This window comes from Myotis myotis, unplaced genomic scaffold (assembly GCF_014108235.1).
Source record: "Myotis myotis isolate mMyoMyo1 unplaced genomic scaffold, mMyoMyo1.p scaffold_m19_p_13, whole genome shotgun sequence".
Taxonomy (NCBI): domain Eukaryota; kingdom Metazoa; phylum Chordata; class Mammalia; order Chiroptera; family Vespertilionidae; genus Myotis; species Myotis myotis.
Genome location: NW_023416317.1, coordinates 25030482 through 25513622, shown reverse-complemented (window position 1 = coordinate 25513622; position 483141 = coordinate 25030482). Strand labels below are relative to the sequence as shown.

Below are 483141 nucleotides of genomic sequence, written 5' to 3'. Positions count from 1 at the left end.
GGCACGTCTGTAGGTCTCAAGTTGGAAACTCTTGCACTTGGAGCCCCCTGGGGCCCTTCCACTGACATTCTAGGCAGATGTAACTACTTTCCCCCAACCTCAGTTTCCCTTTCTATAAGGAGGAGCCTGGGGAAGGCGAGCCCAGCAGCCTGCCCCAGGGAGCACCCCCCACCCCTAGCTTTCTGGGAAGACCGAGCGAGCTGGGCTGAGGATCCGCTCTGGGCTTGATAGGCAGGAGCAGCTGGTCACAACTCCAGCCCCAGCTGGGCCTCAGCCCTGCACACTCCTAGCTCCCTCCATGCCAGCTCGGGACTGACCCTGGCGGCCCTGATGGACTCCCTGCTCCAGGTCTCAGCTGCTCCTGCTCCCAGCCCACCCATGTGTGCTGGCACCCACAGAGGGGACACCACATAGGTACTTCGGTGATGGTGGCATGAGGTGTCAAAGCCTGCGACTACACGGTGCATCCAGTTACATGCAGCAGAGAGGGAGGCAGACGAGGTCCCGGCCCCCGTGGGGTTCCTGGATACATGGGAACAAGCAGGTCTCGCAGCAAATGGGAGCGTGCTGCCAAGTGGTTAGCGACAGGAGGTTTCTTCTGGGTTCTCTCCTGACCAGGGGTTCCCACCACAAAATCCAAACAGAATTCCTGAGCCACCCACTCTGGCTCCTACCACCCCAACACTAATGGCACCTCCAAAACAGTCCAGAATCTAAATCTGGGGTGGGGCCACTTGTACCCCTGTGTCCATAGGTTTGTGGTCCTCCATTGCTGCCTTCTGCCTAGGGCTACTCCCTCTTTGGGTGACTGCAGTCAGGTCTTAGCAGGCAGGGTCCAAGTTCCAGGCGAGGTTCCCTTGGGCCAGCAGTGAGGCCAAAGTTCAAAGAGGAAGTCCAAGACCTCAGCCAGCCATGGGAGGTGTGGTAGGAGGGTCAGAGAGGAAGGACCTGTAGTTGGCCCAGGCAGAGAAGGGGATGCAGGCTCTGGATGTGGGTCACGGTGCCAGGCGATGGTCAGCATAAGGCTCTCGATGAAGACCCTGACCATCCCCAGGTACCAAGGGCCACTTGGGGGCAGTCCCAGCTCCATGCCAGGAAGGAAGGGATGAAGCCTTTCGGCAAGTAAATTGCTCTAACAGACATCTGCCTCCCCCCCCCCCCCCCCCCCGGCTTACAGTCCTTCAGGGTGGAGGGCTTCATGGCGCGCACAAGACTGAGAGGTACATCCACCCCCTCCCTTAAGAAAATATTTGCTTGCGGTACAGATGCATTTAAATGAGCTATTAAGATGGGCTGTCGGAAATCTCGCCATGTTTGTCTTTCTCACTGCTCCTTTGGAATTTACTTTTGAGGATGAGAAGCTCCTGGAAAGGTCATGCCGTGGGTTGTGGGAGAGCTTCCTTTCAGCGTTTCTCTGAGTGCCCGCTGTGCCCACACCGGGGGCTGAAACCCCAGGAGACGGTGGGAAACAGGGTCTGCCCTCTGCCCTCTGTCCCCATCAGCCCATCGAGCACACTGGCTTTTGATTTTATCCAAGAGTATGTTTGGAAGCAACTGTTGGTCCATTTTGACACAAGGCAGGGTTTAAGTAAACAATCAGTCCAGAAAGGTTAAGTAACTTGCCCAAGGTATCCAGCTGTAAGGGTGGAGCCAGCTTCACAGCTAAGAGGTCTGTTGTTGTTTTTTTAATCCTCACCCGAAGATACGTTTATTGATTTTTAGAGAGGAAGGGAGGGAGAGAGATAGAAACATCAATCAGTTGCCTCTTGTATGGGCATCACAGAGCTGGTCAGTAATACTCAGGCCCCACCGGAATTTAACAAGGTCCCAGGGGATGCAGGCGAAGTTGCAAAGCACAGCATTAGGAGTTTGGCTTTCCTTCTGCAGACAATGGGAGCCACAGATGGTTGTAGAGTAAGGGGGGCGAGAAGGCTCTGCAAGGTCCTCAGACATCAAACTCAGCCAAGGTAGAAGGGGACGATCTGCCCTGGGAGTTGGCCTAAGAGCAGGAGGAGCTACTGCCCTGCTCCAAAGATGACCCCTCTCCTCCAAGGCTGCCAAACCTCGAGGAAGCAGAGGAAAGGGGTGGGGGTGGGGGGGGAGCGCGACTGCTGGGCGTGTGCAGTAGCTGAAAGCCAGGCCTGCTAGGTGCCCAGGTGGCCAGCACAGATGCAATGGATGGCCCGTGAGGGGCACTGGGAACCCTAGGGGAACTGGCAGGGCCACTGAGCTGGTGGGCAGCAGCCCCCTGGTCAGGAAAGGCCCTGCCACCTTTGCATCCTCAGGTTTTGTAAGACGTTGGAGGATGGATTGCTGTGTGACCTGGGGCGCGTGCCTAAACCTCTCTGGCCATCATTTCCTCACCTGCAGAATGGGAATAATAAAAGCACCCAGCCCCTGGAGTTGGGGAGACCACATATTAATGAATCAGAAAGCGTTCGCCCATCTACTTTCCTGCCATGAATGTCATACCAACCCTGAGAAAGAGACCAGAGAGGCAGAACTTGAAGGTCAGGAGCGCCCACGTTCAAATCCCAGCCCTGCCAGCTGTGTGATTCGGGGGGAGTCACTCTGTCTGGGCTTCTACTTCCCCACCCAGGAGGAGGAGGGCAGAGACCTTGGGAGGGCTCTGCAGCCGGTGACTGTCCAACACACACTCATGACCTCTTCCCTGCACGGGGCCAGGCCTGCAGCCCTTCTTGGTGTCTCTTAATGGGGCACTGTTGGCACCACTGTTGGGACATTCTCTGCTGTGCTGGGCTGTCCTCCATACTGAAGGACCCCTGGCGTCCCTGACCCTTGCACACTCATGGGCAGCGACCACTGCAATTAGGAACCAAACTACGCCACGCTGCACAGATGGGAAAACCGAGACCCAGAGAGGGCCCCCTCCCCAGTGCAGAGCAGGGGGCCCTGGGCCCCAGCCTTTCCTTCCTCTCAGGCCCCAGGGCCGGGCCCATCACAACCACACAATCAAGTCCATCACAATCAAGCCGTGTCCTGAGCCCAACAGGGTCCTGAGTGACAGCCGGAAATGAAGTCTGGGTGCAGAGATGGTGGATTGAGGAAGAGAGATAAACCCTTTATTGCTGTTCAGTTGCTTCTTCCTCCCTCTCTCCTCACACCGCCCAGGAGGTCAGGCCAGGACAACGGCTTCCCAGCCTGGTGGTTAAACTTTTCTATGAGGTGGGCATTACCGTCCCCATTTTACCAATGGAGAAACCGGGACCCAGTCTGTGATCCCACCAGCGGCAGGTGAGGGGCACGAGGTGACTCCCTTATAAGGGGTGCTGTTTAGCTGTGGCCCCCACTTCGACCAAGTTGCCCGACATCTCCCCCACCTCCAGTGCCCCCCAGCTGACTTCAGGGCAGTCTGAGCTGTGCCTCAGGGGTAATGCCCACCCATGGGCCACTCCCAGGCTGTGGCTGCAGACTGACACCTGCCGGTTCCCAGCGCTCCTCACCGAAGCCTTCCTCCAGCCCTGGGGGGCAAGGGGTATGCAAGGGCAAGGGGTCTCAGGTGACTGCGAGAGCCAGCCTGGCAGTCTGCGTGCACAGACCAGGGGGGAGGAAGGTCCGGATCAGGAGGAACCCAGCTGATGGCTCTTCAGGACCAGGTGGAGCAGAAACTGGGCCAAGCTTTGTTTTCAGCATTCTACATCTATTTTCTCATTTCATCCTCACAACATCCCCACTTCAGAGATGCGGAAATGGGGTCCAGAGAGGTACAACCACTTGCTCTTAGTCACACAGTGTGAGGGGTGAGCTGGGATGGGAACCCAGGCCCTCCTGGTGCCATCCACACAAGGCCCGCATCCAGAGCCTCCTGAGAAACGCACACACGGAGGTGCTCTCACCAGCCCACTCACGCACACGATGCGGGAAGGACAGAAGGGCTGTGGGGTGGGGGTTCCCAAGCTGCTGTTCACACAGGACCTACTCTGTGATAAGAACATCATACATGATGTCGGAACACCCGTGTCTCTCGCAGAAGGGATTATACTCAAAGAGGATTACAGGAGCCCAAACAACAGAGGGGCCAAGGGTCAAGGTGGCTCAGAGGAGAAGTCCAGGCAAGCTGCCTGGTGGAGGTAGCATCTGAGCTAAGCCTTGAGAAACACAAGAACCAAACACTCAAAGATTAGGCAGGAAGGGCATTCCAGGCAGAGGGGACAGCCTGGCAAAGGGGGTGTATTGGGGGGAGGTGCACATCATGTGTAGGGAAAGGCACTGACCAGCATGGCAGGCCAAAGGGCTCCAAAATCGAAGGTGGGCTGGACAGGCAAGTGGGCTGGGTCCCGAAGATACAGAGACCTGCTTTAGAGGAGGGAATGTACTAAATGGGGCATTCCTGGCACTGTGGCTGCCATGTGGGTGGCATTTAAGGAGGAGCGGGCTCTCTTGAGTCATCTCCAGTGTGGTGATGGGAGGGTGGGACACAGAGGGCCAGTGCAGCTGCAGGGGAACAGTCATCAGGGGTGTGCTGGAGCCTCAGCACGCAGCGTCTGATCACAGCAATGCCCTCTGGTGGCTGGTGATCAACGAGACTTTGGGAGGCACAGGCCTTTTCCTGTGCCCTCATGTCCCGTGGGGTGGGAGACTGGCCTCAGGCCAAGGTGGCCAAGACTGTGCCTGGAATTTTACCTTCTACCCTTTAGGTCAAGCATTACCTTCTGAACAAGTGCAAATACCCCAGGTGAAGAGGAAAGAGGCTAACATTTACAGAGTGCTTACTGGATACCCAGCGTTTTATGTCAGGGTCTCTCGGAATCTTTCAAAAGTCCTGCTGACCCCATTTTACAGAGGAGAAACTGAGGCCCAGAGGAGAAGGAACTTGGCCAAGGACTCCAGCTAGGATGGGCTGAGGGTCAGATCATCAGAATCAGGTGCTCCCACCTCAGGTCCTTTACATGGGCTCTTCCCTCTGCCTGGAGCCCCCTTCCCCTCGTTCATCCTTCGAACCCAACCTAAAAACTGCTTCTACTGAGAAGCCCACCCTGACTACACCAAGTGGGTCCCCTTTACCCTTTCACAGCCTTTCCTCCAATGCATTTGCTCACCTGTTCTTTTCCACTAAGTGGGACATCCTCAACTGTCCAGCTCATTGACTTTGACCCTGTGCCCAGGACTGGGCCTTGCACACAGTAAACGCGAAGTGTTTGCCGAATGAGTGAATGAGAAATCAACGATGAATACACATAAACTCTGGATGGCTACAATGGAAAGAAACCAATACTGTGTCCCCTCTAACACTTCAGTCTGATGCAGGAAATCCTTCCTGCTGTCTGGCACAGCTTGTACAACTCCACAAATGGGGAGCTCACCACCCCAGGAGCAGCCCACTTCATTCCTAACCAGCTGTGAGGGATGAGAGCCACTCTGACATTCTGAGCTGAAGCCTGCCTCCCCGTGACTCTCCCGGGCCCCAGGCCCCCTGGCCCAGTACCACCCTTCATAGGCTCAGGGGCTCTATCTGTCCCAGGTCATGGCCTCTGAGCCCTGGCGGGAGCATCCACAGCTCAGCGTCTGGATATGGCTTCAGTGGGGACCCACCAGCTCCCCTCCCAGCCTGTGGGCCTCTCCCCAGTGGGTGGCCATTCACCCCATCGGTCTGGGGCGGTGCTCATATGTGTGTCTTTCACCCCCTATAGATTTCAGCGTGCTTTTCACCTCCGGTGCTGTTGGCTTCAGGCTGGAGTCTCTTTTTACAGGTGAGGAAACTGGAGTTCAGAGGACAGGAGACTCAGGAACTCAGGTGTCTGGCTCCAAAGCCTTCATCACGGTTCAGTAGACACATGTGCTCAAAAAAGGCTTTGTGTGACAGCTTTATCTGAGGTTGGGCCCTCCTGGTGGACTCGACTGTTGAAAGAGAACCCTGGCACTGCAGACTGATGGTGGAAGCCCAGGCAGGGTGCTAATTTGGGAGGGACCCCGCACAGCCCAGTTCAGAATATGCCAGTGAGATCCGGGCAGCAGGTGCTCCCTGGCTGAGGTGTGGGGTGCGGGCTCTGCAGGGTTAGACATGGGCTCTGGCAGAAGCCTTGTGTTTGAGGACGAGGCCTGACCCTGAGATTTCTGGGCCAGTGCCTGCTGCCTGCCAGCTGAGGCAACCGCATTCCATGGCATCCCCTACGCTGTTCAGGAAGAATCACTGGGTGGTTGCCAACTGGTGTCCAGAACCAGCCTGTCCCTCTCCAGCCTCGCCTCCCCGCACCAAGCTCCCTGAGCCCTCTCGCACCTCCCCGACTTTACACTCACGGCCCCCCAGGAATGTGCCCTCTCTAATCCCTCCCCTGCCTGCCCCAAACCTGCAAGTCCCCCAAGATTGCCCCACTGTCCCTTCCCCCAGGAAGCCTTCCCTGATCCTCCAGCTGGTTGATGCCTTACTGAGTCTCCAAAGCCCTCAGGCAGCCCTCAGTCCGGCTTTTCAACTGACCAGATGTCCCCTCTTTCTTGCCCATCTTCCCCCAGATGAGCCTGACACCAAAGTGGTGATGAACATTCTAGCTGCCCCTGCCAATCTGTTAGCACCCCTTCCTCCAGAAGGAGCACCACAGGGGGTCTTACAGGGGCCCTGGGTTCAAGTCCTGGCTCCACCTTGAGCAAAACTGGCCTTGACATTCCCCTGTGAAAATGGGGGTACATGTGCGGGCTAGGGTAGGAGTAGGACCGGTGGTCTCTGGGGGCTGCTTCTGCTCCACCCTCAGCCTGAGACGCCCTCTCCTCCGTCCCCAGCTGGGGCTTCAAATGATCCCCGGCTGTTTCCAAACATCAAACAAACCTTCCTCGATAGACCCATTCTGCAAACGGGGCACTGAGACTCAGAGAGGGGCAGGGGCCTTCCCCAAGGTGTGGCTGTGAGCACTTGCTAGATATGTGCCCCCCTCACCACCCACCTGCCCACACATCTGCTTATGAGTCACTGCCACCTCGGCCAAGACAGCAAAATGCAGGGCTGCAGAGACAAGGTCAGCTCAAGGAGAGCAAGAAGGCAGATGGGGAGAGGCTCAGAGGAGGCTTCCAGCCCCAGGAGAGCAGAGCGAGAGGCACAGAAAGGAAACCGAGGCCAGGAGGAGCAGGGACCTGTTCAAGGACCACAGAGAGTGGGCTCGGCCTTGGTCTCCTGTGTGATGGACGTGTCGTTCGTTCCATCAGGCCATCTCCCCAGAGAGGGAGACAGGGCCAGCGGCCTCCACAATTATCTGGGCAGCTAAGACAGGCAGATGATCCTGCTGGACTGAACATTCAAGACGACACACGGAAACGATGCTGGGACATTAGCTGACAAGATCAGTGCTGGTTGTGGGGGTGACACAGGCAAGGCACATGTGCTATCAGGACGTTCACTCTAAGTGTGTGCCTGGGATCTCGGTGGTGGGGGGAAATGGCTTATCTGCCTGCTCTGTCCTATCGGACTTCCCCAGACCTGGGCTCAACTCTAGGCTCTGCCCAGGAAGGACCCAGACAGACTGGGGCATGGACAGAGGTGGTGACCAGGTGGGGAGGGTGCGAGATCCTGAGAAGTGGGGGCTCAGCCTGGAGGGGGGCCTTGCAGGACCCTATCACTCTCTGCAGGGCTGTCCTGGGGCAGAGGGAGCAGAGTGAGGGCAGAGAACCTTGGGGGACCCAGGAGAAGACGGACCAGTAGCCACACACTGGGAATGCAACAGAGGGGACCCCTGCTCCTGGTGGGGGAGACGGGATAGCTGACCACTAAGAAATGCCCGCTGGAGAGCCATGTGGGCTTTGAAGTCAGCAGGCTTGGCTCAGAGGCCCAGACTGCGCCATCTCCCTCCTAGCTGACCTTGGAAAGGCCCTTCCTCTTTTGAGTTTCCTCACCTGCAAAACAGGGCAATTTAGTTCACAGGTCGCAGGGCTGCTATGAGGATGAGAAAGGCCATGTCAAGTACTTAACACAGTGCCTGGCCTGGCGTACAGCAAGCGCTCAATAAATGCTTGAGGAACAAAGAACAGGTCCAGAGGGTCACTCCAGGCTGCCTGGGTTCCAGGAGCAATTCCTAAAATGAGTTTATCCCTGGCTTCTTGATAAAGAAAGAAATCCCATGGCCTGAGACACCACGGCTGACCCACTCATCGAGGGGCAGAGGCCTGGGAGCAGGGTGCTGTTCTGGCACTGGGGCGGGGGAGGGGAGGATGCTTCCCACCTGGGGGGTCAGATCTGAGACCCCTTTGCGGCTGCCGCAGTGTGAGAAATGCCAGGAGCCGGATGTGGAGGCGAGTTGGAGAAGAGGAGAGCCTCATTACACAGGGAAGGAAGGAGTGAATAATTCATCACAGATGTGCGCTATGGCGGGGGTGGATGGACAAAGCTGGGAGGGCATGGCACAGCACTTCCTGTTCCCAGGAGGCCCCATGCAGCCAGAAGAAGAGGTCACTATCCTTAATAACCTTGTTATCCTAAAACTGCCTATGGCACCTCTAATACATCACTCTGCCCACCCTGGCCTGGGAGGTCTGGGATAGGCCCCTGCCCAGAGCCTCCCTGAGTTTATCTCCTCCGACACATGAAATGAAATCCCGCACTCTTTGAATTGAATGTGACCATTTTATGGCCTCAGAGGCCAAAGCACAGCCCCTTGAGAAACCTCACTGAACTGACCTGATCTCCCAGAATCCTCCATTCCACCCTTTAGGGAGGCGCTGTCATTACGTCTAAGCTATGGAGGAAGACACAGTGACCCGGGAGTGTGTGTCCTCTGCAGGCACTGAGGTCCAGCACCTGGGTGTCAGAGTCAGGCCCTCCCCTCCTCAGCCTCCTTTTCCTCCCTGTCCAGATGCAGACAATAAAGGACATTGCCAGAACCAGCTGAGGTCAGCCGGTGGTGGACATGGTGTCCAGCATGGCAGAGGTGCCCGCCTCTGTGTGCACCAGAGGTGCTCCCCTGGGTCTTAGACCTGGGATTGAAACTGGGGAAGCTGAGCCAGGAGTGAACCCTGCTTCCCCCAGTCCAGCCCAGGCAGGAAGTGCTGCTTCTGAATTTAAGCAAAGCCTCCAATCCCAGTCTGGGGGACACCAAATGGGGCTCAGCTGACCATGTGGCCCAGGGAATCCCACCTCAAGCAGTCACAAGGTGAGGAACTTCGGGGTCCTACCACATAAGATGGGAGACAGAAAGGCCTATTAAAAGTATGGGCTGGGCCTGGCCTGTGTGCCTCAATCGGCTGGGCGCTGTCCGGAGCACGGAAAGGTTGCCAGTTCCACTCCCAGTCAGGGCACATGCTAGATTGCAGGCTGATCCCTGGTAGGGGCATGCAGGAGGCAGCTGATCAATGTTTTGCTCTCACATTGATGTTTCTCTCTCTCTCTCCCTCCCTCTCTATCCCTTCCTCTCTAAATATCAATAAAAATATTAAATATATACATACATATGCATATATATACACACACACTAATAAAAGGGTAATATGCTAATTAGACCGGATAGCCGGCTGCGGCCAGCCCAGAGAAGCCACCGGCGGTGCTGGGAGAAGAAGTCGCTCCGCTGACCAGCCTCCGCGATGGACCTGTACGGGGACCTGCCGGAGTCTCGCTGGCTGCCGGTAAGTGAGGGGCAGCCCTGCTGGCGAGGAGAAGGGGGCAGGCGGGCGGGCTGGTGGCGCCTGAGGTGGTCGGTGGGAGGAGCGGGCGGGCAGGCGCGCTGGCCTCGGGCCCAGCCCCAGCGTGCGCACCGCAGCCCCAGAGCCCGGGAGCGCTCCGCCATGTTCTCTGCGTAGGAGGAAAGGGCTCGGGCTCTGCTCGAGGCTCGGGCGGGGCAGCGCCAGCCCCCCCCGCCTTTGTGGGCGGCCCCCACGCGCCCGCAGCCCAGCTTCGGGGCGCTCAGCCGCGGCCTGGCGCAGGGCCCCCCGCCTTCGCACCTGGCGCTGTGTCCGCGGCCTCTGGCCGCAGCCCTCCGGCCTGGGTCTGAATCGCTTTTCCCTTGAGCAGTGTTTTTCCTCTTGTGAGTGTACAAGGTCAGGGGTTTGCTTCGGTTTGTTTTTACCCCAGAGATTGAAGGAATCGCCAGCGTTGTCTTTCGTGTTTTTGAATCATCCTCTGTGCGTCTCTGATTTTCGGTTGATAGTAGTTTCCCGGGCCACGGAAGTCTCCCTCTCCCCAGAGTCAGGAGCACCAGCCCAGGTCCACCCATCGGCCGGCCCTGACCGCGGGGGTGAGTTCCTGCAGGCTGGGGTTGGATCCCCACGCATTAGCCGCAGGAGACCAGTGCCTTTGTTATTGCTGTGTGTCCGGTTTTAATTGGACAAATGGCCAGCGGTCCAGGGCAAAGAAGCCGACCACGGTCCCAGGGCGCCAACTTAGCAAAACCTTGCAGGAGGAGAATTCTGTCTGGGTTTCCCCAAATTCCCTCAGCCCCTACTCACCCCTCTGTAAAGGCACCGAACAAATGAGGCCCCTTAAATAAAAACCAGAGGTGTCCAGCAATGGACCCGGTGGGCCTCTCTCATCACAGTCATTTGGACTGGATGGCGTTTGAGTATTTATCTGGGCACCATGACAGAGAAACACAAGCTCAAGTCGTGATCTCTGCCCATAAATAATTCACAATCTTATTAGAGCGAGTGGTTGATAAAAGCGCAGTAATGACATCAGAATGTAAGGCAACGATACAGAGAGGAACAGAGGCAATTGCTAGGGTGATTTCCCAACAATTAGTACAAAGAGTATGTGCTATGAATTAAGTAAAAATAAAAAAAAAATGTGTGTGGAAGTAGCTGCTTCATGAGTATGGCATCCCTTCCTATTTTAAAGGAAGCTGAGTTCCATGTGAACTGTGTACTGTGCTATGATATTTGAGGCACAGAACAAGGGAGGCCCTAAGTGTACTGTGCTTTGATATTTGAGATATTCTTCATTGTTCAATGTGATTTATTTCTGTACACCTCAGTTTTGTAATAGTTCAATTACTAGAATAATACATCTTGCTATAAAATATTACTAGAAGATCAAATGATTAGGTGACATTTATTGTTATTTTCTATAAATGAACACAGTCTCTGGCATACTAAAGTGATAGGTATTATAAAAATATTCAGATAGGGAGACCTACAGGCTTAATTACAAGTGAGGCTTACTATCACAACCCAAACTTATTGCTTAAAAAAAAAGCAGGGAGCCAACTAGAAACTGAACCAAATTAAGCCCTTGAAGGGCACATGTAAATGAGATACACTTCGCTATTACAAGAGCAACAAGAAAGAATTCAGAGGCAAGCATGAGAAGCAGATTGCATCCACTCTAAGTTGCTGCTAAAGAAAAAGGATGGTATACTATGAAAATACTTAATACAGTTATAAAGAGATTTGTTCAAAGAGGATTTCCTAGAGTAGGTGGTATTTCAGTTAATTTTTTTAAATGTGAAGAGGTTAGCTAGATAAGAAAAAGGTGTAGGGGTCCCAGATTGGAGAGGGTGCAGGCCAGGCTGAGGGACCCACCCTCCCGCACGAATATTGTGCACCGGGCCTCTAGTGTGTATGTGTGTGTGTGTCCTCAGACATTTAAAAAAGTATTTTGGAAAAGAAGACAGAGGAAAAACTTTCTGTGTTCTTAAATCCTTCTCCCTTGAGCTTTCATTTTCACAAATGGATGCCCAGGTTCACTGTCTGGACAAACAAGTTTGAGTTTAAGTGCCTCCTTTAGAGCCCCCAGAAAGGAATGGAGAGAGTCAGCACACAGTAGCCCTCAGTCAATCAGGGCATGTTCCCTTCTGTTTTCTTAGGTCTTGTTGGGGGTTTGTTAGTACCAGACACACCACCGTGGGGTCAGTGGTGTGTGTATGGGGGAAGAGGAAGCGAGTGGCTGGGCCTCTGATGGGAAGATTGAATTCAAAATTACCATGTGTAAAAAATTAAAAATTGCCAGGTGTCTACAGTTTGCCAGGTCCTGCCCTAATCTTCTCAAAACATCTCTGCAATCTTGGGAGTGTGGCTTTTCTTGAACCTATTTTACCGATGAGGAAACTGAGGTCCTGAGTGGGCCACACTGCAAGTAAGAGCCAGGATAGGATTGGATCCAGGTCTGTTGGGAACCAGGAGCACTTCCTGCTTCTCCACAGGGTGCGGAACCTGACCCGCATGTAATTGGCTATCCTCCAAAGCTCAAATCTGGAGCAGCCCTGGATGTGTCTGTCCATCCCTCCAGCCTAGGAGGATCCCCCTGGGTTCTCAGGGTCTGTGGACCTGAATTGGACAATAGCCTTGATGGGGGAGGGGCTTCTCTCTTGGGGGAGGTCCCAACATAGGGAAACCCTGTCCCTGATGCTCTTCAGCTTTGGCTGTTCTGTCCCTGTGGAAGGAGCTTAGGGACCTCTAGGGTATCAGACCAGCAGCTGCCGAGGGCCAGTGTGGAGCCTGGAGTCCTGTGTCTCCCCGTGGACCCTGCTACCCGTGATGATCCTGAGGAAGCCCTCCCCATGTAGGCCCCTCGAGTCTGGAAAACGCTCATGGCAGTTATGAGAGCTGGCTTGAGAGAGCCTCTGTATGTCAGCTGTGTGGCCTTGGGCAAGTTATTTAACCTCTCTGTGCCTCAGCTTCTCCCTCTGCACAATGAGAATAAGGATGGGACCAACCTTGCAGGGCTGTTGTGAGGAGCTAAGGAGTTAATGCATTGCCTGGCACACAGTGGCACTGAATTAATGACAGTTACTGTTGTTCTTATTAGCAGTGTGATTATTCTTAGTTCTGAGGCCTGAAACACAGAGACTGTGATCCCACCACCTCCCCCTCCCCTCCACGCTGTAGATGGAGAAATGGCAGCACAGGGAGGCCTGGGGGAGGAGGGTGGGAAGGCGGAGTAGATTCCAGCTCCAGACACTTCTCCCAGCCCCACTCCCACCCCAGCCTATCCTCCACCCTGAGCCCCTCCTGGGACTCTCTAAGGCGCTGGACACCTGTCCAGGGATGGGGCCCTGCACATGCTGGGACTCAGCATAGACTCAGTTTCATTGAGGGCCAAGACCTGCCTTCACCCTCACCTCCCCCCCCCACTCCCCTCACAGAGCCCCTGTCTCCTCCCACTCCCCCATTCCCCCAAGGACACCCCCCCTACACAATACACACACACACACACAGCACCCCTGCCAGCCCAGACCCCCAACAGGGAGGAAAGAAAAGACCATCAGGGACATGCCATGTGAGGGGTCGATGAAGGAGACTGTGGCACAGAAAAGTAGAGAGGGAGGGAGGGGGACACACATAGAGAGAGACCATGGGATAGACCGGGGTGGGGGTGAGGGTGGGGGTGGGGATGGGGATGGGGATGGGGGGAGAGTGGAAGGGGGGGTGGACAGACAGGAGAAGCAGTAAGAGAGGGAGAGAGGCAGAAAGAGGGAGTTAGAGAGACTCAGACACAAAGAGTATGGAAGAGAAACCCAAAAAGCGCCAAAAGACATCGGGTCAAGGTGAAGCAGGAAGAGACAGGGCAGGGAAGGGAGGCCTGGGCGGAGGTCCCTCCCTGGACCCCTCACCCTCGCCCTCCACCCAGACCCAGGTCCTGCCGCCCAGCCCCAGGGCAGGCAGCAGGATCTGCCCCGCAATCCGTCCCGGTCCCCTTCCGCTCCGCTCGGTACCTTTGGGCCGCCGCCTCACCACGCCCAGACGCCACTTGAGTGACACGGCCAGCATCGCCCTCCTGCCCTCGGGGCCCTGTGCCAGGGGCCAGGGACCACACCTGCCCGCGTCCGCGTTCCGGAGCCCAGCGCTCCTGGCGCTCCTCCACTCGGGAGCTGCCTGCGCTCGCTGGCAGAGGCTGGGCGCTCCCTGCCCCCGCCTTCCCCGAGTTGCTAAAATAGATAATCCTCCCCGGAGCCAGCGGTTGTGGAATCGGTGGCGGCAAGGCCCTTCCTCCACGTCAGTCTGGCCGGAAAGTGCAGTCCTGGGGTGTTCTGGACCCTGCGGCAAACTTCCAGGCCCCACCCGGCAAGTCCTCTTCCTCCCAAAGCCTCACCTTGCCCGCCCCTTCTTGGGCCCCAATCTACCTACCCCACTCCCTCTTTCCCTAAGCTGGACTTCCGAAGCCCCCAGGCTTTGCCCTTGCAGGTCGTCCACCTGGAATGCCCTTCCTCTCTGGCTCCATTCAGCTTCTGGGAATGTGTGCTCAGCGTCCAGAGACCCCTGTTTGCTGGCGTCCTTGCCTGCGGGGTCTCAGTTACGCTTTCCATACTAGTTTGGGATTATCTACTCACCCCCCAGACCAGAGGCTCCCAAAGACAAGGACAGGGTCCACTTGTCCTGTGTCCCCTGTGGTCAGCCCAGTCATTTGATGGGGTCATCAGTATAATCAACAGACCCCTTCAGAGCTGAGAAGGGAGCCCAGGCAGTCTGAATCCAGAGCAGGGGCTCTGGCCAAGAGGGAGCCACCTCTTTTTGTTTTAAATAGATTTTTATTGATTTCAGAGAGGAAGGGAGAGGGAGAGAGTTATAGAGACACCAATGATGAGAGAGAATCATCGCTTGGCTGCCTTCTGCAGGCCCCCTATTGGGATGGAGCCTGCAACCGGGCAGGTGCCCTGACTGGAATCCAACTGTGACCACCTGGTTCATAGGTCGACATTCAACCACTGAGCCACACGGCAAGGTAGAGGAGGCTCTTGTTTAGCCTTTGATGAGAAGACAAAGGGCCCAGATGACATGTGGAAAGTACAGCAATAAATAAGGCTGCACAGGAAGGTGGGTGCTGAGGCACCAGGGGTGGGGGAGATCCGGAGGCCTGGCCTGGGAGGGTTTCCTGTCACCGGTTTGCCCTGGAGGATGCCGGGTAAATGTCCCAAGCTCCACAGTGAGGACACCCCCAGGGCTGGATCCACACATGGATAGAGAGGTGGGTCGGCCCACAAAGGATCCAGGCCAGCCTCCACCCCTCCATTCTGCTTTTCCCATTCCTGCCTCAGCCTCACAAAGCCTCAGAGGTCCTAGCTGCTGCCACCCCCCACCAGCTTCCAGAAACAAATTAGCATCTCATCAGAAATGCCTTTAATCTTCTCCAGGCCCTTTCTTCCCTTGGCCCAAGTGGTGACATTTCTGCATCCCAGCTCTTTTGATGTAAAAGAGACAGAAGCCTCTAAGCTTTAGAGAAGGGGGGAGGTGGGGTTGAGGGGCAGACCCCTCTTAACTCCTTCTCCAGGCTGGGGGAGGGAGAGGATGAGGACCAAACTTCATACTGTTCCCATCTATTCACTTACTCAACAAATATTTATTAAGCACCTTCTGTGTGCCAGGCTCCGAGGCACAACCATGGACAAAATCAAGCCCTCACGGTGCTGATATTCTAGTGGGGAAGACAGAGAAGAAATGACAACTGTAATGACGGAATAAATGTTACAGTATGTTAGAGGTGAAACACACGAGAAATAAATGGAGCCGGGAGAGGGGTATGGGAGCATAGAGGGAGATGCTGCCATTTATAAAGTGGGGTAGTCTCCCCAGGATCCACACTGTGGTCTTATAGCCTCTTCCCACTCTAAGGGTCCCCAGGGCTCCTCAGAGAAGTGGCTGATTCCAGGACGGGGGCAGGGAAAGTACAAGAGCCCGAGACATCTTGTGACACCAGGGAGTCGAAAGGACAAGGAGGCCAGCTTGAGGGGTTCCCATTGGCCAATATCTGGGGCAACTTGAACATCAAAAAGAACAACGACTGTAAAACTGTAAAAATCCATGTGTTCATGATTCTCAAAAGAAAAAAAAAATTGCACGGGTCCCTTTGGAGGTAGTTAAGGCACAACCTCATTATTCTATAAACAGAAATTGAAGGTAAAGAATGAAACATTTATCCTGTCTTCCTGTATGAACAGTATTTTAGAACCTAATAAGAGAAAGTCATTCTTTACAGAAGAACCACAGCAAGTAAGTGCAGAGAAAAGAGTAGAATTGAAAAACCACCTTTTTGCAGCCCTAATGAAATTAAGGATCTGGCCATCATTGCAAGGCTCAAAGGGACTGAGTGACAGAGGCACCAGGCAGGTCGCACTTGAATCCGTGGACCTACCTTAGCATCACCGAAAGTGGAACATTCTGGCATACGTGCCTCTGACAGGATGTGGAAGGAAGACCAGAGTACCATCCATGATGTATTCTTGCCTACAGACTGAAACCTGCATCACATCCAGGTTTGGACCCAAAGACCAGTGGACAGAAGGCACAGGGGCAGAGAACGTATTGAATGATACCACAAGGACACTCCACAGGACAAATGACCTGGTTTCACCAACAAGTAATTAGAGTGAAAAAAGGAAAAAAGAGGACGAAGGGATGGTTATAGATTAAAAGAGGCTTAAGAGAACCATCAACCAAATGCAATACAAGGACCTTAGCTGGATCCTGATTTGAATAAACCAAGTGTGAAGACATGTGGGAGATGAGAGGGAGAAGCTGCACAAGGATTGGGTATGAGATGATATTAAGGAATTATGGGTAATTCTGTTGGGCTGGTGCTATCGTAATTATATTTAAGAAAAAGGCTTTATCTGTTGGAGATACAGATGAAACACAAAAAAGTTCAAGATTTGCCCTTAAAACACCTCAGGGGTTTCCCTGTGTTATATGTGCCATATAGAAGTAAATGGAAATTTGATATATAAAATAAAAAGAAGCACGGGGGTCATAGAAGGCCTCAATGAGAAGGTGACATTTGAAGAAAGGCTAAAATGAGGGAGAGAGCCATGGGAGGGGTGTCCCAGCAGGGAGGGGGCAGAGCAGGTCTGGGTGTCCAGGGAGGGGGACGTGTGAGAGAAGGGAGTGGGGGGTGTAATGCGGGGCTTCCTAAGGACTCTGGCGTTTCCTCTGAGTGAGATAGGGGGGAAGCCAGTGCGGCATTTGAGCAGAGAAGAGACATGGTCTGACCTGTGATTTAACACCATCCTCTTGCTGCTGGAGGGAGAAGGGACTGCAGGGGGTGAGGACAAAGGCAGGGAGACCAGGGAGGAGGTCCCTGCACAAGGCCAGGAGCCCAAGGTCATTGGGAATAGGGGTGAACGGAATCTGCTTTTTTAAAATTTTTTATTGATTAAGTTATTACATATGTGTCCTTATCCCCACATTACTACCCCCCCCTCCCCCCGCTCATGCCCTCACCCCCCTGGTGTGTGTGTCCATTGGTTATGCTTATATGCATGCATACAAGTCCTTTGGTTGATCTTTCCCCCTTACCCTCACCCTCCCCTACCTTCCCTCTGAGGTTTGACGGTCTGATCGATGCTTCTCTGTCTCTGGATCTGTTTTTTGTTGTTGTTGTTGTTCATCAGTTTATGTTGTTCATTATATTCCATAAATGAGTGAGATCATGTGACATTTATCTTTCTCTGACTGGCTTATTTCACTTAGCATAATGCTCTCCAGTTCCATCCATGCTGTTGCAAATGGTAGAACTCCTTTTTTTACCACCGCATAGTATTCCATTGTGTAGATGTACCACAGTTTTTTAATCCACTCATTTACTGATGGGCACTTAGGCTGTTTCCAAAACTTTAGCTATGGTGAATTGTGCTGCTATGAACATAGGGGTGCATATATCCTTTCTGATTGGTGTTTCTAGCTTCTTGGGATATATTCCTAAAAGTGGGATTATTGGGTCGAATGGGAGTTCCATTTGTAGTTTTTTGAGGAAACTCCATACTGTTCTCCACAGTGGTTGCACCAGTCTGCATTCCCACCAGCTTTTTTTAAGGTGGAGCTGCCTTCCTCTGCCAGGGTTAAACATTTGCAAAACAGCTGGTCAATATTTCTTTCTCTGGGGTAGCGGCGAGCTCTCGGTCAAAAAGGCCTGGTGGTTTCTGTGCGGTCACTTCCCATTCTGGGCCTCAGTTTCCCCATTGGTAAAATGAAGATGATGATTAAAAACTCAGACAATCATTAGGCTGCTCTTTGGAGACAACAGAGGTGACAATGTCCTGCAAACTGGTAAGGGCTGGGCATGTGTGGCCAAAAGAGAAACAGCCTTTATTGGGCAACTACTACATAACTAGGCTCTAGGGCATCAAGCCTCACCTTATCAAAGGTGACATCACGGGGGGGGCGTAAAACCACTAGTGCTGAGTCAGAAATGTTGCTGGATTCTATTCAACGGCGCTAGTTGAGTAGAATCACTGCCTCATTGTTGCTCCGAAACGAATTTGAGGCGCTTTAATGTTCAGAGAGCGAAACTGATGACTCCAGCATCACACAGCTTCCAGGTGGTAAAGGAGGGATTTCCAACACAGCCCGCCTCTTCCCCTTCTCAGACCCCCTCCCAGGACCAGCACCAGGAACCAGCCCCACAGGGGGGTGAAAACCCTGCCAGGGAAAACAGCTCATCTATCTGATGGTTCTAAAACGTTTCTGAGCCAAAAAAGAAAGTGCCACCAAGCATTTTCGGCGTGGGCCGGGGTGGCTGTTGGGCAGGGCCACCTGCCAGGAAACAGGTGGCCCGTCTGTTCACGTTCTTGGCACTGCCTTCACGGTGTAATAATTAGGCGCAAATGCCTGGGCAGGCACAACTAATGAATATGCAGAATAAATCGTGGGGCATAGGGTGGAGGCGACAGAAATGCTGTAATTATGGCCCTCAAGTCCCACAGGACACAGGCTTGGCCAGGACCCCTCCCCATAGTGGGCTATGCCAGCACCGGTCCAGGTACTTCTGTCAGGGTGGCCGAAGGAGGAATGCACGAGGAGCGCAAGAAGATACCTAACACTTTCCTTGTCCATGCAGTCGCCAGGCCCCAGGTGGCTGTGACAGCTTCGTGAAGTAGCACAAGTCTGGGGCCCGGGAGGGCTCTGTGAACAGGACCTCTCTTCTAATTATGTGCCAGGCAGTTGCTTTCAGAATGCAGTCCCGTCTCTGAAAAATGGGGATCAAAATAACTAACTTTTATCAAGCATGGCTCCGCGGCAGACGTTCCCAGGCTTTGTGCACATTAACCCTCTCTGTCACGATTAGCCCCAGGTGAAGACCAGGGAACATGGAGCACAAGCAGAAGGCCAAGGTCACAGGCTCTGAGCCTGAACCCGGGCAGGCTGGCTCCCAGCCCACATGTGCACCCACTCTGCTGTTCTTCCTAAACACAGATGCCTCTGTTGTGGTCTCCCTGGGAGCGTGTGGGCGGGTGTGATTAAATACAGCAAACGTGGCAGAATGAGCAGCGAAGACACAGCACAGCCTCCAGCACTGCTGGTCTCCGGGTCCCTCCACCTTGTTTTCCGCTGTGTGGCCCTCCCCACAGGTTGGACAGCCAAGGCGCCCTGTCCTGAGAGGCCCTCCTGGGTTCTGACCAGCTGTGGGATCATGGGGCCACCACTTCCCCATCAGCACCATGGGGACAGCCACCTGGCATTTCAGGTGGTTGGGAAGGTTCTCCCGGGTCAATGTGGGAGTTGGTATCATGCCCACCCTCTTCCCTTGGCACCAGCCAGTGAGACCCTCCCATCTGGGAACTGGGTGACAGCCCGCAGGATACACAAGATTAAAACCATGCAGCCTCTCCAGCCCCAGGATGGTGGATCCAGACCACAGAGCATTCATCATGGATCCACACCACACTGGGTCTGACCACAGGCCATTAGAATAGAGCGGAGAGTGCCAGAATTACAGGCATGGAAGCCACAGCGGTGAGTGTACCCAAGCCACAGCCATCAGATCCAGGGAAAGGACAGGGGAGAGGGATTGGCATTGTGGGACGCAAGACCTTGTCCAAAGGGACAGTATAACTCATTGGTTCTTGCCAAGCAGATTAGGATCTCCCAAAGCTCCTTCCCACAGCTCCTGACTCCTCCAACCTTACCCTCAATCCCGCCAGACTCCTCTTCCCAAAGCCTGGGGTGAGAGAGGCAGTTACATGGCCACTGCCTGACCTGGGACACGTCCCTGCCTGCTCTGGGCCTCAGTGTCCCCACTGTAAGATTAGGGGGGTTGGCCCTTTCTGAGGGTTAGTTCGCCTCCAGTAACCTGTGAAATGATTATATCACTCTTTTCTCCCTCTCTACAACCTTCTGTGGCTCCCATAGGACTGCACTTGAATGAATGAATGAATGAATGAATGAATGAATGAATGAATGAATGAGGAACTCTCCTGAAGTCTGATCAGTGCTTTATCTTATTCATCTCCCATGCCCCTGGAATCTGGGCCTCTGCTCTAGGTCTCCTAGATAAACCAGGTCCTCCTACCCTTCTTTTACCACAGGCCTCCTTAGAAAGCCCTCCTTGTCACCTTAATGACTCTCGATAGATCACCTCCTCCAGAAAGCCCTTCTTGAATCCCCAGACCCTCGCTAACTTCTCTCCACACGTTGCTGGACCAACGGGACACTCCTTAGCACCCCACTGCTCCCTGCACCTCCCCCCACCCCGACAGTTCAGCTATCAGCATCATTCACCTGTACAATATCAGCAGCCTCCACCCTCGCCTTCCATAACCCACCTTCCTCATGGCGTCAGAAACCAGACATGATCTTTCCCCTGCTTATGCACTCCCATGGCTCCCAGGACACTCTAGATGAGACCCAAATACCTCATCAGGCGAACACGATGCCATTTGTTTGGTCCGCGGTGACCCTCCACTCCTTTCACACTGGCCTCCCACCATTTCTCAACCACTGGGCCTTTGCACCTGCTGTGCCTTTGGTCTGGAGCCCCACTCCCTGCTGTCTGCATGGTTCCTCCCTCGCTCTCCCTTGTATGTCCTCATTCAAATATCATCTTCTACATGGCTAAGGACAGGTGCAGACCTCACTCCCAGCACCCTATCCTTTCCCTGCTTTATTTTTTCCATAACATTTGTCACTAACAAACCACGTTTTACTTATCTTGCTTATTAATTGTCTGTCTCCCCCACTAGGCTGTCAGCTGCGACCACAACCTGTCCTGGCACACAGTAGGTGCTCAATGAATACTTGTTCAGTGGGGGACTCAAGTCACACCCAGTCTTGAGGCATTTTCTTACTCTTTGCTGGTTGTTAGTCCTGCCACTGAGGTCAACGGTACTCCCGATTCATTCCTCTCTGTTTTCCTCTTAGTTTGGGGCAAATACTGGCTCGAGGTCACTCAGCAATGAAAGCAGAGCTAGGATCTGAATCCCAGACACTTAATTCCGAACACTCTTTCAGTCTGGTCCTGGGCATTGAACAAATTTCTGTCAAAAAAAAAAAAGTCTCTGTAGAATCTTCTCTGGAAGAAGAGGACAGTCCCTGCCCTGACCTGGTGGCACAGATGGTTAGAGTGTCATCCCCTACACTGAAGGTTGTAGGTTCGATCCGCGGTCTGGGCACGTGTGGGAGGCAACCAATCAATGTTTCTCTTGCATTGATGTTTCTCTCTCTCTTTCTCCCTTCCTCTCTCTCTAAAAATTAATAAAAAAAACATATCCTTGGGTGAGGATTTAAAAAAAAGAAGAAGTGGACAGGCCCCCTGAGAGGAAGCCCAGCCACAAGTCATTCAAAGTTCTTTGCCACCCTGTGGGTAGCAGCTGAGTGAGGCCAGCCATCCATCAAGGCTAGACTTAATGAGGCTAGTAAGTGCCAGGGTCTTCTGTGGGGACCTGTGTGCCTCTGGGCTGCAGGGTCACATGACATCCCAGGAATCAGGAGAGACAGCAAGAGGTCCAGGCTGATGCCACTCCAGAGATAAGGAAAACCTGGGGTCAGAGTGAGGTCACCATTCACAGGGGGCTCTTCGTGTCCGCAAACCAGGGTCTGCCTGAGGCTCGGGCAGCAGAAGCATTGAGAGAAGAAATAATAATGATGACAGCAGTGACAGTCCAGTACCATTTACTCCAGGCCCCATGCATTCATTTGTACCCCATCATTTACTCACTCACTCACGAAATAGTTGCTGAGCAGCTCTTATGCTCCAGCAGTGAATACAACTTGCAGCACTTGCATTCCAGTAGGGAAGACAGACAATAAGCAGAACAAATATGCACTACAGGGTAGGTTGAAATAGGCATGTTGAAGGAAAATAAAGAGAGGTGAGAGGGTTGTGTGCGTGAGGTATCCCTTTGATCAAGTCTTTACACAGATGAAGGAAGTGGGGGACCTAGCATGCAGATCTCTGAGCCAGGAAGAGGATGCAAACAGCGCAAAGGCCCTGAGGCAGGACTGTGCCTGAGGATCAGCAAGGAAGCCAGTGTGGCTGGAGCTGAGTGAGTGACAGAGTAGATGTGTCAGAGGATGTCAGGGAGGTCACAGGGGCAGACCACAGCAGGCTGGGTTGGCTGTAGTGAGGACTTTGGCTTTTCTGCTGAGGGAGGTGGGATGCATCGGAGGGATGTGACAGGACCCCTCTGGCTTCTGGGGAAGAGCAGACTGTGGGGAGTAAGGATGGAGAGGGGACCAGTAAGGAGGCAACTGCAACCATGCAAGCAAGAGATGCTGGGGGCTTGGACCAGGAGGGTGAAATGTGGGGGGTTCAGGGCATGTTTTAAAGAAAAGTGATGACTCTACAGAAGCACACAGCCCTATAAGGCTGGGAGAAGCACATCTACTTTTCAGAAGAGAAAACTGAGTCCCAGAGAGGTTAAGTCACTTGCCCAGTGCCACACAGTAAGGAAGTATCAGAGCTAGGATTATAACCCAGGACATCGGGCTCCAAAACCTGTGCTCTCTCATCATGACGGCCATGAGGGTCTCCTGGGGTACAAGGTTCAGGGTATAAGATCAGAAGGGGAGCATCCCCATCCATCACTAGCCCTTGATTCAGCTACAAAGTGAAGCTGGAGAGGGGACAGAGGAAAGCTCGTGTAGAAGGCAGGGAGAGATGGGACAGGTGAGCGTGAGAGAGGAGGTGGCTGGGGACATGTTCCCAGCTTCCTAGATGTTTGGGAACTGCTGGACACAGGGAGCAATCGGCAACATCCCTGTGAAAAGGCAGTGGAGAGCAGGTGCACTAGCTGTGTGACCTTCGGCTCATCATGTACTCTCTCTGTGCCTCCGTTTCCTCACCTGCCAAATGGGGCTGTTGTGGGGGTAAACAAATAGCAAGTGCTGGCACAGCAGATGGCAGGGGGTGGTATGTTCAGCTGACAGGCGGCAGCAGGGCCACCAGGGTCATGGGCAGGGGATGCAGCAAAGCCTCCTCACTCTGTCCCCCCTGTCCTGCCTTCAGTCCTTCTGCTGTGGACTCAGGGCCTCCTTCCATTAATTCCGGAGTGACAGCCGTGACCGATTTGGGCCTGCTTGCCTGGAATTCCATCTTCAGGGGAAGGAAAAGATTAACATTCCTCTGAAACCAGGAGACATGGTGGCTGAGACCTGGGTTCTCAGAATCATGCTGTGCCAGAGAAAGCTTCTGGTCCAAAACTGCACCCCACCCATTTTATCAGCTGGGGAAACTGAGGCCAAAGAGGGAGGGGACATTTTCTGAGCCACCAAGCCCCTAGGTACCCACCCCCCTGACCTGGTTCCTGAGGTTTAGGGGATCCAGGCAAGGTAATCATGTGGGCCAGCAGGATGGCCAAGGGCCCTCTGGGCCACACAAAATCTTCTGGGTGCTGGGTCATGAGAGATACAGGGGTCCTGAGGGAGATGCCTGGAGACATGGGGGAGACGGGGGAGGATTTGGGAAGAATTTCCAAATTTTCACACCTGGATCTCCTTCCCAAGGTCAGGCTCCGTGCTGCTGTCCTTTCTATGTGTAATCCCGTCAGATCCTCATGACTATACTAGAGAGCCGGTGTTTTCAGTTAAAATAACATCACTCACAGAGGGGAAATGACTTGCCCAAGGTCCCACAGCTGGTGAGCGTCAGAGCTGGGACTGAGCCCGATGGCCTGAGCTCAAGCTGCTGCAGCCTCTGCCCCACAAGGCTGCCTTTCAGGAGCACCCAGATCCCCCACTGGGCATGCCAGCCAGGCTTCTGAATGTCATGGGAGAAAACCAGCCCTGCCTGACAGCTGGCTCCAGATCTCCCCTCAGGGAGGAGGCAGATTTGGGCAAATACCAGGCAGAGGGTATGTGACAGCCAGTGGATCCGGGAGCCAGGGCAGCAGGGTTGGTGGCCATTCTGAGAAAGTCGGAGGGAGGAGGGAGCAAGGAGAGGCTGAAAAGATCACCCCTCACAGCAGTGGTTAGAGGCACAATCACTACCGAGGACATTCTAAGAAGGTCACCATGGGAACCAAGGAAACTGAGGCATGGAGAGAGTAAGTGATGTGCTGAAGGTCACACAGCTAGTGCACCCTGTGGGGACCCTGGGCCAGGCCCCGTTCTAAGCACTTTATGTATACTAACTCATTTAAACCTCACAAAAACCTTTGCTACACCTACTAATAGTATTCCCATTTTTCAGGTGAGGAAACTGAGGCTCAGAGAGATGAAGCCTCTTGCTCAAGGTCACCAGCTAGCAAGTGGCCGAGCCAGGATTTAGACCCAGGCTGTCTGGTTCCAGCGTCTAGGCAGAGAAAGAGGGGCTTGAGGCAATGGGGAAAGCTGAGGAGAAGGACTTTTAAGGACAAGGGTTCTGGTGCTCAATGAGAAGATATGTGAGTTTGTGCAATGAAACCCCCTTCATTGCCTCCTCCTAGCCAGCATCTTAGTCAAGCTTGCCATTCCACATCCCTCTTCGGGGAGTACATGTCCCAGCCTAACCCCAGATGGGCATCCTGGGAACAGAGCCCACCTTTGTGGGTCAGGGATGTGAACTTTCCACTGAGGCAGCAGCATCAGGTCAGACCCAGGGGGCTGGGGTGGAGTTGCTCTGGGTGCAAAGAAACATTGGAGGGTATTTGGGCTTCTTGGGGCCCAGATTGAGGATGTTGAGGCAATTACAACCTCAGCCAGATTAAAAGCAGAACTATGCTAAGTGTAGTCTGCGGCCCTGGGCCTGTCTTTGAACTATTTCTTGCAGGACAGCAACAGATAAGTTCAGAAACTGGGAATAAACAGAGACTGTTCCAGCAATTTGACATTGCCACAACACCCAAGCAGCTGATCAGTGGCTTCTATTGTTCATGCCTTTGTTGTTTTTTAAAATTTATACGTTTTTATTGATTTCAGAGAGGAAGGGAGAGAGAGAGAGAGAGAGAGAGGAGAGAGAGAGAGAAATATCAATGATGAGAGAGAATCATTGATTGGCTGCCTCCTGCACACCACCTACTGGGGATGGAGCCCTCAATCCAGGCACGTGTCCTGACAGGAACCGAACTGTGACCTCTTGGTTCACAGCTCAGATGCTCAACCACTGAGCCACGCCGGTTGGGCCTTGCCTTAGTTGTTTTATTTCATTTTTCAGTAATTCATTACAAATGTATTTTTCACATGTATTGGTCTCCAATAGATTGAAAATAAAAAGAAAATACTGACCCTTCACCAGAGAGTCTGAGAAGCACTGCTTTAGAGGAACTAACCAGTGACAAGCTGGCGCCCAGCCCGATTTATAATTCAATTTAAAATAAAGCTGTAAAATAAAAGTTTAGCTTTCAAAATGACACACAATTTTTATGCGTGCTAAAATGAAAGTAAGTTTTTGGGGTTTTTTTTTATAAGATCAGGGTTTCTTAGCCTCCAGCACTAGTGGCATTTTAAACCAGATAATTCTTTGTTGTGAAGGGCTGTCCTGTACATCATGGGATATTCAGCAGCATCCATGGCCTCTGCCACTAGATGCCAGCACACCCCTCCCCAGCTGTGATAACCAAGAATGTCTCCAGACATTGCCATAATAGAGACCATTTTAAACTTTTGAACAATAATAGATACAGAGGCAGAGCTGTCTCAAACAGATTGTCAAACTGCAGCGGGAAGGCCGGGGAGGGTTGGGGGGCAGGAGGTAGGGGGGTAAGAGATCAACTAAAGGACTTGTATGCATGCATATAAGCATAACCAATGGACATAAGACACTGGGGGATAGGGGAGGCTAGGGGACTGTCTAGGGCGGGGGGGGGGTAAATGGACACATATGTAATACCCTTTGTAATACTTTAAGTAATAAATTTAAAAAAAAAAAGAAAGAAAAAAGAAAACCACAGTGAGATGTCACCTCACAACTGTCAAATGGCTGTTTCTAAAAAGACAAAAAATAACGAGTGTTGGTAGAAGTGTAAAATGGTGCAGCCACTATAGAAAACAGCATGGAGCTTCCTCAAAAAATGAAAACTATAGCTACCATATATTTCAGCAATTCCACTTCTGTGGATTTATTCAAAGAAAATAAAAACACTAATTTGAAGAGAAAAAAAATAATAAATAAAAAAATAAAACAGTGATTGAAAATATATCTGCGCCCCATGTTCATTGCAGCATTATTTACCATAGCCAAGACATGGAATCAACTGCCCTGGCTGGTGTGGCTCAGTTGTTGGGCTTCATCCTGTGCAACAAAAGGTTGCTGTTTCAATTCCTGCTCAGGGCACATGACCCGGATATGTATTGTGGGTTACAGGCTCGATCTCCTTAAGAGGCAACAGTTCAATAGTCCTGTTCCTATCTAATATCATTGTTTCTCTCTCCTTTACTCTCTCCCTAAAAGTCAATAAAAAAATCCTTTAAAAAAAAAGACATGGAAGTAAGCTAAGTGTTCATGAATGAATGAATGAACAAAATTATATGTATTATTTACCTATAAAAAGAAGAACATCTTGCCAATTGTGAAAACATGGATAGACCATGGATGGGTGTTTTGCTAAGTGAAATAAGTAGCCTGAGACCGGTAATTATTACATGATCTCACTTATATGTGGAATCTATATATAAAAAAAAGGTAGGGCTAAGGGTGGGTAAAATGGGTGAATGTAGTCAAAAGTTACAAACTTCCAGTTATAAAATGAATAAGTTAAGGGATGTAATGTACAGCATGGTGGCTATAGCTAATAACAATGTATTATATATTTGCAAGTTTCTAAAAGGGTAGATCATAAAATTTCTCATTAAAGGAAAAACTGGGTAACTATGTGTGGTGATGGATATTAAATAGACTTACTGTGGTGATCGTTTCAAAATATATATATATAATAAAAAAAAAAAGAATGTCTCCAGACATTGCCAAATGTTCCCGAGAGGGCAAAATCACCTCCAGCTAAGTGCTGGCTTAGATGTTCTGATTGTGTGTGTGTGTGTGTGTATTTGTGCATACATGCATATGTTCATCCCTGGCCCATCTTCCCCACTTACATGGCCAGCCTGCCTGGCCCCTGTGGGCATCTGAGTTTGCAACCTCTGGTGTCAGCCGTTACTCTTAAGGGGTGCCTGTCAGATCTCCCATCTCTAAAGTTGGCTCATGCTAGAGGCGCAACCACTCCTGAGGACCATTCTAAGAAGGTCACCCTGGGAACCAAGGAACCCTCAGAGCTACAGTCTACACAGAGGTGAAGCGGCCTTCAATGCCTCCCACCACAACTCCCGGAGTGTGAAGATCAGTAGACAAGATCAGAAGCTGGACAGAAACTATGGACTCCAGCCAGAGGCAAGGGACTTGGTGCCTAAAGAACAACAGGTTGTGATTGAGAGAGGCTAGAAGGCCAGCTGGCAGTGGGGCTGGTGGGGCAGAAGTTCCTAATGGGCACCATCAGGAAGTGCACAGCTTGTTCAAACCACAGACACCTGCCCTCCAACCGTGGGGGATGATTCAGAACGACCTGGCAGGGCCCCAGGCTCTGTCTTTTTAAAGCTCACCCAGTGATTTTGATGCACAGCACGAGTAGAGACCTTCCTCTGAGTGCATCAGAGTCCCCTGGGAAGCTTGATAAAAATATAGATTCCTGGCAAAAGAAATGAAAGGTCTGACAATACCGAGTATTGGTGAGGATGTGGGGTAACTGGAGCTCTCAGACATTGCTAGTGGCAATGTAAAATGGTACTACTTTGGAAGGGAGCTTGACAGTATCTACTGGAATTTTAAAATATGCATATCCTAAAATATAACTCAATAAAGCTGTTAAAATATGCATATCCTACGGCCCAGCGATTGCACTTGAAGGCATGTACCCAGTGGAAATATTGCACCTGGCTACCAGAAGGCATGTTCAAGAATATTCATGGCAGCATTATTCCTAAGAGTAAAAAATTGGGAACAGTCTAGAAGTCCATCAATAGTAGAACAGGTGCATGAAAACTGTGGTGTACTCATGCAACGGAATACTACACAGCAGTGAAAAAGAATGCACTGCTGCTGCTGCTGCTGCTGCTCACAACACAATGGATGGATCTCAAAAGCGGAAAAAGCGAGACAGAGAAGAGTGCACACTATAAGATTCCATTTATGTGAAGTTCAAGAACAGGTGAAAACAAACTTGAATTTGTGGTGATATATATATAAGGTGGAAATAACATATAAAGAAAACCAAAAGAGTGGTCACCCAAGATATCAAGAAGGTGGCTACCTCTGGGTAGAAGGACGGCGTGGACACACTTTGAGATGAACCCATGGGGAACGTCCATGGGGCTGGCAATGTTCTATTTCTTAACTGAGTGGTTACATGGGGTGTTCGTTGTCGTCATTCTTTTCACTACACCTCTCTGTTATACCCGTGTGTACATTTTACGATTTTAAATAAAAGGCGAAAGAAGTGTTTTCTGTCCAACTCCAAGCAGTGCTGATTCCTCAGGTTTGGGTTGGGGTTGGAGGATGAGCATTTTAAACATGCTCCTCACCCCAGGAGATTCTGATTCCCAAGGTCCTGGGGCCATGCCAGGGTCTAAGACATATGCTGAGCACATGCCAATGTGAGGAGCCCAGGAACCCAGACCCCAGTTGGTAGGTCCCACCTCCAAAGCAGCTGGGCCAGCGCTAGTTTTGAGTGATGAGTAGACCAAGTAAGAGCCAAGTGTCCACCCGCCCAGAGGCCAACCCACAGAACGTCCTGCCGACGCAGCGCCCAAAAGAATGGCCCTGTGGGCTGCTTGCATTGTTAGGAGCTCTCGTGGGCTTAAGGAGGGAATTTCTACAGGGCCACTCTGCATGCAAGGAATTCTGGAAGGGAGGGTGGCACGGAGTTCACCCGCGCTGGCAGCCTGGTGTGGCCAGGCTGGGCTGACAGCCCTTTAAGGAAAACTAAATGGATGAGGAGGAAGCAATTAAGGGCTGTTATCAGGAGGCAGCTGGCATCTGTCTGCTGGGGAATCTGCTGAGGCTGTCATCTGCTCAGAGCCCAAGTCGGGGAGAAGCACCTGACTGGGGAACCTTCAGGCCCATCCTCTGTGTGAGAAGGCATGGAAGATGTGAGCCTTAGTTATCAGCCAGGACGGACTGGTGCAAAGCAAGCTGGTCTTGAACCCACAGGAGGAAGTGGGCTACCCACCAACAGCCCCTGATTTGATGATCGCCTGCTAAGAGCCAAGTCCCAGGGCAGTGCTGAGGATAGGAGGAGGGCAAATGGGACCCACTGCCATGGGGCTCATGGGTAACTGTGTCATAAAACGTGGTGAGCGTTGCAGAGCTCAGGATGTCACTGTGAGAGGGTATAACAAGGAGCACTAGGAGGCTTTCCTTCAGAAAAGGTACTTCGAGTAGGCCCTGGCCAGGTAGCCTGTTGGTTAGAGCATCATCCTGATAAACCAAGGTTGTGGGTTCAATCTCAGGTCAGGGCACATACAAGGAACCACCAACGAATGCATAAATTAGTGGAACAACAAGTGGATACTTCTCTCTCTCTCTCTCTCTCCCCCCCTCTCTAAAGTCAATACATTAAAAAAAAAAAAAAAAAAAAAAGAATAGGTGTTTGGGGTGAGTTCTGCAAGATTAGAGGGAACTAACCAGAGAACAAGCCCTCCCCATCCCACCCCAGGCAGGGAGAACAGCATGGGCCAGGGCCCTAGGGTGGGAGCAAGAATGAACACCTCCCCATCCCCACCCCCAGTGCTCCCACACAGCGAGCACGGCTCCAGGGCTTTCCTGCCTTAACTCATGACCACACTCTGATGTGGGTGCCATTATTCCCATTTTACAGATGAAGAAACTGGGTCACAGAGAGGTTAAGTGACCAGCACATTGTCACACAACTCATCAGTAGCAGAGACTAAATTTGAACCCACTGTGCTACGCTGCCTCTCATTTGGCTTGTTTTCCCCCAAGAATGGAAATGTGCCGGTATGGCTGGAGCCCAAAGAAATCGGAGGACAGCAGCGAGAGAGAGGGTGGAGAGGGCAGCAGCGCCAGGCCACATGGGAGGACGCGCACTTGATCTTGGCAGCAGTGAGGAGCCACTGAAGGTAGGAGGACGGGATGGTATCGAATACATGTTTTATTAAAGGTGCTGCCCGGCAGGGTATAGCTGAATCGTCAAGCAACACTGGACCATCAACAAACACCTCCTCCTTCCGCACTGACAGCACCGCCTGGCACCACGATCTTTTCCCCCCACAGTGGGATCCATTTTGACACCCCCCACCCCCACCCACCCATAGACAAGGACATCTCAGATACAAGGGAACAAATTTTTCCAACTTTGACCACTTTGCGGCACAAGCCCCAAAGAGCCCTTTTAAACCTTTGATGAATCATCTACACAGTGCAGTTAAGCCACTTCCACGTTTTTCCGTTGCCATTTTTTCTTTATTGAGGTCGGCTTCATTGAGATGGAGTCTTTCCTAATTAAGATTTGTAACAAAGACCTGACTCATCAATCAGCTTCTTTGCCCACAGCACATACTACTAATCGGAGACAACTTCTGCCTCCGTGGACTTCCCACTCTGGCCATGATTTCTGTCAACTGCAATTCTCTCGGGGCAGATTTGTGCAAATCTTACTTTGGCATGGAAATGTGATTATTCTGTCAATGTTTAGATCAATAACTACTTTTACCGTGCACAGTTTCAGCCAATGTCCATTTTATTTTGTGTTGATTATTTCAGTTCGTGATGGATTGGATTGGAGACCAATGGTCTGTGTTTCTTAGGAAATCCATGAGAAATTGAAATGTTTGTGAGTTAGAAAAAGAAAGGAGACTGAAGACAGAGAGAGATCCAGAGACACACAGTTGACCACAGGCAGAGACTGACAGGGAGAGACAGAAAGACACAGAGACAGAGAGATACAGAGGGGGAGAGAGACCCGTGAAATGTCAGTTCAGCTCTTGCCAGTTCAGTGGAGACAAGTGGCAGTGTCCAAGCTCGCGGCCCACAATACTCTGCTTCCTGTCCAATCACAGTCTGGACCTCTCAGCTCCAGGCCACTGCACCGCCTGGAAGGCCCTTCCCTTCCTGACACTCTGCTCAGGGGTTGCTCACTTCCCTGCTCAAGACAGGAAAGTAAGGAAAATGGTCACTCAGATTGTATCGCAGCAGACAGGACCCAGGGCAGGTACTGGCCAGCTAACAGCACCCCAGGCCCAAGTAAAACCCTTCTTCCAGCACAGTGGCTGCTGGCTACATCACCTCATGTCGGGCACCTGGAGAGCTGCTAGCTCCACCATGGAACTCCGTGCTGGATGCAGGAGTTGCCTCCCCCAATCTGGGGATCCTGCAGGAAGGACTGTCTCTCCCACCAGCCTGGGACCCTGTGGGGCAGGGGCTGGGTCTGACCACCTCTGTGCCCCAGCACCCAGCACACTCACTTATGAATAGTGAATGAAAACCATGCCTAGGTCCTGGTGGCCCCAGAAGGTTCTTCCCATCCCCCACCCCCCACCCCCTGCTGAGGCCATGTGGCCTCTCCTGTCTCCTGAATACCAGTCTTAGGTGGGAAGGGACAAATATACCTTTCCTAAAGGCCCAGTGCACGAAATGCATGCACAGGTAGGGTCCCTAGGCCTGGCCAGTGATCAGGGCCGATCTGTGGGGCCACCAGCGGGGCGACCAGGGGGCCCCTGCTGGCACCTGCTTTGGCCGGCCTGATGCTGCCCATTCGCCGCCTCCACCCCCTGCCGCCACCAGTCGCCTCCCTCTGTGGGGAGATCAGGAAGGCCCCCCCACTGGCACCTGCCTTGGCTGGCCTGGAGCCTGTGGGCTGGGGGCAGCTCCTGCGTTGAGCATCTGCCCCCTGGTGGTCCGTGCACATCATAACGACCAGTCGTTCCACCAGTTGTTCTACCGGTTGTTCCACTGTTTGGTCAATTTGCATATTAGGCTTTTATTATATAGGATAATGCCATGTGGTGCTTATTTAAATAAGCACCTTTGTCTCTCTGTGATGGTTCATTTTATGAGTCAAACAACAGCCTAGATGCTATGAAGATATTTTGTAGATGTGATTGAATTTACCATCAGTTGGCTGAGTGAAGTGGGTAGGCCTCATCCAATCAGTTGAAGGTCTTAAAAACAAGTACTGAGGTTTCCTCAAGAAAGGGTAACTCTGCCTCAAGACTGCAGCATAGAAACTCTGCTTGAGGTTCCAACTTGCTTGGGCTGCCCTAACAATTTCTGTATGCCAGCCCCACTATCATGTGAGCCAATTCTTTAAAATAAACCTCTCTCTCTTTTAATAGATAGATAGATAGATAGATAGATAGATAGATAGATAGATCTCCTGTTGGTTCTTTTTCTCTGAAGTACCTAACTGATGCACTCTGAGCCCACTCTCATCATCCAAATGCACTGCGATCCCACAGTGAACATCAGTTGTTTTTACCAATCCAACAACCAGATCCCCTTCTGGTAGCAACACCCCATTTTGCTCTAGGGAGACCCCTCCCTGCCTCTTTGTCTATGTGGTTCTTTGGGTTGACCTTGCTTCCAAAGCAGGCATAGCCAGGTTTAGCCAATCAGAGCAGTCCATTCTAAAGGCCACAGTGACATGCGATTCAACACTATCCAATGGGAGACAGCCCCAGGACTTCTGCTGTAGCCATCTGTGCATTCTTTTCCCACCAGAATGTGGAGTAATATTAGTCTGGAGCAAAGGCAGCAGCACAGAGAAAGAGAGACAAGGAATGCAGATACTGAGCTCTGATGTCACCCTCTGGGCGCCTGGATTCAGCTCTTCCTGAAGCTGATGTGAGCATTTAAGGTCTCTTCCTCACTTGGGCCAGTTGGGGTTGGGTTTCGGTCATTGATAAGTAAAAGCTTCTTGCCTGGAATCACCTCCTCCAGGAGGTTTAAGAAAGGGCAGCTGGTCTTGGCTCAGCTGATAGAGTCTGCATTCAGTTTTGGACACTGGTGTGTGCAAGCCTGGGAGTAGAGCTGACAAGCAGAGTGATAGAGGAAAGGCTGTGAAGGGGAAGGAGAAGGGACCCAGCACCGGGGCTGCTGGGAGGACAGGCTGGGAGAGAGATGAGAGAGGGCTGACCAGGTGAACTTGACTCTGTATAGCTTTGTTGGTATGATATAAGCTGCTCATCTTATCAATATGAGACTTGATATGATCCCCTCATCTCTTCAGGGAACAGACATTTATACTCCCACCCTCAGTGCACAGAAGTCCCACTGCTCCATTTCTGCACAAACACGCAATATGTTAAATCTTCTTAATGTCAGTCTTTCTGGTGGGTATCTCACTGTGATTTTAATTTCCATGTCCCTTTGTGAGAGGCTGTTGAACATCTGTTCAAAGGCTAACTGACCATTAGGATCTCCTTTGTGAAGCACCTGCGTGAGTCTCTTGTCTAATTTTCTATTGGGTTGTCTTTTTCTTGTTGATTTATAAAAGCTCTTTACATATTCTGGATATAAGCCCTTTGTTTGTTAACTATAAATGCTAAATATGGCTGCAAGGTAGACACAGAGCGAGACCATGAGCCACTCACAGGATTTAGGCTGATTGAGGATGAGTCTAAAAGAGGACTTTGCAGCTTGGGTGGGTTAGGAATCTCTGAGCCTCATGCCTAGATTACATGAAAGACTCAAGCACAGGCTGGGAAGAGCAAGAAAGCAGGCAGGCAGGGCAAAGGAGAACGAGAGGGCCGTCATGTATTTGCCCTGTGCCAAGAACTGGGCCAGAGGTGTCACCTGCTTTATCACTGTGCTCTTGCAGCCCTGGCCTTTCCTGAATATGGCAAACTTTTGTTTTGTTAATCCTCACCTGCGGATATTTTTTCTATTGACTTTTTAGGGAAGTGGAAGGAAGGGAGGAAGCTGACAAGCAGAGGGGCGGGGGAGGGGAGGCCAGACATCAATGTGAGAAAGACACATTGACTGGTTACCTCCTGCACGTACCCCAACTGGGGCTGTGATTGAATCTGCAACCCAAGAACATGCTCCCTTGATCAAGAATCGAACCTGAGACCCTTTGGTGCACAGGCTGATGCTCTAACCACTGAAAAACACGGGCCAGGGCTATGCCACATTTTTTGCACCTCAGAGTCATTGCAATTGCTGTTCCCTCTGTCCGTGCAGGTCTTTGCAAGACTGATTACTTCTCAGCGTTCAAGTATATGCTTGACTATCACCTCCCCAGAGAAGCCTTTCCTGAGTACTGCAGCTGAGAGGGACTCTCCACCCCGCTCAGTGCCCTGACTCTGCTCCATTTATTTAAATTTCAAGACCTGTCATTAGAGTGCACAGCTGTATGTTTCATGGTGCTTGGCTGGCTCACACTGGAATGTAAGATCCATAGGGCAAGGTCCTAGTCTGCCTTCTTCACCACTGTATTCCCAGGGCCTAAGGCAGTGCCTAGCACATAGTAGTTGCTCAGTAAACATTTGTTTGAGATAATAGATGAACCAGTCTCACCGCCACCCTGTTAGGTAAATACCAACACGGTTCCCGTTTCCCAGAGGAAGGCACAGATACTAAGAGAAGTTGGGTAGCTTGTTCAAGGTTTGAGAGGAAGTAGCAGAGCAAGAGGAATCCGGTGCTTCTGACTCCAGAGGCTGCCTCTGCTCCTTTCCCCACTCTAAGTGTCTCTCAGCAGTCCCCGAATTGTTACCTTGCCTTATGACTGGATTTCCTGTCTCCCAGATGAGCTGGGTGAGAGGAACAGGGAAGAACAGATGCAGTGGGGATTGTTTGAAGATTGGGAATCTGCCAAGAGGCCCGTGCATGAACTTGAAACAGGTCAAGTTTGCAAAAACTAGGCCCACCACAATGGTCAAACCATCTCCGAAGATGGCCTAAGACAGTGGTTCTCAACCTTCTGGCCCTTTAAATACAGTTCCTCATGTTGTGACCCAACCATAAAATTATTTTCGTTGCTACTTCATAACTGTAATGTTGCTACTGTGATGAATCGTCATGTAAATATCTGATATGCAGGATGGTCTTAGGCGACCCCTGTGAAAGGGTCGTTCGACCGCCAAAGGGGTCGCGACCCACAGGTTGAGAACCGCTGGCCTAAGATGTCCAAACCTCATTCAGAACAGGAACTCGTTGGCTGCAGCCTTGATGGGAGCTCACCACCTCCCAGGGCAGTCCAGTCCCATCTTGCCTAGTTCGGAGCTGAGCCAAAGGTGCTGGGGCCTTCCTCACCCTGACCTTGGCTGGGAGGCCTGGAGAGGAAGCCCGGTGCCTCCTGGTTTGGGAATTCTGCACGCTGCTGGATATGTGGCAAGAAATTAGGTTAAAGGAGGAATAATCAGCTCATTAACCCCCTTGCCAGACTCCACATGCACACAAAGTCTGCTTCAGAGCTACGCTGCTGACTGTCACTGCCTGCCTGCATTCGACTGCAACGGTACAAGTGAGATATTTTATTTATGCATCGTACATATTTATTAGGAAGCGGTAAATAAATTAGCTGCCTGCCATCTGCAACCACCAGCCTTTGACAGGTTCCCTCCCTCCCTCCTCTGCCTTGGGAGGGGCCGTGCCAGCTAAGCCTGGGTCCTATGAAAGAAGGGGCTCCTCTCCTAGTAAGATTTTCTCCAGGATTTGAGTGGCCCTAGAATTACAGTTTTTCTGTGAGGAAATGAGTATCAGGTACTACCTAGGCCATTTGTCAACAGCCGTTCGTCCTAGCAAGCCTGGGAGGTGGGCATATCGTCATCCTGATTTTATAGATGCAGACACGGAGGCTCAGGGAGGTCAGGTCACTTGCCCAGGTGAGTGGAGACGCTAAGCTCAAGGTAGGGGAGGCCCAAAGACTTGGCGATGTGCTGGGGAGAAAGGCTGGACCAGGAGGTGACTATATTCCCGGCTCTGGAACTAGTTGCTGTGGGGTTTCAGTCTGGTCCTTTAACTCTCCTGGCCCTTCTTTGTTGAACATGAAAATAAAACACCACAGGACAGAATCCACAAGGGGCTGTGTGAAGAATCAAATCACCACCCATCGGAATCCTGGGTGGCCTTCAGAGGCTCCTACCGCTGTCCCCTCCCTCCCGCCACCGCCACCCTCCTTGAAGGGGGCCAAGACAGCTTCACACTCCTGCCCAGGCTCACTGTGTGATTCTGAGCATATCAATGAGCCTCTTGGAATCTGTTTTCTCCTCTGCAATATGAAAAAGCAATTGGACCGGGGAGGGCTGGGGCTGGGAGGAAGAGGATCTTACAGGTATGGAAAAGTTTGTGAAGCACAGGTCTGGGGGGAGGTGGGGGGCAGGCTGGGGCCCAGGACCAAGAGGAGGAGAAGAACCCAGAATGCCTTATGGTGCTACAGAGTCCAGAGAGGAGCTGTGACTTGCCCAGAGTCACAAAGCCATCACAGCCATCAGGAGTCTTAGACCACCTCCCTCCTGGGCTGTGGAGGCAAAGCCCAAGGCACTGAGCCCAGCCCCATCCAAGCTCAGCCTGGATCTGAATCTTTTATGAAGTCCTGTAAATCTCCCGCGAATCACTTTTGCCCACAGCCTGCAAGCCCTGCCTCACTGCCTCGCCTCCCTGCAGGGCCTTTAGATTAAATTAAGTGCGGAATCCAATGTAATTGCTTTTGGTTTTCCCTGAGGGCCACCTGCCACCTCCTTCCAGGGTACCTACAGGGCACTCACACATACCCTCAAACGAACATTATAGAGATTTCTAGATAAAATATTATTTTAAAAAATGTTTGATTTCGTATCTTTGGAACTGTTGTTTATGAGCCCCCACTAGGTGCCAGCACAGCCTCCCAATAGCTCCAGGAGGCAGAATCAGTCCATTTCACAGGGAGGGACAGCTTAGAGCAAACACAGCCCTTTGGGCTCTCAACTCTGGAGCCAAGGGAGTTGGAGGGAACTGCTGATATGCAGATCCAGCTTGCCCTAGGGCCACTGTCGGAGGGAACAGGTGTGAGCTGCAGCAAGGAGGCAGGTCAGATTTCAAGGAGGCCAGACAGCATCCCAATGCACTCTATGCAGCAAGCAAGTCTCATCTAACAATAACAGCAGCTAGCTGGCTCAACCGGGCACCTACTGTGTGCCTGGCACTGCAAAGGTTTCCCATGACTCTCGGAAGACACCTAAACTCCTCCCTTTGGCCTGCAGGGACCCTGCTGGCTTCACACCACTCCACTCTCCTGCAGCCACACTGGCCTCCATTCCTCCAATACACCAGACCCGCTCTAGCCCCAGGGTCTTCGCCCCTGCTGTCCCGTCCATCTGGAACGCTCCTCAATCTTCCCTTGGCTGGTCGCAGCACAAATGTTACCTCCTCCAGAAGGCCCTCTAACTACTCCATCACCCTCTTTTATATCATCCTGTTTCCTTGGCTTCTGAGCAGCACTTTCCACCTGTGAATTCTTGTTTATTGTTCCACCTGTTTGTGACCTATCTCCCTTGCTGCATAAGTACAAAGACTGTCTAGTTTACTGTATCCCAGCAACTTGGAACAGAGGCTGCCATATGATAGATCATAGTTCAACAACTGGAAAATGAATGAAAGGAGAAAGAAAAGAACCAACCTGCACAGGGTCTGAGTGCCCAGGCCAGGACACGGGCAGGAGGGAGGCAGCAAATGCCTGGGGTTTGGGCAAGATGATGACAGCCCTTCCCTCCCCACTGCAGGTGTGTTCCCTAAATCCAAGGTGCTGGCGGAAGGAATTGGCTTTCTAGAGGGAGTGGAGAGGCCTCATGGGATATGGAAGGGGCGATATGGCCTAGAACATGAGGAATAGCAACACTCCGGGAGATTATGTGGCCATTAAAAATGACAAGTGTAAGCAATAACATCTGCAGGGGGGAAAGGCCATGCAGAGTTGCATTACAGGCTGATGATAACCACAGCAAAGCTGATTCTTGCTGTGGCCTTAGTTATAACAGCTAAATGCTGGAAACAACCTTGTGGGGGGAGTAGGGAAATCAACTGTGCCTGGAACAGCCGCTCCATGAAGCAGTCGACAGCTAGAATAAGCCAGGGAAATGCTGACCCCATAAATCTATGTGAAGAAAAAGCAAAACACAAATCAGCAAATATAGTACGATTTCAACAAAAATAGATAATGGAAAAATATTGGAAGGAAATGTACCAGAGTGGCCCTGGATGTTGGGTAGATGGAAGACAATTTTAATTTTCTTCTGGTCTTTCTTTCCAAAAGGGTCTATGTTTAGCAATAATTACATGCTTTATCAGAGAGAATGTAATTTAAAGGGATACTTTTTTTTTTTAATAATAGCAAGAGGCCAGGGAAATGTGTACATATTAGTGCTGTTTGGTGAAGGTGGGACATTGCAATATCTTTTTTTTAAACTGATATTGCTATGTTTAATTATTTAAAGTAGTTTAAAAGCCCAACAAACATTTTATAAGGTTTTTAAAATTCGAAACAGAAAAGGAAGAACCATGAAACTGGTCAACAGAAAGGCTGAGAGACCAGTCCCAGCTCAGGCATGAAGTGGGGCAAATCGCTTCTCTCTCAGCTCGAGTCTCCTGGTAGGTAAAATGGGGTTAGTCATCCTTGCCTCCCATTGTTGTTGTAGGATCGGGGCCTCTATCAAAAGGGGCGTGCCTGTGCCCAGCACTCAGTAGATGCTCAGTAAATGCTGGCACCCTCTGCCTTCTAAGCAAGAAGATCCCAGCCAGAATTCTTCCAACTGCTACACTCCCAACAGGTAGGCAGATCTTTCCCACTCACTCGGGGGAGGCAGCCTCGCCTGGGAGTCCGGAGACCACAGAGATTTACATCCTCCTGGGGCCCAGCCTCACTATAAAATACAGCTGCCTCCATCCTGTCTGCCCTCCAGGACTCCACTTACCCAGAGCCAGCTGCCTGTAAACCCCCAGACATAAATCTTGAGCTTCAATTCCGTCAGCTTCACAGTAGTTTAAAATACTCTCTGCAGCAAGACTGCCTGGGTTCAAATCCCAGCTCTGCTCCTTACCTGCTGTGTGGCCTTGGACAAGTCACTAAACCTTCCTGCCTCAGTGTCATCATCTGAAAAGTGGGATTAACACTAATACCTACTTCATAGGGCTGTTATGAAAATTAAAATTGTTAATATATAAAGAACGTAACCTTTAATAACTATTGGCTGCTATTATAATTGTTAACTTCACACACTCTCATCACCAAAGCCCCTATTACAATGCCACTCTTCAGTATCAGCCCCCTCCCCATTTCTTCAGGGGCTTCCACTTCTACAGGTACAAAGCACTCTGCACATTTCAAACCACTTTCTCTTCCACTTTATTTCTTTACATCCACAGAGCATCCCCTTGGAGCAGGATTATTTTTCTGATTTTCCTGAGGAGGAAACTGAGGCCCAGATGGATCAAGTCACAGGAGAATTGTTCACAGAATCAAGACAGGTCCCAGATTTCCACTTCTAGCCCAGTGCACCTTGCGACACCCATCCGGCCACTGGCATTCATGTTTGGTGGCTACTCTGCGTGGCCCTGAGGGTATTACATCCACAAAGCAAGCTGAACACATAGGATGAGGCATGGTTCTACCACCGAGTAACTGGGCACTCCCCTCATTGTGCCAGTCAGCATCCCATAAGTGCACCCCACTCTATAGCTGGCAAAGTCCTCTCCACCTGTCATCTCTGGATACTCACGATAACTCCTGTTAAGGCCCAGAAAGGCAAAGTGATTCACACATGGTCATACAATTTGGGAGCAGCTGTGCTGGGCTGGGAGCCAGCCCCGTGTGACCTGAGATGGAGGTCTGTTTGATGAATGGAATGGGATGGCAACTGCACACCAGCCAGGGAGAGACTTTTCAGCACAATGGGGAGCCCCTTGCACACCAGGAGCTCAGATCCCCTCGGAGCCTCACCATCCCTGTCACCAGGCCATTAAGGGAAGGATGTGAATATGGTCATGGGCATGGCGCACAGTAGCTGCTCAACAAAGGCTGGTTGCTCCCCCTTCCTTCCTCTATTTTATTCACCACTCACTCAGTGAGCACCTACAGGATGTCGGTCTCTGCGCTGGGCACTGCAGACCTACAGATCTGATGGGGTTCCTGCCCCCATGGAGCTCTGTCTAGTGCAGTGGTTCTCAACCTGTGGGTCGCGACCCCTTTGGCGGTCGAAGGACCCTTTCACAGGGGTCGCCTAAGACCATCCTGCATATCAGATATTTACATTACGATTCATAACAGTAGCAACATTACAGTTATGAAGTAGCAACGAAAATAATTTTATGGTTGGGTCACAACATGAGGAACTGTATTTAAAGGGCCAGAAGGTTGAGAACCACTGGTCTAGTGGATGAGACAGATGAGCAAACATAGTTACACTCCTAAACGAGAGGAGCCAGGGCCAGGACAGAAATGTGGGGGGAGAGACTCATTCTGTCATATTAGGGGGGGAGGGGTGGGCACAGCAACAAGAGTTGCACCTTGGCTTGGCCTTGGGGTGGGGACTAGAGGAAAAAGGAATTTGCTGGGCGAGGAAGAGGTTGGGGAAGAGGCACTCCAGGCAGAGATGGCAGCCTGAGCAAAGGCTCAGGGGTAATCTGTGCATGATTAAGGAGGGAAGAAAGGTTACTGCTGCCAGATTGCTAAGGACCTGCAACACAGGAGGCCTCCAATTCCAAAGGGGGTGTGGCTTGACCCTCAGAATCTTTGTTTGAGTTGGTGTTTAACATTTAAAGTTGGGAGATAGTATGTAAAACTCTGGACTTTTAGCTTCTCTGGAAAAATCAGAAGATCTGGCAGGCTGAGCCAGGACTCCCACAAAGCCTACTTTCTGGGTCAACATTATACCCTAGGCACATTTCACTCTCTTAGTGCACAGATATTTATTGAGCAACTGCTATGTGTCAGGTAATGTGCTAGTTACTGGGAATGCAGTGGAAAATAAAATGACACAGTCATGACTCTCATGGCATTTACATACTAGTGGGGGAGAAAGGCAATAAACATAAAGTCAGGCAGTGCAAAGTGCTGGGAAGAAAAAGAAAGTTATGGGGCTAAGGGCTGCTACTTTATTTATTTAGGGCTGCTATTTTAGATAGGCTGGTCAGGGAAGGTCTCTGTGAGGAGGATTTTGCAGGATCTAAATGAAGAGAGTGATCCATATACATACAGTCTGGGACAAAAGATTTACAGTTGTTCGTATGGAAAATAAAACAATAATTAATAAATAATAATGCAAGAATAAAGTCTGTGTTGCATACTTACAACTGTAAACCAACTTTTGCCCCACCCCTATGTACGGCGGAAGATCAATCCAGCAGAGGGAACAGCAAGTGCAAAGGCCCTTGGCCACCTTTATTCATCCTCTGGGTCACTTAGGTTGTCCTGTGGGCATTTTCTAGTATGTGTAGCCCCCCTACTGTAAGTATTGGAGCACAATGGGTAATGTATAAACAGGTGAAAACCACCCCCACATGTGTGTTTTAGAAAATACCTCTGACCAAAGCTGGGGAGATGGTAAAATTTCATAAAATTATTTCATAATGTTTCCCCTCTGGAAAAAAATCTTTATTAGGATGACAAGGAAGAGGCAGAGAAGGTTCCTCTAACATTGCACCTTAAAACTTAAGCCCAGAAAAGAGAAGCCAGGAAAATCCTTATTCCCTTTCTCACCAGCTGTCATCTGCCAAGCCCTGCAAAGTGGAAGTTGGGGGGGCGGGGGGGGGGGGAGACTGTGTGAGAATGCTAAATCTTCTGCAGCCTGGAGCTGTTTGGTTGTTGTTGAGTTTTGTTGTTTTCCAAACCTACCTGAGCTGCTGCTTTAGAAAGTCAACTACAAAAGAAACACTTTGATGGTTTTTATTGTTTGTTTGTTTCCCCATCCCTCAGCAATATTCAAGTGTAGATTCCTTGTCCTTTTACCCACAAAGTGAAAAAAAAGAGACACTATCGTTTTTAAAGGAGAGAGGAGAAAAAAGCAGATCTACAGTCTTATGCCATCCTTCTCGGTTGGGATTTGGGGGGGGGGGGGAGTGATTTTGCATACTAACATCACAGTCCACATCATGGAACATAACTGCCATCACGCAAAGGTTTATTTGCATTTTTGAAGGTACAGGAAGACATTTAAAATCAGCTCCAATGTTGACACTGCAGTTATTGAAAGCAAACAAAAGAGCCTTTCCAAAGTCTGGCTAGTTCTCCTGAAATTTATCTGGGCTCCACTACCTGATTTAAGGCAACGAGCAGATGTTTCACAGCGGGAAGCGCATTAGCTCCAGATGTCGCCGCTTTGTTCGAGACATGCGCATGCACGCACTGGCAACCACACATACATATACACAGGGCTTGGGGCAGCGAACATTCACAGCTCCCCTTCCGGCACTTGGCATGCCCGCCTGGACCATTTGTAACCTCTGCCTGCAGTTCTGACAGAGAGATGAGCAGCGGGAGTGAGTAGCCAATCAGATCCTGCCCCATCGTCTTTCCATTGTCTCCTAGGTAACCAGCACAGGGACACATCAGCTAGCTAGGTACTACCACACACACACACACACACACACACACACACACACACACACACACACACACCCAACAGTCCGTTCATTGCAGACACTGGATGCACCTGTCAGAACCTTGGACAGCTCTCCAGAGTGGCATTCAGTGCCTTTGGTTCCTGCCTATCTGGCAGCCTCATCTCCTACAGCTTTCCCACCTCTGCTCCTTTACTCATGCCATTCCTCTGCCTGGCATGCCTCTCCCCATCTCTATTGATCAAAACCTTGCTTGTCTTCAGAGCCAGCTGAGGTCCTTGATCAAGACTTCCAATGGCTCCCCTAAGAATAGAATCCACACTTCTCCCGGGGCGCTGATCTAGGTCCTCAAACCTCATTGCTCATCACTCTCCCTCTCCCTCACCCCTTCTTTTGGTTCCTCCAACAGGACAAACTGGTCCTCCCCATACTACCCTCTGACCAGAGCTTTTCTTGGTACTTGCTGCTCCCTCTGCCTTCAATGGCTCTTCCTTCTGCTCTTGGCATGGCTGCACCTTCTGGTTCTTTAGTCTCAACTCAAAAGTCACCTTCTCAAGAAGCCTTCTCTGATCACCTAGACCACCCAGCTAAAGAAGTCACCTTTCCTGGGACTCACCACACATCACCCTATGCTCCCGTGTTGTCTTCATCTCACTGATGACTCTGAAACTATCCCATCCCTAGTTATTTGTCTCTGTCTTCCCCCTCTCCCAGAATGTAAGCTCCATTACTGCAGGGTCTTTGTCTTGTCCTTGGCCATATCCCCAGCCCCCAAAACAGGGCCCAATAAATATGTATTGAATGGCTAAAAAGTCATTTCCTCCTCACTGCTTCCGTATTTCCCCATCTCTCTAATAAGAGGGTTGGACGTGATGACTTCTATTAACCCTCCTGGCTAACATTCTAGGAGTCCATTAGAGAGCAGAGAAGACTGGCATAAGGAGGAAAATTACCCCAGCTGCACCACGGGAAAGCTCTGCTGGTAGGAATCTGACCTCGACTGGGTCACAGAGCTCTCCCCCTCTGAGCAGCCTCCCTGAAAGGAATTTGCTGCTGCTTCCACTTCACATTCCCCAAGCCCTAGGCACCTTGGACTTTTGTTATCTGAGGGACTGGGACAACTGGAAGCTGAGGACTGGCTTCCTGCACAGAGATCATCAAATACCGGGGAGCAGGGGGAGGGGTCCTCCTGAAGCAATTACTGTGGTGAATAGAAGAAAATGTTGTTGTCTATAGGACGGTAAAATGTCAAGGTGGAGGTTCATTAGAACACAAGTCTCTCTCCCCCTCTCTCTCTCTCTCTCTCTCTCTCTCTCTCTCTCACACACACACACACACACACACACACACGTGTCAAAAGCATCATGAAGCTAGAGTCACAGAGTTCCCAGTCCCAGGGCTGGCTGTATGTGTTTCTCTTCAAGGGACATGACTACTGCTTTAAGGTCTAAAAGCTGCAGTGTGATCCTGACACGTGTGCTGTGTGTTTGGTGCACATAACCCATGCTTTTGGTCAACCTCATAGGGCAAGGCTAGGTGATGTATTCAAATAGCCACATGGTAGACACAACCATGGGTCCCCCAAACCCTAGGAGTGGAGAGCCTCAAGCTGGCCACTCATAACCCAGAAATCCACCCTTAGTCCTGTTCTCCACTGATCTATGCACCAGGTCATTTCCCTAAATCTGTGGATGTAAAGATCTTTACAGTGGATGTAAAGATCAGGAAAGGAAGAGCAGGATTAGCATTTGTCAGGCTATGTGCCAGGCTCTGTGTTAACACTGACTCTTCAAGAGCACCCTGCAAGGTTACCCTTTCTGCTTTATGGGTGAAAACACACACACACAGACACTCAGAATTAATTAGCATGCCCAAGGTCACAGAGCTGGCAAGAGGAGGGGCCTAGGTTCGGGACATGAGTCTGGTCTCCAGGCCCACTCTTCTTTCCCTAGAACCTTACATTATACCACAGAATAAGAAGATAAGCTGGTCTTGTTCAAAATGTCCCTCCCTCTGGCTAAAGCTCTTCTCCGAAAATGCCAGGTTTGTGGGCCTATTTCTTCATCTCTGTCACTCTTGGGCTTGGCTGACCTACCATGAGCCTCTCATCAAGCTGGACCCACATCCCAGAACCTCTCATTTGAGTCCCAGTCCACAGGAACCAATTTTCCTGTGGCCCAGAGACAGCCAGGGATTTGTCTCTTTAAAATAGTAATTTCCTGCTGGCCCGAGTAGATGCACCAGCCGTCCTCTGATTTAGTGCTGAGCTCAAGGATCAATCTCAAGTAAGATTTTCCATGGAAAACTCAAATGCTGGGTACCTCCTGGCCTTGAGGGAGGGAGAAGTGGCCTCCTCTCAAGAGATGTGGCCAGTGGCAGGCAAAATAGCTGTCAGTATCACAAGACTGCATGCCTCATACGTGTGACATGTGAGCCTCATGCACACCCACACGCATATCAAATGCATCACCCACATGCCTTCACACACAACTCACATGCACTCCATCCACATGCCTCACCCATGCCACACACACACGTATTTATATACACACACACCACATGCACGGAGTGGGGGGGAGGGTTGGGAGTTAAAGAGCAACTCCCTAGAAACCCTGCAGGACAGGTGTTCGGCCCTCCTCTCACAGATGCAGAAAGTGAGCCCGGGAGAGAGGGAATGACTTGTCTAAGATCAGAGCATGCTTGTGGCTGAGCTGCCCCAATTTCTGAAGAACCAAGCTCAGATTGAAGGTTGTGGTGGGCACTGGGCTCTGTCAGGTTTCCCTCTTAACTTACTCCACTCTTTGGGGGCAGTTCCATTGAGTAGGAGCACTCCTCCATGATCCCCTCCTCATCAGCAGCTGTATTCATCTGCCTCCTCCCTTAACCCCAGGGAAGAAACCCTGGGCACCTAAAGCTGTGCCATCAGCACCAACTCGGGTGGGAGGAGGAATGAGAGTCTGCCCCCTGGGTTGGGCAGAGCTGCAGGCCTGCTAGGGGCTTGGGGCACCAGCTTAGGCCTGATGGGGATCTAGGTAAGACCCTCCCCAGGCTCTGCTTCATGCCCTCAGAACCTAGGGCCAAAGTCGGGGCAGGGGTTACAGACCCGACTTAGCCCTGCGGACAGGACAGGAGGGCCAGGGACCGAGTCTCAATCCATCCCACCCCCCAAGCCCCACACAGGAACTTCTGGTCTGCGCTGCAGATGGACCCTTTCTCATGAGTGGCGCCAGACCCAATGTAGGGGGAGCAGACAGGAAGGAGGTGGGGGTGGGGGTTAGACACCACCAAAATCTTGCAGCCACGTCTCAGCTTTACCACCTACTGGCCGTGTGACCTTGGGCAAGAGGCTTCCTCTCACTGAGGCTCAGTAGCCTCACCTGTAAAGTGGAAAGAATAATAGCGCCCCCCTGAGCGGGTGGCTGTGAAGGTTAAAGACAGAGGCAGATGTGAGGCGCCAGGACACGGTGCGCGGGGCCCGCGAGTCCGCCATTGTGACCCCCCAAGTGAGCGGAGGTGGGCAGCCGCCAGCCCGCCGCACTCTGCCCCCAACTCACAGTCTGGCGATTCTTAATTAGCACCGAATCCGAACTTTCCAGGGTTATGTTCACTGTACGCGGGTCCCTCTTCCTACTCCCTCCACGACATCCGGTTCTGACAACAGGTACCGGGGAGGAGGGGGCCCCGCCGCAGCGCTGCGGCACAGCCGGCCCGGGCAGGGGCTGGGAGGCAGAGTCTACCGCCCCCACCCACCTCTCGCATTCGGCCTCTTTGCAACTTTGAGGAACTGCAGAGTCTGGGGTCGGCGCGGGGGTTCTCCCGGGCGTGCGAGGGAAAGTTGGGTACCAGCGACCGCAGCCCCGGAATCCAAAGCCCCCGCCCCTGTTCGCCCTATGAGCGCCCGCACATCCTGACCCCCGGCAAACTCCGGGCAGCCAGGAGGCACGTGGGCGCCGCGCCGGCTCCGGCCGCTCCAGGAACCGGACTCGCGGGCCGCTCCGGGGATGCGCCCTCGAGGGTTCAGAGCCTGCGCCCCAGCCCCTGAGGGTCGCCCCGTCCCGGGTGCCATCTCGGTGCGCCCTGCGGAGCTCCCCTGCACGCTTCCCGCGGGCTAGGCTGCGCTCCGCACCGGCTGTCCTGCGGTGACCCCTTCAGGCTGCCGGCTTCAGAGGCGCTCCCCTCCCGCCCCTCCGGTGCGGCCGCCTGTCATTCGCCCCCTGCGGGGACCCTCACCGGGCGCCCCCCGCGTGCGCGCTTCTGGCCAGCTCAGCGCTGGTCCGCCCGCCCTGCCCGCGCTGCGCCGGGGCTCCCCGGCCTGGACAGCCGCCGCGTCCTACCTTCGTCCGGCAGCCGCTGCAGGCAGAGCGCGAGGTTCCTCCGCCAGCTCCGCATCCCCGCGGCCGCCCTGCGGCCCGGCCGGGTCTCTCCAGCCCGGCCCGGGCCCCGGCCCCGGCCCCGCCCCCGCCCCCGCCGGGCCCGGAGGCGCAGAGCAGTGCTGGGGAGGGCCGCGGGCCCGGGGCACGGTGGGCATGGGCGGCCGGGGAGGGTCGGGAGTGTGGGGGCGGCCCTCGGCTCCCGAGCTGGAGGCTGAGCAGCGACGCTTTCCGAGAACGCGCACTTTCGCCGGCGCGGGGGCGGGGCGGCGGACTCGGGCGGGAGCGTAGAGGGAGGCTGGAGAGGGACCCGACTGGGCCTGAGCAGTGTGACCCCCCACCCCACCCCGTCAGTAACCTCCAACAGCCCCCTCACACACCATCGCCCCAATCTCCCCCACCCCAGCACTCCAATTCTCATTCTAGTAACGCTAATCACCACCAGTTAGTCAATGAATGAATGAATGAATCATTGAATGCATGAATAAATGGGTGAATAAGTGAATGAATGAATAAGGATGAGATCATGAGTAACTGAGTGAATGAATGAATGAGTTAGGGGTTGAGTGAGTAAATTAATGAGTAAATAAAAGGTGAAGAAATATGTAAATAAGTGACTGATGAATTAATGAATTGGTGAATCAATGAATGAGTGAGTGCCCCCTGGCCTCAGGCCTGCAAGAGGCAAAGGACTCTCCACAGGCGCCCTCACCCCTGCCCTGGGAGGGAGGCTTTGGGGTGCGTCTTGCAGAGGAAGCAAAGGTGACTCTGAGAGGGTGGTCCCTGACCTTAACCACACAGCAATGGTGAAGGATAGTGAGGACGAGGTCTGTCCTTCTGTCTGCGGGCTTTGTCTTCTGCACCCAATCCCAGTTCCTATCCCTCCGCTAGTCAGCCATTGAGCTCACCAGATCTCAGAGGTTGAGGAAGAACAGCCCGAGAAGGATGTGGGGGGTGCTACCCTCAGAAATCAGATTTGCTTTCTCCTTGTGGGAATGAGGTGGGAAAGGCGGGGGGTTGTAATTCAGATAGAGGAGTACCACGCAGCCAGAAAAAGGAGGGGCCTTCTTTGGAAGAGGGTAAAATGAAGAGCAGTGTTTATCATATGCACAGAAACAAGGAGGGAAGGATCTACATTCATATTTGCTCAAGTATCTGGAAATCCTCTCCAGTGGGAAGACTGGTCTCCTCCAGAAGGAAAAGTCATGTGTCTGGGGGCAGGTGGGAGAGACTTGCTTTTCACTGAGTCCCCTTTCATGCCTCTTGAAGTTTGGAACCCTGGAAATGCATCACCCATCCAAAAAATAAGTTAAAGTTTTTAACTAAATAAATTTTTACAACATTAAAAAGCATTCATACGTCAGTAGAGGCTGACTCCCCCAACCCGAACTCCTGCCCCATCAATCAAGTCAGCCTGTTTACCTGGACACCTTCCCTCTGTCTTCCAGCTCAGAGAAGGAGAGGGTCTTGCTAGTCAACAGCAGAGGGAAATATAAACACGGTGGTCAGCACAGAGCACGTTCTACCTCCATTAGTGTTGGGAGGAGAAAAAGTGGCCTCTGCTTTGGTCCTGGGTTTGTCAGTTTTTAGCTGTGTGTCCTTGGGCAAATCTCTTTGAGCCTCAGATGTGCAAACTAGGGATCATCATAATGTCCTAATAGGATGCAGTACAGCTAGAGTCACGTGCTTGTATTCCAAAAGGAAGTTCAATGATGGAATTCCAGGCATCTTGATCTTTCCAAGGAAGCCACCTAAACTTCGACCTTCAGAATTACTTCTTTTGTAAGGTAAGGATATGATTTTTATGTGACCTTAGATTTCTCACTACATTTTCGAGGTTGATATAATTAGCCCCATTTTACATATAAGAACACTGGGGCTCAGAGAGGTTAAGTGTCTTTCCCAAGGTCACCCATCCAGGAGTTGGCAGAACTGGCATTTGAACCCAGATATGCCAGCTCTAAACACCCCAGACAGCATTGCCTATATAGTCCATCTGCTATACTTATTGCCTATCCATGCTCCTGAGACCCTCGGGTGGGTCATATTCAAGCCCCACATTAACCCTAAATTATTAATCACTTCAGTAAGTAGAGTTCAGGCCCAGGGTATGAGGGTGAGAAAGGGGCAGATCAAGATGCAGACCCAAGTCTGCAGAATGCTGACTCCAGAACTTGTCTGAATGGCTGTGAGCTTCTGACAAGCCAATGAGTCTCCCCCACAGCAGAGTTGTAAATCACTGCTGTCTACACCCAGATTGATGGCCTCCCTAACCAGGATGCCCATTGCTTAGAGGATGACGGGACTGGGATCTCTGATGGGAGACGCAAAGATACCAGCGTTGAGGTCAGGAGGCCCCAGCAGAGGCGGCCAGTCAGGAGGGCAGGGCACAGGCCCAGTACCTCTCCAGTGTCGGGGAGGAGGATACAAGGAGAGGCAGGCTCCAGTTACCCATTGCTGTCTAACAGGGCACTCAAAACTTAAATGGCATAAAACAACCATTTCATTATGGTTGGGAATTCTATGGGGCAGGAATTCAGGCAGGGCAGAGGGATGTCTCAGCTCCGTGATATCTGGGCCCCAGCGAGAAGAGTGGAAGACCGGGGGCTGGCATCACCTAAAGCAGTGGTTCTCAACCTTCCTAATGCCGCGACCCTTTAATACAGTTCCTCATGTTGTGGTGACCCCCAATTTCATTGTTACAAATTGAACACAATTAAAGCATAGTGATTAATCACATAAACAATATGTAATTATATATGTGTTTTCTGATGGTCTTAGGCGACCCCTGTGAAAGGGTCGTTCGACCCCCAAAGGGGTCGTGACCCACAGGTTGAGAACCGCTGACCTAAAGGCTTCTTCACTCACTGTTACCTGAGCTGGAATGACTCCAAAATCACAGTGTCACTTCCTGCTATCCTCCAAGCAGGCACAAGCCTCCCAATCCCAGGGAAGTGGCACAGACTCTGGCTGTGACGGAAGGACTGTCAAAGAATTTGCAAGTATTTTTGAAACCCACAGAAGGGAAAAAATATTCAAGGAAGGAAGTGGAGAAAGAATCATAGAGGAAGTCCTATTAACTAGAGAAGTAAACAAAAGGTACTAGGGATGAGGAAGTCAGAAAAGAAAAAGAACTAGAGGGAGAAGGTGCCAATAGGAGAGCAACATTGAGGAGTAATATAAAGGAAATAGTAAAGGATGGCACCTGGTGAGCCACCTTCCAGTGTAATAGGAAAAGGGGGAAATACAGTGGCAATGGGAGAAACAATAGGAGGATGTGACCAGAGAAAAAAGGAAGAGGAATAATATTGGGGGAAAGTGAATAAATGAATGAAGATGGTGACAGTAAGTGGAGTGGCAGAGCAGTGTAGGACACAGGTTCCTGGCCTCAATTCCACCTCCAAGTTGCTTGGCCTCTGTTGAGTTTCTGAGCTATGCCTCAATTTCCTTATCTGTGAAATGGGCCTGGTGATATTCATCCTACCTCTCTGATAAGGTCGTTGTAAGGGTTAATGAGTTATATGTGTAAAGCACTTAGTGCCTGGCTCATAGTGGGGCCTACGTAAGTGTTAGCCCCTGTTACTGGTTCTATTACTACCGTAGAAATGGGAGAGGCACCCTGAAGCAGCTTGGAGTGGGGCGGAGGGAGCAGAGAGCTGTTGGGGAAGCAGGACCAGCTGACCCAAAGGCCTGCCTAGCCTGCTGCTTTCTTTGTGGTGGCCAAGGCATCGCTCCTCCTCAAGGGCCCAGCTTGCCCACCTAGCATACTTGGTTCATGGTGACTACTGACCCTTCGGCCTCTGAGAGGGTCCCTGTGCAGGAGGTGGGTGAGGACTGTGAGCCCTGCCATAGGCAGGAATCCAGAGCTAAAGCAGGGACGGAACTCAGCCAAGGTTACTCACCAAGGGGTGGCAGGGCCTGGGCCATCTCCGGGCCTCTAGTTCCCTGGCTAGGGCTTGCTGGGAAGGAGAGGTTCAGGTTTGGCTCCAAGTGTTCAGGGATGGCACCCTAGAACCTTCTTGACTTTGACTGTGACTGAACTCCCTGGAATCTGCCAGTCTAGGTGGAGGTTCACTAGTCTGGTGAGGCAAGGGGCACTGAGAAATCACTGAGGGGTAGGAAGGAATTATTCCTGCTTATAAGAAAGTCAGCTTTACTAATATTTAATAATTGGCAGTGGTTACTTGTACTTAATTTATAAGTATATCCACATTTGGGGCTACGTGCTCCAAAATCGTTTTACCAGTAGGGCTGTGAGACCACAGAAGTCAGAGAGCCCCGGGTGAAGGTGCTCACCCTCTGAGCACACCAGCCTCCTGGGGGCGTGTTCTGGGTAGTCACCACTAACAGTCACTCTGCAATCACGTAGTGACCCAGCAGGCTCAGGAGGCTCGGTGCTCTGGTTGAGCTCCGGTACAAAGCCTCACATCTTGCTTCTCTTTTTAAAGCTCCGAGTCTGAGACCAGCCTTCCCATCAGCCTGAGCTCATTGCTATCGAACTCCTTCCCTGCTCATTGCTATCGAACAACTGGTATTCTACACTTTTATGTTTCCCCTTCCAGGAAGTTAATCCAAATATTCCCAACTGGATGTAGCTAGAAATGGCCATTGAGGATTGGAAAGAGCCGAGTTCAGATTCCAGCTCCACCATTTTATTCCTTTACTCAGCAGACATTTGTTGAGAGCCTACTATGTGTGCGCTCCTGCACTCTGGGCAGGGGTATATCAGTCACTTTGACAAAATTCTTGCTCTTATGCAGCTGACATTCTCAGAAAACAGCTTATTTGCTGTGTGACTTCAGGCAGATCACTGTACCTCTCTGAGTACAGTGAGGCTCATAAACCCCAACTCTGCAGCACAGCTGTAATGAGAGGAGATAAGGGGCCTGGGGTTTTTGATGGAAGGCACCCCAGGTACCTAGAGCTGGAAGGAGCCTCAGTCCAGTCTTCTTATCTATTGATAAATGCAGATGACAGAGAGACAGTGATTCATCCAAGGTCACTCAGTGATGTGGGGCAGAGTGAGAACTGGGATCCAGGGTCCTCTCTTGTCCCTCTTTCCTCAAGACTGAGGCTCTCTGCCTGGTCCAGCAAGGGCGGAAGAAGTCCTTCACATTCCGGCGTAGAAAGTAAGCTCTCTGACTCCGGAGTCTATCTTCATCCTCACACCAACCGGCCAATGAACATGGAAGCCAACTTCTCCCCTCTCATACCACCACCAAGTGGGCACTGGAGGAAACGTACCCCAGCTCCGAAACAGCATCTAGTGCAGCCGTGGGCAAACTACGGCCCGCGGGCCGGATCCGGCCCGTTTGAAATGAATAAAACTAAAAAAAAAAAAGACCGTACCCTTTTATGTAATGATGTTTACTTTGAATTTATATTAGTTCACACAAACACTCCATCCATGCTTTTGTTCTGGCCTTCCGGTCCAGTTTAAGAACCCATTGTGGCCCTCGAGTCAAAAAGTTTGCCCACCCCTGATAGTGCCTGGGCCAGAACCAAGAGTGGGAGCACCAGGCAGCTCAGCATTTGAGTTGCATGGAAACAACTGTTCTCTAAATATCAATTCAGCCACAGCTGCTTAGGATAAAGGCCCAGCACAGCCTGGGGAAAGGTGAGGAGAGCATGTGGGAGCCAGGATCAGTGTTAATTTCCTCACCTCCTGCAGTTCAGCTCTGGCCACAAAACTGCACATCTTACTCAGCAAAACAAAAGGCTGATCCCTGCCCCACCTTCTGGTTAGAATACCATTTAGTGGACTTGCTCTTAGAGGTCTCACCATTTCTTCAGGACAGGGGCTCACTAAAGGATGATTTTGTCCAACCCACAAACCCACAGAAGACTTTTCTCCAAGAAGTCCTGAATATGTATATATATATATCTCCATCTTAGTGCATCTGTAGGCATGTTTTATGCCCTAAGATTGGGGCAGTAGGAAACTGTCTCGCTTGTCTGACCCTTAATCCAGGTCAGTGTCCATGGGGTTAGGCTAAACATGTCCAGAACAATGTCTCTAAATAAGAACCCATAGTTGAAATGTGGCCAGAAATGCCTAAAACCATCTCTGTTTGCCCCATCGCATTTGTACAGTTAGTTTTTTGTTGTTGTTTAAACCAGTCTTCAAAAAAAAATAAGAAGGGGGAATTAATAGCCCCCTTTCATATTTAGCTAAGGCATCAGAGGGCTGCTCAGGCACCCAGGACTTGAGGAATCAAGATCCTAGACAGAAGGGGAGCTTGTTGAGATGAGCCCAACATTCTCCCCTTAGGTCATTTGCTGATTCTTGGCACAGGTGAGAGGTGGAGAAGCCAAATGAGCTCTAAGTAGTCTCATGGGGCTGATGAGACAAAATTTGAAGTTCAGGGCTAGCAAAGCCACCAAAACTTGAAGATCCTAGACAGATGGGAGGCCCAGAGAAGTAAGCCTGACCCTCAGTACCAACTTTTCCCTCAACAGTCACCAGTTCTCAGCCAAGCAGAAAGCGACTGAAGAGCAGATGGTGTATTCTTCAACCTCATAGAACTTGGGAGGCAAATTAAAGCTTGAAGCTCAATAGGGAAGATAAGCCCTGGGAACTGTCTCGGGCTTTATTTGGGACCACTGGAGGTTCATAGTGCAGAATTAAAGGGTGAACCACAGGTAGATCAAGACTTACAAAAATTGCAATTCAGACTTGAATCAGTATGCAGACCCCGAGTAGATTAGGGTGATAGACCCTAACTCCAGCTATGTCTTAGGAAAGGGCAAGTCTCGTCTGGAGGGAGATACTATCATGAAGGCCCTCTTCAATTTTTCATGTACAACATCTGGCATTCAATAAAAAATTTTTTTTAACAGTCACACCAATAAACAGAACCAAAATAAACAAAAAACCCAATAGCCATGAACCCAAAGATGACTCAGATATTAATATTATCAGGCACAGACTTTGAAAGAACTGTGACTATATGTTCAAGAAAATGTAACAAGTGCAGAATTTTAACAGAGAACTGGAATCTGTAAGAAATAACCAATAGGAAATTCAAGAACAGAAAAATACAACCACTGAAATCAAGAACTCAATCGATGGGTTTACAGATAACTGGATATCTGAAGAGAGGATTTGTGGGTTGGAAGATAAGCCAGTAGAAATTATGCAGAACACATTTCCAGTACAAAGATCTGGAGTCCTAGAAGGGGAAAGAAATAGAATGGAGCAGAAACAATAGTTCTGATAATGACTAGTAACATTCCAAAATTTATAAAAAGACATCAAACCGCAGTTCCAATAAATGCTACCAGCCCTAAAAGAATAAATCTATGGGAAACTATACTTAAACCCCTAAGAGTAAAATTGCTAAAATTTTTTCCAGAGGCAAAAATAATAGCTTCAAAACGGGGCGGGGGGAAGGACACATGACCTCAGAGGAATGACAGTAATAATGACAGCTCATTTCTTTTTTATAATCCTCACCTCAGGATATGTTTACTGATTGTAGAGAGGGGGGGGGGGGGGTAGGGAGGAGAGAGGGAGAGAGAGGAGAGGGAGAGAGAGAGAGGGAGAGAGAGAGAGGAGAGAGAGAGAGAGAGAAGAGAGAGAGGAGAGAGAGAGGAGGGAGAAGAGAGGAAAAGAAAAGAAGAAGAAGAATAGAGAAGAAGAAGAAGAAGAGGAGGAGGAGGAGAGGAGGAGGATGGGGGAGGAGGAGGGGGGGGGGGAGGAAGGAGGTTTATTTAGGATGAGGAGGATGGGAGGAGGTGGCGGATGGTTCGTTGGCTTTTTCCGTTTCAGGGATCTCAATATGTGAGAGTGATGTGTGGATGGCTCTTACACACCCCAGGGATGGAGCCCATAACCCAGGCATGTGCCCTGGCTGAGAATCATACCGGTAACCCTTCAGTGCACGGGACGATACCCAACCAACTGAGCCACACCCACCAGGGCTGGATGACATCTTTAAAGTGCTGAAAGAAAACAATTATCTTCTGGGGTTTAAAATATAAAGACCATTAAAGTGTATAACAACAATGGGAGAAGTATAAATGGAGTTAAAATAGTATAAGGTCCCAGTATTATCTATAATCTGGTAAAAGCATTAATTTACACCAGAATCTAATAAGCCAAAGATGTATGTTGTACTATTGTGGGCAACCATCCCGTTATGAGAGGCCACCCTCATGACCTCATCTAAACCCAGTTACCTCCCAAAGACCCCACTTCCAAATCCCATCACACTGGGGGTTAGGGCAGTGGTGGGCAAACTCATTAGTCAACAGAGCCAAATATCAACAGTACAACGATTGAAATTTCTTTTGAGAGCCAAATTTTTTAAACTTAAACTAGGTAGGTACATTGTTACTAACTTAATAAGGGTACTCCTAAGCTGGCCTTTGCTAAAAACGTCCTCAATCTGATTGAGGTACGTTCGCTGAGGTCGACCCCTTCCAACTCTCCCATCCACACTCGTCTTGTATACTTGTTTCGTCTATCTCCTTTCCGAAAACCGACTTCTGCGCATGGGCCACGAAGTTTCAATCACACTGTACGTGCGTGCCCGCACGTGGTATTTTGTGGAAGAGCCACACTCAAGGGGCCAAAGAGCCGCATGTGGCTCTCGAGCCGTGGTTTGCCGACCACTGGGTTAGGGTTTCAGCATGTGAACTTTGGAGGGATACAAGTCAGCACAGAACAAACATCTCCTATGTGTTGGTGCAGGGCATAAAGGGTGAACAAGATGGACAAAGTTCCTGTCTGTGTAGAGCTTACATTCTAGTGGGAAGGGGGGAATAAAATGGGAGAAAAAATTTAAAATATATGAGATATAACACGTGATGAGAAGAAAACAAAAAGAGGCTGTGACTGAGACAAAGTAGACTCAACTTCAGGAGGATAAGCACAGAAGGCCTCTTGGAGGAGGTGGCGTTTAAGCTGAGACTTAAGTGGCAAAGAAGAGACAGTCTGAGAGGGGTGCAGAGAGAACATTCTGGGTCCAGGGAACAGCATGTGCAGAAACCCTAAGAGAGGAACAAGCTGGGCCATTCTGAGGCACAGAGTGAGGGCCCTGGGAGCTAGAAGATGCAGAGGCAAGCAGACAGTGGTCAGAAACGAAGCTGAGAAAAATGGCAAAGCCTTATCCCCATAAAGTTTGGATTTTATTCAAAGGGCAACAGGAAGCCACGGAGGGGTTTACACAGTGGAGAGACATGGTCAGATTTACAATTCTAGAAGTTCCTTTGTGATTCTGGGTGTGGAATGGCCTGTAAGGATCCATTCTGCAAGAGAACAGGGAGGGGATGAAAGTGGGGTGGAAGTTAGAGGCCAGGCAAGGGTCTAGAGTTGAGCTAGTGGTGGTCTGGGACAAAGCAGTGGCAATGCAAACGCAGAGAAGGTGAGGGAGATGACACCATTTGATCCTAACGTTCTAATTCTTTGCCCCTTTTATAGCCTCACCCTTTGTCATTTAAATTTTCAGCACCCCACTCTGTCACCCTGGGCTTGGCCTCATGGGATGACTAATGGGATGTCAGCAGAGGTGACACCAGCAGGGGCTAAAATGGGTCCATGCACTTGCAGGGTGCTCTCCCAGTTCCTCTGCCATCCCCATCCTTTGGGCTGGCCTGGCAAAGGATGAGAGCCATGTGGAGTTGCCCCAGGCTAAGGGTGACCCAGATCCATGGCCAGCTAGCAACCCCCAGACTTACAAGTGCACCTAGTCAAGATTAGCAGAGCCGCTTAGCCTACCCCAGCTGATCCTAGACGCATGAATAAACACTTATTGTCAAATGCTACTGTTATGTGCACAAAGTCCGTATTGTTTGTTATGCAGCAGTATGGTTTTACTGGGTAGCTGATATAGGATGGAGATCTGCTTGGGAGGCAGAGCCAGCAGAATGTGCTGGTAGTTTGCATTGCAGATGAGGGTGAGGGTGAGGGTGAGGGAGGAGTCAAGGAGAATGCCCAGGTTTCTGGGCGGATGGTGTGCCCTAAATCAGGATGAGGAAGAGGGACTGGGAGGCTAGCAAGGGAATAGGATAAGATACAATGTCCCATTTTATTTGCTCTGAATCACAAAGGAGTCAGGAGGGCTATTGGAGAAGACAGGGAGCTGGCGATAGTGATGAAGGGCATGTCCAAATGCCTTTCCTGCCATAGGGATTTCCCAGAGGTTGAACTTAAATGCTTTTTTTTTTTTTTTTTTTTGTCCATTCTGTTCCCAGAAAGAAACAGACCGTTTCCCCCTTTCCAGTTGCTAGGACACTAATCTGCTTGAGAAAGGCATAGGAACATCTGGTTGGCGGAACAGTGCTTCTGGGAATTTCCTTTGTATCTGTGATTCCAATTGCTCCTCCTGGTTCTCCAACAAGGAAGGGGCCGTTCCCATGGGCCGCATGGGCAACAGTGAGGAGAGCAGACAATGGGGGAAGGGCACCCTCAGCACTGACTAGATGCCAGGACTGGGCCAGACACTTCCAGTTGTATGGGTGTCATTGTTTACCCCAGAGGGGCCAACGCTCAGAGAGAAAAGGAACCACGTTAGCTTTATCCTGCTTTATCTTTCTTTCAAAGACGTATTAGTTTTGTGTGTTATTATCTGTCTCCCTCACTAGCACATAAGCTCCCTGAGGCTGCTGATCTTTTGCTTGCTCACTCCTGTATCCCTGGTGCATCGACAAGTGTCTGACATGTAGCGATAGCAGTACCTGCCATCTGAGCAGTGTTTACCAGCTGTGGAGCACTTTTGTGAGTTTTTTTAGGTGTACTAATTCTTTTAGATTTCGAAATGACCCCAGAAGTGGGTATGCCTTTTGTCCCCAGTAATAGGCGAGGAAGCTGAGACACAAAGAGGTGAAATAGTTTGCCCAAGGAAGCAGGAGAACTTGGAATCCCAGGCGGTCTAGCCCCAGAACTTGTGCTCAGAGAGGTGAGATGATTTGTTGAATAAACCAGTGAGCTTGTCCGAGGTCACACAGGGACACTGGGATCAGCAGGACCCTCCAGGGGTGTTCCGTTCCCCTCCCTTGCACACACACGGCAGCAGGCTTCAGCCACGACCTTCTTCACAGGTGTGAGCTTCCAGCATGGCGGGCTCTGCTCAGAACCACCTAAGTGCAAGGTCACAGGCTTCCCTCTAAGCCACCAGCATCTTGCCAGGCTCCAGGCACCTTCACCACCTCAGATGGAGTGGGCAAGTGCATGTAGGGTGAGCCGAGAGACGCCTCGGGGCACGGATGGTGACCTTCCAGCTACTCTCTTGAGCAACAGTCCTCACTGGGTGCTGATCAGGACAGCCAGACCCTCTCAACCCTGGGCCCTTGTCTGGACCCCACTGACCTTATCCCTCATCATTGCCTCTTCCTCAATCCAGAAAACCCTTTCTTCTCTGAGGCCCACGTCACCTGGCTCTTATCTGTTTTTCCCAGATCTATTGATTAGAACATGAACCTGTGCTCTGACTCAGGGTTTTACTTTTTGAAACGCAAAAGGCCAGACTCAGGAAAATCAAAATGGCATTTGAAACTTATCAAATTTGGCCTTGGAATTCAAAACTTCTGGCATTTGAAATTCAAAACTCTTAACTTTTCAAGTTAAAAAGTCTTAGCTTTTGAAATTCTTGGTTTGAAAAAAAACAGTGTAGGCTTTTAAAACTCAAAACTCCGTGTGTGTATGTGTGTGTGTGTGTGTGTGTGTGTGTGTGTGTGTGTGTGTGTGTGTTTACCTCTATGGGGTGAAACATCAGTAAATATTTGTGGATGAAGGGCTAACAAAATCCTTTCTCCTTCTCTTAAGAACAAATTAAACCTTGGCTTAACTTAACTGTCTCTGTCAATCCTAGAAACCAGATAAAGGTGGAATGTCATTGTGTTGCCAGGCAACATTACTTGCGTTAAAAATGAGTCTTGATTGGTGAATTGATCTAGACTGGAAGACCCATGAATGAATTTTAAATGCCTATTGGGAACACCACACTGTTGAGCTTTCCTCTGTGCAAAGACTTGTGACTGGGCGTGTCCCTTGTGGGCACCCTGGAAGCTTTGCATATGGAGCTGTTGTTACAGAGGCATTGGCTCCTAAGGCATGAGTCTTTGAGGCCCATACTTGCCCAGTGAGTACTTCATCTCCTGAACCTACGCTGTCACCTGGGCTCAAATATGAGTAGCTCCTGGGCTGCTGTGGGAACTCCCAGATGTGGGAAAGGTCTGGTGCTACCCTCCAGCAGGCTGTTTCTTGGACTGTGTCCTGAGTGACAACTGTGTCCTATGGTCAGGTGTGAATTTCATTTTCTAGTTGAACCCCTGGTGGCCTTCCCCCATTAGCCCACATCTCTATTCCAATTACAGCTAGGAAAGCACTTGGAATATAAAACTTAGTTTGATGCAACATCTAAAAGGAGGGGAAGGCAGTGTTCACTGCATGCCCAGGACTTCCACATACCATCTTATAACATTCTCCATTTTATAGATGAGGAGACTGAGGCTCCCTGAGGCAAAGAGACTTGCTGAAGGTCATGCAGAAAGAACTGATGTCTGGGAGATATCAAGCACTGGCAAGAACTGGTTCAACTACTAGTTCTGTTGGGGATGAGCTGGCAGACTTTGTGGGCTACTCTGAACCGCAGTTTCTTCCTTGAATAAGTGAGTGTAATTACCATACATGGAGGCTGTGAGGCTCGAGATAGTCCACTTTCAGATGTCAGGTGCTACAATGCAGCAGAATTCAAAATGTCCTTCTCTCCCCCCTGTCTGCTGCCAACCTAGCCCAGAGATTGTACCACCTGACAACAGTTTCTAGTTGGACACAGATATTCCCAGTTCTGCAGAGCTGCATTTCTGTCATTCCCAGGATGCAGCTAGGAAAGAGGGTCTGGCTATGTCAACAGCCAAATCTGATTCAAAACTGGGAGCTTGATTGCCAGCATTCCAGAATCACCTCTGGCAAATGTGAATAAACACAGCTGTTGTTAAAGCAGTTGGAATGAGTCCATTCATTCAATAAATATTTGATGAACACCTAATATGCATGGGGCATTATGAATACCATTATCTGCGAGCGCACATAATCCTTGCCCTTAGCATTTCAGGGAAGTTGGGGAGACAGGCATTAACAAAGATACTATTAAAATTAATATATAGTTTTAAATTTTTTATTTTTTAATCTTCACTGAGACCATGCTTACAGAGGGGAAAGGGGAGAGAGAGAGAGAGAGAGAGAGAGAGAGAGAGAGAGAGAGAGAGATCATTGTGATAGAGAAACATCAATTGGTTGCCTTCCATAGGTGTTCCGACCGGGAGATTAAACCCAGGTATGTGCACTGACCAGGAATTGAACCCATAACTTTTCAGGACGATGCTCAACCAACTGAGCCAGTCTGGCTGGGTGAAATTAATAGGTAGTTTTTAAAAGCCAGCAAATGTTACAAAGGCAGATTGCAGGGTGCTATGAAAAGTTGTAACAGATGGTCTGTTGTAAACTGCCCTTGTTATTGCCCACTTAGCCTCATGCCCTCATTTTCACAGTTTTCTTTTGGGGACCCACTTTTGCCTTCCACCAGTCCATGTGATTCAGGTGGGGATGAGTTTAGGGTAGGCACATGATCCTGGCCAATCAGAGCATTTCACTCCTTGACACTTCAATGATTGGGCAAAGATATACTCATGACTTAAAGTAAGTCTGGCCAATGAGATTCAACTCTGGGACTTTTAGAGGGATAGTTGGGAAAAGAAAGTTCTTTTTCTGTTGGATTTTCTAAACTAGAGGGACAAAAATTGGGGTCTACCATGGAGGCTCCCGGAAGAGCCTACTCATCCTGAAGTCCCCAACAGGAAGGCTGAGAAATTTGTCACAGGCAGCTTCCTGATAATGCCATTTGAGACCCTAGATCCAGTGATGCCTGATGCCATTTCACCCTGGACTTTTCTGTTTTCTGAACCAAGAGTCACCCTTTTTTGGCTATGTCAGTTTAAGTTTGTTTTTCTACCACTTGCATTTGAGAGCTTTGCCTAATATAGGACTGACAAGTCTTGGAAGGCTTCCCTGGGAAGTGACATTCACACTGAGTGCTGAAGGACAAGTAAGAGTGAACTAGGCGAAGAGGCCAAATCTGAAGTCAGCAGTTTTGAGGCTTGAAAACCTTGAGAATTCAGGAAAGGGGAGGGGCTTTCATCCTGTGTAGGCAGAAAAAGGATTAATGAGGGGAGATCATCATGGCAAAAAAGGCAAGTCACAAATCACACAGAATGCTTAAATCATTCCTATCTTTCATTTCAATTAACAGAAATCTCTATTTACTTTTGATAAGACCTACATTAGAATGAGCTCCCCTTGCAGACAGAAAGATGCCCTTCCCTGCACTGACCATTCACAAGAGAGCAAGGCCCAAGCCTGCCTTCCAAAACACCTCTGCTTCTGGCTTTGAGGCAGAAGTTTTTCATTCTTTTTCTAAAGGGAAGAGGAAATAAAACAAAAAGTGATGCCTGGATGGTGTGGCTCAGTGGTTCATCATTGACCCAGGAACCAAAAGGTCATGGATTAGATTCCTAGTCAGGGCCCATACTGGGACTGCAGGCTCAATTCCCAGTAGGGGATGTGCAGGAGGCAGCCAATCAATGATTCTCTTTCATCATTGATGTTCTTATCTCTCTCTCCCTCTTCCATTCTCTCTGAAGTCAATAAAAATATCAATAAAATATTTTAAAAAAAACAAAAAGTAATAACAGACCGAAAATGAGGCCCATTTATAGTGTGAGTAACCATTTCTTAATTTACCGAATTTATAATATTGTGTAGTTTTGTGTTTCAGACTTTCTTAAATTTTAAGTGTTTTTTTTCCCCATTATGAAAGTAATATAACCACATTTTGGGATATGCAGAAAATAAAAAGATAACTCTTTCCAACTCCCTCATTTCAACCCAACCAAAGTTAGTTTTTTGTGTTTTATTTGGCTAGTTCAATGCAGTGCATAGCCCAGTGCTTTTAAAACTTGATGTGCCTAAGGATCACCTGGGAATTTGTTAAAATGCAGATTCTGAGCTAGTAGGTCTGGGGTGGGGCCTGGGATTCTGCATTTCTGATAAGTTCTTGGATGATGCTAGTGCTGTTTCAGACCATGCACTGAATCGTGCAAGCTGAGGTCAGCTCTATGCTGTGTGACCTTAGGCAACCCAGTCAGCATGTTTGCCCTAGTTCATGAGTCCTGGTTCTCAGGGGTCTCCTATTGACCCCCAGATAGGATTAAAGGGACAGGCAGTAGGAGGTGTCCAAGGCATCAATGTCTAAGCACTGCTTTCAGTGGTTCTCAACCTGTGGGTTGCGACCCCTTTGGGGGTCGAATGACCCTTTCACAGGGGCCGCCTAAGACCATCCTGCATATCAGATATTTACATTACGATTCATAACAGTGGCAACATTACAGTTATGAAGTAGCAATGAAAATAATTTTATGGTTGGGTCACAACATGAGGAACTAAATTTAAAGGGCCAGAAGGTTGAGAACCACTGGCTTATATGCTGATGATGCTGATTACTACTGCCAGGTGATTAGCTTATTCAGGTACCTCAGATCTCAGCTTTGACTCAGGTTCACTGGTGTGTTCCCAGCTGAAATCTTAGCATATTTGCTTGGGAGGGGGTCCTTTCTACAAGAGATATTCATTAAGTCTCCTCAGCTTTAGTGAGGCTTGATCCACCTTCCCTTCTGCTTACCACACTCAGGCAGCTGGCCTTCCACAGCACAAAAGCCTGTAACCTGGCATTCAACTGTCCATGATCCAGCCCCTCCTAACATCCCTGCCTCATTTTCTTATGTCCCATACTCCAGGCATGCATGACTCCCAAGTCTCACCTCTATGCCTGTGCCATGTTACTTCCTCTGCCTCAAATGCCCTTCCCTGCCTTGATCATTGAAGAACAAACATCTATCCATCCCTCAAAACTGAGATAAGAGCTCCATTTCTTCAGAAGTCTTGTAAACCCTTTCTGGAATGGCTGACCTCTTGCCCCGTGCCTCCTTTGTAATTTGTACAGGCCTTGCATAGGCACGACTCTTGGTAGTAGATGGCTTAGGAAATAAGAGGGAGGAGGACTCACTGGTTTATATAATGGAAAAATCCAGATGGTAGAGGTGGCTTTGGACACAGCTGAGACAAAGGGTTAAACTGTGCCACTGCAACTCTGTTTCTAGCTGTTGATTGGCTCTGCCTTCCTTTGTGTGGGCTTCTCTCTCGGGCAGCTACCAGAGCCCCTGGAAGTTCCACACTTTACCCTTCTACCTTTAAGTTCAGCCAAAGTAGTCACTTTCTCAGTAGTTCTGCAAAAGTCCCAGAATTGAGCCTCATTGGTCTGGCTTGGGTCACATGCTGATCCTTGAACCAATCACTGTGGCCAGAGGGTCAACAGCTCTGACTGGCCCAGCCTAAGTCACATGACCACCTCTGGAGCCAGAGGAACTAGAGTGTGGAAGGGCAGCTTCTGGAAGGAGTTTAGGGTCCTGGAACCCCAGGCTACATGAGAGCCAGGCAATGAAAACCCGTAAGTGCCTACCACAGATGTCTCTTGAAGCACTTTCAAACTGTATTATTATTTGCTTTTATGACACTCATCCAGCTAGGAGGGAATAAGGGTCCTTCTAATTTATAGTTCCAGAACATCATTCCAGCCCAAGAGAAGAGGAGTGTAATAAATAGCCCTTAAATTGTACTTTTTAGGCATTTCCTTGCTATGTGACCTACATAGCAGGTAAATCACAACAGAGTCTGACAAAGGCTTTTGTGACATTTATATTAAGGTAATGCTTCCTGACACTTTTAAAATCACAAATCAAGTTTTTGCTCAGTGTCTGTGTGCACAGAGGGCGAGTCCATGTGTCTCTCATGGATCCCTCACAAGCTGGGGAAGGGGGGCTCCTTCCTTGATGGGTGAGAGAACTAAATGAAGCCCAGACACCTTAAGAAGCTTATTTGAGGAAACACAGCTGGCCTGTCAGTGACATTGCTGAGCGTTAATCCCAGGCAGGCTGCCTTCCTAAGGCTTTCTGATGGTTTGCTGATGGCGTTCTCGATTCAGGAAGACAGAGAGGGAAGGATTTTGGAATCACCTCTAGGGCTCTTTAAAATTATTCCTCTGCCTTAGTTCTGGGTTCCTCAGAGGCAGGCTCCCAGATGAGGATTCAAGTGGGTGCATTTTACATGGGAGGGGATCCTGGGTGTCCTCTGAGAGAGTGCCCACGTGAGACAGAGAAGGAAGGCAGCCAGTGAAGAGAGCTTTGGACACAGACATGGCTGTGGGCAACTGGAGCGGAATGCCGTGGAGGCTACTGTGGGTCAGGAGTGGAGGCTACTGTGCGTCAGGGAGGAATGTAGCTCAGAGCTGACCTACCTGAAAGGGGAAGGAGCTGGCACGTTTGTATCCAACTCCTTCCAGTCATTGGTTGTGGCTGCTCCCAGGGGGCGGTAATTTGCCAGCACATTCAGCAGCTAGGAAAAGGCCTCAGGCACTGGCACCGCCAGATGGACAGGGGTGTGGGCAGAAGCAGGCCAGAGGCCTCACACAGGGGCTGCCAGGGGCTGCGGTGACCCTTGTCCTCCCAAGCTGGGCACCACTCTTTATAGAAAAACAGGCCAAAATATTTGAAATTGGGGCCAGCCCAGACCGTTAATGGTGGCGCATGCCAGGTGCCTCATCCTCGGAACCTGAGGCGGCCAGAGGCGGATGTGGCCCGCTGGGCCCGTGTTTGCCTGGATTTCCTTCTACTTTTCTTTCCCGTCACTCTTCAGCTGTTTCCATGAATATTTACAAATGTCACACAAAGATGCTCATGAAAAATATACTGGGGATTGGAAGTGCAGAGACTGGGGTTTGGTAAACAACGCAGCTTAGTTATTTTTCACTCCTTCCAAAAAATTATGATAAGAGATTTCAGATATACAAAGTGGAGGGGAAAAATAACATAGTGAACATCCATGTACCCATCCCCAAGCTGAAGCAGCCGACCATTTCCAGCTGATTCCATCTTTTCAGGAGGCACATCCCTTTAGAGAGTGTGAGAGGTGGAGGCAGAGCCGGAGCCTCCAGGCTCCACTTGCCCCTTCATAGCTGTGTGCCCTTGAGCCTCAGTTTCCTTATCCGTGAAATGGGGGATGATGCTAGCACCTACTTTTTGCAGTTGGCAACACCAGTGAAAAGAGAACTTCTGTTTCCCAATAACTCCAGCTCAGATCCCAGGCTTGCCTCTCACTGGACCAACTTGGGTCATGTGCCCATCCTTAAACCAATGACTGTGGAAATGGCAATGGCAATGGAATTTGCGATTGGCTAGGCCTGGGTCACATCTCCATCCTTAGAGCTAGATGTGGGGTCAGCTCCTCCTTAACCGTGTAGTGTGAGAGTGAAGGAGTAGTGGCTCCCCACAATAAGCTGGGGTGCTACCACCAGAAGGGAGAATGGACACAGGATAGATAGAAGCCTCATGTGTCCACTAGACCAGCGGTCGCCAACCTTTCGGACCTCATGGACCACCAGTGGCCTGCAGACCCCTGGTTGGAGACCGTTGCACTAGATGCCTTGACCCCAGCCAGACACTCAGTGTCTCATCTCATGTATGACAATGTGATAGATCAGTGCCTGGGAATGTGCCTCAGGTGAGGATAGCGAGATAGAAGAGCTAGCCCCCTTAGGGTCCAGGGGAAGAATAAACAAAAGCCTTCATAAGACTCACTTTGGCTTGGTGTCCAAAATTGAATGTGAGAAGTAAACAAGCTGCATTGGTTCATTTATGCAAAGAGAAACCCAATTCCTTTAGGATAAAGTACTTCTCACACCAATGAGTCGCCCCAAAACTTATAAGAGCTGGGGCTTGATTTGGTTTTCCTGTTTTCTCTAAATTACCAGGAAGACATTTCCCCCTCTTAAGTGGCAGGAAGCAGCATTCCATCTGAAAAAATCATCCTCATCAGGCTGCCCTTCCCCAGTGGCAGTCGGCTGACTCACTCACTCGGCTGCGTGAGGCTCAGCCACTTGGTTCTGGCGGGGGGCTATGTGTGCATGCGTGTGCGTGCACACCCACAGATCACCCATGCACACACAACTCCAAAACACAACCTTACTTATTTTCAATGCCAGCTGCATAAATGCACCGTGCCTGAGGGGGCGTGTCCCCCCACACCTGGGGCTGCCCACAGAAGCCATTCTGCTGAGGCTTGTTGATTCTTAGACAATCTGGTCTGAATATCGTGCTGACATTTATAGCATAGCGTGCCCTCCGCACTCCTTGCCCACGCTGAGCCATGCACCTGCAGGAGGTGGCACAGCATCAGTGCAGCAGAAGTTGTGTGCCCTGGCAATGTTTAAATAAGGACTCTATCAAAGACACATGTTACCTAAATAGGGGATCTGAGGGAGGAAGAGGGGGAGGAGCAGGAGGGAGAAAGGGCTCTGGCTTCCCCAAGCCTATCTCTGGGTGGCCTGCATGGGGAGCCTGATAAATCCCAGTTCAAAGGCTGTCCTAAATGTATTTTTTTTAGGCTTAAAAGATGTTAGATTCCATTATATAGAATAAATACCGAGTGTGCCTGATAATAACTAAAAACAATGCATGGGCTGTGGACTCAGGAAAACCTGGTTTGAGTCCCAGCTCTGCCATATAACTAGTTGGGTAACCTTGGGTCAGCTGCTTAGCTTCTTTGAGCTTCCCCACCTGTAAAATGGGCATCTTAGAGTTATCTATTTTTCATTAGAGTTGTGATCAGGGCAAGTTAGGTTAGTGATTCATATGCCAGAAGCATTATTGGATATTATTTCCTTTATCTGAGCTTTTCAATCAAAGGCGGCATGTCAGAATAACTTTGTCCTGATAATAGAGATATTACAAACCTTTTCCAGTTGCCTTGGATCTCAGCTTCCTGCCCCCAACTCTGGCCTTCCCACCCCTCCCAGAGGCTGGGTCCACAGATGTCTCCCTTGCAGATTCAGCCCCTTCCCAGTTCCCAGGTATCCCTGGACTTGAGGGGAACGTGTGTTGTTACATAGTAATTTTCTGGTTGCAAGGGACAGAAAACAGGAACTTACTGGTGTGTGTAATTCGATAGTTTAGGGGTATATCTGACTTCCAGAGTGATTAGACACCGGGGCTCAAACAGGCCACCTGCACCTGACTTTTCCTGTCTTTCTTCCCCGCTTTCTCCAAGTTGGCTCCATTCTCAGATAGACTTTCCCTCATGAGGGAGCTGGGGTCATGGCCAGCTGAGAAAAGGTTAGTTTCTGCCCTGACATCCTAAGCAAAATGTTACTCTGACTGGGCAGGCACCCTCAGCATTAGATCCTCCTCCCACCACTTCATGATTCCCTGCTATCACACCACATCGCCATTACCTTTTCACAGCAATGATCATGGTTTGCGATGAGGCAATGTGCTGATTACCTGGGGTGGAGTGTGTGTGTCTGTCTGTCTTGCCCCTGGCATGTGAGGACATGAGGACAAGCACCATGTCCATCTTGTTTATTTCTGTATCTCAAGTACAATAGCTGGCACATGTGCAAGAGTCAAAAAATAAATGTGTAAAATGAATGATGGGTGGAAATAACTGAATTTTTGCAGTTGGACACCCCCGGATTGAATTCCAGTACCACCACCAATTGCGAGTCACCTTCACTCTCCAAGCCTCCATCTCCTCATCTGTGAAATGGACATAAGAGTCTATCTGTGAGCTGCTATGAGGATGAAATAGGATAGTCCATGCAGAATGCCTGGCATGACTCGGAGTGAAGAACAGGCACTTATAAGGTATGCTGACTATCTAATGTATGAACAAAAGCATGAAGACAGTAGATTCCCTGTGAGCTGTCATTTTGAGGGTGAACTCTTGAGGAGGAAGGTGGAGTTGGGGTGCCAGGGGAGGGCTCCTTGGAATGGAAAGATGGAGAAGGTGTACTTATGAACAGAGCCTGTTTATCCAGGCAGCTTCTGCTTCCCCCTCTCTTTATTCTGCCCCACTCCTTTATGCCTATGGCCCCAGCTCCCTCATGACAAAGTCAAGGTCCTCAGGCGGACGTCCAGCCTCCCTGCAGCCTGCCTCTACCTTGAAGGATCCAGGAGGGATGCAGACATTCTTATGGTCCCTCTTGTGGGATTTACAGCCCCTGCCAGGCGGGTGCCTCCCTGCTTTGTCTCTATCTGCGTCCATCTAGACCAGCCGTGCATTTGAAATGAATAAAACTAAAAAAAAAAGACCGTACCCTTTTATGTAATGATGTTTACTTTGAATTTATATTAGTTCACACAAACACTCCATCCATGCTTTTTTTCCGGCCCTCTGGTCCAGTTTAAGAACCCATTGTGGCCCTCGAGTCAAAAAGTTTGCCCACCCCTGATCTAGACCATCCAGGAAATGAAAGTGGGCATCAGGGCATTTGTAATAAATAGCTCATGTCCCCGGCCCTGGGACCCATGAGTGTCTGCAAAAGGGAATGTGACTCAGGGGCCTCTTTCTTTCAAGTACAGTCTCATATCAGACTTGCAGTCACAGAGGACCTTAGATCGCTTCCATCTCTGGATGTGTGAATGATGAGGGTCGGCAGGCAGGATGCAGAGAAAGCGTCTAACTAGAGGAGAGACGGGTGCAGGAGCACCATCTCCTAGGAGAGGCAGGAGTGTGAGGTTGGGAGTGCCCCCACAGCCTCAGGGGGCAAGCCACCCAATCTCCCTGAGCCTCAGTTTTCTCATCTGTCACATGGAGATAGGAGTCCCTGCCAGATTGTATTTCACAAAGTACCACGTGCGGGCACGCACGTGCAGTGCGATTGAAACTTCGTGGCCCATGCGCAGAGTCGGTATTTTGTGGAAGAGCCACACTCAAGGGGCCAAAGAGCCGCACATGGCTCGCGAGCCGCAGTTTGCTGACCACTGAGCTAAAATACATAAAGCATCACTTGAGAGTGGGTTGACCCAGGTCACTTGCTCCAAAAGCAGGTATTCAAGACAAATCTTTTTCAAGACGGGCACTGGGGCCTCTTCTGGGTTGAAACATGTTCCTCTATGTCAGTGGTTCTCAACCTTCTGTCCCTTTAAATATAGTTCCTCATGTTGTGACCCAACCATAAAATTATTTTGTTGCTGCCGAACCGGTTTGGCTCAGTGGATAGAGCGTCGGCCTGGGGACTCAAGGGTCCCGGGTTCAATTCCGGTCAAGGGCATGTACCCTGGTTGCGGGCACATCCCCGGTAGGAGATGTGCAGGAGGCAGCTGATCGATGTTTCTCTCTCGTCGATGTTTCTAACTCTCTGTCTCTCCCTTCCTCTCTGTAAAAAATCAATAAAATATATTTTAAAAAAATTATTTTGTTGCTACTTCATAACTGTAATGTTGCTACTGTTATGAATCGTAATGTAAATATCTGATATGCAGTGTGAAAGGGTCGTTCGACCTCCAAAGGGGTCGCGACCCACAGGTTGAGAACCACTGCTCTAAGTTGTCAACTCCAGCATCTCAAAATATGACCTTATTTAGAAATAAGGTCCTTACAGATATAACTAGTTATATGAAGTCACGCTGGAGAAGGGTGGGCCCCTAATTCAATATGACCTATGTCCTTGTAAAAAGATGGCCATATGAAGACAGAGATGGAGGGAGAACATCAAGTGAAGACAAGGATTGGCATGACATCAGGGGTTGCCGGCAAACCACCAGAAGCTAAGCAGAGGCAAGAGGGGTTCCCTATAAACTGCAAGGGAGCATGGCCCTGCTGACACCTTCATCTGGGCCTTCTAGCCTCTAGAACAGCGAGACAATCAATTGCTGTTGTTTTAAGTTACCCAGTTTGGCCCTAGGAAACAAACACAGGGCCAAAAGAAGGGATCAGGGGCCAAGGGGCAATGCCTTTGGCTTTTCCAGCCTCCATTGTTTCTTGCTTTCCCCCAGGGTGTGGCCTTCAAGACTCTGAAGCATATCCCCACCTTGTTCTCTGTGCCCCATCCTTAGAGCCTCTCACTGGGCTTCAGGCGTCCTCTGCCTCCTCCCAGCTGTCTCTGGATATGCAGTGGGGGCTGGGGTGGGTTTGAACATGGGAAAGCATCTTTTCCTGATCTTAGTAAGCCACTGGATTAAGGTTGGGGGCAGCACTGGGGACCCAGTGGCTGGCAGTTTTCTGGAGGCTGCAGAATTCTTAGCACTTATTGTGGCCTCAAGCACCAATTTCCCAGGCTGCAGGAAGAGCCCCACTCACCATGCTGTTACTCCAAGTTGACAAGCTCAGGGCAAATACGCTCCAGGCCACCAGATGATCCTTGTCCAGTCCCAGCCTGCACCATCGGGGCACTGGCATTTACTGTCGATTCCTTCTGCCTACAATGACCAGTTGACAGGTCCCTCCTGCATAAATATTCTGGAGCCAGCTCCTATAAAAACTTGCCCCTTCCCCAGTAGAGTTGAATGGATGAATGAATAAGCGAATGAATGCAAAGCTAATATAGTCTCAGGTCTACCAAGGAAGGACAGTGCGAGGTGCTGAAGGTAGGCTACCTGGGTTCAAGTCCGGGGACTAAGACTAGCTATGTGACCTTGGACAAGTTACTTAACTTCTCTGTGTCCCAGTTTCCTCATCTACAGAACAAGGATAATAATAGCACTTGCTCCTGAAGTTGCTGTGGGGATTCAATAAGATAATGCCAATAACAGATTTGTGTGCCTGATGCTGATAAAGGTTAGCCTCTTTGTCATCCAGGGCAAGAATCTCGGTATCTTTATGCCTCATCCTGTGCCCGTGCTTGGAACCTCTTTTCCTTACTTAGGTCCAACCTAATCTTTTTTCACACATTGAACACAGCTAATTCATCCACTGCTGAGTAATTTATTATCAGAAGCAGTATGCTGGAGACGGAACAAAGGCTGAGAAGCTGTGGGCTAGATGCATAGGGGAGAGAAATATTTTTATTTCAAGGAAACAGGGTATGTAGAAAAATCACTTGTGTGCCAAAAAAGGGCCTGGACTAAATTAAACCTTTTGACTTTAATCGCCGATTAAAGCATCACAATAGCAGCACAGGCTATAGCCTGTAATCACGTTGCTATGAACTTTCATGTTGGAACATGACTGCAGGGCCCCCTTTAAAAATCAGAGCCTGGCTTGGTGGCTATTCTCACAGGGAAATAATTGCCGTGTGTTTCTGAAGGTCTCCTCTCTCCCCTCCCCCGCTTTATTTAAAGCATCGAGGAGATCAGACAATTAAAACCCAATAAGAGATGAGAAGGGCCGAAACCGGTTTGGCTGGGTGGATAGAGCGTCGGCCTGTGGACTGAAAGGTCCCAGGTTCGATTCCAGTCAAGGGCATGTACCTGGGTTGCGGGCACATCCCCAGTGGGAGGTGTGCAGGAGGCAGCTGATCGATGTTTCTCATCGATGTTTCTAACTCTCTATCTTTCTCCCTTCCTCTCTGTAAAAAAAAAAAAAAAAAAAGATGAGAAGGAAGAAGATAATGGATCTCCCACTGGTTCCACCACCTTGGGACCCAGCAGGGAAGGGGACAAGCTGGAGCTGAAAATCCTGCAAAGTATGCAGCATCATTCCACGGACCGTCATCGAGTGCACGCCTCTGGCTGCGAGAAAACTGGAGCTGAGCAAAGCTTCTGCATCCCACACGTGATGCCCGCACAGCACTTTTCAGCTTGAAAGTCATTTCCGGACTCTGTATCTCAAACATCCTGTGTGCCCAACTGGGTACGAGAACCAGGCTCGGCGGATGACAGGATGTTCTCAAGGTAACTCGAGGGACACAGCTGGGACTGGTCCCGATTTCCTCAGAGGGAATCCTGTGCTTTTTCACCAGGCTCGTCTATCCCTGCCTTCCTCTTTCCTCCAGAACTGACCGGGTCTGTGCACGAGACACCGGCCTGAGACCTGGTTTAGAAGATGACGCCCTAGGAAGGCGGTGTGGCCTCGTAAAGAACATAAGGACTCAATGTCCGTACTTGGCAGAGGAAGGCAATCCCAGATAGACCGGATGTTTGGAGAGCATCGGCGGAGGAGGAGAACTTGAGGGAACGGGATGGGTGAGAAACCGTTGGTGTGCCGGGAGGGCATGCTGGTCAGTCCAAGGTTAAGCCTTCCATGCTTCTCCAGACCTGCGTGCCTTCGAGGGCTGGGGAGAGTAAAGGAGACTCACGGGCTTTTTCTTAGTAATTCCAATGGCTCGGAAGGTAATTAAAATCAGTTGGATGCCACTCTGGTGTGAACTTCTGGTCCAGGTGATGGTACGAACCTGGCTAACGAACATGCAGATATGCAGATGACAACATGGACACTGACAGGCATTATACAGAGAAAACGAAACTCTCGAGGTCTCTGGGATGTCCACAAGCAACTGAAATTACTTTCTGTCTAGCTTCCCAAGATCAAAACCCTCTGGCCTCAGTGCCAACAGCCTTGCTATGCGAGGAAACCAAAGTTCATGATTTCCCACCTGTTTACAGCCCTTCCTTCTCCCCACTTCCCTCTTTCTTTTGTGAAAATCCTCTTCTAGCCTTTTTTCAGATGGACTCGGCTACATTGGTTCTTCTCTTTACAAGTGAGTAGGGTGCAAGCAATTAACTCAATGTCCGAGCTATTCTCTGGCTCCAGGCTCCTCCACTTGCAAGCCGGCCAATGCCCCTTGGCACGTCAATGAACCTTTTGGCCTCATTTTCCTCGTCTGTAAAATGCAGATAATAGCTCCCACCTCTGGGGCTGTTATGCCCAGATTTCAAGATCCCCCACAGAACCACCAGGGAGCGCCGAGTCCGATGCAAAAGCATAGAGTCTTTTATTCAAGCTAGCTTGGTCTCTCTGCCTCCATTACTGGATGCAAGAGAGCCCGGAGTCCCAAGAGAACAAAGAATTTATAGGGCTTGTGTGTGTGTGTGTGGGGGGGGGAGGGCACACTCTGACCACTGATTTGGCCGATTCCGGTTGGTTGAGTGAGGGCCGGGGGGCTAGTGACGAAAGGGCAGGGTGTAGCTAGGGTCTGGTTACACAAAGACAGGGGGGTGTTCAGCATACTTTTGGCCTTGGGCTAGTTTCCCCCGCTTTCCCATTGGCCGAGATAAGGGCAGGCTGAGTAACTGATACATTCTGCGGCTTTTTCTTGGAAGAGGAGTTAGGGACACAGCTATCAGTCCCGTTCTGTCCTTTCAGGGCCACTTTGATGATTGAACAAGACAGTCCGTGTTACACATGTTACACGCTCCTGCCATGACCATGTGTATCAGTTTCCTGATGCCGCTGGAACACGCTACCACAGCTTAATGGTTTAAAACACTGCAGATCTATTCCTTGTCTTTTCTTTCTTTTTCTTTTCTGAGTTCTGGAGGTGAGAAGTCTGAAACGAGCCTTTCGGGGCTGACGTGTAGTTGTCAGCAGTGCTGCCTCCCTCCTGGGGCGTCCAGAGGAGGATTGATTTGGTGTTTTCCCGCCTCTGGAGGCCGCCTGTGTTTCCTCCTCCTCCAGAGCCGCCCTGGAGCATCTCCTGTCGTCTCATTGATGCTGACCCGCTGCCTCCTCTTACCAGGACCCTTGTCACCACGCTGGGCCCACCCAGCTGATCTCCCCCGCGCAGGATCTTCCATCGAATCACAGCTGTGAATTCCCTTTGCCACATAAGGTAACAGTTACACATTCTAGGGACTCGAAGATGGACATCTTTGGAGGGGGGAGGGGTCATTAGTCTATCACAGTTATTAATATTTTTATCGAGTAGCTCATTTAATCCTCATGAAACCCCATGAAGTCAATATCGTTTCATCCTCACGTGGGGACTGAGGCACAGAGAAGTTAAGTAACTTTCCTAAGGTCACACAGCCTGTAGTGTACGGGGTGAAGGAGCGTTTCCAACGAGGAAGTTGGTCTTATAAGCTGAAATATGTGAAGTGGCACAAAGTCAGCATTATATCGATGCTACTATCATTACTGTTGTTATTTCTACTAAAATTAACATAATAATCCCCATATCGTATGGCTCTTGTGAGAATGAAATCAACGTGCGGAAATTACCAGACAGTGCCTGGCATACAGCAGGTCCTCCAATGGTATTTGGATCTTTCCAGTCTTTATTCGCCTTTCTTTTCGCCAGGAAAACGTTCCAGTTCGTTTCTCCCTCCTTAAAACAGCGCCTTCGCCGCCCCTATATGACCCACTCAAGATGGCGCCGTTCGCGCCTGCGTTACGAGACCTTCTCAACATGGTGCCGAGCTAGGCCCTGCCGCTTGCCGCACTCAAGATGGCCTCCGCAGTCAGCTTCAACCGGCGACCCGACCTTCTCAACACGGTGACAGACGCGCTCGCGTCACATCACGACCGTCCTAATTTGGCGCCAGCGTCGTAAACTTAGTGTCGTAAACTGAGCGTCGCTATACTGACAGACACTTCCGGTTGCGCCGGGGGCGGGCCTAGAAGCCTGCGGGGACGTGGGAAGGATTCGGTTTGGGCCGGGACGCTCTGGCTCCAGCATGGACCGAAGGAAAAAGCCTTTGGAAGTCACGGCCTCCTCGGTGAGTGCGGGTGTAGCTGATGCTACGGGCTCCGAGTTCTTCCTGCTCCCAAGCATCTTGTTGGCCTGGTTTGTTTCTTAACTCGGGGACCCAGGCCCCGCCCCCTCGAACAGGAACCGGACTTGGCTTTTCTCGGACGGGAAACCCGGCCAACTTTCTTACCTACAGGAGCCCGAGTCTGGCTTCCCCGGTCGGATATGCCCTGGGACCGGGCTTCCCCCTCAGACACGCACCTGACCTGGTGTCTTTCCTGTCAGGCATCTCCTGCTTCCCACCGAGACATCCGGTCCGGGCCTCCTTGCCAGCCCGTCTTCCTGCGGGTCGCCGAGGACCCGGGCCTGTGCCTGCTGAGCATGCACATCCCCCTTCCCGGTTCTCCCTCCCGGAGACCAGAAGGTCTCCCCAACATCAGTGTGACCTTTTCCCTGACCAGGAACTAAATCGTTGTTAATGCAGATGCCTGGGTGCTGTCAGGTCTCGCAGGGTGGAAGAGGCTGGTTTTTGTTTGTTTAATGTATATTTTTTATTGATTTTAGAGAGGGAGGGAGAGAGAGAAAGAGAAAGAAACAGAAACATCGAGAGAGAGAGAGAGAGAGAGAGAGAGAGAAAGAGAGAGAGAGAAAGAAAGAAAGAAAGAAACAGAAACATCAATGATGAGAGAGAGTAATTGATCGGCTGCCTCCTACATGCACTGGGGATCGAGTCTGCAACCCAGGCATGTGCCCTGACCGGGAATCGAACCGGGACCTCCTGGTTCATAGGTCCAAGCTCAACCACTGAGCCACGCTGCTGAGCAAGAGGCTGTTTTTTTGTTTGTTTGTTTGTTTTGTTTTTTAAGTTAGGTACTTCTAGGAAGAAAACCTGTTGTGTGTACTTATTTTAGTGCCAGCACTTGAATGCACGGTCGCATTGACTTCTTCCAAAGTAGGTGCTGGTAAGATCCCCACTTTATACATGAGGAAGTAGGAAGATGCAGTGCATTCCCAGCGTATATACAGAATTCTTGGTGATAGAGCTGGCTCACTCAGTTTGGTTGCCTTTTTCATTATATCAGAACACATTGCCTGACCTTTGACTTAATCTTGAATTTACTGCAGCGTTACTAGGATGTAAGGGAAGTATAAGGAAAAATCTACATGTCCCAATATTTGAACCCCATTTCCTCATCTCACACTGAAAATTGGTGTTATTATGTTTGAGGATTAAGAATATATATATATATATATATATATATATATATATATATATATATATATGTATATATATATATTAAAGTTAATCCTATCCTAACAGCTTAAAATTAGCAATGATAATAGGAATGCCAGCTGGGAATTGACAATTTTCTGAGTAGATTCCTTTTAAAATTCTAAAGTTGTAGAATAGGAAAATGTGTGGCTAGGTAATTGATGTGGTTAAGAGCTTAGAAGAAAAGGTGAAAGGCTTTTAATTTTATTAAATTCAGAATATTAGGTCCTGGGAAGAACTGCCCTTTGCATTATTCCTGCTAAGGCTACTTTTAAATTGATCTCTTCCATTTGGACTTAATCATTTTGATTTCCCGTAAAATTCAGTCCACGATGCTGGGCTTTATACGTTGATTTACAAACGCCCATGTATATAAGCAACTGTACCAGATCCGTAAAAAAGAAGTTGCCATTATATCCCTTTGTGCAGAGTAGACAGTGGTGACTGGTACAGCGGAGGGCTAGACCTGGGTATTCACTCAGTTGTGCTGTTTCCTTTGCCCTGGCAGTCCCTGCTCTTGAACCCTGTGATTGAGTTGAACTTAGAGTTTCTGGAAGATACTAAAACAGACTTGGAAGCATTCTTACCATTCGCTCACTCCACTTTATATTTGGCTGTTAAATCTGCCTATCTTTTAAAGTTCAGCTCCAGGCTGCTTCTGATCACTCTGGACAGAAGGAAATGCTCCCTTACCTGAACTTTTATGCTACTTTCTACCACTCTTAGGGCATTAATTACTTCTTACTGGTATTATAGGTTTCCTTTCTTACTAGATCGTAGGCTTCATATGAGGCTGGAGTATGTCTAATTCATGTTTGTATCCCACTCTTCAGTGTGTAGTGCCAGGCACATACTGGGGACTCAGTTGCTAAACAAAGAAATTTCCCTATAGAAATATTAAATTGTTGTGATGATTACATGATATTATATCATATATAAAAGCAAAGTGCAGTGCCAATCAGAAAGGTGTTTAATGTTAGCTGAATTTTACTCTAAAAGATGCCGACTTTATTTACTTTGATTTATCAGTCTCCCTTTGCCCAGAAAAAAGCCTTTGACTGTTGAAAGTTAGAGTAAAAGTACATTTCCAACAGAGCGAGGATGAAATATGGCTTAGTTTTATTTTGTATTGAATTCTACATGTAAACTTCTAATTTTTATCCATTTTTGTCCATTTATAGGAACTTGGAATCTTGCTTTGAGAATTATAATAACTTAGAAATCCAGTCAGTCATAGAATTAAATAAGTGTTTTTGTTTGTTTATTGGTTTTATTTTAGTTGGTAGACCTTAAAGCCGAACTCTTTCGAAAACAAGAAGAATTCAAACAAGAAAAACTTCTAAAAGATTCTGGAGTTTTGGGAAAACCAAAAACAACTAATAAGGTAAAATAAAATCTAATTGTCTCCACTGATCTGAAATAATGCCAGGAGAGAGGTTTGTTTTGTTGTTGTTGTTGTTGTTTTTTTGTTTGTTTTGTTTTTAAGTGTTTGTGGTCTCTGCTACATATAAATATTAAGGAAAAATTCCTGTCTTGTATTTGAACATCTGCATGAGATGTCTTAAATATTAAAATAGAAATTAGTAAGGTTATTTAAAAGAACCTTTAAAAAATACATATATATTTTATTTATTTCAGAGAGGAATGGAGAGGGAGAGAGAGGTAGAAGCATCGATGATGAGAGAGAAATCATTGATCGGCTGCCTCCTGCACACCCCCTATTGGGGATCAAGCCCGCAACCTGGGCATGTGTCCTTGACTGGAATCAAACCCGGGACCCTGCAGTTCGCAGGCCGACGCTCTATCCACTGAGCCAAACCAGCTAGGGGAAAGCACCTTTTAATGTCCTGATTCTTTAGAACTTGTGTGAGAGAAGTACATGCTCTTAATAAGTGGTTTGTTTCTTGTGGAAGATTATCTAGTTACGTATGTGCTATAAATCCAGACAGACAAACAGATAATATAGAAACATAGCGAAAAATATCAGGGTCTTTAAGAGTTGTTTTCCAATTTTATAGGTAATGGTATATATTATTTGTATTACTAATTATTTGTAATATATACATTTTCATTATAGTCTTGAGTCATTCAGGAGATAAAAGATAAAGAAGTAACCCTATGCAGTGTATAAAGAAACTTTTTATATAATTCAGGGCTTTTCTTTTTAACTCCAGCTTTGCCATGTACACTCTTCGCAGGACATAAGTTGGCTGTCGGGAGATCTAGTTATCTCCATTGATTCAGAAGATCTGATGGTTTCTGTTTTTTTTCTGATGTACAAGTAGAGATGTTTGCATCATTTGGTGGATCTGTTTTGTTTTCCTAAATTCTCCAGAAACCAAGTATCTGGAACAAACAGAATGCAGGAGTTTCAAATCGCGCTGAGAAGGATGCGGAGCAGAAGATTGAGGAACAGAAGACTTTAGACAAAGCAAGGTAAAGGTGAACTCTGGTCAGTGAAGTTATCACTGAAGCTGCCCAAGCAAAGACATGAAAATTCAACTTTTATTATTTTTTCATTTCTAATTTAAATTTTTATAATCCTTCTAGCCAAATACTCTGTAACTATAAAATAGACTCTAAAAATAATGTGATTTGCAGATGTATTTACAATCTTAGAAGAAGGTAAGACATAGCCTCAGTTTAAAAGATGAAACAGAGTTCCACTTTGAGCCTCTTTTAGGCACTAAGATCATCAAGTGTTTAAGAAGTGCATGGGAGTGTGGTTCTGGGCTAGGGGCATATGATGTTAGCATTTAGAAACAAATTTTTCCCCAAACGTTTTTTAGTCCTCACCCTAAGATATTTTTTCCATTGCTTTTCAGAGAGAGTAGGAGGGAGGGAGGCAGAGAGGGAGGGACATCGATGTGAGAGAAACACATGGATTAGTTGCCTCCTGCACATGCCCTGACTGTGGGCAGGGAGCGAAACTGCAATGAGGTATGTGCCCTTGACCAGGAATCAAACCCGAGACCCTTTGGTCCTAGGGTGAATGCTCTAACCACTGAGATGCACCAGCCAGGGCTCCCCCAACTTTTTAATATGAAAAACGTTAAATCAACAGAATAATTGAAAGAAGAGTACAAAGAACATTGTAATACTCTTCACCTAAGTTAACAAATAAACATCTTTTTACATTCTCTTTCTCATGTGTGTATAGAGAAACTTTGTAAAGCATTGTACTTTACATATTTCGACATATATCTTCTAACAAGGACATTCTTCTATATAACCACACTGATAAAATAGTATTATATATTATCTATTAACTAGAGGCCTGGTACACGAAATTCGTGCACAGGTAGGGTCCCTACGCCTGACCAGCAATCAGGGCTGATCAGGGCCTTCTGGCTGCCAGTCAGGTCCTTCCTTCCCCGGCTGCCAGGAGTGAAGCCGAGAGTGGAGCAGTCTTTTCAGGGACAGCATTTAATAAGACATTTCTAATACTTGTTCTGTTTTCTCCAAGGGAGAAATTGGAAGAAAAAGCTAAATTATATGAAAAAATGACCAAAGGAGACTTTATAGGTAAAAAATTATTTATACTTCTTTATTTTCTATAATTCATACATCCCTATGGTATTTTATTATTTCTTAATAACTAAGAATAAGGAGAAATTTAAAAAATCAAACTGCTTATTTTCTGTGCCAGAGATAAGAAAATCAGCAATAATTTTCCAATTGCCTAGTGGGTGCAGGGCATGTATTGGGTGCTTTGAGGGAACAAGCAAGTACAACATAAGCCAGGTTCTCTGCCCTAAAGAGAGGGGAGGGTCTCATCAGTAGAGGGAAACGGTACAGAACAAAGCAAAGTTAGGAAACAAGGTCTAAATAGGCCACAATTATGAACAATTACAGCTGTGTAAAGAACAGGAATTATGGCTATGTCAAGGTGCTAGGGTTGTTTGCTATTGCTCTATTTTTCTCTTATTTTTTATTTTTTGTGTGATGTGCTTACGAGTGCTTTTTAAATGATAATGATAAAAAGATATAATCACTTTCCTCATACCCCCCAGAGAAAGAAAACCCAAGCTACAGCTAGACAACAGTAGAAGAGTGTTTGCAAAGCAGTTTACAAAGGAGGCATATGTGGAAGTGTTTAGGGAGAAGGCAGGCTCTAATAGGGCTTTTGAAGGCTTTGGATAACTGGAGAAAGGGATTCTGCAGAAGGGAGGGTGGCGAGAGCAGATCAGCAGAGGGAGGAGAGGGCCAGAGTTGGCAGGCAGCCTGGTGTGGCTGGGCCTGAGGGGCTAGGAGAGGGAGCAGCGGGGCAGCAGGAGAGCGGTGGCTGGACCCCAGTCACGGGCTGCTCACCCAGCCGAGCTCCCTCTTCTCAGACAGCAGGCCATGTTCCCTGCCTGGCAGGGAATCAGCATGGGGAGATCGGAAACGCCAAAGCTAGCGGCCATGAAGAGAGGTGCTGCCTTCTTGAAGCAGCAGCAGGTTGGCCATTCACCAGGTGGCCTCAATATTATGAGTCTTGTAACTCAGCCCTGAGAAAGTACATCTCTTTTCCATTTGAGGCATTTGTGTCCTTTAAAAAAAATTTTATTGTCTGGAAAAGCCTTTATTAAGAAAAAGTTCAGGTCTTTTCTCTTTTGATTCAAACTTTACTTGTATGGTTAATATGGGATTCAGGTCCAAAAGAGTATCCTTATAGGGATTTGGTTCTGTCCAAACCGCAGGCCCACCTCCTGATAGGCATATTGGGCTTACATATTTGGGCAAATTATGTTTTGAAGCTTCAGTTATTCTTCACTGTCCAGGGTATAATACTGGTACCTGCTTATAAGGAACCTAATATCTGTTCCATCTCAGACAAAAAGACTCAAAACTCAAGTGACTGTACCTGAAATCCCACACAGGGAAACTTCACGTCAACATTATTTGTGAATACATCAGGCATTCTGGGTTAAATTAAGTCGTGGATTGCTATTTAACTTTTCATTGTATGTTTTAGCTCAAGTAGATCATAAGTCCTGAGGAAGATAGCATCTCACACATTTCTGTATGTCCTGTAGATCCTGGCAACATGTCTTGTCTGAAAGTGCTGTTCATTGGATTGAAAAAAATTCAGATTATTTTTTTTTCAACCTATGTCATGACCCTTAAAACACTTACCATACCATAACAGTATAATTAGGATTAAGTGATTCAGCTCACCTGATTAGAGAGGTCTATTGTTTTGGTCTGACAACATGAGAAATGCACTCCTTCTGTAGTATGTAATTGGCTGTATGAGTCTCTTGAAATCAAATGGTTTTGTTATCTTAAAATGACATTCTGAGACAGTATTGCTTACTCAGTGTATTGACAAAGCAGCAGAAACTTCAGGCTTTTTAAAGACTTTTTGCAAGCTCTATGTTCCCAATGGCCTATTAATAACTTTCCTGGCAGGTCCTGAGGTGGCTTTGTCTCTGTAAGTGTTCCAGGGGGTGGGGTCATCAACTAGTGAATCTTCAGGGACGTGAAGCCACCCATCAATGACTGACTGCTTCATATCAATTCCATGTGTGGTTTTCTTCTTTGATGTCAAGAATCTGATAATTGATTTTTATGTTCTAGATGAAGAAGTGGAGGATATGTACCTTGTGGATTTCACGCAGAAGATGATAGACAAGCACAAAGAAATGGAGTCATTTGGTGCCAACAGAGATTCTAGAAAGGCAGGAGAAAGAGACGAGGATGAAGAAAATCTTTCTGAAACAGATATACCTCCTCCCCAGGACCCCAGTGAAGAATGGTTGGTGATAGTATGTGATTTGGTCATATTAACATTGTCAGGCTTGTATTTGCTTTTTAAGAGTGATTTCATTTGTTGTTAACAAAATATTTCTCTTTATCCTTCTTTAGTTTTTTTTTTCTTTTGAGACTCCACTTTAAGTAAGATTGGATTTACAGATGTAGAAGCAGTAGCTCCAATGAAGAAATAATGACAAATAAAGACTGAGCTCTTGCTATGTGCCAGGTGCAGGAGGCATTGATGTAAAAGCGTTGCTTAGTCAGCAGCATGTCCCTTTGCTACCCATGTCCTTCCTCAGACTTCAGGGAGAGTCATTGGTCCAGGCAGTGGTGATCTCTGCTTCTAGTAAGCCTTACTCTGGCTGTGTCATTTTCTGGCAATTTAATAAAGGCTTTGTGGGCTTGGACCTGGACAGCACTAGCTCTACCTTGCCAGGGCAGTGGGACCTTGATTAAGTTCCTCACCAACCTGAGGCTCACTTTCCTTACCTCTTAAGCACTGATGTCAATGCCTACTTCCCCTGATTGTTTGCCTTAAACTTCCTTCACGAAGTAAGAGTATTTTAGAATACCCAAGAAACTACTGTCTGTGGAGTATAAGCAGACATTTGTAAATCTTTATTACTGAAATTATTCTGAATTTTATCTATATGTAGGTGAATAATGGGGAAACCAATCTATTTGTTTCCTTACAAAGAGACCAATGTGTCAATAAGAGTCCAGAATGCAGATTCCATTCTGAAGATATTCTCTACTTAAAATGCTGTTTAGAAACTTGTTTATAAGTGCTTAAAACCATGTAGAGATGCACTGACCCTATGAAAATGCCCTGGTACTCTGCCTGCCCACCCTCGTGCCTGTGCAGAGCTCACCTGTCTTCTCTTCAAGGCTCAAATATTTCCTCATCATGGGGTCTTTGTCAGGAACTGCTTAGGATTGTTTGCAGCATTTGGTGACTTGTCAGCTTTGGGACCAGTGGACAGGGGTCATTTATGAGTTGAAGAGAGCAGTCCCTGTTGACCACAAAGACTGCACCTCTTCATACTAGGTAGGGTGTCCACATCGGTCCAGATAAAGCGTGTGTTGGGATAGAGCAGGTGTCTTCTTACCCACCTTCTAAAAACTTATATTTGGGGAGGTTATCGGGCTGCATGCTTGCTGTAAGCAACCAACAGAGAAGCACATGCAATGCCGTCTCTTCTATCAGTGCTGCTTCATTCTTAGTGATTCTTCCCTTGCACTCTGGCAGCACTTAAATATTTCCTGCTCCTTTGGGTCTTATATTTTCTTTATTATTGACACATAACTGGCCTCATTAACAGAAAAATAATTGAGGCAAACTTTGGTACTTTCAGCATCCTGCCTGCTGCTGTTAGTGAAGCACTTCATGGGCATGTGCTTTAGCTCCCCCAGCGTGCTCTGAGGATGACATGAGGTCTCGTGTTACTCTGGTACCTCAAGTAATTGTTTCCCCGAGAGCTTGCTCAGTGTCTGATTACATAGAGCAGTTGCTGACTGTTGCTTTGCCACTTCTATTTTGATGGGATCTGCATGTTTCTGAGGCCTTCTCCAGAAACAGAATAACCGATGATTGCTTTTCATAGTCGAAATCCCATCTCCTTTGAAAGGTTTAGTGCCTTTTTCTTTTCCTTATTAATGCCTGTAAGATTATAGCAATTTGTCAGTGATTTGAAGAGTTTGAAGGGCAGTTGAAGGTGTCACTGCCACCATATGGAAAAGGAAGACACTGCAAGCAGTTCTGACACTTTGTTTTTAAATTAGGCTCTAAAATTGTAACTGCTTATAAAATCCTTTCAGTAGTTAAATTCCAGGTGTTGGAAAATGTTCCTGCAAAAATAGTGTAAATAATTACTTAGACCATCTGGATAGATGGTTTTCTCCCTCCAGTCATTTTTTTAAAAAGGAAAAGAAGAAAAAAAAGAAACTGCTTTCAGCAGTTGGAGGTTTTATTTCTTGTGCTAATCAGCTTTAGGACTGTAGCAGTGGATCCCAAACATTCAGATTTTTAAGTCATGGACTGACAATTGGAATCGCATGTGTGAAAAGAAAGAAATTGCTTACAAAAGCCAGGTCACATACATGGGAATCTGACATTGAGTTGGTCCACCAGCAGTACTGGCCCCTTTCTGTGTTTTTGCCCCCTACTGAAGTCTATGGGAAATTCCCTGCCCATAATTAAAAAAATAAAATCTGTTGCATCATAATGCAAATGAAATCTTTTCCATGAAAATCTGTCCATATTACCTGTTGTGAAAAGTCTAAGTGTTTCATTTGCCTTGCTCTCTGCCTGACTTCTCTAACTACTATCTAGTTTGGACAAGATTAGGAAAGAGGAACAAGCGATAAAAGGTAACAGACTGGCCTACTGATGACGTGATTTTTGGTACAGAGAGTGTGTTGCTTGGCTTCCTCCTAATTAAAAAGAGTTCCAAAATACTGTAACTTATATTAAGAAATAAAGTTGTAATTCATTGAGAAGAATCATACTAATTAGAAGAAAAAAAGGAAAAAGTAAAGTGTCAGATTTGGGAAGACTGAGGAAATTAAATTAGAGTCTGGTTTAAAGGGAAGTTACTATGATGCTGATAAACTATTTGGAATTTCCTAAAGTAAGTTCTGAGATGTGGCAGCAAGGATCTGTATGGGTATTTCTCTTTGGAATCAGAGACATACATGATCAATCATTTTGTGCATTTTCTAAAACAGATTTAATAAAGGGCACAATGTGTTTATTGTGTGTCAACTTTTAACTTTAAAAAGCATGTTCTTATCATTGATAGTCGTCTCTCAGGTTGAGGGGTTTTCTTGGTTGTGAGCCCTACGTTAATTTTTTACTGTGTACCAACTTCCTAACTTAGGGAACTATATGTCCTGTACAAAGCCTTCACATCTTTTCACTTTATTTCAGGGTGGACTATGTGGATTCCTTAGGGCGATCCCGGCGCTGCATGAAAAAGGATTTGCCACATCTGTTGGAGATGGATAAAAATCTTCAGGGGAAGCTGTAAGTGTGTTATATGCAAAATTTTGCCCAGGTCTGAAATACAGACATAGGGCTAGTTTAGTGGGCAAGGCTGTCTTTAGTCAATTATCTTTAGTGCCCCAGTAAGGAGATCTTTTTTTAATGTATAAGAATATTTGCCAAAGCACTTATTCATAGTTAGTGTACACATACACACATAATCCACACTCAGGGAACAGCCTGAATGGATGATCCATATCATGTAGCTACTAAAAGGGATGAGTTAGAGCTATATCTGTTTACAGGCATACTTCAGAGCTATTGTGGGTTTAGTTCCACACCACCACAATAAAGTGAGTATCGCTCTAACGCAATAAAGCAAGTCACACGAAGTTTTTGGTTTCCCATTGCATATCAAAGTTATGTTTATGCTATACTAAAGTCTAGTAAGTACTCAATAGCATTATGTCTAAAAAAAAATCAGTGTATGGAGATCAAATGTACTCAGAAGAAAGAAACTATGTACTGGCATATGCAACTTTGTCATGAAGTTAATGGCAACCACACACAAAACCCCCAAAACTGAGACACACAACTTTAAAAAAGAGGAAAAGGAGGAAAGAAGTATGGAAAGTAACACCAATAGACTTGTTTGGTGCTTGGTTGCCACAAACCTTGAATCTGTAAAAAACATAATATCTGCAAGTGCAATAAAGCAGAACACAATAAAGTGAAGTATGCCTGTACTTGGAATGCTGTCTAATTACAGAGTAACAGATATAGAATAAGCTAAACCAAATCAACCAACAAAGCTTTGTGGAGAAAGGTGTTTAAGATACACACTTGGTTATTCCACAGCAAGTGGGGGGCAAGGAGGCAGTTAGCTTATTAGCTTTTTCTTCTTTTTTTATTTAATCCTCACCGCAGATATATATTTTTTCCCATTCATTTTTTTTATTTTTTTTTAGAGAGACTAGAGGGGAAGGAGGAAATGGGGGGCGGGGGAAGAAACATTGATGTGAAAGAGACACATTGATTGGTTGCCTACCAAACACATGCCCCAACTGGGGACTGGGGATGGAGCCTGCAACTGAGGTATGCGCCCTTGACTGGCATCCGAACCTGTGACCTGAACGCATGACCCTTTGGTCTGCAGGCCAATGCTCTAACCATTGAGCAACCAGCCAGGGTATTAACTTTTTCTTTATACATCTTTGGATTTTAAAGTAGGGCCTTACAGCTAGATTTTCTTTTTCTGTGAGGCCTAAGACACCTAAGAGATAACTTGCTAAAACATCCTAGGGAATAAAATTCCTCTTACTAAGAGCAGCTTTTATGTGCAAAGTGTTGGGAGAAGGTCCACCTTGTCCAAGTCCTCCAGGTTCAGGTGGGCGTGGGCTTGGCACAAAGGAGGAAGGGCAGAATCCCTAAGCCATCTCACAGAACACAGGGCACAGGCCAGGCCACAGGGTGAAGGTGCTTCCTCCTCCCTGCACGGAAGACCATCCAGAAGAGGCCTGCACTTCCTCCTCCCTGCCTGGGCAGCCTCCCTCTGCTCAGCCCAGGACCAGGGTGGGAAGGAAAGTGGTTTGTCTTGAGTGCAGGCAAAATTCCATTATGCTAATGCAACAAATCTGCTTGATTTTTAAAAGGTGAAAACATTTTCTCCTATTTCCCAATTATCTGGTGGGTCAGAAACCTCTGTAAGGAATTGTCTTTTTTATCAATTAGAGGTACTGATTCATGATTCAATTTAATGAACTGAAGCATTGCTATCTTACAGCTCTTATCTGAAGATAGTTTTTGCTCTTTTCTCCTACTAGTTTTGTTAGTCCTGCTAATGAAAAAACCTTACTATCTGAAGACATGAGAAAAGAACTTCAGCGCCAGCAATGGGAGGAAGAAGAGCGGGAGGCCCTGAAAAGGCCAATGGGACCCATACATTATGAAGACATTCGTGAAAATGGTATAATCATCTTGCAGCTTTTAAATCATGCTTTTATCTTGAACTAATGACAAGCATAAAGGAAAGTATTCATTCATAAAGCAGCAGTTCCTATGTAGAAATAAAAGATTCTGCTTTGGAAATTGAAGCTATCCCCATTGTTTACTGCATAGCCTAAAAAATACTCATATTGGAAATGTCTTAACAGAAGGTCTATTAATCCAAGGGTTTGTTCCCCAAGAGAAGTGGAGACAGTCAATGACTGAAAATTAATGAATTTTTGTTATGTTTATCACTTGGCAAACAGGATGAAAACTATTTCTAACTTGCTTTTTTGTTTATCTGCTTTTTCTCTTTAAAAACTTGTGCCAAACATCACTATATTTCTTCTTGCCAAATTTCTTGTAGGATATAATTTACTGATCAGGGAAATCTATAATCTCCCATGTAATTTTGACTTATTTCAGAGGCCCGGCAACTTGGTGTTGGATATTTTGCCTTTGCCCGAGATAAAGAGTTAAGAAACAAGCAAATGAAAACTTTAGAGATGCTGCGTGAACAGGTACAAATTAAATTCAGAGTTGATGTAAAGAAAGATTTGAGCAGTTGGTTTCTTGTTGGACCATACTGCAAAAAAAATCTAGTAAATTAATTAGGGATTTAAATTGATATTCAGAATACAATTATAGGTTTCATAGCTGTAATTGCCATATTATTTTGGTGTTTCAAGGTTTAAGATTATGGCTGCCCAGAAGTAACTCATGTAATTTTAAATTTGATTTTTAATATATTTTTGGAGTGGTCTAGGTAAGAAAATAGAAAGTTGCTTGAGGGATTAAGGAGTAGAACAGAATTGGTTGGTTTTCTTGAATGTTAAACCTTTCAGAATGCTCTGTGAATGCTTTCTAAACTTCAAAAAACAGCTGAGGCCTTGTGTAAGAGAATACGAGTCTTCATTTTGGTGATCTCAAGGATAGCTTCTTAGAGGTGGCATGAAAATCAATTAGTCTATTTTTAGAATAAAATTATTTCATTGTTCTTTAAAAAGAAGTATTATGAATTTGGCTTGAAACAAATAATTTTATAATTTTCTGTTCTCTTCAGACAACAGACCAGAGAACAAAACGAGAAAACATAAAAGAAAAGCGAAAGGCTATGTTAGAAGCAAGACTTGCCAAACTTCGACAGAAAAAGATGAAAGTATCAAAAGATGATGGAGCAGAGGAAGAAAGTAAAGGTATGTCATGGCTCATGTTAATAAACTTCAAAAGGAAAAATTTTAGTTCCATTGATGTCTCAGTAATAAGGCTGAGAAATTAGCCATTAAGAAAGCACCTCTAAGGTACTGACAGGAGCAGTTTTTATAACCAGTGTGATGCGAATGACACCCTAGGGAATAGTTTAGGTTATAGATAAGGAAATTAACAGTAAATTGAGTCACTTCATAGAATAGAACAGTTTCGTAAATCACACTTCGTTTAGTTGTGTACATGTTTTAAACCTAATTTGTTTTGCTGTGGCTGCAGTTTTTGTTGATTATATATTAACTTATTTTAAAGGAGAAATACATCACAAAGTCAGAATTAAATAATTTACAAATATGACTATGGTCAGCTTACGAAAGGACTGTTAAGACACTTGGAAACACTGTTAAATAATGTGTTCAAACTAGTTCATTCTGTGAATTATGTTGGTCTGGGCCAAATTGTCACGACAAAGAGACCCCCACATAGACTGCCTCAAACTAGAGGGAAATCTGCTTCTCCCTTTTAACATTTCAGAGGTGGTGGGTGTCCAGGTAGGTAGTGTATCTGCCTCAGATGGCCATCCAGTCTTCAGATTCCAGTTCTGTCATTTCCTAGGTTGCTCTAACCTGAACAGTTGAAGCTTGCTCCCCAGCACCTGTTCATGATTCAGCCTTGGGGAAGGAGGAAAAAGGGAAGGGAATGAGCTTCCCTTTGGGGAATGTGAGTCAGAAGTCATGCAGAGCCTATGTCTTTACATCCCAATGGCCAGAACACAGGGAGGCCAATAGCCATAAGGCAGGGAGGCTGGGGAATCAGCCTCTCTGGCAAGGTGCCTTGTATCCAGCTGAAACGGGGCATTCTGGTCCCAAAAGGAAGGAGAGTATGGGTGCTAGAGGCATATAGAAGCCTCCAGCCCTCACAGGAGCTTGTGCTAAGCCATGGGCTGTTTTCTAATTCTGAACAGAAATTCAGTTTTTGAGTTGTTGTTGTTTTTTTAATTCAATTTGGTTTTGAAAGAAACCAGAAACATTTACTAATTGGAAAATCATCCGTTTAGTTTCATATAACTGTTGTCTCCCTGTAACATGTTAAGCTCTTTATGTTGTTTATTTTTGCTCTACTCCTAAACATCTGTCATTTCCACAAGTTGTGAAATGTCACCACAGTGTTTTAAAAAATCCATTTTCATTTAAAATATGGCCAGAATTGAGTAGTCTACAGCCTGTCGCCAGGCTCCAGCTCTTCATCACCCCAAGCCCCCTTGCTTTGAGATTTACTTTAGTTGAGTAACAGGGATTTCTGGTCTTTTGCTTGTTGGTCTGGGGATATAGATACTTTGAAATCCATCCAGCTTGGGTTTAAGTCCTGACTCTTGTCACTTTTGACCTGTGCAGTATTTCTGAGCTTAATTTTTCTCATCTACAAAATGGGGATAAAATGGGAATACTAATATTGGCTTTATTAGGGTTGTTACAGAATTAAATGAACTATTATATACAAAGTACTTAGCCCACTGCCTGGGACATGGTAGGTGCTTAGTAAATACTGGTTATTACTTCTACTTCCAGGATTAGTATATTCTATTTTTTAAAAATTAAGTAGCTTTAAGCTTTATTATAATGAAGTCTTATTCCCTTGCAAAAAATAGATGGAAATGTTATTGGGCCTTTGCCACCAGAACCAGAGGCCATGCCAACTCCGCCTATTGCTGCCCAGCGTAGCAAAGTAGAAGTCATCGTTCAGGAGAGGAAGGATACCAGGCCCGGAGTGCCACACGTCCGGGAGTGGGACAGAGGAAAAGGTAAGAGGGGCGGAGGGGAGGTAGGGGTTGCTCCAAGGTGTAAAAACCTCTCTAGGAATGGGCCCTGCACAGGAAATTTTTCTGGTTCTCCTGATCCAAATGTGATTCTGATGAGTCTTTGTGGTCCTTTGACTCTTAAAGAATTCTTGAGGTCCTTGAACTTTTTCCTTCTTGATACCCAGGCAGAGCTGTTTATAAACAGAAGCACTAGAAAGGGTGATTATAAAAGACCAGGATTTATAAGGCATCATGTCGAAGGATGAGGGTTTTGTGTTTTTGAAGTGCTTGAGGGGGAAGTTTTCTGAAATTTGTGCTGCCTCATTGCAGCTCTGGAATGTCATTTCTTAAGAACTGCTTTCAAAATTTATGAAGGTTTGATATTTTAATGTATTGTGTTTTTAGCACATTTCAGTTGGAAATAGAGATGAAAGACCAACTTAGATTTGGAGAGGTTACTTCTTGTCTAAAGCTCAGAGGACAACACTGTTTGTTATGAAGTACCTGCAACATAATGTCAAGCAAATGATTGAGTGTTTAATTTTTCTGCATTTCTCTCTTAAATTTAATGTTAGTGCCTTTTTGGCAGTGTTTCCAGAGCCTGCAGACTTCTCCACACAGCCTTTCTTGAACCTTTGGCCTTCAGGAAGTAGTCACTCCCTTAGCTTGGTTCCTTATACTTCAGTAGGCATTGCATGTGCTTCATACTACCTTTTTGTATTGCTATCCTTGCTTTCCAGAGAATTTGAGGAGGCTTTTAAGGAATACATACAATAATTGAAAAGTAATGACAATAAATTCATCTCATTTCATAATCAGTTCTAATACAGTTCTTTCTTATTTTTACTAGAATTTTCGTTTGGGTACTGGTCGAAGAGGCAGTCAGATCTCCGGGCTGAAAGAGATCCTGAGTTTGCCCCACCGTCGGATTACTTTGTGGGTCAAAAGAGAACTGGTTCTTTCAGTAGCCAGACATGGAGCAGACCTGCACCTGCACAGAGTGATGCTGGCCAAAGCCATGAACCCAGCTGTTCACATACGTCACCCACTCCTGCTCCCAGCAGCCCACCACAAGCCCCCACGGTCACTTTTGAAACTCTGGATGATATGATATCATATTATAAACAAGTGACATGAACTTAAAAAGCATTCTGACTTGGGTCCATGCTGTTGGTGGTATCTTTTCCTCCCAGAGCAGAGAAAATGACTTGATTTTAGGGACCAAAATATAACTTTATTTTCCTGCCCTTTCCCTAGAAGATAGAGGTTGGATTTGTCAGCAAGGAAGAAGGTGAATGGTACCTTGGGAAATCTGTGGCCACGTGGCCATTCATTTCTTTCCAATTTGTATGGCGAGATATTCGTGTGGCTTTAAGTGTAAGCTGTGATGGAATAGAAATATTCTTTAATATTTGACATCAAGGAGTTTGTAATCCTGTCTTTCATACCTGCTCCCGTGACTTACTCAGATTTAAGGGCTCCATTCCTTCTGCAAATGTTAGCATGTAGATGTCTTTTCTCCATGGATTCAGCTTCCAGATCAGTTGATGGAGCATCTATCAGGAGGAACTATCACCTGTCAAAGAGTGGCACATGAGGAGTGGGCGACGAAGTGATCTAGTTTCCAAGAGGACATCTCAGTATCATCTTTTCAGCAGCACACAGGCCCACAAGGCTCCTACAGCCACCTCCCAAGCCAGTGAGTCGTGTAAGAATGTGCTACTATAGGTCCCCCAAGCACCCACAGGAGCCCACCCTCCTCTGGGCTCTGTGGTGCACATGTTTTCTGTTCCCACAGCACAGTGGTGTTGACATAAGTGCCCTTGTTCTCATTACAGATTGCAAATTGGAGTGTAAAGAGGGTCAGTGACTTGTACAGGGTCATATGGCATCTAAATGGCAGATCTAGGACTTGAACACAGTTTAGGCTCAGGTTTGCTGCAGACTCATGCTTTCTCCAATGCCTTCTATACTCAGTCTTGTTGCTCCAATATCAAGCAGTGTTAGACAAAATTCCCAAATTCCTGAGAACATCTAGGGTCCATATTGGACAAAGTTGCAGACCTATTAATGGTCATTCTGTCAGCCTAATCAGGGAAATACCTCTTATCAAATATTAGAGGCCTGGTGCACGAAATTCATGCCCTGGGGAGGGGGGTTTCCCTCAGCCCGGCCTGCACCCTCTTGCAGTCCGGGACCCCCTCAGGGAATGTCCACCTGCTGGCTTAGGCCCAATCCCCCCGGGGTTCAGGCCAAAGCCAGCAGTCAGACATCTCTCTCGCAGTCCAGGACCCCTGGTGGTCAGTGTGCATCATAGCGACCAGTTATTCTGGTCATTCCACCTTAAGAGTCACTTAGGCTTTTATTATATAGATACATTAAAACCAACTAACCCAGCTGCCTTTTGTATAGAAATTGGACAAACCGATCCTAAAATTTATATGGAATTGCAAGGAACCCAGGCTATCCAAAACAATCTTGAAAAAGAACAAAATTGGAGGATTCACACTTTCTAATTTTAAGACTTGCTACAACGCTACAGAAATCAAAACAATGTGGTACTGACATAAGGATAAACACATAGATTAATGGGATAGAATTGAGAGTTCAGAAATAAATCCATATACTTACGGTCAACTGATTTTTGACACTGGTGCCAAAAGTATCTAATGGGAAAAGAATAGCTTTTTCAACAGGATTCTGGGGCAACTAACTACCCACATGCAAAATAATGAATTTTGATCCATATCTCATGCCATATAAACAAGACCAACTCAAAGTGGATCAAAGACCTAAATGTGAGAGCTAAAACTATAGAACCACTGGAACAGCTTATAGAACAAAAGAAGAGACAAAAAGAAAAACTGGAATATTTTTTTAAAAGAATTATTAGCTCTCCTAGACTCATAAGAAAAACAAAAAAGGGAGGAAGGAAAACAGACAGATATGAGAAAGAATTTATATAAAGTAGAGCAGAAAGACTCAAGGCAAATTGTGGAGAAGGGATGGGAAGGCTAGTTAGGCAGCAATAAGCCCATGAGTATGGGTGCCAGTAGTCATGGAAGAGGCCACCAAGTAACCTTTTTTTTTTTTTAACTTTTATTGATTTCAGAGAGGGAGAGAGAGAAACATCAGTGATGAGAGAATCACGGAGCAGCTGCCTCCTGCAGGCCCCACCCTGGGGATTGAGCCCACAACCCAGGCATGTGCCCTGACCAGTAATTGAACCGTGACCTCTTGGTTCATAGGTCAACACTCAACCACTGAGTCATGCTGGCCGGGCTCAAATAACCTTTTGTTTCTCAGAGCACCTTGGGTGGACATAGCAAAGCAGTCCGTGTACTGGCTCATAATCACTGTCAACTAATAACTGAGATTTTCTCTAGGATTGCAAAAACTTTTAACCTATTCTCAATGCCTTTTTAAAAAAAATTCTTTCCCCATTACCATTTATCCCCTCTATGCCCTCTTTAACAGCAGATCATTTAGTGTTTTATGAACCCAGCTGTTACATTGTCTTCCATTGCAGACCCAGAGTTCTTCAAGTGTTAACATAATTTGTTTTACAGTTTCTCATGGGCCTGTTTTATATGAGTGCATCCAGCAGATGGCATTAGAATTCTTAGACTTCAGATCCACTGTTTGCCCAGTAGAAATACCATGTAAGTCTTCTATGTCATTTCCAATTTTCTAGGAACCACATTAAAAAAGTGAAATTAATATTGTTATATACTTTTATTTCAGCATTTAATCAATGTACACAAATATTAATGAGATATTCTACATTTCTTTTCATACCAAGTGTTCAGAATCCACTGTATATCTACTTGTAAAAATTTTCATCAGAAATACTTGACCTATATTTAGATTTCATAAACTATACCACTGAAAGGGTAGATTCACATACCCTAAATTGTCCCAAACATGCTTAACCATGTTTAAAGTTTTCCAATAACAGTCAAGTGTGAAGTTTTAAATTTACTAAAGTGAAAATTTAGTTTCTTACTCATTCTAACCCAGTGGTCGGCAAACTGCGGCTCACAAGCCACATGCGGCTCTTTGGCCCCTTGAGTGTGGCTCTTCCACAAAATACCGACTTCTGGGCATGGGCCACGAAGTTTCAGTTGCACTGTACGTGCACGCCCGCACATGATATTTCGTGGAAGAGCCACACTCAAGGGGCCAAAGAGCCGCATGTGGCTTGTGAGCCGCATTTTGCCGACCACTGTAATCTAACCACGTTTCAGGTGCTCAAAAAGACATGTGGTATAGTGCTACTATACTGCACAGCATAACTCTGAATGATCTATGTTGGTTTTTTTTACATGCTCTAGAGTCTGACTACACATGATCCTCCCATTAGTAACTAAAGGATTGACAAATAATTTCGTCCAGATGTACATGAAGCATTTAATATATTTTTTATGGCTGTGTTTATCTTGGGAGTAAGTAGTGGTAAAATCTCTTCTCAGAAAACGACCACACCTTGTTTGTGTCTTTGTAGAGCTAAGTGAAATGTTTTAGAACAGAAAGTGCTTTGAATTATTTGTTTTCATTTTAATCTTTTCTTCAGGCCTTTGTGTGTTTTGATATAGTTCATTTGAATTGGCTAAATAAATCATTTTGTTTGCTTGCAAAATTCCCAAAGGAGAAACTTTAAATCCATATACATGAGATTCCTGCTATGTGTAGCCATACATTTGCCCAAACCTTGTGTATAATTTATTTCTTAAAGCCATAGTGCATCCCATGGGGTGGTTTTCAGCTAACCTTGTGACATGCATATGAGGCAATAGAAGTTAGAATTTGGAACAGGGTAAGTACTGGTTTTTGCAGTTAACACAACATAGAGTAGCCACTCCATATATGTTTAGTGTTGCTGTTTTTCAGTCAGTAAATTGAACTAAGTTAGTTATATATCAAGCAGTTCCTATAAAAACAAACAAAAACTTAATGGCTAAGGTAAGGGATGATCATTGAAAAGAATTTATTGACCTGCTGAAAACTGTGAGCAAAAATGAAACAACTCTGGCCTTCCCACCTACCCTCGCCAGCTGTCTTGGTGAGGCATTTTGTCAGTATACGTGTGTACATTTAGCTTAATGTTTGATGTATGTGTGTGAGGAGTAGGGCGGGGGTTGGGGAAGGGAGAGAATGATGTGATTGGTGTAGATCTAGAAAAACTGAAAAATCAAAGTAATCAAATGAAGTAAGGTGTTTTTTAGTGAAAATCTGTCACCCAGGTCTGGTGTTGATCTTTTGTTTCTGTATTTCTTAATCAGTCGTGGACTACATTTATATATTCACTAGAGGCCCGGAAAACGAATTTGTGCATGGGTGGGTCCCTTGGGGTGGCCTACAGAGATCAGGCCCCAGCTCATACCCCCCGCCTTGCAGCCCCGCAGCCCTGCCTGGCACCCCGCCTGGGCCTGGCACTGGCACCAGCCCCTCACCTGCTCCACCATCCCACCTGTAGGGTGATCAGTCGGGGCTGGCCCCCTGCCTGGCTCCCTCAGCACCTGGGAGCCAGGCCACCGCTGGTTACTGTCTGCAGGGCGATTGGCGGGGCAATGGGGCCCCGTTCGCACCCGCCTTAGCCTGTCACCGCCCGCTCACCTGCTCCACCATTCTGCCACAGTCCCGCTCTCACTGGGGGTGGCAGTGTCTCCACTGCCACCTTTAATACGTGGCTTCATAGTAACCTCGTGGCTTGAAATGGCTGCTGGAGCTACAGTCATCCATTCCAGAAGAATGAGAATAGCAATGGGTAAAGAAAACACAAAAATCTGTACATGAATGTTCATAGAAGCACTAATCATAGTAGCTAAAAAGTGGAAACCAAAATATCCATCAAATAATGCTAGATGAACAGATTGTGGTTTAACCATGTAATTGGATATTATTCTACTAAAAATGAAGTACTGATACCTACTATAACATAAACCTCAAAAACATGCTAAGTGAAAGAAGCCAGTCACAAAAGGCCACTTATTATATGGTTTCATCTATATGAAATGTCCAGAACAGGCAATTCTACAGAAACAGAAACTAGATTAGTGGTTGCCTGGGGATAAGGGGAATAGAGAGTAACTGATAATGGGTTTCTTTATGGGGTGATGAAAATGTTCTAAAATTAGGTAGCGGTGTTGGTTGCACAACTTTGAATATACTAAAAACCATTGTATACTTTTAAAAGACTGAATTGTATGTTATGTGAATTATATCACAATAAAGCTATTGTAAAAATTAGCTTTTATCTGTAAGACATATCTTCAAAATTAACTTCAAAGGAAAGGAACTGGAAGGGGGTAGGGAAAAATTCCTCAAACTATTTAACATTTCAAGGATTTTATTTGTCTTCATCTGAGTCCTGGTTTTAAAGAGAGAGAGAAAAAAAAAGTCAGCCCTGCATGGTCAGGGTCAGATCCTCTGGCTGGCTGCCCTAATGACAGAGATTCTGAGTGGTTTCTTTGTTCTGTAGACTTATCATTTTAAAAAAAAGAACCTATTTTTCCAAGTCTTCAGAGCTGAGGAATAGTTGCCAGGGGGTCAGCAAATAGACATAGGAAGCCACTTTATCTGCAAGTCAGCCAGATGTCAGAAGGGTTTGCTTTATGGGATTCTTGTTCTTTGGAGACTTGTTGCTGATAGATGGGTAGAGGCAATTCAAAGGGCGTGAGGAAGTAGTATTGCATGTAGAACCTATGTCCATAGGCAACTCCTAAGAGCTCTGATTCTTCATCAGTAAAACCAGAGAGATAATAGCCTTCTCACCCCAGGGTGGTTGCACCAGATTATGGTGTGAACCTGCTCTATTAACCCTGATGGTATGCACCAGGGGTGTGGTCCTGGAATGGTGAACTTAGGGTGGTTCGAGAGGACATGGTTTGAAAAGTGAAAGATTGAAGATTGGTGGGAGAAGACGGCCATGGACATGGTGGGGGGTAATTGTCAGGCTGGGGTGGTAGAATTGATGGTTGGAGGGCTGTAGTAATAAGAATTGTCCGAAGGCAACAGCCAGAGACCCTTCTGCTCTAAGGCCACCATTACTAGCAAGTATGCTCATGGGTCATTTAAGTCAGACAAGAGAGGTAACTACTGACATTGTATGGAAATACTGGCAAAGGTGATCAGAAGGCAGGGGGAGGAGGGGGCTTCTGCTCTCAGCTTCCCTTTGACCAACCTTTTTTGTGTGTTCTGATTTTTTTTAAATTTTATTTTTTAAAATCTTTATTGTTGAAAGTGTTACATATACCCTCTTTTTCCCCCATTGGCCCCCTCCAGCTGATTCTTTTTTTAATTTATTTTTATTGTTGAGAGTATTGTGTTCTGGTTCTTGAGCATCTTTTATAGAATATATTTTCACAAAGCCCCTCAGAAATTAAATCATTTTTGTGTGATGTAAAATCAAGGAGTGACTTTATATTTTTATTAATGTATTTTAGATTGACATATGGACAATGGTATGTCCTTATGGTATTTATTTTGATCAGATGAATGAAACTTTCAGATCTGATTACAAAACCCTAGAGGTTTATTTGTAGATTTTTTTTCTAGCCATTTTGTGTTCATCAAATTGTTCTTCAAACTCCCTTTCTCCAACCAGTGGTCTATTTTTGATATAAAGTAAAACAATAAAAATAAAACACAATTTAGAAGAATGAAAAACACCTAGTAGCATCTAATGATGTTCAACTGACCCAGACGTGCGTATGCTTGTCTGCTGTCCTCACAGCCACATATGTCCATTTGATGAGCACTAGGTGCCCTCAAGAAGTTTTATTAAAGTGGGAAAATGCTTATTATAATTTGCTGATTTTAAGGTACACATATTCTCCTTTTTACATCTGTGGAATTGTGATAAGTCTTACAGTCAATGGTATCTTGCTTTGATATTTTTCTTATAAGATGGTGCATTAGTTACATCAAATCTCAGGTTATGAAATGTGGCAAATAATATTAGTATTGAATTAAGAAAACTCATTCTCCTCATTCTTTCCTGTCTGCCTTTGGATGTACATGTTGAATAATTTTATACCCATCCTTTCATTGCAACCAGGAGCTTACCCAACCAGGAAGCTTATCCCTTTCAGCCAGAGAAAGCCGATGAAATATCTTTTTGTTTTTGCAGGTTTTTATTGATAGACCACGAGCAGATCTTCCAGCCTCAGATCTATAATTACAAAAGGTATGATGGAACCTTTCTCTCTTCCCCATCCTTTCCATTCCTCCAGTCCCGGGGGCTCCTCCAAAGGAACTTAGTTTGTGTGACTGTCCCTGCAACTATTTCTAGAATCTACTCATCCCCAGGCCCTCCCTCCCCAGAGTGACTCACTAATGTGGGTCTATCTGAGGTTTCTCTGGGAATAAAAGGGAGGAGGAGCATCCCCTTGCCCTACTGTGGAAGAGGGTGTGACCAATTATTTTCCTTCCTCCATAGGACCCAGGTTCAATGACCTGTAAAGGCCATTTCAGCACCTCCATTCTGTCTGTCTCCAAGCCTTCACCTTAGGTAAGAACTTTGGCTTTCAAAAAAAAAAAGAACTTTTGCTTTCATTCACCTCTCAGGGTGCTCTGACTCTTTACAGCTGAAGGCCCCTCTTGTCTGAGATAGACAGTATTACTTAGCAGTATGCGTGCTCTAACAACATGAGTGACATCAAGAGTAACCGAGAACTGTACCTGCAGTACAAATCCAAGGCCCCTAAGCTGCTGGCCAACATTTCCAAATTACTCCTCATGTGCCGGAACACAGGCATTGCTATACCTAAGGGCATCAGAAACATCTTTGAGTTCACTTGGGAGGAGCTCATCACTGACCCTATGGTGCCTACCCCGTCTGCCATCCGGGGCCTGGAGATCAGCTTTGGGACTCCACCCGTGGTGCCTATGGAATCAACCCCTGTGCAGATCCACGTCCAGAAGAAGCCGCCATCACCACCAGTACCACCACCACTGATGTTACCCACTGGGTCAGGCAAGTTCACCACCCATGGTCATCGGGTGCACACCAGCCAGGAGACCCTGTACAAGTTCCAGCGGCGGTCCATCCACCTGCTGACTGAGCTGCTCACCCTGAAGATGAAGGCCATGCTGGAGTCTGTTTCTGGTAAGCCTGGCTTGTCAGTTTCTTCTCCATTTTTTCTATGCCTGGAATGGTTTGTCTGGACCGATGTGTCTACTGCACCTACCCCAAAGAGGTATATGAGGATGAACTGGGAACAGGTGGCTGCCATGGATCTGCTGTAGGAATTGAACTCCTACCATGACTACCCACAAGACTCATCCTCTCACCTCTCTCTGTTCTCTTTTCCTTCCATTCCATCAATTTTGCAGAGCCAAGACTAAAGGTTGGCCGTGGAGAATTGTGCGAGGTCAGAGGTACTGATGGGTGGAGTTTTTGGAAATGACACAGAGGTGGAGAGAGAAGGCACCCAGGAGGAAGGGGCTTGTGGAGTTGCCAGTCAAGAGGGACAATTGGTGGGTAGCAGGACAGAGCCCCGTAGAGCCAGAATCAGGGAGAGTTATGAGAACTGGGATCCATCTATTCTGAGGGTGTCATCTCTAGATTAAGGCCAGGACCTAGAGCCACATCAGTAATTAAAACTTCTAAGTACTGCATTATTTTAAATACCAACAGCATTGATACCCAGGCCTATGAGTATGGAAGAGAGAAGGACAAGGCGGGGCAGAGAGTAACATGCCATTTGAGAGGTTTTGAGAGCTAGAGACCCTTCCATTAGGAGCCCCCTCACACTTTCTTATCCTAGATATAGATCTATACTCTACCCTGATTTCCCTGGTCATTTATGGAGGCCCTTTTCTGGAAACATTAGCCCATGCTGAGAGGAAAATGAGTTGCTTTGTTGATTCCTTTATTAGGTGCCAACCCCTTGGACATCACAAGGCGCTTTGTGGAGGCCAGCCAGCTCCTCCACCTCAATGCCAAAGAGATGGCTTTTGACTCCCTGGTTGGCACATTTGGGAGAAGTTGCTTTGGTGCTGGACTGATGGGGAAAGGTGGGTACCCGAGCTTCAGCCCTTAGGTGAGAATTCAAACAGTACCAACCAGAGTGCAATGGAAAGGTCAAGCCCCGTTTAAATGCTTGACATCCAAGCGTTGAGGTGGATGTGGAGCAATGGAGATTCTCAGATGCTGCAGGTAAGTGTATAAATTTGTGCCATTCCTGTGGAGAGCAGTTTGGTGGTATCTGTGAGGTAGGAGATGCAAAAAACAAACATGAAGGGACTCATTTTATTGTTAACATACAACCATTCAGGAAAAAAGTCAACACAGTCTTTATTTCTTATAACAATTAGCATGTGCTTCAATATCAATTAATTTTTGTTAAATACAAGGTAAAAGAAGGTGTTTTGGTTTTTTTTTAAATAAATTTTGTTTTCCTTTTCTAAGATTAAAATCCCAAACATTTCCTCCCACACTATTTACCATGCAATGGATGTGTCTTATGCCGGTTCTGTTCAGGATCAGCTATGCCCTGGTAGCACAGGTCCTCTAAATTGTTCTGTAACTATTTTTGCAGATAGTTACCAGCATATATGGAGTTCTGCACCTTGTGTTCCATATAGGGCTTAGAGATCCATCTCCTTTGGGGTGGACAGCTACCTGTTGGTCTGTTTGTGAGTAGGGAGAGTCCCACGGGGGTGTCATGATAGCTCTGGCCCAAGCACCCATTCTCAGACCTGCCCATGGTGCTCTCCCACCTGAATATTCTGTTCCCTCACGTTGAAAAGGAAACGGTTGTCAGCAATCGCACTCCACCTCATAAAGTAGTCAAGCATTCCTCCAGAGTCACAGGCTTTTACCTGTGCTGCAGTAACATCTGGTGTCCCCTTAGGCTGTGGCTAATCTAGTGGAGGAGAATTTGCAGAAAGCTGAACCTTGGAGAGAGATCCTTTTGGTGATGTCTGTGCCCTGCTGCATTAGCAGAGCACTGGGAAAATCTCCCCATCACACTCCCCAGGAATTCTCTCTCACTTGTTGCCACATTGGTTCCAGACACACCTTTCTTTAAACCAGCCTAGAGTTTGGGGAAAATAATCAAAATGACAAAATATGTATGAAGAAGCTATCCATTTCTTTTGGGAAGGCATTCATCTTAGAAGGACTTGAGTTAGCTCTCCCAGGGCATTATAAAGAAGGTGGAAATCAATTTATTTTGCATGAATAAGATGGTTTTCTAGACCATCTTATTATGTGAAGCAGACCAAAGCTTTAACTGAGTCTAAGAGTAGTATTGTTCCCTTAAAGCTGTTGCCAGATAGTAGTAAGACTAGTTCTAGCCTTTTCTCCTGCCCTTAATACCTGCTAGTCCTGGCTTGTCATGAAAGAAAACTAGACTACTCCTTGATTTTTGGTTGATGGCAATATCATTTTATAAAACATACCAAAAAAGAAAGCAAGTAATCTTGCCATCTTTGCATATGTAGCTGTTTTTCTTTCATTTATTCAATTTTCTCCCTCCCTCCTTTCTTTCCCCTCTCCCTCCCTCTCTCCCTCTCTCTCTTTCTCCCCTATGCGTATATACTTTTAAAAGAATACTGCAGTGTTCTATTTCTCAGTATCCTTGACTTAACAGACAAATGTTTTCCAACATGGCTCTATGCTTTTAATAATTGTTATTTTGAGTTGGTGTAGATTTCTTCTAATATGTATGTTTCATAATTAACCAAATGCTTAGGTTTCCAGGTTTTTTGTTATTAGTATTTTATGCATTGTAATATGCAACTTTATATATGTCACTTATTTCTGTTGTATTGGTGATTAAGATTGATTACCCAGGAGAGGGCTTATTGGGGCAGAGGGTCTCAATATGTGTTTAGCTCTTGCTAAATATTGCTTTCTTTTTTTTTTTTTTTTAATATATTTTATTGATTTTCCACAGAGAGGAAGGGAGAGAGAGAGTCAGAAACATCGATGAGAGAGAAACATCAATCAGCTGCCCCCTGCACATCCCCCACTGGGGATATGCCCGCAACCCAGGCACATGCCCTTGACCGGAATCGAACCCGGGACCTCCCAGTCCGCAGGCTGACGCTCCATCCACTGAGCCAAACCGGCCTCGGCAAATATTGCTTTCTTGATGCATTTTCTCTACACCAGCAGGGTTGATTAGTTTTATTCCATCTTTATCAGCATTGGCTATTGTTAGTTCTTTTCTTTTTTGCTAAGTTAAAAGGTGCTGAAGGTTGTTCTGATTTCAATTTTTGGTGCTCTATTGTACACTAGTGATTTTTGGATCACTAGTGATGGTGAGTGATTGTGCGTTGCATCATCCAGTTTGCAATCTCTGGTTATTATCTCTGTCTACTTGTCAAGTCAGGTTTGCCATTTTCTTTATGGATTTGTATATACCATGCCAATAAATGAAATGCTTACCATTTCCTAACAACCAGTGGAATGGCCATATTTGGGGGGAGAATAAGGAAAGGATTTGATGAGATTTATGTAAGAATGATTAAGATTTTCCAGAGTGATGGGGCTGCTAAATTCTAATTCTTAAATGTTCAGATAATCAAATTATTCTACAGAAGACAGCATGATTCTGCAAGAGACTGATCTGATTGTTGAAGAAGCATCTAATTTCTATGTCTTGGATAAGAGGAAATAGGTGACTTTCCTTCTAGTCAGCTCATTGCTTATTTTCTCTACTTAATACAGCAGTTATATCTGCATTTGCCCTTTAGTAACATCATGTTACCTTTTGTGTTTGATTGCTGCTCCCTGCACTAGTCATTTCACTCTTGAGAGATATTGGAAGGGGGGTACTCTAGAAAGGAACCTTAATTTCCCTTAATTACTCAGAGCCTGCTTGTTTATCAAAAAGCCTTTTTATTCCAAGAGGTGGTTGTTTTGTACAATTGAGCACCAGAATATCTGGTCTATCATACTGCTAGAACAAAAAAATCCGTATTATATTTTTTGTTAAGAAAAAATAGAGTTAAAAAATTAAAAGAAGGATCCCTCTCTCTTCCACTCCAGAGCCCTTCCTGAGCACCTCAATAATGGGAGTGAACTCGCCTTATCAGCTTATCTATGAAGCCTCTACTGGCTGTCTGAGCTTTTCCCTCTCAACTGGAAAGGAAGGCAAGAAGAAAACAGGTAACAGTGATTCCAAGCAAGACCTCTTAGCCCATCTGTGGAGTAGGGAGGAGGGGTGGGGGAGGTGGATGTAAGATTCCCTGTTTAGGTTAATAGCATAGTTTGATTTGGTTTTTTGATAGGAAGGATATACAGTTTCCCTGGCTGTTGATAGAAGCTTTTGAAACAGATTATTTCCAGTAAAGATGACACATCTCAACCCAGTTACTCCAAAGTAGAGTCTTATCATTTGAATGTTTACATGCCCTCCATTCCTGGTGATGTGGTTCTCTTCACCTGGGACAACACTTTTTCCAAACCCACATTTTCTATTCCCTCAGTAGCCCAGCCTGAACCCCTTTGATCAGAGAGATCTGTGTTGCTCCTACTCACAAAGCAAGTGGGGGAACCAATATCTGAAGAGAGATATTTGTATACAAAATCTAACAATTTGTCTTAAACTGGGCCTGTTCATGTGGGCAGAAAACACAAAGAGCACTCCTATTCTATTAAGGAAGACATACAACAGAAGGAAAGGCTTAAGGGAAAGAATGGGTGTCAGATGAGGCCAAACAGTATAGCAATGACTGTGAAGACAGAAGCTTAGAAGAGATATGAGTGGATAAGGCAGGTTAAGGCCTCAAGGAACTTCCAGGCCTCCCCTCACCTCCCCAGGGTTTGGTTACAGAGTGGTGGAATGGGGAAGGAAGGGGAGGACTACATTCAAAAGAGGTGGTGGTAGGATCAATATAAGGTAGGAATGCTCAAAGACTGTCCAATTGATTCCCACAGACACTGGAGGTAAGGCTGGAAGTTGAGAAGTTTGGATTTTATTCCTGCCCCTGCCCCTGGCTGGCTGTGTGATTTGCCTTCCTCCAGGCCTCACCATATCAAGCTGATCCTATATCCTTTCAGTTAGTGAACAAATGTTTATTAAACAATTGTTAGTTTTCAGTCACTGTTCTAAATGCCAAGGGTACACATGTGGACTCCAAAACAAAGACTGACTTCCTAATGGAGCTGACAACCTCAGCTTCCCTGCACAGAGTAGACTCAGCTGTCCCCTCTCATTTCCCTGTTGATGCATCTTCTCTCACTGTGATTCAATAGCCCACATCACTTCTGGAATCCCACTTTATGTACTCGGTTTTATCATATCCCCTCCTGGCCCTAAATTGATACAATCACTTTAAGGCAAAACAAAGTACCCTCAAGACACACAATGATTTCATGATTTTTCTTTCTAGTGACCTCAAGTGTAATGCCTTGAGTAAGGTTGTTCCTAAGTAAAAATTAGTTACGTTGGTTGGTCTCTTTGTCTCCCTCTGGTTGTTTTCCTCTGATATCCCATCAATATGCAATTTGTCTTACTCTTTCATCATTCTCACTAGGATATATGTTCAGTGATGCTGCATTTCTTATTGATTATAGAATTATTCTCATACATACATGCTAGAATGGAACCTTCCTTAATAGTTTTTTAATTTAATTTTGCTTTATTTTATTGTTGACAGTATTACAATGCCCCCCTATTTCCCCTCTCCTCCCCTCCTCTCCTTCTATCTATTCCATGCTCATGTGCTATTACATCTCACCAGCTGACCTCATTTGGAGTTGTAGGGCCAGGAAGACTTGGAGCAGATAGGTTCCAGGAGTTGGACTTACTCCCAGAGGACAATAGTTCTTTCTGGAAAGTAACCCAACTATACAAGGAGAGAACTGAGATAAGTCTGTCAACAATGTTCCTTATAGAGGCAAGAGACTGCCACCCCTGAGGACCCAAGGCAACCAGGTATAGGCCAGACATGGATTCTCAGGCCAGCAGATGTTCCAGGAGTCAACCAGCTGGTAATTGGTCCTCAGAGTCAAGTCTTTGGTCTCTGGTGGTAGGAAGAGTTGGGGAAGGGACCAGGAATCACACAGGGTGTCAGAAAGCAGAGATGGTACTCAGTACTGGCCAGAAACCCCAAGACTTGGCTAACAGCGAGGAAAAATCCTTCTGCGGTCCTCAGAGCTGACTTGGAGCCTGAGAAATGCCGACATGAAGCCAGGTTTTATTTTTGAGATCAAGGTGAAGTTGAGCCTGCATATATCCAGGGAAAGCATGTGGCTCCAGCTGGGTGGGCAGTAGAAACTCAGAAGCAGGCAGGACCTGAATAGATGCCTTTGGAACTTCAGTCATGGAGGATTATCTCCAAAATTTCACATAATCATATCCTCAGATCACCTAACACTTGTCACACACAGAAAATAACTGTTAAAAAAATGTAAAACAAACATAAAACATTATCATTCACAGATTTGAACAGGCAGAAGAAGCAGCAAAATTGAAGATAGGGCAATGCAAATTATTGAATCTGAAAAACAAAGATTGAAAAGAAATGAACAGGGCCTAAGGAACCAATGGGATACCATCAAGTAGCACAACATACATAATGCAGGAGTCCCAGAAGGAGAAGAGAGAGAGAGAGAGAGAGAGAGAGAGAGAGAGAGAGAGAGAGGGGAACAGAAAATATTTGAAGAAGAAATGGCTGAAAAATACCAAATTTGATGAAAGTCTTGAATATAAACACCAAAGATTCCATCTAAGAGGAACTTAGACCCAGATCAAGACACATTATAATCAAACTTTCAAAAGACAGAATCTTAAAAGCAGTAACAGAAAAGCAAATCATTGCATACAAGTAATCCCCAATAAGATTATTAACAGATTTCTCATCAGAAATTTTGGAAGCCACAGGAACTAGCACTAAAAGAAAAAACAGTCAATCAAGAATTTTATATCCAGGTACATCTACACAATGGAATACTATGCTGCGGTAAAAAAGAAGGAGTTCTTACCATTTGCAACAGCATGGATGGAACTGGAGAGCATTATGCTAAGTGAAATAAGCCAGTCAGAGAAAGATAAATATCACATGATCTCACTCATTTGTGGAATGTAATGAACAACATAAACTGATGAGCAAAAACAGATCCAGAGACAGAGAAGCATCGATCAGACAGTCAAACCTCATAGGGAAGGTAGGGGAAGGGTGGGGGTAAGGGGGAGAGATCAACCAAAGGACTTATATGGAAGGATATAGGCCTAACCCAGTGGTCAGCAAACTGTGGCTCGGCAAACCGCAGCTCGCGAGCCACATGCGGCTCTTTGGCCCCTTGAGTATGGCTCTTCCACAAAATACCGACTTCTGCGCATGGGCCACGAAGTTTCTATCGCACTGTACGTGCGTGCCCGCACGTGGTATTTTGTGGAAGAGATACACTCAAGGGGCCAAAGAGTCGCATGTGGCTCGTGAGCCGCAGTTTGCTGACCACGGGCCTAACCAATGGACACAGACAACAGGGGCATGAGGGCATGAGTGAGGGGGATAGGGTGTAACATGGGGATAAGGACACATATGTAATAACTTAATAAAAAAATTAAACAAAAAAAGAATTTTATATCCATAGAAGAAGATAAAAACAAGTGGAAGAATATACCATGTTCATGGATTGATAGAATTAACATCATTAAAATGGCCATACTACCTAAAGCAATGTATACGTTCAATGCAATCCCTATTAAAATACCAATGGCATACTTTAAAAATCTAGAACAAACATTCCAAAAACTTATATAGAACCAAAAAAGATTCTAAATAAACAGCAATCTTGAGAAAGAAGAACAAAGTTGAAGGGATCACAATACTGAATATAAAGTTATAATACAAAGCCACTGTAATCAAAACAGCCTGGTAGTGACACAAGAACAGGCACATAGATCAATGGAACAGAACAGAAAACCCAGAAATTGACACAAGCCATTATGTTTAATGTTTGACAATGGAGGAAAAAGCAAACAAAGGAGTATACAGTCACTTCAATAAATGGTATTGGGAAAATTGGACAAGTACATGCAAAAATATGAAACTATATCACCAACTTCTACCATACATAAGGATAAACTAACAGTGGATAAAAGACTTAAAATGTAAGTCATGAAACCATAAAAATCCCAGAAGAAAATGTAGGCTGCAAAGTATCTGACATCTCATGTAGCAGAATTTTTACAGATATGTTGCCTAGAGCAAGAGAAACAAAAGGAAAAACTAAACAAATGGCACTACATCAAACTAAAAAGCTTCTTCACAGCAAAGGCAACCAGCATCAAAATGAAAAGGGAACTCACTGTATGGGAGAATATATTTGACAATGATACTTTTGGTAAATGATTAATTTACAAAATATATAATTACTCATATAACTCTACAAAAGGAAGACAAACAATCCATTTAAAAAATGGGCAGAAGACCTGAATAGACACTTCTCCAAAGAGTACATACAAATGGCCAAGAAACATATGAAAAAATGCTCAGAGTCACTAATCATCAGAGAGGTGCAAATTAAAACAATAATGAGGTACCACCTCATACCTGCCAGAATGGCTACCATCATAAATTGTTGCTGGAAGAAATGAAGAGAGACATAAGTAAATGGAAACATGTTCTACATTCATGGATTGGAAGACTTCATATTGTTAAAATGTCAGTACCATCTAGAGTGGTCTGCAGTTTTACTGCAATTGCTATTCAAACCCCAATTATGTTTTTTTTCAGAAATAGAAAAACTCATCCTAAAATTCACATGGAATCTTAAGGGACCTCTGAGTAGCCAAAGCAGTCTTGAAAAAAGAATAAAACTGGAGGACTCACAGTTTCTGATTTTAAAACTAACAACAAAGCTACAGTGTGGTATTGGTATAGAGACCGATATATAAACCAAAGGAATAGAATAGAGAGCTCAGAAGTAAACTCTTGCATATATGATCAAATGATTTTACAAGGGTGCCCAGACCATTCAATAGGGAAATACAGTCTTTTCAATAATTAGTGCTGGAAAACTGGACAACCACCTGCAAAGGAATGAAGTTGGACTCTTACTTAACACCATATACAAAAATTAACTTTAAATAGATCAAGGACCTAAATGTAAGAACCAAAACAATATAACTCTTAGAAGAAAACATTGGAGAAAAGCTTTATGACATTGGATTTGACAATGATTTCTTGGATATGACACTACAGAATAGGCAATACAAGAAAAAATAGACCAATTGGACTTCATGAAAATTTTTAAACTTTGTGCATCAAAAGACACTATCCACAGAGTAAAAAGGCAGTTCATAGATTGGAGAAAATATTTTTATATATCATAAGGATTAATATCCAGAATATATAGAGAACATATAATATTCAATAACAAAAAAAGCAAGCTGAATTAAAATGGGCAAAGCACTTGAAAATGTATTTCTCCAAAGAACATATAAAATAGCCAATCAGCACATGAAAGATGTTTAATATCACTAATCATTAGGGAAATACAAATCAAAACTATAATAAGATGCTACCTCATCCTACCCAAGTAGGATATCTATTATCACAAAAACAAAAAAACCAAGAGTGGAAGAGGATGGATATACTCTTGTGCACTGCTGATGGGAATATAAAATGGTACAGCCACTGTAGAACACTGTGTGGCAATTCCTCAAAAAACAAAAAATGGAATTACCAGAAGATCCAGCAATTCCATATCTGGGTATAGATCAAGAGAATTAAAAACAGGGTCTCTGAGTGATTTTTGTACACCCATGTTCATAGCAGCAGCATTCACTATAGCTAAAATGTGGAAGCAACCCGTGTGTCCATCAGTGGATGAATGGATAAAGAAAATGCAATCTACAGTAACAATGAAATGTTATTCAACCTTTAAAAGGAAGGAAATTTTGACACATGCTATAACATGGATGAACCTTGAGGACTTTGTGCTACCTGAAATAAAGCAGTCACACAAAGACAAATACTGTATGAATCTACTTATATGAGGTATAAGTAATTTTTTTTTTTTAACTTATACCTCATATATAAGTAAAACAGGCTGCCCTTGGGGAAGCATAGCTTGATTCATCACTGTCAAAACCATAGAGACAGAAAGTGGGATGGTATTTTTCAGGATCTAGGAGAGGGGGAATAGAAGTTATTGCCTAATGCAGTGGTTCTCAACCTTGGCTGCACATTGGAATCACCTGGGAATCTTTAAAATCCTGATTTCTGGGCCTCATCCTTTGGAAATTCTGTTTCTTTGTTATGGGGTGAGGTCACAACATTAGTAACAAAGAAACAGAATTTCTGGAGGATGAGGCCCAGAAATCAGGATTTTAAAAAGATTCCCAGGTGATTCTAATGTGCAGCCAAGGTTGAGAACCACTGGTCTAATGGGTACAAAGTTTTAATTTTACAAGATGAAAAGAGTTATAGAGATGGATAGTGGTGGTAGTTGTGCAACAGTGTGAATGAATTTAATACCACTGAACTGTACACTTAAAAATGTTTGAGATAGTAGTTATGTGAATTTTATCACAATATTAAAAAAAAATTACAGTCCAGTTCTCAATGGGGCCACAATACCCTCTGCAGAAGGCCTGAGATAGCCAACATCAGAGAAGTGTTCAAGCCAATTGAGATGGAATTGAAACTTTTTTGTTTAATCAGAAACATCAGAAGGTAATCATATTGGCATCCATGGCAAGCACATCTATGTCCCCCCCACCTACAACCAGGCTGCCCTTGGGGAAGCATAGCTGGATTCATCACTGTACAAGTATGCTCCACACACATTCTTGGTTGACTTGCAGAGTGACATCTGTTTTATCAGTGACCTGTGCCCAGGAAGCATAAATGATTCTCTTGATTATTTTGACTCTCAGGAGATGTGGTTCTCCTCCTCCCCACCCCACCACTCTTCCCCAGGAGAAACCATTTTCTAAAACTCTGTCCCTAACCTTTTTACAACTATAGGCAAAATGAAAAATTTGGAAGAGATAACTTCATCACCCTCTCAACGAGAAACAGGAACTGCCTCTGACAAAGTGGAGATCAGTGACCCCTGTCCTGAGGCCCGGGAGAAGCTGCAAGAGATGTGTCGTCATATGTGAGCATTTTAGACGTTGGGGGTAGATCGGAGAGGAGGGCAGGGCTGGCAATCATCTGTGCATAAAGGGAAAATCACAAAGGTGACTGAGTACCAGGAAGTGTCAGCTACCCAGTACCCCTAATAATAGTGACAGGGTGATGACTTGTTCCCAGTCCTTCCTCACAATCCTTTTCAGTCCTTGTATGGCCTTATGAGGAAGATGGGATTGATGCCCATTTTGTGGGTGGGGAAACTGAGGCATTGCTTGAAGTCCCTCAGCTTGGTGGGCCTGACCCCAAGGCATTGATCTTTGCCTTTTCACCAGTGATACCATATCCTTTACGGGACTTCTTAGCATATACAACCTTTGTGCCCTGAATGTTTTTTTCTTACCATAATTTGTCAGAGTTCTGCAAAAAAAAAAAAAAAAGGAAGTATCTCTCAAAACAAAAAACAAAAATTGACATGGATGATTAATGATATTTTTGGTATTACTAGAGGCCCAATGCATGAAATTCATGCAAGAGTAGGCCTTCCTTCCCCCGTCTGCCGGCACCAGCTTCCCTCTGGCCCCCGGGACCTGGGCTTCCCTCCAGCCGCCAGCAGGCACCCAGGACCCGAGCTTCCCTCACAGCCCTGGCTTCCCTCACAGAAGGTCCTCTGGTCTAATTAGCATATTACGCTTTTATTATTATAGATGGATCCAACAAGTCCTAGCAAGTTGAGTCTACATTTCTCTGAAGCCCAAACTATGGGCAATAAAGGACTTGAAACTTAGTCACCTCTAAGCCATATATGTCTTGGGCTTCCTGGGCCATTGAATATTACTACAGCTACAGAACATGGATAAAAGGAAGCCGCTCAGTTTTACTCCTTATTATTACATTCAGGAAGGAAGCTCTCTTTCCCTGTAACCTCAGGACTAGAGGGTGAGCAAAGCCTCCAGCTCCCCCGGGTTCCCCTTCAGCACACAGTTCTACTCCTTGGTCCTTACCTAGCGCTAAAGATGGAAAGGACTGTTCTCAGAGCTGCACCAGCCTCTTCCCAGTTCTTCCTAAAAATACTAACTTTAAGGATGAGGGTAAGAGGTGGGGACAGGTACTTTTGGGACAGGGAATGAGATGGGAGTTCTAGGAGCTGGGGAGGGGCTGTAGAGAACTTCACTGGTGAGTGAGAGCCAGGTGGCTAGAAGATATGCTGGTTTTCCCTGCAGAGAAGCCGAAAGGACCTTGTGGAAAGGGAAGAATGTCTTCTGCCCCATGATGTTACGCAACTACGGGGCAAAGATGCCCATTCCTTCGGGGTCAACCGTGAGCTCCTATCACCCTCCCACTCCCACTCCTCATCAGTCTTCCGTCTCCCATGCTCACTTCATTCGGCAGTCTCAGGAGGGGAAAGGCAAGAAGAACATCAAGTTGCATTACACCTTCTGTGATGGGTCTTCCTTCGTTTAGTATCCTTTTATTTGGGGCTGCCCCTTGTCCCCAGCAACTTAGCCCTAGAGAACTTCTGGGCCTGAGTATTTACTTTGGTTTTTTCAGTTAATCCAAGAAACCTGGTGACAGGTCCTCCAGGATCGTAAGAGTAATTTCTAGGTCAGAGAGGACTCCCTTTGGAGAACATCTTGGTGGGAAGTCACCTTGGACCCCTACGTTTCTTGTAGAGATCCTGTTACCCACTCCCCAACATGTTCTAGAGCCTGACCAGACCACAGATGCCCAACCCATTTGTCAGTAAGGCCAGACTCAGGGCGAAACACTTATTCCAGGTTTTGCAGTCTGAGTTAGACAAGGTGTCAAAGAGGGGAGACACTAAGCCATTATTCAGTCTTGTCCCTTCATTTTAGGAATGGGTAGTCTGAGTCATTCGATGTCACAAAAGGAATTTGGTGGCAGAGCCAGGCCTGGATTCAGGGCTGCCTCATCTCTATTTAGGGCCCTCTCTCTGGCACCGTTTTTATGCCTTTTAGGATTGTTTCCTCCAACAGAGAGCAAAATAGAGAATATGGAAGGGGATAGATAAAACCACTGGGTATTGTGTTCTCTACCTTTGGAGAATAGGGCAGCTCTCTGAGCTGTCAAACAAGCTGTCCAGACAGGCCTGCTTGGCAACACCCCCCTCAATTCATTGGGCCTCCTCTCCGCTGAACTGGGAATTCAGAATTTAAGTGCCCCGTCAAAGGAATCGTATTGTTTCTATGACTGTAAATGAGTCCATTCATCACACTCTGCTCAGCCCTGCTTCTAATGTGCCCTGTAATATTGAACACAGCAAACTCCTTCCAGGGTAGCTGCTGCTCCCTATGGGTCATGGGGCTTCCCTCTCCCCCCTTTTCTAACTTTACACTGCATTGGATAGGATCATCCCCCTGAGCTCCTCATGAAGGTTATTAGGTTATTGGTGGGACCAGAGAGGGTGGACTAGTTTATAATCAGGGCCCAACACCAGCCTGCTGGCCTCCATGTTTTCTCACCTGTCCCAGATTCCCAAGCCCAACCTGGGTGGGACCACCCAAAACCTGCAGGCCATTGCTACTAGCATGCTTGACTCATACCCCAACAATGAACACATCCTGGCAATTAATGTGTTTCCTATTTGGGAGTCCCAAGAGGTCTGGGTTTGGGGCTTAGTTCTTCTTGGTGACTGTGCACAAGTCACTTTATCTCTCTGGGCCTCACTTCCCTCCATTATAAGATGAGGAAGTTAGACCCAGTGATCTTGAAGGAGAAATTCTGTTATTGTGTTCAAATGGTTAAAACACACGATGCAGCTATTGGATCCCTCTTGAGTAAAGAAAATGTTTGGAAAACACTTCTCTCTTCTCATGGCTTCACAGAACAGTAGGTTCAGCAATTGATTCTATTTTTACAGAGATACTGGGAAAAGCTCTCAGGTAGAAATAATATTTCTGCCCTTGAAATGCCAAAAAGCTCCTGATGGGCAGACCCCAGAACCATCCCAATATGCATTTCATTTGGGTTGTCAGCATTTCCCTGAATCTCTTCCCTTAGTCCAGTGGTTCTCAACCTTCTGGCCCTTTAAATACAGCTCCTCATGTTGTGACCCAACCATAAAATTATTTTCGTTGCTACTTCATAACTGTAATATTGCTACTGTTATGAATCGTAATGTAAATATCTGATATGCAGGATGGTCTTAGGCGACCCCTGTGAAAGGGTCGTTCGACCACCAAAGGGGTCGTGACCCACAGGTTGAGAACCGCTGCCTTAGTCGTTGAGTTCCCTCCGAACTTCCCTCAAAGTCCTTTTTCATATGAAGATATAAACTCATCACATTGATATCTATATAATAAAGGCCTAAGTGACAGTTACAGCAGAACGACTGGTCGCTATGATGCGCACTGACCACCAAGGGCAGATGCTCAACACAGGAGCTGCTCCCTGGTGGTCAGTGCACTCCCGCAGGGGGAACACCACTCAGCCAGAAGCCCAGCTCACGGCACAAGGGTGGTGGCAGGAGCCTCTCCTGCCTCCGCAGCAGCACTAAGGATCAGTGAGCCGAGCGGTAAGGAGCCTGCTGCTAAGGAGCAGCGAGCCAAGTGGTAAAGAGCAAGTAGGCAGGCAGTAAGGAGCGAGGGTTCCTGGATTATGAGAGGGATGCCTGCCTGCCGGCTTAGGGCCGATCCTAGGGATCGGCAGGCAGACATCCCTCAAGGGGTCCTGGGCTGTGAGAGGGTGCAGGCCCGGCTGAGGGTCCCCCCTCCCTTGTGCACGAGTTTTGTGCAATATGCCTCTAGTAAAGATATAAAACTTGGTCACTCTGTGTTCAGTACTGTGCCCAGCACTATTCCTTTAGAGATGTGTTGATCACTCAGAACCATAGTGTGAGGTAAGCATTTTTTAATATGATAAACTGCTCATAACATAAAATGTACCATTTTAACCAATGGTATCAAGTGCATTCACAATATTATACAACCATTACCACTATTTATTTCCAGACTTTCATCACCCCAAAAGGAAGCCCCATACCTTTTAAATAGTCACTCCCATTTTCCTTCCTCTACCCTTCCTGATCACTGCTAATTTGCTTTTCACTTCTATGTATTTGCCTACTCCAAATATTTCTTATAAGTAAAATCATGCAGCATGTGCCCTTTTATATCTGGCTGCTTTCACTTAGCATAATGTTTTTGACGTTCTTCCACATTATACAGTTGACCCTTGAGCATGGCAGGTTTTAACTGTGCTGGTCCACTGATAGGTGGATTTTTTTTCTCAATTGACTCATTCAGTTCAATTGGCCCTGCTCAGTTTAAATGCCCGAAGTTTATTTGATGTGCGAAGTTCAGTTGAAGTATGCCATTAACATAGATTTACAATTATTTTATGCATTTGCTTTTTCAAATCACATAGGAAAGAAAGGAATTATAAACAAAAAAATACTATAATACTGGCTTTTATATTTACTTATAGAGTTACTTTACTGATGTCCTCTTTTTCTTTGCATGTCTTTGAGTTACTGCCAAGTGTACTTTCATCTCAGCCTGAAGGACTCCATTTAACATTTTTTGTAGTGGTGAATTTCCTCACCCTTTGTTTATTTGGAAAGTCTTAATTTCTCCTTCATTTTTTTGAAGGATAGTTTTGCTTGATACAGAATTCTTGGTTGACAGATTTTTTTTTTCCTTTCAGCTCTATAAATATTCCATTCTATTGCCTTTTGGCCTCCAAGGGTTCTAATGATAAATTGGCCATTAATCTTATCGAAGATCCCTTGTACATGACGAGTATCTTTTCTCTTGCTGCTTTCAGGATTCTCTCTGTCTATGTCTATTGGCAGTTTGATACTAATGTGTCTCAGTGTGGCTATTTTTAAATTTATCCTACTTGGAATTTGTTGAGTCTCTTTATTGTGTAGATTGGTGTCTTTCATAAAATTTGGAGAGTTTTTATTCATTATTTATTCAAATATTCTTTCTGCCCCCTTCTCTCTCTCCTCTACTGGGGCTCGTATTATGTATGTGTTGCTCAATTTGATAGTCTCCCACAGGTCTCCCGATTTCTGTTAATTTTTCTTCATTCTTTTTTTATTTTCCCATGTCTCAGGCTGGATAATTTCAATTTATCTCTCTTCAAGTTCACTGATTTTTTTTCCTCTACTGTGGCAATCTACTGAGAAACCCATCCAGTGAATTTTTTCATTTTATTTATTATACTATTCAGCCTCAAAATTTCTATTTGTTTACTTTTAGAATTTCTGTTGATTATTTATGAGTTTGTGTAAAAGGATTAAGAGGGTGGATTCTAGTACCAACCACTGAAATTTTTCCATATGGGGTACTTCTGAAATCCCTGCAAACAGGATAGTAGCTGCCCTCACTATACCCCTCTTATTTGGGACCAAGGTTTCTGGGGGCCTCTTGGTAGGAAATGAGCAGCTAGACGTTGGCTGCTCTCCTGGATTGGTCAGAAGGGGAGGCAGCCTGAGAGATTAGAGATATTGCTGGCCTCAGTATACTGGCTCTGCCACTTCCTTGTGGTGTGATGCGAGGCAGACCATTTCTTTGCACCTTGAATTTCTCATCTGTATGGTAATCAACTCATCCTGGTTTGCCAAGGACTTCCCTGATTTTAGCAGTGAAAGTCCCACATCCCATGGACCCCCTCAAATGCAGGGAAAGCCTATTCATCTGTGAGATGGAGATGATAATATATACCATAGGGTGGTTGTGTGGACTATAAAGAAGATACAGGAAAGCACCAGAGGCATGGTCAGGTCCACAGTCAATGAGTTGTTATGCAAAGTTCAGGGAGGGTCTTTAAAAACTAGGAATGATGTACCATTTAGACAACAGATTTGTAGACTTGCTTTCCATGGGGCATCTGAGAATAGAACCTGGAGAGTTTTTTGTTAGTTCTACTTAACCATTTCTGCCAGCTATCCCTCCGGAAACATTGCCATGTGTCAGATCCCCACGTGCTGCGGAGGGAGAACCATCACCTTACTCTTTAATGACACACCCAGCTTCTCCTTCCTGGCCCTGTTCAATGCTGAAGGCCAGGGCTGCGTTCACTACAACCTAAAGTCCTGGTGAGTGGGTTGAAGGAATTATGGCCCCATGGAAGTATCTCTGAGGGTGACAAAGGGGGCCGCAGGACAGAGAGGGCAAGTAAGAGTCCTTGGGGAAAGGAGAGGTCAGGCAGTGTTCAGAAGTTAAGGCCACAAGGCAATGCCTACAGAAACATAGGTACTTTGAGGCCCTCACTTGCTACATCAGTATTATCATAGCTGATGAGAATGGCAGCTCTCCAAGACCTACTTCACTTGTATCCCCACAGCATTAAGATCTTGATTTTTGGCTAGATTAATGGAACAATTCTTTAGTGGAGAGAAGTGTTTAAACCAAGAGAGAGTGAAGTAGAAGCCACAGGCACCACTTCTGTGGGGTGTTTTAAAAGAAGCACATATTTTTGCTAGCCAATAGTTGTGTTTTGCTTGGCCTTTCATAAGGAATGGTTCTTGAAAAAAATGACTTACTTTCATGTTATAGATGTTCCCATTTTGATAACTAAGATCTCGTATACTCAGGATCCTAAGCCACAGGGTACACATTCCATTTCTGTCCCTCTGGGTTTGGCCTGGAGCCTCCATCATCTCCCTCAGACCTGCCCTTCCCAACAATTCTCCCAGTAGGAGCAACAGGACTGAAGGGACCTCACACCATATTAGGCAAGAGAAGTGAGGCTGCTGCAGGAAACCATGCTTTCTCCAGCTGGGGCAGAATCTCAGAACCCTGCCTGCCTATTGCCAGTAGTAATGAGGGCTTCCTTCAGGGGCCTGGTGGCAGCTCCTCACTTATGTGTCTCTCCTAGCTGCCCATACGTGTTGGTCTTGGATGAGGAAGGCGGGACCACCAACGACTACAACGGCTATGCAGTCCACAAGTGGAGCTGGGCTTCTAAGACAGAGACTTTGCTCTCCTTGGAATATAAGGTAGGGGTTCGCAGCACAGGTAGGGCAGCCTTGGCAGCCTTCCCTGGGCTGCTCAGCATAAAGCGTTAGAGGACTACCTGTAAGACAAGAGCCCTGCTCTCCAGAAGCGTGTAGTCTCATTCCGAGGTTCCCAAGTTGGTGAGCAGTGGTCTAGGGCTGGCTAAAGTGAACTTTTCACTAGCATACAGCAACTGTTTGCTGCTGTACTGACCTTTCTTGGTAATATCTTCCTGTGTTATTTTTATTATATTACATTTTGATAGTTTAAATGTCCTTTATTTTAGGAAGTAATCCTTATAGTAGTTGGTAGTTTTATTTTTATGCTTATACATGGCAATAAGAAAAGTTAGCAATTATATGTTGATCTCTCCAGTTTTTTGTTTTTATGACTTTACTACCTATGAAATTTAAAAATCTGGGAGTCAAAGGTGGCTGACAGATCCAAATCCTTTTTTCCTTCACTGGATTAATCAGATTTATTAATTTATTATTCAATGTTGAATTACTCATATTAAATAGTAACTTAAGTTTAAGTGTTAGTAAAGCAATTATCTAAGCCTGCGTTTTTCATCCTTAGCACACTGACATTTGGGCAGGGATAATTCTTTGTTACAATGTTCCTTGAATTATAACTGTAGGATATTTAGCATGATGCCAGTAATATACCCTCCTCTAATTGTAACAACCAAAATATATCACCAGACATTGCCAAATGTCCCCTAGAGGACAAAATTTCCCCTGGGTGAGAGTAACCAATCTAGGGGATGTAAAGATCAGCAGCATCCATTGAGGAAGTCAAAGCTCTGGATGGGGGTTAATAAGAACACAGAGTAGAGATGAATAAGGGCTGTGAGAGAGGGACAAGCTCATAGGGTTGGGAGTCAGAGAAAGATCACAGAACATAGAATCCACTCAAAGTGGCCTGAGAGTAAGAGCCCTAAGGTAAGGATTATGGACAGAAACACTCTTGGAGTGCATGGTAGGGTTCAGGCATCCTATCCCTAATCTCCTGTCTCCTGCCCTTCCTATTTATCCTCTACATTGGCCATTGCATTCTCATCCTTATATCCTGATTCCTTTAGATCAGTGAACCTCTGCTCAGAAACAGTCCATCTCCTGAACACATATCAATCTTCTGACCCCCCCTTCCCAACACCAGCCCTAAATGTACCCCCCCTTTTCTCTACCAACCCAAAATGTTCCTCCTTCATCCCTCTACTCAGACTTACCCTTCTTTGTGGCATCCCACCCCACACCCATTTCTCCTCACATCGCCCCACCGTTTGGATTAGTCATTTGATGATTAGTCATGAGTGAAGAGGTTCTCAGCTCTGGTTGTGTATCAGAATCACCTATGGAACTTTAAAAAATGCATATTTCCAGAGAGATTCTGATTCAGTTTGTTTGTTATAAGTTCTGGAATTTGAAGTTTTCATGAATATTTCTGATACTTGGCCAGGTTCAAGATTTTCAATCTAGGGGTGTATTGAGCTGGTGTCTTAAAATTTAACTTTTTGTAGCTGTATGATAAGTTTATAATGCAAGATGATTATAAATTGGTTACCGGCAGACACTATATGAGGTATATCAGTGTGGCCAAGTGGACAGAGAACTGGGATGAGAGTCTGAGAGCCAAGTACTAGTACCAGTTTTTCTAAGCTCTGGCTGTACAGCTGTGTGAAAACCACTTAGTTTCTCTGAGCTTGGTTGTCTCACCTATACAAGGTGGGTCATCAGACCTGCTCTCCTGCCTCAAACTGCTTTTGTAAGAACTGAATGAAAGAATGGAAGGGAAGGTGCTTTGACATCACCAAAATGTTTTAGCAATGTATTTCAGTTTATTGTTCTGTTCCTTGGGACTGCATACAGAAATACACAAGGCCTGGAGCAGTCAGGAGCAGCCTGGAAGACAAAGTGTTCCTTGAGTTGTAACATGAGTGTGTATGCATATGATTTACATAGATAGAAGAAGGAAGGGAGAGGATTTGGGGTAGAGGGAGTAGCATTTGTAAAGGTCAAAGTTGGGACTCAGTGTGGTATTGTTAAAAGTTCACAAGTGTCTCTTGTGAAAGAAATGGGGCTAAGAGGTGTATTTGTTGAGGTGTGAAGGAGAGGTATTGGATGTCAGGCTGAAGAGCATGCATGCTTTCTTGAAGGCTGCAGTGGCCATTTGTTTTTACCCAGTATAGCATTTCCAGTGTTCCTCATTCCTCCCTGAAAAATCCAAGTTTCTTTCTGGTATCATTTCTTTCCAACCCAAAGAGCTTCCTTTAGCATTTCTTGAAGTATAGATCTGCAAGCAGCACATTCTGTTTTCTTTCATCCTATATAATAATAGCCCAGTGACCAAATGGCAGAACAACCAGAACGACTGGTCGGCCAGTCACTATGTTGCGCACTGACCACCAGGGGGCAGACGCTCAACGCAGGAGCTGCCCCTTGATGGTCAGTGGGCTCCCACAGTGGGAGTGCCACTTGGCTGACGGGGATGAGCTGCCCAGGATGAGTGGCGCTCCCACAGCGGGCCAATCCCTGCAGGCCGGCACGACTCCCATGCACCGGGCCTGGGAAAATAATGTCTTTATTAAAGGGTATTTTTGCCAGATTTAGGATTCTGGGTTGACATTTTGTTTTGTTTTGTTTTAGCATTTAAATATGTTGTTCTACTGTGTCTGATCTCCATATTTTACGATCAGAAGTCTGTAATTATTCAAATCATTGTTCATTTTCTCTAGTTTCTTTCAAGATTTCACCTTTTCTTTGTTTCTAAGTTTGGATATGTTGTCTTAATATTTCTAGGTGTTGTTGTCTTAATATTTATTCTGTTTGGGATTTACTGAGCTTCTTGAGTCTGTAAATTAATGTCTTTCATCATATTCAGGAAATCTTATTGCATTAGAAAGAATTATACTCCAGTCTCTCCTTTTCTATCTCTAAATTCACTAACTTTATCCTGTCATCTCTGTTCTGCTATTCTGCTAACCCTATTACTATTCTTTTTTAGAGAGGGAAGAAAGGAGAGAGAAGAAACATCAATGTGAGAGAGAATCTTCAGTCGGTTGTCTCCCGTTCATGCCCCAGCCAGGGACTGAACCTGCAATCTAGGTATGTGCCCTGACTGAGAATTAAACTTGCGACTTTCCAGTGCATGGAACAGTGTTCCAACCAACTGAGCCATATGGCAGGACCAATGAAATTTAAAATTTCAGTGTTTTCACTGCTAGAATTTCCATATAGTTCTTTTCTGTATATTCTATTTCTGATGTTTTCCATTCATTATAAGTATATTTTCCTTTATCTCATCAACTATAGTTAAATTGGCCGCTTTAAAGTCTTTGTCTGATAACTCAACATCTTGGTCATATCAGATAGGGTTGGCCTCCATTGATTATCTTTTTCCTTGAGAATGGCTCACACTTCACTGGTTCTTCACATGCTGAGTAATTTTAGATTGTTGACATTATGAATGTTATGTTGTGGAGTCTCTGGATTCTGATGTATTTCTCTGAAGAGTGTTGATGTTTTTGTTTTAACAGTCAAGGAATTTGGTTAGACTCATACCACAAACTGTCTCACCTACAGTGGGCAGCAGCTCAAATCTCAGTTCAGTTTTTTTTGTTTCCCTAGCTATAAATTATCTTGAGTCTGCCTTGCTCATGCGTAGTTCAGGGATCACCCAGAGATGTGGACAATTTATGTATAGAATTCAGGGCTCTATTTCTCTCCCTCTGTCCCTTTTGGAAATCTTTCCTTACAGTAGTTGCCCCAGGTTCTGCTCTTTGATTCTTTGAACCAGAAAAATGGTGGAGTTTGGGCCATGACTGTAGCCTGTCTTTAGGCTAAAGCTGTAAAACAGAAAATCATCCCATGCTGGTCCTTTCCTTTAAATTTTGACTCTTCAAAGTCTCCCTGTTCTTTTTCTTTGTATTTTATGTTTAAAATATATTTTTATTGATTTCAGAGAGGAAGGGAGAAAGAGAGAGAGAAATATCAATGATGAGAGAATCATTAATTGGCTGCCTCCTGCATGCCCCCTACTGGGGATCGAGCCTGCAACCTGGGCATGTGCCCTTGACCGGAATTGAACCTGGGACCCTTCAGTTCGCAGGCTGACGCTCTATCCACTGAGACAAACTAGCTAGGGCCCTGCTATTTTATTATTATTATTATTTATTTATTCATTTATTGGCCCTGCTCTTTTTAAACTCTTCATAGCTTTGGGTGGTTTTATAACTTGTAGTAGTTTTCTTGGTGTTTTTTTTTGTTTGTTTGTTTGTTTTGTTTTCCAAGCCTCTTAGGAGCTGACTCAGCTATACTGGAAATAGAACCAACTAGCTGGTTTTTAAGTTGAAGGCTGGTATGTTCAGTCTAGCATTTGTATGGAAGGTCAGCTGGAGAGAGAAAGATCAATGGATAGGCTGATAGAAAGACCTGGCATGACTAAGGGTAGTCCCAATATTTTTTTTAAAAGAGCTAGTTCAATAAAAAAGAATTCAGTATTCAGGCATGGGCTATAAAGGATAAATGAGAGAAGAAGGGAATTATAGATGTTTCCACAGTAGAGCGTGTATCTTCTGGGTGGATATAGAGAAGTTTCTGAGAGGGTCAAAGATCAATACGTTCTAAGATATTTTGATTGGATTCAACTGTCATCTATCCTAGGGTGAGAGACTGGGGATGATGGAGATTTTATACATATAATTGGGCTGGCTCATGAACTCCTGAGCAGCTGAGCAGTAACTGAGTTTATATTGGTGGCATTTGGGGAGAGGAAGAGAAACCATCCAGGGAGCAGGGGTAATAAAAACAGCTAAGCCTTTGCATGTTTTATCTCATGAAATCTGCTCAGTGCTGTAGGAGGCAGATTCTATTATTGTCCCCAGGCTCAGAGAAGGGAAGTAACTTGCCTAAAATTGCCCAACTTGTAAGTAACAATACTAGGATTTGAACCTTAACCAACTGCAGTGCTTGAGCTCTTACCCACAGCTCTATTCTACATCTCTCTAGAAGGAGAATTGGAGAGGATAGATTTTTTTCTTAAGTGTGAGTGTGATCAACAAGCTTGATGATATCAAAAGACTTGATAAGAAGACAGCCATGGATCAAATGTTCTCAGGTTGCTGGAGGGGATTAGTATCCAGACTTCAGAGTGAGGAAGGGACTCGTTGGTGAAGAAGTTAAATGTGGGCCTTTGAGCTAGCAAGTGAAATAATAGAAGGAAATGGAAGGAGTGAAATGGAGAGTGTTTTCTTAGTTCAGAGGAGTCCTGAGGGCGAGGGGGAGCGGTAATAGGTCAGGGACGTTGAACATTGAAGGGAGAATCATCATGCAGCTGCCTAAGGCTTTAGACTCCTAGGCCTTTGGTAGGAACACTGTGCATAAATAACTGCATACATGAACCATCCAGGGGCCTTACATGTGAGTTGCTCTGCCAATCCTGACTATGCCTGCTCATGTTCAGTATGGGCCTTTGTGGCTCATGAAACCACTTCCAAAATCTTTATCTCATTTGAATCCAATACTAGGGTTTCAACTATTTCATATTGAAGATTTGCACTTCAGAGAGGCTCAATGGCTTGCTAACAGGAGGAAAAACTGAAACTTATCCCTAACTCATAGAGTTCTTAGTATGGAGTGTGTTGCTATAAGGGCAGCTCACCTTCCCTGAAACTGCTACATAGGAAATCCCACCCTTTTGCAAGTGGTGAAAAGGAGTAGTTCCTTTGGCTTTTTTTTCAGGGGAAGAGTGGTGACATATTTGGTGACTGTGGAGGAGGGGGACTGAGCATGTCTGGCTCAGCCCCTGTTGGGTTCCCTTTTGCTGTCTGCCCACCCACCTGCGGAGGGGTATGTTCTGATGCTCCCTGCCATATAGTCAACTTCCCAAGGCAGCTCTGTGCTGTAGAGCAAGACTCATCATTAGACCTGGTGCCTGAGTGGACACAGCATCTGATTCAGGGATAGTGTTGGCTTATGACCCAAGCTGTATCCCCACATAGTTCTACCAGAACCATAGCTGACTTGCCTGCTGATGCCTGTGTCTCTCTCACAGTTGGTTCCAAGCTTAGGTTGAAAAGGGAAGGGACAGGGGTAAGAAGGCATCATTATTTTTTTTTTATTTTTTTTTGCCAGTACCCCAAAGAGAGACTGGAATTCTCTCTTTTCCATGAAAGCTATATTCCAACATAAGAACCAGAAAGATTTTACAGTTCCCTCAGTACCAAGCTAAGAGAGGTTTTGAGCTTTGTGGTGGATCAGGGTGGGTGAACAATAGAAGCACAGGCCCGCTGAATACTGTTTTTTGTGTGTGTTTTTTTTTTCATCTACAGATGAATGAGCAAATGAAGCTGACAGTGCTGGGGCAGGACTCCATTCTAGTTACCTTTACCTCCATGAATGAGACAGTAACACTTACTATATCGGCCAATAACTGTACTCACGGGGTAGGGCACGATAAAAAGGTAAGGCGAAGCAGACCAGACACCCAGGTTTGACCCCAGGGCATCTCAGCGTGTCTTGCCACTCTACATCTCAATGTCATTGTGCCTCCTTCCTGCCTAATGGATTCCTACTCGTCACACACACCTGTATCCCATGCAAGGCCCTCCCTCTTTCTCTGCCTAATGGATTCCTACTCATCATTCACTGACTGTCTTTAATACCTTGTCTGTGAAACTTGGGTCAGTTAGGAGTTCTTTTAGTGTGACAGAATGCAATGCAGACTGGCTTAAGCATGAAAAGAGACTATATTGGCTCAGTAAACTGAAGTCTGTCAATAGGCAGCTTCAGGCATGGCTGGATCCTGGCCCTCAACTGATTCCATCAGATCTTCCCACCTCTTGGCTCTGTTTTTTTAGGGAGTTTCTCTCCTTATGGTGACAAGATAGTCATGAGCATCTCTGTGTTCATTATTCTGTCAGCTTTAGTCTCCCCAGGAGAACAGGGACTTGTATTTCTCAAGTGCTCCAGTAGAAGTGCCAATACCAACATCATTGGCTCTGCTGGATGCCCACGCCTGAAATGTTCCCTGTGGCCAAGAGTGTATGCTGCTCTCACTGACCAGGCTCAAGTGTCGTGTCCATCCTGGGAGCCATAGGGTGCAATCAGCCCCAGGTAACACCTGGACAAAGGATGATGCAGGAGTGTTTTCCTAAAGGAAAATCATGGTGCTGTTATCAGAAGAGGAAGAGATCATGCTGGACAGAATAACTGCCAACTCTGTCACCCCCTTATTCATCTCAGGTAGAGTCCACCTCTCCTCCTCGGCCCTCCCAGACATGACTCACCTCCATTCTAGTACTCCTTCTTATACAAGCCAATCTTCTCTATCAAATTGGGAATTCCTTGTGATTTTTACTGATGCCTATTGCTTCATGGCCCAGCACAAGGACTGCTTCAAATTAAGCACGTACGAAATATTTGTTGGATGGGTGAGAAAACAGTGTAGACTCGAAGCCCAATTCTCCCATTCACTGGGTATATATGTATATATATATTACTGTTACTACTGTGTGCCTGGTCATGAGTCAACATTGTGGAGAAAGATGAAAGGGACGAAGGGGACATATCCCTGATTCCTGAGGAATTTATAAGCTAGAAGAGAGCAGTTGACATACGCCATGAGACTGGGGTGACCCAGGCTCATCAGTGGAGCAGGCCACTGGCACTACACACAGGGCAATTTGCTGGGATTAGATCACTCAGGAAGGCCCATGAAGTAGGAGCAGGAGGACCACACCTCCCAGTTTGCCCAGTCCCTGTTTACATCTGTCATACTCTTTCACTCTCAGAAGTATCCTAGTTTGGATGATCAATTATATGGTCACACTGAGCAAGGCTCTTGCTCAGTGGGGGCACTTGCTGCCATATGCTACAGGCTCGTAGACTCTCAGAGCTGATGGAGCCCATAAGGAGCAGCCAGCCCAACATCCTCATTTTACATGGAAACACAGGAGACAGGCATGTGGTAGGGACCCATGTTATGTGTACAGAGAACACCCGTGTTTCTCCTGGAGGAAAGTGTTGCACCTGTTATTTTCCATGCATTTTTATTTCCGCAGCATTTCATCTTCATTAATTTATTAACTAATTCAATAAACATTTATTAGTAGCTGCAGTGTGCCAAGTTGGCTGCTGGGAATGTAGAAATGAAAGAAGTCTCACTCCCTCTAGTCTCTGAAATACTTTCAGTCTAATGGAAGGGCAAAATCATAGCACCAGTCGTATTCCAGCTTGATGGGTGCAGGGCATCAGAGAGGGGCTCTGCGGTAACTGTCAGGGTTCATTAAAGGGGTCTCATAGGAGCACTCAGGAAACTCAGTTACTTCAAAGAGCAAAATTGATTTTGAGTTCATCTGGGCAGAGATGAACAATCATGCTTGTTGATGAGTTGATCCTATTAATTTGGTTCCATGCTAGTATGATAGCACTCTAAAAGTCATTGTTGTTGTACTTCACAGAACTAGAAAAAATATTTCAAAAATTTATATGAAATCACAAAAGACCCCGAATAGCAACAGCAATCTTGAAAAAGAAGAACAAAGTTTGAGGAATCAATCACCTTAGCTGATATCAATCTATACTACAAGGCCATAGTAATCAAAGCAACATGGTACTGGCATAAAGACAGACATATAGATCAATGGAACAGAATAGAGAGCCCAGAAATAAACCCACACTTGATGGTCAATTAATATATGACAAAAGAGGCAAGAGCATACAACAGGGTAAGGATAGTCTATTCAATAAATGATGTTGGGAAAATTGAACAGGTACATGCAAAAAAAAAAAAAAAGAAAAGAAAAGAAAGAAACTAGATCAACTTATGCCACGCACAAGAATAAACTCAAAATCAATTAAAGACTTAAATGTAAGACTTGAAACCATAAAAATCCTAGAAGAAAACATAAGCAGTAAAATCTCAAACATTTCTCGTTGCAATATTTTTTTTGATCTATCTCCTCAAGCAAGGGAAACAAAATAAAAATAAATAAGTGGGACTCCATCAAACTAAAAAGTTTTTGCACAGCAAAAGAAACCACCAACAAAATGAGAAAACAACCCACTGAATCGGAGAACATAGTCTCTCCAGTGATACATCTGATAAGGGGTTAATATCCAAAATTTATAAAGAACTTAAACAATTCAACAACAAAAAATCCAACTAAAGAATGGACAAAGAATCTGAATAGACACTTCTCCAAAGAGGATATACAGATGGTCAATAGACATATGTAAAGATGCTCAACATCAGTAATCATCAGAGAAATGCAAATTAAAACCACCTCATACCTATCAGAATGACTATCAATACATCAACAAACAACAAGTGTTGGTGAGGATGTGGAGAAAAGGGAACCCTTGTGCACTGTTGGTGGGAATGCAGATTGGTGCAGCCACTGTGGAAAACAGTATGGGGTCTCCTGAAAAAATTAAAAATGGAACTGCCTTATGACCCAGTGATTCCACTTCTGGGAATATATCTGAAGAAACCAGAAACACTAATTTGAAAGAATATCACTCCTATGTTCATTGCAGCATTATTTATAATAGCCAAGATCTGGAAGCAGCCCAAGTACCCATCAGTAGATGAATGGGTAAAAGCTCTGTGGTACATTTATACAATGGAATACTACTCAACCGTAAAAAGAAGGAAATCTTACCTTTTGCGATAGCATGGATGGACTTGGAGAATATTATGCTAAGTGAAATAAGCCAGTCAGAAAAAGACAAATACCATATGATTTCACTTACATGTGGAATCTAATGAACAAAATAAACAACATAGAAACAGACTCATAGACAGAAAACATACAGTTATCAGAGGGGAAGGGATTGGGGGCTGGGTGAAAGAGGTGAAGGGATTAAGCAAAAAAAAAAGAACAATTCAACTCATAGACATATACAACAATGTGGTGATTACCAGAGGGAAAGGGGGTTGCGGGGAGGTAGATGAGAATAAAGGGAGGATAAATGGTGACAAAAAGAGACTTGACTTTGGATGGTGAACACACAATACAGATGATGTATTATAGGATTGTACACTTGAAGCCTACATAATTTTATTAACCAATGTCACCCCAATAAATTCAATAAAAATGTAAAAATAAATAAAAATCATTGTTAAGTGACTATGTATGAAGTCACATATCTGTGTTTCTTGATAACCTTTTTAGACTGTGTAAAAAATGTGAGTTTATCAAAGGCAATAGATATCAGAAAATTATTCTTTCCCATAAAATTGCAGTAATGCTTTATTTGCCTGGCAACCTCTTGTCTGATGATCTCTGAAGTTTGGAACACAGCTGAGAACCAGTACATAAGGAGCTAAAGACCCCCATGAACAGCCAAGAGAAATCACTCTAAGTCCATGAGCTAAACATGCCCACCAATCAGGCCTACAAAAGACCCTTAGTAATTCAACACTGATTTTTTTTTTATTTTTTATTTTTTTACCTAAATGCAACCTTAGCATGCTAGAACTAGAAATCCAAAGCTGTGATATCCAGTATGGTAACCACAAGTTGCAAATGGCTATTGAGCACTTGCAATGTGACAAGTCCTAATGGAGAGAGACCATAAGTGAAAATACATGCTGCATTACCAAGACAGTGTGAAAAGACAATGTAAAATTTTTATTATTTATTTTGGTTCCATAAATAATCATAATTTTTATATAGTGGGTAGTGGGGTAGATAAATGTTACTAAAATTGATTCTACCTTTTAAGAATGTTTTTCTTTTAATCCTCACCTGAGGATATTTTTCCCATTGATTTTTTTTTTTTTTTTTTAGAGAGAGTGGAAAGGAGGGAGAGAGGGGAAAGAGAGAGAAACATCGATGTTAGAGAGACACATCACTTGGTTGTCTCCTGCACAAACCGTGACTGTGACCAGGAATAGGACCTGTATCTCAGGTACCTGCCCTTGACTGGGAATTGAACCCAAGACCTTCAGTGCACGGGCCGATGCTCTAACCACTTGGAAACACCAGCCAGGGCTTAAGAAAGTTTTTAATGTGGCTACAGGATATTTCAAACTGCTCGTGTAGCTTGCATTATATTTCTACTGGGCCGTGTGGGGTCTGGGAGGTGGAGTGTTTTTAAAGGAAGCTCCCAGAGGCGTTGACAGTGCAGTAGAGACTGGAGAGTTATTGAAAAGGCAACTAACCATCTTGGGGACATTTAGCATAGAGAGAAACAGACATTAAAGCAGCTTGTGAAAACAGTACTGCATTCTAGACAGCAGTCATTGGTGTCAACCAAGAAGATTGACTTGCCAAAAAGCATCCACGTCATAATCCCTTCTGTTTGAGAGCACAGGGAGGTGCAGTATATATTACAACTCCCTAAGCAGACAATAGCAAATGAAGAAAGATCAGATTTATTGTAGGTAACAGGATTTACAAACATTACCTCAACTACCAGGATTAATCATCTCAAAATATTTTACATGAAATCCTTGAGACTCAGAGAATTGCCTCCTTTTGGATTATTAGACCATGAGAGCTGCAAGAAGCCCTTGAGAAAATTTACTGAGTGTGGGGGCCGGCAAAGAGCCTCAGCTGGGAAGAAGTCATATGGCCTTGGGAATGCAAGGCCTCAGTTTCCCCATCTGTATCATGATGTGTAAGGGTCCACCCAGCTTTCACACACTCACTGCCATCCTGGAACCTTTATAACCCACTCAACTCCAGTGAGTGTGTGTGTGTGTGTGTGTGTGTGTGTGTGTGTGTGTGTGTGTGTGTGTTTGGGACTAGTTATCACTCATCAACAAAATCTGTGGCAGTCTAGGAAAGCTGAGACTGGGGGGTAGGGTGGCAGCCTCCTTCCAAGTCCCTGTCACTGGGAAGCTTGTCAGATGGCTTCCCCAGGCACCCATCTCCCTGGAAGAGCGTGACGGTTTCCTCTTTTACGGCCCTGTGCTTGGCTCCTCACTAAATATTTCTATCCAGGCAGCACTTTGGAAGTGAGGCAATGCTTCAATTTAAATGCTTTATTAGCCCAGAGTGCCACCTCAAATCCTTTTTGGAAGCAAGCTGGGTATAAATTACAAATAAATAAATAAAATTAGCCCAGAAGCAGCAGCTGGAGCCAGCCGTTGGAAGGATGGTTGAGGTTTTGCCATTAATTGGGGCATCCTTTACAGAAGTCCTGCCTGCAGGGGAAAGGAGGACATGTGGGCTGACTTCATTGTTCTTCAGAAAATCTGCCCTGTGCCCACCCCACTCTCCCCACCTGAGGCTTCAATTCCACAGAAGGAAATCGCTTTCACACCTCCTCTGTGTTAAGTGAGAGATGTAGAAAGCATGGTTCCTGCCTTTAAGGGGCTGACCGAGTTAAGGATAAAGAAGGTAAAAAATGACGGGGACCCCCAGCAGAAAATGAACTGAAACCTGAGCCTCGTTCTGCAGTACCATTTTGATGGTCTGGCAGAGGGAGTGGTTGAACTGCAGGGCTGCCCCAGCAACTACCTTGCCACCTCACAGGGGGCCCCAGAGCCAGATGGCCCTTCAGGGAAACCTAGAATTGGGGCAGGAGGCCTGGCCTGTGTGCTCATAGGTACCAGTCAATCTATGTAACCCTGGCTAAGGGCAGTTTTTCCTCTGAGATGCTCTGGCAGCTGGAGGTAGGAAGAGATTCTAGGGGGTGCATACAGAGGAGGACTGGCTCCAGAGAGGCCTTTATCCATCATTTTTCACCATGCAGGTATTAACTGGACACCTGCGGCATGCTGGGCCTCTGACACAAAGGAGACCAAGACTCAGTCCCTGTCCTCTAGGAACTTACAGTTCAGCAAGGGAGACAGGTTCAGATGCATTCACTTCAGAAAGGGCTAACCTCTGTCTTCAGGCTGCTGCTAATAGAGGTCCAAAGCAAGGAACAGTTCTGCCCAGTAGAATCAGGGAAAATGTTCCAGGAGGGGACCTTCAAGTCAGGTTGGGTTGGTATGCAGGAATTCACTGGGCTGTGGGGCAGAGAGTTGTGTCTTGGGCAGAGGGGACAGAACATCCTTGAAGTCAGAGCAAGGCCTGGTTGTCACTGGTCTGGGCAGATGACCCCTGGCAGGACAGGTAACAATGCCCTCCCCTTGGCCTCTCCCCAGATGACCCACAAGATCATCAGCATGGACGACAAGTTGTCTAAGATGAGCCGAGCCCTGGCAGCGATCAAGAGGCGGTTTCAGAAGACAGTGTCTCAGTTCATGAATTCTGTCTTACTGGCAGCAGGTAAGGGGGCAGAAAGGTAGGTGACAGCCTATCCGATGGCTTTTCAAATCCTGAGTTACCTGCAGATTGTCTCCAAGGATAGCTCTTTACCACCCCAGGGAGGTGGGCATGACAGGGAGATTTCCCCATTGGTAGATGGAATTACTGGACTCAGAACGCCGAAGGGACTTGCTCAACGCCACACAGCTACTAATGGTGACCTTGGCCACCCTCCATTTTTGAGCGCTTTCCTACGTGTCTTTAATGTCTCCATATGATTATCTTATTTTCCTGGGTCTCATCATCTTTCTGTATGTGTCTCTGTCCCCACTCCCACACCTGGTTCACCTTTTAGCTCCATCTTCTATCTATCCGTTTGCAGCCCCATTCCTCTCTCCTTGTTGTAGATCTCAGCAGAGGAGAAAAAGCAGCTACCTTACCAGGCTGAACTGTTAGGCCCACAGAGCTCCCCATGCTGGCCCTTAGGAATACCTTCCACATCTGGACTCTGCCCTGCTGATGAGCCTGGGCACAAAAGGACATTGACACCCCCCCACCCCCCACAGCACTCCATGCCACCCCCAGGCTGAGCATGGAGGGGCTGTGCTCTCCCCATGACCTCTCTGGGGTATTTCTCCTCACCCCTGAAGACTCAGTTCAACTGTGCCTCTTCTCTGGAAAGCCCTGACTCCCCCAGTAGAAGGGGACACACACTCCTCTGGGCTCGACAGTACTTTATGTGTGCTCTAGTAAATCTTACAACTTAGCATTGTGAATATTTCTGTTTGCCCATCCCTCCTATACTGCCACTGGGAGTTTCCAGAGGCAGGGAAGCAGTTGTGGGTGATCTCTCTATGCCCAGAACCCAGCACTCAGTAAATGGTAAGTGAATGAGAGATCCCTGGCCTCAAAAGTTTTCCAGTCTAGTGGGGAAAGTACAATAAGAATACCGATAAATGCAATGTAACAAAAAAAAGTAGATGGAAATTACTTAAACCTGGAGACACAAGGAATGGCATCCTCAGGGAAGGGAACAACACGGATGCATTTATACCCAGTCTCTACATTGAGTGCTGTCTGGGTCACAAAGCTGATAAAACACAGGGTCAATTCAGAGAAGAGGGATCTAAGCTGGGTATGGATGAATGAATGGGAATGGGATTGATTCGTTCTTACATTCAGCCAGCATTTACTGATGAGCTAACGGTGCTAGGCTTGGAGTGCTGTGCCAGACAATAGAGGGCAGGCAGCCCAGCAGAAGAATCTACAGAGTGAAGGAGTGGAGAGGGAGATGAGCTAAAGGGTGCCCACATGCAGAGCCCTACATCAGGAAGGTAAGGCCACTGAGAATAACAACAGTGTCTTCTGTAAACAGGACTGCTCATCATAGAATATCCATCAAGGGTCATGGGAGAACTAAGTCGAACCAAAATGAGATCCTGGGCCTTTTCTGAGCGGGGCGCCAAGCTAAATCTATATTCAGAAGGCCCTGCAACACGTTATCAGTCAGCCCCACCTGAATCCTCGGCTGTACAGTCTCCGAAGGAAGAGCCTAGGTCTGCTCCGATAAGCCCTGCTCCGAAGAAGATCATCAAAATCCACGCCAAAGCCCTGGCTACACTCAGGTGGGCTTGAGCCTTCATTTCCTCTAGCTTCTGTGTGCCAGATGCTCTCATGCGTAGTGGGCACACACTGGTGAAGAAAATAGATGAGGCCCCTCCCTCTCGGAGCTGGAATCCTCAGGGTGGGCAAAAATAGAAGGTACACACATGAATCACTGAAGTCATTTCGATGGTGAGAAGGCTAGAAAGAAAAGAATTCATGGAAAGCAGAGGTTGGCAATTTAGGGCCATGTGTAAATCTGGCCCTGCTGCTAGCCTTTTTAATGGGTGAGCTTAGAATGTTTTTTTATGTATTTAAATGCTGGGGGAGAAATCAAAAGAAGAATTTCTCATGACATGTGCAATGATATGAAATTTGAATATCAGATCAATAAGTAAGGTTTTCTTGGAACACGGCCACACCCTCTCATATACTTAGTATTATCTATGGCTGCTTACCCTGCTAGGACAGACGTCTTGAGTCTTTGTGACATAGTCCATCTGGCCTGCAAAGATTAGGACATTTGCACTGTGGTCCTTTATAGAAAATGTTGACTAGCCCCAGGGATAGAAAGTGACTAAGAAATGGGGTGGGATGTGCTACATTAGGAAGAAAGGTCAGGAAAGGCATTCCGGAGGAAATGATATTTAACTGGAGACCTGAAGGATAAGAAATAGGCAGCCCCAAAAAGGGACGGGGAAGGAACCTCAGGCAAAGGGTAGAGCAAGTATGAAAGCTCTGAGACAAGAATAAGTTTGGTATATGTGAGTGAAAGTAAAAAGACCAGTGTGGAGCCTCATGGGGAAGACTTAAGAGTTATATAAATTGAGGACACAGAGAGAGAGGCAGGAGCCAGATAAGTACACTTGTTACTGTTATAGGAAGTCATTCCATTACTTTTAAGGTAAGATCATCTGACTTATGGATTTAAAAAAACAACATTTTAAAGCCCAGCCAGTGTTGCTCAGTGGTAAGCATCAACCCAAGAAGCAAGAGATCACACTTTGATTCCTGGTCAGGGCCCATGCCCAGATTGTGGGTTCAATCCCCAGAGGAGGGCATGCAGGAGGTAGCCAATCGATGATGTTTCTCTCGTAGATGTTTCTATCTCTCTATTCCTCACCCTTCCTCTCTGAAACCAATAAAAATATAAATTGTAAAAAAGAAGGTGACATTTTCATAAAGAGGTAAAGAAGGTGAGAAAGTGAGTTGTGTGCCTATCTGGGGGAAGAGCCAAGCAGGCAGAAGGGACAGCGAGAGCAAAGACCTTGAGGCTGGAGGATAAGCACAGGCCAAAGAGGCCAGAACTCAATAAGCAAAGGTGGACCTATTGGAGAAGAAGAAGAGAGGTAAAGAGGATAAGGCAGGGGGACAGATCATGTACAGCCTGGAAGGACATTGCAGGGACTTTGGCTTTTATTCTAGGAAAGGTGGAAAGCCACTGGAGAGTTTCAAAGAGAGTAGTGACATGATGTGACTCAGATTTTTTTTTTTTTTACTTGCAATTGTATTACTTTATTTCATTTTTTGAATTTATACATTCATTGGTTGATTCTTTTTTTTTCTTTATTGATTAAGGTATTACATATGTGTCCTTATCTCCCCATTTCCCCCTGCCCTCCCACTCATGCCCTCACCCCCCTGGTGTCTGTGTCCTTTGGTTAGGTTTATATGCATGCATACAAGTCCTTTGGTTGATCTCTTCCCCTTACCTTCCCTCTGAGGTTTGACGGTTTGATTGATGCTTTTCTGTCTTTGGATCTGTTTTTGTTCATCTGCTTATGTTGTTCATTATATTCCACTAATGAGTGAGATCATGTAATATTAATCTTTCTCTGATTGGCTTATTTCGCTTCACATAATGCTCTCCAGGTCCATCCATGCTGTTGCAAATGGTAAGAATGCCTTCTTTTTTACCACAGCATAGTATTCCATTGTATAGATGTACCTATCACAGTTTTTTAATCCACTCATCTGCTGATGGGCACTTAGGCTGTTTCCAAATCTTAGCTGTGGTGAATTGTGCTGCTATGAACATAGGGGTGCATATATCCTTTCTGATTGGTGTTTCTAATTTCTTGGGATATATTCCTAGAAGTGGGATTGCTGGGTCAAATGGGAATTCCATTTTAGTTTTTTGAGAAAACTCCATACTGTTCTCCACAGTGGCTGCACCAGTCTGCATTTTTCTACACATCCTCGCCAACACTTGTTGTTTGTTGATTTGTTGATGATAGCCATTCTGACAGGTGTGAGATGGTACCGGATTGTTGTTTTGATATTATCACAGATAAGGGTTTAATCTCCAAGATTTACAGGGAACTCATACAACTTAACAAAAGGAAGATAACTCAATCAAAAAATGGGCAACGGACCTAAATAGATACTTTTTGAAAGAGAACATAAGGAAGACCAAAGAGACATATGAAAACATGCTCAAAGTCACTAATCATCTGAGAGATGCAAATTAGATTAAAAAAATTTTTATTTATTTCAGAAAGGGAGAGAGAGGGCGAGAGAGACAGAAATATCAATGATGAGAGAGAATCATTGATTGGCTGCCTCCTGCACACCCCCGACTGGGGATCTAACCCGCAACCCGGGCATGAGTCCTTGACCAAAATCAAACCCCCTTCAGTCCACAGGCCAATGCTCTATCCACTGAGCCAAACTGGCCAGGGCTGCATCTTTCTTGAGTGGAGAGCAGACAGGCTTGCTGATAGGTTGGATAGGACATGAGGTTTAAGAGAAAGAAAGGAGTTCAGGATGACTACAAAGCTTGTGTTGGATGGATGAACAATTGAGTTGCTTGTTACTTGAGGATACAGAGGCCCAGAAAGATTAGGGGACCCATTCAAGGCGGTGCTGCAAGGAGATAGGGGGCATGCTGATGGCAGAGGCCAGGGTTGAGCTGCCCGTGGCCTAGACTCCACAGCAGTGGGGCCTTTGTCCATGTGGAGTCAGGGCCCACTGAGCGCCAGCCCACTCGCTCCTTCTTGCAGGGGGAGGGCCGCAGAGATGCGCAGCCACACCAGGAGGGCTGCCTCACCCTCTGACTGCCCACTGGTGCTGCGGAAGCTCATTTGTAAGGAAGACATCCGCGCTGGCTGCAAGTGCATAGTGAAGCCACCCCTGGTATCTGATGTGGAGCTGGAACGTTTCCTGTCGGTGCCCCGTGACCCCAGCCAGGTGCTGGTGTTCGGAATTGTGTCAAGCCACATTCCTACCAGCTCAGGACAGCTCCAGTGGCTGCTCAACACACTCTACTGTCACCGGCAGCAGGGCCGTGGCTCACCCTGCATCCAGGTGGGTCCTGGGCCCAGCAGAGGAGCCCCCAGTGCCTGGGGGTGGGGAGGTGGAGGGGGAGGGCTAGGGCTGGCTGAGCACCTGGCTGAGAGATTGCCTCTCCACTTCGGCACAGGGTCCTCTTTCACTTCCTTTGCTCCTTGGGGCCTTTGCACACACTCTTCCTACTGTTTGCTGTGGTTCTCTCCCGTTCATCCCCCTGTCCCAGGACGAATGTCACCGCATCAAGTGGTTGTCCTTTCTGACCTTGAGACAAAGTCAGGCCCCTGTTGTTTTCTTCCAAAGTACACACCACAGTTTTTGGTTCTGTGCTGGTGTATTTAAAGCAGAACCACACTCACCTCTAAATGCTCAGGGCTAAGGAATGTTGGTAGATAGTGGCCAAGTACCTACTGTGCGCTGGTCCTGTGCAGGTCTCTGCTCCATGTTGACTTTGACATAGCCCTGGAGCGGCTCCCACATGGTGGGGGTGTAACTACAGCAAGCCCCAATGAGGACCATGAAAGGACAGCTCTAGGCGGGTAGGAACTGGGGAGCAAGAGAACCCCTCTCAAAGGTCTGGGAGAGCCCCCCAGGATGAAAGGGTTTGGGCAGGTGGGTGAGTGTTTCTGGCAGAGGCAGTGTCCTGTGCCAAGGTGAACAGGGGAAAGACCGCTCGAGGTCCCAGTTCATCGTGGGTGAGTCAGTCAGGGGCACATGGAACCACCCCGCCTCCTTGCCGCGGAGTCATTTCTAAATCTCATCATCATCCTGAGTCATTAGCCATTCCAACAGTGTTAGCACAGTTCAAGGGGTGGCCCTGTCCCCAGACCAACTGGAGCAGAGGATGCCACATGAGCACAGAGCTGTGTGTCCACTTGATGCCTTCCTTCAAACCCTCTTTGTCTTGGTGCCCTCTCAAGTCTATTGTCTTCACCCATCTTCCTCTGGCTGCAGCCCTTAATTCTGATTTTTGTGTATACCCTGGGGACATCCTCTTAAGCCCTCATCCCAGGAGTGCCACCTTCCTGACCCTGACATACCCACCCTTGGACCTGCACTCCAGCCAGTGCCAGGAGCTTGGCATTGGAACCCTTCAGATCAGACTCCAGAAGGCTTTTTTCTAGTCTCATATATCAAAGACACATATGTTTTAAACTTAGAGTTGACTTCAGTTTATTTCAGGGCCATTCATTGTTCACTAATAATTATCCATAAGCACAGGAATGCATGGTGGTGCTGCCCAGCCATGAGCAGCACAAACGGAGTCAGGGCCTGGCCTGAGCTGGTTGAAGGCCATGGCAGCAGGATGGAGGAGTACAAAGAGCAGGCTTGGAGGGTGTTTTCAGATTGCACTGCCTCTGGCCCCACCACTCAGGGTCTTAAGACAGAAACCTTTCCTGGTGTTCTCTTGCTCTAATAGCTGGAACACCAGGTGTGGGTCCAGGTTTCACATTTTAAACTGAAAGGTCCGGCAGGACAATTTTGGTGGCACCTGGAATAAAAGTAGATAAAACCAGAACATGTCACATTAGCTTTATTAACAACAGCATCCAGAAAGAAGGAGGAGAAAGAGACCAGTTTTACTCCGGATTGACCAGGCCATACCTCAAGATTTGGGTTCAATTCAGTGGGTTTAATGACCAGGAGGTGTCCAGTAGGGCATCCAGCAGGGAGATAGGGGGCAAAAGAATCCTGGAAATGGGTATGCCCAGGAATACCATTCCCATCATCCAATCTCCACATGGTCTCTCTCAGGCAGAGGAGACAGGAACATCCCACAGACCCCAGAGGGCCAGGCTAGTGGATGTCACATGGCAGGGGTGATCATCTCTGCGACAGCTTTCACCAATAGAGGGCCCTAAGTGGATCTGAGGACATTCTCTGGGATGCCATGAGTAGGGGTTGAGAAGGGGGTATTGTATGGGGCTCCAGAACTCAGTGGTAACCCAACCTGGCTGAGAACGCAGGAATCTGAGTGCATCCTCTTGGCATGGAGGTGATGGGCATTCATTCTCTTGGCAGTGCCAGCATGACCCCTACCGCCTACTGCGATATGACCTCAACAGCCCACTGCAGAAGGATCCACCCCTGCTGGTGAAGAAGTATGCTGTGATGCAGGGGATGGTTCTGGTGAGCCGGAGCCCAGCAGGGGACTCACCACCAACTACCAGCTGCCCCGGTCTCTATAGCCCCTACCCTTGTGGAGTCACAGATGTGGGAGGGGGTTTTCTCCCAGCCTGGCCTCCTGTCTCCACATTGACCCCATGTCCCCAATCCCAGGAGACTTGAGCACTTAACTGGAAAGTCAAATTCTCTTTATCTGTTTGTAGATTTTAAATAACATAAAAAGGCTATTTCCTTTTGTTTGTTTTTTGTCCATGACAAATAACAAATGAATATCCATACTAATGACTATCCTTGCACAGAAATCAGAGAGTGGGAGCATGGAGGGCTATAGAGCAAGATCCTTGCCCTCAAGGGGCTCCTATCCCATGGGACAAGCTGATCAGTGTATCAGAGTGGGTTTGAGGCCAGCTGCCTGGGAGCAGGAAGACACCCTCTGGCCTCAGAGTTCTGGGAGGTCTTGTATATGAAGTGACATTTGAGCTGGTCCATCTGGCAGAGGGGAGAGGCTGGGATGATGGGCGTCTGACCTGGGGGACCTAGACAGAGGACAGGCTTAGCCACACCTCAGTGGGTGACTTGGGAAGGTTAACACCTCTTCCCGGGCACCAAAGAGAGGCCTGGATTCTGGCACAGGCTCTGAGAGTTTCAGTGCTGATGTGCTGAGGGCCTCTCCTTTGTTTCCTTCCTGTCTGTCAGCAGATGTTCGCTGGGGGGAAGCTCCTGTTTGGGGGCTGTGTTTTGAATGGATACGGCTTCAGCAAGCAGAATCTGCTGAAACAGATCTCCCAGGCTCGGCAGGACTGCAAGATGGGCTACTTCATGCCAGAGAACTACAAGTTTAGGTACAATGGGAAAAGCTCGGACCGAGAAGGATGGCGGCAGGCAAGGGTGGGTCCACAGTAGAAACTGGCATGGAAGGACTTTGCGGGTGGGCTGGGTGGGAATGTGAGCAGGCTGTGAGGGAGTGTGCCAGGCCGTGCTGTTGGTTTCTTCGGGACACAGGCCTTGGAAAGGGGCCCTCTTGGAGAAAGAGGGACACAGAATCATTTGCCCAGTGCTGATTTCTGTAGGGAAATCATGGAGACGGGCATTTGGGTAGGGTCCCTAGGGACACCCCATCTTTTGCCCCATTGCACCCCACTCCATCCTGTGTGTGATCCAAGCCCTGCCTCTACTTTGTTCACTGGCAGGGCCACATGGGCAAGAACCATTCATGGAGTGATCTCAGGTCCTGGTAAAAGGAATTGGGGTGGCCTGGCTTAAGTCTGCCTCTCGGCCTCGGAGCTCTGGTTTTTCAACCAGGTGATGCTCATTACAGAGCATAACTGGGGCCCAGCTTGGGTGAGATGTACAAAGACAGATCTCTGGACTCAGGAAGCATACAGCCTGGTCCATTGCTAAGGCTGTATTAGGTGAAAGGAGCGGATTCTAGAATGCCTGGGCCATGTGGTGCAGCAGACTGACTGGGTCAGGGGTCCTACGATGAGGCTGGAGCCCCTGCTCTGCTCTTCACCATCTGGGTGACTATGGCCTAATCCATTTGCCTTCCTAAGCCTACTTTCCTCCCCTTCAAATAAGGGTGATGATACCCACCTCACCAGGTTGTTGTGGAGATCTTCTGGAAGTATGTTTGCTGGAGTGCTTTATAAACCTGCGTGCAGACATAGGCTTGCCTATGATTGCACCCCCACTGCACTGAGTTGGGCATCCCCCACTCCCACAAGGCCCCTCAGCTTTCTAGGAGTCCTGACTCCAGTCTCTCCCTCATGTGCTGAGTTTGGGGCTTGTCAGAATGTCTGCCGGATCCAAAAGAGGTTTGGGGGAATTTGCTCCAGAGAAACCGTGGGGGTTACACCATGACCCAACTATCCTGGAATGCTTAGTGGAGGATGCAAGGTCTAGAGGGGGCTATGGATGTTAGGAAGATGCAGAGAGAAAAGCCACTGAGAGCCTCAAGGCTTTGCTAACTCTGTCCTCGGGTACCTCTACAGCTCCTGCAAAAGAGGCATCAAGCCAGGTCCTGGGAAGAGAGTGTGAGTTCCGTGTGTGCACAGGGACAGGGCGTGGCAGAGCTGACCCTCAAACCTCCCTGTCCCAAGCTGCCTCCCAGCCTCCACACCCAGTAGCTGCCCCTACCAGCCATGGCAGTTATCAGCAAGGCTTGGTGCAGCTCCGGGGTTTGGTGGCACTGTGAGAGCCACTCTGTTAGGAGACCCAGAGACATGTGAGGTGTAGGCCAGACATGGTTGGTGAGATAAGACTTGTCAGCTTGTGAAGAGGAGAAAGTAGAAACCTGCCAGAATGAGGCAGTACCGGCTCTTCATGTGTTAGGATGCCACTGTGGACCCATTCATGAGTCCTAGGAAGACCTGTGGGAGTAGGGTCCTCTGCTGAAGGAGAAGCAGGTACTGGATAAGCAGGGGAAGGGCATGTTGTGGGAAGCTTTGGTGACTTGATCATATAGGCAGTGGGGAGCCATTGAAGGTTATTGAGCTGGGGAGAAGCTTGATCAGAATTGGCTCTTATTTATTTTATTTTTCAGTTTCTTTTTTAAATTTATCTTTATTGTTGAAATTATTACAGTACTTTCCTCCCCTGCACCCCCACTGACACCCTCCATCCCGTTCCTGCACCTCCTCCCCAGGCCTTCATCGCACTATTGTCTGTGTCCGTGGCTTATACATATATGTATATAAGTTTTTTTTGTTGTTTTTTTTTAATTTTTTATTGCTTAAAGTATTACAAAGAGTATTACATATGTCTCCTTTTTTTCCCCCGCCCTTGACAATCCCCTGGCCTCCCCTACCCCCCAGTGTCTTATGCCCATTGGTTATGCTTATATGCATGCATACAAGTCCTTCGGTTGATCTCTTACCCCCCCCCCACCTGCCCCCCAACTCTCCCCAGCCTTCCCGCTGTAGTTTGACAGTCTGTTCGAGGCAGCTCTGCCTCTGTATCTATTTTTGTTCATAAGTTTATAATGGTCTTTATTATCCATAAGTGAGTGAGATCATGTGGTATTTTTCCTTCATTGACTGGCTTATTTCACTTAGCATAATGCTTTCCAGTTCCATCCATGCTGTTGCAAATGGTAAGAGTTCCTTCTTTTTTACAGCAGCATAGTTTTCCATCGTGTAGATGTGCCACAGTTTTCTAATCCATTCATCTACTAATGGGCACTTAGGCCGTTTCCAGATCTTAGCTATGGTGAATTGTGCTGCTATGAACATAGGGGTGCATATATCCTTTCTGATTTGTGTTTCTGGTTTCTTGGGATATATTCCTAGAAGTGGGATCACGGGGTCAAATGGGAGTTCCATTTTTTGTTTTTTGAGGAAACTCCATACTGTCTTCCATAGTGTCTGCACCAGTCTGCATTCCCACCAGCAGTGCACGAGTGTTCCTTTTTCTCCACATCCTCTCCAGCACTTGTCGTATGTTGATTTGTTAATGATAGCCATTCTGACAGGTGTGAGATGGTACCTCATTGTTGTTTTGATTTGCATCTCTTGGATGATTAGTGACTTTGAGCATGTTTTCATATGTCTCTTGGCTTTCTGAATGTCCTCTTTTGAAAGGTGTCTATTTAGGTCCTTTGCCCATTTTTTGATTGGATTGTTTATCTTCCTTTTGTTGAGTTGTATGAGTTCCCTATAAATGTTGGAGATTAAACCCTTATCAGTGATAGCATTGGCAAATATGTTCTCCCATGTAGTGAGCTTTCTTGTTGTTTTGTTGATGGTTTCTTTTGCTGTGCAGAAGCTTTTTATTTTGATGTAGTCCCATTTGTTTATTTTCTCTTTAGTTTCCAATGCCCTAGGATCTATATTGGTGAAGAAATTGCTTCGGCATATGTCTGAGATTTTGTTGTCTTTGGATTCTTCTAGTATTTTTATGGTTTCCCGTCGTATATTTAAGTCCTTAATCCATTTTGAGTTTATTTTTGTGTATGGTGTAAGTTGGTGTTCTAGTTTCATTTTCTTGCATGTATCTGTCCAATTTTCCCAACACCATTTATTGAAGAGACTATCTTGACTCCATTTTATGTTCTTGCCTCCTTTGTCAAATATTAATTGAGCATATTGGTTCGGGCCGATTTCTGGGCTCTCTATTCTATTCCATTGATCTATATGTCTGTTCTTGTGCCAGTACCAGGCAGTTTTGAGAACAGTGGCTTTGTAATACAGCTTGATATCTGGTATTGAGATCCCACCTACTTTGTTCTTTCTCAGGATTGCTGCAGCTATTCAGGGTCGTTTTTTATTCCAGATGAATTTTTGGAGAGTTCGTTCTAGGTCTGTAAAATATGCTGTTGGTATTTTAATGGGAAGTGCGTTGAATTTATAGATTGCTTTGGGTAGTATGGACATTTTAATGATGTTGATTCTACCAATCCAAGAACATGGTATGTTCTTCCATCTGTTTATGTCTTCCTATATCTCTTTTTTCAACGCCCTATAGTTTTCTGAGTAGAGGTCTTTTACCTCTTTAGTTAAGTTTATTCCTAGGTAGCTTAATTTTTTTGGTGTGATGGTAAATGGGATTTTTTTTTAGTCTCTCTTTCTGCAAGTTCACTATTGGTGTATAGAAATGCTATAGATTTCTTGGCGTTAATTTTGTATCCTGCTACATTGCCGAATTCTTTTATTAAGTCTAATAGTTTTTTGATGGAGTCTTTAGGGTTTTTTTATGTATAATATCATGTCATCTGCAAATAAAGACAGTTTTACTTCTTTTCCAATTTGGATGCCTTTTATTTCTTCTTCTTGTCTAATTGCAATGGCTAATACTTCCAGTACTATGTTGAACAGGAGTGGTGAGAGTGGGCATCCCTGTCTTGTTCCTGTTCATAAGGGAAATGGTGTTAGTTTTTGTCCATTGAGTATGATGTTGGCTGTGGGTTTGTCATATATGGCTTTTATTATGTTGAGGTATGATCCTTCTATTCCCACCTTGCTGAGAGTTTTTATCAAAAATGGGTGTTGGATTTTGTCAAATGCTTTTTCTGCATCAATTGATATGACCATGTGGTTTTTTTCTTTCATTTTGTTTATGTGATGTATCACGTTTATTGGTTTGCGGATACTGTACCATCCTTGCATCCCTGGGATAAATCCTACTTGGTCATGGTGTATGATCTTTCTGATGTACTGCTGGATCTGATTTGCTAAGATTTTGTTGAGGATTTTGGCATCTATGTTCATGAGGGATATTGGCCTGTAATTCTCTTTCATTGTGTTGTCTTTACCTGGTTTTGGTATTAGGGTGATGCTGGCTTCATAGAATGAGCTTGGAAGTGTTCCTTCCTCTTGAATTTTTTGTAGTAGTCTGAGGAGGAGAGGTTTTAGTTCTTCCTTGAATGTTTGGTAAAACTCCCCTGTGAAGCCGTCTGGTCCTGGGCTTTTGTTTGCTGGAAGCTTTTTGATGACTGCTTCAATTTCTTCCATAGTTATTGGCCTGTTGAGATTTTTAGATTCTTCCTGATTAAGTTTTGGAATGTTGTATTTTTCTAGGAATATGTCCATTTCCTCCAGGTTGTCTAGTTTGTTGGAGTGGAGTTGTCCATAGTATTTTTTAACAATCATTTGTATTTCTGTGGGGTCTGTTGTTATTTCGCCTCTATCATTTCTGATTTTGTTTATTTGGGTCCTCTCTCTTTGCTTCTTGGTGAGCCTGGCTAGAGGTTCGTCAATCTTGTTTATCCTTTCAAAGAACCAGCTCTTGGTTTCATTGATTTTCTGTATTGTTTTTTTGGTCTCTATGTTATTTATTTCTGCTCTAATCTTTATTATCGCCTTCCTTCTGCTCACTCTGGGCTTTTCTTGTTGCTCTCTTTCTAATTCTTTGAGATGTAGATTTAGATGATTTACTACCATTTTTTCTTGTTTGTTGAGATAGGCCTGTAGAGCTATAAACTTCCCTCTCCGGACTGCTTTCATTGTGTCCCAAAGGTTTTGGATTGTTGTGTTTTCATTGTCATTAGTTTCCAGGATGTTTTTAATTTCTTCTTTGATCTCATTGGTAACCCAATCAATATTTAATAACATGCTATTCAGCTTCCAAGTGTTTGAGTATTTTGAGTTGTTTTTATTGTAGTTTATTTCTAATATTATGCCCTTGTGGTCTGAGAAGATGCTTGGTATGATTTCAATCTTCTTGAATTTGGGGAGACTTTGTTTGTGACCCAATATGTGGTCTATTTTTGAAGATGTCCCATGAGCACTTGAGAAGAACGTATATTTTGTGGCTTTGAGGTGAAGTGTTTTGCAGATGTCAATTAAGTCCATCTGATCTAGTGAGCCATTTAGGATTGCTGTTTCTTTGCCGATTTTTTGTCTAGAGGATTTATCCCGTGATGTCAGTGGTGTATTAAAGTCCCCTACTATGATTGTGGTGCTGTCGATCTCTCCCTTGATATCTTCCAGGAATTTTCTTATGTATTTGGGTGCTTCTGCATTGGGTGCATATATGTTTATCAGGGTTATATCCTCTTGTTGTATTGATCCCTTTAATATTATGAAGTGGCCTCCCTTATCTCTTGTTATGGCCTTCACTTTGAGGTCTATTTTGTCCGATATAAGTATTGCTACCCCAGCTTTTTTTTCATTTCCATTTGCCTGAAAGATATTTTCCCATCCATTCACTTTCAGTCTGTGTGAGTCCCTTCTTCTGAGGTGGATCTCTTGTAGACAGCAAATATATGGGTCATGTTTTTTTATCCATTCAGCCACTCAATGTCTTTTGATTGGACCATTTAGTCCATTTATGTTTAAAGTTATTATTGAAAGGAACTTGTTTGTAGCCATTTCTATTTTTTGTTGCTGTTTTCTTTCTGAGCTTTTTATTTCTTCTTTTTACACCAGTCCCTTTAGCATTTCTTGCATTGCTGGCTTGGTGGTGATAAACTCCCTTAGCCTTTTTTTGTCTGTGAAGCTTCTTATTTCCCCTTCAATTTTGAATGATAGCCTTGCTGGATAGAGTATTATTGGATTCAGTCCTTTGCTTTGCATCACTTTGTAAATTTCCGTCCATTCTTTTCTGGCCTGATGTGTTTCTGTTGAGAAATCATTTGATAATCTAATGGGAGAGCCCTTGTATGTAACTTTCCGTCTCTGTCTTGCAGCCTTTAAGATTCTCTCTTTGTCCTGAACATTTGGCATGGTTAATTAGGATGTGTCTTGGTGTAGGTCTTTTTGGGTTCACCTTGTTTGGGACTCTCTGTGCTTCTGTGACTTTTTTCTTCCCCACCTCAGGGAAGTTGTCTGATATTATTTCTTCAAATAGGTTTTCTAAGTCTTGTTCCTCTTTCTATTGTTCTGGCACCCCTATTATTCGTATGTTGTTTGGTTTCATGTTGTCCCATAGCTCCCTTAGGCTCTCCTCCTGTCTTTTAATTTTTTTCGCCAATTGCTGTTCTTTTTGAGTGTGTTTTGTTTCCCTGTCTTCTAATTCGCTAATTCGGTCCTCCACTTCTCCTAGTCTACTGTTGAAACTTTCAATGGTGTTTTTTTTTTTTTTTTTTTAAATTTATTTGTTTATTTATTTTGTGTGTTTTTTTTTCTTAATTAAATCTTTATTGTTCAGATTATTACATTGGTTCCTCTTTTTTCCCACCATAACTCCTCTCCACCCAGTTCCCACCCCACCCTCCGCCCTCACTCACCACCCACTGTCCTCATCCATAGGTGCACGATTATTGTCCAATCTCTTCCCGCACCCCCACACCCCTTGCCCCCCCCCCAAGAATAGTCAGTCCATTCCCTTTCTATGTCCCTGATTCTATTATAATCGCCAGTTCATACTGTTCATCAGATTATTTATTCACTTGATTTTTAGATTCACTTGTTGATAGATGTGTATTTGTTGTTCATAATTTGTATCTTTACCTTTTTCTTCTTATTCCTCTTCTTAAAGGATACCTTTCAGCATTTCATATAATACTGGTTTGGTAGTGATGAACTCCTTTAGCTTTTCCTTATCTGTGAAGCTCTTTATCTGACCTTCAGTTCTGAATGATAGCTTTGCTGGATAAAGTAATCTTGGTTGTAGGTTCTTGGTATTCATCACTTTGAATATTTCTTGCCACTCCCTTCTGGCCTGCAAAGTTTCTGTTGAGAAATCAGCCGACAGTCGTATGGGTACTCCCTTGTAGGTAACTGACTGTTTTTCTCTTGCTGCTTTTAGGATACTCTCTTTGTCTTTTGCTCTTGGCATTTTAATTATGATGTGTCTTGGTGTGGTCCTCTTTGGATTCCTTTTGTTTGGGGTTCTATGTGCTTCCTGGACTTGGAAGTCTATATTTCTTTCCCCAGGTAGGGGAAGTTTTCTGTCATTATTTCTTCAAATAGGTTTTCAATATCTTGCTCTCTCTCTTCTTCTGGCACCCCTATAATTCGGATGTTGGTACACTTGAAGTTGTCCCAGAGGCTCATTACACTATCTTCATATTTTTGGATTCTTTTTTCATTTTGCTTTTCCGGTTGGGTGTTTTTTGCTTCTTCATATTTCAAATCTTTGACTTGATTCTTGCGATCCTCTGGTCTGCTATTGGGAGTCTGTATAATATTCTTTATTTCAGTCAGTGTATGCTTAATTTCTAGTTGGTCCTTTATCACAACATCGAGGGTCTCATTAGATTTCTTGAGGATCTCACTACATTTATCGGTGGTTTCTAGAAAATTCTTGAAAAACCTAAAAAGTGTGGTTTTGAACTCTATATCCAGTAGTTTGCTTTCCTCCATTTCTGTCATTTGTGTCCTGTTTCTTTGTCTCGGCATTTTTTATGCTTCGCTGTGTTGATAGAGTGGCTTTCTGTGCTAAGTGTCCCAATTACCTGAGGTAGACGCTCTTGGTGCACCCCTTTATGGGCTTTATGCACAGTCTTGTTGTAGTTAAGCCTTGATTGTTGTAAGTAACACTGGGAGGATTTGACCTCCAGGCCAATTGGCTGTGAGAATCAACTGTGTCTACGGTGGGAGAACTTCTGTGCTGAAGACACCCTTATGGGGCAAGACTTGCTTCAGTGGGGCTTTGGTGCTCACTGAGTCTGCCCCCTGAGTGTGTCCCTTATAGATCTGAGGAGTTGTAATTGGATGGTCCCACTCTGACCACTGGGTACACTGGCTCTTGGATCTAAGGAGGTGCTAATCTAGCCTTTGCCTGAGGCTACCCAGCAGAAGCCAGCTGTAAAGCAATGCAAGTTGCCCTGGGGCCTTGGGGCAGCTGCAGTTTGTTAAGTTATTTTCAGGTTACAAAGGGCCGGGCCTTTCATATGCAAAAGCCTCCATTCACGGCTTGGGCGGGGCGGGGTCCCAGGGGATCAATAGGGCGGGCCGAGTGAGCCAGCACTATGGCTGCTCTCAGTCCTGCCTTCAGAGGTCCTGGCAATCGCCAAGAGTGCCTCCGAGAGAAAGCTGCCCTTGAATTCCGACAGATGCCAGACAGTCCCGTTTCTCCCGTATGAGTCTGGGTTCCCAGAGACTCACCCAGAACTGGAGCTCAGAGCCTGAGACTCCCTCCCGATTGAAAAAGACAATTGTGTCCTCAGCCACCAGCCCTCTCCGCATGCACCTCTGCACCTTTGTATTTACTTCAGCACCGCACCTCCTCTGAGTCTTGGTATGCTTTTCTCTTTCCTTCTAGTTGTAGAAATTCCACTCATCCAGCCTTCCTGTGGTTCTGGATGATGTCCGTTATGTCTTTTAGTTGTATTTTTGAAGTGGTTGTGTGAGGCAGCAATCTCCAGTGTTTACCTATGCCGCCATCTTGGTTTCTCCTCAATGATGTTTTTTATTGCAGCTATATCACTCTTCATTTCTTCTTGGTTCTTACATAACTTACTGATTTTTTCATCTGTTTCTTCTTGCTTCTTGCATAAATTGTTGATTTTTTCCTCCATCCGGTTTATGCATTCTAGAACCCTTAATCTAAATTCTTTTTCTGTCATGCTGCATGCCTCGGTTTCACTTAGCTGCTTTTCTGGCGAGTCCTCCTTTTCTTTCCTTTGGGGGTTTCTTTGTCTACCCATGTTTGATCTCACCGACATATCTAGATGTTGAGTTGTTCAGTGGCTGCTCCCTGGGTGGCAGTGGCTCCTGGGGCTGCAGTTGCTCCTCGGGCAGTTGTGGTAGCAGCTGCTCCTCAGTTGGGAGCAGCTCCAGTGGTGGGTGCTGTTCACTGCTGTGGTGGCTCCTCTGGCTGGTGTTGGGAGGCTTCACACACATCTGCTGTTCCTCAGACAGAGGGTGTGGCGAACAGGAGGCTGCTGTTCCTTGGATGGGGGCGGGGTACACAAACAGCTGTTACTCCTTCAAATTGTTACTTTTAATGTCTTAAGCGGCCTCAGGGCAATGTGTTTTCCAATAGGATGTGTCAACTGTCTTCCCCCCAGGGAAGGCATATGTCTGTATGGCTGTGTGAGGGAATGACTGAGCTGAGGAAACTTGGGGTGTCTGCCTTCTGAGCTCTATCCCCCGAGTCCGAGTCCACAGTGCTGGCCTTTGTTCTCACAGCTCCAGTCCACTTCGCCCTCCCTCTACCAGAGCACAAGGTGGGTGGCTCCACAGGAAATGTTTGTGCCTTGGCCCTTTAAGAGGGTGCCTGAACTCCCAGCTGCCACTCCCTGGCCGACAGCACCCCACTGCTTTCCACAGCTTGATGCTATGTGGATACCTTCCTCAACTTTGGTGCTCTCTGCTGGGGAGCCCAGCTCTGGGATTAGATCCCAGAATTCTCAGTGGCACCTCCCACCCCTCCACCACCAGCTGAGATAACTCTCTGGGACTTCATTTCCCCTCTGTTGGTCATGTCTCTGCTTCTCCTACCAGTCTCTATGCCGGCTCCAACTTCAGTCCTTGGGTATCAGGGTTCTCTCCTGTGAGTTTTCCGTTGATTATTCAGGAAGCCTTCTCGTATTTCAGTTGTAATTCCAGCTTGTTCCTGGAAGCATGGCCATGCAGCATCCTCCTACTCTGCCACCATTTTTAATCTCGTGTATATAAATTTTTTTGGTTAATCTCTTCTTGCACCCCATTGCAGTGTTGTGAAGTCACTTGGACTTTGTGTGTGTGCTCCCCATCGGGCAGGGCGGCAGGGTGAGCTGTGAAGGGAGACGTTAGTTTACTAAATGCTAACATTGTGAATATACCCAGATTCTGTGACCCCGTTTTGGTAGCATTCCATTTTTTATTTTTGGGGGGCCCTTGCAATGATAGAGGAGACCCCCCTCTCTCTTCTCCCTTTGTCTCTTATCTCTGAACTGCTTTTCCCTTAATCTAGTCGCATAGCAAGGGCTCAAAAAATATGAAGAAACAATAAATGAAAAGGCTGGTCCTGCCTCTGCCATGAACCTACTATGTGCCCTCCAGCTCCCCTCTCTGCTCTTGTCGATAAAATGGGCACCCTGCACTTCCTGTCCCCGAGGGTGCCACCCTGCACTTCCTGTCCCCTAGGGCCACTTCGATGCTCAAAACCATCTTGTAACCGGAACAGTGTTTGCATACAGTGAATGGCTGGAAAGCCTTGAGCTGTGGTGCAAAGGTGAGGAGTGACCACACATATTCATTAGTTTCCTAGAGCAGTGTGACACTTCCACAAACTGAAATGTATTGACTTGCGGTTCAGGAGGCCAGAAGTCTGAGATGCAGGTATGGGCAGGGCAGGCTCCCTCTGAGGGTGCTAGGAAGGATCTAGTTCAGCCCTCCAAGCGCTGGGCATTCCTAGGCTGTGGCTGCACCACTCATCTTTTATTTATTTATTTTTTTAATCCTCACCCAAAGATATTTTTTTCATTGATCCTTAGAGAGTGGAAGGGAGGAAGGAGGGAGGAATGAAAGAGGGAGGGAAGGTGGGAAGGAGGGAGGGAAACATGAATGTGAGAAAGAGACATCAACTGATTGCCTCCCCCATGTGCCCCAACTGGGGTTGGATATCAAACCTGAAACTGAAGTACGTGCCCTTGACCAGGAATTGAACCCATGACCCCTTAGTCTACAGGCAAACATTCCAACCACTGAGCCAAACCAGCCAGGACAGCACCACTCATCTTCACATGGTGTTCCCCTATGTGCATGTCTGTGTCCACATGTCCCTTTTTAATAAAGACACCAGGTATATTAGATTGAGGCCCACCCTACTCTAGTATGACTTCTAGCTCACTACATCCGCAGTGACCCTATTTCCTACATCTTGGGGTACTAGGGGTTAGGACTCCTGTATATGAATTTTGGGGGATACAATCCATAACATTGTACATGATGACTTATTTTCTTGGCTTCCTGTTCTCTCCTTTGCTCGTTTGATGGTCAGGCTGTGTGTACAGGTATCGTGGGCATGGAGTTAGGGCAATTCCAATCTGAAAAAGAAGCCAGGGAAGCCAACCCCAGTGAACCTCTGGGTCCCCAGGGGTCAGGTCTCCCTTCACCCTTCCTCTGGAGAAGCACCTGCGCCCTTCTCTCTCTAGGAACTGGAACATTGGGGTGCAGCTCTGAGTGAGGGCTGCTTGCCCAGACACCCCCAGCTCTGGGCCCCCTCTGACTGGGCCTCCACTGAGCACTGCCCTCCCCTTCCTGCCTCCACAGCAGCGTTTTACCCTCCTTCCTGAGCCTGGATGACACTGACTCAGACAAGAGAACAATTTTGGAAGACATCCAAGGAAGCATCTCCTCGTTGACCGTAGGGGACAAGATGGAGGACTATTTCCCTGAACATGAGAAGAAGTAGGTGGTTTCCCAGCCCGGGGGCTGAGGGGCCCTCTTGTGGTTGGCAGAATAGGCATAACTCCCAGAGGCCACAGGGGGCTAAATGACCTTGGGGAGTCACATCTCCAACAATCTCTGACCTCTGACCTCTTTTATCAACATACTGCCCAGTTGCTCTCCCTGATCTGGTTGGCGGAGATTGAAGCCTTTAAGCTTGTGGTGAAACCCCACACCCCAGACCCATCTGTCTGTCTGAGAAGGGTGGAGACCGCAGGCTGTCTTCCTGCATAAACTTCCTAGACTTGTCAAGTCCACTGACTTGGCCGTATTCACTGTGAAGCGAATCATGTGTCCTGCAAGAGCGTGAAAAATCGCACACTTCTCATGAAAATAGAAAAGCATAACCGTGAGCACCTAGAAAAGTCACAGGTGCACTGGAATCCCAGGTTGGAGCGATGCCAAGAGGACCTCAGCTGTGCAAGGTGGAGGCCATGCTCACCTTGGCCCAGGCCAGCACAGGGATCAAGTGCTGTCCAGACCAGCCCTCTCCACCCATTTCCCAGCATTTGCTTCTCTCTATTTTGATTTTTAGGATGAATCTGCATCCTCTCATCCAAGGCAGGAGGGACAGTAAGAAGATGAACTCTTGGAAGAAACCGGCCTCCAAGAAGTAATGCAGGCCCCTTGACCACCAGAGTGCCAGGCCTGGATGAGGCTCCTCCCTTGCCCACCTGCCCTGCCTCCCCCCACCCCCACCCCCACCCCTTTTCTCTGAGCCTCTATGTAATAAACAAGCATGCCTCCAGCATCTGGATGAGGCCATGGGCTAGGCTGGCTCTACAAGGCCAGAGGCCCCCAGCAGCTCAGTTCTAGGTCCAGTCCTTGGAAACTAGGGTGCTCTGACCCAGAGCTGCTTCTGTGACCAGTGAAGCAGCCTGGATTCTCCCGCTCCCAAGGAAACAAACCTGACCAGGGGGCCAAGCCAAATGAGACGTTACCATGGGAGGTCTGGGATGGGACTAAACTATGCCCTCCTCCCCTTCACTGGTTGGGAATGGCTCAGGTTCTGGCCCAAGTGGAAAACAGGGTTGTGAGAGAAGAGGGAGAGGGAAGACAGGAAGAAAAATGCAGAACAGAGGGAGACCAAACTAAGGGAGAGACAGGAGAGAGATGATAAGAAGGGAGAGCCCAGGAGGGAGTGTTGGGGGAGAGGGAGCTGAATGGGAGGTGGGAGGGAAGAGGAAATGAGGGAGGAAGGAGAATAAAAGGCAGGAGGAAAAAGAGGGAGAGGGCCCTGGAGTAGGACAGAAGAGGCAGTGACAGGCCACATCCAGGAACCCTTTGGTGGCACCTGGAAAGCCAGAGCCCCTGTGGCCCATTTAGCCCACCCTTATGACCCAAGCTAACAGGCCTGAAGAAGACTTACCAGCATCAATGTCCCAGAGATGGCAGCCCATGGGTGTGCTGATGCCTCCCTGGTGGCACCTGAGAGGCACAGACAGCACACCTGCTCTGGCCCCCTGCTTGTCTGTGGCTCTTCCCAGGAGCAGGGTGAGGACCCCGGAGGGTCTGCCTTGGTCTCCAGGCCTGGAAGAGAGACTTCATGCCCTGAGCTGTGGGTGGCGTTCAGTGACATGCTCTATACTTGATTACTTGTGCTCCCTTTGTAATAGATGCTTTTTAAATCTGAATTTTTAAGGTTTAATTGTTTAAAATTTATCTTTATTGTTGAAAGTGTTATAGATGTCCTCCTCCCGCCCCCCCCCCCCCATTAACCCTCTCCGCTCCACACCTGCCCCCATCATTTGTATCATTGAAAGGCTTTTTTTTTTTTTTTTGATTATACATTTGTCCCCTGGTAATGGATTTGAAATGACGTACTATGTTCTTAAGCCTGATACTTAGGGGTCCTGGGCGTCTTACCACTCTCCCGTCCTCCCCTTCTGAGCACAAGGACACATAGAATTAGAAGGAAGGGGAAGCAAGGTCCACCTCTGTCTAGTCAGCCTGTGCATACTGGATTTACATGTATATGCTGCCTCCGAGGTCTGGGAAAGCCAGGGAGAGACCTGACAGAAGCAGACACAAATCTTCTCTGAAGATGTTTACTCTCAACCCAGACCTCATAGGATTCCCACAGAGAGAACCCAGTTGAATATTAGCTCACAATCCAAAATTGAAAAAGGCACATCAAAGTGAATGAAAACAGATATCAAATATTAAATTAGACATGCAAGACTTTGGATATTGGAATTGTCAGGCACAATGTAAAGTGAATGTTTTCAGTGTTTAAATAAACAGAAGGATCTGAAAACATAAGCAAGGAACAAGATGTTATCAAGCAAGAAAGATATGGACTGAATTTTGCTTCCAGACACATCGGGGTAACTGAGACTGGAGTGTCCTCCTGACACAAACACCAGGAAAGAGAAACAGAGTGTGTTCTATAATCCCTCCAGCTTTCTGCCAGACATGCTTTCTGGATCATGATATGGAGAAGGAGAGTTCAAGCACAGTATGGAGTATTGCTGAGCTGGGAGACAGATTGGAGTTTGGAGAGACAACGGTGAATAGAATTTGTGACGCAGAGCATCAGAGAAGAGGGAGCTATGCAGAGAGAACTCAAAATTTGCATAGAGATCTCCTTGAGTCTTCGGCTGCATGCTAAACTGCACATGTTTAGGGTGTGGCTTCGTGAGGTCTGGTAAAGTACTAGATTTCCACAGGTAAAAGAATGATACCACATACAAAACACCACATACGAAAATTAACTTCAAATGCATCAAGAACCAAATGTAAGACCTAAAACAATGAAACTCTTTGAAGAAAACAGGACAAAAGCATTGTGACATTGGATTTGGCAGTGATTTAATGGATATGACACAAAGGCACAGGCTACAAAAGAAAAAATAGACAAATTGGATTTCATGAAAATTTTAGAAATGTGTGCATTAGAAGACACTCTCCAAGGAATAAAAAGGTAGCCCACAGAATGGGCAAACATATTTGAAAATCATATGCTGATAAGGGATTAATAGCCAGAATATATAGAGAACTTCTAAAACAGCTTAATGCAAAACTGGGCAAAGGATTTGAATAGTCATTTTTCCAAAGAAGATATACAAATGGCCAATAAACACATGAAAAAAGGCTCAATGTCAGTAGTCAGTAGAGAAATGTAAATCAAAATTATAATGAGTTACCATCTCACACCCATTAGGATAGCTACTATCAAACAGAAAACAGCAAGTGTTGGTGAGGATGTGGAGACAATGGAATCCTTGTGCACTATTGCTGGGAATAGTAAACTGCTGTGGAAACCAGTATGGGGGTTCTTCAAATAATTAAAAATAAAATTACTATATGAGCCAGCAATCTTACTTCTAGGCATCCAAAAGAATTGAAGGCAAGTTCTCGAAGAGATATTTGTACACCCATGTTCATAGCAGCATTACAACTAGAGGTCCAATGCACAAAATTCATGCAAAGGCCTTGGCCCTGCTCCTGCCTGCCACCATGGCCAGGGGCCTCAGCCCCCACCCACTGAGGCTTTGTCTGGAAGGAAGGATGTCTGGAAGGATGTCTGGTCTAATTAGCATATTACGCTTTTATTATTATAGACTAGAGGCCTGGTGCACGAATTTGTGCATGAGTGGGGTCCCTCGGCCTGGCCTGTGGGATCAGGCTGAAACCGGCTCTCTGACATCCCCCGAGGGGTCCCGGATTGCAAGAGGGCACAGGCCAGGCCAAGGGACCCCACCGGTGCACAATCGGGGCCAAGGAGTGACACCGGAGGTTGGCCAGTCGGGGAGAGACCACGGGAGGGCTCCAGGAGGTGTCCGGCCCATCCTACTCAGTCCCAATCTGCTAGACCCCAGCAGCAAGCTAACCTACCAGTTGACTATCTGCCCCCTGGTGGTCAGTGCATGTCATAGCAAGCAGTTGAGCAGCCTTAGCCTATCATTAGCATATTACACTTTGATTGGTTGAACAGCCAACCAGTTGACCAGACACTTAGCATATTTGGCTTTTATTATATAGGAGGATAGCTAAAACATGGCAGCAACCTGTGTCCATTGGCAGAGGAATAGATAATCAAAATATGGTCTATACATTCAATGGAATATATTCAGCCTTAAAAAGTAATAAAATTCTGCAATGTACTATAACATGGATTAACCTTGAGGACATTAAGCTGAGTAAAATGAGCCACTGACAAAAAGATAAATATTGTATGATTCCATTCATATGAGGTTCCCTAGAGAAATCAAAATCAGAGACAGAAAGTAGAATGGTAGTTGCCAGGGACTGGTGGGAAGAGAGAAATTGTTTAATGGGTATAGAGTTTTAATTTTACAAAATTAAAATATTTATGTGGATAGATGTTTGTAGTGGTTGCAGAACAATGTGAATGTATTTAATACCAGTTAACGGTACTTAAAATCCTTAAGATGGCATCCTTATGTTCATTTATATTTTACCAAAAAACACACACACAAAAAAAAAACCCTTGCCTTGGTCCATGTTGCTAAGTGGTTAGAGTGTTGGCCCATGTACTGAGGGGTCAGGGGTTCAAGTCCAGTCAAGGGCACCTACCTGGGTTACAGGTTCCATCCACGGCCCTGGTCAAGTATGTGCAAAAGGCAACCAATCGATGTGTCTTTCTCACATCGATGTTTCTTTCTCCCTCCCCCTCCCCTTCTCCCTCCCTCTCCCCCTCCCCCTCTCCCTTTTCCTCTCTCTTTCTCTCTCCCTTCTTTCCTTCCACTCTCTCTAAAAATCAATGGAAAAATATCTTTGGGTGAGTATTAACAACAGCAACCAAAATACTCTGAAGCAAACATTTTTCTTAATGGAAACACTTTAAATGCATTCCCCTAAAGTTAGGAACAAGACAAGGGTACTATTGTCAACACCACTATCCAAATTATATTGGAAATCCTGAACACTGTATGGAAAGAAAAAGAAATAAGAGCATTTTGGTGAATTCAGTCTGCTATCCCAAACTGCCATAGACTGGGTAGTTAAGCAACAGAAACTTATTTCTCGCTGCCGGGAGCCTGGGAGATTAAGGTCCGAGTGCCAGCATGGTTGGGCTTTGGTAAGGACTCTCTTCCTGGGCATGGCCTTCCTCCTGATACAGCTTACCTTGGTGTATGCTCACAGAGCTCTGTCTCTTCTTCCTCTTAGAAGGGTACCAATCTCATCATGAGGGCTCCACCCTTGTGACAGCATCTAAACCTGATCACCCCCCAAAGACTTCACCTCCAAATGCCATCACATGGGGGCAGGAGGGGGGGGGGCGGGGGCAGAGTTAGGGCTTCAGCCAAGGAACCTGGGGATGGGAACACACACAAATGTTCAGTCCGCAGCAGAGAGATAAAAGGATGTGGAAGAAAGTGATAAAATTTCCATCTAGAAAAATCAACCAAGAATCCATAGACACACTATTAGAACTATATGGATTTAATGAGAGAAGAACAGTGAGAAGCAGTGGGCCAAGCTGCATGCACACAGTACACAGGTCTTAAACACACAGCACAAGTGGATGAGAAGCAGGAGGTCCATAACACAGCCAGTTATTTAGTGATAGGAGCGAACTGAGGCGGAAGACAGCAGAGTACTTGCCCAAGAGAGGATGGGGCCTCACTGCTGAGAGCCCAGGGGGGCTCAGGAAAATTCGAAATACTAGTAAATCCGAGGCCCCAGTTACTGAGGCCACTTCCAGCCCTCACCCGGAACTGGCAAGTAAATCTCCCTTCAAAAACTGAAACCTGCTTCTCCCTGCGTTCCCCCTCCCTCTAAGCCTTGACACTGTGGGCAAGTGACTTTGGTCTCTGGGCCTCCACGTTCTCATCTATAAAGTGGGGATGATGACAGTCACAACTTCCCAGGGATAGGGGTGGATTGAATAAGGTACTGCAGAGGAAGGACTAAGCTCATGCTCAGTAATCATGGATGAAAAGAAGTATTTATCAATAAAGCGACTAACGAGCCCCTCACCCAACACCAGCCTCACCCAGCAAGGCCCACCTGCTGGCTGCCTCCCAGTCTCCAGCTCCATCAAGGGTTAAGGAGCTTGGCTGGCTGCCTAGGAGCAGGAATGAGGTAGCAGCCCTGGCAGCAGTTGGTGTCTCCCTATCTGTGAGCAATCTCCTCCACCCCCAGCTCAGGCCTTGGGAAATGAAAGCCCCTCTCCTAGGCTGAAGCTGCGCTGCTGGCTGCATCATAATAATTCTCCTGGACAAAGAGAGAAGGATGGGCCCTCCTCTAAGGCTGCTGGCTCTCACTTCCCCAGGTCTCTGGGATGCAGGGGCCCCTGAGCTTGCATGGGGGAGATTGGGTCTTTCCATCTCCTGGCCCTGAGGGGCTGGAGAAATGAGAAATGGGTAGGGTGGGGGAAGAGCTGGGAAGGGACCTGGAGTGGGGGGGGGATGCTAACAGGTTGGGGTGCCCCAGTCACTCTAGTGAGGTGGGAGCCATAGAAGGTATGGAGCAGAGGAGGGACAGGACCTGACTTAGTTTTAACTAAGGATCCCTCTGGCTGTTGGGGAAGACAGTCAGTCTGCGGGTAAGGTAGAGGCAGGCAGAATGTGGCTATATTTTGAAGATCAAGTTAATAGGGTTTCCTAACAGATCAGATTTGCGGTGGGAGAGAAGAAAAGCCTCAGGAATGATCAGTGTTCTGGGAGGATGGAGATGCTATTCCTGAGTTGGAATGCTGTAAGGGGAGCAGGCTTGGGGAGGGGCATCAGGAACTAGGTTTTGTTATGTTAATTAGGGAGACCCACTAGACACCCAGGTGGAGAGGGCTGATGCCACCTTCCCTGTCCCATCATCCCATCGTCCCATCAGTGCGGCTCCTCTGCGGTGAAAGAGGAAAGGAGGGGACCTCTTGGGTCAGGGAGGAACTTTCTGGGGGAAGGGAGACTGGAGGGGCTGCAAGCACTAAAGGAAGTAGCAGAAAGGATCACACACGCAGCAGCCCTGTGTGACAGGCTCTGAAACAGTGAAGAATCTCTTTCCACAGAGGCAGGTTGGCGTCCTTTTTGGGTCCCCGTCCACTGGGGGGCGCCCCCACACTGGCCTGATCTGGCCGCACTTGCGCCGTTGGGATGCACTGACTTCCCACTCCCACCCTCGGTGCTTGAGGCTTCAGAGCAGCACCCAGTTTCGCTTTCTGTCTCCCAGGGCTATCCACGTCACGGCTCCCTGCTCTCTGCACCGTCTCCACTACCCCTCTGCCTCAGCAGCCCTGTGATGTGGGGACCAACGCTGATGGTGATGAGGCTGGTGAGGTCGCCTGGGAAATGGGTGGCTGATTCCAGGTTACACAGTGATGATGGATGCTGGGCTGCCCCTCCCCTCCTTCCCGAAAGAGCCAGCAGGGGATAAACAGAGGGATGGGTCCCAGGACTGTGCCTCCTCCCAAACATGTGCTCAACCGTGTGGCCAGCCTTTAGTGACAAAGCCAGGTCCCTGAGGCGTTGGGTTTTACTTTTCCCACTTAAATCTGACTCCAGAGATGACGATGCTTAACACAAAAGGCTATCCCATTTTGAAGATGGGGGCATGGAGGCATAGAGATGTGAAAAGAGTTGCATAAGGTCACACAGCAGGTCAGTAGCAGAGCTGGAAGGCAAGCCCAGAGAATTTGGCCCCCCTCTTAAGAAAAGCCATGGGTCCGCGGGCAGAGGGGGCAAGGCTGTGGTCTCAGTCCTGCTGCTACCTCCAAGGTGCTGTCGTCTACCTGGGTAGAGGACAAAGCCCTAGAAGTCCGCCTGCCTCCCACCTGGCACTTCAGCCTGTGGCAGCTTTCCTGTCAGTGGGCCTGCCGCCTCTGCTTACACCCCCCAGTGATGAGGGCTCCCTCACTCCTGCCCACCCATTTTCTCCCTGCTCTGTTCTGCCTGAGAGAAAACTCCTTCACCCTGTGAATCCAGTGCCCACTGGGGTCTGGCACTGTGGACCCCCAGACCTGCCTGCTCCCCCTGCCCTGTAAGGGCCTCTCTGACCTCCACAGATACAGACCTAGTAGGGTTCTCTGAACTCTAAAGGTTGTGGCCCACGGGGCTCTGCATGTAGTTTGGGGGATTAATATAAAGACAGGCTGCGGCTACCTGTGTATGTGTTGTCAGGGAAGCACTGGCTTCAGGCTCTGCCTCCACCAGCCTCCCTACCTTTGCCCTCACCGTGAGGCCAGCCCAGTGCACTGTTTCCAGGGTCCGGCCCTTTTAAATTTAGCCAGAGGAAAAAGCAGCTTGTGCAGCCTGGAACGCGGAGACAATCAGCAACAGGAAAAAGTCATCCGAGGGGAGTTTTCAGTGAATTATGGATGCATTGTTCCTGCGCCCAAGGAGCCAGGGCTGCTGGTCCAGGCCTCACTGACCCAGCCCAGGCCTCTGGGGCCAAACATTGCTTGGAGCTGCGTCAGGACAACACAATGTGGGCGTCTGAAGGCCAAAAAAAAAAAAAAAAAAAAAAAAAAGCAGAGGAAGAAAAATACTGGAAATTCCCTATGTCCCAGCTATGGAAGAGCCTTTCTTGAAAATCAACAGCAAGGGAAAGGTTGCTGCCCGCCCAGGCGGGGGACCTCGGGGAGGAAGTCACAAGCGATATTTTGAGATATTTTCAGTCTGGTATGATGCCGGTTGATTTTCCAAAACACGAGGGCCTCATGCTGAGGGGAGAGTTGAGGTTGGACTGGGGCTGACCGGGGGTGGGGCCTGGGCGTAGGATGGGCCAGGACGAGGGCATAAACAGAAATTGACCCAGTTGGAGTGCTCTGGTGTCCCAGCTGGCTGACCGCAGGCCCCTGGAAGCCAGGGGAGGCCCACGGGGTCTCCTGTTGCCTGTTGATCCAAAGGCCATTCCAGACCTTACCTTGATGAGAGGACCGCAGATGAATCCTGGGATCTCCTGCACAGAAAGCCTGCTGGGTGGCCAGGAAGTTCTGTGTGTTCATATCTCCCAATAGGGAACTCACTACTTATTGCTCAGCCCATCCCATATCTCCACAGCTCAGACTGGAGACACAATAACAACACCTCTGGAAGGGACAAAGTAATGAATAAAACAGAAAAAAACTGTGCTCACGGAGCTGACATTCTAGTGAGATGCAGGCAGCACACACAATAACATTTAGTGTGTTGGATATTGCAAGCGCGATGAGAAGATAAAGCAGGGAAAGGAGTAGGAGGTGCTTTGGATGCAATTCTGAAAATAGCGGTTTAAGGAGAAAATTTCTCCTCACTCTCGGCTGAGATCCAGCTCCCTGGGATGTCTCCCGGGCCCCCACTGTGCCCCCTGGACCCACAGCCCTCGACTCCCTCGTCCTGGGACAGCCCTGCTCTGTTCCACGCTGAGCAGGGCCAGCTCCTCAGGAGAAGGGGGTCCCAGCAGCTCCTCACCCTTCTCCAGCAGCTCAGAGATTAATGCCTTTCCCAGGAGCGGGCAGAGCATTTTAAACCCTTTATCTCAATGAATGCACCCTGCGGCCCTAATTTAGCTGTTTTAGCAGCTGATCCCACTGTTACCTCCCACTGAGCTCACCATCCTCTGATGCCCTGTGCGGACAACAAGCCCCATCTCCTCCATCCACGGGTAGTTCAGCCTTGCAGACCCACAAAACAGAATTTGCATTTATTCCTATGGCTTCATCTTGTGCAATTCTGTCCTGGCAGCTTACAGAACCTTTTTGGCACAGAGGTGGATCATATATGAGACAGACAAAGAGTTAATACTAACATACAAAAAGTGCCTAAAAATAGGTAACAAAAATATAAGAAAGAAAGAAAGAAAGAAAGAAAGAAAGAAAGAAAGAAAAAAAGAAAGGAAGGAAGGTGGATAAAGAATATGATCAGGCAATTCACTGCCGAAATGCAAATGGCCAACAAACAAATAAAAAGATGCTCAACCTCTCAGGCAGTTGTGGAAATGCAAATTAAAAGAACAATGAGATGCCATTTTCCTCCCATCAGATTTGAAAAAAATATTAAATATTGATGATATCCAGTGCCAGCAAGGAGGGGGGCAGTCAAGCAGTTTCAACTCTGCTGGTGGGAGTGTGAGCTGCTATAATCTTTTGGGACAGTCATCTGCAGTTTCTATTAAACTTTAAAATGCGTATGCCCTTTGATCTAGTAACTCCACTTTAGAGAAGTTATCCTGCAAAAACCACATAGACACATAAGGTAATACCTACAAGGGTGTTTATAGCAAAAAGAGAGAGGGAGAGAGAGAAAACTAAATGTTGATTAATAGAATAATTTAATGAATCCTGGGATATTCTATAATGTGAGGCAGCTAATAAAAATAATTAGATATTAATGTAGGTATGTATAAATATATGAATGAACTTGGAGCCATGTTTATGGTATATTATTAGACCAAAAAAAAGGTGCAAAGTCAGGTATATGGTGTGATCTTATCTTTGTAAATATGTTTGAGAGAGTAAACTAGAAAGAAATAGTCGCCAAACTGCTAACATCAGTTACCCTAGGACAAGAGGATTGCAAGGAGCACGATATTTTTTATGTCACTTCTCTATATTTTTACTTTCACAATAACTTCTTGTACCTCTAATAATTTAAATAGCAGATACTTTTTCTTAAAAGTCATTTTTAGCTGTTCTTATAGATATCTGCTTGTCACATTGTCATAATGAACAAAGGACACTAGTGTGAAAGGTCGTGTTCTCCCTGCTGGGCTGGGGGGTGGGGGCTGGGGGCGGGGGTCCAGCCCACCGTGATCCCATTCCTGGGTCTTCCAAGAGATAGTCAAGTGTCCATTCCTCTGCTCACCTTCACACTGGCAGGAATCCCATTGCTCACTGAGCCTCATGAGTGATCCTTGCCCCACATCTGCCTTTCTTGTGCCTCATCCCACCTTCCCTGCCCTGTGAGCAGTACAGGTGCCAGAAACTGTGCAGAAGGGACTAGGCCAGGTTTTTCAATCTTGGTCAGGGATTTGGGGCCACCGAGTCTAGGCTCAGGACAACCACCAGCTGCCATCTTGCATGCCACCCCTGAACAGTGGCAGAGGCTGCTATGCAGAAAGAGATCCTGAGCCCATTTCTAGACTCACTGGCAAGAGTTCTGTGACCGATTAGTGGTGTCTGCTCTCAACAGGGGACTAGTGCACCAGAGCACCAAAGTTTCTGATTGGTCATGGTTGGTCTAGGCCAGTGACTCTCAGACTGACATCATGCACAAAGAGCACTGGGTATCTTATTAACATGCAGATTCCGGTCCAGCAGTTCTGGGACATGGCCCCAGATTTTGCATTTCTACCCAGCCTCTAGGAGATTCGGATGCTGCTGGCCCCAGAACCACTCTAGCACTTTTTATACCCATCACACCACTTGATTCTTGGAACAGCCCCAGTTATTGTTATCTTCTTTGACAAATGAGAAACTGGAGGTGCGAAAGGAAACAGGACTCTCCCATGGTCCCCCAGCTGCTGGTGGCAGAGGTGGGCTTGGATGGATGGCAGATCAATCACCAACCTCCCTCATCCCCAGCCATCTCCTCTCTGGAGCCAGAGACTAGCCAGAGAGACCCTTCTGCTCCCCGAAACACTGCATTCAGTGCCATAAATGTCTCCGCCAAGCCGGGTCCTTCCTCCCCGGCAGCCCTCACAGCAGGCTGGGTCTAGGGCAACACCGCGGAAAGGGAGGTTTGCCGACAGCATGAGTTATGGGCTCTGGGAAGCCCATTAGTCACTGAAGCGAGAGGAGTTAACTCGAGCTTATTAACTCTAAACGTTTATTATTCACATTGATCACCGCTGCAGACAGCACCCGCCACCCCACCTCCCAGGAGCCAGCCAGCGCATTCTAATGGCAGGTTGGCGATGCCTACATGTTGAGTCCCCAAGAAATGCAGCCAGAGCTCAGTCTCACTGCCCCTTCCAAGAGGCCAAGAAGGACTTCAGATTTTATTGTCAGTGTAGTGGGAGCCATTGGGTGATTTTAGGTTAAAAAGGTCATTAAGGGTTTCATCATACTTGACCTCCCTCCATGGCTATTTTCTCATCACTGGCCCTGTCACTCATATGCTCCCTGCTTATCTGCCAGCTCCTGAGCCAGACACCATCTCCACTGTTATCGGCTGGCCCTAAGGCAAAGGAGGTGGGGCAGCTGGTGGTCAGGAGCACAACCTTAGGGTCTGCTTGGTTTGGTTTTCTGCTCTGCCACTTGACAGCAGGTGAACTGTGACTTTTCAGAGACTCCATTTTGTCATCCATAGTATTTATTGAGCACCTACTATGTGCTTTAAAATTCAGTAGAGAACAGAAAAGCTCGCCACTTTCATAGAATTTACATTCTGGAGATGGAGATGGGCATAAAGCTATTGAAGAAAATAAACATTAATTTCAGATAGCAGTGAGTATGATGAAAATAATCTGAAGTCACATGACAGTGAGTGACTAGGGGCATGGGAGGATGTTAGTGGCAGAGCTGGGGACACCTACATTTGAGCTGAGACCTGAATGACAGGAAGCAGCCAGCCAGGGAGAGTTCTGGGCCAAGGGGAGTCTAGGCAGAAGGAATAAACACCAAGGACGATGACCTTGGATCAGGCAAAGCTTAGAGTGCCTGGTGACTAGAGAGGAGGGTGGCTGGGATTTAAATGAGATGCAGAGGACAGAAATGGGGACCAGCAGCCATTGTAAGGACTTTAGATTTTATTGTCAGTGTAGTGGGAGCCACTGGGTGATTTTAGGTTAAAAAGGTCATTAAGGGTTTAATCATACTTGACCTCCCTCCATGGCTATTGTGAAATATAGTGGACACTGGGGGTCCTGCCTAGATTCCTAAGTGCTCCTGTTCCCCAGCGACAGTGATGGCTGCTGATGCTGACAACTGCCCTTTCTCCTGAGCATGGCCCTCAGCTAACACCCTTCTCCAGGGTGGGCCCCTCGCCCAGGTGGGAGCCAATCTGTGGTGCTCTTTGCACTCCAGAGCTCCCCCAGGGACCAGGCTGAGGCCACTCTCCAGCCAGGATCGCAGTCTTGCTTGGCTCCTGCCCTCCCTGCATCCCTTACTCCTGCTGACAGCACTTCTTCAATAATTCACATGCACCTGGGTCCCTGACTCAAGCTCTGCTTCCAGGGGACCTGAGGATTAGACCAGATGGTGGCTATAAAGGCTGAACCCAGAACCTGCTGCACAGTGGTACTTCAGGTGACCAACTTGTCCTGGTTTGCCCAAGATGTGGAAGGTTTTAGCACTAAAAGTCCTGCATCCCTGGAAACCCCTCAGTCTTGGACAAACCAAGGCAGTTGGTCACCAGAGGTAACGGCTTGATGAAATGCATTTGTTCACTTAGAAATATCTCCTGGCCTCTCTGTGCCAGGTTCTATCAGTAGAGCCACAACAGGGTCCCATCCCCAGGAGCTCACAGACCAGTTGCAGGAGGCTGGCAATACCATCAGATGCTTCCTCAGGCCTGTGAGGAGGTCAGGAGAGTGACCTGTAGTGATGAGGTGGGGGCTGCCCTTGAAAGTGAAGGTGCTGCCCAATAAATGGGGCAGAGCACCAGAGAGAGGCTATGAGAAGCAGGTTTTGGGGTTCCATTGGCCTGGTCCTCAGCTATCCCACCCCTCAGTTCATCTAGGAAGGCCCCTCCAAATCCATCAGGAAGCCCAGAATGTCTGCAAAGCAGAGATCTCTTTGGGAGGAGCCCTCTGAAGCCACAAGGCCCCTGGGCCCTCAGTCAAGGCAGATAAGACACGATAAGGAACCTCCTTTGACTCAGCAGGCACTGTACTGGTCTCTGGAGCCCCATCACAACCCAGACAAGTAGGCCTATTATCTACATTTGATAGACAGGGAAACTGAGACTTAGGGAGTAGTAACCTGCCCAAAGTCATGTAGCCAGTGAGTAGTGGAGCTGGGGCAGAGCCTCAGGGCTCTCAGGCTCCACAGCCACTGAGCCAGTTAATTCATTAAAAAAGATAAGAGCCCTACCTGGTTTTTCTCAGTGGTTAGAGTGTCAGCCTGCGGACTGACGGGTCCTAGTTTCAATTCTGGTCAAGGGCACGTGCCTGGGTTGCAGGTTTGATCCCTTGCCCAGCCGGGCCTTGTGCGGAAGGCAACCAATCGACGTGTCTCTCTCCTGTCGATGTTTCTCTTCTCTACGTCTCTCCCCCTTCCTTCCACTCTCTCTAAAAAAAAAAAAAAATCAATGGTAAAAATACCCTCCAGTGAGGATTAACAACAACAACAAAAAAAGAAGATAAGAAAGGTATTACTGCCCACGTTTGATTCATTCCTTTACACACACCCCTTTCATCCGTTCATTGATGTCAGAGGGGAATGGATAAAAGTACAGGATCCAAAACCAGCTCCACTGGGCAGAAGCTGTGGGATCAAAGGCAAATAACTTACCTTCTCTGTGCCCTGAGGTCCTCATCTCTCAGATTAGAGATCACAATAGCACCTCCCTCCAAGGGTTTTTGTGAAGATTAAATGAGTTAATCCCAACTAAAACAGAGCCTGGCACATCACTTCAGCTATATGTGCTTTTCTTTTTTATTACTATTACTTAGTATGATACAAGTCATAATAATAAAACACTGGAAACAACCCAAATGTTCAGCAATAGAGAAGTTATTGGCCAACCATGATGTATTGATTCCAGTGGATAGAATAGTAATTAACTCAGATGGTCTTGGTGCAAAACTAGACAAATAGACTAAGAAAACAGACCAGAAAGTCCAGGACTGGACCAACATGTATAGAGTCACCAGATTTATGACAACCAAGATGCTGTACAGTAGGAAAATGGTGTTGGATCAGTTGGATATGCATGTGGGGAAGGAAAGATTCTTGACCCCTACTTCACACTACCCACCCACCCCAATATCTGTTTCAGCGAACTCTAGGCAGCCCTCCACCTTGACCAGAAGAGTGGCTATGTGTGAGGTTACCCAATCCTACACTCTGAAAAAGGTGAACCCAGACTAATGAAGCCACTGTAAACGTGTGCACAGACTGATGAGAAAGCCAAGGTGAATTTCAGTGGTGTCGACGGCTTCATATGAATGAAAATTTTGGTTGTGATGGTTGCCCTTCCAGTAAAATGAAGGACAGTCCTTTATTTTGATGTTCACTCACACAACTTGCCCAATCCAGCATAATCACAGAGGGAAGATGAATTTTAGGCAACGAGTAATCAATAAGAAAGTTCCAATTTCCTTTGGAAAAAAGGAAAACATGTTTTGTTGTCCCCCGACAGGGAGATGGAAAAAAATAACATAACCAAGGGAAAAGTCACCCCACGCTTTCCTCACGGTGGTAGGCCCCCACCATTGTGGCACCGTGAGGAAGTTGAAGGTTGAGTGAGCAAAACATGTTTTCCTTCAGCAGGACGTCTGTAGGAGCTGTTGGAATCAATTATTGAAAAACACAAACATAAAATAAACTTCAGCCTGTGGTAAACACTAACCCTTCTCTCTGGGATCAGGAAAACAAAGGCCAGAATGGGGGTCAGCATGGAACAGCAGGCAGGCACGCCAGGCAGGAGTCAGGGACCTGGGTTTGGGGTGAGGATAGGTGAGACAGGAGCCTTCCTGAGTCTCAGTTTACCCATCCGCAAATCCACGATTGTGTGTCCATCTCACAGAGTTGGAGTGAACTCACTCAATAAACCTGTTTAGTTCCTACCTTGTGCCTGGCGATGAGCTGGGGGTGGACACTCTGAGGTGCTGCTTTCCTAGTGCTGATGTGCTGGGGCCCAGCCTCATGGTGGATGCCCAGGGCAGTCTCAGTGGGCGGGGGTGGGGGTCACACTCAGGAGGGCCCCAAGCCTGGCGTAAACCCCCATGTTCTGCTGTCACCATTTGAAATTCTTAATTTAAAAAAAATATACTTTTATTGATTTCAGAGAGGAAGGGAGAAGGAGAGAGAGATAGAAACATCAATGATAAAAGAGAATCATTGATCGGCTGCCTCCTGCATGCCCCCTACTAGGAATCGAGCCCACAACCCAGACATGTGCCCTTGACCGGAATTGAACCCAGGACCCTTCAGTCTGCAGGTTGATGCTCAATCCACTGAGCCAAACCAGCTAGGGTGAAATTCTTTCTTTTTGAACAAGAAGCAATGCATTTTCATTTGCATCGGGCCCTGCAAATTATGTGGCTGGTCCTAGATGAAAGGCAAGAGCCAATGATGCTTTTCGATTGCTCACTGAGTGTGTCTGACCCCTCTTGGTTCCCTCTAAGACTTGGCACAAAAATGTGCTGATAAATGAGGGTGGAATGGATGTGAAAGGAGAAGCCAGGGGTTATGAACATTGCCCTACTACCTGTCCCAGGTGGTACCTCTACCACAGAAACCCTTAGGCCAGCCGTGGGCAAACTACGGCCCGCGGGCCGGATCCGGCCCGTTTGAAATGAATAAAACTAAAAGAAAAAAAGACCGTACCCTTTTATGTAATGATGTTTACTTTGAATTTATATTAGTTCACACAAACACTCCATCCATGCTTTTGTTCCGGCCCTCCGGTCCAGTTTAAGAACCCGTTGTGGCCCTCCAGTCAAAAAGTTTGCCCACCCCTGCCTTAGGCCCTCATAGGTGCTGTGGCTACCACTATTTCAGGGAAAATTATCTCCATTTTGGTTGGGAAAGTCTGAGTTAAGTGCAGTGGGGAAAGCACCAACTATGTGATTACAATAGACCTGGGATCACAACCTTTTGCTGCTCATGGGCTGTGTATCCCTGGGCAAGTCTGTGAGCCTCAGTGTCCTCATCTGTTAAATGGGCATGGGTTCCCTGGTGAGGGGATGGTGTGTGGGGGAGGGCAAGAGGACCTTTCACGTGTGGCCTAGTAGGACCTGTGAATGAATCATTCTGATGATCTCACAGTGAGAGCTGGGACAGAACTTTGACAGCTCAGAGTTTGGACAAGGGTGTGAATGACACACCTTAAGACTCGAGCCCGAGTCCCACCACTTCCCAGCTCTGAGCCCCCACAAATGGGGGCTTCTAGCACCTACTGCTCATGTCCATCAGGAAGATGAAATATGATAATGACCCTCAAGCACTTAGCCTGGCACATGGTAACTGCTCGGTAAACATTAGATATTATTACTAAGTATTCTTAATGAAGTACCTGGCACATAGTAGGCAATCAGTTAGGATTTGATGTCTTTAGCAGGTGGATATTTGCCTGTGTTTGTGAAGGTCTAATCCACACACCACTTCTCACTAACTTGACAGTTTGGTTAACTACTTTTTAACTATTTTTAAATACAATCTTTTCGCATTTCACTTATGACCAGGCAGCAGCATCCAGCCCTTGCTCTGCAGGGACAGTGTCCCAGGGTCTAGTCAAACTCTTTTAAAGCCTGAGGACGATTTGACTCTAGCTATAAACTCCTCACTTAAGATCCTGCCTTTGGAGATGTGAGCTTGGTGCCTCCTCACTATGGTAGAGCTGCAGCACTTTAAACATTATCTATTTAATCTCCACAAGCACTTTCCATGTCAGGTATGTCCTGAGCTGGAGAGGATCCGGCTCCAGCCTGCAGCGCCCCCCTCCCCCAACCCCGCCCTGCCACAAGGCAGCTCCGAGGCAGCTCCTGCAGGAAACCATGCACGCTGACTATAGTTTCTACTGAAAGGACAGAGGACAGCGGCCATGGGGCATGACTGGCGGCCAGAGCACAGAGGGTTTTAATGGTGTTCCCAAACTGGGCCTGATTCATTTCCCTAAGTGCCTGGGTTTCAGGTGGGAGGAGGTTCACCTCAGCAATTTATGGTGTCTGTGACAGGGGGTCACATCAGCTCCCGGGTCCCACAACCACAAGGGTGTACACACACTTATTAAGCTAATTAATACCGCCTTTCCAGAGCCGCTATCTCCCTGACCCTCTGCCTCGGGGCCAGCCAAGAAACACAGTCTCCACTCTGGAGCTCCCTGGGGAGAATAGAACAGGAGTCCAGCCTTGTGCATTGGGAAGGTGACATTGACACCTCTGTTCTGCAAAGCTATCCTGTGAGAGAAAGATGGCCTGTGAGGGTGTGAGCTCTCGCTCCCTGGGGGAACTCAAGTGCAGGGGCATCAGAGGTAGAACATCAGGATGGATTGCTTGGCAGGGCCTTCCCAGGACTGCCCGGCTCCCCAGTGCGCAAAGGAGGGTTTGGACAAGCCTCCACCCTTCGGACATTTCTACACATTTCTTAGATTATTCATGGTCAGGTTCTTTCCTGTCTGATGACCCAGCTAGAACTTCTGACTCTTTGGCTAAAAAGGGTCCCTGTGTTTCTCCCACCCCAACCTCCACTGGCCTTTTAATGGGGCCACCAAAGTCTTAACTCCATGTTTCCTCAAATGAAGAATCTCAGTCGCAACCCCAGGCAACCTTCACTCACTGGGTCTGGGATGGGGCTGTGGACTTTGTGTGGTCACCAGCCCAGAAGATTCTCCAGATAAGGACGTTCAGGTTTGCAGTTAACCCAGACACACGGCCGCTAGCAGTGGCCTTGACAAACCCTGGGAGGAGATTTTTCAGAAAGTCATTTGTCATTGTCTCTGCCCACGGGCCCTTTCGGCTGGTGGGAGGGACGGTGAAAGGCATAGGCTCCTAGAAGTCAGTCTTGGATCCCCCTCACCTCTGCCACTTCCGAGCTGAGTGGTCTTGGGCAAGACTTTGCTCCTCTGAGCCTCTGTTTCCTCATCTGAAAAATGGGGATGATGATGATACACTCCTCTGGGCCCACTAGCCCCCCAATGCAGTTTTTGGTGATTGTAACATAATGAGACAACATTAGCTTGTTCATTGTGAATAAATGTCAGTTCTTCCATAGGATGCACAGTTAATCCTGCTCCGCTCATCTCCAGCCAACTGCTCAGGAGAGCTGCATCCTGCCAGGGAGACTACCAGTCCTTGCAGACTGCGGGAGCGTGGGAGTTTGGTACTCAGCCCAGGTCGAGGGGGGACACACCTCTGTGAAAAGGTGACATTTGAGACCTGACTGGTGAGGGAAGCTGGCCCAGGCATGAGAAAGTTTGAGAAGGTGTTTTCCAGAGTGCAGAAATAGCAGATGCAGAGTCCCTCGGCTGGAGGGAGCTGAGCAGGCCAGGGAGAGCGAGGAAGGCCAGTGTGGCTGGAGCGGAGGGAAAGGGGTGGTGGTGGGCGATGGGGTGGAGAGGGGGCCTGATGAGGTGGGGGAGTGGGGAGTCTTGGAGCCCATAGTAAGGAGAGCAGAAGTTATTCCCAAAGCCACTGTTGAGCAGCTGCTACATGTACCACAATGCTGGGAGCTGTGTCCATGGCCGCCTCCCAGCAGCCCGTGGGCACGAAGAGAGGGAGGGGCATGCCCCGGTAGGCCGTCAAGGAAAAGGTTGGGTGCCTGAATAGTGCAGGCCAAAGGGTCCCTGCCCTGCCCCACCCCCCAAAACAACACAAATGACTGCCTCTCCCTATGACTCAGGTTTCTCCAGGGTCACAGCAAAAGGTCCCCCAGAGAAGACGCCTTTTGGAGTTCCAAGTCCCTGTCACGCTGAGCTGCATCCCATGGGTACAAACCTAAAAATGCAAATCAGAATGTGTCCCTCCATCAGGCTTGCTCTGAGAATGTACTCCCAAGGCTCAGATGACCAGCCCCTTCTTCCTCCTCTGTTTCCACTCACCTCTGCCCAGCATGGGCACTGCTCTCCCTACCTCTCCCCTGCTGGCCCCTCTGCCTGACCGCTGTCCTCCAGGTCTTCTCACGACAGGCTCCTTCTCATTCCCCCGGTGTCCTTGCCTCCCCTTGGCCACCAAGCTGAAGAGACCTCTCCACACTCGGCTCCACACCTATCGCTCATAGCTCTGACCACTTACACTGATTTGTGGACTAGTTTACTGCCTGTCTCCCCCAACTACGACACTCACCCCATGGGGTAGGAGGTGTCTGTTGGTGTTGTTGTCACAGCTGCATGTGTGAACAGCTTACATAGTGAATATGTGTTGGATGAGTGAATGGTTTCAGTAAATCCTCGCAACAGCCCTATGTAGCCGGTGCTCTAATTGTCCCATTTTCACAGATAGAGAAACTAAGGCTGGAAGGTTAAGCCACTTGCCTAAGGGATGCAGCTTGTAGTGAGCCAAGACTTCAATGGACACAGCCTGACTTCTGCCTCCACACTTGTGCCTTGCTGCACTTGACTTGCTGTGTGGCTGGCCAGGCCTTCACCCTCTGAATCCACATCAATATTGTCATCCATGAAATGGGTACAAAATCCCAGCCCTGCCTTGTCTTCAAAAGGTGGTGAGATTGGAGGATATCATTGAAGAGTACCCCCCCCCCCCTTGTCACCTGTACTGTACCACATCCACAAGAGGCTGGTAAAAAAGGATTCTTAGCCAGGGCTGCCCTCAGAAGGGTTAATGTGGCCTCTTTGTCCCATGGTTGCCATGGGGACAGTTCCTGTCCTTCAGGAAGCAGGGAGAGCAGTTTCCTGTTTTGAAGAAGGCTTGAGGGCTGTTTTCCTCCAATCAGCCTGCCCACAGAGGGGCAGGAAGCCCTGGGCCGGCCGCCCCTGTTGCTGGGTGTGTGGTGGAGCCATGCCCACACCCAGCCAGCCGGGAGGGGCCGTTGTGGAAATGCAGCCTCGGGAAAAAGCCAAACAGGCCAGCAGAAGGTAAAAAAATGGCTGGCCGGAAGAGGGTGGTCACTTCCTCCACAGACCTTGGATCCCACCCAGTGGTGATAAAAACGCCAAGCTGGTCCTGCCTAACCCCAGACTCCCCTCCCCCAGAGCTCAGCCCTTCCTTGGGGAGCCAAAGGCCTGCTGGACAAAGGCCTTTGAGGCCCCTACCCGCCCCTGTGACCTATATGCACCCCCACCCTGCCCCCAGTTTCCACCCCCACCCCCTGTCTTGCATGCCCTTTCCTACTCCCCTCTGCTTGTGTAATTCCTTCAGTGGGCAGAGCAAAGCCTTCCTCCTCCCGGAAGCCTTCCCAGCATGTATTTGAGCCCCCAAAACTATGGGTAAGAACATTCCTGAACTCGGGCCTAGCCTCTCTTTGGGGTCCGTACCACAGCCTCCTTGAGTCATTATCTCCAGGTTTGTCCCTCCAACTCCTCTACCACACAGGTCTCACCATGTCACTCCCTCCCCTAGAGACACTCTATGGCTCCTCATCACCTGCAGGGTAAAGTCCAGACTCTTTGGCCTGCCACTGGAGAGCTTTTCCTCACACCTACCCCATGCATTGACCACAGTGTGCTCCTCCCCTTGCCCCAACCCAGCCTTCCTCTTCCATCCCCACAGGCACTTGCTCAGGCTGTTTCCCTACCTGGAAGGGCAACCCTCCTCCTCCACCTTTAAAACCTAGCCAATGCCACCTCCTCTCCTGTAGCCCCTCCGTTCAAGTCAATCCCCTGCTTTCACCCCCAGCTCCACTGTATCACTGTGAGCCGACCCCAAGCCCCTCTCTCAAACTGTGAACTCTTCAAGGTCAGGAGAGTGAAGAGAGAGGGGAACATTCCTTTAATCCTTACCACGACCCAAGAGAAAGGTCTCATTATTCCCATTTACAGAGGAGAAAATGGAGGTGCAGAGAGATGAAGTGTCTTGCCCAAGGCCACAGAGCCAGCAACTGTTGGAGCTAGGGGTCTCCAAGCCCCGGCTCCTCATGCCTGGCCCGAGTGTGTGCAGTGGGGGTGGGGATGGGGGTGGGAGATGCCTGAGCAGAACTTATCTGCGGTTCCCTCCACCAACCTTTGGGGCACAGGAAGGGAAGGGTGGCCTTTTGAAGACATGTCCACCCAACAGGTGTCTGGCTCAGAGTTGTCTACCTCTGGAGCCAGGAAGGCAAGTCAATGACTTTCCAGGGGAAGATAAGCCCTAGAAGCTGATGCTGCAGCAGCCTGTGGCATTGCTGGGTGAGCCGTCCAAGGCTGCGGGGACCTAGGGGTCAACAGCTGAAGAGGCTGCAGGATCAGGGTCATTTCCTTTTTAATAACATGCATTTTATCCCTGGAGACAAAAGATATACCTGCTCCTTGGGGAAAACAGGAAACCCAGGGGGATTCAGCTATAGAGTGGGATGTAATTGGGTCCAGCTTTTTGGAAGAGCCCTCATCTCGGCAGGGAAACAAAACCTGAAGGTCCCCTCCTCTGGGTCGGGCCAGGAAGCAGAGCCCAGGCTTGCTCTCACAAGTCTCCCATGTTGCCCCCTCTCACCCATTCCAGTATACAGCAGGTGCTCAGTAAATGCTCTTCCCTGTCCCTCTCCTGCTCTGATTGTGGGGTTGAGTATTTTGTAAACATTTATTGAACCCCAACTATGTAGTTGACATTTAAATAATGATTATTCTCATTCTCCCCGACTGTATGAGTGATTTCATTTAATGAACAGACACTATTTTTGTGTCCCATTGATGGGACAAGTGTGCTGAAGTGGGTAAGAAAGCCGTCTCCAGAGCCAGGATAGGATCCCCACCACTTAGCTGTGTGTCCCTGGTCAGCTGCTTCAGCCTCCCTGGGCCACGGTAGGCTCCTCTGTAACATGGGAGCAATAACCTTGCCTACTTCCTAGGTTCGTGGAGAGGATTAAATAAGCTAATAACATATGCAAAACACTGAGTGCACAAGATAAGCACCCAGCAAATACTATTTGATTTACCAATGGGGAAACTGAGGCTGGGACTTGCTCCGAGGTCAGTGTGGCTCCTGACCACCACATTCTGATGCCTGTCTGGGAGGTTTGTCCATGCGGCCTTCGCATGAGCTTACAGAGCCTGGAACTCTGTAAGCTCACACACACACACACACACACACACACACATACACAGCCACATCCAGCTGCCCTGCTGGCTCTGTGCTTTGCAGAGGCTTCAGGCAGGCGAGAACAGGGAGCTGGATTTCAGCAGTTTCTATCTGAGGTTCCCTAAACTGTGTGCAGGGAGGTAATTAGCCCCAATGGTCTAAGGATTATAAAAAGACAGGGGATGTTTGCTTATGTGGAGGATCCTGGTTTCTTTATGCTGAGTTATGTATGTGTATGAGTGAGAGGTATGAGGTGGGGACTTCAGTGGGGAGGAGCCTGGGTGTCTTAAAGGGTCCAGTGAGGGGTAACTTTGAGTTCAGAGGCCCCAGGGAACCGGTCAGCCTCCCACTAGGGGTCTAAGGGCATCTAAGAGGAGTCTGTTTCCCCCATTAGTGCTCTCATCAAACTTATGGGCAATCTGCCATTGGGTGTCCTGCTTTCTCAGCCGGCCTGGGAGCTCGAGAAGGCCAGAGTGAAGGTGGCTGTTTACCAAGGACCTGACCCAGTGATTGGCACAGAGTAGGCACTCAGTGCACTTTTGTGGAAGGAAGGAAGGAAGGAAGGAAGGAAGGAAGGAAGGAAGGAAGGAGCGAGGAAAGTTGACTGCCTAGGACTCTGGCCTTGATTCTGCCACTGTGATCTTGGACAGATGTGATGTACATGAATAGCACAGGCCTTGGGGACAGACAGACCTAGGTTTAGTCCCAACTTTATCACGAGCTCTGAGTCTTGAGTAAGTCTCACCTCTCTGACCCTCAGTTTTCTCATCTGTCAAATGGAGATAATGATAAAACCACTTCACATTCTCACAAGAAGCATGTGAAGAGAGTGCTCAGTAGATGTAGCATCAGCATTGGTCATGACTATCAGCATTATTACTGCCTGCTGCTATCCCCCAGCCTGCTCATCTGGCAGTGCCTTTTCCTACGAGTTCCTCAGGTGCTGAGGCTCCCACCTGGCTGTTCCTTGAGCATATCAGAACCTCAGCACCAGTTCCCTTGAACACCCCTTCAAGGGCTCCTGCAGACGTAGGCTGGGTCGCCCCTGGAAGCTGGGAGCTTGGCCGTTCTGACTATCCAAGGCAGATAGAAAGAAGGTGGGGTGGGGGAGAAAGAGTGAGGAAGAAGGAAGGCCTGACTCCTACTATGGATCAGTCTTAAAAGTGTCATGCCCCAACCCTGCCAAGCTCCTTTAGAAAAGCAAGGAGGGAATCCTGCCCTCAAAAGGCAAAGCAAGAGACTGTGCCGTTGGAGAAGGAGCGTGGTTTCAGGCTCCATGTGATTCCGACTGGGGCCTGGTGTCAGCAGGTGTGGATTCCACCACTGCCTGTTTCCCTAACTTGCTGTATGATCAGGCCAGTTATTTTTCCCTCGGGGCCTCGGCTTCCAAGTCTGTCAAGCAGGCATAACACCTACTCTGGGTGGCTCACGGTCTGCTGAGAGGAACAGTGTAATTTGGAAAACGTGAAAACCTAGGCAGACATTTTGGCAGTTAGGAACCCAGACTATGTTCTCAGAGTGATGGGGTGTGCATCCTGGCTGGGCTGTAGGGGCAAGTCACTTCCCCTGTTTGGACCTTAGTTTTCCCATGTGTGAAATGGGGATATGATAATTCCTTTATAGGATTCTTGAGAAGAATACACATGTGTGAAAGGCTCAAAACAGGAGAAATGATGGCCACCCCCCCTGCCCCGCCCCGGCAGCCTCATGGTCATGTCCTTTTTGGGTATTTACAGCCACCCCCGAGCTCAGTGAGAGTTACGGCTCAGTTCCATAAGGACTGAGCAAGTCCAAGCACCAGCATGAGCACGGGCCGTTTGTAGAGCCTTATGGTCTTTTACATCCATTTTCTCTTGTTAGGAAAAGCAAACAAAGGAATGAGTGGTTCAGCTTCATAGCCCATCACTCCACCCCAACATGTGGTTTCAGCTCAACAAGTTCAGGCCTGTGTTTTTTCCCAACTGTCACTGGTGCTGTGATCTTTTCAGGCAGACTTTGCTTAGCCTCCAATCCCAAATTCAACAGTTGTGTAAAGGGCTTAACAAGGCACGGAGGTCTCTTCCTGCCCTCCCTCCTCCTGTGCGCAGGCCCGACAGCAAAGGGTAATGTCGGTCATTGATCAAGTGTCTGAGCTGAGCCTCCTTATTCTCCTGCCCTGGGATCCTAGGTTATTTGGGTTTTATTGCTAATTCCAGAAACAAGTTCAAATTTTAAGACATAGTTTCTTTTTGCATCAAATATACCCCTACCTTCTCCACCATCAGCTCCACCACCTCCCAACTCCATGACCTCACTCAACCACATTATCTCCACCACCTTCATCATCTTGACCAACTCTACCACCTCCATCACCTCACTCAACTCTATCACCTCCATTATCTCCTCATGTCCATCTCCATCACATCTGTCAATTCTACTACCTCTTCCACCACCAGCTATATCATGTCTTCCATCTTCACAATGACTTTCTTTAAAAAAAACAACAACACTGAATTTATTGGGGACACTGGTTAATAAAATCATATAGGTTTCAGGTATACAGTTCTACAATACATTATCTGTGCATTTCACCATGATTTTCACAGCTCCTATCACCTCACCACCTCAACCTCCTCTACCTCTTTCGACTATAACACCATGTCTCCCACATCCACTATCACTTCCACCATCACCTCTACCATCATCACCATCTCTACCATTGTTACCATAGAGTTGGAGCGAAAGGGGAGCCTCTCCTATTGGCCAAAATGGCATAAGGGGAGGTTCTTACATTTGAGCTTGATTGATGGGGGAGGCGGGGGGTGGGGGGGCCTTTCTGCATCACCTAATTGAAATTCATGTATTCCTACCTTCATTGTGTGCATTAAACCCTTCTGTGTGCTAGGCATCAATTGGCTCATGTAACAATTCAAACCCGACCTTCCTGCATGTCATAGATTTTTAGTGAGCACCTAATATACACCAGGAGCTCTGCTGGGTACAGGCCCTCAGGTATCCAGAAACCTACCAGCTTTCCAATAATGTATCGATGAGACAGAGGTCAGGGATCACATTCTCACCTCAGCGAGAAGATGGAGAAATCTGGGATTTTACCTATTTCTGTGTGCTTTGGCAACACATTTGGCCAAAAATAAATGGGGTGGGTTATCTAGAGCAGTGTGTCTCCAATTCTGATGCGTATACAGATCATCTGAAGATCTAGTTAAAATGCAGATTCCGGTTCAGTCGGTCTGGGGTGGGGGCTGAGATTCCGTATTTCTAACAAGCTCCTGAGTGACACCAATGTGTAGAGCCAAGAGGTGTTTCATATGCAATGAAAACATCTGATTATCTGGGACCACCTGACAGAAAGGATGGCAGTCAGAGCCCCTCTCACCCTGGCCCTTCTGAACCTCATATTGGGACACTACCACCCTCTATTCCCCGTCAACCACCTCTGGCTCCTGGAACAGGCCATGCCTTTTCACACCCCTAAATCTTTGCCCAAACGATCCCCTCTATGCAAAAGGCCTTTCCTTTGCTGAAGCCCCTCCACTTTGGAGCCATTTCAGAGTTCTCACAAGCTCCCTTGCATTCCTCTCCCCACCCCAGCACTTGCAGGAGGAAGCAGAACTATCTACCTGTGTTTGCATGGACAGAGCCTAGCTCGAGGTGGAGGCTTGGTGGGGGTATCCGTATTGTCCCAGGGCAATGCTGGTCACACAGTACGGTGAGTGAACACAAACAGGCTCCTCACCAACCAGGACTCCCTTTCAAACATCACCTCCTCAGGGAGGCCTTCCTGGATCACCCCTTCTGTACTCCAGTGATCCTCAAACTTCAGCTTTTATCAGAAAGACCGTAGGGTTTGTTAAATACGGGATTTCTGACTCAGTGAGTCTGGGGAGGGTCCCGGGAGTTTGCATTTTTAACAATTCCTGTGCTGGTTCGCTGCACATTTTTGAGGGCCACTGGTCTGCCCCACTGCCCCGGTTTTATCTCCCTCAAGGCACTTATCAGTCTCTGAAATGATATTCATTGCTTGCTTATCTGTCTTGTCTCCCATCTAAGCTCCATGAGATACAAAAATTGGGGGCTGTCTTGTTGGGCACTCAGCACAGCGTCTGGCGCAGGACTGTATCAATGTCCATGAAAATAAACATAAAGATGGACAGTCCGCCTGGCAAAAGGACGGGGCTGGCTTCCCCCACCCCGATGCCAATCCCTTGAACCTCGCGCGGCTCCCCTGGCCACGGTCCCTTTAAATGTGCACGGGGACGCCTGCCCCCGACTCTCTCGATCCCTGACTGAGCAGAAAGGGAAAAAAAAGTCTTCCTCTTCGGGAGCGGGAGGAAACGTCTAGGAGAGGGCGGCGGCGCGGCGGCGGCGGCGGCGGCGCGGGGGCCAGAGCGAGCGCGCCGGGCGCGGAGCGGGGAGTCCGAGCGGACGCCGCGCCGCGCGCTGCTCCGGCCGCCGCCCCCCACGCGGCGCGCGAGCGCCCCCTCCCCGCGCAGCCCGCGCGGCCCCGCCCGGCCCCGGCGGCTCCAGCCCCGCGCCCCCACCAGCCCCGCGCCCGGGCTGAGTCCGAGTGGACGCGACGCCCGTGCTGTCCGGGCGGCCGCCGCGCGCGCCCCGCTCTCGCGCCCCCTCCCCGGCCCCGCCCGGCCCTGGAGGCTCGCGCCCCGGCCCCCGCTGGCCCTGCGCCCCTCAAGGAGTTCGGCGCGCGCCGGGGGGCGGGGCGGGCGCCACGGGGTGCGGAACCCGCCGCGAGGCCATGGAGTGAGGCGGCGCGCGGACTCGCGCTCGACTGACGGACGGACAGACGGGCGACCGCGGGCTCCTGGCGCTGGAAGATGAACAGAGCAGGTAGGAGGCTTCACGCGACCTCTCGGGCCCCGAGGGCAGCGCGCGAGGGAGCCCGGACCAGGCGCCCCAAGTTGAAGCCCGTGTGGCGCCGGGAGCGACGGCCGAGAATCCCCCGACCGTCCTACTCTGCTGGGCTTCGGTGGAGATATGGGCGGGTCCCAGGAGGCTGAGAATCATCGGGGCCCCTGTCCGAGTCACCCCGCCTCAGGGACGGGGGCCCCCTCGGTCTCGGCGAGGCCTCACCCTGGGCGCGTACGCCCTCAGCCCACTCCCACGGCGTCCCCCGAATGGGGGTACCCTCGGCGATGGAGAAAGACGCCCCTTCGCAGAGGCAGCTTGGTCGCACCCCTACACCCTCATCCCGCTCCTCGGGGCCCCCGCCAGACCCTTGCTGGCTTCTCTGGCACCGGATGCGTCCGCGCTCTCCCCGCGCCGGGTCCCCCATCACTTGGCGGCGCACCCCGCTCTCTCTCCACACCCCGACGTGGAGCTTACTCCCCGGATAGGACTAAAAAGGCCCCAATCGTCTCCCCTCTCCCCATAGCACCCCGTCCCGGGCAGCGCCCGGCCGGCCTTTGTGCCTCCCCCGGGACCGAGCGGGGCCGAGGGGACACTCCCGGTCGGGGCCGAGCCGCACTCCGAGCGGAGTTCCCTCCCTTCCCTCGAGCCTCTGCCCGCGCATCTGACTCCCCAGTGCGGGGACAGGACGCCGTGCCGTCCAGCTGCACTTGGCAGTAATTATGCGTGGTCTCTCCGGCCATTTAACAGATGTAGCCACCGAGCCTCAGAGATGGGCGGTGCCGGGAATCTGCTCCCGGGATTCCTGACTCGTCCACAGGGAAGGCAGCAAGTCCCCCCAAAGAGGAGAGTTTGCAAGGGAACGGTCCGCTAACTTGCTTCATCCTCCTGCCAAGGAGCGATTCTCTCTCTCTCTCTCTCTCTCTCTCTCTCTCTCTCTCTCTCTCGCTCAGAATTAAGCAAAAGGCAGCCCTCTTCCCAGCCAACATCCGTGTCTGAAGCCATACTCCAAAACAGACATCCCTAAAGAAACAGGAAGCCACCATTTTGGCTGTCTTAGAGCCATATATCCTGCTGCTGCTGCTGCTGCTGCTGGTGTGTGTGTGTGTGTGTGTGTGTTTTCTTTTTAAAATCTTTAAAATGAAAAAAGTCATGGTGTTAGCAGTGAGATGCAGACAGGAGACATTGCCTGGACTGACCTGAACAAGGAGCGGGTTGGGGACTTGGGAGTGTGGCCGCCGCCTCCCGGGGTCCTGCTCCTGTTGTTGCTGAGCATGCGAACACCTGGACAGAGTGGGGGTCACGGGATGGGGGGCGGGTAGGAGCAGGTGTACTGCTTTGTGGGCCTGGAAAAGGTCGGAGAAGGGCCCCAGTGCCCAGCCAGCCACTCCTTGGAGGAAGAAGGTCGCCTCCCGCCTGTTCTGGCACAGCCTGGACAGAGCCGGGATCGCTTTTTCCTACACTCCTAATAAAACTTGCTTTAAAACAATGGTGAGATCGGTTCCAGTTTTCCCACGTTTCCCTGCTTGAGGCTTGGACGAGCTCTCCCTTCTCTGAGAATCTGGGGGATGGAGTGAGCCCAGATCAACTGAGAGGCCTGTGTAGTCCCAGTAATTCTCAGCAGTTGCCACCCTGTGATGGCAACAATAGAAACCTCACATAATGATTTCTGTGTGCCGTGTACCATAGTGGTCCACAGACTGCATGGGACCATCATATACTTAGTTACCTGACCCTGAGCAGGTTACTTAATCTCTCTGTGCCTCAGTTTCTTCATCTGAAAAATGGGGATAAAAAGATCTTTGTCATTGAGTCCTCATGATTCAAAAAAGTAAAGCCTGTAAGGTGCCTGTGGTATCTGTCACATTATAAGTGACTAATAAACACTACCTAATATTTATTGGGTACTTACTTAATATGAATCAGGTACTGCTTTAAGTGTTTTACTTGTATCAATGTGGTTTCCGTATTTACCTGATGAGCTGAGCACTATTGCTGTCTTCATTTTATAGATGGGAAACCTGAGCTGCAGGGATTAAATGGTGACTGACTTAATGGGAAGCCAAGATAGGATTGGAATACAGACTGTCCAGCTTGAGAGCCTGCTTTTTTATCCAGTGCCTAACGTAGTAGGTACACAGGAAATGTTTGCCAGTTGACTTTATTAGTCATCTTATGTCTGTTATTTCCCTTGAACTTCTCAAAAGCCTTAAGAAAAAAGGGAGTATTTCTTCCATGTTACCAAGAAAGAAACTGAGGCTCAGAGAAGCAAAGTGATGTGCCCAGGATCACACAGTTGGTATGTGGCAGAGCGGGGACTGAAGTCCAGGTCTATCTGAGCCGGGGGCCCAGGCTCATCCACCTCTGTTCCATGCTGTTTTCCCATATAAGCCCTGTTGTGGATCACTGGACCAGCGTAATAGCAGCTTAATTAAGAAGTCATCTGGCTTGGCATGGACATTCCAGCAGGCACCCAGGAATGAAAGTTAATTTAAGATGCAATTGGAAGGTGAAATTGGAAGATAATTACTCTTGGAACATATGGTTATGAGAGTTCCAGGGGGAGTCGAGTGAACTGCAGTTAAAACAGGCTCAGGGACTAAAGACATGGATGTCAGGGAACATCATAAGAAGAGCCATGAGTTTAATAGTCTGCAGTTGGCCAGAGCAGAAGGCACTTACTGACTGGCGCAGCCCCCTCACTTTACAGCTGGGGAAACTGAGGCTCAGGGAGGAGAAGGGACTTGCCCAAGGTCACACCTCCCATTTAGGGCAGAGCCAGGAGTGGAGATCAGAGCTCCCAGTCCAATGCTCCTTCCAATGCACCTTCTAATTGAACCTCTATGTAGCTGACAAGGGAGCAGTAAGCATGAACATGTGAGTGACAGATATTTAATTAAAATAAAGAAAGAAAATATAAACTGGTACCGAGGGCTGGCTGGGGATGATTTCTATCACCAGAAGCTGTTAAAAATCTCTTGCTCCTGTCGCTGAGGTTCTCCTACTCCCAGTTAACTCTTGGCATCTTGGCTTGAAGGGTATTCGAGTCATCCTCAGGCATAGCAAATTGCCAGGGGGTCTGGGGCACTAACTCAGGCTGGGGAGGTCATAACTCCCAGACTCTGTGATACAAGAAGAGAGGATTCATACAGCAGCCAGAAGGATTCAGGAGACAGCAGAGGACCACCAGCTCCATCCATGCTGTGTTCTGGGCAGTCAGAAAGTTAGATTTAACCAGAAGAGGGACCCCCAGCTCTGATTTATCCTATAATTCTCCTACCCCCGCCATGTCCGAGCTCAGCCAAACTGGACTTTTTACCATACTCCCAAAGGTCTTTGTATATTACTGCCTCTGGGTCTCTTCACACTCTGTTCCCCATACCTGGGATACTTAACCTCCTTTTCAATTGTGAAATCCTCCCTGCCCTTTAATGTGCACCCTGGTGCAACCTCTTCCCTGAGCCTTCTCCAGGCAGAGTGGATCTGAGACCCAGGTAACTTTGTACCAAGGGCAGGGGCTCTCTCTGGTTCCCTTTTGCGAGGGAGGCAGAGAGGGAGCAAAGCTGGAAGCCCTCACACTCCCTTCATTTTCTTTGTTCCTTCCTCAGTCTCCTTTGCCAACTCCTTCTCTCTCCCTCCTTGGTCTCGCTCTTTTCTCAGTCCATACTCCTTCACTTGGTGATCTCACCAGGTTCATGCCTTGACTTCCATCTCTGATGGAATCCTCCAGCCAGACTTCTCCCAGAACCCAGACTGGAATACCCAAGGCCCCGCTCGATGACCCCACTCTGGTGTGTGAAAGGTAACTCGGATCTAACATGTGCAAACTAAAATTCTGCTTTCCCTCCCTAGCACATGCAGACTTATCCGGCTCAGTTGGAAGCAACTTCATTTTTCCAGTTGCTCTGACTCAAAACCTTGGTGTTGTCCTTGACTTTTCTGTTTCTCTTACACGCAGTATCCAGATTGTCAGCATATCCTGCCAGCGATACCTTCTTGTTTGGAATCTGACCTTTTGACCACTTCCACTGCTACTAACCTGCCCCACCATCTCTTGCCAGGATTATTGCAAGAGCCGCTTCACTGTCTCCCCGTGTCCATCCTCGCCACTTCTGTTTAGTTCAACATACTAGCAAGAGTGAGCGTGTCCTTCCCCTCAAGGCCCTGCGTAATCTACACCCTCACCACGGCCCCTCTGACCTCATATCCTGCTTCTCTTTTTCTCTCGCTCACTCCCCTCCAGTGACTCTGGCCTCATTGAACATGTCCGGTGAGTCCTGGCTTCCCTTACCTCTTTCAAGTCTTTTCTGTAATGTCTTCTCAGTGAGATCTATCCTGGTCACTCTATTTAAAATTGCAAAATCCCTCAACTCCTAATCTTTTTCCATAGACTTTATGATCATCTAACATAAAATATGTAAGAGTCTCATTTTATTTGCTTATACCCCACCATTAAAAGATAAGGTCCATGAAGGACAGGGTTTTTGTTTAGTTTATTGATGTGTTCAGAGATTCTAGATGGGTGCCCACACATAGTAGGTGCTCAATCAATATTTAATGGAATTGGATGAAAGGAAATTGGATGGGAGCAGCTGAAAGTCACCCACCCTGTGGCCAGTTAGTGTTTCTGAGCTCGGGACTCAGGCTTATGTAAATTTCTTACCTGGCTAGTTGTTCCTGGTCTCTGTAGTCTCAATTTCCCTGCTTTTTTTCTTTTCTCTACCTCGCTAGAAGCTGGGAGCCCTGTAGAAGAAATGCTCAGTGGCAAAAGGGTTGAGGCGGAAGTTCAAGTGACCGCAGCAGGACACCCACATTCTATCTGAGCCCTGCTCCAGATTTGCTGAGTAACTCCATGCCAGTCACCTGCCCTCTCTGTGCCTCAGTTTCCTCATCTTTCAGTGAGGGATCAGATAAGGCTTTTCTGGTTCTGGCATTCTTTGATCTCAGAACTGGAAGCAGGGCATAGACACTGCATTCTTGCCATTCGTAGGGGCTAGTTGGGGAAGGCATTTTCTTGCAGCATCACGCCTCAGACGCCCACTGTAACCTTTTCTGAGGAGACGGCACCCACAGATCAATAGCTTGATTGGATGAAGGATGGGGTGGGGGTGGGGGTGATGCAGCCAAGGTTTTGGTCATTTTTCAAGGCCTTTCTGTCTCTCTGTCAGGTCTCATGGCGCTCATGTGAAATACCACCTGTTAAGGATGAGAAATGAGAGTCCCTGCCCCTAAAGAATAATTTCATGCCAATGCCTAACACTTGATGTTAAGAGTATGGAGCTAGTATTACATAACACTCTACAGCAGTATAGAGCAAGACTTACACCAGGGGAAGTTATGGGGTAGGCAAAGACTGACTTCATTAGAACAATAGTAGCTACTATTTATTGAGTCCCCCTATGTGAATGTCTGCTACTAAGCACTTTTAATATGTATCTTTTAATCTTCACAACACCCCTTTGAGTGTAGGTGCTACTGTTGTACCCATTTTGCAGATGAGGGAATTGAGGCTTAACTTCATAGCTTATAAGTGGCAAAGCCAAATTTTGAAACCAGATCAGCCAGGCTCCAAAGGCTTACTCTGCAACTCTACATTGAGCTTAGCTGTTTAAGCTCCAAATTTGGGTTGCTGTTACTGTTTTTCCTAATGTGGACATACACTTTTCTAAATGAGGATATACTTGATTGCTTATGTAAACAAGGAGTTGGGAAGTCACATAATTATATCTTGAAGATTCTGGGTTGTTATCTGGATGACAGTGGAAAGCCTGGGCATTGATGCAAACGAATGTAGTTATGGGTTAAGAGACTGATGTTATGGGTACATTAGCACTGGGTACTTTGACAGCTGTGCCTCTTTTCTCTCTTTTCTGCTGTCAGCTACTACATCTTATAGTCTTCAGTATTCCTGCTCTTTCTCCCATACCCCTTCTAAATATCTGTGCATTGGGAAACCAGACAACCAAGTTCATTAGATGTATGTTCAAGTACAAGTAAAGAGGCTCTGAAATGAAACCCTTTTAGGAACAGAATGCATGGGCTTTGTAACCTGTATTATGGTGACTCCAGGCCTTTTTTCTTTCCTTGGGGGCCTCAGCTGAATTTAATATAGTCCTGCCAGTTTAATACATGTATCTTGAAATTGAGGTGACAATAGTACAGTCCCATGGATATGTCTCAAGTTAGAGCTGTGCTGACCAAGACCATAGCCACTGGCCCCATGTGGCTACTGAGCACTTGAAATGAGGCTAGTCTGAATTGTGACATGATGTATGTGTAAAATACACTTAGTTCAAAAAAGATTGTCAGTTATTTCATTAATAAATTTTGTATATTGATTACATGTTGATCCAAACATGATCCACTGATTACATGATGGTATTCAAAATAATATTGTTGATATATTGAGTTCAAAAAACTGTATTGCAAAAATTAATCTCACCTGTTTCTTTTTTACTTTTTAATGTGGCTATAAGAGAATGAAAAATTATATATGTGAATATAAATGTGGCTTACATTATATTTCTGTCAGACAGCCCTGGATTAGATTCGATTGGGGTTCGATGCTTCAAGGATTACCTGGGAGTCACATGTTGGGGAGGAGAAGAGAATTCCCTCATTTGCAGAATGGGTATAGACCTCCAGGCTCTCTGCTCCACCTTCTTTCTGTCACAAGCCAGGCTGTCATTCTGAAGCTGCTCTGTGTCAAACCCAAGCCTTAGTGGGGATGGAACTGGGAGGTGAGACTGGGCTGAAGCGAGATTTACTCATCCTAATCCATGGGCAGTGGGGAACTAGGCAGTGCTTTTGATTTGATGAATTTTGATGGACTTGTATTCCTGGAAATCTGCCTTCCTCACTTTGACTGAAGTGTGCCCAGGGGCTCAGAGGTTCAGTAAGAGGCATGGAGGTGTGGGCTGGCTTGTGGTAGGAGAGATGCTGAACTTGGAAGTGGGTGACTACTCCCTTGACGCTATACTTGTCCAGGTCCCTTCCAGCCTACAAAACTTAGTTGAAATTTCTCCTTCTCCAAGAGGTCTTCCCTAACCATAGTAACTCTTGCTTCTCAAACTCCTGCTACATGTACAGTTTGTACCACATCTTTTATTCTGCTGTGGTTAATAGATCCTCACCATCCACAAGGGAAGAGGCCTTTTGCAAACATCCATGTTGTCAAATGCCATATCATTTTGCCCATGAAATTTGGATGCTGTAAAATTTGTATGCAGGCCACCTAGCTGGACACCATTCTAAGCATGTAGAATTCAGAGGTGACTCTCAAGAGAATCATATATCACTGTCACAAGCCTTTGGTGTGTCATTCTTGAGGGAATGAGATAATGGCTATTCAGTTATATTATTCCAAGAGTGTACAGCTCTGTCCTCCAATTGTTCTGTTAGTCTTCTCTCCCTAACTCAACTCTGAGTAGTCAGCAGAGGTGTCCTTCTCTTCTTCTTTTTTTAAAAAAATACATTTTTATTGATTTCAGAGAGGAAGGGAGAGAGAGAGAGAGAGAGAGAGAGAGAGAGAGAGAGAGAGAGAGAGAGAAACATCAATGAAGAGAGAGAATCATTGATCGGCTGCCTCCTGCACACCACCTACTGGGGATCGAGCCCACAACCCGGGCATGCGCCTTGATCAGGAATTGAACCGTTATCTCCTGGTTCATAGGTTGATGCTCAACCACTGAGCCATGCCAGCGGTGTCCTTCTCTTCTTGACCCTAGAAGACCCTACTGTATATAGTGCTATGGAATAGATACAGGTATCCAATGAGTTAATTGTAGAATAAATGTAAGCTCTATCAGGGCAGCAGGGATGGTGACTGTCAAGTTCAATATTGTCTCCTGGGTACCTGGCACACAAAAAAAGTGTTTAATAAATGGTTGTTGAATGAATGAGTACAGTGATCTGCACACCTTTATTTGAGGGGTACAAGATGCCATTCGATCGGGTTTTGTTAGCTGGACTTTATATAGAAGAAATGTCTAGTCACCTTGTTTTCAGAATGAATTTTTAGTGGAAGATCAATGGATTTTAAAGATAATATAGAGGCATAAACCCAAGCCAAAACATAGTAGATTGGGTTCACATGGGCAGTTGGGAAACCATCTTCAGTGTTCTCTCAGAAATAATAAGTGGGAGTGGAAATAAAGGTAACTGTACTTTTTGTCTCCTTCTTTTCTCTATTTTCATCCTTTAGATTCACCAAAACCACCAGTTGCTCCCAAGCCAAAGAATGCCAGTCCCCTCACACCAGTGACTGCACCCAAGTTCCCTTCGTCACCCAGGCCTGACAGTCTTCACAGTCCCAACTCCATGTCGAGGGGGCCAAAACCCCCCATCGCCCCTAAACCAAGACTGGACACCCCCAACGAGTGGAGGGCCAGTGTGTACGTGATCAACAGCTTGAACAAATGCAGCAATGGGAAGCTGCTCTGCGTAGATAAGGGACTTTATGAAGAGCAGCAGTCCAACCTGGAGTGCTCTGAGGCCGAAGCCGATGAGGATTACATCGTGGTCCCCAGGGCTCCACCGACAGAGGATGAACCCAGGGATGGGGACTCTGTGGAGAATGCAGTCACGGTGCCTCCGGATGCCACTGGGGAAGAGGAACCCCAGGAGGAAGGTGAGGAGGAGGGGACAGGAGCTGCTGAAGAAGTGGCAGCCCCAGCCGAAATGGCACTGGGTGGAGAGACTGATGAAGGAGTAGCCCCCATTCCTGAGAAGGTGAGGGCTGATGACTGCGCCCAAGACCCAGAGGAAGAGGAGCAGAAGCTCACAAATGAGGAGGAAGAGAAACTGGTGGAGGAACACAACATGTACAACCTGGAGGATAGGGGCCCATGGGATGGAGAGGCAGTCTTTTCGAGCGATATCATTCTAACTCAAGTTGATTTAGAGGATCCAGAATCACCTAGCAAGGAGCCTGGGCCTCTTGGGACACCCAGGGAGGCAGAGGAGGATGGTGAGGAAGGCTGTGCCAAGACAGAACCAGGGGTGCCAGATGAGTATGGGGAATCTGACAGGCCCACTGAGGAGGGTGCTGAAGATACCAGTGAGGAACCTCTGGAGAATGAGGGATTGGCCACGGGCATCCAGGAGGCGGAGATAGTCACAGACAACCCTGACATCTCTGAGGAGGAGTGTGAAGATGCCACAGGCGGGGGCAACCGGGATGACCAGGAGGAGCTACCTGACCAAGAGGAGAAAACTGACCAAGAAGAAATGGCAGCAGTCATCCAAGAGGCGAGAGAAGACGTTGCAAAAAGTGAGGCCTCCGTACAGGATGAACCTGCTGAGGAGAGCTGCCAGATCATTCCTTTCGAGAATGACTGTATGGACGACTTTGTGACTTCACTCTCAGGGAGTCCCTATGAGTTCTTTCCTACAGAGAGCACCTCTTTCTGTGGTGAAAGCTACTCTTCTTTTTCTGAGTCAGCGAAAGGCTTAGAGTCAGAGCAGGAATCAAAGTCAGGGGAATGTGCAGACCAGGACACCGTGGCTGGAACGTTGCGTGGCCAGCATGGCTCCCTGCAAGATGGCACTGGGGAGGGCTTCTCTGTCCCTAACGTGCTGGTCTTGCCAGAGGATGAGGATGCCACAGACGATGCGCTCACCAACCCCTATGAGCTGGGAGTCGACTTGGTGTGCGGAACCGACCCTGGAGAGGGAGAAAAACCCGAGACACAGGCTGCATCAGATGCCCTAAGTGGTTATGGCTCAAAAGAAGAACTGATCACTGATGCTGAGGGCGGCCTGGTGCCCATCGACAGAAAGAACATCATCTCAAGGGCCAGGCCCCACTCTGGGAAAGTGCCTGGCTATGTCCCAGAAACCGTTCCAGAAGAAGCTGGACCAGAAGCTGTCTCATCGTCAGCCATTGGCATTGGGGGTGCCACCGAGGAGGCAAGAAAGATGGTTCTGTCATTGGAGGGGAAGCCACTAGAAGTCAGCAGGGCCTTACCAGCAAAGCCCAGAGCCTTCACTCTGTACCCTCGTTCATTCTCCGTGGAGGGCCGAGAGATCCCGGTCTCCGTGTACCGGGAGCCAGAGGCATCTGGCTTAGCCGACCATCGAATCAAAAGGAAGGATGACAACCTCTCTCTGCCCTGTGTGATTGGTTCCTCTGGGAGTTTCTCCCAGAGGAACCACCTTCCGTCCAGTGGCACTTCAACACCATCTTCCATGGTCGATATCCCACCACCTTTTGACCTGGCCTGCATCACCAAGAAGCCCATCACAAAGAGCTCTCCCTCACTCCTGATTGAGAGCGAGCCCCCAGACAAGCACAGCAAGAAGAAGAAGTCATCCTTTAAGCGGTTTCTGGCGCTGACGTTTAAGAAGAAGACTGAGAACAAAGTACATGTGGAGGTCAATGTGTCTTCTTCCAGGTCTTCTTCAGAATCCAGCTACCACGGGCCGTCCCGGCTCCTGGAAATTGACCGCAGGAGCCTCAGCAACTCCCCTCAGCTTAAGACCCGGACTGGCAAGCTCAGGGCTTCCGAATCACCCTCCTCCCTCATCTTCTACAGGGATGGCAAGAGGAAAGGCATCCCCTTCAGCAGGACGGTATCCCGAGTGGAGTCCTTCGAAGACCGCTCCCGGCCCCCCTTCCTGCCCCTGCCCCTGACCAAGCCCCGGTCTATCTCATTTCCCAACGCCGACACTTCGGACTATGAGAACATTCCAGCTATGAACTCGGACTATGAGAATATCCAGATTCCACCCCGGAGGCCTGCAAGGGCTGGGACATTTACAAAGCTGTTTGAAGATCAGAGCAGAGCCCTGTCTACAGCAAACGAAAATGACGGCTACGTGGACATGAGCAGCTTCAACACCTTTGAGAGCAAGCAGCAGAGTGCAGACCAGGAAGCAGAAAGGTACCGTGAATTCGTTTTCTATGTTGTTTAGCAGGTGTAACTGTCCCAGTGACTCAGGATGAGTGGTTTTTACCTCTCTGAGCCTCAGTTACGTCATCTGTGAAATGGGATTCATGCTACCTGATGGCAGAGTGTTTGACATCAGAATAGGTAATCTATGTGAAAGTATGATCTAAAATGCTAAGTTCAGTACAAATGTGAGCATGTGTATTTGCAATATTTGTGGGAGATTTCTGATCTAGGTAGATAGCTTTGCTACTCCTCTCTGGGAAAGTCACCAAAGAGAAGGTTCTGGAATCTTGCCAAACTAAATATCTTTCACCATCAGGAAAATACCCTAAATTGAGATTGATACCTTTTAATTGTGTAAATATACACTCTATTGACGGGAACTAGAAAAGATTATTTAAATTGTTTCAAAAGCCAAGGGTGCCCTGAGCTAAATTTCTGAATAGAAGCCTTTAAGAGGTACATCCAAGCGGATTTTTTTTATTTTGGACTTGTTCACCTTGGAAGTGAGAGTGAAACACTGAAATAGGGGTTTTTCTGACCCCACCTTCCCAAGACTGACTGAACGCCCTTATTGATCATCCCAAGTAAATAATTGCCAAATCTTGCTGTTCCTTGTACATTATGAATACAACTTAACAGAGATGCAATTCTCTCTCAACCAGTTACATTCTTTTGGGGCTACCTGATCTGAATTAATGAAAAGCCAAAATGGTTGTGATTTTAAAGGAAATCCTGATTCTTTCCTCTTGTGTGCACTAACTTAGCCCAGTCCCACACAGCTGTTGCTACTAGGTCTTCCTAGGGGACTTGCAGTAATGAATAGATAAGAATGATTTGCAATTAGCATTCACTGTCACTGGAGTATAGATGCTAGAAGTGTTTCTATGGTTTATTCTCTTGAGTTTTTTTACATGGTTCCCCACGCTGGCTCTATCTTCTCCCTACCCCAGGCCCGGGCAAGACTATTATTAATTAGTTCTTTCTAGGATGAAAAGGTTTGTTTGCTGGAACAGAGGTAAATGCCAACACTGCTGGAGGGACCAAATTCAGTTTGGAGAATGTGGATGTGTGGGAACTCTTAGAGGGCAAGAGGCACTGAACCGACAAGATCATTTCATTAATGGTTATCAGCAGGGCTTGATGACACCCAACCCTAGCTGAGTGCCTCTTAGCATTAATGAAAATAGAACCAAGCTTTGAAATCATAAAATCTCCATGCTGGAACGCATCTCAAAGGGTACATGGTCAAGCCTCCCACTTCTAACAATCTCTGCCTAAATTCCACAAGCTACAGGGAGCTCACTACCTTCCAGAGCTGCCTTTTCTGTTGCTAGGTACACTGATTACGTTTTTCTTTCTGACTGAGGCAAAAACTACCTCCCTCTCATATCCCTACCTCACTCATGCTGGCTCTCCCCTTTCGAGCCAGGTGGGTGAGCCCTTTTCCTCTTTTGTGTGACAGCTCTTCAGAAATTGAAATCTACTGTAGAATCACAGAATGGTATAGCTGGAGGGGACCTTCAGGCAACATTTGGTCCTGTTACAGAGGTGGAAATAGAGGCACAGAGAAGGAAAGGGACTTGCCAAGGGTCTCTCAGCCATTTAGTGGAGAAATCAGCGCTAGGACTCAGATTTCCTGACTCCTTCAGGAATTTGCAGTGAATTATGCTGCGGGACGCCAAGTCTGGCTGTGCATGCAGCACACTGTGTGACCCTGGGTCACATTCACCTTCTAGTCGGTATATGGTGGTGCCCTCTGGGGTTGTGCACTGCACAGGTGTTGGCCATATGCAAAGGCCCCGATGTCTTGATCTGTAATTTGTCCAAACAAACAAGCAAAAAGATTTCTTCACCCAAACTAACACAACAATAAGGGAATGTTACCTTACCTTGATTGTTTACTGTGTGACAGGCACTGTGCTAGGTGCTTTCCCTGCATATCTCACATTTGATGCTACAACCTGGGGCTTTGGTTGAGTATCCTAAGTGTCAGACTCTGAATTTCCAAAGCACTGTCCCCCTCTCTGATACTATTTCACCAAAGGCCAGACTGGCTGGGATAAATCTCCCATGCAGGAACCACATCCTCTTGGACATCCATCAGTGAGCAAAGCTTTCTTCCATTTTCCTGCATGAAACAGATGGGAGCAGAGGGGGAGAAAAATCCCTGCTTTGGGCTGGAACAGGCCTGGGCAAGGGATGTTTCAGACACATCAAGTTGAGAGACACAAGGGACTGCCAAGGGGGTGGGGGCTCCCCTGCTGCTTTGCCTGAATGAGAGCTTTGAGAATGAGTGGAGGGGTGCTGCTGATCTCAGACAGGGGTGCTTCAGGTTGGAACAGGGGCGAGAGGCAGTTCCTTCCTCCTCCTACTTGTCCTGCCCCATACCTTGCTTGAGTGTGAGGATCAGAGATAGAAGCCAAATAAATATCAACATCCTGAAAGAGCATAGGACCGTGCACCAGGAGACATGAGTTCAAAGCCCACTCAGTCACTGACTTCCTGTGGGATCTTGGAAAGGGCTAGGCCACAGTTTGCTCATCTGTGAAATGGTGAGATTGGAGTAGGTTTGTATTCCTCAACCATTCACCTTTCCTGTACCACCTTTATATTTCTGTTATACTGCCTATATTCTCGCTTACTTTTTGTCTTTCAAGCAGTCCATCTTTTTTATTTTGCAAAAATAAAATATTTAGAAAGGGAATTTTATGTCCTGATAGGATGTGAAAAAACAGTATCAGTTGCCATAAATAGAAGGCAGTTGTACAAATAAGATACAAAGGAAAAGAAAATAACAGGTAAAATCTCGCTTGAGGTTATTACTTGCCAAGACTGTGAGCTGGAGTCTGGAGCCCTTTGTTAAACAGGGAGAGGTGTTAAAGACATCCTGGCCCCACACAGAGACTTTCTACTTGGCATAATCCAAAGGATTCATAAGGACTGAAAAGTGGTGTGATTCAATGTTATTTAAATCCAAGTTCTTTTTCCACTAAAAGTACTTTTCTTCAAGAAAGGGTAGAGTATATAATAGAATTCAGAGAGCCCATAGGGACCCCTACATCAGAGCAGCAGCTCATCAGAGCGCTAATGGATGGTGATAAAGTTTCTTCTGTGCAGTTAGTTCCTCTGAGATTTGTATGCACAGATAATAACGTTTTAGGAGCTATAATAATATTCTTATTAACAATTTTCTATCTTATAAAACAAAATTGTATATACAGACATTGCCTATGTACATTTTCCCCATATACAATAAAAGTTTTGTCATCCATTAAATTATATTCTTTTCCCCTGAATTGACCCTCTTGAGGGAAAAAAGGACTAGAGATACAGTCCAATATTCCTACTTTTCAAATAGGTTGTTTTATGTCTTCAATCAGTAGTCTTGGTTGCGGGAACCTAGGCTTGACTTCCGAATATCCATGTCACCTCAGTATGTTGGTTATGCACTAGGAGCTTAATAAATGTATGCTGATGGCCAGGGGTTTATGATTCTATAGGAGTAGAATTTTGAGCTTCACAAGGGTTTGGGAAAGAAATATAATTTATTACGTACCTATCTTTGGCAACACAGTGCTAAGTGCTTTGTATGTACTTATAAAACACCCATTGCTGCAAAACACTACAAAAACTGATTTGTCCTAAGTATCTCATTTAAAGCCTCAAAACTGAGTTTGTAGATGTTTGTTGTTGTTGTTTTGCACGATGTTAATCACAGCATTATGTATCAGCACAGATCTCTGGTGTCACTTTTTTTCTAACATCTCATAATGAAAACATTCAGACTTGTAGGAAAGTTGTTTTTACAGTGAATGTTCATATGCTCAACCCCTAGGATATACCATTGCCAAATTGCCATACTGTGTCGAGTGAAGTATGGAAGGAGATGGTCACACCATCACTGGGTAGGGGAAAGAGGGTCCCTGAAATGTGAGTAGAAAATGCTTAGGACCAAACGAGTAGGAGTCCAGAGGAGGGTGGGATGGCTTCAAAGACAGGGCGGCATTTGAATAGACAGTAAAGGAAAAGTAGGATTTTGACATCTAGAGCAGGAGAGGAGAAAGGTGTGAGGACATACAGAGAAACTTCGGGCTGTAGTTTTTAGCAGGTAAAGCTGTAATGAAAATTATTTTATCTTGCTTCAGAAGGTAGCTTGATATCTTTAGTCTGAAAAAATGGTTCAGATCATCTGAAGACATGGAGAATATATGAAGGAAATTGGGTTGAAAGACTTAAGGACTAAACTCAGACACCATCTTTTTCTAATTTCTACTTCTTACCACCAAATCTTGCATCAGCTAATTCACTCACTCCCTCTTCTAACATTTGTTCAGCCATCTACTAATTGTCAGCTACTGTTCCAGGTACTAGCTAGAGGGATGAAGGTCCCTGCCCTCAAGGCCTTTCAGTCTGGCTGGGGAGAGAGACTGATAGAGGTCATTAGAACCTGGTGTGATAAAAGCTTCGTTAGAGGTCCCTCCAAACAGTCCTGAAGGAGTCTATCTGAGAGACACTTGAGGTGGGTATTGCCAGAGGAATAAGTTCGTGATGGAGACAAACAGTCCAGGAAGAGCCACAAGCCTGTGCATGAGTTTGGAGATAAGAAAGAACCTCGAAGTGTGCAGATGGAGCTCAGTGTGAACATCTGTGAGATGAAGTTGGGAAAGGAGGTTGGGACCCAGCCGAGAAGGGCCTCATATATTGGCTTGGAGAGTTAGTACATACCCCTGGGCAGTGGGGAATCCAAGCGGGTTTTCAGCGGGGGCTGCTGCAATGGGGATGGTGCATTGTCACGGACACCTGGTTGGCAGGGTGGAGAGCAGAGGGGATGGAGAGATGAGAAGCAGGTAGGTTAATCAGGAGGCTGGTGCAGTGGTCCCCTCCAGAGAATATGAAGACCAAGCAGGGCTGCAACAGTGGGAAGGGGAGGAGTGGAGTTCTGTCTCCAGAATGCCCGCAGCAACCCAGTTCTCCAGTGTCCACTCCAGGGCCAGCTTATGTTTGCCTTTGCTTTTCTCTTCTCATTCTTTTACTTACCTGTTATAGTCTGTCTGGTCCCAAGTAAAGAAAAGATTTGAGTTGGTTTTCAATAAGAGACAAAGCAGGAAATAATAAGAATCCAATCCTGAGACGCGCCAGGTGTTGCAGGGGCTGTGTCGTTGTCGAGGAGACTCGACGGGATTGGACTTGCGGTATTTTCACACTCGCTAACAGGTCGACATGCAAATCTTCGTGAAGACCTGACCGGCAAGACCATCACCCTGAAGGTTGAGCCTAGTGATACCATTGAGAATGTGAAGGCTAAGATCCAGGATAAGGAAGGCATCCCTCCTGACCAGCAGAGTCTCATCTTTGCAGGCAAGCAGCTGGAAGATGGCCGCACTCTTTCTGACTATAACATCCAGAAAGAGTCCACCCTGCACCTGGTCCTCCGTCTGAGGGGTGGCTGTTAATTCTTCAGTTTTGCATTCACAGTGCCCAATGATGGCACTACTCTGCATTCCAGCCATTTGCCCCAATTTAAGTTTAGAAATTACCAGTTCAGTAATAACTGAATCTGTTCAGAGTGTTAATAAAAGTTTTGTTGCATGGTAAAAAACAAAACAAAAACAAAAAAGTCCTTAAAAAAAGAAGTTAAAGGATACAAGCCAAGTCATAAAGTTGGGAAAACCAGACCAAGGCTGGTAACTGCCATTTAAATTCTGAAATCCATCACAAAATCTAGCAAAGGGTGCCTTCTTCCCTCCTCCCTAACCCCCAGAATCTTCAGAATACAATAAATATTTTGATGAAGTGATTCCTTGAGAGACTGAAACCTGACTTTCATTTTTTACAAAATAAAATTATTTTGTACTGCAGCAACAAATGTTCCTATCATTGTAAAACAAAGGTGATTTACAGCCTCAGTGCGAAATCCTTTTGGCGGGAGGGGGAGATGTGGCAGAGTTGCATCTAAGCCTCCTGCTGACCATTGGTGCTGAGAGCTGCATGGCTAGATTTTCGGCAAATCCCCAACCATAGTTTTCATTGGCATTTTTGTATCTGCCTGTAAACTGGGAGCCTTCCTATGATTACTATGCTTTTGACAAATGAACTCATGCAGAGCTTTCATTAAGTTTCATTGAAAGGACCTGGAAATGCCATAAAAATTATTATAATCTCAAAACCATCACATTCCTAATGCATGCGGCCGGGCTTCTTGTTGAAATTGACTGATGAGAATATTCAGTTTTTAATTTTCTGACTTAAAATAAGACCATCTGCAGCTGTTTCTTTTAGCAATAATTTTTAATTAAATGCAATAAAACTTACAGGGAAGGACCCTAATAAGAAAATCGTGTCAGGAACACCCTTATTGTAACATTTACTAGAGTGATATTAAGGCCCCCCAACTATTTTTTTTTTCCCTTGCAGAGCTATAATATAGACAGAATCCTGATTAAGTGTTAATCACAATGTGGTTTTACCTTCATAAAATCATGGTTTCCCCCTGTGGGAGGTGTGAAAATAATTCTCACTAATAGAAGACAGTCTCGTTGCATGAGTTCTTTGGTGAAATGTCAGCAGCAGGTCTCCTGGACCAGCTGAGCCCCAGAGGAGGAGCGAGGTCTTTGTTCCAGCCCAGTTTGGATGGTGCTGGATGTATTCGGGCCTCCCTGTTCCCTGCCTATTGATTGGGGGCGAGCAAAATCATGCACAGGGTGCAGCCAAAGAGAAAAGTTATGCCTGCATTTCATGCATTCCTTCAGTAAATCCATGTCCAGTGCCTTCTAGGTGCTAGGCACTGCTCTGTGAGCTTTGTAGCAAGCTGACAACATCCCTGCTCGGGCCCAGCTGATATTCTGGAAGGAGTCAGACAGTAGACAGACTTAATAAGTAAATGAGATAATTATAAATAATGGGATCATTCTTTAGAGATGAGATGATTCTTTTATGAAAAAAGGAAAAAAGCAATGTGGTAGAAAGGGACTGGTAGATGGGGGTTTTGTCAGGGAAGGTTTCTCTGAGGAGAAGACATTTGAGTAAAACCTGGGTGATGATCAGACATCATCAGGAGGGAGGGCATTCCAGGCAGTGGCAACAGCAGGGACAAAGGCCCTGAGACTGAAAGCCCTTATAGGGTTTGTGAAGAGGCCAGGAGGCCAGTATATGAATGAGTACAGAACACAATGGGAGAGTGATGGGGGATGGGGTAGGCAAGGGCCTATGTAAAAGATTTGGATTTTACTTTCATGAGATGCCATTGGAGGGAAGTGTTAGGATCCAGAAATGTTTGAATTATCTGAACTCTTCAGACCATTTCACAGAACTTGTACATTTAGGGCCAGATCAGCAAATGTAATTTGAAAATGTAGCAAAGAGTATTTCCTATTCAAAATGGTTCTTGAAGTGTAAAGAGGTCCCTGCCCTGCCCCTTGGCTATGTGAGTGTTTGGTCTCAGGTCTCTCTTCCACCTGTGACTGCTCTGAAATGTCGTGGAATTTGTGGTTCTGGGTTCCCCGTCTGAATGCTGTTTACAGAAGATGGTGGTGTTCCAGGAAACTAGGAGGATACTAGCCCAGCCACACCAGAGAAAGGATGGGAGGTGATAACGTTGGGGTGTTTCTTGAAAAGGAATGTGCTGCATTTGGACTTGTACTGCCTATGGGAACTAGTTTGATCTGTGAACCACAGGGAGCTATTGAAGGTTTTTGAGCAAGGGAATGACATCATCAGCTGTTTCTCCAGCACAGTTATTGTCAGCTGCGTAGGGTGGAATGGAGGAAAAGAAGCTGCCACGGTGAGGTGTCTAAACATTAAAGGATGGAGGCATGGCAACAGGATCTAGTTCCTTCAGCCTCTGTAGTGTGATGCCTCCCAGCACGGCTACTGCACAATGTCTGGCTAGTGTGGAACTCCCCACTGTAGAGTTCTCAGGGTGGCTGATGGCATTTAGGCAGTACAGGTGACAGGACCAGAGAGTCAGCGTGGCACAGCAGGAAGAGACAATGAACTTGAGTTCAGCTCTGTTCTTATCATCTGATCTGAACCTCAGTTTCCTCACCTGTTCAACTGGTACAGTGGTCTGTTTATCACGGAGCTATCAGGAGGAGTCAGAGATAGTGCATGAACAAGGGCTTTGTCAGGTATTAAAAACAAATACCGTCAGTCTTTTAAAATATATATATATATTTTTTTGATTGATTTCAGAGAGGAAGTAAGTGGGAAAGAGAGACAGAAACATTAATGATGAGAGAGAATCATTGATCGGCTGCCTCTGCATGGCCCACACTGGGGATCAAGCCCACAACCCAGGCATACGTCCTGACCGGGAATCGAACCATGGTCGACATTGAACCACGGTGGCCGGGCATACCATCAGTCTTGAACTTTGCTGCTAGGAGAACACATGCTGCTGTGCATCACAGCACATGAGGCTTTCTTGAGTGTTCACTATATGCCAGGCACTGTCTTAGACCCTGTCTATATATATTCATTCAGTTAATCTGACAAACAACCCTACAACATAGATACTTTAAAAAAAATCTACACTTGGCAGATGAGGAAACTAAGGTACAAAGAAGTTAAGTAAAGGGCCCAAGGTTACACGACTGGTCAGCAGTTCCAGATTTTAACCCAGGCAGCTTCCAGCACCTGTGCTCTCAGCTCTGTTGTGAGGTCCTTCCTCGCTTTATGTGCATAATTTCATCTAACTTGCTGAATTTCCTTTTGGAAGTAGCTACTCAGTCTTACTATTTTGATAGAAGAGGAAACAGGTTCAGAGTGGTGACATGGCTTGTAAGTCAGTAAGTGATGGAGCTAGGACCAGAAGGGAAGTATTTCTAGGAATGGATTCTTCCCTCATTCTGGTTTACCCTTTTTGAGAACTCCCCACTTGAAATTGACCCTCAGATGTCAAAGGTGAGGACACACAATGGGGTATGAATCTTCAGCACTGAAATTGCCTTATGACAGGCAATCAGAATGAACACCTTAGGACTGCCACTTGCATAGGTCTGCATGGCCAGGGGATGATGTAAAAAACTATATATAGAGAGAACAGCACACATAATTGCAGCAGCAATCAATGGTTTGATATTATACTGAAGGTTAAGGCCTCCTTAGATCGCCTGGCTGGGCTCAGGAAGGGACCTTGGGGAATTTATCATCTGTGCTTACGATACTCTAGGTCAACAGGACAAAAAGCTCATAATAATTTCTGAGTGATGATTTAATGTGTTTCATCTGATTCTTTGAGAATGCCCCAGGACTGTTCAGCCTCCAAGAGATGAAAGCAGCCGCTGAGCCATGTGTCAGGGAATTCTGAGCTTGCAGCTGAGAATTGCGGTGGTTCCGTCTTGGAGACACATGTGTCTTGGCTGTTTTCCTGCAAGACGAATGTCTCAGGGTTGAGATTGTTTTTCGGGATGATGTGGCTGGTCTCTATGTAAACAGACCCCTTCTCTACATGCATAGGGTTGGTCTGGAGTCCTGGATAGGGCCCAAGGGAGATTTGTCCAGGTCAAGGCATGACCCAAGAACTTGAAACTGTAGACTTGCTTGCGTGATTATAATTACGAAAATAAGACACGGGGGGAAAATCCTGCCTTACAGAATCTTCTCAGAGACCTTAAGTTCTGCTATATTCTGTTAGGATGAGACTTGCTTATACCAAGTGATGTCCTGTGAGCTCTCCGTCACGGTCAGTAGTTAAGAACAGTCATTGAGCTGTCCACCTGGTGAGTGAAAAAGATGCTAGAATCTATCATGAGGCTGCTGTGACTTGCACAGGCCAGGAAGGTGGCATGACCTACCTCAAGAGGTTGTTGTGAGGTTTGAATGAGTTAGCAGTTGCAAAGGATATGTAGCCAGAGATGAGTGCGTTTTAAATGCCCAGTGTACTCTCACTGTTCTTGGTAACACTGTAGCAGTGTCTGTGTTCATGAAATTCCAAGAAGACATTTGTGAATCCTCACCCACAGGAGCCAGAGTTTCTGAGGAATGCAGTTTGAAAACCGCACCTCACCTCAGGTAATCTGGGCATGTTTCTTTTAATAAGTGCTATCTGTTGAATATACATATTTATAAGGCTTGTTTACCAATAATGTAATTGGTGCTTTATAGCACCCTGTGCCAGACACAGTAGGGGAGGTGGAGAAATGGTAGTTCCTACCCATCTTTCAGAAACAAGCCTTTTGTTCTGTTGAATGGGGAAAGGAAGCAACACTCAGCAGGTTCCACTATCTGCCAATATTTTATATACATGTGTACACTCCACTGCTTTTATGTGTTATCCCTTTGATAATCAGCCCCATTTACAGGTAAGAAAACTGAGGCTCTAGGACATCATGTGGCAGAGAAGGCAAATGGGACCCAGAGTGGGCACAAGAAAGCAGGTCCCTACCTCATCGAGCGGTGCATGCTCCTGGCAAGAGCTGCCCCCTACCTTAGGAGGCAGTGAGTTACCCTCACTGTGGATATGTGCAAAGGAGCTGGGTGAACCCTGGCCAGAGGCTATCCTGGAGATTCCTTTTGTGAGCCAGAAAGCTGGGCTAGAGAACCCAGAGAAACCTTGATGTAGCAGCTGCATACGTGTGCACTATTCTTTACATTTTATAAAGCTTTCCATGCCTGTTGGTTCCAGCAATCACTGTAAGACATGGATTAAAAGCACAACTTAAGTGAAGACCTAAAGGAGTATTGGTGGTAGCCAGGCAGAGTTATTTTTTGGGTGGGGCCTTGGGTAAGCCATTTTCCTGGAAGGTTTCCCAGTTTCCTTGACTGTTAAGTGGGGACATCAATGTGACAGGTATCTAATGGTTAAGAATAACCCATGCCAAGTGGTTGGTGCAGGGCCTGACATGTAGTGGGTTCTCAGTGAATGTAATTATGATTACTGTAATGATTGTACCTACTGTGAGGAAAGGATCTGAGGCAATGTAGGAAGAGGAGGTCCCTATTAAGCCTGAGGGTTTAGGTAATTCCAGGATAGGAGTAATGAAGAGCAGAAAAGGGACTGGAGGCTCAAAGAGTATTGTCCAAGATCACATAGCCGGCAAGTGTGTGAAGCTACCATGCCACATGTTCCATGGGAATTGAGGTGAACAAAAATGGGTCCCTGGGACTGACCCAGAGCAGGGTGTGGCAGGTCCTGGGCCACACCTGGAACTGCTCTGGGTGATAACAGAAGAAAGGAGGGTGATGTCATGCAGCTAGGGATTGTTCTGGGCTCATGCTTCCCTCTTGGGAAGCTCCTTGTAGATGCAACATCTGGTTTCTAGGGAGGTACCTGGTCCAAACCCAAGTTTCCTTGCTGGCCTGAGGCCAGAGGTCAAGGCTGGGTTCAGAGCTGCAGAGTGAGTCAGTGGCGTAGTAGGGAGTAGAGTTTAGGAGGCTGCTCAGGCCCCCAGGTTTCCATCCAAGGCTGGCCAGCAACACTTGTAGTGAAGAGACTTTTGCTCCAATTCTGGTCTTTCTTTGACCCTCCCTTATACACCAGTGTCGGGGAGGGTGATTCAAGATACCACTGAGCCTGTCTGAAATCCTTCACTTGACAGTAGAGAAAACTGAGGCACAGAGAGGGGCTTTAGTTCCTCGATTCCTCCTTCCACCAGATAAGCTGCCTCCCTCTTAAATGCATGAGGTAATGCTGGAGAGGACAGTGAGGACAAAGGAAGGACATGGCATTCTGATGGGGGAATTTCAGACACTATGAAATGCTTAGGAAAGTATTTTGGTACAGAAAGCTCTCTTTGTGTTCCTCAATCCCCAGCAGATGAAGGCATCCTTGCTGACCTCCTTTACCTAGGATGGATCACTTTCTCCTTTGCACTTCTGTGTATAATCTGTCTGCCGTGTTGTTTATGTAATAATCTTCTCTCTCCCTTACTGCACTGTGTGCCCCTCCAGGGCATCACCACCTACAACTGATCTCTGTGTACCCAACACTTGGCATAGCTTGGTACCCAGATGGTGCTCAATAAAAGTTAGTTAAGTAAATGGATGTATTTTGGGGATAACTGTGTTATCTCATAGGGGCACATCCCACCAGGCTAGGATTTTCCATAGATTCTTCCCAAACCCTAGTGTTACTCTGGGTGTTGGGACAAGAGAAACAAGGCAGGTTGATAGTCGGCCTGGGGAGACAGACACAAAATGCCTGATTACACAATTAATTATTGAAATTCAACTGTGCAGAGTGCTCCAAAGAAGTGCGGGCTGGTTCTAAGAGCTTCTGATAGGTGCCTTGACCTATTTGTGGCTGGAGAAAACTTCTGAGAAAATGAGACTTGGGCCTTAATATGATGAGGAATTAACTTGATAGAGGGGGAGGATCAGGAAGAACAGTCCAGGCTCAAGGAACACAGTGTGCACAAAGATCCTGTGAGAAAGGTAGTTATTGTTCCCATTTTACAGATGAGGAAACTGAGGCTCAGAGCAGGGTCATGACTTACCTAAGGTCACATAGGTAACTCGAGAGGAAGCTATGGTTTGCATGCAGATCTATCTGACTCCAGAATCTAGGCACTTTCTTCTGCCGGCTATGCCCTGGATAGATGGTAAGCCCGAACTAGCCTATGTGACATAGTGTGCCGGGCCAAAGCCCTCCCTTCCCGCTGAGAAGGTGGACTCCATACACCCACAGCTCCACTCCCTCCCCACACCCAGGGCTCATCCACACACAAATCCTTCCTTTTCTCATTTGCTCTGCATTTCATTTACCTTAGCCTCACCTACCTGTGTGACTCTTTCCTCAGCCATCATACTATGGGAGATCATGCAACAGACTCTCTCAAGCTCCTGACAGTCTGGAATTTTTACCACATATAAGTCTGACCTTGGAAAACTTCTGTGAGCCTCAAGCCTAGAAAGAAATACTCAAACCACTTTAGAGCAATTCACTGGGCATCTTCTATGTGCCAGCCCCTGCAGGGTTGGGAGCTGGGGCTTACAGATGAGGCTCAGACTTAAGGTCTGTGGGGGAGGCAGATCCATAAACAGCTGACTGAATGCTGTTAAAAGTCTGATCGGATAATGAACAACATTCTGGCAGCACAGAAGAAGCAGCCAAGTGCAGTGAAGAAAAGGCTTCCCTGAAGAGTTTGCAGGGTTCAAATTGGACATTTGAACTGGACTTGAAGAGTGAGTAAGAGTTTGCATGGTTGAAGAAGTGTAGGAAGGGCATTGCAAAGGGAAGGGACAGCATGTGCAAAGACACAGTCGGAAAAGTCCTGAGTGTACAAAGACTGAGGACAAGCACGCAGTGGCCAGACTTGCATGTGGTAGGGAGTGACCAAAGGTGAGAGTTTAAAGCCACTGGCTTCAGGTTCTAAAGTGCAGAGGGTAGACTCAAAGGCTGAGAGTGCCGGTCAGCAGAGGGGCCCTGAGATTCCGGGGTGTTGAGGGGGGGTCGGCGGAGGGGAGGCTTTCTCCTGCCCTTGTAGCCTCCAAAGGCAGTCCCCTGCCCTTTCAGCCTCCACTGAAATGATCTGGGATTATGCAAGACGCCCCTCCCCCACAGTTGGAGAAGGGGAAGGTGTGGATGTAACAATGTCTTTTGAGGCTGGAGTCCGGTCTACCTCCCAATTATCCCTGGGGAGGTGACTACTCAACTCACAGGGCTTCATTCTCAAGTTGCTGCTAATCAAGGATGCCTTGGTGACAGGCATAAATTAGTTTCCTTTGAATAGGCCAATTAGAGCTAATAACTGGAGGAAATGTGCATAGGTGGCTTTGGTCCAAGGGCCTTCTCTAGATTGTGGTTTTTCCGAGTCCTGTTCAACCCCCATCTCCCTGGTCTGAAAAGCAGCTAGGTTTCATGTTTTGTATAAATGATGTCCAGCCCTGCATGGACTCTCCTCCTTCCACAGGCTGGGCACTACTCTGTGACCCACCATATTTAAAGTGATTATCATTCATAAAGGTGTTCATGGTGTCCCACAGTTTGGTTTTGGACTGGCTTAGTCTCCCTCTGAGAGCAAGAACTGGCCCAGAATATCTGGGCTCTTTGTCACTCTGCCTCTTGCCGTAAACCTTTTTGCTGTGCTCTCCTTTCTGGGCCTCATTTTCCCCATTTGCAAAACAAAGAGTTCCGGGAAGTAATTTGTATGGGCTGACATGCTTTTCAAGATGACATATTAGTTTTCTGTTGTGCCATAGCACTTGACCACACATTTAATGGCTTAAAACAACATCAACTTTTTATCTCAACAGTTCTTTAGGTCAGAACTCCAGTGGGCTTGGCTGGGTACTCTGCTTAGGGTCTCACAAGGCCAAAAGGAAGGTGTCAGCTGGCCTGGGCTTTTATCTGAAGGCCACTGGGGAGAATCCACTTGCAGGCGCATTCTGGTTGTTGGCCGACTTCAGTTCCATGTAGGAATTAGGTCCCTGGTTTTTTGCTGGCTTTTGGACAGGGACTGGGTTTTGCTCCTCGAGGCTGCCTGCATTCTTTCTCGTCCTGTCCATGTGGCCTTCTCCTGCAACAGTGGTTGAGTCTTTCTCACAGTTTGAATCTCTGACTCCAGTCAGAGGGAGTTTTGTTTCAAGGACCTGTGTGATTAGAGTGACCCAGCCAGATAATCCAGGATCATCGCCCCATTATAAAGTTTTTAATCTTAAGTATACCTGCAGAGTCTCTCTAGCCATGTAATACAAAATAGCCGTAGGTCCCAGGATGAGGATGTGGACATTTGAGGTCCTTGATTCTGCCCATGACAGTCTGCCCTCTGACCCTCAAAGATTCACGTCCATCCCAAACGCAAAATTCACTTCATCCCAAGGTCCCCAAAGATCTTATCCCATGAAGGCATCAACTCATATCTCTTCATCTAAATCGTCTAACAGGGCATAATTCCTGGGCATAATTCCTCTTCATCTGTGAACCTGGGGAACCAAAGAAGTAAGCTGCCTGTTCCCAAAAATACAAGATGGGACCAGTTATAGACATTCCAGTTCAAACAGGGAGAAATGGAAAACAGAGTCAGATGACATTCCATAGGTCCTCACACCCCTCTCCCAAAACAATGGGGGAAAATACATAGAATTAGCCCCTAAGCTCCCCCCTCACTTCTGCACACAGTGGCTATCTTGTCTCTAGGATACGTTTGCACATCCTTGTGTCAGTTGATTAGAAGCAGTAGGGAATGCATTTGAAATGTAGCAAAGAGGATTTAGGTAGGACTTCAGAGCAAATTGGATATGAAAAGGATTTGCTAGCTCTAGGAAAGGAAAAGCATGTGCTTCGGCACGTACTCTGTCCTTTCCTCAACACCAGGAAGTGGGAAATGCACAGATTTTCACGTTAGATTTGCCACTTTCCAGCTGTGTGTAGTTAGGGGAAGTCATTTCACCCCATTGAGCCTTAGTCTCCTGTGCTGTAAAATGGGGCTATTACTGTATATGTCATAGACTTGTTGGGAAGATCCAGTGGGAATAGTATGTGGAAAGTACTTTGTAGACTTGGAACTCGTTGCAAATGGTAGCTGTTTGTGGTCTGAGCCCTGCTGTGCCCACCCTGGGGTGGGGGTGGAGGGTCCTAGGAAGCTTGGCTGTCATGGCATCTCCTCTTCCTTCTTTGGAATGACCACCACCCCCAAGCTAATCTGACAAGAGGTGCAGGATCCTGTCTTGTGTGGCATTAGTACAGAATTCTGGCCACAGAGGAGGAAGTCATGCTGTTGAGATAGTCCAGTGGGAGTTCATTTTGGTTCAGAAACGCTTTTAAAAATGTTTTTGTAAAAGGCAACATGCACTCCAAAAATTCAGATCTGCAGGAGAAAATCAAATCCTGCACCACTGAGTTCCTGTCCTCCAGCTCCCTCCCAGATATTTTATGTACGTGCAAATATGCACGGATACTTACGTATACATATCTCTCCCTGGCTCTTGACTTTTTCTCAACATTGGTAGAAATCTATTGAATTCATTTTCCCAGACCTTGCTTTTGTCACTTCAGACATTATTCCCTATCACAGTATATAGATCTGCCTCCGTTCTTTTTAATGACTGCAAGGAATTCCAATACCTAGTCACCTATTGATAGATATCTAGTTTCCAGTCTTAACGCTTCTCTGAAAAGTGTCACCATTGGTAATTTTATAAACATATTCGAACACATTTCAGAATATATCTGAAGGTTTTTTAAAAAAGACAATCCTACCATGCTAACATAATCACTATTAGCATTGGGGTATGTTTTGTTCTTGTCTGGTGTGAATGTATCTAGGATCTCTTTAATGTGGATGTAGTCATGTTACACATAAGATCTTTTATCTTGCTTATTTTATTTAATTGTGTATTATATTTGCCTATACAATATTATTGAATAACATAAATTAATAAAAGTGACTGTGAGACAGTCTGAGATAAGCTCTGCAGTACCAAATGACTGCACACATACTCCATTGGAGAGGTTGTGCCCCAAATTCATGTACTCATTCCCTTTCACTGTAAATTCAGTGTCTGTAATAACCTGCTACATTGTAAGAAATGCTTAGGTGACCATATTTATAATTAAAGCTTTATCCATGTTTGGGTTTGTTTCTCTAGAAGAGATTGCAAGGGGAATGGGGGTTCCCTGCTGCCAAGTGCTCTGCACTAACCCCCTGGGCCTGCTCAGTTAGTCCCCTCTAAGACCGGGACGGCGGCACCATCAAGGGGCAGTGAGGAATGATTGTGAAGACTGTTCATAAAAGTGGAGGCAGTGGGGGTTATCATGGTAAAGTGCAGGATGAATGGTTGCCTCCATGTGGGGGCAAGGCCGGCATGCATGCATTTGCAGAGCGCTGCGGGGGCCTGCTGGGTTAAATGCGGCTCTGCAACTGGTTGGTATCAAATTATGGATGGCTGACGAGCAGACATGGGTCGGTGTGAATAAATCAAGACTTTGAGACACAAAAGGGATTACTGGAGGGAGGAAGAAGATGAATAGGCTTAGTTAAGGAGAAGACAGATTTTGTAGGATAAGATATCAGGAAAGATATAGGAAAAGTTTGACACCAAAGGGCATGAGTATAACTGACAATCGTCCTTTCTCGCTTATCTGGAAAGAACACAAGTAGGGAGTGGGGTCCCCAGCAGTCTCCCATGCATCAGTGCCGTCACCAGGCACCAGGCAGGGCTGACCTTACCAGTATGCTTGAGGGGACCAGCCCTCTCCCACCTGCTTCCTACCGTGTCCAGGGTCTCAGACCCTGGCTTCTTGCCATCCTTTTTCCCCAAAGAAGACTCAGGCAGTTGCTCAAATCAGGGTGTTTGGCTTCATCTCTGCTTAGTGCAGCCCTTGGCCTGACAATTAAGTCAGTGCTGTTTTTGTTCTTGAAAAGGCATTACGTCTTGGGTCACTGCAGTTTTCTGGAACCCAGGAAATTATAACTTCACATTCCCCCGAGGAAACGCCAAGTTGACCTCAAATCAGGTCCCCTCCACTATTTCCCCACAAAGAATGCAGGAGTGGGGCCTTCTCCAGCGACCTCAGACCCTGAGATTTCAGACAGCCTTCCTGCTGCACTGTGAGACCAGCCACTGCCTGGGGGCTGGGAACAGCTTTCCTGGGGGACCAGGCACTTCTAAGAGCGGCCCCCTCCGCATCACCAGAGCCGCATATAGCAGGTCACACAGGCCCCATCTGGCTGTGAAGTTGATGAGGCCCGCTCCCTTTCCTCAGCTCCACTCTTCCCAGCAGGGCCCAGAGCCTACCTCAAGGCCTTGAATGCTTGTTGACACCCATTTCTCCCAAAGTCTCTGTGCTCCCCTCTCCATCCCTCAGTCAGAATTCCATCTTGTCCTCTTGCACCTCCTGAGCCTTTGCCCGAGCTGTGCTTTGTGCCCAGCTGCTCTGTCACGCCTTCTGCAGCTTCACATTCCTCCCAAGGGTACAGTTTGGTCTGTTTTAAGTACCACCTTCTCCATGAAGCCTTTGTTGTGTCTTCTGAAATTAGCGGCACCTCCAGTGTCATCTGAATTTTCCCCACAGTTTTCTCTCCTTCTCTTGCGACTCCAGGGCCTTTCTGCTGCCTTCCCATTTTGCGGCTATGTGCATGTTACTGAGTTAGCTCCCTGCCTCTCCCGTGTCTGGCAGGAGTATTGCATGTTCAGTTTTGTGTTTGGATATGAAGATGGGCAAGTGGTGAGTGGACAGAGAGATGGGTAGATAATTGGACAGGAGGGTGAGTGTCAAACACTGGTCCATTGTCCATGGTGTCATCTTGTCCAAGACGGATTGGCCCAGGGAGACCTCTGTGCCGTGCTTCCTCCCCACCATCTTCCTCCCCACTATTAAAATAGAAAACAATTACTATATTTTTAAGAGTTGTTATATTTGTCAAATGAAGTCTTATGTTTCTTGTTCTTAATTTTCAAACTCTGGGAGTTGAATACGTGATATTCCTTCAAGGGCAAGGGAATCTAAATCGAGTTGCCTTTTGCTCATGTTTGACATTTTGCTTGATTTATTTATTTTTCCTTTTTGGTTTCTGGCTCTCCATGAAAGGGAGGGTCCCCATCCTGAACTTAGCACAATACCTGGCACACAGCAGGGTCTCTGTGAATACTGAACAGCATCACAGTGTGCTGAACAGCCTAGGAGCCCTTGGGGGCTGTGCAGCTTGGAGATTGTCCTGCACATGTGTTAAAAGTGAGATCTGAGCTTGAGAAGAGAATGAGGCTGATGTGCTGTGCCAGATGTCCTCTGCTGTGGTCTTCTCCTTTTAGCCTTGAAATCTTGGCCTGGGCTCCGCCTTCCCTCCCGAGATGCTCTCTTGGGGGCTGACACTGCGTCAGACCCGACTGCAGACAGCCGTCCTCCGCCCCAGGACTCCACAGCAGGCATTGCATGCAGAGCACCATCTGGATGCCAAGAGACTCATCAGTCCTAAGGGGGGGATATGCCAGGTTCACCCTGCCCTTCTCCCCCACCTCTGCTATTGAGAAAGTCCCAGCCAGCCCCTCCCCATCAGGGAGCAGTTTTCATGGACAAAGAACTAGGCTGGAGAGAATGTAGGAATCTTGTTATCTAGAGAGCTTTTCCAGCTTCTCTTGATCCTCACAGCAACCCTTTGGGATTCCCACCTGACAGGTAGAGAAACTGAGGCTCAGAAAAAAGAAGTGGCTTGCCTAAGTTTGCACACTAGGGGAGCTTGGATTTGAACCTGATTTTCCTGATCCTTCCAGGTACAGCATTTCTTAAATCTTAATATGGCTAAAAACAGCAGCAACAACAACAAAACCCCAACACCTATTAAAATGCAGATTTCTAAGTTCCGAACCCAGAGTTTCTGATCCCCAAGGTCTGGAGTGTGACCTAGGAATCTGCATTTATAACAGATCCTCCAGATAACCCCAATTCACCCTTAGAGAAACACTCCCCTAACCATGTGCCTTCTCCTTAACTAGCTTTGTGGAGAAGTCACCTCTCCCTCAGTCAGGTCCATTCCAGAGGGAAGGAGGCCTTGGGACCTGGCTGACACTTCTGTGTTTATGTAAAGTAAGGGATAGGAGAAAGGGTCTCTTCAAGGACGCCAGCCTGCACAGGTAAGTGTAGTTGGCAGTGCTTGAGCAGCTTGCTTTTCAGTCAGACTTGGTTTAAAACCCTGGCAACATAGTTTAGCAGTTCTGTGATTTAGGACTAGTCGTTTTATGCCTCTGTGCCTCAGTTTTTAAATCTGTGAAATGGAGCTAATAATCCCTTGTTGGGAAAACTAAATTAGTGTTGTGCTTGAATAAAAAGGAAACCCCACTTTCTCCAAAATAGAATACATAAAACCCTGTTGTCTCGCCATGCCATTGTTTGTGCTAGTTTTCCTTGCTGGAAAATCTTTCCCTCACCTCCCCTAGTAACCCAATACTACCAGTCTGGTCAGTTGCAAAAGTCCATGATGGGTGTCTGGTTACCCTCTAAGGTGTGTGAGGAGGTCCCCACCCCTGGGTTTTAGAGTAGCTGGGAAGAACAGGTGTTCTATACCTCCTGGAATTTAAGAGTTAACAGAAAGTCTGCCTTAGCTCACTCAGAAAATATATAGAGAGCTTCTAGGTTTTCATTTGTTTGTTTTATTTTATTTTTCCTTTCCTGTCACTAGTACATGTCAACAAAATGTTCTTGATGCCCCGACCCCAAATCATTTCCACTGTAAGGGTTCCGAAGGCAGAGGGGGATTCACCTGCAAGAAAGGCTTCATCCAGTTGCATTCTGAAGTCATCCTCAGCGTGCTGGCCTCATCCACCCATAATTTATTCTACTCTGGGAAATTTGAATGAAAACTATGATGTTAGTCACTTTGCGATTGGAAGGGACTTTTGAGAAGGGGCGACCCACCTCTCACTGAATGCTTCAGTTCTCACCAAGCCAGTGCTTGAGTGCCTTCGGGGGCGGGGTTCGCATCTCCTCATGCAAGGCTGTGGCATCCCTGCAGTTGTATCTATTAGTTCCTCTTCCTGCTCTGAGAGGTTTCAAAAGTTTCTCAAATAAGGGAGTCTGGGAACAGGGATGAAGACAGCAGGACTCCACTTACTGAGGCTGGGATGTGAGAGAGTTTATCCAGACAGGGACCCAGACCCTTGAGCAGGGTCACAAAGTGGGCTTTGTAGCAGAAGCAGCCTAGTTGAGGTGAGCTCTGGAGTGGAAATCACCCCAGTATGCTGTTTTACAGGCTTTCCCATTTGTACACCACCTTAATACACTTTATCATAGGATCCTGCGGAGCTCAATGAAAGTCTCCATTCTTCCCTGACTAGTGACAAAATGAGTCCCAGAATCTGGAGGGGCTAAGACTAAAGTTGGGGGCCAGGAGCCCCGTAGGTAGAGAGAAAGGGCGAAGAGATGAGGAGTTGGGCTGCTTGCAGGCTGGATTGGAGCTGGGTGTAGATGCAGAGGTGAGAACCCATGCCTACCAAACCCTGTTGATTTAGGTAAAGACAACTTGCTCCTATGAAAACTCTTCCCTAGTTAATGAGACTTCCAACTTGCTTCACATAAGACTTTTCTCCTTGAATCAGTAACTTGGGGTTTTGTTATAAACGCAGATTCTGAGGCCACACCCCAGACCCTGTTTTCATTGAACCTGAGTACACAGTCTGATCTTGATGTAGAAGAATATGTTTCAGCCAGTTTGGGGGCTGAAGGGATCCTCCACAGGGGAGCTGAAAGATGGGATTCGTGAGGATGGGGCTGAGGGAAGAGGGTGCCGTGCCGACCTCTCGGTTCTGTTTTCCAGCTCATTGCCTCATTTCCAGCACTTTTCTTTCGTCCCAAGCCAGAATGGCCTATGTGATGGGTGGTTTTCCCAGCCTTCCATTGTTGTAGTCTCTGTCCTGGATGTGTGGGGAGCAGGCTGTGCCAGATGGTGTTGCAGCCAAACTCTCAGAACCCATATTTCAAAGCAATTACAAAAATAAAAAATAAAGGAAAAAAAAAAGAAAAAAGGCAGGCTTAGTTGCTTAGCTCATAAATACTTCCAGATACTGGGCCACAGGCCCCAAAAACTGCTCACATGGCACCCAGGCCCATGGCCGGGAGTCACCTGGCATGCCCCTGCACTGAGTCTTGAGTCGGGAACCACCATTCAGGGTTAGGTCGCTCAGCCTCTCTGGGCCTCAATTTCTCCTCTTAGTTGGAAGTAGTGATGCCTACCTTACAGGTTTGTAGGGGGAATCAACTGAGAGTAAATATGTGGAAGTGTTTGTAGACTGTCAAGTGCTGTGCAGTTCTTAGAGCTGAAGGTTTTGGGAAAAATCAAAGGAGGCAAAACTTAGGGAATCACTCCCCTAGAGGCAGCATATGCAATTTCTTTGGAGTCAAAGATCAGTTCTGATCCTGACTCCACCACTTCACAAGCCTCAGTTCTGTCATCTGTGACATGGGCTGATAATACCCCATTTGTAGACCTGTGTGAGGAGTAAATGAGACCGTGCAGGTAGGGTCTTGGCCAGGGCTTGGTGCACAGGACGCTCTTGGGGTAGCCACAGTCTTAGCGCTATGCCATGAAGGACTTTATCGTTAAGAATGAGATTTTTGTGATGATTTGCTTGGGACTGCTGTCCTCTCCGTTAAACACCTAACATGTCAGTTTGCTTTCCTGCCCACTGTCCCCTTTGACCCCCCAACAGTCTGTGAGGTAGGGAGGCAGAGCAGGGATTTTCGTCGCCATTTTATAGACGAGGAAACTGAGACACGGAAGGAATGGTTTTGCCTAGGTCACAGGGTGATTGGAAGAACAAGAATTTCCTGACTCCCAGAACAGCCTTTCCAAATCTGAACTATTTTGAGGTTGAAAATCCAATCCCAAAATGTATCCTTAGTGGGCTGTAGTCTGGAGACGTGGGTCTGTCCTGGATGGAGCTTTCAGTAAACGTTTAAAACAGCAACAACATAGCTCCTATGTTAAGAGTCACTGTTCTAGATGCCTTTTATATGTTAACTCACTAAATCCTCACAAAAAAACAATGAGAATAGGTACTATTATTCTCCTCACCTCACAGATGAGCAAACTGAGGCAGGGAAAACTCACCCCAGGTTGACTAGCTGGGAAGTAAGTGGCAGAGAACTAGGTTTGGAAACAGGTGGGCAGGCTCCAGATTCTGTGCTTCTAATCAGCATTCTCACTCAAGGACTCATGGCAGTTCACGTAGAAGGTGCTGGGGTACAGAGGTGAGGGGACATGACCCCACATTTTGCTGTAGACTTGCCATGCAGCCTGGGGCAAATCTCTTTCCTCCACACCCCCGGCCTTACTTTGCCTACCTTTGTCATGGGAGCATTAAACTGTCCAGCTCTAGCAAGGGTGGCATTTTTCTGCGTCCCAGGGAATGTCTGGGGTGTGGAGTGGTCGGCTGGAGCCCCAGCCAGCCATTGTGTGTTAGACTCACAGGGCGGCTGGGTGTGGCCCCAGCACTGCCAGGCTCTCCCCAGGGAGGAAGTGTCCATGTTTACAGGAAATGCAAGACAAGGCCTAGGAGGTGGATGGAGGAGGGGCAGCCTGCCTCCAGGAGCCCTGAAGATGTGTCTGGGCGCTGGTGGGGATGAGGGCAGGTGCCCCTCTTCTCACCTCAAGAATGAGGCTTTTTGTTGGTGTTGAACAGAAAGGTCTCACTTCCCAGGGACCCCAATCCCTCCTCTCCCCACCTCCCCACTAGACTGCCAAGACCTATAGGCCTCTAAAACCCCTCCTCCCATGGGAGGCTCCTGGAGCAGTGGAAAGAGTGTTGAGCTGAGTGGTAGATCTACTTCTATTCCTTCTGGCTCTGGACCTCAATTTCCCAACCTGTTAAATGGGTGACTTGTCGCAGCCCTAATAAATGCACAGCAAAGCTCACTGCCCTTGTGGAGCCCACAGCCCAGCTGTGAGGACAAGATGGGAAAGGAACAGGCCAGTCCCATTCAGCCCTGTAACCCGGCAGTACAGGTTGACCTCACAGAAATGTCCCTTAAGAAGAGTGTGTAAATTGAAATTTTGTAAAAAAAATGGGTCCTGTGTTGATTATACTGGAAGTAAGGGTTTTTTTTTTTTTGTTTTTTTTTTTTTTTTTTTTTTTTTAAGCCTGAATAAAAATTGGAAAGGAAACTAACTTAATTGAATCCACGCCAGGTGTCAGGCACTGTCGTCATTGCTTTACATGCTCCAAATCACCCTTGAAGAAGCAAGAATTATATTTGAGAACAGAGGACCTGAATTTAAGTCTTAGGACTGCCATTTGCTAGCTGGGTCACCCTGAGCAAATCCCTGAGCTTCTCAGAGCCTCAGTTTTCTCGTGTGTGAAATGAGGATACTAGTTTGTTATGTCCTGCACCTTCGTCTTCATCCCACAGGCTTGCCACGGGCTCCCCAGACTGTAACCAGCCTCCCGTGGTCTCCAGCTTCCAGGGTGTCTCCCTCCCTTCCCTGTTCACAGGTGGGCAGGATGAATTTGCCAGGGAGCACAACTGGTCAGGTCCTTCTCCTGGCTAGAACCCTTTGATGCTCGCCAGTACCGCTGGGATACACAGTCCAGGTGCCTTAGCCCTGCATTTGAGGCCCCGGCTGCCTCATCAGCCTCTTCTCCCAAACCTCCTTACCTCATAGTGGGTGACTGTGGCTCCCCATACTCCCGCCCTGGCATTTCTCCTCTCTGTGCCTTTGTGTAAACTTCCCTGGAAGGTTCTCCCTTGCCACTCTTTTCTTTGTCTCCTACTCAACCTTCAGACTCAGCTTAGATCTCACCCTGGGCTAGAACCCTCCTGTGTTCCCTCCCCTGCAACACACAGACTGAGGATCCCTTTTCTGTGCTGCTGTCTCAAAGCACTCATCGCCTGTCTCCTATCTGTGTGCCTGTGTGCAGCCCCACTAGGCCATGAGTGCCCTAGGGGCAGATAAGGTGTATCTCCTTCACCTCTGTACCCCCAGCACCACGTAGGGCAGAGCTGATTTGGGTACATCTCAATCTGTGTCTGTTCACGGATGTACACAGGGACCTGGCTGGAGGTGTTCCCCATGAGTCAGTTAAAACCAGGAGGTATTAAGTGAGCACCTGCTAAGTGCAGAGTTTAACATGGTGGACTGTCAGGAAGGAGCTCAAGTTTGGTGAGGAAGAGAAATCTTGTCAAAAGCTAAGATGAGGGGTGTTTGTGGGTACTGGGACATGTACGGTGCCTGTGCAAGTAGGTGTGGCTGGGCATGGGCAGATTCTGAAGCTTACCCAACTTGGGAGGAGCGGTCTCTTTAAGAAAAAGATTATGCAATTAAGAATATAAAATAATTTGTAGAGCCTTGAAAGAGACCCATGCAAGTATGAAGCTTACACCTTACTATCTTCCTGGTAGACCTGCATTAGTAGTCAGAGAAGGCTTCCTGGAGTAGGAGGTGAGGTAGGCACTGGGTCCGGAGAGGAGACTCCATCAGCAAGGGCATTGGGGCCCTGGCCTGTGTGAGGGTGTCAGGTCAGCAGACGTCCCAGGCATCTGTTCTCGGCTGTAGCCCCCGCCCTGGAGAAGCAAGGTGGATTTATAGGATCTTAAAGGCCTTTGACAAAGGGAAGCATTTTTCTGAAAATGCTTGTTTCCCATTTGACGCAAAGGAAGTGGATGCAGTTCAACAAGACCATAAGATAAACCATGTGACGAGAGTGCGTGTGTGTTATTGTGTGTCTGGGTTAAAGTGTGTTGCCCTTGCTTCATCACCATTCCTTCTGGATCTGAGCCCTAGTGTGTTTGTCTCTGTCTGGCTCTGTGTGATTGATTTCCTATGTCCTCATCTAAGCATTCCACTCTGGCCACGTGTGACTCATATGGTCATGCATGTCAGAAAGGCCTTCAGCTCCTGCCCTCCTGTGCCGGTTGCACTGTGGATACTTCTGTGTCCTGGCACCTTTGGCACATGTGCATGTCTGTCTCCCAGCACAGGGAAGGCAGCAATGAACCAGGGGAATGAATGGGTCTAATGAGTAGGTCCAGCTATAAGTCATCTGCTTATGGTTCTGTCTGGGAAAAGTTTATGGAAGAGGAATAGCAGAGTGGACCTTGGGCAAGCTGTTTAACTTCACAGAGCCTCAGTTTACCCAGATGGAAAATGGGGATGATAATGGTGTTTGCCTTATTAAGTGGTGGAGAGGATCAAATGGGATAATCCATAAGATGCATTCAGTGTTCAATAAACATTAGCTGCTGTTGCTGCTAGAAGCAGTATAGAGTAGGTTCTGTAGGACAGGCTCTGAAACCAGATTCCCAGTGTTCAGACCCCAGCTCTGCACTTACCCTGCTGGCACCTGTTTCTCCATCTATAAAATGGGCATGTTGCTACCTACAGGATACAGTGGTTGGAGAGAATTCATAAAGCATCTGGCACAGAGTAAACACCCTAAAATCTCTGGCTTCTGCTTCTATTATTGCTGCTGCTGCTACTATTGCTATTATTATTGGCTGGCTGTGCCCATGTGGAAGGGAGAGGTGGGACAGGGTGACTTTTTCAGATACCACACACAGAAACCACAAACTACCCCTCTCATAGTTCCTGGCGGCTTCAGATGTGGTGTGTGGTTATGGAATTATAGTGCCCTTCAAAGGAATCTTCAGCCATTGCATCCTTTCCGGCTGCTCCAGGTGGCAGCAGTGGCTCCCTGCCCCTCCCGCCTCCCCTGTGGCCTGAATCCCAGAGCAGAGACAACAGGGGGAAGATGTGTACCAGTTTCCTTGTGTTTTGGGCTGGGTGCTCAGGATCAACAACCATGGAGCCCATTTTGCAGATGAGGAAACTGAGGCCCAGAGAGAGGACAGGGTTCACCCAGTGTCACACAACAAGTTGGTGTCAGAGGTGGGCCTAGAACAGTCTGTAAGACCTTGAAAAGCTATGCCTGATTAATTCAGCCCTTGCCATTAGATCAAACTGATTGTAACAAATAAAACTGCTAGGCACTGTGCTGAACAGTCCAGCTACCTCGTTCATGCACATCATCTCATAAACCCTGAAAAGGTAATTACTGTTACCAGCTCCATTTTACAGATGAGGAAACCAAGGCAGGGAGGTTAAGCAACTGACCTAGGGTCATTGGGCTGACAAGTGGCAGACCCGGGTCCTGACCTCAGAAGATGGAATTCCAACACTTGTGCCGTTTATCATTAGCCTCTTCTGTGGTCGCAGAGAAGGCCAAAATGCTCGGGTCAGTGGTCAGAGTGAGGCCAGGCCTGTGTTCCAACAGCACGCTACTGCTAAGGGCCAAAAATGCAGGACCCTTTCTCTGCTGCCCACATCATATTGTTTCTCAAAGCCAGGACTTTAGAGACCTCTGTACTGGTGGGTTGGGAGCTCTAGCATATGATTTTTTTCTTGTATGTTATCTCTTTATATTAGTCTGTCATTTTTGTGAGGCTTCCGCAGATCTTCTAATCATAATATTTTTCTCCATGGACCTCTGAACCTCAATTGATTATCTGAAAAGAAAGCCTTTTGTAGTCACAGTTATATTTCACTTTGGCTAGGAAAAACGGCAGTGTTTGCTTGGGATGGGAACAGACTGAGCTGGAATCAAGGAAAACAAATTTCTTTGAAAATCCTATAACCATTTCAAGTCCACTAGGGTGGCGAAAATATAAAAGACAGGTAATAATAAGTGCTGATGAGGATGTGTAGAAATTGGAACCTTCAGCACTGCTGATGGGAATGTAAACTGGCACAGCCACTGTGGAAAACAGTCCGGTAGTTCCTTAAAATGTTCAACATTGAGCCGAAACCGGTTTGGCTCAGTGGATGGAGTGTCGGCTTGCGGACTGAGGGGTCCTGGGTTCGATTCCGGTCAAGGGCATGTACCTGGGTTGCGGGCACCTCCCCAGTGGGAGATGTGCAGGAGGCAGCTGATCTGTGTTTCTCTCTCATCGATGTTTCTAACTCTCTATCTCTCTCCCTTCCTCTCTGTAAAAAATCAATAAAATATATATATTTTTTTAAAAAAATGTTCAACATTGAATTACCATATAACACAGCAATTCCACTTCTAGGTATATCTCAAGAGAAATGAAAACATATGTCCACACAAAAACTTGTACATACTTGTTCATAGTATTATTCATTGGTCAAAAAGTGGAAACAATTCAAATGTTCATCAACAGATAAATAGATAAACAAAATGTGGTACAGTGGAATATTATTCAGCCATAAAAAGGAATGAGCACTAACAGGTTTGGCTCAGTGGATAGAGCTTCGGCCTGCGGACTGAAGGGTGCCAGGTTCGATTCTGGTCAAGGGCATGTACCTTTGTTGCGGGCACATCCCAGTAGGGGCTGTGCAGGAGGCAGCTGATCGATGTTTCTCTCTCATGGATGTTTCTAACTCTCTATCCCTCTCCCTTCCTCTCTGTAAAAAATCAATAAAATATATTTAAAAAAAAAAAAAAAAAGGAATGAGGTCCTAGGACATGGATGAGTCTTGAAATAATTACGCTAAGTAAAAAAAGCTAGATACAGAATGTCATATATTGTCTGATTTCATTGATATGAAATGTGCAGAATAGGCAAATCCATAGAGACAGAAAGTAGATTAGCCAGGGATTGTGGGGAGGGAAGTGGACTGCTAAATGGTGTGGGGTTTCTTTCTGGGTTGATGGAAATGTTCTAGAATTAGATGGTGATTGAGGATGGTTGCACAACTCTGTGAATATACTGAAAAGCACTGAATTGTACATCTTAACAGGGTAAATTCTATAGTATGTGAATTATAACTCAATGAAAATGTTATAACAGAAAACAAATCCCTATAAAACCATTGACACTGTGTTTTAAGAGGAAGGGTGGAGATGTCACAGGTCAGAGAGCAAGGATATACTTCTGTTTTTACTTAGTGAAAAATGGAAACTAAATTTTTTAAAAAGCCTCTCCTTCAGTGCTGTTTCTGGGAACCATTACAAGCACTATCCCTTGGCTGACCTGGATACAGATTGCATTCCCTCTAAGAGGGAATGGAGCAAAGCCTCACTCTAGAAGTGAGGAGGCTCCAGACAGGCAGCCGCTCTCAGAGCCTGGCCTCCATGCTGTGGGATGCATGCAGTCTGACCTCAACACACAGTTTCACATGTGACAGTTCAGGCCCCTTGGTCTCTAAACTTACAGCGCTGACCACATGGCTCTTTTGCCTATTTTCCTGACATCTTTCATGGCTCCTGATTTACAGATTTTAAAAAATTAAAAAATGAAAACTGAGGCGTTTTGTTTCTGAGTGTTTTGTTTCTCTACCTCTATTTCACAGATGTGCAAACTGAGACCCAACAGGATGGTCCTATTGCCCAGATCATGCAGTAGATTAGAGATGAATCCAGGACTCCCAGTTTTGGATCCCTCTCCTCTTCAGCTCTTTCCATTGTATCAGATTGAAGGTTCCCAGCTACAGTGCAGACAGCTCTACCTGTGAAAATCCCAATGTCCCTTTGAGAAAGGGAAGCATGGGAGGGGTCAGTTTTGAGTGACAAGGAAGCATCAGAGCAGAAGGTGCCAGCTGGGAAAGGCCTAGAAGGATCATTTGAGTGAACTCTGAAAGTGGAATGGGAAGGAGGCAAGAGACAGGACTGAATGTCTGAAGATTTGGAAATCCCTGATTGTGCACCTAGCCCTCCCCTCCCTCTACTTCCAAACTCTTCCAGCCGCTCTGCTAGTTAGGATAGTCATGTTCGCCAAATCGTCATCCTGTCTTCTCCATCTCAGACTTTCCAGCTCCCATCCCTGAAGCTCCTGCCCCTCCCCACCAAGCTGGCAAGCTTTAGAAAGGTCCTAGTCTATCTTGGAGGAGCCAAAGGATGTTGCATCTGCACTCTGGCCTCCTTCACACATATTATAGCACCGGCATGGACAGACTTTGGGGCCAAAGCGCCTGCTGAGGGATCCCTAGTGGGGGAAATGTTCCTTTTTTATGAGTTATTAGGCCCTTTTGGCTGTGCTGGGGGTTATGACTCGCAGCAAGTATCATAGGACAGGATTTAATAGGCTGAGTTGGATAGCCCTGGGCTGGGTTGCAAAGTGCTGGTCTCCCCACATGGATGCACATGTCCTTTTATGACTCTAGCCTGCTGGAAAGGACTGTGCTCATTTGAAGGGTCATTTAAGGTAATGAGCTCTGGGCAGCTTTAATTTATGTTCCCTTTAAAGCACAAGTTGACCCAGAGGGAGGACACAGCTCCCTGGAGATCAGTCTGGGGGTTTATAACTTGGGCCTTGTGCAGGCTCTTCTGGGCTAGCCAGAAAGGACTTACTACATGCCAGGAAGTGTCTCTATCATGTTCTCATTTAATCCCACAATGAACCTACATAGTCTTCCCCACTTTACAGATAAGAAACTGAGAGGTTGGGTGACTTGCCTAAGTTACAGAGTGACTCTCTTCTATCTGATGCCAAAGTGTAGGCCCCTTGGTCTCTAAACTTACAGCCCTGACCATGTGGCTCTTTTGCCTGTTTCCCTGGCATCTTTCATGACTCTTGATGTAGAGATTTTAAAAAAATTAAAACTGAGGCGTGGGAAGGTTAAGCAACTTGCTTAAAGTAGAGCTGGAATTCAAACCAAGCAGTCTGACTTCTGAGTCCACCCTCTTAACCAGTACTTTGTACTATACTTTCTTTGAGGCCAGAGAGAGTACTTCAGTCACCTTTGATTCCTCCATGAGATAGCTCCTTGAAGTAGGTGCTAATCTATATTTGTTGAATAAGTGAGTGAGGGAATGGGTGGGTAGAAGGGTGGATGATTGGATCGCTGGATAGCTAAGGGGGTAGATGGAAGGATGGCTGGATAGATGGCTAAGTGGATGGGAAGTTGAATGGATGGACAGATGGGTGGGTGAGTGGATGGAAGAGGATATAGATGGGTCAGTGGTTGAGTTAGAGGGCTTTCTTATGTGTAATATATTGGTAGATGCACAGAAGCTGTCTAGAAACAACACCTTACTTAGTTATGATTATAATAGGTATTTTCATTAGAGAGGCCATAGAACAAAAACATTGTGTATTTGTTTTCCACTAGTACCTATAAGACAGAGCCTGGAACATGGAGGGCTCTGGATAGGTGTTTTGTGTGTGTGTGTGTGTGTGTGTGTGTGTGTGTGTGTTTAATGATTGAAAAACCAAACAGACAGGCACCAGGTAGCCAAAAATATAAAGCTTTGCAGTCTTCCTTAGACCATACCGTGCAAAGGAATCCATCTCAGAGTTGTATGTTTACAGACCGGGGAGATGGATGTGGTATGTAAGGTTCCTAGTCAGTTTCCTCAAGGGAAGAAGTGGTTACTCACCCAAGACACGAGTTTCTGCCAGAGCCTGCCTGCCAGAGCATTTGGACAGAAGGTGTCAAGGAAACATTTCTCAGAGCTGTTTTCTTTCCCTGGGTGTGAAGCTCAGCCTGGTAACAACTATCAAGGGTCTGAAGGAGCAGATCTGTAGACACTTGTGGTCTTAGAATCAGAATGTGTTGGTTTGCTTATTTAACTGATTTCTCTCCAAGGTCTGTCACTACAACTTTCATTGAATCTTCAAAGACACTGGATGATACTTGCTCTTTTCTGTTGTGAAAGCACATTTTTAATGGAAATTTATCCTCATTTGTTGTGTTCACAGTGAAATAAAAAAGTCAGAAATGACATCAGAGCACCTGAACCTTTGCCTCCTGACTTCTGTTTTAGGGATCTTTTGAGAAAACAGAAGTTACAAGAAGAAGTAGAATTAAAAGAGCATGGGCCACATTTCTAATCAAAGCTGAGGTTGGATTGAGGACAGATGGTTGGTGGGTCAGAGGTCACTGTGAGATCTGGGAATTTCCAATGCTGAGCAAGATCATTTGAATCAGATGTTATAGATTAATAATTATATGGTGTATTTTATTTTATTTTATTGTTAATCCTCACCTGAGGATATTTTTCCATTGATTTTTAGAGAGTGGGAAGAAGAGGGAGACAGAAACATCTATGTGAGAGAGACACATTGATTGGTTGCCTCCTGCACACACCCTGTCTAGGGCTGGGGAACCTGCTTCTGAGGTACGTGCCCTTGACCGGAATCAGATTCGGGAACCTTCGGTCTGCGGGCCGATGCTCTATCCATTGAGCCAAACCGACTAGGACTATATGTTTTATTTTAAAGCAGTGGTTCTCAACCTTCTGGCCCTTTAAATACAGTTCCTCATGTTGTGACCCAACCATAAAATTATTTTTGTTGCTACTTCATAACTGTAATGTTGCTACTGTTATGAATCGTCATGTAAATATCTGATATGCAGGATGGTCTTAGGTGACCCCTGTGAAAGGGTGGTTCTGAGCCTGGGGTCGCAACCCACAGGTTGAGAACCGCTGTTTTAAAGTGTTAGAAGAGCACACAGTGTGACTTCATGGGTATTATCACTTAGGATGGGACCAGAGTAATAGCACATGTTAAAAATTAGTTGACTTTAAGACAACAGTAGGTAAATAATAAAATAACTCATTGAATCCCTCAGCTGTTCAATTAATTAGGCACCGCTGAGGCTTGGAAAAGTTAAACATGGCCAATAAGTGACATGCCAGAATTGGAACGCAATCTAACATGGGAGTGTGAGCTCTCATCTCTGCAATCCACTGCCTCTTGAAAATAAAATAAAAGACAGCACAAATAACAAAAACGAAACCTGCTTTGCCCTTGCAACCTCACATCCCATGCCACACCTCAGCACTCTGAGGGAACCCAGGTGGGCCTCTGTTTTCATGTCTATAAAATGGGATTGAGCATTGGGAGAGTCCTCTTCGGAGGTAACATGTGTTGGCCTAGATTTGTCATGTGACCCTGACCCAGTGCCTCCCCCTCCCTGGGGTTGGGGAGGTGGCTTTCATGAGCTCTCTCCCCAGTGTCACCCAGGGCTCAGCGGGGCTCCATGGAATACAGTCCTGTGCCTGGTTTGAGGCAGAGCCCCCAAGTTCTGTGATGCCCAGCAGCATCTGATGTTGGACAGACTTCACAGCAAGCATCAGGGCCCAAGGACACCCACCTTCCCATGTTCCCAAGTTGAGCAGAGCCTTGCCTGACAGCCTTAGCTGTTGGATTTGAATTTCAACAGCACTGGAATATCCCTGAACAATTTAAGCAAGAGGGTGACACAATCAGATTGGGTTTGACAAGGTCCCTCTGGCCACCGGGTGGAGAACAGATTGAAGGGCAGCCAGGGTGGGACGGGAAAGAACAGAAAGCAGCTGTTACAGATGTCTGTCCAGGCAACAGATGGCTTGGACCACAGAGGTTAGGGTAGAGATGCAAGCAGAGGTGAAAGATATTTAACAGTAAAACTGGAAGAGGTTTAATGCTTAAGGGGCGGCTGGCTATGCAAGGAGACGCGCAGATTTCTGGCTTGCTGCTCAGGAGGGTGGTGACACCACCACCCTGTGGGAAGCTTGACTGGGGAGTCCTTTCCTCCTTTTCAACACATTCTAGGAAAGGCCTGGCATGTACCTTCTTTTCTTGATGAAGAGGAATGGTTTAGGACACAGTGAACTGCTCCATCTCTTACCATTACTGGTAATCCTCCACAGGAAGTCATGGGGCCTAATGCAGTCATTCCTCTTAAGAGGTAACATGTGTTGGCCTAGATTTGTCATGTGACCCTTAAGGGGAGAGCAGGGTCTACTCCCTGCCTGCTGGACATATGGTTGCAAATCGATGCAGGTGGCTCTCGAGGGAGGGGAGCTAGAGCTCAGACCAGCCCATGCAGTCACTTTCCTGAATGTGGTTCTGAGCCTGCTGAGCAAGTGCAGTGTGCCTGACCGTTAAGCTAGGGACAGACAGCTCCTTAGTGGAGTGAACTGGTGGTCCCTGACCGTGAAGGAGGTGTAGGGAGGTCCTTGGCGGGCTCTCTCCTGCCTCATACACCTTGGTGATATATAGCTTGTTGCAAAATAGGTGGTTTGCTCTCATAGTTTGAAAGAAAAAGGCCAACAAAGTATTTTTTTGAAAAGAAAGAAAAAAAGGTCTAACCAGCGGAGTAGCCAGTTGGATAGTAAAGTAGATCTTGGCTCAGCCTAGGGTTCAGGGTCAAGGCTCAGCCGGGGCCAGGACTGAGTTTTGGCCTCTGCACGCAAGTGCACAGTTACAAGTGCCCTCCACACATACATTATGTCAGCAGACGCCTAGGCAGGAGCAGGCCCCACCATCGCAGGCCACCTTATCCTTGAGCTCTCTGGCCTCATGGCCCCCATGTGGACCAGCAAGTGGATGCTTCCTTCTCTCCTCCCATTCATTCATCTATCCATCCATCCCTCCATCATGCTGGCATTCCCAGAGGGCAGGAATAAGTGTGTGATAAAAAGTTAACACATTAAACGCCCAGTCAGTCACCGGTGACTGACACTATACTTTCCGTCCGGAAGACAAAATAGGCTGGGCGCTTAATGTGTTAATAAGACTAGATGCCTGGATTTTGAGTATGAAGAGAAGTCTTGTGAGAAGTCTGGGACCACATTGCCAAAGGCGGGAGGGAGCCATTGAAAGATTTTTGAGCACGAGAGGGGTATGGCCAATCTCTACTGTAGAACAATTACTCTGCTGTGTGGAGCGGGAGGCCAGGAACAGGGATCAGGGCAAGGAGGATATTATGGGGCCAGAGCCTCCCCTGTGGGGATGGCTTGGAAGTCGAGAAGGGAGAATTCTTCTCCAGGTTGGTCTGTGTCACATGCTAAGCTCTTTGCTGCCTCAGTGCCTTTCCATAGCTGCCTTCCCCGCCTGGAACACGTCCTCGTGCTATCACAAAACTGGCTCCTTCTCCTCCTGGTCTCACACTCAGAGAGGCCCTCCCTGAACTATCTAAACAGTTCCACTTGGTTATTCTCTATGAAAGCACCTCCTTCCGCCTTTGGCTCAGCGGATAGAGCGTAGGCCTGCTGACTGAAGGGTCCTAGGTTCAATTCTGGTCAAGGGCATGTACCTTGGTTGCAGGCACATCCCCAGTAGGGGGTGTGCAGGAGGCAGCTGATCGATGTTTCTAACTCTCTATCCCTCTCCCTTCCTCTCTCTAAAAAATCAATAAAATATTTTAAAAAAATAAAATATAAAAGAAAGCATCTCCTTCCCATCCTTTACTTATTACAATTTATGATCATACATTTAGTTGTTCCTTTTTGAGAACAGGGACCATATCTGCTTTAGTCACTTGTGTTTTACTGGTTGTCTAGTTCTGTGCTTGACATAAAGCAGGCAATCATAAATATTTATTGAATGCATCTATGGATTAATTAATGGAATGCCTACATAGTAGTCATAGCAGTATAGATATGAGATTGTTATCATACCTGTAGAGCTGACCCTTGAACAGCGCGGGTTTATACTACACTTAAACACGTTTGTTCAAGGGTCAACTGTACTTTCTTTTTTTAAAAAAAAAATACTTTATTGACTTCTTACAGAGAGGAAGGGAGAGGGATAGAGAGTTAGAAACATCGATGAGAGAGAAACATCGATCAGCTGCCACCTGCACACCCCCCTACTGGGGATGTGCCCGCAACCAAGGTACATGCCCTTGACCGGAATTGAACCTGGGACCTTTCAGTCCACAGGCCGACGCTCTATCCACCGAGCCAAACCGGTCAGGGCTCAACTGTACTTTCTATCCAGTTAGAAACCATGTATACAGAGGGCCAACTTAAGTTATACTTGGATTTTCGACTGCGTAGGTGATTGGTACCCCTAACCCCTGTGTTGTTCAAGGGTCAACTGTATATGCTTTCTAAGCATTGATCCTCATAACATCTGCCAAGAACGTGAGATGGGAATTATCCCCAAGAAGACCAGATAGAAACGAATACCCTGAGATGTGTCTTGTCCATGACCTAGCTGATGGCAAGCTGGGATTAGGGGCCGGCATGTGTATCCTACACTTTGTCTACCACATCCTTGCATTTCTTCTTAAGCTCAGAGAACATGGCCACCTGTGGACTGACCCTGTTGTCTGATCAGCCAGTCTAGACCACCAGATCAATCATATTGGATATCTCTTGTCCTCATAGTAATTATTTCTACCTTCCTTTAGCATCAGAGCCTGCCTTGTATCTAACAGGAGAAGGATCTGTCTTAGACAGCATGTGTAAAGGCACTGAGGCAGAGTTTGGCATGTTCAAGGAACTAAAAGGAGGCCAGCATGACTAGAATGGGGGCAGGTAGAAAGGTTTGTGTCTGCATGTTACTCACTTCTGAGTCTCCATGAGGGCACAGAGCTCTCTGCACACAGAGCACTTGTTATTGGCTTATAGCATTAATTGGGCCCCTGGCCTATTCACTGTCTTTGCTGGACACAGAGCTCTAACCTTTTCTCTCCTCTGCTCTGACCCCAGTGCCTACACAGAACCCTACAAGGTCTGTCCCATCTCAGCCGCAGCCCCCAAGGAGGACCTCACATCGGATGAAGAGCAGGGAAGCTCGGAGGAGGAGGACAGTGCTCCAAGAGACCCCAGCCTCACCAACAAGGTAGGGTGCCCCACCCAGGGTAAGGGGCCCATGGGATGTGGGGGATCAGAGATGTGAAGGTGGAGAGAGGATGGCAAAGGACCCACTCCATCCCCTTTTGATGTGGAGGGAGCTGTTGGCAAACAGCCAGGCCCACGCTGGATACAGAGGCTGAATCACAGAGCAGCTGGGGCTGCAGCATTAAGACACATGGCAAACACGGGATCCTGTGTTGGTGATGCAAGGGCGACTGCTCCTGCTGATACCTCGTGGGTCTGAGGAAGTTTGGGCTTCCCAGAACCTTTGTGGATGAACTAGAATAAAGCTTCTTGAATGAATCAAGACAGGCCTGGAGTCTAATGACATGGGCCCCTGGACCTCAGTTTTCTCATCTGCAAAGTGGGGAACATGAGGGTGAGATGAGTTAAAGGAAATGAATGAGTTTCCTTAACTGTGTCCAGAAATCTGGAAAGACAGTTGGTTTCTCCATACCCTGCAGTGGTGCACTAGGAGGTGGGGCTGAGAGAAGGGCTGCCTAGCCCTTTGTTTGGAGGCAGACAGTCCCTTGGACCCAAGTCTCAGTGGTGACCCAGACCTTCCAATGGAGCATTGGTACATGGTGGTAATTGCAGTTGTCCTGCAGTACCCTTGAGGATTGGTTCCAGAACCCCCACAGATACTATAATCCACGGCTACTCAAGTCCCTTCTATGACCTGTCTTTGTGTAGAGGCTACAGCAGGGTGTGCCTGTGTATCATTTTATTCATGTGCCTTCAGCATAGTGCTCAGAGTGTGGCAAATTCAAGTTTTGCTTTTTGGAACTTTCTGTGATTTTTTTTTTAAGAATATTTTTGATCCTCAGTTGTTTGAATCCACAATATATGTGCTCACGATTGGGTGCTCATGGCGAGCCTGTTTCACTCCCATCCACTGACATCATCTCATTCCTTCCATACTCCCTTTCTGGAAACCGAGAATTTCTGTCCATATTTGACATTTGAAGAAACAGAGAGGTAAAGAACTTGCCCAGGGTCACACAGCTGCTATTCAGTGTTACCAGGGAAATATCTCAGGGTGATGAGAGCCAGGAATTGAGACCACAGGGACACCCCTGCTATAGGGGGACAGGCTAGGAAGGGTTAGGTGCTTGAAATTCTCTCTACTCCGTCTTCTGGGCCCCTCTCCTGTCTGCCTGTGAGGAGTAGCTGGGAAGGCAGGGGAACACTGCCTCCTATCTGACAGACCTCCTGTAGGCACCTTGTCCTGTGTCTGTCTTCCACACTTTGTCATCTCCTTCCCATCCTAGGCTAGGTGTGTCACACTGATGAAAGACTGTTCGTGTGGAAGCACTCAGCAGGAGTGCCTGGCCCTCACCCAGCATTTTATAACTGGTTATGTCTTTCATTTTGTTTTTATACCCCTGATTTCTTTTAAAACTTCATTTATCTCTCCATACAGTGCTTTCATAAAGTGACCTAGCCAGTGCTATGGGGAACCCTGAAGGGGACTTTCCCACCTGGCCCCTCATCCCCTTCCCCTTTCACTCTTGTCCCTGCTTCTCCCCCTCTAGATAGAGAGTGAGTGCTTTCCTGCCACCAAACGCTTCCACATTTGTTATCTCTTTTATTCCCTCTATCAGTTTCAAAGTCAGTACCATCATCCCTGTTTTACAGTTGAGGACACAGAGGTTTGGAGAGTTTAAGTGGTTTGCCAAGACCACACTGCTAGTGATTGAGGGGGTCGGGATTCAAAAACAGGTCTGGCTGGCTCCAAGCCCAGTGTTTGTCTTTTGCTGCAGTCCTGGGGGCCTTCTCTTACCTCTCCACCACTCCCTGTTTCCCAGAAAGGTACCACTGGCTTTTTGGGGAGAAGGAAGGGGAATGTTGAGTTAGCATGCCTGTGCCTGTTTGGAGATGGATTTGCCTTTTCTGGGCATCCCTGAGGTCATGGGACCTGGGAGCAGAAAAATTATGGTAGTTCTTGGGAATGTGGTCTGAATCTGAGATCCGAATCGGATGTGGGTACCCTGTCTGGAAGAGTTGAAGAACTGATGTGACTTTCTGTGCTCTAAGGTCCCCCACCTCGTGTCGGCTTCTTACCACAGTTACAGAGTTCTCTGTTAGACCTTCTTCTGGAATCATCCTCATCTCCCCTCCAGCTGTGTTACCGTTGACCAGTCGCTTTCTTTCACGCATCTCAGCCTCCCGTCTCTAAAATGGGAGCATTAATAGTAACTGCTGGGCTATGATTTGAATAAGAACACAGATGGGAAAGTGCCGGCCACATGGTAGGGGCATAATAACGATCTGTTGTTTCTGAGGCAGAGGCAGAGGGAAAGTGGGAGAAGGGAGGGTCTGGCCTCCTAGGACCCCTGTGAAGACATGAGGTATTAGAGCCCTGGACACTGGTGATCGGCAAACTAGCCTTCTGGTCTCCAGGCTGCTCCTTGGACACCCCCAGGAATAAGAAGCTTATAAGAGGCAGGATAGCATAGAGAACAAGAGGTTCACACCCAGCTTTGCCTCTTGCTAGGTGAGTGATTTGAGCAACTTCTTAACCACTCTGTTCCTCAGTTTCCCATCTACAAAATCGGGAATACAATCACAGTACTGCTTCCGAATAGTTATGAGAGTAAATATGACTGTGGAAACGGAGAACAATGCCTGACACACAGGAAAAGGACACACAAAGGTCAGAGCTTTCGGGTGGGAAACAACCTGCCTCAGTTCACGTGGGACTCGGCCACAATGCCAAGTCCTGGAACTAAGGCAGCTCCTGCCTCAGTCAGGGGCCTCTGCTACATCCCGCTGGGGACAGGCCAGTGTGGCCAGCCAGGTGTGGGGCCTACATAGGGAGCCCGGGTCGAGACAGGAGCATCCTGTCATTCTGAGCACAGAGGGAGAAATGCGGGTCCTGATTCCCCACGGCAGGTCAGTTCACTCTCGGGAGCCCAGCCTTCTTATCTATCAAACGAGGCTGAGCTTCTCTGTCCCACCACCCTCTCCTCCTTCTTTGTGAAGTTTTCATCATGTGCCAAAGTCGAAATTACCTTTAAAAGTTGCGTGCTCTACTAGAAACTCCCTGTAGCATATGAAATCATTACAGGTGAAGGTTGAAGTCCCCTGGAATCCTCCTTCCCAGTCCCTGTGCCCTTACGGAGGTAACTGTAGTACACAGTTTGGCATGAATCCTTCCAGAACTTTCCTCATGAATTCACCTACATACTTTATTATGAGTGGGAAATGGGTAGTATTGTTTGTGGAGTTATTTTTCCATAAATTATTTAAAACTGTAAGAAACCTGGAGTAACGTGGTTGGGTTTGTACACAAAATTCTTAGATATTTTCCCATATTGGTATATAGAACTCTAAATTATTTTTTAGTGCTGCGTAGTATTCCATTTTATGGCTATGCTGTGGTTTATTTCACCATCCCCCTGCTGAGGGACCTTTACAGTGTTTTTCATGTGCTTGCGTCACCAACAGCATTGCAGTGCACTACTCATACACCTCCTTAGATGCACGTGCAAGATTTCCTCCAGGTTAGATCCCAGAAGGGAATCAGTGGGTCAGAGAGCAGTCCTTGTACCTGCCGCTAAGCTGACCCCTAAGAGGCTGTTCCAGAGCACTTCCTGGCTCTTCCAGAGAACTCAGTGTGGAAGAGCTCCCAAGTTTCCTGGCCTCAGGGCAAGCGTGAAGGGAGACTTCCAGAGTGAGCAATCTTTCCCGGCTCCTTTTTTGCTGTAGACACTTGGTGGGGTGGGAGTTGGGGAGGAGGAGCATTTATTCCTTAGTCTTTGTCTCCCATGGTGTCTGAAAATTCTATTTGTCCAAAAGGTAAAGACCTCTCCTCTCTGTGCCTCATCACATCATTGGGAAAATGGGACCCAGATTTCCATCTCCAATCACCTTCCAGGACAGGCCTAGAGAAGGTGTGAGTGATCAATAGAATTGCTCCCCACCCCTCCCCCTGCCTCAGGAGTCAGGTTGGGGGAACAGAGGGGTGAGTCTCACCCTTCTTACAGTGTGATATGGTTTATGTAAAAATAAAGGGCGGTGAGCCCCACCTTCCTAGATGTTTTGGGGTGACCAAGTCAGGATGGGAGAGGTTGTTGGAGCAGGATAGGAAGCTGAACCCAGCTAGTCCACCCACATGGGACCTCTTTCTCTCTCCCACTCCTAGACATACAAAGGGTGTGGGTTGAAGGAAGGAGGGGGCAAAAAGGAAAAATGAGAAGGACTTAAAAATAGATCTAGCTGTGAAAGGAGACATTCAAAGGCTGGCTGGCCTCTTGCTCCTCCCTGACAGTGAGCCCAGTTCTCAGACTAATGGGTACTTTTCAAGCTAAATACCAGCTCCCCCGAGACCAGCCCAGGGGTTGGCGGCCCCTCCCTAACCCGAGACCCCTCGTCACTGAGTTTCCCTGACAGGTCCACCCCTGACCCCAGGCAGAAGTTAGTGGCCTACCTCTGGAGCAGACTCTCCTGCCATCACGCCCTCCGTGGCTCCCCATTTATGCAAGTCTTCTCCTCCCTGGCTGCACCTGAGGTTGTCAGCCTAGCCTAGGCCTCCTTGCAGACCTCACGCCCCTAGGCCTTGTACCTTTGGCCTCACCCTGACCATCTGCCTAAGTTAAAGGGTCCCCAGGAGACCTGGTTATTTCCAGGGGCCAGTCTCCAGCCTGGGTTAAGTGTCCCCATGGCTTTCTCCATGCCACAGGCCTCGGAACCCACCTGTGAGGTCCTGCACACTGGCCCTGCTGCAAAGGCTACTTCCCCTGGTTGCCGGGAGGCCGTTCTAGACTTGCATCAGCTTCCTCAGGCTGCAGCCTGCTCTCCTTCCCAGACAACAGCCTTGTCCCCTTTCCAACATGAATTCCCTCCCATCTGCAACTCTTCTCTCTGTATCCTCACTCGGTTTCTCCCTGTCCCTCCTCTTCAACAGAAATTTATTTATTTACTAAGTACTCCTTGAGCACCTAATATGTGCCAGGCACCCTTCTATGGGCTCAGCATACAGCAGCCACAAGTCAGACTAGGCACCTCCCTGTCCTGGTGGCATTTACATTCTAAACAAGAGGAACGGTCAGCCAGAAACTCCTGAGGTGGCACAGGTAGTGAAAGTGCTGTAACCAGACAAACAAAACACATCTTGATGGTGGAGGACAGAGCACCAGGGGTGAGGACGGGGGGGGGGGGGGGGGGAGTTAGGGAGGTTACAGTAGGCCTTTCCCCCCATTTAAAAAATTATGTTAAAATACACATAATGTAAAATCCACCAGCATAACCATTTTTAAGTGTATAGTTCAGTGGCATTAAGTGCATTCACACTTGTGCTACTGTCAGCACCATCTGTCTCCAGAACTTTTTCATCTTCCCAAACTGAAACTCTGTGCCCAATAAACATTAACTCCTCATTCCTCACCCCACCCCCACCCAGTCCCTGCCGATCGCCCTTCTACTTTCTGTCTCACTGCTCTAGGGACCCCATACAAGTGGAATAATACAGTATTTGTCCTTTGTGATTGACTTATTTCACTTTCCATAGTGTCCTCAAGGTTCATCTATAGCAGTGGTTCTCAACCTCTGGCCCTTTAAATACAGTTCCTCATGTTGTGACCCAACCATAAAATTATTTTCGTTCCTACTTCATAACTGTAATGTTGCTACTGTTATGAATTATAATGTAAATATCTGATATGCAAGATGGTCTTAGGCGACCCCTGTGAAAGGGTCGTTCGACCGCCAAAGGGGTCGCGACCCACAGGTTAAGAACCGCTGATCTATATATAGTATAGCATATGTCAGAATTTTTTTCCTTTTTTAAAAAATTTAAAAAAATATATTTTTATTGATTTTAGAGATGAAGAGAGAGATAGAAACATCAATGATGAGAGAGAATCACTGATCAGCTGCCTCCTGGACACCCCACACTGGGGATCAAGCCCACAACCCAGGCATGTGCCCTGACCAGGAATCAAACTTTGACCTCCTGGTTCATAGGTCGACACTCAACCACTGAGACACACCGGCTAGGCAGAATTTTTTTTCCTTTTTAAGGCTGAATAATATTGCACTGTATGTATAGACAACATTTTGCTTATCCATTTATAGGTTGATGGACACTTGAATTGCTTCCCCATCTTGGCTATTGTGAATAATGCTGCTATGAACATGCGTGTACAGATACCTCTTTGAGACCTGGCTTTCGGTTCTTTTGGATATAGATCCAGAAGTGTAATTGCTAGATCATATGGTAATTCTATGTTTAATTTTTTTTTTTTTTTTGATTTTTTACAGAGAGGAAGGGAGAGGGATAGAGAGTTAGAAACATCGATGAGAGAGAAACATCGATTAGCTGCCTCCTGCACACCCCCTACTGGGGATGTGCCCGCAACCAAGGTACATGCCCTTGACCGGAATTGAACTTGGGACCCTTGAGTCCTCAGGCTGACGCTCTATCCACTGAGCCAAACCGATTAGGGCAATGTTTAATTTTTTTGAGGGGCCACCAGACCGATTTCCATAGCAGCTGCACTCCCACCAGCAATGCATGAGGACTCTGATTTCTAAGGGAATGCCTTCTTGATGAAGAGGAAACCTCTGAGCAGGGAGCTGAATAGTGTGAGGGAGAAAGCAATCGGAAGATCTAGGAACAGAATGTTCCTGACAGAGAACAGCTGTGCAAAGGTGGGCTGGTGGGAATGACCTTCTTGAGCAAGAAGACTTGGTCAGTGTGGCTGGAGCAAAGAAGAAGGAGGTGGGTGGAAGAAATTCTGTAGGACTTCCTCAGCCCACAAACATATTCAAACCTTCCCCATGCTTCTCCACTTCATTGTTGTCATTTGTTCCGTATGACCTCCCCTGACCTCCACAAACCAGGCCCTCTCCACACTGTCCACCTCAGACCCCCGTCTTACTCAGCTCAATGGCCTTCCCTCTTCCTTTGGCTTCTCAGACTCTGTCCTCTCCTGGTTCTCTCCCTACGCTGCCACATGAGACATTTATTTTCCAAGGCCTGAGCTCTGGCCCTGCCTCTCATTTTGTGTCCATTGCTCAGTCAGCCCGTTCCAGGGCAGTGGCCAGCCCTACTTAGATGGCATTCCCAGAGGTGACTCTCTGGCCTGACCCTGCTGTGCAGCCCCACATTCTAGCTTCCAGCTGCCCTATTAGGCCCTTCTCGGGAGCCCTGCAGACACTTCGAACTCCACACACCCCAACCTGAACTCGTTATCTTCCCACCCCACCTCCGACCTGCTTCTCCTCTTTGTTTCCTCTTCTGGTTGTTGGCACCAACCATTTCATCTTCTGTTGCCCTGTGTTAATCATGGATCAAATGAAATTCAACAAATGTGTAGACCTTTTGCAGATATCATGAAGGATATAAAAATGAGTTCTATCTGTTGTTTTTTTTTTTTTTTTTTAGGTCTGTCTGTTCTTCAAACTCACCCCAGGGCCTTTGCACTTGCAGTTTTCTCTACTTGAAACACTATTCCTGCCTTTTACACAGTTGGCTATAGATCTTAAGTTAATGTCACCTCCTTAAGAGGGCCTACCCTGCTCACCTGCTGTGTCTGGCAATGGGATTTCTGTTTATTTTCTTCTTCATGCTTACCTCAAACTGTGATTGTATTCTTTGTTTTTCTGCATATTACTTGCCTCTCCCTGTCAGAATAGCTCCCTGGAGGACAGGGACCTTGCCTGACTTATTCACAGTTGTGTCCTTACTGCCTGGCACATAAAATAGTATTCCGTGAATAGCTTAGAATAAACTAATAAAGAAATGAATACATTAGACTCAGCTCCTGCATTTAAGTAAGGAAAACAAACTTAAATGCAAGACAGTTTAATAAAATGAAAACACTTATTTGGTTCTGTGTGGTTTACTTGGCATAGTGAGGGGCCAAGCTGCGCTCCAGCCCTGCTTCTCACCGGCTGCCCAGTAACCATGCAGAGAGTGCAATGTTCAGTACAGTCACACAAAGAGATACTTCAAGCCAGCATGAGTGGAGGAGGATGAGGGAGGCAAACTCTCAGAACACAAGGGATAGGAAAGGATAGGGGCTCAAAGGTTCGGGAGGTGTCCATGTACCCACATGTCTCACACAACTTGTTTCAGGTCTTGGAGGGCTTGGGAGCTGTCAGGAGCCAAAGGGCCGGATATGGGGACAGTGAGAATGCCCTGGCACTGAGAGAGCTTGTTCTGTGGCTGATTTTCCTCTCTGCCACAGTGCCCCTCCACCCACTTGTTTATGATTTGGGCCCCAAGGTCATACCCAACCTTGCTTTCTCCTTCCTGACTTCGTGGCAGTCACTGGGTACACCTAGAATATAACCCTGGTGCTGAAAGTTCGCCATGCAAGCCCCACACTGGCCTTTTCCTGTTGTCCAACAGTCCGAGCTTGCCGTTCACAATCACGGTCACTTGGGGATCCTGGAAGGCGAGAGAGCTAGTATGGGCATTTGCAGATCACTTTGTTTTATTTTGTCTTTTGTTGCGGTAAGAACACTTACCATGAGAGCTACCTTCTTCCATTGATGGATAAGTGGATAAATAAAATGTGGTGTATACATATAGCAGAGTATTATTTAGCCTTTGAAAGGAAGAGAATCTTGTCACGTGGATGAACCTGGAGGACATTATGTTACGTGAAGTAAGGCAGTCACAGAAGGACAAATGCTGCATGATTCCACCAGTATGAAGAACCTAAAACAGTCAAATTTATAGGAGCAGAGAGCAGAATGGTGTTTGCCAGGCACTAGGGGAGAGGGAAATTGGGGGTGGCTAGTCAATGGGTAAAAAGTCTCAGTTATGCCGGAGATTGCTTTGACTTACAGGAAGGAAAACTAAAGCTCATAGAGAGGCCATCACTTTGCTCAGGGTTATTTGGCAGGTCAGAGGCAGTCAGGAGTAGAAATCAGGCTTCCTGTTGCCTCATTCAGGGCGTGCCAAGACAACTTGATGCTTCTAGTAATGCATTGCACATTGCAGACAGAATCAAAGATTCTGTCCAAAATTAGAAGTTTTCTTAAAGTATCCAGGCCAAACCCAGACTCACACTAGCCAATAACCAGAATAAGGCAGGTGTCCACATGAATTAGAAGCTGACCCCTTGGTCCAGGGGATGGGCCTCTCTTTGGTCCCACTTCTTCCCCCTTTGTCCTAGCACGCATTGCCTCATCTTCTCCATCCGCATCCCTTCTCTGCCCCTGTGGGAGCACAAGTAACAGCTAGGATAAAAAATGAGCCATCTTTCTCTGAGCTCCTCTCTCTGAATTTTCTAGCCTTTGAAGGCTGTGCTGGAAATCACCATCTGAGTTCCAAGGGGGAAGGATCATGGCCCTGACAGTGGTGCCCAGAGGCACGTTGGAGACAGTGTTCTCCTGGAGTCAGGCTTCCTAGTGCTCTTCCTTTTCCAGGTGTGACTTCAGAATCCTCCAATGCGCTCTTCATTGGGACCCTCAAAACAATGAAGACTCCTTAAGAATATTTCCCCAAGGCTTGAAACAGCCTCTTCCCTCTCTCTAGAGATGATTCTTTTTTCCTTTTTTCTTTTTTTTTTTTTTTTGATGGACTGCAGAGCAGAGGAGGCTGACAGATAGGGAACATGGGGTGCCTGCCTTGTCTTAGTGGGTGACCTAGAGACACTTACTGAGTCTGGAGGGGATTCTGGGCATAGGAACTTGCATGTGCCAAAAAGGCCCGGAGGTAGGAAAAAGTAGGCTGATTTTAGGAATAAAATAGGGTTCCCTGGGGCATGAGGAGCGCAGGAGAAGTGCTGGAAGGGTCTTCAGGTTAAGTATAGCGAAGGGCAGGACTTATTTGTCCCTCAGTGTCCTCATCTGTAAAATGGAGATAATAATGGTAGTGCCTGCCTCATAGGGTGTTGGGAGGATTCAGATAATACGTACAAAAAATTTAGAGCCACACTTAGCACATACTAAGTGTTCAATAAATGCGAGCTGTTACATTATTAAGTAGGTATTACTATTATTATCCCTGTTCTATAGATGGGATTCAGAGAAGAGAAACAACTTGTCCAAGGGCATAGGTAGAGGAAGGGGTAGAGCCCAGGATTTGGAACCAGATTTTCTGGCCCCAGAGCACGGGCTCTCAGCATAATGCTAGATGACAAGTTCTTCCTGTCATCTAGTGCTGAGGAGCTACAGGAGCCACTTGGGGCTGCAGGAGACGGCAGAAGGTGTCTGCCATGGCAGAGGATGGATTAGAGTAGGTCGATGCCTGGAGCTCTTGATGAGCTAAGCAACATGTTCAGCAGAGGATGTAGGGATGCTAGGTAGCTGAGGTCCAAGATAGGGACTGAGGAGCTCATCACTTTAGAGGCAGAACAGTTCTGAGTGGGAACAAGCCCAGGGTGGATTGAGTGGATGTAGATATCTGAGAAGGAAGTCTTACGGCAGAGGTTCTTAACCTGTGGGTCGTGACTCCTTTGGGGGTCGAACGACCCTTTCACAGGGATCGCCTAAGACCATCAGAAAACACATCTATAATTACATATTGTTTTCGTGATTAATCACTATGCTTTAATTATGTTCAATTTGTAACATTGAAATTGGGGGTCACCATAACATGAGGAACTGTATTAAAGGGTCGCGGCATTAGGAAGGTTGAGCACTACTGTCTTACGGAGACAAGAGGCTGAGGGTTACAGCATGGAGATTAGAGTTCCCAGGTGACCCTAGGTGGAGAGGACAGCTGCAACTGGAAAGGGAAGCTGAGCAAGACCAAGACCAAGACCAAGACCAAGTCAGGATGTGGGGCTTGGCCAGGACCAAGCAGAGATGAGGTTGAAAAGAGAGGTAGCTGTTTAAACGTAGAGTAGGTGTAAACTCAAGAGCCTGCCAACAGGGAGAGTGGTGACAAGCGAGGAGCTTTGAAGGTGGGCCCGCCTCTTCTGCAGGATAGGACATCAAGAAGTAAGACCATGTGGCCCCTGGTGTGCTTGGGGCTATCCTGAGGGCCAGGCCAGAAAGCCTGGGGTTCTTGACCTGCTTCTCCCAATGATTATTATTAATATGGTAGTGACAGTGATACCTCGTTTTTCCATTGCTCTTCACTGAGAAGGAACAACTTTTCCATCCCTGATTCTATATGATTGTTACAACCTCTTTACCTGTAGCTCTCAAAACCTTTGGTCTCAGAACTCTTAAAAATGATTGAGGACCTTAAATAGTTGTTGTTTCTATGAGTTATATCTATTAATGTTTACCACATGAGAAAGTCACACTATCTTTTAATACATTTTAAAATAACAATAATAGCCGAAACTGGTTTGGCTCAGTGGATAGAGCGTCGGCCTGCGGACTGAGAGGTCCCAGGTTCGATTCCGGTCAAGGGCATGTACCTGGGTTGCGGGCACATCCCCGGTGGGGGATGTGCAGGAGGCGGCTGGTCGATGTTTCTCTCTCATCGATGTTTCTGACTCTATCTCTCTCCCTTCCTCTCTGTAAAAAAATCAATAAAATATATAAAATAACAATAATAACCCATTGTATGTTAACACAAATAGCATTTTTAATGAAAAATAATTGTTTTTTAAAAAAGTAGTGAGAATGACATTAGTTTTGCTTTTTTTTTTTTTTGCAAATATCATTAATGTCTGGTTTAATAGAAAATAGCTGGATTCTCCTAGTTGCTTCTGCATTCAGACTGTTGGAACTGTTGTTTTGGTCACCCTTCATGAAAACCCAGGCTCACACAGATATGTAGCTGGAAAAGGGAGGCAGAACCCCAGAGGTTCTGGGACCACACTTGGCGAACTGCTGTTGTAGAAGGAGGCTAAGTACCCCCATTTTAAGGCTGGACAGTGAAGCACAGAGGCCAGGACTCCCAACTGTTTTTGTGACCCACTGTTTAACCTCAAAGATCCCTAAAGGAGGGCTGTCCCTCCCAACCTGACCTGGTCCCAGAATAGTCAGCAGTGACCTGGCTGGTTTGCATGGGGCCTGAGGAGGAAGTGCAGGACTGGGCAGCCCTAGAGAACAGAGGTGATAAGCTGCTCCAGCCTCCGACAGAGGGGCCAGCAGCCACCTGATGTAACACCCACAGCGTCCGCCTGAGAAAGGCGATAGCCCTGGCGCCCCAGGCCCCGTGCTCTGGGAGGAACCCTGTTCCCAGAAGTCTGTCCCTGGACACTGCCGGCAACCTCAAAAGTTCATTTCCTGGTTAAATAAACATCTATATTAAATGGCCCGGTTGGACAACGCCCATAAGCAGCTTCTGAGGAGAGCCTGGAGCACATGGCCTCCCTCTTGTCTGGCTGGCGAAGACACATCCATCATTGGCAGAGTCACTAAAGCGGGACGGCCGGTACGTCCCACCCGGAGTCTGCCTGTCTGGCAGAGGGCTGCAAGGGACGTGCAGAGTGGCCAGTGCCCCGACCCTACCAGAAGTCCAGCCCACAGCTTTGAGATTGTAACAATGGTAATGACGACAACACCAAAAGTGTGGGCGGGTTGACCACTTCCATCCATCATCTTATGGAGGGTGGGACTATTGACCCCCATCTTCCAGAAGAAGAAACTGAGGCATCTGAGAGGGGTTTGCCTTTGGTCGCAGAGCTGCTCATGGCCTGGCCGAGATGTTGATCCGGGTGCCCTGATTTTTGGTATAGTTCTTTCCTACATACGCAGTAGGCACTACTCTGAGGGTGAGAATCAGAAGAGCTGAGGCCCAGAGACTCGCCCAGGCCACTCCTGGAGTGTAAGTCTCCTGCTGCTGGCTCTTCAGTGCAGGTAAAGACAGGTACTTCCCAATTTGAAAAACCCACCATCATCTATAATGAACAGAGATGCCATTCACTGAGTGCTTACTATGTGCCAGGCACGTTGTTTAGTGCTGGGATGTTGGAGCCACACTCTCTCGATTTGAATCTTGGATCTGCCACGTATTAGCAGTGATTTTGGGCAAAGGGTATGACTTACTTGTGCCTTAGTTTCCTCATCTGTAAAATGGTGATAATAAGTACCTACCTCATAGGTTTTTAGGAAGATTCAGTGAGATAATATGTGTAAAGGCATGCATGCACGAACGCACAATCCCACATCCAATTGGGTACACACACTTCCAGCAGCACACATGGAGACCACAGCTAGACACACTGCTGCACCGCTGCACTGTCCTCCATGAATACATCCATCACCTAAATCTACCGCATTTACCAAGCACCTACTGTATGCTGGGCACGGGGCCCACAACAAGGACTAGCCCCTGAACCCCCTTCTCCAGTCACTAACACTGTTCAGGTTGTGATGCAATCACCATTTCTTAAGTCCCAATGAAGCCCCCCATCCCTTTCCTTAAAAAAATATAAGAAAGAAGAGGAGATAATATGTGTAAAAAGGTTAGAGCTTAGTACATACTAAGTGTTCAATAAATGCTAGCTATTGTATTATTAAATAGGTTATTACTATTATCATCATCATCATCATCATCATCCATGTTTTACAAATGGAACTCGGAGAAGAGAAATAACTTTTGTCCAAGGGCATAGGTACAAGAAGCGGTGGAGCCCAGAATTTGAATCAGGCCTTCTCAGCATCATGCTGGATGACAAATGAGAATTGAATCACAGGCCCCTGGAAGATTGGAGGTTGGAGGTCATCTTGACTCTTGTCCTCATTTCGTAGGGGAAGAACCTGAGCTTCGGACCTCTTGACTCCCGTCCTTACTCCGCAGAGTAACTCCCTTTATGGAAGCTTGACCACAGGGTTTTCTTAGCTGTTGAGGCCTGTCCTGGCAGAATGCATGTTCCATGGAGAGGGTTTTGTTTACAAATCCTTTTCACACGTGGGACTCTGAAGGAGCCCCCGCATTGGGAAGAGTGAGCCACTCTTGTCCACAGAGCCCCGTGCTAGCCCTGCAGATGCCGAAGACAGACGGTGAGTCACAGTTCGGCGCCAGTGGGAGGGCGGGAGGCCAGGTGAGGCTGGAGGCTTCTGCAGGCCTCACAAGTTTCCCTCCTGCTCCGTGGATGCCGTGACAGCTGCAATGAGATGCAGGCGGGAGATTAACTAGTGGTTCCAGGGTCTGGACTGTTAGGGTGGCTTCAGAGGGACTGAGTCTCCAGAAAACACTAAGAATCTATTAGAGACGGATTAGCTAGGGTGGGAACTCATTTATTGAGCACCTATTACGTGTTGGGCAGTGTATCTAATTTTATCAGTTTGTTCAAACATTTATTGAATTTTGTGTGTAAGGATAATATTAAGGAGTGTGCCTGCTATAAAGAAAAGTACAGTGCCCTGGCTGGTGTGGCTCAGTTGGTTGGGCATGGTCCCTTGCACCAAAAGGTTGCCAGTTCAATTCCAGGCCAGGTTATATGCCCAGGTTGCCAGCTTAATCCGTGATGGGGAGGTGGGGTGCAGGAGGCAGCCAATTGATGTTTTGCTCTCACATCATTGTTTCTCTCTCTCTCTCCCTCTCCCTTCCTCTTTCTTTAAAAATTAATTTTAAAAATCTTTTAAAAAGAAAGACAAATACAGCAAGATAAAGGGTTAGGGTAGTGGTTCTCAACAGGGGGTGAGGTTTTGCCCCCAGAGGACATTTGGCAATGCCTAGAGACATTTTTGATTGTAATAAATGAAGTTGGGGGCTGCTACTCTCATCAAGCGGGTAGAAGCCATGGATGCTGTTAACAGTCCTACAATACATAGGATAGTCCTGCAACTAAAGTTGCTGGCCCAAAATGTCAGTAAAGCCCAGGTTGAGAAACCCTAGGTTTAGAAAATGTGTGTTCTTCAGGTCAGGTGGCCACAGATGGCCACACTAAGGATGGGATGTGACCTTTGAGCAGAAACCTGAAAACGTCAGAAAGTAAGAATGAGAAGATCTGGAGAAGAACATCACAAGCATAGAGAGCAGTGAGTGCAAAGGCCCTGCATCAGGAACACATAATCAAAAAGACCAGAGTGTGAGGTCAGGTTGATTATTTTCCACCGTATTTCAGATGAAAAAATCTAAAGCTCAGGGGTAATGGTTTGCCAAAGGTCACCCAATTAAACAGTGCTGGGCCAGGATTTGAACTTGGATGTGCTTGATTCCAGAGCCCATTTGCTTTCCACTGCCTCAGCTGCTACTGTCAGATGATAGATTTTTAGATAGATATTTATGTATAGATAGATTTATAGATCTATAGATGAATTTATATATATATATATATATACACACACACATATATTTATAAATATATATATATACTAGAGACTCGATGCAGGAAAATTCATGCAAGAGTAGGCCTTCCTTCCCCCAGCTGCCGGCACTGGCTTCCCTCTGGTACCCGGGACCCAGACTGGCTTCCCTCGGGCCGCCCACAGGCACCTGGGACCAGGCTGGCTTCCCTCCAGCCCCAGCTTCGTCAGGAAGGATGTCCGGAATGACATCCGGAAGATGTCCGGTCTAATTAGCATATTACCCTTTTATTATTATAGACATACACACACACACACACACACACACATATATATATATATAGAGAGAGAGAGAGCAAGAGAGAGAGAGAGACTCATTTAATCCTTACAGTATACATGTGTGTTAGATAACATTCTATTATTGCACCCATTTTACAGATAGGAAAATTGAGGCATAGAGAGGCTAAATGATTTGTTCAATTTGTGAAAAAGGCAGAGGCAGGATTTGAACCCAAACTGCCTAGTTTCTGAGTTCATGCTCATAACTGCCACACTGTAAAGTAGTTGCTCTCTCAGCAGGTAGTGAGTTTCTAGAGTAGATTGTTCACTTGACTAGTAACTCCTCAAGTTTGGTAACACATAGGAAGTGAATTTAAAGGTCATTTTGTTCACACATGAGGAAACAGAACTGACCTCAGAAAGTTACTTGTGCAGGGTTGCACAAGGAGGTGGTGGTAGAACTGGAACCAGAATCCAGGCGTCCCTCCTGAGTGCCCTCTGCTCCACCACGGGCCACTTTGCACCCCCCACCCCCACCCCAGCCATACCTGCACATTCCCAGCATCCACCATCTGTTCTTTCAGGCTGCCCATAGAGTCTTTGTTCTCTGGATCCCAGCCACCAGCCATGTCTGATATGTGGCAGGTTTGGAGCTACAGAGGAGGGGCCTGCTTGTGACAGAATGCCCAGGCATCTGCCTCGGCCCCTGCCCGTCCTTCCTTACGGTGCAGAAGTTGGGGCTCAGATAGGTTATGTGACTTGCCTTCTGAGGTCAGCCAAGACCATTAATGCTTCCAAAGTAGATAATTCTCTCACTTATTCATTCTTTCAGTCAAAAGAAGGAATCTATGGTATGCCAGGCACCGCTCATGCAGAGGTGAAATTGATGGTCCCTGCCCTCCAGGGGAGACATAATTGGTGTCCATTTGCAGTCTCCTTGTAGTTTAGCGTCTGATTCTGCACTGCTTAGTATTGCACTGCCCAGAAAGGATAGCTAACCCAACCAGTTCAGGGAGGGTGTCAGGAAAGTCTCCTTGGAAGAGGTGATAGATGCCGTGGCTAAGTCTTAAAGGATAACTGGGAGTTAGCCAGGCAGGGAAGGGGAAAGGGACACTGAGGGGACAGCATCTGTAAAAACAAAGGTAGGAGAGAGCTCCCTATGCACAGAGAATTACAGGTTATTCAAGATCACAGCCGTGTTAGTGGCCACTTATTGGCATTTACTGTGTATCAGACACTGTGCTGAGCATTAGCTCAACAACCTTCTGAGTTAGATGCTGTTTATGTCCACATCTACAGATGAAGAAACCGAGCTGCAGGAAGGGTGAAGGTCACACAGGTAATGAGCGCCAGAGAATGAACTGAGAAGTTCTTGGAATTTGCCCTCGGCGGCATGGAGGTCCTTCTGTGAACCCGATGCTTATGGATCCAAGATCTCCGTCTGGCTGCCCCCATTGGTGCTGCCCCTCCTGACAGTTCTGTTTCCTCCCACAGGTGGAAGGACAGTCCAGAGCCCATGTCATCGCACAGGAGCTGCTGTCTTCAGAAAAAGCGTGAGTCCCCAAGCAGCTGCCTGTGGCCTTGAGCTTGTTAACAGAGCATCACCCCTCCCTGGCTTGCACAGGATGGGAATTAATGCAAACTCCACCTCCTTTCCCTCCACAGATACGTGGAGATGCTCCAGCACTTACATCTGGTGAGTTAATCATTCTAATTGCCAAAACAAATTGCCCTTTTACAAGGCGGTGATATAAGAAAAGCAGTGAGGAGGCAGAGGTGATTTCCATGAACAGAGGCTTAGCAGTAGGCATGTGTTCTCAGAGGCTTTTCAGGGAAGCCTGTCTCCTAACCCACATGCTTCATGGTGGATGGTGCCATGCTTTCTGTGGACATGCCTCTCTGCCGGGTGGGGGCTGCTTGGGGGACGTGGTGCGATTTCTGGAAGGATAGCTTCCGCTTGTTGAGGAAGGCAGAAGGAGGACAGCTGTAGTTTTGAGGTATTGCTGTGTGTGTGTCTGTGTGTAAGTGTGTATGTGTGCATGTATATATGTGTGTGTGTGCGTTATATATTTTGGTCCATATAGAGAAGGTGATGTGTTTGCATAGTGACAGAGCAGTTAGGGTATCATGAGGCTTTCCTAAGTTATCTCAACATTGGGGCATTTATGCCTGACTTGGTGGTAAAGGAATCCTCTGGACTCTCAAAGGAAAGGAGGCCAGACTTGGGGACTGCCTAGATATCAGACACCTCTACCCTTCACAACCCACAATATTGCCTGGAAAGTTTCCCTTTGCCGTCTGATTCAGTTCAACAGATATTTTTGAACGCTTGCTCATGACAAGAGTGGGGAAATGGAAGGACAGATCAGACAGGGCCCTTACCCAGGAGCAATCTGGCCAGTGAAGGAATCAGATTAGTGAATCAATATTATTCGGAGCACAAGGGGAATGACTGACAACCTGGGGAAATCTAGGCAGGCTTCCCTGAGGAGGTGATATTAGAGGAAAGGAAATAGGGGTACAGCAAAAATATGGAAATTGAAAGGATGTGGTGGGCTCAGCTACCCCAGGCTTGTGACAGCTCCTTACTACTCTGGGCTTTTAAGTCATTTGCAGTCTCCTTGTAGTTTAGCATCTGATTCTGCCCTGCTTGGTATTGTTTGCCATGTCTTTCCAAGAATGTCAGAGCTGGGGATGTCCACCCTGAACATTTTGTCGGTGTTGATTTGGAGGTTCAGAGGGAGTGACTTGCCAGGGTCACACAGCAACTGAGCCAGTCATTCTGATTCTCAGTACACTGTCATCACGTGTTAATCCTGAATTCCCAACTGCCTTTGGATTTCCTCGGGGTAGGGACTTCTCTGGAAGAAGCAAAGCACCAAGCCAAATCTCTTGCCGAATGCAGTTGAGGTCCCTGTCAGTGATACTGCCTTGGGGGCATTGCTCTGGTCTGCCACCTCAGCCCCTCATTTTTGCCCTCAGGAAGAGAGCTTTGTGTGCATTATTCAAACCCAAAGCCCTCGTGTATGAGATGTAACAGTACGCTCCTCCCACCTTTACATCTAAAAGATCTATTTAGCAAGGGCAGCAACGATCACTTATGTTTTTTGCTTCTCTCTCACTTGCTTCTGAGCTGGCAGCATGTCAGAGAGGGGCTAGGCTTTTTTGTTTTATGACTTTGTTAAGAGGTTTTTAACTGGGAAACTTCCATCTGTGTTTGCACTGCTTCCTGCCAGTTGGAAAGCTGCTGAAGCTGCTGGTAATTCATAATAACCTGAGGAGAGAGAAAAAAGAGCCCATAAAAATCACAACTCATAAGCTAGTTGCGGGAAATTGTGGTCTGGAGTTACATGTATGATGTCAGTGCTTATGAGGATAGAAATGGCAGAAATGCCACAACGTGACTCCAAGTCCTAGTCTGGGACCCTAGTCAGAAGGAGACTCATAGACTTTGGGGCGTTTCACACCACTCCCCAGCCTGGATCTATTGCTGATTGCTAAGTCGGTAGGTTCTCTTTCAGAGCTTCTTAGAGACGTGATGTTGTTGAAATCCCAAGGCTGCCCAGTGATGAGGAGGGGCGACCACACCTTCTAAACCTCCCCAGCTAGCAAAGTCCTTGACTCCATATGCTGTTGTTGAGAAGGGGATGAGGGTGGCCCCTGGTCTTCTGAGTTTGGGATTCAGCTCTGTGCTTATTAAGTAGTACTAGTAGGTAGAGCTAACTCAGAGATTACTAAACATTCTGGTCATCCAAAATTGAATTGTAATGGTCAAGATCCTGTTTTGTAGAGCCTATTAATTAAGAGTGGGTTTTACATGTTTTAAACGTTTGTGGGGGAAAAAGGCAAAGAAGACGGAATGCATGACTGAGACCATCTGTGGACCACAAAGCCTAAAGTATTTATCTGTCCCTTTTCAGAAAAAGTTTGCTAACTCTGGTTTAAAGACTCACTTTATCCTTCCAAGAACCTAGTCAAAAACACATTCATCCACCTGTCCATCTGCCTCCATTCATCTAGCCAGCCTTTCGCCCGCTCATCTGTCCTTTCATCTAGCCATGCAGCCATTTACCATCCTCAGTTCATCCACTACTCATATGTGCATCCATCCGTCTAACCATCCACCCTTCTACTCATCCAGTCATTCAACTCTCCATCCATCCAGCTTACTCATGCCTTCTGAATGGAACAACACAGGGTGTACCATAGGTAGTGAGATAGGTCTTGGAGCCCCAAAGATGGAAAAGGCCCCGAACCTGCTCTTGAGTAGTCTCTCACGTGGGGAGGAGAACGACGTAAGTCTGCAGGAGCGTAAGGGAGGGAGAGACTTACTCTCCTTTGGCCCATCTAGGAAGGCTGGCAGAAGAATTGACACTGGGGTGGACTTTTAATCAGCCCACAAGGCCAGGTTCTAATGGAGGAGGGCACGGAAGGCAGGCGGTCAGCGTGGAAACGCTCACTGGCCTGAATGTACATGATATGTCTGGAGAATGGTGCATCATCACATATGGTTAGAACATGGATACATTTGGAAGGGTAGGTTAGAGGTGGAATCAGGGGTCAGGTGATGGGTCCAAAACAATGCTCGGACCAGATTGAGAAGTGCTTAAACTGTCAGGCTGACGTTTTATTTGGGCCAAGGCGTCGAAGGCCTGTTCAGAAGCCAGTCTGCCGACTAGGAGAGGTGACTGTGGCAGTTATCACCGTCTGACGCCCCAGGAGAAGTTCTTACACCTCAGAGGGCCCTACGTGGTCTGGTCCTGTCTGCCTCTCCTGCACTGTCTCCAGCCACAGAGCAAATGAAGTCACGTCTCCTGGCTTTTCCACTTGCTTTTCCCTCCACTGGAATGTCCTACTCGTGATCTTCTCATAGCCAGTTCCTCCTTCTCACTCTGGTCTCAGTTCAAGTGTCACCTCCTCAAAGAAGAGGAGGTGCCCCAAAACTTAATGGCATAAAACAACCATTTTATTATACTCATAGATTTTCTGGACTTTGGACAGGGCAAGGTGGGGGGGAGCATGTCTCTGCTCCACGATGTCTGGAGAAGACTTAAAGACTGGGGCTGACTCACCTGAAACCAATATAATATTTTATGACAACTGTAACTGAAAAATAAATTTTAAAATAAATTAATTAAATTTTAATTTAAAAACAAAGGTCAGGGGTGACTTGATAGCTAGGGTCTGGAATCACCCAGAGGTGCCTTCACTCACATGGCTGCTGGTTGGTGCTGGCTATTGTCTTGGACCTCAGCTGGGCTGTTGGCCAGAACACTTACTTGTGACCTCTCCATGTGGTCTCTGCATGGGCAGGTTTGGGCTTCCTCACAGCATGGTGGCTGGGTTCCAAGAGTGAGTGTCCCAAGAGCGAGCCAGGAGGAAGTGCGTGGCATTTTTATGATCTAGCCTTGGGAGTTATGTCACACCACTTCCACCATACTCTCATTAGCTGAGACAGTCACAAAGGTCCACCCAAGTTCAAGAGGAGGGAATGCAGTCTCTACCACTCAGCAGGAGTATCAAGCTCACATTGCATAAAGACCACGTGAGACAGAAGATATTTCTGTGGCTACTGTTGAAAATATACTATAGAAGTCTTCCCTAATAATTCTGTGTCAGTTAAAAATTGTATTTGAGTCCTGACCTGTGTGACTCAGTGGTTAGAGTGTCGGCCAACAGATCTAAGGGTCAGGGGTTTCAATTCTTAGTCAAGGGCATGTACCTGGGTTGCAGATTCGATCCCTAGTCAGGGCCTGTGGAGGAGGCAACCTATCAATGTGTCCCTCTCATGTCAATGTTTCTTTCTCTCACTCTCTCTCACTCTCTCTACCTCTCCCCCTCCCTCCCACTCTCTTTCCACTCCCTCTAAATATTAACGGAAAAAAATATCCTCGGGCGAGGATTAACAAAAAAATTTGTATTTGACTGCTAGTAATAAAAGCCCAATTATGATGGCTAAAATAATTTAGAGACTATTCTCCCATGTGAAATAGGTCCAGAAGTAGGAGGTCCAGGTCAAGTTTAGAAGCTCCACAAAGTCTCAGGGACTAAGGTTCCATCTATTTGCTGTATCCTTTCCATGGGTCCTCACAAGCACATAAGGCTGCTGCAGCTCTAGCCATCACATCCATGTCCCAGGCAGGAAGAAGGAGGTGGTGGGGGTGGGGGGAAGGGGAGGGGGGTAGTAAAAGCTATGCTACTTTATGAGTTAGTTCACTTGAAAAAGAATTCCCCAAAGTTTCTCTCAATGACTTCTACTTCCATTTCATTGCACACTCCTAGTTGCAAAGGAAGCCAGGTCAACTGGAAGTCAGTATGTCAAAACTGAGTTCAGCTCAGTGGCTGTGCTTCTTGTGTGTTCATTCTGGGGCCCAGGCTGAAGGAGGAGCAGGTACCCTGGGGAGGCTCTTCCCATGGTGATGGCAGGAGAGCTAGTAGAAACACCAGAGGGCTTCTAAGATTCAGCTCAAAACTTGGTCTGTCCACATCCCACTGGCCAGAGCAAGTGCCATGGCCAGCCCAAAGGCAAGGGACAGGGATATGCTCTCTCCCACAATGAGTCTATGGCAAGTGTGGATGCGGGGAGGGCAAAGATCTGCAACTGTACTGCCTCTTCTACACTCTCTCATGCTTCATTTTATCTTCTTCATTGCCTCTTTAACTACCTAAAATTATCTAATTTATGCATCTGTTTGCTTGTTATGTTGTGTTTTCATTTTCATTCAGTTCCAAATACTTTCTCATTTCCCTTGTGATTTCTTATTTGACTCATGGATTATTTAAAATTATGCTGTTTAATTTCCAAATATCTGTGAATTTTTTCAAATTTCCTTCTGCAGCTGATTTCTAATTCTATTGTGGTTGGAGAATGTATTTTGTGTGGTTTCAGCCCTTTTAAATTTTTTGAAATTTGAAAATTGTTTATGACCTGGCACGTCCTGGAGAATATTCCATGTGTGTACTTGAAAAATAATGTGTTTTCTGCTATGATTTTTGAATTATCCATTGCTCCCTTCAATTTTGTCTGTTTTGCTTCATGGTTATGGGGGCTGTTTTTAGGTGCTTGTCTATGGTCTGGCTCCCTCACTGAGCTTGGAGCTTCTTGAGAGCAGAACTTGACATTCCCAGTGGATTGTGATGCTCAGTACACCAATGGTACTCAGTAAATATCTGATGAGTGAATGAGTGGTGGCAGGGTCAACCCTTCCAGCCGTCTTAGCATCTCTTCAGTCAAAAATATTTTCTGAGCATTTCCTGTGTGGATACAGGGTACATATGGAGGAATGATAAGGGGAGGTCCCTGCCCACCAGAAACTGATGGCCTATGAGAGAGATGGGCATAGAAAAAAACCATATTAACCCTGTGGTGTCCAGGGGAAGCACCTGCTTTAAGCTTCTGGGGTCTGAAAAGGATTCCTGGAGGAAACATGACTAAGTTGAGATTTGAAGGCTGGGAGGAGGTAGCCAGGTGAAGGCTTGCATCTGGCAAAGGAATCAGGATGTACAAAGGCCTGGAGGCCAGTTAGAGAAGGGTGTGCTTGGGAACTGAAAGAAATTCAGCCTGTCTGCAATGTTGTGAGTGAGCGAGAGAACTGAGGCCAGCAAGGTATGGGGCGGACACGGAGAGCCCCATGAGGCATGTTTGGCGTTTGGGTTTTATACCCTGAAGGCCCTGGGGAGGCTGCAGGGTGATTGCAGCAGAGGTGACAGTGGACTGGAGTGTTGTAGGCAGGTTTCAGGACTCATGTGCTTGGTGACTGATGGACTGTGGGGTGCATTAGAGGGAGGGAGGGCTCCAGGCTGACCCTGGATTTCTGTCTTGCTAACTGACTAAGAAGGCAAGTGCTGGAGGGGCTCAGGTTAGGCTTGGGGAAAGATGATGAGTTCATTGTGGGTCTTGTTAAGTGGGAGAGGCTCAGGGAAGACTACCCTAGTGGTCAGCTGGGCATGGGATGTGCACTGGGAGTGATCAAATGTAGAGATGTTAACTGAAGCTCCTGGAGAGGCCCAGATTTCCCCAAGGGAGTATGTGCAATCAATCAGGTGAGGGCTCTCAGGTACCCTGAGGAGGAAGAAGGTGGTGCCCTGGAAGGTGTGAGCCTAGGGACTGGCAGGTTTTCATAAAAGGTCCGAAGGGACTCCGGGAGAGGTTTGGGGAGGACATAGTGCAGAAAGGCACGGGAGGCTTCTGGGTCCAACCTGTGCGCATCCCACTCACGCACCCCTGCTTTCCTCAGTGGCAGTAACCACTTGAAAGGTGTCAGGAGAGCCCAGGACAGAGCCCGACTTCTCAGACTGCTCCGAGAAAAGGGAGATTCATTCAGAAGCCCTCCCTCATCACTCTGTGGGAGTTTCATTAGGCTGTGGCCTCAGTGCCGACATGACAGGCCAATGCCGGATCTAGCAGGACTTTTGTAATTTATGAGTTTGCCTACCTAAATTGGTGTGCCATCAGCGTGCTTCCCACCGCGGTCCCCTCTTCCCTTGCCCAGCGGCTCCTGCTCCTCATAATAGTCAGTGTCCAGTGTCTTAGATGCTGTAGAGGAGTGGGGGGCGGTGAGCATGTGTTGACCTCTTATGTGTGCTTAGCAGTTTATATACATTATTTAATTGCACATAATTTGTGCTCAGTAAATATTTTCTCAGATGGCCGGATGGGCCCCAAACTGAACCTCAGAGAAGATCACTTACCCAAACTCACACGGCCAGTGAGAAGGGAGGCCAGGGCTGTTTGACTCCAGAACCCTGGATGTGGAACAGTCCGGTTCGGTGGTGAGGAGCCCCAGGAGGGAGGAAACCAGTGTGAGTGCAAGGAATGCAGTCAAGGAAGGCTTCTTGGGAGAGGGAGTTTTGAAATGGACATGAATGGACAGAAAGTAGCAACAGACCTTCCAGAGGGTAGGAGCAACAGGAATAAGTGCACAGGGGGTGGGGTATGGGAGTCGGGGTGGGGTATAGGGTGTACAGGAAGTGTCCAGAGAGCGGTCTTTAGAGCGAGCCTGAATGCCACGTCCTAAGGTATTTCAAAGAGAAGCGTAGGAGTTTGGGAGCCCTGAGGACTTGAGCAGAGAAGGTTGGTCTAGTAGGTTGAGTGGGAGGGAGTGATATTGGGACAAAGTTTAAGCCCCAAAATGCTTGTATTTTCATTCAGTCCAGGAAAATAAATTGCTATGTGACCCTGCAAAGTCTGTTGTGCCTTCCTCCCTCACCTTGAAGTAGCTGGTGGGACTCAGACATTTTTAGCCACAGATGCTTGTCTTCAAATAAAATTTTACTGAGAACCTGAGAAGAGTGCATGAAAGTGGAGGTGCTTTGGTTCAAAGGCATATGGAGGCCAAAGTTTGGGCTCCTTTAACCCTGGGTCTCCATAGAGCACAGTGTGAAAAATATTCATCTAAATCAATGGTTCTCAAAGTGGGTCCCCAAACCAGCAGTGTCAGCATTACCTGGGAGCTGGTGAGAAATTCATATGCTTGGGCTCCCTCACAACTGCTAAATAAAAAACTCTGGGGGTGAGGTTCAGCCCTGTGTTTTAATGCCCCCCCCCCCAGGAGCGATGGATGGACAGTAACTTTGAGACTCACAGACAGATGATCCTATAAGGCCCCTTCAGCATGGACTCTCTGTGATTTCCTGCCCCCAGAAGCCAGCATCCGCTAGGACACTGATTCCCAACCCTGGTTGTACATGCGTACCTGGGAGTGTTAAAAACTACAGATGCTCATCCCACCCTCAGAGATTTGTACTTAATTGGTCCAGGGTGCTGCCCGGTCATCCAGAGTTGAAAAGCTCCCCAGATAATTCCAATTTGCACCTAAAACTGAGAACCTAGTGAAAAAGTACAAACATTCATTCAGCACAGTTAGAAACAAAGCCAGGTCAATGTGAGGATAAAGCCAAAGGGAATGAGACGCATTCTGCTCTCTGCTTAGTTGGAGGGACGATAACAGAAATATTCAGAGTAAGTAAACAGACTGACAATGCAAAATTTTTCAAAGCCATTGCTTTTAAGGCTGGGATATTTATAATCCTACCAACGTGCAGTAGGTGCCCAGGAATACACGAGGCCACAAGATAAACAGAGCACATTTCTAAGCGCTTCTGCCTTGCTCTAGATACATGATTTTAAATAAATTAAATCAGGCATGGATATATTTTGGAAAATAACGTAAAATATGCATTAACTTTTAAGCTAAAATATGAGACTTCAGAGACATTCTGAGACCAGGGTGGCTCCCTTCAGGCTGTGACCCAACATTTCCGGAGGCTATAGGCCACATGAGAGGACCTTAAACTGACTGCTGAAGTAACCTAGGAAATGACCTCATGGTGGAGGTGGCATTTGAAGCAGCTTTGAAAGATAAGCAAGATATGAATCAGATTCCAAAGGCACAGAACAAAGATAGAGGCTGGAAAAGAGGAGTCATAAAAGCAGCAGTGCTCAAAGTGTGGTTCTGGGACCAGCAACAACAGCAGCACCTGGCAACTGGGGAGATAGTAAAATTATCCAGTCCCACCTTGACCTACAGAATGGAAACTCTGGGTCCGGTGAGCAATCTGTGTACTTTGAACAAGTTTGTCAGGTGACTGTGAGGCACACTTAACTTAGAGAACCACTGGTACACAGAAATGAGCAGTCAGCTGCAGAGATAGGCTGGACCGGCTTTTGAAGGGCCATGAACTCCAGGCCCGGGATTTCCACTTGGCTCTGAGGTCTAGACACAAATGAAGGTTTTAGAGGAGACAAAAAAGCAGTGGGGAAAAGAAGTGCTTGTTCTCTCTCCCTCAGGGGCCTCAGAGAACTGGTTTTTTGAACAAGTTTTACATACAGTTAAATGAACAAATCTTAAAGAGAGGGCTCCAATTTTTAATAACTGTGTGCATTTGTAACCACCGCCCTGATATAGAACATTTCCATCATGCAGAAGATGCCTCTCACGCCCCTCCTCAGTCAGTCACTCCCCAGAGGTTGCCACTATTTTGCCTTCCTTCACATTCCATTGGGTTAGCCTGTTCTTGAAACTCATATGAATGGAATCATGAATTATGTATTCTTTTGTGTTTTGTGTCTGGTGTCTTTAGCTTAACTTAATGTGCAAGATTCATCCACGTTTTCATATATATATATATATTCTTTTGTATGGCTATACCATAGTTGGTATATCTATCCTTCTGTTAATGATTATTTATTTGGGTTGTTTCTAGTCTGGGCTATTACAGGCAGATCTCAGAGATATTGCAGGTTCAGTTCCTCACTATTGCAGTAAAAGTGAGTTATAATCTTTGCTGGTGGAGGGTTTTGCCTTCCATTTGCAAAAGAAAAAAAAATCTATAAAAGTGTATTAAAGCGAAGCACAGGTATGCCTGTATAAAGCTGTTATATCTTTTAAGGAACATATGCACTCATTTCTCCTCAGTATTTTACCTTGGAGTGGAATTGATAGGCCATAGATTTGGCTTTATTATAAACTTCCAAATAAGTTTACAAAGAGGTTGAAGAACTATATACTCCCACACTGAGGTGTGGGAATACAACTTATTCCTCAGGCTTACCAGCTTATTGGTATTGTCAGTCTTTTTACTCACGGCCATTCTGGTGATTGTGAAGTGGTTTCTCACTTTGGTTTTAATTGTCATTTCCCTGCAGATTAATGAAATTGAATATTTTTCCTTCTGTTTATTAACCATTTGGAAATCCTTATTTGAAAAGTGTATTTTGCTTCTTTTTTAATTGGGTTGTCTGTATTTTTCTTATTGATTTGTAGGAGTTCTTTACATATCCTGGACACAAGCTCATTTTCAGACACGTGTATTGTGAATCTTCTCCCAGTCTGTGCCTTCCCTATTCAATTTTTTAACAGCTTAATTGATATATAAATTTCATACCATCCAGTTCAGCCATTTAAAGTATAAAATTCAGTGGTTTTTAGTATGTTCAGAGTTGTGCAGTTATCACCACAATCATTCTCATCACCCCCAAAAGAATCCCCATCCACCTGAGGTAGCACTCTCCTTCCCCCCACCCACTCCAAGCCCTGTGCATCCACCAGTCTTGTTCTGTCTCTATTAGATTGGCCTATTCTGGATATTTCGTATAAAGGGAATTATGTAATTTGTGGTCTTGTGTCTTTGGCTTCTTTTACCTAGCATAATGTTTTTAAGGTTCATCTATGTCATATGTAGCATCTAACAGTACTTCATTCCTTTTCAGGCTAAGTAATATTCCATTGTGTGGCTAGACCACATTTTGTTTATCTGTTCATCACTGGATAGACATTTGGGTTCTTTCCACTTTTTTATTATTTTGAGAATGCTGCTATGAACATACATGTACAAATTCTTACATGAATATATGCTTATCATTCCCTTGGGTACATATCTAGGAGAGCAATTGCTGTATCACATGGTAACTTTTTAACCTTTTGAGGAACTGCCAGACTGTTTTCCAAGTGGCTGCACCATTTTACATTCCCACCATGGTAATGTGAGGATCCCATTTTCTCCACTTCCTTTCAGTGCTTGTTTTTATATGTATGTCTTTTTTAGTGGTATCTCATTGTGGTTTTAATTTTTAAATGTTCCTAATGACTAATGTTGTTGGGCATCTTTTCATGTGCTTCTTGGTCATTTGTATACTTTCTTTGGAGAAATGTCCCTTCAAATCCTTTGCCCATGTTTAATGGGTCGTCTTCTTATTATAATTCTGTATAGAAGTCACTTGTCAGATATATGATTTGCAAATATTTCCTCCCATCCTGTAGGTTGTCTTTTCACTCTCTTGATGGTGTCTTTTGAACCACAAAAGTTTTTAATTTCTAATTTCTCTGAAGCCTAATTTCTCTATTTTTCTTTGGTTGCTTGTGCTTTGTTGTCACATCTAAGAAAGCTTTGCTTAGCCCCAAATCACCAACATTTACTCCCATATTTTCTTCTAAGAAGACCAAGCACCCAGCACCCCTGGGAGAGGGAGTGTAAGCTCTTCCATTTAAGTCTTTGATTTTGAGTTAATTTTTGTATATGATGTAAAGAAGGAGTCCAAGTTGATTATTTTGCATGTGAATATCCAAATAGCTCAGCACAATTTGTTAAAAAGACGATTTTTTCCCCATTGCAATGCTTTTTGTCATCCTTGTTGATAATCACTTGATCATAATGTGAAGGTTTATTTCTGGATTCTCAGTTCTATTCCATTGATCTATATGTCTGTCCTCATGCCAAGACCACATAGTCTTGATTCCTGTAGCCTTATAGCAAGCTTTGAAATCAGGAAGTGTGAGCACTCCAACTTTGTTCTTTGTCAAACTTGTTTTGGCTCTTCTGGGTCTCTTGCACGCCCATATGAATTTAGGATCAACTTGTTAATTTCTGTTAAAAGGGCATTTGGGATTTTGATAGAGGTTGAGACGAGTCTGTATATCAAGCTGGAGAGTGTTGACCTCTTAACAATATTAAGTTGTGAACATGGGACATCTTCCTATTTACTTAGGTCTTTAATTTCTTCCAACAGTGTTTTGTTGTTTTCAGAGTACAGGTTCTATGCTTCTTTATTAAATTTATTCCTAAGCATTTTTTTTTCATCTTACCACTTTTAAAATGATTTTAACCTTTTATTTAAAAATATTTTCAATTTTACAGAAAAGTAACAAGAGTAGGAGTAGTACATTGAACAATCAAATTCCCCTTTTCCATATTCATCTTTTAACATGAAGTCCAAATTATATGTTTTTTGTATAGTTAGTACTATTTGTAGATATTTTTTTCGTCAATACTTTTTTCAGTGCTTTCTAGAGAGAGTGGAAGGGAGGGAGGGAGAGAGGAGAAAGAGAGAGAGAGACAGACAGAGAGAGAGAGAGAGAGAGAGAGAAAGATGCATCAATGTGAAAGAGACACATTGACCAGCCACCTCCACGCTCACTGACCCAGGGTAGGGATCAAACCTGCAACCCAGGCACATGTCCCCTACTGGGAATCGAACCCGCAACCCCTCGGTGTATGGGCTGACACCCTAACCACTGAGCAACACCTTTTACATTTTAAGATGTCTGTGCATGCCCACAGAGAATTGTTTTCAGGGTTTCAAAGTACCCTTCAGTGGTTGACCCGGCCAAGTGAAGTTGTGTCCCCTGTGCAGCTCAGGGCTTGCCAAGGCGTTTGTGACATGGGGGGTCATGGTTGAGGTTGGTGTGTGTTTGGCCAAATGGGATCCCAGTGAATCCACTTGACTTTTGGCAGTGACATCAGTAGTTTAACCACCTCCAAGGACATTGTGTCTACCCACTAACTGTTCAGCCCAGAGAACAGGGATGCTGTGTCACCCAGAAAACTCAATAGTGGGTTTGGAGAAGGGGAACGTATTCAGGGGACAAGGCACCTGAATGTGAGCTCCCCTCTTCTACTGCAAGCAAGCCCATTGTTTCTGAGAGCCCTGTCTGAGCCACCAATAGAAGGAAGACTTGGCGTGGGGCAATGGGAAGAGCTAGGGTTTTGGAATCAGGCTGATTTGGGCTCAATCTTGCCATCTTGGTGGCGTTGGATAAGTTGCTTAATTTCTCTGGACATAATTCCCTTACTGGTAAAATGGAAATAATAATAACGCCAAAGCGATAGGCTTCTTGTGAGGATGAAATGAGAAAAGGAATGTACAGCGTTGAGCATGCAGTGGCTCCATGGCATGTGTCCTCAGTAAATGTCAGCTGTTGTTATTTGTTGAGCACCTTCCTTGGGCTGGGTTCTAGGGATACAGAGATAAGTACTACCCAGTCTAAGGAGAAGGAAGGCACAGAAGGAAGTATTCCTAAAACACGACAGAAGGCAGTCTACACAAACCCTGTGAAGAAGGTATTCGTACTCCCATTTCACAAAGGGGGAAATTGAGGTTCATGGAGATGAAGGGACTTGCCCAGGGTCACCCGTAGGGGTATATCTAGGTAGAGGATTCGTTTGTTTTCTGAAGCCCTATAAGATTGCAGCAGGGACTCCACAAAGAGCTGGGGAAGCAAGTATGGTGAGAGGGTGGACTGGTTCAGGAAGGCCTCAGGTTCAGAGGGGTTTGAATTGAACCCTGCAGCCATTGGGGCCAGTCAGGTCTTCCTCCTTATTGTCTCTAGTCCCTCCACTCTCTCTGCCCCCTTAGCCAGACTCTGGTCCAGTTTCGAGTCTTGAACTCTCTCCTGCTCTCCTAGAATGGCCGCCTCACTGGTCTCGCTCCCATTCTGGCCACCCACAGTTTCTCCCAACAGAGTGAACTTTCTAAGTGTCTGATCACATTGCTCCCTGCTTAGCTCTAGTCAATAGTTCCCCATCACCCTAAGATGAAAGACAAGTCCCTTGAAAAGTTTTCAGGGCCGTGTAGGATGGGACCCCTGCCTGACCCTCCAGCATCAGCATGTTCCAGTCCCGTGCACTTCTTTCAAGGGTGCACATACCCCTACACACTGCACCCAACCTGCACTCAACTCCTCAATTCCTCCTCCACTTCAGGGCCTTTGTGCATTGCTGCCCCCTCCACCTGGAACACCGCCCCCTCTTGTCCCAGTGTAGGTGTTACCTCCCTGGCAGGCCTTCCCAGAGCTAAGCCAGGTCTGCCTCGTAGGGACTGCCATGGCCCCTTGCTTTTCCCCACCACAGCACATACACCCAGCACATACACCCCTGCGTTGAAATGACCTCTTTACTCATTTCTTTTCCTCCAGATTACAAACTCTTTGAGGGCAGAACTGCACCTCTCCTGCTCCCACTCTCTCCCAAGGCTTGATGCAGAGCAGGCATTCAGTATATTTGTTGAATGAGTGAGGGGATGAGGGCCGGGGATCTTCCACCACCTTCCTGCCTGGGAGATGGATGCCAGGACCCCCAGGTGCAATGGTGGGTCAGAACTACTGAGGGAGCAGAAACTCTCAGGGAGTGATGGATGGTGTGGCTGGCACTCGGCGCTTCCAGCTGATGCATGAGTTTTAAGAACGGATGTATGTGGCGATTCTGATTATGCTCCAGTTTTTTTAAATGAGTCACGTTGATGGCCATCCTGCCCATTGGGACTGAGTCAATTTAGTGAGAATTAATTACAGACAAGAAACCAGCTTGCAGAGTAGTTAATATTGAAACTCCCTGGAGTATGATGCAGATGCAACCGTCAGTCCTGTCTTTGCTTGTCCTTCTCTCCCGCTCCCTGCCCACCCCCTTTCTGTGGTGCTCAGGGCCTGGGCATTGGGATGACTGGATTCTAATCTTGGCTTCCCCACGACTCATTCTCCTTTTCTGTTAAATAAGGGTCCGGCAATCCATCAATTAGCAAGCATTGAATCGCTCCTTCTCTGTCACATACTCTGCTGGACCTGAGAAACATAGCAGGAAACAAAACAGACATGGTCCTGCTCTGAAAATGTCATGTCTAAAATATAAAAAATAAATAAATAAATAAATAAATAAATAAAATATAATCATAACTGCCTCAAGGACAGCACTTTACAGTTTTAAACATCAGGATGCACTCCCAGCTATACTCCTCATGCTATAAGGTTATCCCCATGTTATTTATAGGTGAGGAAACTGAGGCTCAGATAGGTCACAGTTTGCCCACAGTCATTCAACTACTCTTGTGCTATAGTTAGGCTTGAACCGGCCAATGAGAGAATATGTCGAAAGTCCTCTGTCCATCAGCTGCCCAAGCGAGAGGGGTTATTGTCCTCATCAGGATGTTTTCTTTCTTTCTCGGGGATGCCAGGGCTGAGAAGACTCTGTTGGGCTGGAGGCTGGATCCTAAACATGGAGACTCATAAGGAAAGAATGGGAGGGTCCTCTTGCTCCCAGATCATCAGAGAAACCTCCCCTGCAGATTCAGAATGATTCCGTGTCCTAGAGCCATCTGTGGCCAGAAATAAGAACTAAACACCACCTCCCTACCTAGCAGCCCTCTTGTAATTCACACTTTCTCTGCCTTCTGAAACATGCTTTCAGGAAGGGCTATGGTTGCTCAGATACAATGAGATTTATTTCTAATTATAGTTCAAGCATGTGGCTTCCACTGAAGGACACACATGCCTTCAGCCCAGAGAATCTATCCATTAGTGACAGACTCAGCCCCAAGAGTTTCTGACCTTCGTGATGGGCCAGAGGTTCCCCAAGACCTTCGAGTTTTACCAGTCTGGGGCTGGTGAGGGCCAGCCTCAGCAGGGACCAGCTCATCCTCCCTCCTTGGGACTACAGGCTAGGGTGGGCCGCCTTCCCCTTGTCCTCCCTCAATTCCTGGCAGAGCAGGTTGCCGCAGCAGGAGGTCAGCGCAGGACAGGATGAGGTGTTCAGGAAGTGAGGCCTTTGTAACCTCCACATCTGCTATCCTGTACGACAGCACAGACAGCCTCTTTATAGACGATGGAGGGGCATGGATCTCCTGCCTTTCATGTTCCCTGGCTCACTCCCTGTCAGTCCCTCCCTTCCACCGCCTCCCCCTCCCCAGTCTCCTGCTCTCGCTCTGTCATTTCTCATTTTTTCTTTATCTCTTTCAACCTTTCCCTTTCTCTGCTCCAACCCCACCTTCTGCCCTTTCTCCTAGCCTTCTCCTGTCACCACTAGATCTCTCTCCCTCCCGCACTCCTTTTCTGTGTGGGAGAAGACAAGGAAGACTTCTTGGAGGAAAGGCTGCCCATCCTCTCAGGCACTTTCCCCTTTTAGATCTCTACATAGAGACCTTTCTAGCAATAAAGACTGTTCAGCAATGGAATTTACTGTCTTGCTCAGTAATGCGTTCCCTGTCAGGGAGGCAGTCAAAAAAGGCAGAGTGACCTGAATGTTGTAAAAGAGATTTGACCTTCCTGATTTAGGCTGGACCACATGACCCTAATACTGAGGTTTTCCCAATATGTATTGCTCCATAATTCAAGTTCATATCAGGATATCTCCTGTATTTAAAGCTACAGACCTGAGCCTCATGCAAAAGCAGTTGTATTTAAAGATAAAGTATTTTTGTTGTGAGAAAGTTTTGCATTCTTTGTCATTTGAATGTTTATTAAATTTAGTTTGCTATTTAAAGTAATTAATCGTGATACAGAAATTTTAGAAAACAGAGACAAGAAGGAAAAAATTATTCCTAATTCCATACTTCTGACAACAGCCACTGTTTTCATTTCACTCCATTTCCTTTTAGCTTTTTCCTTTGTTCTTTTTTTTACACAACCGTGTTCGGGTGAGAAGACAGCTTTGTATCCCTTCTTGATTTCTTAGCGCCAGGACATGAATATTTCACATAGTCACCATCTACATCATTTTTAGTGACTGCTTGATATGCCATGGAGTGGATGCCTATGACTTCTTAAGACTTTGTTGTGAAATGACAGAGTGCATGAATCTCTTCAAAGATGGCTCATTGTTAAGAAAAGCTTTATCTTTCTTCAGAGAAGGAATTACCCAACTTCTTACGCACCTTGTAAAAGAAGAGCATGCACCCAAGTTCCCACAAGGGAGGGGGTGGAATGAACCTGCTTGAAGCCCTACTCCAGTGGTTCTCAACCTTCTGGCCCTTTAAATACAGTTCCTCATGTTGTGACCCAACCATAAAATTATTTTCGTTGCTACTTCATAACTGTAATGTTGCTACTGTTATGAATTGTAATGTAAATATCTGATATGCAGGATGGTCTTAGGCGACCCCTGTGAAAGGGTCGTTTGACCGCCAAAGGGGTCGCGACCCACAGGTTGAGAACCGCTGCCCTACTCTGTGCTGGGAGTCGCGTTGGGTGCTCGTTAGACATCAGTTACCTGTGGTCACAGGTGTGTTGTCAGCCCTGTTTTACAGGTGAGGATGCTAGGGTCTGAGACACTGGTTTAAGGTCCCAGCTATCTGTGTAGGCCAGGGCTCCAAAGCCGCAAGGGAACTGCCAGGGAGGACGGGCTCAGTCCTATCAACCCGTGGGTAACAGGCCTTTGGGGTTTCAGGATTTCCATGGAGCTGTTGTGAGGGCCTTGGATGGAATGGACCAAGAGGGCAAGGACACATTGGCCAGGGAGGAGCTGAGGCGTGGCCTGAGTGAACTCCCAGCCATCCTCAACCTTCATCAGGGGATCCTGGAGGAGCTGGGAGAGAGGCTGCTGCACTGGTGAGCAGTCCCCGGACTCCCGCCCCGACCTCTGTTGCTCTAGGGGGTTGGGGGGTTAAGAACCCCACCACGTGAAATGGTGTCTTCATTTGACAGATGTGGAAGTCGAGACACAAAGGTGTGTGATCATTTGCCCAAAGTAAAACAAGTGTGGGAGGGTCAAGCTGGGGTCCTCACCTGGGGTGTGACTCCAGCTCTCACGTCCAGCACTGTGCTGGTCACAAGGCTGAGTTCTCGCTGTCCTGTCCCCCTCCCGGCTGCAGGGAGGGCCAACAGAAGGTGGCCGATGTCTTCCTGGCTCGGGAACAGGAGTTTGACCACCACGCCGCTCACATCCTGCAGTTTGACAGGTATCTAAGTCTGCTCGCTGAGAACTGCCTCCATTCTCCCCGGCTGGCAGCTGCTGTCCGTGAATTTGAGGTGGGTCCCTTGGTCCTCTGAGAACCTGCTGTAAGGATACAGGGGTGGAGCTGGGAGGGTATGGCTAAAAGCAAATCAGTGGGGCTTCTAGATCAGTCTGCAGCTGGGGGACAGAGGGGTGGAGAGGGTGACCCAGCAAGAGGAAGAACCCAGAAGATCCCCTGTTGGACAATCAGTGACAACTCAGTGAGCCACAGCCACAGCAAGGGTTTAAGTGGCCCTTCGTCGGTCCCAGTAGAAAAGCACAAAGTAAGGTGGAGCACAGCCATTTGAGTGACCAACAAATGGCCACCAACTGGGGATCCAGTTACTGGGCAGAAAATGCAGTGCTTTTTTCTATTACTAACACTAGATGCACAGCTGGGACTGCAAGAGGCATATGAATGAGTGTAGCACAGAGTGCGAGCCTAAGGAATGAACTGTCGCAGTGGGGTGGTGCTCATCTGGGAGGCCTTCCTGGAGGAGTGGGAACTGGTTTAGAGATGGTAGAAGCTCAGATTGGCCAGGAAGAGGTGTGGCTAGGACAGTGCAGGTGGGATTCAGGAGCCTAGTTCCTGAAGGCCAGGGTCCCTGATGGAATTTTGTCCTCCCCGTCTCTTGGGAACAGCAGAGTCAGCAAGGAGGCGGCCAGAACGTGAAGCACAGGCTGCTGCGGGTGGTTCAGCGCCTCTTCCAGTACCAAGTGCTCCTCACAGGTGGGCCCCATGGGAGGTCAAGGTGCACTGAGACTGTGGCGAGGGAAGGCCCCTGAGGAGGGGTGGGATGATGATGGCAAGATGTGTGATGGTAACCTCTCCTCCCACCCTGGCAGGAAGGGATGGGGGAGGACTGCTCTTAGTTCCTGCTCCCTGCCTCTCCAGAGGGACCAGACCCAGCCACCACCTTCTCTCCAGCTGAGCTTTGGACCCTGTGCTGTCACCTTGGGAGCCGCACTTCAGGGGCCACCTCTTGTGTCTTCCTCCAACCTCTCCCATCCTAAACACAAACTCACACTTTCCTGCATTCTTCATTTCCTCCCTGTCTTAGTGGGTGGCTGGTTTCCTAAAGCGGTTCTTATCACCAAAGTCCTCCTTGTGGCTGAATCAGTGGCATTTCCCACCTGGGACCTTCTGGCTCTCTCTGTGGCTTTGTCACTGACCACCTCCTGCTTCTTCAGCCCATCCATCCTGGGACCTGTGACATATTCTCTCCCCTGCCTCTTTCTGACTGCTCCATCATCTCTGATAACAACCTTTCTTCCTCCACTATCCCATAAATGTTTGTGTCTCTTGGAAGTCAGTCCGAGGTCCTCTTTCTTTCCCTCTCTACAAATTCTTCCCAGGAAATGTCATCCTCTTTCCCTTCTTCCACCTGCCAGAAACACACACACCTCTGACCAGAGCTCCAGACCCATTTACTCAATTGCCTCTTAAGTTGACAAAGACCCCTCGCCTGGGGAACCGACATTCCAGTGGGTGAGATAGACTCACACCTAGCAATATTCATGTACATCAAAGTAGTGACCAAGGCTGTAAGAAAAATACATTAGAGCCAGGAGACAGAATTCATTCATCTAATTCAACAAATATTTATTGGGCATCCACTGTGTCCCAGGCCCTGTGCTAAATGCTAGAGATATAGCAGTGAATTAAGCAGCCAAACTTTATAACACTGTGGAGCTTATCCTCTAGACCCGCGGTCGGCAAACCGCGGCTCACGAGCCACATGTGGCTCTTTGGCCCCTTCAGTGTGGCTCTTCCACAAAATACCACGTGTGAGCATGGACGTACAGTGCGATTGAAAATTCATGGCCCATGTGCAGAAGTCGGTATTTTGTGGAAGAGCCACACTCAAGGGGCCAAAGAGCCGCATGTGGCTTGCGAGCCGCGGTTTGCCGAGCAGCACTTTGCCGACCACTGCTCTAGACCACTTTGAGGAGGTAGCATTTCAGAGATCTCAGCGGAGTGAGGACATGAGCCCTATGAAGGTCTGGAAGAAGAAAGTACGAGGTAGTGGGACTACTGAGTGCAAAGGCCCTGGGGTAAGAAGGAGCTTGGCATGTTCAGGAAACAGCAAAAAGCCAGCACTGCCAGAATGAATGAGTGACTTAGAGAGGCAGCTGGAGCGAGGCCAGCCTGTGTTGAGCTTTGTGAATAAGAATGTGTTCCAACATCACCCTCTTCTGTGTTGACAGTCATGTCTGTCTCCCCCAGACATGTGCTTCCTAGAGGCAGGCTCTCACCTTGCTTGTGTCTGTACCCTGAAGGCACAGCACAAAGTCAGGCCCACAGCAGTCGCTCATGAGAGAACGACTAGTCGTGGTGGCAGTGGTGCTGGTGGCAGTCCTGGAGGCCTGGTTTTGTGGTGGTATCGTGGTGTGATGGGGCTAACAGGGGTGACAGGGTGGACACCCCATTCTTTGGAAACATTTCTTCCACCTCTGGAGAGAGAGGGGCTCCTGCTGTGGACAGGAGGGGCTGGCTCACCAGGGCAAACTGACTCCCGGCTCTTGTTCTGCCTGCAGACTATTTAAACAACCTTTCCCCGGACTCCGCTGAGTATGATAACACACAAGGTAAGTCCAGCATGAACCCAGAGGGGGGGACACAGTCCTGTTTTGCCCCAACTCTGGACTCTACATCAGTTCTAGGCCCGGGACATAGTCCCCTCCCCACCAGCTGGGGGTGCAGTGACATGAAGCTTCTAGGGCTTCTAACGTGACCCCCTCTTCGCCTCAACATGGGACTCCCCAGGATGGGCTCTGGTCCAGTCAGGAGGAGAAAGGGGCTAACAGACTTGGTTATGAGAGGAGGCAGTGCCAGATCTAAAACACTAACCGTGTCCGTTTCCTCCCTATTCTGTGTGGCTGTCCATGTGACCTGCCAAGTGGTCAAATATTGTTACGTGGCACAGCTAGGGTTGGGCCTGTGACCTCACCCAGACATGGGAAAAATTAGTGCCACCCACTTACAAGGCCCTGAAAATGCAGTGGTCTCAGGAGGCGGAGTGGGGAGGGGAGAAGACAGGCAAGAGGCGAGGATGGTGGCAACTAGACTGGCCCTCCCCAGAAGGCCCAGCTGTCTGCTCTGCTTCTCTCCTCAGGCGCGCTGACCCTCATCTCCAAAGTCACAGACCACGCCAACGAGAGCATGGAACAAGGGGTAAGTCCAGCCTCGAGGCTCCTTCTGTGGGGTACAGGTCCAGGACTCCCTCCTCCATGTCCACGTCTACTTGGAGTACAATTTATGTACTATATGTAGCATATGTTTAAAGTGTACAATTAAATAAGACTTGATGTTTGTGTGTACCTGTGAAACCATCTCCATAATTACAATGCTGAACATATCCATGGCCCCAAAAAGTTTCTTTGTACCCCTGTATCATCCTTATCCCCAACTCCCAGGCAACCACTGGTTTGCTCTCTGTCACTATAGATTAGTTTTCATTTTCTAGAATTTTATAAAATAGAATTATTCAACATGTACTCTTTTTTGTCTGCCTGCCTTCTTTCACTCCTTTATTGGATATTTGATAGTCAGATATTTTCTCTCAACCTGTGGCATGTCTTTTCAGTCTCTTAGTAGAGTCTCTGGAAGACCAGAAGTTCTTAATTTTGATAAAAAGCCCACTTTATTATTTTAGTTTCTTTTATGGATCATGATTTTAATGTTATATCTAAGAAATCTTTGCCTCACTCAAGATTACAAAGTTTTTCTATTCTGGTTTTTATATTTTAGAAGTTTTCTAGTTTTAAATTTTACATGTAGGTCTCTTAATCCATTTTAAGTTTATATTTATGTACTAGAGGCCTGGTGCATGGATTTGTGCACTGGTGGGGTCTCTCAGCCTGGTCTGCAGGAATCGGGCCGAAATTGGCACTCCGACATCCCCCAAGGAGTCCCGGATTGCGAGAGGGTGCAGGCCAGGCCTAGAGATCCCACCAGTGCACGAATCCATGCACTGGCCTCTAGTATGCATATAAGATCTTTGGTTAATCTCTTCCCGCCCTTCCCCCTTCCTGCTGAGATTCATCAGTCTGTTCCATGTTTCCATGCCTGTGTGTTGAGCGTCTGCCCCCTGGTGATCAGTGCGCGTCACAGCTACCGGTCGAATGGTCGCTTAGGCTTTTATATCTATAGATGGTGTGAGATTTGGGTAAAATTCAAGCTTTTACATGTAAGTATCTAATTGTTCCAGCACTATTTTTTTAAAATATATATTTTATTAATTTTTCACAGAGAGGAAGGGAGAGGGAAAGAGAGTCAGAAACATTGATGAGAGAGAAACATCGACCAGCTGCCTCCTGCACACCCCCCACTGGGGATGTGCCCACAACCAAGGCATATGCCCTTGACCGGAATCAAACCCAGGACCCTTGAGTCCGCAGGCTGACGCTCTATCCACTGAGCCAAACCAGCCAGGGCCCAGCACTATTTTTTTAAAAGACTGTCCTTGAACTCAAACCTGCTTTACCCCACCAGGCCAGACTTCCTTGTGCACATTGTAACCACAACCTCACACATACTCTTGTACCAACAAGCATTTGTATGCCAACATGCTCCTCACGTGATACGCATAAGCTCACGTAGGGAACATTTTTTTCTGATTTCTACATTTGGGTCTTTCTTTTTTATTACCTCAGCCATGAGGTGTGTCATTCAGTGTACGCATGGGGCTTGGGGTTGGCACGAATGCCCAACTCCAGCGTTAGACAGCATTTACAGCAATGACAGCTCCTTCAAGGACTGATTAGAGGTTTGATCAGAGGATGAATGCACCTGGCCTCTAGCTGCAGTTACTCAGACCAAGCCTCAGGAGGTTCCCTAGAAGAAAACTCAGATATCTGGCCAACAAGGTCAGGCTTTTGAGACTTGAAATCAAATTGTCCATTGATTGCCTCTTCTCCACAGCATAGAAGTAAAATATCTCCCTCCAGAAGAGAGTGAGGAGACATGTACGAGTATGGACTCTACCGTTTTCACCTTTTTTAAAATCCTCACCTGAGGATATTTTTTCCATTGATTTTTAGAAAAAGTGGAAGGGAGGGAGGAAAGGGTAGAGATAAATAGATAGGTAAATTATATATATACCTATCTATTTACCTACATATATATATATATATATATATATATAGAGAGAGAGAGAGAGAGAGAGAGAGAGAGAGAGAGAGAATTCATGTGAGAGAGACACATCGATTGGTTGCCTCCCACATACACCCTGACTTGGGCTGAGGATCTACCCTGCAACCCAGCTACATGATCTCGACTGGGAATCAAACCGGTGACTCTTTGATGTGTAAGCTGATGTTCTAACCACCATGCCATGCCTGCCAGAGCTCACCTTCATTTTTTTTAATATACTTCATTTTTTGCAAATCTTTTATTGAGGTAAAATATAGTGTGTTCCAAAAAATGTATACACACACTTTGAATAATTATAAAGGCAGTGTTTATTAAAATACATTTCATTTTCAAAATTGAGCTATCAGCTGTTAAAGTGTGTATACATTTTTTGGGACACCCTGTATACATAACAAAAATTTTGCTATCCTAACAATTTTTAACCACATAGTTCAATGGCATTAAGAACATTCACATCATTGTGCAGCCATCATCACCATCCATCTCCAGAATGTTTTCCCCCTTCTCCAAGTAAAACTCCATACATATTAAGCACTAACCTCCCATTTCCCTTCCCCTCCCCCCAGTACCTGGAAACACCATTCTACTTTCTGAATAGTCTTTACATTTTAGAAAAAATTTAAGTTTAGCAGAAAATTTGAGAAGATAGTACATAGAGTTCCCATGTATTCCACACACAATTTCTCTATTATTAATATATTAATATGGTACATTTGTTATATTAAAGAACTAATATTGATAACATATTATTAACTAAGGACCATAGTTCATTCAGATTTCCTTAGTTTTTGCCTAATGTCTTGTTCCAAGTTCCCATCCAGGTTATCATTTAGTCATCTTGTCTCGTTAGTCTTCTCTTAACAGTTTCACGGACTTTCCTTACTTTTTAAAAAATATATTTTTATTGATTTCTAAGAGGAAGGGAGAGGGAGAGAGAGATAGAAACATCAACAATGCAAGACAATCATTGATTGGCTGCCTCCTGCACACCCCCAACTGGGGATCGAGCCTGCAACCTGGGCATATTTTCTTGACCAGAATCGAACCCGGGACCCTTCAGTCCACAGGCCAACGGTCTATCACTGAGCAAACTGGCTGAGCTGACTTTCCTTACTTTTGATGACCATGACAAATTTGGGAACTCCTAGTCATGTATATTGTAGGATGTCCCTCTTTTGGAATTTGTTTTTCTCATGATTAGACTGGGTTTGTGATTTGGGGGCGAGGGGGAGAATAAAACATGGAAATAAAGTATCACTTTCATCAAATCCCTATGAAGGATACATGCTAAGCAACATGATTTATGACTTGATGTTGACATTGATCGCCTGGCTGAGGTAGTGTTTGTCAGGTTTCTCCACAGTAAAGTTATACACACATACTCACCACCGTGTCCATACCCTTTGGAAGAAAGTCACAGTGAACAGCCCACATTTAAGGAATGGGAGTTATGCTCCCTCTCCTTAAGGGCAGAGTAGAGTATCTACCTCAACTGTTTGGGATTCTTCTGCATGAGAGAGTTGTCTCGTCTCCTTCATTTGTTAATGTCTTCATTATAAGCAAATAAATCATTTATAGCAGTTAGGACTCACGGGTATTTGCTTCATATTTTGGGTTATAATCTCATACTGCTTTATTTATTTTACTTATCAAATTGTTCCAGTGTTGGCTATTTGGAGCCCTTTCAGTTGGTTCCTGTACCCCTTTCATATACCCCCATGCATATGTGTTTGAGTACTTTTTTTTTTTTTAGCACTTTCTTATTATCTGGCACTACAAGATACTCCAGGATCATCTATTATATTTTCTGCCCTAGTCTTAGAATCACCCATTTCTCCAAGGCACCCTGGTTTCTTTAATGGTATTAGAAACCAAGATCTGGGCACTAGGTATGCTCATTGCTACTGGAATATTGTTTTATTTAGGTCATCTTAGCTGACAGAGCAAAGAAATATATGTGTATGTACAGTTGACGCTTGAACACCATGGGGGTTAAGGGCACCAACCTCTCATGCAGTTAAAGTTCTGAGTATAATTACAATCGGCTTTCTGCATACACAGATTCCCAACTGCACATTGACTCTTGAACAACATGGGTTTGAACTGCGTGGTTCAATGGAAAGAATTCCATATAACCATCTACATTAAGCTAAACAGAAGTTCTTACTGATGTCTCCAATTCTTTTTTTTTTTTTAAATTAAATCTTTATTGTTCAGATTATTACATTTGTTCCTCTTTTTTTTCCCCCCATAACTCCCCTCCTCCCAGTTCCCGCCCCACCCTCCGCCCTCACTCCCCACCCACTGTCCTCATCCATAGGTGCACGATTTTTGTCCAGTCTCTTCCCGCATCTCCCACACCCCTTTCCCCCCCAGGAATAGTCAGTTCATTCCCTTTCTATGTCCCTGATTCTATTATAATCAACAGTTCATTCTGTTCATCAGATTATTTATTCACTTGATTCTTAGATTCACTTGTTGATAGATGCATATTTGTTGTTCATAATTTGTATCTTTACCTTTTTCTTCCTCTTCCTCTTCTTAAAGGATACCTTTCAGCATTTCATATAATCCTGGTTTGGTGGTGATGAACTCCTTTAGCTTTTCCTTATCTGTGAAGCTCTTTATCTGACCTTCAATTCTGAATGATAGCTTTGCTGGATAAAGTAATCTTGGTTGTAGGTTCTTGGTATTCATCACTTTGAATATTTCTTGCCACTCCCTTCTGGCCTGCAAAGTTTCTGTTGAGAAATCAGCTGACAGTCGTATGGGTATTCCCTTGTAGGTAACTGAGTTTCTTTCTCTTGCTGTTTTTAAGATTCTCTCTTTATCTTTTGCTCTTGGCATTTTAATTATGATGTGTCTTGGTGTGGTCCTCTTTGGATTCCTTTTGTTTGGGGTTCTCCGCGCTTCTTGGACCTGTAAGTCCATTTCTTTCACCAGGTGGGGGAAGTTTTCTGTCATTATTTCTTCAAATAGGTTTTCAATATCTTGCCCTCTCTCATCTTCTGGCACCCCTATAATTCTGATGTTGGTACGCTTGAAGCTGTCCCAGAGGCTCCTTACACTATCCTCGCATTTTTGGATTCTTTTTTCATTTTGCTTTTCCGGTTGGGTGTTTTTTGCTTCCTCGCATTTCAAATCATTGACTTGATTCTTGCGCTCCTCTGGTCTGCTGTCGGGAGTCTGTATAATATTCGTTATTTCAGTCCGTGTATGCTTAATTTCTAGTTGGTTCCCCAATATAAGATCGAGGGTCTCATTAGTTTTCTTGTAGATCGCATTAAGTTTATCGGCGGCTTCTAAACAGTTCTTGAGAGACCTTAAAAGTGTGGTTCTGAACTCTATATCTTCCATTGACAATTTTGTCCTGTTTCTTTGTCTCCGCATTTTGTTATGCTTCCTTGGTGCACCCCCTAGTGGTCTTTGTTCGCAGTCTTATAGTTAAATCTTGATTGTTGTAGCTAATTCCAGGGAGGGTTTGACCTCCAGGCCAAGTGGCTATGAGAATCAGCTGTGTCAGCAGTGAGAGAACTTCTGTCCTCTAGGGAGGTGCTAATCTAGCCTTTGCCTGAGGCTATCCGGCAAATGCCTGTGTGCAGGGCTTGGGCGGGGCGGGTAGAACAGGATCAACAGGGTGGGCCGGAGAGAGCAGTTATGGCGGCTCTCAGTCCTGTCCCCAGGGGCTCTGCCTCTCTGAGTCCCAGCACCCGCTGCAAACCTCGGAGAGAAAGCTGCACTCGCTCTGACCGAAGCCAGACAGTCCCGCTTCTCCCGTTTGAGTCTGGGTCCCTAAAGACTCGCCCGGATCTGGAGCTCAGAGTCTGCGACTCCCTCCCGATTGAAAACGCCAACCGCGCCCTCCGCTGCCAGCCCGCTCCGCGCACTCTGCACCTCAGAATTTGACTTCAGCACTGCGCCTCCTCTGAGTGTCCGTATGCGTTTCTCTTTCCTCCTAGTTGTAGGACTTCCACTCAGCCAGCGTTCCTGTGGTTCTGGGTGATGTCCCTTCCGTTTTTTGGTTTCACTTTTGAAGTAGTTGTTCAAAGCAGCAAACTCCGGCGTTAACCTATGCCGCCATCTTGGTTCTCATGTCTCCAATTCTAATGGTTACTGCATCAGTGGATCGTTCCCTTGCTTATCTGTAAATTTCCACACAAAAGTGAAAAACCTAGTTCCCATCATTCATCATCCATTTACTTAATTGGTCAGTTTACCAATTCTTGAAAGATATTTTTTCCTGGGTATAGAAATCTGAGTGGACCATTTTTTCTTTCAGTACTTTTAAAATGCCACTCCACTGTCCTGTGGCCTGCATAGTTTCTGATATGAAATCTGCTGTAATGGTGATATTTCTCTTTCTTATGTAATGTGTTTCTTTATTCTAGCCTTCAAAATCTTCTCTTTAAATTTGACTTTTAGAAGTTTGACTATGATGTCTAAGTATGTGTGATTTTAGGAGCTTGGGTGCTTCCTAGATCTGTGATTGGTTGTAATTCACTAATACCATTTTTTAAAATTAGTTTACCTTTCACTTACAGTTGACATACACTATTATGTTTCAGGTGGTCATTCATTACTTTTGGAAATTTCTCTTGGTTGCTCTTTTTTTTAATTCCCCTCCAGCACTTTTTTTTTTTCTCTTTGTGTTTCAGTTTGGTTAATCTCTGCTTACCTAACTCCAAGTTCATTGATTTATTTTCCTCATATATGTAGTTTGTTGCTAAGCCCATCAAAGAAATTCTTCATATGTGACACCATAATTTTCATTTTTAATATGTCCACTTGACTATTGTATAGTTTCCATTTCTGCTGAAACTCTCCATCTGTTCATGCATGCTGTCCTTTTCCACTAGCTCCTTGAACATATTAATCATACTTACTCTGAAGTCCTTGTCTGATGATTCCAACATCAGTGCCACCTCTCATGATTTTATTGAATGCTTTATCTCTTGAATATTAATTGGGGTTCTTTCTGGCTTTTTGTAGTGTTTGGTTGAATACCAAACATTATGTGTAGAAGAACTGTAGAGACTGAGGGAAATATCTATCCCCAGAAGTGAGTGTGCCTATTATCATCATCATTATTATTATTATTATTATTATTATTTTGTCATGCTGTTATGGGGGCAGTAGGAGTTGGGTCAATCCAGTAAATGAATTGGGTTTGGGTTTTTTGTCACCATTGTCACCGTCAGCACCCCACAGATTTCATGCTCCTCAAGAAGGGGACTGTTGTTACCTGAAGTTCCAGAGAGTTTTTCTTATATTCCTGCTGTCTTGTCAGCTTTTAGCAGCTCCTGTGGCACAGAAGGGACCTCTCCCATGCTCTGGCCCCTTCTTGAGGTAGACTACTGTTTCCTGTTACTCAGTGTTAGGCTCATACACCATGGCTCTTCAGGACAAGCCTCAGTCTTCAGCAGGGCCTGGGGGCCGAACTCTCAGCATCCCTGCCCCTCCCCTGCATGGCAGCCATGTACCTGCGGCAGGTCTTGGAGGTTCCTGCCTTGTACTGTTGTGCCATCCTGGACCCAACGAGTTACGCCCCCCTCTTCTTGGGACAGACAGCATTTGTTTTACCACCAAAGGCAGGGAGCCGGCTCTTCCTGGCCCCCTGGCTCCCCCAGTCTTCCTGTGAGCATCTGGTGGAAACTTCTGGAAAAGTGCTTGTAGATGTTTCTCATGCCTGGCCCTCCATGTTATTCTGAACTGCCCCACCAGCCCACACTTGACCTTTAAGAAACCATTAACATTTTAGCTGCTTTCTATTGTGTGCCAACCACCTCTCCTCTCCTGTGTGTCCCAAAGGCATGACAGTTAGTATCTCTGTGGAGGGGCTTGCCAGTCTCTGGAATTTCATTCATTTGGTTGCCTTGTGACCTCAGCTCTCCAGGAAGCCTAAGAAGAGTTACGATTTTGTCGATTATCTGGTTTTTTTTTTCTCACTGTTATGGTGGGGCATTGTTTTCTTGCAGCCTTCTACATCATCAGTGGAAATGGAACAACTATCGAACATTTCTAATGTGTAGAATTTTATGCCCAGAACTATGAACAGTGTCAAGGCCTTTTCAGGGCAATTTCTCTGCACACAACTTACCTCATTAGTTGACTTTAGAACCTGACCCTGTGTGAGGCTCAAGGGGCACCTGCTTGTTGTTTCTGGTAGTACGGGGTGCTGTGCAGAGGGGAAAAGGTGTGTCCCTTTGTATATTGTGGATGACCCAGTGGGGGGCTGACAGGAGTTCTCAGGCAGACACACTTACTTTTCTTCTAGGAGCACAGACCCATTTTCTCCCCAAGTGGTGAGGCCACACCCTGGTCTGTAATCCCAGAGAGACAGACTGGCCTTGGGCATTGTCATCTCGGGGTTACTGAAGTCTGGATGCTCCAGGCCTTATGGGAGACACAGGCTTAGAGTAGGCGCAGTGGCCCAAAGACAACCTGACATGTCGGATGGCAAAGCAAGGCCAAGAGACCATCGCCATGGTGTGCAGAAAGGTGGCAGTGTCGGAGCCCAGGCCCAGAAGGACTGGCCTGATTATGGGCAGTCCACACACAGCATCCTGCAGATCCAGGCTCAGGTCGCAGTCCTGACCCTGACGGGAGGTCAGGTTTGGGGCAAGGTCCTTCTGGGCTCCACTTTCCTCCTCTAAAGCAGAAGCAATACCACCCCTTTCAGAGGAGATAAGATTCCTTGAAGGGGTCCTGACCATCTCTCCCTCACCCCGTCCCACCCACAGGAAAACCTGCAGAAGCTTGTCCACATTGAGCACAGCGTTCGTGGCCAAGGGGATCTCCTCCAGCCAGGAAGGGTGAGTGCCACCGCCACCATGGGCAGGGGCAGAGGGTGTGCTGGCAGCAGGCAGGCGAGGCTCTGATAAGCCCCATTGTTCAGCTGGGCTGGCCCCAGACAGGCCTGGCTGCAGGTGCTGTTTACCCGAGGAGGAGGGAGGGCAGGGCTGGGCTCACAGGGCCCGTGGACTGCCTCCCCTGGGGTTTTCCACTCTCAGGGCCTTTAAAGCAACAGTGCCGTTTGGGTTCAGTGTTCCCTGTAGTTCTCTTCACCTCCAAGAAGAAGCGATGCCAAGTATTTTTAGTTTAGTCCAGCATTGCTGAGAAATCAGGAAAACCATCTCTGAAGAGCCCCAACATAGCATTTAAAAAAAACATTTTTCAGGAGACAAATTTATCCACTTCTTAAAATTTTTTATTTTTATTAATTTCAGAGAGGAAGGGAGAGGGAGAGAGAGATAGAAACATCAGTGAGAGAAAATTATTGATCAGCTGCCTGCTACATACCCCCTGCTGGGGATCGAGCCTGCAACCCGGGCATGTATCCTGACAGGGAATTGAACCGTGACCTCCTGGGTCGTATGTCGACGCTCAACCGCTGAGCCACGCCAGCTGAACAATTTATCCACTTTTAAGCTTCCAATGGAAAACGTAAAACTCAGCTCAAAAATAGTAAAAAATGTGTTCATTACTTATTACAGTTGATGAAGGACAAGAGACAAAGAAATGAGATATTGTGCTCAGATTTTACTCAAAATTAGCAGGGCTCTCACTGGTCTGAGATTCTATAAAATCACACTTAACGTTTTGGCCTGGGTCATCAGTAAATATTTATTAAGCATCTATTTGTATGCTCCAGCATTTCAAGGGGGATACACCAACTGTTCATGCAGCTATTTTAGCAAACCTTCACAGGCTTTGTTCTGGATGGACTTGTGGCAGCAAACGAGGGTGGGAGTCATTGTTTGGACCACTCTGGGGCTTGGTGTAATTCAAGGTGGCATGATCCTGAAAGGCCAAGAGGTCTGTCTCCAGAGCTGCTATAGCATACACAGAGCATCTCGCTCTTCTAAAAATTTGTTTTTAATTTTATTGATTTTAGAGAGAGAGGGAAACATTGACTTGTTGTTCCACTTATTTATGCATTCATTAGTTGAATCTTGTATGTGCCCTGACCGGGGATCGAACCCACAATCTTGGTGTATCAGGACGACGCTCTAACCAACTCAGCTACTCGGCCAGGGCCCAGAGCATCTCTCTTAGGCTGGGAATCCCCCCAGGAGCTGCTCTCTGGTCTTCCAGGAAGCATCATAATTTAAGTTTCCCACTCAAGGGCCTTCCACCCTTCTCTAGGGCAGTCAAGGGCATCAGCCTGACCACTGGTGTCTGCTTCTCTCCTCACAGGAGTTTCTGAAGGAAGGGACACTGATGAAAGTAACAGGGAAAAACAGACGCCCCCGGCACCTGTTCCTGGTAAGTACCTGGCCTCCCAACCAAGCCCTGGGACTGTCAAGTTCTGTGGAATTTCTAGGACCAGTATTCAAGGACAACTGGAAGGCAGGGGAGGAGACTAGAACAGAGCGGAATCTGTAGGATGAGGATCATTCTGTGTGCTGAGCTTCCCAGAAAGCTGAGAGTTTAACTTTGGAAACCACCACCCATCCCTCCCTTCTTTCTTTCCCTCCCTCTTTCTCTTTCTTTCTTTCTTTCTTTCTTTCTTTCTTTCTTTCTTTCTTTCTTTCTTTCTTTCTTTCTTTCTTTCTTCCTTCCTTCCTTCCTTCCTTCCTTCCTTCCTTCCTTCCTTCCTTCCTTCCTTCCTTCCTTCCTTCCTTCCTTCCTTCCTTCCTTCCTTCCTTCCTTCCTTCCTTCCTTCCTTCCTTCTTTCCTTCCTTTCTTTCTTTTTTCCATCCCTCATTTATTATTTCAGCGATTTTGATGGAATGGTGCCAAAAGTTAAACATTCTAAAATCAGGAATAAATGTCCAACTGCTTTATCTAATGCATGAGAAAACAGATCCAGAAAAGAGAGTTGACTTGGCCAGATCTCTCAGCAAGTTGGTGGCAGAGCCCCGGGGGAACCAGGGCTGCACCCCGAGTCCAGCACTTTCTCCACTGTGCACAAGACAGAGTATAATGTAACATTTTTGGTGATTTATAGCTACAGCCTGGAATACCAGGGAATGTCCAGGCCTATGATGTCGTAACATCAACCTCTGTGACTGCTAGGTTACAAGCAGCTCTTTGTGCATCCAACCAGCTATCTCTTACTCCCCATGAGAACCCCTCACTCTGGCTGGTTTGTGCTGTGGTGCAAGGGAGAAATTTGGCCACAGGCAAGAGATTAAAACTCCAGCAGGAACTTCGAAAGGTATCTTTGAAAGTGGATAATTCAGAGTGGATAGTTCAGAGTGGATAACTCATTGGATAGTTTGAGTTCTCAAAAGGATCGCAAAGTCCCCACAGATGCTTGAGTTCCTTTCTCCAGGTAGTTTTTTGAACTCTGCATATACCTCTGGTGACAGGGAGCTCACTGCCTATTATGACATTCATTAATTCTGCAACTCCTTCTCCATCTCCTTCTGTGGGCCAAGATCTGTGAGGGTATATAGACACGGCCCCTGCCCTGTTGTGGATCTTGGAGTCCAGTGAGGAAAGTCATCCCTTGTTCCATGTTAGAGTCTCAATATTTGAAAACATTTTCTATTGAGCAGGAGTTCATACCCTTGAATTTTGGAGATCTGTGTGGCAGTGAGCGAGACTGAGCTGGTTAGATATTGATCTGACTGACACTTAGCTCCTCTGTAACCCTTAGACAGATCACAGACATGCCTGAGCCTCGATTTCCCACAGGGAAAGTGGAAATAGTGGGCAGTTTGGGGATTTAAATGAGGCCCATAGAGGCAGCTTGTTTGATAAGAATTTCCACCCTTCCCTCTGACAGTTATCCCATGGGACACAGGCCCTCCCTCCGCCCACAGCTGTAGAGTCATCAGCTCCCTCTGCCCCAGCACAGCTCACGACTGGGTCCCAAGGCCTTTCTTCTCCAGGATGAAAAAGGGAGACATCCAGGATGGTGATGAGGAGCACTGACTTTGGAGTCAGACAGACTGGATTCTCATGCCAGCTCTGACTTACTGGCTGTGCAACCCATGGCAGGTCCTGCTTCTCTGAGCTTCAGTGTCCTTCTCTCAACAAGGAGGGAAATAGTCACTCCTGTAAATGAAGGAAGTTCATGAAGCTAGACTGGAGGCAGCTCCTCCGTCTTGATTCCCATCTGGCCAGCTCCTCTGGCTATGTCCCTTTCACAGGGACTTCGAATGCCAGGCACAGACACAGTGTCCTTCCTTGCTCCTTCCCTTCCCCCATCTGTCCCCCTCCCCTCCCCCTCCCACTTCTCCTTCTCTTTCCCTTTTCCATGCTCTCTCCAGCATCTAGTTGACTCTTCTTCATAGCCTCTCTCTCACTCAGTCATGATGACTGCCCTGGGTCTCTCTGGTTCCCTATCATTGTTAGTCTACAAGCCTCCCTGCCCCCCTTCTTTCTTCCCCCGCCCGCCCCACGGCCTGAACCCAGGTCCCTTTCTCTCTCTCTCTCTCTCTCTCTCTCTCTCTCTCTCAGCACAGGACCTTCTACTAAGTAGATGTTAGTAACATCCTCTGGAGCAGTGGTCGGCAAACTCATTAGTCAACAGAGCCAAATATCAACAGTATGACGATTGAAATTTCTTTTGAGAGCCAAATTTTTTAAACTTAAACTATATAGGTAGGTACATTGTTATTAACTTAATTAGGGTACTCCTAAGGCTTAGGAAGAGCCACACTCAAGGGGCCAAAGAGCCGCATGTGGCTCGCGAGCCACAGTTTGCCGACCACGGCTCTGGAGAGATAGATAGCAGGAGGATAGACAGACATTCTTGAGCCAGGGAGCACCATGGCGAAAACATTAAGGAACAACTTTTATTCCTCATAAGGTGCCAGTTTCATAAAATAATCTTAACTCAGAATAAAGTCAGGGCATGTGTCCACCAACACAGGGTTTTCAGTGATGCTATGGAGAAGTTCCCACTGTGGCCCCCACCCCTGCGTCCCATCCAACCCAAGCGGTGGGTGGTACTGGAGGCTCCTTATTGTGAGAAATCCGCCCTTTCTCCTCCATGAAGAATTTCTCTTCCTTCCTCCAAATTGGGGCTGTAAAACACATGCTTTGAAGAAGAAAGGAGAACCATGGGCAATTAGGAGGCAGCCTGGTCCTGAACCCATCAGGAAAACCTCAGGGTGCTAATGGCAGTTGCCATGGCAGCAGGTGCTTAAGGGGCCGTCAGAAAAGGCTGGGACTACTCTAGTGAGTGACACAGGCGGGTTCCTCAAAGTAGGCTAATGAATGAGGCCCTGCATGGGGTTTGGTCACTGTCCCCAGGTGGGGCCAGGACTCACTGTGCGGCCACTCCCAACACACCACACCACAGCTGAATGCACTAGAGGCACACTCATTTATTTGCCACCCCGGCTCTGCCACCTGTGAACTTTGTGACCTTAGGCGCGTTAACTAGCCAATCTGTGACTCAGTTTCTCCCGTCTGTGGCTGCTTTGGAGCTACAATGGCTAAGTTGAGTAGTTGTAACAAAAACTGGCACCTTATGAAGAATAAAAGCCCATCGAGACTTAAATATTTACTATCTTGCCTGTAAAAAAATGTTTGCTGGCCCTGTTCTCCAGCTCCAGTTAGAGACAGTGAGGCCCAGAGACAGGAAGGGTTTGCCTGAGGTCACACAGCAGCTCAGTGTCTCGGCCAAGTCTCTCACACAGCTCTGCCTGGGACGTCGGGGTCCCATGAAGAACTGGTGACAGGAAAACGCACCATGCTGTCCCCTCAGCAGACTGTCTGCAGGAAAAGAAGTGTTAACCCTGAGTTCTCGCCCAGTTTCAGACCTTAGATGCCACGTTCTGGTCAGTGCCCACAGCACCCCTAGTTTACATTGGCTCCCATGCATAGAGGGCTCCCTCGGGGCCATTCTCTCTCAGCATCCATAATGAGGTAGGGGCAGAGATGCTCCCAACTTCCCAGGTGAGGAAGCTGAGGCTCAAAGAGGGAAACAGCTTGTCCATAGTCACACAGCAGCTACAGAGGGAGGGTCAGGATTGACAGCCCACAGACCACCCGGAGTGTGAGGTTGTTTTTTCAAACTAAACCCTGTAGTCAAACAAGCATTCTCCTCTAAGGAGGTGAATTGTCTTTCATTCTGTTTCTTCCTGTCTTCCTTGCATGGAGATGGGGAGCTTTAATTGTTCATTCAACAGATATTAAATGGGCACCTACTATGTCACTGGAGCTCCCTTTCCTCAAGGAACTGCCTCCCTCTTTCCTTAACTATGCTTCACAGAGGTTTGATTTATAGAGTAAGATGCGCCCATCTAAGGTATAGATGCCAAAGTACATTGACAAATCTACTGCCACTTGGTCAGGATATAGAACATTCCAGCCCTCCAGGAAGTTCCCCTGTGCTCCTTAGCAGCCACTCTCCCCGCCCCTGCAGCCACGGGCAGCCACGGGCCTGGTTTCTGTCACAGATCAGTTTTGCCTGTTCTGGAGCTTCCTGTGAATGTCATCAAGCAGTGTGTTCTCTGTCTGGCTTCTTTCCATCAGCATGTTTTGGGCTTCATCCATGTCGTTGTGTGCATCATCAGTTTGTTCCTTTCGATTGCTGTGTGGTATTCCATAGTATAGATGCACCACAGTTTGCTAATCCATTCACCTGTCGATAGTTGGGTTGTTTCCACTATTTGGCTATTGTGAATAATACCTGTATGCACCTCCCTGTACTTGACTTTTTGTGGGCACTGCATGTATTCCCCTTGAGTTTTTACCTAGGAGTGCAACTGTGGGGAAGGTGCTCACGTTTTGGACCACGGTTGTTTTGCTGTCTCGTGGGGGCCAGTGGGGAATGCAGGAATACCTATGCACCCAGTGCTCAGTGATCCTCAGGACAGAAGCTGGGACCAAGACTTGTGTGATGGGGTTTCCTTCTCCCCAGATGAGCGACATGCTCCTGTACACGTATCCCCAGAAGGATGGGAAGTACCGGCTGAAGAGCACGTTGGCAGTGGCCAGCATGAAGGTAAATGCCTAATGCTGGGCACTCGGGGGCAGTCGGGAGACCCCAGGTAAGCAGAGGACGACATCCCTGCTTCTAAGAGCTCACAGACCATCTGGGAAGAGGGGGGTCTTGAGGAACAGTGCTGTTATGGGTTACAGCAGGATTATGCTATAGATAGACCAGGGCTGGGGTTGGGGGTCGGAGGGGAGGAAGAGAGGAATGGCAAGGAGGGCTTCCTGAAGGAAGGGAGCTGAGTCCCATAGAGAGCATAGTCTGTGGACAGGTGGGGAAGGGTGCTTTAGGAGAGAAATGTGTAAGCAAAGGCTTGAAAGGAGAAACAGTATGTGTTTGGAGGATTTTTTTTATTGTGGTAAAATATACATAAAATTTACCATTTTAACCATCTTTAAGTATACATTTCAGTGGCATTAAGGGCATTCACGTTGTTTTGCAACCATTACCATCATTCATCTTCCCAAACTGAAACTTTGTACCCATCAAGCACTAACTCCCCATTCCCACTCCCTTTTCTCTCTATATGATTTTTTAATATATTAAATTTTGTTGTTGTCAATCCTCGCCCGAGGATATTTTTCCAATGATTTTTAGGGAGAGTGGAAGAGAGAGGGAAAGACAGAAAGAAATATTGATGTGAGAGAAACACATCAATTGCTTGCCTCCTGCATGAGCCCCGACCAGGGCCCAGCTGAGGAGGAGCCTGCAACCAAGGTACGTGCCCTTAACCAGAATCGAACCCAGGATTCTTTGGTCCGCAGGCCGATGCTCTATTCACTGAACTAAACCAGCTAGCACTATATTAAATTCTTTATTATGTAAGTTTCAGGTTTACAACGTTATAACTTACACACTAAAAAGTGATCATCCTCAAAAGTCTAGTTACAATCCATCACCACAGTTGACCCCTTCATTCTCTTGCTTCCCAAGCCCCTTTATTCTCTGGTAATTGCTAATCTTTCCTCTGTATCTGAGTTTATTATTATTTTTGTTTGTCTTTTGATTCCACATGGAGTGAAATCATATGTTATTTGTCTTTCTCCTCCTGATTTATTCTCATTATACCTTCAAGGTCCATTCATGTTATGACAAATGGCAAGATTTCATTCTTTTTTATGGCCGAGTAATATTCCATTATGTAAATGTACCACATCTTCTTTATTCATTCATCTATCAATGGACACTTAGGTTGTTCCCATATTTTGGCTATTGTAAGTAATGCTGCAGTGCACATAGAAGTGCATATATATTTTTTGAATTAGTGTTTTTATTTTCTTCGGATAAAGGGAATGAAGTGGAATAGCTGGATTATGGTAGTTCTATTCTTAATTTTTTGAGGCCTCTCCATACTGTTTTCCATAGTGGCTGCACCAATTGATAATCCCACTAACAGTGTACATGGGTTCCTCCTTTGGCAGCTCATAGAAGTGGAATCACACAGTATTTGTCTTTTGTGAGTGGCTTGTGAGTGGCTTACTTCACTTAGCATTATGTCCTCAAGGCTCATCCATGTTGTAGCATGTATTGGAATTTCCTTACTTTTTGTTTGAATAATATTCCGTTGTACATATACACCACCTTTTGTTTGTCCCTTCACCCATGGATGGGCACTTGGGTGGCTTCCACTTTTGACCATGGTAAATAATGCCGCTATATGCTAGATATCTGTTCAAGTGGCAGATGCTTTTTAAACAAATGTAAGAAAGATGCCAGCCTAGCTGGACAGTTTCGTGTGTAAAGACAGAGAGACAGGAAGAAGGGGCCCTTGTCATGTGTTCCCATATTTTGAGTTGGCAGCCAGGCCCCACCACACACACACACATACAGCATCTGCCATGTCTCTGAGCATCTGAGGAAACTCAGGCTCAGAGAGGGACAGTGGCAGGACCAGAGGAAGAATCTAGTCTGTGGTTGCCCCTTCATGCCCCCCTCACCCCCCTGCTGAGGTGCCCCTGTTGGTTTCCAGGTCAGCCGCCCTGTGATGGAGAAGGTGCCCTACGCCCTAAAGATTGAGACTTCTGAGTCCTGCCTAACTCTGTCTGCAAGGTATGGGGAGGAAGAAGGAGGGAAGGCCGGGGGGCGGGGTGAGGGGGGGAGCGAGGGAGGGAAGAAACAGAGTTTTATAGGTGGGAAAGTTTGGAATAACAAATGTTGGATGTGTCTTTGGTTTTATTTGGGTACTAGAGGCCCGATGCACGAAATTCGTGCAAGAGGCTCGGCCCCCACCACCACAGCTTCCTCCGGAAGGTTGTCTGGAAGGACGTCCGGTCTAATGAGCATATTATGCTTTTATTATTATAGATCCTTTGCATCAAAGAACTTCTTTTTAGTGTTTCTTAACCATTTTTGAATCACAGGCCACTTTGAGAATCTGATAAAACTGGCTTCTCTCCCCCAAAATAAATGTGCATGGACATAAAATTTTACATAGAACTTTGGGAGTTTCTAGAGCCATTTTTCTTAAAATTATAATAATAATGCCTCATGGTTGTAAAACTCTATAGATTATTTGGTCTTTATAGCAACACGAAAAGTTATGGTGAGTAAAGAATGCATTGTGTGCCTTATTTAATAAATTATCATTACTTTCAGGCTTTCGTGTCTGGAGAGAAAAAACAATGAGTGAGCGTTCCCTGGTTTGGGGTTCAGCCTTTCTCTCAGAACCCTCTGTTTTTTCTCCAGGCCCTCAGGATGCCCAGGGGTCCTTCCTTGCTGGCTTTAGGCAGTGAAAGAGACTCACCTCCCTCACCCTCCACATTACCCTCTCCCCCACCCCTGCTTTCCGGGCAAGGCCAGCTCAAGCTCAGAAACCAGGGAGGCGTGGCTGCTGCCAGGCCCTCACTGGGCATGGTGGGTGGGACGGGTTCCCAAGGCTTGGGAGTCTTCCCTCTCAGGTGGGCGTGACCCAGGGCTGGCAGCCGTGCCCAGTGTGGGGTGGGGGTTCTGGTGTGGCATGGGATGTGCCCACACTGACCCACACGCTGTCTCATAGATGTATTGGTCCTTAAGCCTTTATGAGCCACTCCTCATGGCAGGTTCTGTGCTGAGGACACATGTGATTTGAGCTTTGATTTGCTTGGGGTAGGGGGAGCCCACATTCTGGGTAGGAGTTATGAACCGGTTACAACACAGAACATAACTGTATTGTATGTTCAGGTTATGTGCCTGAATTAATAGTGGTGGTGGCAAGAGGAACCTGCATTGGGCACCTGCTGGGTCTCAGGCCCCTCCTCTGACCCTCATCACCACCCTTGCAGGTGGGCCTTGCAGCTCCTCGCATGCTTGGGGAGTTGAGGCCTAGAGACGGCTCACACAGCCCATGTGAGGCAAAACTGGGGTTCAAATGCACACCTGCGTGATCCAGAGCGCTTTTCCACTTAGAAATTCCAAGGAGTGACCCCCTCTGCTGGAATGAGGGGAGGCTTCCTAGAAGAGGTGATGCCTGGGTGGGGTTCCATGGCCTCTTCTCCCCTCATCTCCAGGTAAAATCAGAGACCTGTGAGACCCAGGGTATGGTCTCTGTTTGTCCAACCATCAGGTGAGGGTGGTGACAGGCCAGGCTCAGCCCTTCAGATGGGGCTGCCCCGCTCTCTTAGGCAGGGACACTGCCCTTTGGCCAGTGGACTCAAGAAGCCACTGTCACTGACAGGCCGGTCACCTCCCTGCTAACTCAGACACTTCACACTGAAGCTTCCATGGACAGTGGGACCCATACATCTCCTTTTAGGGACATGGCATCTGGCTGGCCGCCACCCTTCCTCCCTCCCGGGCCACACTGGTCCCTTCTCCGGCTGAGCCTGCGTACTTCAGTGTAGGATGGAGCGACACCTAGTGGGCCCCGCAAGAATTAGGCAGCTCTCAGCCCAGAGCGGCTGTCACCACCTTCCAGGCACAGAGCCAGAATGTGGGAAGTCAGCTTGTTGGATGAATAGGAAGTGAAGTGAGAAAGTGTGGGCAGTTGGAGTGACTGGGACCTTGGCCCTTTCTAGCTTCTATCTACCCTTCTCCCCTGCCCCCTGCCTACCCATACCTCCTAAGGTGTGGGCCCCTCAGAGCTTCCCTCCGAACACCCCTTGCTTTGCTATTGCCAAAGTCCATCTACATCCCACATGTCATTTCATCCCCACAAAAGCCTTGGGAGTTAGAGGAAGAGTATTGACACTCCTGTGTCCCAGTGAAGAAGGGGCCTGGGGGACCGCAGCGTGCCCTGCCGCCCTGCTAGCAGGTGGAGGCGCTGAGGTGTGAGCCTAGGCCTGTCTGGCAGGTGGCCCGCACTTGCTGGTGGGATTTCAGATGCCAAGAGGTTCAGGCATGTGTGATGGGCAGGGGCCTGCCCTGGACTTGGTCCCCTCGTGCAATCGCTAACTCCAGCTTGTGCCCACAGCTCCTGTGCAGAGCGGGATGAGTGGCATGGCTGTCTGAGCAGAGCCCTCCCTGAGGACTATAAGGCCCAGGCTCTGGCTGCCTTCCACCACAGCGTGGAGGTGAGTGGAGGCCCTGGGACACCAGCCACACGCCTAGGAAGACTTGCAGCTCTTTGCATCAGGGCACTGGCTCCTCCTCCTCCTACCTACCTCTCCTGCCATATTCCCACCGGCTCAGGGCAGTCACTGTGCAACCCCAGCCTGGAGCACAACACCTCCTGTTGGCTGTTTCTAACCCAAGATCAGCTTCCTGGAGGATATAGGATGGGGAGGGGGAGGCTACAGAATTAGAATGCACCCTGTCCCCCACACCCATCCAGCTGGTCTCCTGACCACACTGCTTGGCTCCATTCTGTTGCTCTAGATACGAGAGAGGTTGGGGGTCAGCCTGGGGGAGAGACCCCCCACTCTGGTGCCCGTCACACATGTTATGATGTGCATGAACTGCGGCTGTGACTTCTCCCTCACCCTGAGGCGTCACCACTGCCATGCCTGTGGCAAGGTGAGTCACTCCATTGGGGGGAATGTGTGCATGGGGGTGGCATGGGGTGGGGATTCAGGGGCATCCAGCAGCTGCTGCGTGCCAGCCCAGAGAGAGCAGGGTTCACACCAAGCCTGCGAGGTAGTTAATGCCCATTTTGCTGGTATCCTCAAACCATGGTGCCAAGCCCAGGCCCCTTCCGTAGCACCACCATGCTCCCAAAAGAAAATCACAGCATATGTGGTTATTGTCCTCGTAAAAAAACAGTATCTATTGTGGTTAAGGGCTCATCAGAAAAAGAGATAAGCACCTGCACAGAACTCTATGCAGCTGCACTGGAAAGGCAGGGCGACCTGGCACAGTCCCTGGAGGAGGTGGGGGCTGTAGGCGGAGGGGTGAGGATGCTGGCCCTAAGCATGTGCTGAGATGAGAACCGTTCCAACATGCATCCCCAACTGGGCCTGCAGATCGTGTGCCGGAACTGTTCGAGAAACAAGTACCCTCTGAAGTACCTCAAGGACCGGATGGCCAAGGTCTGCGACGGCTGCTACGGCGAGCTAAAGAAGAGGGGCGGGGACGTCCCAGGCCTGATGAGAGGTAACCTGGGACCACCCTCACCTTTCTTCCAGGTGGCCCATGTGGCTTCTCCCTGGCCTGTGGTTGGTGCCCGAAACCACTTTCCCGGGAGGTGCAGACAAAAGCAGCCCTTGAGGAAGAACTAGGGGTTTAAACTCACACCTGGGGCACCATTTCCCAAAATGCTGGTCCACAAAAAATTGAAAGATGCTCCCAGGAGAAGGGTTCTGTGGGCAGCTAGGTTTGGGAAACACTGGGTCAGTGCCCCTCAGTGAAGCGGAGAGCTCACATTTACTTTGCCATAGCAGCCTCTTTTCTTCTCGAGAGAGTTCTGTAGGCCTGTTTTCTGTGGGCCCTTTTTGGGGACAAGGATTGTGGGACAGGTCACAGAGTTGAGGGTCAGGGAAGGGCTGAGGGCTCGCTGACAAAGGCGCCTGCGGAAGCTGAGCTGGCTCTTGAGAGACTGTGCTCAGGGGACAGGCTTTGCCCAAGCAGGGCTGGGGGAGAGCAAGTGTGACCTGGGCCTAAAACCAAAGAGTTCTCTGGGGCACCGGGGCCATCCGAGCACAGCCCAGCCCCTGCCTCCTGGAGACCTGGAGAAGCCTTCCCTCCCTGCCCCCAGGGCCTTCATGTCAGCAGAAGGACGTTGCCCATTTTTCTGATCACACTTAGACCCCACGGTGAGGCTGGTTCCCACCTTGGGAAGGACCAGGAGCTCCGATTTACAGGAATTGGCGTGCCTGTCCACGTGGACACTTACCTCCCTTCCCCGTAACTTGTCTTCATTACAGAGAGGCCAGTGAGCATGAGCTTCCCTCTGTCCTCCCCCCGCTTCTCGAGCAGTTCCTTCTCGTCCGTCTTCCACAGCATCAACCCCTCGACCTTCAAGAAGCAGAAGAAAGTCCCTTCGGCCCTCACTGAGGTAAGGCAGGTGGGCTACCTGCGTGGACATCTTGGGATTTGGACGGTTCATGGTCCTCCTCTGTGAACAGTGTCAGACCCCTTCCCCTCCCTGACTGGGCTCTTTGGGACAACGAGGACCCCTAGTGGGAGATGTTCTGTTTACAAGGACAGACTCACCTAACAAGGGAAGGCCTGTCTCCTGGGCATGACTGAGAAGATGCCTGCTTGGTGGCAGAGGGCAGGACTAAAAGTGGTTGTAGATGGTGTTAGGAGACATCTTTCACATCCTTCTCTCTGACTTCTTGTCCAACTCTCTTTCTTCCTTTCTCTCTCTCCAGCCCCATAGCCTAGACCTAGTCCAAGAGTACTGCACAGACCACTGGGGCTTGTCCAACTAAAGCAGCTACAGCGCTAGCTTAGGTCTCCCTTAGCAGGCTGTACCATCCTCTCACCCTGGGGTCCCAAACAGGCTCAGGTGGTGAGCCCCCTGGAAGCTGCAACTCTTTGCGGGAAACCTCAGAATTGGCTAAACTCAATTCCATCCTGCAAATAGGACTAGACTTTATACGTCTAAATTCTAATCACAATCACAAACAAATGTATGCCCATGAATATACAAGCTGTTGAAAGAAGTGTGATCAGCTGTTTCCAATTTTTTTCATTAATATTCATTAGCAAGTAGTAGGTGGCAAGGATTTAAAAGTGTTAGGGGATGAAAAATTTAAATGGGTACAGTTCTATCCATTAACTTAATTCCCTTTGCATATTAAAAATCTTGGGATTAACACATACATGGTAAAAAATATTTTTTAAAAAAAGCATGAAAGAATATATGATGAAAGTAAGTTTCTCTCCCTCTCCGAACTCCTTCAGTCCTACCCATCCCAGGGGGTAACCACCATCAGATTTCTCATGGATCCTTCCAGAAACTTTAATGCATCTACATAACGAATATGTACAATTATAGATCCTCTTTTTTACCCAAAAGATAACATATTATACTGACTCTTCATTTAATTTCTCTTAGGTATTATTTCCCATTTGCTCAGCCATATAAATCTCACGTTTTACATCGTATGGTTATCCCATCACTTATTTAACTAGTTCCTTCCCATAAAACCAGGAAAGTTCATCCTGTCACTCCTCCCACCCGAGTGTTCCATGGGGGCAGAGTTTAAGAATCAATGCTCTTACCCTTCTAACATCAGGCTGCTCTGATCCTGTTGCCACATGGTTCTGACCTAGCCAGCCCCTTGCTAATTTTCGCCCAAAGTGACAACCTTTTTATTATCCAGCAAAGCCTGCACTCAGTGGGATCGGCAGTAGCCCCAGGAGATATGTGCCCTAGTCTCCTGCTGTGCTCTCCCCTTCCCCCACCTCACCAGCAAGACCCAATCCCCATGAGAAAGTCTACAGAAAGCTGCCTCCCAAGCATCTGTCAGAAAGGGAGGTTGCAGAATCGGTTTCCCCTGTCATGTTCTGTCCACGCTGCCTTTCTTCTCGGTGAGATGTTTCAGCACAGCAAGTGTGTGTGTGTGGGGGGGGGCGGGGGGCTGGAGCCCATATCTGGTATAGAAGTCCTGGACTGTGGTGGGCAGATTTCTTTCCTATGCTTCTTCAAACAGCCAGAACTGGTTGTGGCTTCCATTCCCTACATCAGCGGTCGCCAACCGGTGGTCCGTGGACCACTGGTGGTCCGTGAGGTCCAAAAGGTTGTCGACCGCTGCCCTACACTGAGGTTTGTTGACCTCTGGAGTATTTGCTGAGAGATTCAAGTTCTTACTCTCTTCAACTAAATAGGGATTTGACCTTTGGTGGATCGCTCCATTCCTCTGAGACTCAGTTTCCCCATCTGTAAAATGAGAAAGTCAAATGAAATTATTTCTTAACCTGGCCACATTGCTCTAACAGTAAGATTACTATTTATGGAGCACTTACTATGGGTCAGTCACTGTAGGTCATCGGTTTTATGTCATTTAATTTCAATATAACTAGTAAGGAAACTGAGACTTAGAGGAAGTAAGTGAATTGCACAGCATTACCTGTCAATAAACTGGCAGCACCTGGACTGGAGCCCTAGATTGGTATTACTCCAAGCCTGTGTTCTTAACCCCACATAAAGCCTGTCCGACAGGCGACTAAGAAGAAGGGGAGGAGCTAACACATCCCCTTAGGCAGGAGATGATAAAAACCTTTAGGTAAACAATACAAAGAGGATCCCTCCTTAAATGCAAGAAATCAATAAGCCGAAAACTGTAAGAATCAGTTTTAGAAGGAAGAAAACCTTTCCTTCAGGTATCAGTTTTGTAATGTGGGAGTTTGGGGCTTGGGGAGGACCAGGAGTCTAAAACACCACTAGAGGCCAGCACTCCTGAAGGCAGTTTTTAACTCTTGGATCTGCTCAGTAAAGCCTGTGTTTCAAACCAACGTACTATTTTGCTGCCTTTGAGGTGCTGGATGGATCCTGAGACCTCATCCATGTCTCAGACTTCAAAGCTGTATAAACAATGTGCTCACTGTTGTGCATGTCATTTTGGCTCTGTCTGAACTGTGCCCTCCACCACCTGGTGCCGACCACTGTGCTTCCCTTCTGACAGGTGGCTGCCTCCGGAGAGGGCTCCGCCATCAGTGGCTATCTCAGCCGGTGTAAGAAAGGCAAGAGGCACTGGAAGAAGCTCTGGTTTGTCATCAAAGGCAAAGTGCTCTACACCTACATGGCCAGTGAGGTAGTGGTGGTTCGCACTTCCTCTTCTCTCTCCTGTGAAGGCTCGAAGGTTAAGCTCGAGCCTGAGAATGTCCATGTGGGGTGTGCACCACACCCTGTCACCTCAGGGCAGTGTGGGGCCTGAATGCTGGTCCCAATTCCCATGTCAGACAAGTCTTTATTGAGCAATGCCATGTGCTGAGCATTGCTGTGGACACACGACTGCGTGTCCATCCCAGATCGAAGGAACTTGCCGTTTCTGTGTGGAGGGAGATAAGGCAGTACAGCATGCAGACCTGTGCACCGAAGTATTTGAATGTCACAGGCCCAGCATCCCGTACCACTCTCCAAGAGAAAGCGGCTTTCTCCTCTCTACTTTGTTTAGGACCAAATTCAACAGGTTGAAGGAAACTGCCACACTCTTTGTGCATTTCTTTTAACAGGGAACTGCATGGCCTCATAGTAACTTTTCTATTAAGTAAAACTTGTTTATATTTTTATAGAACATCTTACATTTACATTTTCTAAAATATCGGAGAGAGGGCCTTGGAAATCAAGCCTCCTTCCAGAGTAGATAGGTATAGGCTGTGTTTCTGCAGCAGGAGGCTGTCTGGTCCTGACCCACGCGGAACTGTAGGATAATGTGAAAGATTTCCATGTCCAGCCCCCACCATCTGGTGGCTCCCACAGGCTAAATAAATACGCTTTGAAAATGGGACTTCAATGCATTCTGCCCAGCTGCAGGGGGTGGGTGTCCCACCCCATGAGGATCTGCACAGAGCACAGGGCTGGCCCCTTCCCCTGACCATAGATGCAGATGCTGGTGAGTGAGCAAAAGCAATTTCCTTCTTCAGGACCTAAAGCTTCCCTCACAAAGGACCCGTAGCCTTGACGGCTGCAGTCGGCACTGTCCTCGGGTATTCCAGAGCCAAGCGGGGACACGGACCTGTAGAGGGGACCCCCTGGGCCTGAGTGACTTGGGTGCTGTGTGAGGTGGGCATTCCTCGAGGGGGTCTTTCACTCGCATGTCCACAGATGCGGCTTTCTATGCTGGGGAGAGTTTTGATCTTTCCAGGACAAACTGAAATGTGATGCACTATCCTCTGCAGCCCAGGGCAACATCTCCCTGAGCAGGCATTCCACAGGACACCACAGGGGTTCTCTGGAAACAGGGTTCGAGGGAACCCTGGGTAGGCAGTGAGTGGGACTTCCTCACAGTCATACTTCTGAGAATCTCTCATAGACAAGGCCATGTCATGGATCTCTTAAGACGTGGAGATTTCCCAAGCTGGGCAGACCATAGGTCATTCCTCATAGAACATCACATAGAAGTGTTGTTGCACAGCACACATGTTGGGAAGAAATGCTGGCTTAGATGAACAAAGGCTAGTGATAACTAAGTAACCACCAAAGAGAAGGTGAGTCCTATCTGAAAATGGAAAACCCAGTCTTTAGGTTCTGAGCAACAGTTGTCATGGAAGTAACATCATAAGTTGATTTTAAAAGATGAATTTAATTTAAATATGCTTCCAAAATAGATTCTTCCAGAGAGGAACTTGTGTAATTTCTCAATGAGCATATTCTAGTGTTAGGGCCAGCTTTAAATTCCATCAAAGAAAAAAAGGTTTGATAATGTGAATCACTGACTATACTACTGTGAACACGTCATATACCCTGAACTGACCAAAGTCAATGAAACTTGCTGTTCAGTGACAGTCCTGGGAGAAAGTGACTTTATAAATATAAAGGCATTTTTTTCTTTTTTCTAACATCTTATTATTTAGTTACTATATTTACTATTTATCAATATAAAAAATTTCAAACATAAAGAAATGGTGAAAGAATTTTCAGTGAACTGTCATATATCCATGAACTAGATTATGCAATCAACATTTTACTGTATTTCTTTGATCAGGTGTCTGTTTATTCATTCATCCCTCTTCCTTTTTATTTTTTTATGCTTTTCAAAATGTACTTCCCCCTATTTATGTTTTTTCCTTTTGAGGTACAATTTCCATATAATGAAGTACACAAATAGTATATTATTTTATAGGTTTTGATCATGCATCCATCTATAAACCCCACCTCATCCCTGTCCCAGAGGCAACACTGATTTTTTTCCACCATAGATTCGTTTTGCCTCCTTTAGCTCTTCATATAAATGGAATCACGTGGACTTCTCCCACTCAGTCCAGTGTTTTTGAGACCAATCATGTTGCATACAGCAATAGGTCATTCCTTTTTATGGCCGAAGTAATCTTCCATTTTGTGAATATACCAGTTTGTTTATCCATTCACCAGTTGAAGGGCATTTAGGTTCTTTCCAGTTTGGGAAAATTACCAATAAAGCCACTTTAAACTTTTACATACAGGTTTTTGTGTGAAAATAGGTTTTTATTTCACCTTGGATCAATACCTAGGCTTGGAATTCTTGGATCATAGAAACTTGGGTGTTTGTGGTTTATAAGAAACAACCAGACCCTTCTCCAAAGTGCTGTACCAGTTACACCCTCCTCGGCAATGCGTGTAAATGTGGGCGTTCTGATTGCTCCACATGTTGGTATTGTCAGTTTCTAGCTTTGGCCATTCTGGTGAAGGTATAGTATCTTATCTCACTGTGGCTTTAATTTATAGTCTCCTAACGACTGATATTTTTTATGTGCTTATTGGCCATTTGTCTGTTTCACTTTGAGAAGTGCCTGTTTAGATCTCTTGCCCATTTTCTAAAGTAGGTTGTCTTCTTGTTCTTGAGTTACCGTTCTTTATATATCTTGGATGCCAGTCTTTTGTTAGATAAATGTTTTATGAATATTCTGTCTGTGACTTGCCTGTTCATTTTCTGAATGAATGAATGAATCTTTTGGTGAACAGAAGTTTCTATCTTCAGTAAAATGTATATTTTCCCTTTATGACTATTGCTTTCTGTCCTAAGAAATCTTTGTCGATTGAAAGTAGCAGTTATTCCCCTGTATTTTCTTCTGAAAACATTACTGTTTTAGCTTTTACATTTAGGTCTATTTCAAATTAATTCTTGTGCATCGTGTGATGTAGAGGTTGATGTTCATTTCTTCCCGTATATTCAGTTGTTCTAACACCATTTGTTGAAAAGATTTTCCTTTCCCTATTGGTTTATTTGGATGTATTTGTCACATATTAAAGAACAGAATAAGTGTAGTTCTACTTCTGGGTTCTCTATTCTGTTTCACTGATATATTTACCAATCTTTATGCCAGTACCATGCTGTCTTAATTACTATAACTTTATAGTAAGCCTTGAAGTCAGGTTGTGTCAGTCTTCCAACTGTGTTCTTTTTAAAGAATGTTTTGGGTATTCTAGGTATTTTGTTTCCATATTAACTTTTCAATTTCTATTTTAAAAAGCCTGCTGAGATTATGAGAGAGATTGAATCTATAGATCAATTTGGGGAGAATTGGCTTCTTAACAATATTGGTATCTTACAATTCATGAACATGGTATTAATTCTTACTTATCTAGTTCTTTAACTTCTCTTTTAATGTTTTTAGTATGTAGGTCTTAGACTTGTGTTCTTGCATTTCTGTTAACTTTATACCTAATATTTTATTTTTGGGGTGCAACTTTGAATGTAATTTATTCTTTTCTAGTTGTAAATAAGTTTTTTTAATGATTATTCTTACTAAACTCATTATTAGTTATAGTTGTTTTGTAATCAGTCGTGTCTTTGTAAGCGCAGATAGTTTTACTTCTTCTTTTCTGATCTTTATCTTTTAGTTTTTTTCCTGCCTTAATACAGTGGCTAGGACCTACACAACAGTGTTGAATTTCATTGATAAGAGTAAACACCCTCTTGCCTTGTTCCCAGTCTTAGGGGAAAAATATACGGTATGTCACTACTAAATACGATGTTAGCTGTAGGTATTTTATAGATGCACTTTGTCAGATTAAGGAAGTTCCCTTCTACTGCTAGCTTGCTGAAGTGTGTGTGTGTGTGTGTGTGTGTGTGTGTGTGTGTGTGTTTTGTTTTTATCATGAATGGGTGTTGAATTTTGTCAAATGCTTTTTCTGATCTAGCAATCTTTGAAAATTGATTTCCCTTTATACATAAAATCTTCTCCCCTCCCTTCTCCTCCCATAACCATTCTAATGTGTTTAATTATATCTCATTTATATGTGGTTTAATAAAATTGTATTATGAACATGTATTTTTTTCTAGTACATAAATGTGTGTATATAAAAGTATCTTTATATATTAAAGCTCTTTTTTTCCACCAAGCACTATGATTTTAAGATCCATCTAAGTTCTCTGGGTACATCTCATTGCATGGTTAGCACCTTTATAGCTTATAGACACCCTGGGTGCTCCATCCTGAAGCCCTGTGAATGAAGGCATGGACAGTGAGTACAGAATGTTATCAGAAGTAACTCGAGAAAACTAGCTGAATCACTAATTGAATCAGCGGAGAGGGGGCTAGAGGGTGATCATGAGTCCAGATTCTGGCTCTGCCCTTTATATGCTGTGTGATCTTTGGAAGTTATTTACCATCTCTGAGACTCAATTTCTTCTTAGAATGGAGGTGACATTTTCTGTGATTGCTGTGAAGATTAAAACAAGATAATGTGAAGGTGAAAATGCCTGGGTCCTAATAGGCTGTCACAAAATGATGTTTCTTTTCCTCCTTATGTCTGATCTTGGCAAGAAGTGGGGGTGAAAAGTATGTGTGCAGTTATTTCACTGTGTCCAAGGCATGTCCCAACAGAAAGACTCATCATGCACCTCAGATTGGAGGTATCAGTGAGCGCTGAGCTGTTAACTATGTGTAGTGCCATATTTAATACCAGTTTTTCCTCTGCCCTCTGCAGGACACAGTGGCCATGGAGAGTATGCCCCTGCTAGGGTTCACCATTGCCCCAGAAAAGGAGGAGGGCAGCAGCGAAGTAGGGCCTGTTTTTCACCTTTACCACAAGAAAACCTTATTTTATAGCTTCAAAGCAGAGGATACCAATTCAGCTCAGAGGTAATCAAAATAACTAATTATGTATTTCCTTGCCTCTCATTCAGAAGAAAACAAGTTGTTACCTAGGATTTTGGTTTCTGTTCTCCTCCAGCCATCATATCCCATCAAGTCCCTTTGGGCCACAGCAGAGCAGTGGAACTGCCTATTCTTAGTTGTGCAATTTTATTTTATTTTTTTATAATCCTCACCTGAGGATATTTTTTCCGTTGATTTTTCAGAGAGTGGAAAAAATATTCCATTGATTTTCAGAGTGGAAGGGAGGGAGGGAGGGACTAAGTGTGAGAAAGAGAAAGAGAGAAACATCAATGTGAGAGGGACACATAGATTGGTTGCCTCCCACACATGTCCAATCGGGGTGGGGCCAGGGAATCAAACCTTCGGGCCACAAGCCGACACTCTAACCACTGAGTAACAACGGCCAGGGCAGTTGTGCAATTTTTAAAGATTATTATGATTTGTTCGTACAGGCATGCATTGATTCAGCAAACCTTTGTACTGTGTTCCAGGCCTTTTGCTAAATGCTGGGGAAACAAATAAATATGAATATGACATGGTCCCTAAGCTTAGGCTAATACTAATAGAGTCTAGTCACTTACAGAGTCACAGGCACAGTCACGACACCAAGTGTCTCCTCTCTTTTGTTTTACAGGTGGATCGAGGCCATGGAAGATGCAAGTGTGTTATAGCAGTTATCAAGCATGTGGACTCAGAATAAACTCTTAGGTTGATGTGTGGACCCATCCAGAAGCCAATTCGTGTTGCTACTCATCTGCACACATGTTGGATTCAGCATGAGGGCCTGACCTTTTCTGCTGGAACCCCTTCACTCACACCTTCACAAGTGGAGCCCTTAAGGGATATTTATGGACAGTTCCTTATCTGTCTCCCCATTCCCCACCCTGTCCCACCCCAGCATAAACGATTTCCTTATCCAGTAGTGAGTAAAAATTCAGTAACTTGAAGACATGGAAACCAATAGAAAAGTACATTTTAGAAATGCAGGCTTTTTAGTAGAAACAAGCTTATTCAATTTTTATTCCTAGTAAACATTGTCACCTTTCACATTGTTGATTTCGGTGCCTCAGGTGAAACAAGAAACAACCAGTAAATAACAACTACTCTCATCAAAAGCACTTTATTGTTTTACTGAGTTACAACCTCCAGTTTTATGTTTCCAAGTGATTTACTTAAGTAAATAGCAGATGGAGTTCTGTGGACTAATTCGCCACCAGGACGCAACAAGGGTGTACGGAAGATTGACTTGTGCAAACCTGGCTGTGGCGACACGCGGAGGGAAGGGTCCTCCGCGGACGGCGCACGTCACTGGATAGGAAGGCGAGGATCTCCTCCTCCATTTGATCCTGTGACCTGTATACTGACACAATGACTTAGCAAAGGATGGACTCCCTCTTTCCCACAGCATCCTCATCACTACACCAGTGCTGGAAGCTCAGCTGCTGGCAGGTCCGGCCCTTGCCCCGGAGGTCACTGCAAACCCTCCAGAGACAGGGTCTGCTTTAATTTATTGTGTGCCTTCCTGAATCTTACCCCACACGAGCTGACAGTGTTATGTTTATGAAAACCTGTTCTTATTTCGACATGGTAATCCTTTCTGTATTACTGAAACCTTGAGAGAGAGAAAATAAGACATGAGCAGCAGGTGAATTTGTGGTCTAGGCCAATGGCTCTGGGCACAGTGAGGGAGCACAGAAGTAGTGGCTTGAAGATACTCTCTAGGTGCCTGGGGCTCAGTCACCTCCCGCTGATGACTGCTGCTCATTATACTGGAAGTATTTTTACATAAAGCAAATTGAGGGGTGGGGAAACAGGTGGAATTCCTTGTTATTCTTATCAAAATAAAAAATGCATATCATTTTCTGATGTCCTATCCCCATCCTCCTGCTGCCCATCCCCTAAAAAAAGGCATTTGCTGACAAACTTTTTGTAAAAAGCACCATCTCAAGGAGTTATTAACAGTAAATATTTTCAGGGGAATTTTTTTTCTAGTTGACAATTCTTTTTAAATGTTTGCATTAAATATTTAAAGATTGTAACTGATTAGACAGGTCTTTTATTAAATTTTGAGGACTTAATTCCAGTGCAATCATTTTCATCTTTAGACATTTGAATGGGCCTTTTAGACCCTCTGAGTTTTTTAAAAAAACACAGCAGGACTTCAGCACCAGGCAGTGGAGGTTTCACCAACCTGCTGTGTACCACCACCCATTGTCAGCTTCTGAGCTCCAGGTAGAATTATGTGTCTGGAAGTCATTTGAAGGCTTTTTTTTTTTTTTTAACCATATAATATCCTATTTCTGATACTCTGTAAAGCAGAGGTAATAAGGCTTTTATTTCTCATTGAATAGTTACCTTAATAAAAACACTGGGGCAATAGATCAAATACACTCAATGGGCTTTGCAGAAGGAAGTGGCAGGGGCCACCAAGCTCCTCCCTAGCTCATGTGTGATTGGACAAGGACACGCCTGTTTTTACCTGTCCTTCCCATGGTTCTTTGTATACTCATTTAGGCCAATTTCTCCTAGCCAACTTTACTCCTTCTTCCTTCCCTGACCTTCTTCCTCTAGCCCATTTTACAAGTCTTGGGACCTGCCCAAATGAAGCCGCACAGGTGGTCTGAGGGTGCTCCTTCCCACTGGGCCTGGGAGGCTGGAGCAATGGACAGCTTTAACACCACGGGAAGTAATGTCGCCTGAGGCCCCCCACGGTATCTGCTTTGCCCCCTGCTCCCTGGGCACAAAGCAGCAAAGGCTGCTGGGCACCTCCAGCAAAGCCTGTTACTTGAGAGGAAGTAGTATTCTGCCAAGCTGTGGCTCAGAAATGAGAACTCAGCCCTGAGCAAGTAACCCACTACAGAAGCTCTCCGCTTCGGTGTCTATTGGTCACATAGAGACCACTCCAGCTTCCCAGAGAGTTCAGGGGACCAAGTGTAAACTGAATGTTTGTGAAAGTGGACTGAAGACCATACCCGTGGTATGTTATTGTTATACAAAGTGAAAACGTGGTGGTGGGATCTGCTCTGTGACAATACAGTACAAAATGAAGACAATGTGCAAAAGAGACCCTCCTTCTTATCCATGAAAATGGCAAGAGCCCTGGCTGGGTGGCTCAGTTGGTTAGAGCCGTGGTCGGCAAACCACGGCTCGTGAGCCACATGTGGCTCTTTGGCCCTTCAGTGTGGCTCTTCCACAAAATACCACATGCGGGCGCGCACCACATACAGTGCGATTGAAACTTTGTGGCCCATGCGCAGAAGTCGGTATTTTGTGGAAGAGCCACACTCAAGGGGCCAAAGAGCCGCATGTGGCTCATGAGCCGCAGTTTGCCGACCACTGGGTTAGGGCATCATCCTGTACACTACCAGTAAAAGGTTGCTGGTTTGATTCTGTCAGGGCACACACCTATGCAGTCAGGTACAATCCTGGGGCACATATGCCAGGCAACCAATTGATGTTTCTCTCTCACATCAATGTGTTTATTTCTCTCCCCGCTTTCCCCTTCCTCCCTCTCTCAAAAAAATCAGTAAGAACATATCCGTGGGTGAGGATTAAAAAAGAAGAAAATGGTAAGAAAGAGAAACCAGGCCTGGGGAAGGCCTGGTGTGCGTAGCATGAACTCCTGTCTTCATCGGGTATTTTCTTCCCTGTTTGCTTTCAGTGACGCCTCCTTGAGCTCTTCACACGCAGATCAGGAAAACACAGATTTCTGCAGGGTTGGCCTCTGTCTGCTTCTCAGAATCAGTAAAAAAATTTTTTTTAAATATATTTTATTGATTTTTTACAGAGAGGAAGAGAGAGAGATAGAGAGTTAGAAACATCGATCAGCTGCCTCCTGCACATCCCCCACTGGGGAAGTGCCCACAACCCAGGTACATGCCCTTGACCGGAATCGAACCCGGGACCTTTCAGTCCGCAGGCCGACCCTCTATCCACTGAGCCAAACCGGTTTCGGCAAGAATCAGTAAAATTTTGTAAAACTCAAGGTTTTACTGAAAGCTGACAGCACTACTTATTATAGTGGCTTACCACCTTCCCTGCAGACTGAATGTGTCTTTCCATCCTGAATTAGTCTGAGTAAGTAGGAAGAATTCTGTTCATTATTACTAATACAAAACACACAAGAAACACAGTAGTGTCCAAGGATACCGAGTTCCTGGGTCCTAATCATTCTTTTACGTACCAAAAATATGTTCTGAATTGTTCTGGCCAGGCTGGCAGACAGCCTGACCACTCATTCTCCCTTGGGTGCAGCCTAGTCCTGTGTGCAAGTGTGGAGTGAGGGGCCGATGCTCATGTTGACCTTTGGGCATCCACCATGCAAGCCAGTGGGGAGGACCTGTCAGCCCTGCTAAGGCCACTGAAGGATACTCTCGTTAACAGTCTTTTCTTCATCTACTTCAGTCTTTCATTTGATTGACAATGTAAATGTCATCGCTGAACACTGAAGCCCTAAATGGAAACTGTGGTGAACTGGGCTAGAAGTGGTAGGACCAGGCTAGAGCCCAAGTTTTTTTCTGCTACAGGGCAAAGTAACAACATGCTGGAAGATTCTATGAGTTGATTTGGCCTGTGATTTGCAGCTTCTGTGATCAGGTAAGCTTCTGTGCTCCCTTGCATTAATGGTCAGTTGTCTATTTTCAAGAGCAAGTAAAAGGAAACCAACCTCATGCTAATTTAAATTACAAAACTAGCTCAATAAGAGGAGGTACCAAAGCAGGGCAGGTTCAGGGTTAGAGAGTATCCCCAAGAATCAAGCTCTTTGGGTTTCTTTGACCTTTCCACTATCAGTTTGATTCCTGGGCTGGTTCTCAAGAGGCCGGCTCAGCCGTGGGCAAAACTACGGCCCACGGGCCGGATCCAGCCCGTTTGAAATGAATAAAACTAAAAAAAAAAAAAAAAAAAAAAAGACCGTACCCTTTTATGTAATATTTACTTTGAATTTATATTAGTTCACACAAACACTCCATCCATGCTTTTGTTCCGGCCCTCCGGTCCAGTTTAAGAAGCCATTGTGGCCCTCGAGTCAAAAAGTTTGCCCACCCCTGACCTAGAGGCCTTGTTGTTAGACACAATTCTGACAGTGTACTCAGAACACCCTGAAGGTCAAAAGCCACAGGGTACCATCCCATCTCTCCCCAAGGTGAAGGACAGAATCCAAAGCTAAGTGCAGAAAAGGCTTTTCCAAGGAACCTTTAGCTTCAAGGTGCACGTCCTGACCTGTAGTGAATAGGCTGTGAGGTTGAAATAATCTCATTAAGAAACTCAAGGAATGCCACTTTTAGACTTTGTGAGTTGAAAGGCCTTAAAAAAACATTAAGTCTTTACATCAGGATATATTAGTGCAGAGGTCTAAGAAGTCTTGACTCTTAAAAATACCTGTCTCTGGTTTTGGAAGATCCAAAATTTGATTGGTTACTGATAATAGTTAGGTATAGTGATTTTTTAAATGTATGTTATTAAAGGTTGACTACCCACTTTGAATGATTTTCCTAAGAGATAAATAGTAAATGACTTAATGTTTCTCATTAGAGAACAGTAGGATCTTGTAACAGAAGACATTTTCATGAATTAAGAAATTAATGTGAGCGAAGTATATATTGTACTACTCAGCAAATGATAGTATGTTTGAGTTTTTCAAAAACAATTTTTCTTAAAAACAGTTATGATATCCTAAGAGTCTTTGAATCTTTTAAAAATTGGTAGTAATCTGGTTACTTGGCATCCAGGACCTTGGAGATTTTCAAAGAATATAATTTTTTCATTAAGATAGTCATAGCTTGAATCATATAGGTTGAACCTCCTAAAATTTTTTCTGAAGGTGATGATTATTCTTAGAAACTAATTTAATAAATGCTAGTATTGAAAGAATCTTCATAAGTTTTGCCTGTACTTGCTATATAAATATGTACGCCTATCATTTTATTACCTTTGTTTCTTATGCTGTTCCTTTGTAAATAAAATGTAAAATAAATGTACTTTTGTAACTTGGAAAAACAAAAACAAACCAAACCAAAACAAAAAAAATCCACTCATCAGAGGAACCGAACCGTTCCCTTTGACCTTCACATAATCTTCCATAAAAATGATTTAGATCAAAAAAAAAAAATGATTTAGATCCTTTTTGTTATGAAGCAAAAGGGTAATGCCATCTGTAGATCCTCATTTAATTGGCAGCATGTTTCAAGCGGGTATTTTGAAACATGAAAACATTTGGCCTGTACAGCAAGAATTCAAGTTACTCAATTTCATTTTATATCAAATAAAGAAGTGGCTCTTTACGAAAATAATAAATAGCCATAGCTGGTTTGGCTTAGTGGATAGAGTGTCGCCCTGTGGACTGAAGGGTCCTAGGTTCAATTCCGGTCAAGGGCACGTACCTTGGTTGCAGGCTTCACCTCAGCCCAGGCCCCGAAGGCTACCAATCGATGTGTTTCTCACACATTGATATTTCTCTCTCTCTTTCCCTCTCTCTAAAAATCAATGGAAAAATATCCTCAGGTGAGGATTAAAGATAGATAGATAGATGGATAGATAGATAGAACCTACTTCTGAGCAATCCATATCATAAACCAGGGAACCGTGGACAGATGAATTTTTTGAGAATTTAATTTTACATCATGCTTCAAGATATTTGAACCAAGTTACAACTTGGAAATAATACCTTTTCAAGGCCCAGGAAACCCCAGGTCAGAAGCTAAAGGGACATGACTTTCAGTAAGTCATGCTGGATAAGGTGTTCCTGTGTCCCACCTCCCCCATGACCAATTCACCACAGGGTCAGTCTTTCCCTTTTCTCTTCCTGTGAAAAATAAGGGCCAATTTTATAGAAGTTAAGATCTAAGTAGCCTTCTACTGTGACAGAACCTGACTTTTAACAGAATCATGGAAGTGGGTAGAAGAGAGTTTTCTTCCTCTCAAAGTTCTCAAGGACAGAAGAGAGGAAATAAGCAGAAATAACTATTAATAAATGTTCCATCACTTGCTAGCCATCTGACTTTGGAGAAGTCATTGCCTCTATTTAATTTGTTGTTTTTGTTAATTCTCACCAGAGGATATTTTCTATTTATTTATTTATATTTATTTATAATTATTTTTTATGAGGGTGCAAGGGAGAAGAGACACAGAGAGAAACATCAATGTGAGAGAGAGACACTGATTGCCTCTAGCACACACCTCCACCAGGGCCAGGGATCGAGCCTGCAACTGAGGTATGTGCCCTTGACCGGAATCAAACCTGGGACCCTTAGTCCAGTGATGGCGAACCTATGACACTCGTGTCAGAGGTGACACGTGACTCATTTTTTTGGTTGATTTTTCTTTGTTAAATGGCATTTAAATATATAAAATAAATATTAAAAATATGTCTTTGTTTTACTATTGTTGCAAATATTAAAAAATTTCTATATGTGACATGGCACCAGAGTTAAGTTAGGGTTTTTCAAAATGCTGACACGCTGAGCTCAAAAGGTTCGCCATCACTGCTTTAGTCCATGGTCCGATGTTCTACCCGCTGAGCCAAACCAGCTAGGGCCTCTGCCCCTGTTTAAGATCTCAGCCTCTTAAGCTATAAAAGCAAGGTAATATAATTATTTTGAAGATTAAACAAGATAATATGTAAGTGTAAGGAACATGCAATCTGGTATTCTGCAATTATATCTGTTCAGATTCCATTCTTAACAAATAAGGCTAATAACAATTATAGGAGGTTTAAAAGTTTATTTTATGTCATAATTATATGATATAAACAGAAGTTTCACAAAATATTACTATATATAGCAATAAAGCATAAGCTATTACAGAAAAATTGATACAAAGATGTACAAAAGTACTTATGAAGGTAATTATTAAGCCTTCCTATGAAAATAAAAAGGAAGGACACAATGTCATTGCCTCTGGAGATGGGGACCTAGAGGATAAGGCTATCCACCTCCTGTCCAGAGAGCTGGTCATAAGTGCTTCGACCGTTGGGGTAATGCGCCCAAGCACATTGTTCCCATGATTATAGGAGGAAGCATTGCTGTGGGCACAGGGTTCCTTTTTGCTGTTTTCCCGCAGTTATATGAGATAGATGGAAGACCCTTCGATGCTTATATACATGAAGACAGAGGAGTTCCCAACACCCGCGGAAATTTACAACCTTGGGCTCCATCAGGAGCTAAGCCTACAATGGAAATTGTGAACTGCATCATCAAATGCACATTGGGTATCATGTACCACATGATTTGCAAACCTCAACAAAACCCCATGGCTCAAATTAGAAGAAGATTCAGTGCATTATACTCTACAGTCAAGCCTGGGGTCCAACCACCAGTGGTTGATATAGATCCTACGTTTGATTTAAAAGCAGCAGCATCCTGGCTGTCCTCCAAAGGACTTGACACCATCATCCTTGGCTCGTTACTGAATATGGAGAACCATAGTACAGTAGGGCCTACCAGGAAGGCATTCATTGCACAGATCAACCTCATTTCATCCTATGCAGAAATGACGCCCTTGCTATGAAGGCATTTGTGAATGAAGGCTTGTCAAGAGCGTCCATGCTTCCAGGTGTTGGCAGCAAGATCAAAGCCTTTACGGATGCAGAGAAGGCCTTGCGAGAGCAACATGGGGATACAATGTTCCCCTACCATAACGCTCTTCGGCTCCCTGGCCATGAAAGGCTTGCACCGGTCAATTTCCCTAATCTTTGCAAGGTCGAGAACACGAGAAAAAGAAGAATCGACAAGACATTCCATGATTACAAATCTACTGAAGAATCACTGTTATCACTGACTGATCGAGAAGTTGAGGATGCTGTTGCACAACCTCCCATGAAAAAGAAGATGATAAGTTCTGCAGATGCTGACGGGTTGAAGTCTGTCTTCAGAGCCACAGATCAAGAAATCAACGAAGCAACCAATAGTGTTCAAGGCAATGTGCCAGTGAGCCTAGAAGCCGCATTGCTCACGTTAACCGAAGCTCTCAGACGCAATTAAGGACTAGGCCATAAACCAGTAACCAATAAAAAACATGACACGATGTCGCTGAGAGTCCGCATCAGCACACTCGAAATAATTGCTGACAGATTGCTAGACAGTGATCAGGACGATGTCCAGCTCAGCTCCGAGGACGAGAGCAGGAGCGAAGCAGAGGAGATCTTTACAAGAAAAACACAAACAGGACGGAAGCCAGAAAAGAGGCCAAAGAAGGCACATCTCGCAAGGAGACAATGGAGATAACGGAATTAGCAGCCACAAGGAGTCTGTAACACTGGACCAGATGACAATGGAACAAACTGTCAGCCAAGTTCAGGGGATGCTGTCAGTGGCTCAAACTCAGTCGGCAGAATCAGGGTGTAGCATCCGGAGCGCACTGCTCCAACTGGTGGAGGTGCTGAAAAGACCCTCTGAATCACCTGGACCACAACTTAAAGCTCTTGAGGAAAAGACAGACAATGTTTTCAAAGAATTAAAGAATATACATGAAGAAATCAGTGATATTAAAAGACAAACAGGCTAAGCTTATCTTCTTACGTCGCTCCGTGTGCGCCACAATACGACTTATTCAATATGGAACCGAAATACCCGAGGTTAATGAGTTACTTATTCACTAAGAGCAATGCGGCATATGGCTTATCCATGTTGGATAAATTCCAAAAATCAAGCACAGTAATCGGAATCAGTCAAAGCATGTCAGTGAGATCCATTACGGAAGAAAGCAAAAGATTTAAAGATCAGCTCATATGAAGTATCTTAGCTCCTAATACAAGAGGATTAAACATCATTGATTACTTAACTCCGTGTAGTGTTGAAGGAGCTAATAAATTGCGGATAGCAACATGGGGGTGTGTACTTCATGGAGTAACTATGCCATTCATTGCTGAACAATTTGCATTGAGAAACAGTATCTGAGCTTGAGGTTGCACAGTCAATAATATTTTGACTGGGTAACAACTTGTTTCCAAGGGAGTGGATGGTACGAGGAAAACGCCCTCTTTACATTGGCTCATGAACATTTGTGAAAATAAACAGAGGTGCAATTACAGGACTACCAGAAGGCCGCATTGGCAAGATGGCAGAAGATTTAATACCAACTTGTGACTGGATTAAAATCAAGGGTGCTGTAGGACAACACTTAGCAAGATTACTATCTATTTTGTTGAGTGAAAAAGGTGTCCACACACCTGATCTTCCTGTAATAATGGGTGGCACCCTTACTCACAGGCTCCCAGGCCTCTGATGATCAAGCTGGACTTGCTGGTAGCTTGAATGTTTTATCTACACATGTAGGTTTTACCACAAACTACATGACTGACTTTGACAAATCACAAAAAGATTATACCATCCATTTCAGGCCGCTTTCCTACACAGACTTAACTTGTTATCTTCCCAATTACACTTCGGAATCCTTGCAAATAAAACTTACCTTACATTTTTGTGCTCAGGTTGCACAAGAGAAATTCAAGAAGACTTCTTTTCCTTGTCAAGACCTCCCATGTATAAGGGGATTCCAATAGATCACTTTTCAGCACAGTGGTTCTCAACCTTCTGGCCCTTTAAATACAGTTCCTCATGTTGTGACCCACAACCATAAAATTATTTTCATTGCTACTTCATAACTGTAATGTTGCTACTGTTATGAATCGTAATGTAAATATCTGATATGCAGGATGGTCTTAGGCGACCCCTGTGAAAGGGTCGTTTGACCCCCAAAGGGGTCACGACCCACAGGTTGAGAACCGCTGCACTAGCTGGTATGGAGACCCAGATGTTGCAGCAGGCTTTAAGCTAGGAGTAGAAATTTTCATGTCACTATACCAGGAATCCCGTGAGTTAGATTCATTACTTGACTCGGGCGAATCACCATGTCATTTAGAGAGATTTTCGCTGAGCCATTTAGAACCTCTACCAGGACACCTAATAATGGTATCTTTCTGGTATGCAGGCAGCCTACGAAGGAGTTTGGTTAGACCGGTGTCATCCTACTTAAAGGCAGTTGCATACATACCAACATCCTCTCCTACACTTCGATGAACATGCGATGTCATGTTCTCGTTATCAGACGGGAATCAAATATTTGACCCTGCATCAAAAATTGGAATTTTAAGCAAGTTGTTGCCTGCAAGGACATCATTACAAAATGCGCTCATTGCAAAGTTATTGCTTGCTGGATTAACATTCCAGTCCCAGAAGTAATGAAGGTTATGAGAGAATGAAGCTCGACAAGATCGAGTGTGAAGTTTCTTCATCACAGATACTGACTCCCTTATCGGGATGCTTAAGCCGCTTGTTAAGGCAGGAAAATGGAGAAGTGATGTTAAAGAGATGGTGTCTTTTATTAGAGGAGCAAGTTGCCAAATGCACTCAACTATTCATTCAATTCCCTTATCTCAGTTTTGGCATCTTTCCCATTTGCTTAAGGCTTTAGTTGCTTACAAAAGGGTTGAACTTATTGTTGTCTCCAAAGATACTCCTGTTGAAGTAATTGTTGATGTTTGTCATGTTACAAAGGTTGTGGTACACACTATGGGTGATCCTACTGTTATTGAACAAGCAGAATGTGCAGACTTGTGTGGAGCAGTTTCTGCAAACCTCCTGACACAATTATCACTTGCCACCCTTCAATCTGCAAGATTCTATTATGATCATGCAGGAGTAATTGCTGGCGCAATTCACTACAAGCCACTCGATGATGTATTTTCAGTTCAGGGGCCTTGTGGAGGGTTTCACACCATGTGTTTGATGGAAAATAATATTCCTATTGATCTAGGGGAGACCTGTTGCAAACCTTATAGATCTTCTGATCTCTGTCCAGCTGTATGCCCGGTGTCAGAATCTCTATTTAAACTTGTGGTTGTAAGTGCACTGGATTGCTTAGAAGCTATAGAGAGAGGAGTTTCCTCTACATTCAGGACAATCCAGGAGAGGAGAAACAGAATGGTCCAGGGAAGTCAATGAGGATGGAGGGCTAATGGTTCTGGTTCAACACCTCCACCAGTATCTTGAATTAATTCGTCGGGCATTAAACATTGTATGTAAACCACAGTGGATTTATTATTTACAAGATGTAGATGATGGATTAAATATTTCAATGTCTGGACCTGGCATGCGCGTGCCTGTCAGATCCACTGTTTCGTCTATGATTTTAATCTACAATAAACAAGTAGACATATCCTCCCTGGTCCGTCTCATAAGTGCCCGTTGCTGTCATTTAAGGAAAAAAAAAAAGGAAAACTATTATTAATGCTATCACAAAAGCAATGCCCTTACCAGTAAATAAATCTCTCCTTGATAATAGTAACTTAGTGCATTTATAACTCTCATTTAATCAAAACTTGATTTTCATCGACTCAACATTTTTTTTTGTTAATTCTCACTTGAGAATTTTTTTTCCATTGATTTTTAGAGAGAGAGTGGAAGGGAGGGGGAGAACAGAGAGAAACATCGATGTAAGAGAGACACAATGATAGGTTGTCTCCTGCATGCACCCTGACCTGAAGCCAGGGATCTAGCCTGCAACCAAGGTACATGCTCTTGACTGGAATCGAACCCCTGACCCTTCAGTCCACAGGCTGATGCTCTAACCACTTAACCTACTGGCCAGAGCTCAACATTTATCTTTTAAATGCAAATTTAAAATACCCTTGGATGGCAAAACATGTTTATTTACTCTGTGCTAGGTACAAAATGAAACTTCATGATATAGTAGTTCCTGCCCTCTAAAAGTTCAAAGGCAAGTCAATTAATGATTGACTGCAGAACAGCCTAGTTAAGTGTGTGTAAGGAAAAAAAAAAGACCTTCCCAGATGACCACAGAGGGAACACATGGGTCTCATCAAAGACCACTGTACAAGGAGCCAGAAGCCTCCAAAACTTGTTTTCATGGAATTCATCTGTAAAAACAAAACAAAACACAAAACCAAAAAGATGGGACAATATGAATATTGCTATATACTGTTGCTGGGAAAAGCATTTTTTCAATAATGTCCACTTCATATCACTTTGTACTAGGGACCATGGTAAGGGCTGAGATAGAGAAGGACAAGGCACACCTTGATACAGAGCTCATAGTCCGGGTAGGTGCCACACAAGGGCAGATATGTTATCACTCCAGAGGAGTCCCCTGTCCCTGTGAATGAATAATCTTCAGGCATGGTCAAGTAGTTAAAAAGAAAAATTATCCTAACCTGCATTTCAAAAGGTGAAACAAAAAGTTTTGTGTGGTTTTTTGTTTGTTTTATAGCCATTTAATATTTTTGAAATTAGGTCAGTGATTCAGGCTCAGCAGAAATGCTGATGCCAGGCCCCACCCAAAGTTTATTGCTTCAGAACCACTGGGGGCCTGGCAATTCTCCAGTCAAGAACTATTTATGTATGTATATATGTATGTATGTATTTTTGTTAATCCTCACCAGAGGCTATTTTTTCCACTGATTTTTAGAGAGAGAAGGAGAAAGGGAGGGAGGGAAGAAGAGAGAAGGAGAGAAACATCGATTGGCTGCCTCCAGGACCCAGTCAGATGGAATCTGTAACCCAGGTTTGTGCACCTTGGTGCAGAGGCCAGTACTCAAACCATTTAGCACACTGGCCAGGGCTAGCTATACTTTTTCTCACTGTCAATTATTAGGAAATATCCACATTTGTATCAACAGTGCTTTCCCAACCTTTAAAATAAAGGGTTCTTGACTCTCTGGCCAATGTGGCTCAGTGACAAGTGTTGGTCCTCCCACTGAAGGATTGAGGGTTTGATTCCCAGTCAAGGGCAAGGACCTGAATTGAGATTTGTCCCCACCCAGATGGGACACATTTGGGAGACAACCAATCCATGTGTCTCTCTCACATTGATGTTTCTCACTCTCTGTGCCTCCCTTCCATGCTCTCTAAAAATCAATGAGGAAAAAGTATCCTTGGGTGAGGGTTAACAACAAATATGTATAGTACTAGAGGCCTGGTGCACGAAATTCATGCACTGAGGGGGTGGAGTGTGTCCCTCAGCCTGGCCTGTGCCCTCTCACAGTCTGGGAGCCTTTGGGTGATGCCTGACTGAAGGCTTAGGCCTGCTCCCCATGCCACAACAGTCGGACATCCTTAGCCAGCTGTGAGCCCAGCTTCTGGCTAAGCAGAGCTCCCCCCTGTGGGAGCGCACTGACCACCAGGGGGCAGCTCCTGCATTGAGTATCTGCCCTCTGATGGTCAGTGTGCATCATAGCGACTGGTTGTTCTGCATATTAGCCTTTTATTATATAGAATAATACAACTTGAATAATTTTTGTGATTTAGTATCCATCAAGTGTTACAAAGAGGTCTTATTTAAAGAGAGTTCTTATTAAAAAGATTTCTAGCAAAAACACAATAGAGCGAAATATGGCACTATGGCAGTGCCAACCTCAGCTGCAGAGGTTTGTTACCTGCTGGTATTATTTGCTATCTGTGTTTACATGTGCATCTGTTTTCAGGAGAAGAAAAGCCGCTCAAGTGGGTCAAGATTATTAATATTAAACAACTAACCTTTAACTGAGAATTTACTGAGTACTATTATAAACAGGATACACTGATGCAGCATAGTTTATAGCATAAGCCTTAATGTCAAACCAGATCAGAGCCCTGGCTTCACTTACTACACTGGTAGCATCTGGGCATTGGAAATATACACCATCTTATAAACATTAATTATTGTTTAGTATTCATTTCAAAATCTAGTACAATTATAATGTGTTTGGAATTAAAACCCCAAAATTCACCAGTGGGTGAATTTTTACACTATATCTAGAAGCAATATTTAACATTAAAAACTTATTTTTTGAAAAAGAACACAAAATTGCAAAGCAGTTCGTGGTTACAAGCATGGCCCATTACAATACTGTTACCTTAGGCCTATCACTTGACTTTCTGGTCCTTATCCTTCCCTCCTGTAAAATCTTCCTGCCATAAGAGGATTTGACCATATCATTTCTTGAGGCCCCTTCCAGCTTCAGGAACATGTTACCATGAAATTACAAAATTTAATTGTTTTTCCCACTTACTTTCTTGCAAGGTGACAACAAGGAAGAAGGGAAAATAGATGTGTTTAAAGCATTTCCTATCAGATAGAAATATTGTAAGATTAAGGACAAAATACTCAAAGTTGGGGTCAACCTGATAAAAGCCCAAATGGCTGTTTAAAAGATTAACCTATCCATCTTGGAGACAGTATTCATTCATAATAGACAAGAAAAGTGCAAGAAAACAAATCAATCAGCAGAGGATCGCTGGCCTACAAAGAATGATGATCGAGGAGAGTCCAGCCTAAACACTTCAGTGGTCTGCACCCTCCAAAGCAAGTCAAAACCATAAATTAAGAGAAATATCTAAGGGATTCACAGGGTCAAGAGAAGCAACTTCCTTTATCTACCTAACCTATTTTGCAAAGAGTTGCTTTATATATACTTTTTTTCTTAATCCTCACCAGAAGATTTTTACTGATTTTATTGATTTACTTATTTTAGGGAGAGGGAGAAAGAAACATCCATTGGTTGCCCCCTGCACGTGCCCCGACCTCTCGGGTGCATGGGAGGCCGCTGTCAGCATGAGCCACACGCACGGCCAGGGCTGCACATCCTCCTGTACCATCGTTTACAAGCTCCAAACCGCGAGGGAAAGAGCAGACTCAAGATGTGGATCACACGGTCACTAAGAGACCCCAAATAATAGGTAGCGAAGGGTTTCAACACTTTATCTGATACTACCAGAAGCTGGTGCATCCTCGGACCTTTAAAACCTAAATAAAAAGTCCTGTATGTGCAGTAGGGCCCAAGCCCACGCAATAAACCACCCCCTTCTTCCGACCTACAGTCGCTCTGCGGTGCGACTGCTGCTTCCATCAGCTCGGCGGGAGGCCTCGGCGGAGGCGGTCACGGCCAGAACGCAGCCTCCGCCCCGCTCCGCTCCGTTCCCCCGAGGGGCGTGCTTGCACCTGAATAACGGGGTCCCGCGTCCCCAGGTCTTTAAGACGACCAAGCGGCCCTTTACCCTAGGCACAGTGGCGGCGCGCCGTTTAAGTTCCATTTTCGTCTGACCGCAGTGTCGACCGAGTGCCGTCTCCAGGCCTCGGGACCGACAGCGCTTCCCCAAGCATCCGCCCCGCGCCGCCGCCGCCCGGCCCGCCAGGGGCCGGAGGAAGCAGTGCCGGCCGCGGCGTTCCGGTGCGCGCGCGCGGCTCAGCCAATCGCGTGCTCGCCCGCCCCCCGCGGCCGCAGCGAGGCTGGCGCTGGGAAGAGGAAGAAGAACATTCGCCCTCCTCCTACCAGCGCGCGGGCGGCGGCGGCAGCGGCACCGGGGTCACGAACTCTGACCTTTCACTGACAAAAACAATAACAAACCCCCCCTTCCCCGCGACCCCGGCGGCGCCCCCGGGCCCGCCCCTGCTTTTACCTCGGCGTCTCGTCTCGGGTCCGCTGCCCCACGAGCCTGCGGCCCCGGGCTCCCGCCATCCGCCGACGCCGGGAGCCCGGCCTCCCCACGCCCTGCCCTCCGCGCCGGGGGCCGCCCGTCGCAGACACGGGACCTGCTCCGAAGCCGCTTTGGCGCCAAATCCTGAGGTAAAATTGAAAAAGGGGCCGGGGCGGGGTCGGGCCGGCGGCGGAGGGGGCGGGCCTGGCGCGCGGACATGGAGGCGCCGTGTCGGCGGCTGAACCCGACCTTTTTACCTTTGCCACGGGGCGGCAGCGGCGGCGCGGGACGCTTTGCATAGTGGGCCGGGCCGCTCCCTTCCCCTCCCCGCCCGCGCCGGGAGCAGCGAGCGGGCCCCCCCTGACCGGCCTGGCCGGCGCGAGGGTGGGGACAGAAAAGGGGGAATGGCCGCGGCCCCGCCTCACAGCTGGCCCTTCGCCAGCGCCGCCATTTTGTTCTCGATGGAGAGGGCTCTGGCTGGGCCGGACTTCCCTCCTCCTCCTTGTCAGCTTCCTCATCCCTGTGGTCCCTCCTTCCCTCACTCCCTGACTCCTCGCCCCTCCGCTCCTCGTGTGCCGTTGGCGGCCGCCTCGGCCCAACCGCCGTTTTTTCTGAAGGGGAGTGTGGCAGGCGGGTACGGAGTGCCGCCTCGTGAGCGACGGCTTTGCCGACCAATTGGTGCCCACACAGGAGGGCCGGGCCCTGCGCTCCTTCCTCCGAAGCTCTGCTGATTGGCTCGGGCGGGAGAGGGCGGTCCCCGCGGGGCGCTGGAATCCTGGCAGGGCGGGAGCAGGGGCGGGGCGCAGCTTGGGCTCCGGGGTCATGGGGGCGCGGCCTGGGCGGGAGCCGGGAGCACAGGAGAACCGGCGAGGGGCCGCGCGGTTTCCCCGGGCCTGGAGCGCGTCCAGGATGGGGGATGCCGAGCAATAGTGATAAAGGCGGCGAAGCATCTTGAGTCCACGTCGCTGACTCGTGGGGAAGACTTTTCGCAGGCTGGACACCCTTCAGGGCCCGGCTCTTTCCTGTATTTCCGGCGCAGCCGCGGGCGAATCTTGAGGCTCAACTTCATAGATTATAAAACGGGGAGAATGGGCGTTCTTGCCAGGCCGGACCTCCCTTCTCAGGACCGTTGAGTGCTCTACTCGGAAAATGGAGTCAAGGCTACTTTGTGAACCCCAGAGTGATGTAAAAATGGTGTTATTGTTGAAAATCGGGTGTAGAAGCGCCAGGAATGGAAAGCTTAAATGTATTGAGGGCTTGAGAGAACACAGGTGAATCAGGTAATTCTCTTCTCACTCATTGATTAAATGCTTGTTTGCTTAGTTTGGGGGCACTGGGGATACATCCAGAGAACTAGCTAGACAAGGCCTCTCTCCCCTCTTAGAATTGGGGATGGGGGTGAATAGGCAAATAAAAATACGATTTCAGAGAATGGCAAATTCCAGAAAAGAAACGAAACTGAATTAAAGAAGATATGAGGAGACAAAATTAGATTGGGTGGTCAGAGAAGGCCTCTGTAAGGTGGTGCTTGAACCGAGGAACCTAAGGGGGGGGGGGGGGGGAGAACAAAACAAAACAAAAAAACACGAACCACAGGTGTAAAGGCCCAGGTGTAAAGGAAGGAAAGCATTTGGTGTGATTGGGAACAGGCTGTAAATTGGTTAGAACTACTTTGTTGTTCTTTCTATTATTCTACTCTACCTCCAGGCTAAAGTCTGTGAAATATGACAAAGGTAATAGTAAATCTTCAGTTTAACAATGAAAAAGAAAGAGTCAAGGAAAATACAGCCATAAATGAATTGCTGATAAATATATGACTTGGGGGGGGGAAACCTCAGAAAATCACAGATTCAAATCCTTTGTCAGCCCCTTATATCCATCTTCAGTTCGTCAGGTATTTGCCTCCGGAATTAGGTGCCAGACTGGAATACAGAGATGACTAAAACGCGTGAATGTGGTTCTATACACAAGTTCTGTTTTCTCCCTCTCTCATCCCCATATACACACACACACACACACAAAATGTTTTAAGCCAAAGCTAATTACTGTGTTGGTTAACAGTGTCAGCATTTACTAGCTGTGTGACTTTGGGTAAGTTACTTAACGTTTTTGAGCCTTACTGTCCTCATCTGGACAATAATAGAACCTTCTAGAATTGAGGATTAAATGGGTCAAAGTAAATAAAGCGCCTTGCACATAGTAAATACTAATAATTGGAATTAAAGGATATAAATGGTGACATTTTTAGTCATGTGGTATAGGGGCAAAACACTGGATTGGAACACTGGGGTTCTAGTTTTGACTGTTCTGCTTTTGGTTATTAATTGGCATCCAGACCAGAAATTTGTTTAGAAAACAAATGGAACCAATAGTCTAGCAAAAAGTATGGGGTACTTTACAATTTACAAGACTCTTACAAGCATTATGTTGTTCATACCCCACTAGAACCGATGTAATTGTGGAGGTCCTTTTCCTGCTGTTTTAAACTTTCTAAGATGTTCCATCATTTTCTTATCACTGTACCCCTAACCCCCTGCGCTCTAAACACACTGGCTTGCCTTCAACTTCAACCGTGACTCACCTTAACCCCAGGCCCTTTCACATGCTGTCCCCTCAGCCTGAAATCCTCACAAGCCCTCTTCCACCACCCCCCCACCTCCCCACCCCCATACACACACACACCACACACATACATACCCTAGTCCTGCAGATCTCAGCTCAAGCATCACTTCCTCAGGGTAACCCTCTCTGATGCCCAGTGCCAATCTAGATCAGATTCTTTTACTACACTGTATTTTTCCATTATAACCTTAGTCTCACTTTGTAATTATACTCCATTATATGATTGATTGATATGTGTTCCCCTTACCTTGAGGTAAACTGCATGAGAGCAGGAATTATTTCGTTCATTATATTTACAGCACTTAGCAGAGTGCCTGGCACTATTTGTTGAGTGAATTAATTGATAATTTATGATATCACTGGTAACTAAGTTACTGCTCATTAATGGTATCTTTTTGTGGGGGCTTGTTTGGCAATTCAGATAGCAGTGCCAGCAATAAAATGTCTATTACAGTATTTGGATGATTTTAGAAAGTGGCCCCTCACAGATGGCACTGACTGGAGACATGAATTTCTTTTTACCCACTTATATGTTGATTTTATGTTCTTTTTAAAGACCAGAAATAGATAACTTAATAATAAACTGAATTACAAAGTAAATTAATGAAAGTTGATGAGTTCATATGGAACTCATTAATAAACAAATAGTCCAAATATAACGATGTCATTTACTTTAACTCAGCGGTTCTCAACCTGTGGGTTGCAACCCCTTTGGCAGTCGAACGACCCTTTCACAGGGGTCGCCTAAGACCATCCTGCATATCAGATATTTACATTACGATTCATAACAGTAGCAACATTACAGTTATGAAGTAGCAATGAAAATAATTTTATGGTTGGGTCACAACTTGAGGAACTGTAGTTAAAGGGCCAGAAGGTTGAGAACCACTGCTTTAAATGAAGAAACAAAGCACCAATATGATTTTCTTGAAATTAAAAATGCTAGTCTTTGTTTCTCTATCACAGGGGAGAGAAGTAGGTTTGCAGGGAGATGAGAGCTGAAAGTCTCTGTGGTCATTTTTATTTTTTAAAAATTTATCTTTATTGTTGAAAGTATTACAGATGTCCCTTTTAACACCATTGGCCCCCTCCACTCTGCTCTAACACTCCCCGCCCTCCCTCCCTGCAGGCCTTCACCATATTATTGTCTGTGTCCATAGGTTATGCATATAAGTTCTTTGGTTAATCTCTTCCTGCCTTCCCTCTGAGGTTCATCAGTCTGTTCCATGCTTCCATGTTTCTGGATCTACTTTGTTCATCAATTTATTTTGTTCATTAGATTCCACATGTAAGTGAGATCATGTGGTACTTGTCTTTCTCTGCTGGCTTATTTCATTTAGGATAATAGTCTCCAGGTTCCTCCATGCTGTCTCAGAGGGTAAGAGATCCTGCTTTTTTACAGCTGCATAGTATTTCATTATGTAAATCTGCCACAGCTTTTTTATGGACTCATCTGCTGATGGGCACTTGAGCTGTTTCCACATCTTAGCTATTATAAATAGCTCTGCTGTGAACATAGGGGTGCATGTATTCTTTCTGATTGCTGTTTCAGGATTCTTAGGGTATATTCCTGGAAGTGGGATCACTGGGTCAAATGACAGTTCCATTTTTAATTTTTTGAGGAAACTCCATACTATTCTTCATAGTGGCTGCACCAGTCTGCATTCCCACCAGCAGTGTACTAGGGTTCCCTTTTCTCCACATCCTCGCCAGCGCTTGTTTGTTGATTTGTTGGTGCTAGCCATTCTGGCAGGTGTGAGGTGATACATCATTGTCGTTTTAAGTTGCATCTCTCTGGTGATGAGTGATTTTGAACATTTTTTCTTATGTCTCTTGGCCATCTGCATGTCTGCTTTGCAGAAGTGTCCATTTAGGTCCTTTGCCCATTTTTTCATTGGATTATTTATCTTCCTTTTGTTAAGTTGTATGAGTTCTTTATATATTTTGGAAATTTATCCCATATTAGATGTATCATTTGCAAATATGTTCTCCCATACAGTGGGATCCTTCTTCATTTTGTTGATGTTTTCCTTAGCTGTGCAGAAGCTTTTTATTTTGATGTAGCCATTAATTTTAAATATTTATTCTTCCAAAGATAAATGGATTCATGTAACAGAATTATTGAAGAATAACCTTTTAATTGCTTTCCCAAGTTTAAAAGCTTACTTTGCAAAGTATATGTTAAGCTTCCACTTGAAAGTCTGGTAAATAGACCATTTTTGCTGACTTATTCTACATACTACTTACTTTTTATGTGTTTTTATTTTTTATTTCAGAGAGAGAAGGGAGAGAGAGAAAAAAATCAATGATACAGAGAAACATTCATCAGTTGCCTCCTGCACACACCCCTACTGGGGATGGAGCCTGCAACCCCATGTGCCCAGACTGGAATCACACCGCTGAACTTTCGGTGCATGGGACATGGCTCAACCAATTGAGCCACACTGGCCAGGGCTATATAATACTGATTTTAAAAATAAAATGTTATAATATTTTAAAACCAATTAGCAGTCACACTTTTATTTAAATCTTTGGTTTTGGATTCTTCTATCCTGTTACAGGAATTTTTGGTACCACTTGTTCAACAATTTTGATTCCTTGAATTAATTACTCAGGGTAACTAAAGAACTGATAGTTTAATGTTGTTTTACAACATGAAAATACTTATTTATTGCTTTCAACAGTTGTGTTTAAGATGACCTTGAAATTTTGTTCTCATGAACATGCCTTTACAGAAAATAAAATCCGTATGTGTAATAATCTTACTTTTTGAGGAATTCCGGAAAATCTTAACATTTGTCTCCAAGAAGTCAAGTAACAGTTCAACGCCTGTCTCTGGAACCTTGAGTGGGTAGCCTATCTGAGGCTTATAGATTTCCCACTTTTAAAATGGGGAGGTGGGAACCAACACTGAGATTGGGGCCAAGAGTAGGAGTCACTTGTCCAGGTTACATAGAACAAGGCAGGTGGACCTGTGTAGAGCAGACGCCCTTCAGCCTTGGTACTGAACCCCTGGCCTTTTGTGTCTAGCTGTCTTAGTGTCTCCACATATTGAGGGCTCTCATTTGGGGTTTTTATCTTTGAGTTCTCTTACCTGTTTGTCATATGCTCCTTCAGTCCCAAAGCACGTCCTAGAGCAGATACTAGTTCCCTTTAATCAGTACCACACAGGAGGAATCTGAAGGAATCCATCTTAGAGCTCAAGTCCAGCCTCACACCTGATGCAACACTTTGCAAGAGTTTTGTTTAGCTCTTTTTACTTTATTACTGGTAATGAGAAACTTAAATAATGTTGACTTTTCCTCCATGTGTGATTATCATCTTTAACGTGATGTACACATTCGTGTTCCTGTCGCACATTGTAAAAGATAAGCTCTTATTTGTTGGAGTCTCACTTGCAACCTAACATGACTGGAGGCTGAGATTCTCTTTGTAATTCCCTCCCATCCCTGCCATTTCTTCCCCATATCCCTTGCCATCTATTTCTGCTACCTGTTCCCCATCTTCTCTTCAGGGGCCTTGAATGCTAGAGAGTTTTAAGCAACAGGAGCTCTGTACCAAAAGTCATGACTGTTTGGAAATTGCAACTCAACTAGCATAGCTCCCAATAATGAGTGGTAGTGGATAGAAAGGATGACAGTTCAGATGAGGGCATTGGCATAGGCATTATTACAAGGAGAGAAGGAGCAGATGCATAGCCCTGGCATCTGGAGTCTTGGAGCAGAGGTATGGGAAGTGAATTATTAGGTTGAGAAAGAAATAGGCTAGCTCAGTCACTCAACTGTTGTTTTTGCTTCACTCGGGGACTCCAGGTAGCCTATAATGATGAAAGCTAACCTCAGGGGGAAAGTGTGATTTTTAGGGACAATAAAAATTAACTCTCCCACTGTAATAGGCCTGAAGTCCTTACATAGGAGGTGAAACCTTTCATTCTATAATTATTCTAAGCCCTGGAAATGTTAATAAGTTGATAGGGAGGAGTTTCATTCCAAGTGTAAAAGAGGGTATCATTCTGTCCTGTTTGGATTAGTGGAAGATGTGAAAGAAGGTATTGAGGCCTAGAAAATTGGGTGAATGCTACTGAAGAGTGAGGGGGAGAAGCTGGCAGTGCTAGACTCAAACTTGAAGGCTTCATGGTTTTACTGGGAGCCATCTTACTTACCTTTATTGTTCACGTATTGATAGAAAAAAAAAAAACAAAGGTAAGCAAAAAAAAAGTTTCTTACTGTCTGCCCACACATGCACTTTCAATAACTGCCTGCCTCTGTACCACTCTCATTCTCTTTCTCTCACCCTTCCTTATTGCTTCTGCAATAATACATCTTTTTACTAGGTTAAGTAAACCTGGAATTGAAAAATCACCTTTACCATGGTTGAAAGCACAGAGTTTAGGTCAGCCCTTGGCTGAAAAGACTGGTAATCAGAACATGTTTGTTACTTAATGCAATGTGGATTTTTTAAAAATTAAATTTAAGTTTGTTTCTTTTCTAAAGTAAAAGATTTTTTTTAAAAAAAGGAAATTTTCAAATGAAGGAAAGATAGCATTGCATCAAAAGGCACATACTAAGAATGTTGTCAATAGATTATGTGAAGTGAAACATGCAATGAAACCAGTTTTACCATAGGCTACTGGATATAAACAAGAGTTAAGTTTCTAGGGTATCTCATCAACGTTATAATAACAGTATTCAAGGACCTGCTGTATTTAGGAATTAGTGATTGTATAAACTAGTTATTAAATGATCTAGCTTATTGATTCAAGCAATTTGTTTCCTTGCTGCTCTCCTGTCACTTTAAAAGATTCCTTCCTCTTGACTTTTTCTGGGAAATTATTTTGAAGGATACTGATATAGAGGGGATGTTGTGTTCTTAGAGACAGAGTGGCCTGGAAGACTTGAAACAAGTTGATTAAACTTCTGAATCTGTTTTTTTTCTGTATGTATTGGTAGTGCTAATAATACCTAATCAGAAGGTATTTTAAGGATTAAATGATGCCTCCTTTTATATAAGGCACATTGTAAATTCTGAGGAAGTCTGTCCTGCTTTCCTTCCATCCATCTGTCCCTGGCTCACACTAATAGAAATGAAGAGAGTTCTTATCACCCTTACACTTAGGCCCCTAGAAAGGTGAGGAAAATCATGCAGTGTGCAATTTTTTTTTTTTTTTTTTTTTTACAGGAAGTCGCGCAGAAAGTTGTAGCACTGCTCTGGTAACATGAGAACTCCATAGATGAGAACCACTTCTTTCCCCACTGTTCACTGTTTACCACCTCACCTCCCACCCCCTAGCACACATATATCATTGCTGTCCCTTTCTTGTAGTCCACACTTGTAATAAGTTTCTTGTGTAGGGCAGGGAATCACCTGACCTAAAAGCAAGTAATCTTTGAGTTTAAGTAGTGGCAGGGTTTCTGATTGAAGTGGCAGGATGTATATCTGAACTTGACCTTAGAGCAGCCATGGGCAAACTACGGCCCGCGGGCCGGGCCCGTTTGAAATGAATAAACCTAAAAAGAAAAAGACCGTACCCTTTTATGTAATGATGTTTACTTTGAATTTATATTAGTTCACACAAACACTCCATCCATGCTTTTGTTCCGGCCCTCCGGTCCAGTTTAAGAAGCCATTGTGGCCCTCGAGTCAAAAAGTTTGCCCAGCCCTGCCTTAGAGGTATCCCCATGAGCCTTTCTTTTGATGAACATTTTATTATATTAAATCTGCCACTTGATTACCATATACTGGTTTCAAGTCTTGATCTATGATTTCAAATCTTTAGCTATGTGTTTCTCTCTTTTTTAAAATCCTCTTTCAGGCTATCTAGATTCTTCAGTTTTTATTTTCCCATGAGTATGAATAAAAAGACTCTTACAGCCCAACTGGTGTTGCTTAGTGGTTGAGCATTGACCTATGAACCAGGAGGTCACAGTTCGATTCCCAGTCAGGGCACATGCCCTGGTTGTGGGCTCAATCCCCACTGGGGCGTGCAGGAGGCAGCCAATCAATGATTCTCTCCTCATTGATGTTTCTATCTCTCTCTTCCTCTCCCTTCCTCTCTGAAATCAATAAAAAGAAAAAAAGACTCTTGACAGTCACAGCATAACAGAGCTTACACTGAATATCTTGGACCTATCAAGAAGTTCTATTACCCATGCAGTATTTTGAAAATAGTTATTCGGTATTGGTTTATTTTTAAATATTTGTGAGATTTATCTTAATTTAGTCCTTTCATTTTGCCCAGTTAATACAATTTAACAATGAATTACAAATGCTATGTGAGCATATGATGCATGTAAATATAGTTAATTTCATGTGGATCTTATGTCAAAATGAGAGACCTATTTCTAAGTGTAATACACATTTTATAAATTTGAGTTATTGCTTTCAAATTTCTTTGAGAAAGTAAAAGTGGCACCATCTCCTTGTACCAATAGTAGCTTCCATGTATTGTATGTCTGTTATGTGCCTGGCATTAAGTTAGGCTCTTACATACATATTTAAGATCTAATCTTCACAATAACCTCATGTGGTTTAGTATCAGAAAGATCGACTTAGTGCCAAAGCCTTACAACCCAGTATATTTGTTTAGATGAGAAACTATCAAGACAGTAGATATTTTTTAATGTTATATAATTATGGGCCATGCAATACATAAATATGGATAATATGAATCAGTTGATTGTGAAGGGAAAGGAAGGCTCACCCATTCCTATCAATAAAGACAGAGTTTCCTTGTCCCAGGGCTTGTTTATTGTTATTTGAGACCCTGGCTCCTAAGCCTGCCCCTGTGGAGAACATAGCTGAGCTGTCCTGGTGACTTACTGGGTATTCAGGTGTTCACAGTCAGAGCCCAGCTTTCACTGCAGTGGGGTTTGTAGCTCTGCTTCACAAAGGAAACCTTGGTTGCAAAGTTTGGTCAGCTGTACACTTTTTGTGAGCCTAGAAGAGCTTATTCAGTCACCATAGTTTTCTTTACTTCTTTGTTATTAAAAGGGTGATACTGATCTCATTGTAGTTGAAAGAATATGTTATAAAAATCTACGCTTGCATAAAGACAAGCAATAATAGTTTTACTTCCATCATCCTATGGTTTGTATTATAGTTTTTATGTACTGTGCCCTGTTGTCATACATGTGCAATACAGGAAAAACTCACATTTAAGTTAAGTTTAAGACGATGCCTTCATACTTCATAGTCTTTGTTGCCACCACTTTCTAACTGGCCCTCCATTTGTAGTCTCTCCTTTTTTATCATCACGTTGTTGCCTAAAGGAATTTTTAAAGATCCAGATGTGATTACTTCATTTTTCTGCCAAACCGCTGATAGTTCTCTGTTACCTATCGTATCAGCCTCTCTCCTCCCCTGACCTCTCCAATAATCCCCCACCAGCTTTCCTACTGTTCCTCAAATATGTCGTTCTCTTTCATACCTACCAGTTTGTATGAGCTGTCATCTCTGCTTAGAACTCTCTCCATTCTCCTCTTTGCTTATTGAATTTCTACTCTTCCTTCAAGACCCAGCTTCTCTCCTATAAAACTACCACAAGCAGAGCGAGATGCTTCTTCCTTTGGATATTCATTGTAGCACTTAACACTGCATAGCTTTTATTGGTTTCTTTCTAAAATTCTTCAAGGACAAAGACTTTCTCCTCCTTTTATTATTGTCATTGTTAATTCTCAGCAGTCAATTCATTTACTATTTCACAGCAGTTGCTTAAAAAGGATTGATAGTTGTTCAACTTGATTAGCTTAAAATTACCGTTGAAAAATATTCTGTAGCAGTTTCTTTTTTTACTTAAGCTATTTGGTCTTTTCTGGGAACATTATTTGTGTGCGGGAGCAATCTTCAAGGGTTAGGGAGCCGAATAGGTCAAGGACCAACCTTTGAAGGCCTCAAGTTTCTGTACCAAGAAAAATAATGTTTTGTTCACAGTGCTTGTAAGTACAGTTCCTGGTGTAATCATTCAGGAAATGTCAGTTACTCTCAGTATTACCATGCTTAGCTCCACCAGCCAAGAAGATTGTTTTTAAGTGTTTTTTTTTTTCTAGTTTGTAGTATCAAAACAGTAGGTTGTTCTTTTTTTTTTTTTCAGACTTCAAATGCAAAATTAAATTGTGCTAGTGACTGGTTTTTCAAACTACATGTGGGCACAATACATTGTTCCCTGGAGTTTCTCATTTTAGGGGGATGCCCCCTAATTGACAACCATTGTCAAAGTGCTCTACCTTTCCTTCCTACTATGTGGTCTTTCTGTCTAGGATTACCTATTTCTGTGGTAGCAGTAAGAGAAGCTCTCAGGTGAGAATCTTACCCTCTGGCATTATCTTTTTTTTTTTTTTTTTTAACCTATGCACTTGAGTTAAATATTTTCCCTGATGTCTTTCACTGTGATATCCTGACAGAAGGCCCTCTTTCTTATTTATATATGAGAATAAAATATGGTTTGCGACTTAGCATATTTTCAAAAATGATGAAATGGAAAATATTTTTTGAAATTACCCTCTCACTTATCTGCTTTCACTGGATTTAAATCTTCATTGAAAGCACTTGCTTTTCATAATTTCTCTTTCAATACCTCTCTCAATGTTATTCTCACTCTTTGTCTTTGCTTATTTTTCCAGAAGGTGCACATTCCTCCTTGTTCATTTTTAAGCAGTTCCAAAACTGCTGTTGATGATGCCTGAAGCTGCTTTGGAGGCAGAAAACCAAGAGTGAGATCAAGAATTGTAAGAATTTAAGTTATAAAGAAAGGTTGCTGCTCTGGGTCATGAGTGTTTGAGATAGTTAAGGAAGTTGGTATGGGCAAGAGAGCAAAATGTGTGTGTGGGGGGGGGGGGGGGCACTTGCCCTAACAGAGCAAGGTTTATTATAAAGCTGCAGTAATAAGATAATGGTAGTGGCATGGAGAAAGATAAGTAGAACAGTAGTGGAATAGAATAGGGAACCTAGAATTACATCCACACATACAGCCTGAGATATGGTAGGCAAAAAGGATAGGTTGTTTAGAAATGGTCCTGGAAAATTGATTATCCATACAATGGGGGGAAAATGGATTCTTCCCGTCAAACTCAAAAATCAATTTGCAGATGGATTGAGGACTTAAATGTGAGGGACAAAACTCTTTAACATTTATAATACATAACATTATACTTTTAAAAAAATCCTCACCCAAGGATATGTTTTTATTGATTTTAGAGAGAGAGGAAGGGGAAAGGGGAGGGAGGGAGGGAGGGAGAGAGAGAGAGAAATGTCGATCGGGTGCACGTGCCCCAACCAGGGGTTGAGCCCGCAACCTAGGTATGTGCCCTGACTGGGAATTGAATCCACGACCCCTCGGTGCATGGGATGATGCTCTAACTCTGGTTCTCAACCTTCCTAATGCCACAACCCTTTAACACAGTTCCTCATGTTGTGGTGTCCCCCAACCATAAAATTATTTTCGTTGCTACTTCATAACTGTAATTTTGCTACTGTTATGAATCGTAATGTAAATATCTGATATGCAGATGGTCTTAGGCGACCCCTGTGAAAGGGTCGTTCGACCCCCCCCAAAGGGGCCGCGACCCACAGGTTGAGAACCACTGCAACTGATTGAGCCACACCCGCCAGGGCATAACATTATACTTTTGACCTTCAGGTAGGATAGGATTTTTATAAATAAAACATAAAAGTACAAATTATAAAAGAAAATATTGACAAATTCAGCCTTATTAAATTTAAGAACTGCTATTCATCAAAAGACACCATAAAGTAAATAGATGTGCTACATAGCAGAAGATACTTATAATTTATGTAATCAATAAAGAATTAATATTTAACTTCTAAACTAAACATGTTAATTACTACATCTTCCTTTGTGACCTAACATCTAGAATCACTGGTCGTTAGCAGTATCTTGGAGCCCCCAAGTCCTATGTGAGGTTGATTGGCCTATAAATTTAGTGTTCAAGTGAGTCATTACAGACAATTTTCTGAGTTACTAAGTCATCTTTATCAGGCCGTCAGTCATCTGTTAAATCCACTTCAACTCAAAACTTGAAGGCTTAAGCTACCTCTTTTAGGGAAACCCAATAGATATCTTTCTAGTACTCTTATTTCTATAGTAAATAATAATATTCCCAATTGATATTTCTGATATTCAAATTCATAAATTTCTTGCATCAAACAGCTGTTAATAACAGCAACAGAAATGCTTGTAACACCTAAAAGTGGTAAAATTAATAGTTGCAGCTGCATGTTTAGATTTTATTTCTTATATAATACCTATGGCTATCTTTATCCACTTTATTCCTTAGGGAGTTCTTTTGAGACCTCTGATTTTATAGAAAAAGAAGGAACTCTAGACTTTTCACATGCAATAATTGTGTTTTTATCAACAGTCAAGTTGTTAAGAAACTTTTCTGATACATGTGAAATGATATTTTTCCCTCTATTTCTTTTAGTTGGAACTAAACTATAACTAGGGGAAAAGATCAGAGTGTTTCTCTATGATTTTTCTTCTAGAAACAATGAAAAGTAAACAAAAGTTAAAAGTCTTAACTACTTATTAAAAAGAATAAATAACCAGAAACACTACCTCTGTAATTTCAGATCATGTACTGTTATGTGAAGATGAATTACTGACACTGGTGACCTGGTATCCTTGTGGCAGTTGGTGCAGTACCTGCTCTTACAGGATGTTGTCTCCTTGAAGGCAGGGGCCAATTATTTTATATTTATCAATCACAGTTTCATGCTCCTATCTCTCTCATTACCATGTTGGCAATAAAGTAATATGAAGGGGAATTATGATCATAGAAGGAACTGTCTAATAGTGGACAGAATGATATAGGAAGTCACCAGAGAGTGGAAAGGCTTGATAGAGATCAGTGCTTATAAGTACTACTTAGAGGCCCAGTGTGCGGGATTCATGCACTGGTGGGGGCATGGCCTGTGGGGATCGGTCAGCTGAGCAGCTGTGGACCCGCCCTCTGAGTGGCTGCTCCCACTGTGGGAGCACACTGACCACCTGCATTGAGCATCTGCCCCCTGGTGGTCAGTACACATCATAACGACTGGTCCACCGGTCGTTCCGCGATTTGGTCACTGGGCTTTTATTATATAGGATAGTATCTTAGGTAAGAACTACAGGAAAGTGTTTATAAAATTACATTGTGAAGTAGTTTAATTTGTGATTGAGGAAGGGCCAAACAAATGAAATGTGTATGCATTTGTGTATATTATACATTCAGTAGTACCATATAGTTTTTATATGTAAATGCTGGAAATAAATACCAGAACTTTGTTCTCCTCTTAATCATGGGACCTGTGCAGTCAATAATGAAGTCTTTCTGATTTGTCAAGGAATTAGATATAGAGTGGAATTTCTTTATCCTGAATTCTTTGTGGTAGAGTATTCTAATGGCATGGGTTTAGGGACTATTCAGGGTAGCTATGTTTTATGACCTGAAGAGACCAGTAGGTCTGTTACATCAAAAATGCTAGTACTCAAATGATCCTGGCCCAGGAGACTAGCACAATTTTTGGTCTTTAGATGATCTTCCTCAATTTTTACAAATGGTCACACTGTTGTTGTTATTCTATTAATAGGAAGCTGAATTGTCTTGTTTTTCTAATTTAATGAAGACTTAAAATATAAATGATAAATGTTTGGGTACCATGTTCTTCGCCCACTTTAGTAATGCAGTCTACTTACTTTTTTCTTTGTTAATGATAGTATTTGCCTTTTCACTTAAGAGTGAGGTGTGTTAGCACCTGGGTAGGGTTCTCACACTGCCAGTAGTAACAGAAGTATAGTTGATGATAGCAATCTACTGCTCTGTATTCAAAGTTGACCACACCTTTCTCAGATAGCCACTTTCTTATTCAGCATAATGTTGCAGGGAGCTAAACAAAAAGGTGTGATTCCCATCTCCCTGAGAGGTGAACCAAGCTGTTACAACCCAAGAGACCTGATAATTAAAATTCCAAATCCATCTTTGTCTGTATTTACCAAGGGAAGTCTTGTTTCCAAATTGAAAGTACAGCTTTAACTCCAAGGTTCTGTCTTAGTTCATTCCACATTTGACACTTTGCTAATATTGTTTATGCTAATTAAGTTTGGTACCTGCCATTGAAGAATTTGGTGCAGCATATCCAGATATGCTTAGCCTTGTTTTCTATAGAGGGAAAAATCTGTACAAAACATTACCAAAGATGAATTTTGATTGCTGATATTTTTCAAGTAGCCTGGTTTTTCCCCACCTGATAGAAGTTGCTGCATCTTTCCAAACAGGTTCTCTAATGATCTTGCTTCACCATGGCTACAAATATGGAGGGGCTGGTTCAGCACAGAGTGGGGACCCAGCAGGTGGCTGAGGTGAGTGACAGGGGCTAGCACGATAGCTGGCACCCTTGCTTTTGATAGGAAAGTACATCAGTGTGCTCTGTTGTTTGAAAACAGTCCCAATGAAGTCAGGATGTAATCTAAATCCAAAGCAGGATGATGCTGCCATGGAAGAAAAAATGAAAATGACAAGAACATTTACTCCTACTATCCTTTTGCATGAATAGGGTGGCCTAGCTGCATACAGTAGGTGACTTTAAAAAATTTCACCTTGAAAACTAAAAGAATCTGATGCTTATCAAACATGTAGGTACAGCTTTAACTCCAAGGTTCTGTGTTAGTTTATTTCACATTTGGCACTTAGCTAATATCATAGTATGGTGGAAAACCCAATTATGTGCATTCTGCAGTCATTATTGATCATCTACCTTGTACTGGAGATTTTGCTTAGTGCTGAGAAATATGGAAATGACTGAGCCATTGGTCCTTCCTTTAGCATTCTCAGGAATGGGTTAAAAAGTAATTATAAAGCAGGGTGAGAAGTACAGTTCCATGGGAGGAAGGTGATCCTGGAAGTGGGTCTTGACTGACAAGTAAACATTTGTCAGACGGACCCAAGGAAGTGGGGGTGGCAGAAGTCAGAAACCTATAAAAAGTCATGAAGTAGCTAGGTATGTTCAGGCAACTTGAGGTGTAAAAGAGGGAAATAGGGCCAGATCTTTTCACTCTGTACCAGGTCCTATGAATAGTCTTCAATCATCACAACAACCATACAAGTTTAGGATGATCATTATTCCCATTTCATAAGTGAGGAAAGCAAGGCTCAAAGGCAAGTAATTGGCTAAGGGCACACTGATTCAGTTCTGTTTCACTTCTTCCAATAAACCATGCATCATGTTGCAACTAGGAGCGATTAGGAGGATTCAGATTTATATTTTTGAATCAGTACTCATATTTCTAGGGTAAAAATGCAAATTTTTCAAAAAATATACACTTAAAGAAAGGATTTTTAAAAATAAAAACTAAGTGCACACATACCTGTTTAAACCAATAAAAGTAGTGAGCAGATTTTTCAGATTTTAGATCAACCATGAACTTAAAGGCAACAGTGTAACTAATCATTCCCTTCCTCCAACAAATAATGATTAATATTAACTAACTATGATAATAGATGGATTTCACACATTTTTTTAGTATTATATTTTTGAAAGGCCTATCAACTATCAAAATGCTTGTGGTTATTTGTTGCTTTAGTTTCTGATAGGAATAATTTTATTGAAAACCATTGTGTGTTTTTTTCAAATATTTAGGGTTATTTTGCATTTAATACAGTTTCCAATTTAGGATGATTTGGAGATTAGTTGTGGATCACTGCTGTAAAAAGGTCATCTTTAATTCTTTAGGGGAAAAGTTTAGTAACCTATAGTAACTTATACATTAATATATTTTGTGTATGTATTCAGAAAATTTGCTACCTTACCTAAAATTTTTGGTCAGGTACGTTATTTCCTTCAGGAAATGGAGTTTTATATAGTATTAACTTAGTGCAACTATTGTTACCCATGGCAATTTTAGGTTGTTAATGTTACCCAGTGCAGTTTTAGGAGATTTCCAAAATAAGAGAAGGCATTCTTAATAGGAGTACAAAAGCAATCTTCCTACTTAAAATATTCCTTAAATTTTCTTGCTATTATTTTGAGGGATAGGTGTATGTGTGTTTTCTTTGAAATTTTGAGCTTAATAACTTTGAAGCTACAATCACGTGCCACTTAACAATCGGGATATGTTCTAAGAAATTCACTGTTAAGCAATTTTGTTGTACAAAGATTATAGAATCTACCTACATAAACCTAGGTGGTATAGCCAACTTACTATATGGTGTAGGTCGGCATTTTTCAACCTTTTTCATCTCATGGCACATAAACTAATTACTAATTACTAAAATTCTGTGGCACACCAAAAAATATATATTTTGCAGATCTGGCAAAAAACAAAACAAAACAGGAATAATTTTGATTCACACCCGATGGCTGTTGTGTTGGCTGTTGTCATTTTTTTATTTGACAATCTAAAGGAAAAGAAGTTAGTGCCCTTGACTAAATAGTCAGGTATTGCATGTTTAAAACTTCTCATGGCACACAGGCTGAAAATTGCTGGTATAGCCTATTGCTTCTAGACCACAAGTCTGTACAGCATGTTACTGTACAAAACAACATAAAATTAAACAAAAGAAAATTATGCAATCAAGAGATACGGTAAACATGAGGTGTATGAGGCTGAAGTAAAGAGTACAGTCTAGCCCTGGCCGGGTGCTAAGTGGTAAGAACACTGGCCTGCACACTGAAGGGTCTCTTGTTCAATTCCCGATCAAGGGCATGTGCCTGGGTTGCAAATTCGCTCTTGCCCTCCAGCGCATACTAGAGGCAGCTGGTAGATATGTCTCTCTCACATCAATGTTTCTCTTTTTCTCTCTTTCCCCTCCCTTCGTCCCTTTCACTCTCTCTGAAAAGCAATGGAAAAATATCAAATGAGGATTAACAACAACCAAAAACACAGTATACTCTAAAATAATGATAAAAAGTATAGTATAAAAAAAAGTATAGTATAGCCCTAGCTGGTTTGGCTCAATGGGTAGAGCGTCAGCCTGCAGACTGAAAGGTCCCAGGTTCGATTCTGGTCAAGGGCCCAAGTTGCAGTCTTGATCCCCAGTAGAGGGCATGTAGGAGGCAGCCAGTCAATGATTCTCTATCATCATTGATATTTCTATCTCTTTCCCTCTTCCTTCTTCTCTGAAATCAATCAATCAATATATATACATACATTCACACACATACACACACACACACACATACACATACATATATACATATACATATAAATAAATTAAGTATAGTATAGTAAATACATAAACCATTAACAGTTGCTTATTATCATTATCAGGTATTATCTATATATATAAAAGGCTAATATGCTAAGTGTTCATCCATCTGGTCACTATGATGCACACTGACCACCAGGGGGCAGACACTCAACCCAGAAGCTGCTGTGACATGCACTGGCCATTTACAGAGAAACAGCACCGTGGACCTGGTGCCCATAAAGCAATACTCGGCTACCCCCAAGTGGGACATAGGCCCCGCCACCACCCCAGAGCGACACCCCACCAAATTGCAGCCAAAGCTGCCAAGACCCCATGGTGCAAAATGTGGCCCACAGCCAAGCCCAGCCCAGAAATGTGGCTGTGGGCGCCGGGTAATAATGTCACATAGCACGCCCAGCTTCCTCTCCCTAGCGACTAGCCTCCTTGGAGCTGCTTCAGCCCAGGAACACAACTTGCTTTATAGCCAGGTGCAAACATTTTACAGTTCAACCAAATATTTGTGAAACATTTTCCCGTGCCTCATCTCATTTGATCCTCACAGAAGTCCTGGAGTAGATAGATAGGAGGCTTGGTAGAATCCTATTTTCTTTTCATTAGCCAGAAAACGGAGATTTAGAAAATTTAAAAACTTGACCCCACTGAAAAGAAGAAATGGTGGACCTTGAAAATGACTTCAAGTTTTCTCACTGCACAGAATATAGTCAAACACTGCTGCAGTTAAATATTTTACCCTTTGTTCTCCCTGCATGATCTACAATAATAAACTGCTTCTTATTGATATTTACTGCTCTGTTGCTCAGTTACCTGAAAGAGAAGTTGTGGTGCTTCACTGGGCTGGAAAAAGTTTAGCTAAATCAAAGCAGGTCTAATTAAGCAAGTTTATTCTATCCTATATAATAAAAAGCTAATATGCAAATTGACTGAAAGGCAGAACGACCGGTCACTATGACACTTACTGACCACCAGGGTGCAGAGACGCTCAATGCAGGAGCTGCCCCCTGGTGGTCAGTGCGCTCCCACAGGAGTGCTGCTCAGCCAGAAGCCCTGAGCCGGGCTCATGGCTGGCGAGCACAGCAGTGGTGGTGGGAGCCTCTCCTGTCTCCGCAGTAGCGCTAAGGATGTCCGACTGCTGGCTTAGCCCTACTCAGATATCCCCCGAGGGCTCCTGGACTGCGAGAATGTGCAGGCTGGGCTGAGGGAGAGGGACACCCCCCCCCCCCCCGCCCCCACAAGTGCATGAATTTCTTGCACTGGACCTCTAGTGTATATATAAATGGCTAAGTTGACTCCGGCATGCGTGATACATATAAAGCTCTCACTGGTGCCAGTCATACACGTGTGTTTCAATCTGTCATTGTCGATCATGAATTTGGTTGACACTTCTATTATAAAGGATGAATAGTGATATTAAAATATTTCTTCTAATTAATTTCCTTTCAGTGTGCACAAATTTGTGCACTGGGCCTCTAGTATACTGTATAAATTGTGTGTGCTAAACTTTTATTCAGCTGGCAGCACAGTAGCTTTGTTTTCACCAGTATCCCCACAAACGTGTGAATAATACAGTCACTAAGCAATAGGAATTTTTCAGCTCCACTATAATTATATTGGACCACCATTGTATATATGGCCCATTGTTGACTTAAATGTTGTTGTGCAGTATGTGGCTGTACATAAGGGGTGAATAAAAGTAGATTTACAGTCATATGGAAATAATACAAATAAATAATATTATAATGAATAATACATTTCACATACAACTGTAAACCTACTTTTTCCCACCCCTGTTCAGTCTGATTTCAACTTTGTAAATATATCTAATGTTTAACTATAGTTATATGCCATGTGCTATATGATACAGTATGCCAGGTATTGTGCTAAGCTCATTTTCTCATTTAATACTTCCACTAACACTATAAGGAAAGCATTATTATTTTCCCCACTTTAAATAAGAAGAAACTGAGAGATTTATTTTGCCAGGTTTCAAACACTTATCTGAGTGACTTCAGAGCCCAGCTTTTAACCACTATACAATAAGTCAATATTTTAAAATATCCCTAATGCTAATAGTATAATTAGTTTTCTGGATTTGCACAATTGTCTTTATACCTTCATTTTCCAGATTTTTTTTTCATTTTCCAGATTTTTATTGTAACACTTTGTAAGAGTCAATAGCACTCTTATTTTTAAAAAAAATTAATTGATTCTTTTCATGATCACGGAGTACCAGAAGTATCGAATTTGGGGTTCTGCTAAATCTATGCACTGTGGAATTGACTATAGATAAAGAACAATATGGTTAGTTTTTTTAAAAAAAGGATAGTTGACAGATGAGAATTTGTAATTAAAGCAGTGGGAGATTGATCATATCTAACAGTAGAATTTTGCTTTACATAAATGAAATAAATTTTGTGAAGGGCTTCAGTATTTAAACATTTAAGATTTCCCTCTCTCACTGGAAATTTAAAACAGACACACACAGACAAGTACATATAAAGTGTATTTCTTCATCATTGCCTAAATAAAGTAAAGATACTATTCAACTCTATAAAATGTTTTGAGTCAGGAGAAATTTCGGATCCTTAAGCAGGAGAAAGCAAAGTCATCGCTCAGGTTTCAAGTTTCCAGTATTCTGGAAAGATGTAACTCATTGCGTTAAATTTTATTATTCTGCCCTCTTACAAACTGGACATTCAAATTTTCATTTTCTTGTCAAAGTATACATACACATAGATTTAAAAGTTGGCCAATACTATGTTTGGCTTGAATTAGAGAAGCAAGCTCCTGAACCACCTCACCCTCTTTTTATCCCCAAGTCTCCCTCTCCAAATTGATCTCTTCTGGTATTTAACGTTTTATTTATAAAAATATTCTTACTCTTGTTTTTTAAATCAGTATAAGACATTGTCCTTTTTTGGGAGAGTATTTTGTTTGTTCTTTTAGTTGATTTTAGAAAGAGAGGAAGGGGAAGAGAGAGAAAGAAACATCAATTTGTTCCACTTATTTATGCATTCATTGGTTGACTTTTATATATGCCCTTGACCGAGGGTTGAATCCGCAACCTTGAGGTGTTGCGACAATACGCTCTAACCAACTGAGCTACCTGGCCAGGTGGGAGTTATTGGTTTTTTTTTTATTGTATAAACTGTAAGATTTATCATTATAACCATTTTTAAATGTGCAGTTCACATATGGCATTAGGTACATTCACATTATTTTGCAAACATCACCACCATCCATCTTCAGGACTTTTTCATCTTCCCAAACTGAAACTCTGTATCCTTTAAACACTAACTCTCATCTCCAGCCATTGGCAACCACTATTTTTACTTTCTTAATTTGACTACTCTAGGTACCTCATATAAATGGAATTATAGAATATTTGTCATTTTGTGACAAACTTAGCATAATGTTCTCAAGGTTGATCCACATTGTAACATATATCAGAATTTTCTTACCTTTTAAGACTGAAAAATATTCCATTGTATCTGTATACCACATTTTGTTTATCAGTTTATCCATCCATGGACACCTGGGTTGCGTTAACCTCTTGATTCTTTTGCAAAAAATGCTGTGACAGCCCTGGCCAGTATGGCTCAGTTGGTTGAGCATTGTCCCATGCATGGAAAGGTCATTGGTTCAATTCCTGGTCAGGGCACATGCCCAGGTCGGGAGCTCCATCCTGGATCAGGGAGCATGTAGGAGGCATCCCACTGATGTTTCTCTCTCTCTCCCCCCATTCCTCTTTTTCTCTTAAAAAAAAGGGGGGGGGGATGCTGTTATGAATATGGGTGTACAAATACCTTTTAAATTTCATTCTTTCCATTCTTTTGGGTATACACCCAGAAGTGGAATTGCTGGATCATGTGGTAATTTTATGTTGAATTTTTTTAGGAACTGCCATACTGTTTTCAATACCAACACTTACTATTTCCTGGTTCTTGGGGTGTGTGTGTGTGTGTGTGTGTGTGTGTGTGTGTGTGTGTGTTTTATTGTTGTTAATCCTCACCCGAGGATATGTTTTCTGTTGATTTATAGACAGAGTGGAAAGGAAGAAGGGAGAAATATCGATGTAAGACAGACATACTGATTAGTTGCCTCCTGCATGCACCCCACCAGGACTGGGATTGAACCTGCAACCCAAGTACCTGCCCTTGACTGGGAATTGAACCCAAGACCCTTCAGTGAGCAGTCCAGTGCTCTAACCATTGAATCACACCAGCCAGGGCTTAATCATTTTTTTAAAAATATATTTTACTGATTTTTTACAGAGAGGAAGGGAGAGAAAGTCAGAAATAACAATCAGCTGCCTCCCGTACACCCCCCACTGGGGATGTGCCTGCAACCAGGGTACATGCCCTTGATTGGAATCGAACCCGGGACCCTTCAGTCCGTAGGCCGACGCTCTATCCGTTGAGCCAAACCAGTCAGGGCTAGGGCTTAATCATTTTTAAATATGCAGTTCAATAGTGTTACTTATACTCATATTGTTGTGCAATGGATCTCCACAACCCTTTTATTTTGTAAAACTGAAACTATATTTATTAAACAAAATTCTCCATTTCCCGGTCCCTAGCCCTTGACAACCACCATTCTACTTTCTATGACTTTGACTACTTTTTTTTTTTTTTAAATATATATTTTATTGATTTTTTACAGAGAGAAAGGGAGAGGGATAGAGAGTTAGAAACATCGATGAGAGAGAAACATCGATCAGCTGCCTCCTGCACACTCCCCACTGGGGACATGCCCGTAACTAAGGTACATGACCTTGACCGGAATCGAACCTGGGACCCTTGAGTCCACAGGCCAATGCTCTATCCACTGAGCCAAACCGGTTAGGGTTTGACTACTTTTATACCTCATATAAATGGAATCATATAGAACTTGTGTGTTTTTTCCCAACTAGTTTATTTTACTTGCATAATATCCTCAAGGTTTTGAGCTTTCTATTCTATTACATTGGTCTATATTTCTGCCTTTATATCTCTACCATAGTGATTTGATTACTGTAGCTTTGGAGTAAGTTTTAGCAGTTTGGGTCCCTTGAGATTCCATATAAAGGTTAGGATGGATTTTTCTATTTTATAAAACAACATTGTTGGCATTTTAATAGGGATTACATTGAATCTGTACATAGCTTTATGCGATGTTGACATCTTTAAAATATTAAATCTTCCAATCCATGAACACAAGATGTTTTTCCATTTATTTATGTCTTTAATTTCTTTCAGCAGTGTTTTGTAGTTTTCAGTGTACAGCTCTTTTACTTCCTTGGTTATGTTTTACAGATGTTCCCCTTTTTACCCCCTTGTCCCCTGTCACTTGGTTCCCACTTCACCCCAGGCTTTCACCACCCTATTGTTTGTGTCATAGGTAATGCATATATGCATATAAGTTCTTTGGTAAATCTCTTCCAGCTCTCTTCCCCCGCCCCCGCCCCTTCCCTCTGAGATTCATCAGTCTATTCCATATTTCCATGCATCTGGTTCTACTTTAGTCATCAATTTATTTTGTTCATTAGATTCCTTGTTCATTTATTTTGTTTTTTAGATTCAGTTGTTGATAGATAGATATTTATTGCCATTTTAGTGTTGATATTTTTTATCTTTCCCCCTGTTCCCCCGAACCCTTCCTTCTCCTTCCCCTTCTCCTCTGTGTATCCTTCATTTCTTACTGGTCCTTTTTCATGTCTCTGATGTTCTCACTAATTTCCTTGAAATTCTCACTAAGATCCTTGAAGTTATCATTAAGGTCTGTGAGCATCCTTATAATAATTGTTTTGAACTCTGTATCTAGTAGTTTGCTTGCTTCCATTTCACTTAGTTTTTTTTCTGGAGATTTCTTCTGTTCTTTCATTTGTGAGGTGATTGCTTTCTTACTGAGTTTTGAGAATTCTTTATATATTCTGGATACATGAGGTATATGGTTTCCAAATGTTTTCTCCCAATCTGTGACTTATCTTTTCATTCTCTTAACAGTATTTTTGAAGAACAGATTTTTTTCTATTTTGGTGAAGTTTACTTTATCAATTTTTTATTTTATGAATCATGCTTTTGATGTCATATTTTTACATCTTTACATAACCTAATGTCACAAACATTTTCTCCTGGTTTTCTCTGGAAGTTTTATAACTAGATTTTATATTTATAATTTTCTTTTAATTTTTTTAACTTTAATCATAGTGTGATCAGAGAATCTGGTTTGTATGGTAACAATTCTTAGAAAGTTTTTTTACTTTAAGTTTGGTGTGTCACCTTCCTAAGTATTTATGCTCATGTATATGTAACTATAGAAATATGTAGGTTTTTAAATTTAACACAAAATTTTTAAAAATCACACTAAATATGATGGTCTAAACATTTAAGTTTTCCAAATTTTCTTGAACATAAATTGTATATGATGCCTCCTTGGGCTTACTTGTGATTGTATTTCTCTAGACTAAAAATAGAATTGCTGAATAGAAAGCTATCTGGGTTTAATTGTATCTTCAAAGTTTTTGCTTTTTTAAAAATTTTTATTCTTTTTTTTTGCTTTTGTTTTTTAAACAGATTTTTAGCAATCATATAGCCTTATATGCAAGACGTAGCTGGGCCATTGATTAGGTCAGTAGTTTATTCAGCAAGCATTTATTGAATACACATTGTGTGACTCTTTTAGGGGTTTTTTGGTTCCTTTGGAACCAGTGCCTCCTTTTTATTGCAGTATTTTTAATGACCCGTTCACTATACCAAAATAATACTCATTGGGAATATAACCACTCAAACACAAATACATTTTAAAAATCAATATAGTACAATAAGTATGTGCAAGAGAAGCAAACGGAAAGCAGTTTATTATAAAGTAATGTGTATTTCGTGTAAATGATCAGACACAGCTATCATAGAAGATATAATAGAGAAGTCAGATGGTTGTACATACTTAAATAAGCTGTGACTGTAAGAGTAGTAAGAAGATGAAGTTTTTTTGTAGATGAAATATGAACAGTGGAACTGGAATAAAAGTAGTGTTAGAATAAGAAAGAAATGGGATTCTTAAAAAACATTTGAGTTAAAATATATGTGAGGAAAGATGGATGGATAACTTGATAGTTACCAAGAGGGCTGGATAAATAGCTTTGTAGCTAGGAACCATACCCAGATCTTACTGAAGCACCTGTCTGATAAAGCTCTAGGTGCACACCACACTGCTGAGGCCAGATTTGAGGCTCTTCTTACTGAACTCAAGGTGTTCCCCACTTGGGGTGCTCCATTCAAAAAAAGAGATGTGGTTGTCGCAAGGTGGTTTTATTTACTTTAGCAAGTAAAGGAGACTATCCAAAACTCTGTCTTCCTGAAGAAAGGCTTAGCTATCACTTATATACACTACTTGGTTAGTTATTTGTTGGTTAATTTCTTGGCCTCATTTATCTTGTTGAGTTACTGTCAGCTCATCCTATTTACAGCTGCATCTGCAAAATACTGTGCTACTTTTTTTTTTAAAGCATTTCTTTTTCTTTTTCTTTTTTTAAATATATTTTATTGATTTTTCACAGAGAGGAAGGGAGAGAGATAGAAAGTTAGAAACATCGATGAGAGAGAAACATCAATCAGCTGCCTCCCGCACATCTCCCACTGGGGATGTGCCCGCAACCCAGGTACATGCCCTTGACCGGAATCGAACCTGGGACCCTCCAGTCCGCAGGCCGACGCTCTATCCACTGAGCCAAACCGATTTCGGCTACTGTGCTACATTTTAACATTAGTAAGAAATAACATTTAGTAAGAATGGGGCAAACTTTAAGACCCTCCTCCTATCTTAACATTCCTGCTGCCAGTGCATAGTCTCAGGCTCTTGCATCTGATTGATCCCCTGCCCTTCAAGAGATACCAGACCTGGAAGTATCTGGCATTTTCTGCTTCTACAATTGGAGGTAGGATATGCCTCATATGGATTCCCTGAGAGAGGGAATTACTGTGTTCCCTAGAAAAGTAATTTAGGACTACACACTGATAGAGCCCTTTCAGTATTTATGATAGTTCGTGTAAGGTGGATTCCCAGAAGTAGAATTACCAGGTCAGAGGGCATGAACAAATTTTTATGATAAGAAGAGCAGACCTATTGACCTCAACAGTTGGACCTTGGAGCGTTTTGTTTACTTGGATTAATCTTTCCTTTTATACATCATTTATTAGTTGTACTTAATGAATAGAGTGTAATGTTGTTTAGATCTTTAAATACTTGAGGTAGGGAGGGACTGTAATCTCCCATTTTTAAAAGAGGAGAATCATTTCTTTTTTTCCCCCTCTTGATTAATTTTTCCCTTCGGGTTGGGAGCCTAGGTTTGTGCTAGAATTTGAAAAATGGATGACATATTCTCTTAACTTAGTTTATTTTAAGTTAGTACTTAGTACACATACAAACTTGTAGCAGTGTGGAGATCTTATTATTTTAGTTTCCTTCCTCTCTAAATTCCCCATCCTATATAAAAGTAAATATCCATAAACTCTTCCCACCTGTCCCCAGACTTTCATTTGTTTTGTTGACTGACTAGTATTTGTTTCATGTTAGTTAAGGTGTTAAAACAGGTGAGTCTCCATGTCAAACAGGAGGCTACAGGTTGGCTTTAGTGGCAAGTGCTCTTGGCCGGCAGCCAAAGAATCTGGGTATTAGTTCCAGCCCCACCTCTAATTCACTGTGACTTCAGGAGCTCCCTTTCCTCTATGGCAGTGGTTCTCAACCTTCTGGCCCTTTAAATACAGTTCAGTTCCTCATGTTGTGACCCAACCATAAAATTATTTTCGTTGCTACTTCATAACTGTAATGTTGCTACTGTTATGAATCGTAATGTAAATATCTGATATGCAGGATGGTCTTAGGCAACCCCTGTGAAAGGGTTGGTCGACCGCCAAAGGGGTCGCGACCCACAGGTTGAGAACCGCTGGTCTGTGTCCTTACTGGAAGGGTGAAGCTTAGACTTGAAGCCATTCCATGCCTGTTACAGTGCTGTCTTTGCACTGCCTATGCTCATCCTCCTGCGAGAATGGGAGGCTACAGAGGCTAGAACTCTGACCTGTATTCACATGTTGAGGCGATGTAGTCAAATGTTTATTAAATGAGCCCAGTGCTGTTTTTCTTGTGGGTGTTTTTGTATGTAATGTAGACTGTTATGTTGTTGCCTTGCCTTTGAATGAATAAGGAATTTGCAAGGACCCTGTCTAAAAATACTAGCTTAATATATTGTGAAGTTGAAAATGCTGTATGTAGAATGTGGTATTTCTAAGTTCTCCAAATCTTCCTCCACTCCTTAAAGTTTTAAAACTATTTTGAATTTGTTGGACTCCATGGTAACATTCTTAAGAGCTCTCAGTTGAGGTGGTCTTTAAAGGAAAGGGGTTGGGAGCATTTAGCAAAGGTAACAATGCAGGTGAAGGGAGAACTTTGTAAAGCCAACTACATCTTCTCTAGAAGCAAATTAATCATATTGTTAGACAGACTGCTTCAGCAGCTGGTGAAACAGCGGGAACATGACGATTTTGCTTCCTTAGTTACAAGAAGTGATAGTGTTCTTGACCTTCAGCAGAGCAGGGTCATGGAAAGGGCATCTTTATACAGCCTTGTCAGATTTTAGTGAATGGAATCTGCAGTGGCAATTTGAAAGCAAATGCCTGTGAGTTCCCCAACCAACCCCTCGTCATTTGGGTTGGACCCTCTGGTCTGGAAGATTGCTGAGGAAAAATGTAAATTAAACTGCAGGGATTCTTTAGCATGGTAAGTGTAAGGGTCCTGAAGAAAACAAGCCTTTTCTCCTTCTCTCTGTTACTACAGGGAAGCCTCCTTGTAATGTAGTGTATTTCACAGGTACTTGTTTTTCGAGCTGATAAATTGCAGTGGATTTAGACACCTATTTGAAGGAATTAATTTTAGTGTCTACTGTGCTTAGCACCTAGCAGATTACTTCTTTATAGGCATATTCTTTTGAGTGTGCTGGGTAAATTCAGGGGGTCAAAAGCCATTTGCTTGTTTATTATTGTTTTCAGCAGGTTAATCTGCCTATGAACAGTTTGTGAACCATATTGCTCTTAAAAACATTGTTTTACATAATTACAGGTAGTAGTTGTTGACTTTGGATCTTTGTTTTTGTGCCAGTAAATTTAGGGCTGTAGTTTCATCTTTTTTAAACATATTATCACCTGGAAAATTGAAGAACTGGTTAATTAATTTTGTTATGAATGGGGCTGATTTATAATATTCTGCTTTGATTCTTTCATTGACTTTATACTAATAAAGAAGAGCTGGATTTACCAGTCTTCAAGAAAAGTAACTCTTTATGAATGTGGCACATGGACATTATAAGGTTTTAATCCTCTGTGAGGTAAGGGGTAAGCACTTTAAAGAACAGCAGCTTCCTGTGGATTCTTCTCTCTGTGATTCAAGTTGCAGCACAAAGAGGGTTTAACTCTTTGTCCATTGACCTTTCATTACACTTGTTATTTAATGATCTTTTGAAATTAAAAATAAAAGGAGGATGTAGTACATTTCAGTTCAGGATAGAGGTGTCCTCTACCTGAAACCATTTACCCACTTAGGCATTTACAGGTTACATTGTTCATTTTTTCACTGGGGATGTTAAGGAGAAGTCGGAAGTTCCTGATTGATATTTGTAACATATTAGGCCTGCGCAATCTGTTTTTTTTTCAGAGTGTGTGAACTTTGTTGCCCTATTAATAACTTAGGGGAATGTTGCAGCCAAAATCCAAAATAAATTACAGTTTAGAAACTCTTTTTTTAAATAATTGCTCATTAGCCAGTGCTGTCTTTGGACATTCTCTTCATCTTTTAGCAAATGACTGTGTGTAAACTACAGAAAAATTTCCTGAGGATTATTTCCTTTAAAAATGCTACCAAGGCAGTGTTATATTATGATGAATAGAGAAGGTTCTCCATGTTGAAAATGTATGAATTTTCCCATCAACCTCATAATCCCAGGTGTGTCAATGGAAGCCAGTATTCCTTGGTTTATAATCAACGGTCGCCAACCAGTGGTCCGCGGACCACTGGTGGTCCGTGAGGTCCGAAAGGTTGGTGACCACTGACTGGTTTATATAATAAACTTCCAAGGCAGGTGTTGTGTGGTACTGATAGAATATCTAATTAGCAGACAGGCACAGGAGTAGAGTAAAACAAAGAAAGGGGTAGGCAGAGTCCCAGGACTGAGTACTGTAAAGACTTCTTATTTATTCCCGAAGTTTAAAGTGTTCACTGACTAAGCAGTCATTGTGGGCCTAATATGTGCCTGGCTTTGGGAGTAAAAGGAGAAATAGTAAATGTACCCTCATGCCCCCCAGGGTAGGCTTCAATAGGCAGTTACAATAAGCTCCCTGGGGAGAGTGCTATGATGCAGGAGCTCTAGGAGCTCAGTGTGGGACATGTATACCAAACTGAGGGATCAGGAAGGTCTGGCCAGAGGAGCAGGGTTTTATTAAAACTGTCTTAGCCAGTAAACATTTGTGTGTTGAAGCAAGCATGGTTAATGTTAGAAAGAATGTTGAAGCGACACAGCTGATTTTACCCTTTAAGCATGAGTCACAGACCAGGCCTTGAAGATCTGCAGCTAAACATACTTATTTTTACCAAGCTGGCTCATAGCTTAATTGAGTCCTTTGGACTGGCAGTTAGTAGTCCTTTGGACCAGCAGTTTCCTGGTCAGAGTGCAAGTACTCTGGCCAACATATAACACACACCTGGGTGGACATTTGTACTTCATCATGAACTAAAAGATCCTGCCCTGTCCTTTGCAACTTGAGGAGGTTGAAGAAAGTAGAAAGTAGGCTAAGACTGTCATCAGGTACTGAAAAGGTAGGCAGGAAAAAATGGAAAGCAAACCCTTCAAGTAGTCAGAAATTCAGCTAATATTTTTAATATATTATGTAGATTTCTCTTATTTATTATTTGTATTTATTTACTTATTTTTAAATCCTTACCCAAGGATATTTAGAGAAAGAGGAGAGAAGGGGAGGAGAGAAGGAGAGAGAGAAAGAAGCCTTGATGTGAGAGAGAAACATCAGTTGGATGCCTCCAGTATGCGCCTTGACCAGGGATCAAACCCGCAACTTAGTATGTGCCCATTTCCTACCTTAATACCTGTTCATAATATTTGGCTCTAATCTACACAGCTACAAAAATTTTTCAGAGGTCCCATCATAGCATCCCTTTGCTGAATCCCAGGAATATTTAAGGCTGTTCACCCAGTCTACATTTATTACTGAGTTACAGGCAGCCCTGGAGCCCACGCCAACTTGACCCATGTCCCTTCTCAGGCAAATTTGTTGAGGGTTTTGGGCTTCTCATATAAAAGGAATTATAAAATTTGCAAGTGTATCCCTTAACAGGTGAGGGAGCCAGAATCCCGGAGATTATAAACTGTAGCTCAGGCAGAATTGCAAAGCTGGCAAATAGCAGTCTAAGTGCCCAACCCACACTTTTTCCCTTTTGGCCTTCCATCCCCACCCCACTCCACCCACTCCCAGATAACTTGAAGGCAAGACCAACTTTAGAATGCTCTGTGTACCCAGCACACAGCTCCAGAGTGGCACAGGGTCAAGGCTCAGCAGGTTCCAGTGAAGTATGGCCAAGGTCACTTTTGGCTTACTGTTTAGAAAGCTCCTTTGAGTCCTGTGGAATATTGTTTTTTCTTTTAATTTTTTATTATTAATTAAAGCTTTATTGTTCAGATTATTACATTTGTTCCCCCTTTTTCCCCCCATAACTCCCCTCCACCCAGTTCCCACCCCACCCTCCTCCCTCACTCCCCACCCACTGTCCTCATCCATAGGTGTACGATTTTTGTCCAGTCTCTTCCCGCATCCCCCTCACCCCTTGCCCCCCCAAGAATAGCCAGTCCACTCCTTTTCTATGCCCCTGATTCTATTATAATCACCAGTTCATTCTGTTCATCAGATTATTCACTTGATTTTCAGGTTCACTTGTTGATAGATGAGTGTTTGTTGTTCATAATTTGTATCTTTACCTTTTTCTTCTTCTTCCTCTTGTTAAAGGATACCTTTCAGCATTTCATATAATACTGGTTTGGTGGTGATGAACTCCTTTAGCTTTTTCTTATCTGTGAAGCTCTTTATCTGACCTTCAATTCTGAATGATAGCTTTGCTGGATAAAGTAATCTTGGTTGTGGGTTCTTGGCATTCATCACTTTGAATATTTCTTGCCATTCCCTTCTGGCCTGCAAAGTTTCTGTTGAGAAATCAACTGACAGTCATATGGGTACTCCCTTGTAGGTAACTGACTTTCTTTTCTTGCTGCTTTTAAGATTCTCTCTTTGTCTTTTGCTCTTGGCATTTTAATTATGATGTGTCTTGGTGTGGTCCTCTTTGGATTCCTTTTGTTTGGGGTTCTCTGCACTTCCTGGACTTGTAAGTCTATTTCTTTCACCAGGTAGGGAAAGTTTTCTGTCATTATTTCTTCAAATAGGTTTTCAATATCTTGCTCTCTCTCTGCTTCTGGCACCCCTATAATTCGGATGTTGGTATGCTTGAAACTGTCCCAGAGGCTCCTTACACTATCTTCGTATTTTTGGATTCTTTCTTCATTTTGCTTTTCCGGTTGGGTGTTTTTTGCTTCTTCGTATTTCAAATCGTTGACTTGGTTCTTGCAATCCTCTAGTCTGCTGTTGGGAGTCTGTATAATATTCTTTATTTCAGTCAGTGTATGCTTAATTTCTAGTTGGTCCTTTTTCATAACCTCGAGGGTCTCACTAGATTTCTTGAGGGTCTCACTATGTTTATCGGTGGTTTCTAGAAAATTCTTGAAAAACCTTAAAAGTGTGGTTTTGAACTCTATATCCAGTAGTTTGCTTTCCTCCATTTCTGTCATTTGTGACCTGTTTCTTTGTCTCCGCATTTTTTATGCTTCCCTGTGTTGATAGAGTGGCTTTCTGTGCTAGGTGTCCTATAGGGCCCAGTGGCTCAGCCTCCCCAATTACCGGAGGTGGACACTCTTGGTGCACCCCCTTGTGGGCTTTGTGCACAGTCTTGTTGTAGTTAAGCCTTGATTGTTGTAGGTATCACTGGGAGGAATTGATCTCCAGGCCAATTGGCTGTGAGAATCAGCGGTGTCTGCAGTGGGAGAACTTCTGTGCTGGAGACACCCTTCTGGGGCAAGACTTGCTTCAATGGGGCTTTGGTGCTCACTGAGTCTGCCCCCTGAGTGTCTTTTATGGTTCCATGGAGCTGCAAACTGGATGGTCCTACTCTGACCTCTGGGTTTCCTGGCTCCTGGATCTCTAGGGAGGTGCTAATCTAGCCTTTGCCTGAGGCTATCCAGCAAAAGCCTCCCTGCAGGGCTTGGGTGGGGCGGGTCCCACGGGGTCAACAGGGTGGAGCTAGCAGTATGGCGTCTCTGCTTCTCAGTATCCTGGAAATCCCTTCCAGCCCCTCTGAGAGAAAGCTGCCCTCGAGTTCCGACCGCTGCCAGACAGTCCCGCTTCTCCCGTATGAGTCTGGGTCCATAGAGACTCGCCTGGAATATTTTTTTAATACTTTCAAATAAACTTTTTATTGTAGTATAAGATACATAAGTTCATAATTTATAGGTGTATAACACACGGAATTATCAGAGAGAACATTACCATGGTTAAAAACACCACCCAGGTTAAGAACAAAATAGAATTTCCTGCCCTCCCTAAGTTGACCTCTCTCCTGACTACTTTTACACCTTGGATTGCATAATTTATTTGTTCCTTCTTTTTTTATTTTATTTTATTTTATTTTATTTTATTTTATTTTTTTAATATTTTATTGATTTTTTACAGAGAGGAAGGGAGAGGGATAGTTAGAAACATCGATGAAAGAGAAACATCCTGCACACCTCCCACTGGGGATGTGCCAGCAACCAAGGTACATGCCCTTGACCGGAATCGAACCTGGGACCCTTGAGTCCGCAGGCTGACGCTCCATCCACTGAGCCAAACCAGTCAGGGCCCTTCTTTTTTTAAAAAAAAATGTTAAGAGCTTTATTAAAATACTATAGGCCCAGTGCACAAATTCATGTACCAGTGGGGTCCCTCTGTCTGGCCTGCGGGATCAGTCCAAAATCAGCTCTACAACATCCCCTGAGGGGTCCAGAATTGCAAGAGGGCGCAGGCCAGGCTGGGGGACCCCACTGGTGCACTATCAGGACCAGGGAGGGATATGGATGTTGGCCATTTGGGGAGGGACTGCAGGAGGGCTCCAGGGCGTGTCTGGCCCATCTCACTCAGTCCTAATCGGCCGGACCCCAGCAGTAAGCTAACCTACCTGTCCGAGCGTCTGCCCCCTGGTGGTCAATGCATGTCATAGCAACTGGTTGACTGTGTCCCCTGGTGGTCAGTGCACGTCATAGTGCGTGGTTGAGCGACCTTAGCATATCATTAGCATATTACGCTTTGATTGGTTGAATGGACGACCGGACACTTAGCATGTTAGGCTTTTATTATCCTACTAGAGGCCTGGTGCACAAAATTCATGCACTCGGGGTGGGGGTCCCTCAGCCCGGCCTGTACCCACTCCCCGTGTCAGTAGGACATCCTTAGCGCTGCTACAGAAGTGGGAGAGGCTCCGCCACCCCTGCTGCACTCACCAGCCATGAGTCTGGCTTCTGGCTGAGTGGCACTCCCACTGTGGGAGCACATTGACCACCAAGGGCCAGCTCCTGCATTGAACATCTGCCCCCTGGTGGTCAGTCAGTGTCATAGTAACCACTCGTTCTGCCATTTGGTTGATTTGCATATTAGCCTTTTATTATATAGGATGTAATAAAGAGCTAATATGCAAATGGTCCTCGCACCCTTGCATCAGGGGACCTGAGGCCATGCCCCCCACCCCAGGACCAGGGCACCTGAGGCCGTGCCCCTTGCCCCGGCACAGGGCTGGGAGACCTGAGGCCATGCCATGCCCCCCGCCTGGCACCGGGCCAGGGGACCTGAGGCTGCGACCCCCCACCCGGCGGGGCTTGATGGGGGTGGGGCCAGCCGGGTCTGGGTCTTGAGCGATTTCAGGGTGCACAGGGGTGGGCGGGGACTTGACTCTGGGTCCCGCAGCATGCCCCAGACTCTGACAGGAGGGAGATTTTCATATACGTTTTACTAATTTTCTTTCATCTCTGACACTTCTATTATAGAGAAAGGGCAAATAGCAATATTAAAATATTTCCTCTAATTAATTCCCTTTTAATGTGCATGAATTTCATGCACCGGGCCACTAGTATAGAATAATTCACATACCGTACAATTTACCTATTTAAATTGTACATTATGTGGCTTTTAATATATTTATAAGGTTGTGTACCATCACCACTATCTAACTCCAAAACATTTTTCATTATACCAAAGGTACCTTACATCTCTTAGGTTTCCCAATCCCCACTCCTCCCCCACCTACAATTCCCTATTCCCTCAACGATAGGCAACCACTAATTTACTTTCTGGCTTTTTTATCACCTTGCCTATTCTGGACATTTTATATAAATGGAATCATTCAATATGTGGCCTTTTGTGTTTAGTTTGCTTTCACTCAGCATAATGTTTTCAAGGTTTATTAATGATGTAGCATTAATCAATACTTCATTTCTTTTTATGATAATAATAGAGGCCTGGTGCACAAAATTCGTGCATGGGTAGGGTCCCTAGGCCTGGCCGGTGATCTGGGCCAATCGGGGCCTTCCAGCTGCCAGCCAGGGCCTCCCTTTGCTGGCTGCTGGCTGGGGCCTTTCTTCATTTCACACCGCTCCCTGGTGGTCAGTGCATGTCATAACAAGCGATCAGTTTCCCAGTTGAACTCCCGCAGGTACAATTTGCATATTAGGCTTTTATATATGTAGATTCTGTTGTATATGTATACCACATTTGTTTGTTCATTTGTAGATAGGCATTGGGTGGTTTCTCTCTTTTTGGCTAATAGGAATAATGCTGCTATGAAATTCATGTGCAGGTTTTTGTATGACATGTTTTCATTTCTCTGCTGTATCTACCTAGAAGTGCTGAATCACATGACAACTCTGTGTAAGCATTTGAAGAACGGTTTTCCAAACTGTCTATACTATTGTATATTTCCATCAGCAGTGAATGAGAGTTCCAGTTTCTCCACATCCTTGCCAAACTTAATCTTTCTTTTTTATTATAACCATCCTAATGTGTATGAAGTGGTATCTTTTTTTTGATCGATTTTTAAATAATTTTTAATTTTTATTGATTTCAGAGAGGAAGAGAGAGAGATAAAAACATCAGTGATAAGAGGGAATCATTGATTGGCTGCCTCCTGCATGTTGGACTGAGCCCGCAACCCAGGCATGTGCCCTTGACCAGAATCAAACCTGGGACCCTTCAGTCCGCAGGTCGACGCTCTAGCCACTAATCCAAACTGGCTAGGGCTTAATGTGATTTTGATTTGAATTTCTGTAATGGCTAAAGATGTTGAGCATCTTTTCATGGAGTTATTGGGCATATGTATATCATCTTTGGAGAAATGTCTATTCATCTTCTTCGTCATTTTAAAATTCTTTTAAATAGTATTGTAATTGAATTATAAGAGTTTTTTTCTTTTTTAAAAAATATATTTTATTGTTTTTTTTTACAAAGAGGAAGGGAGAGGGATAGAGAGTAAGAAACATTGATGAGAGAGAAACATCAATCAGCTGCCTCCTGCACAGCCCCCACTGGGGATGTGCCCGCAACCAAGGTATATGCTCTTGACTGGAATCGAACCTGGGACCTTTCAGCCTTTCAGTCTGCAGGCTGATGCTCCATCCACTGAGCCAAACCAGCTAGGGCTATAAGAGTTCTTTATATAGTGTCAATATAAGTCCCTTGTCAGATATATGATTTGCAAATATTTTCTCCCACTCCCTGGGTTTTTAATCACTTTCTATATAGTATCCTTTTAAGCACAAAAGTTTTCAATTTTGACAAGGTACATCTTACCTACTTTTTCTATTGTTTTTGTTTTGTTTTTAATTTAAGTTCTTTATTGTTTAAAGTATTACATAAGTCTCCTTTTACCCCATTGACTTCTCCCTGGCCGCCCCCACCCCCAGCACATGCCCTCACCCTACCCCCGTCTATGTCCATTGGTTATGTTCTTATGCACGTATACAAGTCCTTTAGTTGATCTCTTACCCTTTACCCCCACCTTCCCTCATAGATTGCACAGTCTGTTCAATGCTTCTATTGACTATGGTTCTATTTTTGTTCATCAGTTTATGTTGTTCATTATATTCCACAAATGAATGAGATTGTGTGATATTTATCTTTCTCTGACTGCTTATTGTGCTTAGCATGATGCTCTCCAGTTCCATCCATGCTGTTGCAAATGGTAAGAATTACTTCTTTTTTACAGCAGCGTAGTATTCCATTGTGTAGATGTACCACAGTTTTCTAATCCACTCATCTACTGATAGGCACTTAGACTGTTTCCAAATCTAAGCTATTGTAAATTGTGCTGCTATGAACATAGGGGTGCATATATCCTTTCTGATTGGTGTTTCTGTTTTCTTGGGATCTATTCCTAGAAGTGGGATCACTGATTCTCTTCAATAAATGGTGTTGGGAAAATTGGACAGATATATGCAAAAAAATGAAACTAGACCACCAACTTACACCATACAAAAATAAACTCAAAATGGATAAAGGACTTAAATGTAAGACGGGAAAGCATAAAAATCCTAAAAGAAGCCATAGGCAGCAAAATAGCAGACATTTGTCATAGCAACATCTTTACCAAACAGCTCTTAGGGCAATGGAAACTAAGGAGAAAATAAACAAATGGGACTACATCAAAATAAAAAGCTTCTGCACATTGAAAGAAACCATCAACAAAACAACAAGAAAGCCCACTGCATGGGAGGACGTATTTGCCAATGTTATCTCTGATAAGGGTTTAATCCCCAAAATTTATAGGGAACTCATTAAACTTAACAAAAGGAAGATAAACAATCCAATCAAAAAAATGGGCAAAGGCCCTAGATAGACACTTTTTGAAAGAGGACATACAGAAGGTCAAGAGACATATGAAAACATGCTCAAAGTCGCTAATCATCTGAGAGATGCAAATCAAAACAACAATGAGGTACCCTCTCACACCTGTCAGAATGGCTATCATCAATAAATCAACAAACGAGTGCTGGAGAGGATACAGAGAAAAAGGAACCCTCTTGCACAGCTGGTGGGAATGCAGACTGCTATAGGCACTCTATAAACAGTATGGTGTTTCCTCAAAAAATTAAAACTGGAACTTCCATTTGACCCAGTGTTTTTTTAAAATATATTTTTATTGATTTTAGAGAGGAAGGGAGAGAGAGATAGAAACAACAATGATGAGAGAGAATCATTGATCGACTGCCTCCTGCACACACACACTCCCACTGGGGATCGAGTCCACAACCCAGCCATGTGCCCTTGGCCAGTATCGAACCCGGAACCCTTCAGTCCACAGGTCTACACTTATCCACTGAGCCAAACCAGCTAGGGCAGTTTTTCCATTGTTTATTGTCCTTTAAGTATAATGGCTAAGAAATCAATGCCTAATCAAAGATCATGAAGATTTACACCTATTTTTTTTCTAATTTTTATATGATGTGAAGTAGGGTTTAATATTATTATTTTTTTTATTGATTTCCGAGAGGAAGGGAGAGAGAGACAGAGAGAGAGAGAGAGAGAGAGAGAGAGAGAGAAACATTGATGAGAGAGAATCATCGATTGGCTGCCTCCTGCATGCCTCACACCGGGGACCGAGCCCACAAGCCAGGCATGTATCCCTGACCAGAATCAATCCTGGAACCCTTCAGTCCACAGGCCAACACTCTATCCATTGAGTCAAACCAGCTAGGGCTAATATTTTTTTATAATAAGAAAATAAAAAGAATTTTCTGTTCAAGGAGAGCCTCACTCGTATAATTTGTCACATGTAATAAAACACTCTGTTTATAATTCAGGCTTTAGAAAAATTTCAGGAAGTTTGTGATAGTATTAATAGCTACTACCTACTGAGTGGAATTAATACTTAACATATTATTCATTAACCCTCTCAGTAGTCACATAAAGTAGTAATAGTATGTCCACGTTGAATTTGAGGGAGCTGAAGTTTAGAGGGTTTATGTGACTTGCTAAAGGTGACACTACATGTTTCAGAGTTCATGTCTGTTGGATTCCATAGCCTGTTGATTGTTTTCAAACTTCTAATAGATTGGCAGGTTGGAGTTCTGGGCAGGGTGGAAGAGCCAGCTTGGCACACGCCTCACATCCTCCACGTGAAGCTTTGATGAGATACTTGAACTATAATTGCCACCACTGTTTTGGGTCGGGCAGAGAACAGCTCTGCAATAGGCAACAGGTTTGGGTACAGGGGCCAGGAGCAGGACAACAGTATGACTCTGCTGCCAGGGGACCCATGAGCTTTGTGTAGACCCTGAGCATTCCTCCCCTTTTCTCTGTGGTGCCTTTCAAGCTGCTATCCCCACACTGGAGCTCAGAAGGAGTGAGTCCAAATTTCTTCATGGCAGTGATTCTTCTTCACCCATTTGAATTCAGAAGAATGGCATAGACATCTTAAAAAACCACAGTGGTGTTCACTCTGCATAAGAAGGAACTCCAGGAAGATGGTAGCTGAGTAGGGGGATCTTGCTCACAGTGCCTACCAGAACCAAATTGGAAGTTACAGCTAAATTGAGAAACAATCACTCTGAAATATCTTCTGCATATATATAAAAGCCTAAGCGACCAGCCGGTAGCCTTGACACCCAATTACCACCAGGGGGCAGACACTCTGTCCTGTAGCTATGCACCAGGGGGCAGACGCTCAATGCAAGAGCTGCCGAGTTGCGGTGACTTGGCAGCTGCAGTTCTCAGGTGACACACCTGGAACCAGAGAGGAGGGAGCCCAATTCCAGGGTGCATCACCCAAGAACCATCCTCTTGCAATCCAGGACCCCTCGGGGGAATGTCAGCCCAATCCCTACAGGCCAGGCCAAGGGACACCAGGCATCTAGTTAACTATATAAAAAGGAGACTTTTAACCAAGGACTGTAAAAGCCACATCGAGACTGCACCTATACAGCAACTTGCACATGGTCAGAGTTGAGCCTCACAATCAGTGAGCCTGAGGGTTGATTCCACACATGACCAGACCAACAGCAATCAAAATCCAATTACATTAGGAGGGCCCACATATTCCATACCAGGGACATTTCTAGAGCATCAGACTCAGGAGATCAAGGAGATTTCACCCCTGGGTCTCACAGAACACTTTACTACATAAGGCCACCCCACGAAGACTTGGAGGCATAGCAACTCTATCTAATACATAGAAACACAAAGAGGTAGTTTAAATGGGGAGACAAACCCCCAAATGAAAGAAAAGGAGGAAACTCCAGAAAAAGCTAAATGAAATGGAGGCAAGTAATTTATCAGATATAGAGTTCAAAGTAATGGTTATAGGGATGCTCAAGGAACTTAGCGAGAATTAGAAGGAGCTTAATAAGAACTACAACAGCATGAAAAAGGAAATAGAGACCATGAACAAGAACCAGTCGGAAATGAAAAATACCATATCTGAAATCAAGAATATACTGGAGGGAATTAAAAGTACATTGAATGAAGCAAAGGATCAAATCAGTGACTTGGAAGATGGGATAAAAACACCACCACCACCCAATTAGAGCAGCTAAAAGAAAAAAGAATTAAAAAGCAGGAGGGTAGTTTAATGGAACTTTGGGACAACATGAAATGTAACAACATCCTCATCGTAGGGATACCAGAAAGAAAAGAAAGTGAGCAAGAAATAGAGAACCTGTTTAAAGAAATAATGACAGAAAACTTCCCTAATCTGGTGAAGGAAGTTACACAAGTTGAGGGAGCACAGAGAGTCCCAATCAAGATGAACACAAAGACCCACACCAAGAGATATCATAATTAAAATGACAAAAGTTAAAGACAAAGAATAATCTTAAAGGCAGCAAGAGAGAGACAGAAAGTTACCTATAAGGGAGTTCCCATTAGACTGTCAGCTGATTTCCCAACAAAAACACTTAAGGCCAGGTGGAATTGCCATGAAATACAGTGGAACCTAGGTTTTTTAACTTAATTGGGTCCGGAAGGCTGTTCAAAAACCGAATAATTTTTCCTGTTAGAAATAGTGTAAATTGAATTAATCCATTCCAGACCCCTAAATGATACCATTTTAATCTTATATATAGTATATGTCTAATGTACTGTTTAATCTATAAATAAACACTTTAAAACTAAAAGACATGAAATGTACAATAAAAATGGTGATGTACTGTACATTTTTAATAATAAAATGACAACAAAAGCAAAAAAAAAAACATGAAAATGTTCACCGAACAATTTTCTGAGTTATTAACATGAGATTTAGCGGTAAATTGACTCATACATGCACATTCTCTCCTTTGTTGCTTGAAAGGCATGTGACTGATCATGCAGGTATCAGTGTGAAAGAGTTCAGTTGAGAAGCCAATTGTTTGAGATGGGATACAGTTGAGAATTGAGGTTTGACTGTATGCAAAGTAATGAAAAGCTAGAACCCAAATCCAAGACTACTCTATCCAGCAAGCCTATCATTTGAAATTGAAGGTGAAATAAAGAGCTTCCCAGCTTAAAAAAAAAAAAAAAAAAAAAAAAGGCTAAATGAGTACATTAGTACATTACCATCAAACTAGCATTGCAAGAAATGTTAAAGGGACTACTTTAGGAGGAAGAAATCAAGAGAGAGAGAGAGGAACATAGGTATAAAGGGAAAAAAGGAATGCAATCAATAATAACCTTAAGTGTAAATGGATGAATGATCCACTCAGAAGACATAGGATAGCTGAATGGATAGGAAAACATGACCCATATATATGCTGTCTGGAAGAGACCAAGTTCAGAGCAAAAATGAAGGGATGGGAAAAAATATTTCATGCAAATGGAAATGAAAAAAACATTGGGGTAGCAATACTCATTTCTGACAAAATAGACTTCAGAACAAAGGCCATAAAAGGGACAAAGAAGGTCACACATAATACTAAAGGGATCAATCCAACAAGAAAATATGATTCTTTTAAACATACATGCACACAATAGAGGAGCATATAAATATATTAGGAAAAAAACTTTTGGTGGACTTTAATGGAGAGATTGAAAGCAATACAGTCAAAGTAGGGGACTTTAACACCCCACTGACATCACTGGATAGATCTTCCAGACCAAAAAAAATCAGGAAGAAACAGAGACTTTAAATGGCACTCTACATCAGATGGATTTAATTGATATCTACAGAACATTTCTTCCCAAAGCAGCAGAATACATTCTTCTCAAGTGCACATGAAATATTCTCAAAGACCACATATTATGACACAAAAGAAGTCAACAAATTCAAGAAGACTGAAATCCTATCAAGCATCTTCTTGGATCACAATGGCATGAAACTAGAAATCAACTACAATAAAAACACTCAATCCCAGCTGGCAGTGTGGCTGTGGTTGAGTGTTGATCTATGAACCAGGAGGTCACAGTTCGATTCCTGGTCAGGGTACATGCCTGGGTTGTGGGCCTGATCCCCCAGTGTGGGTCATGCAGGAGGCAGCCAATCAATGATTCTCACCATTGATGTTTCTATCTCTCCCTTCCTCTGAAATCCATAAAAATACATTTTTTTAAAAACCAACCTCAAAAAACATTCCAACACATGGAGGCTAAATAGTATGTTATTAAACAATGAATGGGTTACGAATGACATTGAGGAAGAAATTTTAAAAACCTCCTGGAAACAAATGAAAATGAGCACACAACCCAAAATCTATGGGACACTGAAAACAGTCTTGAGAGGGAAGTTCATAGCATTACAGGCCTATGAGGAAACAAGAAAAAGCTCAAATAATGTAACCCTACAACTATAAGAATTAGAAGGATAACAAGAAAAGCCCAGAGTAAGTAGGAAGAAGGATATAATAAAGATTAGAGTGGAAATAAATGACATAGAGACTTAAAAAAAAATACAAAAGATCAATGAAACCAAGAGCTGGTTCTTTGAAAAGATAACCTTTACCCAGACTCACCAAGAAACAGAGAAAGAACCCAAGTAAACAAAATGAGAAATGAAAGAGCCAAAATAACAGTTGACATCACAGAAATACAGATGATTGTTAAAAAACAACAACGCACACAAAACTATGAACAACTACCTGCTAACAAATTGGACAACCTGGGTGAAATGGACAAATTTCTAGAAACAGACAACCTTTCAGAACTCGGGAAGAATCAAAACCCGAGTAGTACAGTAACAACTAATGAAATTAAAGCAGTAATACAAAAAACTTCCAGCAAACAAACATCCTGGACCGGATGGCTTCACAGGCAAATTTTACCAAACATTCAGATAAAAATTAAAACTTCTCCTCACACTATTCCCAAAAATTCAAGAGGAAGGAAGATTTCCAAGCTCTTTACAAGGCCAGCATTATCCTAATTCCAAAACCAGATAAAAACACTATGAGGAACGAAAAGTCAGGCCAATATCGCTGGTGAACATAAAGGCTTAAATCCTCAACAAAATATTAGTAAATTGGATCCAGCAATACATTTAAAAGATCATACAGCATGACCAAGTGAGATTTATTCCAAAGTCACAAGGCTGGTACAATACTTATAAGTCATTAAACGATACATCACATAAATAAAATGAAGGATAAAAATCACATGACTGTAGCAATAGTCATAGAAAAAGCATTTGATGAAATCCAGCTCCAATTTTTTATAAAGACTCAGCAAAGTGGAAATAGATCATACCTCAACATAATAAAGGCCATATATGACAAACCTACAGCCAACATCATACTCAGTGGGCAAAACTTAAAAAGCATTTCCCTTAAGATTAGGAGCAAGAAGACACGGATGTCTGCTTTCACCATTTTTTTGTTAATATATTTTACTGATTTTTTTACAGAGAGGAAGGGAGAGGGATACAGAGTTAGAAACATTGATGAGAGAGAAATATCAACCAGCTGCCTCCTGCACACCCCCAACTGGGGATGTGCCCACAGCTAAGGTACATGTCCTTGACTGGAATCGAACCCAGGACCTTTCAGTCCACAGGCCGAGGCTCTATCCACTGAGCCAAACCGATCAGGGCTGCTTTCACCATTCTTATTCAACATAGTACTGGAAATCCTAGTAACAGTGATCAGACAAGAAAAGAAAAATAAGGAATCCAAATGGGAAAGGAGGAACTAAAATGGACATTGTTCACCGATGACATAATATTGTACATAGAAAAACCTAAAGACTCCACAAAAAAACTACTAGATTGAATAAATGAATTTCCTCAAAAAATTAAAAATGGAACTGCTGTTTGATCCACAATCCCACTTTTGGGCATATATCCTAAGAAGCCAGAAATACCAATCAGAAAGAATATATGCACACCTATGTTCATAGCATTATTTACGATAGCTAAGATCTGGAAGCAACTCAAGTGCCCATCAGTAGATGAGTGGATAGAAAAGCTGTGGTACATTTACACCGTGAAATACTATGCAGCAGTAAAAATGAAGGATCTCTTACCCTTTGAGACAGCATGGAGGGACCTGGAGAGTATGTTTCTCCTAATTGATGTTTCTACCTCTCTATCCCTCTTTTCTTCGCTCTCTCTAAAAATCAGTAAAAACATTTTTAAAAAAGAAGATATCAATGGGAATGCAGGCTGGTACAGCCACTATAAAAAACAGTAAGGAGTTTCCTCAAAGAAGTAAATATGGAACTGCCATTTGACCCAATGATCCCACTAATAGGAATATATCCTAAGAAATCCAAAACACCAATCAGAAAGAATGTATGCACCCCTATGTTCATAGCACAATTTACAATAGCTAAGATCTGGAAACAGCTCAAGTGCCCATCAGTAGATGAGTGGACAAAAAAGTTGTGGTACATTTGCACAATGGACTATTATGAGACTGTAAAAAAAGAACTCTTAATTTTCAGAGTAATAAAAGACTCATCCAAAATTCTAAATGTTCGTTTTTAAAGAAGGAATTAATAAGTGTACTCTAATGAAGTGACTGGCCAGTTACTTTTTCTTAATTACAAATAGTAAACAGCTAGCAAATGCATGTACATGGATTCTGAAAAATGTATTCTCCAGGATTTGAACCTTATCATACCTTCTCTAAAATAGTTTGTGTCTATTCTGCTTATCTCTTAACCAGGAGAGAATTTATATGAAGCATTTTGTAAAGTGAAAATCCCTATGAGAATGTTGGATTCTGTTATTATAGTGAATTTTTGTTGGTAAAATTAATGCTTATGAAAGAAAATATCTTTATAACTTAACCCAGTAATTAATCATGATATCCTTTATAAAATTAAGATATATTAACTTGCCAAAGCCAGTTTGGCTCAGTGGATGGAGTGTCGGCCTGCGGACTGAAGGGTCCCAGGTTCGATTCCGGTCAGGGGCGTGTGCCTGGGTTGCGGGCACATCCCCAGTGGGAGATGTGCAGGAGGCAGTTGGTCGTTGTTTCTCTCTCATCGATGTTTCTGGCTCTCTGTCTCTCTCCCTTCCTCTCTGTAAAAAATCAATAAAATATATTTTTTAAAAAAAGGTATTTTAACTTACCATAAAATTCATCCTTTTAAATTATACATTGTAGTATAACCATAAAGTTGACAGCTACCACCACTATCTAATTCCCAAAATTTTTCATCACCCCAGAAAGAAACTTTATACCTATTAGCAGTTAATCCCCCTTCCTCTATCCCCTCAGACCTTGGCAACCACTAACCTACTTTCAATTCTGATTGTTTTGCCTGTTCTGGACATTTTATATAAATGAATTCATAGAATATATGGTCTTTTTTTTTTTAATGTTTTACTTACTAGTATTTATTTTTTATTTTTGTTATTGTTAGTCCCCACCTGAGGATATTTTTTCATTGATTTTTAGGGAGAGTGGGGGAGAGAGGAAAAGAGAGAGAGAAATACTGATGTGAGAGAAACACATTGATTGGTTGCCTCCTGCACGTGCCCAGACCAGGGCCTGGGCTGGGGAGGAGCCTGCAACCAAGGTACGTGCCCTTTGGTCCACAGGCCGATACTCTATCCATTGAAGCCAAACCAGCCAGGGTGAATATATGGTCTTTTGTGACTGATATAATCAATGCTGTCAAATGTATCAGTACTACATTCCTTTTTATTGCATGGACATATGCTACATTTTATTTATTCATCAGTTGATAGACATTTGATTTGTTTCTACTTTTGAGCTACTATGAAAAATAGTATGTGAACATTTTTTACAGATTTTTGTGTGGACATATGTTTGCCTTTCTCTTGAGTATATACGTAGAAGTGGGGCTGGGAGATTGCCAGGACTCTTTCATGGGTACTAATCCCAATAGTTTTCAGTGTTACATGGTTCTGTTTGCCATCTTCTACAGTGTTACTAGAGCATTCCTTCTGGAAACTCATCTGAAGGAGTGTTTTATAGGTAGCTTTGGAGACAGTGAAAAAATTCAAAGATCATCTTTAAAAATTTATTTTGGTAGCCTTCTATTGTGTTAAAATTGTGCAGAGCAGACTTGAAAATTCCTCCCCCCACCTCCTCCCTTGCATGTACAACATTAGAAACAGCTATTTTACGATTGTATTTTCTTTGTACCATCTGTGCCAATATCTCATTGATTCCTTTATCATCCTGTGTCCATTCTAGAACTACATTAGTTAATCACTCAAGGCCACTGTGAAAGCAAAAGGCATGGTCCTTAGGCCACCACTGGGAATCTTTCTGAGCCCCCTTGTGATCTAGCCCACTTTTTGCCCACAGGTACCACGTACACAGACTTCTCGGCCAGAATCTCCAGGGATGACCAGCCCCTCCCCACGCATCCAGATAATCTCCACGGACTCTGCGGTAGCCTCACCTCAGCGCATCCAGGTACCTGCACCAGTCCCACTTGGTTCTAGCCACCTGCCTAAAGGTTTCACTAAGGAGTTGAGTCTTGGGCATCAAGTATAGTACAACTTTATTCTTTAAAAAAACAAAGGAAGTTTACATTTATTGAACTAACTTTTTTTTTAAATTCTCACTTGAGGATATGTTTTTTGTTGATTTGAGAAGACGGGGGGCGGCGGTGGGGAGACATTGACCTGAGAGAGAAATACTGCCTTCCATATGTGCCCCAACCGGGAATCGAACCCACAACCTTTTGGTATACAGGATGACACTCTAACCAACCAAGTTACCCAACCAGGGCTATTAAATTAACTTTTAATATAAAAGTCTATAAACTTACTTCAAACTATTGGAATGAAGTTTCATTTTATTATGTTATGTGCGTCCAAATTGAGAGGTAATAATATGTCCTACTGGTTAAGAATATGGGCTCCTACTTGAAGTCAAATCCAGTGCCCCACTTTATAGTTTTTTGTTTAATCTAGAAAATTAACTTTTCAGTGCCACATGTCTCATTTAGAAAATGTATATAACAATAATAATAATCTATACTAATAAAAGGGTAATATGCTAATTAGACCGGATCAACCGGCTATCTTCTAGATGTCTGACTTCCTTCCGGACAAAGCCATGGTGGTGGGGGCCAACGCAGAGGCAGTTAGGGGCAATCAGACCAGCAGGGGAGGGCCGTTGGGGTCAACCAGGCCTGCAGGGACGGCAGTTGGGGGCGATCAGGCCTTCAGGGGAGGGCATTTGGCGACGAGGCTGGCAGGGGTGAGCAGTTGGGGGCATTAGGCAGGCAGGCAGGTGAGTGGTTAGGAGCCGGTCATCCTGGATTGCGAGAGGGATGTCTGACTGCCGGTTTAGGTCCTACCCCACAGGGATTGCACCTAAACCGGCAGTCAGACATTCCCTGAGGAGTCCCAGATTGGAAAGGGTGCCGGCCGGGCTGAGGGACACCTCTCCCCGCCCCCCATGCACGAGTTTCGTGCACCAGGCCTCTAGTAGTAGTAGTAGTAGTAGTAGTGGTAGTAGTACTTATAAGGTTATTGTGCGGAGTCAATGGTATATTGCTTGTAAAGTGCTTAGAACAATGCCAGGAACCTATTAATGTTTAGTATGTACTAAGATTATATAATAACTATTATTACCAGTATTGTTGTTATTAACTAAATAATATTCACTTATGGGAAGTTTAGTCTTAGCCAGGACTTTGAACACAGCTACCTCTGGCCCACTGGACAAAGAGAAGATATAAGTATCAAAAGTAGGATCAACTTAGGTTAAAGATTCATAATTATTTCAACAAGCTGAATCAAAAGACCGAACCAAAAAATCATGAACAGAGATGAATGGCAGGAAAGAAAACATTATTACATAACATGAGTTTAAAAGGATATCAGAGTGGACAGGTATTTGAGTGAATAGGTATTAAAGAATTGTTTGCATTTACGGTTAAGCTCAGTACAAGTGAACAGTATGAAAAAAATCACACAAGTGAACAATATGATAGAGTAACTAGATAATTTCTATAGTTTTTGCTCACTCGTAAAAGTGATTTTATGGACTGTATTATAAACTAAGCATAGAAGAGTTCTAATAAATGAAATAAGTTAAAAATTACATTACGCTTATGTCTGTATTGCATAATATTTTATCATAATTACAAGAATTCATATGCTTGTCATTATTTTAACTTTACCCCAAGTAGAAAACACATATTTGAGTGTTTGGAAATTCAGAAGTAATCGCCTGACATTAATGCTTTACTATTGACCAGAATTAGGACTTTATATAGCTAAATTATTTTTTCTCTTTTACTTGTTTTTATTTGCTGATTGTAGACTTCAAAATGGGTCTTTTAGCCAGACCAGTGTGGCTCAGTGGTTGAGCATTGACCCATGACCCATGCTGGTTCGATTTGCTTGGGGTTTTGGGCTCAGCCCCCCAATAGGGGGCAAGACAGCTGATTGATAATGTTTCTCTCTCATCGGTGTTTCTATCACTCTATCCTTCTCCCTTCCTCTCTCTCTAAAAATCAATTTAAAAAAATATTTTTAAAAAATTGGGTCTTTTAAAGTTTTCTATAGTGGGTGTTAGGATCCCGTCTACATAATTCTCCTTACTGGGAAAGGACCTAACTTTGCATTTAACCATGGCTATTACATCATGGTCCTACATCCATCTGAGGGCAGATAAGAACATAAAGGGTTTCCCAGGAGACTCTCAGTAGCTAATGTGTATTTCAAGAGAGTGTACATTTTCCCTGTATTGGTATAAGTAGAATCTGTCTAAGGGCCATTCTAGCAACCTGTTCTATATACAGTCAGACTATTTCCATTGCCTGGTGTGCAGGTCATGGTGACATTGCTGTCCTGACTGGAGTGCAGTAAGGTCTTGTAGATTAGTTCCCTGGCATTGAACTTTCAGTCTCTCTAAGGAAGATAACCCATTAGCATGATTTTTATGTATAGTAAATATAATTGAAAATCTTTTTATTGCTAAAAATTTGGACATACCTAAGTGCAACTGAATTGACTGCATTTTAAGGTTTGGGGGTTTTTTTGTTTTAAGAAAAATTAATGTAGCCCTGACTGGTTTAGCTCAGTGGATAGAGCGTCGGCCTGCAGACTGAAGGGTCTCAGGTTCAATTCTGGTCAAGGGCATGTACCTTGGTTGTGGGCACATCCCCAGTAGGGGAGGGGGGTATCGGAGGCAGCTGATCAATGTTTCTCTTGCATCGATGTTTCTAACTCTTATCCCTCTCCCTTCCTCTCTGTAAAATATCAATAAAAATATATATTAAAAAAAAGAAAAATTAACGTTACAGGATAATTTCTCGGTTCTTGCTGTTGGTGCTGATGGCTTTGATGAAATTTCATTTCTAGCCCTGACTTCAGTGATGATTCCCACATGCCCTGAGATCTGGGAAGAGAATAAGAACTATGATGTTTTAATGAATAACAATGCTTGGAACCCAAATTGTAGCGTCTAGCTTCTGTGATAAGGTTGAGAGAAAAAGATTATACTATAAAGGCAATATTTAAGAGCTTTGACTCTGAATGGAACAGACTTAGGGTAAAATCTTGTCTCCCCTCAGCTATGTGACCCTGAGGAAAGTTTCAATAATCTGTATGTATAGATGTAAAATAACACCAAAAGTAGTGCCTAATTTATAGAATTTTTAAAGGATCAAATGAGATAATTTATTTAATCCTATAGAAGGCAAACATCAATAAATGTTAGCAGCTTAGTTACAATTTTTTATTTTATTGTTGTATAATTTTAAACTATGGAAAATAGTACATGGAAACCCATTATACCCTTTTTCTAGATTCACCAATTGTTTTCTGTAACATTCTGGGTGTGTGTATGTATATATTTGCTGAATCACTTGAGAATTAAAGACATCACGCCTCTTTGCCCTGGATAGTTCAGTACTTATAAGAACAAAGACATTCTCTTACATAATCACAGTAATTATCAAAATCCTGAAATATAATGTTGAAATATGCCATTATCTGATCCAGAGTCTATATGCTAAAATGTCATCAGTTGTCCTAGTCAAGTCCTTTATAGCTATATTTTCCCATTCCAGAATTTATATTACTGATTTTAATAATGATGATACTAATTAAGGTGTGGTAGTCAACACAAGACCAACATATCTAGTTATGCAGGCCAATGGAAAGTGAGCTTGAAACACAGACTTGTGTTCATCAGTATCATGTTATTCTAATGGCTGTAAAGGGCTTTGGGGCAAAGTGAGAAGGGTGGCATTCCTCAAAGTGGGAGAGGCTGAGATTGAGAGCTATTGTTTTTTTTGGGGGGGGGATACAGCAATCTAGGGTGGGAACTGTGGGAGAAGATGGGTGATTTAGGGGACCTGACCAGTGTGGCTCAGTTGGTTGAGCATCTTCCCATGCACCAAAAGATCCCAGTTCCATTCCCAGTCAGGGCATATTCCCGGGTTGCGGGTTCAGTCCTTGGTCAGGGTTTGTTGCTTGCAGATCTGTCTCACATTGATGTTTCTCTCTCTCCCTCTCTCTCCTTCATGCCGGGGTTCTTGTCCCAGCACCAAGAAGGGTTCAGGAATCTGGAGAAGGGACTGTGCATAGATTAAATAGGAATCCAGAGACTAATAAAGAATCCAGAGACGAAATATAATTTTGAAAGGCATTGGGGGTCAGAGGAGCTTAACTAAAGGAGCTAAGATCCAAGATCTTAAGTCTAAGGTCTTAGGTTCTCTCCGTCCCCAGGACCCCATGCTTTTTATTAACACAATTTGCCCTGAGGCAAGGCAGAGATATACACTTAAAAGGGTCAGGGTTTGGTACAGAGTCCATTGTCAGAATGGGGGAATTAGCCTACGGCTGTTCAGGTGTTTGGCCAGTAGGAGGCAATAACATGTAGTTTAAGATGCCTTTTAACTGTCTGGCAGCCACAATCAATTTAATGTATCCTATTCAGGTTTGGGGAAATGCCTTAAGCCATTCCCAGATGCAGGTGACTACATGTGTGACTCAACCCTGTTGAGTCCCCAAGTCTCATCAACCTTTTGATGAAACTCTTGAAATTATGACATGCTGGAATTGGTCTACGGCATTCCTTCCCTCCTTCCCCCCATCCTTCTCTTCCTTTCATCCTCTCCTTCCTTCTTTCTTTAAAATCATTTATTTAAAAGAGAAAAAAGAAAAGCCATAGGGGAACACCACTTATCTGAGAATGAAGCTTATAGCCTAAGCCATTGAATCACAAAGTGGCTTCTCACTAAATCTCACAGGTTTTCATCATATGCACATCTTTCCAGGTGGTTTTCAAATTGTGTTCTTTATTGCTTCCCAGATTACATAAACATTAGGTTCAAATTTTATTTTTTTAATCCAGCTTTCAAAGTGATTGTGATAGATTAAAAGAAAAACACACTTGAATGTGTCATGTTCCAAAGTTGACACACCAGAGATCACCAGTGCACTCACTTGTACTGCCATGTTTATTCTCTTTGGGGCAGACCATGGTATAAAGCTTCTCTTGCCACCTTTGTGTGTTTAAGGTTTTCCTGAGATCATACTCCCCATTTCAAGTTTGTGTTTTTCAGGAGAGCATCATTTTACTCATTGTTTGACCTAAGGAAATATTTAAATTTGAGCTTATAAAATTCATTTAATACTTCTTTTATCTGCTCTATATATTGAGGTTTCAAATTTTATTAGGAAGGGATTCTGCTATTTATATATATACTAGAGGCCCGGTGCACAAAAATTTGTGCACTCGGGGGGCAGGGGTGAGTCCTTCAGCCCGGCCTGTGCCCTCTTGCAGTCTGGGACCCCTCGGGAGATAACGACCTACTGGCTTAGGCCTGCTCCCGGGTGGCAGAGGGCAGGCCCAATCCCTAGGTGCAGCCCCTGGTCCGGCTCAGAGCAGGGCCGATTGGGGAGTTGGGGCACCGCCCCCTGTCATGCACAGAGCAGGGCGGATCGGGAAGTTGCGATGCCACCCTCAGTCATGCTCAGAGTAGGGCCGATTGGGGGGTGGGGCACTGCCCCCTGTCACACTCAAGGCAGGGTCAATGGGGAGGTTGCGGTGCCACCCCCTGTCACGCACAGAGCAGGGTCGATCAGGGGGTTGGGGAGCTCCCCCGTGTCACGCACAGAGCAGGGCCCATCAGGGGGTTGAGGAGCTCCCCCTGTCATTCACAGAGTAGGGCCGATAGGGGAGTTGGGGCACCGCCCCCTGTCACGCACAGAGCAGGGCGGATCAGGGGGTTGGGGCGCCGCCCCCTATCACCCACAGAGCAGGGCCGATCAAGGGGTTGGGGTGTCGCCACTGTCACACTCAGGGTAGGGCCAATGGGGAGGTTATGACTCTACCCCATCACACACAGAGCAGGGCCCGTGGCGAGAGGTTGGGGCGCCGCCCTCTATCACCCACAGAGCAGGGCCGATCAGGGGGTTGGGGCGCCGCCACTCTCACACTCAGGGCAGGGCCGATGGGGAGGTTATGGCTCTACCCCGTCACACACAGAGCAGGGCCCGTGGGGGGGGAGGGGGGGGTTGGGGCGCCGCAACCTGTCACACACAGAGCAGGGCCGATCAGGGGGTTGGGACGCCGCACCCTGTCACACACAGAGCCGCAGGGCGACCAGGGGGTTGGGGCGCCTTCCCCTGTCACGAACAGAGCAGGGCGGATAGGGAGGTTGTGGCGCTGCCCCCTGTCACGCTGATCCCAGTGCTGGGAGGCCTCTCGGCTCCGCTGATCCCGGTGCTGGGAGGCATATTACCCTTTTACTATATAGGATAGAGGCCTGGTGCATGGGTGGGGGCCGGCTGGTTTGCTCTGAAGGGTGTCCTGGATCAGGGTGGGGGTCCCCACTGGGGTGCCTGGCCAGTGTGGGTGAGAGGATGATGGCTGTTTGCAGCTGGTCACACACCCTTCAGGGTGGGGATCCCCACTGGGGTGCCTGGCCATTCTGGGTGAGGGGCTGAGGGCTGTTTTCAGGCTGGCAGGTGACTGAAGCTCCCAACTGCTCCTTTTTTTCTTTTTCTTTTTTTTTTATTCTGGGCCAGCTTTAGCTGTGGCTCCAGCTCTGAGGCCTCTGCTGCTGAAAGCAGGTATCTGGTTTGTTTGGGTTCTATAATCGAAACACTGTATCAACTCCAGCTCTGAGATCCCAGCTGCCTGAAATCAGGTTTCTGGGGTTTTGTTTAGCTTCTATATTTGTAACAATGTTTCAAACTGCAAGCTCAGAGGCCGGCAAGGCAGGCGGGGAACGTTGGAGTCGTCTGTCACTGAAGCAAGCAAGCCTCATGTTAGCTTCAAGCTGCCTGGCTGCCGGCCGCCATCTTGGCTGGCAGTTAATTTGCATATCGCCCTGATCAGCCAATGGGAAGGGTAGCGGACGTACGGCTAATTACCATGTTTCTCTTTTATTGGATAGGATATTTAATTTTGCAGTCTTTATAATGGTCCCCTGGGGAAGGCATCTTGAGCTCTTAAAGCACCCCATGTTGCTTACTTTTCCCTTCTACCAGCTCTTAATTCCTATGTATTCCTTCTTTGAGCTTCCCTTACCTGTTCTCTGTCATTTCTACATCCACAACCATCTGCTGTTTTCTTTCTCACTCTGAGGTTCTAGTGGCCCCTCTCAGGTACTGATAGTAGCTGTTGCTTGTTTGTAGGTTTTGAATGGGTAATAGATGCATGCCATAACAAAAACACCAAACAGAGTAAGAGTAAAAGATGAGTCTTCTTTCCTCCCCTTCCCCAAGTGTCTCCCTAAAGGTAGCCACCGGTAACACATTACTTAACTTATTCTTTCAAACAAGCTCTACATATGAACCTATAAGCACTTGTATAAATACATGCAGCATATTTTTAAACATGTGTCAACATTCTGCCCACACTTTCTGCACCTTACTCTTTTTCCTTAACATCTTTTGGAGATGGTTTCGTGTGATACACATAGAACTTCCTTCTCTTGAATGGCAATTTGATGCCCCATGGATGCTGCAAAGAATAACCTGCTTAATTTAGCACATGTGAAAGTATTTCTGTATGATCAATTTCTCAAAGTAGGATTGCTGAGAAAAAGGGAGTATCCTGTGTCAATTTTTTTTGTTGAGGTATACCATAAGTCCTCACTTAACATTGTCAATAGGTTCTTAAACTTTTAAGTGAAACAATGTGTAACAAAACCAATTTATCACAGGCTAATTGATATAAACAAATTCCTACAGCATCTCATCAACACTATAAGGAAACAACATTGAGTGTTGTTCAGGGGACACTGTGATTGACATATAACATACTAGTTTTCAGGTGTGCAACATAATGATTTGATATTTGTATGTATTGGGAAATGATCACAATAATAAATCTAGTTACCGTTCATCATCATACATAGTTACATTTTTTTCTTGCAACAAGAACTTTTAGGATGTACTCTCAGCAACTTTCAAATATACAATACAGTATTATTAACAAGTCACCATGCTGTAGATTACATTTCTGTGACTTACTTATTTTATAACTGCAAATTTATAATACCTTTTGGCCACCTTCACCCATTTTGCTCACCCCCCATTCCTGCTTCTGGCAGTCACCAATCTGTGTTCTGTACCTGAGTTTGTAGGGGGTTTTTGTTTGTTTTGTATTGTTTCTAAGATTCCACATATAAGTGAGAGTATATGGTAAATGAGTATTTAACAATATTCTTCTAGTTCATGAGCAGGGAATATCTTTGATTTATTTATGTCTTCTTCATTTTCTTTTATTAATGTCTTATAGTTTTTAGTATACAGGTCTTTTACCTCCTTGGTTAAATTTATTCCTAGGTATTTTTTTTTTATGCAACTGTAAATGGGATTGTTTTCTTAATTTCTCTTTCTGATAGAAACACAAAAGATTATTCTAACAGGTTTTTAAAAATATATTTTTATTGAGCCTGATTGGTGTGGCTCAGTAGTTGAGTGTCAACCTGTGAACCAGGAGGTCACCATTCGATTTCTGGTCAGGGCACATGTCTGGGTTGTGGGCTCGATCCTCAGTAGGGGGCATGCAGAAGGCAGTCGATCAATGATTCTCTGTCATCATTGATGTTTCTATCTCACTCTCACTCTCCCTTCCTCTCTGAAATCAATAAAAATATGTTTTAAAAAATTACTTACCACCTAAATTTTGTAAGGGGCTAAATGGAGAAGTTATTTGTTTGATCATTGCCTATGAGCAACACTTAACTATTCATATGAGTTAAAATTTATATTTAGGTAAAAGATTGATTTACCTTTTTGCATAGGTCAAAAATATTTTTAAACAGATTTCTCTTTTTAATTTAATCATGTTTGCTATCGTCCTTTGTTATGCTCTAATATGTCCTGACCTATAACGATCTGACAAATTTTATATATATTTATATACTTATGTACACATGTATGTGTATGGTAGGTATGCATGCATGGATGTGTCTGTGTATGTATATATAAATTGTATAAGGTAAATATTAAATAGTATAAGAAAACTTGAAGACCTGGTTTTAGGAGGGAAAACCCCCTTGAGTGGCTCAAACTCCCAGCAGGGTCAGCCCATATCCTTTTCTGGGCTCCTTGGGTTGCTCTTCATTGTCCTTGGGCCTAAGATCAGTTCTAAGAGTTCCTTCCTCTTAAGGCTTTCTGTATGCCAGAACATTTCATGTTACTTGGAACATTTTCCCTAAACCTTTATCTGGCTCCCTTCTTCTCAGCCTTGAATCTTATGTTAAATGCCACTTCCTCACAGAGGCCTTCCCTGACCTCTCTTTCTAAAGTTAAGTGCCTGTGTTATTCTCTCTTACCCCAGCCTGATCTTTTCCCTCATAATATGTAGCATAAACTGAAGTTATTAACGAGTTGATCCGTTTACTTATTTGTTTTGCCAGTCTTTTCCACTTAAAAGCATCATGAGAGCAGTAGCCATTTCCATAATGCCTGTAATCTAGCAAAGCACCTGGCACAGATTAGAACCTTTAAGTAGTTGAGAAATTAATGAAAGAGTGAGGGAGCCATAGAAAATCTTGATTTTTCCCACTGGGAGAGAGAGACTTGATGAGCTGAAAGGCTAAGACAAGACAAGTGAGGAGAGAAGTATGTGAGAGCTCAGAGGGAGGAAATACTTTTATCAAGATCCTGTTATGTTCTGGGCAGTGTACCAAGTACTTCCACAAACATCATATTATTTCACTTTTCTAGTAATCCTTTTTCATAGATATGTAAACAGAGGCTCAGAAGGCTCATATAAATGCTTCACATTGATACAATTAGAAAGCAGTACAGCAAGCATTTCATCTATGGCTCTAGCTGCAAAGCCCTATCTCAGAATCACAAACTCAGGTGTTTACAGGACCAGGTTGCCAAAGTGTAGGGATTGAGATGAGCCCTTAAAAGAGCTTGTGCCCCTGGCTCTAAAGATCTAAATAGGCAGTTACATCCAGCCAGCCTATGCCATGGAGGAATTGGGCCCGGATGGCCAGAGCTTCCAGTTTGTCAGGAGAACTATAGATCTGATTTTTCTGGGAAATATTCTATTTTTAGACGTTGGTAACCAGTTTTTTAAATTTTTAAACTTTGGGAAGCCAAACAAAAGTTATCCAGTGGCTGGTTTTTGCCTTCAGGTGGTCCATTTGCAGGCTCTTCTTTACAACAGAAGTGATGAGCCCACCCTGGCTAGAACAGAGTGTGGAAAATAGCACTGTGTCACTTCACATTAAGGTCCTTTGGGAGCAGAACTAGACAGGACCTTGGGCTAGTAAAATATAGTCAGCTCTGCTATCATATGACATAATGCATTTCTAAAATTCCCTACACTATTCATAATTGTGCAATGGAAACCACAGGGCTTATGGGAATCTCTGTCTCTGTCATCACATGGCCTTCTTATAAGGACATCAATCATTGGATTTAGGGCCCATTCTAATTCCACTGTGACCTCATACTAACTTGATTACATCTGCAAAGGCCCCGTTTTCAAATAGAGTTACATTCACAGGTCCAGGGGGTCAGAACTTTTGGGGGGACATGATTCAACCCACAATACCTCTCCTCTCCTTCATTCCTCCAAAGGAATGTCTAAATGTTAATGAGTTTTGATGCATCTTTTTTTTTTTTAATATATTTTATTGATTTTTTTACAGAGAGGAAGGAAGAGGGATAGAGAGTTAGAATCATCGATGAGAGAGAAACACTGATCAGCTGCCTCCTGCACACTCCCCACTGGGGATGTGCCTGCAACCAAGGTACATACATGCCCTTGACCAGAATCGAACCTGGGACCCTTGAGTCCACAGGCCGACGCTCTAGCCACTGAGCCAAACCGGTTAGGGCTGGATGCATCTTCTTAATTTGGTATTTCCTTGGTCTCATTAAACAGGAGTCCACCTGCTCATGTATGTTAGCGATGTCTTGGTTTGCTTAATGGTCATCACCTTAGGGTTCCAATGGGATATTTAGGGATTATGTTTTTCTGCTTACATTTCTAGCTTTTTCATCTCTCTGAATGGAAAATGTAAATGTCTTCGGAAGGAAGAATAAACAAAAATATTTTTAAATGTTTGTAAATAATTTATTGAACTCATGCCGTTTTCTTTTGAAACAGCCAGCATTGTCTGATTTTCCATATCAAATAGTTAACAAAGCTCTTGTATTAGACTCTGTGAATTTCCTGTCTAACCATGGAATTCCATGTCACAAGTAACAACATCTATCAAGATATGGCACAGCCGAAACCGGTTTGGCTCAGTGGATAGAGCGTTGGCCTGCGGACTGAAAGGTCCCAGGTTCGATTCCGGTCAAGGGCATGTACCTTGGTTGCAGGCATATCCCCACTGGGTGGTGTGCAGGAGGCAGCTGATCGGTGTTTCTCTCTCATCGATGTTTCTAACTCTCTATCTCTCTCCCTTCCTCTCTGTAAAAAATCAATAAAATATATTAAAAAAAAAAAAAAGATATGGCATAGCTTCCAGACCTGCCCATGTATATGCTATAGGGAACTGAGTTGCAGCCAGATATGCAGCACATCTCCCCTTGCCCAAGGCCCCGACACAACAACCCCAAGACTCCTGTTTGAAGTGAGAGACTGTTGGTGTCCTCAGGGAGAAGGTGGACAGTGCTCTCAGCTGGGCACTTATCCTGGGAGAGAGCAGGGCAAGGGTCTAGAACAGCTTTAAAGAACCTGATGAGTGGGAATAAGAGAAGTTACTCTTGTTATAGGAACTACTAGTAGCCCGGTGCATGAAATTTGTGCACATTAAAAGGGAATTAATTGCCCTAACCGGTTTGGCTCAGTGGATAGAGCATCAGCCTGCAGACTCAAGTGTCCCAGGTTCGATGCTGGTCAAGGGCATGTACCTTGGTTGCAGGCACATCCCCAGTGGGGAGTGTGCAGGAGGCAGCTGATCAGTGTTTCTCTCTCATTGATGTTTCTAACTCTCTATCCTTCTCCCTTCCTCTCCGTAAAAAATCAGTATTTTTTTTTAAAGGGAATTAATTAGCAGAGATATTTTAATATTGCTCTTTGCCCTTTCTCTATAATAGAAGTGTGAGAGATGAAAGGAAATTAGTAAAATGTATATGAAAATAATATATAAATTTATTAATATATAAACAGTAATAAAAGGATATAACAACAACAGAGGCATCATATAAAAACGACAAAAACATGATATGAAAACAACAGAAACATGATATAAAAACAACAGTGATGCAAACAGTGACTGATAAAGTGATTAAACTTATTCTAATATCTCCTTGTACACCACATTAAGAGTGAAAACACTTTCAGAGTGCTTGACTAATTTCCCTTGTGATGAAGTACTTAGAACTTTAACTGTAACATCACATGCTCTTCATACTCGAGAGAAAGCAACATATAACTGACCATGTGCAAAAACGGGTTCAGGTAGGAATATGCCTACTTTGTCTAGAGTTTGTCCTTGTGACTTATTAATAGTCATCACAAATGCTGGCATCATGGGAAACCATCGTAGAATCAATTTAAATGGGAGGCCAGTGTCAGATGGGGACAAATTAATTCTTGGCATCAGAATAGCCTCTTCCTCTGCAGATCCTGTTAATACTTCAGCTTCGATAATGTTAGGTCGTAATCTTTTGATAATAAATCTGGTACATTACAAAAACTCCATTTACTATTGAGATTTCTCAATAGCATGATGATTGCACCCACTTTCAATTTTAATTTATGAGACAGCATTCCCGAAGGAGTAATACTATTAAGAAATTTGATGGGAAAATTTTCCTTTTCAGCATCATCTGTGGAATCAATGGAATCATCAGTTAAATATGTGTGAAAATCTCCATCGAGTATATCCAGATTTTCTTCTTTTAATTTTTGAACATGCTCATTTTTTGGACAAAGAATTGCGCGTTTAGATATATTTTTAATATTATCTATAGCAGTGGTTCTCAACCTTGGCTGCACATTAGAATCACCTGGGAATCTTTTTAAAAACCTGATTCCTGGGCCTCATCCTCTGGAAGTTGTTTCTTTGTTATGGGGTGGGACCACAACATTAGTAACAAAGAAACAGAATTAAAACTTTATTGTGGGGAGCCCCTACAGTGTTTTGGACAGGTTCAAGCCTTGGACTGATGAGAGGTCACAGTCCTCTCATTGCCACATGCAAGTCCCAGCTTGGAGGGCAGGGCCCCCCCAGCACAGTTATAGCCAACAGCTATAGCAGTAAGCTTGAACCTATGGTCCGAACACGTGGCCCCACGTGCCTGAGTGATGTAGGCTTGATAGAGTTCAGATGCATGTTGTTGAGTAGGATTGAAACCCAGGAGAATGTTGTAAACATCTTGGTCACGCCCTTACTTTGCCTCATAGCATCTGCTATAAAATAAAGGCATGGCTGTGGGCATGGTCGCTGTCTCTCAGAGAAACAGTGTCCAACCGAGACCTGGCTTTCATTCTCTTGTCTGTCTTTTCTAAGCCTTTCAGCCACCCCCACTCAGGTTCACCCCTGGCCGTGCTGGCGCAGCACACAAAGATATGCCTCCAAGCTCCCAGGGCAGGTTCCTGCCTCAAACCCCACCCTTACAGGAAACAGCTTGGGGGAGGGCACAGCCATTGCCAAGACAGCCCCTTATTATGATTACCACAATAAGTTTAGTTAACATCCATCATCACATATAGATACAGAAAAAAAGAAAAAGAAAAAATGTATTTTTTTCTTGCAATGAGAACTCTTAGGATATATTCTCTTAATATCTTTCAAATACACCATATAGCAAAGTTAACTGTAGTCATTATGTTGTGCATTAAATTCCCAGGACTTACTTCTCTTATAACTGGAAACTTAAGCCTTTTGACCATCTTCACCTAATTACCCTTCTCCTCACCCCTAAAGGGCATTTTCATTCTAAAATAGTGGGAATGATACCATCCTGGAATAAAGTTTTATGAAAAACTTTAGCTTTATGAAAATTGTATTCTGAAAAGTTCACTGTTGTGTTTTATTTTTCTCACTTCACCATGCACTGGTGAAACTGCATCTTTGACCAGCATTGACTCCAGGACAGCGTTGGGCAGTCACTACTTTGAGCACCACGTGCAGGTGCTCAAGTCGCACAATGCTCCGTGAGAGCAACCTCCATGTTGTGTCTTGTAGATTGTGACAGACCAGCAGACAGGACAGAAGATCCAGATAGTCACCGCAGTGGACACCTCTGGATCCCCCAAGCAGCAGTTCATCTTGACCAGCCCAGATGGAGCTGGAACTGGGAAGGTGATCCTGGCTTCCCCAGAGACATCCAGTGCCAAGCAGCTCATATTCACCACCTCAGACAACCTCGTCCCTGGCAGGATACAGGTAAGGCCTGTTGACAGAGCATTCATTTACGCATTTCTGCTACTGGACTTGTTCCTGACTGTAACCTCTGCTCTGCCTTGGAGGCCAAATCTGTTTCTAAAAGATGCTTTGGGGACTGGCAAACATGGCAAGTTGCTGCTTTGGCTAAAGTAAAACGTCAGCAAATGAATGGCAAGCCCAGCAGGCAGCCAACTACAGTGCTCAGATGGGATGGAAGTTAAGCCAGGAAAAATCAGTGGCACACAGGAGACTGTCATGAGTGAGCTGGCACTGAGGCCACTTAGTTAACAAAGGCCACACGGTGGCAGCCCTTGGCCCAGGATATTTTAGGGATACCACTTTGGGCTGACCACAGTCAGACAAGGACAACTTGTTCTAATTCTTACCTCATCCTTGTCCAGATGGTCAGGCATGGTCCAGCTCTTCATTGTATCCTGATTTATTCCTGTGAACCTCTGGGACCCTCAGTTCTCATCTCCACCTCTGCCCTGCTTCTCCCTACTCTGGCAAGGTGGGATGGGGTCAGGGGAAGATACAGAAAGGAGAAGAGCAAGGGCTTGAAGGAAAGCAGGGTTGTTGGGAAGCACTGAATTTCCAAGCATAGCAATTAAAGGAACAGACACTTGAGGGCAGTGTCCCATGGTGGATAAGCATGGAGTATGTTTTGTCAGGGTTAAATAGGAATTCCATGTTTTTGTTTGTTTTTAAATTTTTAAAAATTTGTGGTAAAATAGAACAAAACTTACCATCTTAATTATTTTCAAATGTACAGTTCAGTGGCATTAACTACGTTCACATTGTTGTGCAACTACTACCACCATCCAACCATCCATCCACAGAACTCTTTCATCTTCCCAAACTGAAACTGTGCCCATTACCACTGACTTCCCATTCCACCTTTCCCACCCCCAACCTCTGGCAACCACCATTCTATTTTCTGACTCTATGAATTTGACTACTCTAGGGACCTCATGTAAGTGGAATCCTGTAATATTTGTCCTTTTGTGAATGTCTTATTTTACCTAGCATGTTTTCAAGATTTGTCCATGTCATAGTAGGTGTCAGAGTTTCTTTCCTTTTTAAGGCTGAATAATATTCCATTATATGTATATATCAAACTTTATTTATCCAATCATCTGTTGATGGATACTTGGGTTGCTTTTACCTTTTGGCTATTGCAAATAATGCTGCTAAGAATTTGTGTGTTTTGGGGATAGACTTTCTACTATGGAGAAAATTAAGGAAGGAAAGGATTTTTTTTCTTCTGATAAAGCTGGGTTTAGAATACCAATTTGTTCAACTTTCAGAATTGTGCTTTTGAGAAACTCATAGTACAGTTAGTAAATACTGCCGCAAACTTGCTTTCCCACAGTACATTCTGATAATCTGAAATCAGAATTCCTCACTGCTAATTTAGACTACTCCTTGTTTGTGAAAGGATGGCTATTGGTTTTGCTGCATGTTTTACAAGAGGTCATTCTATATAATGATTTCTGTATATATTTCCACCATACATATATCATGGTACATTATTTGGTACATTATTTAATAACAGCTATTTTTCACTTTCTCATATTGGTATCAGTTTCAATATTCTTCAAGACTAGTAGCACTATTTGTCACCTAGAAAGTTACCTACAAATAAAGGAGAAATAGCAGGTTTTGGAGGTCACCTATTCTAGTTATTTTACTCCCAGATGCCTCAATAGGAGACCTGCTTATAACTAATAAAGCTTGATTATTTCTCTGCCAAATGTACATCTCTGCATATTTTCAAGCTATTTGGTGGGAATAGAGGCAGCCAAAAACACCTTCAATGTCTTTATGTTGAGGCTTCTATATGTGATTCCCCACATGGCCCCGTCTGGTAATTGTGGTAGCCAGATAGGAGAGTAGATCGGTAAAAACCAATGCTTGACCCTGTCGAACCCCCCAAACCCCTACCTCCTGATGAAGAGGTGCAGTTCAGATGAGCAGCAGGGCCATTCTGGGTGTCAGATTAAGTTGTCAGGTGGAATTTTCCCAGTTCTGGCCAAATCAGCTCTCCTGCATAGAAACTCAAGATTAGGAATTTATAGTTAAGCATTACTTTGCTTAGCAGTCTAATTTTTAATCTCCACCCTGCTTGTTTCCTGATTCTTCTTAGATCGTCACAGACTCTGCGTCTGTGGAGCGTTTGCTTGGGAAGGCTGAGGTCCAGCGGCCCCAGGTGGTAGAGTACTGTGTGGTCTGTGGGGACAAAGCCTCTGGTAAGTAACCCTACGTCATGCTAGGTGCACATCATGGCCCAGATTGGGGATGAGGGGTAATGGAGAGAGAACATTTTCTATAGAGTTGTAGGTTCAAGCCATGAACTCCACTTTTCTTACTGGGTAATATATGTAAGCAAATCAGTTTGTCAAATTATTAGGATCAAAAAAGTCAGGAAACTATTTCTGTGATTTGTAAATCATGGTTGAGCATTGAATATGTATGTGCTACTAAGAAAGTAATCACTTCTTTAATCTAGTCAGTATTTGCAGAGTGCTTTGCTGTTTCACAAAATGTGTTATTTAGTCCCCCTTCATCCTATAAACTATCTCTGTCATCCATTCACTGTAACCCAGTATGATAAACTGCTAAAATGCAGGAGAAGGGAGCATGTGATCCTGGCTGGAGTCCCAGGGTCAGGAAAAGCCCCTAGAGGCAGTCACATCTGTGAACCTTGGAGGTTGAGTGTGCCTACATGAGGTAAAACAGAAGGGCATTCCAGCCAGGGCTCAGTTTGATGCCCACACCCACAGTGTCTTTGGGGAAGAGCTCCTGGGCGTATGGGTACCAGGAAAATGGAGAAGATGTCTAGCCCAAAAGTTTAGACTTTGGTCTGCTAACACTGAAGGCTGTAGAAGATAAGTGAGGCAGGCAGGGAGGAATAGAGGAATCCTATGTAATAAAAGGGTTATATGCAAATCAACAGAAAGGTGGAATGACCTGTCACTACGCTGACCACCAGGGGGGCAGACGCTCAACATAGGAGCTGCCCCCTGGTGGTCAGTGCGCTCCCACGGCGGGGGGGGGGGGGGGGGGGTGGGGGGGATGTGGAAGCCCACTTAGCCTTAAGCCAGGCTCATGACTGGCGAGTGCAGCAGCGGTGGCAGGAGCCTCTCCCTCCTCGCGGCAGCCCTAGGGATGTCCAACTGAGGGTTCCCGAACTGCTAAAGGGTGCAGGCGGGACTGAGGGACACCACACCACCCCCACCCCCAGTGCACGAATGCCGTGCACCAGGCCTCTAGTATTTAATAAAGGTCCAGTTCCAGTGCTGCTAGGGGCTCAGGTCTGAGTTTTGTGGTAACTGCTTAGTTCCACTTTATTCTGTGGTCACAAAATTTAGAGGAACTTGAGAAACTTTGTGGTTCTGGTTTCTTATTTGTTTGGTTTTTTGTTTTGGTTTGTTCTTTTGTTTGTTTGTTTTAAAAAGGAGTCTGGACCAAGCCTCTTAGGAAGACAGCTCTAGGCAAGAATCTGTAGAAGCTCCAGTTTCCCTTGCAGCTTGTGACACGATTTGCCCTATCAGGGGTGTCCTGGCTCTGCTCCTACCCCTTATCCTGGTAAATCCAGCCCATTTCACCCCTTTGAAGCTTTCACCTGTGTTGCCTCTGTCCTCATCCCCCTTTTATAAAACAGACCTCACTGAGCATTTGTTACATTCTCTTATAATTGGTTTTTACAGGCCTGTCTTGCCCACCAGAATGTGCTCTTTTTGTCAGACCCCTCCATCACTGTATCCCTACCCACTGCAAACTTTTGAACAAATGAATGAAGCATGAACATAAGGAAAAGGGCATGGAATCTTTTGGGCTTCCCCATTTGTCACTCTCTTTCTGGGCTTAAAGAAACAGCCTAGTCACAGGCTCATACTGCCATTGTCTCCAGATATTGGAGATCACTCTAAGAGTTAGAAAGCCTAAGGAAATACCCTGCAAAAAAGGAAAAATGATGCCTACGTGGTAGGTAACAGTTTTAGCACAACTGTTCTTAAAGGCACAAAATGGAGACCCTCCAAGTATACTGTTGGGGAATGGCTCCAAGTGCTAGAGCTTAGGACAATAGGATGCTCTGTAGCTGCTATAAATGATGATCCCATGAAACGTGTCCTCCCAGCAGTAGCTAAGACATTAGGTTACATAAGACTGAACTATGTGGTGATGGAAGGAGACTTATTGTGGTGAACACACAATATATTATGTAGGTGATGTATTAGAGAATTGTATACCTGAAACCGATACGATTTTATAAACCAGTGTCACCCCAATAAATTCAATTTAAAAAAAATAAAACAACTATGGTCAGTCCCAGGTGGGAACAAATGAGTTACAATGCCTGTGGAAGCACTTTGTGAACTAAGAAGGGTAAACTGAGGTGGGGGCTCTTTTTAGTGTCATTGGTAAGTAAGGGTTAGAGACATCACAGTAACCAAGATTAGAAAAAACTGTGTAATAAGTGTATTTCTAGGACTAAGTTTCCAAAAGCATCTGACTAGTTAACCCAAGTGAACTACATGGCAACCTTCCTTCACCTTGAATCTGCTCAGTCACAGTCCTCATAATTCCTCTCATCATTCCACTTCCTCCAGGGGAGGTCTAGGGCCCAGGACATGGTTAACACAGGGGGAATAAATACAGGAGTGAGACCCTGTGTGCTAAAATATCACATGCATGTGTTTGCTACCTGCCACTCTTGGCAGGACAGGGGAGCTGAGTAGCTTTGCAAGCTTACATCTGCAGAGCCAAGACCAGGGTATGTGCAGAGGACAGTACAGTTCAGCCATCCCCCGAGCTCCTACTGTATGGTAGGTCCTTCATGTACTAAGAGCATTAAGGACATGCCATTTACCAGGTGTCACATCATCTGTCTGAGCTTAAATTTTTTCATCATGACCTTCTAGGGCTTCTGTAAAGATTATAGAGAAATCACGTGAAAGACTCGCTAACTTCTAATTACTAATGCTTAATGCTAAGACCTGGGCATCTGACTGCACACCAGTCACTTTGGTAGACATACATTAAAAATAGGGCCTGTGACGGGTCACCTCTTTTCTTGGTAAAACTGCTTCATACACTCTATCCTCTCAGGCCGTCACTATGGGGCTGTCAGTTGTGAAGGCTGCAAAGGTTTCTTCAAAAGGAGCGTAAGGAAAAATTTGACCTACAGCTGCCGGAGCAACCAAGACTGCATCATCAATAAGCACCACCGGAACCGCTGTCAGTTTTGCCGGCTGAAAAAATGCTTAGAGATGGGCATGAAAATGGAATGTGAGTAACAGTATTAAAGAAACCACGTGAGTTAACAAGGAGGGAGAAAGTAAGCATTAGTCTGTTAACTAAGGTTTCTGTGTCTGGCTTTAAAATACTAAGAAGAAAAAATCCACTCACGCTTCATTTTGGTTTACCTTCGGGCTCAACGTGGTGTGTTTCAGTACTGACACTGCTGGGATTGGTCAGTTCCCGTGTATGTGGAAACCTACTCCCAGTAAATCAGGAGGCAGCAATGTGGAGTGGGGTAAACACAGGCTTTGTAGTAAAGCTGATACCAGATCAAACTCTAGCTCTGCCCCTTAGGAACTGTGAGGCCTGGGGAAGACATGTAGGTTCTCTAAGCCAAAGGGGCCTCCTCTTTGAAATAGAACCCTTTACCTTACATATTGGATTTGGAGTTTAGTCTTTCTTTTAATAAAAAGGTCATTATTTTTCAGTTGTTTCTGGCATGTATACCTATTCTTATACCAGATTACTGAAGGGAGAAGTTGCTAGGGTGATAGAAAATTGACAACACACACTTTGCAGAAGTCATGCATACTGGAGGTGGACATAGAGTTGTTCCTCTACAATGTGTATCATTGGACAAGCTCTCTGTTGAAGACCCACTTGAAGACGAGTGTTTCTCACCCTGGAGAGAGTCCCTTTTGTTAGCCAGTAAAAAGTGAAAACCCAACCCTAGCCCATTTGGCTTAGTGGATCAAGCGTTGGCCTGTAGACCGAAAGGTCCCGGGTTCGATTCCGGTCAAGGACACCTACCTCAGTTGCAGGTTCCTCCCCGGCCCAGGCCCTGGTTGGGGCTTGTGCAGGAGACAACTAATCAATGTATTTCTTTCACATCGATATTTCTCTCTCTCTTTCCCTCTGTCTTCCACTCTCTCTAAAAAGCAATGGAAAAATATTCTGGGGTGAGGATTAAAAAAAAAAAAAAAGACGTGAAAACCCAGAGGGCTCAGGATGGACCCTCACAAGGCCATGTAGATGCTATGCTGCAGTTTCTTGTAGGCAGTGCCCACCATCTTGAGCTCTTTTCTTGCCTTTAGATTTGGCATGGCATTGCTTGGCTTTGAACCTTTAAAGCTCCTTTGGCTAAAAAGTCCACTATGAAAATTGAGCTTGACTTTCTAAGTAAGACTATGGTTTTTATTGATTCAAATCTTTCCTCTAAATATGAATTATTTATTGTGATTTAAGCTGTACAGAGTGAACGGAAGCCCTTTGATGTACAGCGGGAGAAACCAAGCAATTGTGCTGCTTCAACTGAGAAAATCTATATCCGGAAAGACCTGAGAAGTCCTCTGATTGCCACTCCCACATTTGTAGCAGATAAAGATGGAGCGAGGTTAGTCTCTGTTTTGACAAAGGGTAAAACTACCATCAGCCTTTGTTGCTGATCAGAGGAGGCACTGGTGTTTTTTGGAAAGGGGCCTTATATGTCTCCCCACCTGCCTGGAAAGCCATCAACTTTGTCTTGCCTCATTCCACCCCTTTTGGAGCTGCTTCACTCAAACCTCTGTACAGTCCTGAGGATGGCTGATGGGGTCAGAATTTTTCAAGGGCTCAGATTATGTCTTGCAGTTTGGCATTATTCATACAGGAAAACAGTTGTGGAATTCCAGATTGGGATTTTTTTGTAGTATAGACAAAAGGCCTAAGTCCCAGGTGTGGGCCCAGATAAGTGCCACAAGTTAATTTATATGTTCTTTTTAATGTAACCTATTGAACTTCATTTAAAAGGAACAGAGAGCAGGAAAACAAGAAATCCAAGGGTATCACAGAAAGAACTAGAATTGAGAATGCTTTAGTGATATTCTGAAGATCAAGTTAACATTATTTGGCAGAGCAGCCAAAGTCCCCAGTCAGTACAGAAGCAAGCCCTGGGGATGTGCGTCTGTGTGTCATCCTGTCTCAGGCTATAGACCCAGCTGTGTGCACATCTCATTGCAGAGAAAAGGGGGTTGTTCAGTCACTTAGTGTCTGAGTCTAGTTAGAGCTTTTCTTTTACTCAGACAGCCCTGCAGATGTGGAAGAGACAGGGAAATATAGCATGATCATACTGTGCATTAAATGTTGGAAGCTACTCTGGGTTTCTTTATGTTTTAAATAGACAAACAGGTCTTCTTGATCCAGGGATGCTTGTGAACATCCAGCAACCTTTGATACGTGAGGATGGTACTGTTCTCCTGGCCACAGATTCCAAGGTGATGTTATATGCCTTCTCCTCCATTTTTATGTTGCAGTGCAGACTGCTTTTCTAAATGTGTGCACCATCTTCTTCTTGGCCTTTAGAGACCACATTGAAAGCATGACCTTCTGCTTCTCAGTTTACTTGTGATTTAGCCCCCAGTGATTTGTTTTAGGGATGCTGATGGCTTTCAGAAACTCAGTCAGGGCTGGCTAGTCATAGTCATAACATGGTCTAGAGTTCAATTTGGTGAAAGTTCTAAGGTTCTCTTCTCTATTAACACATTGCGTACCGCATAGAAATCTCTAAGACATACGCCAGAGACCACACGTTTTTGGGCAAACTGCACGTTATTTAAATCATCATAATGCACTTTAGGTGTTTTTATTTACAAAAACAATTAAACAATTAAAGTTCCTAGTACTTTTTAATGTATGGTACTGCGTAAAACATTTTCCTCTATGAAGAGGGACCAAACAAAATTTACATACGTATCTAGATTCGCTCCTTTTTCCATGGGCGTGAAAAATGAGAACACTCGTGAGCGGTCCTTAACAGATGGTGCGCGAAACACGAGAAAACTCCTGAGTGGTACGAAATGTGTTAAGATGTTCACCCCCTGGTACACACATTGACAAGCTACTGGCATGCTGAAGAACCAGCTACTTATCCTAAGGTGGCCTTACAAAAGCCTCTAGATCAAGCATACCAAACTCAAAGACTAACGCGGGCCAAATAAACAAGTTTTAAGTTTATGTGGTTTGCAAAAAAAACAAAAGCTTCAATTTTCATAGAAACATAGGTTTATTTTGATAGACATGCTAAATACAAAGGGCTGAAATAAATGAGTCATCGTTAATGAGTATTTGTTGTGGGCCACATGTGGCCCTCAGGCCTCAAGTTTGACATGCTTGCTCTAAATGATCTGCAGGAGGAAGTTCAGCCAGGATTTTAACAATTCTAAAACTGTTAGGATAAATAAGTCATAGGGAATTTGACTTGTGGAATACAGAGATGTTTGTCAATCCGAGAGAGAGAAACAGAAAGAGAGAGAGAGAGAACTGGCTAATTTATAAAGATAACTAAAGAGGAGGGTTTTATCCAGGCAAGGGAATCCATTGTCTTTCTCATCTTGACCCAGGTAATGAAGTGGCAGCCAGTCAGGGCTGAGGTCCGATTTTTTTCCCTGAAAGGAGTAACTCGGTAACAGAGCACTACTGGCACTGCTACCCTTAGAGTCAGAGCTGGGCCTGCAGACTACCTTCTCATGTGTTCACATGCACATCAATGTGCACACTCTGTACATTAAGGAGCATCCTTTTTGGGGAAAGAAAAGGCAAAAATTAGAGCCATTACTGGCATAGAGAGATGTCCTCTACCTAGTGGTCTTTAGGCTGGGCTGTAAAACTGAAAGGAAGGATCAAATAACCTTAAAACTCCTGACTACCAAGGGATTTCACAGCAACTGTTCTGTTGTGCCTCTTTATTGGTAAATAACGTGCCTTTAAATGGCTATACTACATTCAGTTTATCTATTAATCAGCTGATGAACATTTGGGTTGTTCCTACGTTTTGTCTATTGTGAATAGTGCTGCTTATTAACATTTGTGGACAAGGTTTTTTGTGCATGTTTTTATTTCTCTTATGTACATGTCTAGAAGTGGAATTGCTGGTCATATGGTAACTGTGTTTAAACTTAGAGGAACTGCCAGACTATTTTTCGGTGACTATATCATTTTACGTTCCAACCAGCTGTGGGTGAGGGTTCCAGTTTCTCCACATCCTCCCCAACACTTATCTGTTTTATTATAGCTGTGTTAGTGGGTGTGAAGTAGTAGCTCATTGTGATTTTGATTTACATTTCCAGTGATGTTGAACCTCTTTTCATGTGCTTATGGCTATTTGTATGTCTTCTTCTAAGAAATGCCAACTTAAATCCTTTGCTTATTTTTTAACTGGTTTCTTTTTCTTTTTATTATTGAGTTGCAAGAGTCTGTTAGATATTCTGGCAACTAAACTATTATCAGATGTATGATTTGCAAATACTTGTGTATGTGAGGGAGGGGGTGTATTTTTACTTTCTTGGTAATGTCTATTGAAGCACAAAGGTTTTAATTTTTATGATATTGTTTATCTTTTTGATCTTCCATTTTATCCTGTATAGATTAACTACCACCACAATCAAGATGTAGAACAAATCCATCACCAAAAAGATCTTCCTCATATTCCCCTGTTGTAGTCATACCCCTCTTTGAAGCTGTTTTTAAACCAACATTATGCCTTCATTAGCCTGAGAGTCATTGTGTATGCATATTCATCATGTGTGTGTTCATCTTTTAATGTTACTATTTTTTTTGCTTAATAGGCTGAAACAAGCCAGGGAGCTCTGGGCACACTAGCAAATGTAGTAACCTCCCTTGCCAACCTAAGTGAATCCCTTAACAATGGTGACACTTCGGAAGTGCAACCAGAGGACCAGTCTGCAAGTGAGATTACTCGGTATGAACCCATGAGGGTATAGGCTCCCCTCCTGACATGCACACTCAGTCACTGCATTGTGAGGGTGGGTGGCAGCATTTTTAACACTCACCCTGTATTTAATCAAGGATTGTAAAATTGTCACAGTTCCCGTGAACATCTGTCTCCTTTCACAATCAAAGTTGCTTTTCATTCCAGACAATGAAAAAGGACATTGAGTAACTCAGTGCAAGCAGGGGAAAACTCTTCAGTGGACAAATGTTACTCTTTAGTCATTATTTATTATGCCTGGATATTAATAGCTCATTCCCTTTTCACAGTTCTGTTTTAGCCTTTTTTTTTTTTTTTTTTTTTTTAATGCATTATATTGACTTCAGAGAAGGGAGAGGGAGAGAGAGAGAGAGAAACATTAATGATGAAAGAGAATCATGGATTGGCTGCCCTCTACTGGGGACCGAGCCCCCAATCCCGGCATGTGCCCTGACCAGTAATCAAACTGTAACCTTCTGGTTCATGCGTCACACAAGTGTGCTGGTTCTTATGTTCACTTGTGGTCTGATAGCAAAATTGAGATCTGATCCCGTGGAAAGGAGATAGGGTCTGATTCTACCACTTACTCTATGGGCAGTCTTGGAAAGTTAATTAACATCTCTAAGCCTCAGTTTTCACATCTATAAAATGGAGAGAATTCTACTTTGGAGAATAGTTGTAAAAAATAAAAATTACATGTAAAAGTAATAATACATAGATTACTGCCCGAAGTGATGTATAGGCAATGCATAGAAGCTTTCATTGTTATCCTTTCTCTCAGCAGGTAGAATATAAGTATCTTTCCCCAATGCATTGTTTTTCTAAATTATGTCTCAGCTAGAGTTCATTTTCCCTAAAAGCTGTGGATTTATAATACTTGCTTCAATTTTGCTCACAGGGCATTTGATACCTTAGCTAAAGCACTTAATACCACAGACAGCTCCTCGCCTCCAAGCCTGGCAGATGGGATAGACACCAGTGGAGGAGGGAGTATCCATGTCATCAGCAGAGACCAATCCACACCCATCATTGAGGTTGAAGGCCCTCTCCTTTCAGACACTCACGTCACATTTAAGGTGAGTGTGTTAAGCCTAACCATGTGCCCCCAGTCTACTAGCAGAGGAGCTTTGTCCCAAAGCTGGTCTCAGTTTAAAAATCAAACCTTGGAGTAAGCTCATTTCCATATTGTGGCGTTTGATTGGGATATTATATTCTAGAACTGTATCCCCATTACAAAGCACTTTCACTCATCCTTTGTTCACAGTGGCATTTGGCTCTGAAGGTAACCCTGATAGGCTAGGGCCTATTAGCTGACTGCTCTGCCTCCACCTTCTGATAATGGCCTGGCTCCAGTACAGGCTGAGGCAGGCCCGTTGGTCTGCTCCAACAGCAGGCAGCCAGCCCTCATGCCCACCCATTGGGTCCTGACCATTTACCCTCTAGAATTATAGAAAGTAGATATCTGGTATCCTTGATGGGTACTGTGAGGCCCTCATAGGTCTTCCCTATCCTCTCCTCCACTGGCCTTTCTTCTATAGGACACTCCCAGCTTCCATGAGGCCCTCTTAATCACTAGTTCTCTAGAGTGAGTCTTTCTGTTCCCCAGCATTCTTTACTAGAGAGATCTTGCCAATCACTTAGGAAGGTTAGGTCCATGCTTATAATTGCCCAAAGTACTGAGGACACAGATTACCAGTGAGATTCAAGCTTCAGAGGCAATAGAGCTCCTTGTAGACAGTGGAGCTCCTGGAGCCCAGGCCTGACATTCTGGTGGTGGGATATTCTCCTGCCTCTAGGTTTCTGCTCAGCTCTTACAGTTGTCTTGAGGCCTCCTACCAAGTGTCTTCTAATCCATCAATTTGACCCCTTTTTCCCAATTTGATTTAGACTTTAACCTATGACTCAAAGTGGATTTGCCTTAGAACAAATAATTTATTTGAGGCAAGAGTTGAAAAGTATGTATCAGTATGGGTAAGCTGGGTTGGGGGGTGGTCCCCATCATAGATGGGTCCACGCAGAAGCGTCAGCATCAGAGATGGTGTCTCTGGCTGCCATGATGTTGAAATGCAACAGGGGTTTGTATTGACAAACCAAGCCATCCCCTGTCCCTCTGTTACCTCCTGTGCTCTGTACCTTCTCTTCTCCAGCTCACAATGCCCAGCCCAATGCCAGAGTACCTCAATGTGCACTACATCTGTGAGTCCGCATCCCGCCTGCTTTTCCTCTCCATGCACTGGGCCAGGTCAATCCCAGCTTTTCAGGCACTTGGGTAAGTGGCCTTTTTCTCTCTGTATCTCCAGCAAGGGTCTTCCCCTCTCTAGGAATGGTCTGGAAGATTTCTGAGGGCCCTTCCAGTTTGTTCCTATGACCTGATTTTTTTATTAAATATAGCCAGTGGGCCTGTAGCCGGGGACCATGGATGCTAATGGTGCAGTGTTCCTTAAATCTTTATCAAGCTTCCTCCATGTGCTAAGGACTTAGAACTAGCAGCTAGGGATGGAGTGGAATAGAATCAGGAGTCATCCTAAAATCTGGAGACAAGTAGGGACATGCTGCATATGGGGGCATCTGAGATACGGACATATTGTTTTGCAATGCACCTGCCGTATCATCCTAAGTGTAAATTACCCAAGGCAGGGATGAAAACTGACTTCCTCCCTACTACAGTGTCAGCTCCTCCTTTGCAGGGTTTGCAGGCCCTCAGTTCCTGTGCCTAGATGTAGGGTCTCCTCCAGAGTCTACACTCGGCTCTTAGTCCTTTAATTGCTGCATCCTCTCACGACAGAGGCACTAACTTACGTTCAAAGAATCTTTTTTAAGAGAGTGGATAGTTTATCCACAGAGAGACTTAGTTTAGAGATTCTTATACAGTGGTGTTCTTAGAAAATGATCCTGAATATACCATAGACCTTCAATACACACTTGCTGAATCCACTTGTTTGGGGCATGCTGGGGTTTGGAGAAGTGCCAACTCACACCCGCACCCACCCTCACCTCTGTGTCCCCAGGCAGGACTGCAACACCAGCCTGGTACGGGCCTGCTGGAATGAGCTCTTCACCCTCGGTCTGGCCCAGTGTGCCCAGGTCATGAGTCTGTCCACAATCCTGGCGGCCATTGTCAACCACCTGCAGAACAGCATCCAGGAAGGTAGGGCGGGACGTGGGGGAGTATGTCTCCCATCTAGGCTGGCCCATCACAAATTGGCTAGTCTTAGTATCCCACACCATCCATAGGCTGAGGGAGGTTTAACTTTTAAGTCATAGGAACTTTACTAGTCAGCATATTTAAATTTCTGCGTGATTGCCTGTTTTTCATGTAATGAATATGAAAGGGGGAGGGGAGAAGATAATTGAAAAAAGTTCGCAACTTCCTGCTACATAGACATGTAGTGATATTTTCAGAATAATCACAGCTTATGTTTCATCTTCATTAACAGGTTACCCTTTCGTATGTAATATTTCACATAGCTTCACAACCCTATAAAGTAGAAACTATTATCTGTGTTACATATGGTAAGGTCCCTGGCTTGCCCCAAATGAAACAGCAAATAGAACATTTGAGGCACCAACATAGGTCATGCAGACCTCCTGTTCCAGGACAGTTACCTCACCCAGTTCCTTGTGAATGAACAAATGACTCTCTTCTAAGATCTGTGGCAACCATCTAACATTTGGTGGACAGATCTCAGTGTGTCAGAACTGGGAGACATCTAGTGCAATCTGTCGACATGCTGTGTGTCCTCAACACACTGAAGAGCACAACCAGGGTTCGAGACTAACACTGACAGTCTACACTTGCAGCTGAGTGGGAATTCAACTGTACTTGTAACTAAGCATTCCAGGTGTTTGATATCTAGCAATGTGACTTCACCTAGTCACACCTTTGTTTTTGTAGTTAATCCTTTGAAATAGTTATAAAAAGGGGGTTTTTAAAAAACCCTACAACATTTTATTGAATTTAAGTTAGATCTCTTTACAAATGAGCTTTTAGTTCTTTTTTTTCTTTTTAGCTGAGTATGATGCTGATACCCCTCAGCAAAATGTTGTCATGAGGACTAAGTCAGATAACATATAGAATTGTTTTGACAAGTAAAAAAGTCAACATTTTAGGTTGGTAAATATTTATTAAATGCCTGCAGACACTTAGAAAACCTAACCATTGATAAGAACACACAAATGGGACTTAACCACGGAATAAAAGGAATTACCAATTTATACTATACACCAAACGTGCTGCCTAGGGTTGGGCCAGGGAGAACTGCAGGTCTAGGGGTTCATTATTGAAGCAAAATATATAACAGAGTAGAATTGGGATACCTGTTGTCATTTCACCTTCAACGGAAAATGCAGCTCTTGACCATCTTGAGATAACTGATTTTTAAATTAAAACATGAAGTTAGCCCTAGCTGATTTGGTTCAGTGGATAAGCATCGGCCTGTGCACTGAAGGGTCCCGGGTTCAGTTCCGGTCAAGGGCACATCCCCTGGTTGCGGGCTTGATCCCCAGGAGTGTGCAGGAGGCAGCCAATCAGTGATTCCCTCTCATCGATGTTTCTATCTCTCTCTCCTTCTCCCTTCCTCTCTGAAATCAATAAAATAACATTTTTTTAAAAAAACAAAAACGTGAAGTTATTCTCTTTCCCCTCAAAGAACCTTGTATTGTTATTCTTATCAGCCTTTCTTAGGGGATCTGTGATATTGATTTCTAGATAAACTTTCTGGTGACCGGATAAAGCAAGTCATGGAGCACATCTGGAAACTTCAGGAGTTCTGTAACAGTATGGCAAAGCTGGATATAGACGGCTATGAGTATGCATACCTTAAAGCCATAGTTCTCTTTAGCCCCGGTAAGATACGCGGTGGTGGCGCATGTTTTCCACCTGTGTCTAATGATGTTTGTTAACATGAATTGTTGTGAAGATGTCAGTGGTGTAGAGAGCCCTGCCAGATTGTGACTGACTGTACTCACAATAGGTATGCTTTGTTAACTTAGGTATATACATACATTCTTTTAATTCTTGCCTTTACAGTCCCAAAGAAATGGCTTGATATACGAAATAGATTTAATCTGTAATCTAATTAAACCATTGGCCAGGCAAGGGCATACAAAATAGGATTCTACCATCCTATGTCTTTTTGATTTGTTTGCTCTTTGCCAACTTTCAGGTTATGTTAGCATATATAAATTGAAACTGCACAAGTTTACCCATAGTCTCTGTGGAGGGTAGTAGCAGCAGTTGCTACAGGGCACATGAAAAGGTATGGTCACAGCAGGTGAAGAAGAGGCAGCAGGAATTGTTGGTGGAAAGTGAAACAGATGGGCTGGCCTCACTTACTTCCCCTCGGAGCCTCCTGAGAGGTCACTTGGGTGACTGATGTCCTTACCATTGTGTTGAACAGATGGGGTTGTAAAACAGCTTAACTTTTCCCTTCCTTCCCTGCCCTCCACTCACAAACAACAAACTAGCTAGTGAAAATGGGGAAATTATGTAATTAAATATCTAGAAAACAGTTTTCTAGATATTAGAAAATAAATTTCTAATTTCATGTGATAGTTTTAAAACTGATGTTTTTTAGAGTGGTAGAAAGTCAGATATCCAGAACCAGTAGTTGGGGCTGCTGAGGCTGGAATACTACTCAAGAGCTCAGCTCCCTCCTGGGCACCTCCAGGCCTTAGCTGAGCATAGGAAAATCCAGTGTTCTAAACACTATCGCAACCTTCAGAGTTCATTCTATTGATCAGCCTTCAGAGTTCATTCTATTGTGCTTGAGAAATTTGTGAGAAGTTTGATTAAAAATAAGTTCTAAGCAATCCGTGAGGCTTTCCGAATACAGAGGGCAATTTGGGGGCACTTTTCTCTTTTCAGATCATCCAGGTTTGACTAGCACAAGCCAGATTGAAAAGTTCCAAGAAAAGGCACAGATGGAGTTGCAGGACTATGTCCAGAAAACCTACTCAGAAGACACCTACCGGTGAGACACACAGGCACATGCTCTTGCTCAGGGTGTAGAGGAATGCAGCTGGATCTGTAGTTGCAAATATAAATTGTTAGCCTTCCTATTTCTAGCAGCTGGTAAAGCCTCCATGTCATCACACCTTAGTTCCTGCATTTTATAGGTGGGAATGGAATGTGGACAGTGCCAGGCAGGGAGGGTCAAGATATCAGGCCATCCCATCGTTGCTGGGTAATGGTGGGTGTCAGGACATTGGGTTTCTCCTCTGTGATTTGGGGGTTAGAGCCGATGCTCTGTGGTCTCTTCTGGGGCTGACATGTGTGAGGCATGAGTCCTGGAGACACTCCTTGTCCAGAACAGTTGGAAGCTCTGCTCCTCTGATCCGCAGCCACTCCAGAGGCAATGCTAGAGGACTTGGAAGAAAAGTTTGCATTAACTGAAACCAAACCTGACCCCTATAAAGCAGTGAGTGAGCAAGTTGTGTAAAATAGTAATTTCACCCACAGATAAAGGGTGAAATTTCTCTGTGATTGGAGGGGGGAGGGGGAAGGCCTATGGCTGGCCCTGCTGGCAGAGTCTCTCCCTCTGCTTTAGGCACACCTCCATGGCCCACAGGCAGCTTTTGCCAAAGCAGAATCCATTTTCTACTGGGATCACTGAAGACCTCACCATGAATCTAGAATATCTTGAGCCTCAATACACATAGACTGGGACTGTCAAGTAATGCACCATACTCAGAACTTATACATCCAGCCAGGCATGAAGGCAAAATGTCCCCCAAAGAGACTACTCTGCCACAGCATGCTAGTATCACCTTGACAATAGCAACTCTCTGGTCTTTGAAAGTAGATGTTCTGAAAAAATCCTGAATCACTCCTTGTCCAGTCAGGGACCCAGGAGGAGAAGGGGGCAGGCAAGCCAGGTGATTTGGGACTAAAAGTGAGATAAGGGAGGCTTTCTCATAGAATTCAGAAACCCACTCAAAGACATTTCCCAAAGAAACAGCCCTAGTAGAATGCTTTATACCCTGTTTATATGTTCACTTTTTTATTTTCCCATCCTTATCCTTTTTCTCATACCATTTTTCCTCCTCAAATACCCTCTCATTCCTTTCCATTCTTTGCATCTCTGCTGACAGACAGCTTAGCCAGCCTCTTAATCTTAAGGAGGCCCAGCTGAGATGTGGCATGCTCCAGGAAGTCCTCCTTGATTTGCTTTTGCTAACTTCCTGACACCTTGCAGCTGGCCAGCCTCTCCAGGCCTGTGGTGGTGTCCCCTTACACCTTTGTGTGCCCTGCAAGACTTGCGGTGCTGGGTGAATGGATGGTCCTGGAATGCTACTTTCATAATATGAATGTCTTTTCCCTTTTAAAAAAAAAACAAACATAAAATGGAATCTCCTCCCGGTGGAAATTTCATTGTAAAGGGAAAGTATTTGAATAGTTAATAAAGCTATTTAAAATTAAAAACACACAGACACAAAAAGCATGTTCACTGTAGGAAAAGATTAGAGCATTCTGAAAAGCAAAAAGACATTTTTTTTACTCCGTAAATACCACTGTCTAGATCAGCCGTGGGCAAACTACGGCCCGTTTGAAATGAATAAAACTAAAAAAAAAAAAGACCATACCCTTTTATGTAATGATGTTTACTTTGAATTTATATTAGTTCACACAAACACTCCATCCATGCTTTTGTTCCGGCCCTCCGGTCTAGTTTAAGAACCCATTGTGGCCCTCAAGTCAAAAAGTTTGCCCCCCCTTGGTCTAGATTACCATTTTATATATTTACTTCCAGAAGTTTTGTATGTACCTGTAATTGGAATCATAAAATATAAAGTAAGGTTTGGTAACCATTTTTTAAAATTTAATATTCAATGAGTATACATATTCTTCATCATTTTCCAAGGCTGAGGAAATGCTGTAATGTAACGTTTCCTGCTGATGAGAATGTAGGTTTTTTCCAGACTTTGTGCAGTGGCTATGGAGTGACTTTAGACAGTGGCCCATGGCCCCATGGCAAGGTCATAGTGTGCCCTCCCATCCAGGGTTTCTTCAAAAGAAAAACAATTTTACTGTTTTATTTTAAATTAGAGGCCCAGTGCACAGGGTCCCTTGGCCTGGCCTGCGGGAATTGGACTGAAACCAGCTCTCTAATATACCCGGAGGGGTCCTGGATTGCGAGAGGGCAGTTCTCGGGTGACACACCACAGAATTGGGCTCCCTCCTCTCTGGTTCCGGGTGCGTCACCCAAGAACTGCAGCTGCCAAGTCACCGCAGCTTGGCAGCTTCTGTGTTGAGCATCTGTCCCCTGGTGGTCATAGCTACCAGTTGGAGCACCTGCCCCCTGGTGGTCATTGCATGTCATAGCTATCAGTCAGATGGTTGCTTAGGCTTTTATACATATAGATTATAATGTTAAATACTGGAAACTAGGGCAATATAGGAAAAGTTTTCATATGTAAGATCACTCTAAATCCCAATACCCAGAGGCTAACCATTAGCATTCTTGGTACATATCCTCCTGAGTACCATTTATGCATGTGTGCACAAATAAATACAAGTGCAACTGTGCTGTACTTGTTGCTTCACAACCTCCTTTCGAGTTTTTATTCAACTACATGTCATGGACTTATCAATGAATATGGATCTTTTTTTTAATATATATTTTTATTGATTTCAGAGAGGAAAGGTGAGAGGGAGAGAGAGAAACATCAGTGATGAAAGAGAATCATTGATTGGCTGCCTCCTGCACACCACACATGGGGGATCGAGCCTGCAACCCAGGCATGTGCCTTGACCTAGAATCGAACTGTGACCTCCAGGTTCTTAGATTGAGGCTCAACCACTGAGCCATGCTGGCCAGGCTGTGGATCTTTATTACCCTTTTTAAATTTTTTTTAAAGATTTCTTTTGGTTTTTTGTTTGTTTTTTGTTTTTAATATATATTTCAGAGAGGAAGGGAGAGGGAAGCGATAGAAACATCCATGATGAGAAAGAATTGATCAGCTGCCTCCTGCACATCCCTCACTGGGGATCGAACCCGCAACCCAGGCATGTGCCCTTGGCCAGAATCGACCCCGGGACCCTTCAGTCCACAGGCCGACACTCTATCCACTGAGACAAATCAGCTAGGGCTTTATTACCCTTTTTAATGAGTATGTCTTGATCCATTATATGAAGACAACATTTTTTTAACCTGTCCTCTGTTGATAGATTTCCACATTTTTCTTTTGGTTGGGGGTAGAGAGCTCCACCCCCACCAGACAATGAAGAGAACATTATGTGTACATACATCTTTGCACTTTTTAAACTTTTTTTCTCATGAACTCCTACAAGAGGAACTGCTAAAATCAGAAAAAGAAGAGGTGGATAGTGGATGGATCTATTGTTAGGTTCAATTCTGAGCCGATAGGGCCCCTGAGAGCCTGTCCAGGATGAAGTCTGAAGGGCAGTGAACCTTCCTTTCTCTAATGACCCTCCTTCTTACAGATTGGCCCGGATTCTTGTCCGCCTGCCAGCACTCAGGCTGATGAGTTCCAACATAACAGAAGAACTTTTTTTTACTGGTCTCATTGGCAATGTTTCGATAGACAGCATAATTCCCTACATCCTCAAGATGGAGACGGCAGAGTACAATGGCCAGATCACCGGAGCCAGTCTATAGTGCACACCACACACCTGCTGAGGAGCAGAAATGGCCTCCTGGGACCGCTCAGAGAGAAAGAAAATGGAAGTAGTAGTATTTTGGTATGTGCAAATATTTCCAGTATGTCCATCATTTCCTACCTGGTTCCTTTGTATCTGTTAATCCCAGGCAATAGCAACTAAAAGACTAGTAGGATCCTTTCCTGCCATAAGAAATGTTTTAATGCCTTTTGATGAAGCAGTAGATTTTGAAACAATCTTTTAACTCAATTTGTATTTAGAAATTCTCAAAGGGCAAAAAACAAAGTTTTATAATGTCAGAGACTAGTATTAAAACTAAAAGAACCTAAGAAAACAGTATGTGTGTATATATTAAAAATGTCCTTGGAATTAATAGCTACTAATTACCAGGGTAATAATATTAGCACTTTCTAAGCACTTCTTACCGATACGTAATGTTAGCAACATCTTGTCTATGTGCAGGGCAAATGGAAAGCAGTATACGTCTTTTGCCGAAATGCTAATAATTTCTGTGAAAATGCAATAGGGTATAGGAGACAATCATTTATGTTTAAGAAAAGGCATCATTCCTAATTATATGCATACTTTGATGGTATTGAACTGAATTCCTGTGAGCAAATGAAAATGTGGCTTATCTGTATCATGCAGTAAGTGGGAGTGTGCTAGCACAGTTGGTGGTGGCCCAAACCAAAAGCTTCCTCAGTCAAAGAGCTGATGCTTGTCAGATTCCCTGGTCTCTGGTCCTGGTCTGACAGGCATCTTCGGGTGCCTGATTCTCAGAATTGGATTGCAACCAGTTAGACATTGCCAATTCCTGCAGTAATTAACATCCCCAAATTACCTCCACTATGGCAGTTGGAGCTTTCTGACCAAAAAGTGCAATTCAGCATTTTGAACCCTTGACAGTAGTACTTCCTGAATACAATCTGGGTGGCTGCAGTTTTCAGATAGAGGGACATGGCCTTCCTGGAATGTGAGGGTTCCTCTCTGGGATTTCTATTCCAAGTGACTCTATGGGCCTGTGTTCCTGCAGTTCAGAACTACTATGGGGGTGGAGTATGTGTACAGGATCTTGCTTCCTGGCTAGGGCAGTGGTGGTGAAGCTGAATGGAAGGGTTCTCTGTTGACCTTAAATATCAGGGTTTTCTAAAATGTCTCCAGACCCAGTATCTCTGTTGGCAAGTTTTTGAATGGCACTGGCCCACCGTGCACTTTGATTCCCCTAGGTGTGTGCCAGCAAAAACCCTGGAGCATTTAGGTAACGGATGCCGAAGCAGGCTGCCTGCTCCTTAAAAAATAACCCTTAATTCCCACTTATCTCCTTTCTCATAACTTAGAGCAACCATCGTATACAAGGACAGAATATGGTTATAAGGAAGTTCTATCTAGAGAAGTGCACCCATAAATTCCCATGGATGTGAGTTGCAGTGAGTATTTCCTTTGGGAAAAGTGGTGTGCCCAAGACTGAGTCAAGTACTTTGCATTTTCTTTTTTGTGTATATCAGAATAAGCAACTACAATGTAAGGTTAAGCTTGCATCTCTTTAATCTTTTGATCAGATATCCAAAAAGATCCCTGGGCACTCCCTGCCTCCCAGGCACTCCCTGGTCTGGGCCCTTAGTCATAGTAGGCACTTCACAAGATGTTGCATGGGTGTTGGGCAAGCCAGCCACAGGCTTACAGCAAAATGGGATGCTTTAACCTGAAGTGTTAGCAGCACTTTATGAAAGTCATTATTGAGGATTAAGTGGGAACAGTTCAATTCTAGTTAATATCTTACAAGCAAATTTTGGAGAATAGTGAAGTGTGCCCATTATAAAATGATGGAAAGGATAATGTCACCATCTTAAATGTTTGGTTTTCTAACTTTGAGTGATTTAAATTTTAAAATTAAGACCAAAAATTGGCCAAGACAAATGGAGTTAGGGCAAGTTTGTATCATTTCTGCTTGTGAAGGATTTTAGCAGAGGGCATTTTGAAGCATGTTCATGCATCTTACACAGCTAATTGTCTATTTTTCTCTTTTTAAATATAAGCATGTTTGTTGATCATAGAGTGGCTCCCTGAAAATATATATTATGTTACATCTTTCAGATCTGAGTTCTGTGTTGGTGAAAAGGTCCGCACTGGCCAACTCCCACATTCCCAGGGGCAGGCCCTGTGGAGTCCTGTATCTATCAGGCTTTAGTCTCTGGTTGCCTTAAGATATTGGGGCAGCCTAGCCAAGACCTAGGCTGCAGTCCTGACAAACCCACTTCTTAGATAGGTTGGGAAGAGAAGGTGATAATCAGGAGGAGGACAGGGAACACTTGGATAGGGAAGTGTCATACCCCTAGCAAGATAGCCCCTGAGAAAAGTCATTTTAGTTAGGAGGCTGCTGGTTCTAACCTGGTCCTTTTCCTTGAGTTCCTTTGCTTGTGGTGGCTGATTTCCATGGACCATTTTGGGGTTTGTGCACTCCTCTTTAGTTTCCCATATCCTCTTGGCCTTACTCTGAAGTGGCCTGTTCCTTCAGGATCGGGTCCCACACAACCTGAACTGTCGCTGCCCCAAATCATTTCAAGTTTTTTACAGGTCTATTCCATCTCTTGTCAGATTGGTTAAAAGAAACGCAAAGTCAAGATTATTTAAAGGGATCCTAAGCAGATATTTGGGCTCAACTTTCACAAGGCTTTCAAACTCTAGATTTAGTGAAGTAGACCAGACCTCTGCCTGCTGAATCTCAGTGAAATAAGGTAGGAGTTAAATTCTTTGCCATGTAGCTATTCACACATACCCTTCTGCTGACTTAGCCAGTCCTCCCTCAATGGGGGAGGCTACACTGGCTAAGGGAGGTGGGGACAGACATACACGGTTGCTTTGTGGCTCTTTTCCAGTGGTATCTCAGATAATGTTGGACAGTTATGTATTGTTGAAATTTGTGGAGTTCTTTATGTATATAATAATAATTTTTAAAAAAAGGACAGGAAGAGACTTAGAAAAAGACCAAATTACTCATGCAAATAATACTTTCCAAGTTATTCCTGGAGAGTATTTTTAAGGCAGTATGTTACCGCCTTCCTAATTTGAGATTTTTGTGTTTATTGGGGATTACATTATTTATTGTCTGATCTCTGTGGTTGGGGTTCTTTTTTGGTTTTTATATTTAATTTCAGGTGTAGTCACTTGTAAGATGTGTTATATAATATCCCTCGAGGGATTTTCTAGCTTGTCAGTGTCAGTATTAAAGGTGGACTCTGTTTTGAGGCAGTTGCCACCAGACATGGTGATAGCAATGGACATGTCTACTCTACGCTCCCAAATGTATAGCAACACACTATAGCTTACTTAGCAGTTTTGCTTGTTTGGGGAGCCAAGCAAATTGGCAGGGAGCCAAGAATTAGAAGGTTCTCTGGCTGTATCTACTGCTTTTATTCTGGGAAAATCATATCCTAATCCTTTGGGGTAGTTTCCAGCAGAGTAGTCTCACTCCCTACCTGCACTCTGCCTGACAAGCAGCCCTTTGCTGTGGATCCAAGTACTGTGACCTGGTTAGTTAAGAGTTCGGAAGTACATGGCCTCCTTTTCAGTGGAAATTGCCTTATGTGCAGTGGAGCTATAGGTGGGACATTTGAACCCTTCTCTGAGCCCAGGTCATGAAAAGTGTCATCTTCTGATATTCACCTTTAACTTGGGAGGTCAGTGCTCTTCAGATCCTGGAAAGTCTGAGCAGGCAGGGCAGGTGACCCATGCTTTTGTCCCATGTCCATTCCCTAGATTGCAGGCTCTTTGAAAATGTTTAACTTTGATGTGAATTTGTAATTGAAGACAGAGTGGGTTTGGATCTCTTGTACACAGGGCTTTGGACCTCGCCATGTGCCTCCCACCAGTGTGGCACAACTGTGTGTCTAGCCTTGAGCTCCCCTCAGCACATTGTGTGTGTACAGATTACCGACTTGTATGACTAAATGAATGTACATGTGTTTATATCTTCTGTATATGTACAGTGTATATATATAGTGTGTATGTGTACATAGGTGTATATTATGTATACAGACATGTAGCCACGTATCCAAACTCTCCTTGTTTTAAAGAGAATCTATGATAAGAGTTACTAAATTGATGTGGGTACTCCAAGATCCCTCAGCAGGATGGATTTGCCAAGATTTTAACTCCATTTTCCTTTGGGTGTGTCTGGCTGAGGAAGGCCATGAAGTTAAAATGTTCAATTTGTACCAGGGAAAGTTCCAGACAGAAAGGTCCTAACAATGACATTGCTATGTATTCTCCAGTGTGAGACAATGGCTAGGAAGCTGGAAGACAGTTTATCCTAACGTCCAGAAACTAGGTGGGGATCTTTAACCTAGTTGTCACACACCTCTTTATGGCCTAACTGGAAGGAACTTGGTAGGTCAAGCTGTGGGCCTTCCCTGGACTCCTTGTCATGTGATCAGTTTCAGAATGGTCTGTGTCATGGAGCCTGGCTCCCAATTTTTCCCACTTGCTCTGGACTCAGCAGACGGTGGGCCCTGCACTGTGGCTAAACAAATTCCCATCTAACGCAAGTTGTGGGGGGGAGACAACCGACCAAGCATTCTTTAAAAATAAGCATAATTGTTGATGGCTAACTTTATGGCATAAGTTACAAATCTTAAATTACTTCTCCAACTATAGCATGCAAATGAAATCCACTGACTTTCTCTAAATTATGATTTTAAACTCTCAGATAAAAATTGCATTTTAATATGGATATGCATGCCCTTAAAGCTACAGATGCCAAATGTCCAGCTCTACTCTGGTGAATTTCCCCCCTAAATCGGACTTTAAACTGAAACACAGCGCTCGGGAGCCAGGCCCCAGCCCAGCTGTAGTTGCTCATGGACCTGGTGAGCACAGGGGCCTGACTGATGGGAAGGCTGAAAGCTGGCCTGCTGAAAGAGATCACTGGATAACTGCAAAAACATAATCCACAGGTGGTGGTGGTGGGGTTTTTTTTAATCTATTGAAATGTTTGAAAACACTTCATTGAGACCATAGTACTCAGTGCCTTTTGTGAGACTGGGCCATTCAGCCTCCAGCTTCCCCATCTGTGTTGTAAAGCTCCTGTTGCTTCACTGGCCACCCAGCAGTGATTGTCACCTTTCCCATGTCCTTGCCTGTCGTGACAATCACTATTGAAGGTAGCTTTCCAATTCAAATAATACAAATGGAAGCTTGACAGTCTCTAAGTGAATCTTTAAAATAAAATTTTTCATTTGGGGCTATTAGCAGCAATCCAAAACTAAACAGTTTAAAGGGAAAGTCTGAGATATTTTTAATGCCCAGCTATACTTTCGATTAAGCCAATAATTTTGGTGTTTCAAAATGTATACTATATATAATAGAAAAAAAAGTGCTATAAAAATGCTGAAAAAATGCTCAGCAACATTTATCAATTGTCAGGTTGTGGTAAAGCTTAATATTTGGATAACATTTGGAAATAGACTTTACATGAAAAATAAATGGCTTTTCTCTAGGAAAGTATAATCAGTTGTCATTTTAACAAGAGCATTCATGGACTCAATTGCTGCTGCCACGTACAACTCAAGTGCTGGAATATTTTTCTATATCCCCCCAATGATCTTGTAAACCAGTGTTCAACTAGTTTTATAACTGAAAAGCTGCACATTTTTCATAGTACAAACCATAGTTTTTACCTGTAGTTTGGAACTGTTAAAATGTAGCTAAGTATTACCAGCCTTTTAAAAGACATTAAAGGAAAACTTGGGTGTTAGATTTTCTTGGGACCGTTTCTGTACCCTCTGCCCTTCTCAATATAGAAAATATTGTTTATGCCATTACATTTTAATTCCAGGTTTAAAACCTGTTAAAAGCTGTAGCTTGAAATCAGCTTTATGTGATGGCATTTAAAATAGCATGTTCTTTTTTAATTGAATTTTATATCTAATCAATGTCTTCAGTCTTGAAGAAGAATTTGCATTGTTGTGTTTGTATATAGAGTATTGCAGTGCATGAATTAGCTTTATGCATTTTATTAAATGCTGTTTCAATGTGGCATTGTTGTGGCTTAATACTACTACCTAAATGAGGTTTATACTATTAAAAGTTAATTAAAGACTAATGTGCATCTTGTTTATCCTTTCTTCTCACAATAGTAATAACAATAATGCCTGACCACCAGGAGTCCCCAGAGCGCTCTCACCTAAACACCGAGTAGGTGGTGAGGACACACCTTAGTACAGCGGGGCCTTGACTTACGAGTTTAATTCATTCCAAGACCGAGCTCGTTAACTCAAATTACTCTGTCAACTCAATGCAAAAAATCGGCCGAGAGACAGCTGGTATCTCAAAAATCTTGTTAGTCAAGGCCCCACTGTAGTCAGAACCCTGTAGCTCTCATCTCACCTTAGCCAAAAGTGACTTAGCCCCATCCATTGATGGCTCACTGGACTTGTTTCTGGAACAGGGCTTGGGTTGCCAAAACTCACAGACTGCCATCACAGACACAGAGCCAGGTCTCGGACCAGAGCAGACATATTCTTAAAGTTTCAGAAGTCATCTGACTCATTTTACAGGTGAGGATTCTGAGGTCCAAAGTCAAGATTCTTGGCAGAACCCACTGGCAGCCAAATAGCTTTCAAAAGGAAAAGGAAATTGGTCACTTCAGCAGAACAAGGTTGAAAACCATCTGGCGAGCATTGGTTATGTGAATAAAATTAAGAAACTAGATGAATTATAAAAATCCTCATAGCAATCATCTCCAATAAGTTCCTCCCATTTCTGTAAATTTTAAAATCTTTTATCATTGTTGAAGTAGGAAATGGAAGATAACTGTTTAAAGAGATAATGCCCCCTAGTGGTGTTCGTTTCATGAATCATTATCTGTCTATGAAATAGCCCATGAAAAAACAGTAATGGTGGTGCTTTCCCATCAGGCACTGGACATTTATTCTCTCTCTAAAGAAGGGTCACTAGCTTGGTTTGGGGCAATCCTGGCTAGCTACCTTTCTGGGCTCTGTGGACCAAGTAGGGAAGGAATACTTCCCTAAGGCCCTTTGTCTCACCAGCTGTGGAGACAAACCAAAAGGAACAAACTCTCGGAAAAGGCTTAGAGGCCCAGTAGGAAGTCCAATCAGCTGGTGTGAAGGCCATGCTGCAGTCAGCAGGTGGGATTGTTAGAAACACTGCAGGAATTCAAACAAGGGATTAGAATGGAGGATAAATTTTTCTAGCCACCCTTCAAAATGGTGATGGGGAGAGGGCACCAAGATTTTGAATTTCAATTAAACAAAATTGAAGTAAACCTGCCAGTTACACATTAGACCCAAACAGACCTCCCCTTAATCCCTCCAAGGCTATCACCCTGAACACAGGTCTGGTGCAAAACCACAGGAAACCATAACCTGAGCATCAAATGTGAAAAGAGCCAGGTTTCTCAATTTAATGGGATAATCTCCCAACATTCAAATAAAACACATTTTACCCTTTCCAGTTTGGCTCAGTGGAAAGAGTAACAGCTGTGTGCTGAAAGGTCCCGGGTTTGATTCTGGTAAAGGGCATGACCTGCGTTGCAGGCTGGCTACCCGGCCAGTTGGGGAACATGTGGGAGGCAACCAATCGATGTGTCTCTCTCACATCGATGTTTCTCTCTCCCCCCTCCCTTCCACTCTCTAAAAATCATTGGGGGAAAAAATATCCTTGGATGAGGATTAACAACAAAACACACATTTTAGTTTCACATTCATTTCCCATAACTAACTTACCTCATGGAGTAATGCCCTTATTCCCATTTTACAGCAAGTGTTATGCCTTGACCAAAGCTCCCATCAGAGAGGAACTCAGACCTTAAACCTGCTCTTGTAAGCCCACCTTTTTTTTTTTTTAATCTTTAATTTCTTTATTGGTTAAGGTATTACAAATGTGCCCTCATCCCCCCATAAGCCCACCTTCTTGCTTGCATCCATTGGTCAAAGTCTCCTGGTCTGTGTTTCCACGGGTCTGTTTCCAGCTGGTCCTTTACTTTTGATTAAGTAAACCTATTCTTAAACTGACCCTAGAGGGCTTTGGTGTCTCCAAGCGCTAAAACCAGCAAAACTCAAGTAGCAGCAATATCCATGTCCTAAGGAGGAAAGGACTACTAGGCAGAACTACTAAGTAACACCTCACACCCTCTTCCAAACTTTAACTCAAGAACTGAGCAAGTGCCCTAATCTGTTTGGCTCAGTGGCTAGAGCGTCGGCCTGTGGACTGAAGGGTCCCAGGTTTGATTCTGGTCAAGGGCATGTACCTTGGTTGCAGGTACATCCCCAGTGGGGAGTGTGCAGGAGGCAGCTGATCGTTTCTCTCTCATCGATGTTTCTAACTCTCTATCCCTCCCTTCCTCTCTGTAAAAAAAATAAAAATATATATTTAAAAAAAAAAAAAACTGAACAAGCAAGAAGGTGAACAGGCAGCTTCCACAGCCAGGTCCCTCAGGAGGAAAAGGTCAGCTGGCTTTAATTTAAAAGTGAGCACTACACAAAGGTTTGCCCCGGGATTTCTGAAAGATGCCCAGAGAGCCTGAATGGAGGGGAACATCCACACTGCCAGCCACAACTAGCTCCAACCAGACTCAACTGAATTTTCAGAGTAGGATCTGGAAGAGGAGTCAAAATCAGTGGAGACAGGGAAAAAGCCACAAGACCAAGATGTCAACAGGCTGTGGCCCTACACCTTCCTAATCCCAAAGTCCTGTTCCCATGCAGGCCTTCCTCCTGTGCCTCGCAGACTGGATACACACCATGCTGCTGGAATTAAGGAGCATTTTATTGGCAGAGTCTCTGGGGACAGAACCAGGATCTCCCTGTGGCCAAGGTAACCCTCGCCCACAGGCCTGGGGCCTTAGTCCTGGGCACTGGCTTTCAGAGTTGCTTTGTACTTCCCTGTCATCTCCTTGGGTAAGGGCACCAGGGCTGGGCAGGGCACCTGCCCTTCCACCTCACAGATGCACTCCCGCAGGCAATACTTTCGAGGTCCAAAGTGGGCTGGATGAGAAAGCTGCTTTTTCTCCTGCTCTTCTTGCTTGAGGGTTTCCCTGCCAAAGAGCACAGACAGCAACAAGGTGTTGGCAACAGTGCTCTGAGCCTCTGCGAAGCACAGAACTTCTCGGAGTGGGCGCCATCCTCAGCCGGGGAGACTTGGATCTCCTGTGTCTTCTAACACGCTTCTCACTCCTCAAACCTATCCCTGCCCTCCACAGGGAAGGCCTTCAGTATGTGAGCAGTGTCAGGCCCAGGGCAGGAGGCACTTGGAAAGCACACTCACGCCAGGCCAGCACAGGAATAGTCAGCCCTCAGACAGCTGAGGGGCAGCCCCATTTCTGACAAATGAGACCATCAGAATAAAGGGGCCTGGAAATGCCTCCAGGTGCCTTCTCAAAGATATTCCGCTTCTTTCCCTTCCCTTCTTTCCTCCATGGAGAGAAAAGGGATGTGTCACGGCAGGCCCCAGGGTTGGTCACCTACCATCTCCAAACGGGTATGTTTCTGGCCACACAGTGCAAGTATTTTAGCTGCATCTCAGCTTCCCACTGACCAGGAGGGATGGATGACTTACTGTTACACGTCTGGTGAACAGCCAAGTCAGATGGAACGGACTCTCCAGCCCACACTCTGGTGAGTGTCTGGTTCACAGTCAGAGAACCTGTCCCTTTCCTCTCTCAAAATCTCTGGGCTAAGACCTCTGCTCCCCTCCAGGTCAACCCCAGCAACTCACTCATTCTTCCCCAGGATTTTTTTGATGTGCTCCATGATCTCTTTATTGCTCTTGGTCTCTACATCCACGAGAACCTGCTCACCAGTATCTGAAAACAGAAAGCAAAGGGGGTGTGGCTGAGAACTCAGAAGAGCGTTCCGCAGCCTCAAACGGTGATCTGCTGTTTGCTAAGGAGGAATATTTTAACAATAAAGTAAATATATTTGTTTACATAACCCATTATATACTACCACTTATTTTCCGATATTTCTTTATACATGAGCAGATATAAATTTTAGGTATGTACAAAAGCATACTACTTTAATAGAAAAATTCCATGTTCATGGATAGAAAGATTCAATGTCATTAACATGGCCATCCTCCCCAAACTGGTCTATAGATTCAATGTAATCCCTATCAAAATCCCAGCAGGTGTTTGTGTAGAAACTGATAAATTTAGCCTAAAATTCATGCAAAACAATTTTGAAAAGAAAATGGAGGAAGGACATTCGTTTTCCAATTTCGAATTTACTATAAGCTACAGTAATCAAGTCAAAAACAGACTACAGAGTGATAGAACAGAATTGAGTCCAGAAATAAACCTTTATATTTATGGTCAATTGATTTTCAGCAAAGATGCCAAAACAATTCAGTGAGGAAAAATCGTCCTTTAAACAAATGGTGCTGGGACAATTGGATAGCCACATGCAAATAAATGAATTTAGACTTTTACTCCCAACATTAAAAAAAGAAACAAAATACTCAAAATGGACCAGGGACCTACAACTTCTTGAAAATCTTTAGAACCTAGGCAAAAATATGCCATCAAAAACATGATTATAGAAAAAAACCTAATACACTGAATTTAAAATCCAAAAATTTTGTTCTTCAAAAGGCACCATAAGCAATAGACTGGGAGATAATGTACAGAATGCATATATCTGATAAGACTTGTATGTCAACTATATAAAGAACTCAAGACAATCCAACTAAAAAATGGACAAAATATGTGAATGAACATTTAACCAAAATTAGTCATTAGTCATAACAATGAGCTATTAAGAGTGGCTAAAAATGTTTTAAATGGGCAATACTAAGTACTGGTAAGGGCGCAGAGTAATGGAACCTTTCTTACATTACTGGTAAAAATGCAAAACAGTATAGCCAATTGAGCCAATGAATTAAGACAAAAAAAAATTGATAAGGAAGAAATAAAACTGCATTTGCAGATGACAAGATTGTGTATGTAGAAAATTCTAAGGAATTTAGAAAATAAACTATAATGTGTTTATAAGCAAGGTTGCAAGACACATTCCATATACAAAAATCAATTAGCCCTAGCCGGTTTGGCGGCCCACGGACTGAAGGGTCCCAGGTTCAATTCTGGTCAAGTGCATACACGCCGTTGCAGGCTCGATTCTGAGCCCTACTCAGGATGCGTGTGGGAGGCAACCAATCAATGTTTCTATCTCCCCCTCCCTTCCACTCTAAAAGTTAATGGAAAAATATCCCCGGGTAAGGATTAACAACAACAAAAATCAACTATACTAACCAAAAAACTGAAATGAAATATGGTATTTAAAAATACCATTTACTATAGTCACAAAACATACTCAATTCAATATTGTTAAAATATCTATACGCCACAAAATGATCTATAATGTAATTCCAATCAAAATCCCAACAAGCTTTTTTCCAGAAACTTGCCCAATTTTAAAGTTTACATGTAAATGCAAAGAACCCAGACTAGCCAAAGGGAGTGGGGAGCAAAAGCACAAAGTTGGACTTATGCTATCTGATCTGAGCACTTATAAGACTACAAAAAACAAGGTGTGCGATATTAGGACTGCACTAGTGTAAGGACAGACACAGGTCAGTGAAAGAGGATGAGAGTTCAGAAAATTTTTAAACGGACAAAAGACACAATTATACTCTTTACAAAACAGATTTGAATAGCTAATAAAAAGTTATGAGAAAATGCAAATTAAAATTTCAATTAAAACCCACAGGAATGGCCAAAATTCTTTTGTATATGGTAAATTACATGACGTAAAAATCACCATTTTAAAGTGTATAGTTTGGTGGGTTTTGGTACATTCAAAATGTAAAACTAATGTAAAACTATCACCATTATCTAGTTCCAGAACTTTCTCATCACCCCAAACAAGCTCTTTTGCCAATTAAGCAGTCATGTCCTATACCCCACACCACCCCAATCCCATCCCCTAGCAAACACTGTCTTGTCTCTATGGACTTGCCTGTTCTAACATTACATATGAGTGGAATCACAACCACATTCTTTGGTTATGGCCCCTTCCTCAATCTTCAAAGCCAGCAATGTTTTATATCTGGCCATTCTTCATAGTCACATGGACCTCTGATTACAGCCGGAGAGGTTCTCTGATTTTAAGGTCCATGTAATCAAACTACTGCCTGGAGGTGAGATGGCTCAATCATTTTGGAAACCTATTAGGCAGTTTCTAAGAACATTACACATCTCTTCAGCATGAGGCAGAGGCTCTGAAGAGCTGAGCGCCTGGGTCCACAAAGACTTGTGTTGAGAAGATACTACAAGCACCTTATCTTAGTAGCCAAAACCTGGAACAACCCTTCACAGCCAGGGAGGCGCACTACTCAAAGCTTCCTTTGAGGAAGCCCTCCTGCAAGGAGCAGCCAGCTGAGAGCCCAGCTGCTGTTTCTGGAACCCACCAGAGCCACGCACAGGCTCTCCTTGGCCTAGGTCTAGGACCTAGCCATCTCTGCTCCGAGTGGAGCTACGACTTCCCCTGGGGCCGGCCCAGACTTCCTAAGAGCTCCACTACCATCTTAGGTGCCTCCTGTCCAGACCGCCTTCCTTTTCCCTTTCCTTTTCGAGATGTCAGACCTGCTTTGCCATATGAAGATTTTCCCTACCCACCCCTCTTTTATCTCTAATAAATCTCATATTTCTGTCTTGGTAGTTAATAAAAACTCATGTGTTCATCAACAGGTGAATGGATAAATAAACTGTGGTGTATTCCTATAATGAAATACTACTTAGCAATAAAAATGAATTAACTACTGATACATATAACATGGATAAGTCACAAAAACATGAGTAAAAGCCAGGCACAAAGTACATACTGTGAGATTCTATTTATATGAAATTCTGAAACAACAATAAACTATGGTGAAAGAAATCGTAACAGTGGTTGCTTCTGGTGGAATGGGGAATTAACTTGAAAGTAGCACTAGAGAACTTTCTGGAGTAATAGAAATGTTCTTGAGCCCTGGCCAGAGTGGTTCAGTTGGATGGAGCATCATCCTGTATACCAGAAGGCATAGGTTCGATTCCTGGTCAGGGCACATACCTAGGTTGCTAGTTCAATCTCTGGTAGGGGCGCATGCAAGAAGCAACCAATCGATGTTTTTCTCTCTGTCTCTCTCAAAATAAAAGTAAAAAATTTAAAATAAATAAAAATAGCCCAGCCGGTGTGGCTCAATGGTTGAGCATCGACTTATGAACCAGGAGGTCCCAGTTCGATTTCCAGTTAGAGCACATGCCCGGGGTTTTGGGTTCGGTCTCCAGTAGGGGGTGTACAGGAGGCAGCTGATCAATGATGTTTTTCTCTCTCTCTCCCCCTCTCCCTCTCTGAAATCAATAAAAATATATTTAAAGCACTGGCTGGTTTGCTCAGTGTTTAGAGCATCGGCCCACGGACTGAAGGGTCGTGGGTTGGATTCTGGTCAAGGGCATGTACCTCAGTTGCAGGCTCGATCCCATGAGCCAGTCCTGGAATGTCCAGGAGGCAACGAATAGATGCATCTCTCTCACATCGATGTTGCTCTCTGTCTCTCCCCCTCCATTCCACTCTAAAAAATATCCTTAGTTGATAACAAGTACATATATATTTTTTTAATCAATAAAAGTAAGTATTCTTCATCTTCATTGGGAAAGTGGTGACATAAAACACAACTGTAGGAACTCATCAATCTATACACATTAAACCTGTGCATTTATTATGAGTAAATTATACCTCAATAAATTGTTTTCAATGCAAACACAATATATACACAAAATTGTCATACCACCCCTACTCTCTTCACCTACTTAGCTTGCTCTATTTTTTTTCATCACACTTACCTTCTAGCATACTGTCTTGTTAAGTTTCTTGTTCTCTCTCCTGCTAGAGTATTATCTCTACAAGGGCAGAGATCTTTGTATGGCTCCCTGACACCCAAGTACCTAAAACAGTACCTGGGTACCTAGCATATTTGCTAAATAATCTGGCCATTTGGGGCCAGAAATAAAATGGGAAGAACATTATTTTGTTCCCCAAAGCATTTCCCATTCTAGACTTCATTTGATTCTCTTAACCATGTAAGGTAGATGTTATGCCTTTACTTAAGAAATAAAGCAATGGGAATGTTTCTTGCTCAGGGTCAGAATCACTGAGAGCTGGACCAAAATCTCTGGTCTTCTGACTTCTGGGTACTAAGCCATATTTAACTGAATAAAGTTCACTTGGTCCCAGGTGGACACACACAGACATATACTTTTCAAGAGAATGTGGCCAGCCTAAGAGGGGCTTTGGGAGACAGGAGAGGGAAGGTTTCCTGGGAGAGGTGGTGCTCAAGATGAGTCTTAAAGGATTATTTTTTTAATTAAATAAGCAAAGAAAGTAGAACGGGGATTTCATCAGAGGGCTGGCATGAGCAAAGGTATAAACAAAGGTGTGGCAAGGGAATTTTGAAAACTTAGTCTGTGTGGTGTGAGGCATATGAAGGCAACAGGAAACAAGTCTGGCAAAGGAGAGGGAAGAGGCATCCAGATCTCAGTGGCCATTGAAGCCAAGGTGACAGGAGCAATGTTAGTTCACAAGAGCCTGTACCTCAGGTCACCTGACTGCTATGAAAGGACGGACGGATGGGAGGAAACAGTCCTGGAGCCCGGCAGAGGCCCCCTTACTCACCTAAATAGAATCGAAGGAAGGGTGATGGTGTCATGTTCTTAAACATCATGATCTGCACCCAAGGGTTTTTGTATTGGATTTGAGGTATGTTGAAAAACACAAATTTCCTGCAAAGGAGGAAAAATTAAGCCCATGAAACAAGAGTTTTTAACCTAAAATTTTGCATACCTGTGTATTCATTTTTAAAGGGAAAAGGTCTGGAACTTTCATCAGATTCTCAGAGGACTCTGCCTCCCAAAAAAGGCTGAGAAAAGCAGCAGCTTTCAGGAATGTTAGTGTGTTCTCTGAGTGTGGGTATTCAGACTCCTGGTTTGCCATCTGAGGGAAAAGAAATCTATATCCCTACCTCACACTGCACACTAACCTAAAACTCACCAAAGCAGAAGTATAAATGTAAAAATGGAACTATGAATATCTTTGATCTTTATTTAAATGATGGTTACACAGGTGTATTCATATGTAGAATTCACTGAATATATATACTTCATGTAGATTGTACAAAAATTTAAAAATATACAATAAAAATAATAGAATATTTTTATAATCTAGAAGTGGAAAAACCTTTCAACTTAGAAGATTTAAAATATAAGTGTAACTACATTAAAACTTATGAGGTCCTGGCCAGGTAGCTCTGTTGGTTAGAGCATCATCCTGATACACCAAGGTTGCAGGTTGATCCTCGGTCAGGGCACATATAAGAATCAACAAATGAATAAACAAATGGAACAACAAATCTCAATCTCTCTTCCTCTCTCACTCCCTCTCTCTCCCTGCCAGTCTGTCCCCCAAAAAAATCGAATTTCCTTGTCATAGAGTTTTACCCATCATTAGTTAAGATTTACAGTTCAACAAGAACATAGGGCAAAAGCCACAAATAGGCAGACAGCCAAAAAACCTATCATATGAAGGGATTCTCAATATCTTTCCAATAGTCATGTAGATTAAAATATAATTGTATCCATGCTCGCTTCGGCAGCACATATACTAAAATTGGAACGATACAGAGAAGATTAGCATGGCCCCTGCGCAAGGATGACAAATTCGTGAAGCGTTCCATATTTAAAAAAAAAAATTATATATATATATATGATTGCATTCACCCCTTAGATTGCTAAAGATTTTTTTGAAAGTTATAGAAGTTCCTTGGCTGGGTAGCTCAGTTAGTTAAAGCATCATCCCATATGCCAAATGGTTGCAGGTTGGATTCCCATTGGGCACATACTTAGGTTGCGGGTTCAATCCCCAGTTGGGGCACATACTGGGGTAGCCAATCGATGTGTCTCTCTCACATCAATGTTTCTCTCTCTCTCCCTTCCTCTTACTCTAAATTAATAAAACATATCCTCAGGTGAAGGTTGAAAAAAAAAGTTACAGAAGTGAGGAAACATTTACTGAAGAGTATAAATTGGTTTAACCTCTTTAGAGGTCAGTTTGGAACCAGCAAACTTTTAAAAGCATCGATCTTGACTCAATTCTTCTACTGCTTCTAGATATTTTCACATTTGAACGTAAAGATATGGGTGGGGTTTACTATAGCATTATTAGTTACAGCAGAGGAACAGAAAAAACTTAAATGCCCCTCAACAGAGGTCTGACTGAATCATTACAATACAACTGTGTGTTTGGATCTCTCTCCACCTACTCTCCGCATTGAATGGTTAACCTACATGGGCTATGGAAACAGGATTCCTTGCCCTCTGGATTCTGTTGCATTTGGCCAACAGGGAGCACCCCGGCAAAACTGGGAGGGAATAAAGTCACGGTGTTTATTTCACCAGCATGTCCCCTGGCTGAGTCCCAGGCAAAGCAGCCCTCTCTGACTTCCCCTCACTTCCGCTAGCCTAGACCTGGAGTCTTGCACTGTTCCCTGTGGTTTCTTTTACCCAATCCTCCCCACACCTTTGTCAGTAGTCACTTAATTAAAGGCTCCCCAAATAACTGAATTTATTTATTTTTTATTGACTTTAGAGAGGGTGGAAGTGGGGGAGGGAGGAAGGGGGAGGTAGAGAGGGATAGATGTGAGAGAGATTCATCGATCAGTTACCTCATCGACTGGAGATCGAACCCACGACCTAGGTATATGCCCTGACAGAGAATCAAACCCATGACCTTCCGGTGCAACCAACTGAACCAAACCAGCCAGGGACCAAATGATCTGAATTTAAATGCACCCTTCGCAACCTGCCCCATACACCAGAGGACAGAAAGATGTGAGTGGTACATAGGACAGAAGGACAATCACCCAACTACTATTTTCTAGCTGTATGACCAGGGCAAGTTAGTGCTCTGAGCTTCAATGTTGATGCCAAAGAGATGACAATGTAAGACAAGTGGTCCAGACTGCAGCCTGAAGTCTATTTTCAAGAAGATAAATTTGACAGAATCAACAGAAAGCCTGACTATGTGACCATTTATTTGGGGAGACTTCCATACTTGGGGCAAAATCTGAGTTGAAACAAAAGAAAAACAATGACAATTATTAATTCCAGGGAAAACAAAAATCTTTACAAAAACAAAAAGGAAAAATAATTATAGTACTCTATTTGGCTCAATTGTATGTAGTGTTTTCAAAATCATATTAATTTAAACGTTGAATATTCTATCCAAATTCTGAAATGACTATGTTGGGAAGACTGGGGAGTGGGAGGGCCGAGCAGTATACATGTGTTGAGGGTGGGCAGTGGCAATGGTAGTGAAAGAGCTAAACCCACATCTTCCATCGTGACAAGGTACGATCATGTCTAAAGCTAAGAAAGTGAGAAGGAGCTCTCGAAGTTACTTAACTACATGGAGGTAAAACTCTAAATGTTCAAGTTGAAAGCTGCCGCTTCTAGGGGAGGAAGTGGAAATAGGGTGCTACTTATAAGCCTTGAAGACCAGGAAAGCACACAGGGCTAGAAGCTCAAAGACTGAATTTACCTTCCTAGGCTTAACCTCAATTCCGGCCCGCAGCAGAGAATCCCAACATCGCAAATAAACCAAGACATATACCCGTGGGAATTTTTCACACCCTAAACTACTAGGACAAAGATTCAACAGGATCGTTAAATGGTTCTTGCTGCAGCATGGGCAGAGACTTAAGAACGGTAGGCAACTTCTAGTTGAGCACCGCACTTTATTCTCAAATCCCCACAGGCAGGGTTTTACAACTAAGGAGGTCAGAAAAATTAAACTGCCCTCAGTCAACAACTAGTAAGTGAAAGCACCAGGGCTGTGATTAGCATCTGGACTTCTTTACACTGTCCTGTCACTATCAAATTAGCCAATCTACCTAAATCCTGAGGCTCAGGGCAAATGCAGAACTCAATAAATACTAACAGCTGTTACTTCTCTTACTGCATCTTAAAGGCAAGAACACCTGGCACAGGTGAGTAGGGACTTAGCCCTCAGTGAACAAACCAGTTCCCCACACACCCAGCAGACAGCCCCAGACTACGGCTACCCCGGGGGCTGTAGTGCTGGCCACTAGCACTTGGAATGAAGGGACAGCTGAAATGCTGAGGTCACACGAACAAGCAAAGAAAGTGCAAGTGGGGCTAGAAAGTGCAGGTCAGGCAGGTTCAAACCCAAGGGCACGAAATTACAAAAAGGGCACAGGTGGGAAAGGCAAGCCTTACCACTAGGAGCAAGACACACACACGGCTGGCTGTATCCTATTTACCTAGAGCAGTAGTTCTCAACCTTGGCTGCACATTAAAATCACCTGGGAATCTTTTTAAAATCCTGATTTCTGGGCCTCATTCCGGAGGAATCGGGATTTTAAAAAGATTCCCCGGTGATTCTAATGTGCAGCCAAGGTTGAGAACCTCTGACCTAGAGGGCATTAAAATACTTGAGCAGGTGAGAATAGGACTTGCACACTTATTTTGAGTGGTTGGCCTTTTAAACACCAGAGGTTTACATATGAATCTGAACTTCTGGCTTATTGACAAATCTGAAATTCTCCCCGGAGCAGAGGTAGCAGGTTGCCTAGCCTCTCTGTGCATTTCCTGGGCACAACGGGGTTTCTGTACAGACCAATGAAGAGAAGACACACGCAGCTTTCAGAACCTGCGGCGCATGTAAGACATACAACCAGCAGCTGTTACCGCTCTCACTGCATCCCCGCGGCGGCCCTGGAGCATCAGCACCATCCCCGTTTGGGACACCGACAGCAACGCGCCCAAAGCCAGCAGCAGGTGGGAAAAGGACCGGAACTGGTCCGCCGCCCCTGGGCTGGGCTCCACTCAGACGGCTGCCCCCGCCCCCTCCCCACCGCCGGCCTGGGGGTCCCAGGCGGTTATGGAGGCCGTGGCTCCCCGGTTTAGCCTTGTCCTCCCCCCGGGAGGAAGATGGGAGGGAGGCTGGTCCTCCGCTCCCGACCTCAGCGGGCACGGCGTGGCCAAGCTGCTCCAGCCTCCAATTCTGTCACACGGACCAACCTCGGGGGCCAGACCCAGAATTCAGCGCTGTCCCGGGTCTCCCCGTTACCAGCACGTTGTTCCAACCACGGGGGACGCCCTCACGGGCGCGGACTGACCTGGCGCCTTCGCCCAGCTTCCCGTGCGTGTTGTAATTCACCGTCATGACCTTCACCGTGTCCTTGAACACCACGTCCCCCTGGCCCAGGTACTGCAGGGTGCGGCGAATCGGGAAGCGGCCTTTCATGGGCATGGCTGCGCTGGTCGAGCCGCGAAGCGAGCGGCGAGGAGTGACCAGAGCAACAGACGCCGCCGCCGGCAGACCTTCCACCGCAGCTCCTTCGCGCAGTTTCCACTTCCCGCGCAGACTCACAGGAGATTCCTCCCGGCAGCCAACGCGGGTGCCGCAGGGTAGCCTGGAACTTGTAGTCCTGGGCTGTCGGTGCTTTGAGACGGGGTTGGGGGTGGGAGCACGTCCCGATTCGCTTTAGAGCACCCTCTTCCTGAAATGTTTCGTTTTCTATGTAGTCGTCTTCTCCCCCACAAGGAAAAATATTTTTAAATAGGATCAAACTCAATCACAGACAACAAAGTTACAGCAGAACATAAATCAGGAGAGCTGAGTTCCGATACCAAATAGGGGAATAACTTTCTATTCAACCTCAAATAAGTCAGTTTTCTTTCTCTCAGCTTCTCCAGTTTCAAAATGAAAGGTTCGAACTATGTAATATCTAACATTGACTTAAAAAAACTGATTTGCAAAAGAAAAAGAAAACTTTGGGTATACCCCTTCCAGATTTAACCACTTAACAGCTCTGAACCTCAATATTTTTCATAAGCCAAACGTGAATGACATGCATTCCTGAAGTACTACTGTTACTGATCTGAGAACATTATTTCTCCTTCACTTTTGAAGGATAATTTTGCCAGATATAGGACTCTAGGCTCGTGGCGGGAGGGGGGGCAATCTTTCAATGCTTTAAATTTTTCACTCCACTGTCTTTTTGCATAGTTTCTGACCAGTAGTCAGCTGTACTTTTTATGTTTCTTTATAGGTAAAATAGTTTTTTCTTCTAGCTTCTTTCAAGATTTTCTCTGTCTTCGGTTTTTGCAGTTCGAATAAGATGCACTTAGGTGTAGATGTTTGGCATTTATGCTGCCCAGTATTCTATGAACTTCCTGGATCTCTGGTTACTGGTGACTGTCATTAATTTTGGAACGTTCTTAGCTATTACTGTTTGAAATATTTCTTCTTCATTCTCTCATTTTTTTCTCTCCTTCTGGTATCCCAATTTTACAGCTTTTGAGATTTTCCCAGAGTCTTTGATACTTTTTTTTCTTTTACACTTCAGTAGGCTAGTTTCTGTTGACCTATCTTCAAGCTCACTGGTTCTTTCCTCAGCTGTGTCCTGTTTACTGATGAGCCCATCAGAGGCATTCTTTGTTCGTTTTTTCCCCCCAGCATTTCCTTTTGACTATTTCTTAGTTTTCTTATCTCTGCTTACATTACTCATCAGTTTTTGCATATTATTTACTTTCACCATTAGACTCCTTAACATAATGTTAAATTCCCTGACAACTCCAACATCTGTGTCATATCTGAATCTGATACTTTGTCTCATCAGACTTTCTGTTTTGTTTGCCTTTTTTGGCATGCTTGTTGTTTTGGTTGAAAGTCAGACAATATTGGCCGTATTGGGTAATAGGAACCAAGGTTTAAGAAAGCTTTTGGTATGTGGATTTATGATAATCTGACTAGGGGTTGAACTGTTTAATGTTTGCTGTAGCTGTAGGTCAAGCATGTCAAACTCAAAGGCTAACATGAGCCAAATAAACAAGGTTTAACTTTATGTGGGCCACAAAAAAACAAAAGTTTCAATTTTCATAGAAATGTAGGTTTATTTCAATAGAGACATGCTGAATACAAAGGACTGAAATAAATGAGTAATCATTAAAATAATACATTTTAATAAAAATTAGTATTTTTCTTGAACATTAACTTACCAGACACTGAGTAACTGCACAAAAATTAATACGGGTAATGCAAACTTATTTTTCTTGTACTTCGAAAGTGAAATATTTTCTGTTGTGCACACCAAACAAGTCAGTACAAGACTAATGACGTGGCAATTGGTTACTAAAATATTCACTGCTAGTATGAGTGGAGAGAAATGGTGCACCTGCACATAAGACGAGTAAGGGAAATGAATGCAACACAATGATAGTAATCAGTCAATTAGCGAACACTGTAGTTTGTTATTACTAATTATGTATAACAGGATATTGTAAAAATTAAGTTATGAAATTTTTTATTAAAACGTTTCTTACATGCTGTTATATTGGCTGGGCTACAAAAATATTCATTGTGGGCCACATGCGGCCTGCAGGCTGCAAGTTTGACATGCTTGCTGTAGGTGCTAGAGACTTCAAATTCCTCTAATCTTTGTTTTTACCTCCCGTCTTGACTTTGGGCTTCCTTAGATAGTCCTCCTCAAAGAGTTTGTGTTTTGTAGCTCTTTTAGCTATAACCCACTGCTATTACTAGAGCTCTGTTGGTATGGGGGAGAGAGAAATTGGTCTATAGTCTTACAATAAAATCTCAGTATTTTAGTGGGCCTGTGTCCCTGGGCTGTGACCATCATAAATGTTTCTTATCCCTGTGATACTTATATATATATATAAAAGCCTAAGTAACCATTATGACTGGTCAACCGAACAACCAGTTGACTGGTTGCTATGATGTGCACTGACCAACAGGGGGCAGATGCTTAATGTAGGAGCTGTCCCCTGGTGGTCAGTGTGCTCCCACAGCCAACCTCCCGAATCCAACCAATCTCCCACAGTCCCTCCCCCTGGCCAACCGGCCCCAATTGGCCCTGATCAGGACTGGGCAAGATGGCCCCAATCAGCCCTGATCACTGTCCAGGCTGAGGGACCCCACCCATGCACGAATTCGTGCACTGGGCCTCTAGTTATAATACTAGAGGCCCGGTGCACAAATTTGTGTACAGGTGGAGTCCCTCGGGGTGGCCTGCAGGAATCGGGCCAAAACCTGCTGTCCAACACCACCTGCAGTTCCTACCTGCTGCTACCACTCATCCTAGCCCCACTGCGCCTGCCGCAGGCTTGCGCCCAATCAGTCCTGATCGACGGAGGCTTGTGCCTCCACAGCAGCACTCGCCAGCCCTGAGCCCTGCATCTGGCACCCTCCTGAGGGGAGTGGCCTGTGGGATTGGGCCAAAACCAGCTCTCTGACATCCTCCAAAGGGTCCTGGATTGCAAGAGGGTGCACACCAGGCCGAGGGACCACACTGGTGCATGATCGGGGCCAGGGAGGGACCATAGGAGGGCTCCAGGACATGTCTGGCCCCGTCTCACCCAGTCCTGATCGGCTGGACCCCAGCAGCGAGCTAACTTACTGGTTGGAGCATCGATCCCCCAGGTGGTCAGTGCACACCATAGGAACTGGTCAGCTGGTCGTCTGCCCCCTGGTGGTCAGTGCACGTGCTAGCGAGCAGTTGAGCGGCCTTAGCGTATCATTAACATATTATGCTTTGATTGGTTGAACAGTTGATCGGTCACAGGAAGACCAGACACTTAGCATATTAGGCTTTTATTACATAGGATATGTATATTTGGCCACTGTTCCTCGTTCCCAGCTAGAGCTCCTAAAAGCCTGTAATTTTCTTAATGAGACAGAAGCATCTTTTGTCCTAATCTCTGGATTCTGTCCCTCTCCCTGAAATGGCTCTGGTTAAAAGTGAAAGGAGTATCTTTTGTTGTAATAATCCCCAGTTCAAACACACCTGTTTATGCAAATGAAGTGACTTTCGGAAAGCCCCTAGGGATGGGGGCTGGTTACCAGGAGAACCATGTGATTAAAAGCACAGGACACTCAGCCCCAGCAATTTGTCAAAATGTTCCTAACATGTATGGTTCCAATGGCTTTGCTCCAAGTAAGCAGACCTCGGCTGTGACTCTGAACTTACCTCTTTCCAGATTTTGGGGTGGCCATTTGTCCTGCGAAGTCAGTTCTCTGAGGGTCCAAGAAAAGTCAGTGATTTTCAGTTTGTCCAGCTTTTTCTTATAAGGATAGGAATGACAACTTCCAAACTCTTGGTGTGCCTGAACTAAAACCAGAAGTTTGTTCTGACAGATTTTTTAAACTGTGCTAGGCCACTGAAGAGTTTTAGGCAGAAGAGCCTTGACCTTAAAGTCCACAGGGAACGCTTCCTATGGATGAAATACCCCATCCCACATTAGACACATGAGTGTCCATATACAAAGCAGGCCAGGGCAGTGTGGGTTTTGGAGTCAGACAGACCTGGGCTGGAATCCCAGTGGTATAACCCTGAGCCTGCTTAATCTCACCACGTTCATTTTTTCATCTGTAAACTGAGGTTGTTGGGAAGATCAAGTGAGGTAATCCATGCATAATATGTAGCATTCTGTCTGGCCCACAGTGAGCACTAAATATTATCTCCTCCTGGTTTAGTAATCTATACAGGTCTTAGGAAGTTCCATGTCAAAGGCTCAAGTGATATCAGTATTAGAAACCCACTCAGCAGCTCTAACCTGCCCATCCCTGCCACCTTTGGGCCAGACACAATGCTTGTGCATTCCCACTGTGCCTGGCCCAGATCAAACCCTCCTTGCTACTTAGGGCCACGTGGGTCAGGCAGACCAGGCTTTAAATCCCCACTCCAGCCCTGACTGGCAGTGCGACTCCAGCCAGGCTAACCTCTTTCAACCTTTTCCTTCATTTGTCAGATGACTACCTGAGTAAGTGCCTCACGGGCCTGCTGGAAGACCTAAATGCAGGCTGTGCGACTGCCGCGGGGCCTGACACAAACGGCAGCGGGAAGGGTCCTCAACCTTGCTAGGCCTGCTTCTTCCATGGGGGTAATAGGATTGTAAAGGTTTACACTGTGCTTGTGTGAAATGGTTCATCTAATTGACGCTGTAGGAGTAACTGGGGATAGGGCAGAACTGGAACTCACATTTCCCCAGTAAGAGCCCAGTGACCTTGATTCTGTCTGGAGGCCTTAAGCCAACAGGTAAAACAGGAGCTAGGGCTATCTTCTGATACTCAGGTCATGAAGAAAGTGGGGAAGGTATGTTATCTGGTGACTCTCATGCAACACGCATGCACATATACATACACATCTCCAACCACTAATATTTGTTATTTTATTTTTTAAAAAAGGTTCCAATACCAGGCCCCAGTGCATGCAAATCAATGTCTCCATCATTGTCAGATGACCAGCATAATCTGCCACCACAGACTCTAACCTGGTAGAGCCCGGCTTCTCACTTTGAGTCCCAAGCTAACTATGCAAATGTTCAATCTACCGCATGGCTCATGGTGACTCAGGTACATTTTAGTGTCTGAACAACAAAAACACATTGAGTTGCAAATACACTGAATAAGTATCCTTAGTGTATTAGACAGGGAAAAATACAAACAAGGCATAAAAGGAAAAAGCCAAAGTCTCTTCCACATATGATCTGTTTTTGGGAGATCTGCCAATGCTATATCAAGAACTTGCTCGTTTTCTGATGAAGGACTGCAGGAGGTGAAATACCCACATGAGTCAAGAACTTGAAGTTGTGATTATAATTCATAGTCCGTCTTTTCCGATGTTAACCCACCTCTGTAAATCCAACCGTGTGCCTGTGTGAATTCTGGGAAATGGTCCTGCTGAGGGATAGCGAATTCTAACTGCTATCAGGTCTATGATTATAGGAGAAGAGGGCCATGGAAGGATTAAATTAAAGAATTTGTGGCAGAGTACGGCCACAGAAGAATTCAATCATATCAGAGGGTTTTAGTTTGATCTAGGATACTCAGTGTTTTGGCGGGAGGAGGGTTTGTGTACGGGTTTTTTTGTTTGTTTGTTTGAAAAACGTTTCCTATGTGTGGTTCTCAAGGTTTAGTTACGTACAGATTGCTACCTACGGTTGATTTCAAAGAAAGGGTATGTTTAGTAAACTAGTCTTAATTGAAACCAGCAGCTAATTGAAAGAGATATATTCTCATAAGGAAAGTAATTATGATGTACAGCAGCTTTGGCAGCATTTAGGAACTACCTGCTTTTTGGCAGAGACCTTCCTCCCCTTCAGTCAGAGAGAAAGGACAGAGTGAGCAGGGAGGAGCATACAGCCATCCATGAAGCCTCCAGAATTACAGCATGAAGGGCATGGACCTCAAAGGAGAAATGACGCCTGTATGAGGCAGCGTTTTAAATGCCTGAATGCCAACTTCCCATAACTACCATGACAGCAAGGTTGGTACTGGCTGACGTTAGTAACCACTCATGTTCCTTTGTGAACAGAACCCAAATGCAAAGAGCCTTCCACTGACTCCCCGTTCCCACATCCCTATACACCCCCTTTTCATTCAACCCAAAGATCCAGCAGGTGCTAAAGAAATGTAAATAGTGTCAACACAAATACAGAATATTTTTATACCACAATGTTTTTCAAACATTTCCAAGATCAACAGGAGTCTTCCCAGAATGTAACAAAATGAAGTTTAGCTCTCACATCAGTAACCAGTGAGAGTATGGCCCAGAGTTAGTTAAGGGGTATAAAGTGACTAGTGGTCAGTTATTGTTCATTAATTAACAAGTGTAATTACAGGAACTCTACCCAAAGCTGAGCACACTTGGATATCATGATGTCAGATGTCAGTTAAGGGTTATGTTCCCATAATCCAAAGCACCAGAGCTAAATTAACAAATTTCCCTTTTTGCCCTTAGTTGGTGAAGAGTTCAAGAACTGCCGTGTTACTAGAATGGTCCTGGGTTGTGCTTCTTCAAACATTTCAGTTTTTTAATGCTAAACATTGGGAAGAAAAATCTCACCAGCGCCACAGGTCAAGACAGGATGAACAAAAAGGGAAGAAGGCTGATCAACTAGCCTTGGAAATTATTTTGATTTACCTTTGACTTACAGAAGTTTCTATCTGACAATGTTCCAAGAAAGCCTCCTGATCACTCATTCCTACATTACAGACAAGGCCTCTAAAAAAATCCCAGCTACAAGTCATTTTGCCAAAGCTCAAGGAGGTTTCTCCAGGGTCAGACAATTGTTCCAGTAGTCAGAGAGAACAGACAACATTTGCATGGAGACTCTTTTCCCAAATAATACGACCTTGATCAACCAAAAAGTTAACCACTCTATTTTCTAAAAAGCTCATGATCAGACTACAGTGATACCTCAGCACTGGGAGTTTAACTTCCTAAAAGAGACCAACGAGAACTTAAACTGAGAGGGAAACACACCCTGGTGAAACCTCATCCTCTTCACCCTCTTAAAAAAAAAGTGCTGGGATCTCCTGGGTCCAAACTGGCCCCTTCCTAGCATACCTGGCCCCTTCCTTTGCACAGGCAGGATGTACCCAGCAGGGCAGAGGAAGATCCAGGGAAAGGAACCCACAGCCTAAAGAGGTCAGGCTTCTGCCAGAGGAGAGTGCGGTTTAAAGGAATCCACCTTGTCAGTCTTGGCTAACGGAGGGCCCGCTATAAGGCTGCCCTATAATACTCATAATGACCAAAGACTAGACAGGACAAATGGACCCACGAGGTGCACACCAGGACCCAACAGAAATGCATTTAGTTATATCTCAGTAGTGAAAATTTTAAGTCCCTTCTAAAGGGAAAAGCCAATTTAAAAAAAAAAAAGCCCAGGAAAAACAGCAAATGAATGCTGATTCTTCCTGTTCTAGATCCCATTTATTTTTCAATTGTAGTGAAAAAACCTCCAAGTACACAGCATGAAATAGCAGATTTCCTCCCCTAACGTGTATGCATCTGAATTCTCATCCTGCCTCCTGCCTCAATTCCACCAACCCGCTCCTGCCAGGCCCCTGGACGCAAAGGTGCTCTACCTGCCCAGTGGCCAGTCAGAGCCCCCCTTCTGTTTGGCCAGAGTACGCTTCAGCTCCCTCAGGTTCTCTGTCAGCACCTCCACCTCATCCAGGCGACCGCACTGCTTGGCATCAAAGATGTACGCCTTGATGTTATCGATCTGCTGGAGGAGGAGCTCCTCCTCTATGGGCTCCTCGCCCTCTGGCCCACTGTCACTGTCCACCTCGAAGGGGTTGGTACAGGTGGCTTCCTCAAAGGGGTTGCCAGGAACAGGACGCTCATCCTCCTCACTGAAGGGGTTGGGTGCTGGGCTGTTTGAGTTAGTGAAGGGATTCCCTGCCACTGCCACCTCTTCCTCCTCTTCCTCAAAAGGATTGTACTCTTTGAGGATGCGGGACGGAGGGCCACAGGAAGGCTCTGCAGCTCGAGGGCTGGTAGAGCCCTCCGCTGTAGGGCTAGCGGAGTCTTCCTCTTCAAAGGGATTTAGGGAGGGCACCTCGCGTTGCTGTGACATGGTGCTCGGGGGCAAGAATTCCTGGCCAAGGGCTGGGGGCCCAGACCACACTCTGACAGGCTCAAGAGCAGAGCTGGGTGAAGGGGTCTTGGGAGTTGCACTGCTCTGAACTGGTGAAGAACCCAGATCCAAAGCATGAGCAAGGTGGGTGCAAGGCTCTGTGCTGGGCTCCAGCTGAAAAGGCCTGATTTCTCGGAAGTCCAGGGACCGGGTCCGTGTGTGCAAGGATGCCGCCTGGAACTGCTCCCTTTCTCGCTCCCACTCCCGTTCACACAGCATCTGCAGCTGTTCCCGCTGCAGGTCCTCCTCCTCGGCCTGCTTGCGGGACAGCTCGATGGCCTTCTCTGTCTGCTGCTGGTCATACTCATCCTGCAACTGCCGCAGGTTCTCCTGCAGGGTGCGCACTTCATCTGTCCGGCCTGCGGCCTTGGCCTGCTTTATAAATGATGTGATGTTGTGGATCTGCTGGAGGAGGGGGTCCAGGTCTTCACTCTGCCCCTGACCTCCTGATAGGGGGAGCCAGCCCTCAGCCTTTCTCAAGGGGGCAGAGCCCCTTCGAAGGTACACCACCTCCCCATTGGCACGAGATGGCAGGTCACTCCGCCTTTCCTCAAGCCTTCGCTGGGATTCCAGGGAAGCCTAGGGAGACAGCAGAACCAAAGAGAAAAAACAGTCACCAGGACATCAGCAGCCACACAACCAGCTGCCCTCTGCAGTCTCACTATTCCTGTACCTGTGAGACTCCAACTGCCCACCTCAGGACTAAGACAGCCAACTGCTAAAATCAAAACATGCTTTCGTTTCAGGGGGAGAGGAGGGACAAACCCTGATTCTCAAAAATAAAATAATAGTAAGTTAAAGGATAAAATTTTCTCAATCTTAGATCCACTGGCCATACACTTGTTTTAAAGCACTCATCTACACTAGAAACTCACACAGTATTACATTGAATATTGCATATTCCAAAGTGTTCTACAAAGAACTTCCTGATGTTTGGGTCCTCTGCAACCTGTAATGGAGGGAGGACAGTCAGTCTCCATAGTACTCTGGACAGAAGAAAACCAGTAGCACCTCTGAAGGAAAAATAGGACTTGCAGAGGAAAACAAACAATTCTGATGTCTACAGATGAGAGTGAGGCCAGAACAGAACAGAAGACAAATGGAAACTAGAGAGAGCAAGAGTTCTGGTGCACAACCGCACAGGAGCTCCTGGGAGCATAGGGGGGCCTCTGTGCTCAAAAGAGCCCCAGGGAGGAAGCCAGATGCCGGATCCCTGAGCTTCACTCACCTGTTTCTCTAGCATCTTCTTCCTTTCCATCTCTTCCTTCCTTTTCTTTAGTTCCTCAAACTGTTCTTGGGTTGGCAGTGACATCAAACCAAGCAACTTTTCCTACAGGGATTCATAGACAATGTTACATTTAAACCTTTAATGAACCTTAGCCCTGTGGCGAGAGTCGTTTAGGCTAAGCCATTCCATCCTTGGACAGTCACATTAATTAGCAGTAGTAAAAAAAGACTAAACCCCTAAATGGACCAGAGAGTCAGCTTGCAAATGGGCCTGCCTGTCCCTTATGAAATGACCAATACCAGATATCCCAGTTCTCACCTTCCCCATGCAGCCTTCTCCCTGCCCATCTGCCTAAACGTGTAAGCCTCCACCCGAGCTTCCCACCAGCCTTTCCAGGCTTTGTATTTGTCCGCAGCACTTTCCAACGTAAGGTGTATATTTTAGTTGTTTCTCATCTAACCCCCTCTCTAGAACAGACGCTTTGTGAGAACAGGAATGTTGCCTTTTTGCTCACGGCAGGATACCCAGCACCTAGAACACTGCCTGGTACACAGCAGACACTCACCAAATGACTGTGGAATATAGCCACTAATCAAAAGGAGAAAGGCCTAATTCTCTGCAATACAATGTTGGAAAACTAACCCAATAGGACTTTATTAAGTCTCTCTTTCATGGAGCCCAAAGGTGGTTAAATGTGACTCCCCGAGGAGCTTCCTGAGGTAGAAACAATCAGATCTAACCACCTAACTTTAGTCTGCCCTTGAACAATCAGCTGTTTCCTTCCAATGGCCCAGGAAAAGTCCCTTAGGATCTTATCCCAAGGAAGAAATACTATGTACACATATATCCAACAGGCAATACTCATAATGGCAAAAAATGGAAATCTATCAAGTGTCCAATGAAAAGGGAATAATTAAATAAAGGACGGTACATATATCAAAGCAGTACTTTGTAGCAGTATTCAAATGATAGCTCTTTGAGGACCATGTAAAAAAAGTACTATGATATAAATTCAGTGATAAAAAGAGAAGACACAAATGTGCAAATAAACACTAATTATAACAATTATATTATAAATGTAAAAGGAAAAAAAATATATATGTACCAGAATAATGGGTGGTGGTATTGGGGACATTAGGATTAAAAGTAGTTTTTACTTTTCTTTGAAATCCAGATTTTTCTCTAAATGTGGCATAATGCATTTTTAATCTTAAAAAGTAATCCATGTCAAAGAGGAAATGAACAAGCCAGTGGCTTGGTCTGCCTCCTGAAAGGCAGAAGAGCAGGGAGGCAAGTGCAATGTTTCTGCCACCCCAGGATGGCTTTACCTGCACAAAAAGTGTAGCCGAGTATCTGATCATCCTCTGCAGCCGCAAAGTGTTTGGATGTGGTGGAGGGTCCTGGTTCAAGCCTAAGGTTAAGATCTTCTTACTGAATTGGAACAAACACATCAATGTAACCAGCGCTGTCAGCCTCAGAAACAAAGTCTCTGAGCTGCCAGGCTTGCCTGCTGGGAAGATTTGTGGAGGAGACAGATTAGAGGCTCACCGAAGTCCTTGAAGGCAAAGCCCATTTCTTACCCTTTGGCTGTATCCAAGGCCCCTAACACAGCACAGGGTACATGACAAACACTTGGCCATCGAGGGACTGACCATGGGTGCAGGAGCAGCTTCAAGGGTGAGTGATGAGCAACCACACATGGGTCTGATGCTTAGAAGAGCCGCGTGCTTGGTTTAATATTCTGCTGTCACTATCTTGAAATTCTTACAATTTTGAACAAGAACTTACATTTTCACTTTGCACTAGGCCCCACAAATTACGTAGCCAGTCCTGCATGTACGGATGAACAAGGATTCCTCACCTCAGTTCTTTCCCTGAGTCATTGTACTTCCTACATTGCAAAGGGCTGATTTAACCCCAACATCCAGTCCACAGTTAAAAAGTAGCTGTTGATTTGAAGAAAGAATCTGGGTTTCAATCCTGGCTCCACCACTTATGCTAGCTGTGGTGCATTGTCTCACTATAAAATGGGGTGCTGATCCCTACTTCACAGGGTAACTTTGATAGGATAAATGAGTTGTACTCTATGAAAATACCCAGTGATATTTCCTGGTACACAGCTGGTATTCAATAAACTCACCTTCCTTTATAATAATGCTGAATACTAGAAATCCTTAACCAAAAGTTACTGAGATGTGTTGAGTGCCAAAGCTGACACCTTCCTCAGCCTCATCATTACAAATACTGCTGTCATCAGGACTCCGGGTAAGTTCAGGTCTGCTAGTCACCCACTACCTCATTAAAATAGCACCTCCTCCACTCAAGGCAGCAGGTAAGACATCACCAAACATTACCTTAAAGCGTCTATTAGCTCGTACACTTTCTGCACTTCTACCCGAAGGTCATTGGCATGTTCCAGCCTATAGGTTGTCTCTCCAGCACTAAGGAGAAATCAGAGATTTTTATTTTAAGTTTTTACATTTTTTATTTTCAGAAAATATACAGCCAGGAGTCATTTTATTTCTACTGTGGAAAAATTATCATGAATTATTTAATATTTAATTGCATTAAGATAAATTGGGCTTTCATAAGATTTAGATACAACTTATCTTTGAAAAGCTAAATTAGCTTACTGACTACTGAATCTGTTACATTAACTGAGTTTAATTTTCACATTACCAATTGTTTTTATGGCTTATGTGGGGAGCAGCTATAGGGTTAAACCTCAGACTGACCTGTTGGCAAAGTCACAAACAAGTCCCAGCTTAGAGGGCACAGTCCCCTTAGCATAATTAGGCTTGACCTTTTAATGCTCCCTAGATCTTATCTGGGAAGCTAATGGGCTGAGGGAGATGCAAAACAAGTGAAATTCACAAGAACAGTGTAACTATGGTAACCACTACCTTGTTTACCTCTGACTATAAAATAAAGGCTCAGCTTGCCTTGGGATCTCTCTCTGTGGCCTCAGCCAGGCACAAGGAAGATCCACAGAGACTAAAGAGAGCTATGCTGATCATCTGAACGCTGTCTCTGTGTCCTTCATTCTTCGCCGACTCTGTCCACACCTTTGGGAACCCCTGGACCGCTGGGGCTGGACCCCGGCAGGCTTATACTAGAGGCCCGGTGCACGAAACTCTTGTACAGGTAGGGTCCCTAGGCCTGGCTGGTGATCAGGGCCGATCAGGTTCCCTGCCTCCCCACCTCCTCCTTCCCTTGCCACCTGCACACCACCACCACACAGTTTCCCCCCCCCCTCCCCACTTCCCCCTTCCCTCACTCCTTCAGCACCCCGCTGCCACCACTGGTCACCCACCATGTTCCACACACCCCCCCACCCCCGGTGGTCAGCGCACGTCACAGCGAGTGATCAAACTCCCATTCTCCCAGTTGAACTCCCGAGGGGATACGTTGCATATTAGCCTTTTATACAGAGGGAGACTAGAGGCCGAATTCGTGCATGGGGGGCAGGGGGAGGGACCGTGAGAGGTTGGCCAGCTGGAGGAAGGACCCTGGGAGGTTGGCTGCCAGCCCCAAGGAGGGAGCCAGCCCTCAGACCCCCTGGGAAAGGGGCAGCGCCCACTGCCACCCACCCCCGATCCTCATCCCAGCCCGGCCCAAAGGCTCCAGCAGGGTCGCAAGAGGAGGCGACAGTCGCTGGGCCGGGCGCAGAAGGAACAGATGCTGACGCCGCCATAGGCGCCCCGCCACCGCACGGTTCCCCACCTCCGCCCCTTCCTTCCCTTGCCGCCACACCGCCACCGCAGTGGGCGGGCGGCCCCCAGGGAAGGGAGAGACAGGAGCAAGGCAAACCCTTGTGTTGAGGGCTGACTTTCAATAGATTGCAGCGAGGGAACTGCTCTCTACATACAAAACCCCAACCCAGAAGCAGGTCTCTACAAATGGTTTAGCACCAGGGGCCCATGGGGGCCAGCCGGCCAGGGGGAGGGGCTGTGGGGGGTTGGCTGTGGGAGCGCACTGACCACCAGTGGGCAGCTCCTGCATTGAGCGTCTGCCCCCTGGTGGTCAGTGCACATCATAGCGACTGGTCAACTGATTGTTCCAGTCATTTGGTCATAACTGTTGCTTAGGCTTTTACTAATATATATATATATATATATATATATATACACACACACACACACACACACACACACACACACACACACATATACTAGAGGCCCAATGCACGAGCCGCCTTTCCACCTTCCATGCTGCCCAGAGGCCCGGAGCAGCTGAGGCAGTGTGGAACCCCCAATTTTGCCCCACCTCCAGCTGCTGGGCGCCTGCGTATGCAAATGAATCTACCATCTTTATTGGGTTAATCTGCATACTCACTCCTGATTGGCTGGTGGGCGTCACAAAGGTATGGTCAATTTGCATCTTTCTCTTTTATTAGTGTAGATAGATACACACTGAACAGTTTTTCAACATCATTTAAAATGACTGAAAAACAAAGGTCTCCAGTATGTATGAATTAAGTAAATGTATATTAATTAGAATTTGAACACTTACTTTCTTCAAGAACAAAATGTTAATGGCATAATCATTAATTGTCCATGCATCAAAGTTGAGAAAATGAATTCACTTGGAATCTTTATTTCAATTTGCTAGCAAATATCATACTACTTAGAAGCCATTTCACATTTCATCGCACTGACTAGAGCAGTGGTCACCCACCTTTCGGACCTCACAGACCACCAGTGGTCCGCAAACCACCGGTTGGCAACCGCTGGACTACAGAGTATAGCCTAAGACAGAGGTGGGCAAACTTTTTGACTCGAGGGCCACAATGGGTTCTTAAATTGAACCGGAGGGCCGGAACGAAAGCATAGATGGAGTGTTTGTGTGAACTAATATAAATTCAAAGTAAACATCATTACATAAAAGGGTACGGTCTTTTTTTTTTTTAGTTTTATTCATTTCAAACGGGCCGGACCCGGCCCGCGGGCCGTAGTTTGCCCACGGCTGGCCTAAGAGGACTCTAAAATTTAAGGCCTCACAAAGGGACACACAGTTAATTCTCTTCAAGTGGCATTTCAGACTTTTGCACATAATGTACAAAAGTTTGCAAACACCACAGGCCTCAAGGACTAGCTCTTAACCTCATCACCAAAATAAATGCAACTTAACCTTCTTTGGCCTACTTCCCCTAAACAATTTCACTGTGTCTAGTAAGATGCATGACGTCGTTTACTAAATGAATTGGTTACACTACATCAGAGTGAAAAACACTTGGCTTTTCTCACTCAAAGGCTACCCAGACACAACAGGAACAACTGGAAAGCTGATCAAGGGATCCCCAATAGCGATATGCAGCCCAGCATTGCATCAATTGCCCCATGCTCTTGGGTCTCATGAACAACTGCTCCCTACATGAGAAAGGCACTTTGACTCCAAATCCAGAAGGAGGAGGAGGAACTCTGCCCAGGGTGGAGCAAGGGATAACAGGGAAGGCCAGAAGCGGTTTAACTCCATCTCAGAGAAACAACAGCAGTTATTGTGTGGCCTTAGAATTGATCATTTACAAATCTGTCACCCCCACCAGACTTTTAAATTCCAAGTGCTGTGATTGTAGCTTTTCATTTTATGTCCTCAGTAACTAGCACATGGATCAAGCTTAATCAGTTTACTGAGAAGAGAAACATTTCAGAAGATCTTGCAGCTATTAATCCAGCCTGAGCATTGGCCCCTCAACCCCGCTTCTGAAGCAGCAGCAATTTAAGTTAAATAAGCAGAAAGGACTGCTGCGCTTACCTATTTTACCATCTATAAAACAATCCTAGCTGGAAAAATGTTGGTGTGTGCTGTAATTTGAGGATTCAGTAAGACTGTTCCATTATCTTTCACTACTTAATCTGCAAAAAAGAACATTGGACTAGAATTGAGAAAACCTGTGCTTTATTTCAATATCTCCAAGTCATGTGGAAAATAACAAGGTTGGCCCAAATCTGAAATCACTTCCCCTGGTTGCAATTATGTCAACCAACTGCATTTCCCTCAGAGCAACGATCACATCTGTAGTTATCCTGTTCCTTATTTGTTTACTTGGATAAGGCCTGTGCTCCTACAAAAATGAAGCTCCACAAAAGTGGACATGGTCTTCACTGTTCATTGCTGCAGCCCCAGCACCTAGATTAGTGCTAGGAATAGAGCTAGTGCTTGATAACTATCCACTGAATGAAAGAGTAAGAGAATGAAATGCATGTAAAGCCCTTTAGAACCAGCCTTTCTAAGAAGAGAAGGACATTTGGAAATGTGCTCAGTATGGTAGCTCCCACCTGGCTAGGAAGGCCCATGAACCACAATTGTGTCTGAGGCACAAAGCAAAAACCAACAGAACTCAGGGAGAGGAGTCCCTTGGTAACAATTTCATGAGGAAAACACTGAGTGCCAGATGAAACTTCCAGGAACACAGCTCTCCTTGCTGACATCCATGTAGAAGACAGTCCTGCTCTAATGTCAAACCAATAGGCAGGGATACAGGAGGGGTGCGGATTCCAGAAAGCTCCAGAGGGAAAAGGATTCTCCATGCCAAGAACTTTCCATTTGGGGGAGGTATGTGTCAGAATCACCTGGGGTTCTGCTTCCAATCTGCTCACAGAGAGGGCAGACTGAAATTCTTGCTCATTTCCCTGCTGTTCTTTAGAAACAGTGCTCTGGCTAAGGAATGGAAAGAGAAAAGTCAGGGTCTAGGAGGTACAAATATAAGGAGGAAGGGGCCATAGGACAGTGGTGGCTGAGAGGGCTCAAGAAATAGGATTTGCTCCTCTTCCACTGTCTGCTGCCAGGGGCTGCAGACATCTAGTTGTTAGGATGGAGGGAAACTGGGACAGGGCCTACAATGGTTTCCCTACCTTTTTGCTATTCTCTTCCCTGTGGGCTGGGAAACATTGGGGAAAGAACAGGGAAGGGAAGAAGAGACCCAAAGCAACAGTAGAGTCAGGAAGAGATGTAAAAAAAGGGGTTGTTTTTGCCACAAAACAACTGGATTTAGTCTTTCATGTTTTGTAAGTCAAATATTTACAAACTCAAGAGTCAGGAAACTCTTTAAGGACTATACAAACAAAAAAGTTAATTTTATATATAAGTTCCACTATGAGCTTAGAACATGGTCATTGACATCATAAAGGTCACTGACACACTTTGTTTTTTGAAACCACTATACAATATTGCCACTGTATGTTTCCAAATAAAAATACAGGTTTATTCTAAACAAAGCACATCTAATCCTACACGCATCACTACAAAAATGACAGGTGGCAACACAGACTTAAAACAAAGGCAGACAATCCTCAAACTGAAAACACTGAATACCATAATTTTTTCTTCTGAAGGCTGGGAAAACACTGCTGGGATCTGACTTAGTAGTAGCACCTCAAATTCTAGCTCACACATCACTACCCTTCAGAAGGAGCAAAGCTCTTAAGAAAAAGTCAGCAATTTTTTTCCATAAAGGGAGAGGGGGAATGAGCTCTGACTGCTAATAAGTGGGGAGTTTCTTATCAGGATGATGAAAAAGTTTTTTTAATTGACTTTAGAGCGAGGAAGGGAGAAGAAGCGTGAGAGAGAGAATCATCAATGTGAGAAACATCAATCGGTTGCCTCCCATATGCATCCCAACTGGGGACCAAACTGGCAACCTGGGCATTTACACTGACCAGGAATCGAACCAGTGACCTTCTGGTGCACAGGATAATGCTCAACCAACTAAGCCACACCAGTCAGGGCGAAAATGTGTGTGTGTGATTTTTAAATATATTTTTATTGATTTCAGAGAGGAAGGGAGAGGGAGAGAGGGATAGAAATATCAATGATGAGAATCATTGATTGGCTGCCTCCTACACACCCCCTACTGGGGATCGAACCTGCAACCTGGGCATGTGCCCTTGACCGGAATCGAACCCGGGACCCTTCAGTCCATAGGCCGATGCTTTATCCATTGAGCCAAACTGGCCAGGGCAGGGCGAAAATGTTTTAAAATTAATGCAGTGGTGATGTCTGTGAATATACTGAAAACTACTGAACTGTATATTTTAAAGGAGTGAATTTTATGATGCGTGAATTTTATCTTCATATAAAAAAGAGTTAGCCCTGGCTGGTGTTTCTCAGTGTTTAGAGTGTCGGCCCACATACTGAAGGATTATGGGTTCAATTCCAGTCAAGAGCATGTACCTCAGTTACAGGTTCAATCCCCGCCCCAGTTGAGGTGCATGTGGAAGGCAACCAATCCACATGTCTCCCTCACATTGATGTTTCTCTCTCTCCCTGCCGTCCCCTTGTTCCCTCTCTCCTTCCCTTCAACTTTAGCTAAAAGCAAGGGAAAACTATCCTTGGGTGAGGATTAACAAGAAAAAAAGAAGGAGCAACAGATGGCTAGCTAGATTTGGCTTATGGGCTGGCATTTGCCAACCCCTGCTCTAAAGGAAATGCCTGCTCTAAGCCCTGACACCTCAGTGTTACCCTGAAGTGGCATCTATCCAGGCATGAACAGGAGACACACTGCTCTTCCTCACCTCCAGATGCTGCACTTGGCAATGGTGCCTGTCGCCTGAGGCCCTTCCCCAACTTGCCCATTCAGAGTAGCTGGGGTCCCCACAACATAGCTACAGAGGACGGTAACAGTGCCACACGGAAAGAGACATGACAAAGATTCTCTGCGGTCGGTCACAGAAGAAAAGCACAGCCAGAGTTAAGATTTCCTTTTCAGCTACTGAAGATTTGACCTATAATGCCTAAAACAAGTCAGCACTGGTTCAGAAAAAGAGAGGAATAGCTTACTTTAACGATGCTGCCATCCTGATGTACTCAGGAGCTTTTTGGTCAACTTTCTCCATGCAAAGCTGTAGTTTCTAAGAACAAAAAAGAAGAGTAAGTGGTGCTCTCAGGGTACAGAAAAGCCTACCCAGAAGTTATGCTGCATCAACAAAGATATATTTAAACTGTATAGTTTTCTAAAATAGAAAAATGCAGATAGTGCATTTTTTGTGGGTTTTTTTGTTTCTTTTTACTGTTATCCATTTCCTGAGTCACAGACCTACTTTACAAGCACAAAATCTTGCAGGAAGGAAAGAGGAACAAGGCCTTCCAAGACACAAGACAGAGTTTACAGAGGCAGAGAAAAAGATTAGTTGTTTTTAGGTGGGAATTTCTAAATTACTTGAATTAGTTGGACTTTCTCTGCCAAGGGAAGACACCAGCACAAGGCATCGCCAAGGCTTACTTCAAAAAAGACAGAAGCAAAAAGCAGTGGCAACTTACAAAATGAGTTATCAGGTCATGAACTCCACATAAAGGATGGATAATGGCTGCACCTGCAGCTCAGCATAGGGTTTAATTAACACCATTTTTAGTAACTTGAATATTTTCATGGTGGTTCCAGAAACACAGCCATTATAAGCTGCAGAACTGCTAACAGGGACCCTTCAGTGCCATTAGCCAGACACTGTTCCTCTGCTCAGAGTTTCACATGAGTTGCCTCCTCTGCCAGGGCTCATCTCCTCCCCTCATCTCTTCCCACTTCCCTCCCTACCCCCTCAGCTTGGCCATTGGGAGGCCAGCCTCTCTGACACTAAATCTCATGTGTTTGTACTACACTATGTTCCTCTCAAAGTAGCATCTACTAAAGGTTTTCTAGAACTGAGGCATGTGAATGGACTTAAATGGGGACAGGACTCTCCTGGCCCACTGTCACCACCAGCTCCAGCTTCCACCCTCACTCACAGAACCTGTCCACACCACATGGCAACAATCCTTTCTCCTCTTGTCCCAGGGCCACCAAAGCCTCCAACCTCTGTTTTCAAAAGGGCAAGAAAGTGAGGGAACAAGTTTGTGGCAACACACCCAGGATGTGTCTGTGACTCACCCAGGGTCCTAAGTTAGGAAATCATGCCACAGAAGCCCTTTAGCAAAAACTAAAAATGAGTCAAAGAAACAACTTTCCAGATCATCCTCCCAAATCTGCAGGCATGGATGTAATGAGCAGCCCCATCTGCCTCTCGAATCAGACCCAGGACTGCACTCAGCAAGTCACCTCATAGAGCTTCACAATGTCGGGGATGTGCTCCTTCTCGTCAATCTGCTGCTCTCTCTTGAGCAGCGTGCCCTTGCAATGGGTACAGCAGCGGATCCGGTCATCATCCTTCTCATCCAGGACGGAGCTCACACTGCTCACACTGCTGATGCTGCCCCGGCGGGAGCCATGGACACTGTTGGGTGACTGGCTAGGGCTCGTATGGGAGCTCAGAGAATCCTTGCTGGCACTGGTGAGCTTATCTGTAAAGCACAACACAGGACAGGCAGCAGTGAGCCTGAAGCCTCCAATCACTCCACTGCCCACGACAGGAGGGGAGTCCATGCTGCTGGCGAGATAAGAGCAGGCTCTGCCTATAAGCAAGAAGTACCCATATCTCTGCCTCCCTGGGGTCAGGTTCTGTGGCGGGAGGGACTCCCATTGCCATCCAGGAGAGAGCCAGACCACCTAGTCTGTCTTTGAGGTTCTAAGGCCCAGCCCTAGCCTAGCCTTACCTCCTACCGCCCCCTCCATTTGCCACGCCTCAGACACAACCCACATTCTTCCTGGACTGTCCTGACAGCCTTCCCCACTCCCAAACACCTGACTCCTACACCTTCCAAAGCTCAGTTCAAAGGCATATCCTCCAGGAAGGCCTTCCATAGTCCTCGAGGCAAAAATGATCTGCCTTTCCTATCAGTTCTTACCATGTTGCCCCTCATGGAGAACTTTTCACTTTTCTCCCTATGACAGGTTATGTACATCCCTGAGCTGCACTAGGAATCTGTGACTCTTTCAGGGTAAAAATGACTTATTCATACTTAAATCCCTACATATACTACAGGGCCAATTCATAGCAGCTGCCCAGTAAATGTTGGTTAGTTAACCCAAAAGGAGAGAGGTGAATAGTGTCTAACAGTGAGCTTATAAAGTCTCAGGTGAGACAGAGAGTCGATCTCAAGGAGAAAGGGAAAGTATCAAGGTAATGTGTGCCGGTGGATGTCAGAGCTGGACAGAGGAAGCATCTGCTTCTGCCCCATGTTGTCCAGATGCTCCATAGCCAATAGCATATGCAAGGTCAGCGGAACTCTCCAGGGTTGCAAAACCACCCAAATGTCCCAGAATTGGCCAAAAGCCCATAAGATCATCTCGAGCAACTTCTAACCAGCTGAGATTCAGAGTTCTGGACATCTGGTTCCACCTAACCTTTGTAGCTTCATTCCCACAATTCTCAAATGTCTTCCACACTCTCCCAAATATTCTGTTTGCTCATCTACTAACCTTCCACAGGGCCTTTCCAAATTCCATGCCTTTGGTTCTGTTTACCCAGGATGTCCTCCTGCCCCATCTCTTTGCAATCCTAGTCATCTTTCAAGGCTCTTCTTGAACATCACTTTCTGACCTTGAGGAGCCATGCTCTCGCTCTCCCCCAGCCTCCACAATACTCAGTGTCTCTTGTATTATGGCATTACAGCCTGTTCTATATGACAATGAACATTTGTGACTTTTATCTCAAAGAAAAGGATGAGTCTGCTGCTCAATTTTTAAGACCATCTCCTATAGTCTCCTCTCAACCCCTCATCTGCCACTTCTAAGCAAAGCTGATAAAGATTTGGTCAGCTTCTCCTGAGTGCCTGATGCAACTTCTCTTATTGTACTCATCTCTTGTAAAGCAATTATCTGCTTGTGAGTCTATATCCCCTGCTAGATGCTGAACTCCTTGGGGGAATGAACAATGCCTTAAAGACCAGAGGTGGGCAAACATGACTTATAAGCCAAGTCCAGCCTGTTTTTGTATGGCCCTTGAACTAAGTATGGTTTTTACATTTTAAAAAGTTGTTTAAAAAAAGAAGAAATGTCCCAGAGACCATATGTAGCCCACAAAATCTAAAATATTTACTATCTGAACTTTACAAAAACAGTTTGCTAACCCTTTTTGTAGACCATTGCATCCCTGGCCCTTAGCACAGTGCTTACCCTGTTCTGGGCTTCATTGAATCAACAAGTGCGTGAATAAAGATCCCAAACACCACTAATTTAAACAAAAAAAGTTCAAAAATCACCCAGTAATAATTAACAAACAAGCTAGTCTCAGGAAGAGATTAGGGTCTAGGGTCCCGCTGCCATGTTACCTACTTGCCAAGGGAAGGCTGATGAGCTCCATACATTTCTTGCACATTATAGACCCGCAGAGCCGGCAGTGGTGGCGGCGGTTACGGATGCTAAACTTATTCCCACAGTCTGGACAAAAAGGGACATCCTGGTCGTTGACCCAAGGCACCACAGACTTTTCTATTGCTTTGAAAAGAATAAAACAAAAACCAAACAAATGAAAAAGCAAGCCATTTAAAAAAGAAATTCGGTCAGGGAGAAAGATAAATAAAATAAATGTGAGCAAAGTTCTTAGAGTTACCTCGGATCTTAGCTGACTCAGCATTCGTTCTGTCAAATGCAGTGAGCTGACAAGGAGAAAATAGTGCCAAATGTAATTATCAGGTGATGGATACACTTTTCACAGGCAAGAGGCATTAAGCGGAAATGACCATATCTGCATTTCTCAAGTCTCACCTCTCATCTCCAATCCCACAAAGTCACGTGCAATTTCACATGGGATAATCTAGAAGGCACCTCCCTTTCTATGACCCACTTTCAATCTCTTTGTCAGTTAGCCCTTTAAATCTTAACCAGGAGTAGGCAAAGATGTGATGGGGGTGGCTCCTGAAAGCAATGGAGAACTCCTGATTCCCCACAGTCCTACTGGACAACTAACCTAGCCACATATTTCCCTCCTTCATAGTACACATAAAGAACTGTACCAGGTCCTGGCCGGTGTGGCTCAGTTAGTTGGAGTGTTGTCCCATACACTGAAAGGTTGCAGGTTCGATTCCCCGTCAGAGCACATACCTGGGTTGCGAGTTCAATTCCTAGTCGGGGTGCAGAGGGGAAGGCAACCGATAGATGTTCCGCTCTCACATCGATATTTCTCTCTCTCTTCCCTCTCCCTTCCCTTCTCTTTAAAAATCAATAAGCATGTCCTCGGGTGAGGATTAAATTTAAAAAACGTAAAAAACAACTATACCGGTGTTTGCTGCCATGCCCACCACACAATCCAGCTTATATACAACAAGCATCTCAGAGTGATCGTGGCATGGGACACGCAGTCATACCAGAGAACAAAAGGCCTAGCCCAGATGTTTCAACACCAAGTTCTCCTCAGAGACCTAGTCACCAGCTCCTCTGTTTGCCAAGAAATGATATCACACACTATGCTCCACTGTGTGATTATGCAAGGTCAAGAGGCTTCTCCAGAGAGGAAGAGGAAAGGCTCTGAAGACAGAAAGGTTTTGCAGTGTTCAGGTGGGTTCATAGGAAGGAAAAGGGAAACTGGCTATGTGGCAAGTCTGTCAACCTGGGCTATTTCCTTCAGTAAACCAGCCAGCGATAACTGTTCCCACATTCTCTGTACCTCTCTAGGTGAGGCATTGCTCTGTCAACATCAGACACTGCCAGCACCCAATATATACAATCTACATAACACATGCTGCAGAAATGTAATTTTCCCCCAGAAAATATATACTTCAGAAAAAAGGTGTTTTAAAACAGCAAAATTTACCTTTTCCAACCTGATTATTAATTTATTGACTTCAACAACATAGTGGTCAATCCTGGCAGCTCGGTGTTTTTTAAAGTCTGAAAGATGGCTTCTCACAGCACCTAGAAGGAGAGGAGGTGAGAGATATATGACTTGTCATTTCTCTGAGGAAGCCTCTCTACTTTGCTGCTTATCCTCAATAAATTTTAAAAACAAGTAAAAATTCTAGGATTTTACAATCTAAAAATTCAAAAACTAGGAAAGCATCCATGTATATTTCCTTCTCTAACCATACTCTAATTAAAATTTACTTTCGTGTTCTTAGGGGTGACTGTAAATATTAACTTCTAAAATTTGCCATTTGCTTAACCTTCCCAAAATTTGTGACTTCCTTCAGCTATTGAAACAGGCAAATTATTCAGAAAATCACCCTGATAATTTAACATTAGCTATCATGAAATAAGTTATCAAAAAAGCTAATAAGGCCCTGGCCAGTATGGCTCAGTTGTTTGAATGCTCTCCCATGTACTGAGAGGTCAGAGGTTCAATTTCCAGTCATGGCACATACCTGGAGTTGTGGGCTCAATCCCCAGTATGGGACATGCAGGAGGCAGCCAATTGATGTTTCTCTCTCTCTCTCTCTCTCGTTTCCTCTCTAAAATCAATAAAAAACATATTTTTTAAAAAGCTAAAATAATTCACATATCTGAAATTTCTCTTTCATGTTTCTAATTGGCTTTCAGATATAACTCATAATTACATGTGTATAGTATTATTTTTAAAGCCATTTTCTCCTGACTTGATGAAAATGTTTCTACTTCCCAATATGGTAGCCACTAGCCACATGTGGAGATTGAGCATCTGAAATGTGGCTAGTGTATGGCTGGAAAACTCACTTTTAATTTTATTTAATTTTACTTAAATTTAAATAGCTATATATACTAGTAGTTAGTGGCTATCATATTGGACAGTGCAGTTCTAGAACTTTCTTCATTCAAAAAGACACATTCTGTAGTGGCACTATAAGAATATGATAAATGACCCTGGGTAAGTATTTCCCTTTTTAAAGCCTGTTTCCTCATATATAAGTGGGAATGAACGTCACTATGCATTCTATCTCACAAGGCTTTGGGTAAAAGGTGAACAAGATAATGAATATGAAAATATAAAAAAGCACATGTAAGATTAGCTAGTTCATCTCTGTGCAGCATGGTCTTTTGGTAACAGTTTTACTGAAATATTAGTCACATAAATACAATTCACCATTTGAAGTGTACAAATTCAATTGTTTTTAGTTTATCCAGAGTTGTGCCACCATTACCAAAACATATTTTAGAATATTTTCATCAACTCAAAAAAGATGATTATTTTTAAAATATATGGTACCATAATTATGTGTTTCATAAAATTAACTGCGCAAACCAGTGCCTCTCAGTAGGCAGGTAATGTCCTATGTGAGAGGAGACAGTCCAGTCAGTGGAATCTGTGCCTGGATTGATGTCACAGACGTGGATCCCTACTCCAGTGTCTGATCCTGGGCAGGTACCCAAGGGGTGTGATGAGTGTTAAATGAGAGCACCCATGGGAGCACCCATGGGAAGCATTTAATGCAGTGCCTAACACAAGGGAGGTGCTCAGCTCATTCTTGTCCATTTTCTCCCTCTCACTACACTAGACATAAGGTCCACAAAAAGCTTAGACCATTCTGGTTTGCTGATGCCTCTTCAACCAACTCTTAAGACATTACCAAGAACATAGAGATGCTCAATAAGCATTTGCTCAATAAACATTTGCTGAATGAATGAAGAGCGTTTCTTACCAAGCTCTTGGGGTTCCCACATGTAAGGATCAACCCCTCCATAACTGAAAGACTCATATCCTTGGGCCCCTGACTCTGCTCGGTCATCTCCTTCTCGTTTTAACAGCCTGTTCTTTGCTTTTTTAGCCTTCTGAACAAGACCTTGAAAAATAGAAGAAAAACACCATAAATGAGTCCATAAAAAACAGTCAGTAAAGAGTGGAGGGAGATCTCTAAACACAAGAGTTAAAGAAATAATTATGCTTTATATAAAAAATGCTCAAGTCCTAGCCGGTTTGGCTCAGTGTCCGATAGAGCGTCGGCCTGTGGACTGAAGGGTCCCAGGTTCGATTCTGGTCAATGGCACATGCCAGAGTTGTGGGCTCGATCCCCAATGTGGGGCTTACAGGTGGCAGCAGATCAATGATTCTCTCTCATCATTGATGTTTCTATCTCTGTCCCCCCCTCCCTTCTGCTCTGAAATCAATAAAGATATATTTTTTTAAATGCTCAAGAAAATTCTGGATCCCAAATAAAATACAATAAGCATTCAACCACTATACTACAAATACCAGAGCAATCTATTCACTTCTCAGTATTAGCAGGAAATGTAAGAAGTCCAATTAAATGAAAGTGTTAAAAACAATTTCAGTGAGGGGACCAGGGTAACGGAAGTATTTTTTTCTATATCTTAATTGGAGAGGTGGTTACATGAGGATATACAATTTTCAAAACTCCCCGAATTATATACTTAAAAGCTTATGTGTAAACTAAGCCTCAATTAAAGTTTTTTAAATCAATACTAATGTATTTACCCTAGGGATTCATGAGTAAACTCTTCTTGTTTACCTCCAGGATGAGATTCAGCCAAACCATCATCCTTGGGCTATGTTCTCATAATGCTTAACTGTACATAGAATTCTTTTTCCTCTACTCACTTACCAAATGTATGTGTGATAATATTGACAAAAAGCTTCAAGAAACAGATATAACACTTAAAACACAACACATCTAGTGGTAAAAAAGAGAAAATGAATGTTTCCTGAATTAATTCCTTATATGTACCAGGCACAAAGTAAAGTACTTTCTTTCCTTTTTTTTTTTTTTTTTTTTTTTTTGGTTAATCCTCACCCGAGGATATTTTTTCCATTGCTTTATAGATGTTGATGTTTCTCTCTCATTGATGTTTTTATTTTTTTTACTTTTTTTTTTTTTTTATTGCTTAAAGTATTACAAAGGGTATTACATATGTGACCTTTCTTTTTCCCGCCCTTGACAATCCCCTGACCTCCCCTACCCCCCAGTGTCTTATGTCCATTGGTTATGCTTATATACATGCATACAAGTCCTTCGGTTGATCTCTTACCCCCCTCCTTCCTGCCCCCCAACCCTCCCCGGCCTTCCCGCTGCAGTTTGACGATGTTTCTTTTTTTAAAAATATGTTTCTATCGATTTTAGAGAGAGGAAGGGAGAAGGAGAGACAGAAACATCAATGATAAGAGAGAATTGTCAGTTAGCTGCCTCCTATATGCCCCCTACTGGGGATTGAGCCTGCAACCCAGGCGTGTGCCCCGACGGGAATCAAACTGTGACCTCCTGGTTCATGGGTTGAAGCTCAACCACTGAGCCACACTGGCCTGACTTATCGAGATTTCTATCTCCCTCTCCCTCTCTCTCTAAATATCAATAAAAACATATTAAAAAATAATTTTTTAAAAAAGAGAGAGACATCAATTGCTTGCTTCCCACACATGGAGGGGATCAAACCTACAACCCAGGTACATACCCTTGACCAGGAATCAAAACCACAACCCTTTGGTGGGAGGATTGATGCTCTAACCACTGACCACACCGGCTAGAGCTAGCAAAGTACTTTCAAAAATACCTTACGCCAGTTCATGCTCACATTATGAGGCAGGTGATATCCCTACTTACAAATGAGGACGTGACATCAAAGAGGGGAAAAGATCAGAGCTTACAGGCACCAGGGTTAGAACTGGAAACCTCATGTCTGAAACAAGAGCCTCAGTTCTTCCGAGCCAGCATTGATTTCAAAACTGTGCCTCTGCAGAAAGGAGTTCAGCCACCTCAGTTGAGGTGAGAGGACCTGCTATCAAAATAGAACAACAGTCAACTGGTGGAAAAAAGAATTCTCAAATCTAAGTTGCTCTCATAATGCTCTTAAATCTTGGGTGCCTGCTATCCGTTTTTGCCACTAGAATCAAGTAGAAAATATCAGATTTAATACAATATAACCATAGCCCTGGCCGGTTGCTCAGTGGTTAGAGCATTGGCCCACATGGTTTGATTCCCAGTCAAGGGCAGTACCTCAGTTGTGGGTTCTATCCCCCACCCTGGTCGCAGTGCATGTGGGAAGCAACCAATTAATGTTTCTCTCTCTCTCTCTCTCTCTCTCTCTTTCCCCACCTCCTCCCTCCCCTCCACTCTGTCTAAAACAATCAATGGGAAAAATATCTTCAGGTGAGGATTTTAAAAAACAAACAAACAAAACCACTCCCATAGCTTTTCAAATGTAAATGCAGATATGGAGGGGCTTGGGTGGGGGGGGGGGGGTGAAATTAACAAGGTTATAGACATGTCCATTCAGGCTAATAAGCTGATTCTTTATCAGTCACTCTGGTATGGCTTTCTCCAACTGGAAAAATAAGGTCCTCCAGAGCTAAAGGACACCCTCTAAAATATATCAAGTAGTGTTCTTTACAACAGGAGAGAGGAAAGTACCTGATGTAACAAAGGGTTTCGGAGACAGGAAACTGAAGTTAGAAAACATCAACTCGTTTTTGCAAACAAGACTAAACTGTATTGAATTAAACAGGCAGACCATGCCCTGTAGCCTTTAGGAGGCATAGAAAAACCTGGTGATCTCACCAGGGTAGGTGTAGCCCTTCAAGGGGGCCCAATTAAGAACAAGCCCATATGATTTTAGAAAACACTTACAAGGCAGAAGCCAAAGTTAATTCTCAACCACCTTTTCTTCTATGTAGATGTGCTAAACTGACGTTGAAACGGGGCTGGAGCCCAAACCCACTGACCACTTTTTAGTAATGACAAGTTTATATTTTATTTAAACTGCCTCCAAAACCTGAAACCAAGGTTCACTCTTTTGGTTTTAATATTTCATTTGCTTAAATTAGCAATGTCATAAAATTTCTAAAATAATCAAAAGACCAAATGGAGAGGTGTTCCTCTTCTCAAAGAATTTCTCAAAAATCTCTGATATCCATCTTTAAAACTTTATTTTCCTGATTCTGAAATAGAGAAAATTACAACATAATTAAGAATTCTTCCCTGACTAAAGAATGCTTACCTCAATCTCTTAGTAGAGACTGAGGGGGGAGGGGGGGGGTGGAAGGAGAAAAAACAAGTGAATACTTTGAAGTTTCTTTCACAAGGAACGAAATTTCCACTCTATGTAGTATTATCTAGATTCTCATATCTATTATTCCCTAAATAATCTTAAATATTTTTCCTCTAATAAAGGGGGTATTATAAAAGAAATCTGAGGACATTCTATAACCTCTCTACCCACTGGCACCAAAGTATTAGTGATATCACAATATATGACCCAGTTCAGCTGATGCTACATCTGGACACGCATTGAAAATCATGGAGGCCCTTCAGTTGTCCAAAGGAAATTTAGATAATGTGTTTGTTTTCCAGCTGCAGTATATGCAGTGATGCCATGTGGAAGGAACAGCATTATTAGACTTAGAGGTGATAGAAGACCTGGGTTCAAAGCCTAGCTCTGCCAATTCCTCTGTGACCTTGGATAAGTTATGCATCTCTGAGCCTCACTTTTTCTCTGTAAAATGAGACCAACCACCTTGTTGCAGGGTTGCTAGGAGAGTCAAATGAAATAACGTATGTAAAAGAACTCTGAGAACTGTACGTGCAAAAGTTGGGTGTTGTTTTTTGTGGGGTTTTTTTTTTTTTTGGGGGGGGGGGTTTCCTAATGGTTATAACTCTGCACCAGCCTCTACAGTCAGAATCCAGCTGGTCCATCACAGGCCTCAGGATTTTGAAAATGTTTTACATTGCAATGTATTTGGACAGAAGTTATAAGTGTCAATGTTTTCAGCAACTCTTTTTTTCTGAACTAAAACATGTAACATAGAGTGTGACTATTTGATTGGAGAGTGCATGTGATTCACATGTGTGGAGGCCAAAGTACACTTAGGAATACATGACCATTCCTTTCTCCCACCCAACAAAGATCTGTGAATATAGCATCCAGATCCTTTGTCTCATTGCCTTCAGAAATGCTACCAGCTGTAAGCAGGTTAGCGGAATCACTAAAAAGTGAGTTCCAGAGCAGCTGCATTGTATTTAGGGATTTCAATCTGAAGTCCAGGAAATGAACACTACATATAGTCAAAATTACTTTGAAAAATTATTTCTGCAACTCTCCAGGACCTGAGTCCTTGGAAGGTCAAAAACCAAGTTTTAACTTTTTAGGTTGTTTTTCTGTTTTTCAACTATGACCTTCCTTTTCCTGGGCTGCAGGGGACAAGGTCTAGTTGAAGAAAGAAGGATGGCAGGAAGGCTTGAATTTGTGACAATAAGTCAGTAATGTGCCTCCACTTTCAAAGCAAAGGAAAGGAATCCAACTCCAAAACCCTCATAGGCTGGCAGTTAGATCATTTAAACAGCCTAGCAGGAGACAGCAGAGCACAGTAATTGTGTTTATTAGGTTCAAAGCCTAGCTCTGCCCAATTGTGTGCCTTTAGGGCAAGTTATCTAATCTGTGTCTGATACCCTCATCAGTAGAACTGGGTTCATAGGCACATAGCTATTGAGAGGATTAAATGAAGTTAATATACAGGGAGACTTTCAGCAATGCCTGGCACATGGTAAGCACTAGATATATGTTTGTGACTATTATTATTAATTTATGATTATCATGTTCTGGTGGCAACATGGAAGCTGATGAAAATTATCCCATGAGTTAAAGCTCCCACTGACAGAACGGGATAAGCAAGATCCTCCCCTCTTACTTTTAATTTGCCCTTTGACATCATGGTCTTCTCCGGAGTGTTCTTCCTCATAATGTGTCTGGAGCTGATAGAATGACTGCAGGTCCTTCAGGCACAAAGGGCAGAGGAAGCCTTCCCGCACTTCCCCTGGGTCATCCAGAGAAGCCATGGGAGTATCCCTCTCAACCCCCACAATGCAGGGGCCTCATGTCAAGAGTCAGCCTGATTCCTCCACAAGGAACAAGGCTCCCGCAGCATTAGCTTAACCCAGCAGCACACAGATGATGGGGAAGTGGCATCATGGCCGTGGACAGGGCTTCCTCTCTGGAACACGAGAAGCCTTGAGAAAGGAAATAAGAGAGGGGGGTTAAGTCAATCAGGCAAATTAGCAGGAATTGAGAATCCCCCCCCCCCCGGCCCCAATTCAATAAGGGTCTTTAATGTTTGCTCAGCAGAAGTTTGAGAACACAAACTGCTTTCTCAAATCCTTAGATGAAAACACAAAACCTAAGATATGAGAACATCACAGGACAATGGAAACTCAATAAAGTGGGAAACACAGATTCTTGAAGCTAAAAAGGAAAATTCAACTTCAACAGCAAACACAATACTAAGGCAATTCTCTAACATTTGTTCCAAATGGTCCAACGTCAGAAAAGTGTATAGCCACAGGGGAAATGTCTGAAGTACTTATCAACAAACTGAAGTTTTCCTTTGACTCTCTGTACCCTGAACATTTATTCAACCACAAACATCGAGCTCTTGCACCTGTGTTAAAAAAACACAACAATTAGAAAGATTGGGTCTGCCCTAATAAAACCAAACTGAACAAAATTCCCAACATCAGTGTAAGGAGAGCATTAGAAACCTAGTGGTCAAAAAGAACAATCTTGCCCTCACTGGTTTGGCTCAGTGGATAGAGCGTAGGCCTGGGGACTGAAGGGTTCCAGGTTGGATTCCGGTCAAGGGCATGTACCTTGGTTGAGGGCACATCCCCAATAGGGGGTGTGCAGGAGGCAGCTGATCGATGTTTCTAACTCTCTCTCCCTCTCCATTCCTCTCTGTAAAAAATCAATAAAATATATTTTAAAAAAAGAACAATCTTTTTAAAAAACATTTTTACTGATTTTTTTTTTTTTTAGAGAGGAAGGGAGAGGGAGAGAAACATCAATGTGAGAAACTTCAATCAGCTGCCTCCTGCATGCCCCCTAGTGGGGATCAATTGAAACCCCAGCATGTGCCCCCGACTGGGAATGGAACTGGTGACCTCTCTGTGCGTGGGACGATGCTCAACCAACTGAGCCACTCTGGCCAGGGCAAGAAAAATCTATTTTGTGTTTTCTATTTGTACAGCACTTTCTTTCCAGTGAACTTACTAGATTTTATAAACCAGTAAGTGACAGTTGAGCAGGCAGCCTAATGTTCTCACTGCCTCAAAAATAAAAAGACCAGCCCTGGCCAGTTTGGCTCAGTGGATAGAGCGTTGGCCTGCGGTCTGAAGGGTTCCGGGTTCGATTCCCGTCAAGGGCACATGCCTGGTTGCGGGCTTGACCCCCAGGAGGGGACGTGCAGGAGGCAGCCGATCAATGATCCTCTCATCACTGATGTTTGTATCTCTCCCTCTCCCGTCCTCTCTGAAATCAATAAAAATATATATTTTTAAAAACCACACAATAAAGATTTTAAAGACTAAAAAGACTTGGTGCTTGAACAATTTAAGGCTTAACAAGTTACATTCTCAGTTTTACTGGGCCATGGCAAAGTCACTTCCAATGTCACCTCAGAAAGACACCCGGCCACAAGGAGAACCCAGACAAAACCATTCCACAAATGCAGAGACATTCCTCCCGCAGAGCTCGACGAGAGAGAGAGAGAGAGAGAGAGAGAGAGAGAGAGAGAGAGAGAGAGAGAGAGAGAGAGAGAACTGTCTGGCGGGTGAAGCGGGGCAGGGTGACAGGGACCCAGAAAATAAACAAATGGCACATCGGGCCCCTGTGTTTTCCTTCCGGTGAAGAAGCCCCGTGACTGGCTGCACACAAGCAGATCTCGGCCCCTCTCCTAGGCGGTCACCGACACATCAGCCCAGTCCCCTCCCAGCCCGGGGTCCTCTGGGCTTTAACCCCCAGAGCGCCTTCCTTCCGGGGCGCTCTCCCCGAACGACCGCGAGGCACACACACAACCTTCACCTCTACCCAGCCTCAGGGTCTCAGGAAATGCCCGTCGCCAGGGCCTCCTCCCACCTGACAGGGCAGCCCCTGCCCTGCTTCACAGCACTGAGCTCCGCCTAAAGAGACGGCGGAAGTTTTCCCCACCAGCACATCCGCAAGGTCTCGCCCAGCGCCTGGCACAAATCGCGAAGAAATTCGATGAAACTCTAAGATCCTGTGACCAAACATCACCGCCAACCGCGCTCTATCACAAAGCCCCAAACCAGACCCCACAACCATAACGTATGCGCGTCCTCAAAATAACGCATAGCCGTCCGGCTCCTATCCCACCAGCTCGAATGCTACGCGGCCACATGCCCACCAGGCTACACATCACACAGCGGCGTCCACCACGGCCTCAAAGTCGCACAAAACCCGCCTCCACACGAGTAGGCACAGGCGGCAGAACCACACACAACACGGAAGACTCGCCCCACAGAGCAGACATGACAACTCCACACACCACACAGACCCCACACAAACTCAGGCCCCAACACACCGCCGCCCCTCAGCCACACAACCAAACACAACTGCACACGCCCCGCGTAACCACACAGCCCAGCAGCGCCCACTCAAGGCAAGCACCCAGGGGCGACCCGTGCGGCCCGAAAGCCACATCGCCCACCAGGCGCGGCACACCCACCACAGCCACACCATCCAACACCCGCGCGCCCGCCCGTCCCCGCGCCTGAGGGAGCCGCGCCCCTCGCCCCTGGGGCCAGGCCTGGCCGACCCTCTGTACCCGGTCGGGCTTCCGCGGGCTCGCAGGCCCGGCCAGGTCTCCGCCCAGGCTCTGGGCCTCCACGGTTTCTCACACAGCCGCGGACGCCATCTCCATCGGCGGCTCGGCGCTCGACAGGAGCACCTGCGGCGGCGCGGAAACCGGAAGGCAGGCTGAGCGAGGAGCTCCGAGTCCTCGATGGGCGCCCGGCGGCTTCCGCGCAGGCGCCGTAAGAAGACGTTTGGGCGTCCCAGGTGCTCACGTTCAGTGCATTCAAGTCAGCCCCTACCCCTCCTCCCCTTGAACTGGTGGGGAAACTGAAACGGGGGTGCAATGAATGAGGCAGCAGGGGTGGGGTGGGGACTTAACACCTCCTACCCCAACCCCAACTACAGTTCTAAATTAATTCACGTCAATTAAAGTTCCCGAGAGCTAGAGATAAAAGGAATATTCGGGAGAGTTAGAGAATGCGGTGTTGTAATGTACCCGGGGAATCACAGAAAGACGCCTCAAGAAGTCGAATTAAAGAGTCACATTTATTGCAAACCAGGACTATGAGGGGCCATTCCCCAAATCTCATAGTAACAAGATGGTCGAAGCTCCAAGGTTATATAGGCAAAAAATCACAAAGGTATTGATTACATCCCAGGGTTTGGAATGAGGAACCTGGCTCGCAAAAAGCAGTTTACAGAAACAGAAGCAGCATGTTAATTATAGTTTTGGGTCTCGGGGGTCACTGAATTGACAGAAACACATTATCTAGAGCCCTCGGGTCTGGAATGAGGAGCCTGGGTTAAACTTAGGCATGGTATCTAAATTACAGTTTTGGGTCTCTGGAACACTGAGTCAACAAGGATACATTAACTGGAGCCTTCTGACCTTGGGATAACTGTGCTGTCCTTCCCAGGTGAAGGAAAAATGTGCTTTCTAAGACCAGGATGACCACAACCCATGGGATATTCACATTACAATCAATAAGGCATTTAATCAAATGGGATGATTTATATAATTCAGAAAATCAAAATAACCTGTCCATTGTTAAACAAAGCAAATTGGTACCATACTTCAGTGGAAAGAAAGACCCGTGTTAGAACCACAGGAGAATGAGGACTTAGAACGAGAGGGAGTATCCATCTGCAGGGTGTGCAGTATGCTCAGATCTGGCATTTTCAAATGCAGAGCAAAACCATTAGGGGAGGGAGAATTGGAGAAAGGTGGTCAAAAGGTACAAACTTCCAGTTATAAGATATATAAGTAGTAGGGGTGTCATGGGTAACAGGATGGCTGTAGTTAACACTGCTGTATGGTAAGAGTAACCCCTAAGAGTTTTCATCACAAAGAGATAAAACGTTTTTTGGCTTTATTTTTATTGTGTCTATAAGAGAAGATGGATGTTAGCTAAATCTATTATGGTAATCATTTCACAATATAGGTAAATCAAGTATATGTACATCATGCTGTATGTCTTAAACTTACATAGTGATGTATGTCAGTTATTTCTCAATAAAACTGGGTGGGGGCACAGCATATGGTGTAATTGTCACATGGACAAAGAGCAAACAAAACAACCAAAAAAATCTACAGTGAAATATCACCTTACACCTGTTAGAACAGCTATTATAAAAAACACAAGAGATAAGTGTTGGCAGATGTGGAAAAAGGGAACACTTGTGCAATGTTGGTGGGAATGTAAATTGATATAATCACTATTGAAAACAGTATGGAGGTTCCTCAAAAAATTAAGAATAGAACTATATGATCTAGCAATTCCACTTCTGGGCATTTAGTTGATGAAAATGAAAACACTACTCAAAAAGATATATATTACCCTCTCCCCCATTCATTGCAGTATCTACATAATAAAAGCCTAATATGCTAAGTGTCTGACCAGTCATTCAACCAGTTGCTATGATGTGCACTGACCACCAGGGGGCAGACGCTCCAACCAGTAGGTTAGCTTGCTGCTGGGGTCCAGCCAATTGGGACTAGACTAGACAGGCTGGACACACCCTGGAGCCCTCCTGCAGTCCCTCCTGGCCCCAATCGTGCAATGGTGGGGTCCTTTGGCCTGGCCTGTACCCTCTTGCAATCCGGGACCCCTCAGGGGATGTCCGCAGACCAGGCTGAGGGACCCACCGGTGCACAAATCCGTGCACCGGTCCTCTAGTTATTTATAATAGCCAAGATATGGAAGCAACCTAAGTGTTCATCAATGGATAAATGGAAAAAGAATATATATATATATATATATATATATATATATATAGACATATATATTGACATATATATTGACATATATATTATATATATTTATATATGAATATCATTCAGCCACAAAAAATGATTGACATTTGGGACAACATGGATGGACTTTGAAGGCATTTATGCTAAGTGAAGTAAGTCAGACAGAGAAAGACAAATACCATACAATCTCACTTATATGTGGAATCTTTAAAAAACAAACAAACAAAACTTGAGCTCATAGACACAGAAAACAAATTGGTGGTTGCCAGGGACAGAAGAGGCTGGGGATGGGGAGCTGGAGTGTGGCTCTACCTCTGAGCAGGAGCACTGATTCTGCTGGGCCCCTATCACCTTCCATTTAAGGACACGGGCTCTTAGCATGGGGAGCATTGAGACTTGGGAAGGCAATTGACAATGGAAGGGCAGTGAGCTAGGGGTCCTGGGCCCTGGGTTCTAGCCCTGACCACACATTACCGTGTGTCTTTCAACAGGTCTCTTCCCCTCCTTGGGCCTCAACTTTCCCATCTGTACAGATAAAATGGTTTCCAAAGACTTTTGTGCTCTTTTATTTCCTCAATCTGATAGCCAAAAAAAAATTTTTTTTTTAACTTTACAGGGTTGGCAAGAGGGGACAGTGACTCGCCTTTGTGTACAGGCACAAACAAGAGACTTTCCAACCTGTCAAAAGCAAAACAACAGACCCAGCTCTGCCTCTATCACCAGCTCCTGCCTTGGCTCCTGGTAGCCAGTTCTTGGGGAGTGAAAACACCTTCTTGAGTGTCTGGAGCTGGGTAAGTCCCAGAACTGGCCATGCATTTAGCCAGGTGATGAACCTTTTATTAAACCACCATGATTTTGTCTGTCGTTCTATCATTTAGAAAAGCCAGTGTCACACTCACCATTTCATTTTCTCAAAAAAAAGTAGCAATGTGGCCTGCAGCTTAGGAATTAATTCTGGAAATCATGTTGGATCAGCCACTGCTATTCGACTGAGATTTTTTAAACTGGTGGTGGCAAAGACCTTCCTGTGTGCTTTACAGTTTATCAAAATCACTTTTGTTACTTAAAATTTTTAGGCAATTCTGTTACTAGTTTCATTTTAATTAGAACAACAGCAACTAATGTTTACTGAGTGATTTGCATATGCCAGTCATTGTTCTATGTGCTTTACATGTCTTAGCTCATACAACCCTATGTGGTACAGACTAATATTGTTCCCATTTTATTTGTGAGGAATATGAGGCACAGAAAGGTTAAGTGACTTGCCCAAGGTCACACAGCTGGTAAGTGCTGTATCCAGAGTCATCTCATCTTGAGACTTGCATAACCCCCACTTTTCCTTCCTCTGTGAAGGCCTGGTCTTTGAGCCTTCCTGTATCTCTTAGCATTTTCCAGGGACCAACCATGTACCAAGCATAGAGATAGAGGGTGTGAGGAGAATCGGCATCAGCAAGATGGTCTCAGTCTTCAAGGAGGCTATAGGTGGCAGGGAAGACAGCAGTTCATAAGGCAATTAAGAGGGAGGGAGAGAGAGAGAGAGAGGCGCACATGTGAGCAGATGCTCTGGCATCAAAGGGAAGGCTGAGGAAATCCCCTGTAGGAATTCAGGAAAGGTTTCCCAGAGGCGGCAACACATGAGCAGAGCTCTCAGGTAGAGATGGTCAGGAGGGCCCTCCAGGCCAGGGGAACGGCTATGCAGAGGCTTGGTCATGGGGAAGGACATGTGTCCTTTGAGAAACTTAGAAAAATTAATTCACACTTAGAGTGATGTTATTGAGGCACTCCTCCTTTTTCCCAGCACTGCAGCGAGCCACTTCTAATAGCAGAACCTTGGGTAGCTGGCTCTCTTCACCTTTGCCTTCCAGCTTAGTGTTCTCTCTCTCTCTCTCTCTCTCTCTCTCTCTCTCTCTCTCTCTCTCTCTCTCTCTTTCTCTCTCTCCCCTTTCTCTACCTCTCTCTTCATATCTCTGTTTCTGGCCCCTTATTATCTAAGTTTTCCCCAAGCAGCACAAGAATCTTTGCATTACATTGAAATCCCTGAGCAGGAAAGAGAAATCATGATGTGGATAAGTGTACGTCAGGGGAAGGTGTGCAGCACAGCATGTAACTCCCTGAAGATCTGGCTTCCCTCCAGGCTGGCCCAAACCCCAGCTCCCCAGGCCTCTGCCAACTGCTGCTGCAGTCGTGAGCAGACAGGTTGAGGGGGTAGAGGTTGGCATACCTCATACGCTGGCACAGAGAAATGAGAGTATTGACGGAAGGACTGGCAGGGCCCAGGAGGGCAGGGCCTGGTCTAGAGAATTGACAAAGGGTGTGCCAGGCTGGGTGGTGGCCAGGGGAAGCAGGTGGCAGCTGCTCAGGGACAGGAAGGAAGCAGAGAATGGAGGAAAGGAAAGGAAAAAGAGGGAGAGAAGCAAGAAAGGAAAGAGGGAGAAAAGAAAGACAAGAAAAATGTTCAGAGATAGCCAGGCTTCATGAGCCAGTTATAAGCACAGACTCCAGAGCCAGTTGATGGGGTTTGAACCCCAGCCCTGTAGCTGTGTGATCCTGGGTGAGTCAACTTAAATTCTCTGAGCTTTAGTTTCCTCATATGAAAAGTGGATAATAGCCGAAACCGGTTTGGCTCAGTGGATAGAGCGTCGGCCTGTGGACTGAAAGGTCCCAGGTTCGATTCCGGTCAAGGGCATGTACCTGGGTTGCAGGCATATCCCCAGTAGGAGATGTGCAGGAGGCAGCTGATCGATGTTTCTCTCTCATCGATGTTTCTAACTCTCTATCTCTCTCCCTTCCTCTCTGTAAAAAATCAATAAAATATATTTAAAAAAAAAAAAAGAAAAATGGATAATAACAGGACCTACCTCCTAGGTTGGAGGATTAAATAGGTTAGTATTTGGAAAGTGCTAGAACACTGCCTGGCACATGGAAGGGCTATGTAAATGTTTGTTAAATGAAGGAAAAGCAAAGGGAGGTGTCATTCAGTGCCTTGGCAGTTGTGTCAAGCTGAGTCAGACACTGCCATAGGAGGTGTGAGGATCCAATTTGGTGTCATGGAAATAAATATCTTTGAGAGTCATGGCCCTGCCAGATGGGAACTGAGAATAGAATCAAATAGTAACTACATTTATTGAACCCAGTGGGGCAGTGGGGTGGGGAGTGACAGCCTCAAAAGACCTGAAAAGTAGGAAATATGGGATTGATTTGGGGAATGTGAGCTGCAAGGCCACCCAGTCTGCAGGTCATGGGCTGGCATCACCTTTGACAAAGCAGTGCCACTGCCAGCCTAGAGGGGCTTCTTCCAACACATGCAGCCCCGTGCCAGGACTGAAACCATATGCCTCATGAGCTGGTCATGAACTAGATTTCTGCCCCCACGCACCCCCTCAGCTGTGCTGTACACGCCTACAAGATGGTCAGGGCCAGGGACCAGAAAAAAAGGCTCAGCAAGGTCACGAGAAAAAGTCACACTGGTTGCCCTGGCTGGTGTGGCTCAGTTGGTTGAGTTTCATCCCTGTTTACTGAAGAATTGCCATTTGGGATTCCCAGTCAGGGCACATGTCTGGGTTGCGGGGTTTGGTCTCTGGTTGGGGTGCTTGGGGTGCGTGTAGGACTTGGGGTGCATGTGGGAAGCGACTAATTGATATTTCTCTCTTACATCAACGTTTCTTTTTTTCCCTCTCCCTTCCTCTCTCTAAAATCAATAAAAACATATTTTTTAAAAATCACACTGGTTGCCTGCAGCTTCAGATCTCCTCATTCCTCAGCCAGTTGAGAAGTTAACCCCACTTCTAACCCAGATTTGTACATGTGGTATTTTAAATATTTAAGGCATTTAAGAGAGCTTGATGTGTAGAGCATCGAACACATTTGTCTTGTGACTCCAATTTAAAATGTGTAACTCAGAAGTTGACTTGGGCCTGTGATTTTAAGTTAATTCAATAACCTATGTATTGAGCACCTGCCTACATGGGTGCCTGAGCTAAACCTGACAGCAGTTCTTGCCCTCATGCAGCTGACATTCTAGTGGCGAGACACAGACACTAAAAAATAAATATACTAAGTACATTATATAGTATATTATAAAGTGGTAACTGCTATAGAAAAAATTTTTTAAAAATTGAGTAAAGGGGATGGAAGTGCCAGGTCACAGTATTTAGTAAGGTGGCCAGAATGGGCCTCACAGAGAACACACCATATGAACAGAGAACTGAAGGCAGAGAGGAATTGGCCATGTTGAGCTCTTGGGGAAGAACATTCCATGCGGAGGGAACAGCCAGTGCAAAGTTCTCAAGGCAGGGGTGTGCCCGGCAGGTTGAAGAACAAGTAATGAGGCCAACACCCACGTGCAAAGCTGCATTGTTCACAATAGCCAAGAGGTGGGAACATCCCCAGTGTCCACCAATGGATGAATTGGATAAACAAAATGCAATGACATATTATGTGGCCATAAAAGGAATGAAATTGGGGTATGCACTACAGCATGGTTGGACCTTTTCCATCATGCTTAGCAAAATAAGATAGACACAGAAGGACAAATACTGTATGATTCACTCACATGAGGTACCTAGAAGAGGCAAGTTTACAGGGACAGAAAATTGAATAGAGGTTACCAAGGGCTTGGGGGAGGGGAGGTAGGGAAGTGGGTGTTTAATGGGTACAGAGTTTGGGGGGTGGGGGAACGCGATGAGGAAAAAAATTTGGTATAGAAAGTGGTGCTGGTTATACTACAGTGTGAATTTATTTAATGCCACTGAATTGTACACTTGCAAATGGTTAACATGATAAATACTTATATTGTGTTTATTTTACCACAAGAATAAATGGTAATTAGGCCAATGTAGCTGGAACAGAGGGAGCAAGGGATCCAAGAGCTCAATGGGGAGAGGGCAGGTCCTGGATATTGTAGGGACTTTGGCCTTTACTCTGAGCGAAGTGGGGGCCTGGGGAGAGTTTGGAGTACGGGGAGAACAGGATCTCACCTCTGGCTTCGGCGTTGAGAAGAGATTCGGAGGACAAAAGTGCTAAGTGTGCTTGGCACACAGTACATCCTCAGTAAGTATCATGTCGAGTGCACCTCCTTTGGAAGGAAACACGAACTCTACTAGTAATAGTCATTGCCTCTGGGGCGGGGAGCTGGTGTCTGAGGGAGACCTTTTCACAACACATTGTGGGCTGTGTATGCAAAGTGAGCAGAAGGCTATGAAAAGCCTAGTTAGCCACCAGGGGGCGCCATATGGCCACATAAAAATCATGCGGACACTCCAGGTTTTCAAAGCCAAGGTTGGTTGTGCTGGTTCATGTCTAATACCTTCCGAGGCTCCCACCTGCTGTCCAGCAGAAGAGGGTGAGCATCCCACTGGCCTGGGGCGGGAGAGTCGGTTCCTCCTACCAAGCCCCTGCACTGAAGACTCCATTCCCCTTTCTCTGGCAGGGAGGAGCTCAACTGAGCAGTCAATGACAGTATGGAGCTCAGGTGGCATGGCACTGGACTGATCTTGTGCCTTCAGCAGGATCCTTTTCCCTTGGGAACCCACCCTAAGCCTGCTTTTTCCACAGCTCTTTCATTCGAATAAATGGCAGGTGCTCCAGCCAAAACCCTTGAGGTCATCTTTGACCCCTCTCTTTCTCTCACAGCTTACTTCTAATCCATCAGCAGGTCCTGTCAGCTTTTGCTTTGAAATGGATCTAGAATAGGCCCACTCCTCCTCATCTTGCTGCCACCCATCTGTCTCTCACCTGGATAACTGCTGTAGCCCCCTCCCTGTAATCCCTGCCTCTGTTCTCACCCCCAATCCCAGCCTCTGCTCCCCATGTCCCTCCTCTGCCTAGTACACTCCCATGGCTCCCACCAAAGTCCTCACAATGGCCCACAGGGCCTTGCATACCTGGCCCTTGTAAACAGCCCCCCCCCCCCCCCCCCCGCCCCGACTCATCTCAGCACCTTCCCCAGGCCCAGTATACAGGCACAAGGGCCTCCTGCTCCTGTTCTCACAGGTGGACGCTCCATCTCTGCTGGTCCCGTGCATGGAATCACCTTCTCCCAGATTCCTAAATGCCTCTCTCCCTCACCTCCTTAGGCCTCCGCATAAATGTTACCTATCAAAATAGCACAACCCAGGCAGGTCAGAACGGGCTTTCTCACATGTTTGGGAGTTGACTGGTCTGGAGTGGTTTTGACTGGAATAAATTAAATGAGCTCTCCTCCATGTGGTCTCTCATTTTCCAGCAGGCCAGTCCAGGTTTATTCATAAAAGGATAGCAAGCAGAAGCATGCATAAACTCTTGAGGCCTAAGCTCAGAATTATCACACTGTCACTTCTGATGCCTTCTAGCCTTCTATTGGCCAAAGCAAGTCACAAGACCAGCCTAGATCCAAGGATGGAGAAATAGACCCACCTCTTTCTGGGAGGAATCACAAAGGGGTAGGTGTCAGTTTGCAGGCTACCATAACAAAGTACCACAGACTGAGTGACTGAACCAACAGAAATGTATTCCCTCCAAGTTCTGGAGCTAGAAGTCCAAGATCAAGGTGTCAGCAGGGTTGGTTTCTTCTTTGCTTGGCTTGCAGATGGCTGTCTTCTCCCTGTATCTTCACAAGGTCTTCCCTCTGTGCATGTCTGTGTCAAATTTTCTCTTCTCATAGGGACACCATATTGTGTTAGGGCCCACTGTAATGACTTCATTTTAATGTAATTACCTCTTTAAAGACCATATCTCCAAATACAGTCACATTTTGATGTCTCAGGAGTTAGGATTTCAACATATTAATTTTGGGGGAACACAGTTCAGCCCATAACAGGTAGAGACTGTGACTTTTTTTTACTGTGACTATTTTTGTGCTCAATCTACCACAAACGCCTAGCTGTATCCTGAATAAAATGATGACCCTTCAAGGTGGGTGTTAATCACCAATTCACACATCCGGAGCTGAGCTGCCAAGAGGGTAAGTGACTTGTGGAGCCAGTATGGGAATCTTGGTCCTCTTGACTGAAAGACTCTCTCATATTTTCTTTCCCCCATGAAGGGTGTGTACTGGGGCAGACCCCAGGCTGGACACAGGTCATCTGGAAAACCAGTTGTTCCTCTTTTATAAAAAAATTAAAAAAAAAATTTTTCCCATCACCATTTATCCCCTCTATGCCCTCTCTACTGCCAGTTGTTCCTCCTGAATAGGCTGATGTGAGAAGCAGGGAGGGGGCCAAACACATGGTGTCTTCAGGCTCCTTCCCTTCACCCTGCCTCATGGTGGAACAAACACAGAGAACACCCAGGTCTCCCTTCTCTTGCCCTGAAAACATGCTGGTTATTTCTTGGAACTGTGAGCCTTGAATTCAGGATGCCAGGTGCACTGTCAAACCCCCCTGTACCACCACCACCCCATCCCAAACAGAGGTGGCACTTCATCTATGGTGAGTCCCTAGTTACCTATATGTTTCCTGGGTTTGTCACTCCACTAGACTGTGAGCTTCCCAAAGGAATGACTGCTCTCTTAGTCACATGCCAGTCACGTCCTAGCTGTGAGATCTCGGACAAGTTATTTAACACCTCTGTGCATCCATTCCCTAACCTGTCAAGTGAGAGTAATAAGGACCCTCCTCAAAGGACTGTGTGAGGATTGAATGAGTTAATACATGCAAAGCATCTAAGACAGTAACTGACACAAAGTCAGCACTCAATAAATGTGAGCTATTGTTATTTTTATTATCCTCCAGTGCCTTACATAGGACCTGGCCCAGGAATTATTTGCTGAATAAAATAAGTTGATAAATTATGAATGACCTTCAAGTTCACAAGCAGAAGATTGGTGCTTGAGGATGGGTAAACCTTTAGCTACGACAAAAATAGGAACGTCACCAAGTGCATTAAGCATTTTAATTAGAGCCTCCTCCATGCCTTGGTGCTGTCTGGTCGCTGCCTTCGCTGCCTTCGCCTCCTATTTTTGTTTGGCCTGGGCAGCACTTGGAGGATCAGCATTTGGGCCGCCATCCTCTGCCAGCTTCCTGAGCCCCTGCACCAGACCTGGTGGCCTCCCACATGCCTCCCAGCCGCCTGCTTTAAATAGCCTCCTCTTGCTAACCGTTAATAGGAAGCCTGGAGCAGAGCTTATATAAGCAGGCCAGGCTCTTACCCCATTTAGCTGAGAGACCCCAAGCCCCCCAGCAAAGCTCACCAGAGTGGGCCCTTGCGGCTCCTCCCACCACCAGGGGGCGCCCGACATTTGTCTTCTCCTGAGAGGCTCAGAGGAGCTCTGGGACCCACTCAACTGTCCCTGGTGGAATTTATGATGCTGGTCCCACACCCTCAGATTGATCTGGAACCAACCTAGACCTCGGGATTTTTTAATGCTCCCCATTGTGAGGTTGATGTTCAGCTAAGTTTGAGAATCACAGCCCGAGAGCCTCTGTCTTCCTCTGCCAACTGCTGGCGGGCTCTTTCTAGATGCTAAGCACCAGTCTCCCCTTCTTGATCCACTTCTTACAGGTGGTAGGGGCATTTCCAAGCTTTTGAGTTGTCCCTGTACCTCCTGTACAATTTCCCCCGTCTACAAATTGAGTGTTATTTACTTTGAACACAAGTCACTTTTAAATTTTAACCACATTCTGTGCAGATATGAAATTATGGATTGGATGTACTTGTTTGTTTTCTTTAATATGCATTTAAATAAATGCTAAACTGTTAAAAGTTAGACCCATGTACCACTCAGAATCATTCTTTGCAGAACCAGAGGTACATTCACCACATCTGGGAGGGAGTATGTGGGATCAGGGAATAGAGATTGCCCTCTGGGGTTGCACATAAAGGGAGGCATGGGGGTCCTCTCCCAAGTCAAGGACAGCACATACATGCTGAAAATGCTTAGACTATCTCAGAACTCTAGCTTTGTCTGAGAGTGTCCAGCCCTGTCCAAGCAGGAGAGATGCAGAATTGGGGTGGGGGCACCCAGTGTTTGGGTCATGGGAGACCCACTATCCTCTGGCGTCAGCAAGGGTAGGCCTAGAAAACAAATGTTTCTCTGAGTTTCAGCTGAGAAGGTGCTTTCTGAAGATATCTTGGCTTTCCATCCCACTCCTAGATGCTGGGCCCTGTGAGAGAGCCAGGCTGAGTGTGCCCAGGGGAAGTAGGAGGCCATGAAGTCTCCAAAGGAGCCGGAGGAAGCTTCATGGGGGCAACTTTGCAGCAAGCGAATGGGGTCTAGGGGCCCAGAGGACAGAGCAAGGACTCATAGGACATCATGGGGTACTCACAGGGCACAGGTCTCAGCTCAGAGAGAGCAAATACTTTCTTCCTCGCAGAGCTGTGCTGGTTAAGAAGGTCATTCCGGAGGGAGTAAGATCCCCATTCCTGGAGGCAAGCATGGACTGAGGAAACAGGGAGAATTTTCCTACCCTCCCTTACCTTTAAGGGTCTTTGAATGCTAAGCTTCTGTGACTCCAATTCCCTGACATGAGTCCTGCTTCCTCCGCCGCTGGTGGGCGAAATGTGAGAGAAGGTGGGAGGTATTTTCTTGCCTCCATGCCAATCTCCTTGCCTCCCAAAGAAGAACTTAGGTGGGTGGAGAGCCCCGAACTGGAATGATTGGGGAGGTCCTTAGGGTCATCTAGCATCAAAGGTCATTGTTTGGCATTGACGTAGGAACTTGGCTTTGCAAAAGCACCTTCAGGAACAGAGGAGATGGTGGGAGCTCTTGCTACCTCCAAGCCAATGCATCTCAAGAGTGATGTGGGTTCTTGGGCAGTACAGTGGCTTCTGACTCAGGCCTCCTGAACAGTTTGGGTCTCCAAGATATAAAAACTGCTATGAACTTTTAATTTAAACCATGTTTAAAATTATGTAGTTTTCACATGGCACAAATTCAAAAGGTGGGTGAGATCATTTAGTGAAAAGTGAATTTCCCTTTCTTACTTGCTCTCCATGGCAACCACCAATCCTTGGTGTCCTTCAGAAATAGTCTGCAAACATGCAAACAAATACATACATCTCTCATGAAATGGGATTTGAGCACCTAATAAGTATAAGGGTGGGGGCGAGGACACACAGGCTAGGGAATTAGACAGGCCTAGGCTCACACATCAGCTGGTAATATTTGGCCGTGTCTACCTGCTAAGAGCAAATCTTTGCTTCCTGGGGACCAGATCATTGTTCTGTGATCTTTTTGTATGTTTTTTCATATAATTCTCACTCAGGGTCCTCTGAGAAGCAGACACGAATATGGAGTTAGACATGAAAGAGATTTATTGGGAAAAATACCTGTGAAGGAAAATGGGGAAGGAAATAAAATAAGGTCACCAGACTAAGCAAACAAAAATATGGGACACCTAGTAAATTGGAATGTTAGATGAACAATGAATAATTTTTTACTATAAGTATGTCCTGTGCAAAATGTCCCATGCATACTCACACTAAAAAATTATTTGTAAAAAAAATTTATTTGGTCCTGGCTGGTGTGGCTCAGTTGGTGGAGGATTGTCCCATGTACCAAAAGGTCGCCGGTTTGATTCCCAGCCAGGACACATGCCTGGGTTTCGGGCTTGATCCCCAGTAGAAGGCATGCAGGAGGGAGCCGATTGATGTTTCTCTCTCACATCAATGTCTCTCTCTCTCTCTCTCTCTCTCTCTCTCTCTCTCTCTCTCTCTCTCTCTCTCTCTCTGTAAAATCAATAAAAACATATAAGAAAGAAAATTATTTAGTCCAGCCAGGATGGTTCAGTGGTTGAGTGTCGACCTATGAACCAGGAGGTCACGGTTGGATTCTCAGTTAGGACATGGATTGTGGGCCAGATCCCCAGGAGGGGGTGTGCAGGAGGCAGCCAATCAATGATTCTTTCTTATCCTTGATGTTTCTATTTCTCCCTCTCTCATCCTCTCTGAAATCAATAAAAATCTATTTTTAAATTATTTGTTGTTTACCGTCATTCAAATTTAACCGAATATCCTGTACTTTATCTGGAGGCGACTGAGAGTGTCTCCAGACCACGCACGATGCAGTCTGACCCCTGAAAGAAAGGAGGAAAGGCGGGTGGTGTGATAGGCTGGCAATGGCCCCAAGATGCCCATCCCCTGGGACCTGCGAATGTTACCTTAGATGACAAAAGGGGCTTTACAGATGTGATTCAATTAAGGACCTTGAGATGGGGAAATTATCCTGGATTATACAGGTGGACCCTATATGTAATTGCAAGGGTCCTTATAAAGAGGGGCAAGGAAATCGAAAAAGGAAATGGACGGTGTAAGATGAGGGCTGTGGGGAGTTCTGTTTCACAGAAAGGGGCCTGTTGCTCAGTTGCTCAGTCGCTCAGCCACTGGCTGGGAGCCGCTGAGCCAGTCAGTGACACTCCCCATCCCTGAAACCCTCAGCGGCACGTTTGTATGGCTGCCATAAACCACACCCTTCTTCTTCTCATTCTGCCACAAAGAAGCCAGTGCACAGAGAGGTTAAGAAACTTGCCAAGGTCACACAGCCTTTAAGTATTGTTGCTGGGATTTGAATCTAAGTAGTTTGACTTTAGAGTCCACACAACTTAACCACCATTTTAGAACGCTTTCCTCACGCACCTTTGAATAAAAAAAAAAAATCTGCCTCAAACCGCTTTTGGAATCAGGTAGAATGTATTTTAGAAATAGGTTAATTAAAAATTAATATCTGGTGTTAGAAATTTATGTGGGGAAATGTGTACTCTCAAATCTCATGCACTGTAGGGGGAATATAAATTGAGTACAGCCTTTTGTAGAGCAATTGGCAGTATCTACTATTTTAACTGCCTGTGTCTTTTGCCCTAGTAATTTTTACTTTCATGTGTTTTGTCCCACAGAAACTCTCACATCTACACAAAGACAGGAACAAGACTGCCCATCATGGTATTATTCATAATGGGGAAGCACTGAAAATAACCTAATATCCATCAGTAGGGGAATGCAAGATGATTATGATGCATCCACATATCAACCTTTGCACTGATTAAAAAAAGAACAGGGGAGAGCTCTGATGACCAACTTGAGGGTGTCATGTCATGTTGTGGTATTTAAAGAATCTTAGGCCAAAGAGCAGAGTAGAGGGACTGGGCATTTATGTAAAACAACAGGAAACAACAATGTGAGAGTGTGCGTGCGTGTGATGTATGCAAGTGTGCAAATGCAGAGGCAACTGCTGTTAGAATTTGTGTTTATCCTTTCACACCTGATACGTACTGAGTGTGCCAGGCACTCTTGACTGTTTTGCTGTCTGCATCTCTTTTCAACTCAGAGGCTAGAGGTCCTGTTCCTCTGGTGTTTCCCCGTGTGGCCCTGCCTGGGCGGCTTGTCCCCTCTTCTTGGAACTGTGAGTCCCCCGAGTAACTAACTATCTTTTCAATGGCAGCCTCTCCATCTGTTGGCCTCACCATATCGGACTAATGAAATCTACACGCTGAAACACTGTCCCACTTCCATACTTCAAACACCGCCCCTCAATGTGTGGGGCATGTGGAGACCGAAGAGTCCAGCTTCCTCCTCGCTCACATCCATCCAGAGCTGTACTGTGTGGGGTGGACACACCACATGAGCATCCTGCTAGGATGATTATGAAGCAATGGCCAGTGGTAACACAACCCTCTGTCACCTCCCCTACCCCTTTCCTCATCCTTGCTGGCAATGCCCAGGGCTAACCACCTTCAAATTGTGGACTTCGGCTGCCTCTTCAGAAGGATGCTGGACAGTGGGAGTTATACAAGGAGACTAATTTTTGCTCTGCATAGCTGTATATTACATACACTTTTAATGATGCTCTATTCATGTATTGCTTGAGTAAATTTAAAATATTGAAAATAATGATAGGCTTAAGGGGGAAAAAGAAAGAACAAGGCATACTGAGTCAACAACTGTGTTTTGGCAGCAGGGGGAGGTGAGGGCTGTCTTTTGCTGGCTTGTCATAGTTTTTTGTTTGTTTGTTTGTTTGTTTTGTTTTTTGAAGCTTTGCTCTACTAGAAGGCCCCAGCCTGGTGATGGGAAAGGGGCCTCTTACTCAGACCTGTTGGCACTTATTGCCTTTGACGCCAAAGTCGCCTCCAGTGAGCTCAGCCCCTGGGGGCTTCCTCCTCCTCCTCTCCAGCAGTCTTCAGGAGCCTCTCATCAAAACACAGTTATGGGGATTATTTGTCTCTGCCTCACACCTTGCCCCCGCTCATCATGAATCTTCTGCTTCTTCCTGTGACAGCTGCCCTCTCAGAAAGCAGCACTCAAGGGACTATCCAGGAAGCGAGCCCCCAATTATATAATTAGGTCACATGGGTTCAAAGACGTATTTGCCATGTGATGGTAGGCAAATTGTTTAATCTCTCTGAGCTTCTGTGTCCTCGTGTGGAAAATGGGAATAAAACAGGATATATCCCATAAAGATTGTTGGGTGTTGGAATATATCTGAAACACTTAACATATTATTTGGAGTAAATGTTCATTTTCAAATGTCAAATTTTGTTATTATTAATCACCCATTCACTCGTTTTCTAAACTAACATTTGTTGAGTGCCTACTACGTGCCTGCCATTTGCTAGTTCTCAGAGCTGTAAAACAGAAATTAAACGACTTGTTCTCTGTATGTCACAGGCTGGTTTGGAGCCAATGACCACAAGAACTTCCTAGTATGAATGGTTAGTAGATTTCAGAAGTGGAGGGCAGGGGATTGAGGCACACGACTCTTCTAATCGAAGGAGAACCTGGTTCAGAAAACATTTGGACTACTGAGACCCTCACAGCTTTCTAAACCACAGGGCAGGGTCCTGGGCAAGAGAAGAGGAGAAAAGAAATACTTTTCCAGGCAACACTTGCGTGTCTGAGAGGAGCCACATGAAATTTACAGCTTTCCTGAACAGGAAGTTTGCTTCTCTAGCCCAGCAGGCCCCAGCCTGGAAGGATTGAGATAGATGAGAGGTTGATGAGAAATAAATGAGACAGGAGCTGAAATTTCTTCTTTGCCAATAAAAGAAAGTTACAATTTGAAATTGGTTGAGTGTCTCCAGCAAGTGGGAGAAGGGGATGTGGTGGAGAAGATTCTCCATTACAACAACTCCATTAGCTGCAGGCACTCAGGGGAGCCAACCACTCAGCCAGGATCCTCCCTTTTGCAGCAGGTGCTGGGGCTGAAGCCATGTGGCAGTTGATAAAATGCGGCACTTCAAACGCATACATCTAGTATGGTTCCAGACGACTGGATTCGACCAGTGGTCCTCAAACTTGAGTGTCAGAACTTCCTGGAGGGCTTTTTACAACACGAATCACTGGGTCCCAATCCTAGAGTTTCTGATCCGATCCAGTAGGTCTGGGGGTGGAACCCAAGAATTTACATTTCTCACAAGTTCCGGATGATGCTGGACCAGGCTTTGAAATTCACTGCTCTAGATAAACCCTAGGATTCTGGGCTAGATCCATCCAGCTCTGGCAGATGGGAGCCCAGGGGAGTTGCCTGATATAATGTGGAAGGTAAAGAAGATTTCCTGAAGGAAGAGGTACCTAAGTTAAGTCTAAAGCTGGGATTTTACAGGCCATAAAAAATTCCAGGCAAAGATGCAGTTTATTGGCTAAGAAGAGAAATAGTTTGGTCTGCACAGTGTGCCTGGAGGGGGTGAGTGGTGGGAGCTGAGCCAGGAGCAATGCAGCATCCATTTCACAAAGGGCCTGGAATGACAGACCAAGGAACTTGACCTTTGTCCAGAGAGCTGGGGAGTGTTGCTCAGGGTTGTCAGCTCAAAGGTGACATGATCAGAGCTGACTTTTTAAAAATGATTTATCCGAAAGGTAGGAAAGTAGGTGTTCAGGTGTGATTATTTATTCTATGCCCTCCTTAGAGATGAGGAAACTAGGGAGTAGAGAGTATAAATAATTTGCCTAACACCATTAGGCTTGAAAATGGCAGAGCCAGGGGCCACCCTGGTTTGCCTGATATCAACAGTATACTTCTGCCCACCACCCTTAAGGGTTTGGAACACAGAGACCCAAGGGTCCTAATCCTGGCTCTGCCCAAACTCACTGGGGCCTCATGTTCTGACCCTCCCTCCCTTGGCCACTAGGAGAATCAACTAGTAAAGCATTACAGGTAGTTTATTATAAATGCAGCTCAGAAAAAGAGCTGGGGCTTGGGGCTGGGGAATCATGAGGGTGGGTAGGGAACGGTGCAGACAGGGCAGAGAGGGGTCTGGAGGGCAAACAGAGGAAATCCCAAAAGCCAAGGAAGTCGGTATCTGGAGTTCACCAAGCAATGACCAGAGGTAGAAAAGAGTCCAGCTGGGTCTCAAGAAATGTCAGTTGCCCTAGCCGGTTTGGCTCAGTGGATAGAGCGTCAGCCTGCAGACTGAAGGGTCCCAGGTTCGATTCCGGTAAAAGGCATGTACCTCAGTTGCGGGCACATCCCCAGTAGGGCATGTGCAGGAGGCAGCTGATCGATGTTTCTCATCAATGTTTCTAACTCTCTATCCTTCTCCCTTCCTCTCTATAAAAAATCAATAAAATATATATTTTTAAAAAGAAAAGAAATGTCAGTTATCGACAAGAGTGGTTATGGTTTTGGAGGAAGGGGTGACAGGGAAACTGCACTACACAGTGATGGGAGCCCTTCCCAACATACCAGCAAGTGGTTGGCAGAAGGTAGGGTGGGAGAAAGGAAGGAATATTACCCACTTGAAAACATGCTAAAATAATGTGAAATATAAACTGCTAAAACTTGTATTAGAAAGAAACAAATGACCTGAGAAAACGTCGAATATATTGGCTCCTGCAACTGAAAGGCCGCAAGTATGATGTACGACTGGATCCATATGTTCAAAGTCACTGGACATTTGTCTCTCTCTTTCCATCTTTTCACTGTCTTCTGGTTGGTTTCATTCTCCACCATTGTAAGTGCTCTAGTGCCCTACCACTTACAATGGCCTCGAGCAGCTCCAGGCTAACATCTTACCAGTTTAGCATCCCATCAGTGAAGGGAAAGAGAGAGCCTCTTTACAAAAAATTCCAGCAGAAGTCCTGGAGCTGACACTCACTGGCCTGGCTTGGCCCACACCTGAGCCAGTATCTGTGGCAGGTGGGGCCTGGGTCCAGCTCAGAGTTGGGGAGTAAGGAGCTTCCATCCTGACTGTATGATCTGGGCAAAGCACTACATCTCTCTGTGCAGAAACGACCTTATCATGGGGAACCTAGGATGATGCCATCAAAATAGGTCAGGGTCTGGTGCCCAGTAAGTGCAGGCAATGTTGCCCGGTAGTAGGGTGTGGAACCTTGGTGCCGGAGACCACCGCATAGCAGCACTGGCATGAAAGTGCAACAAGGAACTTGGAAGGCCATGAGCCTTGGGTGTCAGCAGGGCTGACGCCAGCACAGGTTGTTCTTACTGAGACTGTGGTGTCTCAAGCGATTTCCTGACCTGGTAATCTTTGAGTAAATGGAACTACATGTTTACTGAATTTTACTGACCTTTACTGACCTTTGATTCTATCTGCTTACTGCGTGCTCTACCTATGTGCTTTGCTAAGGGCAAATGTGTAGCCAAGTTGAATAAAAACAGGCAAGACAAGGGCTCGTGGTTCCTCTTCGCAAGAGAGGTTCCACTTGGCCCCCATGCTTGAAGCTTATTTCTTGTGTAGTGTCTTCATTGTGTGTCAGCCCTCCTACAGGTCCTCCTGAACCCACGGTGTAGGTCGCGGCACCTTGGCTAAGAGCATAGGCCCTGGAACTTGGAGGCATGGGTTGGTGTCTGAACTCTGCTATGTCCCAGTTGTATGGTCTTGGGCAAGAGACTACCTCTTCGTGCCTCATTTTTCCTGTGGAGATAATTATAATGGTTACCTCCTGGTGTGAAGACTAAAGAAGTCAAAATACATAAAGTACTTAGAAGAGTGCCAAGCACACAGGAATGCTATCTGTCAGTTCTTATGATAGTATATAGCAGCGCTTCTCAATCTTGCTCTCTGGACCCCTTTACGCTCTTAAAAATTACCAAGGACCCCCCAAAGAACTTTTATGTGGATTATAGCTATTGATATTTCCCATATTAGAACTTAAAATGAGAATTTCTAAAATGTTTATTTGTTCATTAAAAAATAACTAATTGGCCCTAGTCAGTTTAGCTCAGTGGATAGAGTGTTGGCCTGCAGACCAGAGGGTCCCGGATTCGATTCCAGTCAAGGGCATGTACTTCGGTTATAGGCTCCTCCCCAGTATGGGCCCTGGTTGGGGTTCATGCAGGAGGCAACCAATCAATGTGTTTCTCGCACATCAATATTTCTCTCTGTCTTTCCCTCTCTCTTCCACTCTCTCTAAAAATCAATGGAAAAATATCCTCGGATGAAGATTTAAAAAATAAATAAATAACTAATTGCCTAGCCAGTTTGGCTCAGCAATTGACTGTCATCCTATGTACTAGGAGATCACGGTTCAATTCCCAGTCAGGGCACCTGCCCGGATTATGGGCTTCATCCCCAGTGGGGAACGTGCAGGAGGCAGCTGATCAATTATTCTCTCTCATCATTGATGTTTCTATCTCGCTCTCTTTCCCTTCCTCTCTGAAATCAATAAAAATAAACATTTTAAAAAATAACTGATCCATTATGTGCTAAGATAAATAAAATCTTTTTTCAAAAAGTCAATTTAGAGAGAAGAGTGGAATTGGTTTACATGTTTACAAATTTTTTTAAATGTCTGACAGTAGAATACACCTGGATTCTCTTATGTGCTTCTGCATTTAATTAATTTGGGTTGAAGTAGATGAAGGAAACCTGGCTTCACACAGCTATGTAGTTAGTAAAGTGAAGACCTTGTAGATCCCCTAAAATGGTCTTAGGATCCTAGGGGTCTTCAGAGCAACATTGAGAAGTGCTGGTGTATATAAAGCATGAGAGCCAGCATTCTACAGCTGTTCAACTGTCTGGATATAAACCTCAAATGTGTGGGGAAATCACCTAACCTCTGTGCCTCAGTTTCCTCCTAGAGAGGGCTGAATGACTTGCTTCCTGAGGAGTGGTTAAAGTAGTGCTTGGCACATAGTAAGTGCTCAGTAAACACTCACTGTTATGATTATTAGTTCTGAGTCTGGCATTAGTAAGGGCTCCTTTTCCTTCCTAGGCCAGGCATCCCTTTCGAGATAATGTTCAACCACTCTAGAATGGCCTGGGTTCTGCGCTCCCCAGAGCTGCCCTGAGACCCTGTGCATCTCCCAAGGGAGACTGGGCTGAGCCCAGCATGTGCCCTGTGCCATCTTTTTGGCCACAGGCCCAAAGAAGCTGTGCCCGGGTGTGCCTGCCGGCCTCTGGCACCTCAGCTGGGTGTACCTGTGTTGCTACTGGGAAGCTCTCCTCCCCAGCAGCTGGTGATTAGGAAGTCACTCCTCATAATGGCCGAAGCCTAATCAACATGCCAATAATTACCAGGCCCAGAACGTGGCCGTGATTCAGGAAAGCTGATCCCCAAAGATAAGAGTCACTTAAATTCTGGCATTGACCACGGGTCCCCTTGGTAACCCGTAACTCTCAGCACGATTTCACCGCTCAGCTAATTGATGTTCTCCAAGGCAGTCAGCTCATACTGGCCAATCGAAATGGACTCTAATTGCCAACATCCTTCAGGTAAGAAGCCCCACATGTTCTCATGCCACCCAAGAGGCCGGGGCAGGAACTGAGTCTCTCAGTAAACCAGTCCTCTGATTGCAGTTAATTAATCAATATAAGGTTTGTAGAAAGGATTAAAGAACCTATTAGAGGAAGTCATGGTATTGGGATGTTTTATAGCAAAGTTTTGCTGAATTCATGAGAAGCTCCTTGAAGAAATGCTCCCCAGCTCTTTAAAGCTGCCTGAGTCAGGAACAGCAGGGGTAGAGGAGAGACCACTGGACTTGGGGTCTTACAGAACCAGGGTGAGCCCAGTGGTGCTATCCATGCAAGACATGCGGCTTAGGCAAGTCTCTTTACCTCCCTGAGCTACAAAGTGGGGATACCATTGGTGGGTAGAGAATGCCTTGCATAGGACCCAGCACATAGTAGGTTCTAAATGGCAGAGCTGAAAACCGGCACCTTAAGAGAACTGTTTGGTGTCCTCTGAAGGGTTTTAAAAGGCAATTGGGTAGATGTTATACTTGGCTGCAACATAAGCTGTCAGCTGTGTGGCCCTCTTTGGGGCTAGCTTCACAGGTCTGTAGTGACTGCATAGCCACCTACAAATATCTGGATTTGCCACACCACCTTCCTTTTGGGCCCAGGAATCAGGCAGACCTGGTGGCAAATCTCAGCTCCACCTTTGCTCACTTGTGTGGCCTTCATTCACACACTCAGCATTGTCTACTGTCCTCAACGCTGGAGCGCAGTTTGGTGAAGGAGGGACCATTTATGAAAAAATCACCCAAGGAGACTGTGGCAGATGCTGCTAGTACCTCACCCTATCCCCCCAGTTCTCGCCTGTGTGGCACACACAATGTTTTCCTGAGATTCTTCACCTAAGGGCCTTCTTGTGGTCAGGACACAGGGCCAGCTGGAGGTGCCAGGGCGTTAACATCCTCAAGAGCAGCCCTCAACTCCTGATCAGTTGTCCCTGCGGAGGGGGACAACTCTGAGTCCTGTTCTATTAGTGCGGTTTCCCAAGAAAACCTGCTCTCTGATGCATGCCCATTCACTTCCTTCCCTCCCTCCCTCCCTCCCTCCCTCCCTCCCTCCCTCCCTCCCTCCCTCCTTCCCTCCAGACCAGTGCTTCCTGGGATCACCCTCCAAGTAAACTATTTGCACGCAAATCCTATCTCAGGGTCTGGTGCTCCGGGAACCCAACCTAAGACAGATACAATGACAAACTGCGATGGCTGCAAGGAAGGAGTGGGATGCAGTGCCACATGCCAAAATGTTGTCTGAAGTGATAACTAAGGAGGAGGAGGCCAGGAGCAGGGTGGTAGCAGAGGAGCTGAAAGTAAATGGGTAGATTTGAGACGTATCCAGGACACGGTAAAAGTTAGATGATAGGGCATTAGAGCCTTACAAACAACCCCCAAGTTTCAGACTCATTAGAGTCTGAAAAAGTCACTTAGAAAAGTCACTTTACTTCTTTCTTAGTTACCTTTTCTCTAAACAGGGGTGACTATGATGGACAATTCATTCACTCATTTACATATCACCTACAAAATGCATTTCCTAATGTTTGGCCCCAGAGGAAATGTTTGGGAAACATTGAAACATTTATTTTTCTTTTATCTTCCAAAGCTCAAACAAAATGCCCCTTTCCCCAGGAAGGCCTGGTTTGAGTCCCCAATCATAGCTTTTGTCTTCATTTTGCCTGCCAGGTGACACAGACTGTTGATTCCTGCCACAGAATTATGTTGATTACAAACCTAAACCAGACCAGCTCTCTCACCAAACCAGGCAAACTCAAGGCAGGGTCCTGAGGTGGCCTCCAAGACCTATAGCTCCACCTCAGCCAGCTTTGTGTCTTCCAGAATGCCCTTCCTCTTTTCTAGGCCTCAGTTTCCCTGAGTGTCAAATGGGCTCCAGAGAACCTGTTCACCTCCCAAGCTTGTTCTGAGGTGGGGGCAGTGGAGAAGACTTTTCATGTCCCCAGGGTCCCAGGTTCCCTTCTCAGCCGAGCTGGGGAGCTCTTAGTCTGGTCCCCTCTCAATGCTGAAAAGGGAAACCCCACATCAGCCAAGACAGAACCGCAACCACAGAGCTCCATGATTATCTAGATGTGTTTTATTATCATTAGGAGGATCATCATTGACAAGGAGAAGGTGTCTAGCAGGTTATATACAAGTCGCAACATCCAGGATGATGTTTACATATTCCCACATACACGTTTATCAACAACTTCCAGGGCAATGTTTACATATCCCACACACATTCACTCTGCAGCTACCACACAACACAGCACCGCAGGGGTTCTCCACCTAAAATGCTTCCCCCAAGCAGAACACAGCTGTGGGTCAGGTGCCGCCACCCACACAAACAAAAAATATCACCCAAGAAAACCAAGAAGGGAAGGAGATCCTGGATTCTGAGGGCAAAGTTTACATGTGGTAACTCCTGACACACGGGGTGGGGGAGAGAAGCTAGATTTGGACATCACCACTTCAATTGCACCCCACCCTCACTGGCTGCTTGCCCCAGAGACACTCTGCCCCTCTCTGGGAATACCTTAGAAGATACAGATCGGTCATCTTAGCCAGGACTAAGGCATGGAAGCCGGCCTTCAGGGTAGGCGAGGATCTCTGGGGTCTGCCCCCTTGCCAGTGATACAAAATGAAGTAATATGGGGTTTTAGCTTATAGGATGGCCTTTTCATGTCCCTGAAGGAGGGGGGCAAGCAAAGCCAGGGGTTTGGGTGTGTGCATAGAGGGGGGGGGGCTCAGGTTTATTATTAGGGATCTAAGGGGAAGGGGAAGAGGGGTCACAGAAGGATAGGGTGCACAGGACTCAAGTTATTCTTAGACCCCAAACTCGACTTCACAGGAAACTGGGCTCACTCCTCCAGGGGCTCCCTGGCCCAGGCCGCCCGCCGTCCAGGGTGCTGTCGCTTCTCCTCAGGCCTCTGGCCCCTGCTCAGGTCATCCAGGAGCCCCAGCAGGAGGCTGGCTTGACCACAGTCTCCCTGGAGCCCACACGGGCCTCCCAAGGCTCTCTTGCCCGGATGCTGGCGTTTCTCAGGCATCAGCTCTCCCTCCTCCTCTTCTTCCTCCTCCTCTTCCCAGCTCCTTTGGGCCTTGGGGTCCACCAGCCGTCTGCCGGGGTGCTGCCTCTTGGTGAAAGTATACCCCAGCCAGAGGGAGCGCCGGCCAGGGTGCTGCCGCTTCTGCGGGGTCACATCCACTGACCACGCAGCTGCGTTCTCCCATGGGCCTGGATGCTGCCGTTTGTGGGGCCCCACAACCCCTCCTTCTTCTTCCTCCTCTTCAACTCCCTCTTCTGCCTCCTCCTCCCTTTTACCTGGATGCTGACGCTTAGAGAGCCCATTGGACTGAAAGATCTGGAACTCTGTGGAAGGAAAGAGCTAGTGAGGGATCCCGTGACCCTTGAGTGCCTACTCTAGCCTTCCTCCAGTCAAGGTAGAAATTCCTGCAGCACTCACCCAGGACTCACCGACACATATACTCACACAGATGGTCAAAGGCATGACTTCCGGTTCCAGTCCCAACTCTGCCATTCCCTAGCTGTGTGACCATAAGCAACTCACTTAACTTCTCTGAGCCTCAGGTTTCTTTTGTGTAAAATGAGGGGTAATAACAGTTCCTATCTAAGAGGTTGTTAGGAAGATCAAACAGTGTGACAAAGTATTTGAAGTGCTTAGAACAGTGAGTGCCTGGCATAACATAAGTAGTAAACACTCAGACTCTTTCTTCCCAGCACAGAATCTTCCCCACTGTGGGCATGCTTTCTGTGACGTATTCCCAGGACAGAGATGCAAGAGGAATCTGGTCCCAGGAAAGGGTCAACTCACGACCGGCCGAGGGTGCGGCCAATGAGAGTTTCTGAGCAACAGGCTGGATGACCAAGTCGCTCCCTCTCCTCTGATCCGCGTTTCCTCTCAGCCCTCTCCTCAGCCTCATCTCGCCTGGGCAGCCCGGGTCAGACCCGCCTCTCACCTGATTCGCGATTTCCCTGGTCCCCTTGCAGCCGCTGGAGGTCCTCCCGGAGGAGGAGAAGGTGCCCCGCCTGGCGCAGGAGGTCCCTCAGGGCCGGGTGCTCTGCAGCCATCGCAGCCTCCTGCTGGTCCACCTCGGGCTGTGCGCGGCCTCCGGGGACGCCGGTCAGGGTCAGGGTCAAAGCCAGGGCGAGCAGCAACCAAGGGCCAGGCATCCTGGCGGCTGGAGGACAGAGAGAGCATAAGCGCGCTGCGCCCCCTCCCAGGGAGCTGCACCTCCTCCTTTCCTGTCCCAGCGGGTCCCTGAGGCCGGAGTAGCGAACCGGGGCCGCAGGTGTCCCCGAGCGCCTGCCCGCGCCCAGTCCTGCCCGCGAGGCCGTGGGAACCCCGCCGCGGCCGCCGTTCAGTGTTTGGCGTAGCCGGGGCAGCCTGCGCCCGGGCGCACGCGGCAGAAGTGTAACCAAGGCTACGGCGTCGGCCCGACGGCCAGGGTGCTCGCTGCCCCCGCGCAGGCTGATTCCCCCGAAGTTCCCAGAGCCACATTTAATGCCCACATTCCGCCAGCGTTCTCGTTCCCTGTTTCTAATGATAAAATGCTTCTATGACTAAGCTAAGGAATCCAATTCTGGCCCTAAGATCCCCATTTCAACGTGAATCCCAGCGCTAACATTCTATTCTAGCGCCGAGACTGAGACGCTAAGGCTACCAGAGCCCAACGCGAACATTCAGTTTCTAACGTCGGGCTTCGGTTCTCACTCCCAGGCGCTCCCGCGACGCCCCGCCTGCCTCGTTGCGCCCGGACCTGCTGCTGGCGGCCGGGCAGGGTGGGGTGGCGAGTCTTCCCGGCGACGCCCAGATGCAGGGACCTGAGTGCACAGGAGTGACCCCGCCAGGTGCCCGCGCCGTGGAAGATGGGGTACGAACGCAGCGCCCCACCTGAGCACAGATGCGGCGGCTTCTCCCGGGGCACCCTGGAGGGCGGGAGGAAAGGGCCCGCTGTCCCAGACGCCGCCTGCGGGGAGGAGAGGGACGGAGGTGGTTACCTGTCCGGCACGAGCTCCGCGGGACCGGTCCGGGATCCTGGGGCTTCGAGTCCGGAGTTTCGGGGTCTAGAGGCGGTGGGTCAGGAGTCCCGGTCACCGGCGCCCGCTGCTCCGCGGGACCCGCGCTTATATCCGCGAGACGCAGCGGCGCTGGTGAGGTCAGCGGGGAGGGGTCGCGGCCACCGGGAAGGGGCGCTGACGGCAGCGGGCCCCGCGGGCACCCCGCCCGCCCGCCTTCGAGCTCCGCCGGAAATCTGGGGCGGGGGCAGCGGGGCGGGAGGGAGAGCGAGCTGACACACGCTGCAGGATGGGCTGCTGGTGCGGGGTCATTTCTGCACCCAGCTCTGAAGGCCGGTTGTCTAAGTAGCGGACAAAGACACACAGAGACACGGAGAATCACACACAAAAAGACACATGGGAGAGAATAGGAGATAGAGACAAAGACAGAGATGCATCTAGAGAGAACCAGAGAGATACACACCACACACATCAGAGAGACAGAAAGACACTGACCCAGAGACAAAGGGGAGAGGAGAGGGAGAAAAGGAGGAAAAAAGGGGTAGAGTGAGAGGGGGAGAAATTAGGGGACAGGTGGGATCTGGGCTTTGATCTTGGTAGTCACCTCTGGCAAATGCCTCCCCCTCTCTGGGCCTCAATTTTCTCGTCTGTACAAGTGGGGAAAGGGACAGTTTTCAGAACGCCAAAGCTGGTAGTGTGTGGGCCACCGCCAGTTTACAGACTGTTTTGTGTGATTCCCACAGGTGGTATTTTTTAAACCTGAATAACCAACATTTAAAAATCAGGAGAACTTAGGTAAAATGTGGATTTATGACTTCTCTTGAAAATCTCTTGGAGAAGAGGGGACCTTGCTTGGCCAGTGTGGCTCTGTGGTTGAACATTGACCTATAAACCAGGAGGTCGTGGTTAGATTCCTGGTCAGGGCACATGCCCTGGTTGTGGTTGTGGTCTCGATCCCAGTGGGGGGCATGCAGGAGGCAGCCAATCAATGATTTCCATCATTGATGTTTCTCTTTCTCTCCCTCTCCCTTCCTCTCTGAAATCAATAAAATTTATTTTAAAATAAAGAGTGGACCTACACTTCCTCCTAACAACAGCCAGCTGGAGTTGAGCCTGGCTGACCCTGGTCACCATACTCTCCACCACTCCCTACTGTCTCCCAATGTGTTGCCCCAGTCACCAGGAAGGGACACTGGAGTTTGTGGTGGACTCAGGACCAGAAATCTGTTGGGGTCCACTCTACCCAAGCAAAGGAGGGGAGGGAATGTTGGGAGGAGAAAAGCACAGATGCCAAGGAGCTTGCCCCCCAATCTCTCCCCAAAGTCACATGATACCTTGGGAGAGAACCATGCTACATCCAGTCCTGAGCACAGCCTCCAGCCTGAAGCATTTAATGGCTCCCTCGTTGGTTTTGGAGACACAGGAGTTAGCCAGGCCCAACGTAGAGTGAACCACATTTTTGACAGAACAATGTCTGTGAAGGTATCTCCTACCTCTGAACAATCTTAACATTATTCTGCCTCCATATCCCATATTTCTTCAGCCTAATACTTGTATGCCCAGACCATGCTAGTGGTCTGGCAAGGAATTCCAAAAGTATTGAACTATTATTCTTTCTCTTGGTAGAGCACCCAATCTTCCTAGCACATCCACCACCTCACTGCATCCTCACATCACCTGGCAAGATTAATAAGGTAAAGACCTTTAGTCCCGCTTTACAGATAGGCACACAGAGACCTGGGGAGGCAGAAGAACTTTGAAGGGTAGAGATGGAAGGGAATTTTCAGATGACCAGCTAAAAAGTCCTCTCCTCATTTTTAGATGAAGAAACAGGCCTGGAGAGTTGGCCTGATCGGCTTTCCAACTCCCAGGCATACTTTGTGCCCCCACGTTCAGATGATTGGCTGGGGTAGATTGCAAACCTGAAATCCCAGGCTTGCTCTTCCAGCTAGATTCCAGAATTTGAAGAATTGCCAATCTAGCTAAGCATTGAATCAGACAGACCTGTTATTTTTTGCACATACAATGGTGGAGGTGTAAATTGATACAACCTCTTTGGGCGGCAACCTGGAAATTTAACACATATGTACCCTCCACAAGACAATTCCATTTCTCAGAATTCATCCTATAGATACCCACACCTACGCATGAGGATGTGTACACAGGGTATTCCGTGCAGCTTGGTTTATTGAAGCCACAACTGGAGGTTAGCCTGGCCGATGTGGCTCAGTGGTTGAGTGTGGACCCCTGAACCAAGAGGTCACAGGTTCGATTCTGAGTCAGGGCACATGTCCAGGTTTCTGGCTCAATCACCAGTAGGGGGTATGCAGGAGGCAGACGATTGATGTTTCCCTCTCATACATGTTTCCATCTCTCTATCCCTCTCCATTCCTCTATAAAATTAATAAAAACATTTTTTTTAAAAAGCCATAATTGGAAATAGCCTGGATATTTGTCCACCAGGAGGCGCCTGCTTGAATCAACTAGGTTCCATGTAAAACTATGAGGTACTATTGCAGCTTCAGAAGAATGAGCCTTCTCCACATGTACAGATATGGAACAAGCTCTGGGAAAAAGTGGAAAAAAAAAACAGAGTGGACAACAATATGTACATCTGTGTGGTGGCCTGGGAGACGGACTGGTAATGCAGAGACTCTGTTGGGGTGCACAAGTACAGTACCAAAGGAGAACTGGGGAGCCCAGACAGGGGAAGATAGTGCAAGGGGGCTCACTTAGCGCTGTTTGATTTTTTTGTCTGTGCAGCCTTACCTAACCACAAACCAACAAACAGCACCAATAAATAAATAAATAAATAGATATCTGTGTCTGAGGCTCAGGAGTGATAAGAGTGGATGGATAGAAAAGGGTGAGGTAGCTGGAACATCACCTCCTGGTGCACCCATTTGATGAATTTCTATAATCAGGAATTTGAGTTGCCTGTTGGGAGGAGAGTTGCTAAACAGATTGGGGGAGGGGGGCCGCGAATGGGAGGAGGAAATGGAGTTCCCAGATAGCTCACGGGACCAGAGAGGATGATAGAGGTATCTGAAGTGTGCTCAGCAAGCCAACTCTCCCTCCCTCCTTCCTCTCTTTTTCCCTTTCTTCTTTTCTTCTTTCCCTCGACAAATATTCACTGAACTCCTAGTAACAGGACCTGCTCTAGACCTTGAGCACTGTATTAACCATGTCTTTCTGATACTTTGACCTTTGGGGTCTTGCTGACTCTGGAGAGACTGCCAACTCCCAGAGTTAGCCAGTTCCTAGAGGTAAGTAAGGAACTCATATGCAAACAAACCGATTTAGGGCCCACACCCCTACCACTCTCTAGGCTGCTATCTTCTTGCCCTAATCACCCAGGGCCAGGTATCAGGCAACTAGGGGCAGCACCTATGCCCCTGAGCTCACTGAAATTATTGAAACTAGATGATCCGGAACCTTCTGACCCCACCTGGCCTGTTCCTTCCTGCAGAAACCACAGTAAGGCTCTTGCCCATCTTTCCCCCCACTCCCTGCTCCCTCTGCCTCCTGATGGACCTTGGTGCTGCCCCATGTGGCCCCGCATGGTGTGGTTTGCCCCCTCCTCTTAGGAACTGTGAGTAATAAACTACCTTTCCAATACTAGTGATCTCCTGATCAATTGGCCTCATCATGCCTAAATAATAATAAAACCCACATTTAAAACAGGGAGCTGAGCCCTGGCCAAGTGGCTCAGTTGATTGGAGAGTTGTCCCATATACCAAAAAGGTGCAGGTTCCATTTCCAGTCAGGACACATACCTAAGTTGCAGGTTCGATCCCCAGTCAGGGCAGAGCACATACGGGAGGCAACTGTATAGATGTTTTTCTTTCACATCAATATTTCTCTCTCTCTCTCTCTAAAAAAAAAAAAAAAGAAAAAAGAAAAAAAATTCAATAAAAACATATCCTCAGGTAAAGATTAACAACAAAACAGGGAGCTGAGAGTTCAGTCATTATGTTGCATATGTTTTTTTAACTTTTCCTCTCTGACAATACAAATGTGTTTGTACTTTAGCTGCTTATCAGATTAATACTGCTATGCTTTTGAAAATGAAGAATGGGATAGTTTAATGGTGAGTTTGTGCACTAATTTCTAACTTCCAGTTCCCTTCCCCACTGCAAAACACACACACACACACACACACACACACACACACACACACACACACACCTTCCTGCTGGAGGCCTGTTAAGTTACTGGATGGACTCTGATGTTCCAGACCCAGTCTCCCCTAAGTTTCTCTCAAAGCCCCTCTGCTTCCTGTTCTTTGTCAGCCCTGAGCTACCGAAGGGCCTGAAGCAGACCCTCCCAGGTTACCTTTAAATTTTTTTTTTTAATATGTTTTTGTTGATTTTAGAGAAAGACAAAGGGAGGCGGAGGCAGAGAGAGAGAGAAACATTGACATGAGAGAGAAACATCGATAGGCCACCTCCAGCATGCACCCCTACCTTGGACGAACCTGAAACCCAGGCATTTGCACATGCCCCTGACTGGATGGAACCAGAAACACCGCCCCTTCTCCCTACTTACCAATCCTCCTCCTCGCCCCCCCCCTCCCCCACACACAGGATGACACCCAAACAACTGAGCCACACTGTCAGAGCACCTCTTTTTTTATGGTATTTTTTAAATTAAAAATTTTGAGATCATTATAGATTCACATGCAATTGTAAGAAATAAGACAAAGAGATTATGGGTACTTTTCTCCCAGCTTCTCCTAATGGTTACATCTCGAAAAACTATATAGTACAATATCACAACCAGGATATTGACGCTGATACAATCCTCTGACCTTTTGCCCATTACCCCAATTTTACTTGTGTGTGTGTGTGGGTGGGTGGGTGTGTACACACACACTCACATGAGAGCAGTTTGTCCTATGCAACTTTATGATGTGTAGGTTTGTGTATATACGACATGGTGGCTTTTTAATTACAAGAAATGGTACCTTTTATATACTCAGTTCTTTCCTTTATAGTCTGCTGTTATTGTCTCCAAGATCATAAAACTATCTCAGGAATTCAGGAAGATGAGTCCATTTCCTGTCTGCCCTTTCTCCATAGAAACCTACTCGAGGAATCTCTCTAATCCACAGATTCCCCTGTGCCTACCGATTTCATTGATGCCGAATCCACTGGAAATGCTGCTGTTCTCATTTCCATCACTGATTTACTTCTTTATTCAACAAGTATTTCCAGTGTATGCACAGGTGTCAAGCGTAGTTCTAGACCCAGGGTGCACAACGCTTATGGGTTGGGGTGGTGTACAGTATAAGAAAAAGGTGGGAAGGGGTCAGATCCTATGGGGCCTTGTTGCCATGGAGAGTAAGGAGTTTGGGGTTTTTCTCAAGATAATGGGAAAATAGAAGGTTAAAGGTAGAGGGGAGATGTGATTCCTTTAATCTCTCAGACCATCCTTCTGGCTGCTTGGTGAGTGAGGAGTGTACAGGGGCAAGAAGGAAACAGCCCAGCCAACTGAGAAGCCTCCAGGAAACCCTTGCCCCTGCCTCCCTCATCCTGCTCTGTCCACCTCTCCTCTTGGGCTCTCCTCCTGCTCTGCCGGACTGGGAAGTACATGAGTCTGCATGCAGGTTCTTGTTCTGGTCTTGGTGACCATAAATTGCCATTAAAAGAGTATCATATTTTCTGGGAAACTTTGGGTAAGCCTAGTTAGCCCCAATTAACATTAAGCCTCTGAGAAATGACCCTCTAATGAAGGGATCTCAGACACCGTGGTGGGCAGGGTGACCAAAGGGACTCCAGGCAACTCCAGGCAGCTGCTACTTTGATTCCATCTAGGCCACCCTTGGTCACTGCTCAGCCTCCAGCAAAGAAGAGTTAATTCAATCTAGTCCCTCCAAGACACTTCAATTCCATATACATTTATTGAGTGCCAAACTGCTTGCTTGTCGGCAATGTGATAGGTGTTGAGGAATATAGGGGGAACAAACCTTGTATGGTTCCATGCTGCTTGTAGGATCAAATTCTTAGCCTAGCATTTAAGTCTCTATAATTTTAGTACAATCTAGACTTCTCTCCTGACAGCTCTCTCCGACTCCATGTCCAGATCCCCCCCCACTCCCGCCCGCCCCCAACATCAACCAATGAAACCCATTTTACAAACATTCTGTGCAATTACACACCTCTTGTTTTGGCCCCTCTCCTTACCTACTGCCTGCCATGTATGGGCCACTTACTCATTCTTAAGAGCCTACTGCAAATTCCCACTCATTCATTCATTCATTCATTCATTCATCCTTTCATTTGTTCATTTAATAAACATTCCTGGAGCAGGTAACGTGTAGAGTTTTAGGGTCCCTGAGAGGATCCAGACAGGAACACAGCTCTAAAGATGTTAGCAGTCTTGGAGGGGAAAAGGAGGTGCCACATAAATTGCATTACAATGTACCATGTGTTCAAAAGCCCTGGAGTGGGGCCATAGATCCAGCCTGTAGGGTCAAGGATGGTGTATTGGACAAGTCTTGGAGTTACTTGGGATGAAAGGGCATACCTGAGGCTTTCTCTGACCACCCTGACTGGAATAGATGCCCATCACACTTTCTCTTTTTTTAAAGTTGGATTTTTAAAAAAATATATTTTTATTGATTTCATAGAGGAAGGGAGAAGGAGAGAGAGATAGAAACATCAATGACGAGAGAGAATCATTGATTGGCTGCCTCTTATACACCCCGCACTGGGGATCGAGCCAGCAACCCAGGCATGTGCCCTGGCTGGCAATCGAACCATGACCTCCTGGCTCATAGGTCAACGCTCAACCACGGAGCCACACTGGCTGGGCCACACTCTCTTTTTCTCCAGCCTTTATTGAGTGCAATTGGGTATTTCCTCATCCCTTGTTATCTGCCTTTCACACCAGAACCTCAGCTTCATGTGGACAGCTACTTGTTTCTTACTGTTTATCCAGTTCCTGGCACACAGATGACACTTAGTAAAGATTTGCTAAATGAATGACTACATGAATAAGTGCTTTCAGCCTAGAGCAAGTGAGCACAAGCTGCCTGGCCCTGTCTTTTGAGGCGAGAGAGCACAAATATTGCCTCCCCCTATCACCTCTGGACAACACATTAAAGAGTCAAAATATTTACCAGAAGGAGAAACAGACAAACAAGGGAACAATCTTAGAAGTGATCGAGGAGAGATCTGAAGGCCAGAGACATCAGCGAAAGCAGAGGGAGGCAGAGGGGCAGAAGCCAGACCCTGTAGGATGGGGAGAGTCAAGACAAGTAGAACTGGAAGCAGGTGAGCTCAAGCTGATCGAGGACCTGCTTCCTCTCCCCTCCCTCAGCAGAGCAGCCTGGTCCCCTGCCCTCCTCCCAGAGCAGCATGGTTTGGAGATGGATAATGTCCATGGACTGTTGAGGCTGCTCAGGGCCAGGCCAGGCTTCCACACTCACAGTCTACTCTAGACTGACAGCTGAAGCCATTAGCTTCTACCAACCCAGACCCTGTGCCCCCTATGAGTTCTTACATTCATGCTGAGAGGCCAATTGCAGGTCTGTGTGGTCCAGATTGCTTCCAAAGAGCAATTTTCTGCCCAGCTGGATATTGCTGAGAGGAGCTCGTGCTCAGGGAGGGCACTGGGGGCTGTGGGGATGCTGCCATCTCACAGGCCTGGCATGGAGTTGGATGCAAGGAGCAATTTCTGAAGGGTGTTGTCTGATGTATTCAGCTGGCACGGACATGCGCACATATGTGTTTGTGCACCTATCTCTGCATGTGTGTTCATATGCACAGTTTATGTGTATGGTGTGCACACATTCACACATATCTATGCCTTGGTGTGCACGTGTGCATGTGTGTGTGTGCCCAGGTCTTCAGCTCAATGTGTACATGTGTGGCACATGTACTGTGGCTTAGTTTGGGAAAGAGTCTAGTAATCCTCTTCAGTCCAGTTGGTCATCGGTGGCCCCATCGAGTAAGGAAACATGGCTCTAGATCTAATGTTCTACCCATGAATTGGACATCCTCACTGTTCCTTCAATACTTACCTGTTTACTCTTCCATTCTCTGTTTCCTGCTAGTTAGTCTGGTAAATAACATGTGTTACCATAACAGAAGGAATCTCCTTGAGGGCAGAGTGTGTGTTCATCTTCCACAGAGCTTAGCACACAGTGGGCGCTGAGGAGAAGATCAATACTAGAGAGGGACAGCAGAGAAGGACTAGTGTAATGAAACCAACTCCTGGGAGCCCTAAACACATTTCCTCAATTCATACAGCCCTATGAAGTCAAAACGACCCTGTCTGTTTAAAGAAATGAAGGCACATATAATAGAATTGTAGACTTAAAATCTGTATAATCGTAACCAATGTCACCCCAATAGATTTAATTTAAAAATAATAATAAATACATAAATTTTATTTTTCAATTACAAAAAATAAATAAAGAAAATAAAGAAACAAAGGCTCAGAGAGGTGAAGTGACTTATTCAAAGTCACACAGCCAGGAAAGAGAGGAATTTACTTGGATTTGAACTCAAGTATGTGTCATTCCAAAGCTTCTTCCACTCTACCCTACTGGAAGGGAATACAGGCAGATGAAAACCGCTAATGAGTTAGGATGATGATGAAAACAGAGAATTAGTTTTTCCTTTTGTAAAATTCTTTTTCTGTTTTGGTTACATTTTCTCACTAAATTAAAGGAACTTTTATTTTTAATAGAAAGTATCTTGAAGGAATAAAAAAAAATCTGAAGCTACCCTTCAACCCAGTATCTGATGTCTCAAAGCCCATGGTAGAGAAAGTGAGACTCTGACTTTTGAAATGTCTCGAAGCTTATCTTTGGATCATCTCCAGAGGATATATATGCTAATTCTGGCGAGGACGGAAGTGCTTTGGGTGGGCTGGGGTAGGGCTGGTGACAGTCGCTGGCGGATAAGACACCTCCTCATCTATCAGGCCCACTAGAGATTACAAGTCCCCACCCCTGCCTTCGCCTCTCTTATTACAGAAGAAAAATGAAAACCAACTCCAATTCACCTTGCTCATTTAGGTACATTTATCTCGTTGTCAGCCGCAAGTAGGTTCTATCCCAATGTTCTGAGTTAATTAGAGCTTGTTCTCAGAATACACATAGTACACACCCTGAAAGTTCCAAGTGGGGGAGTAGGTATTAATCTGCTACTAACATTGGGCCTTGAGTCAGGGTGACAACAGGTGGAGGAGGAGAGGCCTAGTGGGTGCTGACAGAGACCTTCAGTCTGGCCCAACAAGGTGCCCACTGTCCCTCCTGAGCTTCCAAATGTCCCTTCTCATTGCCTCATGAGAACCCACTTAGGGGTCTGGAATGGACACCATAGTCCTTTGGCTGCCTGCATCTACCCTTTGACTTCCAGTCAGGATAAGGATCCCTCTTTCTTTCTGGGGAATAACCTTACCCGTGCCCTGTGTGGCCTTGATGGGTTACTAGTCACACTGCCCAGTACGAGGGATCAGCATGTGGCCCAAGTTTGGCCTACGGAACCCACTTTCTCCTGGGACTTAGATTACAGGGTGGAGAGATGCCAGAGTTGTTGGGGGGACATTTGTGCCAGTAGCAGCGACAGCACTAGGATGAGATGGTTGAAAATTTCCTGCTGCCTGGACTCTTGCAAGGCTTTCCTATTGGCCTCTAGCCTTTGGTCTTCCTGAGGAGCAATCAATCCCCTTTCAGCTAGGTTAGCTAGAGTTGGGTTCTGTTGCTTACAGTTCTCACGGATAAGGCCTCCTCCTTTGTACTGCAATCTCATGAGATCCTGGCTGTGATTTCAGGAAACAGAGATGGAGGGAGGAAAGGGGTTAGAAGGAGAATGCTGAGGACTGGGAAGGGGAGGGGGATACAATGGAGTCTCATGGATGTCAAGGACAACAAGAAAAAAAAAATCCCACTTAGGGCCCTAAAAGGCACCAGAAGTGTTCTCTAAAGGATCGCACATTATTCACACAAGAAACTTGGAAGAAAGTCTTCTTATTCCTGTTTGTATGGGCGACTATTATTTTTGTCTGGTCAACCTCCAGTCCTTTTATTCTTCTAACAGGAAGCTGGATTTACAAAGGAGAACCACCCTCCCCTGCCTTCGAGCCTGCTGGTTTGTGTGGGGCTGGCACCACCTTGGGACCAAGGCCTGGCCAGTCAGGGTGTGAATCTCCCCAGCTTGGTTCAAGGACAGATGTCTGGCCAAGCTGGACCAATGAGACGCAAAGATGAAACTTTTACTGAAACTATGTGGAAAGAGGTGTTCTTTACCTGCTGCATTTGTGGGGTGTATGCCCAGAACCACTGGGGCCATTTTTGCCACCTCCTGGGAAGATTCTGCTTATGAATGTTGTCACCACAAAGTTAATTGACCCAGGAAGTGGAAAGTAACTGGTATTTCATGATTTTGTTTGGACATATGACTGGATGGAGCTAAGTTCCTTTTGTGTTTAAGTCAATTTGAGTTGTTCTTTCTGCCACTTGAAACCTAATGACTAACAGATAAAACTCAAAGAGGTGAAGGGACCTAGGGTTGGGTTATGGCTTATCCCATGCCAGGGTGGGGAAGAGGGGCCACATAACAAAGAAAATTCCCTTGCTTTAGGCTATGCCTCAAACTCTGAAGGACTCTGTGTGAGAACCAGTTTAGCCACTAATTCACTAGGGGCCTTAGGAACATTACTTAACATCTCTAGTTTTCCTTTTGTAAATGATGATGATAATAATGCTTAAACTCTACTAATAAAAAATGTTCAGTCAACTAACTGTTTACTACATATTAATCCTTATGCAAAGTGTTTTCAGTGCATTATTACTCATAAAAATTGAGTGATGTAGGTATTATAGTTATTCCCGTTTTACGGAAGAGAAAGCTAAAACCCAGGAGGTTGGACAACTTGCCCAAGGTCACCAGGCAGAAGACAAAGTCTCTACCACCTAACCATAATGTTACACAACCTCTTAGAGGTTGAAAAGGTAGCTGGCCAGGAGGGGGCAGGATGCCGGAGCTTTGTCCTGCCTGCTGGCTCACCAAGACCCATCTGCTTTTGAGTTATTGTGCACCTTACAGGGGAAGTTCCAATTCCACTTGAGAAGTGTTCTTATGGGGAAGTGACCCAAAGTCTCATAAGCTTCTGAGAGGACAAAGCAAGGTCAAGTTCATTCACAAGGTCAGTGTCATGGAACTTGGCCTGGCCTTATAGACAACATCTGAACTGGACTTACAAAAGGACAGCTCATTTCCCCTGGCTCATATGTAGCAAAAGGGAGGCCAGAAAGCTTTTAAGAATAATAATACTTGAAGTGATTAAGTGAATGAAGGAGCCCAGGAATGAGTAAATACATGATTAAATCCATTAATGAGTAAGTGAATTAGTGAGTGACTGAGATAGAAGCCAACATATGTTGCCCTATGGGGCTCCAGGGCAGCTGGGAGACAAGGCAAAAACAATATAAATAACGAAAACAATTACGTGCCGAAACACATAGCACCAATGGTGTGTCATGTAGGAAGCTGTCTCTACGGACTGGAGATGTCTAGTCAAACTTGAAGTGGGACTGGTGAGGACCCTAAGGAATGAGTAATACTGTATTAGGAAAGCTGGAGAAGAGGGGTGGGTAGGGCACTCCGGAGGGACACCGGTGCAAGTGGAGGAGTGGAGCGGCCCAAGTGTAAGACTCGCTCCCTACCTGTGGACCCACCTCGCACTCCCCATTTCTGATTCCTCCATCATCACTTAGCCAGGATTTAATTGTGGACACAGATCTAGGGCATGGATTCTGGAGGGAGAAATCACAAGTAATGGCTGCTCTTAACTCTAGCCCACAGCTGGGGCAGAGAGGCGGGGCAGAGTCATCTATCACAAGCATGCTGGGTCTGGCCATGCCAAAGGCCAGAATTGGGCACATCTCCAGGGCTACTCTGAGGACCCAGCTGGCTGCAGCAAACAGATTTCCCTTTATTGGTTCTGGGGCCAGAGAGCTATTCAGGACAGTCATGAATGATGCTCAGATAAGCAAGGGCTTCTGAGGATGGGGGCAGGGCCACAAAAAGGACTCTGGGATCTGGTTTCTAGACCTGGTTTCCAATCCTAGGCCCACCACTACTTTGATGTGTGACTAATGTCACCTCTGAACCACAGGGGCAGTAAAACGTATCGCACAGGCTGTTGTGAAGAAATGCGGAATGTGCCTTGCATTGTGCTTGCCTGAAACAGAGTAGGTACTTGATAAATGGCAGTATTTTATTTTCTGACTTTTCTCCAATGGGCACTTCGGTCATCAGAAACAAATATAGTTAATTTAAAATTTTTTAAACAACAAAAGTATGTCTGCTTATGATCTTGGGAGAAAGTGTACGGCCAGGAAATACATGGCATCCTGAAATTGGACAGTTTGAGGATAATTTAATAAAAGGGCTATTTATAAAAACATGGGCAGGGTGCACAGGGGTAGTGCAGTACCCAGGGAAGGTGAGGGGAGACCTGTCGTTACCTCTAAGCCTAAAGGGGCAAAAGGAGGCTGCAGTTGCCAGAACCCAGTGTAAGAGGGGGTTGGATAGAAAGGGTCTTGACAGAAGCTGTAGCCTTCCGTTGAGGGACCCCACAGAGAAGGAGCCAGGGGATTAAATACCACAGGCCCCTTTTTCTCCCACACTCTGAAATCTTCTGAGACTCACCATTGACCGAACCCTACAGAAAACCAGGAGCTAAGGGAGCCATTGATAAAGTTGTCTTCCCAGGCTGGAGCAGGGTGGGGAAGGTGGGAGAGTGGATCTGGAGGGTCAGATAGATCTAGCACAAGGGGTTTCTAAATGCCCTGTTCCTAATAAACTTGGAGACCTTTCCTTGTAAACATGCTCTCAAGCTTCTCTGCCACAATCTAGGCCCAGCAATTACAATCAGTGTTCCATAACGCAGAGAGAGGAATGCAGTGACCGCATCCTGATGAACAATAAGCTTGATCTTTTCAGGTACACAGACTGGGGTGGGTATGGGACATTAAGACACTGCCTGCTCTAATGGACGGGTGTGGCCGGATGATGTGTGATAATACTGAGGACGCACTTCACACTGAAGGCGCCCCATGATTAATGAGCCAATGAGTTCAACCGGGAAATTAAAAGAAATTAAAAAAAGAAACTTTAATAAATTCTGGCTGGAGTCTTGCAGAGAGAGAAGCCCTCCCTTCACTATTACTGACTGTCATTTTTCAGTTTGTATCCAGGGAAGTCACAAATAGATTCACTGCAGCTGTCACAATGATGGGTTTCAAGCATCCTTTACATCCCTCTCCTGGGTATATACCCGAAAAGCTCAAAAAGATGCCTTCACAAAGATATAAGCACCCCTATGTTCATTGCAGCATTATTCACAGTGGCCAAGATATGGAAACAACCAAAGTGTCCTGCGATAGAGGACTGCACAAAGATGTGGTACATAAACACAATGGAGTACTCCTCAGCCATACAAAAGGATGAGACACTGCCATTTGCAACAACGTGGATGGACCTTGAGAACATTATGCTAAATGAAAGAAGTCAGTCAGAAAAAGCTAAGAACCATGATTTCACTCATATGTGGGATATAAACCTAAAACTCATGAACACAAACAGCAGTGTGGTGGTTGCCAGAGAGAGAAAGGGTGGGAGCAATGGGGGTCCTAATATATGGTGACTGGAGAAAATTTGACTTAGGTGGGGACACAGTGCAATATGCAGATCTTATAACATAGAAACCCACACTGAAACCTGTATGATCATATTAGCCAATGTCACCCCCAATAAATTTAATTAATAAATTAATCTAAATTTTTAAAATTTATTTCAGAGAGGAAGGGAGAGGGAAAGATAAAAACATCCATGATGAGAGAGAATCATTGATTATCTGCCTCCTATATGCCCCCACATCGGGGATCGAGCCCACAACCCGGGGACGTGCCCTGACCAGGAATCAAACCATGACCTCCTGGTTCATAGGTCAATGCTTAACCACTGAGCCACGCCTGCCAGGCATAATTAATTTTTTTTTTTTTTTTAAGTCCTGACACAGTCACTCTGGGCTTAGAATGCAAGGTTGAATGCTGAGCTGCCTTGGCCAGGTCATGGCCACCAGGCTGGTCCATGCTGGATAGAAGTCAGGGTTGCCATCTCCTAAGATGGAATGTAGTGAGCAAGGCCTGGGTGCTGGGAAGGTGGTGAAAATGTCACACATTCAGCACACACAGATGTACACAGGTGGAGAATAATATGGGGCCTCATACTCACAAGGACACATACAAAGACACAAAGATACCAAAGATATATAGACACACATGGGGACATACAGAGACACAGACAGACACACAGAAACACACAACAAGGATACACATGGATGCACAGAGTCCTAGATACAGAGATAAACATACGCAAAGGCACACAGAGGGCTGTGAGGACTGAATGGGACAATGATATCAAGTGCCAAGTAAGGGGTTTCATGGGCAGGACACCCACTATCTGTTGCTTCTCTAAAACCAAACAGGAAGGAAAGTCCATTAACAACACAATGAACTATATTTTAAACAAAAGAATGTCTAGTGGTCCAGAAGGGACTAACCCAGGTCACAGCCAATTAAACAATCCATTCTGACACGGGCAGAGTCCTTTTTAATCTTCTTTAATATAATTTGTGCTTTGTGTGCTGTAACCTTTTACCATTAAGCTGCCTACCTGCACCAACGCCTTGCCAGTCTGTGCCCCAGGATTCCAGGAATGAACTGAGAGTATGAGGCGAAGAGGTGGCTAATCTGAACACAGGATGCCCAGATCCCTTTCAAGTTCATTAGGGTTGACCATGGCCAGTGTGACCCACAAGGGGGAAGTGGAAGAAGCCGGAAATCCTCACCAAAAGGGGAGAGGATGAGCCAGTCATGAGCACTTGCCAGATCTCTTTTTACCCTCCTAAGTAGCTCCACTACGTGCCTCACCATCCCATTCACTCAGGAGGAAACAGAGGTTCAGAGAGGTGTGGCAGCCTTCCCAGGGTTGCAAGGTAAGGACGTGGCGGTAGTAGGATTAGAACACTAGCTGGTCTGTTACCAAAGTAGTTCTTGCCCTCCTTGCCTTGGCTGGCCTGACCCTGGCTTGTCAGGTGGGACCTTTACCCATGACCACCCCTTCTGCTTCTAGTTGGTCCACAGATAGGGCTACTTACCAGCTGTGGGACTTCAGGCAAGTGACAGCAACTCTCTGGGCCAGTAGATTGTAACCCCTGTGAGGGGAGGGACTTCCTTCTGTTTATTGCTCTATCCCTTCACCTGAAACAGCTTGGTACTTAATAGGTGCCCAGTGAACGAATGAATAGGTCTGTTTGCCTATCTCTTCATCAGAACCACAGGATGTTTTCCGTGGAGCACTGGACAGCTTTGTGCTTGAATTTGGAGGCTATTTTGATAGCCCTTGAGCACAGGGAGACCGAGGAGTCAGTCTGGTCTGATTCCAGCCCAACTGCGTCCCGAGAAAAGTGACCTATTTGCTCCTCAGTTTCTCATCTATCAAATTGACCTTATTATAGTGCCTACCTTGGGGATTTGGTGGGAATCAACTGAGATGTATGTGTAAAGGGTCTGATCATTACACATTCAGTGCTCAATAAACAGGTCATTGTTATCTGGACTAATGATAATTGTTTAGGCTACTGACCAGCAGGAGAGGTGACTGTCCAGAAACCTCACCACCCTCCAGAGGAGAAGTTCTGTGTCTCCATCCAGGCCCTGCCCTGTCAGAGGGGGCGGTATGAGCAGCCAGGTGTCCTGCTCTGGGTAAATAGGGTGGGGGTTGGGAGGAGAGCAGATTTCTGGTTGCTTTATTCCTGCTCTGAATTAAGTACCTGCAGAGCTATCCTTGGAAAGGAGGGAGGCAGAGGTGGCAGGCACTTATAATTAGCAGAGAGCTCATCCAGGCAGGGCTGGCCATTGATCACCTGGCTCCTGGCTCACTCCAGCATCAGGGAAGGAGGGAGGGAGAGCATATGTGTCCCTAGGAGCTGCATACAAGTGTTCAGGTGTCCGAAAGACCCTGAAGTGGAGATGGAGGGTGGCAAGGGAGATGGCCAGGGTACTCCCCCCTGTGCTCAGCCATGAGGGAGGACAGCAGTTAAAACACAAGGAGCACCACTCCACAGGAGGGAAGCTTACCCTTATCAAGATTGAAGCTCAGAGAGGGAAAGTAACTTGCCCAAGGTCACACAGCTGGCATAAAAGTTATGACTTCCAGTCTAAAAGTCAAATATGCAAAATTGTTATTTTCTAGATTGAAATTTCATCTTTACCCCAAGCTCCCTTTCTGCCAAGAAGTGGAAATTTAACTCGATCATTTCAGAATCTTCCCATCCTTACTACTCAATTCCCATCTGCAGTCTCCATCTGTGCTGGTTTTCCATTGTTGCATAAGGAATCACCCCAAAACTTAGTGGCTTAAAACAATAACAATCTTATTATTCTCTTGGACAGTTGTGGGAGTTGGCAGCGTTCAGCTAGGTTGTTCTTGCTCAGGGTCTCCTGTGCTGATGCAATCAGACAGTGGCTGAGGTTGGAGGTATCTTGAAGGCTGCCAGGCTGCCTCATTCAGCAGCTGATGTTGGCTGTTGGTTAGGACCTTAGCTGGGGCTGGGGCCTGAAACACCTTCTGATACATGACCTTTCCAACTTACCTGGGCTTCCTACTGCAGCGATTTTCAACTGGTGTGCCTCGAGAATTTTTAAAAATATTTTTTCATTGATTTCAGAGAGGAAGGGAGAGGGAGAGAGAGATAGAAACATCAATGATGAGAGAGAATCATAGATCAGCTGCTTCTTGCATGCCTCCCACTGGGGATCCAGCCTGCATCCCAGGCATTTGCTGTGACTGGGAATTGAACCACGACGTCTTGGTGCAGAGGTTGGTCGAGGCTCAACCACAGAGCCACGCCAGCTGGGCCACAAGAATTTTTAAAACATCAATACCTGACTATCTAGTCAGGGGCACTGATCTCTTCTCCCTTAGATAGTTAAATAAAATACAAAAATGACCACAGCAAACAATAGCTTTCCAGCAAACCAGTGTGAATGCCTTGTCTTGAAATATATATATATTAGAGTTGCATCTTTTTGGTCATGTCCCATAATAAGGTTGTATCTGATTGGTTAATTCTTTGTACCAGAAATCCTTACATACAAGGATAGGCATCTGATTTTTAGAAAAGTCATTTTGGAGCAAAAAGTGTAGGCAATTACTATTATTGTTTTATTTTGTAAATCAATAAAAAAATTTACCTGTTTTTTGTCAGGCGAAATTTATATATATATATTTTTTTAAAATATGTTTTATTGATTTTTTTACAGAGAGGAAGGGAGAGAGATAGAGAGTCAGAAACATCGATGAGAGAGAAACATCGATCAGCCGCCTCCTGCACATCCCCCACCGGGGATGTGCCCGCAACCCAGGCACATGCCCCCAACTGGAATTGAACCCGAGACCCCTTAGTCCGCAGGCTGACGCTCTATCCACTGAGCCAAACCGGTTTCGGCCGAAATTTATATTTTTTGATGTGCCACAGAATTTTAGTAATTAGTTTATGTGTGCCTTGAGATGAAAAAGGTTGAAAATCTCTGCCTTACAGCATGGTGGCTGGGTTCCTAGAGTAAGTGACTCAAAAGAACAGGCCAAAGTTACCTTTTACAATGGCCTAGATCAGGAAGTCACATGGCATCCTTGTGCTATAGTCACCTGCTATACTCAATGGGAGGGAACTTAAGTCCTACCTCTCAATGAAAGGAGTGTCAACATCTCTTTGCAATATACGCCTGGGTAATGGGACAGCTTGGGGCCATCTTGCAAATACAATCTGCCACACTGTCTCTCCCCTGAGCCTGCCTTGTGCCTGCATGCTCTGCAGTCATTGGTCTACTGAGCCCTGGGCCCTCATTGCAACATCCCCTTGCCTGGGCCTCTTGGGCTACCTCCATGTTTCTAGGAATATGAGAATCATATTGCTGCTTCTCACACCAAATTGAGCACTCAGGGACCTCATGAGGCCATCTCAGAAGCCATCCCACCCCACTCCCAATTCTTCCACTTCCTTACCAGGCAGAAAGAGTGGGATATGGGGCCTATAGCAGTGAGGGTTCAGACAGAAAACAGATGGCCCAACATATAGTAAGTGCTCCGTAAATGTTATCTTCTATTCATATAATTCTGATAAGTTATTGTGGGACATAGTGGAGGAAGAAATTACTTCTGCCCAAAGTATGGAAATAGTTAGGGCAAGTCTTACAGAGGAGGTACCTTGGATTGGATTTTTTCAGCTGGAGA

General features: G+C 45.5%; 6 protein-coding genes, 1 long non-coding RNA gene and 1 other non-coding gene across 44 annotated transcripts; 5 read left to right on the top strand and 3 right to left on the bottom strand.

Moving 5' to 3' along the window:
• The first annotated feature begins 74241 nt into the window (after positions 1 to 74241).
• CCDC174 (coiled-coil domain containing 174) lies at positions 74242 to 90758 on the top strand. The gene is made up of 11 exons (XM_036332305.1): positions 74242 to 74385; positions 76910 to 77014; positions 77966 to 78066; positions 79097 to 79155; positions 81193 to 81370; positions 84299 to 84394; positions 86176 to 86318; positions 86765 to 86859; positions 87402 to 87534; positions 89193 to 89345; positions 90193 to 90758. The coding sequence occupies exons 1-11, from the start codon at positions 74344 to 74346 to the stop codon at positions 90477 to 90479; spliced, it is 1392 nt and encodes a 463-aa protein (XP_036188198.1). The 5' UTR covers positions 74242 to 74343; the 3' UTR covers positions 90480 to 90758.
• A 143-nt stretch (positions 90759 to 90901) lies between these two features.
• On the top strand, positions 90902 to 152647 carry CUNH3orf20 (chromosome unknown C3orf20 homolog). Of its 10 annotated transcripts, none has more exons than XM_036332296.1 (19): positions 90902 to 91041; positions 92912 to 93004; positions 97474 to 97530; positions 97783 to 98451; positions 99225 to 99362; positions 102346 to 102465; positions 103237 to 103245; positions 109281 to 109413; positions 110609 to 110848; positions 115297 to 115449; positions 116232 to 116352; positions 122682 to 122813; positions 129455 to 129578; positions 130933 to 131182; positions 134162 to 134465; positions 136470 to 136577; positions 137274 to 137416; positions 149153 to 149290; positions 149865 to 152647. In XM_036332296.1, the coding sequence occupies exons 4-19, from the start codon at positions 97992 to 97994 to the stop codon at positions 149944 to 149946; spliced, it is 2655 nt and encodes an 884-aa protein (XP_036188189.1). In that variant the 5' UTR covers positions 90902 to 91041; positions 92912 to 93004; positions 97474 to 97530; positions 97783 to 97991; the 3' UTR covers positions 149947 to 152647. The 10 variants fall into 10 exon arrangements, 8 of the variants coding, with proteins under 8 accessions (XP_036188189.1, XP_036188194.1, XP_036188193.1 ...); XM_036332298.1 differs by having other exon boundaries at positions 90917 to 91050; XR_004971531.1 differs by lacking the exon at positions 137274 to 137416.
• Positions 152648 to 176638: 23991 nt separating this feature from the next.
• On the top strand, positions 176639 to 292581 carry FGD5 (FYVE, RhoGEF and PH domain containing 5). Of its 4 annotated transcripts, XM_036332293.1 has the most exons (23): positions 176645 to 176887; positions 177859 to 178000; positions 180864 to 181175; positions 185109 to 187788; positions 223555 to 223687; positions 240589 to 240647; positions 240760 to 240790; positions 258025 to 258185; positions 258449 to 258605; positions 259213 to 259300; positions 261109 to 261159; positions 261687 to 261745; positions 270466 to 270537; positions 271922 to 271990; positions 276549 to 276632; positions 278593 to 278672; positions 281011 to 281110; positions 281415 to 281552; positions 281999 to 282128; positions 282899 to 283029; positions 285608 to 285736; positions 290554 to 290708; positions 291358 to 292581. In XM_036332293.1, the coding sequence occupies exons 3-23, from the start codon at positions 181169 to 181171 to the stop codon at positions 291392 to 291394; spliced, it is 4551 nt and encodes a 1516-aa protein (XP_036188186.1). In that variant the 5' UTR covers positions 176645 to 176887; positions 177859 to 178000; positions 180864 to 181168; the 3' UTR covers positions 291395 to 292581. The 4 variants fall into 4 exon arrangements, with proteins under 4 accessions (XP_036188188.1, XP_036188186.1, XP_036188184.1 ...); XM_036332291.1 differs by lacking the exons at positions 177859 to 178000; positions 180864 to 181175; XM_036332292.1 differs by lacking the exons at positions 177859 to 178000; positions 180864 to 181175 and having other exon boundaries at positions 176648 to 176887; positions 259216 to 259300.
• Positions 292582 to 298427: 5846 nt separating this feature from the next.
• LOC118668094 lies at positions 298428 to 307252 on the bottom strand. 3 transcript variants are annotated; one of them, XR_004971530.1, is made up of 2 exons: positions 307115 to 307252; positions 298428 to 302908 (listed from the first exon to the last, which is right to left on the bottom strand). It is a non-coding gene; the product is annotated as an uncharacterized LOC118668094 (long non-coding RNA). The 3 variants fall into 3 exon arrangements; XR_004971528.1 differs by lacking the exon at positions 307115 to 307252 and adding an exon at positions 305572 to 307054; XR_004971529.1 differs by lacking the exon at positions 307115 to 307252 and adding an exon at positions 306534 to 307054.
• NR2C2 (nuclear receptor subfamily 2 group C member 2) lies at positions 307155 to 395392 on the top strand. Of its 13 annotated transcripts, XR_004971525.1 has the most exons (19): positions 307971 to 308412; positions 318373 to 318477; positions 320342 to 320444; positions 322026 to 322109; positions 352802 to 352912; positions 367089 to 367289; positions 369436 to 369538; positions 372402 to 372581; positions 373779 to 373926; positions 374692 to 374785; positions 377135 to 377268; positions 378176 to 378353; positions 379425 to 379546; positions 380286 to 380425; positions 381986 to 382123; positions 383144 to 383249; positions 386723 to 386980; positions 388237 to 388326; positions 389495 to 392999. XR_004971525.1 is itself a non-coding variant. In XM_036332282.1 (17 exons), exons 4-17 carry the CDS (start codon positions 322050 to 322052, stop codon positions 386895 to 386897), a joined length of 1890 nt encoding a protein of 629 aa, XP_036188175.1. In that variant the 5' UTR covers positions 307971 to 308412; positions 318373 to 318477; positions 320342 to 320444; positions 322026 to 322049; the 3' UTR covers positions 386898 to 392999. The 13 variants fall into 13 exon arrangements, 8 of the variants coding, with proteins under 8 accessions (XP_036188182.1, XP_036188183.1, XP_036188175.1 ...); XR_004971527.1 differs by lacking the exons at positions 388237 to 388326; positions 389495 to 392999 and adding an exon at positions 393345 to 395392; XR_004971526.1 differs by lacking the exon at positions 388237 to 388326.
• Positions 395393 to 395807: 415 nt separating this feature from the next.
• Positions 395808 to 439132, bottom strand: RBSN (rabenosyn, RAB effector). Of its 11 annotated transcripts, XR_004971521.1 has the most exons (17): positions 438978 to 439132; positions 436050 to 436368; positions 431056 to 431196; positions 429258 to 429358; positions 428058 to 428103; positions 427781 to 427942; positions 425666 to 425907; positions 424414 to 424484; positions 417990 to 418076; positions 416964 to 417066; positions 415636 to 415737; positions 413854 to 414986; positions 409952 to 409998; positions 406082 to 406494; positions 401563 to 401669; positions 396632 to 396719; positions 395905 to 395951 (listed from the first exon to the last, which is right to left on the bottom strand). XR_004971521.1 is itself a non-coding variant. In XM_036332273.1 (16 exons), the coding sequence occupies exons 2-15, from the start codon at positions 436195 to 436197 to the stop codon at positions 401601 to 401603; spliced, it is 2865 nt and encodes a 954-aa protein (XP_036188166.1). In that variant the 5' UTR covers positions 436198 to 436368; positions 438978 to 439132; the 3' UTR covers positions 395808 to 396719; positions 401563 to 401600. The 11 variants fall into 11 exon arrangements, 9 of the variants coding, with proteins under 9 accessions (XP_036188166.1, XP_036188171.1, XP_036188167.1 ...); XM_036332273.1 differs by having other exon boundaries at positions 395808 to 396719; XM_036332278.1 differs by lacking the exon at positions 438978 to 439132 and adding an exon at positions 433993 to 434303 and having other exon boundaries at positions 395808 to 396719; positions 436050 to 436186.
• LOC118668719 lies at positions 402523 to 402625 on the top strand. Its single transcript, XR_004971726.1, has one exon. It is a non-coding gene; the product is annotated as a U6 spliceosomal RNA (small nuclear RNA).
• A 22731-nt stretch (positions 439133 to 461863) lies between the features above and the next one.
• On the bottom strand, positions 461864 to 465024 carry TRH (thyrotropin releasing hormone). The gene is made up of 3 exons (XM_036333836.1): positions 464807 to 465024; positions 463765 to 463986; positions 461864 to 463156 (listed from the first exon to the last, which is right to left on the bottom strand). The coding sequence occupies exons 2-3, from the start codon at positions 463976 to 463978 to the stop codon at positions 462645 to 462647; spliced, it is 726 nt and encodes a 241-aa protein (XP_036189729.1). The 5' UTR covers positions 463979 to 463986; positions 464807 to 465024; the 3' UTR covers positions 461864 to 462644.
• Positions 465025 to 483141: the final 18117 nt, after the last annotated feature.

Coding starts and splice junctions, on each gene's coding strand:
- CCDC174 (XM_036332305.1), top strand. CDS start 74,344: ATGGACCGAAGGAAAAAGCCTTTGGAAGTCACGGCCTCCTCG. Junction 81,371..84,298: donor CAGGACCCCAGTGAAGAATG/GTTGGTGATAGT, acceptor ACTTTATTTCAG/GGTGGACTATGTGGATTCCT. Junction 86,860..87,401: donor TAGAGATGCTGCGTGAACAG/GTACAAATTAAA, acceptor TGTTCTCTTCAG/ACAACAGACCAGAGAACAAA.
- CUNH3orf20 (XM_036332296.1), top strand. CDS start 97,992: ATGAGTGACATCAAGAGTAACCGAGAACTGTACCTGCAGTACAAATCC. Junction 116,353..122,681: donor TGCTCTCCTTGGAATATAAG/GTAGGGGTTCGC, acceptor TTTCATCTACAG/ATGAATGAGCAAATGAAGCT. Junction 136,578..137,273: donor TGATGCAGGGGATGGTTCTG/GTGAGCCGGAGC, acceptor GTCTGTCAGCAG/ATGTTCGCTGGGGGGAAGCT.
- FGD5 (XM_036332291.1), top strand. Junction 187,789..223,554: donor GCAGACCAGGAAGCAGAAAG/GTACCGTGAATT, acceptor CTCTGACCCCAG/TGCCTACACAGAACCCTACA. Junction 276,633..278,592: donor TGGCAGTGGCCAGCATGAAG/GTAAATGCCTAA, acceptor GTTGGTTTCCAG/GTCAGCCGCCCTGTGATGGA.
- NR2C2 (XM_036332285.1), top strand. CDS start 322,050: ATGGCTACAAATATGGAGGGGCTGGTTCAGCACAGAGTGGGGACCCAG. Junction 372,582..373,778: donor GATGGGCATGAAAATGGAAT/GTGAGTAACAGT, acceptor TTGTGATTTAAG/CTGTACAGAGTGAACGGAAG. Junction 373,927..374,691: donor GCAGATAAAGATGGAGCGAG/GTTAGTCTCTGT, acceptor TGTTTTAAATAG/ACAAACAGGTCTTCTTGATC.
- RBSN (XM_036332273.1), bottom strand. CDS start 436,197: ATGGCTTCTCTGGATGACCCAGGGGAAGTGCGGGAAGGCTTCCTCTGC. Junction 429,359..431,055: donor GTGGGAACCCCAAGAGCTTG/GTAAGAAACGCT, acceptor CTCTCCTTCTAG/GTGCTGTGAGAAGCCATCTT. Junction 414,987..415,635: donor AGAAGATGCTAGAGAAACAG/GTGAGTGAAGCT, acceptor CTGTCTCCCTAG/GCTTCCCTGGAATCCCAGCG.
- TRH (XM_036333836.1), bottom strand. CDS start 463,978: ATGCCTGGCCCTTGGTTGCTGCTCGCCCTGGCTTTGACCCTGACCCTG. Junction 463,157..463,764: donor CCAGGGAAATCGCGAATCAG/GTGAGAGGCGGG, acceptor TTCCTTCCACAG/AGTTCCAGATCTTTCAGTCC.